Source organism: Carcharhinus amblyrhynchos, chromosome 27 (genome assembly GCF_965287045.1).
Source record: "Carcharhinus amblyrhynchos chromosome 27, sCarAmb.v2.hapA, whole genome shotgun sequence".
Classification (NCBI taxonomy): Eukaryota; Metazoa; Chordata; class Chondrichthyes; order Carcharhiniformes; family Carcharhinidae; genus Carcharhinus; species Carcharhinus amblyrhynchos.
This window is the reverse complement of record NC_137350.1, coordinates 35,255,615-35,832,330: the sequence shown is the minus strand read 5'-3', so window position 1 is coordinate 35,832,330 and position 576,716 is coordinate 35,255,615. Positions and strand designations below refer to the sequence as shown.

The window sequence follows — 576,716 nt, the reverse complement described above, 5'->3', positions numbered from 1 at the left end:
CAGCACCAGGGACCTAGAGTCAATTCTCGACTTGGATCACTGTCTGTACAGTGTCTGCATGTTCTCCCTGTGTCTGTGTGGCTTTCCTCCAGGTGCGCTGGTTTCTTCCCACACCCGAAAGACGTGCTGGTTCAGTGCATTGACAATGCCCTCAGTGTACCTGTTCAGGCACCACAGTGTGGCGACTCAGGTATTTTCACAGTAACGTCATTGCAGTATTAATGTAAGCCCACCTGTGACACTAATAAATAAATTTTAAACTAATGTCACTGGACCAATAATCCACTTCTATTAACCTAGGTTATTAAATCCACCTTTGGAGCCATGGGTTCAAATCCCATCACGGCCGATTGTGATGTTTGAATTCAATTAATTAATAAATCTGGAGTGTTAAGGCAGTCTCAGTAAACCCATCTGGTTAATCAGTGCCCCATCAGCAAGGAAATGTATTGACCTGCATGTGATTCCAGACACATTTTCCTTCTGAAATGTTCTCGTAAGCCTCAGTTAAGGATTGACAACAAATGCAAGCCTTGAGAGCGATGCCCACATCCTGTGAAAGAAGAACACTAAGGAGAAAAAAAAGTCACCCAACAAATGAACATGGTGAATTCATGCACATTATTAACCCCACACTGTAACCAGCCCGTCTGGAGTGGGAACAACATCTTCTTTTCCCCTCTGAGCTGCAGACGTTCTGATACCACTAAAACTTAAGACATTGGTTGTGCTTCAGACTGGAGTGAGGCTTGTAGTTGGTGTTCCGCTAGTGATCAGTGTTGGGACCCTTCCTGATACAGATTAATGACCTAGACTGTGGTGTTCAGGGCATGATTTCAAAATTGGCAGAAGATAAAGATTGGAAATGTTGCCAACTGTGATGAGGATAGCTTTGAAATTCAAAGGGACAGACATGTTAGTGGATTGGGCAGACAAGTGGCAGATGAGGTACCATATGGGGAAGTGTGAGGTGATTCATTTTGGCAGGAAGAATGTAGTGAGACAGTATAAAATACAGGGAGAAACTCTAAAGAGGGAGTACAAAAAAGGGGGACATTGGTGTACACATGTAATTGAAGACAGCAGGGCAGGTTGATCACAAGAATAAGAATGATGAGTGCATGGGATTTAATGGGATTAGGGTTATAGATAGGCCTGGTAGGTAGGGATATGATCGGCACAACTTGTGGGCTGAAGGGCCTGTTTGTGCTGTAGTGTTCTATGTTATCGGCCTCGCAGGTGGAGGAGGTGGTCAAGAAGGCGTATGGTGTACTGGCCTTCATTAATCGAGGGATTGAGTTTAGGAGTCGGGAGGTAATGCTGCAACTTTATAAGACCCTTGTCAGGCCTCATTTAGAGTATTGTGCGCAGTTCTGGTCGCCTCACTATAGGAAAGATGTAGAAGCTATTGAGAGGGTACAGAGGAGATTTACAAGGATGTTGCCTGGACTGGGAGGCATGCCTTATGAAGTTAGGTTGAGGGAGCTGGGACTCTTTTCCCTGGAGAGACGAAGGTTGAGAGGCGACCTGATAGAAGTTTACAAAATGTTGAGAGGAATAGATAGGGTGGACTCTCAGAGGCTATTTCCCCGGGTTGAAATGGTTGCTACGAGAGGACACAGATTTAAGGTGCAGGGAGGGAAGTTCAGAAGTGATGTTAGGGGTAAGTTTTTCACTCAGAGGGTGGTGAGTGAATGGAATCGGCTGCCGTCAGTGGTGGTGGAGGCGAACTCGCTGGGGTCTTTTAAAAGACTTCTGGATGAGTGTATGGGGTTTAATGAGATTGAGGGTTATAGATAGGTCTGTAGGTTGGTAGGTGTTGATGTGATCGGCGCAACTCGTGGGCCGAAGGGCCTGTTTGTGCTGTAGTGTTCTATGTTCTATGTTCTATGTTCTATGTTATTAAGGAGATCATTTTAAATTTGCATAAGGCACTAGTTAGGCCACATCTGGAGACTTGTCCAGTTCTGGGTGCCATACTTATGTAAGAATGTGAAAGCATTGGAGAGAGGACAGGTGAGATTTACAGGAATGCTTCCAGGGTATGATGGGTATAGAAGGATATGGGCCAAATGCAGACAATTGGGATTAGTTTAGGGGTTTTTAAAAACAAAAAGGGCAGCATAGACAAGTTCCTTCGGTGAAATGCAACACCGCGGTTGTGATTGGCTGAGACCAATTTCCAATCTGCAAAGTTCAATAACAAACTTGATGGTAACCTTAAAATGAGAGCCAGGTTGTTCAGAGATGATTTCAGGGAGCAAAGGGGAGCGTAAATCTAGAAATCCATCCCCCTAAAAGGGGATGAGGCTGGGGGCTAATGTAACATTTCAAAGCTGAGACTGATGGTTTTTTTTGTAAGGAACCAGGATGGGCAGATGGAGTTTGAATCTCAATGAGTCAGGAGCAACTCAGAATTTCAATCCGGTTTTATCATAAAGCAGTTAGTAACGCTCTCATTTCTGAATCTGAAAATGGTCCAGTCAAATCTCACAGTCACCAAAAATCTAGACTGATACTGCAGTGTAGTACTGAGGGAGTGCTGCACTGTCAGATGTGGGCATTGCTGGCTAGTCAAAGATTTATTGCCATCTCTCACTGCCCTTGAGAAGGTAGTGGTGAGCTGCCTTCGTGAACCCGAGATGAAAGTACACCCAAGTAGTTAGGAAGAGAGTTTCAGGATTTTGACCCAACAACAGTGAAGATATATTTCTGAGGCAGGAGGTTATGTGGCTTGGAGGGGAACTTGCAGATGGGATGATGTTTCCATGCACCTACTACCCTTGTCCTTTGAGATGTAGAGATTGCGGGTTTGGAATTTGCTGCCTTTTAAATAAGACATTAAATCTGGAACCCATCTGCTTGTTCGAGTGTGTGTTAAAGATCCAACAACAGGACTTTGCAGAACAGCAAGTGTGTTCTCTTCGATGTTCTGGTGAAAAGTTTCTGATTTGATTTATTATTGTCACGTGTATTGAGATAGTGAAAAGTATTATTTCTTGTGTACTATGCAGACAAAGTATACTGTTCATAGAGAAGGAAGGGAGAGAGTGCAGAATGTAGTGTTACAGTCATAGCTAGGGTGTGGAGGAAGATCAACTCAATGCAAGGTAGGTCCATTCAAAAGTCTAATGGCAGCAGGGAAGAAGCTGTTCTTGAGTCTGTTGGTAAGTGTCCTCAGACATTTGTATGTTCTTCACAATGGAAGAAGGTGGAAGAGAGAATGTCCGGTGTGCGGGGGTCCTTAATTATGCTGGCTGCTTTTCCAAGGCAGCAGGAAGTGTAGACAGAGTCAATGGATGGGACGCTGATTTGAGTGATGGACTTCATTTCTTTCAAAACCTTTTGTAGTTCCTTGTGGTCTTGAACAGAGCAGGACCCTTACCAAGCTGTGATACAACGAGAAAGAATGCTTTCTATTGTGCATCTATAAAAGTTGGAGAGAGTCATAGTTGACTACCAAATTTCCTTAATCTTTTGAGAAAGTAGGGGCTTTCTTAACTATAGCATCAGTATGGAGAGACTAGGATAGGTTTTGGTGATCTGGACACCTAAAAACTGAAACTCTCGACCCTTTCTACTTTGACCCCATTTGGGTAGACAGGAGCATATTCTCCACTACATGTCCTCAAATCGATGAGGGTCTCCTTCATTTTGTTGACAGTGAGGGAGAGATTATAGTCGCCGCACCAGTTCACCAGGTTCTGTCCTGTGCTTCATCTCATCGTTCCTCAATCTTTGTGTATAGATGATGATTTTCCATTTATAGGCTTTTCATTATGAGGCCTACAGCACCATCTCAGCAGGGTCACGTCTAGTTAATAAGCACTAACCATAAAAATGTTGGCAGAATGCAGATGGAGTCAAACACAAAGAACAGGAGGGTCACGAAAGCAGATTAACTGGCCATTAACCCTAATTGCCCTTGAGAAGGTGGTGGTGAGCTAACTTCTGGAGTGGTTGTAGTGCCAGTGGTGTAGGTACACCTGCAATGTCCATAATGCAGGATCAAAATGTCAAATCTCACAAACAAGAAACATTGGTATTCCATTTCCCTTGAATAATTTTCAAGAAACAAATTGCTTAATATTCAGAACAAATTGATACTGAGTTATCCATTATCAATGTCACCCTTCTTCACCCTGGGGACTTGTATTAAGGAGTCCAACTTGACCATGCTAGTGCACTAGCAGAACCTTGGAAACTATTAATGATCCTGCTTTTGCTCCTATTGTTTTAATGGCATCATCAAGATGGAACTGACTGAGAATAATATAAAGAGTGTCTCACTTCCAATTAACTGCTAATAAAATTGACTGTTGGTAACACTGATGTTTAATCTGAATATCCAGTGACAAACAAGACATTGTCCATTGCTTTGGACTCTGTTCCATGACAGTCATGTGATGAGGCACAGGATCAGGCTTCACTGTGATGCTACTGTGGGAGAATAGTCTGCTTGAGTTAACCCATCAGAAATGCCCTGAGATACCAGAGGATCTTATCATAGAATCCTGACAGTGCAGAAGGAGACCATTTGGCCCTCAAGTCTGCACCAACCACTATCCCACCTAGGGCCCTATCCCCATAACCCTACTTATTTATCTTGATACTGAAGGGCAATTTAGCATGGTCAAACCACCAAACACACATCTTGGGAGTGTGGGAGGAAACTGAAGCATCCAGAGGAAACCAACATAGTTACAGGGAAAATGCACAAACTCCACAAAGTCAATGACCCAAACTGAGAATTGAACCCAGGTTCCTGGCTCTGGGAGGTAGCAGTGCTAACCACTGTACTGCCCTACATTAGTCTTCCTGGACCTGGAATATGGGCCCCCCTCACTGCCTGATTGTCCAGGCAGGAAGTTGAGGCAATCCAGAGGGCCTGGCCCTCAGGTAATGCCTGCTTAAAGGATCATACTCCCAGATGTTAGTAAGGAGGATTTTGCAGGGTCAAGAGGGCTGCTTGTTTTGATATTATCTTTTCCAGTGCCTAGGCAGATGCCAGGTTGATGCTAGGTGGTCTGTCTGGTTTCACTCCTTTCTATTGACTTTGTGTAAGAACATAACAGTAACTGAGCAAGATTGGGCCATCTGGCCCCCTGAGCCTGTTCTGCCATTCAATAAGATCTTTTCATGGACTCAGCTCCACTTACCCACCTGCTCACCATAACCCTTCATTCCTTTACAGTTCAAAAATTTGTCTATCTTTGCTTAAAAACATTCAATGAGGTAGCCTCAGCTTCTTCACTGGGCAGGGAATTCCACAGATTCATAATTGTGTGAAGTTCCTCCTCAACTCAGTCCTAAATCTGCTTATTGAAGCCATGCCCCCTAGTTCTAGTTTCACCCACTAGTGGGAACAATCTCCCCTGCTTCTGTTTTTTCTATTCTCTTCATAATTTCATAATGAAATATGTCTTTGAAAGATTGCCACTCATTCTTCTGAATTCCAATGAGTATAACCCCAGTCTACTCAGACTCTCCTCATAAGCCAACCCTCAGCTCTGGAATCAACCTAGTGAATCACTTCTGTCCCCCCTCCAGTGCCACTATATCCTTTCTCAAGGAGACCAAAACTGTACATAGTACTCCAGGTGTGGCCTCACCAGCACCTTATACAGCTGCAACATAACCTTCCTGTTTTTAACTCCATCCCTCTAGCAATAAAGGACAAAATTCCATTTGCCTTCTTAGTTACCTGCTGCATGAGTTGCAAAATGTTGGTTTGCATTTGTTATTTCCCCCACCATCTCTTTCAGTACCCCGGGATGCCTTCCATCAGGGCCAGGAGGCTTGTCTACCTTTAGCCTCATTAGTTTGCCCAACATTACCTTTTGTGATAACGATAGTTTCTAGGTTCTCACCTGCCATATCCTTTGTCAGTTTTTGGCATGTCTTCCACTGTGAAGACTGACAAAATACCTGTTCAATGCCTCAGCCATTTTCTCATTTCCAGTTATTACATCGCCCTTTTCTCTAAAGGGCCAATGTTTACTTTTGCCACTCTTTCATTTTATATATTTGTAGAAACTTTTGCTATCTGTTTTAATAATCTGAACTAGTTTACCCTCAATCTATCTTACTTCATAGCTTTCTTTGTGGCTTTCTGTTGATCTTTAAAGATTTCCCAATCCTCTAATTTCCCACTAATCTTTATGCATTTTCTTTCAATTTGATACCCTCCTTTATTTCCTTAGATATCCATGGCTGATTATCTCTTTTCCTGCAGTCTTTCCTTATCATTGGTATATTTTTTGCTGAGCGCTGAAAAATCATGTTGAAAGTCCTCCACTGTTCCTCAATTGTCCCACCATAAAGTCTTTGCTCCCTGTCTACCTTAGCCAACTCCTCCCTCATCCCTTTGTAATCATTTTTGTTTAAGTACACGTCCCTGGTATTGGATTTTACCTTCTCACCTCCAATGGGAGAGACAGTGACTAGCACGACTGCCTCATTGCACCAGAGACCTGGGTTATATCCCTGGCTTGGATCACTGGCTGTGTGGAATTTGCATATTCTCCCCATGCCTGCATGGATTTCCTTGGGTGCTCTGGTTTCCTCCCAGTCCAAAAATATGCAGGTTAGGTATTTTGACCTGAACAGGCACTGGAATGTGGCAACTTGGAGAATTCACAATGGCTTCATTAGTGTTACTGGAAGCCTTACTTGTGACTAATAAACAAACTTATTCAAAAATCTACATTTTGAAGTCAATCATATTGTGATCATTCCTTCAGAGAGGATCCCCAACTGTGAGATCATTAGTTATTCTTGTCTCATTACACAGGACCAGATCTAGGATAGCTTGCTCCCTTGTAGGTTCCATTACATTTTGTTTGAGGAAACTACTGCGGATACATTCTATAGACTCCTCCTCAAGTCTGCCTTGATCAATTAGCATGTGGATTAAAATCCCCATAATAATTTCTGTACCATTTTTGCTTTAGTTTAGTTATTTCTTGTCCCACCATGAAGTTGTTATTTGGCAGCCTATAGACTACACCTATCTAACTTTTTCCTTACTATTTCTAATTTCCACCCAAATGGATTCAACCTTTATCTCCATAGAACCTATATCATCTCTCTACTGTCCTGATGTCATCATTAAATATCAGAGCTCCACTGTCTTCCTGTCTGTCCCTTCAAACAGTCTGATATTACTGGGTATTTCACTCCCAGTCTTGATCACCCTGTCACCATGTCTCTAATAGTCACTAAATCACAAATCATCATGAATGAGTATGCCATCAACTCATTTACCTCATTTTGAATGCTACAAGAATTCGGATAAAGTGATTGATACAACTGAGTTGTTTGCTAAGCCATTCCACTCCACAGGGCAGTTGAGAGTCAACCACAATGCTGTGGCTCTGAATTCACACATAGCCAGACCAGAAAAGGACAGCAGATTTCCTTCCCTAAAAGACACTACTGAACCAGTTGGGTTTCACTAACAATCGATAATGGTTTCACGGTCATCAGTAACTCAAATACAGATTTTTTTACTGAATTCAAATTCCACCATCTGCAGTGGCAGGTTTGAACCTGGGTCTCCAGAACATTAGCCAAGTATCCAGATTAATAGTCTAGTGATAATGCCACTAGCCCATCATCTGTTTCCTGTATTCCAATTTATTGTTTCCTATTGTACATTTATTGTTGACCCATTATGATGGTGTCATCAGCAAACTTGAAAATGAATTTGGAGCAGAATTTGGCCACTGTCATACTGTATTAGAGGTAGAGTAAGGGACACCAGTGTTGAGGATAAGTATGGAGGAGGTGTTGTTGCTTATCCTTACTGATTGTGGTCTGTGGGTTAGAAAGTTCAGGATGTGGTCAGAGGGAGGAGCCAAGCTCTAGGCTGTGGAGTTTGAGGAATAATGATGTTGAAGGCTGAGCTGTAGTCTATAAATAGGAGTCTGATGTAGGTGTTCCAGGGTTGAGTGCACGGCCAGGGAGATGGTGTCCACTGTGGACCTGTGGTAAAAGGTGAATTGTAGTGGATACAGGTAATCTGGAAGACTGGAGTTGGTGTGCTATGACTAACCTTTCAAAGCATTTACTAATGATGGATGCCAGAACCACCTGGTGATAGTCAATAAAGCACACTGCCAGGCTTTTCATACAATCCTATAGTGCAGAAAGAGGCCCTTTGATCCATTGAGTCTGCACTGACCACAATCCCACCCAGGCCCTATCCCCATATCTCTACAGTTACCTGCTAATCCTTCTAACCTATGCATCTCAGGACACTAAGGGACAATTTTAGCATGGCCAGTCAACCTAACCCAAAAATCTTTGGACTGTGGGAAGAAACCTGAGCACCCAGTGGAATTCCACACAGGCACAAGGAGAATGTGTAAACTCCACACAGACAGTGACCCGAGCTGAGAATCAAACCCAGGTCCCTGGAGCTGCTAACCACTGTGCTACCATACTGCCCTTTCTTTGGTACAGGTCATCTTCTTGAAGCAGATAGGATCCTCAGATTAGAATAAGGAGGGTTAAAGATGCCTGTGAATACCCTCACCAGCTGGTTTGTGCAGGATCTGAGTGCTCGTCCAGGTACTGCATCTGGACCAGTCGCTCTGAGGGTTGACTTTCAAGAAGGCCGATCTGAAGTCTGCGATGGTGACCTCAGATACTGTGCACCCAAGGCTGTTGGGGGGGGGAAGATGGACAACTTCTCACTGACCCTTGGTTAAAACAAGCATTGAATACATTGAGCTCATTGGGAAGGGATGCATTGTTGCTGGTGATTCAACTTGCCTTCACTTTGTAGCCTGTAATGTCATGTAGATGTTGCCACAATCTATGGGTGTTTGTGTGGCTAGCTTGGGACAGTATTGTCTCTTGGCAGTTCTGATGGTTCTCCATAGATTATGCATTGCCAATTTAATCATTCTGACATTGGCTGCCCCAAGGTCTGGAGACACCTCACTAAACCTCTCCACTTCTCCTTCTCCCCCTTTAAAACCAGCCCTGACCACCTTTGGTCACCTCATTATCATGGCACAGTGCTCGATAATGCTGCTGTGAAATGCCAAGGGACATTTTGGAAGGGTTTTGCAGGTTGATAATTTGTTTGGCTGTATTACGAACAAGGCCTGCAGTGGGACTTGATCCCAGAGCTTGTGGCTTAGAGGGAGGAACACTGGCTGCTATGCCACAAAACCTCATACTGGAAATGGAAGTATTCTGAGCTTTAAAGAAACACTGAAAAAATATTAAGGCTTTTTATCTTAATATGGGTGTCATTTTTTACAACAATTCTGTAAATTCAATCAGTTTATGGTTTACCCAACCATAAACACATGCCAGTGTTTATGAGCCTCCTCCACCTAACTTTATCCTATCTGCATAACCTTCTATTCATGTCTGCCTCAACTATAACATCCATAAATACATCTGACCGCTTGCTTCGACCACTCCACGCATTAATGAGTTCCACATTCTCCAGGAAGTGATCGTCAGGACTGGAATTCAAATCTCTTACATTGAGAATGAGACCAGAAAACAATGACTTAAACCACTCAAACCAGCAAAACTGTTAATAATCTGGGGATATGGGTGTAACTTTCAGAATTTGCCCCCTGATTGGTAATTCAGATGTAGCAGCATCAGGTCAGGGCAGAAGGTTGAAAGTCACTTTGATAATGAAAGGTTGTGTTTGGCTAATCGATGAAGGGGTCCATTCATCAAATTGAGTCTTGTGTTACTCATTCAAAGTTATTCTTGGTACAGAGGAGATTTCCAAACAAACCTCATGTACAAAATTCAAATTCTTGATTTCTTTCCTCTGGGTCTGTGCAGAGAAATGGCAGACATCTGATCAAAAAATTGCTAAATGATATATTGTTAATGATCTATATTACATATTCACAAACTGCATTTGTTTGGAAAGATAACTACCTTTTCTTTCAATCACATGTTTGGCATAATGCAATTTTTCTTTAGAAAAATTTTTCATTTAGCACAGTGGTCAGCATAACTGATTCACAGCACCAGGGGCCTGTGTTCAATTCCAGCCTTGGGTCACTGCCTGTGTGAAATCTGCACATTCTCCCCATGTCTGTGTGGGTTTCCTCAGTGTGCCTCCCACAGTCCAAAGATGTGTAGGTTAGGGGGAATTAGCACAGTAAATGTCTGGGGTTACAGGAATAGGTCCTGGAGTGGGTCTGGGTAAGATGCTGTTTCAGAAAGTCAACATGGACTCGACGGGCTGAGTGACCACCTTCTGCACAGTCGGGATTCTATGATTAAAGGATGTGGGTATTGCTGGCTGGGCCAGAATTCATTGCTCATCCAGAATTATTACCCTTGAAGGTGGTGGTGAGCTGCCTTCTTGAACCAGCTGCAGTCCATGTGGTGTAGGTACATCCACAGTGCTGTTAGGAAGGAAAATCCAGGATTTTGAGCCAGCAGGAAGACTTACATTTATATAACGCCTTTCACAAACCACCTGACATCCTGAAGCAGCTTACAACCAATTAAGATCAGTTATTGGATTGCAGGAAAGTTGGCAGCCAATTTGCACACTGCAGCACCACCACCGCCCCCCCCAATGCCCAAACAGCAGCAAGATAACCACCAGGTATTCCATTTTAGGTTGGAGGATAAGATCTTCTCCATTGTTCCTCAATCAATGCTTAGAACCATTACATCCACATATAATCTAATCCTTCATTCCAAATCCTACGATACCATCACCCAGCAAGAATCTATCCATCTCAGTCTAGCTTGGAATTTTAAAGTTATGCTCCCCTGATGAGAATTCTCCCAGAGGAAATTGTTTCTCTATATCAGTCTGAGTGTCATACTGGTTAGGGTGCATTGGCTATGCTAAATTATCCCTCAGTGTATCCAAACAGGTACCAGAGTGTGGTGACTTGTGAATTTTCACAGTAACTTCATTGCAGTGTTAATGTAAGCCAACTTGTGGCTAGTAAATAAATAAACATAGAAAACAAGGAAGCATCTTACAATTTCTTTACCACAGGTCATCAATGGCAACAACTTGCCTTTGTATAGCACCTTTCATGCAGTGAAGCTTCAAGGATTTTCACTGGAGAGTTGGCAAACAAGTTTTCACATTGAGCCATGCAAGGAGACCTTACAACAGTTGACCCAAACCGTGGTCAGGGAAGTGGGTTTATGGGCCATTCTACAGGATGGGGGAAGTAGAGGGGTAGGGAGAATTAGGGAGGGAATTCAGAGCTTACCTGGACAACTGAGCAATCAATGGATGTCAGGGATGTGCAAGAACTCAGGGCTGGAGGATTGCAGCAATCAGAATCTCTACTGTACAGAAGGAGGCCATTTAATCCATTGAGTCTGCGCTGACAACAATCCCACTCAGAACCTAACCCCATAACAAAGTGTATTGACCTGCTCATCCCCCTGACACTAAGGGGCAGTTTATCATGCCAATCCACCTAACCTGCACATCCACAGTCCAAAGACGTGCAGGTTAGGTGGATTGGTTATGCTAAATTGACCCTAGTGTCAGGGAGATTAGTAGGGTAAATGTGGGATTAATTGAATAGGGGGTTGGGTGGGATGAGGTCAGTACAGACTTGATGGGCTGAATGGCCTCTTTCTGTACTGGAGGGATTCTGATTTTTGAACTGTGGGAGGAAAGTGGAGCACTAGTTTCCTTCCACAGGGAACATGTTTAAACTCCACACAGGCAGTGAGTGACCCGAGGTGTCTTTTTGGGTCAAACCAAGTAAACAAACTTAAATTACATTCGGACAAAGAAAAAGGGGGCGGCTCCCCAAAAGGAGGGGGAATGGCCCGAACAGAAAAGTACAAAGGAGACTTAAGACACGCCAATTCAAAATGTGATTGTTGGGGTCTATAAGGCACCTCAGCCCCTGCAGTGCCCAACAGGCATGGAAGGCCTTGACTGTGCCTGCAGACACCACATGCTCCCCCTCCAGGGACACCTGGCTGAGAATGGTAGAGGGGCAGTTGGGATGGACGGCCCTGTCGATTGCGTGCTGCTTGGACCTGTTGATGATGCATCTTGCCAGGCCCAGGTGCTTGTTCACAAGGAAATGGGCATCCCGACCCTCCCTCTCCACACTGGGTGTCTGTAGATCAGGAGCCTGGAATTGACCCCAGGCCCCTGGTGCTGAGGCAGCAGTGCTAATCACTATGCCACCCTGCTGCCCATTGGAAGGGTTGTAGGGATTGGAAAAGACTACAGAGATAGGGAGGGGTGAGGCCATGGAGTAATTTGTAAACAAGGATAAGACTTCTTAATCTGATGCCTTGTGGACCACAAACCAATGTAAATCAAGCACTTTGTGCAGGTTGGTCTATAAGGTGAAGGTGAAGATGGCTTCAGTGGGATGCACACCTCTGTCCATGTGTTAGCTTTACTGAAATTATCCAACTCTTCCTCGATGCCTGTTCCCTGCTGGTTGATGTTCTGTAACCAGAAGGCTGAAAAAGAAACATTTTTTATTCAAAGTTTCCATCTCATCGGGGAGCCAACAACCTGCTCTGAAAACTCTGCCCACTCTGACAGTGGTGACAAATTCAGCCACCGCTATTCGAGACAATCCACATGTTCTAGAACAAGCAATGACATTCCATGTAGAACAACCCACAACATTCCAAAAACAAAGGTCGAATCGCCCTTAGCCCAATGTTAATAGATGCTCAAAAAGTTCAGGATCTGGATCTGAATCTGCATCTCTGCCAAATGCCAAGGCTGATATTCTCTGGCCTTTCATCCCTGCTGCTGCCAGCAATGGGGAATTTGGCACTCAGCCAAATCTCCATTCACTGCATTGTGACTGGAGAATCCCAGCTGCAGGGGTGGCCAGAGAAACCTGGCCCTAAGTCAGTTTCTGTTTGAGATAGATGGTTTAACAAACAGGCAAAAACATTACCTCCACAAAGTGCGTCAAAACTTTGTCAAAAAGGACAGCGCTGTTTTAAACTGCATCAGACACGCAGAGCGAAAATATCAAACCCAATCCATTCACCACCTCCGCATACACACAAAGAGATTTAATAAACTTAATTAAAGCTGTTCTTGTAATTAGAGCTTTGTCTCATTAGCTGAAGAAACAATGTGATGATTTAACCATTGAACATAGTAATTGGAGACAGGTTGCAATAGGCGATGAATTAGGCTTGACTCAAGATCTAGTGAAAATGCTGTTTTGTTGACGCCAGTCTTTTCAATTCTTGTTCCTGCAAGGAAGGGGGTGCAGAAAAATGGAGAAGGGAAGAAAGGGGGAAAAGAGAGAGAAAGAAGATGGTGAAGGAAGAATGAATAGACAGAAGGGAGAGAGTTAAAAAGGAGGAAGAAAAAGAAGGAGGATGAGTGGGATGGAGGAAGAAAGGGGGCAGCTGAGGGGATGGAAAAATGGTAGAAAAGGAAGGTTGAAGAGATAAGGGAAGGAAGGGAAGGGAAGTGGGAGGAGGGAGCTGGATGGATTGGGAAAGAAATGAAAGCAACCAAAGGGTGGAAAGGCGGAAGGGAGAAGTAGATACATAGAATCCTACCGTGCAGGAGTCCATTCAGCCCAAGTCTGCACTGACCACAATCCTACCCAAGCCCTATGTCCATAACCCCATGCATTTACTCTAGCTAGTACCCCTGACCCAAAGGGGCAATTTACCATGGTCAATCCACCTAACCTGCACATCTTTGGGCTGTGGGAGGAAACTCACGCAGACGCAGGGAGAACATGCAGACTCCACACAGACTGTGACCCAAGCTGAGAATCGAACAGATGTCCTGGCATTGTGAAGAGGCAAAGAGATGTATGAAAAGATGGAAGGAGGGAGTGAATACAAAAAGGGGAGGGTAGAAGAAATAAAAGTAAATTGCACTAGACAAAGAGAGAGAGGAAAGCAGAGAGAAGAGGAAGGAGAAAGAGAAGAAATAAATTTCTGCTGGATAGAGAATATTCTAATCCAGCAAAAACATCAGGAGGATGAATGATATTTCAGCCTGGATGTTATTCTGCTTGTGGTTTGAAAGTTTAAGGCAAAGCTCCTTGTAAAATTCAATAGAGCTATTAATGACACACTGGCCTGGATTCTCTAATGTTCCCCCTGCCTGCCTTGTTGCCAGCACTCAGCCAAAACTCCATTCACTGCAACACACCAACCACAGACAAGGTCAGAGGTTACTAGTGTTTCTTCAGAAGGAACTCTTCAAAATACAGCAAATGAAACAACTACAAAACTTACTCTAACTTCCTTCCAATCAAAGAAAGGGTTTAACAAAGAAACATCAGTACTCCAAACTTGGGGCCTCACCCTGGGCCACTCCAAGCTTCCCACAATTCTACATAGTTCCTTATTTAGAGTGAATCAGCTGGTCAGCTGACTATTACATCACTCTGTGATTGGTTCCATGGTTTACTAGGTCAGCTGACCCTTACATCTTGTTCCCATTGGTCACATTGCATCCAATACAAATTTGTTACTACATTCCAACAACCAGCACTTAGTGTTTCAGTTATTTCCCTCAGAGACCATTCCCTCCCTCATTGTCATGCTGTATTTATCAGTCCATCAGGTTCAAAAACCAGCATGAGCCTAAAGATGTACTGGTCTTCTCTCCAACAGGATTTCTGTATATCTCTATCCCCCCACCCCACACCCCCACCTGTCCCCCTTCACTGTTTTCCATTTCTCTCTTAGTCTTGGACTCAATTCTTCCTCTCTCTCCCCGCCCTGTCTCCCCCCTCCCCCCACATCTTCATCTATCACAGTTTACCCTCTGATTTCAGCTTCTCTGCCGTTTGGCCATTCACACCTTCCATTCTCTCTATGGGCTGCCATTAGCAGCCTTTCCCCTTGTTTCTGTGGCTATGACTCGCCTTCCATTCCCTCGCCCCGCAGTATAAATATCTCCCGCTTTCCCTGCCTTTTAGCTTTGACAAAGGGTTGTCTGCACTCGAAACATCAGCTCTTTTCCCTCCTAACAGATGCTGCCAGACCTGCTGAGATTTTCCAGCATGTTTTCCTCTTTTGGTTTCAGATTCCAGCACCTGCAGTAATTCAACCACAATGGGCTTAACTTTCCTATCTGTGTAACCACCTCCATCTCCTCCTCTATCCTCATTTGAGGCGCTCCTCAAAACCTACCTCATTGGGCAAGTTTTTGGTCACCTGTCTCCTTAAATGTCTCAGTGGCCAATGTTATTGGGTAGGCCCCTGTGATGTGCTTTGGGATATTCCATAATGTTAAAAGTGCTGCATCAATGCAAGTTGTTGTTACTGCATTAACATATGTACTGTAATTACGTATGACATGTAAATGGTCCACAATGCTGCCACTGTGCACCGGTGATGGAGAGATTGCATGTTGAAGGTGTGGCAGTCAAATCAGCTGCTTTGTCCTGGATGGTGTCGAGCTTCTTGAGTGTTGTTGGAGCTGCACCCATCCAGGCAGGCGGGGTGTACTCCGTCACACTCCTGACGCAGGTACTGACAGGCAAAAAACAGGAAGAATGAAGAATCAGCTGGCAAGTTGCCTTGCATAGGTAGATTAACCTGCTGGAATACTCAAGATATTCCTGATCTTATCAAATTTAGACTAACGATGACCTCAGTATATTTAACCCTAGGACAGGGAACCGGAGCTAAGGATCAGCCAAACCATGGGCTGAAACATCTGGAAAATTGAACATACAGCATTACAACATTGTCATACAGCCTGCACTGCAGTACAACCTCAGAGCAAGCTCAGAACCACTCTGCCATCTGGTGATTAAAACTAGCAGCAACAACAGGAGTGCTGTCTGAATGAAGCAAAAGGATAGAGTGTTCCAATATTTCATAGAACTATGGAATCTCTATAGTGCAGAAGGAGGCCATTCAGTCCATCAGGTCTGCACCAATCACAACCCCACCCAGGCTCTATCTCTGTAACCTCACGTATTTACCCTAGCCAGTCTCCCTGACACTGAGGGGCAATTTAGCATGGCAAATCAACCTAATCTGCACATTTTTGGAGTGTGGGAGGAAACTGGAGCACCTGGAGGAAACCCACGCAGACACAGAGAGAACATGCGCACTCTACACAGGCAGTAAACCGAGGTCAGAATTGAACCTGGGTCCCTGGTGCTGTGAGGCAGCTGTGCTAAACACTGACACCATGCCACCCCAAATCTTAGAAGGGTCTTCAAATGAGGCATGTGGATAGAATCTAGGAATATAAAGGGGCCAGCCATTTTACTGTGCATCATAGGCCCCTAAAGAGTCAGTGGGAAATAAAGGAGCAGATATGTTAGCGGTTCACAGAGCGTATATGAGTAATAATTGGGTAATTACAACTAGGCGATTTCAACTTTTCCAATATAAGTTGGAATAGTCATATGTGCTATCCCTTGTTGGGCCTTCTACATATTGATAGGAAGCATGCCCCTGGATACGTTTCAAGAAATCCACACCCTCAAAACCTTCATAAGTGTAACATTTTAAAGCATCCTGCTAAATATTTCATCTAAGCAGCAGTGTCATAGAGCCATAGAGGTTTTCAGCATGGAAACAGGCCCTTCAGTCCAACTTGTCCATGCCGCCCTTTTTTTAAACTCCTAAGCTAGACCCAATTGCCCACATTTGGCCCAAGTCCCTCTATACCCATCTTATCCATGTAACTGTCTAAATGCTTTTTAAAAGACAAAATTGTACCTGCCTCTACTACTATTTCTGTCAGCTTCTTCCAGACATTCACCACCCCCATGTGAAAAAATTGCCATTCTGGACCCTTTTATATCTCTCCCCTCTCACCTTAAATCTATGCCCTCAAGTTTTATACTCCCCTACCTTTGGGAAAAGATATAGACTATCTAGCTGATCTATGCCCCTCATTATTTTACAGACCTCTATATGATCACCCCTCAGCTTCCTATGCTCGAGGGGAAAAAGTCCCAGTCTACCCAGCCTCTCTTTATAACTCAAACAATCAAGTCCCAGTAGCATCCTAGTAAATCTCTTTTGCACTCTTTCTCGTTTAATAATATCCTTTCTATAATAGGGTGACCGGAACTGTACACAGTATGCCAAGTGTGATCTTACGAATATCTTGTACAACTTCAACAAGACATCCCAACTCCTGTATTCAACTCCTATGTTCTGTGGATGGTAGAACATGCTCAAGGGTTGATCGGCTGACTCCTACTCTGATGTTATGCTCCTGGACTGATTAAGAAGGGGAATTCTCTGTTCTCTGATCCCACAAGGCACAGCCCAGGGGTCAAACCTGACGTCTTCCTCTTTCTCAAGAACAAACTGAAGATGTTGGAAATGCTCAGCGGGTCTGGCAGCATCCGTGGAGAGAGAAGCAGTGTTAGCGTTTCGGGTTGTTGTCAAAGGTAACATTGGCGACATCAACCCAGTGTCTCTCAAACTGGGGTCTGTGTTCTAGGGGGATCTGTGGGTGCTGACCCACCAGAGCGAGCCTTACAGGTGGGAAATGTGGTTTGGTGTCAGCCTGGAGATCAGAGAAACCACCAGGCATGCAGTGCAGTGTGGACCGTCTGTCTCACCCAGGAGGGGAGATTGCAGTGAGGAATGCCCAGAACAACATGAAGGTCACTTTCTCTGTAAGAATCTGTCTTCTTAAAAACATATACATTAAAGCACTCCTTATCTGCAGCATTCTCATATTCTGAGTATTAGAAAGTTTTATCATTTAGATGGGGTGTGTCTGTGATGACAAATCAAAGTAAACCTTATTTAGTAGCCATAGGTAGGTTTACATTCACACTGCAATGACGTTACTGTGAAAGTTCCCTAGTCGCCACACCTGTTCGGGTACACTGAGGGAGAATTGAGCGTGAGAATTGAGAACCGAGCCAATACTTCTTTTATTCTGTGGGAGGAAATCGGAGCAGCTGGAGGAAACCCATGCAGACACGGGGAGAATGTGCAAACTCCGCACAGACAGTGGCCCAAGCTGGAATCGAACCCAGATCCCTGGTGCTGTAAGGCAGCAGTGCTGATCACTGTGCTGCCATGCCACCCCCAAGTCTACTTTGTGAATTCTACAAATCCATTTGTAAGGGGATCCTTCAGCTGGAATATTTTGGGCACCATTGCTCCAAACAGCTCATGTTTCTACAACAGAATCAGAAAAGGCTGGAAAATCTCAGCAGGTCTGATAGCAGTGGAGAGAGAATAGAGCCAACGGTTAAATATTTTGGGCTTTTACTTACTGGAGTTTAGAAGGGTGAGAGGGGATCTGATCGAGGTATCTAAAATTCTAAAATGGATTGATAAGTAAATATAGACCAAATATTTCCCCCTACGGGGCAATCTAGAACAAGCGGTGACAGGTATAGGTTGAGAGGCGGGAGATTTAAAACTGAGATGAGGAGGAACTACTTCTCAAAGAGGGTGGTGAATTTGTGGAACTCGCTGCCCCATAGTGCGGTGGAGTCTGAAACATTGAATGGTTTCAAGAAGGAACCAAAAGTGAAAATGCTGGAAAGGCTCGGCAGGTCTGGCAACATCTGTATGGAGCGAAAAGAGCTTTGTCAAAGCTTCATCTGGACTCAAAATGTCAGCTCTTTTCTCTCCTTACAGATGCTGCCACACCTGCTGAGATTTTCCAGCATTTTCTCTTTTGGTTTCAGATTCCAGCTTCCGCAGTAATTTGCTTTTATCCAGAATTCAAGAAGGAGATGGATATATTTCTGATAAAAGGAAAGAATTAAAGGGATACGGGGGAACAGGTAGGGAGATGGATTTGAGACCATGGAGAGATCGAATGGCGGAGCAGGCTCAGAGGGCTGACTTGCCTACTTCTGCTCCTATCTTCCCATGTTCCTATGTTTTTGAGTCTGGATGACCCTTCATCAGAGCTGGGGTTCCTGAACTGGACTAGTTGAATCCTTTAGATTGTGGCATTGTCGATAAAGCAACAGCAACACTGACGCGGAACAGAACAGTAGCTGCCTTCATTCACCCTCACAGGTTATCACATTCTTTAATGCGCACTTTGGCATAAATTAATGGCAGCACTGGGGAGTTCGGAGTTCGGCCTATCTTCAAACCTTGCTAAAGGAATCAGGCCTGATTGTTGTGCTGTGTGACGCATGAGATTATTAGCAACCATTCTGAGGCTGGATCCTCTGACCTCGCCCACAGCTGGAGGTCTCCAGTCCCGCTGCTGTGAATGGAGATTTGACTGAGTACCAAATTCTCCATTCTCCTTGGCAGTGAAGTGTGAACAGTTGGAGAATTCTGGCCAATGTTACTGCACTAGGAATCCAATTCCCTATCAGTTTCTCACAAATTCCTATATTCTGCCAAATCTCAATCCATCCATGGGTTTGTTCACCTCACTCTCCCAGAGACTCTCTTCTGAGTTAAGTCCAGACACAGCAAACTCAAACCCCGCACTGATTTGAACTTGACAAGCACCATAAACCTGGAGAACACTTTAACTGTTTCACTGTCCCCTTCCTTACACAATCAAGACACTTGTAAGATATGGAATTTGACAACAACCTAACCATTCACTCCCTCTGTGGGTATTTGGGGCTCGCGGCGGAGCGTCAAATTCTCCATCCTCGCTGGTAGCAGCGGCAGGGCGTGAACAGGAGGAGAATTCCAGCCTTTGTCTGATAATTCAGAGAAATGGTAAAGATCCCATGGAAGGACAAGGGGACTGTGTCCTGGTCAACATGTCTCCCTCCCCTAACACCATCAATAACAGATGAATGAGTCATTTCTCTACTTACGATTTGTGGGATCTTTCTATGCTGCCAGTTACTGAGATACAACAATGACTGCAATCCAAAGTCCCTCGTATGTGCAGCGTCTTCATAGAATCCTAGAATCCCTACAGTGCAGAAGGAGGCCATTCACTCCATTGAGCCTGTACTAACCACAATCCTACCCAGACCCTATTCCCATAATCCCAAACATTCATTCCGCAAACCCCGTTGACACTAGGGTCAATGTTAGCAAGTCCAATCTACCTAACCAGCTGGCCCCAACCACACCCCATAAATGAATAAGAAAAATGAGAAAATGAGCAGATGGTAGAAAGCCAATCACGAACTTATTGAGGGTGAGGCAGACCCAAAGATTTGAATGACCTCTGTGGCTGGCACAGTAGTTAGCGCCGCTGCCTCACAGCGCCAGGGACCCGCGTTCAATTCCTCGGGTCACTGTCTGTGTGGAGTTTGCACATTCTCCCCATATCTTTATGGGTTTCCTCCAAGTACTCCCACAGTCCAAAGATGTGCAGGTTAGATGGATTGGCTGTGCTAAATTGCCCCTAGTGTCAGAGGAGTAGCAGGGTAAATGTGGGGTTCCAGGAGTAGGACCTGGATAGGATTGTGGTCAGTACAGACTTGATGGGCCAAATGGCCTCCTTCTGTAGTGTAGGGTTATTATGATTCTATGACCTTCTCACCCAACCCGCTCATATATTCTTATATTAACATGAAGGATAATTGAGAGTGGAACATTCCATTACAGGTGACCACCTTAATATCGCGCATACCCAGGTATATATTTGAGAGTCAGCAGAACTTCTCAATTTTGCCCAAGTGTCTCTCAGGAAAGTATCTCCAACTGCACCATTTTTTGTTTCCCATTCCACTCTGCTGAATGACATGGCTAATTATGTTAAATTCGGAACATTTATCTGCAGGTCACTGACCTCAATAACCGGAGGGCGATTGCTCCAGTTAATGCCATGTAACACACTTAGGGCAAGTGGACAGAGAAGATTCCCTCGCCCCTGTCTGCATTGGACCTGAATGCAGACACCCTGGAGTTGAAAGGCCAGTGGCTGACACAGTGAAAGAGTAAAAAGTCTGACAACACCAGGTTTTAGTCCAACCTATTTATTTGATAATACACTCGCAAGCTTTCAGGTTAGCCCCTTCGTCAGGTGAATGGAGAGCCCAGTCACCCCGCCTCTAAACTTGCTGCTCGCTCATTAATTGTTGCCATTTAGCCAATAAGAAGCTCGCAAGTTTGAACAGAAATTGTAGCAAGTCTTGTGGAGTTGTCTTTCACTGCAATTTTAATGAGTTGTAACAAACCGGCAGGAGGGTGCAACTTTCCAGAGTGTTACATCTGAGAATGTGATTTCTTCACCAACCCTTTAATTACAGCGAAAGCCAGGCATTCACTAAAAAAGGGAGCTTTGCCCCAAGGGGATGAACTAGGCAGTGTACCTTGGCCTTTTCACGATCAACCACTCTATTCATTTTGAAAGAAAAACAGTTACTATTTCCTGATTCTTTGCAAATTACCTCCAGATACTGAGAGTGACAAGCCCTAAGTCAGTGACCCAGACACTGGAATTGACAGCTGAAGCATCTTAATAAGACCATAATTATAAATACAGGCAAAATTGTGAATTTGTGGAGACGTGTTAGACCAGTTAGCATTATCTCTGCAAAGATGTGGAGATAGTAAGAAGTCTCACGACACTAGGTTAAAGTCCAGGAAAGTTCCACACACCTGATGACGGAACAGTGTTTCTGAAAGATTGTGGGTTTACTATCAAATTAACTGGTTGGACTTTAACCCGGTGTTGTGAGACTTCTTACTGTGTTTACCCCAGTCCAACGCCAGCATCTCCACAAGATGTGGAGCTGCCAGCATTGGACTGGGGTGGGCACAATAAGAAGTCTCACACACCAGGTTAAAATCGAACAGGTTTATCACAAGCTTTCAGAGCGCTGCTCCTTCCTCAGTCTCCCTGAGGAGGGAGCAGCACTCCAAAAGCTTGTGATTCCAAATAAATCTGTTGGAGTTTTACTTGGCGTTGAGAGACTTTCTTACTGTATCAGTGCGAAAGCAAAGTATAGCAGGTGCTGGAAATTTGAAAAGAAATAACAAAAAATGCCAGAAATTTCCAGATTTGATAAGAACATTGTTTCTCGCCTCAGAGATGCTTCCTGGCCTGCTGCGCTTTTCCTGCCTTTTCTGTGTTTATTACAGATTTCCAGTGCCTGCAGTATTTGGCTTTTGTAAATATAGAGTCTCTTGCGCAGTTAAAAAGTGCCAAAACTCCAGTTATTGAGCAAAATCTGTCACCTAGCCAATAAGGTATTCGGGGAGGTAACCAAAAGCTCCATAGGATCCCTATACTGTAGAAGGAGGCCATTTGGACCATTGCGTCCGCACCGACCACAATTCCAACCAGGCCATATACCTTTAATCCCACCTATTTACCCTAGCTAGTCCCCCTAACACAAAGGGTCAACTTAGCATGGCCAATCAACCTAACCAGCATATCTTTGAATTATGGGAGGAAACCAGGGAAAACTCACACAGACACAGGGAGAATGCGCAAACTCCACACAGGCAGTGACCCGAGGCCAGAATCGAGCCCAGATCTCTGGCACTGTGAGGCAGCAGTGCGAACCACTGTATCACCGTGCCACCCCATGACGGACCTTAGTCTTAAATGGGTAAGTGGTCAGGAGGTGAAGAGGTTTAGGAAGGAAATCTGAAAGTTTACGGCCAAAGCAGCTGAAGGTCTGTCTACCAATCGTGATTCATTGAAAACCAAGGATGCAAGGTTCTGAATGGATCATCACCTGATGGGTAACCTTGCCAGGCATTGATAATGCAAAATACCACCACAATAGGACAGGATATTCTTCCTGCAACTCACCATTCAGTTAACACTGGGGCAGTATGCAACTCAGGGTAGATTCAGAAAGAATGTTCCCAATGGTGGGGTAGTCCAGAACTAGGAGTCATAGTTAGAGGATAAGGAGTAAACCTTTTAGGACTGAGATGAGAAGAAATTTCTTCACCCAGACAGTGGTGAATGTGTGGGATTCACTACCACAGAAAGTAGATGAGGCCAAAATGTTGTGTGATTTCAAGAAGGAATTAGGTATTGCTCTTGGGCTAAAGGGATCAAGGAATATGAGGGTAGGTGAGATCAGGATATTGAATTCAATGATTAGTTATGATCAAAATGAATGGCAGAATGGGCTCGAAGGGCTGAATGGCCTATTCCTGCTTCTAGTTTCTATATTTGTGCCTTCCCCGTGCTTCCATCAAAAAATGACGATGGAATTGTGATTGAAAACAAAACAATACAAAAAGCACTGTAAACATCAAGATAGAAAATGCTGGAAATACTCAGCAAGTCCAGCAAGTCAGGCATGATGGTGGCACAGCAGTTAACACTGCTGCCTCACAGTGCCAGGGACCCAGCTTGGGTCACTGTCTGTGTGGAGTTTGCAAATTCTCCCCGTGTCTGCGTGGGTTTCCTCCAGGCATTCCGGTTTCCAACCGCAGTCCAAAGAAGTGCAGGTTAGGTGCATTGGCCATGTTAAATTGCCCCTTAGTGTCAGGAGGACTAGCAAGGGTAAATGCATGGGGATAGGGCTTGGTTGGGATTACGCTCAGTGCAGACTTAATGGGCCAAATGGCCTCATTCTACATTGTAGGGATTTTATGATTCTATGAAGTCCAGCAGCATCTGTGGAGAGAGAAGCCGAGTTAATCTGCCAGTTTGATCCTTAACAATGTGGAGGCCAGAGACTAGTACAGGCCATGGCGCCCAGTGCGGCACCCGTTAAACGGCCCCTACTTGAGACTCCCATCCTGCTGCACTGCTTTAGCCCCCTCACACCTTTGGAGTGTGGGAGGAAACCAGAGCACCCGGAGGAAACCCACGCAGATCTGTGGAGAACATGCAGACTCCGCACAGAAAATCATGGGATATCTTAGACTGATTTGAGATGGCAGCGGGACACTCAGTTTAACATCTCACCCACAGGACAGTGCAGCACTCCCTCAGTAAGGGCATCAGGAGTGCAGCAAAATCCTGCAGATGCTGCAAATGTGAAATAGAGAGAGTTCATGCTGGAAAACACTCAGTTGGTCGGGCAGCATCTGTGGAGCAGGAAACAAGGGTTGGCCTGAATTCTCTGACCATTCACACCCCACTGCCAGCTAGACCAGAGAGTTTGACCAAATTCCTGTTCACTGTGGCAGGCCTGGAGAATTACAGCTGTGGGCAAGAATGGAGAATCACCGAGGTTTCACCACAGCGGCTGCCTGGCTGTATAAAACCAAATTACTGCAGATACTGGAATCTAAAACCAAAAGAGAAAATGCTGGAAAATCTCAGCAGGCCTGGCAGCATCTGTAAAGAGACAAAAGAGTTGATGTTTCGAGTCCGGATGACCCTTTGTCAAAGCTAAAAGGCATAGAAAGTGGGAGATATTTATATTGAGAAGGGAAGACTGTAAAATGCCTCGCTGGAAAATGAGATGCTCCCAACTAAATATCTCCCACTTTCTGTGCCTTTTAGTTTGACAAGGGGTCATCTGAACTGGAAACATCAGCTCCTTTCTCCCCTCACAGATGCTGCCAGACCTGCTGAGGTTTTCCAGCATTTTCCCTTTTGGCTGTCGAAACAAGATTGAGTTTGGGTTGGGAATCAGTTGCAGTGATGCTTCTGGCCAAAGCATGGCGCAGGAGATACATTCTCCGAGATGATTCTCTTGCGGGAAACAATAGCCAGACATCTCAGCCTGAGTGGCGACACAGCCGGAATCATATATTATTAATATTTCCATCGCATCCGATCAAAAACCCGATGCAGTATTGCCAGAATTTTTTTTTTAAATGCTTCACTTTTTGAGTGTGTCCAGCGGTGGAAGGGATGTTGGCTTTGTGTGTGTGTGTGTGTCACTGGCTTTATAATTTTTATCGACTCTCTCCTTCAAAAAGCAAATAAGCTCGAAATCCTCTGGAGAAGCCGCCAGAGCTTGTGAGCAGGAACGGACAGGCAGGAAGCGATGGGAGATGTGTGGGTTATTGGACAATAGTGTGGGGTTTTAAAGTTCATAACAAAATAGTGCCACACTGCGGGCACACTGTCACCCCAGCCCCGGGAGATTGCAGATTCCTCTGTCGCTATCAGGCTTCTTGGTTGAGACAGTGAGACAACTTCCAGCTACAGCTGCAACTCAAACATCAGAAACTTGCTCCCAAGACACACCCTTCCGTATCCAAGGATGTCATTACTTCCCGTACCTATGGCCGGCTTCGAATTGTGGCGCATGTAAGGCAGTGTTTAGATTAAGATAAATTCAGGATTTGAGTTGGAGCGTTGTTGAAATGTGAGGCAGAGTTAGGTGGGCACCGTGTGTGAGTGACAGAGATTCCAGCTACACGGATCAGATTACAGCAATGGTTAATCAATTTCCCTTCATTTGATGTATTTTTATTTCTTAATCTCACAATCTTCTGTCCTTAGTATCAACCAAATTCCAGCACGATGGCACAGTGGTTAGCACTGCTGCCTCACAGAGACAGGGCCCCGGGTTTGATTCCCAGCTTGGGTCACTCTGCACATTCTCCCTGTAACTGCATGGGTTTCCTCCGGGTGCTCCAGTTTCCTCCCACAGTCTGAAAGACGTGCTGTTACATGCATTGGCCGTGCTAAATTCTCCCTCAGTAGGCATAGGAGTGTGGCAACTAGGGGATTTTCACAATAACTTCATTTCAGTGTTAATGTAAGCCTACTTGTGACACTAACAAATAACTTTAGCATTCTATTGCTCCCGAGGTCTGGAGGAAGAGTTATCCCACTATCGAGGTATAGGAAAACGTCCCATGGCATTATTAGAGAGCAGGAGAATTTGAAAAAAACAAGTGAAAAAGAGATTACATTTATTTCATTGCTGTTTGTGTGATCTTGCTATGCACAAATTGGGTGCCACATCCACCTCCAGAGCAACAGTGATTCCAGTCAGAATTCCATAACCTTCGCCACCACTGGGATTCTCCAACCTCACCAGCAGCCGGGATTTTCCAACCTCGCTGGTGGCTGAGATTCTCCAATCCCGCTGCAATGAATGAAGTTGTGGCTGAGCATCAAATTCCCCACTCCTGCTGGCAGATTCCACACAGACAGTGAGCCAAGCTGGGAATCGAACCTGGATCCCAGCCACTGTGAGGTAGCAGTGCTAACCACTGTGCCATCATGCTGGAGCTCGGCTGATACTAAAGACAGGGCATTCGAGATCACAATTTCGAAAGGAATTCATTAGTAGTACTTTGGAATATCATGAGAAAGGGAATGGCACTGTGTAAATTAAATCCTTTGTTCCAAACCCAGGTGGCTGCTCTGGTCTTTGTTGTCGCCCTGTCCAATGATCTTTTCAATAGTAACACACATTAAATGTGTAGTACCTGACACTGGGCGACACTTTTTGGTTTGTCTGTCAGCCAGGGCTCAGTCAGCAGCACTAAGATAAAGGCGAAGTGCTGTGGATGCTGGAATCTCAGACAAAAACAGAAAATGCTGGAAAACCTCAGCAGGTCTGACAGCATCTGTGGAGAGAGAATAGGTCAATATATTTGAAGTCTAGATAACTCTTGACTTGAAATATTAGCTCTGTGCTCTCTCCACAGATGCTGTCAGACCTGCTGGGATTTTCCAGCATTTCCTGTTTTTGTCTCAGTTGGTAAAACTCTGGCCTCCGGGTCAGAAGGTTATGGGCTAAAGACCCACTCCAGTATCCCTATATCTGGGCCAGGAACTCCTGGTTCAGGTCCCACTCCAGGACATGATGACATGGGAAAAATAGAAAGGCAAATCATTATCTAAATGGAAAGCAGATTCAAAATGTGTCCGGGCAGAGGGATCTGTTTGCCTTTGTTCATGAATCACAGAGAGTCAGTATGCAGGTGCAGCATGTAATAAAAAAGGCAAATGGAATGTCGGTACTTATTGCAAAAGGACTGGAATATAAAAGTAGAGAAATATTGTGGCAATTGTATAGGGTGTCGGTGAGACCACATCTGGCGATTGTGTCCAGTTTTGGTCTCCTGACTTGAGGAAGGATGTGGTGGCATTGGAGGCAGTTCAGAGGGAGATTCACCAGATTGATTTTGGGGGTGAAAGGGTTGACGTATGAGGAGAGATTAAGCAGCTTGGACTTGTACTCACTGGAATTTAGAAGGATGAAAGGGGATCTGATCAATATATGTAAAATACTGACAGGGATTAATAGAGTAAATGTAGACCAAATGTTTCCCCATGCGGGGAAATCTAGAACAAGAGATCACAAGTATAGGTTGAAAGGCAGCAGATTTAACACTGAGGTGAGGAGGAGATACTACTTGCAGAGGATGGTGAATTTGTGGAATTCACTGCCCCATAGCGCGGTGGAGTCTGAACCAATGAATGGTTTCAAGAAGGAAGTAGATATATTCCTGATTAAAAAATAGGTTAAACAGATTTGGGGAACAGTTGGGAGGTGGATTTGAGACCAGGGAGAGATCAGCCATGATTTGATTGAATGGCAGAGCAGGCTCGAAGGGCTTAATTGCCGACTTCTGCTCCTAATTCCTATGTTCCTGTGGAAGATGTTTGCAATGTGACCAAACAGATTAATTATCAGCCTGTTAATCCTCCATAATATCTGATGGCAGTAAGAGTACCAGAGATTCCCGGCCAGCAGCCAACTACTGCAGTACTTTGCCAATCATCATCGTGGACCAATCGAATGGAAGTCCTTAGTCACCAAAATCCACTTGGGGTATGGTAGCCAGAGAAGGAGGATTCCACTGCAGCACTCAGAGAGTACTACAATGTCTGGGGTAATTTCTTTTGGGTCGGTTTTTAAGCTGAGGTGGGTGCATTGGCAACTACTTTGAAGAATAGGAAGGGAGTTCCCCCCAGTGTCTTAGGCAATGTTCATTCTTCAATCAAAGGCACGAAAACAGATTGTCTGCCCATTATCACATTGCTGTTTCTGGGATCTTGCTGTGCACAAATTGGTCACTGTGTTTCCTACATTACAACACTTCAAAATTATTTCATTGGCTCTAAAGTTCATGATGATTAAATGCAAACCCATCTCTCTTTCTCTGTCTGAAGGCTTAACAATCCGACCCTTGAAGCCTTGCAACTCATTTGAATCAATGTATGATTTTGCCTTGTTAGAATTAGTGAGCATCGTAGTATTTATTGCTCTTCTACCCTGATGGAACAACCATTCCAGTTTGTCAATAACTGCAAATTGAAATGAACGTAAATAATTGGGAGGATGGGTTGAGTTTTCTATTTGGCATCAAAACTCCCTCTGAGGGTTGCAGTCGGAAAGCCAATGGCTTCATTGTCAGCCCTGAGATGCCAGATACTGCTATAGAATTTGCGCCATCTTTAAATATTGCAAGAGTTAATCCCCAAGAGCCTGGAAAGCTCAAAACAATCCTGTGTTTTTTTAATGATAACCTGTGCAGCATTTTATACAGTATATCTTGTGCAGAATGCCTGGGGAGGAGACTCACTGTCCACAGTCAAAGAACCCTCAAGCTTGCAAACAGCTTATGTTCCAATCCCACCTTCTCCAAACAGTCCTGAGATAGTAATTTATGAAAAGCCACGAATTCAAAAAAATACAACTTTTTACTAACTATAGCTCCCCAATGTCCAATATTATAGGTCGATTGCAGATGCAGCTATGACTGTAATGCTACATTTTGTACCCCCTTTTCCTTTCCTTCTCTCCAGTGTACTCTATGTAAGGCAAGCTTTGCCTGTATAGCATGCAAGAAACAATACTTTTCATTGTATCCCAATGCATGTGACAGTACTAAATCATATCAAATCAAAAATCAGAAGGTTTGCCTATGTAATATATGTAACATTAATCTATGCACATTGGCATTTCAGCCCCTATATTTATGCAGAGGGCGTGGTGTGGTGGGAAAAGGGTGGTGCAAAACAGCTGAGGAACCCAGTAAATGACCATAGTCGGCACTTTGGTGGCACGGTGACACAGTGGTTAGCACTGCTGCCTCTCGTGGATTCGATTCCTGGCTTGGGCCACTGTCTGTGCAGAGTCTGCATGTTCTCCCCGTGCCCACATGGGTTTCCTCCAGATGCTCCGGCTTCCTCCCGCAGTCCGAAACACGTACTGGTTAGATGCATTGGCCGTGCTAAATTCTCCCTCAATGTCCCCAAACAGGTGCTGGAATGTGGCAACTAGGAGATTTTCACAGTAACTTCATTGCAATGTTAATGTAAGCCTACTTGTGATGGGAATAAATAAGATAAACATTCCATTGATCCATGGGTAGATCAACCCCAACAATAAAGAGAGGACTGTAACTATATTCTTATGCTGCCCCAACAGGCAGGTGTCATTACAAAGGGATGTACAAGTGTTTTGATAGATTAAAGACAAAAAATACAAATAGGTGTTAAAATGTATGGCCAGCCAGCATGTGAAAAATGTGATGCAGCATTCTTGGTCAATTGCTGTCCAGAATTATGTTCCAAGCGCTGTTTTAAATGAAGGTCGTCCCTTTAATTATACTCTGATGTAGTTTATTAAACCAAAGCCCCCAGAGAAACAGCTAGCTCCACTCCTCGCACTGATCAATTAGTCTAGCTCTCAGGGAAAATGCCAATAAGCTCTCAGCAAAGCCCTTCATCCCGGCCGGGAATGTTGTGAAGATTTGGGAATCTGCTTCCAATTATAGGTTCACTGGCATGACTTGAGCCCCGGTGCAGTCGTCACGTCTGTCCTGATACCCGCACACAATCCATGTATTGGTGATTAATGTTTTAATGCAAATCAAGCAAGCGAAAGGGAAATGGTTGCAATGATTACAGGGCCACTGGGACAAGAGTGTGCAATCTGCCCCGGGGCCCTAGCGGGTGAGTGACAGGGCCAATCTTCACAGCACCTGCACTCTGGTCAGATGCACCTCTTGTACAGTTATCCCCCTTTCCATAAATTCCAATCACAGTGACTGAACTTATAGACAATTTCAATCCTTACCTCACCCCCCATGACATTGAATCTATTGGAGGAATTCTGGAAACGTCGTCGCGGTTGTAATGTCCAGAAACATTCATTTGAGCAGGTTTGAAGATACTGAGGGAGGAATATATATTTGTCAGGACAGATAAGAACATAAGAAATAGAAGCAGGAGTAGGCCATCTAGCCCTTCGAGCCTGCCCCACCATTCAACAAGATCATGGCTGATCTGAAGTGGATCAGTTCAGATCACTTCCAGATGACCTCCCTCCGGCTACTTTCCCTTCTCCCCTCCTCTCTCCCCTTCACCCCATCCTCCTCCCCTCACCCCCTCCCCTTTCCTAATCTTCCCCTCTCCTCCCCCTTCCCTCTCCCAAGCCCCCTACCTTCCCCTCTCCCCTTCACTCCGTTCTCCTCCTCTCACCCCTCCCCTTTTCCAATCTCCCCCTCCCCTCTCCCATCCCTCTCCCCTTCACCCCATCCTCCTCCCCTCACGCCCTCCCCTCTCCCAATCTCCCCCTCCCCTTCCCTTAGTAATTAGTTCAGATCAATTGTCCCCAAAGAGGGAGCCAGTCAATGAAAAACAGCTTCATATGTACAGCACTGAAACAGAATCATCCAGACTCGAAAGATTAACTCTGTTTCTCTTTCTACAGATGCTGCCAGGCCTGCTGTATTTATCCAGCATTCTTTGCTTTTATTTCAGATTTCCAGCATCCACAGTGTATCACTTTGATTTATAATGGGCATACGAGTTAAATCTACATTAACTGTGGTGGCACGATGGCGCAGTGGTTAGCACTGCTGCCTCACATCGCCAGGGACCCGGGTTTGATTCCTGGCTTGGGTGTCGCTGTCCATGTGGAATTTGCACATTCTTCCCATGTCTGCGTGGGTTTCCTCCGGGTGCTCCGGTTTCCTCCCACAGTGCAAAGATGTGCAGGTTAGGTGGATTAACCATGCTAAATTGCCCCGTAGTGTCAGGAGGACTAGTTAGGGTAAATGCATGGGGTTGTGGGGATAGGGCCTGGGTTGGGATTGTGGTTGGTGCAGACTCAGTGGGTTGAATGGCCTCCATCTGCACTGAAGGGGTTCCATGATTCTATGAATTGACCAGGGCAAGTACATAGTCATGTTGATGGCTTTTTCCATATTTCGGATTGTATACACATTGACATGATGATCCTGAGGGATATCTCCGGAAAGCTGCAGTTCCCAATTTCCAAACTCCTCAATCCTGTGACAGTTTTCTGCATCCACTCATCCTCAGTTATTTCCAAATCTTTGGGGGGGGGGGGGGGGGTGTGTGTGTGTGTGTGTGTGTATTGAGTGCGGAGATGTGTGTGTGAGGGTGTGCAAGTGTGATGTGTGTGAGGATGTGTTTGTGAGGATAATTGAGTGAGTGTGTGTGCGAGGGAGAATGAGTGTGAGTGTGTGTGAGGGTATGTGTGAGAGATGTGGGTGGGTGTGAAGATGGTTGCATTGTAAGATAAATAATATAAGTGAAAAATAGGGACTGGATTGATTCCATTGATGAGCGGTTTGTTGTCTGAAGAGAGATTGAACAGTTTTGGCCTATAGTCTCTGGAATTTAGAAGAACGAGGGGAGATCAATTTGAGGTATACAAGATGATAAACGTTATGGATAAAGTACATGTGGAGCGGATGCTTCCTCTTGTGGGGCATTCTAGGGTGAGAAATCATAGTTTTAGGATAAGGGGTAGCAAATTTAAAACAGAGTGGAGGAGAAACTACTTCTCCCAAAAGATTGTGAATCTGTGGAATTTGCTACCCCGAAGTGCAGTGGATGCCGGGATAGTGAGTAAATTTAAGGAAGAGTGAGAGAGATTTTTAATTGTAATGGGTTGAAAGGTAATGGGGAGAAGGCAGGAAAATAGGGATGAGGAGCATGTCAGTCAGGATTGAATGGAGAGCAGGCTTGATGGGCTGAATGGCCTAATTCTGCTCCTATATCTTATGAATGGATGCATGTATAAAAATCATGGTTGTGGGTGAGTGGAAGTGTGGGGAGTGTGATGCTACTGTGCCTTTAAGAGATTTTTTTTTAAATCATGTTCATAGCCTTAGGTGACATAATTGCTGGGAGGAAGAAAAACTGTTGGTAGGTGAGGTTCATTTTCAGACTCAGTTTGGGGAGTTGGATGTTAGAAGCATCAAGCTGAAAGAGAAGTCTCTCTCTCCCTTTTTTTTTGGAAATTCTGTTGCTTTTCTGAAGGGTGAAAACCTGCTGTTGTTGGGGACTGGACCAGAGTCTCTGCTGTTTTGAGAAGCTGTCCTGTCTTCAATCTGTTCTAATGAATTAAGACTAAGAGTTTTCAAGACTCCAACCAAAGGACTCAATTTCCAGTATCACGTGAGCATTAGTCTGTGCTGTGTTAAACCTGCGAAAAGGATCTTTTGTCTATTGGATTGGTTTGATTGGAACATTGTAGATATCTTTATTCAGGGTTATACCATTATCATGGTTGTTTGTTTTTTGTTTGTAATTGATAAAAGTTCTTGCTAATTTTCTTCCTGTACATGTTAACTATATTTTTAAACAAACTTTGTTTGATAAAAGCTCCCTTGTGGGTCACTTGAATCATAGGGTGAAACATCCCTTGTTTATCCCAGCCAAATTCAGTATGATTCAGGTGGATTCCATGAAACACCCTGGAGTTTCTGACCTGAACCATAACAGGAGTGAATGAGTTGAGGGTGAGTGAGTGTAAAGGAGAGTGGGTGTGAGGGTGAGTGTGTGTGAGGGTGAGTGTGAGGGTGAGTGAGTGTAAAGGAGAGTGGGTGTGAGGGTGAGTGTGTGTGAGGGTGAGTGTGAGGGTGAGTGAGTGTGAAGGAGAGTGGGTGTGAGGGTGAGTGTGTGTGAGGGTGGGTGTGAGGGTGAGTGTGAGGGTGAGTGAGTGTGAAGGAGAGTGGGTGTGAGGGTGAGTGTGTGTGAGGGTGAGCGTGAGGGTGAGTGAGTGTGAAGGAGAGTGGGTGTGAGGGTGAGTGAGGGTGAGTGTGAGGGTGAGTGAATGAGAGTGTGAGTGAGTGTGGGGGTGAGTGTGAGGGTGAGTGAGCGAGAATGAGTGTGAGAATGAGTGAGGGTGAGTGAGTGTGGGCTGAGTGTAAGGGTGAGTGAGCAAGAATGAGTGTGAGGATGAGTGAGGGTGAGTGAGTGTGAGCGAGTGAACGTGTGCGATACCAGATGAATCAGTGGGGAAGTGGCTCCTATATAATTGTAGGCTTTTGGAGTAATTACTGGGGTGAAGGGGGAGAGAGACTGCATGTGGCACGCTGTAATTTCCCAGTGGAAATGAATCCAATGCCACATGGAAAGGAGTGTGTGAGGATGTGAAGCATCAGTCAGACAGTGCAGCAAGCTATCTGTGTGGAGCCTCTGGGGCAGAGTGTGACTGAAATCTGATCAGACAGGAGTGGGACAACAGGAATTCAGCAAATCCCTTCTGCTTCATCTGCCGGTTTACCCCTCAGCAAGGGGATAGCTGTCAGTTAAACTGGCCGTTCGCCGCAGAAAAAGGGCGTGAGCGTTACCCTGGCACCCCGAATACCGAGAAATTATTGATCGATGTTTAAAAGATTGCAAATGTCTCAATTTAGTGATTAAACCAATTGGGCAACCACTGCAGCTCCAGCATCTAAACTCTGTGGAATAGGCAGTGGACCAGAACGAGCCATAGAATCCCCACAGTGCAGCAGGGAGGCCATTTGGCCCATCAAATCTGCACTGACCCTTCAAAAGAACAGCTTACCCAAGAAACAAATCACGGTGGAAGTTTAATCTCATTTGTATCATGTCTTGTTCCAAAACTTGGAAAGAGGGCAAAACTGGAGGCAACTGTTTGAGCACAGGAAGATCCCACAACCCCCAAGGAGATGAGTGAACTGGGTAAATGTACTTTGACGGTGATGTGTGTAGCTGACTGCAGATCAGCTTTCTCTGTGTTTTTGTTTCTTGTGTAATTAATTATCTGGAGCTTTGCAATTCAGTTTTGAAATATTAGTCTGTGGATAGAGGCCAAGGCAGATTTATCATGTGTCTAAAATGAAGAAATTTTCACTGCTGGAAGCTCTTGTAATAGATAATAATCAAATTCTGAAGAACGTCTTCAAAAAAGATTCAATTTCCTTGTGATCCACGTGCTGGTTAGATGCATTGACCCAAACAGGTGCCTGAGTGTGACAACTGGGGGAATATCACAGTAACTTCATTGCAGTGTTAATGTAAGCCAACTTGTGACTAATAAGTAAACTTAAAACTGTTGTAACTTTTTACTATTTACTGAATCGTACCGCATGCCTCCGGCTTCTAACCCATCATCAAACCAATCCATGTCTCGCCAGACCTCCGGATCAGTGGCTGGGATTCGGGAGGAGGCACACACAGAGGATAGTTTACGGGTGGGGGTAGCAGGGGGGAGGGAGGTGCGATGTGAGTTTAAATTGTAGTGTTCAGGGTGAAGCAGACTGAACCGTTTCCCTTTGGGATGAAAGGCAGTTATTAAAGTCTACCTCAGATCATGAAATGATTTATCTCAAATGTGGCTTACTGTAACCACAATCTGCACCACGTTCCTTTGTGATCCTGGTCTCTGGTCTCGGCACAGATTAATTAATGGTTTTACGCGGTATAAAATTCCCAGAAACAAAAAAAACACAGACACACACGTAGAAGCACAGAATAGCCTGGAAGGTGGCCATTCAGCCCATCATCATGCCCTGCTGGCTCTTCGGTGGAACTAGCCAATGATTTGATTTGATTTATTATTGTCACATGTATTAGCATACAGTGAAAAGTATTGTTTCTTGTGCACTATACAGACAAAGTATACTGTTCATAGAAAGGAAAGGAGAGAATGCAGAATGCAATGTTACAGTCATAGCTAGGGTGTAGAGAAAGGCCAACTTAACGCAAGGTAAGTCCATTCAAAAGCCTGATGGCAGCAGGGAAGAAGCTGTTCTTGAATCGTTTTTTTCCGACAGAAGAAAATAGAACATAGAACATAGAACACTACAGCACAAACAGGCCCTTCGAAGGTGTAAGAGAGAATCTCCGGGGTGCGTGGGGTCCTTAATTATGCTGGCTGCTTTGCCGAAGCAGCGGGAAGTGTAGACAGAGTCAATGGATGGGAGGCTGGTTTGCGTAATGGATTGGGCTATGTTTGTGGTCCCATTCCATTTACTCCTTCCCAAGGCTGTGTCCATTTTCAGCTGCTCATCCAATTCTCTTGTTGAATATTGGTCTTTTAGGCTCTGCATTTCAATCATTGCTAAAGTCTCCTCGATTCTCAATAATTTCCCAAAATGAGGCCACTTCCTCTCTATCCCTTTCAGTCTCTATAATCTCCTGACCTGTAAGGGAACATTCCACTCTGAGGTACGTGAGGCTTTTGCATGTGTTAGGGTGGTGTGGGGGTATATCTCAGTGGTAGCACATTGTTTAAAGTTTATTTAGTAGTGTCACAAGTCGGCTTCCATTAACACTGCAATGAAGTTACTGTGATTCATAGAAAGAAACCCTACAGTGCAGAAGAAGGCCATTCGGCCCTTCAAGTCTGCACCGACAACAGCCCCACCCCAGGCCCTGCCCTCACAACCACACACATTTACCCCACTAATCCTTCTAAGCTACACATCCTGGGACACTACGGAGCAATTTAACATGGTCCATCAACCTAACCAGCACATTTTTGGACTGTGGAAGGAAACCAGAGCACGCAGAGGAAATCCATAAAGACGCTGGGAGAATGTGCAGACTCCAAGCCAGCAATCAAACCACGGTCCGTGGCACTGTGAGGCAGCAGTGCTAACCACTGTGCCACCGGCAAGGCTTTGTCAGATAATCCTGATCAACAGTTCAGTGTGGCGCTGAGGGAGTGTTACATTGTCGAAGGAACTGTTTGGTTGACTGAAATTGATGTGAAAGGTTCTGGAAACCTTTCTGACCTGCAGCCCAATGTGCCCATTACTTTCAGTCACGATTATCTCTTGTCCTATAAGAAGACATTCCATTCTGAGGTACATGAGGCTTTTGTATGTGTTGGGACGGGGGTATATCTCAGTGGTAACACATTGAAGGCAAGTCAGAAAGGTTTTGCAGGACCTTTCACATCAACCTCAGTCAAGCAAACTGCTCCTTCAACAACATAACACTCCCTCAGCGCCACACTGAACTGTAAACCTGGATTATCTGACAAAGCCTTGCCAGAGAGGACATTTGAATCCACAAAGTTTGACAACTGCTGGAGAAAAGCTCTGGTTTGGTTGCAGCTGTGGAGAGAGAAACAGAGTTAATGTTTTGAGTTCAAATGACCCTTTGCTAACGTTACACCATCTCTGTTATTTATACAGCAATATAACATAGAAAGTGATCATTTGGGTTGTTGCACCATCATGTCAGCTCTTCACAAAGGAGCAAGAACTCATAAGCTTTTGACTAATGCGGTTCCTATTACTGAAACTTCACTAATGAAGAGAATAGAGCACCCTGTTCAAATATCTCTTACTGAAAACCATCCACCAAGGGAAGTGGGGGGAAGAGTGATGGGGGGTGGGGGAGGTGGTTGCTTTAATAAATAAATCTCAAAAGCTTTCCAATTCATGAAGTGCCTCTTCCTCCCACACCAGGGTTTTGTCTCCAGTTGGCATGAATCCCAGACTCAGACCAGCAAAACCTTCTTGAACATGTCAGTTACCTTGGTGCCAGAGGAGATGAGGGGTGCAGAGTGAGGTGTCTCAAGAGTATGTGACTATCACACCCAAGTGAAAATTAACTCAGGGTGAGGGGTGTGTGTGTGGGGGGCTCATTCACGATTGTATCACTTGATTATAAAAAACATCAAATGCTTCACATTGGCTGGGGGTATAGCTCAGTGGTAGAGAAGTTGATTGCAGATTGAACTAATCCTTGGTTCAAATCTAGGTGCACCCTTTGTCCTTGTGCTTTGCCATTTCGTGTACAATTCAAAAAGGGATCACTATTTGGGACAGCTTGCCACTTATTCCAGACCTTTGTTCTATACACTGTGCCTTTTTTCTTTCAAATATCAATCTAATTCTTTTTTCCATGTTACTTTTGAATCTGCTTTAATTATCCTTTCAGAAAATGCACTCCAGATCATCAATTTCATAACAATGAGGAAGGCAATGGCCTAGTTGTATTATTGCTAAGCTCAGCAAATGTTCTGGGGAACCCAGGTTCAAATCCCGCCACAGCAGATGGTCCAATCTGAATTGAATTTTAAAAATCTGGAATTAAGAATCTACTGATGACCATGGAAAAACCCATCTGATTCACCAATGTTCTTTAAGGAAGGAAATCTGCCGAACTTACCTGGTCTGGCCTATATGTCACTCCAGAGCGACAGCAATGGGTTGACTCTCAAGTATTCTCTGAACAAGGGCAACTAAAGATGAGCAATAAATGCTGGCCAACCAGTAACACCCATGCCCAAGGTATGAATGAAAAAAAAATTGATGATTTTAACCTGAAGTGCAAAACATTTTGATTCACATTTTGAGAGTTTATTTCGATGGTGAAGCAACTGAGTCCAAATCAATACATCCCCAGTTCCAATGTCCTCATCAGTGTTGCACATGTTTCACCAAAATATAAATTCTTAAAACTGCCCTTCCTGCTCTGCGATCAGTTAGGAAAATGCTTCATAAAAGTTTTTCACCAAAGGATACTTCCTAAAATGGTGGAGATGTAAATGAGGTTTCTTTGATAGAGACAGTGATCAAATGTTTGTGGAAAGCAGCTTCCCAAAACCTACAGTGTGACAAATGAACATAAAATCTATCCTACTGTGGTGCACTTGTGTTAAGATCCAGACCAGAAACTCTTAAGATGTTTTATGAAGATAACCTAGACTCAAGGTCTTTACATTTGGATTTGGCATGGGTGAGCCCAGTCTGGGGTGAACAATTATGTGAGAGATACCACTCAGCCTCAGCTGGTCATTAGGGTGGAACAGTCAAAGTATTGCCCAAACGCCATGCATCAAGAAAGGTGGACAGCTTAAAAATAACTTTTGAAAAATTTCCAGCCACAGGACATTGTCCAGCTCTTTTTCCCACAATGGTGGAATTCTGGGAATTGACCAATGAGACTTCTCCAAGTTTGTCAATGTTCTGCTGCCAAGAATCCGATCCATGATATGGGATGGGCCGTTCTAAAAGTGAGTGAAACTGCCATCTGGCTGGATTAGGGGGCATAGCGCAGTGGATGGACAGTTCCATGGTGCCTGGTTTGAATCCAGGTGCTTCCCTATCTATTTTGTACATTTTCACGGGTGGTTCGCTCTGTTGTGACACATGGATCGTTGAATGGCATCGGACAAAACATTAATGGAATCACTTTTCATTGTTGGAATTGGATCTGCTTCCACCATCCTTTTAGACAAGGCATTTCAAATCATCGTTTGCTGCTTAAAATTTCTCAGCCCTTTGAGTGACCAATCCAATAGAACCACAATAATTTTTAAAATCTTGCTTTCCATCTTTCCCCTCCATTACAATCCCAACTCCCCGCTCAACAAAACTCATCTGTTACATGTCTCAGGTTGCCCTTTGACACTCTGTTTTCCTGTGCTCTGCCATTCAACACTTCTTGTTCTCTTAATGTGACAGCACTTAAAGTTTATTTAGTATTGTCACAAGTAGGCTAGCTTTAACACTGCAATGAAGTTACTGTGAAAACCCCCTAGTTACCAGTTCAGGCACACTCAGGGAGAATTTAGCATGGCCAATGCACCTAACCAGCAAGGCTTTCCGTCTGTGGGAAGAAACCGGAGCACCTGAAGGGAACCCATGCAGACATGGGGAGAACGTGCAGACTCCACACAGACAATGACCCAAGCCGGGAATTGAACCTAGGTCCCTGGTGCTGCGAGGCAGCAGTGCTAATCACCGTGCCACCCCACTTGCACCCTTCTTAGTCATGATCACCAGTATCTACATTCCCTTTGTCTTTTTGTCTGACATATTTGTCAATTCTGCCATTCCCCCACCCCTCAATACCATAAATCGCACCCCATCTTCTATTGTCTTCAGCCTGATGAGGGGCCACCGAAACTTTGGCTCTACTCTCTCTGTGCAGATGCTCAGTAAGAAGTCTCATAACAGCAGGTTAAAGTCCAGTAGGTTTATTTGGTAACACAAGCTTTCGGAGCACTGTCAGGTTAAAGTCCAACAGCTTTATTTGGTAGCACAAACTTTCGGAGCACTGCTCCTTCCTCAGGTGAGACACTAAGGACTCACCTGATGAAGGAGCAGTGCTCCGAAAGTTTGTGCTACCAAATAAAGCAGTTGGACTTTAACCTGGCATTGTGAGACTTCTTAGTGTACCTACCCAATCCAATGCCGACATTTCCACATCATGACTACCACCAACCCTGCAGATGCTGTCAAGAGTTGAAGTTTTCCAGCATTTTGTGTTTTTGAACCACAATACTTGTTCTTTCCTTTGAGCCTTTCAGATTTTTCCCTTCAAACATTAATTAAATCATTCTTTTGATTGTTGCAATTGAACCTGCTTCCAGTTTCCATTCACACAATGCATTTCAAATGATCCTTTACTTCAAAATTATCCTCATTTCCTCAAAATGTTCTTGAAACTAAAATGTAATCCATTCCTGTACTTTTTGTCTTGACCTGATTCTGGTTTGTACAATTGACCATTTCAATCTGGACTACATAATGATTTTTTTGGGGCCAGCTCAATGATATTTGAATATAAATCAATCAAACCCTGTTCCAATCCAGATGCCCTCATCAGCGTTGCATACTTTCACAAATATGAATTCCAGACACAGACTTTCCTGCAGTCTTGTTCTGTGATTATTAATATCAGTTAAAAAAATATTTCATAAGGGTTTTCCACAAGAAAATCATAGAATCCCTATGGTACAGAAGGAGACCATTTGACCCTTCAAGTCTGTCCCAACCACAGTCCCAATTCCCATAACTCTATGTTGCTAATCCACTGACAGTAGGATTAATTTTGTATGGCCAATCAACTTGAGAGAGAAGCCAGAACACCCAAAGGAAACCCACACAGACACAGGGAGAATGTGCAACTGCCACATAAATCGTGACCAATGGCTGGAATTGAACCTATGCCTCTAAGCACTATGAGTAAGCAGTGCTAATCATTGTGCCACCATGTGGCATGGTGCATCCTGTAAGTTTCCCAAAAGTAACAATGATTCTGTACCATTATATTCTGCCCCTGCTCCTTTCCTTCCCTGTGTACTGCATGCATTGTCTACATAGTGCACTAGAAACAATACTTTTCACTGTACACTAATACATGTAACAATAATAAATCAAATCAAATCAGAAAGACAAATGTGTGGACAATGCATCCATTTCTTGTCAACTTCTTAGAATCTACAGTGCAGAAGGAGGCCATTTGGCCCATTGAGACTGAATGGACCACAATCCCACCCAGACCCTATCCCCATAACCCCATGCATTTATCCTAACCATTTCCGCTGACACTAAGGGACAATTTAGCATGGCCAAGCCATCTAACCCACACCTCTTTGGGCTGTGGGAGGAAAAAGGAGCACCTGAACGAAACTGACGCACACACGGGGAGAATGAAAGAAATCTTCAGATAGTATTGTAATTTTTTCAACTTGTTTGAAAGCTAAACAAACTCTCAGAATAAAATTCAATCTAAAAACAATTCCTCCAACAATAGCTCAGTATGACACCAAGTTTTTTAAAGTTTATTTATTGGTGTCACAAATAGGCTTACGTTAACACTGCAATGGAGTTACTGTGGCCTAGTCGCCACACTCCAGCACCTGCTCAGGTACACTGAGGGACAATTTAGCATGGCCAATGCTGAATTCTACACTCTAGCTATGACTGTAACATTGCATCCTGCACTCTCTCATTTCCTTCTCTATGAACAGTATGCACAAGAAGCAATACTTTTCACTGTATACTAATACATGTGACAATAATAAATCAAATGCACCTAACCAGCACAGCTTTGGGACCATGGGAGGAAACCTACACATCACAGAAAGAATACAAACTCCACACAGACAGTTGACCCAAGCTGGGGAACCAAACCCAGGCTCACGGCACTGTGAGGCAACAGTGCTAACCACTGTGCCACCACCTGGATTTGCTGGAGTCCAACAAGTGAATGAGCTTGAACTCACATTATTCTGACTCAATTTTAAATATCCTTCAAACAAGACCATACAGCAAGAAAAGTTGGAATCTAAAAATAATGTTTGAAAGTTTGCTACTGGCAGTGCACTTTTATGCAGCAGGTTTTATTTTGGCCCCTTACTGGTGAGACGTACCCACTAATGTCAATGCTCCAGGGCCAATAATGCGATTGCAGAACTGGAGTGGGGCTTCTCACATAGGAGTGGATATCTTGCTGGCTGGAAATGTATGGCAGTTCAGTGGAGGTGACTGTTTGTGGGAAGCTTAGACCATCATGCCTTCAATTATTTGACTGTAAGCTGCTTCAAGAGATTGTGGGTATAGGTGAGGAGAGGTGGGTGGGGGGGAGTTGGGTGTGGTGGTGGTGGGCGGAGGGAGGGGTATGCCTCACTCGGGGAGCAGCTAGCTACAGATCAAGTGGTCCCTCGTTCAAACCATGTTACCTCCTTAGTCCTTTTTATTCATTCCAGGGATGTGGGCGTCACTGGCCACACCAGCATTTACCACCCACCCCTGATTACCCTTGGGAAATTGGTGTTGAACTGCCTTCTTGTGCCACTGCAGCCCATGTGGTGTAGGTACATCCATAGTGATGTTGGGAAGGGATTTCCAAGATTTTGACCCAGCAACAGTGGCGATACATTTCCAAGTCAGGATGGTGCATGGCTTGAGGGGGGACTTCCACGTGGTGGTATTCCCAGGTGTCTGTTGTTCTTGCCCCTCTAGATGGCAGTGGTCATGGGTTTGGAAGGTGCTGTCTAAGGACCTTCCTTGGTGTGCTCTTGCAGTGTATCCTGTAGATAGTTAATAAGTGATGGAGGCATTGAATGTTTGCAACTGGACTGCAAATCAAGTGAATTGCTTTGTCCTGGATGCAGCTGAGATTGTAAAGAATTGTTGGAGATACATTCATCCAGGCTGTATTACTGACTTCGTTTTTGCATATAAAGTTTGCTGATGTTACACCAGCTGTGGAATCATTAAACAGTACAGCATTGAATGAGGGCATTCAGCCCTTGTGCCATTGTATTGTTTCTTCAAGACAACTGTCCAGTTGGTCCACCACACTTGCTCTTCCTTCATAGTGTTGTTAGAATCAATTAAATTCAATTTTTGACTGTGTCTATTAAATCTGCTTCCGCCAGTCGTTCAGCCAGTGCGTTCCAAAACATACTTACTGCTTTATAAAAAGCCCTCTTATTCCCCTCATTGCCTCAATGATCTCTTGAAATGACCCATCTTTTTTTTTCTCACTCCCATTTAGCACTGATGCTGTCGTTTGTTGCAAACTGTTTCATTATGAAGTACATAAACAGCAGCAGCTATGCCAGGGGTTATAGCTCAGTGCTAGAGCATTTGACTGCAAGTCAAGAGGGCTCTGGTTCAAATCCAGGTGCCTCTTGAGTTTGTTTTTAGGGAGGAAACTGTAGTGTGCTCCTTGCTGCACAGCACCTGTGTGACCATTATTATCAGTGATAATAGCTCATTGTAAAGGTTTTTCACCAACATCACCTCTTAATGTGATGGATGGATCAATTGGAATGTTGATGTTGGAACCATCACAGCACAGAAGGAGGCCATTGTGTCAGTGCAGCTTCCATTGAAGTGAAGCCAGTGCCACTCCCCTGCTTTTCCCCCGTGGCCATGCAATTTTTTAGAACTATTCAGGTAATTATCCAATTGATTTTTGAAGGCCACGATTGAACCTGCTTCCATCACACTCAGGCAGTGCATTCCACAGCCTCATCATTTACTGCATTAAACAGTTGTCTCTCATTTAGCCTTTGTTTCTTTTACCAATCACTTTAAATTGGTGTCCTTCAGTTCTTCAGCCTCCTGCCAATAGGAACAATTCTCCTGAGAAGGAGCTAAAATATACAATCTTAGATTCAGTCGGTGAGATTCCTGTCACTGGGTCTCAGTGGAGACTGGAGCAGCCTACACAAATATTCTTCAAACAAGACTGTGCACCAAGGAAAGCGGGGCTCTTAAAAACATATATTTGTTTAAATTGCTGCTGGCAATTATTTTTCCCACAGCTGGTCAAATTCTGAGTATTTCCCAGTGAGACCTTGCCACATATGTCAATGCTTTTGTGGCAGAAATGAGGTCAACAGCATGGAGTGGGCCACCCGATGTTGGTAAGTCACCAATCCAGCTGGAAATGTGCCCCCATTAAGTGGGATGAGAGTTATGTGGGAAGCATAGACCATCATCTATCAGGTGCATAATGCATGAGACAAAGTCCAGTGTGAGGGGGTATACAGATCATGTCGTTTTGGCTCAAATCCATTTGCCCCTAAATGCTTCCAGTTGGGAATCATACAGTATGATTTCTTCCCCTGCAGTTGCAGCACTCTGTTCAGTAGTTAGTAATGGCTGGAATCAATTGTGGTACAAATGACATTCACAGTACATGTTTAAGTTTATTTATTAGTGTCACAAGTAGGCTTACATCAACACTGCAATGAAGTTACTGTGAAAATCCCCCAGTCGCCACACTCTGGCGCTTATTCGGGTACACTGAGGGAGAATTTAACATAGCCAAAGCCCCTAACCAGCACATCTTTCGGACTGTGGGAGGAAACCAGAGCAACTGGTTGAAACCCATGCAGACATGGGGAGAATGTGCAGACTCTGCACAGACAGTCACCCAAGACTGGAATCAAACCCTTGTCCCTGGCGCTGTGAGGCAGCAGTGCTAACCGTTGTGCCATCATGCAGTCGTGTTGGTCCAATGGGGGGCAGTCGTTATTTATTTTGGTGATATGACAAGTGCTAATATATCGGTGTTACCTGGATCAGGTTCTTTGATTCTTATCAACCCATCTGTACTGCTGTGGGTATGGCATCTGACTGCAGAGCACAAAGTCCCTGGTTCAAATCAAGTTGCCCCTCAATACTGCATATGCTTTCCAAATAGGAAATTATAAGGGAGCCTGTCATGCTTTGTAGAACTATGATCATTACAATCAGTTATACTATTTCTTCAGTAGAGTTATTTATTAGTCACAAGTAGATTTACATTAACACTGCAATGAAGTTACTGTGAAAATGAAAATTCAATGTGGTGTTTTACCAAATCACCCCTCCAGTTTATTAATGCATCAGTTGGGATTTTGGCTGGGGAGGCAGTGATCAAGCAGTTGTAAAGAGTAATGAGATAATTCAGCAGATAAGGTATTACTTCTCTGGTTGCTTCGGGATGAAGGTAGCCAAGGACTTTTCTCCAAATAGTTTATTTTATATCAATCTGAGAAGGCAGACAATTCCCTGCTTTAACATCTCATCTGAAACATGCCTCCTCCAGCAAAATAGCAACCCCTCAGTGCTGCAATGAGTTGTCAGCTTGGATTATAATTGGCACCACATCTACTAAACTGTGCCACCGAGCAGCACCATCTAATTAACAAACTGGGGAGGTTCTCAATAGACCCAAGGATTCACGTCCCTTTGTGGACGATACCTTCCAATGGGTGAAAGAGGTGGTGTTATTGTTAGTTTTATTGTGATACCAATGCCCAATAGCAGCAGTGTGTACTATCTACAAGAAGCACTGCAGCAATTCACCAAAAGTCCTTTGACAACACCTTCCAAACCCATGACCACTTCCATAGAGAAGGGCAAGGCAGCAGATACATGGGGACACCAGTGCCTCAAATTCCCCTCCAAGCTGCTCACCATCCTGACTTGGAAATATATTGCCATTCCTTCGCAGTTGCTGGGTCAAGACGCCTCCCTACCGCATTGTGAGTCAACCCACAACACATGGACTGCAGCGATTCAAGAAAGCAGCTCACCACCACCTTCTCAAGGGCGACTAGGGACGGACGATAAATGCTGGCCAGCCAGTCCCACAAATGAATTAAAAAAATTGTGTTCAACTCTTTGAAGAACAGACTGGAACAGGAACAATCTTTTAACTTGGACGTGCCAGAGCTACCACTGAGCGTTAGATGATGATGAGAGTGAAATGGTCTGCGCAAATATTTCCCACGAGGCCAGGCACCAAGAAGCACGGAAAACATTAAAATAATTTTAGAAGTTTCCCATTGGCAGTGCGCTCACCATGTCCTTTTCCCACAACAGGTTGGATGCTGGAGGTGAGACAAGTTAGCTAATAAATCTCAGCCCATTATTCTTTCCTCATTGATAAGCTACTTTTCCCTCTCAAACACTGAGCAAATTCTTTTGACTGTGGTTGAGTTTGCGATTGAGTGTGCTTCCACCATCCTGTCAGACAATGCATTTCAGATCATTGCTTATCACTTCAAAAATGTCTCCTTAGTCATTTCTTGTAAAGGTCCCAACCATTCTTCCAGGTTCAACTGGCAGTGGACCAACACCATCTCTTTCACCCACTGGCAGTAGACTAACACCATCTCTTTCACCCACTGGAAGGTATCGTCCACAAAGGGATATGAATCCTAGGGTCCATTGAGAACCTCCCCAGTTTGTTAATTAGATGGTGCTGCACAGTGGCACAGTGGTTAGCACTGCTGCCTCACAGGGATCCAGGTTCAATTCCAGCCTTGGGTCACTGTCTTTGTGGAATTTGCACGTTCTCCCCATTTCTGAATGGGTTTCCTCCAGGTGCTCCGGTTTCCTCCCACAGTCAAAAGATGTGCAAGTTGGGTGAATTGGCCATGCTAAATTGTCCCTTAATGTCTGGGGGATTAACAGGGTAAATATCTGGGGTTCCAGGGATAGGATAGGATTGCTGTCCATGCAGGCTCGATGGGCCAACTGAACTCCTGCTGCACTGTAAGCATTCTATGATTTTTATGAATCTAGGAATGAGGTCACAGGCACTATATGGCACATCTCAGGAATGGATGAACATTTAGTCCAGTTGGAAATATGCCACAATTAAGTGGAAGTGAGGGTTGTGTCACGAATGCACATTGTTAACTATTAGATCATTAGATTGCAAAGCTTACAGCGCTCAGTGCTCACTGAGGTGGGGTATAGCTCAGTGATCGAGCAGTTCAAGAGATTAATTGTTCAAATTCAGCTCTTAACTCCATGTTAAACACATTTCTATAAATCTGATTTATAATGTAGTTGTTGCAGCGCAGAACGTCTGTGATTATTCAAATCAATATAACAATAACTCTTCAGCACTGCTTTTCGCCAGCGATAAATAGGGCCACTACAATCCAGAAGGACAAGGGGAACCTATGCAGGGAAGCACCACCACTGAAAAGCTGCCCTCCAAACCATAAAGATATCACCATTCCTTCACTATTGCTGGGTCAAAGGGAACTCCCTCTCCAATAGCACTATCGGTGTACCTACACCACATGGACTGCAGCTCACCACCAACTACTAAAGGCAATTAAGGATGGACAATAAATGTTGGTCTAGCCAACAAAATTCATGTCCTATAAATGAATAAAAACATGAAATAGACAAAAATGTTATTTGTGTTTTTGGTGCTAATGGCAGCCATCAAGATGTGGCATACAGCAAGATCCCAAAAACTGCAAAGACCATAAGAAAATCAGATATAGGATCAGAATTAGGCCATTTGGCCCACTGAGTTTGCTCCACCATTTAATCATGGCTTAAAAGTTTCTCAACCCTACTCCCCTGTCTTTTCTCCATAACTTTTGATCCCCTTACCAATCAAGAACCTATCTATCTCTGTCTTAAATACATTCAATGACCTGGTCTCCACAGCATCCTGTGGCATTGAATAGATTCACCACCCTCTGACTGAAGAAATTCCTCCTCATCATGGTTCTAAAGGGTTATCCCTGTACTCTGAGACTGTGCCCTTGGGTCCTAGTCTCGCCTACTAATAGAAACATCTTCCCCACATCCACTCTATCCAGGCCTTTCAGTATTCTGTAAATTTCAATGAGATCCACCCTTATCCTTCTAAAGTCCTCGAGTTCAGACCCAGAGTTCTCAAACACTCCTTCATACATTAAGTTTTTCATTCCCAGGATCATTCTCATAAATCTTCTCTGGACACTTTCCAGGGCCAGCATGTCCTACCTCTGATATGATACATTAACTGCTCATCTACTGTATTTGAGGTGATTTAAGAATGTATGTAGCCCAGGGCTCTTCTTTAGAAAAGCATTATAAGATATCTTACACACACCTGTGGAAGCAGAGAAGCCCTCAGTTTCACCTATAAAGCCCCTCCCCTGAAATTGCAGCAATCTCTCTTTGCTGCACTAATTGGATTGAATGTTCAAGCCAGTTAGGTGCTGGAACACTCTAACAATTTACTCAGTAGAGTGAGTCCTGTCACGGATCCTGGGCTGATGCTGAGGGTGAGACAGTCTGTGCGAACACCCTCAGAACCAAACCATGAACCAAAAACAGTGAGAGTCAAGAAAAAACATTCTTCAAATCAAAACTTTCCACAGGTCCAGACATCTGCAGGTTAGGCGGACTGGCCATGGTAAATTGCCTCTTAGTGTCCCAAGACGTGTAGGTTAGATGGATTGGCCATGGAAAATGTGGGGGTTACAGTGCTAGGACGGAGGGAGAAGGCCTGGGTAAGATATTCTGTCAGAGAGTCAGTTAGTTTAGTTTATTTATTAATGTCAGAAGAAGGCTTACATTCACACTGCAATGAAGTTACTGTGAAAAGCCCCTAGTCGTCACACTCCAGCGCCTGTTCAAGTACACTGAGTGTTGATAGAAACATGGGAATGTAAAGTTTAAAGTTTATTTATCAGTCACAAGTAAGGCTTACATTAACACTGCAATGAAGTTACTGTGAAATTACCCTAGGCGCCACATTCCGGTCAATGCACCTAACCAGCAGGTCTTTCAGATTGTGGGAGGAAACCAGAGCTCCTGAAGGAGCCCCACACAGATACAGGGAGAATGTGTAGGCTCCGCACAGACAGTGACCCAAGCCAGGAATCGAACCCGGGTCCCTGGTGCTGTGAGGCAGCAGTGATAACCACTGTGCCACCATGCCATCCTCTGTCACCCAGAGTTAGTACAGAGTCACTGGGTCGAATGGGCTCTTTCTGCACTGTTGGGATTTGGTTCTGTTCTAGGAAGTGCATTAATCACCTCATTCGCCCCCCGGGTACCCCCAGTAGTGGGCGTGACACATAATATTTGGCTGAACATTGATGAAGTAATGTCAGCAGCGAGGGTTTTGAGTTCAGCGTTAGAACATGTAGATTCCCAAGCTCTCTGCTTCAAATTCAAATACTTCCTCAATGACCTTTTTGTTCTCCCAGGGAATAAAAGCGACATGCACCTCCCTCTACACCATAATTACCAGAGTCAGTTAAAAAAAAAGAACAGTCTGAACAGTTAGCACCATTTTCGAAAGAGCAGAATATTTTTAAAGCAATGTTTAACATTTTCGAATAATTGCTTGAAATGACTCTGGCTCTTTATTTCTTCGTCCTGTTCTGATGGATCGTTCTATTCTGAATTCAGCTGACTGTCTCTGGGGATGTCATTCAGTTGTCGAGCATTTGACTGCAGCTAATGTGAGCCCTGGTTCAAACCCAAGAGTCCTCCCCTCCTCCCTACTCCTCCCCCCATCATCTCCTTTAACCAATAATATTTGCTAATCTGTAATCATTGAGAATATGTTGTTGGTTTAAAGTGATAGGGAAAAGATACAAAAGGGTCCGGAGGGGGGGCAATTTTTTCACACAGAGGGTGGTGAGTGTCTGGAACACGTTGCTAGAGGTAGTAGTAGAGGTGAGTTCAATTTGGTCTTTTAAAAAGCATTTAGACAGTTACATGAGTAAGATGGGTATGGAGGGATATGGGCCAAATGCAGGCAATTGGGAGTAGCTTAGGGGTTTAAGAAAAATGGTGGCATGGACAAGTTGGGCTGAAGGGCCTGTTTCCATGCTGTCAACCTCTATGATTATGACAGAACAGCATCACAAGAGACAGTTAGGTCCACTCTCTCTCCTCCATAAAGCTCTCCCATCTACACCTTGCCCACAGCCCTACAAGTTGGTCCTCCTTCCCAGGTATGTATCCAAATGCCTCCAGAAAATTGTGATATGGAGATGCTGGCGTTAGACTGGAGTAGGCACAGTAAGATGTTGTGAGACTTCCTGATGTCCAGAAAGTTACCATTGATTCTGCCTCCACCGCCCTTTTAAGTAATGGTTTCCAGATTGGTAGCAAAAGGTTCCTCCTAATTCCACCCAAAACCCCACCCCCCTCTCCCCCAAGTACAATTATCTTAGATCTTGGTGATTTGGTCACCAACAGTCCTGCCAGCAGGGGAGGGTGGGGAGGGGGGTGGTAGTTTATCCATATTTACTGTATTAAAATCCCTTATAGTCTTCAACACATCAAAAATGTCACCTTAGCCTGCTCTGCTTTGGGGTGGCACGGTGGTTGGCACTGCTGCTTCACAGCTCCAGGGACCTGGATTCCATTCCCAGCTTGGGTCATTGTTTGTGTGGAGTTTGCACATTCTCCTCGTGTCTGCGTGGGTTTCCTCTGGGCACTCCGGTTTCCTCCCACAGACCAAAGATGTGCGAGTTAGGTTGATTGGCCATGCTAAAATTGCTCCTTAGTGTCCTGAGGTGCTTAGGTTAGAGGGATTAGCAGGTAAATATTATGGGGGTAGGGCATGGGTGGGATTGTGGTTGGTACAGACTCGATGGGCCGAATGACCTTTTTCTGCACTGTCGGGTTTCTATGATTCTACGATACTCTACGGAGGCCTGCAGCTATTGTCGTATCTCTATGATTAGAGACATTTGGAATTTTATCGGCATGCCGGCCCCGATTCTGGGGCAGGGCAAGGCTCACAGAGCGGCTTCTACCATTAGCCTCGGGCTGGGATCTTACGGACTTCAGACAGGCGAGGCGGTAAGATTCAATAGAACATTTGATGAAGATGAATTTAGAACTTCAATACTATTAAAAATTGACCTTTTAAAATTCATTTTTATTTGGAATATTATTTATTAATAATATATTTTTTGTTTCAGGGGCAAAAGAAAAGCGGTGCAAGAATGGCATTAGACAAAAAAATCTAAATCTGATAATTTTTTTTATGATGCTGACGAAGGGGCTAACCCGAAAGCTTGCGAGTATATTATCAAATAAATAGGTTGGACTAAAACCTGGTGTTGTCAGACTTTTTACAATTTTTTTTTACCCTGTGTTTTCATGAACCTCCCAAAGAACCCAATACACAGAGAACAGTTATGGCTCACCCCAAGCTCCTCAATAACCCACCTCACTCCAGTCTCTGTGTATTTATCCAAACCAATCTTATTGTTCTGGTTAAGGGTGACAAGAAAAAAGAACACTCATAAGGAACATAAATCCCCTAAATCACCCACCACTTGGACAGTATATATTACCGCATCCATTTAACACGGTGTCCCCCTGCTGATCTTGTTAATATTGATATAGTTCGTATCTTTGAGGTCTGTTTTCGTTTCTCTGTTGGATTATTACGTATAATTCGCTGGGGAGAGGCACATTTGCTTTGAATTCCAGTGGTTGGAGTTACGAGAATTTTTTAAATTTTATTTAAAATATCTCATCCCATAAATGGGTTCCTTTTTTTGTAGTTGTGGGTTCAGCCCTCCCCCACAGACCTTCGAGGCGAGTAAGCATTGGGAAAGTTGCCAGCATCACCATTTAGCTCATTGGGATCTTGCTGTGTGATAATTGGGGTGCTGCATTTTGTTGCCACAATGGCTGCACATCCAATGTAACCCGTCAGCCGTAAGGCATGTTGCGACCGTCCAGACAATGTGAAAAGAAGGGTGTAAGAAGCAAGTTATTTTCTTTCCCGCAAATCTCAAGAGTACAGTTAAGTATCCCAAAAAATAGTAACTGTTTCCCCTCAGTGCCAGATTCACACACTAATTATATTCCCTTTAGTCAAATTCCTGAGTTCTTTAAGTACAGGGGGCAAAAGTAAAAGTTCAGAAATCAAAAAATTGGTGGCGTTCGAATTCATTGGCTGTAAATAGAATTTTAGGTTCTCAATATTAACTACGGGGCGTCATACTTCCCACAATGGTTAATGGCTTGCTTTACAGCCTTACCATCTTTCTGATAAAGGGTGTTTATTAAAAATAAAACTTTGGCAGGTCCAATGATTTGCAGTTGTGTAGATTTGTCCTGCAGAGATCGGCCCACTTAATTGTTCAGTAAGCGAGGCACTGAAGTCTCCCAGAATGTAGGAGTGAGTGGCGTAAATGCACTGCTCCAGGAGAAAATACTTCAAAGACATGCCAAAGGATTACCGCTTTGAAAGCTGAGATTAGAGTCACTGATGTAAACTGCAAACAGCTGTTTCAGTATCAGTTTAATGTTTAATGACTGTTGCTACCCTGATGATGTCATGCTACGTGGCGCTGTATCTATGATTCTATTAGAGGGAATTCCTCAGTTGCATTAAGTTTGCTGCATTAGTGAGATTCCTGGTTGCCATGGTGACAACACCCTGTGACATTCCATGTTATGATGTGGAGATTCCTGACGAAGGAACAGCGTTCCGAAAGCTAGTGGCGTTTACTACCAAATAAACCTGTTGGACTTTAACCTGGTGTTCTGAGACTTCTTACTGTACATTCATGTTGCCAGGACGTCAAAACATCATACCCCCAGAGGCAGTGCTGCACTGTCCTTTGGGTGAGAATTTAAACCGAGGTCCAGTCGCCCTCTCAGGTGAGAATAACGCTTCCCCTTCATGAGCCCAAAGAAAAGCAGGGGAGTTATCCCTGCTCTCCTGCCAATATTATCCTCTCCTTCAATATTGCCAAAGTTGATGATCACATTACTGCTTTGGGGAGTTTGCTGTGCACAAATTGCTTGTGTCCTACCCTACACCAGAACAGCTTTTTCAAAAAAAACATATTACACGGGGTCAATTCCGGCCTCGGGTCACGGGTCTAATAGGAGTTTACACATTCTCCACATGTCTGCGTGGGTTTCCTCCGGGTGCTCCGGTTTCCTCCCACATTCCAAAGATGTGCAGGTTAGGTGGACAGGCTATGTTAAATTGCCCCTTAATGTCAGGAGGATTAGCAAGGGTAAGCACGTGGGGTTACGAGGATAGAGCCTGGGTGGGATTGTGGTCGGTGCAGGCTCGATAGGCCGAATGGTCTCCTTCTGCACAGCAGGGTTATATGATTCTATGATCATTGGCAAGTCCAGCATTTGCTGTCCATTCCTAGTTGCTCTTCAGAAGGCAGTGGTAAGCCATCTTCTTGAATCATTAGCACTTCAAAAAGTACCAGGATATTTTTCTGGGCTGTACAGTGGTCATGTAAGGTGCAATATAAATCTTTTTTCTATTCTTTCATGGCATGTGGGCATCACTGAACAAGGCCAACATTTGTTGCCAACCTGAATTGCCTTTGATTTGAACAGCTTGCTAGGCCATTTCTGGAGCTAGGAGTCACATAGAGGCCAGATTTCCTTCATTAAGGGGGGCAGTGAACTAAATGGGTTTTTCACAGGATCCCTACAGTGCAGAAGGCCATTTGGCCCAAAGAGCCTGCACCAACAACAATCTCACCCTGGCCCAATCCCCATAATCCCACGTATTTACCCTGATCGTCCCCCTAACACTAATGGGCAATTTAGCACGGTCAATCAACCTAACCCACACATCTTTGGGCTGTGGGAGGAAACCGGAGTTCCTGGAGGAAACCCACACAGATACAGGGAGAATGTGCGAACTCCATACAGACAGTGACCCAAGCCAGGAATTGAACCCGGGTCCCTGGCGCTGTGAGGCAGAAGTGCTAACGATTGTGCTACCGTGCCGCCCATATATATGTGGAAGCTCTTCATTTGAGTTAATCAGGAACACCAGAAAGTAGAGATCATGTGGCATCCTGACTTTTGAAAGTCTGAGATTAAAGCAGTAGGTAAAACTGACAACAATGGTGATATTATATCATGAGGACCTGGGGATAGAATGAGATGTTTGACAGTGAGAACAGGATGATTTTCTGGAATTAATATACATGTTGAATACAAACACAGTAAGATTCCCTTAAATTTTAACTTGACTGCAAATCTGTCTCATATCCATCAACAGAGTTCCGTGATGGCACAGTGGCTAGCACTGCTGCCTCACAGCGCCAGAGACCTGAATTCAATTCCCAGCTCGGGTCACTGTCTGTGCGGAGTCTACATGTTCTCCCCATGTCTGTGTGGGTTTCCTCCGGGTGCTCCAGTTTCCTCCCACAGTCTGAAAGACATGCTGGTTAGGTGCATTGGCCATGCTAAATTCTCCCTGAGTGTACCTGAACAGATGCCGGAGTGTAATGACTAGGGGATTTTTCACAGTAACTTTATTGCAGTGTTAATGTAAACCTACTTGTGACACTAATAGAATTTTTAAAAATAAAATATAATTCCTTGAGTCATCATTGATTCTTTTGCCAAACATTTTAATCCCTGTTCTCTGGTTCTCAACATTTCCACCAATGGAACAGTTTTTCTCCATGCATTTTATCCAGATGAGTCATAATTTTGAACATATCTATCAAAACTACTCTCAAGCTTGCCTTCTCTAAGGGTAACACCACAGCCCATGTATAAAACAGCCCATGTATATACCACAGTAATTGCATTACCATCATCAATCCTCTTTGTTACTTCATCATGGAATTTATACCTACATTCACCTAAGTGTCTCTTAGTCTCATTCTGAATTATTATTTCTAAAGATTTTCCCATCATCAATGTCAAACTGATTGTCCTATAATTGCTAGGTTTCGCCTTTCACACTTCTATGAACAAAGCTGTAACATTTGCAACTCACCAGGCCACTGGCGTTAACTTTGTATCGAATGAGGATCATTATCAGTTTGATTTTGATTTGATTTGATTTATTATTGCCACATGTATTAACATACAGTGAAAAGTATCGTTTCTTGCATGGTACACTAAAACATACCATTCATAGAGAAGGAAACGAGAGAGTGCAGAATGTAGTGTTACAGTCACAGCTAGGGTGTAGAGAAAGATCAACTTAATGCAAGGTAGGTCCATTCAAAAGTCTGACAGCAGCAGGGAAGAAGCTGTTCTTGAATTGGTTGGTACGTGATCTCAGATTTACAATTTCCACCCTTAGTTCTATCAGCATCCTTGGAGGCATCTGACCTGGTCCTGATGACTTTTTAATTTTAAGTATGAACAGCCTTTTTGTTACTTCCTCTTTTCAATTTTTGGTGCATCTGGTATTTCAACTATCCCTTCTTACCCTGTAACTTTAGCAAATTTGCTAAAGAAATTACTAATATGAAACTCCAGCCATGCCCTCTGCCTCCAAGCATAGATCCTCCTTTTGATCCCTAATCTGCCCCTTCCTTCCTTTCACAAAATTTTTAGTAAGGTTTCACAAAACCTTTAGGAAACTTCTGGATTCCCTTTTATTTTAGCTGCCAGTTGCTACACATAATCTCTGTTTGTCTCTTATTTTCTTTTTCACTTCCCTTCTAAACCTCTTTATTTAACCTTGTTCATCCCTGTATTATCAACTTCACATTTGTCCTTTTTGCTGCTTCAGACTGCTCTCTATTTCTTTCATCGCACAGGAGCTCTGGCTTTTTTTGCTCTACCCTTCTCCCTCGTTGGAATATAATCTCTGTAACCAAACCATCTAATTTGTGAAGGCAGCCTATTGTCCAACAGAGCTTTCATTGCAAACCTTTGATTCCAATTTACATGGGACAGATCTATCCTCACCCTACTGATATTGCCCTTGTTCCAATTAAATACTTTTAACCCTCGATTTCTCCTTGTCCTTTTCAACGGTTAACCTAAACTTTTTAATTTGATTATCACTAGCATGGCAGTTGAAACTAAGGAATATTATTAGAATAAGATTCCCCATAAAAATGCAGCTTGGACTTGATGGACAATAAGATCAAACCTAGAATGTTTTTCCAGTCCAGATTGACAAGCGGACAGCAAAGAAAATTCTGCCTAACAGAATCAAACTGATTACACTCTTATCCTAAGTTATAAGCATCAATTCAGCACCGGTGTAATTGGATACTCATTGTTCTATATTTCTATAGATACAGCTCTTGGGGCCAAAGGGATCAAGGGATGGAGGAGGAAGGTGGGATTGGGATATTGGTCAACCATGATCAAAAAGAATGGTGCAGCAGGCTCAAAGGGCTGAATGGCCTACTCCTGCTTCTAATTTATTTGTTTACCTCTATGTCCTGTCAGTGGAGGTCCTGATATCTGAAACATATTAAATAATCATCCAATTCTGTTTATTCTGGCTGCACCTAACTTGGTCCAGTTGCTTTTTCAGAAACTCAAGACTGTAATTTTGTCTGTCAGAGTAAATGGAAGCACGTGTCTGTGCAATGGCACTCTATATTTTAGATCACGCCAATGTAAGTGCTGTGTGTCTGCCCAATCTAGCCTGGCTAGCACATATTTACAAGCGCTATCTATAGATTCAGATTCCTGTGTAATTATAAATGGCCACCATTGTGTACCTTAATATATACATCAACTGCAGATCCATATAACAGGATCGTACATCCTGTTATATGGATCTGACATGATAACTGCTGTCAGACTATAGTTCATGGTAGATCTGGAAATTTAACCTGATATTTAGCAGCACCAGTCGTGTTTCTATATATAGCATTTTCCTTAGGTATCAGTGGCTACACTCTTGCCTCTGGTCAGAAGTGCCTTTATGGGTTGAAGAGCTCTTGTAGAGTCTTAAATGAGGAAATCTTCTTCAAAAGTAAGCCATGAGTAATGAGGCCCCATCTGCCCTCGAAGAGGAAAGCAAGAAAATCCCATTGAACTGTTGGTGCCCCTTAACCAACATCATTGGAACAGATTAACTGGTCATGATCATGTTACTGCTGCTCATGGGACCTTGATGTGCCCAAATTGGCTGTGTGTTTTCTCTATTACTGCAGCTCCTTTTTGACCCCACAATCACAAATCTGCAGGGAAGTCCTGGTATAGCAGTTTCATTGCAATGCCAATTGATTGCAGCTGCAGCCATATTGAAATTAATGTGAACAGCCCATATGTACAACATGTGTCTTCAAACTCTCCAAGCTGGGCATTTTTAAAATAATTAAATTGTAACTCTGGTGTAAATGTGTTGTCCGCTGTCAATAGATGAGAGCTTAAATCATCACCTCCACTCTAAATCTCATTTCCTCATGCTAAAACATACCTATGTTGTTGCCTCACCTTTATCTGTCACCTTCTCCATTTACATTCCTCCAACTCAGGACACATGTGTATCCTTTCCTTCCTTCACCCAATCTTCACTAGTCAATGCTCCCAATTCTTGAATTTCCTCCCAAATCTCTTTAATTCTGTACCTCAATCTCTCCAGGATGGTATGGTGGCACAGTGATTAGCACTGCTGCCTCACAGTGCCAGAAACCCGGGTTCGATTCCTGGCTCGGGTCACTGTCTGTGCGGAGTCTGCACGTTCTCCCCCTGTCTGTTTGGGTTTTCCACCGAGTACTCCGGTTTCCTCCCACAGTCCCAAAGACGTGCTGGTTAGATGCATTGGCCATGCTAATTTCTCCCTCAGTGTACCCAAACAGGTGCTGGAGTGTGACAACAGGGGATTTTCATATTAACTTCATTGCAGTGTTAATGTAAGCCTACTTGTGACATTAATAAAAAAAAACTTTAAACTCTTTTCAAGAGATTGAAAGTGTAGAGGTGGCAGACCACCCATGATCTTATTAAAAGCTTTTTCCTGTTTTTATTTCCTACGATCTTCATTAAAGCCTACCTTTTTGGACCAGCTTTGGTCCACCTGCCACACTTTCCTTGTTACCATATTAATTCTTGGCTGATTAATTTCATTTGACAAAACTGCATTCCAAAGACCTGTGACCATGAGGGCAGGCCAGAAACTGTCAATTCTGTAGCGCGCATCTCACCTCCTGACTCCACAGAGCTTGTCCATCATTTACCAGGCACAAGTCAGCGGTGTGATGGAAACTCTCCACTTGCCTGGATGTGTGCAGCTCCAACACACACTCAAGACACTCAACACTATCCAAAGCAATCCACAAGAATCATAGAATCATATAATACTACAGTGCGGAGAGTGGCCATTCAGCCCAACAAGCCTGCACTGACAACAATCCCACCCAGCCCCTATTCCCATAACTCCACGTATTTACCCTGCTAATTGCCCTCACCTACACACCTTGTGACACTAAGGGGCAATTTAGCATGGCCAATCTATCATTTTTGGACTGTGCGAGGAAACCGGAGCACCCGGAGGAAACCCATGCAGACACGGGGACAATTGGCAAACTCCACACAGTCACCCAAGGTCAGAATTGAACACACGTCCCTGATGCTGTGAGGCAGCAGTGCTAACCACTGTGCCACCGTGCCGCCAATGTAAATACCTATCTGTATACCCCATGTAAAAGTCACAAAATATTTTTGATCCATCGACTTCTGGGTTATGGGCCCAGCACGTTTCCACTGCACCACTCTGTTACAAGGATCCACCCACTACCTTAAACATTCCCTCCCTCCACCTTCACACACAGTGGCAGCAATGTGTACCATTTACAAGATACACTGCACGAACTGGCCAAGTTCTTTCGACAGCACCTTCCAAACCCTTGACCATGACCACCTAGGGAAAGAATGAGAACTGAGATATGGTTCCCCTCCAACCCACACACCATCCTGACCTAGAAATATGTCAGCCGTTCCTGGGTCAAAATCTCCTTCTACCCTTACAGTACCGTGGGTGTACCTACACCACATGGACCGCAGCACCTCAAGAAGGCAGCTCACCACCACTTTTTGAAGGGCAGTTAGAGATGGGTAATAAATGCTGGCCTAGCCAGGCACGCTCACATCCCTTGAACAAATAAGACACCCGGGCGTTTCACCACCTTACCTGTCCTACATAAATGCAACTTGTTGTTTTAGCAATTTTGGATGGGGGGGAGTGGTGGAATGAGATACCGGGTGGGGTGCAGAAATTTAACTTGCTGGTGAACATTTATAGGCAGTTAATAAAGGCATCTTGAGAGGAACTAGCTTCGAGGCACCGCTGCGGCTGATCGAATACAGGAGCCAAGCTGACAGAGAGAGAAGGCTGATCGTAAAACTAAAGCGCTTTGAACGCTGCCATGATTCTGTGTGTTGATTCAACTCGCTTTCAATGTGGAGTTCTGCAATTGCTCCAGTTCCCCGAGATAACACCAGCGCTCACTGTTTAAAAAACAAATTCGCTGGAGACAGAAGGACTTCATTTTGCTCCTTCTTGTTTTTAAAGAAATGTCCCTGTGAAAGATAAATTTCTTCTTCTGCCGCGTCCTAAAAGCAGGTTCATCGGGCCGTGGTCGAATTGGCTGTGTAAGGGTATTCACTCTTTATTAAAAACAATATTGCAGGTAATTCTTGGGTATCGGGTGACACCATGAACGCCAGCTGCATTGGCATAAAACGACCACACAGATTCCTCCAAGTCATACATCAGCCACATTCCCCGAGACGCGATCCCCGCCGTCTTTGTTATATACTCATGTTATTAAATGGAGCATATGTAAAAGTTTATCTAAAGTGGAATAATCTGTACGGGGGGAAAACTATCCGCCTGTTTCCAGCGACACGTGTTGGGACACAGCTGTTGCCAGTCTTTCTTTTAAAGGACTTATAGAGAAAATGCCTCCAGAATGTTAACCAGTCTGTGAGTTCCACAGGCGAGGCGATCTCAGTTTTGTAAACTGTTGTCCTGCGCTTCCTCGCGTATTGACTTTTCTTTTTCTCTGCCGAATTTTTGATGCCTGCAGGATTTTATAGAGTCATTGAGGTTTACGGCATGGAAACAGGCCCTTCAGCCCAACTTGTCCATGCCACCTTTTATTTTTAAAACCCAATTGCCCGAATTTGGCCCATATCCCTCTATACCCACCTTACCCATATAACTGTCTAACACTTTTAAAAGATAAAATTGTAGCCACCTCTGGCAGCTTGTTCCAAACACTCATCACTCTCTGTATGAAAAAAATTGCCCCTGCGGACTCTTTTGTATCTCTCTCCTCTCGCCTTAAACCTATGCCCTCTAGTTTTGGATTCACCTACTTTTGGGAAAAGATGTCGACTATCCAGCTGATCTATGCTCCTCATTATTTTATAGACCGCTATAAGATCACCCCTCAGCCTCCCACGTTCCAGAGAAAAATGTCCTGGTCTATCCAGCCTTTCCTTATAACTCAAACCATCAAGTCCCGGTAGCATATTTTAATAAATGTGCAAACACCTCCCGGTTTTGGGTGGGAGAGGATTTCCCAATAAACTGTTCGCTCCCCACTTACTGAACATCGACGGAATATCTTCTGGAATATTTCGGATTTTTTTTATCGGCATTAACAAGAACTGCGTGGCCTGCCTGCCAACCAGTACAGTTCAACAGATAAATAAACCTTCTTCCAAAGGGAAAGCATGGAAGGCTACGGGACGGGACAAAGGGAATAAGGCCCAATTGGAATAATTACTACAAAGAGCCTGCACAGGCACGATGGGCCGAATGGTCTCCTCCGGAACTGTATCGTTCAATGTGTTCGTGCGTGAGGGAGAGGGTGTAAGTGACTGAGTGAGCAGATGTGCCCACATTGAAAAAACACCAGTGTACATTTAAGCTCCAGTTTATTGCAATTTTCTGTTAATAGTGTCGATTACACGAATGCGTGTTCAGTCTGGGTAACCAACAATCAAGATGCTTTCTAAAAAGAAAATTAAAGAACACTATTATTTCATTTTGTCAAGGAAAGTATACAAAAAGGCCTCGTGAAATCTCGCTGAAGGGAGTCGAAAATGCTTATATAGGTCAGAAGCGGAAGGAAAGAGTGCTGAGGTAGAGGACAGAGAAAAAAACGACATCATTATTTTCAGAGCAGATTTTCAGACAGAAAATGGAGCAATGAGAAACAAAAGAATTATTTTTCCTAAGGTGAGAATTGGAGTGAAGTTAAACCGAAACTCCCTGCAACTTAGGAAAAAGCGACAGGGATATTTGATTTGATTTATTATTGCCACGTGTATTAATATGGTGAAAAGTATTGTTTCTTGCCCGCTATACAGACAAAACATACCGTTCATAGAGAAGGAAAGGAGAGCGTGCAGAATGTAGTGTTACAGTCATAGCTAGGGTGTAGAGAAAGATCAGCTTAATGCGAGGTAGGTCCATTCAAAAGTCTGATGGCAGCAAGGAAGAAGTTTTTCTTGAGTTGGTTGATACGTGACCTCAGACTTGTATCTTTCTGCCGACGGGAGAAGGTGGAAGAGAGAAAAGGGTCACGGGGATGGCGCAGAGGCGAATTTGGAAAATGTTTCCGAACTCATACAATCATAAAACCCTACAGTGCAGAAAGAGGCCCTTCGGCCCATCGAGTCTGCACCGATCACAATCCCACCCAGGCCCTACCCCCATATCCCTACAAATTATATCCACTAATCCCTCTAATTTACGCATCCCTGGACACTAAGGAGCAATTTCTTAGCATGGCCAATCAACCTAACCCGCACATCTTTGGACTCTTTACTCTTCGAAAGAAATAGGAAATGAATTAAAATCCAGGGGCTGAGAGAACTGACATTGGAAAATAACTTCACCTGCAGAGGTAACGTCCAATATTGTATATTGTGTATTCGGAAATAAATCGACTGCTTAAAGAGGCAAGCGGGAAGGAATGTATAATGCAGTCAAGAAAATGAAACTGCAAATTTTCGAATTCTGAAACAAAAAATGAGACGACAAAGAAATGAAGCAGGTGCTGACAATACTCAGTGTGTCAGATCGATTCTGTTGAGAAAAATATCAGTCAGAGTTTCAGGAATGTATCTCGAATCTGAAGGAGTTATCATTTCATTAAAACTGAATTTCTCTCTCTCTCGCTTTGAATAGAGATCTCCCTCGAGGGCTAAAGAAAAATCAACGTTTATACCCGGAAGAATCTGTAATTAAAATTTCCTCGGAGCAGAATTCATCAGGGAGATGCACACAGAAACATATACACCCACCAGCACACGGGAATTTTCACAGAGGAATCGTGCGCACACACACGGTATATACACACTGTACATACTCACAGCCCAATTCCCCAGGACACAACCTCCCCACACACAACCAAACGCCTATTCTCAATCTCGCGTGTATACTTACACACAGCCCCCCATAATCTCAACTTCTTCCCCACCACCAATCATTTGGACCAATGTACACAGTCCAGTGGAAGGGGGCAAATCGCCTCAGTATAAAGACATAATTCCTCTTCATTACTCACGCGGCTGAGTTCCAAAGCCTTTAAAAAAAATTAAATGCGTTTCCATTGAACAAGCTTTTTTTTCCTTTCTCCCCCTTTTAATAACACGTTTATCTCACATTCGCCCTGGGGACCGTAATGAAATCAGTCACACACTCAATAGAAAATGAGGAACTCCAAATTGAGTTCAGAACATCTCTGTCCGGGTGTCTTGCCTTGAGCTCCTCCAGTTTATTCTGCATTTCATTCTCGTGATCCATTTACTGTCGATTCTGCACACACACACACACACACACACACCCAGCCCCCCTCTCCCTCCCCAGTCCTCATCAACATTGCTGGGGCGCGAACAGCTGCAGATTCAGAGTAAAAGGATATCACAAAAATCGCTGTAACTTCCGCGCTTTTTATTCATCGGTCTCTCCGCACGAGGTACTTGAGTCTGGTTTGTGCTCCCTTTCTAGAGGCTGAACGATTGGTATCTTTGCTCGATCGGTTCTGAGAACAGGGGGCTGGAAGTTGGGTGTGGGTTGGGGGTTGTTCTCTGCTCTTCAATCTGAGGTGCTAAGGGGTGGGAGAGGGGGGGAATGGGGGTGGGGGGGGAGGTTGTTATTCCTGCAGTTAACTTTCCGCTTGAAGCTTTTCTGTTGATTTCCACGTGCTTTGTATGTCGCTTTTATTGTTCGCCGTATTCCGGGAAATTGCGGCTGTCAATCAGACCCATTATTTCCCAAATCAAAAACCAAAAAAAAGGAGTAAACCCCTTTTAGGAAATTTAGCATCAGTGTATCCCGCTTTCGACCAAGCGTGACCCAGACGAGATGAAAGAATCTCAAAGTTATTTTGAGAACAAAACGGTCAAACTACCACCACCCCCCCCAAGTAAACTCTATTTTCGATTCGACCCTCAGAGTGGGACAGTTTTGGCCACAGATGGTGTTGATGAGGCCAAAACGTTGTCTGATTTCAAGAAAGAATTAGATATAGTTCTTGGGGCTAAAGGGATATGGGAGGAAGGGGGGATTAGGATATTGAATTTGATGATCGGCCATGATCAAAATGAATGGAGGAGTATGCTGGAAGGGCCGAATGGCCTACTTATGCTTCTAGTTTCTATGAAGTTGCACTGACTATATGTTGCACGTTTTGTGACTCTCTTGCTGTCCTTTCTCAGTTCCATGAGCTGCCTTGGAACTGCAAATACTTTTTACTTTTGGACAGAATGGGGTTTTTGTGTGTGCGTACACGAAATACAAAACTTAAATTGAAGTTTTGATCCACTCACGCAACAAAGATCCCCATGTATCCTGTGTATACCGAGATATCCCTCTGACTGAGCCCTGATTTGATGTCGTTTTATCGCAAAAAAATTAGGATTTTTTAATGTTTGCCTTTAGCCAGTATGTTTGTATTTGTAACCTTCCCCCACCCCATCTCCCCTTCCCACCCACCCACCCATCCTCACCCCCACCCCCACCCTCTTAAACAGGAACAAAAGCCAGGGCTTTGTATGGACCTCCCTTCCCCTTTAATGGTGGATTGAGTTCGCTGAGGGTCAGGGGTCAGCCAGAGGTCAGCTGGGTCATTGTATTGTGATCGTGGGTCAATAAGCAACCGCACAACCACTAAATCCACATCATTACCTAAGTAGTCCAGGAATGCCCGGGGACCATTCATTGCAGACAGAGTGGCCGGATTCCTCAGAAAGCTAATCAATACTTTGAATAAACCTGGACTCGTTTCATTTTGTGTCTGTGTGTGTGTTTGGGGGGGTGGGTGGGGGGAATGGGGGATAATCTTCCTGGTTTCAGAAAGACTTGGATACAAATCTGAAACTTACACACGCGCATTTCCCTGAGATTTCATCACATAATCGAGGCTTCCCAGCAGTTTGGGGTTTCCCCCCCCCCCCCTTCCGGAATAAAATTGAAGGGACAGCAGAAAGCCATTCGGCCCATCAGCTGGGACTATTGTTTTTAAATTTATTTATGAGTATCACGAGTAAGTTTACATTAACACTGCAATGAAGTTACAGAGAAAAATTCCCTAGTCGCCGCACTCCGGCGCCCGTTCGGGTACACTGAGGGAGAATTTAGCACGGCCCATGCACTCGAACCAGCACGTCTTTCGGACGTATTTAGCAGTAGCCCCGGGTTTTCTGTCCTTTGCCCCACCCTGTTATCAACTCCCTACAGGATTCCCTTTCCAGCCGCCGACTGTTTAAATGGGGCGGCACAGTGGTTGGCACTCTTGCCTCACAGCGCCTGGGACCCGGGTTCGATTCCCAGCTTGGGTCACTGTGTGCAAGCTGCACGTTCTCTGCATCGGCTTGCTCCGGTTTCCTCCCACAGTTCAAAGATGTGCGGGTGAGGCTAAATTGACCCTAGTGTCAGGTGATTAATAGGGTAAATACATAGGGTTAAGGGGATTGTGGTGCAGACTCCTTGGGCCGAATGGCCCCCGTCTGCACTGTTGGGATTGTGTAAAATGACGTGTGTGACAGCGGCTTGGGGTGAGGGGTGGGCTTCACTTAATAGGGCAACGGTTGAGTCTAACTGGCGAGATTGTCAAATCTTTTTAGAATGGTAAAGTTTGGATTTGCGACCTAGAACCGCGTTTGCACAGGAAGATGTGTAATATTGAGCAGGGCAATTGATCCTTTCCTAGTCAGTCCAGGCTGAAATCTCCAGGCGCTGCAAAACTGATAAAACTGCAACTGATTCTTGGAAATGCGTTGTCTGCGTTTAAAGAAGAATGAATAGTTCGAGTTAAGGGAGAAATAACAGCAAATTGGGAATTTAGCGCCGAAGAGTGCATGATCAGAATTGATTTGATTTACTTATTATTGTCAGATGCACTGGTGTACCGTGAAAAGTGTTGTTTCTTATGCGCAATACAGACAACACATACCGTTCATAGAGAAGGAAAAGAGAGGATGCATAATGTTACAGTCATAGCTAGGGTGCAAACATCAGATGATATTGAATAATAAGTAGGCGGTATACATTTGAAGTAACTAGCAGCCTCAACTTAGGAAAATGAACAGATAGTGTCCAGCGAGAAATGGCTGCTCCTTAAACAATGATTCACTGTTAGAATGATCTAGAATCCGTATTTATCCTTATAATCGTTTATTTGCACTTTCTATAAGTACTTCCTTATTTAAAAAATCATCAGGGGATTTTCACAATAACTTCATTGCAGTGTAAGCATACTTGTGACACTAATAATTAAACTTCACTTCTACGCATTAACAATTAACAGTGCAAAATAGTTATTCTTTAACAGACATATATGTCAAATATATACAGGTTCAGAAATGCGAACAACTCAATGTTTCCCCTTAATGAATGTAATATTCCAAAATGTGGTCTAAGGTCTAGGATAGGTTATTATTCTCCTCTAACATTGGCTCCGAGTCGAAAGGTTGATACTTGGCTTCTTTTAAAATGGTGATTAATATTTACTTTGCTCCTTTGCCGATGGAATATGAAACAATTAAACAGATATGCAAACCATCTTGTTCTCTTCGTAGCCACTGTGTGCAAGTTAGACCCCACTCATTGACTTTTAGTCTTCGCTCCATTTCAGATCACTTGATCAGTCCGGGCCGATCAAATTGTCTTAAATCGCAGCTGGTTAATCATTATAAACTTGTCAATAAAACCATTCAAAGGGAAGGGAATCAACTGACTAATGCTTACAGTGAAATAGTTACTTTCCCAATTTTGCTGTCTAAATCACATGCTCTGGAATGGGTTAAAGCGGCCGAGATTTCCTGTCACTTGCTCCTATTTAAAACGTTTTAAAATGCATGTGGAAGAAAGCGGTCAGCAGGATGTGAGTACAAAGTTCAAAGAAGATGTAAACATTAACAGGGAAACATGTTCGGTGCCTGCTATGAATAAACGTATTCAACAGGCCAAACACTCAATTTGATAGTCTTCCAAAAAGATGCAGAAATCAATTTGATATAAGTGATCCCGCGATGGTTTCTGTGGTTACTCGTCCTCGTTTAGGACTCAGATGAGTCACGATGCAATGACTAACAGCTGATAGTCCACGCCACAGTTATCAATATGTTGTAGAAGCAATGGGAACACATTGCAACTTTTGTTACGTTATTTGTCATTGCTGGGTGTTTGTCACTGCAATGTCTTCTGGTGTAAACTATCATTAATTTCAGAGAGAAATCTTCGGACATGTGACCACGGACTTGTTCAAAGTTACGAAGAGTGTCTTAAAGGAGGAGTGTCTTAAAGAGACGGTGGGGAGGTTAAAGGAGGGAAGTCCAGAACTGAAGGCGAAATATTGGAGATGCTACAAATCCTCTGGTTACTGCATTAAGTCTACCTACAGATAAGTTCGTTCCTTCTCTAAATTATTGGCGTTTAAAAAACTCTTCATAGTCCTCAGCGATGAGCGGGAGGGGGGACCTATTCACCGCCCCCATCATCAACAACTCACATTCAGTATGAGGAAAAGTAAAGGCAGTGATCACTGAGAATGTGTTGAAAACCCCTCTGTAAAAAAAAGAGTTGGACTCCTGTCCCTGTTTAAGCCAGAGGTGGTCGAGGGTAAAGAATGGTCGATTTATGTAGAATGCTGTAGATTTCACTCCCTGTGCTTGCTGCTTCCTGGGCTTTCACATAAATTTACAGGTTGTTTGAATGATGTACGAAGTGGAATTTGGGAACGATTCGCTAACTGACTTGATTGGTTAGTGCAAAAGCATTCTAACACCCAAGTGCAGCAAGAGCTGCTGCATATGTTGCAGACTGTACAATTGGACACACTGACATGGAGTGAGATTAGGCTGGCTTTACGGCAGCATTACTTCGCTGATTCTCTTTCACACATGTAAGCACCTCAATTTCAGTCCTGCTTAGAGGTCGAAACGATTGCCATTGTCCTTCTCGGGGGAGGAAAAGAAACTTTCCACTCCAGTGTTGCGGAAACACTCCTCCTAAGACACAGCAAGGTCTGAAAGTCAAAATAATTCGGTTGCCTTTTTTTTGTTAGGGAACAGCGATAAATAAGAGGAGTTGGTAAATATTTTTGCTACAAGATTTATCGCCATTTAGCGAGGAGCTGTGGAACTTCAGCCTGAAGTTTGTCGTAAATGGGTCAAGATATAGAGTTGAACTGTAAAGATGTCAGTGCGTTTGTGTGTATGGCACACAGATGGCAAAGGAAAGGGAGACGTGGAAATAGCAGGAGTGAGCGAGAATAAATCTGAACTCAGCCTGCCATGCCAGTAACAAAAAGTGTACCCCGGGCGAACACAACCCTAACACTAATTAATGTAGGCTGAAAGTGTAATTAAGCACCACGGCGATTGAATCAAAATAGGATCAAACAATATAAAAACAATGACAGCTGTTTGTCTGAATGGGTACTGGTTCTTGCTATGACTTACATTTAAATTCAAGAGTATTATTATATTGGTACTCTGTTGCATTAACATTTGTGCCATTATTTGGGGGTGGGGGGTAGAACTGCGCTAACTAATAATGGGATTTATAATAGAGCGTTGAAAATGAAAAGTAAAACATGAAAAAGATTTCAGTGTTAGTTTGTCCTCAACGTGGCGAGAGATACTAGTGAGAAAATGTAAAGGGCCTTCCGTACTGCCCTTCCGTAATCACTTGAAGGTAAAACAACACTTGTTGTCTTCCTTGAAATCAGAAGCTGACAAAGACTTCATTCTCATGTTTCTGTTCCCTTTTACTCGGTGGGGGTGCGGGCTGGAGTGGGGTGGAGGGCTGGACTTGCTGACAACGTGTAAAACGAGTCCCTGTCAGAGTGTCTGCAAGGCCCGGGACTAGGGAAGGCCTCGAAGAGAGGTTTTCTTCTTTTTAAAACAAAATCTGTCTTTGAATCGAGGTTAAACAATCGGCTGTAAAATGTTCACAAAGCCCACCATGAATGTGACATAGCCAAGGCAAGAGGGGGGGGGGGGAGAAGATGTCGGCATATGTTCTGTATGTTAGGAAGTATGAGCCTCTTTGTGAACACATGTAATGTACATGTGTGACCACGTATATTGGTAGGTATGAATGTGTGTGAAAGAGTGTACACATATTTGTAAGTATGAATTTGTGTGTTCAGGCCTTATATGTGTGTGAGAATAAGTATTTCGGCAGGAACATGTGTGTGTGGGAATATATGCGTTTGCAGGTCTGAGTATGTGTAAGAGAGTGGTAGATCACAGAGGGTATGTGAGAGAGGATATGTGTAGGTTTAATTGCGTGCATGAAAAATATGTCCAAATAATGAAGGAGAAATATTTCGACTGATTGAGAAATCTTTTTTTTAAAAAAGCAAGAACTCAATAAACGCTAATGCTACATTGCACATCGCCCACCCCCCTTCCCCACCCCCCACCCGCCTATCCTATAGGAGATTGATAAACACGGAGCCAAGGATCCTTCCAGCCAGCATGAGAGAGCAGCGGCCTCGCCGTTTGAATTTCCGGAAACAAAAGCCAGGGCGAAATGCAGAATTTATTTTGGGTGATTGTGATGAGGTGGGAACAAGGGTAAAGCTTGTCAGGCCGGCCTCGCGTTTGCCTTGGCTGTTTTCAGCGTGTAAATGCTGTGCAGGATGTGGCCCCTTTTTGACAAGGAAACTAAGAAATATGTGGCGCCCGGTTCTTAATGAGGGGAAAGAAAATGACATTGAACAAGAAGCAGATTGTGCAGGCTTACTTTATTTCAGAGCGTGAGAGTATGTTCCAAAAATGCAGTGTGTATTTGTGGATATGTGGATGTACACGCATCTCTGTGTTTATGTACACACTTGTTCATAATATTGAATTACCCGGTGATACTGTCCGAATCCCTCAAAGCTAATCTCAGTATTTTAGACTGGCCATTGAACAACTGTTATAGAAATAGGACTGAGAGTCACCAGTCGGAGATGGCGATATGGGTAGATTAATTCTAACACAATAGGGTGAAATGTCTAAGCAATCATGCAAACTCCGCAGGATTGGTAATTCCCGTTTTCATTGCAAACCGAGTCAAGTTCCATTCTAATTACAGCGTGGTTACTACAGGACTCAATTTACTGAATCTACCCTGAAGCCTGGGCTTAAACACACTCACGTTGCCTTTGCTATGTCATCTGGTACAGGTGTTCTCACATCTGCATCCTGTTATTCAAGGATCATTGCGGCACGAACTAAATTCGCTTTCCTTTAATAATTTGAAGGGCATATTGTATATTGAGACATTGCATTTCCTGAATGGGTTATAGAGGATTTCTCTGACAAAATGGCTGATGGGTCTTTAGATGGAATACAGAAGACGACACGTTCCGTGTCATAGCTGCAGAACCCCGAGAACGGCAGGTATACGCACAAATATACATACAGTCACACATACACGTGTACATACAAACGCACATACACGTACACACAAACACATGTATGTACAAACACATACACGTGTGCATACACACATACATATACAAATATACCCGTGAACATACAAACACGCATGTACACACACACACTTACACACGTGCATGCAAACGCATAAACGTGTACTTACAAACGCACATACACGTATGCATACAAACACACATGTGTATACAAACACACGTGTACAAAAACACATATGTACCTACACACATATCCATACAACACATATCGATGTATATACAAACGCACATACAAATGTACATGCAAGCACACACGTATATACAAATGCGTGTGTGCATACAAACATACACATACACAAACACATGCATCTACAAACGCGCACACAATTTGCATATAAGCACATACGTGTACAAACAAACACATTCACAAACACAGAGCACTATAAGTAGTTTGTGGTCTTCGAGCTAACTCACTAACACACTATTGATCTGTTGTGTTATCAAACGAAGGCTCAAATTTACCACGTCCCAGAGTCCAGCCCGAGTGGGACAGGGCAGGGAGCCAGAGGTCGAAACCATATCTCAACCCTGCTCAGTGTCGGTCTGACCGCCTGTGGCATCGCGGATTGGCTGTAGTTACTGAACCAGATTGGATTAACCCCTTCCCTCCTCCCTCACCTTCAGTTGCCGATATTGCTGCGGCCAAACACTTTCGAAAGCAACATCTTAAAAGTTAAGGCGATTGCTTCAGCACGAAAACTCGGGGTAATCCCATCAAAACAAAATGAAACACGGCCGGATTCAGGGAGAGAGCCAAGCGAGTGCAGTGGCAAGTTGCCTGGATTTGAATAAACACTCAGTCCGTATTTTGAACCGCAGAGAGGCGCAGGCAATGTTCGCCCCATATAAAACCCCATTTAAAACGGCCCTCATGACTACAAATAATCAGCGTTTCGATCTGATTTCATGCAGAAATGCATCTCCACCAAGGGAGACCACAGCTCATTCCTGGCACAATAGGAAATGTAAAGATAACGCGTCGAGCCAAAAAGAAATCGACTTCCTAGCATATAACACAAACATGCTGTGTGAGTGAGAGAACGGGGGGGGGGGGGGGACACGCACGATGCCCTGAATGTTTTGTAAAGACAGATTATTTGTTTAACACCGGTACCTCCAACCGTTTTGCTGACTGCGAATTTAACTGTAAAAGTGTACGTGGGGTGTGTGTGTGTGGGGGGGGGGGAAGTGTGTGTGTGTGTGTGGTGGGTGTGTGGGGGGGGGGTGATATTAAAATGTTTAAAGTTGGAAACCTACCCAAGATTTAGAATTTGTGAATATTTGGCAAGATGAATCAACCAAAAGCAACTTTCAATGATGTTTCAGGAACTAACTGCTAGGGTGATCAGGGGGCGGGGAGGGGGTCCCAAACGTAATGTCATACATACTTATTTGAGTTTGATTTTACATGTAACCTCTTGGGCTCCCTCCAGTTTTTAAGGCCTGCTTTAATGCGAACACCGTAATCAATAACATCGACTGTTGCATCGCTTTTAAATGAAGTACATTGAAGATGTCAAGCCTTGGGCCATGCTTGGAAGAGGGGGGTTGGGGGGGGGGAAATAAATCGCCAATCCAACTTGGTCGTATGGAAAACCCTCTACTCTGCAGCCCCGTTGCAGGGGAATATATGAATTCTGATCACACGTGTTTTATATTTTGTGAACTTATTCCCTGCAATAATGCCAGTTTATGTCTGCTCAGAAACTTGAACACTGAGATTTAAATCTACCGTGTGTTGGTTTCCTAAGTGCAGCTGCTAATGACGAGAGGCTCCAGATCAATAATTTCAGTGAGCCTGTTCTTGTCAGGTGGTTGGCGGGGGGCGGGGGGTGGGTTACTGTTAGTGGGTCATGCGTTTGAATGTATATTTCATATTTAATTTACCGACTACATCATGAGATGAATAAATACCAGTTAAGTAGCAAATGCAATGGCGTGGAAAGATCGAATAGGGCGGGAGGATTAATATCAGAGGGCTGATATTAAGGGAAGTGCTTTGTCGCCGTGCTAATCCGCACTTTAACCTGCCATTAATATAATTGAAATTAATCTATGGTTTAACAAACCGAGGTGACAATTAAGCAAGTGTTGCGTCTAACAAATCCGAGACTGGATTCTGGAACTGCCCTCTCTATGCATTGGGACCCATTTTTATTTGTGTGCCAGTGAATTGTTTTACTGCCTTCGCGTGTGCAGTGGAAAATGGGGAATTCGGTTTGATTTCCTTGAATGTATCAGTCCAGGTGGTCCCACTTAGACAATGGATCAAACCCAGACACAACACGTGGTTTGCTTGATAATTATTCATTGCGATATTAAAACACGGCAGATCCGAGTTCATTTCTCGCCACAAGACACGGTGAAAGAAAGTTTGATCCGAAACAAAAGACCATCGTCAAACAATCGATCTAAGCCAAGGAAAGAACAATGTCCCCCCCGGCCTTTAAGCTGAGGCATGAAGTTGCAAGATTTTTTGAGATTGGCGGAGGCGAGGGAAGAATTGTACCTCCAAAAAAAAACCCCTCTCTTTGACTAGTTGATCCCTCTGAGAAAACTCACTCGACAAATGGATCCCTGACAACGTTCCACATTGAACCGAAATCCATATTACTTCCTGCCGAAATTGCATTTTCAAATTTTAGTCTAGGATCCCCAAATTGAGCTTAATAAGAATTCATAAATCGTCAAATCACACGCGCGAGATAGACGAACGATCTTAATAAATCTGTAGGTGATGTAAGGAATATATCCAAGATCTGTTCGAATTCCTAACCCACGGGTTCGGTTGGATTTACGATTCCAGGATGGGGGTTTTTTTAAGGCTAAAAGAAAGTCTTATAAACCATATCTTTTGCGGAAGCCGGCAGTTTAAAGATTCCTTGTACCTTTAATAATGCAGAAATCCCAGTTAAGCGGCGGAAGTGTATGCGGGCTATATTTTTACTTGCTGCACGGACGGTTATGAATGTTTAGGGGGGTGGAGTTGGAGTGAGGAGTGGGGGGGGGGGGTCCGTGGGTGGGTGGGGGGGGTGGTGGAGGGAGAGAGAGAATATCAGCTTTTATTGCATCACATGTAGAAAGGATCCAATCAGCTTTGAGTTGAGGGGAATTATTTGGTAGAGTATCTGTGGACAAGTGTGCTAGACTGAGAACTTTTCTCCAGGAGGGAAGAGAGCTGGGCTGGAGTTGGCCGGGTGATCTGAAATAGCTCGTTTAACCTGTGTCCCCCTTCCTTCCCCACCCCCTCCCCACCAAAAAAAAAGCTTTCTCCAAAAAAAAATGCCGCAAGATAGAGACAAACGCTTTGATCATTTTTAATCTTTGCACCTCCAAATTGCGCCCATATATCTTTTTTTCCCAAGTAATTAATGGCAGGACAATTCATTCTCTTTTTTGGATGGCGGACACAATGGTTGGAATTCTTCCAAGATGTGTGGATTACATCTCCAATGTGGCGCTAGATGGGTTTCAGTTCGGTCACCTGGAAATGCACGGGGTTAAACTGGGTTACCTGCGGATCAACGGGAAGCAGATGTTTGCTTTGTCCCAGGTGTTGGCGGATCTGTTCGCGGATGTCCCGAGGACCACAATCCGCAAGAGAATGGAGCACTTGAAGATTAAAAGGCGCCGCTGTGATCTGCGGGAACTGCGGACTCTCAAAGCCATGAACTCGGTGCCAACCCGGGCGGTCAAATGCTCCCTCATCTCCAAAGAGGACCTGGAGGCTTTGTACACGGTGTACAAGAGCCCGGACCCCCCCAGGAAAAGGCTGAAGGTAAAGGTGAGGGAGGGAGAGCGGCTCTCCGGCCGGGCGGGACACGGTTACTATTCGGCTTTCTGCTCCGAGAGGACGGTGCTGCTGCGGACCCGGGATCCTGGGGTGCGCTGCGGGCCGAGATGCCAAACTCCCGGCCAACTGACTGCAAACCCTGGCACTCCGGAGCGGCCCCGCCACCTCCCGGCGCCCGGCCCAGCCCCCAAAGCCTTCCCAGACTATGAAAATGTGGGGAAAGCCGGATTCTGTCCCGTTTATCGGCAGCAGGAGGTGTTTTACCAAGACCTGGTCTGCTGCTTCCCCAGAACGGACCAACCCGCCATAGCTGTGCGCTTCAATGGAACCGATGGTCCTGTTCACTTCAGGGCGAAATATTCCTGTTGTAACCGCAATAAAAATGTGGCGAGTGGATTTATCAATAACTATAATTCATCCCTAACCCCACCGGCTTTCAAATCAGTCCAGAGGATGGTGTTATCCGGAGATATAAAGACTTTGAGTGAAAGTTGTTTTGCACACAGCAGTCAGAGCGTCTCTCTGGGATGTTCCAGCGACTCGGATTGCAGCCTGGCCCCGGGAAATCACTCCGACTTCGCTTCCACCGATGAAGAGGAGGACGAGGAGGGAGAGTCGCCACTTTCCGCCTCCAGCAGCGAAGATGAGAGCTCGTCCGCCTCCGATTCCAGCTCCACCTTCAGCGGCGTCTCGCTGCACAGCACCCGCTTCAGGCGAGCCACTCTGCCCAGCCTCTGCTCCAAGAGCCCGGCTGTCCCCTCTCCTCCCAGCCCGCAGGACAGAGCCGAGCCCCCCGCCGGCCAGCGCCGCTCACCTCACGCCCCGTCGCGCCCGTCCTTCCGCCAGCCGGAGCAGGGAACCCCCAGTGTAGCCCACTGCCAGGGGAGAGCCGGGGCCAGTGTAGCCCACTGCCAGGGGAGAGCCGGGGCCAGTGTAGCCCACTGCCAGGGGAGAGCCGGGGCCAGTGTAGCCCACTGCCAGGGGAGAGCCGGGGCCAGTGTAGCCCACTGCCAGGGGAGAGCCGGGGCCAGTGTAGCCCACTGCCAGGGGAGAGCCGGGGCCAATGTAACCCTTCCAGCCTGGGAGAGGCAGCCAGGGGCAGCGGGGTACCCCAGCCTGGCCCCCAGCAACTCCGCAAGGCATCGAACCTCTGTATCCCGTCTCAAAGACAGCGGGCAGACTCTACAACAAAGGGAATCCTTCCATCCAGAGGTTTGGTGCGGTCCGAACGTCGCCCTTTGCCTGGGCAAAGACCATTGGAAATCTGACAGGACAGACAAAGCACTTTCATTAGATCTCAAAGTCCAGCTGGAGGCAGAGATTACAAAGGCGTTCAGAGGCTCTGGGTACAGCCAGAGATCTCCAGATACCAGCCGGACTCGCCAACAGCCGAGAGGACAACATCCTGCCCTCAGCCCCCTGCACAGATCCGCCTCTGGGACCCTGGAAGGCAGCAAGGGGCTGGGGAGACAACTCCACTCCCTGAGTGGGAGTAAAGCGAGTCTGGGTTCAGGGGTCCATTTGAATGTGGACAGAGCGAAGGAGCACCCTGAATCCAGCCATCAGGTCAAACCTCCTACCTCCCAAGGAATACAAAACCACAGCACTTTACCGAGCCGCTCCGCTTCTTTCCCTAGCTGGCATAGCGAGGGTGCAAAAAAGAAAGCGGCCCCTTCTCCCCGGCGCGGTCAGACCCCGAGAAGGTGCTCAGGAAAGGGACCGGAGCGGATTGTACCCTGGCTCAGGGCGGCGGACAAAGGGGCCAGTTTGCTCAAAGCCTCTGCCAAATGCAAGCGGGTCGCTTGCGGATTCGTGACCCCGGTGAAGAAAGCTTTCAGCCTGATGGGCAACTTTCCTTCTCCGCCTTCACTGATAGTAGGAGAGGATGGAGACTTGTGCCCTGCCTATTCCTTCTGCTCCGGCCATTCTTACTCAAGGCAGAAATGCCACCCGGCGTGGGGGTGGCAAATGGGGGGCACAGCAATTCCTCTGCCGCCCAGCCACAAGTTCAGGGGTTTCAGCCTATAACCCGGCGTCAGGCTGGTTTGGACCCGAATGGTTCGGGAATGAACCTGAAGAGTCACCACATCTCCCGGCTGAAAGCACCCAGATGGGAAGATAACCGTTTACAAGGATGAGTCAAAATATATCTTTGATCATTTAGTCCCGGAGCACTGAGCAATCTTAACCAAAAAAACAGAATTGGATCATTATTAATCAGCTACGAAACGTACATTGAAGAATATAAATGTTCATTTGAAGGCCTGTGTGTGTTTTTAATGGAGCTGGGGAAAAGGAAACAAGTGGAAATTTAGTCTCAGAGCTGTACAAACCCATATGTAGCTTTGCACTATTTATTTTCTATAAACACGGAAATGTCAACTGAATGAATAATCGAACCCATTTTCAAATGCATTACAACCACAAAGCAAATCCAGAATAGACCCTCACAATGTAATGTGGAATCGGGGAAAGCTGATTGAGGTTATTGATTTCTTTCCCCCGTCCATTCTGTCTAGAATACCGGATTTTTAAAAAATCAGATATCCCATCACTGCAACATTTCACTCACCTCAGTTCCTCATTGTGTTCAGGAAGCTTTTAATTAAAAGTGGTCAAAAAGGGAAGAGGGGGGGACAGCTGTCATTTTTTTTCCAATTAATTCTCTCAAAATTAATTGTCCTGTAGTTGGTTCATTTAATTGTCTCCACATACACGTACATACAAACACACACATGTACATACAAACACACATACACATGTACATACAAACACACATACGCATGAACATACAAAACACATATGCATGTACATACAAACACACATGAATATACAAACATACACGTGTGCAAACAAACACACATACACTTGTACATTCAAACACACATATATACAAACGCAGATAAATATACAAACATACACATGAATATACAAACATACATGTGGGCTTACAAATGCACGTATATATATATAAAAACACATACATGTGTACAAAAACACCTACATGTACCTACACACATATATCCATACAACACATACACATATATATACAAATGCACATACATGCAAGCACACACGTACAAATACACACATGTGTGCACACAAAAATGCACCTACAACCGTGCACACAAATATGCATACAAGCACATCCATGTACATACAAACGCATACACATGTGCAAATAAACACATTCACAAGCACACAGCACTATAAAAGGTTCAGACCTATCCATAAACTATTGTCAGATTTTAATTTACAACACATTTGAGCTGATGCCTTTGTAAGGAGGGATGTGTTTGTGTATGTGGGGGGGGGGGGGCGGGGGGGATGGCTGGGGTACCTTTATTTGACTCTGTATGCGGGCCAATGAGTAAATATCCTAGGCTTCTGTCTTCTGTTAAATAATCGGATGTATAATTTGCTGGAGATACACAGGAACCCTCCCTTTAGATGCAAATCAGTTGAACTCTGGAGGAAGAGAGGTTAAGGCACCAGGGCATGCATTACTGATCAAACCCCATGTAATGTTCCAGTCAATTGTCCCTTTCAACCCACAGAAAAAGACTTGATTCTCGAGATGAAATGCGACTGTAATTCCTTTTTTTAAATTAAAATTTATTCCTCAGTTGTTTCAAGTTTTATTTATTTAGGTTTTGATAAAAGGTTTCTTTCAAGGGCCACAAAGAGAGAAAAAAAAGTTTGGCACGCAAGTTCCTTTTTTTCTGTCCTTTGTCCCACTGAGTTTAGCACCGAGTGAGCTAGGAAAGCTACACGGGGGACAACCTTGTTGGTGTCTTCTCAGCGGCCGAGAGTTTAAATTGTGCTTACTTTTCACCGGCGAGTCAGTGGAGGAAACGTGGCGATGGTGTTACATTTTCAAAAGGATTATTTATAGCGTGTTTCGGTTCATAGTCATGGCGCTAGGTGGATCCGCTCAAGCGTCAGTGTTGAATTAGCTCAATGGAAAACACATTTAGGACAAGCAGATGTGAGGGGAGCGGGGGGGGGGGGGCGAACTTCACTACTAACATATTTAATCTGTTTTGCTCTCCCCCACGACCACCGCCAGCAAGACAATTGCATTTTGGCCAAGATGGTGGTGGCTTTATTTACACAGACAAGAGTGCGGGAGTACAGGAGTTGAGACATAACAGGGCAGTCTGAGAGAGTCAACTGAACTGCTACATGTCACAGGAACCACGCAGGCTCTGAACAAAAAAATGTTCTATACATTTTCCTTTAGTGTCAGGGAAGCTGGGTGATAAATTATTTTTTTATATATAAAGGGCTTAGCCAGAGACAAAATCAAATCACAGAGAGAGAGAGAGAGAGTTCCTGTTCTCGGTGTGGTTGTGGAGGAGGGTGGGTGGTTTAGCTATATGAGTGCCTGGAGGGTTCAGGCCGGATACATTGAAACCGGCTTTAAGATTAAAACGAGACCAGCTATTGGGGGGGGGGGGGGGAAATGGTGTGGGGGGAAACACACGAATCTAATATGCACAATGTGTGCCATGAGCTCCTACTTCCCCCCATCCCAACCGTGCACAGAATAAGAAATTCACTGGGACGAGGAGCTGAACCCTGTCCACAATCTGAAGAAAGGCGAGCGGGCGAAAGGAGCCGGTTTTTAGGGCCAAGTTGTCCTCAGAAATCGGAGAGGCCGACACAGATTTCAAAGCGAGCTCGGAACCACAGCCAGCTGCTCACAAGGGAACTGCTTCTAATCATCAGTCCTTTAGGGGAAGATGCAATCGCTTTCACTGGAAGATCACTCTCCTTTCTAAGCAGTAATTACAAGGATTCTTTCATTTCCATATAGTTGGGGTTTCCGAGTCCTACAGTTGAAATGAGTAGCAAGAGTTGGATGTTCCGCGGTTCAGAAAAGTGTGCATGTAATCTGGCTGTGATCTTCAAGTTGCAGTGCTGATCTTGGACACAGCGGCTGAGGCGCCTGATGTTGCGGGCTATTTTTAATTGTAATTACATTTGCACTCAACACTTTGAGGTACTCTCTCGATGGTATCCAGTAAGCACTGAAATATCCTAGCCGTGGAATTGGAATCAGGAAATGTAACATGAAATGAGGCACGAATTAGTTACAAAGCATGCAGACTCTAATTTAAAAAATCAACAAAAATTCTATTATACAGATATATAGATTTGTGCGAGATAGATAGATAGACAGACAGATATATAGATAGATAGATAGACGTAGAGAGACAGATAGGTAGATAGATAAACAGACGTAGGTAGAAAGATAGAAGGCTTAGATAGATCGATAGATAGATATATAGGTAGATAAAATAGATGCATACATACAAACATACATAGATATATAGATAGAAATAAATTGTTATCTAAAAACGCCCACAATCTCTTCACGGTGGGTTACTTCTGACATTCCCAGATTGTAATATCCGGAGACAATTCATATTGATTTGTCCAATTTAATATCTTCATCTACTTTTACCCGCCTTATTTTTGACAAATTTTTTGTGTGTGTCAGTCTGCCCAAACTCGCTTTAATAAGAAATGAGAAGCAATGGGACCTCTCATTTGAACACCACACTTTAAACATTGGTTCTAAACCTGCAGGAGGATGGCGATTAATTCTCCCAATCCGTCCTTAAAAGGGAAACTGCCTCCATTGTTGTCAGGTTATTCCAGAGGGCCCTGGATTTACACACAGGCCTTGTTTAGGGCAAAAAGCATTACTAGCATCTGGCCTGCCAATCGCTTTCTCCTACCAGATGACTCTTTAGCTGTCTGCTGGGGTTAGTGTATCAGTTTCTTTAGCATGTGAAGAGTTTAAATGGTAATATTTGGGATTAATACTTCAAAGATTCCAAGATGGATCTTTGTGGAAGCTCTTTGTTCACTCCTAATAATAGAAATTGGTGTTATTTATGATTTGAAGAAATATGAAGCGTAGAGATTTGGATATTTCAGAACGGTTCACAGCATACACCATAGATAGTGTTTTTGTTAAACTTTAAGCACAAACGGTTTCTCCCAGGGAGCAACATCAATTTCAAAGGCCTTTCTCTGGCTTGCTTGCAGCTCGGCTTAGTGGGTCAGTGGCTAGGCAAGGTATTGACTTGTTCTTTTTATTACTAAGAAGCCCAGAGAAAGGATCAAAATTTTCAAACCACGAAGGTTGCAAAGAGTGAAGGAAACCAGAAACTCCGGGAGATCCTGAGTTTTTAAAAAGTCTGCGGATTGTAGCAATTTGGCAAACTTAAGTGAAGCTAATCAATCTAAAATCCTCCAGAAAGAATGAGTCAGAATGCGACACCGTGATCTGAGGTTTCTTTCCAATGCGTTGGGAGAGTAGGTGGGATAGTGGGGAAGGAGCAGCATTAGAATGGGATGTATTGGATATTATGGATTTTTCAAAAAGAAAAGGCCTGCATTTGTTTGGCACCATTTGTGACTTCCCAAAGCACTTTTCCAACTAATGAAGTACTTTTGAAATACAATCGCTTCAAATTTATGGAATTAGATACTGTATTTATCTGATCACCTTTACTATGTGTGGAGTTGGCACATTCTTCCCTTGTCTGCGTGGGTTTCCTCCGGGTGCTCTAGTTTCCTCTCACAGTCTAAAGATGTGCAGGTTAGGTGGCTTGGTCATGGTAAATTGCCCCTTAGCGTACAGGGATGTGCAGATTAGTTGGATTGGTCATGTTAAATTGCCTCTTAGTGTCCAGAGATGTGCGGCTTAGGTGGAATCGCCAAACTAAATTGTCTCTAAGTGTCCAGGGATGTGCAGGTTAGGTGGATTGGCCTTATTAAATTACCCCTTAGTGCTCCAGGGATGTGCAGGTTAGTACTGGCCATACTAAAATGTCTCTTAGTGTTCAGGTATGCGAAATTAGGTGGATTGGCAATGCCAAATTGCTCCTTGGCGGCCAAGGATATAGCGTAGGTAGATCGGCCATGCTAAATGCGAGGATTTGGGGATCAGTGATGGTGGGCCTGGGTAAGATGATCTTTCGGAGAGTCGGTGAAGAATCGATGGGCCGAATGGCCTTTCTCTGCACTGTGGAGATTGTATGGTTGTAGTTTCTTCTTAGCCCCAGCCGTTCACATTGCAATCGGAGACAGGTTCCTAATGAGCTATATAGTCACAAACATTGACACAGCAGATGCCGAGCACTTCTCCCAGCCTCAATAATAGGAATGTTCAAATAATCTCATTGAAACCTCTCCAAATTTTGCTTTGCCACGGTGTGCTGCTTCTTGTGATTGTTCTTATGTCCCACCGTTTTACACTGCATAGGATTAATTAATGAATGCAACTTCTAAAGCTAACATTGAACACCTTACCAGCGCAATACAATTGTCTCTAAGAATAAGGCTGGATAAAAGCTTTGACAAAGGGTCGTCTGGACTCGAAACGTCAGCTCTTTTCTTTCCTTATAGATGCTGCCAGACCTGCTGAGATTTTTCCAGCATTTTCTCTTTGGGCCTAAGAATAAGGTCATTGATGACTCAGAGGGTAGGATAATCTCATTGAAAAAAATGGTAAATTTGCTGTACCTTTTCCCTTGGGGCATCCGTCGGCGCTTATGCTTTATTCCAGGTTAGTGAGAAAGATAAAAGTGGATTCAGCCTCTTGCGCGATAGAATGTGTGCGTCACCATATATAAAAAAACATCCAACTTTGGCCTTGTATTCACTATTTCTAACCTGTATTGAAAATATATTATAGCATATATTTATCATGAGACCGTTTTAGAATGTCTGCCATCTCACAGAAGTGGGAGATGAAACTCCAATCCCATGTACAATATACAACGTGCAGCGATATATGTGAGTTTATATGTAATTTGAATCCATTTGCCAACCGCATTACAGCGTTTTGGCAGGCATCTCTCGCTGATGTGTGAATTAGAAATTGCAAAATTTACCACCGCTTCTTAATCAATATATCTGTTCATCAGATACCTGGGGTGCTGAAGAACTACACTCTCCAATGTGAAAAAGATGGGAAAACCCCCTGGTCTTATATTTCAGGATGTGAAATAAAGTTGATCTTTCTCAACTATGACTGTGACACTACATCCTGCACTCTCTCCTTTCTTTCTCTATGAACGTTATGTGTGTCTGTACAGCGCGCAAGAAATAATACTTTTCACTGTATGCTAATACATGTGACAATAATAAATCAAACCAAATCAAAATTGTGCACAAACCGAGTGAACACTCTGAACTGATAGTTTATTACCCGCCTTTTGCAGAACAGGACAACTCAAGTCTACCAGTATATTGGCTCTCACTCCCTTCAAAATTCCTCATTCTATGTTTTTTCTGTTACTCAGATTATGGAAACTGTGGATCAAATGGGCTGTTGACACAGGTACTGTTGATAAAAGTACATCAACTCCCCAATGTGACATGTTCATTAGCTTCCTTTTATGTTGAACGCTGGCATAAGATCTATTGACCAAACTAGACTTTGTATTTGCTAGGATTCAAGCGTACCCTTGTAAAGCCAGTGCTGATTTGAACTGATAAAATCTGTCTGTTTATAAATAATCTGAGCAATATTTGCCATTCTGATATTTCTGCAGCCGACTGTTGCTGAGACGAAGCAAAGGGTTCAACATTGATCCTCGCTTTAATAGATTTTAAAAACCTACCTGTGAAATGAGGCGACACTTCAATGATTATAGAAAGCTCACCTTCGTCACATCTTTTGTATAATTATTTAACCAAAAACAGAGTTTCGGTCTCCTAGGCAAAGCAGGTTGAGCAGTTTTGCTTTTGCAGTTTTAAGAAGCAGGCTGGTTAAATTTCTACTGCCGGTGTCGAGGTTTCACTAAAAAGGTCCCTTAAGCCTTAAGCTCCTTGCTTCCAGCCTGTTTTGTCAGCAAGGACTTTTTTAAAAGCACAGTTACAAGCAACTGAAATCACCACTTTTTAGTTCTGCCAGAAGTTATCTGCCTCCTCCCCCCACCACCACCACCAACCCCTCCACTCCTCCACGCCGCCCCCCCCCCCCCACCCACCCCCCACAAACCCCCGCCTCCCCACCAAGGCATTTGATGCACTGTGGAAGGCATTATTAGTTAAACTGGGGTCTGGACGCTGACTCTGACTTTAAGGAAAATTCACTAGTGTTACTGAAGTCACTGGCAGTATAGGACTGAGAAAACAAGACTTAACAATTTATTTCTACATGGCGAGAATATAGCACCTACCCATCAGTCACCAGCTATCTAACCTTCCCTCAAATCATAGCGAATAACTTTGTTCCGAGTAACCAACTGAAGACTTCAGGCGATTTAATGAAGCAAAATGGAGCTAAACATATCTATCGATTTATGTATTCATCTATCTCAGTGGAAGTCTAATCTGCATTCTATAAATATGTATCCTTGTGTACTTATTTATTTCAATCTTACTCTTATTCTCAATCTTATTCTTTCTTTCCTCGGTCTTCTTGCCGTTATACCTCTTCATATATCTACCTGTAACTGTGGCCAGATTTTCACTGAGTCACAATGGGTCGCATATGTCCGTCTGCTTATCTATCTCTCTGTCTGTCTATCTATCTATTTATCTATCTATCCATCTCTATTTGTCTCTCTATGTATTTATCTGTTTGTCTATCTCTCTATCTCTTTCTCTATCTATCCTCTGTCTCTGTCTATCTCTCTCTCTCTCTATCTATCTCTCTATCCTTCTCTGTCTGTGTCTCTATCTATCTCTCTGTCTATCTGTTTGCCTATCTATTTATCTTTTTATCTATCTCTCTATCCTTCTCTGTCTCATTCTCTATTCTCTATTTCTCTACCTATCTATCTGTCTATCTATTTATCTATCTGTCTCTCTCTCTCTATCATTCTATGTCTATCTATCTATATCTATTTATCTGTCTATCCGTTTTTTGCATACATTAAGGGATATAGTGCTATGGAGAAATGCCCATGTAGTTAGATCATTAATAGGCTCAGTTAACCATTAAGCCGATTTCTTACAAGGTAAGTGTCCTTTTCTTGTATTTTTGGGGGGGTTGAGGGTGTTGATCAGATAGAATCCCTTTGAAATAGTGTTTAATAACAGTTCAATGTTTTCAGTCAAGAATCATGATCCATGGATGAAATAAAACCCTCTATGACAGTAATATTGTGTTTGTGTGCATCATTGAGAAGAATCTGTTTATTTAAGGTTAAAAATTTGCAGATGCAGAAGTGTCCGTCAGTAAGATGTGTAATAGGAGTGGTTTGGCTAAAAACATATAAACGGAATAGACTAACTGAGACACGTGGAGTAAATGGCAATCTAATGAGTCATTATTTCCCAGAATGAGGCAGATATGAAGTTCTTCATTGAAGATTTTATTTGGACGTTTTACAGATGGCTTTCCATCAGTGTCTCTGTGCTCTTTTGGGGGGAACCAGGTAAACCAGGCGTGGTTTATAAATTCAACGCAATTTTAAAAACAGTTGGGGTGGCGGCGGGACGGCTTGTTCACTACCCAGGCAAAATGATTTGTGTTCAAGTGCCGACACCTTCGAGTCTTCAGTGGACAAGCAGGCAAGGCCTAGCCCGTGGCCCCACGTGTTTATAAAGAAAAGAATTTTTTTTAAAGAGTTGAAGAGATACCGAACCTCCTGTTTAAGTAACCACCCGCCCTGTAACCAGGCAACACATGATGGTCAGACAGGCACAATGAGAAGGCAAAGAGACTTATGGTCCGTCTCAAAATTTATTGGGCTAAAGTAAAATGTTCAAGAACTGTGACATCATTTAATATATTACAGAATAGACGTTTCTTTCGTATTGGTATTGTAAAACTAGAACCCTACACATAGGAAATAAACAACCCAACTTAGTATTATGTTTTCCTATCCACTCTGCCCTTGAATCTCCAGATTTTTCACCGTTCATTTCACTTTAAGAAATAGGAGCAGGAGTAGGCCATCTAGCCCTTCGAGCCTGCCCCGCCATTCAATACGATCATGGCTGATCTGTCGTGGCTCAGTTCCACTTTCCTGCCCTCTCCCCATAACCCTTAATCCCCTCTCTTATCAAAAACCCATCAACCCGCTTCTTGAAAATATTTAGCGAGGCAGCCTCCACCACTTCAATGGACAGAGAATTCCAGAGATTCATCACCCTTTGAGTGAAGAAGTTCCTCCTCAACTCCGTTCTAAACCGCCCCCCCCCTTTATCTTGAGGCTGTGCCCCCTAGTCCTACTGTCTTTTTTGAGCAGGAAGAGTCTCTCCACCTCTATCCTATCCATCCCATTCATCATCTTATATGTCTCAATGAGATCTCCCCTCATTCTCCTAAACTCTAACGAGTACAAGCCTAGTTTATTCAGCCTCTCCTCATAGCTCAACCCCCTCAACTCCGGTATCAGCCTAGTAAACCTCCTCTGCACTCCCTCCAAGGCCAAAATATCTTTGCGCAGGTGCGGCGCCCAAAACTGCACACAGTACTCCAGCTGCGGCCTCACCAATGCCCTATACAGCTGCAGCAAGACCTCCCTACTTTTATATTCAATCCCCCTCGCTATGAAGGCCAGCATCCCATTCGCCTTCCTGACCACCTGCTGCACCTGCAAGCTGGGTTTTTGCGACTCATGCACAAGGACCCCGAGGTCCCTCTGCACCGTCGCCTGCTGCAGTTTTTCGCCACGTAAGTAATAATCCTTCCTACCATTATTCCTACCAAAGTGGACCACCTCACACTTGCCAACATTAAATTCCATTTGCCATTTCCTGGCCCATTCGCCCAGCCTATCTAGATCCTTCTGCAGACTCTCCACACCCTCCGCACAATTTGCCGTTCCCCCAATCTTGGTGTCATCATCAAATTTCAACACCCTACACTCGGTTCCCTCCTCCAGATCATCTATATAAATGGTAAAAAGCTGAGGCCCCAGCACCGACCCCTGGGGCACTCCACTAGTCACCATCCGCCAATCCGAATAGCACCCGTTGACCCCCACTCTCTGCCTCCTATTTGACAACCAATCCTCTATCCACGCTAACACCCTACCCCCAACTCCATGTCCCTCGACCTTCTGCAATAACCTCTTGTGAGGTACTTTGTCAAACGCCTTCTGAAAATCTAGAAAGACCACATCCACCGGCTCTCCTCTATCCACCGCCCTAGACACATCCTCATAGAACTCCAGTAAATTTGTCAGACACAACTTCCCTTTAATGAAACCGTGCTGCGTCTGCTCTATCAAGCAATTCCCTTCAAGATGTCTCGCAATTTCCTCCTTAATGACAGATTCTAACATTTTACCTACCACAGACGTTAAACTAACCGGCCTATAATTCCCCTCCTTTTGCCTGGCACCCTTCTTAAACAACGGCGTAACATTAGCCGTTTTCCAATCATCCGGCACTTCCCCGGAATCCAGCGACGTCTGGAAAATAACCACCAAGGCATCCACTATCACCTCCGCCATTTCTTTCAGAACCCTCGGATGCATTCCATCCGGTCCTGGGGACTTGTCCACAATCAGCCCCTCCAGTCTGTCGAGCACCACTTCTCTAGTAACAGTAATGTCATTAAGACCCTCCAGTCCTACCACCTTTCCATCGCTAACACCCGGCAAATTATTCACGTCCTCCTCCGTGAAGACAGAAACAAAGAAGTTATTCAATACCTTAGCCATATCCCCATCCCCTACCACTAGGTCCCCTTTCTCATCCTCTAAAGGACCAATGTTCACCCTAGCCAGCTTCTTCCTTTTTATATATTTATAAAAACTCTTGCTATCCTTTTTTATATTAAGCGCTAGCCCAGCTTCATAGTTTCTCCTACCCTTCTTTATCAACTTCTTTGTCAATCTTTGTTGACATTTAAACCTCTCCCAATCCTCTTCTCGCCCACTACTCTTAGCTACTCTAAATTCCTCCGCTTTTAATTTTACACTTTCCTTCACCTCCTTCATTATCCACGGCTTATTACCTCTCCTCCTACGCTCCTTTTTGACCATCGGAATAAATTTCCGCTGAGCACCAAGAAAGATCTCCTTAAAGATCCTCCACTGCTCCTCAGCAGACCCTCCCTCCAACGCGCTCCCCCAGTCCACATTCGCCAATTCTTCTCTCATCCCACCGTACTCCCCTCTATTCAAACAAAGTACGCATGTCCGGGAACCCACTTTCTCCTCCTCCATCTGCACCAGAAACTCCACCATACAATGATCACTCTCCCCAAGAGGATCCTTCACCGCAAGGTCCCTAATTCTACCCACCTCATTACATAGCACCAGATCCAAGATAGCTCGCTCCCTCGTCGGCTCCAACACACACTGTTCCAGGAAACTATCCCGGCAGCATTCCAAGAACTCCTCCTCGAGCCCACCGCGTCCAACATGGGTCGACCAATCTATATGCAGATTGAAATCCCCCATAACTACGGGCGTCCCACTCCTGCACGCCGCACTTATTTGCGCGTTAACAGCCCGCCCCACCTCCAGATCATTATTCGAGGGCCTATAGACGACACCCACCAGCGTCTTCCTCCCTTTGCTGTTCCTAATCTCTACCCACAACGATTCCACGTTCTGCTCCTTGGCTCCAATATCATCCCTTGCTACCACCGTGATGCTATCCTTAATCAGCAGAGCGTGTACGTATACTTTATACGTATCGCTGCCTCTATCTCTCATCTCTGTTCCATGTGTCCATCTTTCTCTTTGTCTACCCAAGCCTATTTCTCTCTCTGTCTGTCTATCTCTCTATCAGCTACACAATCCACCGAGCTCTCCAACTCTGGCCTCCGGTTATCATCTCTCCACCATTGGCGGCCCTGCCCTCACCTTAAACCCTACAATCCTCTCAGTTCTTTCCATCACTCCCCCCTCCATGAAGATGCAACTTAAAACTTACTTCTTTTGGTGCCCGAATAACTCCTTATGTGATTCGGTGTGATAGTCTAATACATCAAGAGCGCTCTATAAAAGCAAGTTGTTGTTTCCCGTATGTCAGTCTCTCTATGACTATCTCATTCCGCCTGAGCATGTCCCATCTATCGGGTATCGCCCTCTCTGTCTGTTGCCTATTCACCATTTCTGTCCTCTATTTCTGAAGCTGGATCTCTGAGTCTCTCCGTACAGCTGTGTTTAACTTTCATTCTTTTCCCTTTCACAGTCGAATCTAATGCCCTTCCACTTAAGTTACGAGTTTCTCTTATCCGAATAATGGCAAATTGCAGTCAATGTCTCGCTTAAAAATAATTCAAAGTGCGGCAAATTACATGTTTGCACGTGTGTTTCAATGTTGTTAAATGAATAATTCCCGCGAGTCTTCCTAGTGACTGTGGTGAAGCGCTGTGCCCATAGGACTGTTTAACGAATGCAGAATAACAGCAATAACCCATCTCCAGAATGTCTTTGTTAAAATCGGAAGTATACCAATCAGTTGAAGGCGCCTCTGCACTGCAGCTTGCGAAAGGTCTGGTTTATCTTTCCCAGAGAATCTTGAAAAAAATACAAAGGAATGAAACACAAAAATAGGAATAAAACTATGCTTACTGGACATTCACAGAGTCTCTGTTTAATGTGCACATTTTGTACATCTATTACTGAGTATCTAATCAAAACGCCACAATGTTAAACGATTTTAGTTGGCTCCAAATTGAACGCTAAAGATTCTTATCATAGAATCATACAGTACAGAAGGAGGACATTCTGCCCATCTAGTCTGCACCCGGCCACAAACCCACCCAGGCTCTATCCCCACAACCCCATGTATTTACCAAAAGAGAAAACGCTGGAAAATCTTAGCAGGTCTGGCGGCATCTGCATGGAGAGAAAAGAGATGACGTTTCCAGTCCAGACGATCGTTTGTCAAACCTTTGACACAGAGTCATCTAGAATCTCTCCTTACAGATGCTGCCAGACCTGCTGAGATGTTCCAGCGTTTTCTCTTGTGGTTTCAGATTCCAGGATCCGCAGTAATTTGCTTTTATCACCATGTATTTACCCTAGCCTGTCCCCTTGACAGTAAGGGGCAATTTAGCATGGACAGTTCACCTAATCCGTACACCTTTGGACTTGCTGAACCTTCTTGTTCCTTCAGTTTCATTCTCGGTCATATTTCTATTTATTTCTCCCCATTCCAAGCTTTATTGCTGCCTCAAAGTGAACTTCCTGATTCTTTCTTGCGGATATTTTTTTTTCAGTGTGAACTTGTATTCAATGTTGCCACAAGTCTGCTGGTAACTGGACCTCAGGCGCGGGGGAGGTGAAATGAATCCGGTCAGGCCTAACAAATCCTTCATGGCCCAATGGTACAAAAGGTCTCGCACCTGGACTGTCCCACCAGGTATCTGTCACAGAGAAGAATCAGAGAATAATCACTTCAGTTCAGAATTTGTTCAGAGACATTCCTGGCGGAAGTGGAGGCCTTCCCTAGCTTTTGCAACCCATTTAACCTCAATATATAGGTTTAAATTCGACATTATTACATTCGGAACCTCGCCCCTCTCCCCCCGCCCCCATTTTTCATTTGCTCCTTTTCTTTTCTCCCCCTCTCTCTCTCTCCTCTCTCTCCCCGTCCCCTCCCCCACTTTCTCCCCCTCCTTCCCTCCCTTCCTCCTCGTCCCCCCTCACCCCCTCCCTCCTCCTCCCCTCCTCCCCGTCCCCCTCACCTGCCCCCCACCTCCCCCATCCCCCTCTCCCCATTCCTCCTCTCCCCTCCCCATCCCCTTCCCTCCTCCCCCTTCCCCCTCCCCTCTCCCCCTCCTCCCTCTCCCCTTCCCCCTCCTCCCTCTCCCCTTCCCCCCTCCTCCCTCTCCCCCCTTCCCCTTTCCCCCTCTTCCCTTTTCCCCCTCCTCCCTCTCCCCCTTCCCTCATCTCCCTCTCCCCCTTCCCCCATCTCCGTAAACTCGATGAACTGTATCCACAGCTGTATTTACAAATCGAGCTCCGGACGCCCGAGTGTCCAGCTGTGCTCCAAAGAGCCTCCTTCCCTTGCAACTGTCGCGCTTAAATACCTTTTAGCCCATGAGTTCTTCGTTACAAAAGAGAGGGGGCGGGGTTCAGAAAAAATGCTCTGCTCCAATTAAAGATGGGATATTATCGAGTTGAGAGCGCTTGCAACAGGAATGTCCGAAACACAAGGGGAAATAAGGCACGAACCCTTGAACATAATGACTGCTCTGTGCTGCACTTGTGTGGAAGTCAGCCCAATGTCTACTCAGTAAGCATTGGAACAGATTTGTATTTGTGACACCAGCTGGTTTCAGCGGCCACATCGAAATCCACTTCTCAGCATGATGCAAATATGTTTCATTTCTAATCACCTTTAGTAGGAAATTTTGGATATTATATTCAAACAAATGAGAGTGGCACAGTAGTTCCTGATTAACTCAAATGAATAGCTTCCAGATATAGAACAGCTTCCCTCCTATATATGGCACAGTGGTTAGCACTGCTGCCTCACAGCTCCAGGGACCTGGGTTCGATTCCTGGTTTGGTGGCCCTCTGTGTGGAGTTTGCACGTTCTCCCCGTGTTTGTGTGGGTTTCCTCTCAAAGATGTGCGGGTTAGGTTGACCCTCGTGTCAGGGGGACTAGCAGGGTAAATGTGTGAGGTTGCCGTGAAAGGGCTTGGGTGGGATTATGGTTGGGTGCAGACTCGATGGGCCAAATGGCCTCCTTCTGCACTGCAGGGCTCTATGATTCTAAGTGGTCGTTATCTATCGGTGACTGGAAGATATGTCATCTCTTCCAGCTTGCAGCTGGCGAACGGTATTTCAGAGAAGTTGCTTTCTTCACCGATTTTAATTGTGTTGTTATTTCTAATTCTAAGTGGAATAAAAATAAAATACCGGGATCAAAAAAAACGAACAAAAACCGGGAAATGCTGGAAGATCTCGGCAGGTTTAGAATAATGCCGCCCGCTCCGGAGAAGCGTCAACGCTGGATTCGAAATGCAATCTCTCCAAAGATTCTGCCACATCTTGTCGAGTTTCTCCAGCGCTTCCTGTTTGCATTCTTTAAGAATCCCTGAGAGATCTCCAGCCCACAAGCGGGTCACACAGTCAGACTTGGTGCTGCTCATAAACTTCAGGTATATAGATAATTTAACTTCGTTAAAGGGCAGAAGGCGGTCGTTCGGCCAGCAGGCCGGTGTCTGCCCTTTGAAAAAGTTCTTCAATTCACCTCACTCCCCTGCTCCTTCCTTACAGAAACATAGAAGATAGGGTCAAAATCCTGGAATTCCCTCCCTAACGGCATTGTGGGTCAACCCACGACCTTCTCAAGGGCAACTAGGGAAGCCAGCGACGCCCATGTCCCACCAGTGAATAACAAAAGTAGCAGGATGAGGCCATTCGGCCCTTCTAGCCTGCTCCGCCATTCATTACGATCATGGCTGATCATCCAACTCAATGGCCTAACCCTACTTTTTTCCCCATAACCTTTGATCTCATTCACCCCAGCCACCTCTTGAATACATTCAATGTTTTGGCATCAACTACTTTTTGTGGTGATGATTTCCATAGGCTCACCGTTCCTTGGATGAAGAAATGTCTCCTCATCTCCGTTCTAAGTGGTTGACCCTGAGTCCTCAGACTGTGATCCCCGGTTCTGAACTCCCCCACCATCCCCCCTGCGTCTACCCTGTCCAGTCCTGTTAGAATTTTATAAGTCTCTGCGAGATCCCCCCCTCATTCGTCTGAAATCCAGCGAAAACAATCCTAACTTAGTCAATCTCTTCTCACTGAGGACCTACAACCCCACCCCACCCCAATCCACTGCAAATATCTATCCAGTTCAACCAGCTTCCTAATAAAATGCAACGGAGCTTTTAAATATTTCATAATTTTACATGTTGCGCCACCCAAGAACGATGTTAGTTTATTAATTTTGCCGCGAGTATTAGAATTAAATGTACTGGCTAATTGGAGTTTAAAATCAGCCAATGCACTGTTTAAAATCTCAGAGTTTCAGAGGATAAAAGACAATTTGATTACGGGGTGTGTTGAGTGCAAGACAATTGCAGCAAGAACCAGACAGCTGACCCGTTTGATTCTGGAGTGTCGAGTAACCGGGAAACCGGCTGATACCTGCCATCCGCGATGGCTCGGTATCCCACTTGGACTATCGCTCTCTGTGTGATATAGAGGCGGTTTCACATCCAAGCGGTTTGATTACAAGTCTCCCGGCTCTAAATGGAATTGAAAGTTCAGAGATGGTCAATAAATCAGATGCAGTTGTTACTGACAATGGAATTAATGTTGGTTTATAAAACATGGCTTTCCCATTACAAGTGACAAAATAATGATAATTTTAACACTTCTAATTCCTGACTTTTTAATGTCACCACTCAGCCTTTGATTGTTGTAATTATTTTAAGAGATAGGGACGTTGCATTTCACACTTTGAGATTGTTAATTGACAGTCTTGACAATTAATGTTCTTTGCAAACCTGGACTGCAAAATCATTGAGGAGAAACGTGCTCCTTCGCCGATTTTCTTAAAGAAACTTCCCCAGTGGACACAAATCAGTTTGCAGTGGAACCCAAACTCACTGAAGATAAAAGCTGATGTCACATACGGATAGATTTTCTCCAACAACTTGTTGGAATTCGCCCATCTGTTTGCAGCCTTACTGATGATTCATACCTCGCCGATCCTTAAAGAGGTTTCATGTTCTTAGACTTTTTTTTAATATAAAACGCCCACATTTTCTGCTATTAACACCAACAGCTTGTTCAATGCTCCCAAATTTATCAAATAGCATTTCGCCCAAATGGATATTGTAAATTGAATGCACTTTATGACGATAAACATATAGCAGCAAAACATCGGCTGCATGTGCACGTGTGCGTGTACACAATGGTCAAATGTAGGAGTTGCTTGAGTCTGTCACGTTGTGCATGTATCATTTCACCGTGGTAATCATTTGAGTGCACTATGAATTTGTGTGTGATTGTTGTGTTTGTAGGTATTCCTCTGTGTGTATATATGTGTGTGTGCATATGTGTGTGTGTATATATGTCTGTGTGTATATTTGTGTGTATAAATGTATGTGTGTGTGTGTCTGTGTATATATATGTGTGTGTCCGTGTATATATGTGTGCGTGTGTATATATGTGTGTGCGTATATAAGTGTGTGTGCGTCAGTGTGTATATGTGTGCGTGTATATATTTGTGTGTGTATCTATATGTGTGTGTGTATCTATATATGTGTGTGTATCTGTATATATATATGTGTGTATCTGTGTATATATGTGCGTGTGTGTGTCTGTGAATATATATGTGTGTGTATCTGTGTATATACGTGTGTATGTCTGTGAATATATATGTGTGTGTATATATACATATACTGTGTGGTTGGAGTAAAATAAACCAACAACGCGCTGAAAAATAAAAGCTGGACTGGAAACGGTTCCTTTCCCTTTTTGTTCAGAGCAGTCAGGGTGACAGCATCATTTATAACCAGTGCCCCTGGTCAGCCCGGGTTATTCCCTACCCGGAACGCTGGTGCCGCGTCCCGCATTGTAGTTGTGTGTTGAGAGAGAGAACCCCGAACAGTCATTACTGATCACACACTGCAAGCCGCAATAAGCAGCAGATTGTGTATTAAATGTACACAATTGTAGGTACAAATGTAAAATATATCTCCCTCCTACGTAAGGGGAGTGAGGTGGAAATACTGCCGCTGTTAATTGTGAAGTGAACTCGCCGAGTTTAGGTTATTTTAGGGAGACAGGTGGGACAAAGAAATGTTATGGTTTCAAAGTTTTCCTCCCCCCTACCCCGTGCCCCTGTGAAATTTTACACGATTTGGAAATGATTCGAGAAAGTTCTTTCACAAAGTGACTGGTAGATTTATGTTTATGCAGCGCGTTGTACGGAATTAAATGTCCCCGCTGCGTTTCGCGGGAGCATTATAACAAAATATCATCAAACTGCCGGCGCTCTCAGGGTGGAATATTAGCAGAGCCGTTTCTAGGTTGGAGAGAGCATTTGCTCTGTTCAATTATTTAACCCGGAAATGTTTGCGTTGCTGCTGCTGCTTTTGGCGTTACAGTGGCTGCAAATCGATCAGCAATGGAAAGTCTTCACTGCGGCTAGTCTGAGTTCTTGAAAACACCTCTTTGTTGACAAAAAAAATTATAAAATGTAAATTACGTATAGGGAAAATCCACCAAGACTTTTAAATTCAGACCCTGCCGAATGATCACACCACCTCCCTGTCTGCAGTGCCTGTGCAATCAACTCTTGCTGGGGTAGATTTTTGAGGAACCGGGTATTATTTTTCACTGAGAAGGAGTCAGTGTGCGAATGGGCAGAAATCTTAAATTTTTAATTGAAGAATTAAGATTCAGTGTTCTACAGTGCCCGAACAATATGGACCAGCAATTTCCCCTTAAATGTTACTATTTCCCCCATGCTGTCCTCTCCCGGTCAAAGCCGTTTTGTTTTAGTTTATTCCCATTAATTGTCCTTAGATTACAGTGGGAGTGGATTTGGCGAGTCTGGGTTTATTTTGAGGGAGGTGTGAGCTATCCGGAGGAATCGGTGTGTAACTAAACAAAGGGGATCTTTGCATCAGTTTGAATGTAGCCCCTTCTCTGCCCGCTTGCCTTTGTCTCTCTCACCCTCTCTCAGCCGTCGCCATATTCCCAGCTCCCAGCCGCCTTAGTCTTTTGTCAGCACTGCAGACCCCCGTCTCCCGAGGAATTACTACATTTCTTAAAACAAGTATCGCCGGCGGGGGAAAGCGGCGTAATTCTAGGGTGCCAGGTGCTGTCTTGTTTATTTTTAGAAATCCTTCTTTTTTGCAAAAAAAAACCTCTCCCAAAACCCCCAAAATAAATGCATTTTCGCAGGAGGGGGAGAGAGAGAAAGAGAGAAGCCGGGCAATGGCGTGATTGAAAAGATGAAAACTCCTCGCAGCTGAGTCCCCGCGTTTATCCCAGATTTACTCTCCCCGTAACCGTTTGCTTTTCAGTATTCCCGGTTAGGAATTCAGGATCGCTGTCTGCAAAAAAAAAGCGATTCAACGAAATGTTACAATTACGTTTGGAAAGCATGAAGCCCGAAATTTAAAAGTGAATTATATTCCCCCTGATCTTCAGGTCGAAATCATTTAAATTGCCGAGCTGTAACAATGGACAGCGTCTCTGTGAATTTAGCCACTTAATTTTACCAATTATTCATAAATATTCGCCACTCTTAAATCTACAAACATCAGTGGTAAATGTTTAGATTATTTTCACTGTGGGATTTTCTTTTGGGCCTGGTATAATAATCAAACAGGGGGTGGTTTCAAATTCATGTCAATATTACAGATAAGCCACAAATTACCCCTGAATTTAAAATAAAACAAACTGCACCGCGGAAATGAAAAGGCAAAAATTTGTCTCCAAGTCCACAATCGCTTCTGCGGAGACATTGCAAAAACATTTGCAGTTAACACAAACCGATATGTGTGTTTCTCTCTCAGCGTGGACATGTTATCGCATTGTTTCACTGGCGGAGCTTTTTAACCCAATTGTAAGCAAAATCTACAGGCTGGGGCTGGGGGTCTGTCTGTGTGTGTGTGTGTGTGTGTGTGTGTGAAACAGTTTTGGAAAATTATTCTTGAATCAAAAACTCTTCTCTGTCAGTGACGCGAGAGTCCAAATTAAAAAGGCACAAGATGTGAACGGGACAACACTGGGGTTTGTCATCTGTAAATTGGGCTACACATTGCCCTCTTTGAGAACATTGTTCCTTTATCTCAGTCTGCAGATGCGAAGAACTGAATGTAAACACGCAGACTTTGTTTAAATACACGTTCAGCCGGGTCACAATAACAATAGTTCCTTTTCGCCAACTAATGTCCGGGTTTTAAGCGTTTATCGCAGCCCAGGGAAATCGAATCTAATAAATAGACCCTATAACCCGACTTTTAACCCCATTCTTCAGCGGGTAAGTGGGTAAAATGATTTGTAATAATTAGGATGGCAATGGAGGTGAAAAAATAATTGAAGAACCAGTGCTTGTATCAGGATTATCCCACATTATTGCTAAATGTTATCCCTTGAGCACGAGTTTCATATAAAAGGGAGCCAAATATTATTTTCACTTATCCCCATTCCTGTGATTCTTTTTTCAAAGGATAATACTTATTTTTAATTTATCTGGAACCCGATGTGTGTTGCAGATTCTGAATGTGCCTCATTGCATTCGCTCCCATATTCTTCGAGATTTTGATTTTTGTTAAAACGGTGTCCCTGATTCAAAATTTCCAATAGTTTACCCACGCCCTCCCCCCCAACATGCATTGGTTAAATATCGGATCTTGCTTTGCTTTTGAACGCTTCGTCCCGCGAAGGTTACTTTCCCAGAACATTCCACCCTAACAGGCACCCTGAGCCTTGTCTGCTTTCCATGACAGAGTAAAACTTTTCCAAACGGTTCAGCAATAGCTTGTTTTCGGACTCAGTTTCAGTGGACACTGATCGTTTCACCCGTTGCTCAGTTAGTTACTGCCTTATGATCTGTAAACAGTCGTTGTTAACCAGCTGTACTTTGCAATTAAGACAAATCGACATGCCAGCTTACTAAAATGACATTTTGTATAGATCTCACTTCTGTTTCAAGCGATGATTCATAATTAATTCTATCCATTTACAAAGCATTGGAGAAAAATAAACACCACAGATTTCCCCCTTGTTTGAGCACATTTCTTGCAGTAAAACACCAGCTGTAGAGCAGTAAAATACCACGAAATACTCCTGTATCTGTATTTCCTGATTTAATCTATCCAGAAATCTCAATGTAATATGCTATTATTTGCATCCCAGTAGAGATTCACTAATACCGCTTTAATATAAAGACAGTGCAAGAAGAAACAGTCCCGAGTTTAAATTATAACCATCGTTTCCCATGGAAAAGGCAGATCAAACCAAATTAGACTGGTGATATTAGCGAGCAAACACATTGACGCTTGCTTTTGAGAGGTTTTTTTTGAAATCGCAAGACAGCTAATGTCTTGTCCAAGTCTCGCACATTCTTTATTCCTGCGACTGTTCCCTTGAAAACAAACAAATAAAATTAAAGTCAGCCGAGTGACAATCCATTCCACAAACTACCAAAGTGAGCTCAAAAGTGAAATGCTGTTTCATGTTTATTTTATCTCCAGCACAGAGCAGCCTTGCTTTGTGGACCGGACCCGATCCCTCAACAACGCCGCCCCCCGACCCCAACTGCCCACTGTCACCCCAACTACCCCCAATTCCCACCCCTCCAGACGCCATCTCCCCACTAGCACCCACCAAACCCCCCCCGTACCCCATCTGCCCACTATCACCCCAACTTCCCCCCCAAAACCCTACCCTCAAAACCCCATCTCCCTACAACCAGCCCCAGCCCCAGCCTTCAGCTCTCCACCCCAGCTCTCCATTCTCCATACCCCATCTCCCCACTCCTTCACATCCACACTCCGCCCCTCCTTCCCCCCGCCCCTTTTGTCAACTGCAATGGGCTGATTATTAATTTCGGAGGTGTATTGTTGTACCTAATTCCCCTGATTATCTTTGGCAAGAAAATATTGTCACTGTTTCAATCTCTGCCTGGGTGGCAATGCTTTTTGTCGCTGTCTTCCTCTTGGGGGAAAGCACCCGATGAAGAAATCTCAGTGATGAAGATGTTGTCCAATTGGAAAGCGTACATTCAGGTCACCAGATTCACGGGGTGGTCGGCAGCTTTAACGCCGGAACAGAATAGACTGGGGGAAATGGCCTGTGTGTGTTTTGTAAATTACATAATGAGCATTGAGTAATAGATTGGGCTTCCAGTTATTATTACGTTTTGACAACGGGCATATTTAAACTAAAGCTACTTTAATAGCGGAATTGCTATCTGAGTGAACCAGTTATTTATCTGTTTTATCTAAATGTTGCAACCTTTCCAAAATAAACCTTTTACTGAAATAACAAACCATCCTGAATACGTCTAATTAATTCGAACATCCCAGAATACGGATCAATCATGCTAAACTTCTGCCCTTGTGGGTTGAGGAGGGTGTTTTAAAATCAGGTCTCTTGTAAATGAGCCGTGGAAGTAATTCTAGATTTTAGGAAGAACTTCCAGCCCCAAGTGGGATACTTACTTCCGCGTCTTTGAGGGGGACTTCTAATTTAAGTATATTATTGTGGTCTGCAATGCAGGCTAAACGTCCCAATTCCTTTATCACGTGGAAATGTTTATTCAATTTCTCGATTTTAAAAAAGCAGAAATTCAAGGTAACGCTTCTCGTGTCCCTATCGTAACAAAAAAAACACCTCTCTCATTGACTGGGTGACTTTTAAACGCTGGTCCGGGTAGCCCAAGATCTATGTTGCCTCGGCATTGCTAAAGGCTCCAATCTCAACAGATTATGCAGAAAGGTTAAAAAAAATCGAACACTATATAACTGGGATGCTTCATTACACCACATACAACAACACTCAATGAAAGCTGGAGGTTTATCACCAAGTCGAAGAGGAAATGGCGTGTCTCTTTAAATTAACTGTTTCGACGCTATTTAAAGGACTCTTTGATCAGGAACCAGCTGTGTAAATAGACCCACAGAGGTGAGGAGACACTGGATTTTGACTCCATCAGATCTTTATCCAGTCGGTTTGGTTGCCCTGTATTAGAACTCACCTGAGTTGCAGCTCTGATGAAGGACCATCTAGACTGGAAACGTTGGCTCTATTCTCCCTCCACAGATGCTGTCAGACCTGCTGAGATTTTCCAGCATTTTTCTGTTTTTGTTTCAGATTGCAGAATCCGCAGTATTTTGCTTTTATCTTTGGCGTAGACATAGAATTCCTACAGTGCAGAAAGAGGCCATTCAGCCCATTGAATTCACACCGACCGCAAACCCACGCAGCACCAACCCCCGTAGCCCCAGGTATTGACCGTGTTAGTGCCCCGACACTAAATAACGATGTAGCATAGCCAATCAACCTAACCCGCACAACTTTGGACTATGGGAGGAAACTGGAGCAACCGGTAGAAACCGACACAGACACAGGAAGAACGTGCAAACTCCGCACATTCGGTGACCCGAGGACAGAATTAATCCTGGGTCCACGGCGCTGTGAGGCAGCAGCGCTAACCACTGAGTGACAGATTTCCTGGTTGTTGGTACATCCAGGCTCGAGACGTTAGCTCTATTCTCTCTCCACAGATGCTATTAGACCTGCCGAGATTTTCCAGGGTTTTCTGTTTTTGTTTCAGATTCCAGCATCTGCAGTATCTCGCTTGTCTCCTGGTTGCTGCTGTATAGAATGGGTGAATGAAGGGTCAGTGACCTGAAGCACCATTTGTTTCTCTCTCCACAGATGCTGCCAGTCCTGCTGAGTATTTGCAGCTTTTATTTGTTCCAGTGTTGGATTTCCAGCTATATTCTGCTGCTGCCTGAATGGATCCCAACTCCCATGGCAGCTATTCCAACAAAAGATTTAATACTTTATCATACCTTTTCAATCCATTACACAAACCAGCTTCCCATCCATTGACTCTGTCTACACTTCATGCTGCCTTGGCAAAGCACCCTAGTTATGACTGTGACATTACATTCTGCACTGTCTCCTTTCCTTCTCTATGAATGGTATGCTTTGTCTGTGTAGCACGCAAGAAACTATACTTTTCATTGTATGTTAATACATGCAACAATAATAAATCAAATATGTGGGTTGATCGGCCATGCTCAATTGCTCCTTAGTGTCCAGGGTTAGAAGATACATGGGGAGGCGTTATGGGGATAAAGTCTGGGTGGGAGGGTTAATGGTGCAGGCTCAATGGACAGAATGGTCTCTTTCTCCACTATAAGGGTTCAATGAAATGATTCTTTTCCCATCCCCCTCTCTCTTTCTTCTGTGATAAGGTGTTGGATGTGATGATGAGTTCTTTCTGTGTTTTCTCTTAAGATGAGAAGCAATAGCTCAGCATGGGATCGACAAACCTGACATCAGGTTATCAGGACATTGAACATGGAATCTCTCATCACCTTCCCAAGGGTAACTATGGGCAATAAACGCTGGTCTAGCCGGTGACGCCCAATCCTATAAATGAATTTTTAAAAAATACCCACACATTGGTGTTCAGCAAACATCTCCACCCCTCCAAATTTTCACACAGAGACGGGGAAATGAATTCAGGGCTGTTGTTATCCTGGAATATTGCCATCAATTATGTCTCCATTAACCGGCACTGTGTTTGGGATCTGCATTGTACAGGCTTGTATATCTCTGAAAAACCCCATTGTACTTTAAGGATATCCTGTTATCCTGCTCCAGGTCAGGTATCCCTTTGTAAGGTCTATTTATCATTGAGAAGGATGGAACATTTCAGGCCTCCACTCACTGATTTGCATTACAAACGTCGTCTCTCATTCCCATCCTGGAACATGCATTTTTCTCATTAAGACCCACTTTCAGTAGATAAGAGGGTCTCCCTGCCATTTGTTTTCACAGTTAATCCTGTTGACAAGTGTTCGATGAACACTAAATCACAGGACTGTGGGAACTCTATTAGAGAAAAGTAGGAGTTTGTGCTTAAATAAAGTTTGGTGATAAAAGTGTATGAACAGATCGGTCAGGTTCTATTGCCTGTGGGTTCTGCGTGGTAAAATGTCACAAGAGTTATCAGAAACATTTAGTTCCCAAGTTTTAAGAGTTTCTTTAAGCATATTTGTTTCTTTTCTGGGGCTGTGTAATTCCAAAACAATTTCTGTTTCCATTCTAGATTTTTATCGTTCGCAGTTCTGCTGTTCTCTCTTGCTCTATTCTGTCCCCATCCCAAAACAGAATCCTAAACCTAGGGAGTATTAACACTTCATCCACTGGTAAAGTGGCCCATAAGCAATCAAAGTCAAAATATATTGGCCCTAGGTTCCTTTTAGGGTTGGAAGGCTAATCCGTACTAGTAAATCCATAATCCCATCTGAGTTCATTTGGATTTGTTTCAATGGTGAATTCATGTCCTCACAACACATGGGCAGCAATGTGGCACAATGGTAACCACTTCAAAGTTCCTAAAGTGTTCGACTCCACTATCACAGCAGGCAGTGCATTCCACACCCCAACCACTTTCTGGCCCTGGACTACCTGAAGTGGAGGAAAAGTATTTGGGAAGGAGCTGAACATCTCGACTTTCAGGTTTGAGACCCCAGTGTTTGAACATTCTCTTCCTCAGGTGAACAAAGGCAGAGCTGGCACACTGAAGATGGTGTTGAGCCTCAATGTCAATGTTTGCCCTCGTTGACAGAAAAGTAAAGAAAGTCGTCCACATTGTTCATAAGTTCAAAAGATATAGGAGCAGAATTAGGCCATTCGGCCCATCGAATCTGCTCTGCCAAGGCTGATATGCTCCTCATCCCCATCTTCCTGCCTTCTCCCCATAACTTTTCAACTCATTACCAATTGAAAATCTGTCTAACTGCTCCTTAAATTTTGCTCATTGTCCCAGCATCGCATGTCCAAGATCTCGTGGACTTTGACAACCAGGAGTGCAGTGTTGTGTGGCAAGGCTAGGTTCATAGAAGACCTTGGTCTTATGGATATGTAGTGTAAGGCATATGCTTTCATGTGGCTCAGTGAAGCTGTTGACAATGGCTTGGAGCTCGGCCTCCGAGTATGGGCAGATACAAGCATCGTCTCCATGCTGTAACCCAATGACAGAGGATGGGATGTACTTGGATCTGGCCTGCAGGCAGTGGAGGTTAGACAGATTTCAGTTCATTCTGTAGTTTAGCTCCACTCCAGTGGGGAGCTTACTGAGGGTGAGATGAAGCATTGCAGTAAGGAACATTGAGCAGAGTGCCAGTGCTGTGACATAGCCTTGCTTGACCCAAGTCCAACCTGTGGTGAGTCTATTTTCAGGATCAGATTGTGCATATCACCATGGAACAAGCGGAGGAGGATGGTGACAAACCTTTGGGGCACCCAAAGCGGAGGAGGACACTCCATAATTGCTCACAGTTAGCATTGCCCAACAGCCTTTGTGAGGTCAAAAAAGGTGTGTACTAGGGTTGGTGCTGTTCCTGCTTTTCACTTGTAGTTTCTGTGCAGTGAAGATCTTGTTCATTGTGCCCCTTAGTGGGCAGAGTCTGTATTGCAACTCTAGAATCCTAGAATCCTATAATGCAGAATGGGGCCATATACATTAACAATGGGCCGAATGGCCTGTCTGCTTCTATGTCTTATGGTCTAATTCAGCCCATCAATTCTGCACTGACCACAATCCTACAAGGGCCCTATCCCCTTAACCTTAGCTAGTCTACCTGACACTAAGGGGCAATTTAGCTTGGCCAATCCATCTAATCAGCACATCTTTCAGACTGTGGAGGAAACTGGAGCACTTGGAGGAAACGCCCGCAGACACGGAGAGAACGTGCAGATTCCGCACAGACAAGCTGGGGATTGTGCCCAGGCCCCTGGCGCTGTGAGACAGCAGTGCTGATCACTGTGCCACTGTGCTGCCCACCATTGTGCTACTCTGGGAGGTGCTTTTCAGCCATTGGGAGAAGGTGAGTAAGGAGGACTCTTGCAATGGCCTTCACTGTGGCTGAGAGCCGGGAAATTCCTGAGAAAGGCAGAGAAGTTAAAGAGGGAAGGTCCAGGCGGATGCCAATGGTGGTTTAATCAAAATCAAGGGCAGAATTGGAGAATCTTGGGATTTTTAGGGTTTGGGGACTAACACTGAGCAAATTAAAAACAAGGATAAGAATTCAAATCCCAACAAAATGATTCGGTTAACTTTAGAGGAAACAAAACAAATAAACATCATTGTAAGGGGAGACAATCAATTGAGGAACTAATTTAGGTCTATCCTTCCCCAGTCTGATCAACCTCATTCTTTGGAACCCAAACCAGCAAAGAGCATGTTCATCCTGTGATCTGTCCCAGTAAAAATAAACTTTGTACTTTCCTTCCTACATGGCCCTGCTCTAACTTTCAGAATATAGCCCTTTTCCTGGACCATATAGTTTCTCAGTATCATATCCTCACTGCATTAGGGACCTGGGTTCAATTCCCAACTTGGATCACCATCTGTGTGGAGTTTGCACGTTCTCCTGTGTCTGCGTGGGTTTCCTCCGGGTGCTCTGGGTTCCTCCCACATTCTGAAAGACGTGCTGGTTAGGTGCATTGACCCGAACAGGTGCCGAAGTGTGGCGACTAGGGGAATTTCGGAGTAACTTCATTGCAGTGTTAGTGTAAGCCTTACTTGCGACTAACAAATAAACTTTAACATTTTAACTTTATCATCAACTTGCATTGTCATTTTAAATACCTTCCTTACTGGAATACCATGAATGAATTGTTTTGGGCAGTCCAAGACTTCTGGGGGTCTAATCCCCAGCAGCTTGGTGCCACCCTCATGCCTGCAATACTGATTTTCGGTCTCTTCCTTGGTTGATAGGTTCCCTACCGCACTGTACAGTTGCTAGTCAGAAATTGCATCTTGGTTCCCTACCGCACTGTGCAGTTGCTAGTCAGAAATTGCATCTTTCCATGCCAGAGGGTCAGGACATTCATTGTTCCTTTCCTACTCCAGCGGCAGCGGCTCATCAAGGCATCTTATGCTAGCCACATCTGAAATTTACTCTAAAAATATGGAATTTATTTTTACTTCCACTTGAGAGAATGTAGTAATTGAAGAGGTTGGAAATGCAATTAAACAGTTGGATTGTCAGAGTGAAATTAGTGGCAATGATGTTTATTCTGATGCAGAGCCTAGCAGAATTAAAGGCATTTGGTTCGCTTTCCTCTTTCCACCTCCTCGTAAAACATATCTAACATTCTGCGCAGCCTCCAGAGCTATGCTGTGGTTCTTCTGAGAGCTGGAGCCAGAGTCTTAATGTTTCAAAATACAACACAGCCTGATTTTGTTTGAATTAGCAAGTGGTGTTCACCAGAAAACTAATTTTACACATTTGCTTCCTTCCCCCACCTCCTTGCCTCCATTCTCGACAAGAAGTGAACCATCGAAACAAATATAGGAACAAAAAGAGGCCAGTCAGCCTTCACGCCTGCTCCACCAATCAGTTAAATCATGGATAAACTGTATGTCAACTCCTTTATCTGCCATAGTTCCATCTCTCTTGATTCTATTATCTATCAAACATTGATTCCACAGTTTGCTGAATCAGTTAGGGGATGCTGACTGAACACTGGCTAGAAAAATGAAGAAATAATTAGGAGAAATATTTTTCAAGTTGAGATCTATTGCAAGATGGCTGTGAGGTCAATACATTTTTGTTAGGTGAAATATGGACCTAAGGATGGTAAACGGGGTTGAGGTATGAACCAGCCATTTTCGAATTGAATGGCAGTCATATGCAATGGCCTGAACCACCTATCTATCCTCTTATGTAGGAAGTCTTCAGAATATGGACTGTTCAACCACAAGTTACTCATCTTAGAACCATAAAACCATACAGTGCAGAAGGACGCTATTCAGTCCATCGAGTCTGCCTCCCATCCAGGTCCTATCCCCATAACCCCATTCATTTAACCTAGCTAACCCCCCCGACACTAAACGCAATTTAGCACAGTCAATCCACCCAACCTGCACATCTTTGGACTGTGGGAGGAAATTGGAGCACCTGGAGGAAACCCACACAGACAGGGGAAGAACATGCAAACGTCACACAGACAGTGATCTAAGCCGGGAGTCGAACCTGAGTCCCTGGCACTGTCAGACAGCAGTGCTACATACCGTGCTACTGTGCTGTCTCGGAGGAAACCAGAACACTGAGAGGAAACTGCCACATATACGGGGAGACTCCGCACAGACAGTGACCCGAGGCTGGAATTGAACTGGGGTCCCTGGTGCTGTGAGAAGTTGTGAGGCAGCAGTGGTAACCACCTTGCCACCATGCCACCAAAGCGGATATTATATCACAATTTAAATGGAATTTGGATAAATATTTAAAATGGAAAAATACAAAATGTTATGGATAAAGGACAGGAAAATGAGATTACAGCTTCAGTTGAAAATGATAGCATTGGCACAGTCCAGTGGCCTCCTTCTGTCCTGCATTTTCTGTAAGCTCGGAAGTTCACACGTTCTTTTCCCTTGGGACCAGGAAATGTCGAACACTGCAGGAATAGGGTCTGTTGTATTCCTGGAAGTTTTATCAATAGGAGTTCTGTCTTCCTGTCTCCCGCAGTAAAAGTTTCTTAGAGGTAGCTTCTTCTGATTTGTTTGCACTCAAGCTCATTAATCAAACCATCACTGGGTTGTTTGTGGTTGTAATTAAAAGCCTTTTTTTAAAACTGAGAATAGATTACAGATTCCAATTTACTCTTTTTTAATCTCAATGGGTGGTCAGAGCAAAATCAGGCCTTTTTACACTTTTGGAAAAAAAATAAACAGAGAGAGGACCGGAAATGGTGTTCATGGTGTTTTGTCTAACAGCTGATTTTGGTCAACAACAGATGTTCCTGGTGTTTAACAATGATGTTGGAAAAGACAGAGCGGTCAATAGTGGAACTTCCATTGATTCTGGTCAAAAGTCTTTGTATTTTGTATCAAAAGTTGTTGTGCAGTCCTAGGAGTATTTGAACCTTAACCTTTCAATTTTCCCAAACCGCGCAACAATTTTTTATTTGTAAAGTAGAAATTAGTACCTGACAGTGCAGAAGGAGGCCATTCAGCCCATTAAATCTGCACCAGCTACAATCCCAACCAGGCTCTATCCCCATACATTTACTTTAGCTAATCCCCCTAACACTAAGGAGCAATTTAGCATGACCAATCCACCTAACCCACATATTTTTGGACCATATTTGGGTGCCCCAGAAAAAAAAGTGAAGACAAATGTATGTCCAAAGCAGAAGAATTTATAATGAAGAACAAGCAAAAATACTAGAGCAATTAAATGAATACTTTGGCTTTGCCTTCACAGAGGAAGGTACAAATAACTTCCAAGAAATGACAGAGAATTTAGCATGTCAGCTAAGGCTTTCACCAACTTTTAACAGATGCACCATAGAAAGCACTCTTTCTGGTTGTATCACAGCTTGATATGGCTCCTGCTCTGCCCAAGACCGCAAAGAACTACAAAAGATCATGAATGTAGCCCAATCCATTACACAAACCAGCCTCCCTTCCATTGACCCTGTCTACACTTCCCACTGCCTCAGCAAAGCAACCAGTATAATTAAGGATCCCCATGCACCCTGGACATTCTCTTCCACCTTCTTCCATCGAGAAAAAGATACAAAAGTCTGAGGTCATGTACCAACCGACTCAAGAACGGCTTCTTCCCTTTTGCCATCAGACTTTGAATGGACTTACTTTTCACTAAGTTGATCTTTCTCTACACTTTAGCTTTAACTGTAACACTACGTTCTGCACTTTCTCGTTCCCTTCTCTGTGAACAGTATGCTTTGTCTGTTTAGCACGCAAGAAACAATGCTTTTCACTGTATGTTACTACATGTGACAATAATAAATCAGATCAAATCAAATTGAATCAAGGATTGAGTGAGAAGGAGGAATTGATGAAAATTAGTATTACTAAAAAAAATTCTGGCAAAATTAATGGGACCGAAAGCTGACAAATCCCCAGGGCGTGATGATCGATTTCCCAGCGTACTAAACGTTGTGCCAATGGAGATAATGAATGCGTTAGTTGTCACCTTCCAAAATTCTGTAGATTCTGGAAAAGTCCCAGCAGATTAGAGGGTGGCAAATGTAACCCATTATTTAAAAAGAGAGGAAAAAAACATGGAATTACAAACCAGCAAGCCTAACATCAGGAGCAGGGAAACTGCTGGAGTTTATTATGAGGGATTTTTCTCTCAGACACGGAATTAGTCAAAGCCAATCTGAATTTATGAAAGTGAAATCATGTTTGACAAACCTGCTGGAGTTTTTTGAGGACAAAACTAGCAAAATAGATAAGGGAGAATTATTAGATGTGATGTATTTCAATTTTCAAAAAGCTTTTAATAAAGTCCCACATAAAAGGTTCATGAGCAATATTAATGTGCACAGTCCTGGGGGCAAAGTATCAATTGTGGATTGCGAATTGGTAGCAGCCAGGAAACAGAGAGTAGGAATAAATGGGTCATTTTCAGAGTAGCAGGCACAGTAGGGTGCCACAGGGATCAGTGCTTGAACACCAAATATTCACAATATGTATCAATGAGTTGGATGAGGGAACCAGATGTAATGTTTCCAGGTTTGTTCATGACACAAAATTGACTAGGCCTGTATTGACTGGAATTTAGAAGAATGAGAGAGGATCTAATTGAAATGTATACAATTCCGATAGGGCTGGACAGACTTGATACAAGGACGTTGTTTCCTCTGACTTTGGCGGGGGTGGAGGAGGGGTCTAGAACAAGGGGGTCACAATCTCAGGGTAGAGGCTAGACCATTTAGGACTGAGATGAGGAGATATGTCTTCAATCAGGGGGTAGTGAGGCTGTGGAATTCTCTACCACAGCAAGCTGTGGAGACCAAGTCATTGAATATATTTAAGAACATAAGAACATAAGAAATAAGAGCAGCAGTAGGCCATCTAGCCCTTCGAGCCTGCCCCGCCATTCAATAAGATCATGGCTGATCTGTCGTGGCTCAGTTCCACCTTCCCGCCCTCTCCCCATAACCCTTAATCCCCTCTCTTATCAAAAACCCATCAACCTGCGTCTTAAAAATATTTAGTGAGGCAGCCTCCACCACTTCAATGGGCAGAGAATTCCAGAGATTCACCACCCTTTGAGTGAAGAAGTTCCTCCTCAACTCCATTCTAAACCGCCCCCCCTTTATCTTGAGGCTGTGCCCCCTAGTCCTACTGTCTTTTTTGAGCGGGAAGAGTCTCTCCACCTCTATCCTATCCATCCCATTCATCATCTTATATGTCTCAATGAGATCTCCCCTCATTCTTCTAAACTCTAACGAGTACAAGCCTAGTTTATTCAGCCTCTCCTCATAGCTCAACCCCCTCAACTCCGGTATCAGCCTAGTAAACCTCCTCTGCACTCCCTCCAAGGCCAAAATATCTTTGCGCAGGTGCAGCGCCCAAAACTGCACACAGTACTCCAGCTGCGGCCTCACCAATGCCCTATACAGCTGCAGCAAGACCTCCCTACTTTTATATTCAATCCCCCTCGCTATGAAGGCCAGCATCCCATTCGCCTTCCTGACCACCTGCTGCACCTGCAAGCTGGGTTTTTGCGACTCATGCACAAGGACCCCGAGGTCCCTCTGCACCGTCGCCTGCTGCAGTTTTTCGCCACGTAAGTAATAGTCCTTCCTACCATTCTTCCTACCAAAGTGGACCACCTCACACTTGCCAACATTAAATTCCATTTGCCATTTCCTGGCCCATTCGCCCAGCCTATCTAGATCCTTCTGCAGACTCTCCACACCCTCCGCACAATTTGCCGTTCCCCCAATCTTGGTGTCATCAGCAAATTTCGACACCCTACACTCGGTTCCCTCCTCCAGATCATCTATATAAATGGTAAATAGCTGAGGCCCCAGCACCGACCCCTGGGGCACTCCACTAGTCACCATCCGCCAATCCGAATAGCACCCGTTGACCCCCACTCTCTGCCTCCTATTTGACAATCAATCCTCTATCCACGCTAACACCCTACCCCCAACTCTATGTCCCTCGACCTTCTGCAATAACCTCTTGTGAGGTTATTTGTCAAACGCCTTCTGAAAATCCAGAAAGACCACATCCACCGGCTCTCCTCTATCCACCGCCCTAGACACATCCTCATAGAACTCCAGTAAGTTTGTCAGACACGACTTCCCTTTAATGAAAACATGCTGCGTCCGCTCTATCAAGCAATTGCCTTCAAGATGCCTCGCAATTTCCTCCTTAATGACGGATTCTAACATTTTACCTACTACAGACGTTAAACTAACCGGCCTATAATTCCCCGCCTTTTGCCTGGCACCCTTCTTAAACAACGGCGTAACATTAGCTGTTTTCCAATCATCCGGCACTTCCCCGGAATCCAGCGACGTCTGGAAAATAACCACCAAGGCATCCACTATCACCTCCGCCATTTCTTTCAGAACCCTCGGATGCATTCCATCCGGTCCTGGGGACTTGTCCACAATCAGCCCCTCCAGTCTGTCGAGCACCGCCTCTCTAGTAACAGTAATGTCATTAAGACCCTCCAGTCCTACCACCTTTCCATCACTAACACCCGGCAAATTATTCACGTCCTCCTCCGTGAAGACAGAAACAAAAAAGTTATTCAATACCTGAGCCATATCCCCATCCCCTACCACCAGGTCCCCTTTCTCATCCTCTAAAGGAGGAAGTAGATAGATTTCTGGGCTCTAAAGGCACCAAGGGGTATGGGCAAAGAGAGGGAGTATGGTGTTGAGATAGAGAATCAGCCATGATCATACTGAATGGTGGAGCAGGCTCAAAGGGCCAAATGGCCTACTCCTACTCCTATTTCCCCTGTTTCTATGAAGGCAACCTGCATCAAGGAATGAGCTGTTGATCTGTGCCCACCAGGAACATGGTGCAAATTCAGATTACTCAAGTTTATTTCATGTTAGACCCGTACAGCTGGCAGTGAGAGACTCTGCTGATTAACTGAAAATGAAAAGATTAACCTGTAAACATTCCTCTATTTGCTGACATTAACGAAAGATAAAACTGGAGGACAAAGTGGGACTCCCACCATTGCTAATAATGGTAGAGTTCGTTTGACCACAACGTTATAGCTGATTCCATCCCCCCCCATCCTCCCATATTCAAAATATAGTATAATATTGTGTCATTCACCAAGATTTCTTTACTGTATAAAATACAGCTAAAATGAAAAATCTAATCTTTGTCTTTGTTGCCGGTTATGCGTGCTGTGAGCTTAATCGCTGGAAGTGCTGTAGTCAAAAATCAGAGATGGATTATAATAAAAATCATAGAATGATTGCAAGAAGTAATGCCAATGGAGGCCATTTGGCCCACTGTGTTCTTGCTAGCTCTTTGTGAGACCCATGCAATTAGCCTCACTCCCTTACTCTTTCCCCACAGCCCGGTAAATGTTTCTACTTAAAATATAGATCTAATTTATTTTTGAAGGTTATAATTGAATCTGCTTCCATCCCCTTTCGGCAGTGAATTCCAGATCAGAACAACTCATTGTGTAATTTTTTTTCCTCCCATTGCCTGTGGTACTTTTGCCAATTAATTTAAATCCATGTCCTGTGGTTAAAGACCCCTCTACCACTTGAATGGCAGGCTTTGAACTACCCAGGCGAGAGTGGTCCTTGCTAAATAGGTTCAGGACAGGCCAGGGCTGCTGTGCAGTGACCGCCCACCCCCCCCCCGCCACCCCCACCACCACCACCACCACCACCACCGCTCCAGTGTGGGGCCTCGGTACAAACATCTTATGCACTTGTGGAAATACATAAACAATGCCACACATTACTGAGCAGGGTCCCCCCCTCCACAGATTAAGTGACGGACTAATCACCTTAAACTCGGCAAACCAGGAGGCCATCACTTGGCTTCAGGGATTTGCATTCACTAAATAAAATAAACCACTGGAAACAGTTTCCCTTTATTTACTCTATCAAAACGCTCCATGGCTTTGAATATCTCTGTCAAATTTCCCTTTAATCATTGAAACAGATTGACAGAATTGTAGAAGGGTCATTTAGATCCGAAACATTCTGTCCACGAATGCTGCCAAACCTGCTGAATTCATCCAGCTTTTTCTGTTTTGAATTTCAGATCCCAAGCATTTTGCCTTTAATAGAATCATAGAATCCCTACAGTACAGAAGGAGACTGTTCAGCCCATTGAATCTGCACCACTCTCTGATAAAGCATCTTACCCAAATCCTATCCCCATAACCTCACGTATTTACCCCATTGCTGCCCCTAACCTACATATCTTGGGACACCAAGGGGCAATTTAGCATGGCCAATCCACCTAACCTGCACATCTTTGGACTGTGGGAGGAAACCGGAGCACCCAGACAAAACCCACGCAGACTCAGGGAGAAGATACAAACGCCACACAGTCGGTCGCCCAAGGCTGGAATCAAACGAGGTCCCTGGTGGCGTGAGGCAACTTTGCTAACCATTGTGTCACCATTGTGCTCTTTGCTCCATTGAAAACAACCCCAGCTTTTCTTGTCTCTCCATATAACTAAGTGTTTTTCTCACGAGTACCATTTCAGTAAAATCTACACTTCAGCGCCTCTCAGACATTAAAATCCTTCATAAAGTTCCAGGAACATTATGAAGCATGGGCAGCATGGTGGCACAGTGGTTAGCACTGCTACCAGGGAATCAGGTCCCATTCCCGGCTTGGGTCAGTGTCTGTGTGGAGTTTGCACGTTCTCCCTGTGTTGGTGTGGGGTTTCTCTGGGTGCTCCGGTTTCCTCCCACAGTCCAAAGATGTGTGGTTTAAGTTGATTGGCCATGCTAAAATTGCCCCTTAGTGGCAGGGGAATTAGCAGGGTAAATAAGGGGATAGGGTCTGGGTGGGATTGTTCAGCTCGATGGGCTGAATGGCCTCCTTCTGCTCCACAGGGATTCTATGATTCTAAGTACGGTGCTCATAAATGGTTCAAGATGCCAGTTGGGGCCTAATCAATGTTTTATAAAGATTTACCTTGACCTTGTACTGTATGGGGGATTTTTAACGCCCAGAATTGGATTTGGGTTGATGGCATGTTCACATTTCCGAAATCTCAATCCCCCATTGAAGATTCTCACTTCAGTTTTTATCATAGCGCTGACAGGAAGTGGGGAGAAGGCAGGGAATGGGCAACCAATCTGCCTCCAGGATTCATCATTTAGATACTATGATGGCAGTGTATGATCTGGGTTTAACATGTCTTTTCCGTGCTCAACTCTGCGGCTAAAGTGAGATAAGGACAGCTTCATGGAAGAGAATAAAATTTACTAGGATGCTACTGAGACTTGATAGTTTGAGTTACATGGAGAGGCTGGATAGACTGGGACTTTTTCACCTGGAGCGTAAGAGGCTTAGGGGTGATCTAATAGAAGTCTATAAAATAATGAGGGGCATAGATCAGCTAAATAGTCAACATGTTTTCCCAAAGGTAGGGGAGTCTAAAACTAGAGGGCATAGCTTTAAGATGAGGGGGGAGGGGAGATACAAAAGGATCCAAAGGGGCAATTTTTTCACACAGAGGGTGGTGAGTGTCCGGAACGAGCTATCAGAAGTAATAGTAAAGGCGGGTACAATTTTGTCTTTTAAAAAACATTTAGACAGTTGCATGGGTAAGATGGGCACAGAGGACATGGGCCAACTGTGGACAATTGGGACTAGCTTAATGGTAAAAACTGGGCAGCATGGACAAGTTGGATCAAAGGCCCTGTTTCCGTACTGTAAACCTCTATGACTCTAAGTGCTTTAAGGTACTCTTGGCAGCCAGGATTGAGCAGGAATATTCCCTCCAGGCCCGGCAAGCTTACTTGATTTCTTGCCCATCAACTTCAGGTTGGTAAACCTCACCACTGGATCAGACAACTTGCCCAAGATTAGTGACCACCTCCATGATGAGACTACCAGCTCTTTCCTCAGGATTGGGATCTCTCCATTATCCCTTCAACACTCTCAAACCCTTTGTGCTTCTGGGCTACCACCTCCTCTGGGGCATTATGCACCCAGCAGAGAGACAGACTTGTCAATTGGACTACCTTCTGGGCCAAGAACCTATGAGTAAAAAATGATGTGCAATGTGGAATTAAATTTGTCGAGTCAAAATGCCCTTACTCTACGCTCCCCACTCACCACCCACCCACTTACCCACTCAGAAACCTTACCCCAGTTAAATTTGTGTCTTATTACTCCATTTCAAAAGACAAGAATCCTGGATGCCTTTTTAAGAGCCTTCTGACATTGTCCTACCACCTGCAAAGATTTGTGTACATGCCCACAGGCACAGTGTTGCTGCAACTCCTTTAAAATTACACCATTTAGTCTATACTGTAAACACCTTGATTAGAGTCAAAATAATGAGAACATGGATTTAAACTTCACACGCAAACATTAAGTTCTGTTGCATGCATCCAACTGGGGTTCACTGGGGTTCCTCTTCCCTCTGATTAAAAGTCATCTAAACTCAAAGTGTTGTCTCTATTCTCTCCCCACAGATACTGCCAGGTCTGCTGAGATTTTCCAGCATTTTTCTGTCTTTGTTTCAGATTCCAGCATCCACAGTATTTTGCTTTCATCTTAGGGTTCAATGGTTGTATTCTTGTCTCTGAAGCCAACAGGTTATGGGTTTTATATCCTGAGCATATAATCTAGGCTGGCACTTACTGTTGTACTGAAGGAGTGTTGGCATTCTTGGAGGGGTTTCAAATGATCTGCTGAGCCAAATGTCCACCTGCCCTCTCAGGCAGACGTGGAGATCCTATCACATTATTTGAATCATAGAACCCTACTGTGCAGAAAGAGGACCTTTGGCCCATCGAGTCTGCACCGAACACAATCCCAGGCCCTACCGCTATATCCCTACATATTATACCCACTAATCCCTCTAACCTATGCATTCCTGGATACTAAGGGGCAATTTCAATAGCATGGCCAATCAACTTAACCCGCACATCTTTGAACTGTGAGAGGAAACCAGAGTACCCGGAGGAAACCCACATAGACACGAGGTGAATGTGCAAACTCCACACGGACAGTGACCCGAGCCAGGAATCGAACCCAGGACTCTGGAGCTGTGAAGTAGCAGTGCTAACCACTGTGCTACCGTGCCGCCTCTTTGAAGAAGAGATTTTTTTCTCCCTCTCACTCAATTCTCATCCTACACGAGGCAGACTAAGTACATAGTCATCTTTGTTACCGTAACTTTTTTTTTGTCCTGAAACAGGTCACCCGCCTATGGAGACTACACCCCGAGGGGTATCATTCAGCATCAACATGGCCAACCATCAATTCCTGGAGTGAGACTAGAACTTGGAGTTTCTGGCTCAGAGACAGGGACGCTATCCACCCCGCCAAAAGACCCTCATCAAACTGATTAGCTGCTCATTATCTGTTGCTTTTTGTGGGATCTTTCTGTGCACACGTTGGCTGCCATGTTTCCTACATCACAACAGTGACGACACTTCGAAAGTGCTCCATTGAGTAAAACAATTCTGGGACTTCTGGAGGTTTTTATTTTATTTTTGCGTTGAGTAATTCAGCGTGAAGAATTACTTCAAAATTAATTTTTTTTTGTAAGTGCCAATTGGCGTTCTATCTTCCATCCCTGTAAAAAAAAATGATTGCCATCACACACTGATTGCAGAATTTGCAGGAGAAACCATGTATGCAGCATTTTCTGGAATGGGGTCATGCAGCAGAGGCGAATGCAACACTCCACAGAGATCTTAATGATACAGAAATTTGAAAAAGGTTAATACCTACTGCACTTAGCGAGTACAATGCTACATTAGTGAGGGCTGTACTGCACTCATCAACTCACAATTTATAGTACAGGAGAGAGGGATTCAGTCAGCACTAAGTAGGTCTCGATTTTGATCTTCTGACATTTGATAACAATAATAAGCAAATAAATCCCAGAGGTATTGTCTCCACTGCAATGGAACCAGAGTGAAGATTGTTGGAGGCCCTATCTTCAGTGCTGAAGGACTGGCAGATATAATATACATTCCATTGCTACAATCCATTTATAATCCATCCAGTCTAAGTGAACAGGGTTCAGCGGTTAATCTTGTCTATATGTAATTCACATAAAACAGGCAACTGCAGTCAAAAAAAAAAGTTATCTCAGTTTTTAAAGACTAGTCATTCTTGCTGGCTTTCATTTTTAGATGCTTTTGAACTACATTTAAATGGAGGGCGGTTTTACCTATAATAACAATGACTTAAAAACCCTAAGGCACTTCACAATGCATTACCAGACCAAAATTGACACAGAGACAAGAAGGATGCATTTGGTCTAAGAAGTGGATTTTAAACAGCGTCTTTAAAGAGGAGGGCAAGGTGAAGAGGTGGTGAGGTTATGAGAGAGAGTTCCTCAGTTAGGATCTAAGTAGCTGAAAGCACAGCCACTAATGGCAAGGCACTTGAGGGAAACACAAAAGCCAGAAGTATAGGAAGTTCACAGGGCTGGAGAAGGTTACAGTGATGAAGGCGGGGGGAAAGAGGAAGGTGGAGTAATATTTCTGGTGGGATAACAGCCCAGAGATTATGGGGTAACAACCAAACTCACAGTCAGATGGAATGTCCATTTTATACCCCTCTCAACATTGCCCTTTGTAACACCTTAAATCATCAACTGGACAAAATAAGCTCAAATCCAATCACTTGTGGCACTAAAATTGAATTCAATAATTCTGGTAATTTGTGGACTGTTACTAGGAGTGGGGAGATGATAGCCCAGTGGTATTATAGCTAGACAATTAATCTGGAAACTCAGTTATAATGTTCTGAGGACCCAGATTCGAATCCCAACATGGCAGATAATGGAATTTGAATTCAATGTAAAAACATATCTGGAATTAAGAATCTGCTGATGACCGTGAAACAATTGTTGATTGCTGGAAAAACCCTCCTGGCGCACTAATGTCCTTTAGGGAAGGAAATCTGCCGGCCTTACCTGGTCTGGCCTACATGTGGCTCCGGACCAGAATGGTTGACTCTTAACTGTCCTCTGAAATGGCCACTCAGTTCAAGGGTGTCTAGGAATGGTCAATAAATGCTGGCCCAGCCAGTGACACCCATGTCCCACAAATGAATAAAAGAAAATCAAAAATGATTGTGAAAGAGCTTCTAAACTGTAGTTAACTGGCTTATTGATGTTCTTCAATAAGTCGTATCTATACTTGATGGTTGTCTCTGAGTGGGTTAGTAAACCAGGTGGCGCCGAATACATGCTAACATCTTCTTTAGGAAACTAGGATGTGGCTTTGCCAGGAGATATCAGACTTTTTAATGGAATATTTTCTCAGTGCTGAGAAGATTATGAACAGTTGAGCAGCAAAGAGATTTGCATGCCCATATATACAAATCACTAAATGCTAGCGCACAGGCTCAAAACCTAATGAGAAAGGCTACCAGACTGTTGAACTTTATCTCAAGAAAATGGTGGGATTCAAAAGTTCAGATGTCTTGCTTCAGTTGCAGAAAACATTAGCCAGACCCCATCTGCATTATTTAGTTCAGTTTGGAAACTGCTTGTCAGGAAGTATAGATCAGCCTCAGCAAAGATACAGCACCAGAATTATGACAGGGCTTAATGGGTTAAATTCTGAGGTCAAGTCGCAGAAACTTGACTCTTATTTCCTGGAGTTTTGAAGGTGGATGAATGATCAAATTTGGATTTTAAAATTATAAAAGGATTCTCCAGGGTAGATGCAGTAAAGCTATTTCCTCTGGTAAGGGTGTCCAGGACAAGGGGCACAATCTTAAAATTATAGTTAGAATTTATTTATCAGTCACAAGTAGGCTTACATTAAAACTGCAATGAAGTTACTGTGAAAATCCCCTAGTCACCACACTCTGGTGCCTGTTCGGGTACACTAAGGGAGAATTTAGCATGGCCAATGCTCCTAACCCATACGTCTTTGGAGTGTGTGAGGAAACTGGAGCACCCAGACAAAACCCACGCTGAACGGGAAGAACATGCAAACTCCACACAGACAGTGGCCCAAGTCAGGAATTGAATCCAGGTCCCTGGCACTGTGAGGCAGCAGTGCTAACTACTGTGTCACCATGCCGCCCATCAAAGTGAAATCAGGAAGCATTTTTTCCCACAAATTGAAGGGGAGATTTATAACTCTGTCCCAAATGGAACTTTCAAGACTGAAATCAGTGGACTTTTTTTAGTCAGGGATATGGACCAAAGGAGGGTGAATAGCATTGAGATACAATCAGCCGTAGTCCAACTGAATACTACCTCTTAGTTTCTCTCATCAACTCTTCTTAAAAAGTAGTTTAAAACCTGGTTGAAGATTGCCCCTCATGAAGCAGCCTTGGCCCATAACCCAAAGGTTGCTGAACTGAAACTGCCTTCTGCTATTTATGTTCTTGGCTAACATGGAGTGTAACTGCTGGTTGGGCTGAACGGCCTGTTTCTGTGGTAGGTACACTTGATTTAACTCTATCTATGAAACTGGCAATTTTCCAATCCAAGGAAAGGGAAGCTGCACAGATTTTCCTCTGCCCATGCTCAGAAGCACCAAAGCCGATTGTAATACCATTGCCCAGTCACAGCTGAGGTCAGCTTAACTCTCCCGAGCTGAACTTCCTGACCTATATGATTCTTAATAACACATCAAGTGGTGCATTAACAAATGGTGCCATGAGAGGGGGTAGCATTGCTCATGCTTGCACACACTGCCAGGTAACAGGAGCTCCAGGGAGTTTGGTCCTTCGGGGCTTCTTACCAGGAACTGAAGGCAATACAAGTAAATGTGGCCTTGAAGCTGAGTGTCTGTAATATCATATCATCAATACTACAGACATGTTTACAGCAGTAAAAATATTGAACCTACAGTGTGAATTAGACATAAAGTCGATGCTCAGATGACGAGAATCTGAAACATAAACAGATAATGGTGGAAATGCACAACTTAGTAAAAGTAATTTGGGAGCTGCTCTGATTTTGATTTGGTTTTATTTATTATTGTTACATGTATTAACATACAGTGAAAAGTATTGTTTCTTGCGCGCTATACAGACAAAGCATACCATTCATAAAGAAGGAAACAAGAGACTGCAGAATGTAGTGTTATAGTCATAGCTAGGGTGTAGAGAAAGATCAACTTAATGCAAAGTAAGTCCATTCAAAACTCTGACAGCAGCAGGGAAGAAGCTGTTTTTGAGTCGGTTGGTGTGTGACCTCAGACTTCTGTGTCTTTTTCCCCACAAAAGAAGGCGGAAGGGAGAATGTCCGGGGTCCTTAATTATGCTGACTGCTTTGCCAAGGCAGCAGGAAGTGTAGACAGAGTCAATGGATGGGGGGCTGGTTTGCGTGATGGATTGGGCTACATTCACTACCTTTTTAGTTCCTTGCGGTCTTGGGCAGAGCAGGCTGTGACACAACCAGAAAGAATGCTTTCTATGGTGCATCTGTAAAAGTTAGTGAGAGTCATAGCTGACATGCAAATTTTCTTAGGATTCTGAGAAAGTAGAGGCACTGGTGGGCTTTCTTAACCATAGTGTCAGCATGGGGGAATTAGGACGGGTACAGGCATTGCATTTATTACAAAATTCGACCATGTCTTTAACCCACAGCTGCTTTTCATAGGGTTCAGTGCCACGTCTGACAGCTCCCAACGTGAGTTACATGCTGCTGGATTGCCAACTCTATTTGGACATATTCCTGGAGATTTTATCACATGATCCTCCCACCTCCACTTGCCCTCTCCATGTTTGCACCATTGGCTATCTGACTCAGAGTGCACAACCTTTAACCAGAATGTGGACAAGCTCTGCATTTCCCAACTAGATGTTTCTTGATTTCAGTCAGACAATTGTTTTATCACTCTCATCTCCAGCATTTTAACAACCAGTCAAAATGAAAAGAAGATACGCACACAATGGTGTTGATTTTCTGACCTCGCTGTGCTGTTAGCAGATCACAGTGATCCCAGAGAATAGTGCACAGGCCTAAAAATCGATTTTGCACCCAGCGCCAAACAGTATGCAATTCTCCCAGTCTCTTTCTAATGACACAAACTGAAAAGCAGTTGTAGGTTAAAGACATGGTAGAATGTTGTAATAAACACCAACGCCTCTACTTTCTCAGAAGATGAAGGAAATTTGGCATGTCTGCTATGAGTCTCACCAACTTTTACAGATGCACCATAGAAAGCATTCTTTCTGGTTGTATCACAGCTTGGTATGGCTCCTGCCCTGCCCAAGGCTGCAAAGAACTACAAAAGGTTATGAATGAAGCAGAATCCATCGCGCAAACCAACCTCCCATCCGTTGACTCCATCTACACTTCCCACTGCCTTGGCAAAGCAGCCAACATAGTCAAGGACCCCATACACCCCGGACATACTCTCTTCCACCTTTGTCCATCGGGAAAAAGATGCAAAAGTCGGAAGGATGCCGGGTTGATTAGCAATATTTGAAGTGGTATTTAAATATGCATAACCCATTTGAATCTCAGTGCGTGGAATTCTCCAGCCTTCGGGCACAGCACAATATACCGAGAATCATCATTGGTCTTCACAAGTGGAAACCTGGTGCAATGATCATACTGAGGGGATCAGAGACCATCAAAGGCCCTGGTGGTCAGGAGCTTGGTTGGGCAGTGCTCATCAGGCACACTGGACAGCCTGGCAATGGTTGTCGGACAGCTTGGCAGTGGCCACCAGGCACCCTGGCTAGCTGGGCACTGACTGTGTGCGGGGCAGTGCCAAAAGGGTGGGCTTGAGTTGGAGTTATGATGAGGGGTGGCCATGAAGGGAGTCTATGCAGTGGGGTTATGATGGGAAGGCTACATAGGGGTGGATCATGTTGAGGATCATGATGGGGTGGATCATGCCAGGGGCCATCTTGGGGGTGGGGGGATGTCGGGGGTCATGATGGGGTGGCATGTCGGGGGTCAGGCAAGGGACCCATTGTGATGCCCCAACACTCCAGTGCCAGGAATCTCTGTCAATGAGGGGTTAGGGGAACATGCTGCCAATGAGGAGGGAAGTGTCTCAATGTCCATGGGAGTGGGGCTCTTCCAGTGCTTTATGAAATCAGGATGCCCTGCAAAATGACACCTGAGCGCACTGAAACCGGGCTCATGAACATACTTAGAACACACCACATTCCAGTACTGGCGCAGACTTCCCAACTCTCCAAAAAAAAACCGTGTGTAGGAGGATTGAGGTGTGGAGCATGCCTGAAAGATTGGCATGGATCACTCTAATGTTGGCATGGGTCACTTTTGTCATTGTGGCACTAAGTCGTTTTTTTGGGAGAATTCTGCCCAAATGTTTCCTAATGTTCAAAGGTTACCTTAAGCAGATTAATCTTTCAATCCTTGAGACTCCAGGAAGATTGACAACCTTCAGCTCAAGACAGCTGGTCTCAGCGAATCTAAAATCAAAACAGAAAATGCTGGATGAATTCAGGGAGCCTGGCAACATCTGTTGAGAGAAATAAAGTTAATGGGCATGATTTTCCAGCCACACTCGCTCCGAAACCAGAAAATCTTGCCCGGGATCAATGTATCTTTCTATGTTCCTCCCCTCACCTGCTACAATTCATGTGGCGGACGGAATGGGAAAATTTGCCTTAATATTTTAGGTGTAAATGACCCTTCTACAGAACCAAATGTCCTTTAGGGAAGGAAATCTGCCATCCTTACCTGGTCTGGTCTACATGTGACTCCAAATCCACAGCTAAGTCTTAAATAGTCAAGCAGTTCCGTTCAAAGGCAATTTGGAATGGGCAATATATGCTAGTGATGCCCACAACTCCCACTACAAATAAAAAAAAGATTGTATTTATATTCTATAATGTACTTGGAAAATATTTTCCCACGATAAAGGAGCAATATAAACATAAATTGTTGTATTCCTTTCTCTTATCATGTATTTATCTCATGATATTCACCTCAAATATTCCATCTGATAACAAATCTCACATTCTACCCACTCTCTGAAGGCGCCTGCATTTCTCATTGGATTCAGTAGTGGCTGTTTTGTCTCTACGGCCTCAAGTTTTGCTTTCCCTCCCCCCACTGCCCCCTCTCCCTGTTAGGTGGGAACACCAAATCTATCTATCACTTTCATAACCTTAAAAGCCCTTATCTAGTTCCCTCTTCTCTTCATCGGAGAATTACGTTTGGTACCACTGCTGTGAAGTGCCCTGGGCCTCTTTGGGTGCTAAACAAATGCAAGTGAACATAAGAACATAAGAAATAGGAGCAGGAGTAGGCCATCTGGCCCCTCGAGCCTGTCCCCCCATTCAATATTTCGCACAGCATGGACACCACGGTGTGCAAAATGGAAGATTAATTTTTGGCTAAGATTGAGTGCAGGATGGGGTGCAAACCAAAAGAGGAAATGCCGGAAAATCTCAGCAGGTCTGTAAGGAGACAAGAGAGCTGATGTTTCGAGCCTAGACGACCCTTTGTCAAAGCTAAAAGGCTTTGTCGAAGCCTTATCTTGTTGGCTTGGATCTAGTTTTGTCTTTTATGGGGACCATGAATTGGATTCAGCTGGATTTTGAACTTGGAGTGAGATTTTCCAGTCTCTCTGCTGCGTGCTTCCCGCTGGCAGGAGGTGGCATGTTGTTTGCAAGCGACGGGATTCTCTGCTGCTACCCCACATTAGGAAGTCTGACAACACCAGGTTTAAGTGTTAAATTAAAAGCGGAGGAATTTAGAGTAGCTAAGAGCAGTGGGCGAGAAGAGGATTGGGAAAGGTTTAAATGTCAACAAAGATTGACAAAAAAGTTGATAAAGGAGGGTAGAAGAAGCTATGAAGCTGGGCTAGCACTTAATATAAAAAAGGATAGCAAGAGTTTTTATAAATATATAAAAAGGAAGAGGCTGGCTAGGGTGAACGTTGGTCCCTTAGCGGATGAGAAAGGGGACCTAGTGGTAGGGGATGGGGATATGGCTAAGGTCTTGAATAACTTTTTTGTTTCTGTCTTCACGGAGGAGGACGTGAATAATTTGCCGGGTGTTAGCGATGGAAAGGTGGTAGGACTGGAGGGTCTTAATGACATTACTGTTACTAGAGAGGTGGTGCGCGACAGACTGGAGGGGCTGATTGTGGACAAGTCCCCAGGACCGGATGGAATGCATCCGAGGGTTCTGAAAGAAATGGCGGAGGTGATAGTGGATGCCTTGGTGGTTATTTTCCAGACGTCGCTGGATTCCGGGGAAGTGCCGGGGGATTGGAAAACGGCTAATGTTACGCCGTTGTTTAAGAAGGGTGCCAGGCAAAAGGCGGGGAATTACAGGCCGGTTAGTTTAACGTCTGTGGTAGGTAAAATGTTAGAATCCGTCATTAAGGAGGAAATTGCGAGGCATCTTGAAGGGAATTGCTTGATAGGGCAGACGCAACACGGTTTCATTAAAGGGAAGTCGTGTCTGACAAATTTACTGGAGTTCTATGAGGATGTGTCTAGGGCGGTGGATAGAGGAGAGCCGGTGGATGTGGTCTTTCTGGATTTTCAGAAGGCGTTTGATAAGGTACCTCACAAGAGGTTACTGCAGAAGGTCAGAGGACATGGAGTTGGGGGTAGGGTGTTAGCGTGGATAGAGGATTGGTTGTCAAATAGGAGGCAGAGAGTGGGGGTCAATGGGTGCTATTCGGATTGGCGGTTGGTGACTAGTGGGGTGCCCCAGGGGTCGGTGCTGGGGCCTCAGCTATTTACCATTTATATAGATGATCTGGAGGAGGGAACCGAGTGTAGGGTGTCGAAATTTGCTGATGACACCAAGATTGGGGGAAAGGCAAATTGTGCGGAGGGTGTGGAGAGTCTGCAGAAGGATCTAGATAGGCTGGGTGAATGGGCCAGGAAATGGCAAATGGAATTTAATGTTGGCAAGTGTGAGGTGGTCCACTTTGGTAGGAAGAATGGTAGGAAGGACTATTACTTACGTGGCGAAAAACTGCAGCAGGCGACGGTGCAGAGGGACCTCGGGGTCCTTGTGCATGAGTCGCAAAAACCCAGCCTGCAGGTGCAGCAGGTGGTCAGGAAGGCGAATGGGATGCTGGCCTTCATAGCGAGGGGGATTGAATATAAAAGTAGGGAGGTCTTGCTGCAGCTGTATAGGGCATTGGTGAGGCCGCAGCTGGAGTACTGTGTGCAGTTTTGGGCGCCGCACCTGCGCAAGGATATTTTGGCCTTGGAGGGAGTGCAGAGGAGGTTTACTAGGCTGATACCGGAGTTGAGGGGGTTGAGCTATGAGGAGAGGCTGAATAAACTAGGCTTGTACTCGTTAGAGTTTAGAAGAATGAGGGGAGATCTCATTGAGACGTATAAGATGATGAATGGGATGGATAGGATAGAGGTGGAAAGACTCTTCCCGCTCAAAAAAGACAGTAGGACTAGGGGGCACAGCCTCAAGATAAAGGGGGGGCAGTTCAGAACGGAGTTGAGGAGGAACTTCTTCACTCAAAGGGTGGTGAATCTCTGGAATTCTCTGCCCGTTGAAGTGGTGGAGGCTGCCTCGCTAAATATTTTTAAGAAGCGGGTTGATGGGTTTTTGATAAGAGAGGGGATTAAGGGTTATGGGGAGAGGGCGGGAAAGTGGAACTGAGCCACGACGGATCAGCCATGATCTTGTTGGGTGGCGGGGCAGGCTCGAGGGGCCGGATGGCCTGCTCCTGCTCCTATTTCTTATGTTCTAAGTCCAACCGATTTATTTGATAGCAAACTCACAAGCTTTCGGGGTTTCTCCCTTCGTCAGGTGAGAAGGGACAAACCCCGAAAGCTAGTGAGTTTATTATCAAATATATCGGTTGGACTTAAACCTGGTGTTGTCAGACTTCTTACTAGTCCAACGCCAGCATCTCCACATCATGGCTACCCCACATTGGCAGGAAACCTGCAGGCAGGGGTGTGCTCCCGGTGGGACTGGAGAATCCCCCCCAGGCGTGAACTGCTGGAGAATTCCATCCCTGGTTTTTGGAGCAAGCAAGGAATGGATTTGAGTTTGCCTGGTCCATTCTGAGCACTGGCTTTGTAACTTTAAGAATGGAGTGGGAAAGAAGATAAAAAGCAGACGATTTCGGGTTCGCCCAGTCCATTCTGAGCATTGGATTTGTAATAATGGGGGCTTTTTTTTAAGGAAGACCAATTGAACTCGTGTGCATTCGCAGCAATGTTGTTTGCAACAGAAAAAAAAAGCAACGAGGGTGAAGAACCGTGGCGTTATGGTTCGATACAAAGGCTATTTTAAATTATGTTCGTGAGCGATCATTCGGTGTAAACAGTTGTGGAGGGTCAGTCACCCTCTCTTGCCTGTCATCGTGCCAGCACCAATCGTAGCCCTGGGGGCAGAGCCAGGTTTTATCAACAAGAAAGCATCGCCAACCAATGCAGCAATCGCGAACAGACCGAGCATTTTCCTGCGGCGAAGACGAGGCATTTTTTTGTTTTAAAACAAGATTAACAGTAAAGTACATGCTGTAACAGGACGTTTATTCAGAAATATAAACGGCACGGATTATTGAATGGTATCTGGTTTCGGTTCCCCCCCCCCCCCCCCTCCTTTGGGGCAACATTCCATCTCAATGTTTCATTTTATCCTCGACCCAGGTTCACAACTCGGTTACAGAAATCTGGCAGGGAATTGCTGCTTTAAAGAATCAAGTCGTTTTTTAAACAACACAGACACACACAGCTATTGTCTCGGGGTGGAAATTAAGAAGGGGGACAGGGGTGAAACAGACAAAGATATGGCGGAACTTTAACAAAAAATCAATTCCAAGAAGCCAGATAGAGACGAGTTGAGACTTGGGACGGTGGGGGGGCATTTCCTCTGAATGAGAGAGGATAGAACGTCAACAAATCATCAAATTCTCATTAAATTGTATCACTTAAATCAAACGGAGGTGGAAATGTTGCCCCCTTCCTCTTTCTTTCGTAATTATAAGAGGGCCAAAACTTTGGGGTTTATTCCAGCAACAGAATTTATTAATAAACCCCAAACTTTTGCCCCTCTTCTCATGGGGGGGGGGTCCAAAAAAACCCCTGCCTCAAAATAATGACCGGCGTGTGCTGAAATTAAATGAGGTTTAATTCCGATCAAATGGTTCATTTTAAAGGCTAGGGAGAGGGTGGAGATCCTTCCCCCTCCCGGCACGCAGCCTGAACCCAGTGTCCCCCACGCTGAAGCTGGGTTTAAATTCACTACACGTTGTATTAAAACGCGAAGTAACAAGAAAATGGCAACATTTCAGGGCCCGGATTGACAGCTTCCGGCTCGCCCACTTGCTTACCCACAATCCCCTTCAAAAGAATGTATAAAAAAAAATTTTTAGTTTGTAAGATCTACCCTAGCATTTTAGTCAGCGAGGCAGTGCGGTCTTAAGCTCCTCAGATCACTCGGAGTGGCCCCATGTCCTTGTGGGTTCTTTCCCAGTCAGCATGGAGGGTGCAAGTCAGGGTGCAATGGTGCTCCAATAATGTCTCTCCCCACACTTGTCAGTAACCCTCTCTCCCCACCACCCCCGTCCTTGATAGTACAGACGTTTTGAGATTGAATGGGGCTCCATCTAGCCTTCCCACAACTTCTGACCCCCTCTCCCTTTCCCCAAAGGCACTGACTCATAATGGGTTAAAGCTGCTTCCCCTCCCCACTGCTCTCCAATATCTTGACCAAGGCTCATTGATTATGAGTGGGGCTATTTGGCCCTGGCAGGCATCACAGATCAGCCCCACTGCCAAGTTCAATCACCCTCCACATACAGTTATACAGAGAATCATAGAATTTCTATGATGCGGAGATGCCGGCATTGGACTAGGGTAGGCACAGTGAGTAATCTCAAACACCAGGTCGAAGTCCAACAGGTTTATTTGGTAGCATGAGCTTTCGGAGCAGCGCTCATGTTGCCAAATAAACCTGTTGGACTTTAACCTGGTGTGAGACTAGACTTTCTACATTGCAGACAGAGGCCATTCAGCCCATTGAATCTGCAGCAACTCTCAGCACATTGCCCTGGCCCAACACCCGCCCCCCCCCCCACCCCTTCACACACTATCCCCCTAGTCCTATCCCTGTAAATCCACCTAACCTGTACATCTTGGACACTAAGGGGCAATTTAGCACTGCCAATCCACCTAACCACACAACTTTAAACATAAAAATCATAGAATCCCTCCAATGCAGAAGGAGGCCATTCGGCCCATCAAGCCTGCACTGAAAACAATCCCATCTGGGTCCTATCCCCATAATGTCTTATATTTACCCTGCTAATCCTCCTGACACTAAGCATCAATTTAAAATGGTCAATCAACCTAACCCTCATATGCTGGGACTGTGGGAGAAAACCAAAGCACCCGGAGGAAATCTACGCAAACACAGGGAGAACATGCAAACTCCACACAGACAGTGACCTGAGGCCAGAATTGAACCTGGGTCCCTGGCCCTGTGAGGCAACAGTGCTAATCACTGTGCCACTGTGCCAACATGTTCCAGCAAATGTCAGGGAGTGGAACTACTGGCTAATTTAAAAGATAAAAGAAAGGCTTGCATTTATATAGCACCTTTTGTGTTCACCAAAGTGTTTTCCAGTCAATTAAGTAAATAATTTCTTCTGTAAATGTGGTCATTGTTAGAGTGGAGGAAATTCAGCAGTCAATTTGTACACAGCAAGATCCCATGTGTAGTAATACGCTAATTACCACAGGATCAGTTTTTTCTGATGAAGATGGAAGGATAAATATTGGTCAGGGCATGGAGATGACTAGGGGGAACAAATTTTCCGTTACTTTACCTACAATGACCAAATTTCAAAAGCATTTCATTGGCTGCAAAGCACTTTGGGATGACCTGAGATTGTAAAAGGTGCTATATAAATGCAGATCATTGTATAAGGAAGAGCAAGGGAGTTCTTCCCAGCTCCTGGCCATTACCTATCCCACAAACAACACTTAAAACAGATTAGCTGGTCATTACCGCATGGCTGTTTGTTGGAGTTCAAATATTTTTGCTTATTCAGTCATGGAATGTGGATGTCATAAGAAACATAAGAAATAGGAGCAGGAGTAGGCCATCCAGCCCTTCGAGCCTGCCCCGCCATTCAATAAGATCATGGCTGATCTGTCGCTGCTCAGTTCCACTTTCCCGCCCTCTCCCCATAACCCTTAATCCCCTCTCCTATCAAAAACCCATCAACCCTCGTCTTAAAAATATTTAGCGAGGCAGCCTCCACCACTTCAACGGGCAGAGAATTCCAGAGATTCACCACCCTTTGAGTGAAGAAGTTCCTCCTCAACTCCGTTCTAAACCGCCCCCCTTTTATCTTGAGGCTGTGCCCCCTAGTCCTACTGTCTTTTTTGAGCGGGAAGAGTCTTTCCACCTCTATCCTATCCATCCCATTCATCATCTTATACGTCTCAATGAGATCTCCCCTCATTCTTCTAAACTCTAACGAGTACAAGCCTAGTTTATTCAGCCTCTCCTCATAGCTCAACCCCCTCAACTCCGGTATCAGCCTAGTAAACCTCCTCTGCACTCCCTCCAAGGCCAAAATATCTTTGCGCAGGTGTGGCGCCCAAAACTGCACACAGTACTCCAGCTGCGGCCTCACCAATGCCCTATACAGCTGCAGCAAGACCTCCCTACTTTTATATTCAATCCCCCTCGCTATGAAGGCCAGCATCCCATTCGCCTTCCTGACCACCTGCTGCACCTGCAAGCTGGGTTTTTGCGACTCATGCACAAGGACCCCAAGGTCCCTCTGCACCATCGCCTGCTGCAGTTTTTCGCCCCGTAAGTAATAGTCCTTCCTACCATTCTTCCTACCAAAGTGGACCACCTCACACTTGCCAACATTAAATTCCATTTGCCATTTCCTGGCCCATTCGCCCAGCCTATCTAGATCCTTCTGTAGACTCTCCACACCCTCCGCACAATTTGCCGTTCCCCCAATCTTGGTGTCATCAGCAAATTTCGACACTCTACACTCGGTTCCCTCCTCCAGATCATCTATATAAATGGTAAAAATGGTGAGGCTAGCGCCTACATCCATCCTTAACTGTCCCAGAGAAGGCGGTGGTGGGCTAGAGTCATGGACTGTGCAAACTGTTTGCCATACTTCCCTACATTGCAACAGTGACTGCATTTCAAAGATACCTCATTGCTTGTAGAGCACTTTGAGATATCCCACAGTTGTAAAAGGTACTACATAAATGCAAGCTCTTTATGCAATATGTCTTTTAATTTAATGGGGGTGAAAATGGAACTGCAAAGGAAAGCTGGGGGCATAACAAGCTGCCAATTCAACAAGATCCCCCTTCAAGTTATTTGCGTAAACCAATTTCACCTCCAGTTTTTTTCCAAAGGAAGAGGACATATCGATCAGTAAGGGGGTCAGGGATAATGGGGATAAGGCAGGAGAATGGGGATGAGAAAAATATATCAGCCATGATTGAATGGCAGAGCAGGCTCGATGGGCTGAGTGGCCTAATTCTGCTCCTCTGTCTTATCGTCTTACATTCATTCACTGTGTTCACTGGAGGTGATAGTAAAGTAGCATCAGGAGCAGGAGAAGGCCAATCAGCCTCTTGAGCCTGTTCTGTCATTCAATTACAATCAATCATAGCTACTCTCCACCTCAAATCCAATTCCGTTCTTTTGCTCCATACATCTTTGTTACCCTTACCCAACAAAGGTCTACTTGAAGGCTCCAAATTTCCTTAGCCCTCACAGCTGTTTTCTACCAAGAGATTTCCAGATTTACTCCCCTTTGTGTGATAACGCACATCCTGATTTCATTATTGAATGGTCCAGTGTAATTTAATGATTACATTCCCTGATTTTTAATCCCCCACCAGAGGAAATGGATTCTTGTTATCTGTCTTGTTGAGTCTGCACCAACTCTCTGAAAAGCATCTTACCCTGGCCCAACATCCCATTCTATTCCCATAACCCCATACATTTACCATGGCTAATCCACCTGACCTACTCATCTTGGGACACTAAGGGGAAATTTAGATATGGCCAATGCACTGAACATCTTTGGAGTATGGGAGGAAACCTGAGCGCCCAGAGGAAACTCACGCAGATACGGGGAGAATGTGCAGACTCCACACAGACGGTGAGCCCAGCCGGGAATCGAACCCAGGTCCATGGCGCTGTGAGGCAGCAGTGCTAACCACTGTGTTGCTGTAACACAGGTGGAATGGGAGTACCTGCCAGGAATGTGCTTGCTGGAGTTTCCCAACATGCTACTGCTTAGCCATCTGGGCAGGAAAATCTTCTGTTGAATTTTTGTTCTGTACCGAGCCAGCTGATTCCAGTCAGCAAATGATCGCAGAGCTAAAAGGATAAGAAAATAAATTCATTGTCCACAAACAACAACAATTGACTTGATGTAGCACCTATGCCTTATCAAAGCCATTCCAAGATTCTTCAAAGGGACATTATGAAACAAAAAGTGGCACAGTAGTTAACACTACTGCATCGCAGCTCCAGGGACCCAGGTTCAATTCTGGCCTCAGGTCACAATCTGTGTGGAGTTTGCATGTTCTCCCCATGTCTGCGTGGGATTCCTCCGGGTGCTCCGGTTTCCTCCCGCATTCCAAAGATGTGCTGGTTAGGTGGATTGGCCATGTTAAATTGCCCCTTAGTGTCAGGGGATGAGAACCGTAAATATGTGGGGTTACGGGGATAGGGCCAGGCTGGGATTTTTGTCGGTGCAGACTCAATGGGCTGAATGGCCTCCTTCCATAGTGTAAGGATTCTATGGTAAAATTAGCATTAAGCCACAAGGATATATTGGGACACATGATCAGAAGCTTCTTTGAAAATCTGGGTTTAAGGAAGTTCTTATTGGAGGAGAGAGAGCAGGTGCAAGGTGGAGACATTATCAAGGGGATTACAGAAGTTAGGGCCAAGGCAGCTGAGGGCATGGCTCCCAATGATGGAGGGATTAAAAGCTGGGATGCACAAGATGTGAGACTTGAAGAGTGAAGATTTCAGAAGTGACATCAAAACTGAAAATGCTGGAAAAACTCAGCAAGTCTAGCAACTTCTGTGGAGAGAGAAATAGAGTTAATGTTCCAAGTTCTATTTGACTCTTTGCGAGAATGGTTTCTCTGTCCACAGCGGCTGCCAGACCAGCCCAGCTTTTCAGGGATGCACTGTTTTCCTTTCAGCATCTCATTGAATGGCGGGGCAGACCCCAATGGGCCGAATGGCATACTCTTGCTCCTACATGTTTTTTAAGTTCATTTATTAGTGTCACAAGTCGGTTTACATTAACACTGCAATGAAATCCCCTAGACGCCACATTCCGGCACCTGTTCAAGTACACTGCGGGGGAATTTAGCATGGCCAATGCACCTAATCAGCACATCTTTCGGACTATGGGAGGAAACCGGAGAACCCGGAAGAAACCTATGCAGACACAAGGAGAATGTGCAAACTCCGCTCAGACATGACCCAAGCCGGGAATCGAACCCGGGACGCAGCAGTGCTAAACACTTTGCTACTGTGCTGCCCTTATTCTTTGATTTTGGAGATCTCAAAGTATTCTGACGCTGGAGAAGATGCAGAGATAGGGAATGGACTGACACCGGAGCGATTTGAAAACAAGGATGAGAATTTTAAAATCCAAGAATTGTTGGGGTGGGTGTAATGCACTTCTTAGCACGAGTACGAAGGTGATGAGTAAATGGGACTTGAGGCAAATTAGGAACCAGGCAGTATTAACTGTGTAGAAAGGAAATATATCTGTATGTTAGGTGAGAACAAGGAACAGGCTGAGCTGTGAGGTTTTTCAAGTCATAATCGCCTGTTGACTCTGCTTTCCGAGTTGACATTTGGCTTATAGTCAGTCATCAAAGAGCAGTTTGTATAGCTTTGGGCAGCGTGGTGGCACAATGGTTAGCACTGCTGCTGCCTCACAGCGCCAGGGATCCAAGTTCGATTCCTGACTTGGGTCACTGTATGTGTGGAGTTTGCATGTAGTCTCTGTGTCTCTGTGGGTTTCTTCTGAAAGACATGCTAGTTAGGTACATTGTCCATGCTAAATCTCCCTCAGTGTACCCGAAGAGGTGCTGGAGTGTGGCGGCTAGGGGATTTTCACAGTAGCTTCATTGCTGTGTTAATGTAAGCCTACTTGTGACACTAATAAAATAAATTTTTCCCATGGTTTATTTTCAGGAGCAGTGCAACGAGGAATATCAGTCAGAAAATGGATGCAAAAATAATTCACTGTCACACGACTGTATCAAGTTATCGAAACACATCGACAGGCAACAGAAACTTTGCAAGCACTGCTACCACATCATTTCTGGCTTGCCACCCAGTGGTGCTTCACATGACTCGGACCTGCTGATGCAAATTAGCTTGTTCGTTCCATATTGCAACGAAGCAGAAATCTGCATAAATTGCATCCCGCAGAGCACTACTTACTAGCATATGTTGTGTGGTATCAGAAGACACATTGACCTGTGAGGCTCATTCACACAATCCAATTATTTATGTCGTTTCCAATCAAACAAATTGCTGGGTTAAACATTGTTGTTAATACATAACTGATTCCGAAAAATTGTTCATCTTCGTATTCTTTTCTTATTTGACCTCCTACTGCCACTCACTATGGAAGAAACCAGACAAACAACCCCCTCCCAATAGGGGAAGTCGATGGCCTCGTGATATTATCGCTAGACTATTAATTCTTTTATTTTATTATTCGTTTATGGGACAAGGGTATTGCTGGCTGGGCCAGCATTTATTACCCATCCCTGAGGGCATTTAAAAGTCCACCACATCGCTGTGGGTCTGGAGTTACACGTAGGCCAGACCAAATAAAGGATGACAGATTTCCTTCCCTGAAGGTCATTAATGAACCTGGTGGGGTTTTCCTGACAATTAGCAATGAATTTTTGGTCATCAGATTTTTATTGAATTCAAATTCCTGCTATGTTGGGATTTGAACCCTGGTCCCCAGAAAGTTAGCTGAGTCTCTAGATTACTAACCCAGCAACAATACCACTATACCACCACCTCCCCAATTCAGACACTCAGCTAATGTTCTGGGGATCCGGGTTCGAATCCCACCATGGCAGATGGTGGAATTTGAATTCAATTAAAAAAATCTGGAATTAAGAATCTATCTATGACAATGAAACCATTGCCAATTGTCGGGAAAACCCATCTGGTTCATTAATGTCCTGTAGGAAAGGGAACCTGCCATCCTTACCTGGTCTGGCGTACATGTATCTCCAAAGCCACAGCAATGTGGTTGACCCTCAACTTCCCTCTGAACAGGGGCAACGAGTCATGGGCAACAAATGCTGGCCCAGCTGGTGATGTTCACCCACATATGAATAAAAAAAGTGTTGTTATGGCACCAGATTCATAATGGCAAATGAAGGCATTCTACAGATCTTCACCATGTAACTCTGACAGTGGTTCATCTGAGCAAGGAGTTCATCAAATGGAGAATTGCCAGCATAGACCTATGTTCTATTCATAGCTGACCGTGCCACCTTGGAACATTCATGCCAACCATCCATAGTATTTTCTAAAGAAAAGCAATGCAAGATTGAAATGCTTTGCCACAGACAATGGGAACAGGTGTGGACCATTCTGGCCCTGAAGCCACTTTCCCCATTCCATTGAGTAACAATTGCTCTGTAACTCTGTTTACCCATCTTGATCCAAGTCCCTTGATGCCTTTATTTAATACAGAGATACTGATCTCGATCTTGACAGCTTCCATTGACCCTGAATCCATCTTTTCAGGAAGCAGGTTTCAGATTTCCACTATCCTTTGTATGAAAACGTTTCCTGGTTTCACTTGACCCAGCATTATTTTAAGATTGTGCCCTATTGTTTTGGAGAAGTTGATACAGTTTGGGTGGCACAGTGGTTAGTACTGCTGTCTCACAGCACCAGGGACCCAGGGTTCAATTCCCAGCTTGGGCCACTATCTGTGCAGAATTTGCACATTCTCCCTGTGTCTGCGAGGATTTCCTCTGGGCGCTCCGGTTTCCTTCCACAGTCCGAAAGTGCTGGTTAGGGTGCATTGGCCATGCTAAATTCTCTCTCATGTAACCTGAACAGGTGCCGGAGTGTGACAACTTGGGGATTTTCACAGTAACTTCATTGCAGTGTTAATGTAAGCCTACTTGTGACACTAATAAATAAACTTTAAAACTTTAAACTCGATTCTGGCCTTGGGTGACTATCTGTGCAGAGTTTGCATGTTCTCCCCATATCTGTGTGGGTTTCCTCTGGACTCTCCGGTTCCCTCCCACAATACAAAGATGTTCAGGTTAGGTGCATTGGCCATGATAAATTTCCCTTTAGTGTCCCAAGATGTGTAGGTTAGGTGGATTAGCCATGGTAAATGTGTAGAGTTATGAGGAATAGTGTGGGGGTGATAGCCTGGGTAAGATACTCTAAGAAGCCTCACAACAGCAGGTTAAAGTCCAACAGGTTTATTTGGTAGCACAAGCCACAAGCTTTCAGAGCGCTGGTCCTTCATCAGGCACTCCCCCGATGAAGGAGCAGTGTCTATAAGCTTGTGGCTTGTGCTACCAAATAAACCTGTTGGACTTTAACCTGCTATAGTGTGAGTACTTGCCATTGCCCCAGTCCAATGCTGGCATCTCCATATCATTAGATGCTCTGTCAGAGAGTCAGTGCTGACTTGATGTGCTAAATGGCCTCCTTCTGCACTATAGGGATTCTATGGTACAGAATGTTGCATCTTTTAAGGGACAAGTGTAAGAGAAAGATACAGGGTTTTGAGAAGACAGCGGAAAACTTCTACCTTGTTCTAACAAAGAGCCAAGTAGCCTCCTTTCATTCTGCAAAAGTCTGTGTTGCCTCGAGATAACTTCAGCAAAAACACTTCTGCATATTCATAACCACTTCAGAAACTCTGCCCCACAACATGCATCCGTCAGCCTATTGTAAAGGAAATGCGAGGCATCCAGTACCTCAGTAAGAGACACACCTTTCCAAGGGCCAAGTGCCTTAGTTCTGATAAGTGGGGAACACTGTCAGTACTTAAGAATAGGAGATCATACTGGAGAAGAATTTGTGTTTTATTTATTTCAAATCAATAAACAGCTGAGGTGCTAAGAATTATAGCCCACAGTATAAAACAAATGCTGATCATGATCAGAGATTACTTCAAACATCACAGTGCTAAAACAGATCATTCAGACCATTGCGTCAGCAGCAATATTTTACTTCTATTGAATCTAAGCTCACACTGCTACTCATTCCTCATTATCTCTCCAACATTTTCTGAAGAACTTATGGATTTGTAGCAGAGAGTTCCACCTTTTAACCATCCTCTATGTTAAAAAAAACTTCCCTTTAATCTTTATGCGATAATCTTCAATCAATGTTATTTTATTACTTCAGGCTATTAATACAATTCTTTTACTAGTGTCACAAGTAGTCTTACATTAACACTGCAATGAAGTTACTGTGAAAATCCCCTAGTCGCCACACTCCAGCACCTGTTTGGGTGCACTGAGGGAGAACTTAGCACGGCCAATGCACCTAACCAGCACGTCTTTTGGACTGTGGGAGGAAACTGGAACACTCGGAGCAAACCCATGCAGACATGGTGAGAATGTGCAGACCCTGCACAGACAGTGACCCAGGCTGGGAAGCGATCCCGGATCCCTGGCACTGTGAAGCAGCAGTGCTAACCACTGAGCCACTGTACCGTGGACCTATATCCATGGACGTATATCCATATGGACCTATATCCATAAGAACATAATAAGAACACAAGAACATAAGAAATAGGAGAAGGAGTAGGCCAACTAGCCCTTCAAGCCTGCCCCGCCATTCAATAAGATCATGGCTGATCTGAAGTGGCTCAGTTCCACTTTCCCGCTTTCTCCCCGTAACCCTTAATTCCCTTGTCTACCAAAAACCTATCTACCCGTGCCTTAAATTATAAATTATCCATACATGTATGGACCTATACATATTTATACTATATATACATATTGGTCAGTTGTTTAACAAATGATTGCTTCGTTTAGCAAAATTATTGGAATGAAAATGGACAGCTACATAAAGTTAGTAAGTGCAAAACAACCAGGAAACCGAAGCAAAGTTGTCCCATTTAAGCTATGGGATGCTCTCGCTAACATGAACTGGTTCACCTGTCCCAATATATAGCTCTATGTCACATTTTGTTTGACGTCACGTTGGCATGACTTACCTCACCTAGAAGTGAACCTGTCGGGAGGGTCTACCCGTGGTGGAAAGCTAAGTAAAGCCTCCTGGCGGAGAGGGACATAGTCAGGCAGTGGCCTGGCGCTGCCCCAGAGCACTGCCCCTTGGCACAGGTTGGCACTGCCATGCACCTGCATTAAGGGACGGGCCCCAGTGGGAGCCTGATGGAGGGGAGGGAATTAATTGATACACAGTGGTGGCTGGGAGCAGATAGAGGAGCAAAGGATGCCAGTGATGGCCGTTGGGGGGCAGAGGGGGGAGGTTGGAGCTGGTTCCAATTTTGTAGGGGGTGCGGGGGTGCAGCGAAGGGACCAATGATTGGGGGAGGGGGTGGGTAAGAAGGGGTCAGTGATTGGGGTGAGGGAAGAGAACTGCCGACTCTGATCAAGGGTGGGGACGGGAGTCCCTGAGACCTCAGTGGTGGGCTGGGGTGGAGAGGAGGGGAGGGGGTGGTGGGCTGGAGGAAGGTTTGAACATATTCTGATTGGGAAGCCCTTTAAAGATGGTGCCCCAGGCTTTGCAGCATGTTGAAGCTCAACACCCTCCCCGCTCCTCACAACATGACCACATGAAAATGCCCCCTTGATTTTCTTTGGCAGATTGTCATTAGATTTTGAGCGATAGCTGGCATGGTTCTCCAGAGAGAAACATGCCTGTTTCCTTGCTGGCAATAACACTGCCAATTTTTAGTGAGATTCCCCCCACTGGGTGGAATTTTATGCACCCTCCCACTGGTGGGATTTTTTGTTCCTGCCAAAGTGAACGGACCTTTGAACTCCTCGGACAATTCCACCCATAAACTCTGCTTCCCTCTCCAGAGATTACCTTCTGGCATCTGCTGTGTTTTCCTTTTAACTTGTTGCTGTTATCGTTGTTCTGCCTCTCCTCCTGCAAGACATTCAATAAAAACCTACTCCTTGGTAATAATATAGCATGTTTACTTATTTATTAGTGTCACAAGTAGGCTTACATTAACACTGCAATGAAGTTACTGTGAAAATCCCCTAGTCACCACACCCTGGCGCCTGTTCGGGTACACTGAGGGAGAATTTAAGCACGGCCAATGCACCCTAACCAGTACGTCTTTCGGACTGTGGGAGGAAACCAGAGCACCTGGAGGAAACCTGCACAGACACGAGGAGAATGTGCAGATTCTGCACAGGCAGTTACCCAAATTGAATTGAACCCAGGTCCCTGGCTCTGCGAAGCAGCAGTGCTAACCACTCTGCCACCATGCCACCCCTATCTTTAAGTAGTTCCCATCAAATATTGTCTGATAATGCTCCCTCCAAGCATGTTGGGACATTAAAGGTGCTTTCGGAATTAAGCTGTTGTTGTTGGCATAAAACAGTAGATTATAAGTTACAGGAAGTCACTGATTTAACTATATAGTATTAGCAGATCACACTTTAAACATTGCATTCTTAGCTATGGCTGTCACACTAGGGTCTGCACCCCTTCCTTCGCTCCTCTATGAACGGTATGCTTTGTCTGTGTAGCGCACAAGAAACAATATTTTTCACTGTATGTTAATAATTGTGACAATAATAAATCAAATCAAATCAGATCAAAACCATTGCAGATCATGGGGAGTCAAGGCAGCAACTTGGGGATAAGACTTCACCAAGACCTCCAAACCAATCCTTAATTCCAGAGACCTGAAGTATGAAGAAAGCCTGGAGAAATGTCAGCTTTTCAATCTTCCCAAGGACCCTGACTGGAGCAGAGCTCCGTGTTGTCCAATATGTGAGCCACATGTGGCTAATTGGGAACACAAATGTGGCTAATTAGATTCCTGATTAGTAAATAAAAAAATGAGCAGCAGGCATCAATGTTAAACACATGACTTACACTCATATTTACATGCTGTTTGCATGTGAGCTATGGCTGTCCTGTGTGGTGGTTATTGGAAAGGTTAGACAAAAAAAGAGTATATAAGTGTTTTTTTTGTCATTGTGAGAGTTTGACTTCCTTGTTTACTGGCTGGTGACAGATGTTTGTTACATAAATTTGTACACGCATAAAGTACAGTGATACAGTGGGGATTGGCACTGCTGCCCCACTTTACCTTGGACCTGGGTTCAATTCCCAGCTTGGGTCACTGTCTGTGTCGACTTTGCACGTTCTCTACGTGTCTACATGGGTTTTCTCTGGGGGCTTTGGTTTCCTCCCACAGTCCAAAGATGTGCTGGTTAGGTGCATTGGCAATGCTAAATTCTCCCTTTGTGTATCTGAACAGGTGCCAGAGTACGGCGACTAGGGGATTTTCACAGTAACTTCATTATAGCGTGAATGTAAGCCTACTTGTGACACTAATAAATAAATTTTAACTTTTTTACTTTACAGTTACCTACTTTATGTGAGTACATGTAAGGTATGTTTTGTCACAAGGTATGCCTTTATTTTTGAAAATTTGATTCCTCAACCTTCAGCTGACTAGAAATTTTGCAATTTGAACAAAGACACAGCAAATTGCTCAAAAATACAAGGCCACATTTCAAAGTGAAGGCAAGAAACCAACAAATCACCCTCAGTGGTATGTAAAGAGAGAGACATTTCCTGTAATCCAGCCACCCATTGAAACACCTAACTGTCTAAGGAAGAGACATTATAAATGCTCGGCATTGGACATTGAAACGATGGCTGCCACAGGCAGACACACCCAAAACCTCTTGGAAATACACAATGGGTGAAGTATTTCAAAGTAGGACTGCCCAGCCCCTGGGAAGAGATTGCAGGTAACACAGGGAGTGTCAGGAAAGTTTGCAGCAGAGGAAACAGGCTGAGGGCTGAGCTCTCGCTCTCTCTCTCTCTCTCTCTCTCACTCTTTTGTAATGCAAGTGTCGCTCGGTTCAAGAAGGCAATTCTGCCAGAAACTGACTTGCGAATTGAGATCTCATAACCATTGCAACACCTTCTACATCTGACCACATCCAAGAAACCAGTTAACCTTAATTAGCTGCAGCATTTAAAATCTGTACCTCAAGAACAATCAGGTGACACTGAACTATATATTCTTTTATCTTTTTTTATTTGGACTTTAACTCCCCGTGTGTGTGTGTATGGGTGCACGTGTGTGTGTGCACGTGTGTGTGGGTGCATGTGTGTGGGTGCCTGTGTGTGTGGGTGTGCATGTGTGTCTATGTGCTTGCATGTGTGGACGCAGAGGGCTGAATGCTTGAGGTTGCATTTTTATCATTTTTCTTGGGTTCGGCGGTTAATAATTCTTTCTTTGACTCAAGGAAATCTTGCTTGCTTGGCTCCTCACAGCTTCAATAATAAATACATTCTGATCTGGAATAGACACAATAAAAACGCATCTTGAAAGAGAAATGTAATCATTGTAGTGACCAGCCACGGAGGTTGATTGGAGGGGAACCAGTGCACCGTGTTGCTCACCCAGCCATAAGAGATTTAAAATGAGCTTTTATTGAAGCTGGGATGCTCTGGCCACATTCCTCAGAAGCACCTTGGGACGGTTTACTCAATGAATGATGCTGGACAAATGTGAGTTGCTCTGTTGCTGGTTTTACTGAAGCGTTTGTGCAGTGCTTGGGCCAAATCAGAGGAAGTGACTGGCACGTTGTGGGTGGCTGTTTTCCTTACTTTTTATTCTGATTTCCCTTGCAGTCAGATTGTTACAAATCTGTCTACCTCCCACAAGGTCTCCTAATTCCAGTTTCTTCTAAGAGCCTGTGTGGGAGAATCTGCAGCCAAGCTTTTTGATGGTCTTAGAATCATGCCATCAAAACTGAATGTTGGCACAGGAACTGAATGGCCATACTTTGTCCCTAATATTTCTAGAAATTAACTAAATGTTTCTTAAACAGAAATTTCAGAGCTGCAGAATTTTTCTTTTTTATAAATAAGTAGCCAACAATGAAAGGTGAAGAGGTGACGAATATTCTAAACAAAATTCCACACAGTTCTATTAAATAAGGTTATTAATTGTAATTATACATCTACTTGAAAGGGCTATAGGCATTTGCTGATTAATAGGGGAGGTGGTGGCATCGTGGCAGAAATCCAAGGTCATGGGTTTGAATTTAATAAAAATAAATCTGAAATGAGTAATGATGATTATGAACCATTGTTGAGTGTCATAAAAACCTATCTGGTTCATTAATGTCCTTAGGAAAGGAAATTTTTGATTTAATTTGATTTATTATTGTCACAGGTATTAACATATGGTGAAAAGTATTGTTTCTTGCGTGCTATACAGACAAAGCATACTGTTCATAGAGAAAGAAATGAGAGAGTGCAGAACAGCCATAGCTCGGGTGGAGACAAAGATCAACTTAATGCAACATGAGTCTATTCAAAATTCTGACAGCAGCAGGGAAGAAGCTGCTGTTGAGTCGGTTGGTATGTGACCTCAGACTTTCGTATCTTTTTCCTGATGGAAGAAGGTGGAAGAGAGAATGTCTGGGGTGCGTGGAGTCCTTAATTAACCTGCCGTCCTCATCTGGTCTGGCCTTCTCCAGACCCACAGCAATGTGATTGACTCTTATAATGACTTCTGAAATGGCCTACCAAGCCACTCAGAAACAATACTTTTTGCTGCATCTCTGTACATGTCCTGATGTGGAGATGCCGGCATTGGACCGGGGTAAACACAGTAAGAAGTCTGACAACACCAGGTTTAAGTCCAACCGATTTATTTGATAGTAAACTCACAAGCTTTCGGGGTTTGACCCTTCATCAGGTGAATGGAGAGTTCTGGCCTCAGACAGAGCATATATGTCTGAGGCCAGAACTCTCCATTCACCTGATGAAGGGGCAAACACCAAAAGCTTATTAAATTGGCTGGACTTAAACCTGGTGTTTTCAGACCTCTCTGTACATGTGACAGTAACAAATCAAATCAAAAATTAGTCAAGCACAATTAGGGATGGGCAATAAATGCTGGCCCAGCCAGAATTAAAGAATGATGATCCTGTATTGATCACACCTCTAGTCCCATGCGCCCTGTCAGAATCTTACCTTGCTGCTTTATATTTTGTGATACAGTCTGCTTGCTTCTCCTGCTAACCTTTCTTTCATAAAAGGGCTGTCCCCCACTGTCCTCCTCTGATCTAGATTCTTACTGCATTGAAACCGAATCACACCCCCACTTCTCCAAGTCGCCCTTTCCCAGGAACTAACTGACTGTGGCTCCTCACATCTGTAACCCCCTTTTCCTCCTACAGTCTAACAATCTTTAAAAACGCTAACTCATTATTGCTACAGCATAACAACCTGCTTTATCCCGTCTCTTCCTAAGTTTTACAAACATAACTATGGCTGTCAGAGACACCGCCTCATTACGACAACCATTTTATGTGAGTATGCATTTTATATAATTGCCCAATTATCTGGAAATATTTAATAGTAGGCACCTGCCACAAGCTCAGTGGGGAATTGTTTGTAGTTTGTCTCTCTCTCTCTCTCTCCCCTCCCCTTAAGGCAGTAAGGCTTGCTGCAGCACAGTGCAACACCAACTCCACATATTCTGAGAATTCTGCATTTCTCCCTTTTGCATTCCCCACATCCTCAATCCCTCCATTTGCTTCCATGCCTTCAATGGCTTGGACCCTAAACTCTGGAGTTCCTTCCCTGAAGGCAAGTTCTTCATCTTGCTCTCTCTCGCCTTCTTTGCGATTCTCCGTATATAGAAGAAGATAGGAGTAGGAAGAGGCCATTTGGCCCTTCAAGCCTGCTCTGCCATTCATCATGATCATGGCTGATCATCCAACCCAATAGCCTAATCCTGCTTTTTCCCCATAACCTTTGATCCCATTTGCTCCAAGTGCTATATCCAGCCATCTTTGCATTCAGTGTTTTGGCATTAACAACTTCCTGTGATAATGAATTCCACAGGCTCACCACTCTTTGGGTGAAGAAATGTCTCCTCACCTCCGTCCTAAATGGTCTACCCCAAGTCCTCAGACTGTGACCCCTGGTTCTGGACTCCCCCACCATCGGGAACATTCTCCCTGCATCTGTCCTGTCTAGACCTGTTAGAATTTTATAAGTCCCTATGAGATCCCCCCTCATTCGTCTGAACTCCAGCGAAAACAATCCTAACTTAGTCAATCTCTCCTCATACATCAGCCCCACCATCCCCAGAATCAGCCTGGGAAACCTTCGCTGCACTCTCTCGAAAGGAAGAACATTCTTCCCCAAAAAAGAGACCAAAACTGCTCACAATATTCTAAGTGTGGCCTCACCAAAACCCTATATAATTGCGACAACACATTCCTGCTGCTGTACTCAAAACCTCTCACAATGAAGGTCAACATGCCATTTGCCTTCTTTACCACCTGCTGCACCTGCATGCTCACCTTCAGTGAATGATGCACAAGGACACCCAGGTCCCTCTGCACACTCCCCTCTCCCAATTTATAGCCATTAAAATCTAACTCTGACATCTGTCCTAAAGTTCCAGTATTTATCTGATTACACTCCAGCAACTTGACTAGATTGGGGGTGTTAGATAAATGCAGATTATTATTGTTATTGTTGTTTATCCTGCTATTCCCCTGACACTAAGGGGCAATTTACCATGGCCAACCCACCTAACCTGTGCACCTTTCAGATTGTGGGAGGAAAGTGGAGCACCCGGAGGAAACCCCCGCAGACACGGGGAGAATGTGCAAACTCCACATAGAGTCACCCGAGGCCAGAAATGAATCAGGGTTCCTGGTGCTGTGAGGGTCATTCAGATGGAAGAATTTCACTGTAGTCTTTGTGTCTACGTTGGAAACATGTTCCTGTTCCTTGTTTCTGTGCTTCATTTCTGGTGTATCCTCACTGATGTGGAGGTGACTACAGGGCCATAGTGGCTGGTTTACTTCCTGTGCTCTTTTTGTGGCATAGCTCACTGTGTCTACATTACAACTGGAATTACACTTCAAAAAATATTTCACTGTTTGCAAAGCACTCTGAAATATCCCATAGCTGCAAAATATGCTTTATACACATAAATAATTTTCTTTCTTTAGAAGAATTCACAGGCGTATAATCAGACAGGAATTGACCCTGAGCCTCGAATAGACACAGGGTTTGGATTCCCCAGCCCTTCACACCAGCAGGCATCTTTGGTCCCAGTGCAGTGAACAGAGATTTGGCAGAGCATCAGATTTTAAGTCTTCACTGACAGTAGGACATGAACAGGCAGAGAATCCCAGTCATAGGCTTGGATTTTCTGGGTCTTCCAGCTGGTGGGATATTCCAGTCCCGCCAAAGGCGACCCCCACCGCACCACCCCCCCCCCCACCCCCTCCGCCCACCAACTTCAGCTGGTTACCTGGTGGTGTGGCAGGCCAGTAACTCAAATGGCCATTGACATCAATGGGCAGCCAATGCCAAGCCATCTCTGCCACTCGAAATCCCAATGGGTGATGGAAGGGAGGAGCAGGGGGAGTATTGAAAGGGGGGGGGGGTGGGTGGAGGGAAGGTGCAGAAAATCCCAGCCACAGTAGGACAGATGAGTAAAAGTTTGATCAATGAGTTAAGTTTTCATGAGTGTCTTAAAGAAGACATGGAGAGGTAGAAAAGCAGAGAGTTTTAATGATGGAATTTCAGAGTTTAGGCCCTAGGCAGCTGAAGACACACCCGTCCACTAGCTAGTTAATGTTCTTTATTAATTATATTCTAAATACGGTCATACAAAGCCTGTAGATTCATAGAATCCCTACAATGCAGAACGAGGCCATTTGGCCCATCAAGCCTGCACTGACAACAATGTCACCCAGGCCCTATCCCTGTCACCCCGGGGATTTACTCTGCTAATCCCCCTGAGCTAAGAGACAACTTACCATGGCCAATTCGCCTAACACACACATCTTTGGACGAATACTGTAGTAGGCTGACTAATATCTCTGGTTGACCCTTAGAAGAAATATGTCCCCACAAAGGGCCATAATAAAGTACTGGATGTGCACCCCCAATTTGGCCATGTGCATCATCTAACACTTGGCTAGGCAGGAGTGACACTTGTGAGGGCATGAGCCCTCACCCCCCCCGGGACAGACTCACAGAGAAATGGTAGAAGCATCCAGACAAATTCTGAATGTTCCATTCAGGCACACATTGTGTTGTCATTTCGGTGAGGGGCTGAAGTTGGGAGTACAGTAGGCCATACGATTAGAGTCAGGAAAAGTAGAGTGGGCACAGACTTGTTTGGAGCATAGACTCCTGCATAGCCCCAATGGGCTGATTGACCTGTTACTGTGCTATAAATTCTATATAATGCTGTACCTGAGCAAGAGTCAGCACCTTCATGGGACAAGAAAGCAGGAAGGGAGAAAATAGGGGAAAAGATCATTGTTTTCTGTAGTTTCACATACTATTTATAGCACAGTGCATAATATATTCTATGTGAGATTCCTGTCACTCCACGTTGCACCCTTTTAACATGCCATTCTATTTCTTTCCTTCCTCGTATGTTTATTTAGCTTCCCCTTATCTGCGTCTGTGAGACTCACCTCACTACTCCTTGTAAAGTGAGAAGAACAGCCCTTTAGTTAAAGACAGGGAGATTGAGTGTATATGTGGCGTATTGATTTGGACACTTTACTGGGGGAATGTGGCAATAAATAAATGTTTGTTTCCTTTCCCAATTATTGGCTCTCTTTCTGCTGCTCACATTCCTCACACAATGAGCTCAAGAGGTGAATTGCTATCAGACAACTACCAGCTTGAGCTCAGTGACAATGCAATAGCAGCTGTGAGAGGCCCTCTCCGAAAGCACCTCTGTTATCACTGGGAAAGGGCACTATCTCCAGCAATTCCACACAGCTGTGTGTTCTCAGAAGGTTGAAGGGCTAGGGTACGGTTTGGAGATAGGGAGGGGCTTAGGCCATGGAGAGATCTGAACACAGGTGACAATGGTAAAATTGCCAGACTGCTTGCCAATCTAAATCAATGAGTACAAGTGTTGTCGGCAAAAAGGTGCAGAGATAGCTGCTGTTACAGCTTAAAGGGACACTCCAAAGCATGTCGCTGCCTTCCATAAGATATAGGAGCAGAATTAGGCCATTCGGCCCTTTGAGTCTGTTCTGCCATCCAATCATTAAGTTTCTCAACCCCATTCTCCCACTTTTTTCCCATAATCCTTGATCCCCTTTGCCAATCAAGAACATATCTATCTCTGTCTTAAGTAGATTCAACGACTTGGCCTCCACAGCCCTCTGCGGCAATCACTTCCATAGACTCACCGCCCTCTGGCTGAAGAAATTCCTCCTCATCTCAGTTCTTTACCCTGAGGCAGTGCCTTCGGATCCTAATCTGCCCGACTAATGGAAACATCATCCCCACATCCACTCCACTGGCCTTTCATTATTCTGTAAGTTTCAATAAGATTCCCCCTCATCCTTCTAAGCTCCATCGAGTACAGACCCAGAGTCCTCGTACGTCAAGCTTTTCATTCCTGAGATCATTCTCGGGAATCTCCTCTGGACCCTCTCCAAGGCCAATATATCCTTCCTTAGATGCAGGGCCCAAAATTGCTCACAATATTCTAAGTGTGGTCACACCAGAGCCTTATAAAGCAGTACGTCCCTGTTTTTGGATTCTAGTTCTCTGGAAATGAATGCTAACATTCCAAAGTGGTGTTGTAACCAAGTGACATGGAGCTGGTGATACACAATCCCTCGTTTCATTGCAGATTTATTTGTGGTCATTTTAGTGATTATTTTTGATGTTCCAGACATCATGCTATAAAGGCATTTTTAACAACAAGTTTAAATACGAACAATTACTGTCAGAAAAAGACAAAATGCTTCATTTATCTTGTCCAACACAACATTTTTTGATTATTTAATGGATGTTTTATTGCCCATCTCTAATTGTCTTTGTGAAGGTAGTAGTGATCTACCTTCTCAAATGTAGGTGCAGCACAGTGTGGTTAGGGAGGGAGTTCCAGGATTCTGACTCAGAGGTAGTGAAGGAATGGGGGATATAGTCCCAAGTCAGGAAGGTATGTGACTTGGAAGGGAACTTACAGGTCATGGTGTTACCATGTGTCTGCTGTCTTGTCCTTCTAGGTGGTAGAGGTCACGTTTTTGTCAGATGCTGATAGGGGATACCTTGTGCATCACTATATTTAAATAATCCCCTCCTGACATGACCTTCTGGGAGAGGCTCAGGTTAACCAGATAATTGTTGACATAGTTGCCAATGTTGAGATGAAGGAAATGGGGGATGTACAAAAGGTCAGAGTATCAGGAATGCAAAATTTTTGGAGGGTTGCAGATAGTATCAATTCCTTTCTTTATGCCACAGCTCCGGCTGAGAACCTGAAGCCCATTCCATTACGCAAACCAGCCTCCCAACCATTGCCACTGTCTACACTTCCCACCACCTCAGAAAAGTAAGCAGCATAATTAAGGACCACACGCACCCTGGACATTCTCTCTTCCACCTTCTTCCGATAGGAACAAGATACAAAAGTATGAGATCCTGTACCAACCAACTGAAGAACAGCTTCCTCCCTGCAGCCATCAGACTTTTGAATGGACTTACCTTGCATTAAGTTGATCTTTATCTATACCCTAACAGTGACTGTAACACTACATTCTGCACTCTCTTCTTTCCTTCTCTGTCAACGGTATGCTTTGTCTGTATAGTGCGCAAGAAACAATACTTTTCACTGTATGTTAATACATATGACAATAATAAATCAAATCAGATCAAATCAGAATCTCTGGTCTGGACAGTATTAGAGACAGGTCCAGTCTGTGAAAGGTTTGTGGCAGGAACTCATTTCTCTCCACTGGAATAATTCCTATCTACAATATGTTCTTTCTGAATGATGGCAGTCACATAAATTAAATCTTTGGCTAATTTTTCATTTGCAGATATAACCTGCACCAAGGCATTGCCCTGCAACCACCAAAGGCTCTAAGCTTCACTCACCAGTATGGCTCCAAACACCTTGTGCACATTCTCCTCATTGTGATCATATATGCGCTGGCCTTAAATTTAATCGGGGGGTGGGATTGATGCGATGTGGAGCCAGTGAGTCTGGGCGAGCCACAAACACACCTTTCCACATTCTGGATTGGACTTCTACCTGAATTCAGAAGAAAAGGAAACACATTCTGGAATTTTGAAATAAAATCTGATGAAAGGTCATAGATCAGAAAAAAGTTAACCTTCTCTCCGCGTAGGTGTTGAGTATTTCCAGCATTTTCCGTTTTCAATCCAGAAAGAAATGAGGCAGGAACAGGAATTCAGGAGACAGGAATGGTCCCCGCAGTCGGATAGGTCCTGAGGATGGAAATCCCAAAGGAATGCCAAGGTTTCCTAATAGAAGCACTCCTGTCTCCTCTGAACCACAGCTTCACCTGCTGTGCCTCTTCTGGCCCTGCCTGCTGTTTTCTGGGAGGCTTGAGCAGTCAAAAAGGCTGTTACTTCTCCCCTGCTTAGGCCTCAACAAAACCTGTTGAACTTTAACTTGGCGTTGTGAGATTTTTTACTGTGACCACCCCAGTCCAATACTGGAATCTCCACCTCAAGTTATGGGGCGCTGATGGTGCCCTCTGAGCCCAATTTACAGATTTAAAATTTCATCAGTCTGAACAGGGTGGGAATTGAGTGTATAATCCAGGTGGGAGGCAGTGGTGTAGTGGTATTGTTGCTGGACTAGTAATCCACAAACCCAGGGTAACATTCTGGGGACATGCGTTCAAATCCCACCATGATGATGAAATTTGAATTCAATAAAAAAAAATCTGAAATTAAAAGTCTACTGATGACTACGAAGCTATTGTCATAAAAACCCATCTAGTTCACTAATGTGAACTCAGGAAATCTGTCATCCCTACCTGGCCTGGCCCTTATGTGACCCTAGACCCACAGCAATGTGGTTAATTCTTAATTGCCCTCAAAGGTGGGCAATAAATGCTGGCCCAGCTAGCGATGTGCATATCATAGGACATAGGAGCAGAATTAGGCCACTTGGCCCATTAAGTTGGTCACTGGTATAGTGCCAGAAGATTGGAGGTTAGCGAATGTTGTCCCATTGTTTAAGAAGGAGAACAGAGACTTCCCCGGGAATTATAGACCGGTGAGTCTTACTTCTGTTGTGGGCAAGGTTTTAGAAAAAATTATTAGGGATAGGATTTATAGTTATTTGGAGAGTAATGAATTGATTTGAGATAGTCAGCATGGTTTTGTGGAGGGTAGGTTGTGCCTTACTAACCTTATTGAGTTTTTTGAGAAAGTGACCAAAGAGGTGGATGGGGGTAAGGCAGTTGACGTGGTATATGTGGACTTTAGTAAGGCGTTTGATAAGGTTCACCATGGAAGACTTCTGCAGAAATTGCAGATGTATGGGATTGAGAGTGATTTAGGAAATTGGATTAGGAATTGGCTGGCGGATAGGAGACAGAGGGTGGTGGTTGATGGTAAGTATTCGTCATGGAGTTCAGTTATGAGTGGTGTGCCTCAGGGATCTGTTTTGGGGCCACTGCTGTTTGTAATTTTTATAAATGATCTGGATGAGGGTATAGTTGGGTGGATTAGTAAATTTGCTGATGACACCAAAGTCGGAGGTGTGGTAGATAGTGAGGAAGGGTGTCTTAGTCTACAGGGAGACTTGGACAAGTTACAGAGCTGGGCCAAGAGGTGGCGGATGGAGTTTAATGCGGAAAAGTGTGAGGTTATTCACTTTGGCAGGAATAACGGATGTGTAGAGTATAGGGCTAACGGTAGGACTCTGAATAGTGTGGATGAACAGAGGGATCTAGGTGTATGTGTACATAGATCCCTGAAAGTTGGGAATCAAGTAGATAGGGTTGTTAGGAAGGCATACGGTGTCTAGGCGTTTATTGGTAGGGGGATTGAATTTAGGAGCCGCAGCATCATGTTGCAACTGTACAAAACTCTGGTGCGGCCGCACTTGGAGTATTGTGTGCAGTTCTGGTCCCCACATTATAGGAAGGATGTGGAGGCTTTGGAGAGGGTGCAGAGGAGGTTTACCAGGATGTTGCCTGGTATGGAGGGGAGGTCCTATGAGGAGAGACTGAGGGATTTGAGGTCGTTTTCGTTAGAAAGAAGGCAGCTAAGAGGAGACCTTATTGAAACATATAAGATGATTAGAGGTTTAGATAGGGTGGACAGTGATAGCCTTTTTCCTCGGATGGAGAAAGCTAGCACGAGGGGGCATCGCTTTAAATTAAGGGGTGGTAGTTATAGGACGGATGTCAGGGGTAGGTTCTTTACCCAGAGGGTGGTGAGGGATTGGAATGCCCTGCCTGCTGCAGTTGTAAATGTGCCTAGTTTGGGGGCGTTTAAGAGATCCGTGGATAGGTTTATGGATGGAAAGGGTTTGGTTTAGGTTAGAGGGTCATTGTTTTTTAACTGGTCGGTGCAACATCGTGGGCCAAAGGGCCTGTTCCTGCGCTGTAATGTTTTATGTTCTATGGCCCATTAAGTTTGCTCTGCCATTCAATCATGGCTGATAGTTTTCTCATCCCCATTCTCTGTCTTTTTCTCATAATCCCTGATCTCCTTATTAAGCAAGAAACTATCTATCTCTGTCTTAAAAACACCCAATGATCTGGCATCCACAGCCTTTTGCAGCAAAGAATTCCACAGATTCACTCTCTGGCTGAAGAAATTCCTCCTCATCTCTGTTTAAAGGACTGTCCCTTTAGCCTGAGGTTGTGCCCTGTCGTTCTAGCTTTTCCTACTTGTGGAAACATCCTCTCCATGTCCACTCTATCCAGACCTTGCAGTATCCTGTAAGTTTCAATAAGATCCCCCCTCATCCTTCTAAAGTCTAATGAGTACACATGCAGAGTCCTCAACCATTCCTTATACGACAAGCTCTTCATTCCAGCGATCATTCTTGTGAACCTCCTCTGGATCCTTTTCAAAACCAACACATCCTTCCTTAGATATGGGGCCCAAAACTGCTCACAATACTCCAAATGGGGTCTGACGAGAGCAATATACAGCTTCAGAAGTACATCCCTGCTCTTGTATTCTAGCCCTCTTAACATGAATGCTAACATTGCATCTGCCTTCCTAACTGCCGACTGAACCTGCACGTTAACCTTAAGATAACCTTGAACAAGAACTCCCAAGTCTGTTTGTGCTTCTGATTTTCCATGAACCAATATTAAAGAGTCACTCACTCCATTTTAACTGCAGCCTGGCTGGTGGGGAGAGGGCGGGAATGTGGAACTGAGCCACGACAGATCAGCCATGATCTTATTGAATGGCGGGGCAGGCTCGAAGGGCTAGATGGCCTACTCCTGCTCCTATTTCTTATGTAAAACTAAAGGCAGGTCTATGTTGCAGATAATTCAATTTAATGTTTGCCTCTGCAGTTGTATACATTGCTGCAACTCCAACAAGGTGCAACTAATACAGTTTAGAAGGATCCTGTTAATTGACCACTCCAGTAGACAGTTTTGAGGCTCCAAGATAATCGTGGTGATGGTGCCGTGCCCCATTTGCTTCTTGAGAATATATACAAAGATGCAAATTAGGAGTAGAAGTTGGCCATAATTGATGCCTCAAGGTTGCTCTGACATTCGGTAAGGTCATCCTACATTCCTGCCCACCCCCAATAACCTTTCATCTCTTTGTTCAAATTTTTTTGCATGGGATAAACCATCTTTATCAAACAATGCCTGAATTTCTTTTGAATTCTCATTGTATTACTCTGTGCTGGGCAAACATGTAAATTATCTCTTATCAATTCAGCAATTGATTACAATATGATGCCTCAGGTGATTAGTTACAATAATTATACCAGAAAACCTGTGGTTTATTTCATCAGTTTCCAAACCGTGGAGTGTGTTGAGTTCAGAAGGGGCAGCTGTTTTGAAAAAAGGTTTCCGATATCCCTATAAAGAAACAGTGTATACATTCCTTGACATGTTTTCTTGTCTTTTTTTTAAAACTGTTCCTTTCCCAGGAAAGATCCACATTCTTCCCACTCCCACAGCTTTAATTCCCAGTTCAATTTGTGCCAGTCAATTCCATGAGGATTTCCAAATTACTTTCAAACAATGACAGGTTCATTTTTCCTCCTATGTTCTTTCATCCTCCATATCCTCCTCACCTGAGGATTTTCACTCTTCGTTTAAGGTTGCCAACCCTGTCTGGAGATTTTCACACATGTCCTTCTTTCCCAAATTGCCTTTCCATTCATGCTCGCACCATTGACTATCTGACACACCCATCTTGGGGGCAGCACAACTGTTAGAACAATTGCCTGACAGCACCAGGTACCCCGAATTCAATTCCAGCCTTGGGTCACGGTCTATGTGGAGTTTTCACATTCTCCTCATGTCTGTTGGGTTTCTTCTGGGTTCTCTGGTTTCCTCCCACAGTCCAAAGATGTGCTGGCTAGGTGAATTGGCCATGGTAAATTGACCCTGGTGTCAGGGGGATTAGCAGGGTAAATATGCGGGGTTTCGGGAATAGGGCCTGAGTGGGATTGTGGTCGGTGTTGACTCGATGTGCCGAATGGCCTGAATCTGCACTGTTGGGGTTATATGATTCTATGATCTACCCTCACTAATCAGAAAGGGAACAGACCCTTTGATTTTTAGTCAAACAGCCTTTCCATTCCCTAACTCCAATATTTTTTATAAGTTTAAATTTATTTATTAGTGTCACAAGTAGGCATTAACACTGCAATGAATTTACTGTAAAAATCCCCTAGTCGCCACACTCCAGCGCCTGTTCGTGTGTACTGAGGGCAGCACAGTAGCACAGTGGTTAGCGCTGCTGCTTCACAGCACCAGGGACCTGGGTTCGATTCCCGGCTTGGGTCACTGTCTGTGTGGAGTCTGCACATTCTCCTCGTGTCTGTGTGGGTTTCCTCCAGGTGCTCCGGTTTCCTCCCATATTCTGAAAGACATGCTGGTTAGGTGAATTGACCGGAACAGGCACCAGACTGTGGTGACTAGGGGAATTTTAGAGTAACTTCATTGCAGTGTTAATGTAAGCCTCACTTGTGACTAATAACTAAACTTTAACTTTACATATTAGCAGGGCCATGACACTTAACCCGCACATCTTTGGGCTGTCGGAGGAAACCGCAGCACCCAGAATAAATCCCTGCAGGCACAGGGAGAATGTGCAAACTCCGCATGGACAGTGACCCAAGCCAGGGTAATTAGCAGGGGAGAGGTGGTGAGCCAATTTATAAACAGCTAGAAATCTCCAAAACAACTGCATGATAATAATCAGCTAATCTGATTTTGTGGTCTCGATTGAGGAATGAATATTGGCCAGGACACATGGGATAACTCATCTGCTCGTCTCTGAAATCATGACATGGGACAATTTACTCTCAGGTGAGAGAGTAGGTAGGAACTTTGTTTACCATCTCATGCTGAAGGTGGAATTCCCTCGGCGCTGAATGGAATGTCAGCCTTAATGATTGTATTCAAGCCCTGGAGTTGGACTCAAACAGTAAGAAGTCTCACAACACTGGGTTAAAGAAACCTGCTAGACTTTAACCTGGTGTCGAGAGACTTTTTACTGTGCTTACTCCTGTCCAACGCTGGCATCGTTAGTCTTGAACCCAGAACTTTGTGACTCAGAGGCAAGAGAGCTACAAGCTGAGCCATATATGATGCTCTTTTTACATTAAAGGCACAGCATTAATGCAAGTTACTGTTAAGTGCGTGTCAGTTAGAAGAAATTAACAAAATTATGGACCATTCAATATTTTACCCCTCAAGCCAAGAATTTCATTTTTAATTATTTACTTGCTATTTAAATAAGGTGAGGACCAAATAACGGGCTCTATTCATGCATGTCAACTGTCAACAAGGAGCGTTTTAAAAATTAACCTTGGGAATTAGTGCAGGCTTTCTCACGGATTGTAAATATTTCCCATCCACATATAGCAGAATGAGGAAGGACAGGTCTAAAAATATCACCAGTGCTGCACCTACAAGCTGTTTATTCGACACAGCTGCTATCGCCCAAGGCTCCAGTGCAATGTCTATTTAAGTCGCAGTGCAATCTCCGTAACAGCTCACATAACATAAGAAAAGGGCTGTGAAGTATGAAACACTGTGATTGATAAGCTTCCCTTGTCACTTAATGAGTTAAAATAAAAGTTAGGTCCAAGCTGGAGCACTTTTGGAAAGATTTGTAGAGGGTGTGGAGGAGATGTACTGGAATAGTAATTTGCCTGACAGTGCCTCAAAGATCAACTGCCCTATGATGTGAATATTAAATGCTGCCTGGGTGAAAAACTCCTTAACTCCGTCATCTCTTTAACCTCAGTTGCTTCCCTACCAAAACTAAACTGACCACAATAGACCTACACAATCTACCATTTGTGCGCAACAGCAGTGTCGTTGCCAACTCTGCACCAGATTTTCAAGTCACCCTCGATCTCTTCAATTCTGTATACAAGAGACAACACTGGTCCTTAAAAGTTGCCAAAACTCAAACACAAAAGATTTCGACTAGATCTCACGACTGAAAACTGGTCACCTAAGAGTCACTGAGGCCATCATCAGCAGCAGAATTGTATAACTCCACAATCTGGAACCTCATTGTACAGGCACATATCCCATTCTACCATTATCATCAAACTGAGGAATCAACTCTGGTTCAATGAAGATTGCAGAAGGGCATGCCATAATTAGCACCAGGCATACCAAAAAAATGAGGTGTCAACCTGGTGAAGCTACTACACTGGACTACTTTCATGCCAAACAACAGAAGCTACATGTGTTACAAAGCAGAGGTTGATTCCACCCTCTGAGAGCTAACACCAAAGTGCCCAAAGAAGAGTACCTCACCTCATAATCTATAAAAAGTGTGTGTGAAGTGGTGTGACCTGCTCTTCAGCAACTTCTAGTGGTTAAATACAAAATAACTCACTGACACTCTCTAAAATTAACACGTAACAATTTATTTATCTAGCTAATAGTGAACAACTTTACTAAACTAGTAACAAACAAAATAAACCAAGATTCTAATGGTTAGCTGTTCCAATACATACAATTCTCACTCATTAACAAAAAATGGAATTTAGTTACTCTCCAAATTGCAACCATGTTTTGTGTCTTCCGGAGTATTCTGGGCCTTCTCTACTGATTCTTCTGCCTGAAACTTCCGTCTTCTTTCTTCTTTGGTACCTTTGCCATGTAGATGGTGCTTTGAGCTGCGAGCTGTCACAGGTGGCAGTTGCTCTCTGCTTTTGTCCCACTGCTGCCCCTTCTTTTATACCTCTGATGACATATCGATATATCCCACAATAGGATTGATCCGAGGTTATCAAAACCATCAGATTTAAATTGAATAGCTTATTGGTATCTAAGTGCCTAATTCAAATTGATAGGCTGAATTCAAAAAATTCAAAAGCCTGTTGTCTTGGTAACACTGCTGCTTGGCCTATCGATACGAATGTTTTTGTTTGGGCCCCGACGGACTTGCATTCTTTTAACATTCTCAGGACAGAAGAATACCACCTTTGAAAGGGACTGTGCAATGCTTTCCCCCAGAGCATTTCACAAACACCAATTTACAATTACTCTGCCAAACTTCACAACATATGTGATAGATGGAGTTTAAGATTAAAGTTTAGACTTTAAAGTAAAGCTTACATTAACACTGCAATGAAGTTACTGTGAAAATCCCCTAGCCGTCACACTCCAGCGCCTGTTTGGGTCAATGCACCTAACCAGCACGTCTTACAGACTGTGGGAAGAAACCAGAGCACCCGGGGGAAACCCATGCAGACACGGGGAGAATGTGCAAACTCCACGCAGATAGTGATCCAAGCTGGGAATTGAACCCAGGTCTCTGGCGCTGTGAAGCAGCTGTGCTAACCACTGTGCTACCATGGCGCCCATGATTCCAGAATCAACAGATCATATCTAAGCTCTGCAGCCCTGTCATATCCAGTTGTGAATGATGGTGGACAATTCAACATCTCGCTGGAGGAGGAGGTTCCACAAATATCCTCATCCTCAGTGATGAAGGAGTCAAATACATCAGTGCAAAAGATAAGGCTGAAGCATTTGCAACAATCTTCAACCAGAAGTGCTGAGTGGATGATTCATCTCAGCCTCTTCCTGAGGTCCCCAGAATCACAGTTGTCAGTTTTCAGCCAATGTATTTCTTTCCATGTGAAAAAAAATAGCTGAGACGCTGGATACAGCAAAGGCAATGGGCTCTCACAACATGGGAGCAATAGCACTGAAGACCTGAGTTCCAAAATCAGAGATGAGAAGGAATTCCTTCAGTCAGAGAGTGATGAATCTGTGGAACTCTTTTTGCCGCAGAAGGCTGTGGAGGCCAGGTCATTGATTGTCTTTAAAACAGAGATAGATAGGTCCTTGATTAATAAGGGGATCAGGGGTTATAGGGAAAAGGCAGGAGAATGGGGATGAGAAAAATATCAGCCATGATTGAATGGCAGAAGAGACTCGATGGGCTGAGTGGCCTAATTCTGCTGCTATGATTATGGTCTTAAAACTTGCCACACCCCTAACCAAACTGTTCCAGTTACAAGCGTATATCTGACAATGTGGAAAATTACCCTGGAACAGAGCACACAGAAAATAGAACAAATCCAATTTGGCCCATCAGTCTACTTTTGAACATCAGTAAAGTGATGGAAGGGGTCATCGACAGTGCTATCAAGCAGCACCTACTCAGCAATAACCTACTCACAGGCATTCAGTTTGGGTTCCACCAGAGTCACTCAGCTCTTGACCTCATTACAGGCTTGATTCAAACATGGACAAAAGAGCTGCACTTCAGAGTCACAGTAAAAGTGACTGCTCTTGACAGAGGCAGCGTCAGACCGAGTGTGGAATCAAAGAGACCAAACAAAACTGGAGTCAATGGGAATGAGAAGGAAGACTCTCTGGCTGGAAACATACCAGGCACAAAGCAAGATGTTTGTGATTGTTGGACATCCATCATCTCAGTCCAAGGACATCTTTGTGGGAGTTCCTCAGGGTAGTGTTCGGTACCCATTCATCTTCAGCTGTTTCATCAATGACCTACTTTCCATCATAAAGTCAGAAGTGGGGGTCATAGAATTCCTACAGTGCAGCAGGAAGCGATTTGGCCTATTGAATCTACACCAACTCTTCACTTTAGTTCTCCAGCTTCAGAGTCGATTTAAAGTTTAAACATTTATTTATTTATTAGTCACAAGTAGGCTTATATTAACACTTCAATGAAGTTACTGTGAAAACCCCTTAGCCTCCACATCCTGGCCCCCTGTTCGGGTACTGAGGGAGAACTTAGCACAGCCAATGGGCGGCACGGTAGCACAGTGGTTAGCACTGCTGCTTCACAGCTCCAGGGACCTGCGTTCGATTCCTGGCTTGGGTCACTGGCTGTGTGGAGTTTGCACATTCTCCTCGTGTCTGCGTGGGTTTCCTCCAGGTGCTCCGGTTTCCTCCCACAGTCCAAAGATGTGTGGGTTAGGTTGATTGGCCATGCTAAAATTGCCCCTTAGTGTACTAGGGTGCATAGGTTAGAGGGGTTAGTGGGTAAAATATGAAGGGAAGCGGGGGGAGGGCCTGGGTGGGATTGTAGTCAGCGCAGACTCGAAGGGCCAAAGGGCCTCTTTCTGCACTGTAGGGTTCTATGATCTATGATCTATGGTCAATGCACCTAACTTGCACGTCTTTCAGACTGTAGGAGGAAACCAGAACACCCGGAGGAAACCCATCCAGATACGGGGAGAATGTACAGACTCTACACAGACAGTGACCCAAGCCGTGAATGGAACTTTGGTCCCTGGAGCTGTGAGGCAGCAATGCTAGCCACTGAGCCACCGTATTTAATCCATAGAATTCCAGTAACGTTGCCACAAGGCACATTGCACTGTTGCTATGGGGGAGGTATTTTACAGGGCTTCTCTCTCTCTCCTGTCTGGTTGTGGAAATTCAAGACCTGAAACCAAAACGCAGCCTTCTGGAACACCAGACACTTCTCTGTGGTGACTGACAGCTGCTCACTTCACTTCTTCACTTCAGTTCTGTCCCAGCACAGAGCACTCCCTCCGGGAAGTCTTATAGTCACAGATAACACAGCTCCCAGTCTGGCTTTATATATGGGTTTTTCTCTTTCATCTTTTCCCATTGTCCTTATCCTTATTTAAAGTTTATCTTTCCCAAGATAAAAAATCTTTTAAGTTCTGCTTATGGCCTCCACCTTTGAAGAAAATAAAATTTAACGACTTTGCCTTATTTATTTATGACGTTTCCCCAACTGTAAACTCATTTTTTTATTTAACTGAAAACAATGGACCTTCTTAAAATAGGATAAACTCTTAGAAAACTTTCGACAAGGTCTCACATAACAGACTACTATGCAAAGTTAAAGCACATGGGATTGCAGGTAATCTATGAAAATGGATAGAAAGCTGGTTAGCAGACAAGGAGGAAAGAGTTGGAATAAATGGGTCTTTTTCTGATTGGCAGTCAGTGACACAGGGATTTTGCAGGGATATGTGCTGGGACCCCCAACTGCTCACAGTATATATGGTAATGATTTGGAAGAGAAAACTGAATATATTACCTCCAAAGTTGCAGATGATACAAAGTTGAGTGGGAGGATGAGCTGTGAGGAGGATGCAGAGATGCTTCAGCGTGATTTGGACAGTGTATGGGCATATGCATGAAAGATACAGTATAATGTGGATAAATGTAAAGTTATCCACTTTGCTAATAATAATAGGAAGACAGATTTTTACTTGAATGCGTATAAATTGAGAGAGGTGGATACTCAACGAGACCTTGGTGTACCCGTGCATCAGTCACTGAAAGTAAGTGTACAACTAGGGCAGGCAGTAAAGAAGGCAAATAGCATGTAGGCATTCATAGTGAGAAGGTTTGAGTATAGGGATAAAGATGTTTTGCTGCAATTGTGTTGAGTGTTAGTGAGGCCATACCTGGAGGATTGTGTCTAGTTTTGGTGTCCTTATCTGAGGAAGAGTGTCCTTGCTTTGGAGGGAATACAGCGAAGGTTTACCAGGCTGATTCCTGGGATGGCAGGTCTGTCATATGAAGAGGGATCAAGTCAGTTAGGAATATGTTCACCGGAGTTTAAAAGAGTGAGTGGGGAATCTCATAGAAACTTATAAAATTCTAACAGGGTTAGACTGGGTAGATTCAGAAAGAATGTTCCCAACTTCGGAGGGGGGGGGAGTCCAGAACTAGGGGTCATAGTTTGAGGTTAAGGAGTAAACCTTGTAGAACCAAGGCGAGGAGAAATTTGTTCACCCAGAGGGTGGTGAATGTGGAATTCACTCCCACAGAAGGTAATTGAGGTTAAAATGTTAGATTTCAAGAAGAAATTAGTTATAGCTCTTGGAGCTAAAGGGATCAAGGGATATAGGGGGGAGGGGGATCAAGATATTGAATTCAATGATCACCATGATCAAAATGAATGGTGGAACAGGCACGAAGGGCCTGCTTCTAGTTTCGATATCTCCTAATACAAATTTCTACCCATGTCTAATTTAACTGCAGGCACCAAACTGGCCCTATTCACTTTACATGTCTGCCTTTAACACTTAGCCTCTTAGATGTCCTCAACTTTGTAGACACCCAATCCCTAGCTCAATCAAATTAGTTATACACACAAACACACACACACACACACACACACACACACACACACACACACACACACACACAGTCCTGCTTTATAGAATATCATAATAGATTCCAGAAATATTAAAAATGAACATTTTCTCCAGAGTGTCAAGTGCTATTTAACCATGGAAACTGTCTTAGGTAAGTCTGATCCTTCTTTCAATATTCACACATAAATACAATGTTCATACTTCAGTCCTTCTCCTCCTTCCTGGGAACTCCTTTAGGATCAAGCATGATTTGTTTCCACTCTGGTTAATGGCTGATCATTCCAGTGCCTAACCTGCAGTTTCCACCACATGCAGGGCATGTGATGATTGGAGTCTCGAGTAGGTGGCTTGTTTGGAGTTTTGTGCTCTCTCCTGACTTAACCTGACCTCCGCACATTCCCCATGACGTGTTCATAGAATCATAGAATCTGTGCTTTCCCAAATTAACTTTCTCCATTTTGGTTGTTCTCAATCAAGGGACCCCCATGAGTCAGCGAGTTTGCCTCACCTCTGCAGGAATGCACTGAGGACACCCCTAAAGTTGTTCTGCCATCCTCTTGGGCACCTTCTACACTCCCATGTTCCTATCAACACTCAGATAGTCTTTGTGTGACAAACTTGCTTTTTCCCAGGATGTCATCAATGTGGCTATGAACCGGCCAGCAAGAGTCTCCAAAGGACTGGCTTTCCTTTCGTAACTTCTCTTGTTCATGAGGCATTCTTGCTCCCTTCCTTACGAAGGCACACCAGAAAACAGTATTGATGTCTGTGTGGAACATCATAATAGAATGACACTGGTGCTTTGCCACATTGTTATCTGCACCTGAGATCTATGATTTTCTCCAATACAGTCCTTTTGTACACCCCCAGCTTCCATTATCTAACTGTAGATACTTGCCTGATAGGGACCCAGACCCTAAGTTCTGGAATTCCCTCCCTAAACCTTCCTGGCCTTGTACCTCACTCTCTGACTTTACGACACTCATAGAATCATTGAATCCCTACAGTGCAGAAGGAGGCTATTCGGCCCATTGAGTCTGCACCAACCACAATCCCACCCAGGCCCTAAACCCGTAACCCCACACATTCACCCTGCTAATCCCCCGACACTAAGGGCAACTTAACATGGTCAATCAACCAAGCCCGCACATCTTTGGCCTGTGGGAGGAAACGGGAGCACCCGGAGGAAACCCAGGCAGACACAGGGAGAATATGCAAACTCTACACAGACAGAGATCTGAGGCTGGAATTGAACCCAGGTCCCTGGCACTATGAGGCAGCAGTGCTAACCACTGCGCCACTGTGCCGCCCAAAACATATCTCCTTAAAACATATCTCTTTGCCCAAACTTTTGATCACCTGTCCTCATATCTCTTCATCTGTTTTATTCCTTCATGGAACATGGGCGTCGCTAGCTAGGCCAGCATTTTTATTGTCCATCTCAAATTGTCCTTGAGAAGGTGACGGCATGCTGCTTTCTTGAACAGCTGCAGTCCATTCCTTCTGTGAAGCATTTTGGGGCATTTTAATTACGTTAAAGGCACTTTTTTCCAAAAATATATTCTGTTCATAGAATTTGTAAAAGTATATCACAAAAATTTCAACCTGAAACTTATAGAAATTGACATAAAACTTCACTTGTCTCCAGAGAATGTGTTTCACTCATGGTTGTCTCAATACAATTGTAATTCTTTTGATAGTTACAACACACATTCCATGTCATGCACACAGCCTGGGGCCGAAACATTTCAAATTGAAAAATTACAAAAAGTGTAAAGAATTCAACTTTCCTTCACACGGCATGTTTCTCTCTGAGGCGATCCAAGAAAATTTCAATACTCGTGTGTTCATAGTCATTGTTATGCATACAGCTGAATGGGGTTCCACAAATTTTCCAAACCCTTGGCGGGTGAAAATTCTTAGACAACAACCTTCCCCCGTTGTACTTTCATGGCAGCTGCCCCAATTTCAGTGCGTCTCTCAGCACATAGTCCTGAACCTTGGAATGTGCCTTTCTATTACATTGGGTCAAGGACAACTCTTGGCACCGAAAGACCAGCAGGCTTCGGGCAGACCAAAGGGCATCTTTCACCGAGTTGATGGCCCTGCAGCAGCAGTTGATATTTGTCTCGGTGTGCGTCCCTGAAAGCTTGTTGAGCCAGGAGTCCTGAGCCGGGGAGCTGCTCAGGCCAAAAAATAACAGCGGCCTCCTTTCCCAAGTCGGCTTCGCAAAGGAGGTGGACAGCAGTTATTGTGGAAAGTCACCTCACGAGCAACGAGCAGAGGGAGTGAGACTCTGGGCATGTAGGTTCTGACGGGGAAAGCCTTTCCCACCACCAACCAAGCTAGGTCTTGGTGCTTGTCTGAATGTCAAAGACACTACACAGTTGTAAATTGCCCTCTGACTGTTTTAGTATCTGAAATCGTCCCTGGAGAAACCAGGAGCCCCCGAACCATTTCCAGTGGAGACCTGGCAGCTTCGGGAGAGGAGGAGGCTGGGAAGGAGGAACGAGCTGGCAAAAGAATGTTTCTGTTTGTGAGGAAACCCGAAGAAGTTCTGTTTGCGTTAATAATCACACTAAACACGACTGAACAAAAACAAACAGGCATTTAAATCACAAAGCAGGCCAAGATTTGCATCTTTTTAGCCGCTATTAAGACTGTGAAATGTCATGTGGTGATGACAACAGCCTGCTACTTGTGGCACTTCCAATGGCTGGGGGCCTCCAAGAGATTACGTGATTCTTGCATTTAAATTGCTTTTAATTTACCAATGGCAGGAAGGAAGTGGTTTAGGGACAAAGAGAAAGTTTTTGATGTAATGCATTAAAGTTAAAGTGGCTGAACAAATTTGAAATGGCGAATATATATATGGAAATACATCTATAATTAACGTTCAAGAGATTAATTTAACACGGTGCTGAAGGTTTTCAGGTTGAAACGCTGGTCTGTAATGAATCTTACTTGAGTGCTGCAATTGGCAATTTTCAGTGCATTTGGGCCAAGGAAGGGAAGGGTTAGGGAGAAGAAGAATGAGTGAGGGATCCTTCCCCACCGTCCCCCCAACCTCTGCTGGTACCTAAGGATGCCTGTCTGCGTCTGTGACATTGGGTGAAATCAAGGTCAGTTACTCCACCAAGATAAAGGGAAAATACTGCAGATGCTGGAATCTGAAACAACAACAGGAAAAGCTGGAAAATCTCAGCACAGCATTTGTGGAGAGAGATTAGAGTCAACATCTCGGGCGGGATTTTCCAGCCACACTCAGCCCAAGACCAGAAAATCCTGCCTGAGATCATTGGACCGTTGCATGGTCCTATGGCTTCCACACTGCCCCCCCGCCCCCTCGTCACCCAGCCGCCTGCTACGATCCCCATGGTGGGAGGGATGGGAAAATTCTGCCCTTCGAGTGCCCGTTGAGGTGGTGGAGGCTGCCTCGCTAAATATTTTTAAGACACGGGTTGATGGGTTTTTGATAAGCGAGGGGATTAAGGGTTATGGGGAGAGGGCGGGAATGTGGAACTGAGACACGACAGATCAGCCATGATCTTATTGAATGGCGGGGCAGGCTCGAAGGGCTAGATGGCCTACTCCTGCTCCTATTTCTTATGTTCTTATGTTCTTATGAGTCCAGACGACCCTTTGACAGAGCTCTGACAAAGAGTTGTCCAGAAACCAAACTCTATTCTCTCTCCACAGACGCTGCCAGACCTGCATAGATTTTCAAGGATTTTCTGTTTTTGTTTCAGTTATTCCACTGTTGATGTGTGTTCCAGATCTCAGTGCATGAGATTGACGTATGAAGAATGGCCACATGGATGGGAGACAACAGAGCTTTGGGTGCCTGTCCCTATGAACAGGCAAGAAGAAAATCATGTGTTTGGAGTGGATACAGTTGTTCCGGAAATGTTTATAGCCCAACAAAATTTGAACTAGACCTGTTCTTAGCCTTCCAAGAGCAACATATGTGTAGTACTTTTTCATAAATACAGTAGCTCAAGGCACTTTACAACTGTGTAGACCAGCCACAGGGCTAACACTAATGTAGCCCTTTTTACACAATTAAATGACTCAAGATATTTTACAGGAATGTACTCCAACAAAAAATTAAATACTGAACCAAAGGAGGAGAGGTTAGAACAGGTGATCATAAGTTTGGTCAAAGAGAGAGTTTCAAGGAGAATTTTAAACTATGAGAGAGAGAGAGAGAAAGAAAGAAAAGTAGTGAGATGGAGAGATATAACAAAGGAGTTCCTGAATATAGCACCCAGGTAGATGAAGACATGGCCCCCCCCCATAGCGAGTGAGGTGAGAGAAGTGGCAGTTATGTACAAAAGCCAGAATTGGAGGAACCGAGAAGTGTGTAGGGTTGGACGTGTCCTCGGACTGAGATGGTTGGAGGAATTTACAGAGATCCACGGTGGAAGGGCTGGGGGATGGGGGGTGGGGTGTTGGTGGATTTAGAAAAGGAGATAAAAGTTTAATAAACTAAAAATATTCACATTTCATTAACACCTTATGTCAAAATAATAAATATTTTTTGAAATGCAGTGATGGGCAAGACACATTAACTATGTGGTATCAACAATTTCACAAATGGCCATTGGATGAATGACTAATATTTTTGGGTGCAGTTAAAGGAGGAATGTTGACCAGACATTGGAATTCATATAGTACAGCTGTATGAAAGGATTCTCTTCATCGCTCTCTGCCACTCCTTTATCTTTGGACAATGACCTTTAACCTGTGTCCTCCAGTTACCAAATCCTCTGGCAATGGAAATTTGTTCTTTATTTACCAAAACCTTCTGTGATTTTTCATTAATCACTTAATCTTCTTAGTTTATTTTCTGTATTTGTATTAATTCATTTTAGCTGACTGAAGCTCTGTTGTATTAATGGATTCATATATTCACCAGAAGTGACAGCACAAGTCATAAAAACCCATCTAGTTCTCTAATGTAAACTAAGGAAATCTGTTGTCCTTACCTGGTCTTGCCCTTATTTGACTACAGACCCAGAGCAATTGCTCTCGGGGATGGGCAATAAATGCTGGCCCAGCCAGCGATGCCCACATCCCATGAACCAATATTTTAAAAATCGGTCCCTCCATTTAGGGATGGCACGGTGGCACAGTGGTTAGCATTGTTGCCTCACCGTGCCAGGGACCCAAGTTCAATTTCCAGCTTGGGTCACCATCTGTGTGGAGTTTGCACATTCTCCCCATGTCTGTGTGGGTTTCCTCCAGGTGCTCCAGTTTCTTCCCACAGTCCAAAGATGTGTGTGTTAGGTGGATTGGCCATGTTAAATTGTCCCTTAGTGTCAGCGGGACTAGCTGGTGTAAATGCATGGGGCAGTGGAGATAGGGGCTGGATGGGATTGTGGTAGTTGTGGACTCAATGGGCCAAATGGCCCCCTTCTGCACTGTAGGATTCTATGCTAAGTGACTAACGCAAGAAACAGGCAGAGAAGGAGCCACCATGTTGAGAACACATTCCTGTAAAGATCCATTGTTTTTACTCTCCCTGTCCTAAGTACATTGGATCCCCAATTTATAACATAAAAACTGACGATGAGGACAACAAGCGACCTTGCTAGCCACACAGGATGAAGAAATTTACCAAGAATAGTTGGAAAAAGAAAAGCTAGACAGAACCTCTTCTCATGAGATCCAGACCCAATGGATTAGGTGGACATGAGTAATGATAATCTGCTGTAGTGCATTTATAGAGGATAAAGCTCATGTTGTTGCCTTCTGCAAAGGAAATATCAAGGAAGCATACTGGAAACTTCCATTGGTAGAGAAAGTGGCAGGAGTTTCAGGTGTCGTGGGAGTCTTTGATGGAAATGTGCAATGTAGCTCCCATGTTGAGCACTTTGATTATTTTGTGCAGGTAAACAAAATAGCTGAAGATTATTAGAGTGCCCACTTTCTTGAGCATGACGGTGGGGGAGCTGGGGTATGAGGACATTTTGCAAGTGCATTTTTTGCCAAAACCCTTGGCGATGATGCATTTTAATCCTTGCATTGAGCTTGTGATGCATCGCTTTATGGTGTAGGGACAGTGGTCTCCCACATCATGTCATTGGTTGAAGAAAGACTCATTGCTTTTGGGTCTTGAATGTTGAGCAAGGCTGAAAGTAGCTATGCGTGGATGGAAAGAGGACCATCTTTGGGGTAAAGAAATTCCCTCAGTCCCTGTGCAGGAGAGAATTTACACTACTGGCAGATCAGCAGCCATTAACTACTATTTCTGGACCACACATGGGGATTCTGTCACTTTCGACAAGCAGAATGCAAAGATTGCTTTTGGTTTGTACATACTTATACCATTAAATATCAACAATCAACATGGCAATGCTGATGGACTTTCAAGATTACCACTGTTAGGTAACTTAACAGACTATTCAAGAGGGAATATCTTCTACTTTGACCAAGCAGACAATACACCTGTCACTTTCAGAGAAGTGAGGAAGCATACTTGGAGCAATCCGATACTCACAGAAGTAATGCATGTGGTTTTGAAGTGAAAAGCTCAGAACGAACACCTAATTTGACGTGGCATTACTCCAGGAGATTGGAGCTGACAGTATAGTCAGTATGTCTTCTACGGAGGTTCAGAGTAATCATTCTGCCGCCACTGAGAAAGTAAGTTCTTCCTGTGGCCTGGACTAGATGCGGAAATTGAAGGGAAAGCCAGAACATGTTGTTCCTGTGCAAGGTTAAGAAACCTGCCACCCTTAACATCGCTGCATCCAGGGGAATGGCCTGAAGAGGCTTGGCAATGGGTGCATGTGGACTTTGCAGGACCTTTTGAAGGGCACATTTTCTTGGTAACAGTCGATGCTCAAACCAATCGACCAGAAGTCACTGTGATCAAATTTACTTCATCAAAGAAGACTATCAAGAAGATAGGAGAAATATTTAGTCAGTCTGAATTCCCTGAACAACTGGTCAGTGATAACAGACCCTAATTTGTCTCACAAGAATTCAAAAGTTTCTTGCAAGAGAACGGTGTTCAACATGTTAAGTCTGCACCATATCATCCTGCTACCAATGGACTATCAGAATGTTTCTCCAAACTATGAAATGTAGCTTGAGAGCAACCAGGGAACAAGGTTCACTGATCAATATCTTAGCATATTCTTACTAGTGAATAGGAGTATCGCACATTTGATGACCAAGGCCTCTCCTGCATTACTAATGATGAAGAGACAACTACAATCGGCATTAGAGCTGCTAAAACATCTGAAAACTAAAGAGATCGTACAACAGCAAAAACAAGGACAAATGGAGTGGCAACAAAGCAAAGCAGAGAAGGACTAGAAGTTTTGGTGAGGGATTACTCCAGAGGAGAGAAGTGGGTTCCTTCCACAATCCTTGCACAGACTGGACACGTCCCTTATACTGTCCAGACCAGAGATGACATTATCTGGAGGAGACACGCGGACCAGCTATTGGCTGGGAAAACCGACCCGCCAGAATTGGAACTTGGGGAGAATCCAGGTTCAAACGTACAAAATCCTGACCTGAACCTGCCTACAACCCCGTCACCAATGGACACTAGTGAGGAAAACAGCACCTCATCAACTGTCAGACACGAAGATAAACCCTCGTTCCTACGCCAATGCCGGTCAAACCAACCACTGATGATGGTAGTGGAAAAATGAAAATGCCAGAGGTTACCACAAGTGAAAAGAATCTCGGGAGAGATTCACCGTTAACTGTTCCGAGAGCGATGACCTCCAGATCATCTGACTGATTGTTAGTGACGGACTTATTGATTATTGTTCATGTTGAACTTGTTTTGAACCTGTGGGGGACATTCAATTTAAAAGTGAAAGGAAATGATTTGTATTTATATTAATCTTTATTATCTTACTGAAGCTTTGTGGGCAGCATGGTGGCACAGTGGTTAACACTGCTGCCTCACAGCACTAGGGACCCAAATTCAATTCCCAGCTTGGGTCACTGTCTTTACAGAGTCTGCATGTTCTCCCCATGTCTGCATGGGTTTCCTCTGGTTTCCTCCCACAGTCCCAAATATGTGCTAATTAGATACATTGGCCATGCTAAATTCTCCCTCAGTGTACCCAAACAGGTGCCGGAGTGTGGCAACTAGGGGATTTTCACAGTAACTTCAATGCAATGTTAATTAGTGTAAGCCTACTTGTAACAATAGTAAATAAACTTCAAAACTAGTATGAAGTGCCATCACAAATCACTAGCATAAGAAACAGGCAGAGAAAAAGCTGCTGGGTAAGACAAAACATCTCTGTGTCCTGAGTACAGTGTAAATCCAATATATAAGAGTTCTAGAGAGAACAATCCCAGTTTCTCTGGCCCCACCTCATGACTGGAGTCCCTCATCCATTGTACTATCCTGGCAAATTGTGGGTTTAAGTTCCACATTAAGATTAAGGACTGGAGTTCCCAGTCCAGTTTTGTTGTGCTGGATGTGTGCTGCATTGTCCACTTGCTAAAGTGTTAATCTAACTCCTGACTGCTCTCTATCAGAAGAAATAATCACTAGAAGATATCAAAGTTCTTCAAAGTAACTTGAATTATCACTCGTGATGCTGCAGTTTCTCCGTTTTACAAGAAATTTGGCTCCTCAGGAAATCCTATTCGAGCATTGCAAATTTCCTCTCATGTTAGGCCACATCACAATTACTTGTAACAAATAAGCTTGGAGTGCATGCACTACTTACACTGGTATGATACAAGGCTCGGACTGTAAAGGATCTGGAATTATGCCAGTTGAGACATTGAGAGTATTGAGGAGAAAATCCACCAAGGTCCTGATTCAAAAGTACTGTCCAGCTGAACCTGCTGGAGGGGTACACATCTACATATCAGTTACAAATAGGGTCATGGACGTTTGGATACTTAACCTCCCTACAGTCAAATTGTCTGTTGGCATTGACCACTGTGCTGGGGACACAAATACAACAACAAGAGACTGAGTCAGTACCTTCAGAAAACAAGGGGAAGAGAAAAAGTAAGAAAAGAAGAAAGCAAGGTATAGGAAGGATTTGCATTCAATGTACCTGCTCTTTTGGTAATGCATTGGCAATTTCTTTAAATGTATGTGCCCTTTTGGTTCCTTTTGCACAGTAACTTAAAATGAGCAAATGTGCATGGGCTGCTACACAGCCACATAACAGTCCGAAAGATGTGCTGGTTAGGTGTATTGGCCATGCTAAATTCTCCCTCAGTGTACCTGAACAGGCACCGGAGTGTGGCGACTAGGGGACTTTCACAGATTTTTCACCCGCACATCTTTGGACTGTGGGATGAAACCAGAACACCCGAAGGAAATCCATGTAGAATGAAGAGAATGTGCAAACTCTACACAGACAGTGACTTGAGGCTGGAATTGAACCCATGTCCCTGGCACTCTGAAGAAGCAGTGCTAACCACTGTGCCACCTTGCTGCCCCTTTTTAGTCACGACTGTGATGTGGGAAACACGGCGATGAATTTATGCATTCAGAATGGTGGTATAAATTACTTACATCATCTGGTTGTAGATAATATCAGTGGTTTTGTGTCACAGTGATGGTGTTCCTACCAGGAGCTGTGTGTTCAAGTCCCACGCTAGGGCTCTTTGACCACAGGAAGACAGTGTATTCATGATACAGTTCAACAGGCTGATTACCAGCCTGGGAATGCTTCCAACATCTTCCACAATTCCCCAAAGGGAAGAACAAGTCTGTTAAGAAATGATTTTTAAAAATTGCTTGAAGGATAAACATTGGCTGGGGGGATTTGGGATAACTCCCTTGCAATGCTGCCAAAAGTGGCCGTGGGACTTTTACATCCATCTGAGAAGGCAGTCAGGACCTCAATTTAATGTTTCATCTGAAAGACAGCACCTCTGACAGTGCAGCCCTCCCTCAGTACTTCTTTGGGGGGGTCTCAGCTTTGATTATTTGGTCAAGACCCCAGCACCAGATTTGAACCGACACCTTTAACGTGAGAAGATATCTGAAGTGCTTCACAGGAATGCGGTCTGACAAAAATTGCCACCAAGCCACAGAAGAATTTATTGGAAAGACTTGACTCAACATCAATTCTTGTGAAGGCAATTCTGAGAAAAAGTACTGAACGAGTCAAATATGGTACAAAAATAAACATAGTGAAATCTATGACAGTCTTGCTGATATCCTTTGCAATGATATCACTGTAAATGTAGGAGCATGCAGTGGTCTTGCCTTCAGCTGCCTGGGCCCTCACTTCTGGATTCATAGAATCCCAACAGTACAGGAGGAGGCCATTCTGCAATGAGAACAATCCCATTCTGGCCCCATAACCCCACATATTTACCCTGCTAATCCCCTTGACACTAAGGGTCAGCTTAGCATGTGCAATCTACCTAACCCACACATCTTGGGACACTAAGGGGCAATTTAGCATGACCAGTCCACCTAACACACACATCTTTGGAATGTTGCGGGTCGGGGGAGGGGGGAACTGGAGCACCTGGAGGAAACCCATACAACTTGGGAGACTCCACAAGGCTGGAATTGAATGCGGGTCCCTGGTGCTGTGAGACAGCAATGCCAACTGTACCATCCCCTTGGAGGTCTCCATGCTCTTTAACTCCCTCCTCCCACTTCATTCACTCCTGCCTGCCCTGTTAATTCCCTCCTCCCTTCCACCCTCCTTCTTAATTTCCTCCTCCCTCCCCTCTCATTTCCCTTATGCCCTCCTTAATTCCCTCCCTCTCCTCCTCTGAGACACTCTACAAAAACTTGTCCCCTTTTGATTGACCATGCAAGCCTTTTGGCCAGTTGGGTGTAATTTTGCTTTCTAATAGTCAGGATGGGGTGGGATGGCTGCTGTTTTTTTTCTCTTTAAGATGCCAAGGGCGTTGCATGAACATATTCACCGTGCCGAAATAGGTAATACATGAAAAAGAGAGGAGCCTCTTTTTGTTTAGCGAAATCACCCTTCCCGGCCGCTTCGATCGGCGCTGCGTCGGCGAACCGTAGAATTTATTCTTTGCGACCATAGTTCTCGGAATGAGCAGCGCTTGCGCCTTGGTAATGGTTGCAATGCATTGAGAGAGGGACGGGACTCCCCCCTCCCTCTGTGTGAGAGAGAGACATGGGGAAACAATGTGTCGGAGAGGAGATGCTCTGGGTTACTTTGTTGTAACTAGTTTTCAGAAGCACATCGGGACGGGCTGGGAATTATGAAGGAGATGGTTGGAGGTTGCTGCGTGTGTTCTGACGAGAGGGGATGGGCTGAGAACCCTTTGGTTTACTGTGACGGGCATGGTTGCAATGTTGCTGTCCATCAAGGTAAAGAGGGGAGAGAGAGAGGGGAAGGAGAAGGCATATTTTTTTTTAAAAAAATAAGGCTTGTAAGAGGATGTGGTGTAGTTGCTTAACTACTTCATTTCACACCTTGAAAATTCAATTCCCCCCTCCCCAAATCGACAATGTTTGAAAAAATGCCAGTGATAGCAACATCTTCAAACCAAGAAGTTGCAACAATTAATCCGGTCTTTTTTTTCCTCCCTATGGCCGGAGGAGGCCAGTTGTCAGTCACGTAGACTTGCTTGTGTGTGTGTGTGTGTTTTTTTTGGTTACGTTTTATATTTGCTAACGCTTATGTTTTAAATATTGTGATCTGTAATTGCAAGCCTATGTTTTTTTTAAAAAAAAATGCAATCTAACTTTTTTCCCCTTCTCTCTCTCTCTGGCGTTTGATGTACTTTTTAAGTGCGCCACATTGACCTGTGTGTGATTAATAATCCGTTAGCAGAACTATCAATAGGCGGAATGCCGGGTGTTCAGTGGGGAGTAACATTGAGGGAGCTTCTTGTTCACCTACACTTGTGTGATTGACAGGTGACGTTGGTTGTTAGTTGCTGGGATCGCTGTTAGCAACAACTTGTCTACTGTTTATACAACCATCCAGAAGCTCTAACTTCAGCCCAGTGGGCTCCTGCTTCAGTGCACCACTTAATATGGTATTAAAATATATCCAGTAGAAAATCCCCAGGCTCAACTCCCCCTAGACTGGCAGAGTGAGCCAAAGTGGCATAGTAGGGGTGGCACAATGGTTAGCACTGCTGCCTCAGTAACAGGGATCCCCGGGTTCGACTCCTGGCTTGGGTCACTGTCTGTGCAGAGTCTCCCCATGTCTGCATGAGTTCCCTCCAGGTGTTCCCATTTCCACCCACAGTCCAAAAAGACGTGCTGCTTTGGTGCATTGGCTGTGCTAAATTCTCCCTCAGTGTACCCGAACAGGTGCCGGAGTGTGGTGACTAGAGGATTTTCACAGTAGCTTCATTGCAGGGTTAATCTAAGCCTACTTTTGACTAATAAATAAATAAACTTAGTCTCCTCAATAACATGAGTCTCGGTTACAAGGGGTAGCGAAGAGGGAGGGCACCAGCCAGTAAAACAGCACTTATATCTTAAAGTATGCTTAAGTATGGTTAAACATCTCACAATATGCTGCAGGAAGGTAACTAGACAAAGCAGTTGGCAGTGGGCCAAGGAAGATGACATTAGGATAGGTGACCAAAAGCTTGGTCAAGGAGTCAGGTTTTAGTGTGTCTTAAAGGAGAGAACACTGGGGGGAGATTAAAGTGGGACTTCCTGAGCTTGGGGCCCAGTTGGCTGTAGTCAAGTTCACCAGTGTGGGGGGTGGGGGGGAGGTTGGGGATGTGCAAGAGACCAGAATCAGTGGAAGGTGGGGGATGCACAAGAGACCAGAATCACTGGAAGGTGGAGGATGCACCAAGGCCAGACTCAGTGAAAGGTGGTGTATTTGCTGGGTTGCAGAGATGGAGAAGTAAGGCTATGGAGGGATCCAAACGTGAGAAAGAGAATTTTAAAATTGTGCATCCTGTGATTGGACAGGATCTGGTTTGCCTGTCTATATCCTCCACAGTTGAATAGCTTGCCAACTCACTGTCCATGCATGTATGGGAAAATGACTGCCTGGTAACCGATTACAACTGGCGCAGACAGATCGGACTCTAACAGTTTCTCCCCAACTCTCCTCGTGATACTATCTTGTTGCAGGCTGGGGTAATCTATCCTGGAACTCTCCAACTCTGTACTGCACTGACCAAACAGCCAGTGCGGGGCAGAGATGTTTTAAAATAAATAATGAATTAAATAAAATTAATCCTGCGATCAGGAACAGAGTCAGGTGTTTGGATTATGAAATTGTACAGGTGTTCTTGGCGTTGGGCCAGAAGGTTTCTGATATCGTACTGTTTATACATAATGTGTGTGCGAGCGCAGAGAGAAGGTTGAAGGGTCATCACCAAAGGTAGTGCAGCTAGGGTGGGGGCGGGGGTGCTACCAGCAACTCTACACTAGCACCTTGAAGAGAGGGAAGGAAATGAATATGTAGGGTGTGTTGCTGTGACTTGTTAAAAGCTTGTTTGTGGATTATTGTGTATTTATGGTTGCTTTCCCTCTGTTTCTATTTGCAGCTTGTTATGGAATTGTTCACGTCCCAACTGGTCCATGGTTCTGCAGGAAGTGCGAATCTCAAGAGCGAGCTGCGAGAGTGGTGTGTATTTATCAAATTCCCTCCAAATTCTGTTCACTTTACACTATGATAAAGGGTTCACTTTTTGATGCGTTGCCTGTTCTAATGTGGAGCTTCTGGTATAGGTGACGTACAAAGTTGGAATTTGAATACAGTTTAGCTGCACAATTGGAATGAAGTGGTCTAATATTGAGCTGTAGTAGGTAGAGTTGGGTTCATCTGTCCTTGTGTTGAAGAGTTGATAAAGCAGGCAAAGTCATCAGTCCTGCCCACTGACCCTGCCAGAAGTACATATAGGAACATAGGGGTTAGGAGCAGCAGTAAGCTATTTGGCCCTTAGAGCTTGCTGTACCATTCGGTAAGATCATGGCTGATTTGATTGTGGTGTCAACATCACTCTCCTGTCTCTTGCCCCTACTGTTTTGGTGGCACGGTGGTTAGCCATGCTGCCACACAGCACTAAGGACCCGGGTTCGATTTCCCTGGTTTGGGTCACTGTCTGTATGGAGTCTGCATGTTCTCCCTGTGTCTGTGTGGGTTTCCCCCGGGTGCTCTGGTTTCCTCCCACAGTCCAAAGATGTGCAGGTTAGCTGAATTAGCCATGCTAAATTCTCCCTCAGTTTATCCGAACAAGCGCCGGAGTGTGGCGACTAGAGGATTTTCACAGTAACTTCATTGCAGTGTGAATGTAAGCCCATTTGTGACTCTAATAAATAAACTTCAACCGTTGTTATGTGGAATCATTGACTGATATGCCACAGAAGGAAGCCAGATGATCTACTGGGCTTGTGCCAGCTCTTTGAAAGAGTTATCCAGTTCATTTTGTTCCCCTGCAATTTTTCCCGTTGAAGTATTTATCTAATTTCCTTTTCAAAGTTTATTATTGAATTTACTTCCACCATCCTTTCAGGCAGTGTATTCTAAAGCATCGTATTTCACTGCTTAGAATAAATTCTATTCATTTCCCCCTCATTCTTTTGCCGTTATATTAAATTGGCGATCTCTGTTTATCGTCCTTCTGCCACAGAAAGCAGTAACCCCCCTGTTTATGAACACTTCTATTAAAACTCTCTTGGTGAAGAATAACCCCAATGTTTCTCATCTCTCTGAGTAACTGCTGATTCTGTGGGATTGGTTGTAGCTGTGTTATTAAGTGGTGTAGGTGGGAAGGGCACAAGGGTGGGAGTCGCTCTTGCAGAGCTGTGACAAGTGCTTAACAGATTCATGTGCCCTCCTCCTGGGCCTGGAACATTCTGTGATTCCGTTTGCTCCTTTTCCATCCCCAACTCTCATTGACAGAGCTCACTGACATTCACTAGTTAGGCGTCACAGTTTAGGTGTGGCACTGGAGTATTGCCAGTGCTTGGTTGATGAGGTACTGAGAGAACTGACAGCACACTGGTCATTTTATATCCTTGTACATTAAACGTGGTTATTATAAGAGAATAGAATCCTTACAGTGCGGAAGGAGGCCACTTGGCCCATCAAGTCTGCACTAGCCACAATCCCACCCAAGCCCTATTTCCATAACCCCACTTATTCACCCTGCTAGTCCCCCTGACACTAAGGGGCAATTTAGTATGGCCAATCCATCTAACCTGGAGATCTTTGGACTGTGCGAGGAAACCGGAGCACCCGGCAGAAACCCATGCAGACACGGGGAGAATGTGCGAACTCTGTACAGACAGTGATCCAAGGCCGGAATTGAACTCGGGTCCCTGGCACAGTGAGGCAGCAGTGCTAGCCACTGTGCCGTTGTTGTGATATCTGTAAGTACTGCTGACCCCTACTGTGACTGTAATTGTACATGTTGGCCTGGAGCTGCTGTATGACCTTCCCTACATTTTAAATTTGGCACATGAAGCAGTCATAAGAAAAGATGGAGTACAGAGAGAGAGGGAATTACAGTTCAAAGCTAAGTGCAGCTGGACTTCCAGGAATGAGACGGAATCAAAGCAATCCTCCATTTTCTTTTTTAACAAGGCTTTATTCAATCCAGAAACTTGGGAATGAGAAATGGACTGGGATGTGGAAAGGATAGGATGGGGAAATATAATTTGTCCACTCCTGGAAGTCAGAGCGTCCACATCCTATTGGAATTTTGCCTGGCATTAGCAAACAGAGGGTGATATAGCGGCTGCCACCAGTGCCACAGAACAGGGATGGATGTAGCTTTGCCAGTGTTCCCTGATCACATTCAGCAGAGGTAAAGTCAACCCTTGGCTGGATACCACTACATGGACCACAGAGTTGTAGTACAGGAGCAAGTTGTGCAACTCAGCACACGATTTATTTCCTGATAGCAACATAGTACGAAAAAGACAATAGAAATACAATTGTTACATAGGAAACAGAGCCTATGAGAAACAGATCAGAACCCTTTCAGATCCTGTGGCCTTGTGCTTTGTAGTTTAAAGTAAGTTGTATTTTTTTTAATTCATCAAAGCGAAGGATGTTGGGGCCCAGGAAGTTGAACGCTTTCCACCTGCCCGCAATAACATTGTGCTGGGCCAATTTCTGCAGAGCCACGATTATTGAGCAAGGTTGACACTTGCATTTCCTACACGAAACATCATTATGGGTTCTGAGTGAGCGAGACAGACTCAACCAAAACCCTGCTGCCCATTTCCTAACCTGCACCAAGTCCAGTTCACCCAGTCTCCCTGTCCTCGCTGATCTACACTGGCTCCCAGACCATGCGTATTTCAAATTTAACAATTCATGCTTCAGATTGAAATGGAGTTCTCATTGTATAACCTACTTGTCATGTTCTGAATGTTTCGAGTCTCCTGTTATCTCTCAGATGAGTCATTTAACCTCTCTATAAAGAGGATGTTGCCATCAACTGAAAGCCTTTAATTTTTACAAGGTACCGTTCCCACAGGTGATGACAGTCTTTTGGTATTGTGCTCAAGTGGCAATGCTCCAAGTATTATTCTAGCCAGTGAATGTTGGCAGGGAGCTGAGCAGTGGATGAAGGGAGGTGTGGGGGCTGTGAATAAATATGCTTATGTCACACCTTGTCCTTAGCTGAAGTAGGGACAGTTTTATTTTGCTGACTCTGCGTAGCCAACATCTCAAATGAAGCAAGATTACTCATCGAGGGAAATTCTAACAAAGCCTAAATGCACGTGATGAAATGTTGCTAGAAACTATTCTACTGTGTTTGCGCAGTCAGTAATTGAACATGAACAGAGGAAATTCCATCTTTGCCTTACTCCTACCCACTCTCCTGCTTATTGCGTAAAAAGAAAACTTTTATGCAATAATATTTACTCAATAACATTCAGGAGGTGGAGTCCTGATTGATTTTTCTCCATCTCTTCCAGTTGAGGTAAAGCTTGGGGCAATTCCAGCATTCCTGGTGCCCGCATTAACTGAGCAATGGCAAAGGATCAATCCTGAAACCTCCTTGATTTTCTTTAACTCCAAGTGAGAGTTGGGTTGGAAGCTGCACTCAGCCATTGGGAAAGGTTAGCTGTTTTAGTGCAATTTAGGAATTGGATGGGCTGCACATAGACACTCACAGGAGGTTCTGAGAAGTCTGTGTGTTTTCTTTTTCTTCAATTCTCCATCTGGGGGCAGCTTCAACCCACAGCAATGCAACCTCCACTGGACAGCATGGAGTCAGCTTCTTCATAGATCCCTGAAATATAGAAGAAGGCCATTTGGCCCATCAGGACTGTACTGATCACAATCCCACCCAGGCCCTATTCCCATAATCCCACACATTTACTCTGCTAATCCCCCAACGCTAGGGTCAATTTAGCACGGCCAGTCCACCTAACCCGCACGTGTTTGGACTGTGGGAGAAAACCGGAGCACCTGGAGGAAACAAACCCATGCAGACGTGGGGAGAATGTGCAAACGCCACACAGACAGTGATCCAAGGTGGGAATTGAACTGGGCCCCTGGTGCTGTGAAGCAGCAGTGTTAGCCACTGTGCGTGCGCCCCCCCCCCCCCCCCCCCCCAACCCACCCCCCAACCCACACACACACACACACACACACACACACACACACACACACACACACAGTTCTGAAGCCATCCTGCTTGGAACGGGGATTCAACACCGTGCTGTTGGCACCTGTCGAATCCACACTGGCTGCCCAGCCAACTGGGACAACTGCCACCCACCTCCCCACCAGCCACACCCCACAAGGAATCTGAGTCGCTGTGACAGCATATTAGATGCGTGTTGTTGTCCAGAGTTGTGATTAGTCATAATGGAGGCTCCAATGTCCTTTACATCATGGAATCAATCCCACTCTCCCCATCTGTCATTGGCTTACTCCTGCACCTGACATCTATGTTCGTATGCCAATCAGCCCATTGAGCCTGCTTCACTATTCCATAAGATCTGATCTGAATGTGACCTTGCTATCCTGTTACCCTTTGACACCCTTGTCAATCAAGAATCTGTCTAACTCAGCCTTATAAATATTTAATGACCCAGCCTACACTACTGTCTGGGGAAGAGAGTTCCACAGATTCAACTGCCTGAGAGAGAAAAAAGTCTCATCTCAGTCTTAAAAGGGAGATTCCTTATTCTTAAATTGTGTCCTTTAGATCTGGTCTCTCCCACAAGAGGAAACATCTTTTTGGCATCTACCTTGTAACACCCCCTCAGGATCTTGTATCTTTCGATAAGATCACCTCTCATCTTCTAAACTCCAGCAGGTACAAGCCCAATCTGTCCAACTTTCCTATAACGTAAACATCCCATTCAAGGAATCAGTCAAGTGAACCTTCTCTGAGCTGCTTCCAATAATTTTTATTTCTTAAACAAGGAGACCAAAACTGTACAAGCAGTCCAGATGTGACCTCACCAATACCCTGTAGAACTGCAGTAAAATATCTCTACTTTTATATTCCATTCCCCTTTCCAATAATGACAACATTCCATTTGCCTTTCTAATTGCTTGTTCTACCCATATACTAACTTTTTATGATTCCTGTACCAGATCCCTCTGTCTCACAGAGTCTTGCAGCCTCTCTCCATCCAAATGATATACTGCTATTCTTCATACCAAAATAGCCAAGTTCACATTTTGCCACATTATATTCCATCTGCCAAATCTTTGCCCATTCACTTAATCTCCTTATTTCCTCTTCACAATTTGCTCTCCTACCTATTTTGGTGCTATCAACAAATTTAGCAGTCGTGCATTTGGTCGTTTTGATCATTGATATATATAGGTGAGGCCCCAGCACCTATCCCTGTGAACCTCCACTTGTTAAACCTTGGATTTGATTTGATTTGTTATTGTCATATATATTAGTATGCAATGAAAAGTATTGTTTTTTGCGTGCTATCCAGACAAAGCATACCGTATATAGGAAACAAGAGAGTGCAGAATGTAGTATTACAGTCATAGCTAGAGTGTAGAGAAAGATCAACTTAATCCGAGGTAGGTCCATTCAAAAGTCTGATGACAGCAGAGAAGAAGCTGTTCTTGAGTCAGTTGGTATGTGATCTCAGACTTTTGTATCTATTTCCCAAGGAAGAAGGTGGAAGAGAAAATATCCAGGGGCGTGGAGTCCTTAATTATGCATCCATGTTTCTGAGGCAGCAGGAAGGGTAGACAGTGTCAATGGATAAGAGGCTGGTTTGAGTAATGGACTGGGCTTTATTCATGACCCTTTGTAGTTTCTTGCAGACTTGGGCAGAGCAGGAGCCATACCAAGCTGTGATGCAATCAGAAAGAATGCTTTCTATAATGCATCTGTAGAAGTTGGTGAGAGTTGTAGCTAGCATACCAAATTTCCTTAGCCTCTTGAGAAAGTAGAGGTGTTGGTGGGCATTCTTAACTATAGTGTCGGCATGGGTGGACCAGGACAGGTTGTTGGTGATCTGGACACCTGAAAACTTGAAGCTCTTGACCATTTCTACTCACTCCACATTGATGTGGACAGGGGCATGTTCTCCACTGTGCTTCCTGAAGTCTCGGTGTGTGTTAGAAAGGTTTGCAGGTAGTTACAGAGCCTGTTTGGCTGGGTTTTAAATCTCTATATACATGTATGTTGTCTATCTACTTCATCAGCTGGCTAGATATTTCACAACTGGGGCCAACTGCTTCACATTAAGGTCAGAATGCTCTAACTCGTTGAAAAACACTGCACTTGGAAAGGCTATTGGCAGTTATGTTGAAAAGCAGAGATGTTATGTTAAATTTGTATCAAATAAAGATATAGAGGGCTTGGAGAAGGTGCTAAAAGGAATTGACAAGGTGGTACAAGAAATGAAAGTTTATAACTATCAGGAAAGACTGAATGGTTTGGGGCGCTTTCCTTTGGAAAGGAGAAGGTTGAGCTGATACAAATGTTCAATGTTGTGAAAAGGTTTGAAAGGGTAGACGTAGGGAAAAAGTTTTCACTTCTGGGTGAGTCCAAAACTTGGGGCCAAAAATAGAAGATAATCACTAATAAATCCAAGAAATGATTGAAGGCAAATTTCTTCAGCAAGAGGGTTGGTTAGATAGTAAAATGTGCTACGTGCTGCGGCACGGTGGCACAGCGATTAGCGCTGCTGCGTCTGACCGCCAGGGACCGGGGTTCAATTCCTGGCTTGGATCACTGTCTGTGTGGATTCTGCACTTTCTCTATGTGTCTGCGTGGGTCTCCTCCAGATGCTCTGGTTTCCTCCCACAGCCTAAAGATGTGTGGGTTAGGTTGATTGGCCATGCTAAATTGATCCTAGAGTCGGAGATAAGCCAGGTAAATCCGTGGGGCTACGAAGACAGGATTTGGGTGGGATTGAGGTCGGTGCAGACTTGATGGGCTGAATGGCCTCCTCCTGCACTGTAGGGATTCTGAGTCTAGTCACGATGGAAGCTCTAATGTTCTTTTCATCATGTGACTGATCAGGAATCTCTACTGCTCTTCCTGCAGTCATTGGCGTACGAACATATGTGTCAGGTGCAGGAGTAGGCCAATCAGCCCATTGAGCCTGCTTTGCTATTCAATAAGTTCTGATCAGAATATGACCTTGACTCCACTTTCTTTGCTATCCTGGTACCCTTTCACACCCTTGTCAGTCAAGTATCTGACTAACTCAGCCTTAAAAATATTTAATGACCCAGCCTACAGCACTCTCTGGGGAAGAGAGTTCCACAGACTCAACTGTCTGAGAGAAAAAAATAATCTCATCTCAGTCTTAAAAGGGAGAATCCTTATTCTTAAACTGTGTCCTCTAGATCTGTCTCTCCCACAAGAGGAAACATCTTTTTGGCATCCATCTTGTAACGCTTCCTCAGGGTCTTGTGTGCTTCAATAAGATCACCTCTCATTCTTCTAAACTCCAGCAGATACAAGTCAAATCTTTCCTATAACGTAAACATCCCATTCAAGGAATCGAGTGAACCTTCTCGGAGCTGCTTCCAATAATTTTTATTTCTTAAACAAGGAGACCAAAACTGTACACAGCAGTCCAGATTTGACCTCACCAACACCTAGTAGAAGTGCAGTAAAATATCTCAAGTTTTATATTCCATTCCCCTTTCCATTTGCCTTCCTAATCACTTGTTCTACCCATATACTAACTTTTTGTGATTCCTGTACCAGATCCCTCTGTCTCAGAGTTCTGCAATCTCTCTCCATCTAAATGATATCCTGCTATTCTATTCTATTCTATTCTTCCTACCAAAGTAGCCAAGTTCACAATTTGCCACATTATATCCATCTGCCAAATTTTTGGCCATTCACTTAAACTTCTTACATCCTCTTCACAATTTGCTCTCCTCAGCAAATTTAGCAAACATACATTTGGTCCCTGTGATCATTGATATAAATAGCACCTACCCCTGAGGCACTCCACTCATTGAATCTTGGATTTGATTTGATTTGTTAGTATCACATGTATTAACATACAATGAAAAGTATTGTTTCTTGCGCGCTATCCAGACAAAGCATACCGTACCTGGGGAAGCAAAGGAGGGAGCACAGAATGTGGTGTTACAGTCTTAGCTAGGGTATAGACAAAGATCAACTTAATGCAAGGTAGGTCCATTCAGAAGTCTGATGGAAGCAGGGAAGAAGTTGTACTTGAGTCGATTGGTATGTGACCTCAGACATTTGCATTATTTTCCCGACGAAAAAGATGGAAGAGTATATGTCTAGGATGCATGGCATTCTTGATTATGCTGGCTGCTTTGCTGAGGCAGTGGGAAGTGTAGACAGTGTTAGTGGAAGGCAGGCTGGCCTGCATGATGGATTGAGCTTCATTCACAACCCTTTGTAGTTTCATGTGCACTTGGGCAGAACAGGAGCCATACCAAGCTGTCTTACACCAAAAAGAATGCTTTCTATGGTGCACCTGTAGAAGTTGGTGACATGCCAAATTTCCTTAGCCTCATGAGTAAATAGAGGTGTTGATGGCCTTTCTTAACAGTAGTGTTGGCATTGGGGGGACCAGGACAGGTTGTTGGTGAGTTGGACACCTAAAAACTTGAAGAGCTCGACCATTTCTATTTGGTCCCCATTGATGTAGACAGGACCATGTTCTCCAGTATGCTCCCTGAAGTCTTGGTGTGTGTTAGAGAGGTTTGCAGGTTGATACACAGCCTGTTTGGCTGTGTTTTAAATCTATATATACAAGTATATTGTCTATCTACTTCTTCATCAGCTGGCTAGATATTTCACAACTGGGGCCAACTGCTTCACATTAAGGTCAGAATGCCCTAACTCATTGAAAAACGCTGCACTTGAAAAGGCTATTGGCAATTATGTTGAAAAGCGGAGATGTTATGTTAAACTTGTATCAAATAAAGATATCAAGGGATTGGAGAACGTGCTAAGAGGAATTGACAAGGTGCTACTAGAACTGAAAGTTTATAACTATCAGGAAAGACTGAACAGTTTGGGGCGTTTTTCTTTGGAAAGAACAACATAAGAACATAAGAAATAGGAGCAGGAGTAGGCCATCTAGCCCTTCGAGCCTGCCCCGCCATTCAATAAGATCATGGCTGATCTGTCGTGGCTCAGTTCCACATTCCCGCCCTCTCCCCTCTCCCCTTAATCCCCTCGCTTATCAAAAACCCATCAACCCGCGTCTTAAAAATATTTAGCGAGGCAGCCTCCACTACTTCAACGGGCAGAGAATTCCAGAGATTCACCACCCTTTGAGTGAGGAAGTTCCTCCTCAACTCCGTTCTAAACCACCCCCCCCTTTATCTTGAGGCTGTGCCCCCTAGTCCTACTGTCCTTTCTGAGCGGGAAGAGTCTCTCCACCTCTATCCTATCCATCCCATTCATCATCTTATATGTCTCAATGAGATCTCCCCTCATTCTTCTAAACTCTAACGAGTACAAGCTTAGTTTATTCAGCCTCTCCTCATAGCTCAACCCCCTCAACTCCGATGTCAGCCTAGTAAACCTCCTCTGCACTCCCTCCAAGGCCAAAATATCCTTGCGTAAGTGCGACGACCAAAACTGCACACAGTACTCCAGCTGCGGCCTCACCAATGCCCTATACAGCTGCAGCAAGACCTCCCTACTTTTATATTCAATCCCCCTCGCTATGAAGGCCAGCATCCCATTTGCCTTCCTGACCACCTGCTGCACCTGCAAGCTGGGTTTTTGCGACTCATGCACAAGGACCCCGAGGTCCCTCTGCACCGTCGCCTGCTGCAGTTTTTTGCCACGTAAGTAATAGTCCTTCCTACCATTATTCCTACCAAAGTGGACCACCTCACACTTGCCAACATTAAATTCCATTTGCCAGTTCCTGGCTCATTCGCCCAGCCTATCTAGATCCTTCTGCAGACTCTCCACACCCTCTGCGCAATTTGCCGTTCCACCAATCTTAGTGTCGTCAGCAAATTTCAACACCATACACTCGGTTCCCTCCTCCAGATCATCTATATAAATGGTGAATAGCTGAGGCCCCAGCACCGACCCCTGAGGCACTCCACTAGTCACCAACCGCCAATCCGAATAGCACCCATTAACCCCCACTCTCTGCCTCCTATTTGACAACCAATCTTCTATCCACGCTAACACCCTACCCCCAACTCCATGCCCCCTTACCTTCTGCAATAACCTCTTGTGAGGTACCTTGTCAAACGCCTTCTGAAAATCCAGAAAGACCACATCCTCCGGCTCTCCTCTATCCACCGCCCTCGACACATCCTCATAGAACTCCAATAAATTTGTCAGACACGACTTCCCCTTAACGAAACCGTGCTGCGTCTGCTCTATCAAGCAATTCCCCTCAAGATGCCTCGCTATTTCCTCCTTGATGACGGATTCTAACATTTTACCTACAACAGACGTTAAACTAACCGGCCTATAATTCCCTGCCTTTTGCCTGCCACCCTTCTTAAACAATGACGTAACATTAGCCGTTTTCCAATCTTCTGGCACTTCCCCGGAATCCAGCGACGTTTGGAAAATAACCACCAAGGTATCCACTATCACCTCCGCCATTTCTTTCAGAACCCGTGGATGCATTCCATCCGGTCCTGGGGACTTGTCCACAATCAGTCCCTCCAGTCTGTCGAGCACCGCCTCTCTAGTAACAATAATGTCATTGAGACCCTCCAGTCCTACCACCTTTCCATTGCTAACACTCAGCAAATTATTCACGTCCTCCTCCGTGACCAAAACAACAAGGTTGAGCTAAAACAGATTTTCAATATTGTGAAAGGATTTGAAAGGGTAGACAGAGAGAAAAAGTTTTCACTTCTGGGTTAATCCAAAACTTGGGGCCAAAAATAGAAGATAATCACTAATAAATCCAAGAAAGGATTGAAGGCAAATTTCTTCAGCAAGAGGGTTGGTTAGAACATGGAATGTGCTACCTCAAGGGATTGAGACAAATAACATAAGTATCCTTGAGGGAAATTCAGGTATCCTGAGGGAAACTTAGTTAATGAGGGAGAAAGACATTAAAGGAGTTAAGGTTGGATGATGAGGAGTGGGAGGAGACTTGTATGGAATACATGAGAGCGGCAGCAATTCCCCTGTTCTCCTCCACATCACACAGCAAGTTGAGCTGGAAATATTGCTGTTCCTTCATCTGGCACAAAACCCTGGGAATCCCAACTAGACATAAGAACATAAGAAATAGGAGCAGGAGTAGGCCATCCAGCCCTTCGAGCCTGCCCCGCCATTCAATAAGATCATGGCTGATCTGTCGCTGCTCAGTTCCACTTTCCCGCCCTCTCCCCATAACCCTCTCCTATCAAAAACCCATCAACCCGCGTCTTAAAAATATTTAGCGAGGCAGATGTGGATGTGCTGGCGTTGGACTGGGGTAAACACAGTAAAAAGTCTGACAACACCAGGTTTTAGTCCAACCGATTTATTTGATAGTAACTATCAAATAAATCCCAACTAGAATCATAGAATCCCAACAGTGCAGTGGAGGCCATTTGGCCCATCGAGTCTGCACCAACTCCCCATCAGATCATCTTTCCCAGGCTGTCTGTTCTATCCTGGTAATCCCACACATTTACCTGGCTAATCCCCCTAACCTTTGGACATTGAGAAGCAATTTAGCAGGGCTAATCCATCTAACCTGCACATCTTTGGATTATGGGAGGAATCTGAAGCACTGTGGGACCACTGTTATGATGTGGAGATGCCGGCGTTGGACTGGGGTAAACACAGTAAGAAGTCTCAGAACACCAGGTTAAAGTCCAACAGGTTTATTTGGTAGCAAATGCCGCTAGCTTTTGGTAGCGTTTGATACCAAATAAACCTGTCAGACTTTAACCTGGTGTTGTGAGACATCTTACTGTGGGACTGCTGTTACCACATGGATTGCAGGAGTTCAAGAAGGCGGTTCACCACCACCTTCCTGAAGACATTTAGTTATTGGCAATAAGTGCCAGTAACACTTAAATAAGCATTGATCAGTTGGGCCAAATGGCCTGTTCTGTTCTGTAAATTTCATGTATTGTTGATGCAGAGCTTTGAGAAAGTAACTCTTAACCATCCTTAGTGTTTAGATAAGTGTGTGTGTGGCAGCAAAACAGACAATTAGACCGGTAGCTAAGATCACCAGCTTCTTGCGCTGTAGCTTCCATGAACCCTTGACACGTTGGTGGTGGAGATATTGATCCGCGCTTGTCCGAGTCCCACGATGATACTTTCTGGGACTGGGGTGGTCGCAATTCTTGCAACTGGGAAGCAGGAAGCATTAGCCGAGCGGAAGAAATGGACTGAAATTGTGGCATTGTTTTGTTGAGTATAGACACCTTAATTGATTGTAATCTTATGCCATGAATTTGTTCAGTGAAAAAATAGATGCTTTGAGCATTGAAAGTTGCTGCATGAATGACTCTTTGTTGGTACCTTTCCCAGTAACAAAAAACAGAGTGAAACAGGCCAGAAAGCTCAGTTTCAGCGACTGTTTGTAATGGCCCCTGTCAAAAATAACCTGTAAGCAAGATATTCAAACCTTGGGGTACATTGCTGCTGAATCCGTAAGGGAAATACTGGGACAAACAGATGATCAAAAACCTGGTCAAAGAAGTAGGTTTTAAAAAGCACCTTAAAGGAAGAAAGACAGCAGGAACATTCTGGGAGGAATTCATTAGCCTAGCCCCAAGTAGTTCACAGAATCCATATAGTGCAGAAAGAGGCCATTTGACCCATCAAGCCTGCACCACCAACAATTCCACTTTGGCGTCACGTATGTACACTGCTTGTCTCCCTGCCACTAAGAGGCAATTTAGCACAGTCAATCAGCCAATCCCACGCATCTTTAAACTGCAGGAGGGAGTTGGAGCATCCAGAGGAAACCCACGCAGACACGGGGAGAATCTGCAAACAGACAGTGACCCAAGCTGGGAATCAAACCCTGGTCCCTGGCGCTGTGAGGCAGCAGTGCTAATCACAGAATCCTACACTGCAGAAGAAGGCCATTCAGCCCATCGAATCTGCACTGATCACAATCCCACCCAGACCACATCCCCTTAACCCATGCATTTACACTAGACAGTTCCCATGAAACCAAGGGGCAATTTAGCATGGCCGATTCACCTAACTCCCACATCTTTGGACTGTGGGAGGAATCCGGAGCACCCAGAGGAATCCCACGCAGACATGGGCAGAATGTGCAAACTCCACTGTGCCACCATTCTGCACCTTTATGAAGGCATGGCCATCAGTGTTGGAGCAGTAGAAATCAGGGATGCTGGTGGACAGTACAACAGCAGAAGACATAGCCCAATTCACCAATCCCCTCAGGATCTTCTTTGTTTCAATAAGCTTCTTTTAAACATCAATGGATATAGAACCCAACCTGTTCAAATCTTCTTGATATGATAAATCCTTCAACCCAGATGGTCAGGATTGGAGGGAGGAATGCGGCATTCCTTGAAGGTTGTAGAGCAGCATGAGGTTACAAAGCCACAGTTTGCCTCAAACTCTGAAGTTTTGTGCCTTTTCCGCAAGTGTTAAGATTGTAACACTGCTCCTGTAATTCAGTCCAGAGACCAAACTCTGTTCATGACTCTGCAGCTGTGCCTTTAACATATTGGGAGTGGAAACTCTTACCGGGAGGATTTTAGAAGCCGAGGTTATGTTTTGTAATTTGAAACTTTTAAGTGCTCTGGCATGACGTTGAACTTTGATTTGAAAACACTCACTGACGGCTGCCAATTATTGTAGCAGTCAGTTTATCTGACTGGTTGCAGGCGCTTAATCAAAAAGAAAAATCTCCGACCTGCTTTCAGCGAACATCTTGAGCTTCAGTTGTATAATGACAGCACCATATGTGGCACATGTTGTGAATTGCTGTTATGAGGTCGTGAACAATTCTGCCTTCCAAACAAAAATACTTGCGTGCTTTTTTTTATGTTGTTTGGCTCCCTAATGACAGGGTAATCTTATTGAAGCACCAGGTCATTTGATATAATCGTTGCTTAAGTGTACTGCTAGTTGCTCCTTTGATCGGGCAATTGGAGATGTCCTATTCATTGATCCTGAGAATAATTGTAAGCCCCCTGAAACACGCACTTTATTTCACACCCGTCGGGAAATCTCAAAAGTCTCTCAAGTCAAAAATAATTTTATCCAAGGGGTTTTCAATTGGAGAGGATTGGCTGAAAATTCAAATCAACTCAACATTTTAATGCTGATTAATAATGCATGGAACATTTGCATGAATTGACACATCAGAGGGATTCCATTAGCTGAAACTGTCACATTGTTTGAAATATTGTGGGGGGAATCAGTGTCAGCTTCTTCAATGTTCTCCTGGCAGCAGTGACATGCCCTAACGAACACTGCATTCCAAGTGACCCTTCCTCACATTGAGTGGAATTTGACTGTCAGGCAGAATCCTGCTTTAGACTAACTGAGACGTGCGTGTTTCCTAATTAGGATCCTTCTCCCAGGTTTAGTGCTCTCGGAGTGGAGAGGGTTGGCTTACAAGGAGAGACTATGGACTGAGACTACACTCGTTGGTATTCAGAAGAAGGAGGGGAGATCTTAGATGATTATGAAGGAAATAGATAAGATAGAAGCAGGGAGATTGTTTCCACTGGCGGGTGAAACTGGACCTAGTGGGGCATGGCCTCAAAATAAGGAGGAGCAGATTTAGGACTGAGTTGAGGAAGAACTTATTCACCCAGAGGCTTGTGAATCTGTGGAATTTTCTGCCCAGTGAAGCAGTTGAGGTTACCTCATTGAGGTCTTTAGACAAAGATAGATTTTCGAACAGTAAAGGAATTAAAGGTTATGGTGAGTGGATGGGTAAGTGGAGCTGAGTCGACAGAAAGATCAGCCATGATCTTACTGAATGGCGGAGCAGGCTCAAGGGCCAGATGGCCTATTCCTGCTCCTAGTCCTTGTGTTCACTTAGGTCACAAAATTCCCTACAGTGCAGAAGGAGGCCATTCGGCGTATCGATTCTTCTACAGACCATCTTATCCAGACCCTATCCCTCAACCCTATGTATTTACCCAGCTAATCCCCCTAAACGACACATCTTGGGACACTAAGGGGCAATTTAGCATGGCCAATCCACCTAACCCGCACACCTTTGGACTGTGGGAGGAAACAGGAGCACCTGGAGGAAACCCACGCAGACATGGAGAACGTGTAAACTCCACATAGACAGTCCACAAAAAGATCAGCCGTGATCTTATTGAATGGCGGAACAGACTCGATGATGTGCATAGGCAGCTGGGATCTAGTGAATCTCTTGGAGAGTTTAGGGGGTGTAGGAGAAATCAGGAGGGGAAAAAGGGGACGCAATTATTTTGGCAGATAAGGCAAAGGAGAATCCAAAGAGCTTCTACAAATACATAAAGGGCAAAAGAATAATAAGGAAGAGAGTGGAGCCTTATAAGGATCAACAAGGTAATCTATGTGCGGATCCACAAGGGATGGGTGAGATCCTAAATGTATTTACTGTTGAGAAAAGCATGGATGTTAGGGAACTTGGGGAATTAAATATTGATGGCTTGAGGAGTGTGCATGTTACAGAGTAAGAGGTGCTGGAAGTTTTGAAGCGCATCAAGGTAGATAAATCCCCGGGACCTGATGAATTGTATTCCAGGACGTTAGCCGAGATATCTGAATCATCAATAGTCATGGGTGAGGTGCCTGAAGATTGGAGAGTGGCAAACGTTGTGCCTTTGCTTAAAAAGGGCTGCAGGGTAAAGCCCAGGAACTACAGGCCCCCTGACACTAAGGGGCAATTTATCATGACCAATCCATCTAACCCCCACATCATTGGACTGTGGGAGGAAACTGGATCACCTGGAGGAAACCCATGCAGACATGGGGCAAATGTGCAAACTCCACACAGACAGTGACCCAGCCAGGAATCGAACCTGGGTCCCTGGTGCTGTGAGATAGCTGTGCTAACCACCGTGCCTTGATCTGAGCAGGCTCGAATTTGCCTCCTAGTTCTTATATTCCGCAGCTGGCACAGATGAACAGCATTGGCCTAAGGTGAACAGGCATGTTCTGCCACTACCTGTTGACAGAAGAGAATATCAGATTTCTCCTACCCTTTGTGTATACCAACTGCTTCCTGATGTAGCCACTGAACGGTCCAGCTCGAATGTAAAAATTATATCTCCTCATCTTCATTTCCCCATCAGAGGAAATGGAATAGATAGAGAGAAACCATCAAATGACTTCAATATTTTAACACTAGAGGAGACCACACAGTACCTTCTACACACAAGGAAATAAAAGCCAATCTTATACCTGCTCTGATGATTTGAATCATAGAATCCCTACAGTGCAGAAGGGGGCCATTTGGCCCATTGGGTTTGTACCAACTTTCTGAAGTAGTCACCAACCCAGGCCCTATCCCGTTACCCATGTGTTTTACCCCACTAATCCCCCTAACCTACTCATCTTGGGACACTAACCTAACCTGCATATTTGCCCTTCTGATATCTAGTTTTAAGTTTATAAATTAATGTCACAAGTAGGGTGACATTAACACTGCAATAACCTTACTGTGCAAATCCCCTAGTCGCCACATTCAGCCTGTTGGCGTACATTGAGGGAGATTTTAGCATGGCCAATGAACCTAATCAGCACTGTCTTTTGGACTGTGGGAAGAAACCAGAGGACACGGAGGAAACCCACACAGACACGAGAGCATGCAAACTCTGCACAATGACGCAAGCCATGATTTGAACCCAGGTCCCTGACGCTGTGCTAACCACTGTGCCGCTGTATCTGATATCACCTTCAGTAACTCTGATTTTTAAAAAAACGTGATTTTAGAACTTCTTGAAGTTGGGATTTGACCTCATGACCTTTGGGTTGCTGATCCAGGATCATAACCATTTGGCTACTGTTCTTCTAAACATATGTAGAGTTTGTCCTCTATCGCGGCAGAAGTTGTTAAATTTCTTAAACGTCGCCTACATTATAACAGCAATGACACTCTCAGAAACTTCATTGCATGTGAATGTAAGCCCACTTGTGACTAATAAATAAACAAACTTTATAAACTCTGCAGCATTTTGAGGAAGTGGAAGTGAAAGGTGGTGTTTAATTTTGAGTTTTGTGTTTATGGTTGCACAGTGGTTAGCACTGCTGCCTCGTGGTGCCAGGGACCTGGGTTCAACTCCTGTCTTGGGTCACTGTCTGTGTGGAGTTTGCAGGTTGTCCCCGTCTCTGTGTGAGTTTCCTCCGGGTGCACCAATTTCCTCCCACTGTCCAAAGCCGTGCAAGTTAGATTGATTGGCCGTGGTAAATTTACCCTCCGAGTTTTCGGAGTTAAATTTTCCTCCAAGTGCTTTGGTTTCCTCCCACAGTCTGAAAGATGTGCTGATTAGGTGCATTAACCCGAACAGACGCCAGTGTGGTGACCAGGGGAATTTCACAGTAACTTCATTGCAGTGTTAATGTAAGCCTTACTTGTGACTAATAAATAAACTTCACTTTTTTCTTTACTTTTAGTTGCAAAGCAGTGCTCCTAGGATTCTATTGCACACACACTGCTGTGTTTTTGTCTGAAGCAGTGGGGAACAATAGCGTACGTTTATATGCCACATTTTAACATGGATAACCATCACGCAAAGAGAGCTATATAAAAAATAAAATGGACACTAATACACCCAAAGGGGGGACGGTTAGAAAGTGTGACTAAAGTTTGGTCAGAGATGAGTTTTAAGGTAGACACTTAAAGATGAGAGTGAGAAAGGAGTTTAAGGCTGGAATTTCAATCGGGGCTGAGGCAGTTAAAGGCACAGAAAAATCCAGAGGAAAGAACGTTCAAAGTGGGAATATGGTCAGGCTGGAGGGACTCTGTGCAGATGGACTGTGGTGAGGCCAATTGTAACAAGGATGAGAGTTGAAAAGCTGAGGTGTTGAAAGTTCTGGGGAAGCAGTGTAAGTCAGGGAGTGAGGGGAAGGATGGGCACAGTTTGGGTTAAGATATAAACAGTGTCACACTTGCTGCCATTTCCTTCTCTGACATTGGATCCGAGTGCCAATATCCCACATTCACGGCGACCAAGAGCTCACCCGTGACCCGAGAAAAGTGGCAACAGCAGCTGCTTTCCCTTGCCTCTCGTAGAGCTGTCTGTTTACGTTACAGTCAAGTCTCCAGAGCTTTGAATGTGGTGTTACAGATTAACCACTCATTTATAAAGTAATCTCTGGGAAGTTGCAAGGCGTGTATTTTTAAACTGTAAGGGTTTTTGCCAGTAACGTTTGTCTTCAACGGGACCGGTCCCCTCGCTGAAAGTTAGTGGAGCACTGGAGCTTGGTGGAGATGATCGACTGAGCAGAAGAGATATTCACTATTGAGGGCAGACGGGAAATATCTCTTTGTAATTGTTTCTATTTTGTTTACGATTGTGATTTCTGTATTTTTCTACCCTGCCCTCTCCAGAAGCACTGACTCTTTCTGAACTCCTGCCCAAACAGCCAGTTGTTCACGTGTTGGACGAGAGCATGGGTCAAGCTATTCTGTCCTGGAGGATGTCACAGCTGAGCCGAGCCTGTCCTCTCCTATTGTCCCCGCAGCGGCAGGGTTCAGCACTTGTTTAGTGCCATTTGGTTCTGGGTGTGTTCCAAAATATTTCCATCCAATAAACTGTACCTGATAGGTTTCTACTTCTTTAATATAGGCACTTTGTACATATCTCATAAGAGATGAATGGGCCAGTTAATGTTTCAGTAAAACTGGATGATGCTAGAACACTAAATAGGTAGAAAGAAGCTTGAAGGTTTCTTCTGTCCCAGTGCCTGTTTGGTTCAGTGTCTGCCTGAGTATACTACTTGGAGCATTACGTTCTCCAGTAAGGCCATGGGTATATTTACGTTCCCTTGAACAGATAGAAAGAAATTTCAAATCTTCTTCTGTCTTAGTCTGTCTGTGGCTCAGTGTTAGTGTTTGTTTGAATATTTTCCCAGGGTGGAAATCGTAAAATCCCTACAGTGCAGAAGGAGGCAATTTGGCCCATTGAGTCTGCACCAACCCCAATCCCACCCAGGCCCCATTCTCGCAACCTCACATATTTACCCTGTTAATTCCCCAGACATTAGGGCCAATTTAGCATGGCCAGTCAACCTAACCCACACATCTTTGGACTGTGGGAAGAAACCAGAGCACCCAGAGGAAGCCCACGTAGACACAGGGAGAACGTGCAGACTCCACACAGACAATGACTGGAGGCTGGAATTGAACCCGGGTCCCTAGTGCTGTGAGGCAGCAGTGCTAGCCACAAATGTCAATTACTAGGGGACCTGGGGGACATTTAAGGTAAAAGGGGGAAGGTTTAAAGGAGATGTGAGAGGCCAGGATGCACTGCCAGAGGAGGTGTTAGAAGCAGAAAGGCAACATTTAAGAGACAGATACATGAATAGGCAGTTATTAGAGGGATATGGACTGCATAAAGGCAAATGGTCTTTAGTTTAGAAAGACATCATGTGTCAGCATGGGCTTTGTGGGCTGAAGGGCCTGTTCCTGTGTTGTACTGTTCTCTGTTCTTTTCTTGCTCTTTTAATATGAGCAATTGCTGGGGATTTATATAAAAACAAACTTCTACAAATAATTGAAGTGACCCCTTGAGCTCTAAGCTCCTGTTTTGAGTTGGAAATCTTTGTAATCTTGAAAATATAATGCAAAATCCGGTTTCCTCTTCCTCCATTTGAAAAGCAATGTGCGTGTCTGTGATTACCCATGTTTGCATTTACAGTTGTTCAGTCAGTGCTGTTTTTAATTGTCCCCTGTCCTGATAGCAGCATTAACTGAGCAATAGGCCTGGCCTCGATTCCCGGCTGCGCCAAAGGAGCTCAAAATGATATCCAATTAAACCATGTTCTTTGTTTCCAGCGCTGCGAACTCTGCCCCCACAAAGATGGTGCCCTCAAGAGGACGGACAATGGAGGTGAGTAGCAAACTGTGACCATTATAATGGCAATTCCAGCATGAAAATGGAGCATTCGTAATATATAGGTGGTGCTAAAAGTCATCAGAAGTGCAGAACAATGTATATAAATATAGTTTAATCAAGATTTTAGTTTGTGACTAATCTAGTTAGATCAGAATAATCTTGTTGCTGTGTTTTTCCTCTCGCCCTCTGGCGGTGCGCCTCTCGCCCTGCACCTCTCCCGCTCTCTGTCCCAGCCCAAGTTTGGAGAATAGTTTAAACTCAATATCAAACCAGCACCACCCCCACACACGCCCACACACACCCTGCAGACGGTACTATTTGGGATTTATTCTGAATCCCTTTCCCGATGCAGCACACTTGTTGCTCTTTTTTTCACTTTTGGCCTAAAGGTGCAGGGTTTGAGCTCAGAGACGGTGCTAGCCCCCCCATCTCTTCCTTAGCCTCTTTGAGAATGTTATTGGGAAGGCTGGCCTATCCCAGGTTCCCCTTTATAATGGAATGATCAGCCCTCCAGCTTTGTTTTCCTTTGCCTTTTCCTCTGAGGAAGTAGCTGGCCTCACTTGGCAGCTGCCCACAGAGCTGGGATTGGAATTGGGAGAGGGGACTGTGTGAGGACTGGGCGGATGTGATTCCTGTCGCAAAAGTGGCCTCGCCAGTATTCACCAGCTTAATCCCTGGCCTCTATTCCCCAAGTACAGGAATGTCTCTGGATCTAAGTACGTGTGTGTGTGTGTGTGTGTGTGTGTGTGTGTGTGTGTGTGTGTGTGTGTGTGTGTGTGTGTGTGTGTGTGTGTGTGTGGTGGGGGAGGCGGGGGGGTGCGCAGGAGAGGAGAGAAGAGGGGGAATGAGAGGAGGAGCATAATTGCAAACTGAAGACTCATGGTTGTTGAATGGAACAGAACCTGACTGTTGATGAAAAATGGACATGTCGAAGCTTTGTGTCTTGCACTCATCAGAACACTTCAAGAGGCACAGTGGCTAGCACAGTTGCCTCACACTGCCAGAAACCCGGGTTTGATTCCCGGCTTGGGTCACTGTCTGTGTGGAGTCTGCACGTTCTCTCTCCATGTCTTCGTGGGTTTCCTCCTGGTGCTCCAGTTTTCTCTTGCAGTCCGAAAGATGTGCGGGTTAGGATGATTGGCCATGCTAAATTGACCCCAGTGCCGAGGGATTAGCAGGGTAAATATGTGGGATTATGGGAATAGGGCCTGGGTGGAATTGTAGTCAATGCAGATTCGATGGGCCAAATGGCCTCCTTCTGTACTGTAGGCATTCTGTGATTCTGTGAATAAATGGAAACCACAGTAACCCATCTGGTTCACTGATGCCCTTTAGGAAGGGAAATCTGTTGTCCTTACTTGGTCTGACCTACATATGACTACAGACACACAGTAATATAGTTGGCTCTTGAATGTCCTCGGGGATGGGTAATAACTGTTGGCCGAGCCAGCGATGCCCACACCCCATGAAAGAATTAAAAAAAAGACAAATTGTTCCCTTTGTAACGGTGTTCTTGTGAAATGTTGTGATGAGTGTGAGATGAAAAGCTTTGACATGCCTCTATTTTCAGCAATAAGCACCAGATTGAGCAAGGCCTTGTAATGTGTTGTATCTGCACTCCACCTTGCACACCACTCTTCCGTAAGTTGACGACCACATCTGACTGCACAGGTGCAGTAGTATACTCGCTACGCCACTGGACTAATAATCCAGAGACCCATGTTCAAAACCCGTAATGGTAGATACTTGGAATAAAAAATTTGAATCAGTAGTAGCAACTGTTAAACGACTGGATTGTTGTTTTAAAAATAAATCTAATTCAGTTGTGCCTTTTATAGATGGAAATCTGCCACCCATACCTGGTCTGGCCCATGCCAAGGGAACTGAAATTAAAATAGAAAATGCTGGTCTGGCAGCATTGATAGAGTCATAGTCATAGAGATAAACAGCATGGAAACAGGCCCTTCGGCCCAACTTGTCCATGCCACTTTTTAAAAAAAATCCCTAAGCTAATCCCAATTGCCCGCATTTGGCCCATATCCCCCTATACCCATCTTGCTCATGTAACTGTCTAAATGCTTTTTAAAAGACAAAATAGTACCTGCCTCTACTACTGTCTCTGGTGCTTGTTCCAGACACTCACCACCCTCTGTGAAAAAATTGCCCCATCTGTGGAGAGAGAATGAGAGAAACAGTGTTAATGTTTTGAGTCCAAATGATCCTTTTACAGAGACAAGTTGAATTGCTCTTGCCAAGAGCCAGTGTGGGACTGACGGGCCAAATGGTCTTCATGCTGTGTCCATTCTGTGTGTGACTTCAGTTCCACAGCAATGTGGTTCTAAGAAATAGCCATACAATTGTTTAGGGATAGGCAGTAAATGCTGGACTTTCTATCAATGTCCACATTGGTTGAACGTAGAGAAAATCGAGACCAGTATTCCCTCAAGTGTGGAAGATGATGGAATTGAACTGTTTGAGATAATTAAAGGATGGGGCAGGAATTTCTCTGGTGGAGGGATGTAGACTGAGGGGCATGACCTTTCCAATTAGAGTAAGGCTGTTCAGGGGTGAGTCAGGAAGCACTCCTCGCTACAAAAGGTCGTGGAAATCCGAAACACTTTCTGTCAAACGTTGTTGCAGATCGATCAGCTGAAAAGTTAAAAACTGTGACACATTTTTGTTGGTCAAGAGTATTAAAGGGTACAAAAAACCAAGGCGGATTCACTGGGGTGGCATGGTGGCACCGTGTTTAGCACCGCTGTCTCACAAGAGTGAGAGACCTGGGTTCAATTCCCATCTTGGGTCACTGTCAGTGTGGAGCTTACACATTCTCCCCATGTCTGCGTGGCTTTCCTCCGGGTGCTCTGGTTTCCTCCCGCAGTCTGAAAGATGTGCAGATTAGATGGATGGGCCATGCCAAATTGCCCCTCAGTATCCTGGGATGTGTAGGTTAATGGGGTAAATATGTGGAGCTATGGGGATAGAGCTAAGGTGGGATTGTTGTTGGTACAGACTTGCAATGTAGGGTTTCTATGATTCTATTTCTATGATTTTCACAGTAACTTCATTGCAGTGTTGATGTAAACTTTACTTTTTTAATATTATCAAAAAAAGATTGAAGAACTGAATGGCCTACTGTTCTACTACTGGGTGCAAGACAAAATTATTTTCTCCTCCAATGTGGCGATTGGATTACATTAACTGATACAGATCATAGAATCCTGCCAGTGCAGAAGGAGGGCGTTCGGCCTTTCGAGCCTGCACCTACAACAATCCCACCCAGGCCCTATTCACGTAATTCCTCGCGTTAATCGTGCCAAGATATTGCACAGCTGTCCGAAATGGCTGCTATTGATGGTCTATAGGGACTGATCCAATGGAGAAGGAGGAGAAACGGATTTGGAGAGTGGAGAGTAAGTCACATGGGGCTCACTTTGTAGCACTTCTACCGTTACGTCAGAAAGTTATGACATCAAACCGCAGGGGAGGTAGTGATATTGTCAGTGGACGAGTAATCCAGAGACCCAGGGTAATGCTCTGGGGACAAGAGTTCAAATCCCACCAAGGCAGATGGTTAAATCTGAACTCAACAAAAACGTGGATGGCCATGAGCCCGTTATCAACTGTTGTAAAAACCCATCTGGTTCACTGATGTCCTTTAGGGAAGGAAATCTGTCAATCTTACACGGTCTGGCCAACATGTGACTCCAGAGCCACAGCAATGTGGCTGATTCTGAAATGCCCTCGGGGTGCGCAGCCAGTGACGTCCATATCTCATGAACAAATAAAAAAGACGTTAGGCAATATTTTAAGGTGGAACCTAATGCCCTCCTCAGTGGGGTGTTTAGTGGCCTGGGCCATTTAGTCAAGCTGAGATTGAGATGCTGCCTTGAATAAGTCCAAGATAGAAAGGTTCATGGGCAGCTTTCCTGCCCTGCTGCCAATTGAAGATCCAAAATGGGCAATTAATGCGCACACAAGGGTTTCATCCTGTTGCTGCCAGCCAGTTGCTGGTGAGGGAGACTCCAGCAAGCTTTAACACAAACCAATGGCTTTGTTTGCAGCTTCCAGGGTGAAGGCGTGGGCCCAGCTGATCCTGGACCTTGGTGGGTTGCATTACCAGCAGCGATCGCTTGTGGTATTGCAGAACAGCTGCCAGTCTCTGACTGGAGGCTGCCATTCTGGCCAGCTGGGTCCTTTGATCACGGGGTAGGTCCACCACTGCCGGGTTGAGTGTATGATTGCACATAATTCAGCAGAAAGGAAGCACACGGGGGCTCTCGCTGGCTCTCCATCCTGTGGGTCAGAATCCTGTCGCCTACATTAAATTGTGCCCATAATCTAGGCTGGCACTTGTGGTGCCAGTACTGAAGGCATGCTGCGTTGTCTGAGGTGCTGTCTTTCAGATGAGATGTTTAAATGTCTGCCTCTCGAGTGGATATATTATTTATTTATTGTCACAAGAAGGCATACATTAACACTGCAATGAAGTTACTGTGAAAATCCCCTGGTCGCCATACTCCGGTGCCTGTTTGGGTACACCTGAGGGAGAATTTAGCATGGCCAATGCACCTAACCAGCACGCCTTTCAGACTGCGGGAGGAAACCGGAGCACCCGGAGGAAAGCCACGCAGACACGGGGAGAATGTGCAAACTCCACACAGACAGTGACCCGAGCCGGGAATCGAACCCGGGTCCCTGATGCTGTGAGACAGCAGTGCTAACCACTGTGCCACGGTGAAGAAGACCATGTGCTGATCAAGGCATAGTGCTCAATCAACAACACGAAACAGGTTATTTGCTTCTGTGATGAGCTGGCATTGCTGTTCTGTGGGAGATTGCAAAGATTGGCTGCCACATTTCCCACATTGCAACAGTGGTTACGTGTCAAAAATAAAGCTACCCCATTGGTTGTAAAGCACTTTGGAAAGCCCTGAAGTTTTGAAAGGTGCTATCTAAATGCAAGTTATTTTCTGAACAGGTAAAATGAGTACAATGACTGTCTTCATGCTGCTTTGTCTGTCTCCTCTCTGTAGGTTGGGCCCACGTAGTCTGTGCTCTGTACGTACCAGAGGTACAGTTTGCCAATGTTATCAGTATGGAGCCCATTGTACTACAGTATGTTCCACATGAACGCTTCAACAAGGTAATGGCGCCGTGCTGTCCAAGCTGAGGGCTGTGCTGTAGTGTCATGCAAGGATGATGCTGTTTCCGTGATCTGTAAATGATTTCCATTTGCTGCAACTCTGTAAAGTCCTAGGCCATTGTTAAAAAGCAGAATCACAGAATTGTTACAGTGCAGAAAGAAGCCATTTAGCCCATCACATCTGCACCAGCTCTTCAAAGGACTATAAGACATAACAGCAAAATTAGGCCACTCGGCTCATCGAGTCTGCTCCACCATTCAATCCTATCTGATATTTTCTCATCCCCGTTTTCCCCATAAACCCTGATCCCCTTATTAATCAAGAACCTATCTGTCTCTGTCTTAAAGACACTCAATGACCCGGCCTCCACAGCCTTCTGCGGCAACAAGTGCCACAGATTTTTCACCGCCCTCTGGCTGAAGAAATTCCTCCTCATCTCTGCTATAAAGGATTGTCCCTTTAGCCTGAGGTTGTGCCCTCTGGTTTTAGTTTTTCCTACTAATGGAAACATCCTCTCCACTTCCATTCTATCCAGCCTTTGCAGTATCCTGTAAGTTTCAATAAGATCCCCCCTCATCCTTCTAAACTCCCAAAAAGCACAGCCTTAACCATTCTCATACAACAAACATCATGACTTAGTGTCATTCCCTTGCCTTTTCCCTGTACCCCTGTGCATTGTTTCTATTCAAATGATCATCTAAAATCCTCTTGAATGTAGAGGAATTTAAAAATATCCCACCCCTTCAAATCATTGGTCTGTCGAGTGTTCCTGCCTCTTAACAGACTGACTAACTCTAAATTCTAGTCAGATTTTTTCCCCTCCTCACTTGAATGTGGTAATTCTTGAAATGTGGTTGTTTAACATAAGTTTCAACTTTGCTATTCTCTTTGTACGTGAAACCTCAGTAGTGATTGGAGCTAGACCATTCGGTCCATCATGGTCATCCAAAGAGCTATCCAGTTAATACCTGCTCCTTTTGTGTTGTCCTGCAAATCTTTCTCCTTCAAGTATTTATCCAGTTCCTTTTTGCAAGTTTTTATTGAATCCACCCTCATTCACACGGTGCATTACAGATCAGAATAACTTGCATAAAAAAGCATTTTCTCGTCTTGACCCCCATTCCTTTTACAAATGCCCTGAATGTGTGTGATCTTTGGTTACTGAACACTCTGTTACTGGAACCTATTGTGTTCATCTAAATCTGACCCTGTTCTTCCTGATGTATGTTTCCAGCACCAACCATTGGATAGTGATCAGTAACTCTGGACAAAGCTCCCTCCCCTAACCAAGTGGCTTCAGCAGACAATAGTTTCCTTATTATGACTGAGAGAGGTTTTTACTGCTGAAGCCATTCATTGCACGAGAAACAGTGGTTGGCTCAGCTCCTGACTACACCTATCAAAGGCCGTGCTTTCAACTGTTAAGGCACGAAGAGCAAAGAGCAGGCCCTTCGACCCACCAAGCTTGTGCTGACGCATGGTGCCTTTCTAAACTAAAGACCTTTTGCCCTCACGTGGTCCATATCCCTCTATTCATGTATCTAAACTCTGTAATTCTCTCTAAACTACTTCTTTAAACCAACCCCTTTGATTGTCCTATTGAATACATGTCCTAACACTACCCTGTAAGGCTCTTGCGGAGTATCTTGGTGAAGGTGCTATATAAATGCAAGTTGTTGTTAGATGAACCCACAAAACCATTGGCTGTACAGAAGACTCAACTCTGTCTTTTCCTGGCTACACATCCTCCTCAGACACTGATAGTGAAAATCTGGATCAAAAATCCTGGACCTCCCTCCCTAATGCCACAGTGGGTGTACCTACAAAACACAGATGGCTCGCCACCAGCTTCTCAGGGACAATTAGGGATGGGGAATAAATGCTGGTCTAGCCAGCGAAACAAAAATACTTTGAAAGAATTTAAAAGATGATCACTGACGGTTTTGTAGTGACAGTGAGATATGGCAGAGACGCTACTAGGGCCTCTGTTTTAAAGATTTAAGTTAATGGGAGCGTGACCTCCAAAGCTACTTGTTAGCGACCAATAGTATGACTGGAAATATCCTGGTATATGTTGGGAACATTTCTCGCTGATTACTTCTAGTTTTATTTTAGTGCGGGAACAAAATTTGATGAGTTGAAGTTAAGGGCAGCAATTCAATTGCAAGGGAATTAAATGCATCTCAGTCTTCCCAGGTCAAGTGTAGAGTGGGATATGAAGTGAAGCTTCTATACTGCTGGGATTCTATGGTAAGGTCCCCAGAAATGTACCTCAAAGCAGTGCTGCCACTGCACCAGTGAAACTGAGAGACAGCCTTGCAATTATATAATGCCTTTCTCAAATTCAGAGCATTACAAAGCACTTTGCAGCCAATTAGAGTGTGAAAGAAAAGGGTTGGCACAGTGGTTAACGCTGCTGCCTCTCAGCACCAGGGACCCGGATTCAATTCCAGCTTTGGGTGACTGTCTGTGTGGAGTCTGCACATTCTCCCTGTGTCTGTGTGGGTTTCCTCCCATGGTCCAAAGATGCGCCAGGTAGGTTAACTGGGGATGCTAAATTGATCCTTGGCTTCGGGAGGATTAGTAGGGTAAGCATGTGGGGTTATAGGAATAGGACCTGGGTAAGATCGTGGTCAGTGCAGACTTGATGGGCCAATTAGCCTCCTTCTGCACTGTAGGGATTCTATGATTCTATTCTATGAAGGAAATGGCAGCAAGTGTGACTCTTTCGTTCCCCATGATCTTGTGCTTCTGATGCTCTGTTGAGTGAATTGAGGACAGTTTAGTGATGTAGCTATTCTAGGGTGTGAGTTTTGATGAATCTTCTCCTCAAGGAGCTGTTGAGCACAAGACACAACAAAGACTACTTTTCAAGACCAGTGGCATGACTGGAAATGAAACTCATGGTGTGCTGACAGAAAGGAATTGAGAATGGGTGGCACTGTGGTTAGCACTGCTGCCTCACAGCTCCAGGGATCTGGGCTCGATTCCCGGCTTGGGTCACTGTCTGTGTGGAGTTTGCACATTCTCCACGTGTCTGCATGGGTTTCTTCCCACAGTCCGAAAGATTTGCAGGTTAGGTGGACTGGCCATGCTAAATTGCCCCTTTGTGTCCCAAGATGTGTCGGTTAGATGGATTAGCCATGGGAAATGTGTGGGGTTACGGGGATAGGGTTGGAGGAGAGGCCTTGGATAAGGAACTCTGTCGGAGAGAGTCAGTGCAGGCCTGATGGGCTGAATGGCCCCCTTCTGCACTGTCGGGATTCTATGATTCAATGAATTAAGGTGTTGATTAACAGCTGTCATTCCCTCTTCTCTTTGGTTTTTTTTAGACCTGTTACCTCTGTGAAGAACAAGGTCGGGAGAGCAAAGCAGCCACGGGAGCCTGCATGACCTGTAACCGGCACGGGTGCCGGCAAGCCTTCCATGTCACTTGGTGAGAATATTTTTGGAAAATTTCTAGAATCTTTTTCGCCTCAGAAGCCCAGTTTTCATCCCTCGATATAAAAGTGATGCTTCCAGGCACGGTTGAACTCCACAAGAAATACAGAAATGAATATACGTTTCTGAAGAGTAGCACAGGGTCGATAGAGAGAGATTGGTGCCACTTGTGGAAGAATTGAAGACTCAAAACTTCCATGAATACAAGATAGAAGCATAGAATCCTGACAGTGCAGAAGGAAGCCATTCAGCCCACTGAGTCTGCATTGACTTTCCCACAGAGCATCCCACCATGGCGGTGTGAGAGAGTGGATAACCCCATAACCTCACGCGTCTTTGGACACAAATTTAGCATGTCCAGTCCACCTAACCTGCATATCTTTGGACTGTGGGAAGAAAATCGGAGCACACGGAGGAAACCCACGCAGACACGGGAAGAACGTGCAAACTCCACACAGACAGTGACCCAAGACTGGAATTGAACCCGATCCCTGGCATTATGAGGCAACAGTGCTAATCACTGTGCCACCCTTAGATTGTTATTGTGAAAACCAATGGGAGTTTCAGGAGAAATTTCCCTTCTCAAGAGTAGTTAGAATGTGTAAGTCTCTACCGTGGGAAGTAGTTGAGGCAAATAGACTAGATGGTTTCAAAGTGAAATAAGATGCACACACAAGAGTGTGATGGAATATAAAGACTTACTGAACTGCTGAAATGACCCGGATGAGATAAGAGACTGAATTATTAGCATCTGTGTAGACTAGTTTGGCCATATCACTTGACCCTATGTTGTACAGTTTTATTATTCTTATAATATGCCATCAATGTAGAAGGAGGCCATTCAGCCCATTAAGTCTGCACTGATTGTCCAACAGAGCATCCCATCAAGCTTTCCTCATAGCTCCATGTGTCTGCATGGGTTTCCTTCAGGTGCTCCAGTTTCCTCCCACACTCCAAAGATGTGTGGGTTAGGTTGGCCATGTTAAACACCTGACACTCTTAAGACAATTTATCAGGATAAGTGAGGTTTACGGGGATAAGGCCTGGGTGGGATTGTGATCAGTACAGAGTCAGTGGGCTGAATGGCCTCCTTCTGCACTCTAGGGGTTCAATGTACCTTCTTAAGCTTTGCTCACCTGTCCTAATGAAGCTCAGGATCAAATTTTGTTGATAAAGCTCCTGTGAAGCACCTTGGGATGTTTTAGCACATTTAACGCTGCTATATAAATGCAGGTTGTTTATTTGACCTCTGAACTCATCCTTTGGGTTCTCTGCAGTTCCCTTCATACCATCCTCTCCCCACCTGTCCCCCTGTTCTGTCACCCATTCGGATACTAAGTTCGAGCTCACTTCAGGTGGGAGTCAGGCCTTGGGAGTTAAAAATGAACCTTATTGCTCCCTCGCACAGAAGGATCCCTCTCCCCTGGCAATTAGTATTTGAGCTCTGGAATCAGATCCAGCACGCAGCAACAGGTACTGAAAGTTTAAGCATGGAATTAATTAGAGTTAATTGAGGCCCTCTGGGCCCACAACACAAATCCATCCTTCACTCAGCTGCAGATTAGTGATAGCGGATGATTGACCAATGCAGGGAATTAAAGAGTGTCGCACTGGCAGGTTGGGCAGTGTTGGTGCCCTGAGGTCAATGCTGAGGTACGTTATTGGGAAACTTAATTCCTCAACTGGTTTGGGCATGCTGTATATGCGTTTCATTCTCTAGCATTACAGTCGCTTTTCTTGTGCTCTCACACCCATGGCACTCTTGCACCCGTGCGCGCTCTGTTGAACGCCATTCCATAAGAAGTACGTGCAGAGTGAGTTGAGTGTCGTATGACTGATATGACGTAACTGAGTTATGGTTAATCTGCTGATCTGCATCAGCATATGTTGAGCACCACGCTCTGAATCTCATTGCTCACCATTGGTCCAGTGGAAAGCCCGTTTGACATTGATTTGGAACACAGAAATTGAAGCAGGAGCAGGCCTTTCGGCCCGTCGAGCCTGTTCAGCCGTTCATCCTGATCATCAAATTCAATAGCCTGATCTCCACCGCCGCCCCCCACCCCCCGCCACCTCCCAATATCCCTCTAGCCCCATAAGATATATGTAATTTCTTCTTGAAATCAGACAGCAAGTACATTCTGTGGAAGTGAATTCCACACATTCACCACCCTCTGCGTGAAGAAATGTCTCCTCACCTCAGTTCTAAAAGGTTCACCCCAATGATCTCTATTTCTGGTCTCCCCCACCATTGGGAACATTCTTTCTCAATCTACCCTGTCTGACCCTGTTAGAATGTTATAAGTTTGAGTTTAAAAGTTTATTTTTTTATTAGTGACAAGTAGGCTTGGCACCTTGAGAAAATTGTTTGATAGAGCAGACGCAGCACGGATTCGTTAAGGGGAAGTCGTGTCTGACGAATTTATTGGAATTCTATGAGGATGTGACTAGTGCGGTAGACAGAGGGGAACCGGTGGATGTGGTGTTTCTCGATTTTCAGAAGGCGCCGCACAAGAGGTTGCTTCAGAAGGTTAGGGGGCATGGAGTTGGCAGTAAGGTGTTAGCGTGGATAGAGGATTGGTTGTCTAATAGGAGGCAGAGAGTTGGTATCAATGGGTGTTATTCTGATTGGCAGTTGGTGACTAGTGGAGTGCCCCAGGGATCGGTGCTGGGGCCTCAACTATTTACCATTATATAGGTGATCTGGAGGAGGGGGCTGAGTGTAGGGTGTCAAAATTTGCTGATGACACGAAGATAAGTGGAAAAGCAAATTGTGTGGAGGGTGCGGAAAGTCTGTGGAGGGATCTAGATAGGCTAAGCGAGTGGGCGAGGACCTGGCAGATGGAGTACAGTGTTAGCAAGTGTGAGGTTATCCACTTTGGCAGGAATAATAGTAGGACGGATTACTATTTAAAGGGCAAAAAGCTGCAGCATGCTACGGTGCAGAGGGACCTGGGGGTCCTTGTGCATGAGTCGCAAAAACCCAGCCTGCAGGTGCAGCAGGTGGTCAGGAAGGCAAATGGGATGCTGGCCTTTATAGCGAGGGGGATTGAATATAAAAGCAGGGAGGTCTTGCTGCAACTGTACAGGGCACTGGTGAGGCTGCAGCTGGAGTACTGTATGCAGTTTTGGTCGTTGCACTTGCGCAAGGATATTTTAGCCTTGGAGGGAGTGCAGAGGAGGTTCACTAGGCTGATACCGGAGATGAGGGGGTTGGACTATGAAGAGAGGCTGAATAGACTGGGTCTGTACTCGTTGGAGTTTAGAAGGATGAGGGGGGATCTTATAGAGACATATAAGTTAATGAAGGTTATGGATAGGGCAGAGGTAGAGAGATTCTTCCCGCTCAGAAAGTACAGCAGGACTAGAGGGCACAGCCTCAAGATAAAGTGGTGGGGGGGAGGTGGGGAATGCAGTTTAGAACGGAGTTGAGGAGGACCTTCTTCACTCAAGGGGTGGTGAATCTCTGGAATTCTCTGCCCGTTGATGTGGTGGAGGCTGCCTCGCTAAATATATTTAAGACACAGGTAGATAGGTTTTTGGTAGGCAAGGGAATTAAGGGTTATGGGGAGAAAGCGGGAAAGTGGAACTGAGCCACTTCAGATCAGCCATGATCTTATTGAATGGCAGGGCAGGCTCGAAGGGCTAGATGGCCTACTCCTGCTCCTATTTTCTTATGTTCTTATGCTTACATTAACACTGCAATGAAGTTATTGTGAAATCCCCTGGTCGCCACACTGTGGCGCCTGTTTGGGTACACTGAGGAAGAATTTAGTATGACCAGTTCACCTAACGTGCACGTTTTTGGACTAAGAGGAAATCGGAGCACCCGGAGGAAACCGCGCAGACACGGAGAATGTGCAAACTGCACACAGTGACCCAAGCTGTGAACCTAACCCGGGTCCCTGGCACTGAGACAGCAGTGCTAACCACTGTACTACCCTCTCACTCTTTTAAACTCTAGTGAATATAATCCTAACCGACTTAGTCTGTCTTCAGATGACAGACCTGCCATCCCAGGAATCAGCCTGGTAAACCTTCACTGTGCTCCCTCTATAGCAAGGACATCCAAACTGCGCTCAGTATTCCAGATGTGGCCTCACCAATGCCGTATACAATTGCAGCAAAATATCCCTATCCCTCTACTCAAATTCTCTCACTATGACAGCCGATGTACCATTTGACGCCTTTACTGCCTGCTGTACCTGCACACTTAGGTTCAGCGACTGATGCATGAGGACTCCAAGGTCTCATTGAATATCCACCTCTCTTAATTTACATGCATTCAAGTAATCCAAGGAGCTGTGATGGGAATCTTCTGTCTTCAGCTGTCAGTATTCCAAGTGTTACACGTTTCAGTAATGATAGTCTATCAATTTGTCTGCACCTACTTAATGATGAACCCCAGTTTCAACTGCAACATGCATTTATATAGCGCCTTTTTAAGGTTAAAAAAATGTATTCGGAGCAAGGCTGATCATTTAACCAGAGAGCATTGCTAAGTTGGCAAAGGAATATTTGCCTGTCTGGATCTGCTGATATGAGACGTGCTAACTAAGATAGAAGCCTGTGGAATTGAGGACAAATTACTGACCTATCTGGGAAATTGGCTGAGTGGCAGGCGACAGAAAGTAGGGATGATCGGTACTTAAATAGGTGGGTACCGATCTAGAAGGATCTGTGTTCAGGCCTTAATTGTTCACGTGATTTATTAACACATTGGATAATGGAATAGAGAGACATGTACCCAAGTTTGCTGATGATACTAAGTTTGGCGACATTGTGGACAGTGTGGATGATGGTGTAACATTACAAAGGGACATTGGTAAATTAGGTGAATGGACAAAACTCTGGCAGATGGATTTCAATCTAAGCAAGTGTGAGGTTGTCCATTTTGCACTGTAAAAGTATAAGTCAGGGTTCTTGGTAGATGGTATGAAGTTAGATACAGTAAATGTCCAAAGGGTTCAGGGACACAGATCTTTAAAAAGCCATGAACAGTTGCAGAAAATAATCAGGACGACTAATGGAATTCTGGCCTTTATATCGAGAGGACTGGAGCATAAGGACGCAGGAGTTGTGCTGCAGCTACACAAAACCCTGATTAGACCCCACTTGGAGTTCCCGTGTGCGGATTTGGGCACCACACCAAAGGAAGGATATATTGGCCTTGGAAGGAGTGTAACATAAGTTTACAAGAATGATAAAAGTTCTGACAGAGGGTCATCTGGACTCCAAACATCAGCTCTTTTCTCTCCTTACAGATGCTGCCAAACCTGCGGAGATTTTCCAGCATTTTTTTCTCTTGGTATACAAGAATGATACCTGCGTTTCCACTGAGGAGAGCTTATACAAATTAGGCCTGTTTTCCATAGAATCTAGAAGGTTAAGGGGTGATCTGATCAAAGTCTTCAAGATACTAACAGGAAAAGACAGGGTAGATAAAGAGAAACTGTTTCCACTAGTTGGAGATTCTAGAACTAGGGGGCATAGTCTAAAACTTAGTGCCAGAGTGTTCAGGAGAGATGTTAGGAAGCACTTCTAAAGAAAGAAGAGTGGTGGAAGTTTGGAACTTTTCTCCACAAATGCCAGTGGATACTAGATTAGTTGCTCATTTTAAATCTGAGGTACATAATTTTTGGTTAAGCAAAGGTATTAAGGGATATGGGCCACAGAGCAGGCATGATCTCATTGAATGGCAAAACAGGCTCGAGGAGCTGAATGTTCATGTGTCTACAGTTCTATGTCTTTCTGGCCTAATGCAGTCTTCCTGAGAATTATGATAGGTTCATGTGTTATCTCCAACCTTCAATTTATCTTGGATCACAGCTCCCTGAGTCAGGGATTCTCTCCACATCAGCCCTCACTTTCCCACTACCTCATACCTGTTACTAGATTCCCTTTCCTTGTTTCTCCGTCTTCTTTCAGGTGCGTCCACATACCTGCCCTAATTCTCCTCTGTTCATACAAACATGTGAACTAGGAGCAGGAGTTCGGCCCCTCAAGTCTGCTCCGCCATTCAATGAGATCATGGCTTCTCTGCTTGTGGCGTTAACTCTGCATTCCATCTACCTCTGCTGACCTTTGACCCCCATGTTAATCAAGAATCTGTCTACCTCTACCTTAAGATTATTCATTGACCCTGCCTGCCTCACACCTCTCTGGGGAAAAGAATTCCAAAGATCCCTGATGCTCTTGAGAGATTTTCTGTTCGGCATCTGCAGATTACCATCTTGGGACATGAGGAAAGCGGCTATCGGGTTTATTTTCTGATCACGCTCCTGCATGGTGCCCCAACATTGTTTTGCTGCATTGAGGTGTTATGTAAATGCAGGTTATTCCTGGAATGAATGAATTTTTGTTCTGAGTATTATGTGATTTTCAACAACACAGTAATTAAACTTGTGAAAAATTTCTTCTTCGCAATTTTATCACTCGTTGAGGATCTCGCTTATTTGCGAGGTTGCTCTGTGAAGTTCCTTTTGGAGACCGTTCCACAACAAGCAGTGAGGGATCGTGATCTCGGACTTGCTAAAGAGCCACTGAGTGGCCTGTTGACCTGGGATGTCCTGTGGTTTGGTGTTTTGTGAAACCTAGATGTGTATCTGACTTGTGATTATCTTTTCCTCAGCGCTCAGATGGCTGGCCTGCTGTGTGAAGAACAGGGCTCCGAGATTGACAACGTGAAGTACTGCGGTTACTGCAAATACCATTTCAACAAAGTGGTAAGACCACATTTACATTTTCTCTTTCCAGCTTTCTCCTTTTCCCCTGTCCTCCATCCCCCACTCTCGAAGATTTTACTGATTGCTGCTGTAGGTTCCATAAGCATCCTTCATTCACTTGTGGCCAATACTTTGTACGTGGACGCACCTGAAACAAGTGGCCAATACTTTCGACTTGGCTACGAGTGTTGCCAAGAGATTAGTCCTCTGGTCCATAATTCCAATTCCATTTACATTTACTGGATAGCAATTCCAAATGAGAATTTTCCTTCCCCAAGCCAGCAGCGTTGATACCAAGTGCAGTAACCCGACTTGTAGGAGACGGTGGTGCAGTGGTATTTCCACCATAGAATCATAGATCCCTACAGTGCAGAAAGAGGCCATTCAGCCCATCAAGCTTGCACTGACATCAATCCTACCCAGGCCCTGTTCCCTTAACTGCACGTATTTATCCTGCTAATCCCCCTGACTTGCGCACGGCCAATCAACCTACACGCACATGTTTGGAGTGTGGGAGGAAACCAGAGCGCCTGGAGGAAACCCATGCAGATACGGGGAAAATGTGCAAACTCCACACAGACAGTCACCCAAGCCCAGGATTGAATCCCAGCCCCTGGTGCTTTGAGGCGGCAGTGTTAACCATTGTGTGACGGTGAATCCAGAGATCCAGGGCAATACTCTGGGGAACCTGGGTTCAAAGGGGAACCTTGGCAAATAGTGAAATTTGAATTTGGTAAAAATACAGACTTTCATGATGAGCGTGATACCATTGTCAATCGTCATAAAAACCCATCTGGCTCACTAATCTTCCTCAATACTTCCCTTAGGGAAGAAAGTCCACAGAAATGTGGTTGATTGTTAAATGCTGCCTGAAATAGCATGGCAAGTCACTCAGTCCAGCGCAAACAGGAATGGGCAACAAATGCTGGCCCAGCTAGCAAAGCCCACATCCTATAAATGAATTTTTAAAAAACTTGGCTGAGATATAGGATTCAGTGTGATGCAGTCTTGACCTGTCTGGCTAAGTTTTCAAAAACCGTTGGAAGAACAAATGGGGGGGCTTCTTTACATTGTCCTGTTGTTTTCATACATTACTTTTACAGGAATGAACTCTTCCAAGTGTGTATCCTTCTTGCTGTGGCGCTGTTCTGGAGAAAGCCTTAGCATTTGGCTGAAACTCATGAAATATCTACCTTGTTGTAAGCCCAAGAGTGTTAAATACACATCATTGTTTGGATAGATGGTTTTTGGTATGCTCTGGGATCCAGTGGCAACAACATCTGGTACTGGATGAGCAGACATTTTCTCCAGCTAGTTATTGAGAAGGCTGAAGCCATTGCCTTCAGTCCCCGCCACAGATTCCAGTCCCTGAATCCATCCCTGTCCCTGGCACCTGTCTGATGCTGACCCAAACTGGCATATTTTCCCCCGACATGAGCTTCTGCACACTTACCTGCTTCACCACTAAGGCCACTTACTTCCACCTCCATAACGTCATCCAACTCTATACCAGTCTCAACCCGTCTGCAGCTGAAGGCCTATTCCAGGCCTTTTGTTGCCTGTCGCCTTATCTGTTGCCACACGATCTCAGTGATCTCCCACATTCTATCCTACATGAACTTCAAGTTAAAGTGAAGTTTATTTATTAGTCACAAGTAAGGCTTACACTGCAATGAAGTTACTGTGAAATTCCCCAAGTCGCCACAGCCCAGCGCCCTTGTTCGGGTCAATGCACCTAACCAGCACGTCTTTCAGAATGTGGGAGGAAACCGGAGCACCCAGCGGAAACCCACGCAGACACGGGGAGAATGTGCAAACTTCACACAAATAGTGACCCCAGCCGGGAATCGAACCCAGGTCCCTGGGGCTGTGAGACGGCAGTGCTAACCACTGTACTACCGTGCTACCCGCTTGAAGTTGAATGAAAAGTTATCCAAAACTCTGCTGCCCTTTTCTTAACCTGCAGTATGCTGCATTCCCCTATTAACCCTGTGCTGTCTGATCTATTGGCTTCTAAGTACGGAATCGCTCAATTTTGAAATTCCCATCCTTTTTCAAATCTCTCCATGGCCTCATTTCTCTCTGCAATTCTTTGATACATCTGTGTTCATCTCACCCTGGCCTCCTGAGAATTCCTGTCATTGACTATTCCACCATTGGCAGTCTTATCTTCAGTTGCTAGGCTTGAAGGTCTGGAATTCCAACCATAAACCTCTCCATCTCTACTTCCCATTCCTCCTATGATGCTCACTAAAACTACATCTCTGACCAAACCAAACAGCCCCAATATTCTCTTGTACGGCTTGGCAGCAAATTTTCTTTGAAAATGTTCATGCAGAGCACCTTGGGACATCAAACTATGTTAAAGGTGCTAAATAAATGTAGGTTATGTGGAATCATTACCATTGCAAAACATCCCAAGGCCCTTTTTAAGGACTGGAGTGATGGAAATCGACACACAGCCATGTTAGGACAAGTATTGGATAAGCTTGACCTTCAGTCACCTGGAAGGTAAGTATGCAGATCCAGCAGGTGGTAAAGAAGGCAAATGACATGTTGGCCTTCATTGCAAGAGCATCAGGGATGTGTTGTTGCAAATGTACAGGGGCTTGGTGAGGCCACACCGAGAGTATTGTGTGCCGTTTTGGTCTCCTTTTCTGAGGAAGGATATTCTTGCTCTCGAGGGAGTGCAGTGAAGGTTTACCAGGCTGATTCCGGGGATGGCGGGACTGATGTATGAGGAGAGATTGACTGAGTTAGGATTGTTTTCACTGGAGTTCAGATGAATGAGTGGGATCTCACAGAGACTTATAAAATTCTAACAAGGCTAGACAGGTTAGATGCAGGGAGAATGTTTCCGATGGTGGGGGAGTCCAGAACTGGGGGGGGGGGTCACAGTCTGAGGATTCAGGGTAGACCGTTTAGGACAGTCTTCTCACAGTTTGAGAAGACATTTCTTCACCTAAAGAGTGGTGAGCCTGTGGAATTCATTACCACAGGAAGTAGTTGATGCCGAAACATTGAATGTATTCAAGAGGCGGTTGGATATAGCACTTGGGGAAAACGGGATCAGAGGTTATGGGGAAAAAGCAGGATTAGGCTGTTGAGTTGGACGATCAGCCATGATTGTGATGAATGATGGTGCAGGCTCAAAGGGCCAAATAGCCTCCCTCTGCTCCTATCTTCCACGTTTCAATGTTAAGAGATAGGTTTTACCAAGCATCTTAAAAGGATGAAGGAGATGTGGGGATCGTTGGGGAGAAAACCCCTGAGATTGGGGGCGCTGCCAGTTGATGGCAGAGCAAGGTTGTGTGTGGGGGGGTGGTCTTGCAAAAATGGTTGTGGAGTTTTCCACAGATCGTGGGGCTGGGGGTCTACAGAGGTTGGAGGAGACAGGTCATGGTGGGGTGATGAGAAAGTCTGAGACACAGGGTCTTGCTACTTGTGCAGTTCAGCTGAATTGCTGGAGGCAGATTGACTCAGTTGGACTGTCCATATAGCTGCATATTGGGCTTATCTAAGCTGGGTCCACACGGAGCGTGAATCCCGTTTTGAGTTAACGTTCTGCGTGGCTGAGTTCACTGGTCTGATTTCCAGCCTTTAAATTAACAGATCCCAGCCACGACTACACTTGGCTTCACGATATCTGTGTGCAGTGGAGTGACCATGAAGCTCCCGAGGATTTATTTTACTGTTGGTGCTTATATACAAAAAATGGTACATAGACTGTGCTCATTCTTCCTCTAAGTCGAGAGATTGAGTCAAGTATATATTAAGCTCTGTGGGGAGGTATAACAGTTGATAGCATTTTCATCTGTTCTCCTATCATACTTCCCAACACATGTCAACTCTCCAGCATCGATCACAGAGTTGGGAACAGGGGCAGCAAAATGATGATTGTTCCCCCTCAAGAGGACAATTGAACTTCAATGAAGCCTGAGTTCAGCTAACTTGGCACTGAACAGGGGAATGAACCAGAGACCTTCTTGAGAAGTGCATTTGGCGTCTCTGCTGAATGGAGTGTGTACATGACCCCTGTGCAATGAATGAGCCACTTATTTGCTGCAGTGTAGATTGATGAACGTGTGACTTGGCGAGAGTGATTGGGGTGGGGGGGCGTGAAAAAAACAGGGAGTGGAGCAAACTGACTTGGGAACATACATGAGAGTGTTTTTTCAAAGTATCTGCTGGAAGATGTGGCTGTCTTGAGATTAATGACTGCCATACCCCACCATCTGCAGGGAAACCTGTTCATTCTCTTGAAGCTTGTATCTGAGTCCATTTATTATCTTTGAATTCCAAAATGCCAAACCATTTCCTATTCACTTCGTACAGATTACCAGATGGCTGAGTGTTAAGAGGTCTGCAGCACAGATACAGGAGATTCAGCATAACTGCAGCGACAAAGCATTTCAGGTCAATTAACAACATATGAACCTCAAAGATTTTGTGTAACAATGCACAGTAGTATTTTATTCTCCTTGGATTTTCATCCCTCCACTTTCCCTAATCTCTCTCTCACTCTCTTCGGTGTGACAACACTCTGATGCCTTGTTGCCTGACAATGATTAAATATAATTAAGGTGGCACAGCAGTTAACGCTGCTGCCTCGCAGCGCCAGGGACCCAGGTTCAATTCCAGCCTTGGGTCTCTGTCTGTGTGGAGTTTGCACATTCTCCCTGTGTCTGCGTGGGCTTGCTCTGTGGGCTCTGGTTTCCTCCCACAGTCCAAAGATATACAGGTTCTGTTGATTGGCCATGCTAAATTGACCCTAGTGTTCAGATGGGTTAGCAGGGTAAATATGTGAGGTTACGGGAATAGGGCCTGGTTAGGATTGTGGTCAGTACAGACTCAATGGGCCAAATGGCCTTCTTCCTACTGTAGGGATTCTATGATTCAGTAAACTCACAGAATGTGCAGCACAGCAACGGACCATTTGGCCCCATAGCTCCATGCTGTTGTTTATGCTTCACTTGTGTCTCTTCCTGTCTATCTTCATCTCATCCTATCAGCAAAATCCTCTCATTCATTCCTCTCACGTGCTTTCCTTTCGATGCATCTCTGTTACTTGCCTCAATGATCTGCGTTCTAATCCTTTCCTGGCCACAGGAGTTCCTCGTGTCTACCCTATCAAAGCTGCCCTTTCATAATTTCTGTTAGATTGGTTTCCCTTTCTTTCCGGCAGGGAAAGTGAGTTCAGTCTTCCCTGAATGTTATAATCTCTCAGTTCTGGTTTTGTTGCTGTACGTCTTTATTCAGTGCTTCCATAAGGTTTCTGCCTGGGCCCAGGTGAATGGATACGGACAAGCTAACCGCCTACAGTTGGCGTTACGTCCCAGTGCTCCCCAAAACCCCAGGTGTATTTCAGCCGGGGGTTACTGCATGGTGGTGAGGAGCCAGAACCCTGGCTGATTTGTGTATTTTCCCACTCAGACCTTGTTGTTTCCAATTTCAGACACAATCCCGTAATCCTGGCAGTGACCAGACCCTCCTGCCCTCTGTGGTTGAGCTCTTTATTTAAGAGTGTTCTTATCAGCTGAGTTACAAGTGCTCTAATGAGCCTCGGTTATTCTGCTAATGTGCAAATCCTTGCCCCATTGCTCTATAAGCGTCCCATTACCACACTCAGTAGTTGATGCTAAAACATTAAATGTATTCAAGAGGTGGCTGGATATAGCACTTGGGGTGAATGGGATCAACGGTTATGGGGAGAAAGCAGGATTAGGTTATTGAGTTGCATGATCAGCCATGATTGTAATGGCATAGTAAGTAGGTGATGAAGGTACAGTGCTCCGAAAGCTCGTGCTACCAAATAAACCTGTTTAACTTTTACCTACTATTCCCACCCCGAGTCTAACACCAACATCTCCACATCATGATTGTAATGAATGGCGGAGCAGGCTTGAAAGGCCAAATGGCCGCCTCCTCCTGCATCTTCTATGTTTCCATGAAACTGGGATGGGATCATATTGGGCCCATTGACAGAAATGTTAGCAAGATGTTTACACTTGTGCAAGATAGAAAATCCATGTCATCATGTTTTGATGAAGCTCCATATTTTGTGGAAGATAACGTGAAAAAAACATTTTTCAATGTTACCTCAAATATAGAGAGACAATTACTAAAGGAAGATCTGCATTTCTATATCACCTTTATACCTTCAGGGCATTTCAAAGCACTTTTCAGCTGGCTAAGTGCTTTTCGGACAGCACGATGACACAGTTTTCAGCATTGCGGTGTCACGGCATCAGGGACCCGAGTTCGATTCCCAGCTTGGATCAGTGAATTTGCAAGTTCTCCCCTTGTCTGCATGGATTTCCTCCCACAGTCTGAAAGACGCGTTGGTTAGGTGCATTGGCCGTGCTAAATTCTCCCTCAGTGTACCCGAACAGGCGCCAGAGTATGGCAGCTAAGGGATTTTCACAGTAACTTCGTTGCAATGTTAACTTGTGACACTAATTAAAAAAAACTTTTGAAGTGTAGCCACTGTTATAAAGTAAAAAATATGGCAGCCAATTTGTGCACAGCAAGCTCCCACAAACTATGATGTGATAATGAAATTATAATCTTCTTCTGGAGGTTGGTTGAGGGATAAATTTGGGCTTGGAAGCAGGCTGAACTCCCTCATTATTTTGGAAATGATGCAATGTGATCCTTTGGTCCAGTTGGGAAGGTAGCAGGTCTCAGTTTGATGCAATAACAGAATGAGAACACCTGCTGACAGTGCAGCACTCCCTCAGTAGTGCAATCCAGTATTCACCTGAATTTTACATTCGAGGGATTTCCCTGAAGTTGGGCTTGAACCCACAATCTTCTGACTCGACTCGAGTGTGCTACAGGGCTGATGATGATCATTTTACAACAGAAATCCTAACTTTTCTTGGAGGGGATTAATTGGGTAACTCTTTCAATGAACTGGCACAGGCTTAATGGGCTAAATGTCTTCTTTTTGCGATTCTGTGATTCTAAGCTTCTGGAAATTTTCACTCATGCAGTTGTTTTCAAGTAGGAGTTTGCTGTTGCCACGCTCATTGGCTGGACGTGTTGGCATCGACCTCGATGTTGAGGGGGAGCGGGAGGTTTGTGGAGATGGGAACCATTCAGACCGTTTTGTTTTGGTGATTGTATTTTTTTTGGCTGGCCTGTGTTTCCTGTACTGAGGCTGAGGTATCCCGGTCTGTTTGTAATCCTGTCTCTGTGATGGTCCTCATTGCTTCTTCAAACAGGGGTGATGCCATACGAGTGTTGTATTACTGCTTAACGCCAGATCCATGATATAGAAGGGATATAAGTTGCATGCATTCTGTTCTTAGTGTCACTTACACCGTCATAACCATCTAGCCGGACACCCAGAGCTACTGAAAATACAAACTCTGATTTGGACATTGCAATGAAGCCACATGGAGTAGGATATTGATTTGTTTAAGACTCTGCTATGGTTATTTGCTGGTAGTCAGGATGGGGTTTGGGCACTGCAGTTGGTTTTTGGAGAGCATTACAAAGAGTAAGGGGAGGGAGAATCAGCCAGGGTTCCTGCTCCTGATACCCTTCGACAAATGGGCTAGAGTGAGAACAGCCTGCTTCAAGCATTGCCACGCAATGAATGACTGTCCCAGTAAGGCAGTAAAAATATGACCAAAGCACATACAGCTGAACCTCAGAAACAATGGGTGTGCTAAAGAGAGCAGGGAATTTTTTTTTAAATAGAAGAAAACCTTCACTAAAGCAGTTTGCTGTGTTGGATTTATTTTGGTGGAAAAAAAATCCCTAGATTTTTATTTAACTTTGAACTTTTTTAAATTCCGCAGAAGAAATGTCGGCATTCGGCTAACACTGCTTATGACCAAGGCCTCAGTGATTCATCTTCCCATTCTCAAGATAAGCAGAGCTCCCTATATGACAAACAGAGAAAGGTTTGTGTAAATCTTGTACTAATCTCTTGCTAGGACAGCTCTAATGAAGGATGGAGAGTAGCGTATGTAGTCAGTAGCGTTGCATCAGTTGTAAAAATGAGAGACTCAATTTGGGGATGGAGAGCCAGGGACTTGTGAACAGGAGTTGCATCTGATAACTACCATGTGTCCCCGATTGGGTATTATACATGTGGAAACTTTGAGTGAGAGAAGGATTCATGTCAACTGAGACCCATCACGCCTCTGCATCTGACCCGAACAGCTCGTTATCAGGGTTATATCTTTACAAGAGAACATTGAAAAGGAAAATAATAACAGATGGAATAATAGTCCAGCACCAAGAGTCCCTGCCAGTGCATGCTATTTGTGTTTGGAGAGAAGGTATTGGTGTCTTGTTTCACTTTTTTGCTGTTTTATGTTGTTGGCGGATCTGTCAAACAAGGCGGGAATGTTACATACAGTGCGTCAATTATTCTGCAGACGTGAATCTATGTTTAATTGGCCTATCCCTTTATTACTGTAAATCGGCACGGTCTTTGGTCAATTAGAGGCTATTTGCTGCTGCTGATTTTATAGTTTTTTTAATACTTTCAAGATGTCGCTTGTTCTCTCAGAATTTTCTGGTTTGGTTATGCTTTTTTTAATATGTATATATTGGGTTTTCGGCCAAACCAAAGCAAGTATGACATGCATGTTTATGAGTAACACTTGAAATTTGGCACTGTTCTACTGGCAGAATGACATTGGATGCAAGAGTTCCAATCTGTTTCCTTACTTGTGTGGATCTTGCTGGTAATGTACTGGTGTCATACTATATTTATGTTGCAATACAAGAAGAAATTGAAAGACGGGCAGTGTCATTTTACAATTTCCTTTTACTGACCAGGAGCTAAAAGATCAGTAGTGGCCACAGTTACTTTCTGACCCTCGGAATTAACGAGGGGATACAGATACCAGTATTTGACTCTTTCAGTCAGTTGCCTTCAGGACTGAAGTGCCTCAGGTGTGGCCTCAGATCCATCAGCTCAAGTTAGCAGTGAAGCCATATTCTAGAACCTCGTTCGCCCGTACACAACTCCACCACACTGGAGTGGAAAATGCATGTTGGACTGCAAGATTGACGATTAATTATTTCTATTTGAATGTTCCCAACTACATGAGGAACATTCATCCTTTATTAAGATGTGGATAAACCTGACAATATCCCGATATAATTGATGATGTGAATTAAGGCCAACCTGTCAGGTGCAGAATGAATATAATCCTTCAAGAAAAAAGTCAAGTCAAATTGACGCGTGTTTTTGAGTTTCAAAGATTGTGTCTTGGTCTTGCCATCATCTCAAACTGTGAATGAATAACTTTTGGTTATGCTTTCTACTGAGTATAATAAAGTCAAAATAGTCTGGCAATGTTGGAACCCATCCACGGTGTGGGGGGGGGTGAGGGGAGATCTTTCATTTTGATGGCTGTTTTCATTCAGGTCTGTGTATAAGCTTCACCCAGTATGTTAGTGATTGTTGTTGGTGATTGTGATATGTGTGATTTGGTGCGGTGATGGTGTTGTTGTTGTTGTAATGCCTTCTGGGTTTCTGATGTCTGGTATTGCTGATTTATGGATTGTAATTGTTGTAACAAAATAAAAGCAAATTACTGCAAATGCTGGAATCTGAAACCAAAAGAGAAAATGCTGGAAAATCTCTGCAGGTCTGATAGCATCTGTAAGGCGAGGTTTTGAGTTCAGATGACCCTTTGTCAAAGCTTTGACAAAGGGTGGTCTGGACTCGAAACATCAGCTGTTTTCTCGCCTTATGGGTGCTGCCAGACCTGCTGAGATTTTCCAGCATTTTTTTTCTTTTGGCAATTGTAACGATGGCATGTGCCATATTGATAACTAATTCATGTACATAGTTGTCATAATTAACTGATTTGTGTCCTTGGTTTTATGGCTCTTTTTTGCAGTGCAGTGATCTAGGGGTCTGTTTACCCCACACCGCGTGACTGGGCTCCGGGTTTGCTTAGTTTATGCGGGCTTGGGTTGGTGCTGTTTAATTTTGTTGGACCTTGGTGTGTTCCCTGTTCTTCAGTCCATCTTGAGAACTCAGTCTTTGGGTAATGTTGAATTATTGACTCAGTTATTTTCTTAAATACAGCAGAGGAAACAGCTTTGATTTTAAATTTCTCACCCTTGTTTTCAAATCTCTCCATAGCTTATTACTAAACAAGTTGAGTCCTACAACGTTCAGCCAACTCTGCGGTCTACCAATTCTGGCTTCTGGCATATCTCTGATTTTCCCACCTCTGTTGGCAATGTGCCGTTTCGGCGCTAAGTTTTGGAATTCCTCTGTAAACCTTTTCGCTTCCTTCTCCACCTTTTTAAGACGCTCTTCAAAGCAGCACATTTGTTTCACAATAAATAGTGGATAAATTTCTGAAACAGCTGATTGCAACACACAGTGGGGAGGAGGCCACAATTTCATTTCGATGAATCTGCTTTCATTAGCTGTATTCTCACGTGCCTCAGCTTGTTCACTATGGAAGGACAGTCCATCGGAAATTAAATTGAGTTTCCTCTCCTCAACATCCTGCCCCGGAATCCGTCAAATCGGATTTAAAGCAGTGACAGGCATAAAATGGGAAATATTAAAACTGAGACACACCTTCCTTAATTCACAGGGTTGAAATCTGGGTTGACTGAGTTGGAAACTGGGTTGCTGAGTGTGTAATTCATCCTATATAGACCAGGAAGATAGAGCACCAGGTATCATGGTGGCACAGTGGTTCATGCTGCTGCCTCACAGCTCCAGGGATCCTGGTTCAATTCCGGCCTTGGGGCATCCTTTGACCAAGCTTCTGGCCATCTGCCCTAATATCACTTTTTCATTAGAATCTCGACAGTGCAGAAGGAGACCACTCAGCCTATCAAGCCTGCACCGACAACTGTCCCACCTAGGCCCTATCCCCATAACCCTATGTATTTACCCTGCTAATCCCCCTGACACTAACGGGCAATTTAACATGGCCAATCAACCTAATCCACGTATCTTTAGCGTATGGGAGGAAACTCACTCAAACATGGGGAGAATGTGCAAACTCCACGCGGTTACCCAAGGCCAGAATTGAACCCGACTTCCTGGTGCTGAGAGGCAGAAATGCTAACCACTGTGCCACCGTGCCGCTCCTGTGAAAAGACCCTGGCTGAATTGTTTTGTGTGGCTCAGGTAATGTTCCTGTGAAGTGTCTTGGTATGTTTTCACCATGTTAAAGGTGTCATTTTCCCTCCGCCACTTTTACAAAACCAGGATACATGCTCCCTTCTCACTTCCGCCCCGAAGTAGTGGGAAGTGTTCGTGGCTATGTAATGTTCCTTGTGATTATCATTTGTCCCAACAGGCCTGGCACAGGGGTTAGCACTGCTGCCTCACAGCACCAGGGACCCTGGTTCGATTCCTGGCTTGGTCACTGTGCAAAGTCTGCACATGCTCCCCATGTCTACATGGGTTTCCTCCGGGTGTCGGTTTCCTCCCACAGTCTGAAAGAAATGCTGGTTGGGTGCACTGGTCGTGCTAAATTCTTGGGTCATTGTCTGTGTGGAGTTTGCACATTCACCCTGTGTGCTCCGGTTTCATCCCACAGAACCACGGTCTGAAAGACATGCTAGTTAGGTGCATTGACCCAGAATGTGGCGACTAGAGGAATTTCGCAGTAATTTCACTGCAGTGTTAATGTAAGCCTTACTTGTGACTAATAAATGAACTTTACTTAGATGTGACTCCTAACTAGTCAAGAATAAGAGTTCCTTGTGCATGTTAAATGCATGTTCAAAGGAGCAAAGTGGCCTGATTATTTTTATTTAAGCTGTTTGAAGATAATTATTCACAAAAAAATCCTGCCAGCTATATGGTTTACTGCACTCCAACCGTCAATTGTAAACTCCCTTGTAGAAAAATCAGTTTGTTTTTAAAAAGGCAGCTGTGAGTTAAGGAGGGTGTGTCTCAGTTTTAATATTTTCCATTTTATGTCTGTTACTGCTTTAAATCCGATTTGACGGATTCTGGGGCAGGATGTTGAGGAGAGGAAACGCAATTTAATTTCTGATGGACTGTCCTCCCATTGTGAACAAGCTGAGGCACTTGAGAATGAGTCTGCTTTCGTTAGCTGCATCGCAATGCAATTGTGGCCTCCTCCCCACCGTGTGTTGCAACCAGATGTTTCAAGAAATTACCCACTATTTATTGCAAACTAAATGTGCTGCTTTGAGAGTAAACCTGGGTTGACTGAGTTGGGAAGTGGGCTGCTGAGTGTGTAACTCATCCTGTGTAGACCAGGAAAATGGTCTGTCATAGGGCCACAGTGGTTAGCACTGCTGCCTCACAGCGCCAGGGACCCAATCTACCGACGTAAGGGAATTTTTCAATTCCGGCATTAGGTCACTGTCTGTGTGGGGTTTGCACGTTCTCCCTTTGTATGGGTTTCCCCTGGGTGCTCCAGTTTGCTCCACCAGTCCAAAAATGTGCGGGTTGTGGTGGATTGACCATGCTAAATTGCCCCTTAGTGCCCCACAATGTGTAGGTTAGATAGATTAGCCTTGGGAAATTTGTGGGGTTTGTGGGGATTGGGTGGAGGCAAGGGTCTGGGTAAGATACTCTGTCAGAGTGCCGGTGCAGACTTGATGGGCCGAACGGCCTCTCCTGCATGTAGAGATTCTATGCTTTTTATAATCTAAGATCCCAAATTTAGTCCAGATCTCGAGTTTGTAAGTCACAATAATAGGAGCAAGGGGGCATTAAAAGAAACGTGACATTAGGGCCTAAAGGAAACGTTCAGTTTATTTTGGCTGCAGAGCACAAGACCAGAAGATATAGAAGCAGAAGTAGGCCATTTGGCCCATTGAGGCTTAAGGTTTGGGTTGTTTGAGAGCGTGGTTAATAAAGCAAAGTACATCCTGGGCTTTATAGATTAAAGTATAGAACGTGGAAGCAAATAAGTTATTATACAAAGTACTGATTCAGCCTCAATAGGAGTAATGCATCCAGATCTGGGCGTCAAACGTCCAGAAGGAGGTGAAGACATTCGAGAAAGTGTGGAAAAGGGGCAACAGAATGGTTCCAAGGATGAAAAATTCAATTATGTTGGTAGATTGGCAAAGCTGCGACTGTTTCTCCTTGGAGAAGATAAGGTTGAGAGGATATTTCATTGAGGCATTCAGAATCTTGAGGAGTGCGGATAGAGTAGAGAGGCAGAAACTGTTCCCATTCCTGGAAGGATTGAAAACCAGAGCACGTCAATTTCAGGTGTTTGGCAAAACAAATAATGGTGACATGAGGAAAACAGATTAGCGTACCTTTAATGGTCGTCACTTTCAGTAAAGATTTGATGGAATGAAGGGCCTTTCCCGCACTGTATGGCTCTGAGGAGAAATCTTTTTACACAGCAGGTGGTCAGGATCAGGAATACACTGCCTGAGAGTGTGGTGGACGCAGGCTCAACCGAGGCGTTCAAAAGGAAATTGGATCACGATCAGAAGAGGGAATATTTGCAGGGTTGTGGAGAAAAGTGAGAGAGTACATGAGGTGAATTGTTCTTGCAAAGACGCAGCACAGACACAAGAGGTCAATTGATGACTTCCAGAGCTATAACGGTTCTACAATTCTATGATATCCCCAGTTTAGATCACTGCTTGGTGAGTATGCACACGTTGAGGGCAATATTGGGATTGGCGATGACAGCACAGGCCCAGATTCTTATATATGTGAAGAGTGATGGTGGGGGAGTCCAGAACCAAGGGTCACAGTCTGACGATTCAGGGTAGACCATTTAGGATGGAGGTGAGGAGACATTTCTTCATCCAGTGTGGTGAGCCTGTGGAATTCACTACCACAGGAAGTAGTTGATGCCGAAACATTGAATATATTCAAGAGGTGGCTAGGTATAGTACTTGGGGTGAATGGGATCATTAGATATGGGGAGAAGGCAGGATTAGGCTATTGAGTTGGACGATCAGCCATGATCGTGGTAAATGATGGCGCAGGCTCGAAGGGCTAAATGGCCTCCTCTTGCTCCTGTCTTCTATGATTCAATGACCATTGGTGTCCAAGTACACCAGCAGAGACAAGGGAGGCAAAATAAAGTTGATATTTGTATCGATTCTGGTTTGGAATATATTGTGCCATGTCTGGCGCCTGCCCAGTTGCTCTGTCATTCAGACTTGCTGTAATCATTGATTTTTTTTTTTAAATGTGTTTAATTCTGTACCAAACTTCCCACGCTCTAGCATAAAGATTCCTCCCTTTTGGCTGATAGCATGACTCTGTGTAATTAGCTTCACCCAGCCAGTGCAGCCTCACATGATATCAAGCTCTTGAGGTTACACTCAGCAGAATTAATGGCACCAGTGAAGGGTAAAGCCTTAGAAAAGTAAACTAGAAGGCCAAATCCTAAACTAAATCCACAATCCCTGGGAGCACGCACAAGAGTAACACTGAATTCAGTGGAGTGGAAAAATGGTTTGTGGTATAAGCCTGTGGTTAAATTTGTAGTCAGTAGTTTTAATGCACCATCTGCCTGTTCTTTATACAAATGTACAAGTTTCTCTGGTAGATTAGATTCAAAGCCAGAGCCTCGTAACATGCATTTTTGTGTCAGCGGATGCAGATTATTTTTGCTGCGGTTTACATCTCGGGAACCAGGATTGCCACATGATCAGTCCTGTCTCTATCCAAGCTTATCTGCTGCTGAGCCTTTTTAGGTGCCAGACTTGGCAATGTCACTACTTCGTCAGCTTACCTGGAGCTCAGCCTGAACTCCGTTATTAGTATCCTAACGAGTACCAAGTCCTACTTGCCCGTCATCCTGTTTTGAGATTTCAGAATTGATTGAGGCTGGCAAGGTGGCACAATGGTTAGTGCTGCTACCTCACAGCACCAGGGACCCCGGTTCAGTTCGCTGTCTGTGCAGAGTTTGCACGTTCTCTTGTGTCTGCGTTGGTTTCCTCCAGATGATCCAGTTTTGATTTGATTTTTTCATTTTGATTTGATTTATTATTGTCACATACAGTGAAAAGTATTGTTTCTTGCGCGCTGTTCAGGCAAAGCATACTGTTCATGGAGAAGGGAACGAGAGAGTGCGGAATGTAGTGTGACGGTCATAGCTAGGGTCAACTGTAGTTCTAACTCACATGCCAAATTTCCTTAGTCTTCCGAGAAAGTAGACGTGTTAGTGGGCTTTCCTAACTACAGTGTAGGCATGGGGGGACCAGGACAGGTTGTTGGTGATCTGGACATCTAAAAAAACTTAAAGCTCTCTACCCTTTTTACTTCGTCCCTGTTGATGTGGACAGGGGCATGTTCTCCTTTACGCTTCCTGAGGTCGATGACATTTCTCCTTCGTTTTGTTGACATTGACGGAGAGATTATTATTGCCGTACCAGTTCACCACATTCTCAATCTCATTCCTGTATCCTGTCTCGTCATTGTTTGAGATCCGACCGACTACGGTGGTGTTGTCAGCAAACTTGAAAATAGAATTGGAGGGGAATTTGGTCGCAAAGTTATAGGTGTATAAGGAGTATAGTAGAGGGCTGAGAACACACCTTGTGGGGCACCGGTGTTGAGGATGATCATGGAGGAGGTGTTGTTGCCTATCCTTACTGATTGTGGTCTGTGAGTTCGGAAGTTCAGGATCCAGTCGCAGAGGGAAGTGCCGAGGCCCAGACCACAGAGTTTGGAGATGAGTTTCATGGGAATAATAGTGTTGAAGGTTGAGCTGTAGTCGGTAAATAGGAGTCTGACATAGGTGTCTTTGTTATTTACGTGTTCCATGGTTGAGTGCAGGGCCAGGGAAATGGTGCCCACTGTGGACCTGTTACGGTGGTGGGCAAATTGTAGTGGATCCAGGCTAGTCCGGAATCCAGGCTGGAATTTAGTCGTGCCATGACTAACCTTTCGAAGCACTTCATAATGATGGATGTCAGAACCACCGGCCAATAGTCATTAAGGCCCGTGGCTTGGTTTTTCTTAGGTACCGGGATGATGGTCATCTTCCTGAAGCAGATAGGGACCTCAGATTGTTTCCTCCCATCTAAAGATGTGCAGGTTAGGTGGATTGGTCATACTAAATTGATCGACACCACAAACTGCCGGATCCAAGTGGAGAGGATCTCCAAGAAGATTGCGCATATCGACACAGACATCAAGTTTTTACAGAGATGCAAGAAAGCAGACAAGATACCAAAAGGACTACAGATCACGAACCCACTCAGGGCAACCTATAACACAGACTACGCTGAGAGACTTTGCCGTCGCACCTCTCTCACACTTCTCAACCACCTCATACACCAGCTTTACAGCAAACGTCGCACTCTGGAAACTAAAATGGAATACATTTTCTCAACTTGTGCTCAGGGTGCAGACCAACTGCGAAACTCTGCCAAGCAGATGAGACAAAGAAACTACACCACCTACATGCACACCAAGAATAGGAAACTTGAGAAACTCGGCATCGCCGCCAGCAACAACCAAGCCTCCCCCGGCACCACAGTAGACAGACTTTTGACAGGGGGATTAGCAGGGTAAATATGAGGTTAGGGATAGGACCTGGTTGGGATTGTTATCTGTGCAGGCTCAGTGGGCCAGAAGGCTTCTTTCTGCTCTGTAGGGATTCTGTTTGGCTCCCAATCCATCAATGCCACCATTTAAAAATTCTCACCCTTGTCAAATTTTTTCAAAGCCTTATCCCTCACTCCTCTCTCTTTCTCTTTCTCTCTCGCTCTCCAACTGCCCACACCATCCACGCCCCCCCCCCCCCCCCCCCCCCCCCATCTCTTTTTCTCGCTCGTGCTCTCTCTTTCTAATGTCCACCAGCCCTAAAAATCTTTGGCATCTCCTCCACAAATTCTGGCTGTCTCTCCATTCCTGATCTGCCAGTCATGGCTCTCTGAGGTCCAAAGTTCCTTAAACCTGTTCATTTCCCTCCTCCTTTTAAGGTGCCCCTTGAAACTTCCCCCCTTAAACCAATCTTTTGGCTACCTGTCCCAACAACTCTGTGTCTCAGTGAAGTTTTGGCTGCTAACATTTCATTGAAGAGCCTTGGGACATTTCACTATGTAAAAGCAAGTTGTTGTAAAGAGTGCAATCTCAGCATGTCACAGTCAAGGGGACGAAATGACCTTTTTAAAAGAGAAAACAAAGGGATACTGCTCTTTTGCTGTGGCTCAGTGGATGAATGCATCACGTTGTGTGGCACTGGTTTGTTCAGAGGAGACCAGGGAGTTTCAGTTCCAAGGATTTCACCAAGCCTGGATTAAGTGGCAGAAATAGTTGGACCATCATGCATCAGTAAATGCCAGTACTTGCATTGTATAGTGCTTGTTGCATTGTATAGTGCTTGTTGCATTGTATAGTGCTTGTTGCATTGAAAGAACTCCAGTTCTCTGCTCATGAAGGTAATGTAACAGAGAGAAGGCCATTCAGCCTCTTGAGCCATTTGAGGCTAACTTGTACCTCAGATCGATTTATTCCCCTTGATCCATAAAACCATAAGACATTGGAGCCGAATAAGGCCACTCAGCCCATTGAATTTGCTCTGCCATTCAATCATGGCTGATTTTTTTCTTCTCATTCTCCTGCCTTTTCCCCATAACCCCAATCCCCTTATTAATCAAGAACCTATCTATCTCTGTTTTCAAGACACTCGATGACCTCCACAGCCTTCTGCGGCAAAGAGTTCCACACAGTCACCACTCTCTGGCTGAAGAAATTCCTCCTCATCTCTGGTTTAAAGTATCGCCCCTTTAGCCCGAGGTTGTGCCCTCTGGTTCTAGTTTTTCCGACTAGCGGAAACATCCTCTCCATGTCCACTCTATCCAGGCCTCCCGGTATCCTGTAAGTTTCAATGAGATCCACTCTCATCCTTCTAAACTCCAACGAGTACAAATCTCATAATGCGCCAAAATCTATTGATTCAGCCTTAAATTTCAGGTGACCCAGTGTCAACTGATTTATGGGGATGCGAGGTCCACATGTTCACTGGCCCTTGGGTAATAATGTACTAGTGAAGATCCGGAGCCTTGAGAGGTGGGGATGGTATTGTCTGGGGGAGGTGGTGGTGGAGGGGTTGAAGTCATGCAGTTTCTATGTGCATGGTGCATGCCTGGATTGGTCCGAAATCCATTGATTCAGACAGTGTGCAGCAACCCAGTCGCAGCTCCCGGCAACATGTGGCAAATAATTTTCTTCTCAAGACAGACCCTCCTGTTGTAGTCCTGGCTTTGCAGCCGAAAGCTCTCATCTCCGTGTGTTTTGCCCTGTACGTTTCATGTCGTGTGACACATCATAAGGGCAACTTCAAACAGCCTTGAGCAGTGTGACCACATTCAAGGGATGTTTGTCATGATAACTTGAAGCATGCAACAGAAGAAAATAGTAATTTTTTTAAAAAAATGGAATTAGTAGAGGAACTAATTAAGAATGGAATTGCTATCTTTACGAAAGTTGCTAGTGAGTTTAAGCTACGCAAAACTTGCTTCTGGGATAAATTGACCGAGATAGAGTTTTAAAGTTGTCTTACTGGCGTTGCAAGTAGGCTTACATTAACGCTGCAATGGAGTTATTGTGAAAATCCCCTAGCTGCCACACTCCAGGTACACTGAGGGAGAATTTAGCATGGCCAATGCACCTGGCCAGCACATCTTTTGGGCTGTGGGAGGAAACAGGAGCAGCTCACCCAGACATGGAGAATGTGCAGACTTCGCACAGATGGTGACCCAAGCGGGGATCAAACCTGGGTCCTTGGCATTATGAGGCAACAGTGTTAACCACTGTGGAGCCCACCAAAGAGTTTTGCCTTTGGAAACAATCAGCGCTCAAAAATGTACTTGAAGTGCTATTTTGATTCCTGATCTACATTCTGTTCAAGCTTCACTTGCACAATTCTCTTCCTGAACTAGCAGAATTAGACAGCATGATAGAATGTTACTGTTTATTTTGTAATTCTTGCATTAAAACATATTCCTGGATGCAATTGAGAATGGTAACCTGTTTACTTGCATCAATGCAGATAAAAACAGCATTTTTAATAGTATCAAGCAGTTGATTACCTGTGAATAACTCAATTTTAAATCACTAAATTACTTAAAGACTATATTGAGCCAATTGCAACCTTCATCGATGCACACAGGTGGAACGGTGGCACAATGGTTAGCACTGCTGCCTCACGGTGTCAGGGACCTGGGTTCGATTCCTGACTTGGGTCACCATCTGTGTGGAGTTTACACATTCTCCCCATGTCTGCATGGGTTTCCTCCAGGTGTTCTGTCCCACAGCCCAAAGATGTATGGGTTAGGTTGATTAGCCATGCGAAGTTGCCCGTTAGTATCGGGAGACTAGCCAGGGTAAATGCATGGTGTTATGGGGATAGGGCATGGGTGGGATTGTGGCCACTGTAGACTTGATGGGCTGAATGGCCTCCTTCTGCACTGTAGGGATTCTATGAAAAGCAGCCAACATAATCTGGGAACCTGCACACCCTGGACATACTCATTGGCTTCATAATAAATTAGATACTTCAAATGTTCAAAATGTTACTATGGAGCTCCGCCTTAGAACGAGGTGGATTTGGGATCAGTGAATGTTTTTGAGGAAGGGAATCAAAGGTAACGAAGGGTAGGTGGGGAATGTGCAACTCAATATGAACAGATCAGTCGTGATCTTATGGAATGGTAGAACAAGCTTGAGGGGCCGAATGTCTTACCTCTTTATTTTGTATGTACATATGTTTGTATGTTTTTAAACATTCCTGCTAGAGTGTGTGACAAATGGGTCAATTTGAAGACCTCTAATGGGTGGAAGTAGTGGGATCTTGCCATCCTTTTTACTTTGAGCTGGGATTATGGGTGAGACTGGATTCCAGCATGATGTTTATCAAATGAGTGTTAAAAGATTTCAGACAGTCCATTTGCGTGTGACATAACTTGCACTTTAAAATTCTGTGACTGGCTGGTGAAGTAAATCCTAGCCAAAACCTGGGTACCTTTTTCAAAAAAAAAATCTCTCATTGCCAATCATTCCCACCCCGAATTCCCCTCCCCACTGCCTCCGACACATGTCGCCTGCCCAGGTGCTGCCCAGACATATCTCCTTGTCACCGATGATGAGCCAGTATTTTCATCCAATTACATTTTTTAATTAAAGTATTTGTCGGGAATGTAGAATGTTGCCCACAGCGTAACTCACTCAGCAGCCCTCGTGATCAGAATATGTTAGATTCAAGTCTAGGGCCAGAGGGCATAATCTCATTTGACATGCTATGTCGAGGAGGTGCAGCATTATCACTGATGTAAAGATGGGGTAGCCAACACTGCAGGATTGCCCTGGAGTCTCCCAAAATGAAAGGCTAATCTCCAGGACACTGCTGTGAGTAACTCTGGAGAAAAATGATGTTTTACTGTTTTTTTTCCTGATTTTACACTAAAATATTGGATGATTTGATTTATTACTGTCACATGGATTGGAATCCAGTGAAAAGTATTGTTTCTTGAGCAGTGTACGCTTCCCACTGCCTCAGCAAAACAGCCAGCATAATTAAGGACCCCACGCGCCCCAGACATTCTCTCTTGCACCTTCTTTGGGAAAAAGATACAAAATTCCGAGGCCATGTACCAACCGACTCAAGAACAGCTTCTTCCCTGCTGCTGTCAGACTTTTGAATGGACTTGCCTTGCATTAAGTGGATCTTTCTCTACACCCTAACTATGACTGTAACACGACATTCTGCAGTCTTGTTTCTTTCTCTATGAACGGTATGCTCTGCAGAGCACGCAAGAAACAATACTTTTCATTGTATGTTAATTAATGGAACAATAATAAATCAAAGCAAACATATGTAGACAAAACATACCATTCATAGAGTACATAAGGGAGAAGGAAAGGAGAAGGTGCAGAATATAATGTTACAGTCATAGAAAGATCAACTTAATATAAGGTAGGTCCATTCAAAAGTCTGATGGAAGCAGGAAAGAAGTTGTTCTTTTTCAAAATTTTAAAGTTTATTCATTAGTGTCACAGGCAGGTTTACATTAACACTGTAATTAAGTTACTGTGAAAATCCCATAGTTGCCACACTCTGACACCTGTTCAGGTACACTGAGGCGCAATGTAGCATGGCCAATGCATGTCTTTTGGACTGAGGGGAAACCAGAGCACTCGGAGGAAATCCATACAGACATGGGGAGAATGTGCAGGCTCCACACAGACAGTGACCCAAGGCTGGAATTGAACCTGGGTGCCTGGCACAATGAGGAGGAGTGCCAGCCACTGTGCCACCGTACCAGTTGGTATGTGATTTCATCCTTTTGTATCTTTCCATTGGAAAGAATGTGCCCGGGGTACATGGGGTCCTTGATTATGCTAGCTGCTTTTCCGAGGCAGTGGGAAATGTAGACAGAGTCAATTGATGGCAGGCTGGTTTGCACTGGGCTACGTTCACAATCCTATGTAATTTCTTTTGGTCTTAGACAGAACAGAAGGCATTCAAAGGCGTGATACAACCAGAAAGGATGCTTTTTATGGTGCATCTGTAAAAATCAGTGAGAGTTGTAGTGGACATGCCAAATTTCCTTTGCCTCTACTTTCTCAGAAGACAATGAGGGAGAAAGACAGTTGACCACAAAGGGCAGCAGGAACTGTAGCTGAGTCTCACACTGTAAACCAGTTTAGAAGCATTGTCCTGATGACTGCAGCAGTTCTATGAACTTGGAAGCCAAATTTGAGCAAGGATACAGTGCTCACTGAGAGAAACAAAGAGCAGGGGAATCATTGGGGAACAGGAAGCGCCAGTTCCAAACTGTTTTTTTCATTTTCTGTAAATGAAAGAGTTGTAATAATTTGCTTGCCAAATTGTTCAAAGTATAGTCTCTGCAAAATAAGGCAGCTTCCTGGATCAAACAGTAACCCTAACATGTCAAGCTCACGCTAACATGCAGCAGGAGGCTGGCAACATCTAGGCTTGGATTGGATAAGGGGCGGGATCATTCACACCACAGAAATGCCAGGCAATGACCATCTCCAAGATATAAGCACCTCCCTGTGTTAGTCAGTTGTCTTACCATTGCTGAATCTCCCGTCTTCCACATAGAAACATAGAATCCCTACAGTGCAGAAGGAAACCATTCGGCCCATCGAGTCTGCACCGGCCACAATCCCACCCAGGTTCTATCCCTATAACCTTATGCATTTACCCTAGCTAGTGCCCCTGACACTAAGGGGCAATGTAGCATGGCCAGTCCACCTAACCCTCACACCTTTGGACTGTGGGAGGAAACCAGAGCGCCTGGTGGAAACCCGCTGTGGTTTTCTGGGGGTGTAACTAACCAAAGCCTTAACTTGGCTAGTCGCACAAGTGTTATGGCTGTCAGAGCAGGCTAGAGGCTGGGAATTGTGTAGTGCTAATAACTTTCCTCCTGACTCTCCAAAGCCTGTCTACCATATATGACAAACAAGGTAATGGAATATCCTCCACTCGTCGATGGGCCGAATGGCCTTTTTCTGTGTTGTAGGACTTTAATGCAAGATTGTCTTATCAGGCACTCTAAGCATTTCATTATTTCTCAGGTTTTAAAAAAAGCAAACCTGCAAGGTTTAAAAGTATATACTTTTGAGTCTTTTTTTTTCCTGACACCTCTCGTTCTTCATTTTTGAATGAAATCATTGTAATCACAGGTTATACACAAACCCTGGATGGTATCCAAACATTTAAACGCTGCAGGAAATTTCCCAGGCAACCGCAGCGTAGTGCCAAGCGATTTATTTTTAGCGAGCAGCTGTTGTGATTTAGAAGCGGTTCTGTAAAGATTGTGTGTGCATCGATGCCCCAGTGCTGTGGATGCTGCTGCAGCTCGCCAGTTGCTGCGTTGGCCACTATCCAGAGCGCTGCGTTTCTGGATAAAGAAACCTCTCCCCTCCTGGTCTTATCCCTGACCACAGGAGAAACACCCTCTGCCCCCTCTGTGTCCTTCACGTACGTACGTACACACACACACACACACACACACACACACACACACACACACACACACACACACACACACACACTCTCTCTCTCTCTCATGTCTAGCAACAGCAGCCTGGAAACCTGATCTACAGAAATTGGCTGGGATTACGGGATAGGCTCTTGATTCATGGCAGCTTTACAAGCATGTGAGCTCTGATTGATTAATATTAGCAGGGGTCCCGCAGGCTCTTTAACCCCTTCAGTGCTGGATGCCTTTCTCTATTTCAGTCTTTCTCTGTTTCAACAAGTTTCGTCTCCCTTTTTCTTAGTCAAGGTGAAATTGTAACATCCTTGTTGGGCCATATTTCTTGCACCCCCCCCCCCCCCCCTCCCCTTCATGAAAGACATGCTAGTTAGGTGCCTTGGTTGTGCTAAATTCTCCCTCAGTGCTGCCCGAACAGATGCCAGAGTATGGCGATGAGGGGATTTTCACATTAGCTTCATTGCAGTGTTAATGTAAGCCTACTTGTGACACTAATAAATAAATTTAAAACTTGAACAAAGGCTCATTATTGACTGGGTCAGTGAGCTGTTTGCAGTGGGCAACGTTGCCAAACCGGTTGCCCTTGCCAACCCACATGCACGCACACACATGTTCACATGCGCACGCACATACATGCATTCATGTATGCACTTGCACGCACACATGTATGCATGCTCACACGCACATGCACATGAACACGTGCACACACTCGCACAGGCACATGCACAAGCGCACGCACTTGCACTTGGACTCATGCACACACACATTTCTAGTAGGAACACTCATGAACGAGATTGAGGACGAGAATCTTGACTGATTTTCAGCCCCATCCCCTCATTTTCCCAACCCCAGTGCCCCTGTAATCCAGTTAGAAACAGTTTAGCTGAAATCTGCTAATTTATAAGGAGTAATGCCTGGGTCAGCTAATGTTCCTTGTGCCCCAGACTTGTTTTAAATGTTTAATTTATTAGTGTCATAAGTAGGCTTATGTTAACACTGCAATGAAGTTACTATGCAAATCCCTTAGTCACCACATTCCAATACCTGTTTGGGTACACTGAGGGAGAATTTAGCATTGCCAATGCACCTAACCTGCACTTCTTTTGGACGGTGGGAGGAAACTGGAGCACCCGGAAGAAACCGGGGAGAATGTGCAAATTCCGTATAGACAGTGACCCAAGCTGGGAACTGAATCCAGGTTCCTGGCACTGTGAGGCAGCAGTGCTCACCACAGTGCCATCCCATTTTGTTGTGGTGATGTTGCCTATTCTCTGAGCATGTTGCAGTGGCACTTCACAGGTCAGTGAGATTTAATTTTCTTGCTTTTCTTCCAGAAGGAAAGACTTGCATTTATATAGCACCTTACACGGCCTCAAAGAATTTTCACAGCTGCTGAAGTTCAGTCACGGTCTTAGTGCGGGAAATGTGACAGCCAGTTGGTGCACAGCAAGCTCCCAGAACAGCGGTGTAAGATAATGACCAGATTATTTGTTTTATGGATCATAGAATCCCTACAGTGCAGAAAGAGGCCTTTCAGCCCATTGAATCTGCGCCGACATCAATTCCACCAAGGCCCTGTTCCTGTAACCCCACATATTTACCCTATCTGGTCCCCCTGACAATAAGGGTCAATTTAGCATTGCCAACCCACCAAACTCGCACATCTTTGGACTGTGGGAGGAAACAGGAGCATCTGGAGGAAACCCATGCAGACACAGGGAGAATGTGTGGAATTTGCACAGACAGTGAGGCTGGAATTGAACCTGGGTCCCTGGTGCTGTGAGGCAGCAGTGCTAACCACTGTGCCACCCGTGCCGCAATGTTGTTTGAAGACCTCCATGCCACTGAGATGTGTTCTGCGAGGGCTGGTAACTCTCCTGCCCCTCCCCAGGTGACCACTTTCACCTATAAACCCAGACACGTGAGTGAAGAGCAGGTCACACTACATTGTGAAGCTGGATTCAGCCTCCCCCTAACAAGCACTTTCCGGCAAGTTTATGATGGCAGACAGAAAGCTGGCTCAGTATTTAGCCAAAGGCATTAACCCAGCCTCACCCGCTGATGACATGGAAATCTTGAATCCCAACAGGCAGTGAGAGCTGTAGCTGATCTTCCCCCTCCCTAACTGAGCCTGGCCATGATGTAGAGATGCTGGCGTTGGACTGGGGTAAACACAGTAAGAAGTCTCACAACGCCAGGTTAGAGTCCAACCAGTTTACTTGATAGTAATCTCACAAGCTTTCGGAAACGGTGTTCCTTCATCAGGTGTGTGGAAGGTTCTGATCAGAGAAGGGCGTACAAAAACACACACAGTTTACAGAGATTACTATCAAGTAAACTGGTTGGACGCTAACCTGGTGTTGTGAGACTTCTTACCCCAGTTATAGCTTCATTGCTATGACCCTGGCTACCATTTGCTAACTTGTCAAGCAGGTGTAACAGCAATATTGTATTTGTATAGCGCCCGAGTTCCAGCAGTGGCTGAATTGGTAACGCACTCCCTTCCGAATCACAAAGTCCGGGTTCCATTCCCATTCTAGGGATTGAGCACAGGAATTAAGGCTGGCACCCCAGTGTGGTGCTGAGGGAGTGCTGCACTGTCAGAGGTGCCATCTTTTGCAGGAGGCATTAAACCAAGGTACCTGCACGGATGGGAACGACAGATCCTGCGACACTCTTTCACAGAAGAACAGGGGAGTTATCCCTGTTGACCTGCCTAATATTCAATTAGAAATAGATTATGTTATCAATTTCTCACTGTCGCTGTGGGCGCTTGCTGTGTACAAATTGATTGCTGTGTTTCCTACAACACTCCGGTTACAGTCGAAGTTACTTCGTTGGTTGTAAAATACATAACGCAGTCAGGAAAAGCACCATTATAGATGCAAGCCTTTATTTATTTTTTTCATGACAAGGGAACATCTCAAATTGCTTTTACAGCCAATACAGCATTTTTGAAGCATAATCACTCTATCACAGCAACTACTGGGCACCAACACTGCCTATGGAACCATTGGAGGAGTGTTGAAAAAACTCTGCCCTCCATAGGGTTAAGAATCCTGCTTTTTAGTTGCGGAGTGTGGGTGTGTGTGTGTGTGTGTGTGTGTGTGTATGTATTCCTTGTTGAGTCATCTGCTGAGTGACTCAACCTGCAGATCCATTAATCAGCGCTTAATGCGCAATGCAAAGTTCATTATAGCACAGTCATAATCACGGTTGATTCTAGCTCGAGGCAAGCTGCCAGAAATAGCAGTGTGTTCTAATTACTCTGGTAGGGGAGAGAGAGAGAGAGAGAGGTGACTATCATTTTGTTTGTGTCGTGGCTTCAGTGTGCCAACTTTTAGTTAAAGGTCTAACATTCGGGTAACAAATAGGTTTTAGTTGGAGGGGGGGGTGGTGGTGGTGGGAATGGGGTCTAAAATCAGCCAAAGCTTCTGTGTGATGCGGGTAATGACTGGGGTGGGTTGGGGAAAAGGGGTTTTGTCGGCATTGGCTCAAGCCGTCAGTGGCATGAACAAATATCTAATGTGCACAACCTGAGCACTGGAGTTTCTAGGTCTTCAGATGGAAAGCCAATACTGCCTGTCTGTCCTGTAAACGCAATGAGTAACTTGCCATGCAAGTGTACCTGTGAGTCACTCAACTGGCTTGCTGCCTGTTTCTTGAATCATGTGTTGATTTACTATTTATTATTACTCAACATTGTACAACTTCTGCATTAAAATAATGTTGAGTAATGTGGTGCCTGTCACCACAATCTCCTGTTGGACAAGGCTGACTCACTTGTGTAGAAGGCTAAGCTTTTTTACCTAATTGGCATTCAGCTGGGCAATGTGGTGGGACAGCACGGTGGCACAATGGGTTAGCACTGCTGCCTCATTGCACCAGGACCCGGGTTCGATTCCGGGCTTGGGTCACTCTGTGCGGAGTCTGCACCTTCTCCCCGTGTTTGCATGGGTTTCCTCCGGGTGCTCCGGTTTCTACCCACAGTCCGAAAGATGTGCATGTTAGGTGGGTTGGCCATGTTAAATTACACCTTGGTATCAGGGATTAGCTAAGGTTAGCATTAAGATTAGCATTGGGTTATGAAGATAGGGGCTGGGTGGGATTGTGGTTGGTGCAGACTCAATGGGCCAAATGACCTCCTCTGCACTGTAGGATTCTATGATCTGTGTCTCGTTAGGTACATTGGCCATGCTAAATTCTCACTCGGTGTACCTGAACAGGCGCTGGAGTGTGGCGACTAGGGGATTTTCACAGTAACTTCATCGCAGTGTTAATGTCAGCCTATTTGTGACACTAATAAATTAACTTGAAACAATGGAGAAAGGTTAGTGAGCAGGAACCACAGGCAGTGTGTAAACGCATACTCCCACAGTCTCGGGCAAGTGTACAAATGTCTAAGCTGGTGATGTATGAAGAGTGAAAGCTCAGATTACAGTTAATTTTACTCCCCTTGCTCCAGAAGCTGTAATTTTTATAGGAGTGAAGTTCCATAATTTTGCTGCCTCCTTCATTCTTTGAGTGGGTTTTGAACACGGCAACTGGTCTTGGCCCAGTTGTTTCCTCACCTATTATTGACAAATATATCTTCAGCAGGTGGTCACACCAGTTGAGAAGAATTTCCCTCTCACCTTGTCTGCCCAAGCTCTGGGTTGCTAAGCTCAATTGTGCTGTTTCCTTGAAGATTAGCTATGCAGCACAGAGAGGGGTGAAGAGGGAACCTTTTAGCCTATATGGCTTCGTGCCACACCACATATCTACTCCCTGGCCTACATTAAACTCCCAATAGTCTTGAAGTAAGTTCTTGCTTTGAGACTAATTACATAGACTTGCACAGTGGCAGCATAGAAAGAGGCCATTTGGCCCATCTAATTGATGCCAGAGTTTGTGCTGCACATGCGCCTCCTCTCAGTCCTTTTCCTCTAACTAATCAGCATAAGCTTTGGTTTCTTTCTCCCTTTTTTGCCCTGAAATGAATCTTTGTTATTTGTCTTGGACACGCTTTGCAGCAATTTCCACGTTCCCAGTACTCAGTGCGTAGTTTCTCCCAATTGGATGTGCTTGTAATTGTCTTCTATTGATGACCCATTCTGGCCTTGCCCGTCCACCAGAGGGAACATCGACCCTACCAAACCTCTGAAATAGTTTGCAAACTTCCCTTTGGTCTCTCCTCTTCCCCTTTTCTAGAGCAAGGAGCCCCAGCTTGTTCAATCTTTCCTGAGCAGCAGAGTTCTTTATTGCTGTGACAGCGGTAAAAGGATATGCCCAGCAAACTGTGCCAGACGGTACATGGCTATCACGTCTGAGTTTCTCTGTCCTGGTAGTTCCTGATTTTTTTCTTGTCGGCAGCACTCTCATCTCTTTGAGTCATGATGTGGAGTTGCCGGCATTGGACTGGGGTGGGCACAATAAGAAGTCTCTCAACACCAGGTTAAAGTCCAACAGATTCATTTGACAGCATGAGCTTTCGGAGTGCTGCCCCTTCATCAGGTGAGTGCAGGATTTGTTTCACAAACAGGGCATATACAGGCACAAACTCAATTTAAAGATAATGGTTGGAATGTGAGCCTTTATAGGTAATCAAGTCTTTACAGTGCAGACAATGCGCGTAGAGAGAGGGTTAAGTACAGGTTAAAGAGATGTGTATTTGTCTCCAGCCAGGACAGTTAGTGAGATTTTGCAAGGCCAGGCAAGTCACAGGGGTTACAGATAATGTGACATGAACCCAAGATCCCGGTTGAGGCCGTCCTCGTGTGCGGAATTTGGCTACCAGTTTCTGCTCGGTGATCCTGCGTTGTCATGTGTCGTGAAGGCTGCCTTGGAGAACACTTACCCAAAGCATCGAGGCTGAATGCCTTTGACTGCTGAAGTGTTTCCAACAGGAAGGGAACATTCCTGCCTGGTGATTATCGAGCGGTGTCCGTTTATCCGTTGTTGTAGCGCCTGCAGCGTATCAGGTAGGCAGTGAGCCGCAAGAGTGTGTAGTGTGTACCTTGTGGATGGTGTTCTCGCATGAGGTGATCACATCTGTGTCGATGATCTAGAGCGTTGTGGGTTCGAGTCGCACTTCAGGACTTGAGCACGGTAGTTAGCAGTGCTGCCATACTGCGCCAGGGACCCGGATTCAGTTCCGGCCTCGGGTTACTGTGTGGAGTTTGCATGTTCTCCCCGTGTCTGCTTGGGTTTCCTCCCACACACCAAAGATGTGTGGGTTAATTTGTCCATGTTAAATTGCCCCTAGAGTTGGGGGATTAGCAGGGCAAATAAATTAGGTTACAGAAATAGGACCTGGTGTGATTGTGGTTGTTGCAGAATCAATGGGTCAAATGGCCTCCTCCTGTGCTGTAGGGATTCTATGATTCTATCAAAAATTTCAAAGTTGACGGTCCAGTGTAGCACTGATGGAGTGCTCACTTCCAGAAGTGCTGTCTTTCACCTGAACCATTAAACTTTTCTCTCAGGCAGTTGTAAACAAATCCCATCGTACTGCTTTTAAGAAGAGTTATCTCCAGGGTCCTGGTCAGTATTTATCTACAGTAAACAATGGAAAAACAGATTATCTGCAAACTATCACATTGCACTGCCAGCCCCCACAAACAACACAAATTGTCTCCCACGTTTAGAATCATACAATTATAACCCCATGCATTTACCCTAGCTAGTTCCCCTGACACTAAGGCAATTTAGCAAAACCAATCCATCTAACCAGCACATCTTTGGACTGTGGGCGGAAACCAGAGCACCTGGAGGAAATCCATGCAAACATGGGAAGAATGTACAATCTCCTCACAGACAGCGACCCAAGCCGGTATTTGAACCCGGATCCCTGGTGCTGTGAGGCAGCAGTGCTAACCACTGTGCCACCGGGCCGCCCATTTCCAACATTACAACAGAGACCACACTTCACAAGTACTTAATTTGGCTACAAAGAGCTGGGTGACATCCTGTGCTGTAAGAAGTCTCACAACACCTGGTTAAAGTCCAACAGGTTTATTTGGTAGCACAGGCCACGCAGACCAGCTGCGAAATATTGCCAAGCAGACGGAGCAAAGGAACTATGTCAAATGCGGCATCCTGTGGTCATGAAAAGCGCTATATAAATGTAAGTTTGTTTTTGATCTTAACTGTTCTGATTAGGGTGAGGTACATCCGTGGGGAGACAGGGATGTTATAATTGGACTGCTCCTGAACAATTCCTGTCTGTTGTCACAGGTGGAGGAGAAGATCCCATTTTCATTGCTCACATTATTCTTTCTCTTGCTGGTTCTAAGCAACAGCTAATTTCACCTGGCTATGAATGAAGCCCAATCCATCACGCAAACCAGCCTTCCATCCACTGACTCTGTCTACACTTCCCACTGCCCCAGAAAAGCAGGCAGCATAATTAAGGACCCCACACACCCCGGACATTCTCTCTTCCACCTTCTTCCATCGGGAAAAAGATACAAAAGCCTGAGATCGCATACCAGCCGACTCGAGAGCAATTTCTTTCCTGCTGTCATCAGGCTCTTGAATGGACCTATCTTATTAAGTTGATCTTTATCTACACCCTAGCTATGACTATAACACTACATTCTTCATGCTCTCCCTTCTTTCTCCCTGTGTACTCTATGAACAGTATGCTTTGTCTGTATAGTGTGCAAGAAACAATATTTTTCATTGTATACCAGTACATGTGACAATAATAAATCCAATCAAATCAAGATAGAAGGGCAGAATCTTTTGCTATTCTGAAGTGCAATGAGATTATAAACTTTTTTTGTTTCTGCGTGTTACAGAGCTGTTGTAAATAGCGAGCAGAGCAGTTCCTTTACCACTCTATTTTGGCAGGCTATCTGACTGTGGAGCCATCCCAACCAAGACCAGGAACCCAGCAAGTTCCCACTTGTTGGTCGTAAGAGTTTTCCAGACAGGGATGAGGAGTCAGAACCGACATTTCTTTCCCTCCCATGTCGAGGGAACCTTGAGTTTTGTGGTTGCCCCGCTGCCTCTGCCCTGGTTGATTTATTTTGTAGGACGGGATGAGAAACATTGTATAGACTTGCACAGATTTTCCTTGTGGAGTTTCTTGTGACAGTCCAAAGATGTGCAGGTTATGTGGATTGGCCTGGCTAAATCACCCCTTAGTGTACCAAAATGTGTAAGTTAGATGGATTAGCCATGGTAAAAATGTGGGGGTACAGGGAGAGGGCCTGGATGGGACAATCTTTCAAAGAGTCGGTACAAACTTGATGGGCCGAATAACCTCTCCTGCACTGTCAGGATTCGATGATTTGGCTTTGGGTCGCCAGTGGATTTTCTGGCCCTTCCTGTCGTTGGGATTTTCAGTCCCGCTGAAGACACCGCTCACCCTACCCGCTCCCCTTCCCCCTCCCCCACTAGGGTCAACAACATAGATGGTTGTAAATGTCAGCGGGACTGGAAGATCCCATCAGTGGTCAACGGCTCCGTCAGAAAACCCCTCACCAGGGTACTGGAAAATCCTAGCCTGTGTCTCAGGTTCAGGTAGAGAAAAGTCACCAACAATCCCAGTGACTGTTTGTTAACTGGCTAAAAGATCATGATGTGGAGATGCTGGAGTTGGACTGGGGTGGGCACAGTAAGAAGTGGCTAAAAGGTGATGGAGGTTGAAATAAGGATGGTGCTGAGTGGGATGTCGGGGTCAGTGTTAGGCCCCCTCCTGCCTTTGATTTTACATAAAACAGGACTTGTAAACTCTTTGCAAACAAGTTTAATCCTTAAATGAGATGGAGCAGAGGAGCTTTTTCAAAGAGGGTTTGACAGGATTCACGCTTGGATAGGTCAGAGACAGATGAAGTTACACAGATAATGCAAAGCATCTCAGACACATCATGGGCGTTGAAGAATGTTAAGGGAGATTCTGCAAGATATCAAAGCAATGTTTTAAATAATGTATTCTCAGGTTGCAGGTGTGGCATTTCTAGCCAATCCCTGGTTGCCCTGAGAAGGTGATGATACAGTAAGAAGTCTCACAACACCAGGTTAAAGTCCAACAGGTTTATTTGGTAGCAAAAGCCACTAGCTTTGATACAGCCAGGTGACTTTGTGGGCCACCTCCTTTCCCACCTGTCCTGCTTGTAACTGTTCCTACCGGGGGATCTGCTGTCGTGGTCTGTCACACTTGTCAGCATTGTGCCATCACACATCATCTGCAACCACTCGGTGACTTCCAGATCCAACTACCCCGAGGTTGATTCCTCTCTCTGCTATCTTCCACTTTGCCCTCTAGGTGGGTTCTCTGTAGCTTTTTAGCAATTGGAATCGAGCTGAATGCTGACATCATCTTTACTGGGCATTCCTAGAATCATAGAATCCCAGCACAGGTCTCACAGTGGTTAGCATAGCGCCAGGGATCCAGGTTCAATTCTCAGCTTGGGTCACTGTTTGTGCAAAGTTACTCGTTCTCCCTGTGTCTGCGTGGGTTTCCTCCAGGTGCTCCAGTTTCCTCCCACAGTCCGAATGACGTGCTGGTTAGGTACATTGGCCGTGCTAAATTCTTCCTTGGTGAACCCGAACAGGTGCCGGAGTGTGGCGACTGGGGGTTTTCACAGTAACTTCATTGCAGTGTTAATGTAAGCCTGCTTGTGACACTAATAAATAACCTCCACTTTTTACAATGCTAGAAGAGGCCATTTGGCCCATTAAGCCTGCACCAACAACAACTCCTAACCCCATAATCCCATGTATCTACCCTGCCATCCCTCTGACACTAGGGGGCAATTAACCATGGCCAATCAACCTAACCTGCAAATTTTTGGAGTTTGGGAGGAAACTGGAGCACCTGGAGGAAACCCACGCAGACACGGGGAGAACGTGCAAACTCTGCACAGGCAGTGACCCGAGGCCGGAATTGAACCCAGCTTCCTGGCGCTGTGAGGTAGCAGTGCTGACCAGTGTGCTATTGTATCATCCTACTTCTAGATTTTTTTTTGGTCTTGTAATTCCAAGCACCTCTTCACTTGTTTTGTTGAGAATTTTTAGCACAGGTCTCAGTATCCACATTTCAGCGACATCTATTATCTTCCACAGATCTTTACTTGGAGGCTTGACAGGAACTTGGCTGGAATGTAGCATCCTGAATTGTTTTCCTTGTTAAAAGCTGGAGTTTTCTTGTTGTTAACACATTCTTCATCGTCACAAAAATTACTTGACAATCTCTGTCCAAATTGTCTGGATGGCCAAGTGGTCTAAAGTGCTAGACTTAAGCAGTGTGGTTGGTTCCCTTGTGTTGTCCTGATGAATTCTGGTCCCTTTGTGCCTGGAACTCACTGCTGGGGGCGGTAGTGGAAGCGGATGCGGTAGTGGCTTTGAAGGGACGTTTTGACAAATGCGTGAATCGCCTGGGAATAGAGGGATATGGTCTCCGAAGGGTAGGGGTTTTAGTTCAGTCAGGCAGCATGGTCAGTGCAGGCTTGGAGGGCCGAAGGGCCTATTCCTGTGCTGTAATTTTCTTTGTTCTTTGAAGTTTGACGCTGCATTGAGCATCTTCTGGTACTGTTTGTCCTGAATAGACAAATGTAGCTATCTGTTTGAGTGTGACGTCATCCACTTAGATCTTCACCCCAGTTTCTCTTGATGTTTTCCCTCTGACTACCATTGTTTTTGGTGTTCATACTTGTGCCATGTTCTAAACTTTGAGATTCACCATTTTCTGATTCTACAAATAGCACCAAGTCATCTGGAAGTTCATCGACCATGGAAAATGTGCTCTTTGTGCAGACTGAATAGGCCCCATCACAGAACAGTTAACCACTTTGATTTCATTTGATTTATTATTGTTACCTGTATTGACATACAGTGAAAAGTATTGTTTCTTGCACGCTAGACAGACAAAGCATACCGTTCATAGAAAAGGAAATGAGCGAGTGCAAAATGTAGTGTTACAGTCATAGCTAGGGTGTAGAGAAAGATCAGCTTAATGCAAGGTAAGTCCATCCAGAAATATGATAGCAGCAGGGAAGAAGCTGTCCTTGAGTCGGTTGGTACGTGACCTCAGACTTTTGTATTTTGAAGAAGGTGGAAGAGAGAATGTCCGGGGTGCATAGGGTCCTTAATTATGCTGGCTGCTTTGCCAAGGCAGCGGGAAGTGTAGACAGAATCAGTGGATGAGAGGCTAGTTTGCGTGATGGATTGGACTACATTCACAACTTTTTGTAGTTCCTTGCGCTGTTGGGCAGAGCAGGACCATACCCAGTTGTGATACAACCAGAAAGAATGCTTTCTATGGTGCATCTGTAAAAGTTGGTGAGAGTCGTAGCTGACATGCCAAATTTTCTTAATCTTCTGAGAAAGTAGAGGTGTTGTGGGATTTTCTTAACTATACTGTGGGCATGGAGGGATCAGTTTTGGTGATCTGAAGACCTAAAAGCTTAAAGCTCTTGATATTTTCTACTTCGTCCCAGTTGACGTAGACAGGGGTATGTTCTCCTTTACGCTTCCTAAAGTCGATGACAATCTTCTTTGTTTTGTTGACATTGAGGGAGAGATTATTGTTGCCGTACTAGTTCACCAAATTCTCTATCTCATTTTTGTAATCTGTCATTTGGAGTCACATGTAGGTCACCCAGGGCAAGGACAGCTGATGTCCTTCCCTAAGGGTTGCATTGGTTAATCAATTGGGTTAAGACAATCTTGACAGCTTTTACTGATGCCAGCTGTTTAATCTCCAGATTTAAACTGTATAATTCTCAAATTTCCATGATGTAATTTGAGTTCTTGCATTCTGGATTAAGTTTAAATCTTCATAAATCTAGCTGAAGCTGTAAAATGGCCTGGTCACATCCAGTCGTGGGAGTGGTTGGGGTCAACTAGGTCCCAGCCAGCCTGCAGGAGGAACAGTGAGGGTGAGATTCCCAATGCGAACAGTGAGGCACAGCACAGCAAACCAGGCTGTGCAAACCCAAAGGGAGGCCCCTCAAATAAGACCACGTGGGGGCCTAATCCGTGTGATGGGGACGAATCACTTCAGACCAGGCAAGGTGGTTAAACAAGAAGTTGTGGGTTAAGATTCTGAAAGCGGAGCTTAGCACTGGGCGGTATGCTAGTACAGTGGTTAGCACTGCTGCCTCACAGCACCAGGGACCCAGGTTCAATTCCTGGCTTGGGTCACTTTCTGTGTGGAGTTTGCACATTCTCCTCGTGTCTGCATGGGTTTCCTCCAGATGCTCTGGTTTCCTCCCACAGTCTGAAAGATGTGCTGGTAGGTGCATTGACCCGAACAGGTGCCGGAGTGTGGTGACTAGGGGATACTTCATTGCAGTGTTAATGTGTAAGCCTTACTTGTGACTAATAAACAAACTGTGCAGGAGCAGTTTGCATTCATATAGAATCTGTTTTCACCTCTCATCATTGTCTGACCCCCACCCCTACCTCAGCTCATCAACTGGAGAAGTCCTCATCTATATCTATGTTATTCCTCAACTTGAGTATTCCAACACACTCCTCCCTGCTCTCCCACATTCTCCCCCTCTAAACTGGAGGTCATCCAAAGCTCTGCCTGCGTTCTCACTCTGACCAAGTCTCGTGTTCTCCTGCCCGTCTGTGTGCTCACTCGCTCACACTGGCTCCTGCTGAAATAGTCATCTCATTTAAAAACTCTTTTGTTTTCAGATCCCATCATGGCCCTGCCCTCTAACCTTCTCCAGCCCCTCAGCCACATCCCCTACCCTGCCCCCATGATACTTGTATCTCTGTAATTCAGGCCTCTTGAACATCCCTGACTTTAATGTTTGATGGCTGTGCCTTCAGCTGTCTAGGTCTGAAAGTCTGCAAAAACCTCATCCATTTCCCACCTCCACCGCCACCACCATTCTGCCTTCCTACTTCTCCGTCTCTCCTTTAAGGCGGTCCTCAAAACATACCATGAGCATATGGATTGGGAGCAGGATTAGGCCATTTGGCCCCTCGAACCTTCTCTGCTGTTCAGTAAGATCATGGTTGACCAAATCTTTGGTCATCTGATGCACCAAAGAAAGCATTCTTTCTGGTTGTATTACAGCTTGGTATGGCTCCTGCTCTGCCCAAGCCCGCAAGAAACTACAAAAAGGTGGTGAATGTAGCCCAATCCATCGCGCAAACCAACCTCCCATCCATTGACGCTGTCTGTGCTTCCCACTGCCTCAGCAAAGCAGCCAGCATAACTAAGGACCCCACGCACCCCAGACGTTCTCTCTTCCACCTTCTTCCTTTGGGAAAAGGATACTAAAGTCTGAGGTGACGTACCAACCAACTCAAGAACAGCTTCTTCCCTGCTGCTGCCAGACTTTTGAATGGGCTTACTATGCATTAAGTTGATCTTTCTCTACACCCTAGCTATGACTGTAACACTATATTCTGCACCCTCTCCTTTTCTTCTCTATGAACGGTGTATTTTGTCTGTACACTGCACAAGGAGCTATACTTTTCACTGTATGTTAGTACATGTGACAATAATAAATCAAATCAACTCTAATATCTCCTTGCGTGACCAGCTATTTTTGCTTTGTAACACGCTTGCATAATGTAGTGAAGATTTATTGTGTTGAAGGTGTTATGTGACCATAAGTTGTTGCTGTCAAATTGATGTAAACCCATGGAGGGAGAGGCATCTCAAAGCTTAATGAGAAAGGTGGATTTTGTTGGACTTTACAAGGTGAGAGTGTGCAGGGCAGAGGGGTTTAGGGTCACATTGAAGATGAGGCTAAAGTTTAAAGTTTATTTATTTATGTCACAATTAGGCTTACATTAACACTGCAATGATTATTGTGCAAATCCCCTAGTCGCCACGCTTCAGCGCCTGTTCGGGTACATTGAGGGAGAATTTAATTCAGTCAATACACCGAACTAGCATTTCTTTCGCACTGTGGGAGGAAACCGGAGCACCCAGAGGAAATCCATGCAGACGTGGGGAGAACATGCAGACTCTGCACAGTGACCCAAACCAGGAATCGAACCTGGGTCCCTGGCACTGTGAGGCAGCAGTGCTGATCACTGTGCCACTGTGTCACTCCAAGGCTGAAGGTTGTGGCACCAATTATGTAAAGTGGCCTGTGTTAAATGCCTGATAGTATGAAAGTGGACATAAGGCTGGAGGAACCAGTGCAAGTTGGTAAGGGTTTGTTCATCAGCAGTTGAATTTAGACATGTTGGAGTTATTGAAGGAGAATGTTAGGCCAGCAACAAGGGGCAGTGAAGGAATGTCATTACAATGTCCAAAAGTATGAGGCCTTTGATTTTGATTTGATTTATTATTGTTATGTGTATTAGTGTACAGTGAAAAGTAATGTTTCTTGCACGCTATACAGACGAGGCATACCGTTCATAGAGAAGAAGAGGAGAGGGTGCAGAATGTAATGTTAAGTCATAGCTAGGATGTAGAGAAAGATCAAATTAATGTAAGGCAGGTCCATTCAAAATTCTGATGACAGCAGGGAAGAAGCTGTTCTTGAGTCGGTTGGTACGCCATCTCAGACTTTCGTATCTTTGCCCCAACGGAAAAAGATTGGAAAGAGTATGTCGAGAGTCCTTGATTATGCTGGCTGTTTTTCCGAGGCAGTAGGAAGTGTAGACAGAGTCGATGGATGGGCGGCTGGTTTGCGTGATGGATTGGGCTTCATTCATGACCCTTTGTAGATTTTTGCAGTTTGGCCAGAGCCTTTGGTTGGTTGGGTTGCAGATGCTTCGTGTTTGGCACAGGCCTTGGGAAGTTTGAGACCTTGATCATGTTGAGGGTCTGCTTTGAAGCTAAGAACATGAACAGATGGCTGAATTCAGACCATTGGATTTGTTTAAGGAAAAGCTAGATGGTGGATTGGTAGTGGCAGGTAGGGCAAATGTTCTGAAAAGAGGGGATTACAGAAGCCAAAGGCCATTTTAATTCAGAAACCCATCTTGTAAGCTGCCTAGCGAGGAAGGCAAGGCAGCTTCACTCACCCATCCATGTGGAGTCAATTAGCGAACAGCAATTACTGCCGAGTAAATGAAGAACAGCGTGTTTAAGTCTGGCTTCAGAGGAACCAGCTCCACTCTGCCAGCTGGTTCCATTCCCCACACGTTCATCCTCCTGACCTCCCGAGTGAGACTGATGGATGGGGCCCAGGTGTTACCAATAGGAGGACAGTTTACATGCCGAGGGTTCTCCAGCCTTCTTGGAGGATTGAGCCTCCCTCAACTCTCATCACTCAGGCATCAGATGGAAAAGACCAAAATAACAAAACAATCCAGCCTCTAAACTTGGAAAAAAAAGCACTGTTGTATTACAGTGTGGCAGCCTGCTCCTGACATTGTTAGATTCTGTGGAGAAGATTTTGTTTCTCTTTGCTCACTCTGGGACTGAGCTGAGGACAAGTGTGTGACGTGCAGAAACTGTGCCACTGGTGGGGGATGTGTGCAGGGAGTGGTGACAAACTGAGGGTCTTGCAGAGTGATGAAGTGATGACATGTGAATTCTTCTTTAGTCATTTATGAAAGTCAAACCAATTGTAATTCCTGAGAGAGAGAAAAAACTTTGTGAAGAATTGCAACGCATTCCAAGATACACACAGCCCTGGAACCAATCCCTACTTGTGCTTTTTCACAATTAATTTGGATAAATTATCCTGGATATCTGTTTGAAATTTTCAGTCCCCCCCCCCCCCCAGCCGTAGGAATTTATCTCCACCATTCCCATTACCGAGGTAACGCCTCAATGTTTAAATGATCTGTTGCTTTTTAACAGTTATATTTAGAGAAAGTGGGTTCACCTGGTGATGGGAGCACTTTGACACTTCAATAGCCGACTAAAGCCAAAAATCTGCACTTACAACTTGAAACTCCATGTTAATTTGCACCCTGCACATTGTGTCACTCGGGGCCTAGTTAACACTGTAAATAGTTTCACGTAGTCTGCATTCACGATAGGAAAATGGGTGTCACGGATTTCTTCAGGGTTTGTTCCATTCTGTTGCTTTATCATCAAATCACAGAATTCCTACAGTGCAGAAGGAGACCGTTCAGCCCTTCGGGCCTGCACTGACAACAATCCCGCCCCGGCCCAACCACCTAATCCCATGTATTTACCCCCTGACACCAAGGGGCAATTTAGCATGGCCAATCAACCTAATTAAGAACATAAGAACATAAGAAATAGGAGCAGGAGTAGGCCATCTAGCCCTTCGAGCCTGCCCCGCCATTCAATAAGATCATGGCTGATCTGTCTTGGCTCAGTTCCACTTTCCCGCCCTCTCCCCATAACCCTCAATCCCTTCTCTTATCAAAAACAGAGAATAATTGTTGGATAGTGGGAGGAAACCGGAGCGCCCAGGTGAAACCCGCACAGACACGGAGAGCACACGCAGACTGTCACCCAAGGCCGGAATTGAACCTGGGTCTCTGTCGCTGAGAGGCAACAGCACTAGCCATTGTGCCGTCTGTTCAGTGGGAAATCCTGATTATGCAGCAGTAGGAATTCCTATGGGATGAGCTTCTCTAAATATTAGCTAGGACTGTAACGCTACATTCTGCACTATCTCGTTTCCTTCTCGATGAACGGTATATTTTGCCTGTATCGCGTGCAGGAGACAATGCATTTCACTATGTTAATTCATGTGACAACAATAAATCAAGCCAAATCCCAGCTTGCTGCACCGAGTGGGGAAAGGTCAAGAAAGTTCCCGCTGGAGTCAGAGAGTCATAGAGCAATACGGCACAGAAACAGACCTTTCAACCCAACTAGTCCATGGTAATCATGCTACTCTCTCCGCCTGCCCACGTTTAGCCCATATCCCTCTAATCCTTTCCCATCCATGTACTTATCACGGAGGTCTGGAAATAAACTCCCAGTCTCTTCGAGTGCAATATATGTACTCACTTGCTCTTCCTCACTGTCTTGTACACTTGTTCCCTTGCTCACTCCTCTGTACTCTCACTCCCTCCCTCACTGATCATACACTCATCTTTTCACCCTCTCTTGCACACTACCCTCCCCACCCCCGCCACCCCCATTGTATTTTACTGTCACCCCTCACATAGCTGGAATGACGGGTGCTAGGCGACCGTCAGCACCTCATCCAATTGTCTTTGTGATATTTGTGTCTTAACTGGGAGTGCACGGTGGCAGGCTATCCAACTTTGAATGCGTCGCAGCTCAGCCCACTCCAAGGCCAACAGCAGTCAGTCAATCAGCGATGGGAGCTAGAATTTCCGATCCTGAAGGTGTCTCAATGGGGCATGTTCCTATGGCCCTGTTTATCTGTCATGGGCTTTGCTTGTGTGTGAGGGGCAACTGTCCTCTTCTCAGCATTCCTCCATCAGTGCCATCCTGAACCCATCTGCGAATGGTCTCAGGCCTGTGATTCCTTGTTCAATGCTTATTCAAATGAGCTGGTTGGCGTTTTTGGATTAAATTTACACCATAAAAGTGTCGGCCCTGAAGCCTTAATTTCACCGAATCGATGACGTGGAGCAGGAGGGAAATAGGCCCAGTAAAAGCTGCAAGGAATTGCTTCCCTGTAGTCAGTTACGATGTGGAGGTGGCAGAAGCTGGCACAGTCATATCGTTCAAAAAGCAATTGGGGGAAAGAAAATCTTTATTAAGATGAAGCATTGGATCAAGCCCAGGAAGTGCCTCATCTTGTCAGCCTGGATCTTGTTTGTTTCTCCCTTGTGGGGACCATGAATTGGATTGAATTTGAGTTTGTTTTTTGGAGCAAAAAAGAAGACAGATTTGGGTTTGAAACCAAGAGAGAAAATGCTGGAAAATCTTAGCAGGTCCAGCAGCATCTGTAAGGAGAGAAAAGAGCTGACAGGGTGGCACAGTGATCTGAGTTCAATTCCGGCCTTAGGTCACTGTCTGTGTAGAGTCTGCACGTTCTCCGCGTGTCTGTGTGGGTTTGCTCTGGTTTCCTCCCACAGTCCAAAGATGTGCGGGTTAGATGGATTGACCATGCTAAATTGCCCCTTCTTGCCCAGGGGGACTGGCTCGGGTAAATGCATGGCTTTCTGGGGATAGGGGCTGGGTGGGATTGTGGTTGGTGCAGGTTTGATGGGCTGAATGGCCTCCTTCTGCACTATAGGGTTCTATGATTCTATGAAACTCTTTTTTGGTTTCAGATTCCAGCATCCGCAGTAATTAGCTTTTATGATGGATTTGGGTCTGCCAGGTCCACTCTGAGCTTTGGCTTTGTAACTTTAAGAGTGGAAGTAAAAAAAATTTTTAAAAAACAGCATCGCAAGGCTATGGGGAGATAGGAGGACAAATCTGAGTTTTTTCAGAGACAGATTTGAATGAACAAGGATGCCTTCACAACACAGTGGCCTGCCAATCTCTACAAATATCACTTGGAATCCGAATTGTGCCGGCAGAAATGAACACTTCGAGGGAAACAGTTGAAAAGAAAGACAGTTGAAAACAAAAATTGCAAAGGCAAGCCACTTGAGCTCAAAGTGTGCCATGGTGCCAGCAGTAGGTAGCATCATAGGTTTAAAGTTAATTTATTAGTTACAAGTAGCCTTACGTTCACACTGCAATGAAATTCCTCTAGTCGCCGCACTCCGGCGCCTGCTCAGGTACACTGAGGGACTGGTGGCAGAGAGGCACATTGGTTAGCACTGCTGCCACATAGCGCCAGAGGCCTGGGGTCTGATTAACGGCTTGGGTCACTGTATGTGTGGAGTTTGCACATTCTGCCTGTATCTGCATGGGTTTCCTCCAGATGCTGTGGTTTCCTCCCACCGTCTGAAAGATGCGCTGGTTAAGTGCATTGGCCATGCTAAATTCTCCCTCAGTGTACTCAAAACAGGCGCCAGAGTGTGGTGACTAGGGGATTTTCACAGTAACTTAATAGCAATGTTAATATAAGGCTCCTTGAGACAGTAATAGCATGGCCAATAACCTAGCCAGCATGTCTTTCGCACTGTGGGAGGAAACCGGAGCACCAGAGGAAACCCACGCAGATATGGGGAGAACGTGTAGACTTCCCACAGTGACCCAAGCGGGGCATCAAACCCCAGACCTGGCGCTGTGAGGCAGCAGTGCTAACACTGTGAATAATAGCCTCGGGCTCAGGAAGCTGTGGGTTCAAGTCCCGCTGAAGGAGCTGAGCACGTAATCGAACGTGGCATAACCAGAACAGCCCTGAGGGAACACTACACTGTCGATGATAGTCATGATGTGGAGATGCTGGCGTTGGACTGGGGTAAACACAGTGAGAAGTCTCACAAACACCAGGTTAAAATCCAAAAAGTTTATTTGATAGTAAACCCTATCAAATTTACTATCAAATAAACTTGTTGAACTTTAACCTGGTGTTGTGAGACTTCTTACTGGAGCACTACACTGTCAGGGGTGTCATTTTTCCAGGTGGGGCATTCAACCAAGGCCCTGTCTGCTTTATAGGGTCAATGTCAAAAACTCCATGGCATTATTTAAAGAGCAGGAGAGCTCCCCCCTCCCCAAACCCCTCATGTCCTGGTCAATGTTTGTTTCCCAACCAATATTATTGAAGCAGGTTATCTGGTCATCATCACATTTCTGTTTCTGGGAGCTTGTTGTGCATAAATTGTCTGCCACATTTCCTGTGTCACAACAGTGGCTGTATTTCCAAAGCACCTTTTTGGCTGTAAAAAGCTTTGGTATTTTAATTTTTTTGATTTGATTTATTATTGTCACATCTATTAGTTTACAGTGAAAAGTATTGTTTCTTGCGCAATATGCAGACAAAGCATACCGTTCATAGAGAAGGAAAGAAGAGAGTGTAGAATGCAGTGTCACAGCCATAGCTAGAGAAAGGTCAACATAATGTAAGGTAAGTCCATTTCAAAAGTCTGATAGCAGCAGTGAAGAAGCTGTTCTTGAGTCGGTTGGTATATGACCTTAGACTTTTTCCCGATGGAACAAGGTGGAAGAGAGAATGTCAGGGGCCCTTAATTATGCTGGCTGCTTTGCTGAGGCAGTGGGAAGTGTAGACAGAGTCGGGGATAGGAGGCTGGTTTGCATGATGGATTGGGCTACATTGACGACCTTTTGTAGTTCCTTGTGGTTTTGGGCAGGGCAGGAGCGGTGAGAGTTGTAGCTGACATGCCAAATTTTCTTAGTCTTCTGAGAAAGTAGAGGCGTTGGTGGGTTTCTTAACTATAGTGTCGGTATGGAGACACCAGGACAGGTTGTTGGTGATCTGGACACCTAAAAACTTGAAGCTCTTGACCATTTCTATTTCATCCCCATTGATGTAGATGGAGGCATGTTCTCCTTTCTTAAGATTTCTTAAAATTGTGAAAGGTGCTATACAAATGCAAGTTCTCACTTCTCTGCTGCCATTCCTTTTCTCCCTTGTGCTCCCACATTCCCAGCCTTTAGTGTGGTGCTGGGCTTGGGGGCATGGTGAGTTGGGGGTGGGGATGGGGGGGGGGTGGGGTTGGTGGTGTGTGATGTGTTACCTGGCCTGCATGCTACAGGAAGGCCTTTGCCCCCAGGCTGGTAAACAGCAGCTCAGCAGAGGCTATGAAAGTTTCACGTGAAACCTTTGGAACGTGAGATAAAGCAGCCTCATTCATCAGGCCCAGCTGGCTTGTCACTGAGCTGGAGATGTGCAGGATAACTCAGCAACAAGTCCAAACTCCATTGTGTAGTACAAACTCTGTTCCATGTCATGTGGCTCTGGAATTTGAAGTGATTGGATCAACGAAGCGGAGATTAACAAGTTTTACCTGGCCTTGTCGTTCTGTCGAGCTGCGTTATTTATAGTTGCAGTTGTAGCAGTTAACGAGTACGTTCTTGATAAGAGGATTAATCTTTCCTCCTGCTTCTAATATGCAGTCGCCTTTGGTGATGGCGGAGAGGCAGAGTTGTCATCTTTCTACCCATCCTTCTGTGCCGAGTAGCACACAAGGTATTTGTGTAAATCTCATAGAACCCTTACAGTGTAGAAGGAAGCCATTCGGTCCATTGGTTCTGCAATGACCACAATCCCACTCAGCCCCTATTCCCATAATCCTATGTATTTTCCCTGTTAGTCCCACTGACACAAAGGGGAAATTTAGCATGGCCAATCAACCTAACGCACACACCGTTGGACTGTGGGTGGAAACCGGAGCACCAGGAGGAAACCCATGCAGACACAGGGAGAATGTGCAAACTCCACGCAGACAGTGACCCAATCCGGGAATCGAACCCGGGTCCCTGGCATTGTGGGGCAACAGTGCTAATCACTGTGTCGCCCATCTTTGGCTTTTAACTCTATCAGGAGTTGTGGCTATATTTGATGGGGTGTTGTGGGCAGAGGGTAATGGTAGGATTGAATTGCCTCTTCAATCATTTTACTGTGCCAATATCTCATTCAAAGTCAGCCTGCTGTTCAGGGAATACGACTGTTTTCTCGGCAGGAGTACCGAGGCATTGAGGGTGGCACAGTGGGTAACACTGCTGCCTCACAGCACCAGGGATCCAGTGTCCAAAATTCCACGGCATAATTTAAAGAGCTGCAGCATTCCCTCAGTGCAATACTTAGTGAGTGAGATGTATGGGGTGTTAGGGAGGGGTAGTACCTCTGGTGAGGGAACATGTTGCTCCTTTTCAGGGTGGTTTGTCCACCCTTTGTCCCCACCTGGCACTCAGTGCTCACCTGTGGCTCCCCGTGGCTGTTTGCATGTGACAGCGGTCATATCCCAGGCAATGGCTTCGACAAGCTGGCTAAACCAGGTGAGGGTAGCCGATGGGTCTCAACCCTCGGTGAGATAGGGAGATGTCTATCCCAGCATGTGAAGACAGACTCAGATTGAGTCGATGAGACCAATGGAAGGTTCAACGGTCAAGAAGGCGGTCTCCGCAAGTGTTGTGGAACGCGAAGAGCAGGACAAGATACAGAAAACATCCTGGTCATCCACTACGCCTATCTCCAGCCGTCTTCACTCTTGGCTTGCCACTGGATCCAGATGGGAATTGGGAAGAGAGAGTGAGGCTGACGCTGCGCAACTCTCCCTCACTTTAATCCAAATCGAGCGCTAGTCTCGACATCATCATCATCATCATCATCGTACTGTTCAACCTTTGAAGTCCTGTGGCAATGGGCAAGCGACGAAGCAGCAGGCATGCAAGACAGTTCAATCATCTCCACATGACTTGTCTTCACAGAATATTACGCATCAGATGGCAAGACAAAGTACCAGACACTGAAGTTCTCTCCAGAGCAAGTCTACCATCATTCCACACACTGCTGATGAGAGCGCAGACCCGGTGGGCAGGTCATGTCATCCGTATGCCAGAGGAGCGCATACCCAAGCAGCTCCTTTTTGGGGAACTCTCTGCTGGAAGACACTCACGTGGAAGACAGAAGAAACGTTACAAAGACACACTCAAGGCCTCCCTGAAGTTGCTTGACGTAGACACGATCACCTGGGAAACACTGGCATAAAACCGCCCTACCTGGCGCTGCCTCATCTACAAAGGCTGTCAAACTTACAAAGCAAGGTACATTGCTGAAGCACAACTTAAGCACGAGCTGCGCAAGTCCAGAGCCACCAGTGTTGACAACTACAGTGTCTACACAAGTCTGTCAAATATGTGCCAGGATATTCCGTGTCCAGATTGGCCCTGATCAGTCATCTTCGGACACACCGCAACCAGCCTCAAAATTACTAATGGTGTCGAGGTCCTCATTGACAACAGTGGAAGAACAACAACAACTTAGTGAGTCATTCCAGATGTACTCAAGTCTTTGGAGTGGGCTTGAACTCTCAACCTTATGGCTTTAAAGTGACAATGTTACAATTGAACTATAATGACACCCATAGGTGCCAGAGGGGGATAAATATAGGACAGATGTCACAGGTAAGTTCTTTACTTAGAGAGTAGTAAGGGTGTGGAATGCCCTGCCTGCAACAGTCGTGGACTCACCAGCATTAGGGGCATTGAGATGGTCATTGGATATTCATATGAATGATATTGGAATAGTGTAGGTTAGATGGGCTTTAGATTGATTTTCACTGGTCGGCACAACACCGAGGGCCGAAGGATCTGTACTGCGCTGTAATGTTCTCTGTTCCATGTTCTAACACTGCCTTTCAAGGCTGTCTCTGGGGAGAGTTTTAAGGGACCCTACCCCACCTGTGAATGGCCCCAAGTCCCATTTACCAATCATTGTTGGCAGTGCCAAGTATCCTCTAAAAACTTCACGTTTTAAGAACATAAGAACATAAGAAATAGGAGCAGGAGTAGGCCATCTAGCCCTTCGAGCCTGCCCCGCCATTCAATAAGATCATGGCTGATCTGTCGTGGCTCAGTTCCACATTCCCGCCCTCTCCCCATAACCCTTAATCCCCTCGCTTATCAAAAACCCATCAACCCGTGTCTTAAAAATATTTAGCGAGGCAGCCTCCACCACTTCAACGGGCAGAGAATTCCAGAGATTCACCACCCTTTGAGTGAAGAAGTTCCTCCTCAACTCCGTTCTAAACCGTCCCCCCTTTATCTTGAGGCTGTGCCCCCTAGCCCTACTGTCCTTTCTGAGCGGGAAGAGTCTCTCCACCTCGATCCTATCCATCCCATTCATCATCTTATACGTCTCAATGAGATCTCCCCTCATCCTTCTAAACTCTAACGAGTACAAGCCTAGTTTATTCAGCCTCTCCTCATAGCTCAACCCCCTCAACTCCGCTATCAGCCTAGTAAACCTCCTCTGCACTCCCTCCAAGGCCAAAATATCCTTGCGTAAGTGCGGCGACCAAAACTGCGCACAGTACTCCAGCTGCGGCCTCACCAATGCCCTGTACAGCCGCAGCAAGACCTCCCTACTTTTATATTCAATGTTTTCAAATCCATCCGTGGCCTTGCCGTCTCCCTTCACGTCACCATGTGCAGCTGTGCTTTCAACTGAAACCTCTCTACGTATCCATCTTCCACTTGCACGTAGCCGTCAAATCTAGATTTTGGGTTTCAAAGGCATACATAGGTAACCGTTTGACTGAGCTTTTGGTTACCTGTCTTAACGTCATCAAACATTTCAATGTCAAGTTTTGTTCACTAAACATCCAGTGAAGGGATTTGAGATGATTTGCTACATTTTCCAGGAAAGGGAAAAAAGTTAGATTCCAAAAGCTGGGGAGTCATGTTGGAACTGTATAGAACATTAGTGAGGCCACAGCTAGAGTGCTGTGTGCAGTTCTGGTCGCCACATTAATCGAAGGATGTGATTGCACTGGACAGGGTGCAGAGGAGATTCACCAGGATGCTGCCTGTGGTGGAACATCTACGTCATGGAGAGAGGGTTGGATAGGCTTGCATTGTTTTCACTGGAGCAGAGAAGACTGAGGGGCGACCTGATTGAGGTGTATGAGATTGAGGGGCATGGTCAGAATGGATAAAGAGCAGTTGCTCCCCTTGGTTGAAGGATCAGTCACAAGGAGACATGGATTCAAGGTGAGAGTCAGGAGGTTTAGGGGGATATGAGGAAAACTTTTTTACCCAGAGGATGGTGACGGTCTGGAATGCACTACCTGGGAGGATGGTGGAGGCAGGTTGCCTCACATCCTTTAAAAAGTACCTGGATGAGCACTTGGCACGTCACAATATTCAGGGCTATGGGCCAAGTGCTAGTAAATGGGATTAGGTGGGAGGTCAGGTGTTATTAATGTGTTGATGTGGATTCGATGGGCCAATTCTGCATTCAATGATTCTACTCTGGATAATTGTATTTATGTCGTGCTATTCATGACCATTCAATGTCTCAAAAAAACTTTGCAGCCAATTTTTTTGAAATGTAGGAAAAGGTGCAATATGAATGCAAGTTGTTGTTGGAGGTCCTGCAGAAATGTGAAGGGAAGAGTATTAGATATATATTGAAGGTTCTTGGTCATTTTACAACAGATTTTCCTTTTTAGATGTTTGAAATTTCTTTGTATGGACAGTACAGGATTAACAAATTCTGCCCTGTAAAGGCAGTGCTGACATAAGTTACTAATTTTTGCATTCTCTGGTGATCACTGAACGCAGCAATCCATCAGTGTAATTAGGTGCGATGCATTCTGCCTCTGATACTGTACTCCTGCTGCTGTCGGAGGACAGACCAGTCTAGTTGATTGCAAACTTGCTGAGCCAGCGGACAGAGAATTTAGCAAGGCATTCACTGCCATGGGCAAACAGCACTGGACCCCTGCACAGCAGAGATTAGAGCTACTCAGTCATGTGATACTGTGAGAGGTGAGCTGTGTGTAAATGGTGTAAATAGTGTCCTGTGTGTGTGTGTCTATCTGTGTATATATGAGTCACTCCAAGCAACAAGTCACTGATAATCCCCTTTCCTGTCCCAAGGGTTTACAGATCTGTTAATTACTTGTCTGTGTGTGTCTCCCTGTCTCTGTGTTATTCTGTGTGTGTGTGTGTGTGTGTGTGTGTGTGTGTATGTATGCGTGCGTGTGTGTCCTTCCGTGTAGAATGGTGTTTCGTTCTGGATGGCAGGAAGAGAGATCTTGCCCTTGGTGAAAATGTAGCAAACAGAATGAAAGCTGCTTTTGTCGAAAGAGCCACTTGTTATAAAGTGAAACAAATCCTTGTCTCTCGTTGCAGACTCCAGCCTCGACTCTCTTTAATGGCCAGTCTGGTTTGTCTTGTTTTGCAGTGAGTGAGTGAGAGAGAGAGAGAGAGAGGTTTGAAACAAGTAGAAGTTTACTGTTGCTTCTCGGCAGTGGTTGGGGGGGAAGGGTTTGAGGGATCTCGATGTGGTGAGTTTCAGTGCCACAGTTTAAGCTGGAATGTGAAAATTAACACACGGCTTGGTTTAGCCTTCAAGTTATGGAGAGATGTCGATGTGCTTTGCAAGAGGGGGGGAGAGAGAGAGAGAGAGTTGAAAGCATTCAGAGGATATCCATTTACTGAGCTGTAGCTGGGGTTTCACAGGGACATGTTTAATGCAATGTTGGTCACGCCCCTACGTCTGGTGTTCAGGTTTTGCCAGATCCCCAACCGTTTGTAAGCAGTTTTTCTCTCCCAGCTGTTTTAAAAAGACGACTCACTCGCAGGTTTGCAAAAGAGGCTTTGCTCCTCCTGATGTTACAGTACTTTTCATCACTGTGAATAAGGGAATGTATCGGTTCAGCTTTAAAGAGAGACTCCTTGCCTCCAGGTGAAGTCTTGCAACACCCTTCCTTCCTTTGCAACCCATCCCACTCCACCTCCATTGCTCCTTCTGCACGTTTCTGTGAAGTTGTGATGGTTGTTAAGGTAAACGATTTTTTTGGTGTGTCTTGTGTGTGTGCTTCAGTGGCTTCAGTGTTTGGTTTTGAGGTGGAGTCGCCTGCTTTTGTATTATTCGGACTGCTGATTTGGAGTTCTTGTTGAAACCAGAAAATGATGTGTGAAAGCAAACCTGAAAGGTGCACACCTCCCATTACAGGGGAGGAGAATTGCATTGGACTTAGAAGCTTTGGACGTTCTGGCCTCGGGTGACAGTGGAGTTTGCACTTTCTTCCCGTGTTTGCGTGGGTTTCCTCCGGGTGCTCCAGTTTCCTCCCGCGGTCTGAAAGGCATGCTGGTTAGGTGGATTGGCCATGCTAAATTGCCTCTTAGTGTTAAGAGGATTAACAGGGTAAATACATGGGGTTATGAGGAATAGGGCCTGGGTGGGATTGTTGTCGGTGCAGGTTTGATGGACCAAATAGCCGCCTCCTGCACTGTAGGGATTCTGTGAAGTCAGGGCAGCACGGTGGCTAGTACTGCTGCTTCACAATGCCAGGGACCTGGGTTCAATTCCTGGCTTGGTTCGCTGTCTGTATCGAGTTTGCATGTTCTCCCCATGTCTGTGTGGGATTCCTCCAGGTACTCCAGTTTCCTCCCACAGTCCAAAGACGTGCGGGTTAGGTTCATTGGCTGTGCTAAATTCTCCCTCGGTGTACCCGAACAGGTGCTGGAGTGTGGCAGCTGGGGGATTTTCACAGTAACTTCAGTGCAGTGTGAATGTAAGTCTAATTGTGACACTAATAAATAAATAAACTTTAAACTTCAGTGGGAACTGAAATTCCATGTTTGTCAATTTTATACTTTAATATATTGGATGGATTTAATAAGTGTGTTTCATGCTCACCCGAAACCACCTGATTTTTTTTTAATGTATGAAAGTGGGTGTCCGTTTCCAGAGCCAGTGTAGCAATAACAAGGCTACGGATCAAGTGTTGGCGAATGAGCTTAGAGTAGATAGGTGCTTGATGACTGGCGCAGATATGATGGGCCGAAGGGTCTCTTGCTGTGCTGTTACATTCTCTGATGAACCGTAGCAGAGTTTGAGGGGTGGTGACAGGATTTGTTTACTTCAAATCCAAGCAGAGAATGCTGGAGGCAGTGACTCTTCATTCATTTTGACCTCTTACCCGCTCTTCCTGTTTGCTGCTGGTTCCAGGGCTGCATTTACCCCCTCCGGTTAATCACCCCAGCTGTGAGCCAAGACATTCGCTCACGAAGACCAGCGCACCAAGTCTGATCCCATCCTGACTCAAAGCCTCACACCAAGCAGGGTCACTGGATCGTGCCTAGTTGATGCAAACTGACCACTGTTTGGAGCCATGGCTGCTGACCACCTCTCCTCCCCACTCACTCCGTCCAGTATAGCCCCTGTCCACGCTGTTGCCTGAAGCTGATAGTCAATGTTGGTTTAAAATGAATGGAATTTTAAGTTTAAATTTTTAAGTTTACTTATTAGTGTCACAAGTAGGCTTACGTTAACACGCCAATGAAGTTACTGTGAAAACCCCCTAGTCGCCTGCCTGGGGACACCGAGGGAGAATTTAGCATGGCCAACGCACCTAACCTGCACATCTTTCGGACTGTGGGAGGAAACCGGAGCACTCGGAGGAAACCCACGCAGACACGGGGAGAAAGTGCAGACTCTGCACAGATGGTGACCTAAGCCGGGAATTGAACCTGGGCCCCCGGCGCTGCGAGGCAGCAGTGCTAACCACTGTGCCCACCGTGTTGGCCACGGTGAATTAAGAGGTCATACATATGAGATAATCATTGCTAAATGCAGGAGATTTTTTTTTTTAACCCAGAGAGTGGTGAGAATGCGGAACTCTCCGCTGCATGGAGCGGTTGAGGTGAATTGTGTTGAAGAATTTAAAGGGAACTTGGATAAGGGCGAAAGGAACAGATGGTTATGCTGATGGAGCAAGATTCTGGCTGGGACAAAGTTTGCATGGAGCATAAACACTGGCATAGACCTGCTGGGTAATTGGTATGTTTCTGTGTTGTAATTACGATATAATCCTCATGCTAGCGTATTTAAAAAAGATTTGTATTTATATAGTACCTTTTACAACACTTTCTAACTAATGAAAGCAAAATACTGCGGATGCTGGAATCGGAAACAAAAACAAAATGCTGGAAAATCTCAGCGGGTCTGACAGCATCTGCGGAGAAAGAATAGAAGACTGAGGGGCAACCTAATAGAGGTGTACAAGATTATGAGAGACAGGGACAGAGTGGATAAGGAGCGGCTGTTCCCCTTAGCTAAAGGTCAGTCACAAGGGGACGTAGGTTCAAGGTGAGGGCTAGGTGGTTTAGGGAGGATGTGAGGAAAAGCATTTTTACCCAGAGGGTGGTGATGGTTTGGAATGCGCTGCCTGGGAGGGTGTAGAGGCAAGTTGCCTCACATCATTTAAAAAATACCTGAATGAGCACTTGGCACGTCATAACATTCAGGGCTATGGGCCAAGTGTTAGTAGATGGGATTAGGTGAGAGTTCAGGTGTTTCCAGTGTGTCGATGTGGACTCAGTGGGCCGGAGGGCCTCTTCTGAGCTGTATGATTCTATGAATAGAGCCAACATTTTGAGTCTCAATGATGCTTTGTCTGCTCTGGTAAAGGGTCATCTAGACTAGAAATGTTGGCTCTGTTCTCTCCCCACATGTAGAATCGTAGAATCATAGAATCCTCCAGTGCAGAAGGAGGCCATTTGGCCCATCAAGTCTGCACTGACCACAATCCCACGCAGTTCTTATCCCCATAACGCTATGCATTTACCCTAGCTATTCCCTTGACAGTATGGGTCGATTTAGCTTGGCCAGTCCACCTCACTCGCACATCTTCAGATTGTGGAGTGAAACTGAGCACCCGGAAGAAACTCGTGCAGAAAAAAAGAGTGAGAATGTGCAAACACCACGCAGACAGTGACCCAAACTGGGAATCAAACCTGGATCCCTGGTGCTGTGAGGCAGCGGTGCTAACTACTGGATCTCCGTGCCACCCAGACCTACTGAAATTTTCCACCATTTTCTGTTTTTGTTTCTAACTTATAAAGTCTGTGTTCGAAGTACCGTCGCTGTTGTAATTCAGGAAATGTGGCTGCCAATTTGCACACCGCAAGCTCTTGCAAGCTCCAACGTGATAATGGCTAGACGGTGTGCTTTTACATTGGTGTTGGTTGAAGGGTAAATATTGGCCAGTGAGAACTCCCCTGTTCTCCCTTGAAGAATTATCGTGGAATTGTTTGCATCCACTGGGAGTGAGCAAATGGGGCTGTGGTTTAATGTTTCACCTCTGACAGTGCAGTGTCCAGGCTGTCAGCCTAGATTTCAAGGTTTGGAAGGTACTCAAGATTGAGAAGCAGGAGTGATACCACCAAAGCCACAGTTGACACTGATGCCATGAGGCGGTTACTGCACTGACGGGAGCTAATCGCCAACTCTGTTTGCTCAGTGAAATATGAGTTGGCTGTTGTGCATTAAACAAAATCAGCAATGTATCCGTACACCGTTATTATGCAGAGAATAATGGAATTGGCAAATGAACCCCGCAGGTACTCAGGTGACATTCTGAATCCTGAGATGTAGCCTTGCGGAAGCAATCAGTTGAAACCAGATCCCAGCTATGAAATCACTTGGGGTACCTGGTATTTTCCTAATTCTGTTACACCGTGAGGCGAATATGGCTAATTTTATTTTAGTCTGTCTTGCTGGCAGCCCTGGATTGTTGCCATGGCGAATGCAGCAACTTTATTGAGCGTGATTATTCATGACTTGTGGCATAATCCACAGCTTTTATTTCTGAAGACTTGATGTTTGGTTGCCAGGGAAGACAATTTACTATGCAAAACCACAGCCCCCCTCCTCCTCCCGAGCCTGTCCAGTGTCTCATTGATGGTCCAGAGTGTCTCCTGATGGGTTTGAACTGGGTAGATTTGCCCATGTTAGCTCAGTTGCTAGCACTTCACTCTGGCACCTTGAGTACATAATCCAGGTTTGACACTGTCAATGCAGTACTGGGTGAATGCGGGCACTGTCAAAGGGGCTGCCTTTCAACTATGACCCCCTTGTACCCCATGTAAGAGATCCCACAGCGCCGATCAAAGGAGAGTCCTCCCCCCTCCCACTGTCCACAGATTATGGAGACAGCACGATGGCATGGTGGCTAGCGCTGCTGCCTCACAGCCCTAGGGAACCAGGTTCAATTCCGGCCTCAAGTCACTGTCTGTGTGGAGTTTGCACATTTTTCCCGTGTCTGTGTGGGTTTCCCCCGGGTGCTCCGGTTTTCCCTCACACTCCAAAGATGTGCAGGTTAGGTTGACTGGCCGTGCTAAATTGACCCTAGTGTCAGCGGGATTAGCAGGATAAATATGTGGGGTTACGGGAATAGGCCTGGGTGGGATTGTGGTCAGTGGAGGCTCAATGGGCCAAGTGTCCTCCTTCTGCAATATAAGGATTCTATTAGCTGGTCATTATCACGTTGTTTGTGGGATCTTGCTGTGTGCCAATTGGCTGCCACATTTCCTACAGTACAGCAGTGACTGTGAAGCATTTGGGATGTTCTGAGATTATATAAAGTCTTGTATGAATGGGAATCTGTCTGCTAGGTTAGCTTTTCTGTCCCAGGCTCTGATCATATTCCGTTCCTGGGATGTGGGAGCAGCTGACAAAGCCACAGGTATTACCCATCACTGATTGCCCCAAAAAGGATGGGGACATTCCTCGAACAGTTAATTTTTTATAACTGAGTGGTTTGCGAGGCCACTCCAGTGTCGGAGGAATTTTAGGGTCAACCACAGAAGGCTGGGTCTACTTCCACACAGAAACATAGAAAATAGGAACAGGAGGAGGCCATTCGGCCCTTCGAGCCTGCTCTGCCATTTGTTGTGATCATGACTGATCATCCAACTCAGTAGCCTAATTTCACACCCCCTCCATGACCTTTGATCCCCTTCAACTCAAATGTTACATCTAATTCATAGGCCAGACTTATCCAAACTCTATCCTAACTGGAAGCAGGTCCCGTTAGCCCATTGTTCCTAGGCTCACAGAATTCTGATCTGACACAGCTCGATTTTAAATTTCTCATCCTTGTTTCAGGCACCTCTCTGGCCCCGGCCATACCTCTGAAACCTCCCACAGCGTCAGAACGCTTCATAATTCCTCTTCTCCAATTTGAGCCTCTTGCATCTTCTCTATCTGCGTCACTCCATCACTTGTGGCACACTGCCTAGACTCCATAAGCTCTGGAATTTCCTCCCTAAAATCTTCCAACTCCCTATCTCTCCTTTAAAACATTTCTTAAACCTTTGACCAAACATTTGGCTCTACCTTCTTACGTGCTTGATGTCTCCTGTTGTCTGAGGACTCTCCTGTGAAGCCTGCTGGAATGTTTTGACTAAGCTTTTAAAGATGATGTATAAATGCATACTGTTGCTTTCTGTATAAAATTAATTCGTATACCATGATGCTTTGATTCCCCATTTCAGACTGAACAATTTAACTGGGCAAGATGTTCAAATAGTTTCAGGGAATGTTATATTCAACTATTACCCAGCCAAGAAAATTCCCAGTCTTTTTTGACCCACAGAATCTCAACTAGGGTTGGGAATTAAACCTGCCAGGGTTCCTGATCCTGATCATTATCCATTCTTCATTATTGGGGAATTCTTGGATGAACTCGTTATAGATTTGGCTCCAAGACCCCAGATAGCACCAGCTAACATCAGAGACAAATACTCAGACCTGTTGGCCCACTGGCTTCCTTGACTGGTGGATTTAATTGTAGAGTGCCATCTCTTTTTATAGTCTACTTGATGTCTCAGAGGATCTGATCAAGTTCTCATGCCCCTGGCTTAAGTGGGAGGTGTCCCACAGTCTGGAGGAGATGGAGTGGGAGCAATCCTCTGTTCGATCTGTGAAGGCTGACTTCTCTTGAATTCCCTTCAGCCTGGGAGTGGGTCCTTTTTGGAAATTGTCCAAGAAATGCAGCGAGTTAAAGGAAGATATGACAAAACAATCCAACGAGAGACATCAGTGCAGCAGGATGTGAGGTTCAAGATTGCGAAGGTCAAGTTTAGGACAGATGTCAGGAAGTGTTTCTTTACACAGCGATCAACAGCTGGCCCGAGTTTCCAGGAATAGTGTTTAAAGATGGGACATGGGAGATTGTGTGTGTGTGTGTGTGTGTGTATGTGTACACGAGGTGGGGTGAGTGTGTATGGGAGGTATGACTGTGCAAACAAAGTGGGGGTGTGTAGTTGTACTGTGCTGTGTGTATAAAAAGTGAGGTGTGCGTGTGCACATGCTCTGTGTGTGTGTCTGTGTGCTTCTGTGTTGAGGTGATGGATTTCGGCAGCTGCTGCGGGGATATATACCCGACGCCCGGTCTATCCAAGCTGTATTTACAGAGGATCTCTCACTCGCAGCTCCCTTTCTCAGTTAGTGCTGAATCGGGAACAGTTTCAAATCTGGAGTAGTAAACCTCGTGTAAACAGTAGCAAAAAGGGTTCTGCTTTCACTGTAGCCATTTTATAATGCATTCCCTCTGACCTCTTCCATCGCTGATCTCCTGATATCTCCCATGGTCTTCACATGCTGGCCTCTTGCACATCACTATTGCATCCACCCTGCCCTTCCCCCCCATTCTAGCAGCATCAAAACTAAATTCTGGAATTTTCTCCCTAAACTTCTCTTGTTGGAAGGTGGGGGGGCACGGCGGCATAGTGGTTAGCGCTGCTGCCTCACAATGCCAGGGATTGGGATTTGATTCCTGGCTTGGGTCACTGCCTGTGTGGAGTTTGCACATTCTCCCCGTGTCTGTGGGAGTTTCCTCTGGGTGCTCCGGTTTCCTCCCACAGTCCGAAAGACATGCTGGTTAGGTGGATTGGCCGTTCTAAATTCTTCCAAACAAGTGCCAGAGTGTGGCGACTCAGGGATTTTCACAGCAGCTTCGTTGCAGTGTGAATGTAAGCCTACTTGCGACACTAATAAATAAACTTAATATCTCCTTATGCAACTTGGTGTGACACTTTGTTTAATATAAATCTGTGAAGAGTCTATGATTTGGTCAAATACGTTTTACTCTACAGTGCAGGAAGAGGCCTTTTGGCCCATCTATCTGCACCCTGTCTCAGGAAGTGCATTCCGCCCTGGCCTCATTTCCCCCGCCCATCCCTGTAACACCACACCTGTACTCTGGCTAATCCACCTAACCTACACACCTGTAAAGCTCACTGTTGTGTATTGCCAGCCTTTCAATCACCCCGCTACTATTTATTGTAATATCCTGGACAACATTTCAAAACCTGTTTTCACTGGTTGAGTTTCATAACTCTGGGAAAATTAGAGAAAATGAGAAATGTTAGAAATTGCCAGGGGTGTGTTTCTGAACCTGAAGTCTCTCTCTCCCAGGTGCCCTGCCACCTACACCACTGCGAGCGCAAGGTGGTGTAAAGTAACCTTTTGTTTGTTTTGAGCTGTTGGAACTATCTTGGGGCTAAATTTGTGAAGTGTCATCATTCGTTCCAGTTGCTGCTGACTGCAGTCTCGTTATGCTTCTTTCGGGATAATGGAATCCTGCACCTGTACAAGGGGGGAGGAGCGAGGAGGAGGTGGAGCTTGGAGTTGTGTGCACCGTGGCCCAATAGATTACCAACACCTCCAGCTTCTAACATGACGAGGCAGCCTTTTGTGTGTGACGCTGTGCTATCTAGGTGGGCCTTTGCAGAGGGTGTGATCCTTCAGTTGAGTTTGCGAGCCTGTTGCTTATCTTATCATGTCTTATGTGGGAACGCAGGGTTCCAGCCGCTGCAACAAGGACCTTGCTGAGGTCTGAGGGTAAAGCAAACGAGAACAAGGTTGATAGCCGCAAACCCACCTCCCCCCTCGCCCCCACCACCAACTTCTCCGTGTGGAGAGCCGTGAGGAACAGTCTGTAAATATGTGCTGTTCAACCGTGTGTCACTGTCTGTGTGGAGTTTGCACATTCTCCCCATGTCTGCGTGGGTTTCCTCCCAGTGCTCTGGTTTGCTCTCTCAGTCAAAGATGTGCGGGTTAGCTGCATTGCTCATGCTAAATTCTGTTTGTTTATTAATCACAAGTAGTCTTACATTAATACTGCAATGAAGTTGCTGTGAAAATCCCCTAGTCGCCACACTCCGGCGCCTGTTCAGGTACACTGAGGGAGAATTTGGCATGGCCAATTCACCTAACCTGCACACCTTTGGAGTGTGGGAGGAAACCGGAGCACCTGGAGGAAACCCATGCAGACACAGGGAGAATGTGCAAACTGTACACAGACAGTAACCTGAAGCCAGGAATCGAACCCGGGTCCCTGGCACTTTGAGCCCCTTAGTGTTACAAGATGTATAAGTATAGGGAATTAGAGGGACAAATACTTGAGGTTACAGCGATTAAGGCCTGGGTAAGATGCTCTGTCAGAGTCAGTACAGACTTGAAGGGCTGAATGGCGGCCTTTTGCACTGTAAGGGTTCTATGAAAGGAGACATCTTGGAGGAGCAATGTGGAAATATGGAACATTTTTCACTGCACCGTGTTAACCTGTCTTAGGAAACTGTAGGATGGTGGGACAGGAAGGCGCAGATTAAGTTCAGGATATATGGCAGGTAGCATTTCTTTAGGCAGAGGGAGATGAGAGACTTGACAGGGGAGTGCAGAACAAAGGGAGCAAGGAACTAGACCAGTGATGGTGATGTCGAGAAGTCATGTAGAGTATGGATATCAGGAACACTTCTCCCCTAAGGCTGTTGGGGCTTGGGGTCTTCTGAAAATCCCAAAACTGACATTGATAGATTTTCTTTGCTTTTTCAAGGCTGAATGGCCTCCCAGGTTCCTGGGCCAGGCAAAGTGAGAGGTTAGGAAGCTTTATGAGGAATGGGCACTATGAATCATTCAATCCCTGCAGTGTAGAAAGAGGCCATTCGACCCATTGAGTCTACACAAACTCTCTTTTAAAAAAAAGCAACTTATTTAGCCCCACTGCCACACCCTATCCCCAACCCCCCCCCACATGACTAATCCACATAACTTTAGCATCTTTGGGCATTAAGGGGCAATTTACCATGGCCAGTCTCCCTTAACTACACATCTTTGGACTGTGGGAGGAAACCAGAGCACCTGGAGGAAACCTATGCAGACATGGGGAGAACATGCAAACTCCACACAGACAGTGACCCAAGACCAGAATTGAACCCTGGCCTCTGGAGCTGTGAGACAGCTGTGCTAACCACTGTGCCACCCTAATGTGATGGGAGGTAAAACTGATGTCATTTGAGCTGATGGGTTGTCCGCCTGTGTGAATTTGAGCATCACACTAACTGATTTGACTGCTTGTTGCCTGAATCCTCACTGAGGTCTAGTTGCTCTGTGATGGAGCACTGTGCACTGCTCCGATGCAGACACAATGTTAGTTGGTCCATGCAGGAAGGTTTCGCAAAGAATAACATGCGCTTGCATACTGCGCAAATGCCCTGATGCTTGAGCTGATGTGCACAGGTAGAGTGCAGGCAATTCTGGTGCTGAAATAGTTCACAGGAAGAGTGGGGGCAGGGCTGAGGTACTGGGTTCATAAATACCCGCCGTTAACTTTCCACTGACATCAGCTTGAAGGCACCTGAGAACATTGTGTTTATTCCAGCAGTGAGACACGTGCCCTGGGACTTGGCATGATTGATTCACAGCTTTACATTTCAGCTGTGGCTCAGGTAGCACTTTCAGCCCCTGGGTTCCAAACACTGTTGGATTCCAGTCCTGCCCCAAGTTGATATTCCAGGATACCAGTAACCGCAGGAGTGTTGCACTGTCAGAGGTTCAGATGAGACCTCGCGCAAAGCCCCATCTCGGGAAAAGCTGAGCTTTCCTGGTTTTGCGATCTGCGGTCACACTCACAGCTCTTGAAGAATGACCACTTGACAAGACAACTTGATCATAGAATCATAAAATCCATACTGCACAGAAGGAGGCCATTCAGCCCACCTGCCCCACACTGACCACATTCCCACCCAAGCGCTATTCCCATAACCCCATATATTTACCCTGCTAATCCCTCTGACATTTGGGTCAATTTAGCATGGCCAATCCACCTAACCCGCACATCTTTGGAGTATGGAAGGAAACCGGAGCACCAGGAGGAAACCCACGTGGACACGGGGAGAACATGCAAACTCCACACAGACAGTGACTTGAGGCCGGAATTGTACCCAGGTCCCTGGTGCTAATGACTGTGCCACCTTGGACAAGTGGCGATTTCGGGGAAAAGTGGGAGAAATCTTTGAAGGAAACAAAAACTTGAGTGTGTGTGAAAGAACCCAGAGGGTTAATAGAACATGTTGTACAGAATAATGTTAATGTACAACAGCTGTCTGAATCATTCTTTAAAAGGTTTCAGTGGGTTTAAAACCGTCACAATTTAAAACCAGTGTAACGAGTTCCACTGCTTTTGGCCAGCTAGATACTCCTGTGTGTCTCCTTTTCACTGAGAGTCCAGTTCAACAACAACCCGTATTTACACAGCACCTTTATTGTGGTAGAAATGTCCACCTCATAGTTAAACATTGGCTGGATATTCATTTTAAGGAGGAGAGAGAGGAGAGGTTTAGGAAGCAAACTCGAAACCTTCAGGCCTAGGCAGCTAAAGGCATGGCTACCAGTCATGGAAAGAGATACAAAAGTCTGAGGTCACGTACCAACCGACTCAAAAACACCTTCCCTGCTACGCTCAGACTTCCAAATGGACTTACCTTGCATTAAGCTGATTTTTCTCTACATCCTACACCATGAAAATGCCGAGTGTCACTGTTTTCTTTTGTGTTTGATGCTCACCTGAGAGGGTAGGTGGGGCTTGATTTTAATCTCAAAGTTGCACCCCCAACAGTGCAGCACTCCCTTAGAACTGGCACTGGTGCGTCAACCTGGAGTTTGTGCTCCCGTTTCAAGTGGGATTTGAACCCGCAACTCTCGGATTCAGGTGAGGGAGCGGGACTCACTGAGCCACAACTGACATTGTCAGCTAGTTACTGAGAGTAGGGAAGAATGAGTAAATGGATAGTGAGTAACCAAATGTATTTGAAACTCAAAATAGGGACTCCACTGTGATTATTGCAGTTGACATCTGAGTAATTGACGTAATAACTTTTTAACCAGTACTGCAGGTCAAGTTACAGATAATCACTAACAACTGATCAGCCAGTTCCAGGACATTTGTCCTCTCGATCAGATCACTTGTTGGCCAATCCTTGCTAAGCTCTCAATGATCCGGGTAAGGAATCAAACCCAAATTGCTGCAGCTGCTTGTAAGGAGTTTTGCTGGCCATAATTGGTGGCACAGTGGTTACACTGCTGCCTCACAGCGCCAGAGACCCAGGTTCGATTCTGGCCTCGAGTCACTGTCTGTGCGGCGTCGGCACATTTTCCCTGTCTGTGTGGGTTTCTTCTGGGTGCTCAGGTTTCCTCCCACTGTCCAAAGATGTGCAACAATCACAAGGAGTTGGTTTGCAGCAGGTAATTAAGAAGGCAAATGGAATTTTGTCCTTCATTGCCAGAGGGATGGAGTTTAAAAACAGCGAAGTTATGTTGCAGAGGTTATAAGGTGCTGATGAGGTCACACCTGGAGTTACTGTGTACAGTTTTAGTCTTTTTACTTGAGAAAGGATAAACTGGCACTGGAGGGGTTGCAGAGGAGGTTCACTAGGTTGATTCTGGAGTTGAGAGGGTTGGCATATGAGGAGAGACTGAGTAGACTGGAGCTATACTCATTGGAATTCAGAACAAGGAGGGGAGATCTTATGGAAACATAAGATTATGAAGGGAATAGGTGAAAGCATGGTTAGAATGTGGAACTTGCTATTACCAGAAGTAGTTAAGGGGAAGGTAGAATTAAACATAGGAGCTAAAAGACTGGAAGATTATGTTGATGGCGTGAGGTGGGCAGAGGTTGTGTGGAGTATGAGCTGCAGTATATATCTTCAGGGTTGAGTAGCAGGTTTCTGTATTCGATATAACTCAACCATTACCGCTTTCGGTTTCTCTGCTCCTTGTCTGCTACGCCTGGACTGTGGTCTTCTGCACTTTACACCACAAAATGAGACGTGGGGAAATATTGCCCTCAATCATTACTGGTAATTGCTGATGTCACTATTACCACTTCCCTAAAGCTTCTCAATAACTGAGCACGCTGGCAAATGCCTGTTCTTCGTAACTGTGTGGTTTTCTTGCTTACAGTTCCTCAGAATTAGCTGATGCCAACCAGGGTAGGTAGAGACAGCACCTCCCAAAGCCACTGCCATCTCGAAAGACAAGGGCAGCAGATGCCTGCGACCACCATAAGACATAGGAGCAGAATTAGGCCACTTGGCCCATCGAGTCTGCTCTGCCATTCAGTCATGGCTGATATTTTTCTCATCCCCATTCTCCTGCCTTTTCCCCATAACTCCTGATCCCCTTATTAATCAAGAACCTATCTATCTCTGTCTTAAAGACACTCAATGACCTGGCCTCCACAGCCTTCTGTGGCAAAGAGTTCCACCACCTGGAGGTTCCCCTCCAAGCCACTCACCGGCCGTTCCTTTACTGTTGCTGGATCAAAATGCTGGAACTGCCTTCCTTTCAGCAATAGTTCAAGAAGGCAGCTTACCACCACCTTCTGAAGGGAAACTAGGGATGCTGGTCTAACCAGTGACATCCACGTCCTGTAAAATGAATTTTAATGAAAAGACACCACAATCTGATTCTGAATAAGGAAGTCTATAGTTTCCCCATCCTGACCACTGTTTGTGGATATTAGGTGAGGCTTGATAAAAGAAATTAAAATTTGCATTTATATAGCACCTTTATGCGATCGCCTGATGTCCCAAGTTACATTACAGCCAATTAGGTAATTGGTGACATTGGTCGCTATTGTAATGTAGGGAACCGCGGCAGCTAATTTATGCACAGCAAGCTCCCACAAACAACAATTACTTTTTTGTTATGTTGATTGAAGGATAAATATTAACCAGGACACTGGGGATAACACTCTTCAAAATAGCAGTCACCCCAGAGGGGAGAAAGGGTTTAACATCACATCTGAACAAAATCACCCCAGCTGTTCGCCGCTGAGTGTGTGAACCTAGATTTTCCCTCGAGTGGGACTTGAACCCATAACATCCAGAGGCAGAGATGAGAGAGCCATGGTTCACACAGGGATAGCCTGTCAGTCAAGGTTCACTGGTGAATAATAGATAGAGGGCCAGACAGTTCTTTTTTTTTCATGCGTGGGACATGGGCATCACAGGCTTGCTTGCATTTATTGCCCATCCCTAGTTGCCCGAGGGCAGTTAAGAGTTAGGCACATTGCTGTGGCTCTGGAGTCACATATAGGCCTGACCGGGTAAGGATGGCAGATTTCCCTCCCTAAAGGACATTAGTGAACCAGATGGATTTTTCCAACAATCGACAATGGTTTCGTGGTCATCAGTAGATTCTTAATTCCAGATATTTTTTATTCAATTCAAATTCCACCATCTGCCGTGGGATTTGAATTCGTGTCCCCAGAACATTGGCTGAGTTTCTGGATTAACAGTCTAGCGATAATACCACCAAGCCATCGCCTGGTGAGCGAGCTGCCAGTTGGTTACCTGTGGCAGCTATTTGACTACACTTCATGAGGTCAGTAGTAGCTTCTTGTTGTTGTTGTCCATTGCAGCCATGGTGATATCGACCATTCTGCAGATGTGTAACCCCAGCAAATGCAAGGGATCAGGCATCACCACTTGGCTCTGGTTGTCTTTGTTTGAACTTGCTATCTGCTATTGAATGGTGAACTTGGCAAGCCTCATCAGCAATCACATGCTCCATTCACTCTCCTTAACAGGAGACTTTCACTGTGTAGTGTGTATAATATGATACTTGATGTTCCAGATTTTCTGATGCCTGTGCAGTTGTGCACAGTCTACACACGTGTTAGGAAGTGGTCCACCCATTTTTCTTGGTCACCAAGAAGTATTTTTCACAAAAGTTTAACAAAACAAATCTGCAGAGGCTGTTCGATGCATTACCCTCTTGTTGCTGCAATGTGCTATACAAAGTATTTCGGAGTAAAGGCCATAGATTTGCATGTCATAGAATCCCTACTTTATAGAAGGAGGCCATTTGGCCCAACAAATCTGCACCTACTCCCTGAGTAGGTGCTAAATTGTCCCTTAATGTCCCAAGATGTGTAACTTAGGGGGATTAGTGGGGTAAATGTGTGGGGTTACGGGATGGAGTGGACCTGGGTAAGATGCTCTCGAGCTCTATATTTACTGGAGTTTAGATGACTGAGAGGCAATCTCAATGAAAGGTACAGATTCCTGGCAGGGCTGGACAGATGCAGAGATGTTTGTTTCTTTTGGTCTGGGGAGTGGGCTCACTGAATGTATCTTAAAATGAAACAGGTAGATTTCTAAACTCGTAAGACATCAAGGTGTGTGGGAATAGGGCCGCAGTGTGATGTTGAGATCAGCCATAATCACGTTGAATGGCAGAGCAGGCATCATGGGCCAAATAGCCCATTCCTGCTACCGTCCTCCATCTGCATTGGTGCTAATCAAGTGTCGGCCGTGACCCAGTGGGGTCACACTCTTAAAGTTTATTTATTAGTGTCACAAGTGGGCTTACTTTAATATTCCAGTGAAGTTAATGTGAAAATCCCTAGTAACTCCACTCTGTGCACCTGTTCGGGTACACTGAGGGAGAATTTAGCACAGCCAGTGCACCTAACCAGCACGTCTTTCGGACTGTGGGAGGAAACCCACGGGGAAAATGTGCAGACTCCACAAAGACGGGGACCCAAGCTGGGAATCGAACCCGGGTCCCTGGCGCTGTGAGGCAGCAGTGCCAAGCACTGTGCCACCGTGCCGCCCCATCATGTACTCATATCTTGCTTCACTTTTTTAAATGCATTTGTACTCTAGGCTCCAAACAATTGTTTTTCCGGTGAGTTCCGTACTCTAAACCACCCTGAGTAAAGAATTTCCTAAAGCTCTCCATCGTGGAGGGTTTTCCTTGCCTTGCACCTTGGCCTCTTGGGGATTAATTGTTATGTGGGTGGCTGCTGTGATTAGTCCGAAAGCTTCCACTATCCTGCTCCGCAGTAGAAGGTGAACTATTCTCGTCTCGCCATTTATATAATCCTCTGAAATCTTAAATGTGGCAATGTTCAGTTAATGTGGCCATTAGCTCGAGCGAATCAATAATTTATATTCAAGTGAGTTTCCAAATGCTTCATCTCCAGACGCTCTCAAATCCGTTTATTGCTTGGAACCTCCTCCCCCCAACCCCCACTCTAGTTGCTGGTAACTCTTGCGCTGTTGCGTGGTATGATTCCACGCATTGGCTCCGCCAAGCGTCTGCATTGAGTGTCAGCAGGCTGTTCGACTGGGGAGGGCTTCACAAATGGATCGGAGCATTTTCTGATGCACTGGGCAGCATGGTTGCACAGTAGTCAGTGCTGCTGCCTCACAGCGCCAGGAATGCAGGTTCGATTCCCAGCTGGGTCACTCTCTGTGCCGAGTTTGCACGTTCTCCCTATATCTGCATGGGTTTCCTCCAGTTTTCTCCCCCAGTCCAAAGGTTAGGTGGATTGGCCATATTAAGTTGCCCCGGTCTCCAAAGATGTGTAGGTTAGATGGATTGGCCATGATAAATTACCCCTTAGTGTCCAAAGATGTGTAGGTTAGGTAGATCACATTAGAATCCCTAGTGTGCAGAAGCAGGCCATTTGGCCCATTGCGTCTCCACCGACAGCAATCCCACCCAGGTCCTACCCTTGTAATCCCATGTAATCCCTCTGACACTAAGAGACAATCCCACCCAGACCTGTTCCCTGTGATTCCAAGTAGCCACCCTGCTAATCCCCCTAACCTACACATCTTGGGACAGACATTAAGGGGCAATTTAGCATGGCCAAGTCACCTAACCTAGATTAGCTATGGTAAATGCACAGGGTTATGAGGTATAGGATGGGGAGAGGATTGGCCATGCTAAATTGCCCCATAATATCCCGAGATATATAGGTTTGGGGAACAGCATGGTAAATGTGTGGGACTAAGGGCATGAGGTAGTGGGGGAGGGTGGCATGGGTAAGATGCTCTGTTAGAGATGATGTATAACTTGATGGGCTGAATGGCCTCCTGAACTCTCGGGTTCTTTGATTCTAACTGAGGGGGGCGTCTGGAAAACAGAGCATGTCAGCAAGGATTTCTGTGCTCATATCTCTGGAATGAGAACAGATGGCACAACTTTCTGACCTATGGGATGGCGGGGGGAGGGCTTGTTGCCAACTGAACCATGGTGGCCATTGCCCAGTATATTGTACCATTCCCCTTTACTACATGACCCTATCCATCATATACGAGATTCCATTGATGGTTGTTTCAGGAGATTTATCATATTTCCGAGGAAACAAACTCCTTTTATTCCATCCACTTCTGATGATTCAGTGAGTATGTAGGGATCAGAATGTGCCAAGTGTTCACCCTCTGGGCTCTGCCAAGTTAGCTGATGAGGGTCAGGGTGGCAGTAAGTGTGTTTTGCTTTGTCTCGGTGCTCAGAGAGCGAAAAGAGGTAAATGTCCCAGCTTCCCACACCCGCTGATGCCTCAGTGACCCCCTGGCTGGAAAACGCCCATGGAATTGCGGGAAGAACTGTATCAGACTCAGTGCCCTCATGGTCACATAGTCTGCCCACGCCAACCATTGAAGTCTGATTAATGATTATGAATAACATCCCTTTGTGTAAGTTACCAGAGTGAATCTGATGCCCGTAAAATTATGTACCAGTATGAATCAGTGTCTTCACGGGAAAAGCAAATCAGTTTTATTAAATAAAACTTGCCTGTTCCCATCACCCCTGCACTCATTGATCTGCATTAGTCTCAGATCAGTGACCACTCAAGTTTAAAATTTCCATCCTGTGCTCAAATCCTTCCATAGCCTCCCAATCTTTGTATCCTCCTCCTGTCAGCGCGGTGGCACAGTGGTTAGCACTGCTGCCTCACAGCGCCAGGCACCCGGGTTCAATTCCCCCTCTTGGGACATTTACCTCTTGAGCAGAGTTTGCACGTTCTCCCCATGTCTGCATGGGTTTCCTCTCACAGTGCTGGTTAGATGCATTGGCCGTGCTAAATTCTCCCTCAGTGTATCCGTACAGGCACCGGAGTGTGGTGACTAAGGGATTTTCACCATAACTTCATTGCAGTGTTAATGTAAGCCGACTTGTGACACTAATAAATAAACTTAAAAAAACTGCCCTACAGCCTTCACGGTATTCTATATTTCTTCAATTCTGGCCTCTTCTGCAACCAGATTTTAATCACTCCACCAATTGGCAACTGTGCATTTAGTTGTCTGGGCCCTAAGCCCTGGGATTCCATTTCTAAACCTCTCCCCTCTTTTCTTTAAGATCTTAACAAACTGCCTCTTTGACCAAATCTATCCTGCTATCTCATGATCTGCCTTGGTGTTGAGTTTCACCTGAGATCGCACCTGAGAAGCGCCTGGGAGAGGAAGGGGGTTTAATATGTTAAAGATGTCGTACAAAATGCAAGTTTTGTGAAGCAGATTGTGCACTTTTTAATCTGCAGAGTCGGAAGGACAGGGAGCGGCCAAAGCAGAAACTGAAGAAAACCACGGAATCTTTGAACGCAGTTGTTAACACGGTTACTGTGACAACAGAAAAGGTGAGTGAGTGTTGATGCTACAAAGCAAACAGCCCCTAGGCCCATCGAGCTTCAACCCACCCAAATGAGGACATGTATCATCAGTGCCTCTCAGTTTACCTTCCTACACCTGGCGTTCAGGCAGCTGAAGACTTGTCAAACTTGTCCTGAAAGACTGAAATGTTATCTCCATAGGAGACCAATTGACGAAGAATGGCTCTGGTTCCGCATCGAACTTCCTTCTCTACTCCCTTTTCCTGACCTATTGGCATTAACCATTAGTATTCTTCCCCTTCGTGTTTATCTAATTGGCTGGTAAATACTGTGACAGTCTCTTCCCCTCTTGGTAACCCATTCAATATGTGAAAATATTCCTCCTTATTACCCCATCTATGGTGGAATCTATTGCTGGTGCCCTTGTGTCCTGGTGCTCTGGCACCTGTTGTAAGACACCTTGTACCTTTATTGTCGTTTTCATCTTGCTTTGTGTGGAAATAGAATCAGAAACAAGCCATTCAGCCCATCAAGTCTGCACTGAGGACAGTCACAACCAGGCCCTATCCACATAACCCCATGGATTTATGCTACCTAGTCCCACTAATACTAAGGGGCAATTGAGCATGGCCAATCCACCTAACCTGCACACCTTTGGACTGTGGGATGAAACCGGAGCACCTGGACAAAACCCACGCAGACATGGGGAGAACGTGCAGACTCCACACAGACATTGACCCAAGCTGGGAATCAAACCCAGGTCCCCGGTGCTGTGAGGCAGCAGTGCTAACCATCGTGCCACCCCTTAAATGTTCAAGCCCTTAAACTGCCCACCATTTAATCCTTATTTGAAAGAAATATCAGACGTTGTTGGTATTCAGGCACAACAGCCAACTCACTCTATCGACAATGATGCATGTAACACACGGAAGGAAAGGGATGTTTGGGTTCTGACTGTACAAAACCTGAATAACATGAAAATATCCAGCAATGGGAAAGTCTTCATACTGCCTGTCCAATAGACTATGTACAATGTTGTATGTTGTATTGGAGAGTGCCGTAATGATGCTTATAAGAATGCTTCTTTCGGATGTTATCTGGTGAAATATGTGCACAGAATGCAATTTAATATAACTATTAATGTTAGTGAAAGTGGATTGTCAGGGCTATGGCGGGGGGTGGTGGAGTAACACAGTCAGGGTGCCAGGTCCCACAATGGCTCAGGAAGGAAATGTACCAGTTGAGATGTTATTGAACTGCACAGATGAGGCAGCCTGAATTTTAAATTTTGGCTTGTGTTGGGTTAGTGAGAGCTTTGTGCTAAGTAGGCTGAGGAATAATCAAATAAAGGCTTATAAGATTATGAGGGGGTTGGGTCAACCAAAGAGATGTTTTCCACTGTGGGTAAACAATGTAAGCTGGTGGTGGTGTTGTCTTACAGTTCGCTCGGGGTGTCCGAGGATGCTGTGGCAACATGCACTTTACGTTTATGGGCAGCATGGTGGCACAGTGGTTAGCACTGCTGCCTCACAGCACCAGGGACCCGGGTTTCGATTCAGGTCTTGGGTCACTGCCTGTGTGGGGTCTGCACATCCTCCGTGTGTCCGTGTGGGTTTCCTCCGGGTGCTCCGATTTCCTCCCACACTCCAAAGATGTGCGGGAGGTCAGGTGGATTGGCCATGCTAATTGCTGGTCCCCTTAGTGTCAGGGGGCCAGCAGATAGATAAATACATGGGGTTAGAAGGATAGAGCTTGGATGGGGTTGTTATTGGTGCAGGCTTGACGGGCTAAATAGCCTGCTCCTGCACTGTAGGGATTCTGTGATGCCTGCATGTTGGAATCTGGAGCTATGAATAGTAATGGCGAGATTCCAACATTCATTCCATCATTTGGATGATCAGTAATTGATGTGGCTCTTACTGCCTGAGTTGGAAGAATTTTTAGGCTGACGTTTAACCTGTCTGGCTGCGTTATGCAAGTTCACCTTCCTTGGCCAACGAGTCCTGGAGTTGGACTTGAATCCGGAGCTTCTGACACCAAGGTAGTTGGGCTACCCACTGTGCCACAAGATGCCTCCCCCGTCAGTATAAGAGAGTTGCCAAAATTCCAATTGGGAATTCTGAAGAAACTTTTATGCCCATAGGCTGGTTAGAATGTGGAACTCATTACCACAAGCAGTAAATAGTATCAATGCATATGAGGGGAAGTGAGATAAACACACCAAGGGGAAATGGAATAAAAGGTTATGCTGCTGGAGTTAGATGAAGGTAACTAGCAGGAAGCTCATGCAGAGCGTGGAGCAAGTGGCCTGTTTCTGCTCTGTTCACTTCATAGGAGCTACTAAAGATGGAACTGTTGAGTTAATTTTAAAATCGATGGGATAAATTCTCTGAAATTTGCCCCTGTGCCAGTGGGCTGTGGATCAGAGAGATGGCTGCACCCCCGTTGTGCCATCTCCCTGACTACACCCTCTTTGCAGGTTGCAGGCTACAGGACAGTGCGATTTGGACAATTAACCCATGCTCCTTTTGTGTCCCCGTGTCCGAGAGGGAGGTGGGAGCTGATTTAGTAGTGAATTTGGAAAAGGAATTGGGTACATATTTGACAGGGAAATATTTGAAAGGGGACTGGGAGGCTGTGAGATTCTGTGGGTCAAGTAGCAACCTTGTGATTCTGTGCAAAATTGATCCAGAAATACGACAGGTATAAGTTCTCACCAAGGTATTTGATAGTGGATGTAATTATAAGGTAGCCTTTTGTAACACAGTTCATTCACGGCACTCTCCTGCAACAGCTTTTACTGATCAGTGACTTACCTGTTTGACAAGAGATGCTTTAATCTTATGGCGTAAATCAAAACTTCCTTATTTAAAATTTTGCTTGAATCCTTCCCCTGAAATTTTAAAGTGCCTCTGGTGCATTGCACATCTGTTCTGTTTCGTAATTCCAGCTGTTTCTCTGCCCTACAGGCCAATTCTAGGACTGAAATTCTTTTCTTTTTTAAAAAAAGAACTAATGAGAAGTTTCTGCGCTGTTGTTTTTGTTCCCCTTCTTGTTTTATCTAACTAATAACTATCAGACTTGCACAACTGCTGGCAGCAGCAGCAGTCACAACTACATGTCAGGGACCTTGAGAGGTTTGGATGAAACCACAGCTCCCTTTACCAATAAACATTTCCAGGGAGCAGCTGCGACACACACGAGCGGGAAGGAGACAGCAGAGGTCGCCAGGTCGGAGGTCAAAGGGAAGAAGGCTCCCAGTCATGGCTCCAGCCAAAGGGGACGAAAGCCAGGTGGCGGGAAGAGCACGGCCAGTGTTGCCACGGTTTCATCCGCAAGTCCATTTCAGCAAGGTACCGTCTGCAGTTGGAATTTCTTTTTGACTCGTGGGATGCAGGTGTCATCGGCAAAGCCAACAGTTATTGCCCATCCTGATGTTGTATGAAATGATGCAGTCCATGTGGTGTAGATGTTAAGGAGGGAGTGCCAAAGTTTTGACTCAATCTGCGAAGGGGTAGTTGGAAACAACTCTTGCAACATACTGGGCCACGTTGAGGGACGTTTAACACCTCCTTTCATTTATATAGCACCCTTAACGTCCCAGATCATTATGAAATGGTCTGTAACTTGGACTTGCACGTGGGTCTGTACCTGCTATAAGTGAGAGGTTTCCTTCCATCAAAGGACGGTTGAACCAGTTGGGTTTTTCTGACGATCTGATATCTTCATGGTCACTTCTGTACTGAGTTTTTTTTTTATTTCCAGTTTTCTTTTTTGACCAAATTCAAATTCTCAAGTTGTCACAGAATGATGTGAACTCCCATTCTTTGAATTACACTAGCCCAGTAACATAATGGCTACCTCGTACTCGAGGCAATTAGGGATAGGCGATAAATGCTGGCATAGCCAGCGCTGCCCATATCCTTCAAATGAATAAATAATAGAGTACGGCCCAGTGTTCAGGTGAGGAAGTAGCAGCCTACATGCCACCTCCTAATCATTGTCCATTTGTCAAGGCTGGGCATTGGTGGTGCCAAGCAAGGACAGGACTGGATCCTGCCATAGTGAATCGCAATGTGGAATAGCTTGCTTAGACAGCCTCTGTGAATGAGGACATCTGACCAGCTGGCCTGGAATGCAGGAGAGAGCATTTATTGTTCAGCAGAGGAGACGGTGGGCTCGTGGTATTATCACTAGACTATTAATCCAGAAACTCAGCTAATGTTCTGGGTACCCAGGTTCAAATCCTGCCACGGCAGATGTTGAAATTTTAATGTAGTAAAAAATGTCTGGAATTAAGAATCTACTGATGACCATGAAACCACCGTTGATTGTTGGAAAATCCCATCTGGTTCACTAATGTCTTTAGGGAAGGAAATCTGCCGTCCTTACCTGGTCCAGCCTACATGTGACTCCAGGGCCAGAGCACTGCGGTTGACTCTCAACTGCTCTCTGAAATGGCCTAGCAAGCCACTCAGTTCAAGGCCAACTAAGGATATGCGATAAATGCTGGCCAGCCAGCAGCACCCATGTCCCACAAATGAATGAAATTTTAAAAAAACTCCCAGGAAGAATGAAGAAAAAGAGGGAAAGATAAAATGAAATGGGCATTAGAATTGATGGAATGTAAGGATGGTACGCAGGATAGAATGGGGTTCAGCATATCGAGGAGGTAATGCGAATGGATGGAAATATCAGCACTAGGAGCTTATGGTTATAGAGTATCTTTAGTGTAGTGAAATGTCCATAGGCATTTTGTAGGATGTTATAAAACAAAATTTGACATTGAGTCTTGGAAGGAGAAATTAGGAAAGCTGGCCCGAGCCCCCGGGCGGGGGAGTGGGCCAAAGTGGACACTCTCCAAATCCAAATCAAAATCAAAATGTAAGCACAAAGTGTGTGACCATCACCTGGGCTTCATTCCTGAACTATGTCAGAAACAGATGAAATGCATCAACACTCTCCTTCAACCAACACGTGCACAAGCACCCTGGTACATACGTGGACACACGCACAATCATTCACCCACACAAATTGAAACAGAATATTGCAGCTGCCGGCCCAGCTGAGAGAAGCCACACTGCTGTGGCAGGAAGCCCTGAACAGCCTCCCCAGAAATATCTTTAAAGCCTTCTGCAAAGTCTAGGAAATAGGCAGTGTGAGTGTCATCTGTGTCGGATCAGACTGCCTGCGTCTGAGTCAGAAGGTTGCGGTTTCAGACGTCACTTATAAACATCTAGGCAGTGCTGCTGCACTGATGGAGGTGCCGTCTTTCTGAGATATTAAAGCAGAGATCCCAGTGTCCCTCCAGTATTTATTAACATCACTGAAATAGATTATCTGCTCATTATCACATTGCTGTTAATGGGATCTTGCTGTGCACAATTTGGCTGCCCCATTTCCTACATTAAAAATAGTGACTACTTTCAGAATACTTAAGAGGATGTAAAAGCCTTTGGAATATCCTGAATTCATTGAAGATGCAATCTAGATGCAGACCTCTTTTTAATGTCCTTACTGTCAATCTTCCTGCACCCTGACAGTGCATAGGTTAAACTTTCGTCTGTTCCTCTAATTAATTATTCCTGGAACAGGTCACTAGTCTGTCGCTAGGGGCTTGCGTGTGAAAGATTTTACACCAGGACAAGCATAGCCGCACTCTCACAAACTAAGGGGCAATTCAGCACAGCCAGTCCACCTAACCTACACATCTTGGGACACTAGGGCAATTTAGCATGACCAGTCCACCTAACCCGCCCATCTTTGGGGTGTGGGAGGAACCCGGTGCACCCAGAGGAAATCCACGCAGACACAGGGAGAAAGTGCAAACTCCCGAGTTACCCGAGGCTGGAATCAAGCCCTGGGTCTCTGGCGCAGTGAGGTAGCAGTGCTAACCACTGTGTCACTATGCTGCTAGGTGCCATCATCATCAAACACTGTAGATGTGAACTAGCATCGATTTTCACCCCTCCTCATCTGCAGTTGTATCGGGATCTGGGTCACAGTTCCGTGTGTGATCGCAGTTGCCCTGAACTCAATAACCATTCCTCATGTGTTTGGCAGTAAATCTCAATTGCTGTTTGACTATAGCTGGCATCACGTTTGAATGCAGTCCTCGCCTAATGTCAAGACTTGGGCATTTTGCAAAGGTGTTGTTGTCAATTGGCTAACATCTATTGCTGCCCTGGTTGAGATCAGCTAACTCGATACATTTGACAGATAGAACCTAAAGTGATCCAGTCTGTCAGTTTCAGTAATATTTACAAACTGCGGCAGCAACTACTGAAGTTGACAAGAGTATCAATCATAGGAAAATGCATGACCTCATTCTAATTGTCCATTGGCCAGTTGCGGCCAGGTAGAGTTAGGAAAGTGTCGGGTAGTAGAATTCAGTCCTTCCAGCTAGCTCCCGCCATTCAATAGGATTATGTCTGATCATCTACCTTAATCTCACTTTCCACCCTAGTCCGATAATCCTTAATTACTTCAGTGCCTAAAATTCATCTCCATCTTGAATATTCTCGTTGAGAATTCACAACCCTCTCGGGTAAAGAATTCCAAAGATTTATAACCCTCTGATTGAAGGAAGTCCTTCTCATCTCAACCTTAAATGGCCGACTCCTTGTTCTAAGACTGTGGGAACAAGTGCAGCTTGCCAGAACATAGCTTGAGGATAATGGGTAAACCTTTTAGGACTGAGGTGAGGAGAAATTTCTTCACCCGGAGGGTGGTGAATGTGTGGAATTCACTCCCACAGAAAGTGTTGAGGCCAAAACATTGTGTAATTTCAGGAAGGAATTAGGTGTAGCTCCTGGGGCTAAAGGGATATGGCGGGGGGGGAAGGAGGCGGCGGGATCAGGGTATTGACTTTGATTGTGAGCCATGATCCTTTTGAATGGCAGGGCAGGCTCGAAGGGCCAAGTGGCCTACTCCTGCTTTTGTTTTCTATGTCAAAGTAGGCCGTTTGGCCCCTCAAGCCTGCTCCGCCATTCAATAAGATCATGTTTGATCTGATTTTCTCCCACATTCCACTTTCCTGTCTGTTCCTCATAACCCTTGACTCCTCTATTGTTCGAGTATCAGTCCATCACAAGCTTGAGTTTATTCAATGACTTGACCTCCACATCTCTCTGGCATAGGGAATTCCAAAAGATTCACAACCCTCTGAAAGAAGAGACCCTCAATTTTAGATTCTTCAACCAGAGCACAGTGGTTAGCATTGTTGCTCCACATCACCAGGGACTTGGGTTCAATTCCAGCTGCAGGTCACTGTCGGTGTGGAATTTGCATGTTCTCCCTGTGTCTGCATGGGTTTCCTTCGGGTGCTCTGGTTTCCTCCCACAGTCCAGAAATGTGCAGGTTAGGTTGATTGGCCATACTGAATTGACCGTAGTGTCAGAGGGGTTAGCAGGGTAAATATGTGGGGTTACAGGAATAGGAGCTGGGTGGGATGTGGTCTGTATAGACCTGATGGGCTGAATGGCCTCCTTCTGTATTGTAGGGATTCTATGAATCTATGAAATACTCTGAAGAACCCGCTAAGAATTTTGTATGTTTCAATGAAATTCAATTAAGACATATTTCAATTAAGATACAGATCAGTCATGATCTAACTGATTGGCTGAATGGCCAGCTGCTACTCTGTGTAAGAAAACAGAAAAAACTGGAAATTCTCAGGAGGTCTGGTGGCTCTCTGTGGAGACAAAGAGTGTTAATGTTTCAGATTGATGACTGAACAGTTGTTGAAGGGTCAGAGTTCCAGCTTCAAGCAGTTTTTTGGCTATTGTGTTAGTTCCTGCTCTGATGTTTTGTCCTTCACAGCACAAAAACACCAGAACTAGAAGCAGGAGTGGGCCACAAGGCCCTACAAGCTTGCCCCGTGCCATTCAATACTGATCTGTGCCTGCCTCAACTCCTTCTCTGTGCCATTCCACCATAGACCTGTATTCCCTGACCTATCAAATATTTATCCACCTCCACTTTTAAATACTTCCAATAATCCAGCCTCCATCACCCTTTGGGGCAGAGAGTTCCAGAGATTTACCTCTCTCACAGGAAGAAATTTCGATACACCTCAGTTTTAAATGACCAGCCCCTTCCTTATCTTGTCGCTATGTCCCCTTGTTTGAGACTCTTCCATGAGCGAAAGCATCTCACTATCTACCCTATCAAGCCCCCTCAGCATCTCAATAAAAGCAAATTACCGTGGATGCTAGAATCTGAAACCAAAAGAGAAGATGCTGGAAAATCTCAGCAGGTCTGGCAGCATTTGTAAGGAGAGAAAAGAGCTGATATTTTGAGACTAGAAAGCTTTGACAAAGGGTCATCTGGACTTGAAATGTCAACTTTTTTCTCTGCTTAAAGTCCAGATGACCCTTTGTTAAGGCTTTCTAGTCTCAAAATATCAGCTCTTTTCTCTCCTTGCAAATGCTGCCAGACCTGCTGAGATTTTCCCCTCAGGACCTTGTATGTTTGAATAAGGTCACCTCTCACTCTTCTAAACTCCAAGGAACACAGACCCACAGCTTTGACAAAGGGTTGGCTGGACTCAAAAAATCAGATCTTTTCTCTCCTTACAGATGCTGCCAGACCTGCTGAGGTTTTCCAATGTTTTTCTCTGTTGGTTACAGACCCCAGCCTATTTAGCCCCTTGTGATGGGATTCAAGATGAGGAGAAATTATAACGCAGCGTGTGACTGTGAGAATGCAAATCTTGCCATAATTCACACCTCCCAACATAAGCAAGGAGCTGTGTGGTCCAGCTTCATGGTTTTCGAGTTCAGTGCAGAAGGAAGTTGCATTGTTTCTTAAACGCTATGTAATTGAAGTGTTTGGAGATGTCTGTCAGGATTGCAGGCAGTAATCCCGTCTCGAGACCCGCCTGATGAACAGACGGGTTGAAGTTTCATCTCGTGGGATTCTTGTGATGTCATCTGAGCCCTTTGATTGGATTACTGTCCTTGTAATCCGCTGTCACTCAGCCTCTGTCCTGTCAGCGGTAAGCGCTCAGGCAGCGTTGCATGGCTGAGTTGACACGAACACTGTTCTGTTCTGAGGTAGAATGGAGCTGGAGGATCAGTGAGGGGCCGGGCTCCCTCCACAGCTCACTGTTCCCAGCCCAGCTGCTTGTAGGGGACTTCTATTTAGTCATAACTCCACGGGGGTTGAGACGGGGAGGGAAGGGGATTAAGCAGAATTCCCACTACTTTTCTTCAGCGTAGCTTCAGGCACGAGTTTTTTTTCCTTTGGGGAATAGTGGTGAGGTGATGGATGGATTATTGGCCCACTGAACCACATCCTGAACACTCCTCCCATGGCCAACCAGTCCTGCCTTGGGATTTGAACCTGGGAAGCTTCTCACCCAGAGGTAGGGATGCTGCCCCTGCACCACAAGTCCTCCATTCCTGCTACTGGTTACTATCTAGGGCAGCATGACGGCACAGTGTTTCGCACTGCTTCCTTACAGCGCCAGGGACCTGGGTTTGATTCCCAGCTTGGGTCACTGTCTGTGCGGAGTCCATGTGTTTCTCCCTGTGTCTATGTGGGTTTCCTCTGCATGCTCCAGTTTCCTCATGCAATCTGAAAGATGTGCTGGTTAGGTGCATTGGCCTTGCTAAATTCTCCCTCAGTGTACTCGAACAGGCGTCAGAGTGTGGTGACTGGGGGATTTTCACAGTAACTTCATTGCAGTGTCAATGTAAGCCTATTTGTGACTATTAAATAAACTTAAACTACAACTGTTAAACTACATTCTGCACTCTCTCTCCTTCTCTATGAATGGTATGTTTCGTCTGCATAGCGCACAAAAAACAATACTTTTCACTGTATGCTAATACATATGACAATAATAAATCAAATCAAAGAAAGACGGGCTGGTTAGGTGCATTGGCCGTGCTAAATTCTGCTTTAGTGTACCTAAATAAGCGTGGGAGTGTGGTGGACTAGGGGATTTTCACAGTAACTTCATTGCAGTTTTAATGTAGGCCTGCTTGTGACACTAATACATAAAAATAAATCTAACAACAATTACTGTAAACTAATCAAGCATGCAAGTCTAATCAACTTCCCTCTCCAATGCAGAAGTGTTGAGACAATCTCGCGGAGTCAGAATGTCCTGACTGTGGCTCACATTTGACAAATTGTCCTTTGATCATTTCCCACATAACTTGCTTCCTCAGTGAGGAGCTGATCGAGAGCTTTACAAAGGATTTGATAGGGTAGACGTAGTGAAGATGTTTCCATGAGTGGGCAAGGCCAGAACCAAGGGCGGCGGGGTGCTACAGTGGTTAGAACAGCTGCCTCACAACGCCAGGGACCTGGGTTCAATTCCCAGCTTGGGTCACTGTCTGTGTGGAGTTTGCACATTCTCGCCGTGTCTGCGTGGGTTTCTTCCGGGTGCTCCAGTTTCCTCCCACAGTTTGAAAGATGTGCTGGTTAGGTGGTTTGGCCGTGCTAAATTGCCCCTTGGTGTCAGGGAAACGAGCGAAGGTAAATGCATGCGATTATGGGTTAGGGTTTGGGTGGGATTGTGATTGGTGCAAACTCGATGGGCTGAATGGCCTCCTTCCATATTGTAGGAATTCTATGATTCTATTCTATGAATGCGGAACTTGCAACTACAAGGAGTAGTTGAGGCAAATAACAAATTCAATTAAAGGAAAAAATAAATAAAAATATGAAGGAGAAAGGGACAGAAGCATGTGTTAATTGAGGTCCGAGCTGGGAAGAAGCTCTTGTGAAGCATAAATACCAACGTAAGCTAGTTGAGCCAAATGGCCTGTTCCTGTACTTTTGCAACACTAGATAGTTTGTTGTCACTGTTTCTTAGAAACTTCCCAGTTCAGGTCTCCTCAGAGGATTTGAATTGTTCCACTGTTGTGAGTCCTGTGTGCTAAAACTCCGTTGGAAATCCCAAACATTAGGATCTTAGCCATCCATTTGCTGACCCTGAAGTGTTTGGGCTGGGAGACTTCTTCACTTAGATTGAAGACCGTTCAAAGGGTCTGTGGCCATTCAGTTACTGCGCTAATAATAAGTTCACAAGATATAGAAGAGAATTGGGTCATTCGGCCCATCAAGTTTGCTTCTTCATTCGATCATGGCTGATATGCTCCTCATCCCCATTTTGCTGCCTTCTCCCCATAACCCTTCAACCTATCACCAATTAAAAATCTGTCTAACCCCTGCTTAAATTTACTCACTGTCCCAGCATCCACCGCACTTTGGGGAAGTGAATTCCACAGATTCACAACCCTTCGGGAGAAGTAGTTTCTCCTCCACCTCTGTTTTAAATTTGCTACCTCTTATCCTAAGACAGTGACCTCTCATCCACAGAACAAGAGGTCAAATTCCACAATGTCCTTTTGAAAATTTGGATTGTAGTTGAAAATATTGATTGGATATTAGTAAAAGCAGCTAGGGAGCTGTTACGTTGTTCGAAAAGCCCAGCTAGTTGGCAAATGTCCTTTTAGAGAAGGAAGCCTGTCCTGGGCTGACCTACATGTGACTCCAGCCCCATTGTTGATTCTCCCTGAATTTGCCCAGCAAACCACACCAGTTAAACTTGGGGGGATGGGCAATAAATGCCCACATCCTGTGAAGGAATAAGAAAATAAAGGACAAACAATACGATATATTGGGCAGGACAGTGGTACAGTGGTTAGCACTGCTACCCCACAGCACCAGGGTCCCGGGTTCAATTCCGGCTTCAGATGACTCTGTGTGGAGGTTGCATGTTCTCCCCATCTCTGCCTGGGTTTCCTCCGGGTGTTCTGGTTTCCTTCCACAGACAAAAGATCTGTGGTTAGGTGGATGGCCATGCTAAATTGACCCTATATCAGGGGGATTAGCAGGGTAAATGTGTGGGGTTATGGAAATAGAACCTGGGAGGGATTGTGGACGGTACAGACCCGATGGGCCAAATGGCCTCCTTTGTGCTGTAGGGATTCTATATAAATATCAGATTTGGGTTTTGTTGCTTGTACTATTGAATTATAAAATGGTAACTGCACAGGAGAAGATTGCTCATTCTGCGCTACCCTTGCCAGCTCTCAGTAAGAATGGGTGATAGGGTGGCACAGTGGTTAACACTGCTGCCTCATAACTCCAAGGACCCAGGTTCAGTTCTGGCCTTGAGTCACTATGTGGATTTTGCATATTCTCCCTGTGTCTGTGTGGGTTTCCTCCAGGTGCTCCAGTTTTCTCCCACAGTCCAAAGATGTGCAGGTTAGGTGGATTGACCATACTAAATTGTTCCTTAATGTCCCACGATGTGTAGGCTAGGGGGATTAGCCATGGGAAATGTATGGACTTATGGGGATAGGGCGGGCGAGAGGGAAGGTGCAGACTTGATGGGCTGAATGGCCACTTCTGCATTGCAGGAATTCTATGATTTCTTTGGAGAACAACTCCACTCACCCTTTCTCTGTAACCCTGCAAAGCTTTTCTGTTCAGGTGTTTATCTAAATCACTTGTGAACATTGCTGTCAGGTGATGTGTTCTAGATCCTAACCACTCGCTGCAGTCCCATTGCCAAACTCCTTAAACTGAAGAAATATCCCAAGGAACTCGAAATGTCAACTCTGTTTCTCCCTCCGCAGATGCTGCTGAGCTTTTCCAGTGTTTTCTGTTTTTAATCCTTTAAATTGGTTCTCAACCCTTGTACCAAAAGGGAACAGTTCCCCTGTATGTTGTGTTGACTCTTGTGTTAATTCATACCTGATGTACTTACTCAGCCCTTTCCCCTGACACTTCCTTCACCTGCCAGGCATTCGTGCTCCAACAGTTCGATTGAAGGAATTTGCATGGAACTCCTTTCACGCCCCCTGGGCCTCGCAGAGCAATTGGCAGCTCGTGCATTACTTTTGAAGCGTTGCAAGCAAAGCATATTAGTTAGGACAGGAAAATACCTGACTAGGATGTTTACATGGGAAACTTTCAAGTTCAAAGGCATGCATCATCTGATACTTTATTTTACCTTTCCGATGACGAACCATGTTGAAGTGCAGTTTTTTTTTTACTGTTTATTGTCACAAGTAGGCTTACATTAACACTGCAATGAAGTTACTGTGAAAATCCCCTAGACGCCACAATCCGGCGCCTGTTTGGGTACACTGAGGGAGAATATAGCATGGCCAATGCACCTAACCAGCACGTCTTTTGGACTAAGAGGGGAAACCGGAGCACCCGAAGGAAACCCACACAGACATGGGGAGAACGTGCAGACTCCACACAGACAGTGACATAAGGCAGGGGATTGAACCCAGGTTCCTGGTGCTGTGAGGCGGCAGTGCTAACCACTGTTCCATTGTGCCAACCTGTTATGTAAATAAATGTAGTGGCCATTTAGAACACGGATCAGTGACTTTTGATTTATTATTGTCACATGCATTAGTGTACAGTGAAAAGTATTGTTTCTTGTGCACTATGCAGACAAAGCATACCATACGTAGAAAAAGAAAGGAGAGGATGCAGAATGTAGTATTAAAGTCATAGCTAGGGTGTAGAGAAAGATCAACTTAATGCAAGATAGGTCCATTCAAAAGTCTGGCAGTAGGAAAAAAGATGTTTTTGAGTCAGTTGGTATGTGTCCGCAGATTTTTGTGTCTGTTTCCCGACGGAAGAAGGCGGAAACAGATGTCCAGGGCACGAGGGGCCCTTAATTATGCTGGCGACTTTTCTGAGGCAGCCAGAAGTACAGACAGAGTCAAAGGATGGGAGGCTGGTTTGCGTGATGGACTAGGCTGCATTCAGGACCTTTGTAGTTTTTTGCAGTCTGGTAGGAACATTAGGAATAGCTATTAAACCCCTCAGGCCCACTCTACTATTCAATCAGATCATGGCTGGTCTGTACTTCAGCTTCATTATCCTGACTTGGTACTTGGTCTGTCAAAACCCTTAACTAGTCAATATCGACTGATCTCTGTTTTAAAAGCATCATTTAACACTCAGCAGTCACAGCTTTTTGGGGGAAAGAGTTGCAAATTTCTATTGCTCTTTGTGTGAAGAAGTGCTTCCAGATTTCTTTCACAAGCTGTAATGTTAAGATTCTGCCACCTTGCCTTGGATCCCTCCCACCAAAAGAAGTGGGTCCTCTGTATCTCCTCAATAAATTCTCAAGCTCACCCCTCGCCTAGACTCAGTTCCAGAGTTAGATCAGCAAAGGCACTCACCTCTGAGTTACAAGGTCCTGTGTTTGAAACCCCTTCCAGAACTTCAATGCAAAGATAAAGGCCTATACTCCAGTGCAGTCTTGGGGGGGAGTGCTGCACAGTCAGTAATGTTGTCTTTCAGATACGCCATTAAACTGAGGTTCCATTTACCCCTCTCGGGTGGACATAACTCTCTCTATTTTGAATGAAAGCAGGAGAGATACCTCCATTCTGATGGACAATATTTAACTGTTCATCATAGAATCCCTCCTGTGCAGAAGGAGGCCATTTGGCCCATCGAGTCTGCACCAACTCTCCAACAGAGCATCTTACCCAGACCAACCCTATTTCCGTAGCCCCACACTAATCCCCCTAACCTACGCAGCTTGGGACACTAAAGGACAACTTAACATGGCCAATTCATCTAACCTGCACATCTTTGGACTGTGGGAGGAAATCGGAGCACCAGGAGGGAGCCCATGTAGACATGGGGAGAATGTGCAAACTCCACACAGACAAACACCCAAGGCTTAAATTGAACCCGGGTCCCTGGTGCTGTTGGGCAGCAGTGCTAACCACTCTGTGCCATTGTGCCACCCTCAATATCACTAAAATGGATTATCTGGTTGTTATCAAATTATTGTTTGTGGGAGCTTGCTGTGCACAAATTGGCTGTCACATTTTCTTGAATTTCAAAAGTACTTCATCTGAAAGCCCAGTGGTAATGAAAGGTGCTATATAAATGCAAGGTTTGTAGTGGAGTTCCCCACGGTGAGGCACTGGGATCCTTGCTTTACCTGAAATAGCTCAATAATCTAGATTTTGGTGCCTGGGGTAGTTTCAAAGTTTGCAGATGATACAAAAGTTGGAAGTATTGTAAACTGTGAGGCTGATGGTGTAGAACTTCAGAAGGACATGGACAAGTTGGTGGAGTGGGCAAATGAAGTTCAGTATAGAGAAGTGTGAGGTGCTGCTGCATTACGTTAGGAAGAAATGGACAGGCAATAGAAAACAAAGGGTACAGTTCTTCAGGGGGTGCAGGAGCAGAGAAACCTGGGAGTATAAGTGTATAGATTATTGAAGGCAGCAGAACAGGTGGAGAGGGCAGTTAATAAAGCATTTAGTATTCTGGGCTTGATTAATAGGAGAATAGAGCAAGGAGGTTATGCTGAAATTATACAAAACACACTACTTAAACCTCAGCTGGAATATTGTTATGTACAATTCGGGATGCCACACTATCGGAAGGATGTAAACACATTGGAGAGAGGACAGAAGAGGTCTACAAGAATGGTTCCAGGGATGAGAAACTTCAGTTATGAGGATAGATTGGAGAGGTTGAGACTGTTCTCCTTGGAGAGAAGGTGGTTAAGAGAAGATTTGATAGAGATGCTGGACAGAGTAGATAGAGAGAAACTGTTCCTGCTTAGAAAGAAAGGGTGCAGATTTGAAGTGATTTGCAGGAGAAACAGACGTGAAGTGGGAAAAAAACCTTTTCACACAGCGAGTGGGTAGGTCTGGAAAACACTGCCTGGAAGTGTGATGGAGGCACATTCAATGGGGTTCAAGAAGGCTTTAGATTGAATTGAGTAGGAACAATGTATCGAGTATGGAAAAAAGACAGTGGCATTAAGTCGTAATGCTTATTTGAAGACACAATGGGCCAAATAGCCTCCTTCCAAAGATGCGCAAATTATGCGGATTGTCCACGCTAAATTGCCCCTAGGTGTCCCAAGGTGTGTAGGTGGATTAGCCACGGTAAATGCATGGGGATAGGGAGGGGGGAATGGATGCAGATTCAGTGGGCCAAATGGCCACTTGCTGCACCATAGGGATTTTCTGGTTCTGCACCTTAAGAATTCTGTGAAATCTTTCTTTTGACTCAGGAGATTTTCACAGTAACTTCATTGCAGTGTTAATATAAGCCTGCTGTGACACTAATAAATAAGCTAAACTGAACTAAAACCAGTTCCTTCCTTCTGAGTTGCATAACAACCAAAGTGCCTGTCAGTCTAAGCAAACGTGAGTCCCTTGAAGTCACTGCGGACGCACAGACGTGCAGTAGTGTTTAACGGACCCTACGTTTCACCAAAACATCCGCACACAACATGAAGAAATGGCAGATTATGTTTCTTGGTCCCTACATTTCATAAGTAACTGTTCTTCAAAAAGTACACTGTTGGCTGTAAAGTACTGCGGGACATCCAGAGTGGCATCTATATAAATACAAGTTTTTTTTAGTGACAATCTTATTGTTTTTGAGGGAACATTTCAAAACCTTTCTACCTCTTATTAAAAAAGAATGATGCAGTGTGAAAATACAGTGGCGGTTCCAGCCACGTGAACAATCTTGTGCAATGTCTTCAGTCTTGCAGCAGTGCTTAACACATGGGGAAGGGCAGTAACAGGCATACAATAGGGTGTTCTGTTGGTTTTAACACACACAGTTTTTTGAGAGAAATTATATTTACATTAATAGCGCCATTTAAAATGATTGAAAGCTCTTAAAAGCGCGAGGTGACACTTGGAATAGCTGGGCGCTGATAATTGCCAGTAATGAGGTGCTAAAGCGATCCACTTAGACAAACAGTTAGAGATTAGCATGTGTTTTAAGGTGAGAATGGGACATTAATAAGCTGCTTTAATGACCCCACTGTGAGCGAAACACAAACTGTACACTTTGAAGAAAAATGGCCCTCGTTATTAAACGGAAGGCGGCGGATTTCTGCCAGTGGTGTTTGAGGTGGGGGTGAGTTTGGATCTGAGGGGGGCTTGTGTGTTGTTTACTGTGTACCAGCATTAATAAACTCTGCAAAAGTGAAATACTGCAGACGCTGGGAATCTGAAATAAAAGCAGAAACTGCTGGAAATATTATCCTTAAAATGTTGTGTGTCTGTTATTCCATTACAGGCAGTCTCCTGAGCACCTCCAGTAGTTCACTGCAGCCTGCCCAGGAGGTTGGAATATTTAGCAAGCCTGAACTCCGAGGGGACTCTTACACGGCAGGTCGCAACTCCTCGCAGAGTCCCGCCTCCTACGACACCACCAAAGGGGACGTTTTTGGCACTGAAGGGACCTTGTCGGGCTTTAACTCTTTGATCCGCTTCTCCTCTGCCCCTTCGGCCCAGAAGAAGGCCTCCGAGAGCTCACCCGGGGAGTTCAGGACTTCCGGTGGGATGGGGGGCCCTTCCAGCAGCAGCGCCGGCTACAAGCGGCCTCAGCCGGTCGCCGGGATGGAAGAGGAAGAGACGGTGAAGGAGAAGAAGCACAAAGCCAGCAAGAAGAGCAAGCACGGACGGGGGAGGCCCAAAGGGAGCAAAAACGAGAGCAACCCCAGTCTGGTGATCCCCATCTCCCTCATAACGTCATCGGCAACTGACCCGAGTGGGTGCATCACCAGCCCTGCACTCCCAAAGTTAACAGCATCAACGAGTCACAGTGGAGCAATCCCAAGCTTGTCAATAGAACCTTCACTCCTTGGTTCAGGTACCAAAATATTTATCTCCTAACACTTCCCTGTTGTTCTTCCAAATAGATGTTGCTACAGCTCCCCCAGTGGCTCAACGGGTACATGAAGCAGCAAGTTTAAAACCTTAAAGCTGCCAGATCCATATTGAAGTAGCCAGTCACTGGTAGCTTTGTTGACCAGGTTTCATTGCCCCATGGTTCAGAGAGTAATCAGTCAGCCCCCTCTTTACTGCTTTCCTGATCCATTTATTTATTTTTTTATTTGAGTGTCACAAGTAGGCTTACATTAACACTATAATGAAGTTACCGTGAAAATCGCCTAGTCACTGCACTCCAGCGTCTGTTCGGATACGTTGAGGGAGAATTTAGCACAGCCAGTGACCTAACCAGCACATCTTTTGGACTGTGGGAGGAAACCAGGGGTGGCACAGTGGTTAGCACCGCTGCCTCACAGCTCCAGGGGCCCGGCTTGGGTCAATGTCTGCGTGGAGTTTGCACGTTCTCCCCTTGTCTGCATGGGTTTCCTCCGGGTGCTCCGGTTTCCTCCCACGCTCCAAAAATGTGCGGGTTAGGAGCATTGGCCATGCGAGATTGCCCCTTTGTGTCCCGGGATGTGTAGGTTAAAGGGATTAGCGGGGTAAATGTGTAGGGTTGGGAGGATAGGGCCTGGGATGGGATTATTGTCAGTGCAGACTTGATGGGTCGAGTGGCCTCCTTCTGTACTGTAGGGATTCTATGTTTCACCCAGAGGAAACCCATGCAGACGTGGGGAGAACATGCAAACTCCACACAGTCAGTGACCCAAACTGGGAATCGAAACTGGGTCCCTGATGCTGTGAGGCAGCAGTGCTAACCACCGTGCCGCCCTTTGTGTATGCAGGTCCATTCTAAACGTGATGCTGCCAGAGTTGAATAGCCTGTCAGCTCACATATGGCGAGATTACCAGTGAACAATTGGGACCTGTATATTGCAAATTGGTAGTTGCAGGGTTATTTCACAGTTAGAGGCATCTGGACAAGTGGACTAGGTGTGACAGGCTACACGTGAACATGATGCTGTGGGGTACATGTCCAGCCCAGAGGGAAGGGGAGCTGCAAGTCATTCCTAGCTGTTGACTTCGGGCATCCTACATAAATGACTTGCGTAATCTCAGTCCAGATGCTCGCAGTTCCAAGGTCTGTAACTTGCATTTATATAGCACCTTTTATGACCACAAAGCTGTCCCCAAAGCAGTTTTCAACCAATGAAGGGCTGTTGCAGTGCAATTACTGTTGTAATGTAGGAATCGTGGCAGTCACTGGGTGCACAGCAAGATCCCACAGGCAGCAGTGTGGTAAGGACCAGAAAATCTGTTTTCAGTGATGTTGATTTGAAGGATAAATCTTGGTCAGGAAACTGGGGTAACTCCCCTGCCTTTCTCCAAAGAGCCGCTGTAGGATCTTTTCTGCCCAATAAGTATCTCACGCAAAAGCCAGCACCGCTGACAGTGCTGCACTCCCCTAGTATTGGAAATCTCATTCAAGAGTTCATGGGGAGGAGTGTGGGAGAAGTGGAAACACACATTTCTCTAAGACACAAAAGCCCAACAGGAAAGGTAAATCAATTGTGGCTAACAGAATAAGTTAAAAGATTGCATTCGATCAAAGGAAGCAGCTTATAAAGTCACCAAAAAAGAGTGATGAGCCTGAGGATTGGGAGTAACTCAGAATCCAACAAAGGAAGACCAAGAAACTGGTGAAGAAAGGGAAATGAGAACATGAATGTGTAAGCTAACGAGAAACATAAAGGCAGTCTTTAGGTATGGGAAAAGATCAGCAAGGATAAATGTTGTTCCATTACAGAGATGTAGAGACGAGAGAGTTTGTAATGGAGAACAGGGAAATCGTGGAGAAACCGAACATTTAGTTTCTGTCTGTCATCACAGAGGAAGACACAGAAAATCTTTCAGAAATACAAAGGAACCAAGGGACTTGTGAAAGTGAAGAACAGAAAGTAATTATTATTAATAAAGGGAAAAGTACACAAAAGTAAAATTGGATTCCATGTTGATAAATCCCCAGGATCAGATGAGCTAAATCCCAGAGCGCTGAAGGAGGCGGCTATAGAGATAATGGATAAATTGGTAGTCATCTTTCAAAATTCTGTAGATTCTGGAAAGGTTGCTGCAGATGACGAAGTAACAAATGTAATGAAAGAAAACAGAGAACTACAGACCTAAAAATAATAAGCAAAATGTTAGAATGTATTAAAAAGGATGGTATAATTAGACACTTAGAAAATGTTAATATGCCTGGGCAGTGTCAACATTGATCTATAAAAGGGAAATTATGTTTGACAAACCTGTTAGAGTTTTCTGAGTGTGTTACTTGTAGAATAGATAAAGGAGAATCAGCAAATGTGGTGTATTTGGATTTGCAGAAGACTGAATAAGGCCCCACATAGAAGATTAGTAAACAGAATTACAGCAGAAAAGATTGGGGATAATATACTAGTTTGGATTGAGAATTTGTTCACAGACAAGAAACGGAGTGTATGAAAAAGTGGGTCATTCTGGGAGTGACGGACTGTTACTACGAGTGGTAGTAACTGAAAGGATCAGTGCTGGGACCACAGCTGTTTACAATCTATATCAATGATTTGGATATGGGAACCAAATGTGATATTTCCAAATTTGCCGATGACACAAAACTGTGTGGGAATGAGGGTTGTGAGAAAGATGCAGGAGGCGCTAAGCGGTCTTGAATAGGCTAAGTAAATAAGCAAGAACATGACATATGGAATAGAATGTGAATAAAGTAGGAAGCTAACCACTTTGGTAGGAAAAAACAGAAATGAGAGGTTGGGGCAGCACTGTGGCACGGTGTTTAACAATGCTGCCTCACAGCGCCAGGGACCCGGGTTCAATTCTGGCCTCAGGTCACTGTCTGTGTCGAGAGACAACATTCCAGACATAAGAGGGGGAATTGGGGAAAAGTACAAAAACCAACCCGCTTTTGGTGTTCCTGCAGCTTTGAACTGTTGGAAAAAGGAAATAAGCCACAGGCCTTTACTCGGCTTCATTGCTGTAAATATGCTGCAGTACCAGATGTAAAGCCACCCAGTACTGGACAGTGGCCAGACCAACTCAAAACCGGATTATGCAGCACCAATCCAGACATCTGGCCATCCTACTCTTGTCTCTTAAGGTCATGGGTTAAAACCTCACTCCAGAGACTTGAGCACAAAGTCTAATGCACTCCGGTGCAGTACAGAAGAAAAGCTGCACTGTCAGCGACACTGCCTTTCAGATGAGTTGTTAAACCCTTTCAGGTGGGCAGGAAAGATCCCCTGGCACCATTTTTAGAGAGGGACAGAACTCCTGATATAAAAATAGAAAATACTGGAGAGAGCTGGCAGGTCAAACAGCAGTCATAGAACCCCTGCAGTGCAGAATGAGACCATTCAGCCCGTCAAGTCTGCACCGACAACAATCCCACTTATCCATGCAACCCCACCCACTACCCCGCTAATCGCTCTAGCCTATGCATTCCGGGAAACTAGGGGGCAATTGAGCATGGCCAACGCACCTAACCCACACATCTTTGGACTTTGGAGGAGACAGGAGCGCCTGGAGGAAACCCACACAGACATGGGGAGAATGTGCAAACTCCACACAGACGGCGACCCAAGCTGGGAATTGAACCCCGGTCCCTGGCGCTGTGAGGTAACAGTGCTAACCACTGTGCCACCGCGCCACCCAATCACGGAGAGAAAAAGAAACTTAGCAGTTCAGAATGATGACCATTGATCAGAACTTCAGAAGGAGGTGGTGATTCCTCCCTTGTGTCCTGGTCAATATTTTATCCCTCAACCAACATCTCTACAACCAGATTATCTGGTCGTTATCACATTGCTGTTTATGGGAGCTTGCCATGTGCCAATTGGCTGCCAAGTTATAACAGCGATTACACTGTGGAAAGTTCTTAATTAGCTATAAAGCACTTGGAGAGATACCCAAAGGTCTAAATCTTTCTGACCTCTGATTATAATAAAAAGAATTTTAAAGGATGTAGGGTTAGGGGAGGGATGGGGCAAGTTGTTGGGGAGTGCAGGGAAATGGGGTGTATGTGACCCACCAGACACTCCAGTATACAAGTGGTAAACCAGTCAACAAAGGGTTACTTTTCAGAGGGATCTGGTGCTGCAGTGATGTTTTGATTTGCTCAGCTGCTCGAGTACTGAGGCCTCGCTTATAAGAGGCGGTTGTGTTAATTCATTCAGGCAAAAACAGCTGGCGGGCTGAGGATGCAAGAGCAATGGATGTATGAGTTATGGGCAAATAAATTTATAGTTTCTCCTTATGTTGGGTAGGCAGAAAACCTTTGAGGGAGGGATGATGTAATATTTCAAAGAGTACACTGAAATGTAAAGAGCATTTAAGATGGCGCAGTGTTCAGGGAGGGATATTTTGGCTGAAATTTTCCCATCCCGCCGCGGTGAATGGAGACTTGGCTGGCCCACCACATTCTCTGACTTCGCTGCAGCGGGAACGTGGTGAGAATGGCCAGGAAAATCGCGCCCAAAGTATGTTGACACCTTTAAACACTTTTTTAATCTAACAATGTGCCACAGCGTTGCTCAGGTGGACATGGCAACAACAACTTGTATTTATGTAGTATCTTTAACGTGCTACCGTCAAACAAAATTTGCACCAAGCCCCGTTGGGTTCGATGACCAAACACTTGATGAATGAATGAGGTAAAAGGAGAGAGAAGCAGAGAGACTTGGGGAGTGAATTCTAGAGGTTGGGGCCTAGGCAGCTGAAGAAGACGCAAGATAATAATTTGTGTAAATGAAAAGCCTCGGAAGCAAACATTAAGAGCAAACTAATTACCTGTGTTTGCAAAGATCTGTCAGACTGTGTCAGGTGTACCTCAGTGGGTGGGATTCTTGCCCCTGAAGCAGGAGTTTGCGCATTCCAGTCCCACTCCAGGGGCTGAATTTTACACGCACCTCCCCAGTGGGCATATCTTGCACTGGGTGGGGGTAGTATGTAAATTCGGTGGGGGCCCGACCACCAGACCACCATCCCACTGACCCCCGTAAAACCCAGTAGCTCCAGTCTGTCGGCACCAGGGTCAGGAGCATTGAAAAAGCTTCATGAGAGTTTTTTCTAAAAATTGAACTCGTAACAGAAATCTATTGTGCAACAATTACATTTTATTAAGACTAACGTTCCCCTGCCCTATTCAGGGTTCCAGCTCTCCATGTCCTTTGGCCAATTTGAAGATGTAGGTTGTCTCCTTTTTTTTAAACCAAGCAAAAGGCCATTACCATTCAGTCAGGCCAGAATGTGTCCCACTTCCCAGGAGTGTTCCCACTATGTTCCCCCCTCATGGCCCACCCCCAATGCCATGGCTGCCAGATCCATCTCCTACGCCTATCTCCCTCCTGCCTGCCTGCCGTGCTAAAATTTGGTCCCAGGCCTTTGTTGCACCATCTTCTACTCAAACCCTTCCTTTCCTATCTCACTGCCATTTCTCTTCCAGGATTGCTTACCCTGAAGAAGTACTGCTCTTCTCTCTAGACAGGATTTCTGTTTGTCTCTTTCATCCTCTTTATCTTCATTCCTTTGCATTTTCCTCCAGGTGCCCACTCCTAATGGTCACAATTAGTGCCCTTCTTAGCCGTGATCACTGCCATTTACACACCCTTTGTCTTGTTGTCTATGCCATCTTTGTCAATTCCACCCTCCTTCACCCCATCAGTATAAATCTCATCCCATTTCCATTTGTCTTCTGCTCTGACGAAGAGTCATCTTGATTCAAAACATTGGCTCTTTTCCCTCTCCATAGATGCTGTCAGACCTGCTGATATTTTTCAGCATTTTTCTGTTTTTGCTTCAGATTCCAGCAGTAATTTGCTATTATCTTTCCTTCCTATATTTGCTTCATTCAATGACAACCGATTGCATTAAGATAGCAGCTCCCATAACCCATCCAAAGCCAATTGGGTACTTTATTTGCAGTCCAGTTTCTGTTTTAATGCAAGAAATGCAGCAGCCATCTTGTGCACAGTGAGATAGTCGGCACGGTGGCACAGTGGTTAGCATTGCTGCCTCACACAGCACCAGGGACCCAGGTTCAATTCTAACCTCGGGTCACTGTCTAGGTGAAGTCTGCACATTCTTGCCGTGTCTATGTGGGTTTCCTCCGGGTGTCCCCGTTTCCTCCCGCTGTCCAAAGATGTGTGGTTGATTGGTCATGCTGAGTTGCCCCTCAGTGTGAGGTGGACTAGGAGGGTAAATATGTGGGGTTATGGGGAGAGGGTGGGATTGTTGTCGGTGCAGGCTCGATGGACCAAATTGCCTCCTGTAGGGATTCTACTATTCTATCATTCTAACCTCCAACAAACCGTAATGAGATAATGACCAAGTGATTTGTTTTACTAATGTTGATTGGCCGATGTTGATTAGTTAAGATGCCTGGGCAAACTGCCTCCTTGTTCTTCTTTGAAATAGGATGTTTAGGTCCCCAAGAGGGCAGTTAGGGACTTAATCTAGCATCTCATCTAGAGCATTTCCTCTGTACAAAACTTGAATGTCAGATCTGGACTGGAGCTTGAACCCACATCCATCCTCTCTGGAACATAAGAACATAAGAAATAGGAGCAGGAGTAGGCCATCTAGCCCCTCGAGCCTGCCCCGCCATTCAATAAGATCATGGCTGACCTGTCGTGGCTCAGTTCCACATTCCCGCCCTCTGCCCATAACTCTTAATCCCCTTGCCTATCAAAAACCTATCAACCCGCGTCTTAAAAATATTTAGCGAAGCAGCCTCCACCACTTCAACGGGCAGAGAATTCCAGAGATTCACCACCCTTTGAGTGAAGAAGTTCCTCCTCAACTCTGTTCTAAACCGCCCCCCCCCCTTTATCCTGAGGCTGTGCCCTCTAGTCCTACTGTCCTTTCTGAGCGGGAAGAGCCTCTCCACCTCCATCCTATCCATCCCATTCAACATCTTATACGTCTCAATGAGATCTCCCCTCATTCTTCTAAACTCTAACGAGTACAAGCCTAGTTTATTCAGCCTCTCCTCATAGCTCAATCCCCTCAACTCCGGTATCAGCCTAGTAAACCTCCTCTGCACTCCCTCCAAGGCCAAAATAACCTTGCGTAAGTGCGGTGACCAAAACTGCACACAGTACTCCAGCTGCGGCCTCACCAGTGCCCTATACAGCTGCAGCAAGACCTTCCTACTTTTATATGCAATCCCCCTCGCTATGAAGGCCAGCGTCCCATTCGCCTTCCTGACCACCTGCTGCACTTGCAGGCTGGGTTTTTGCGACTCATGCACAAGGACCCCGAGGTCCCTCTGCACCGTCGCATGCTGCAGTTTTTCGCCACGTAGGTAATATTCCTTCCTACCATTATTCCTACCAAAGTGGACAACCTCACATTTGCCAACATTAAATTCCATTTGCCAGTTCCTGGCCCATTCACCCAGCCTATCTAGATCCTTCTGCAGACTCTCCACACCCTCCGCACAATTTGCCGTTCCACCAATCTTGGTGTCATCAGCAAATTTCGACACCATACACTTGGTTCCCTCCTCCAGATCATCTATATAAATGGTGAATAGCTGAGGCCCCAGCACCGACCCCCGGGGCACTCCACTAGTCACCAACCGCCAATCCGAATAGCACCCATTGAACCCCACTCTCTGCCTCCTATTTGACAACCAATCCTCTATCCACTCTAACACCCTACCCCCAACTCCATGTCCTCTGACCTTCTGCAATAACCTCTTGTGAGGCACCTTGTTAAACGCCTTCTGAAAATCCAGAAAGACCACATCCACCGGCTCTCCTCTATCCACCGCCCTAGACACATCCTCATAGAACTCCAATAAGTTTGTCAGACACGACTTCCCCTTAACGAAACCGTGCTGCATCTGCCCTACCAAACAATTCTCCTCAAGATGCCTCGCTATTTTCTCCTTGATCGCGGATTCTAACATTTTTCCTACAACAGATGTTAAACTAACCGGCCTATAATTCCCCGCCTTTTGCCTGCCACCCTTAAACAACAGTGTAACATTAGCCGTTTTCCAATCTTCTGGCACTTCCCCGGAATCCAGCAACGTTTGGAAAATAATCACCAAGGCATCCACTATCACCTCTGCCATTTCCTTCAGAACCCTTGGATGCATTCCATCCGGTCCTGGGGACTTGTCCACAATCAGTCCCTCCAGTCTGTTGAGCACCGCCTCTCTAGTAACAATAATGTCATTCCGGCCTTCCACTCCTACCATCTTTCCATCGCTAACACCCGGCAAATTACTCACGTCCTCCTCCGTGAAGACCGAAACAAAAAAGTTATTCAAGGCCTCAGCCATTTCCCCATCCCCTACCACTATGTCCCCCCTCTCATCCTCTAAGGGGACGTTCACCCTAGCCAGCCTCTTTTTATGTATTTATAAAAACTCTTGCTATCTTGAAACGGGGCCTGAGCCGGCTGACATTGTGTGTGGCATCTTCAACATAGGAAAACATCTCAAAGTACTTCGCGGTCATAATAAGGTGACCAAGGTGCCTTTATTAGCGTGGAGCGAAGTCGAAAAATTCTGGAAGGAAAGTCTAGAATACCAGTAAAGGCAAAACACTGCAGATGCTGGAATCTGAAACAAAAACAGAAAATGCTGGAAAATCTCAGCAAGTCTGACTGCATCTGTGAAGAGAGAATAGACTTGATTTATTATTGTCACATGTATACAGTGAAAAACATTGTTTCTTGCACGCTATATAGATGAAGAATATTGTATGTAGAGAAGGAAACAAGAGAGTACAGAATGTAGTGTTGCAGTCATAACAAGGGTGTAGAGAAGGATCAACTTAATGCAAAGTAGGTCCAGTCAAAAGTTTGACGGCAGCAGGAAAGAAGTGGTTTTTGAGTCGGTTGGTACATGGTCTCAGATTTTTATATCTTTTACCTGACATAAGAAGGTGGAAGAGAGTATGTCTTGCTTTGCAGAAGCAGCGAGAAGTGTAGACAGAGTCAGTGGATGGATTTGCAAGATGGATTGGGCTTCGTTCACGGCCCTTTGTAGTTTCTTGCAGCCTTGGGCAGAGCAGGAGCCATACCAAACTGTGATACAACCAGAAAGAATGGTGCATCTGTAAAATTTGGTGAGAGTTGTAGCTGACATGCCAAATTTCCTTAGTCTCCTGAAAAAGTAGAGGTGTTGGTGGGCTTTCTTAACTATAGAGCTAACTTTTCGAGTCTGGATGACCCTTCACCAGAGCTGAATGTGCACCCTAATCTCTTGTACAATCTACAGGCTTTCAGAATCCAACTTTGGAATCACTAAATATCTAGACTTTGACGCACCTTTTTTGTCCATCTTCTGAACCTCTGTGCCTGCCGGTACTGTAATAGTGTCTTTAATTATTTCCCATTTCACTCATGATCGGAGTACTTGACAACACAATAGAAATGAGAGAATGTTTTTTCAGGTACAGAATGTTGACTGATTTTTGAAGGATCCATAAGCAGTGATTGATTGCTTTGTATTTCTGATGTGAGGGGTGATTCAGGTTGATTGGGAAGAGAGGGAAGTCTTTGTTGTAACTTGACCTTTAATTGCAGCCTACGTATTTAAGAAGCTTGTTCAAAGTCACCAGGCAAAGCTGGTGTACTGCAGCCCCTCCAAATCCTTCCCTCCCCTGCTGAGCATAAAGAAGCGGAGTCATCCCGGAGAGATCTGGGTTGGCGGGGGGGGGGGTGGTGGGATATGGTTGTAGAGATGGTTTTAAAACGGCCTTTACTGTTACCATAGCAACAGCTCAACCCAGTAAAAGGCCATTGCCATTTTAACAAGAATAAATTGAGAGGTAGGTTCAAAACAAAAGGTTATTTTGAGATTTTTAATTCAATTCAACAAGAAAAGATGCCACACTCTATCCGCTTCCCTGCCAACCTCAGAATCCTGGACAATATACAAGGATCTGTGGAAGAAAATAGGGGCCTTTGAAACTTGGCTGCTAAGAAGCATGCCGAAATTTCCAGTTACGGACCATCCGGCAAATCGGGATGTGCTTTGAAATTGCCTGAGCAGAAATTAACTCTTTCAAAAAGTGTCCTTCAGAAAATAAGTTGTCAGTATTTCAACTATTTAAACAGCTGAAAAGCTACAGAGGTCTCTGCGAAAGAAATAATGGAGGGCAACAGAAAGAGTGGCTGAGGTAGGCGTAGCTGGATAAGGGATGTCACAGAGCGAATGCCAATAGGTTGGTGTGTGAGGATGACATGGGATATGGATGTTGCTAGTTGGCCAAAATTTATTGCCTGTCCCTAGTTGCCCAAGGGCAGTTGAGTGTCAGCCACATTGCTGTGGATCTGGAGTCAGATGTATGCCAGACCGGGTAAGGATGGCAAGTTTCCTTCCCTCAAGGGAGCCAGATGGCTTTCCTGACAATCGACAACGGTTACATGGTCATCAGTAGATTCTTAATTCCAGATGTTTTTTATTGAATTCAAATTCCACCATCTGCCGTGGCGGGATTTGAACCCGGGTCCCCAGAACATTAGCTGAGTTTCTGGATTAATAGTCTAGCGATAATACCACAAGGCCGTTGCAAGTCACAGAGGCAACAGATCTCCAACTCAGAAGCAGCAGCAGTTAAGTGTGAAACGTGAGAACAGTAGGAGGCCATTCGGCCTTCAAACTTATTCCGCCATTCAATGTGATCGTGACCAATCTGGATCTTCGTTCTGTTTACCCACTCTGGTTCCATATTGCTTCATGCCCTTGCCTTACTAAACTCTGTCCACTTCCATTTTAAAGTTCTCAATTGACTCCAGGCCTCAATGGCTTTTGTGGGAAGACTGCTCTGGATTTCCATTTCTGGTGTGTTTGGAGAAGAGCCTCCTCTTATCCTCCCTGAACAGCCCAGCTCAGACTCCAAGGTTTAGGCTCTTTGTGCTGAACTCTGCTCAGTGGAGGAAATAATTTCTCTCTCTGCACAAACACAGTCATCTTAATCAGCTCCAATTCATCAAAACGCAACAGAATACAAGCCTAGTCACTGAACTTGTCCTTCTGATTCAGACCTTTTGGCCCTGGTATCTTTCTGGTGAATTTGCCCTGCACTCCCACAGGGGCTAATATATCCTTCCTAAGAAGCAATACCTAAGTCCAAAGATAAGACAATGAGACATAGGAGCAGAATTAGGCCACTTGGCTCATCGGGTCTGCCCCACCATTCAATCATGGCCGATATTTTTCTCATCCCCCATTCTCCTGCCTTTTTCCCCATAACCTCGATCCCCTTACTAATCAAGAACCTACCTGTCTCTAATATCCAGGTTAGGTGGAGTGGCCATGTTAAATTGGCCCGTAGCGTCAGGGGAACTAGTGGAGTAATTACTGGGCTGGGTGGTGTGTGGTTTACAGGGGTAGAGCCTGGGTTGGATTGTTGTCGGTGCAGGCTCGATGGGCCGAATGGCCTCCCTCTGCACTGTAAGCATTCTATGATTCTCAATTGGAACACAGCACACCCGATGTAGTGAATCGGAGTTTTGTACAACAACCATGTAAAAATCTCATGGCACTTATTATGAGGAAGACTGAGGTAGTTATCCCTGGCCAATGTTTATCCTTCAATCAGCATTATGCAAAAGAAAAATCCCAGTTTATCTGGTCATTATCACATTGCTGTTTGCGAGAACTCACTGTGAAAGTTGGCTGCTGCGTTTCCTAAAAGAGTGAACACGAAAATCGCTGTGCGAACACAAGTCTTTATTTCAGCGTAACACCTTTGATGCAGTAAAAATATTCAAGACCCTTCGTGGAAATGCTGACAAACAAACGATTGTGACATAACAACTCCCTAATGAGGAATCAGTCTGCACGAGATGCATAAATTGTCTGGTGGACAAATTAGTGTCATTTAGCCAGGGGGCTGGTTTCACCTGGTATTGGAGGAAACAGGAGAAAGTTAGCCCCTTGAGAAACTTGTCCCAGTCTGTATCAGAGTTTCAATAACCCCAACAACAGGTGAGTCATGTACTTTGCAACAACTGATATGTAAATAGGGTACTCTTTAACTGGGAGCCTTATAGAACCTTAGTTAGGCTGCATTTGGAATACAGTGCTCAATTCATGGCCTCCACACTATTGGAAAGATGTGGAGGCTTTGGAGAGGGTACAGAAAAGATTTGCTAGCATGTTGCCAGGCACGGAGGGTATTAGCTATGAGGAGAGGTTGGAGAAACTTGGTTTGTTCTCACTGGAACGACGGAGGTTAGGAGACAACCTGATAGAAGTCTGCAAGATTGAGGGGCATGAACAGAATGGATAGCCAGAAGCTTCTTCCAGGGTGGAAGAGTCAATTACTAGGGGGCATAGGTCTAAGGTCAAGGGGCAAGGTTTAAAGAAGATGTACGAGGCAAGTTTTTTATCCAGAGGGAGGTAAGTGCCTGGAACTCGCTGCCAGGGGAGTTAGTGGAAGCATATGATAGTGAGTTTTAAGGGGTGTCTGGACAAATACATGAATAAGATGAGAATAGAGGTCCCCGGAAAGGTAGGAGGTTTTAGTTCAGTTGAGCAGCGTGGTCATGTGCTGGTCCTGTTCCTATGCTGTAATTTTCTTGTTTTTTTTTGTTCTGGAGGCTATCCAAGGCTGAGAAATGGATATTGTCACAATGTATCCTCACTGGAATTCCCTCGCTAAACCCCTCCACCCCTCCACTCCTCCACTCTCTCTCTCCGCATGTAAAACCCACCCCTTTGACCCAAACTCTTAATCTCTCCCCTAATTTCCCCAGTAATCGTTGTGTTGTAATCAGAGGGCCTGCAACTGATTTGTCAGTCTTCCTTCAACATGCCGTTCCAGAACTTTTCACATCGGTTTCTAAAAGAGAAAATGCTTTAATATTGCCAATTTGTCAAACTACGTGAATCGGACAAAGAACTCTGCAGGTTAGAGTTTGTTAATCAGAACAATTTGCACTCCAGTAGCAGCATCTTGTAAAAATGTAAACTCAAGGGGCTTTGCAGCTTAAGTTTGACACTGACCCGTAGAGGAGACATTAAACGTGTCACCAACAGCTCAGGCCAAAAGGTATGTTTTAAGCACTGTCTCAGAGGAAGGTGACGTAAAGAGATGATGAGGTTTAGGGCTTAGGCAGCTGAAGGCTAATGGATCTTCAGTGTTGGGAATCAGAAATGCAGAAGAACATTGTCAGACTGTTTCTGTTCTGCGCCTATTCCAGTTTGTGCTCCAGTTTTTCGATACTCGAGCATGGCTTTTAAAGCTTATTTATCAGTGTCACGAATAGGCTTACATTAAGACTGCAATGAAGTTACTGTGAAAATCCCCTTGTCGCCACACTCCAGTGCCTGTTTGGGTACACTGGGGGAAAATTTAGCATGGGCAGTACACCTAACCAGCGCGTGTTTCAGACTGTGGGAGGAAACTGGAACGCCCGGAGGGAACCCACGCAGACACGGGGAGAACGTGCAAACTCCACACAGACAGTGACCCAAGCCGGGAATTGAACCCGGGTCCCTGGCACTGTGAGGCGAGCAGTGCTAATCATTGCGCCACCGTGGCACTGCTGTGAAGCTGAGAAAGGGGGATTGTGTCAGCCTAATCCTGATCTTGGTGGATAGGTGTGTTGTTTCAGGTCTTTGTTGCTCCCACAGATGGTAACCTAAAGCTCTCATTTGTGTGATTGTTTGATCTGCTTTGACTGTTTGGAGCCTGCACCTGTCACACTGGGTGTTCAGGTTGGTCGGGCCCGTAGTATGTCTTGGGGCTGTGTGGCTGTCACCCATCTTGACTGATTGGTTTCTTAAGCTGCAGCAGATGATCTGGAAGCAGATATGAGGAGTTAAGGATGATTACAAAAATGACACAGCAGATAAAGAGAAGCGATTTCCTCTGGTAGCAGTGAGCTCAAGGGATGATGTCAGGGGACACTTTTTAACACAAAAATAGAAATCTGGAAACCTCTTAACCTCAGCGGTTTTGTCTGAGGGGTGCTAAAGCCATCAGATCGCTGTATCATAGTGTGATGTAGGATAGTAAAGAAAGCCATTGTAACTGTGAGTGGATGGCACGGTGGCACAGTGGTTAGCACTGCTGCCTCACAGCACCAGGGACCCGGGTTCGATTCCCGGTTTGGGTCAATGTCTGTGTGGAGTCTGCAGGTTCTCCCCATGTCTGCGTGGGTTTCCTCTAGATGCTCCAGTCCCCCCCACCCCACCCCCAGTCCAGAAGACCTGGTGTTGTGGGACTACTTAATGTGCCCGCCCCAGTCCAATGCCAGCAATTCCATATCATGAAAAATAATTGAATGCAGGAACAGGCCCAAAGGGCTGAATGAGCTCATTTCTCGGTGACCACCTTCTGTTTGTAGTCCTTTAGCGAGTGCGCACCAGCAAATCTGGAAAGAATGGATCAAATGAATGTGTTTTGCGATACTTGTTACTTTACAGATTGCTGCTTCGTATTCACCTCCTACAACTGAAGCTGAATAGAAACTTTTGGCGCATAAAACTGTGCCGCTGCAGGTGGTGGGGGTGGGGATTGGGGGGGGGGGGGTGCGTCGAATGTTTAATTGATCTCTTTATCCCTGTGAATACAACGCTTAAAAGTCCTTGTCGGGCTCCGTTTGCACATTTGGAAAATGCTTAATGAATTAAACTTGACAGGAGCTGTCGGTCATAAAATGACAGACTCGGCTTAATTGTTTACAGTCCTGACGCACTCTGGAGTGTAACACGGGCTCCCTCCGTCATTCCCTTCAATGCTAAAGGAAGTTCCTGGGTGACATGTTCCACATTAAATATGATTGGAGAGTTGAAATCAAATTCCTTTCCTCTCTGGATCCTGGGGATTTCAGTGCAACTCCGATCTATCTCTGGAAAGTCTCCTTTCTCTGCTAGCTTGGAGAGTATGTACAATAAATGAGTTTGAATAGTCTGAATCCTGTTCTGACTTTGCAGAGCCCACGGCAGCAAACTGTCCCTATTGTATGTGGCTTCTGAGTGAGATTGTCCCACGTACAGTTCCATTCGGAATGGCAGGTTGGGGCCCACACGAGCCCCTGATTATTTTCATTCGTCTTTCCTTCATACTCCCCCATCTCTCCCTTTTCTTTCCTTTTTTTTTCCTTCCCTTCCCCCTTTCCTCTTCCCTCACCCCTCGGGTGGCACAGTGATTAGCACTGCTGCCTCACAGCGCCAGTGATCCGGGTTCGATTCCCACAGGGTCCACGCGGGCATTCTCTCCATCTCTGCATGGGTTTCCTCCGGGTGCTCTGGTTTCCTCCCACAGTCTGAAAGACGTGTTAGTTAGATGCATTGGCCGTGCTAAATTGTCTCTCAGCGTACCCGAATAAGTGCCGGAGTGAGGTGACTAGGGGATTTTCACAGCAACTTCATTGCAGTGTTAATGTAAGTAAAGTTAATGTGACACTAATAAATAAACTTTAAACTTTTCTTCTCTCCCCTCGGCCTCCCCCCTGCCCTCTCCCCCTCACCCCGCACTCCCCCCCCTGCCCTCTCCCCCTCACCCCGCACTCCCCCCCTGCCCTCTCCCCCTCACCCCGCAGTCCCCCCCGCCCTCTCCCCTCACTCCCCCCCTGCCCTCTCCCCCTCACCCCGCACTCCCCCCCTGCCCTCTCCCCCTCACCCCGCACTCCCCCCCCCCTGCCCTCTCCCCCTCACCCCGCACTCCCCCCCTGCCCTCTCCCCCTCACCCCGCACTCCCCCCCTGCCCTCTCCCCCTCACCCCGCACTCCCCCCCCGCCTTCTCCCCCTCACCCCGCACTCTCCCCGCCCTCTCCCCTCCTGCCTCCCCATATGACTGAGATAGTTATCGATAAGCTCAGTGAGGATTTCAGGAGCAGCACCTTTTCTCAGAGTGTGGTGAACTTGCTGCCACACGGCGAGTAGTCGAGGCGAACAGCGTCATTACATTTAAGTGGAAATCCAGTAAGTCTGGGCAGGAGAAAGGAATGAAAAGGATTAGATGAAGCAAGGAGGGACGAGGTTCTTTGTGAAGCATGAAGCCCGGCGCAGACACTCTGTGCAATTGAGAAGTGCAGTAGGAAGCTGCTTTTATAGGCAGGTCACTTACATTAAAGAGAGAACTGTAAACAGTTTGTGAGATACTGGAGCTCTCAGTTTAGCAGGGAGTGTTGCATTGAGGTGTGTAATAGAATCAGTCTTGATCCCCCACCCCCCCGACCCCATTAGTCACTGAGCCTACATCCCTTCAGAGTGTGTGACAGCATGGGGCATTTTATAGAAAAGCTGTTTAAATGGTTTCTCCATTAGTGAGGGAGCTATAAAGCCCCTGTCTGTGTGCTAGGTGAGTTTTACAGCAGACGAGTGTGTGTTTCAGAGCAGTAGTTTTATATGGTTTCTCCTATTTGTGATGGAGAATAAACAGTGTGGGTTCTCTCTGTGCTGGGTAATTATCTCTTGTATCGGGTGGTGGTGGAGGGGGTGGGGTGGGGGGGGAGCGGGGTGCGGTCACTGCGCTTGGCTATCAGCCAGTCCTTTACATTTCAACAAAGGAAGCCAATCTCTCTAGCTGGAGTTGAGGGAGGTGGGGGGTGGCTGGTGGTGGAGCGTCCGTCACTCCAAAGGGAGCGATAGGACCCTTAGATCGCCACAAGTGCTGGGTGGTTGCTGAGCGACCAAGTTGACAAGCTTGTGTAAATATGCTAATTCCATTCTGGAGGGCACTTGGAAATGGCAAGTGCATGGTGTCATTTAAACAGGGAGGGGGGTGGGGGGGCGCTCGAGGTGGGGGGTGGTGGGGGGGGTGGTGGTGGTGGTTTTGAATCAGGAAGAGGAGCAGCAGGCCCACGGTGCAACCTGACCTGGGTCACTGACACTCATTATTCAGAAAGCTTTCATGAGCCACGCAGCAGTTTGTAATTGCTTCATCTCCTGAACTCGCCACAGGACCACAGAACGTTTCCCTCTTCCCTCCCCACCCACCCACTACCCCCCGCCCCCCCCAATCCCCCAACCGACAGGTTGCCAACCCTCCAGGCCTGCCCTGGAGTCTGCGGGACTCGCAAGACAAATCCTCAGGCGCTAACGCCCAGGGGAAATTAAAAAGGAAAACTGCCTCAGCTTAAAATATTTTCTACAGTTTGGCCGTTAATACTGAAACAGTAAGAGGTGGCACAGTGGGTTAACACTGCCACCCCACAGCTCCAGGGACCCGGGTTCGATTCCTGGCTCGGGTCACTGTCGGTGTGGAGTTTGCATGTTCTCCCCGTGTCTGCATGGGTTTCCTTCGCGTGCTCTGGTTTCCTCCCACAGCCCGAAAGACATACGGGTTAGGTTGATTGGCCAAGCTAAATTGCCCCTCGTGTCCTGGGATGTGTATGTTAGATTAGTGAGGTAAATATGTGGGGTTTTGGAGATAGGGCCTGGGTGGGATTGTGGCTGGTGCAGAACACGATGGGCTGAATGGCCTCCTCTTGCACTGTAGGGATGCTATGAGGTGGGTGGAAAGGCTGCGTTGCAAACAGTCTACCAGTTCACAATGGTCAGGATGACCATTGTCTGAGGGACGGTGGCCACGCCCTGAGAATGGTGGGTGGGTCAATGAGATTACGTTATCACACTTGAGGAGTTTATCCACCGCAGCTAGGGATCCCACAGCACCCCAGCAATTCCCTCCCCAGTTGGGGGCAAGGGTGTGTTTCTAACCAGGCCAGCGGGGGGAGTTGGGGGGGAAGGTTTGGGAGGGCGTGGTGGAGGTGGATGTGCAGTGTGAAGGAGAATTCACAGCAATGATTTTTATGTCATGGGCATTATCCATCTCTGGTCTGCTTTCCTTCACCCCCCACCATTGCAGTGCTGCTCCCCCACCAGTGCCACAAGACATAGGAGCACAATTAGGCCACTCAGCCCATCGAGTCTGCTCTGCCATTCAATCATGGCTGATAGTTTTCTCATTCCCATTCTCCTGCCTGATCCCCTTATTAATCAAGAACCTGTCTATCTCTGTCTTAAAGACACTCAATGACCTGGCCTCCACAGCCTTTTGAGGCAAAGAGTTCCACAGATTCACCACTCTCTGGCTGAAGAAATTCCTTCTCATCTTTGTTTTAAAAGGATTGTCCCTTTAGCCTGAAGGTGTGCCCTCTGATTCTAGTCTCTCCCACTGGTGGAAACATCTTCTCCACGTCCACTGTATCCATGCCTTGCAATATCCTGCAAGTTTCAATAAGATCCCCCCTCATCCTTCTAAACTCATAATGAGTACAGATCCAGAATCCTCATCCATTCCTCATACGACAAGCTCTTCATTCCAGGGAATGGAATGGTCATCTAATTGGTAGGTTGCTCACACGACCACTCTTGAGGACTTCCAGACAGCGAGCGGCAACCTGCCCTTTCCAGCAAGTGTGACTGAGCAAATCCTCAGCTACAGCGCTGTGTCCGCTTCTCGGTACCACCCGGTAAGAAGGATGTGGAGGCCTTGGAGATAGTGCAGAGGGAAAGGATCTGAATGGTAGCAGGGGGGTGAGGGAACGCAGCTACAAGGGGAGACTTAGAGAAGCTGGAATCGTTCTCCCGAGAGCAGAGAAGGCCAAAGGGAGATTTAATGGAGATGTTCAGAATTTATGAATGATTTTGGTAAGGCAAATAGGAAGAAACGAACAGGAGGGAACAAGAAGACACAGATATAAGGTCATGGGCAAAAGAGACAGCAGGACAAGTGAGCATTTTGTTTACACATGGCAAGTTACGATGTGAGATGCATTAGTTGTGAAAAGTATAGTGACTTTCAAAGAACAAAGTACAGCGCAGGAACAGGCCCTTCAGCCCTCCAAGCCTAAGCTGCTCATGATGCCCTAACTAAACCAAAGAAAATGCCTTCTGGCCTTACTCAGTCTGTATTCCTTTAATGCCCTCCCTATTTATATACCCATCCAGATGCCTCTTAAATTTTGCTATAATGTGCCTGCTTCCATCACCACATGCTCTAGCAGACAGAGGCTGAGGGGAGACCTGATAAACGTTTACAAAATTGTGAAAGGCATAGGATGGATCGTCAGAGGCTTTTTCCCAGGATGGAAGTGTCGCTTGCAAAGGGACACAGGTTCAAGGTGAGAGGGGGTTAAGTTTGAGAGAGATGTGCGTGGGAAGCTTTTCACATAGAGTAATGGGTGAAAGGAAATTAGATAAATATTTGTAAAGGAGAAATTTGCAGAGCCGTGGTGATGGAGGAGGGAAGTACGAGTAATTGGATAACTCTATCGGGCAGAGGCATGATGGGTACCTTCTATGCAATTTCAGTCAAATCCGCATGTCAAGGCTGATACTAACCCTTCATTGTCGCTCATGACTGGACAGCTTCTTCTGGCCAGTGTAGCCCAGGACCTTAGTAAGAAGTCTCACAATACCAGGGTAAAGCCCAATAGGTTTATTTGTTCTCGTGAACTTTCAGAGCGCTGCTCCTTCCTCAGGTGAATAAGCTCCAAAAACTCGTGATACCAAATAAACCTGTTGGACTTTAACCTGGTGTTGTGAGACTCCTTACTGTGCCCACCCCAGTTCAACGCTGGCATCTCCACATCATGGCTACCATTGACACCACAAACCAATGCCTCAAAGTGGAGAGGATCTCCAAGAAGATCACGCATATGACACAGGACTTACCTGATGAAGGAGCAGCGCTTTGAAAGCTCTTGGTACCAGATAAACCATTAGACTTTAACCTGGTGCTGTGCCTGCCCAAGTCCAACGCTGGCATCTCCACCCTGGGACCTCAGTTATTGGTCAATCCTGCATTCCTCCCATAGTCATCTCACCTTCAGAAACCCACCCAGGTACCACCCACTTCCTGACTTATCACCTCTGCTCTCTTTCCAAAAACAACGCTACCAAGGATAGCAGCACAACAAATCCTTTTCCTTTTAAGTGTTTCACATCATGTGGTGAGTTTTCCAACTGGACTTTGGAAAATAGACCCTATTCCTGAACAGATTTGAGGAAACTTCTGTAGATCTTGATATACTGTGGAGCAGTCTGATACTGAAATCTCCTTTTCCCCAAATAGCGAGTTCCCAATCTCTGCCAGCCGGCCCTGGGTAGCCAGGGAGACATGGAGTGGAAGCAAGGGACTTTCTCACAGAGAAGGAGAGATAATTTGAGAGTGAGTCGCTGGCACGTCTGGGTACTGACCCATTCGCCAAACACTGAGCAGTAATTGGTTGAGGGCCTTGCAGACGGGATGGGAAAGAGGGGACCATCTTCGGAAACCAGGAATAACAGCAGAGGGATGGCCAGGAGAGAGGTGAAATGAACAGAGTACAGCGCAACAAATCATTCTTTATTCACCCCACAGCAAGCACACATCATTAGGAAGCTGTTGGCGTAGTGGTAATGCCACTTGGCTTGTAATCCTGTAATTAGCCCAGGCTAATGCTCTGGGGACACAGGTTCAAATCTCACTGAGGCAGCTGGTGGAATTTAAACTTAGTTAATAAATCCAAAACTGTAAAGCTAGTCTCAGTAATGGTGATTGTGACAACAGTCATTGATTGTTGTAAAGAAAAACTCATCTGATTCACTGATGTCCTTTAGAGAAAGAAATCTGCTGTCCTTACCTGGTCTAGTCTATATGCGACTCCAGATCCACCACAATGTGGTTGACACTTTATTGCCCCCTGAATGATATGGTTAGCCACAAAGTTCAGGTGAGATTAGAGATGGGTAACAAATGCTGGCCTTGCCGGTGACATCTTCATCTCGTCAAATAATTTTTAAAAATCATGCTTGTCCTAATCATAGAATTTGCATTACAGACACAGCCAGCTGGTGTTAATCTGCTCCCCATGTCCCATTTTATCCAACCTTTTCAGCACATACTTTCTAATGCTTTATCTCTCACGTATTATCTTAAATGCATCAATGCTGTTCGTCTCAGCCACTCCCTGTGTTGGTCATAGAAATCATCATAGAATCCCTCCAGTGCAGAAGGAGGCCATTCGGCCCATTGAGTCCGCACTGACCACAATCCCATCTAGGCCCTATTCCCATAGACCCGCACATTTATCCCACTAACCCCCCTAACCTACACATCCCAGGACACTAAGGGACAATTTAGCATGGCCAGTCAAACTAACCCACACGTTTTTTGACCTGTGGGGGGAAACCGGAGCACCCAGAGAAAACCCATGCAGACGTGGGGGAAGCGTGGGGCAAACTTCGCATGAACAATGACCCAAGCCAGGAATTGAACCCAGGTCTGGATTTATTAGTAACAAGTTATATTCCCCCTTGTATATCCCCTTCAAAGACCACTTTATAAATGTGATTCTGCACCTATTTAAATTCTTCATGCATTGAAACTTTGACTTGCCTTGGTGACTGTACACTGTCCCCTTCTCAATTCCACTCACTGACCCACAGAAACCATCATACAATCCCTACAATGCTGAAGGAGGCCATTCGGCCCATCGAGTCTGCACCAACCACAATCTCATAAGAACATAAGAAATAGGAGCAGGAGTAGGCCATCTAGCCCTTCGAGCCTGCCCCGCCATTCAATAAGATCATGGCTGATCTGTTGTAGCTCAGTTCCACTTTCCCGCCCTCTCCCCATAACCCTTAATCCCCTCTCTTATCAAGAACCCATCAACCCGCTTCTTAAAAATATTTAGCGAGGCAGCCTCCACCACTTCAACGGGCAGAGAATTCCAGAGATTCACCACCCTTTGAGTGAAGAAGTTCCTCCTCAACTCCGTTCTAAACCGCCTCCCCTTTATCTTGAGGCTGTGCCCCCTAGTCCTACTGTCTTTTTTGAGCGGGAAGAGTCTCTCCACCTCTATCCTATCCATCCCATTCATCATCTTATACGTCTCAATGAGATCTCCCCTCATTCTTCTAAACTCTAACGAGTACAAGCCTAGTTTATTCAGCCTCTCCTCATAGCTCAACCCCCTCAACTCCGGTATCAGCCTAGTAAACCTCCTCTGCACTCCCTCCAGGGCCAAAATATCCTTGCGCAGGTGCGGCGCCCAAAACTGCACACACCAGGTCCTATTTGAATTTTCTTGAGTTACTCTTTAGTAAAGTTTGCTTCTGCTCACGTTGTTTTCTAAGAAAGAAAGGGGTGAATGTTACTGTCCCACCTGCGCGCCATGGGAATTGGAGGGGGCGAGGGGCGGACCACGGAAAGGACCGTTAACCTCGGGCGAGATATTCCGGTTTCAGGGTGAGCGAGGCTGGGAAACCCACCCAAAATGTTTCTTTCGTCCATTCTTTGTTTTACCTGCTTTGTTCAACTACTTCGCATGGAATTCATTACCACGAGAAGCACTTAATGCCAAAACATCGAATGTCCTCAAAATGTACTCGCTTGGAGTGAATGGGATCAAACGTTATGGGGAGAAAGCGGGATTAAGCTATTGAGTTGGACGATCAGCCATGATCGTGATGAATGGTGGACCAGGCTTGAAGGGCCAAATGGCCTCCTCCTGCTCCTGTCTTCTATGTTTCTATGTTCAGTTCCCAAGGTTCAGTTTGTCTGAACTTTGTGTATTCAGTTTCATTCTGACGCTGATGGTTTCTGATGAAGCTCGTCTCCGACCTTGGCTTTTGTAGTTGGATTTTTGCTGGTCAGTTTCTCGCCCTCCTTTATATTTGATGATCCCTGTCCCACCCCCACGTAGCTTAAAGTCCAGGTTATTCCTGTTATTCTCCTGGTGTGTACATCCGACAGTTACCATTGGCCAGAAACTGGCGGCACAGTGGTTAGCACTGCTGCCTCATAGCTTGAGGGACCCAGGTTCAATTCCCGACATGGGTCACTGCCTGTGTGGAGTCTGCACATTCTCCCCATGTCTGCGTGGGTTTCCTCCAGGTGCTCTGGTTTCCTTCTACAGTCCAAAAACATGCTGGTTGGCGCATTGACCATGCTAAATTCTCCCTCAATGAACCCGAACAGGGGCCGGATTGTGGCAACTAAGGGATTTTCACAGTAACTTCATTGTAGTGTTAATGTAAGCCTACTTATGACTAATAAATAAACTTTTTACATGACAGGGACTGTTTTAACCTAACCTTTGTCTCTATCCCAGTCTGGGAATTTAACAGAATGAGGTGCAGTGATCATTCACTCTCAACTCCAGTTGATTCACCAACGTAAGCAAACCTGCTGTTGCTGTGGCTTTCCTGTCCAAAGGGTTTAATCTTAAACCAATTTGTTCTTTACTCCACACCCTCCCAGACCAAGCAGAGCTAGGACCCAGTGAAGTGTCAGCTACGTTTCAATGGGTAGCACTCTCACCTCTGAGTCACAAGGTTTAGGTTCCACCCCATGGCTTGAGCACAAAAACCAAGGCTGCCTCTGCAATGGAGTATTGAGGGCGTGCCTCATTGTTCGAGGTGCCATCTTTCAGCCAGGTTGGTAAATCAGGACCTTGTGGGTCCTCAATGGTGGACCCAAAGGATTGTAATACACTGTTCTGAAGAATTCTTTTGAGTGTCCTGGCCAATATTCATCCCTCAATTAACTTCACCAATCAAAATGAAATGGTCATTATTGTGTTGCTGCCTGTGGGAGTTTGCTGTGTGTAACTTGACTGCCAAATTTCCTGCATTACAACTTTAAACAGTATATCAAAGATTGTAAAGTGCTTTGAGACATCCAGACTTTGCATTTTAAATGCAAGTGTTTTCCGATTTCTTGGTTAACTCAGCAAAGACCTGGGATCGAACCCAGAAATTTTCCCAGTCAACTACTCAATTGAAACACTCAGAGATTGGGGAGCTTGTTTTGTTTATTAAAAACAATATTTTGGAGTAGACCATTTAAGAGGGAGATGAGGAGACATTTCTTCCCCAAAGAGTGGTGAGCCTGTGGAATTCGTTACCACAGGAAGTAGTTTATGCCAAAACACTGAATGTATTCAAGAGGCAGCTTGATATAGCACTTGGGGCGAATAGGCACTTTATAGAACTGCTACAGTTCAGAAGGAGGCCATTTGGCCCATCAAGTTTGCACCGACCACAATCACACCCAGCCCCTATTCCCATACCCCACATGTTTACCCTGCTAATTGCCCTGACGTTCGGGTCAATTTAGCACGGCCAATCCACCTAACCCGCACATCTTTGGACTGTGGGAGGAAACCGGAGCACCTGGAGGAAGCCTACGCATATACGGGGAGAACATGCAAACTCCGCACAGTGACTCAAGGCTGGAATTGAACCCGAGTCCCTGGCGTTGTGAGGCAGCAGTGCTAGTCACTGTGCTGCCAGTGAGAATGGGATCAAAAGTTATGGGGAGAAAGCAGGATTAGGCAATGAGTTGGATGATCAACCATGATCGTGATGAATGGCAGAGCAGGCTCGAAGGGCCAAATGGCCTCCTCCTGCTCCTAATTTCTATGTTTTTTTCCTGGGGGAAGTATATTTTGCTCCATCCCGATGGTAAAGGGGGATGCAGGCATGTTGCCGTGCTTGTAATCCAGAGAAATTGAGTTCATATCTCACCATGATTGATGTGGAATTCAAATTCAACTTGATTAGTAAATCTGGAATCAAAAGTTGGTTTTGGCAGTCGTGATCACAAAATGACTTCATTGTCGTAAAAAGCCGTCTGGTTCACTTGTGTCCTTTAGGAAAGGAAATATGCCGTCCTTAGCTGGTCTAGAGATGACTCAAGACACACGCCAGTGTGGATGAGACCTTGCCCCCCTCTGTAGTAGCTCAGCAAGAAACTTTTCTATTCCGGATGGATAATGGTGATATTATCGCTAGACTGTTAATCCAGAAACTCAGATAATGTTCTGGGGAATGGAGTTCAAATCCCACCACAGAAGATGGTGGTATGTGAATTCAGTAAAAAATATCTGGCACTAAGAATCTACTGATGACCGTGAAACCATTGCCTATTGTCGGAAAAACCCATCTGGTTCACTAATGTGCTTTAGGGAAGGAAATCTGCCATCCTTACCTGGTCTGGCCTACATGTGACTCCAGAACCACAGCAATGTGGTTGACTCTCAAATGCCCTCCAAGGGCAGTTAGGGATGGACAATAAATGCTGGTCAGCCAATGACACCCATGTCCCATGAATGAATAAAAAAAAGTTGCTTCATTTGACCCAAAGCTCATGTCATCCCCATTCTTTTAGTTTTCTACTGCGGCTAATGGACTCTGTTTCCAGGAGAATCCCACTCTCATTTCGAGAAGTGGGGAAGTTTGTGAATCAAATTCCATCTTTAGCAAATCAGTAACCAGATTGCAGCATAGGTTAGAACGCAGCAGAACCCAAGAACCTTCTTCCAGCATACTAATCCCTCCATCTTCCTATCCCAACAGCCAGCAAGTTCCTCGAGAGCAATTCCAGCCAGCCAGCCTCAGAATTCAATCCCATGTGCAATTAGATAAGTGACGACCCTAATGTAACAAACCTATGTTTGAGTGGGGGTTTGGGCATCAGTGGCAGTGGAGTTTCCCCTCTGTTGGGTTTAATCCAGGGCTGTTCTCGTGTTACCAGCAGATGTCATTCCCTGATGCTCTTCTCTGCCCTGACAGGTGTCTATGCGAATAAGGAAATTCCCTTGACTCTGAGTGGTGGAATGTTAGGAACTGGATGCAGCACCCCTCTCTCCTCCAACATCCTCCCCCATCACCGGATGATGCACCTCAGCCGACCGTCGCTGCCTGGGAGCATGACTGCTACCGCCTCCATCACCTCCTCCCAGGTAAGGCCCTTACTCCTGAAAAACTAGCTTCGGTTTTCTGTTCTCTCCGTGTAGTTGTTCCCTAATGTCTCTGCTCACTAGGTAGCACTCCAACCTCTATCCATTGACTCTGTCTACACTTGGCTGTGCCTTGGCAAAGCAGCCAGCTCAAGAATCCCGCGCACCCTGGACATTCTGAACATAAGAACATCAGAAATAGGAGTGCGAGTAGGCCATCTAGCCCTTCGAGCCTGCCCCGCTATTCAATAAGATCATGGCTGATCTGAAGTGGATCAGTTCCACTTTCCCTCTTTCCTCCCCATAACCCTGAATTCCCCTGTCTATCAGAAACCTATCTACCCGTGACTTAAATAAATTTAGCGAGGTAGCCTCCACCACTTCAACGGGCAGAGAATTCCAGAGATTCTCTCTTCCACCTTCTTGCATCAGGAAAAAGATACAAAAGTCAGAGGATATGTACACAAGAATGATCCCTGGAATGAAGAGCTTGTCGTGTGAGGAACAGTTGAGCAGTCTGGGTCTGTAGTCATTGGAGTTTAGAGGATGAGGGGGGATCTTATTGAAATTTACAGAATACTGTGAGACCTGGTTAGACTGGACGTGGAGAGCATGTTTCCACTAGTAGGAAAAACTAGAACCAGAGGGCACAATCTCAGGCTAAAGGGACAATCCTTTAAAACAGAGATGAGGAGGAATTCCTTCAGCCAGAGACTAGTGAATCTGTGGAACTCTTTGCCTCAAAAGGTTGTGGAGGCCAGATCATTGTGTGTCTTTAAGACAGAGGTAGATAGGTTCTTGATTACTAAGGGGATCAGGGGTTATGGGGAAAAGACAGGAGAATAGAGATGCAAAAAATATCAGCCATGATTGAATGGTGGAGCAGAGTCGATGGGCTGAGTGGCCTAATTCTGCTCCTATGTCTTATGATCTTACAACAGAATATTTATTATTAAACCAGACCCAGATGTTTTTGGCTGTAGAGCATTAAAGAAACAATATTCTTCACTGTGTACTAATAATGTGACAAAAATAAATCAAATCAAATCACTCTCCCCTTGGGGTCAGAAGGTTGTGGGGTCAAACCCCACTGCAGAGACTTGATCCAGGCTCCCAGGGCCATACTGTAAGAGCACAGCACTGTCAGAGGGCTATCTTTCAGAGGAGACATTAGCTGGGCACAAAACATCCCATGGCATTATTTCAGAACGAAAAGAATTCTGTCTGCTTAGGGCGGCATGGTGGTTCAGTGGTTCGCACTGCTGCCTCACAGCGCCAGGAATCCCGGTTCAATGCCAGCGTCGGGTGACTGTCTTTGTGGAGTCTGTACATTCTCCCTGTGTCCGTGTGGGTTTCCTCTGGGTTTCCTTTCACAGATGTGCACGTTAGGCGGAATGGCCACAGTAAATTGCCCCTTGATGTCCAAAGATGTGTAGGTTAGGTAGATTGGCCTGTGGTAAATGCACAGGGTTCTGGAGGTAGGGCAGAGATGAGGGCCTGGGTAGATGCTCTTTTGGAGAGTTTCTATAGACTGGATGGGCCAGATGGCCTCTTTCTGCCCTGTAGGGATTCTATGGGAGAGACCACTAACCTGTTGTGTACCAACAAGTAGCCATTCCCCGAGTCCAACTTTCTGGCTGTTTGTCCGTGGCCTTGTAGGTTAAAGTTTATTTATTAGTGTCACAAGTTGGCTTATATTAACACTGCAATGAAGTTACTGTGAAAATCCCTTGGTCGGCACACTTTGTTTAGAATACTGAGAAAGAATTTAGCGTGGCCAGTGCACCTAACCAGCACATCTTTCAGAGTGGGAGGGGGAAACCGGAGCATCTGGAGGAAACCCACATTGACATGGGGAGAACGTGCGTTCTGCGTACAGAGAGTCACCCGAGCCATGAATTGAACCCTGCTCCCTTGCGCTGTGAGGCAGCAGCGCTAACCACTGTGCTGATGATATGAAACCATGGTCGATTGTCGGGAAAACCCATCTGATTCACTAATGTCTTTTTAGGGGAGGAAATCTGCCATCCTTACCTGGTCTGGCCTACATGTGACTCCAGAACCACAGCAATGTGGTTGACTCTGAGAATAGGGATGGGCAATAAATGCTGGCCAGTCAGCGACGCCTGTGTCCCACAAATGGATAAAAAATAAAAATTTCACTTGCTCATCCCAAAGTGGGCAGTTAATTTTCCTGTTCACTTCCCTGAGAGTCCCACACTGTGGCCTAGTCAACATTTACCCCTCAACCAACACCACCAACTGAACTTATTTTGCGGGATCAAAATTGCATAATTTGTGGCACATGATTGCCACGTTACCGGCGTGGCTACCCGTCAGTAATATTTCAATGGCTGTGAAGTGCTTTGAAATGTCTTTGGGTGGTGAGCGGCGCTATAGAAATGCGAATTGTCCTTTGTAGGGTCGCCTCCTGTACTGTTCAACTCGGTGGCGAGTGACGCTGGCCAACTTATCAGCTGTTTTCAGCCAGACCCATATTACAGCATGAGCTGTGAAGAGCTCCCCAAACAATCCTAATGTTTTAGCAATTTGTGCGTTGATTTTCTAGCCGGCAGTGAGTGGGGTGAGGGTTTCATGGGTTGGTGAGTGGGGAAGGCGGAGGTGACACTTGAGCCGGTTTAGAGTATGGGGTGCCACCTACTGGTTAAATGAAGCTGTGGTTCAGGAAGTGCAATTTCAATACATGACCCTCCATTCTGACCTGCCTCAAAACCACGATTAACCCTTACTTTATTGGGAAGTGAAGATGCAGAGAATGCGAAAGGCAGTCTGGGCAATCAGCTGTGATACTCTGAAGTTCAGAAGTACGAGAGGTGATCTCGTTGGAGCTTACAAGTGTCAACCCTGTCAAGGGGCCTTGACAGGATCGACACTGAGAGGGTTGTTTTGCCTGGCTGGGGAATCTCCAACATGGGGCAGTCTCAGGATAAGGAAATAATCATTTAGGACTGAAATGAGGAGAAATTGCTTCACCCAGAGGTTTGCGAATCTTTGGAATTCTTTACCCCAGAGGGTTGTGGACGCTCCATCGTTGAATATATTCAAGGCAGAATTCCTTAAAGTTTACTTATTAATGTCACAAGTAGGCTGACATTAACATTGCAATGAAGTTACTGTGAAAATCCCCGAGTCGCCACATTCCGGTGCCTGTTCGGGTACACTGCGGGAGAATTTAGCATGGCCAACGCACCTAACCAGCACATCCCTCAGACTGTGGGAGAAAACCCACACAGACACGGAGAGAGAGTGTGCAAACTCTGCACAAGTAGTGACCCAAGCCAGGAGTTGTACCTAGGTCCCTGGCACTGAGGCAGCAATGCCACCATGCTGCCCTGTACAGTAACCAGTAGCAGGAATGGAGGACTTGTGGTGCAGGGGCAGCGTCCCTACCTCTGGGTGAGAAGCTTCCCAGGTTCAAATCCCAAGGCAGGACTGGTTGGCCATGGGAGGAGTGCTCAGGATGTGGTTTAGTGGGCCAATAATCCATCCATCACCTCATCACTGTTCCCCAAAAAAAAACTCGTGCATGAAGCTATGCTGAAGAAAAGTAGTGGGAATTCTGCTGAATCCCCCTCCCTCTCCATCTCAACCCCTGTGTACTTATGACGAAATGGAAATCCTTTACAAGCAGCTGGGCTGGGAACAGTGAGCTGTGGAGGGAGCCCGGCCCCTCACTGATCCTCCAGCTCCATTCTACCTCAGAACAGAACGGGGTTCGTGACAACCGAGTTATACAACGCTGCCAATTTTTTAGCACATGCAGAGACAGAAGTGATGTGGGGTGTTGGGTGGGTGGTGGGAGAGGGGGCTCATTGGCTGCATGGTGAGGAAGAAGGAATGAGAGGGTTAAGGTCTGTGATTGAGAGGAGGACAGAATTGGAGGAGCCACATTTGCCTGATCTCTGGTGTCTTCAGAACGAGGAAAGCAAATCCATCTGCTTTGTGACGTGTCGTTAACTCGAGTACGGTTTTAAAAAGAAAAGCCTCAAAGTTCCTGGAATAAACTTAGGTGATTTGCAGCAGAGATGTAGAGAGAGAGAAAACAGCCCTTGACGCAGCAAGAAGTGAGCAATTGTCCCCCAACCTGCTGCTCAGTTTAAAGAGGTGTTGGACAGGAAATGATGAGATGTGGTCGCAGTTCGTAAAGCAGCCTGATGCAGGCTCCTCAAAGGAGTTTGTAAAGCACAGTTTAAAAAGAAAAGCCTTTTCAAACATCTGGAAGCCATTCACAAGTCAAGGAGAGCTTGTGGGCTCTTTCCGCATTTTATGGTGCTTTAGCTCGAATGAGTATCACTGACGTTGAGGCTATAACCTTACCTGGGGCTGGTGGGGCTGGGGCAAACAACAACGACCACTTGCGTGTATCGAGAGAGAGGTTTTCCATGACCTTGGAACACCCCAAAGCGCCTCACAGCCAAGGACGTACTTTTGAAGTGTAGCTACTCTTGCAGTGTCATAAATGTGGCAACCAATTTGTGCACAGCAAGCTCCCACAAGCAGGAATGTGATAATGAGCGGATAATCTGTTTCTGCGATGTTGATTGAGGGATAAATATTGGCCAGGACAATCTTTCTTTCTACCCCAGAGGAAGGACGGGGGGATTCGATTTAAAATCTCATCTGAAAGACAATAGCTCCAATGTAGCAGCCCTCCCTCAGCACTGCACGCGAGTGTCAGCCTTGATTTTTGTGCCCTGATCTCTGCTACGAAGGCTAAATTCTCAACTGTTTGACTCGGACATGAGTGCTACCAACTGAGTAACAAGAAAAAGAACAAGGAGGTCTACTGGCATCCTGGTCAACATTCATCCACTGACTAATATCATCATCATAAGTCAGCTAGCTACTTACCGCCATGACTATTTTGTGATATTTACTGCATGCCTAGATAACATCAGTGACTGTATTTCAAAGATAATCAATTGATGATAGCTTTGGGACAGCCCAAAGATAGACAAAGCACCAGATTAATGCACGCCATCCATTTTGAAGCAAAGCAGACAATTTCTGAGTTTGTAAAGCCACACTGTTGAGAGGAGTGATTTATATATTGACAAATGCACACACACAGATGTAAGCACATTCATCATCGATGATGATGTGAAGAGGAATGTCCCATATACCGACATGCAACCACACACGCGTGTGTTTGGTTTATTGTGAATGCTTTTCAGTTTATGAATCATGAATCTATTCATGGGCCTATGAACACTTCTTTCTAGAAAGAGCGGGTAATACATGGTGTCACTTAGGATATTAAAGGGGTCCGAGATGACATTTATTGTTGGCTGTGTAACTTCGAAATGAAAACTGAAATAGAACTCAGGATTGAGCAGTTACTGACCAGGATATTTCAGATGCTGGGACATCCCTCCCCATCATCTGGAAAGCCCGTGGGGAAACACAACCCAGTGACTACCGGCCTGAAGTTTAAGTTTAAAGTTTGTTTATTAGTGTCACAAGTAAGGTTTACATTAACGCTGCAATGAAGTCACTATGAAAACCCCCAAGTCACCACACTCCGGCGCCTGTTTGGATACATTGAGCAAGAAGTTAGCATGGCCAATGCACCTAACCAGCACGTCTTTCAGACTGTGGAAGGAAACTGGAGCATCCGGAGGAAAGCCAGGCAAACACGGGGAGAACGTGTAAGCACCGCAAGGACAGTGACCCAAGCTGGGAATCAAAACCGGGTCCCTGACACTGTGAGGCAGCAGTGCTAACCACTGTGCCACCGTGCTGCCCAGGAAAGTGGGGGCAGAGGTTAGTTAAAAAGGGGGCTTCCCATGCAGACCGCCAACCCTAAGCCTAATCCCGAATAGTTCCATGTTTTCTCGTATCTGGAAAATCCCCCCCCACCCGCCTTAACATCCCGGCTGGGTGGGTAATGGACTTTAAATAACTGGCCACTTGAGGGCTTAGTTGGGCAAAAGGGCTGGTGGTCCATCTGAGACTCCACCCGCCCGAGCGTAAGATCACGGAGAGGTCGGAGCAGACAGGAACCCAGCGGGAAACCCATCCGTGTTACTTCACGCTCCTGCCCCAATCCCATCCCCACCTAAAAACCTGCTGATGGGAGGGTGAAATTCAGGCCACTCAGATACTGGTGGAGCTTCTAACAGAAAAAAAAAAGCAAGATGGATGAAATGTTTATGCACAATATCATAACTGGAGCTACTGAATTGCGTGGGACTCTGGCAGTTTGAGTTTTTGAAGATCGAGGCACATAATAGCGTCCCTTTAGTGAGCTGGTTCTCAACAAGAGAGTCTCTGTGCATTTCTGTTTTGAACTTGTGATTCTGGAGTATCTGGGATTTTACACAGTAGTTTTGAGGATCACATTCCGTGATTCCATACATTTTTCCTCGACAAATTGCTGGACTCGCTGATATGAAAGCAAACTTTGGTCTGGCTCTTAAGAATATTCTTTCGCTGAATGGAATTTGACAGAATTGTGTTTGAAGATTATGGTCGGAATTTTGTCCGTCGATCCCACCTGCCACGGGAATCGGATGGGACGAGGGGCAGACAATGGAAAGGTGTGTTGACCTCGGGTGGGATTTTACGGTTTCAGGACAAGCGAGGCTGTAAGTTGCGGACCAGTGTGTTGAGATGGTCCAACTTGGAAAAGTAATAAGTCAAGCTAAAGAAACGAAATGTAGGCACGCATTTACAAAGCGCCTTTCATCTGGACTTCGTTCTCAAGTCTCTAGAGTGGGACTTGAACCTAGAACTGCATAACTCAAAGTCGAGAGTGCTTCTCTGTGCCAGGGTTTTCAAAAGCAGTGGATCAGTAAGTGCTGCCGTAGTGTGCTGGAAGATAGATTAAACTAAGCCAAACTTGAGCAGCATGGTGGCATACTGTTTAGCACTGCTGCCTCACAGTGCCAGGGTCCCAGGTTCAACTCCAATATTGGGTCAGTGTCTGTGTAGAGGTTGCACATTCTCCTCATGTCTGCGTGGGTTTTCTCTTGGTGTTTCCTCCCACAGTCCAAAGATGTGCAGGTTAAATTGATTAGCCAAGCTAAATTGACTGTTGTGTCAGGGATATTAGCAGAGTTAATGTGTGGGGTTGCAGGAATAGGGCCTGGGTGGGATTGTGGTTGATACAGACTTGATGAGCCAAATGGCGTCCTTCTGCACTGTAGGGATTATATTCTATGATTGGGCTCTGAATGGACTTGGTTTGATGGGCTGAATGGCCTCCTCTTGCTCTCGATTTTATTGCCTTTCCTGATGAAAGTGGGTGGGACTGTTACATCAGACTATTTCTGCCTTCTCACTGCCTCCTATCACCCTGCAATTAACACTCTGTTGGTTTTGACACAGGCAGTTCCAATGCCATCTCCTTGCCTGAAAATAATATACAATTCAGTTGGACTATTAATCCCATCTCCAATTGGTGGCCTTGTCTATTTTTTTCGAACATGCAGCCAGTACACAGAATGTATTTAAACGTTTATAGCAGGGTCAGATTTATAACCTTTTTATGTAGCTTGTGCAAGTGTTTTATTTTTATTGGCGCTACTGAACGCGCAGATGAGAGACTGCTGCAGTGGGGAAACCTTTGATTGAGAGCAATCCATTATTTACAAGGGAGTCCATCCCAAACCTGCCTCTTAAAAGGGAAACCTCACCGTCAGGGTTCCACTTAAAAGTCAAACGAAATGAAACACAACTGCATACGAGCTAATCTATTCTGAGTGCACTTCCCAATTTAAAACCAAACCGTAAACGAACAGTTACTGCTTCTGACGCACACCCAGTGGCTCGTGCAGACTGGCACCAGGTCTGGGCTGCCGCAGTTGGGGCCATAAGACAGATAATTAGCTTCAGCTAATTACTGGACCCAGGGTTGGGGTGGCTTAACCAAGGGCCGCACTCTCTCACTCCTGATCATTAGCCAGTGATCATCGAGGAAAGGGGAGATGATTCCATCATTAGTCAAGTAGACTATAACTGCCTCAATCTGTATATTAAAGAACGGCTATCTAAGATCCTTCCCAAGACGGCACAGTAGCACAGTGGTTGGCACTGCTGCTTCACAGCTCCAGTGACCTGGGTTAGATTCCCGGCTTGGGTCACTGTCTGTGTGGAGTTTGCATGTTCTCCCCGTATCTGCTTGGGTTTCCTCTGGGTGCTCTGGTTTCCTCCCACAGTCCAAAGATGTGCTGATTAGGTTGATTGGCCATGCTAAAAATTGCTCCTCGTTTAATGAGATGTGTAGGTTAGAGGGATTAGCGGGTAAATATGTAGGAATATGAGGGTAGGGCCTTGGTGGGATTGTGGTCGGTACAGACCCGATGGGCTGAATGGCCTCTTTCAGTACTGTAGGGTTTCTGTGATTTCTATGAGTGTTAGCACTGCTGCCTCATAGCGCCAAGGACCAGGGTTTGATTCACTTTCTGGGGTCATTGTCTGTGTGGAGTTTGCATTTTCTCCCTGTGTCTGTGTGAGTTTCCTCCGGGTGCTCCGGTTTCCTCCCACAGTCCAAAACACATGCTGGTTTGGTGCATTAGCCATGCTAAATTCTCCTTCAGTGTACCTGAACAGGCGCTGGACTGTGGCAATTATGGGATTTTCAGAGTAACATCATTGCAGTGTTAATGTAAGCCTACTTGTGACACCAATAAATAAACTTTAAAATATTAAACAGTGCTACTGAGCATAAGGTTAGGGGTGGCTTAACCAATCGAAAGAGTGGACTCATAGAATACCTACAGTGCGGAAGGAGGCCATTCAGCCTATCATGCCTGCACTGACCACAGTCTCACCCAGGCTGTATTCCCATAGCCCCACATGTTTACCCTGCTAATCCCCTGACACTAAGGGGCAATTTAACATGGCCAATCCACCTAATCCACACATCTTTGGACTGCGGAAGGAAACCGGAGCACCCGGAGGAAACCCACACAAACTCTCTTACTTCCGATCGTTAACCAGCGACCAGAAAGGAAAGGGGAGATTATTCCATCCTTAGTCTTGCAAACTGATACTGTCTTAACCTGCATATCTAAAAACAAATTTTTAAAATCCCTTCCCTTAGTGAAGAGAGGAATAATTAACGTCAAGATTTGTTTTCTCAACTTCAGTTACTTTTTTGTTTGGGTCGTCACGAGATGTTTTCGATCAGTCAGAGCGATAAGGGTGTTATGAGTGTCAGTAATGAAGTGAAAGACATCTCCAAACAATTTGGGAGATTCTTTTTGTTGCGAGTATATTGTTGGTTTTATTGTCTGCTCAGTTCATGCCTACATTCTGTTGTCCAAAAAGGAAGAATGTGCAGGGTTGTGGGGCGATGGTGGGGGAATGACACTGGGTGGACAGCGCAGTTGGAGACCTGGTGCGGGGACAATGTGCCAAATGTTGTGTCACAATTCTGTGATTCTTTTTTTCAAATGTATAAAATGGTGGAAGCACTTGGAGAGACCTCGGAAAGTTGCTCCACAGAGACGTTTAGTGGCCAAAGATTGCAGCTACACGGTGATGGTTGAAAATTTAAATGGGAACGTTTTGATGTGGTGATTTCACAATCGGAAATGTTGACAGGGAAATAGTGACAAACTGTGAACGGGCAACAATTTCTGTAAACAGGAAATGTACTGCCTGTGAAAGATTTTAAATGTTGAGGTTTTTCAGCAGATACAAGGGAACTGTACTCAATGAAAACATTATTTTCCGTGTGTTCTTGGGTCTCCTTTAGAGGAGTGTAAAAAAATTGCATAGTGAGAGACACAGAGAGCTGTCAGAGTTCCTCGCTGTAGAAAAAATAAAATGTGATGTTCCATCAACACCTTTACCTTGGCATTGAAACACCCTAACACTGGAATGCTTTCTTTATACAGGTATTTTCCTTACCTGGTTCATCGTATAATCTCACCCCTTCCAATGTTTTTGGAGGACCGATAACCCCTGGCTCTTCCATTACGTCGCTGCTAAACCCAGTGGAAAGCAGTCAAACAGGTAGGTGGCAATTGTAGAATCGCCGGAGTGACGAAGGAGGCCATTCAGTCCATCACGTCTGCCCCAACTCTCCAAATGAGCAGCCTACCCGGGCCCACAACCCTGCCCTATACCTGTAACCCTATGCATTTTTCCATGGCTACTCCATCTAACCTACACAAAGGGGGTAATTTTAACAATTTATCTATCCTGCACATGTTTGAACTGGGGGAGGAATCCTGAGCGCCCAGAGGAAGTCCATACAGGCACGGGGAGAACGTGTGAATGCCGTACAGACAATCACTCAAATTGAACCCAGATTCCTGGCACTGTGAGGCAGCAGTGTTAACCACCGGGCCACCTTGCCGCCATGTTCCACATTCCTCCTGAACGCTGTGCTGCTCCAAGAGAGACGTTTCGGGCTGGATGTGCTCCTGTCTTGGCATGTTTGAAGGTCGGGCAGCTTGTCAGGGCATCATGCCCACTGCCTGCCCCTGCCTCCAGCCCAATTAAATGAGGGACAGGGGAACAGTTGGGCAGCTCAGTTAAAGAACACTGAAGAGCCTGAACTTGCTGCCCCTTCCTCCCCCACCCATTCGCCAAGGCCTGCCTTGGACCTGCCTCGTGCTATGTTGGACTGCCTGTAGTTCTATCAGTGGCCACCGCTACCAGCGGAGCTGCAGCGACTACGGAACTGTTGACCATCCAATGTCCTGGCAGCCCTCTCAGGTGGGATGTCCTTACAAGAGAGTGGAGGGGAAATCCCACCTTCAACCACTTCATGCTGTGGGGCCCAGTCCACTGGGACTGTGGGTAGGTTCCCCACTGATCGTGGATACTGCGAAATCTCATTAAATCCAGGCCTTTGGAGCAGAAATGTCCCAATTGCAACAAGTTCAAAACGTTGAGGCAAATCCCTTCTGTTTATAGTTAGAGTTTCTATTTTGTGGTTTGTCTCTTTGATTTTTATAGGCCTAGAGGTTTGGAAAAGATTCATTTGTGAAAAATCCTAAATCAGAACAGCTGTTGGTCTCAGGGGCTAGAGATGTCTACACACATGGTTGGTGGTTTAGTGGTGAGGTCACAGGGTTAGTAATCCCTGGCTAATGCTCTGGGGAGGTGGGCTCAAAGCTCACCATGGCAACTGGTAGAATTTGAATTCAATTAATTTATAAAATTTGTAATTAAAAACTAGTCTCAGTAGCTATGGAATTATTGCTAAACGCCCTCTAGGGAAGGGAGTTTGCTATCCTTAACTGGTCAGATCAGCAGCAGTGTGCAAGCTGCTCTCCAATACAGCCAAGTTGAGGGCAATTAGGGATGGGCAACAAATGGGCCTTGCCAGTGACATTAACATCCCACGAGATCATTTTTAAGAGCGCTCATAGTAACATAAATTTAATTTTTATATGCAGTTAAGTGGTCTGATCTCTCCCTCTACCTTGCTCTCTCTGCCCTCCTCCTACCTCTTCTTTGCTCCCAGAGAATGGCAGCCTAATGATCTGGAGATAGAGGCTGGAATTCTCCAATCTCACCGACAGCTCAGATTCTCCAGTCCCGCTGCAGTGAACAGAGTATTGGCTGAGCTGAATTCTCCATTCTTGCTGGCAGCAGTGGTGGTGTGTATGACATTGGAGAATTCCAGCCAACAGTTCAAATCCCTACCTGGGGAGTGGGAAAGGTGAATCTCAATCTCATCGTATTGAGAGATGGTGGCGTGTTGGTAACGCCACTGGAGTATGGGTTTAAATTCCATCATGGCAACAATTTAAATTTAGTTAATAAATTTGGAATTACAAAGCTAGTCTCAGAAATAATGACCATGAACAACTGTCAACGATCGTTGTAAAACGCCACCTGGTTCACTAATCCTTTAGGGAAGGAAATCTGCCGTTCTTGCCCGGCTCGGCCTACGTGTGACTCCAGAGCCACACAAATGTGGTTGACTCTTAACTGCCCCCTTGAAATGACCTTAGAAGCCACTGAAAGCAAGGGGCAAATGGGATGGGCAAAAAATGCTGGTCTTGCCAGCAATGCCCAAATTCCATTAAATAATCAAAATATGCAGTCAATAAAATTAGAATCATAGGACCTGACAGTGCAAAAGGAGGCTATTTGGCTCATCAAGACTGCACCGACAAAAATCCCACCCAGGCCCTATTCCCATAACACACACATTTACCCTGACACTAAGGGACAGTTTAGCATGGCCAATCCACCTTACCAGCACATCTTTGGACTGTGGAGGGAAACCGGAGCACCCAGAGGAAACCCACGCAGATACGGGGAGAATGTGCAAACTTCACACAGACAGTGACCCGAGGCTGGAATTGAACCAGGATCACTGGAGCAGTCAGGCAGCAGATTAAATTAATTTAATCTTAGATGCAGCTAATTGGTCTCACCCTCCTGCATTTCTTCTTTGCTTCCTCCTCTCCTAGTTATCCTCCCTGTTCCCTTCTGCACCTTCTGCGGCCCCCGCCGCTCTCCCTACTCCTACTGCTGCTCCCGTTCCCATTGCTTCCTCTTTTCCCTCTCCTCTCCTGAAGGTATCATTGCTTGTTAAGATTTGGTTATCTACCTACCAAAAGCTTACTGCCCATATTTATAATGAATTCTGCTGTGTAAACGTATCAGTCTGTATACAACTTTCCATCAGTAGATGTTCTGGAGAAGTGTGATTACAGCATGACCAGATTACATAGGCAGTTTCCATTACAAGTACATTCTTGAAAATATTTAAAAAAAAAACTGTGTGTGACAGTAAAATGGGGATTGATTTATATTTTCCCTTTCACGCACTGTCTAACCCTGCTGCAGCAGAGAGACAATATTTTGTTCTATGTGGCTGGTATCACAGAGATCGAGTAGCAGTTTGCCACGTGGGCATCACGGTGGCACAGTGGTTAGCACTGCTGCCTGTCAACGTCAGGAAGCCAGGTTCGATTCCTGGCTTGGGTCATGGTCAAACAATACAAATATAGAAAGTAGAAGCAGGAGTTTGGCCCAGTAAGCCTGCTCCGCCATTCATTTTGATCATGGCTGATCATCGAATTCAATATCCTAATTCTCCTCCGCCAACAAATTCCTTGGTGGAAACTAGAAGCAGGAGTCGGCCATTCGGCCCTTCGAGCGTGTCCCATCTCTGCACATTCTCCCCGTGTCTGCATGGATTTCCTCCGGGTGCTCCGATTTACTCCCGCAATATGAAAGACGTGCTGGTTAGGGGCATTGGGCGTGCTAAATTCTCCCTCAGTGTACCCAAACAGGTGCCAGAGTGTGGCGACTGGGGTATTTACACAATAAGTTCATTGCAGTGTTAATGTAAGCCTTACTTGTGACACTAATAAATAAACTTTAAAATGGCATCAGCACATGTTTCCTTTCAGCTTTCGCATTTAAACATTATAGAGTTTACAATGTGAAATGTCCGTGTAAACTTGTTGTGCTGCAGTTACGTTCTTCCTTCACTTTAGCACCTCAGTCCTCCATCCTCAGCCTGTGCCGCTTTGCTCCGATTATCTCTGCTTCCCCATTGTCAGACATTTATATTTAAACATTAAGCCATTGTGTAGGAATATTTTGAGAAAGTCTCTGTGCTCGACCGTCCCCACCCCATGCCTCATCATTCTTGCTTAGAATCATAAAATCCTTGCTATTGCAGAAGGAGGCCATTCGGCCCACCAAGTCTACACCAACCACAATCCTATCCAGCCCCAATCCCCCATAAACCCATGCATTTACCCTAGAAAGCTCCCTGACATCAAGGGACAATTTAGCGTGGCCAATCTACCTAACCTGCACATCTTTGGATTGTGGGAGGAAACTGGAGCACCCGGAGGACGCCCACACAAACAAGGGGAGAATGTGCAAACTCTATACAGACGGTGACCCGAGGCCAGAATTGAATCTGGGTCCCTGGCGCTGAGAGGTAGCAGTGCTAACCATTGTGCAAACCATGCTTCCCCCGTGTCACTCTGTGCTTCACCAAAGAGCCTGTGTACAATGACTTTTTGGAATTAAGATTAAAGTATTACTGCAAAGCACTACTATTCAAATTTGAAGAGATTGGATGAGCTGATTATATTAGGGGTTAAATGAAGGATTATGGGGTAAATATGGTTATGTAGATTTAGGTCAAAATCAGCATTCGTTGTAAGGGGCAGAATGGACTGGAAGGGCCAAATGGCCTGTGTGTTTTGCTACGTTGCGATTTGGAAATTAGAACGTAGTGTTTGGAGGATTTCAAACTTTGAGATTTATAATCGTATCAGTTGTAGGGAGGAATAAGTGAGAAAGTTGGCCTGGTAAAGCTTCAGGTAATGTGGCTCAAACTTTGGGGAGTGAAGCATTTGGTGTTTCATACGAATTGAAGATCTGTTTCTTTTTTGACAAAATGAAAGAATTTCTGAAGGGCCTCCAAAGGAGCGACCTCGATGCTTAACTAGGAAGGTGGAGGTGAAAGGTCAGGAAGTGGAGCTATTCTGGCTGCAGAGTAAAGCTGCATAAAGCCAACAAGCTGTAAGGAGAGCTTTGGAATGGGGGATTGGGGATTGGCAGTTCAGACTGATTAAGGATGTACCGCAATGGCCAGAGAAAGTACACAGCCGCTCGGGGTGGGAAACTGATTGGAGAGAAAGGTAAATAATAAATGGGAATGGAGCAGTGATCAAAGGCACTCCATTAGCACCCAGTCTGAGCAATCTCCCACAGATCAGGGACCAGAAACCTCAGGCGTGATTCTCTCTAAAGTGCTAAATTGGCAAGAAAACCGGTCTAGATCATGACCGTTTCTTCAGTGCAACTTCAGACCCAAATCTCCACACTCTGTGCAATGCAGAGGTCACAGTCGTGAACCTCATTAAAAATTTGGGGGTGGGGGGAGCCTATTTGCACCAGTCTGACAGTTCAGCAAATCTGCGCATGCGCAGTGGCCCTGATCTGTCAGTCTTCCTGTTTGTTGCCCCCCTTCCACACCCCCCAGGTCCTGATCACTGCTCCATTCCCATTTATTATTTACCTTTCTCTCCAATCAGTTTCCCACCCCCAAGCGGCTGTGTACTTTCTCTGGCCACTGAGATACATCCTTAATCAGTCTGAACTGCCATTCCCCAGTTCCCCCTCCCCGGTCCCCAGGCAAAGCATCCCCCTGCCCTAGTACACCCCGATCGCTTGCCTCCCTCCAGCCCTGACCAATCCCTATGCACAGTAAAAAGTCTGACAACACCAGGTTTTAGTCCAACCGATTTATTTGATAGTACACTCACTAGCTTTCGGGTTAGCCCCTTCGTCAGGTGAATGGAGAGTTCTGGCCTCAGACAGAGCACATAAAGCACAGACAGTTTACAGATCTTTACACCTAACCTGCTGTTCAAGTCTTAAAGTGATCGACAGTGTGAGTGGAAGGAGCACTGATCCCAGGTTAAAGAGATGTGTATTGTCTCCAGACAGCACAGTAAGTGAGGTTTTGCAAACCCAGGCAAGTCACGGGATTACAGATAGTGGGACTAACCCGAAAGCGAGTGAGTTTACTATCAAATAAATCGGTTGGACTTAAACCTGGTGTTGTCAGACTTTTTACTGTGTTTACCCCAGCCCAACGCCGGCACATCCACATCATGAATCCCTATGCAGCAGGACTCCCCACCCCACCCCACCCCTTTGATATTGTCCAGTGAGCATTGCCAAGGTGCCCCCGAGCATGGGTATTTTGCCCCTTGGGCAGTGCCAGGAGGCACAGGCTGGCACCACTCGGCTGCGCATGCCCAGGTGGCACCATCCCTCTCCGTCGCCCAACCCCCTTCGTTCCGGTGTGGTCTCCCTCTGATTCCACGAACGTGGGGAGCTAGTCTGAACCCCGCAGGATTGAAGAACTCCTGGCCGGGTGGAAGATGCTGTTGGGCCTGGCAAGTTCCCTGCTGGAACCAACAATGACATTAAAATAGATTAAAAATCAATTTAAAACAGGTTCAAGTCACTTCCCCCTCTTCCTGCCAGTTTCCAGCACAGAACGCGTGTGCGGATCCCGCGAAATGTCCAAGATGCGCATCTCCCAACCCGACCCGCCAGAAAATGTGTGGGTCGCGATGGGAGAACCGTCACCCTTGTGTGCACAGGGCAGTCACTCAGCTTTTGCCTCACTTCCAATTACCAAATTTCCCTTTCATTCACCTCACACGAGCGCCTCTTCAAACAGAATTTTATTTTGGAATTTGGCAGCTCATACTTGAGTATTGCTACAACGAACCGGGGAATCATAGAATCCCTACAGTGCAGGAGGCGGCCATTCAGCCCATCAAGTCTGTACCAACCACAATCCCACCCAGGCCCCATTCCTGTAACCCCACATATTTACCCTGCTAATCCCCTGACACTAAGGGGCAATTTAGCATGGCCAATCGACCTAAGCCTCACATCTTTGGACTGTGGGCAGAAACCAGAGCACCTATAGGAAACCCATGCAGACACAGGGAGAATGTGCAAACTCCACACAGACAGTGACCCAAGCCGGGAATTGATTGCAGGTCCCTGGCACTAACCACTGTACCACCATGCCGCCCCATTGAGAATACTTGAGACTGAGCAATAAGACTATAATTTATTCCAAGAACTAAAATAATGGCATCGGCCACAAGGATAAAATGCACTTGCTGTAAGCAGCTCTGTAATTTTCTCCAGTCCTTTGAGGTATCTACACTAATACAATCCTGTCATCTTGCGTATCCTGGATTTTCATCGCACCTCTTCTGGTGACCAGGCGTTTAGCTGCCTGAGATCCTTTCCCTAAATACTGTTAAAATCATACCTTTCCCTTAATAAACCTACCAGCTTGACCCAGCTTTTGGTCACCTGTCCTAATGTGGCTTGATGTCAAATTGTCATTGACAATACCTCCCTGAAACATCTTGGGATGTTTATACCACATTAAAGGTGCTATATAATTGCGAGTTTTTGTTGTCTGAGAGACGGTGGCACCGTGGTCAGCACTGCTGCTTCACAGCTCCAGGGAGCATAAGAACATAAGAAATAGGAGCAGGAGTAGGCCATCTAGCCCTTCGAGCCTGCCCCACCATTCAATAAGATCTTGGCTGATCTGAAGTGGATCAGTTCCACTTTCCTGCTTTCTCCCCATAACCCTTAATTCCCCTGTCTATCAAAATCCTATCTACCCGTGACTTAAGTATATTTAGCGAGGTAGCCACTTCAACGGGCAGAGAATTCCAGAGATTCATCACCCTTTGAGTGAAGAAGTTCCTCCCCAACTCTGATCTAAACTGCACCCCCCCCCCCCCCCCCCAACCGTTATCTTGAGGCTGTGTCCTCTAGTCCTGCTATCCTTTCTACGCGGGAAGAATCTCTCTACCTCTACCCTATCCATCCCCTTCATTATCTTATACATCTCTATAAGATCCCACCTCATCCTTCTAAACGCCAACGAGTACAGACCTAGTCTATTTAGTCTCTCTTCATAGTCTAACCCCCTCATCTCCAGTATCAGCCTAGTGAATCTCCTCTGCACTCCCTCCAAGGCCAATATATCCTTCCGCAAGTGCGGTGACCAAAAAGGCACACAGTACACTAGCTGCGGCCTCAGCAGTACCCTGTACAGTTGCAGCAAGACCTCCCTACTTTTATATTCTACAGGGTTTTATTCTCGGCTTAGGTCACTGTCTGTGCACATCTTCCCCGTGTCTATGTGGGTTTCCTCCCATAGTCCAAAGATGAGCTGGTTAGGTGCATTGGCCATGCTAAATTGCCCCTTAGTGTCAGGGGATTAGCTGGGTAAATGCATGGGGTTATGGGAATAAGGTCTGGGTGGGATTGTGGTCAGTGCAGGCTCGATGGGCTGAATGGCCTCCTGCATTGTAGGGATTCTATGATTCTAATTTCTTGGCCTTGTGTTCTGTTCTCTGTTTCTGTCCTTTCTGTCTCTCACCATGTTATGGTGATTCTGCCTGTGGTTTGCACTGTTGAGTTAAAATGGACAAACCAGGAAATCCTAGAAGTTGATGATGAGTTTGCTTTTCTCCACCTTAGCAAATAATCCTAGCTGACACTGACTGAGAGAGAGCTGTGTGAAAGGCTATCTTTCACCTGACCTGGTAACCCAGGTCCAGTTTGCCCCCTCGTGTGAATATAAGAGATTCCATGGCAGATGTTGAAGGAGAATGGGGCAGTTCAGTGTGCTGGGTAACATTGGTCCCTCGATCAACATCACTGAAACACATTATCTGGCTGTTATGTTATTACCGTTTGTGGGTGCTTGCTGTGCATATTTTGGCTGCTGCATTTCCTACTTTATAACAGTGATTGTACCAGTCTTTAACTGAGTGTAAAGTACCTTGGGACATCCTGAAGGTGCTGTAGAAATGGAAGTTGCTTTTTTAATCAGCCTTTGCACAATTAGGGTCAAGGGAGGGGAGAAAACAGACCACATTTTTCCCTTTGAGCATTATTCAGCACCATCGTGACATTTAAGGGACAATTAGGGAATTAATCCCTGGCATTTTCCCTACATGAGCCCGGGAAATTGAAATGAATTGGAATTAACCATAAGGGGGCATGATAATCCTTCAATTGGACTCAACATAAATTTGTGAGCAACTCTGGGAACACCACTGGTTCTGTTTTGAACTCATGCCAGGCCTCATCTTTGTACTGCATCCTCAGGAACTCCTAATAATAATTGTTATTGAGTTGATAAACAAGAAAGGAAGGATTCAATTTGCCTTTAAGCCTTTATATAACCTTCATATAACAACTTTGACTTAACTGAGTGCTTCAAGGTGCATCTCAGGAATGATCCGAAACTAAAATTGATTCCCAGCCAAAAGAATATTAAGACCAGACGATGGTTAAAGATGTTGGTTTTAAGGAGAAGGGAGAGGTGAAGAGGCAGAGAGGGTCAGGACTTCCAGAGCTTGGTCTGAGATAGTTAAAGGCATTGGAACCAATGAAGGGGCGATGGAAGGTAGGGAGGGAGGGCGGGGGGGAAGGTGGTTTGCAAAGTGGGGTATACAGAGGTGAACAAGAGTTCTCAGAGGCTTGTTGGGTTGGGGGAGCAGGGATAGATCCCAATGTAAACTCTGAGGCTGGGAGGATGTACAGACTTCTGCTATAAGGACCAGAGTTGACAACCTGCTGTTGTTTTGTCTGTTTTTCAGAACCAGATCTGGATGACAATGATTGCAGTTTTGTCTGCAGAGGAAGTTCTTCCAGGGGAAGTCTATCTCCAACGTAAATCTTTCTTTACTTCGTATCCCTGTGTTTTAATATGTAAGAATGCATGTCAAGCATAATCACACAAAAACTAGGCAGGGCAAAGCCATTCGACTCTTGAACCTGCCTCACCATCCAGATAGACCTTGACTGATCTATATCCCAGGTCTATTGATCTGCTTTTACTCCATAATCCCTTGATAGATTACCTAATACTTCAGTTTTAATGAGGTCACCTCACATTCTTTGAAACTAGATTGTATAGCCTGGCTGACTGTCAGCATGTCAAGGTCCAGTACATCTTTCCAGTTTAAGGACATGTGTCACAATAGGTAGAACACAGATCTCCCCTGGTGTTCTGCCAACAACTCTTCCCTTAACCATGCACCATTTGAGTAAGGGTATAAACCAACTGGTTATTCACTCATTATTGCTTCTGGGGTTCTATTGTTGCTTAGCAAATCTTGCAATGGCTTCTCCTGCCACTCCTGCACTCTGAAGCTCCCTAAGGATCCTAAATAATATTTGTGCCACACAAATGCCAGGCAATGACCATTGCCAATAAGAGACACCCGAACTTCTGCCCCTTGACATTTAATGGTGTTACCATCACTAAATCCTTCGCTGTCAACATCCTTGGTGTTATCATTGACCAGAAACTCAACTGGACTCACCACATAAATGCAAGAGCAGGTCAGAGGCTAGGAATGCTGCAGCGAGTAACTCAACTCCTGGCTCCCCAAAGCCTATCCACCATCTACAAGGAGTAAGTCAGGAGTTTGATGGAATACGCCCCACTTGCCTGGATGGGTGCAGTCCCAACAACACTCAAGTAGCTCGACATCACCCAGGACAAAGCAGCCCACTTGATTGGCACCACATCCACAAACATCCACTGCCTCCACCACTGACACTCAGTAGCAGCAGTGTGTACTAGCTACAAGATGCACTGCAGCAATTCACCAAAGATCCTTAGACAGCACCTTCCCAACCCATGACCACTTCCATCTCGAAGGACAAAGACAACAGATACATGGGAACACCACCACCTCCAAGTTCCCCTGCAAGCCGCTCACCATCTTGACTTAGAAATATATCACCGTTCCTTTGCAGTTGCTGGATCAAAATCCTGGAATTCACTCCCTAACGGCATTGAGAGTCAACCCATAGATCATGGACTGCAGCAGTTCAAGAAGGCAGCTCACCAGCACCTTCTCAAGGGCAACTAGGGATGGGCAATAAATGCTAGCCAGCCAGCCAGCGACACCTATGTCCATGAATGAATTAAAAAAGGATCATTGACTCTTCCAATTTCTTATTGGTGTTGTCCTCCACTGACATTATCCAGAAACATAATGTTGCATCCAGTGTGTGCACTGACATCCACCAGTTCTACCTCACCATCTGTCTCGACCCCACCCTACCATCATCCCCGATTTGTCACATTGCTTCAGTGACATTTGGTACTGGACAAGCAAATATTTACTCCTGCTAAATATTGGGAAGACCATAGCCTTTTATTTCAGTCCCAAGCACAAGCTTCATTCCCTAGCTGCTGACTCTTCCTCCTCTCCGGCATATGCCTGAGGCTGGACTTGACCATTTACAACCTTGGTGCCAAGTTTGACAGGGGAAGGGTTGGAGGGGTGAGGATGAGCTTCTGAATTACATTCCCACTATCACCAGGACGGTTAATGTTCATTTCTGGAATGTCAACGACTAAACTTTGCCCTATCTCATCTGCTGAAATTCACATCAATGCTTTTGTTACCTCTAGACTTTAGGGGAGTTGGTGACCCGGTGTTATTGCCACTGGACTAGTAATCCAGAGCCCAGGGTAATGCCCTGGGGACCTGGGTTTGAATCCCAGCACGGCAGATGGTGAAATTCAGTTTAAAGAAACCTGGAATTAAGAGTCTAATGATGACCACGGAAGCACTGTCAATTGTCTGAAAAAAAAATCCCAATCTGATTTACTAATGTAATTTAGGGAAGGAAATCTGTCATTCTTACCTGGTCTGGCTTACATATGATTCCAGATCTTGACTTTTAGCCAGCCACTCAGTTCAAGGACAATTAGGAATGGACAACAAATTTGTCAACAATGCCCACATCCCATGAATGAATAAAGGGGAAAAGCATAACAATTAAAGCACAATCCTGGCCAGCCTCCCATTCTGCATTCAGCTGATTGCATCCAAAGCTCTTCTGCCCATAGCGGAACTTGTTCCTTTCAAGTTTCAGCTCTAACTCTTATCTCTGTCTTCCCTCAACATTACAGGTCACCCATTGGTGGCTTGTCCATGCTCTACGATCAGACCATACCCAATCAGCTGGATAATGTACCACAAACAACGTCCAACATTGAGGAACTCCTGGACAAGCACTGGAGTGGAGAAGGAGGCATTGATAGTAAGTACTTACTCAGTGTTACAGACATGGGAGGGTCAGGCCATTGTTCTGTGAGCCCAGCTCTCAACTGTGCGTCTGTGTGTAGTGAAGTCAGGTGAAGTATGTGTTGATGGGGATTATTTAGCCTTACCATTCATAAGACTAACGATGGATGTAGTAGAGACACTGAAAATCATGATGGATCTTTGTCAGATAGATGTGGGCGACATGGTAGCACAGTGATTAGCACTGCTGCCTCACATGCCAGGGTCCTGGGTTCGATTCCCGGCTCGGGTGACTGTCACATTCTCCTTGTGCCTGCATGGGTTTCCTCACATACTCCAACGATGTGTGGGTTAAGTTGATTGGCCATGCTGACTTGCCCCTTAGTGTCAGGGGGTTAGCAGGGTGAATAAGTGGGGTTGTGGGGATAGGGCCTGCATGGGATAGTGGTCGGTGCAAACTCGATGGGCCAGATGGCCTCCTTCCACACTTCAGGGATTCTATGATAAAGAAAAGCTGTTCCAATTGGTTGTAGGTATAGCAACCAGAAGACACAAGTAATTGACAAAAGAGCCAGGATGAGATGAGGAAAGATTTTTCTGTGCTGTGAGTTATGTTCTGGAAAGCACAAGAAAATCTGAAAATAAGTCACTGAAGGCTAACGTGCAGAGCAGCAGGCGATTAGGAAGATGAATGGTGCGTTAGGCTTCATCACAAGATAGTTTGTTTACAGGAGCAGCAAAATCTTGCTTCAACTGAATAAAACCCAGAGTACTGTGTACAGTTTTGATCCCCTTATCTCAGGAAGGATGTTATTGCCAGACAAGGAATGCAACCATGGTTCACCAGAACAGGAGGTGAGATTGGGGCAACTGGGACTTTACAATCTAGAGTTCCTCACTGAAATCTTCAAAATAGTTGATGAGATAGACAGGGTGGATGCAAGTAAGATGTTCCCCATAGGCTGAGGAGTCTAGAACCAAGGGACGCAATTTTGAAATAAGAGGGAAGTGACTTAGGACTGAGGAAAGGAGATTTTTTCTTCACTGAGGGTTGGGAATCTTTGGAATTCTCTACCCCAGAGGACTGTGGAAGCTCAGTCACTGAGTGTGTATGAAGCAGAGACTGAGAGATTTTTAAATCGCAATGACCTAAAGGGACGTGGGAATAGTGTCGAAAATGGTCAACCGTGGTCATAGTGAATGACGGAAAAGGATTGATGGGCCGAATGGCCTACTCTTGTTCCTATGTTCCGAAAAGCTGGTAGCTGCAGACTTGATAGTAGATTTTAAAGGGGAATTGGATAAATACTTCCAGGACAAACCTTTACGAGGCTATGGGAAAGGAACTAATCGGATAGTTCTTTGTGCAAGTACACACAGGTCTCATGGAATCATAGAATCCCTACAGTGTAGAAGGCGGCCATTCGGCCTATCAAGCCTGCACCAACCACAATCCCACCGAGACCCTATTCCCATAACCACGCATATTAACCCTACTAATCCCCCTGACACTAGAGTCAATTTAGCATGGCCAATCAACCTAACCCGCACATCTTTGGACTGTGGGAGGAAACCGGAGCACCTGGAGGAAACCCACGCAGACATGAGAATAATGTGCAAACTCCACTCAGACAGATACCTAAGGCCTGGGTCGTGAACCTGAGGCGCTGTGAGGCAGTAGTGCTAACCACTGTTGCCACCATGTCGCCCCTGTTCTTTAAACAGCAACATATAAAAGTTGCACTCCTTTTATTATATCAGATAATTTTTATCAGATAATATTCTGATTTTCTATTGTTAAAGTAAAGTTTATTTATTAGTCACAAGTAAGGCTTACATTAACACTGCAAAGAAGTTACTGTGTAAATCCCCTAGTTGCCACAGTCCAGCGCCTGTTCGGGTCAATGCACCTAACCAGCGCGTCTTTCAGAATGTGGGAGGAAACTGGAGCACTCGGAGGAAACCCACACAGACACGGGGAGAATGTGCAGACTCCACACAGACAGTGACCCAAGCCTAACCCGGGTCCCTGGCGCTGTGAAGCAGCAGTGCTAACCACTGTGCTACCCTTCCGCCCCAAAATGAATGATCTCTCACTTCTTCACATTATGCTCCATTCTCCACCTTGCCGTCCAGTCACTTAACATATCTATATCTCTTTACAGCCTCCCTGTGCCCTCCCAGCTTAAGTTCCCACCCAATTTTGTATTGTGGGAGACAAAAGTTTCATCTAAATGTTAAATCTTTGTGCTGCCGATGCTCACTCGAGCAGGCGTGCGTTTGCCCCTTAGGAAAGGGCAAGCTATTGTGAAGCTGGAATGAGTTGCCAGTGTTGGGATTTGGTGGATTTCTGGGCTGAGAGGTAATGCACTAAAATTAATTTCCTTTTCGCCCCCCAGTTGTGGACATGTTAAAATCACTGCACCTGCTTCAGTTAGATAACCGGCGTTTACAGGAGCAGATCATGAATCTCTCTGCAAAGAAAGAGCGTCTTCAGCTGCTCAACGTCCAGCTCTCCGTCCCATTCGCCAGTGTGACATCCAGCAATGGCCCCTCTTCCCATTTAATCAGCTCCCAGAACGGTAAGGAACACTTCCCTGTGACTGAGCAACACGCACTGTGAAGGATCCAATCTGGGTCATCATTATGAACTCTCGATGCCAACCAAGATATCATTGGGTGGGGTGGAGGGGATTGGCGGGGGGGCAGATTCTGGAGTGGACCCCACTGGGGGTATTGGCTACAGGTAGGAGAAATGACCAGACTTTAGAAACAGGTGGGCAGGAGAAGACCCACTGTTCCACGCAGCCTGCCCCACAGGATATGTGCATATGTCCACCACATATGTCCACATTTTAGAAACAGGAGCAGGATGTGTAATCCAGAAGTCTGTCCTCTAATGATCCAGAGACATGAGTTCAAATCCCACCACGGCCACTACAGAATTTAAATTCAATTAATGAAACAGATTTGAATTTTTTTAAAAAACCTAGTCACTGTAGTGGTGACCGTGAAACTATCGGATTGTCACAAAAATCCACCTCACTCACCAAAGTTGAGGGAAGAAATCTGCTCCCTCCTGCATGTGAATCCATATCCATTTGTGGTTAACTCTTGCCTGCCCTCTGAAATGTACTAGCAGGCCACTCAGGGCAGTGGCTAACTAGCAGGCTTTCAAGGGCGATTACAGGAGGGCAATTCGTGCTGTCCTTTCTCACGGCATTAACATCCTAATTAAAGAAAAGAAGCCCAGCCTCGTAAACTTGTGACAGATAAAAACCCAGCTTCCATCTGGAGGAAGTAATCTAGGAAAATCATGGAATTGTATAACCACATGATAGTCAATAATAAATTCAATAATGCATGTATAGGTGAAGCCTCCCTTACCTCAAGAGTGGTTGGGACTATGAAACTTGCTACCACGTAGAGTAGTTGAGGTGAATATAGTAGTGTATATTGTAATGACTTCAACAAGATGCATGAGGTTGGCTGCTTGGAGAATGAGCTACCAGATTGAGGTCATAATTGCCTTGCCTGTATATAAATATGGGAGTGTCAGGGCCACTCACACTCTGAATTCTGGCTTTGTACCTGAAACACTCTCTAGGAATGGAATTAAGTTTGTAAATAAAGAGAATCTGGTTGGCCTACACTTTCTGGAATTTAGAAGAACGACGGGAGATCAAATTCAGGTATACGAGATGGTAAAAGGTATGGTTAAAGTAGACATGGAGCAGATGCTTCCTCTTGTGGGGCATTCTAGGACAAGAGATCATAGTCTAAGGATAGGGAGTAACAAATTTAAAACAGTTGAGGAGAAACCACTTCTCCCAAAGAGTTATGGATCTGTGGAATTCACTACTCCAAAGTGCAGTGGATGCAGCCACAATGAGTAAATTTAAGGGGGAATTAGACAGATTTTTAATTGGTAATGGGTTGAGGGGTTATGGAGAGAAGGCAGGAAAATGGGGATGAGGAGCATATCAGTCAGGATCGAATGGCGGAGCGGACTTGATGGACCGAATGGCCTAATTCTGCTCATGTGGCCTATGAACTTACAGAGTAGGGACGCTGGCCTCTGAGGAGTTATTTCATATACATGCATTAAAGAGAAGTTAGTTAAACACAATGAGGGAGAAGGGAATAGATGATTCTGTGGACAGGGCAAAGTGAGATAATGTTTGTTGGCAACGTAAACACATTGGCATTAACCTGTTACTGTGCAGCAGATATTCATACATCACTGGTTTGCTCTTAGCTGAAGTATTGTGTCTAATCTGGGGCAATGTGTTTCAGTTGTGCAGAGAGATAAGAGAAGATGCTGTTGGTCTCCATTATACAGCAAGGTTTAAAGGGGATTGAACTGAGGTGTTCCAAATTATAAAGACTTTGATGTATCATTTGTTCAATTAGGACAAGGGCCAGAATTCTACCATCCCATCCATCGAACTGGAATTCTAGCAGGGGGAGGGGGGCGCGGTCCATGTAAAGATCCATTGAAGTCAGGTGGGTTATCAGGTGATCATGGCTGGAGAATCCCACCTAAGCTGTTTCCATTGGCAGAAGGGTGAATAACCAAAGGGCAAACCTATAAGAAAATTAGTGAAGGAACCTAAGGGGAAGGTGAGGAGGGTTTTTCTTTATGCTGCCAGTTGTTTAGATTTGGAATGCACTTCCTGAACAGGTGTGAAAGTAGATTAAGCAATAATGTTCAAAAAGGTGATAGATATAAGGAGTTATGGGGGAAGCTGGCTAAACTGAGACATTTTTTTCCCCTGGAGCATAGGAGACTTAGGGGTGATTTTATAGAGGTCTATAAAATAATGAGGAGCATAGATCAGCTAGACAGTCAACATCTTTTCCCAAAGGTAGGGGAGTCTAAAACTAGAGGGCATAGGTTTAAGGTGAAAGGGGCGAGATACAAAAGAGTCCAGAGTCGCAATGTTTTCACACTGAGGGTGATGAGTGTCTGGAATGAGCTGCCAGAGATAGTAGTAGAGGTGGGTACAATTTTGTCTTTTAAAAAGAATTTAGATAGTTACAAATGCGGGCAATTGGGACCAGCTTAGTGGTTAAAAAAATAGGTGTCCTGAACAAGTTGGACCGAAGAGACAATTTCCACAGTATAAACCTCTGTGACTCGATATTGCAGGGCTATAGGGAAAGAGCTTGAAATGGGACTAATTGGGTAGCTCTTTAAAAGTAGCAGCATAGGTGTGATGGGGCTGAACAGCCTCTATCAGTGCTGTCCCACTCTATAAATCTAGAAGAGGTTACAGAACTGAATGAAGATGAGAAGTAATTTTAAGATTGACTGCGTTGGTCCATTTGCTTTCACTTGCCAGTGCATGGACGAGCAGATTGTGGTCCCAATAAAACACTGACAATTTCACCATGCAATAGAACTGGAATTGGCCTTGCTGAGTACTATAAACATGTAGAGTTCACCAAAGGTCATATTGGCACTTCCAACCTTATAAGTGAGGCTGCCAATTTTCTGTTCTCAAAGACGGTTGAACTGAGTGTAATGTAATGCCCAATACCTTGGGTTAACTGACAGGTCACTGACCATGGACCAGACTTAATAGTATTGGCTAGAGAACCAATGAGGATCTTTTCTGTGGGAATCCCACGTCATAGTAACTGGCTACTCAGCCTCGCCACACTATTAATACTTTCTGCTGTGACCCAAGGTTGGGGCCTCTCAACTTGTTCCAACATTAGAGATCTTGTGGTTTCATTCATAGAAGGGTTTTTCCTAATCTCTCATTCCATGCCTGATCCACACAAGCACTTCAGCTAAAGAAGCAAATATTCTGATCACAGTGAGCCATGAGTGAGATCTTGCTGTGCACAAATTAGGAGCTGAGTTTCCTCACATGGTAACATTTACTTCTCAAAGATGTGTTCGTTCAGTGTGAAACCTGTTAGGACGTCCTGGCAGATGTGACATGAACTTTGTCTCAGTGGAAGTTTGATCTCAGCTGGGTTCTTTGCAATTGGATTGAGTTTTTGCTTTGATCGATGTGTTCTATTGCTCTGCCCTAAGACGGGCAGGCACGGAGACATTCTGGTCAAGTGTTTCTGATCGACTGTTAATCAATGTCTTGTTTCTTCCCCTGGGTGTAGCTTGTAGTTCTGAACTACTGAACAGCACTAAGAGTCCCCCTTCGAAGAGCAGTTTCATCACCGAGAATTCACTCTCCGCATCATCAGAGGTACTTACTACATGGCCAGGGGATGTCAGATGCTTTCTGCACTTTGGAGGTCTAATTTTTTTGCAATATTCTGTTCAAATAGATGCGCTCAGGGTGCACCAGACTGTTTTATTTGTAAATCACCAAATTTCTCAATGAATGTCATCGGGTAGGGTGTATGTGTGTGTAAGTGACAGTCATGGAGCTTAACAGTACACAAAGGCCCTTCAGCCCATTGCATCTGTGCCAGTCAACACCTAACTATTCCACAGCAACCAGCCAAAACCTTAAGGTGAGAGTCAGGCTGTTTAGTGGTGTTGTCTGGAAGCACTTCCTCACACAAAAGGGAATGGAATTCTCAAACTCTTGCTACCAAACAACTGAAGGGATGGAGTTGTGGGATTGATGGGGGAGGGGCACTGGGGAAATTAATTAAAAACATCAAAACTGGGATTGATAGATTTTTGTTGGGCAGCATGTTAAGGAAAAGACAGGGAGGAGGAGTTAATGACACAATTCATCTATGATGGAATTGAACGGTGGAACAGGCTCAAAGGACTGAATGGCCCATTCCAATTTCAATCTTCGTAAAACAAACAGCGGTCAGAAAACCTACACTGTTTAACGTGCAAGGAGATTGCAGAGAAATTTCCGAGTTAAGTTTACAAATGACACTCCGTTTCCCTTTAGGTAAAACTTTGGTGTAACACTGGAGGGGGCGCAGCATTGCCCAATGAACCAAAGATCAAATGATAAACTGCTCCCATCTCTCATTTTTCGGAAATGTTGTATCATCTCCCTCTTCCCTGGGAGGACAATTGTGTAGAGGAAGGATTTGTAAGCTGATGAACAGTCTCGATACAACAACAACAACTTGCAATTCAATAGTGCCCTTAACCTAGTAAAATATTCCACTGGAGGAACGTTACCATGTAAAACTGGACAATGAATCACCTCAGGAAATACTAGGGCAGGTGACCAAAATCTCAGAGGTAGGTTTTAGAAAGCACCTTAAAGGAGGAGTGAGAGTTAGTGATGTAGAGAGATATAGGCAGGGAATTCCAGAACTTAGTGCCCAGGCAGCTGAAGGCATGTCCACCAAGGATGAGGAAATGAAAATGGGGGATGTGCATGAACTGTAGGAGGGTTGTGGTCTTGGAGCTGGTTACACAAATAAGGCCAAATGAGGCCTTGGATGGGTTTGAAAATCCAAAGACATAGTTTTTAAACTCAGGCATCACTTAACCAGGGGACAGTGTAATCAGTGAGCCCAGAGCTGATGGTCAAACAGGATAGAGTTGATCAGTTATATATGGACAAAGAATTTTATTGGTTCCCACAACTCCACTGGCCGTGAGTATCCCTTTGGATGTCCACACTGAGTTTGGAGATGGAATTGTCTGGAGTGGGGTTTGAACTCTTGACTCCAGATGCAGAGACAGAAGTGCAAATAATGAGTTAAAGGTTTGTTCTCTTTTTGTTCTCATGTGCGTGGTTACGTCAAAGATGCCATGGTACTCAGTAGGTTTTTTTGTCAATCTAGGCTGCCATTCTTCGCTAAGTTAAGGCCAGATTTAATGGGTTATCCAGCCTTGCTGTGTGGGATTTTGCTGTGCATGAAACAGCGCCTCCTGCCTGCATAGCAGTCATTGGACTTCAGAAGTGATTTGGTGCATAAGAACAAGTAGTCATGATGTGGAGATGCCGGCGTTTGACTGGGGTAAACACAGTAGGAAGTCTCACAACACCAAGTTAAAGCCCAACAGGTTTATTTGGTAGCAAAAGCCACTAGCTCTCAGAGTACTGCTCCTTCATCAGGTAAGAGGGAGTTCTGTCCCACAGTACTCCAAAAGCTAGTGGCTTTTGCTATCAAATAAACCTGTTGGACTTTAACCTGGTGTTGTGAGACTTCTTACTGTAAGAACAAGTAGCACAGGAAATGGTCATGCAGCCTTTTGCTGGTTTTGATTCAGTGTACATGCCCCCTCCTGCCTCACTTTATTCCACCCTCTCAGCATGCCCTTCTACTGCTTTCTCCCTCTTACCCTTTTCCAGTTTTAGTGAAGTGCCTCCATCCTGTTCCATATGAATTCCATATTCTCATCACTCAATGCGCGAAGATGTTGCCCCGAATTCCTTATTGGATTTATTAAGAACTATTTGGGGGCGTTTAAGAGATCTGTGGATAGGTTTATGGATGATATGGGATTGGTTTAGATTAGTGGGTTAGTGTTATTTTTTTTTAAAAGCTGGTCGGCGCAACATCGTGGGCCGAAGGGCCTGTTCTGCGCTGTAATGTTCTATGTTCTATGTTCTATTATTCAGAACTAGGGGCGGCACGGTGGCACAGTGCTTAGCTCCGCTGCCTCACAGTGCCAGGTTCAATTCCGGCCTTGGGTCACTGTCTGTGTGGTGCTTACACGTTCTCCCTGTGTCTGCATGGGTTTCCTCCAGGTGTTCCAGTTTCCTCCCACAGCCCAAAGTTGTGCATATTAGGTTGATTGGCCATGCTAAATTGACCCTTAGTGACAAGGGGACTAGCAAGGGTAAATAGGGACTAGGGGGATAGGGCTTAGGAAGTTTGTGGTTGGTGCAGACCTCGTTCTGCACTGTAGGGATTCTATGTTTTAATATTGATGACCAAAGCTTTGGATTCCTCAAGTCTTTATGTTAACCCTATTGAACTCTTTCATAATTTTACAGACCTTGGTCATGTCATCTCTCAGCCTCTGTTCTAGAATAAAGAACACTTTTTCTCAATAAACTTAATTGTGATGAAGTATTTGAGAAATGCCTAGATTATTAATATTCCTTGTTTGAGGGTTAAATCAGATAATTGATTCACTCTCCTCATGGAGCTAAATTGGATTCTTCTCTCCCTTTCTGCAGGATCTCCGCTCCGGTTGCCACAGTCGAAGTAGTTCATCTTCGTCCCTGCAGAGCACTCCCCCACCTGCCCTGCCTCCATTGCAGCAAAGTCCGGTCTCACTCCAGATCCCCGGGATGCCTGGAATTCAGCAGCAGGTTAACGGGCTGACCAGGACCTGCATGGGAAGCCTGGCGTCCAGCACTTCCATGGCAACAACCGCGTTCTCCACCACGCCGACGATGGGCGGGATGATGGGATGCCCTCCAGGGAACCAGTTGGCCAGCAACGGTATTGTCGGTCCCTTGAATGGTGTCAACCAATCGTCTGCATCTGTGGCACCGATCCATAACTCCCTCCCACATTCGTCTACATCCCTTAATGTTCCACCGTCAGCCAGCCTCTGTAACAGGTCAGATTACTGCAATTTTCTGTGGGCAGATAAGCCTCCCTCGCAAGATGCTGCCTAACATGTGACTGTGTCTGTATCTAATCAGATAACCATGTCTTAGCTGTGCAGACAGCATTCAGTGCAATAGTTTGGACAAAGGAACAGGCTGTTTCTGAACAGCACTGCCATTGTGTAGTGAAGGAAGAAACAACTTGTAATTGCATCTTTCATGCCTTAGGATGTCCCAAAGATTTTTGAAGTGTCGTCACTCTTATGATCATACGATCATGGAAGTACGGAATTGTTACCGTGCAGAAGGAGGCCCAACGTGCCTGCATGGGATCTCCAGTTATCACCATGATTTAGCACCATTCCCCTGCCTCTGCTTCCACCCACCCCCCCCCCCCCCCCCCCACGCACCGCCTCCTCGACACCCACCTTAACCCTGCACATTGTTTCTATTCAAGTAGTTATCTAATGCCCTCTTGAATGCCTCGATTGAACCTGCCTCCACAACACTTTCAGACAGTGCATTTCAACCCCCAACCATTCACTATATGAAATTTTTTTTTTCTTTTGCAGATCACTTTAAATCTGTGCCCTCTCTTCTTGATCCTTTTACAAGTGGGAATAGTTTCTCCCCCTCTGCTCCATCCAGCCCCCTCCAAATTTTGAACATCTCTATCAAATCTCCTCTTACCTGCCTCCTCTCCAAGGAGAACAGTCCAAACCCCTCCAATTCATCCTCATCCCTGGAACCATTCTTGTAAACCTCTTCTGCACTCTCTCCAATGCATTCACGTCCTTTCTATTGTGTGGCACCCAGAACTGTACACAGTACTCCAGCTGAGGTATAACTAGTGTCTTGTGTAAGTTCTGCATAACCACTTTGCTCTTATGCTCTATTCTACTAATAAAGACCAGAATACTAAATGCTTTATTAACGGTCCTCTTCACCTGTTCTTCTGCCTTCAATAATCTATGCACGTATACACCCAGGTCCCTCTGCTCCTCACCCTCTTAAGGATTGTACCCCGTGTTTTATATTATCTCTCCATTTCTTCCGAACAAAATGCATCACCACACATTTCTCTGCTTTGACTTCATCTGACCACTCCACCATCTAGTCTATGTCCTTTTGAAGTTCTACACTAACTTCTTCACATTTAAAGTTTATTTATTAGTCACAAGTGAGGCTTACATTAACACTGCAATGAAGTTACTGTGAAATTCCCCTGGTCACCCTAACCCTAACTCTAACACTCTGTTCCCTGTGCGGGTCAATGCACCTAACCAGTTTACAATGCTTCTAAGTTTTCTGTCATCTGCAAAGTTTGGAATTGTTCCCTGAGTACCAGAATCTGGATCATTACTATATGTCAGGAAAAGCAAGGGTCCCAAAATCAGCCTCGGAAAAACATCCCTACAAACCTTTCTATAGTGCGAAATATATCCATTGACCATTGGCTATTTTTCAGCCAATTTTGTATTCACGTTGCTACTGTCCCTGGTCTGCCATGAGCTGTAACTTCTCTCGCAAGTCTGTTGTGTGGCACTGTATCAAATGCCTTCTGAAAGTCCATGTACACCACATCAACAGCATTATCCTTGTCAATCCTTTCTGTTACCCGCTCAAAAACTCTAACAAGTTAGTTGAAGACAATTTCCCCTTTAGAAATCCATGCTGACTTTTCCTAATCGACCCCCATTTTTCCATGTGACTAATTCTACCCCAAATAATTGTTTCCAAAAGCCTGCCTACCGCTGATGTTAAAACGCACGGCCTGTAATTGCTGGGCCTATCCTTACATCCTTTTTTTGAACAAGGGCATAATATTTGCAATTCTCCAGTCCTCCGGCATCTCCCCTGAGTCTTGGAAAGACTAAAAGATTATGGCCAGCGCCCCTGCAATTTCCATTCTCTCTTTCTTCCTCAGATGCATCTCATCCAGTTGCAGTATCTTATCAACTTACAGTATGGCAGACTACTCAGCACTTCCTCCTTATTAATATTGAACATTTTTAGGGACAGAGTTTCCATAAATCCCTACAATGCAGAAGAAGGCTTTTCAGCCCATCAAATCTGCACTGAATCTCCAAAAGAGATTCAGAGTCTTACCCCGATCCAACCCCCATGCCCCAACCCTGTAGCCCCCTGCAGTTACCATTGCCAAACCACCTAACCTGCAGATGCTGGAATCTGACCAGAACGTCCTGACTGGAAACATTGGCTCTAGTCTCTCTCCACAGATGGCAGTCAGATCTGCTGAGTTTCTCCAGCATTTTCTGTTTTTGCTACACATCTTTGGAATGTGGGAAGAAACTGGAGTACCCAGAAGAAACCCAGACAGACACAGTGAGAATGTGCAAACTCCACACAGACAGGCACCCAAGGCTGAAATTGAACCTGGGATCATGATGCTGCGAGGCAGCAGTGGCACCACTGTGCCATGGTGTTTGCTTATCTGTCTCCATAGTCTGGGTACCATCCAGCTCCTTGGTACTCACTTAATACCGCAGCCATGCTCCCTGCGTCCACGTGGTCCCTTTTAGGTCCCTTAATCGGTCCTACTCTTTTTACCATCCTTTTACTAGTTATATGCCGGTTGAAGAATTTAGGATTCCCCTTTATCTTGGCTGCCAGTCTTTTTCTCATAACCCCTCTTTGCTTCTCTAATGTGCTTTTTCATCCTCTATGTTCCTCTTGGCTCTCAACTGTACTTTCTACCTGATACTTATCACAAGCACACTTTTTCTTCCTCATCTTAATTTCTATCTCCTTTTTCATCCAAGGAGCTCTGGATTTGTTTGCCCTACCTTTCCCTTTTCAGGGCATACACCTTGATTGTGATTGGAGCATCATTGTTCTGTTACAGTTTTTCCCACCAATTTTTCATTCCAGTCTAACTGGCCCAGGTCCATTTCTGCCCCATGGAAGTCAGCTCTTATTCTTCTTAGTCTGGATTGCCTATTACCCTTTTCTAGGACCATCCTAAACCTTACAGTACAATGATTTCCTCCACTGACACTCAATTCCAAGAACTAGGTCCAACAGTGTATCCTCTCTTGTTGGACTGGACACATACTGTTCTATTCCTGCTCAATATGAAGTTTGCTGATCTTGTCTAGTCCACAGCAAGGACAGTGGACTTGGGCTTCAGGTTGCTGGACCAGAGTGTGGCTGGCGTTAGCCACAGGACCCGCTCCTGGGCACTGGCGTTAGCCACAGTACCCGCTCCTGGGCACTTCGCTGTGATTCCTGTTGAAAAATCTGGTTACCTGGGCTGTGGATGGGGACATGACTAGGTTCACTTACCATCTGCTCCCTCTAGCCCATTAGTCTAAACATCTACTTCAAGACCAACCAGTTGGGTGAATTATTGCAAACAGTTCACAAAGAAATAGAAAGATCAAGAGGATGACTGAATATTTGAGGCTTTGAATTTGAGAAATATTGGTGTTTCCTTCAGACTTGGAACCGTAGAGAGCTGGTCTGAATAAGGCACATTAGTGGTGAGGCCAGGTGTAGCATTAGGAGTTTAACAACAATCGACCATAAGATTCGGAACTCTGGTTAGCCAGTTCCTGACATGATCTCCCACCTCCAACCACAGCTGTGTCCCAGAAATGAATACATTGAAGAGAAAGGAAGTTTTGCATTTGCAGTGCTGTACCCCCTCACTGATTGTCAGGATAGGTTTTTGTGCTCAAGTCTCTGAAGTTAGGCTTGAAGTTCACAACTTAGAGGATGAGTGTGTTACCTACCGAGGCATGGCTGACATCTGTAATACTGGGAAACTCCTGGAATAATCCTGGAAGTTTGGCAAAGCTAGCTGGCTAGGAACAGAGGTGTACAGACCTTTGGATATCCAGGCAGTTCACACTCTTGGTGCTTGATTCACCTTCTGTGTTTCAGCTCATTCCCCATCTCCCGCTCCTCCCATGGCCATTCACCTTCATCAGTCGCTTGGCTTGCAGGCTGCTACACATTGCTTCTGACTGTCTTGTCTTCATGTGCTTTGGTTAATGAGAGGAACTCACTGTGTAGGGTGAATAGGGATGGGAGGATGTTTCACCTTTGGCACGTTGCTTCTCCTTGGACACAACAACAACAACTTGCATTTATATAGCACCTTTGTATGCATCTCAAGGCGTTTTAGAGGCGTGTAAGCGGAGAAAAATGTGACGCCAGGCCAAAGAAGGAGACATCAGGACAGGTGTCTAAAGGCTTGGACAAAGACTTGGAGGAGGACAAAGCAAGGCAGAGAGGTTTCGTGAGGAAATTCCAAAGCTTGGGGTCTCACAGCCACAAATAATGAACAGGAAAAAAGTTAAAATTTATTTGTTAGTTACAAGTAGGCTTACATTAACACAGCGATGAAATTACTGTGAAAATCCCCTAGTCGCCACATTCCAGCATCTGTTTGGGTTCACTGAGGGAGAATTTAGCACAGCTAATGCACTTAACCATCACATCTTTCGGACTGTGGGACGAATTTTGAGCACCCGGAGGAAACTCACGCAGACACGGGGAGAAAGCGCAGACTCCGTACAGTGACCCCAGCCAGGAATTGGATCTGGGTCCCTGGCACTGTAAGACAGCAGTGCCACCCCAAAGGAAATCAAAATGCGCAGAGGACATGAATTACGTGAGCACAATTCTTGGAGATGTAGGGTGGGGGGTGGTGTTGTTGGTGGTTGTCAGACTGGAGAAGGTTACACAGGTAGAACAGGGCAGGGTGATGAAGGGATTTGAAAAGATGGATAAAAATATGAGGTTGGACTGGGGGCCTGTGCAAGTCCAGTGTAGAGATGCTGGCATTGGACTGGGGTAAACACAGTTAGAAGTCTCACAACACCAGGTTGTATTATTATTACTACAGTATTACTATTAAACAAACTGGTTGGACTCGAACCTGATGTTGTGAGGCTTCTTACCGAGTCCACAGTGACGGAGTTGACGGGTGAATGGGACTGGGAGTGAATTGAAATATAGACAGCAGGGGTGTTGAACGAACTCAAGTTCACGGAGGGTGGGAGATAGGGAAGCATTGGGGTATTTGAGACTGAAGTGTACAAGCATTATCTTTGGTTTAAATTGAAAGAGATGGATTAGTTAGGAAGCTTGAATATTCGAGAAGGTTTGGCAGAGATGGTCCAGTATTTTTAGTGATCAAGCTAAGCTGATGATTCAGTGTTTAGTATAGAACAGCGATCAATCTTGCTGCTGGCCTAGCCTCCTTTAATTTGAATTTTTTTAAACCAGGAATGAATGTTGCTGCCTCTTGGCAAGGCAGCTGATGTCACATTATGCAAATGAGAATCTGTATAATTTGAAATAAATTATGACTCGGGAACGAGCAAAGCTGGATTTGTCTCCTCGCTGTGCTGTCAGCGTGGGAAGTATCTGAACAGAATCAGACACTGCTTCCACCAGTCACATGTTTGGACTATAAGGACAGGCTGGATGGGCTGGACTTTTTTCCCTGGAACGTAGGAGGATGAGGGGTGACCTTTTATAGAGGTTTATAAAATCATGAGGGGCATAGGTAAGGCGAATAGCCAAGATCTTTCCCACAGGGTAGGGGAGCCCAAAACGAGAGGACATTGGTTTAAGTTGGGAGGGGAGAGGTTTGAAGGGAACAGCGGGGGCAACTTCTTCATACAGAGGGTGGGTGCGCATATGGGAGGAGTTGCCGGAGGAGGTGGTAGAGGCAGGTACAATTTCGACATTTAAAAGACACTTGGACAGGTCCATGGATGGGAAAGGTTTAGAGGGATATGGGCCGAACGCAGGCAAATGTTCAGTTTAGGAAACCTGGTCAGCATGGTCGAGTTGGGCCGAAGGGCCTGTTTCCACGCTGTCTACCTCTAAGGCTCTGAATCTGCTGCCTGATCCCCTGTGCTATAAAGCAGAAAATAGCACTTCATAGAACTGTAAGGGAAGAAGGAGGCCATTTGGCCCCTGTGCTAGCTCCACGAATGTGCTAAAAAATTAGCCTCGCCTTCCTGCTCTTTCCCCAGAGACTTGCATCCTTTTCTCCTTCACATGATTATCCAAATCCTGGAAGTTCCAATTGAATCTATTTCCACCTGCCCCTCTCAGGCAGCACCTTCCAGATCACAACAGCTCACTGCATCAAGAATGTTATTGACAAGTTGTCTCTGACTCTTTTGCCCAACACCTTACAGCCCCTCCCTCACTGGCGAGGGTGGGGGCGGTGTGCAGTGACCAGATAAAACATATATATGCTTGCCCGCCCCTGAACAGCTTCCCCCCCCGCCCCCAACGCAGCTCTGAGGGAAGTAAAAGAAAGAACTTGTGTAGCTATTTTCATGACATTCTGAAGCACTTTACAGCCAATTAGGTGAAGCACTGTTGTCACCTGGGAAACCCAGCAGCCAATTTAAAGCAGTAATAAGCTAATCAAAGAACCTGTGGTGTTGATGGTGGGGTAACTATTGACCAGGACTCTGGGTGGGGAATCTCCCCTGTTGTTTTTTGAATATTGCGTGGCATCTTCTATGTCCACCTGAGGGGTTTAATGTTCCATCCGAAATATGGCACCTCTGACACTGCAGCAGTCCCTCGCTACTGCATTGAAGTGTCCACCAAGTTAATCATGAAAATACGTTGGGTGCTGGAATCTAAAACGAGAACAAAAGAATGCTGGAAAAACTCAGCAGGTCTGGAAGAGATCCCGACAGGTGCTGCCAAACCTGCTGAGTTCTTCCAGCGTTCTCCGTTCCTGTTTACCTACAAGTTGACCTGCTTTCAAGCCACCGCTTACAGATGCAAAGATTTAAAAACCACTGCCTGCCAAGGGTTAAAGCTGTGCTGCCATCCTGATGAACGAGTACTAGAAGACACTGATTTTTGGCAAGATTGCTGCAATGTTGCAGTATCCGCTGCGACCAGCAGAGGCTCATAATGAGCTAACTGGAGAGCAGACCTCCCTCTAATGGTGCCAAGCGGTCATGGCAACAGCGACTTGTTACTCAAAACCTGTCTGAACGGCACCTCAAATCTGTGAGGCTCCTAACTTCCATCTTCAACCTCTTGTAAGTTACAACTGCCAATTCAGTGACTGGAACTCTACCACCTCGCCCGCCAGGGAATTGGAGCGGGCGAGCTTCCGACAATGGAAACCTCCATTGACCTCGGATGGAAATTCCTGGGTCTTGCCGAGCGAGGCTGTAAAACCCCACCTGATGTCTGCAAACTGTTTGGGCTGGATTTTCCAGCCACTGTCACCCCAAGCCTGGAAAATCCCTCCTAAGATCAACAGATCTATTCATGGTCCCTGCCTGCCTGCTATGATTCCCATGGTGGCAGGAGGGGAAAATTTCGCCCTTTGTATCTTTTCTTCTGCGCCTAATGCCTAATATGGGTGAGGTAGCTTCGTGGTCATGCTACTGGACTAGTAACTCAAAAGTTTTCAGCAAATGACTTGAAGAGACACATTCAAATCCCACTGGGAAACTGGTAGAATTTATATTCAATTAATGAATAAATATGAAATAAAAAAGCTGATATATTAGTCAGTGGTAGCTACCAGATTGTCATAAAACACACCTGATTCAAGAGTGCTCTTTGGGGAAGGGAGATGTGCAGTCATTATCCAATCTGACCTACATGTAGCTACACACTCTGAGCTTGATTCTGAACTACCCTCTGGTTTTCTCAAGTGCAATTATAATTCCAGCTTTTTCAGCCATGTTCCCATCCCAGAAATGGATAGCGCTGAAGCTTTGGAACAAATAATGTCAATCCCAAGTCAAGGTTTGTGTCTCTTGATTGCCAGTTCCTTTATTTAAGGTGATTTGGTTTGTGCAGGGTAAGCTTACGTATTTACAGAAACAGTGTGCTTATGTGATATGAGAATTCTGTATCCGCTCCCCCCCCCCCACAACACTCTGATACTGCTCTCTTGTGGATCCTCAACTCTATTGCCCCATCGTTGGTGGTTGTGCCTTCAGCTGCCTAGGCCCTAAGCTCTGGAATCCTCAGTCTAAACCTCTCCACCTCTGTTTCTTCCTTAAAGACACGCTTTAAGACCCACCTGTTTGATCAAGTTTCTTGTCATCTGTTGTAATATCTGTTTGTGTCTCGGCATCAAATTCTGTTTGGTGATGCTCTTGTGAAACACGTTGGGATGTTTTACCATATAAGAAGGTGCTATATAAAGGCAGTTTGTTGTTCTACTGCTGTGTCTTTGAGTGGGGGGTGGGCGGTGGAAAGGGGAGTCTCTTCTCAACCTTTGGAATCCAAGCGCTCTATGATGCAGAATCACTTTGTTCAGAGAAGCTGAAAATTCCAACATTGCCATTTTAAAAACATTTAACTTGCTACTTCACAATTACTTAAACTATTTAACTCAAAGTAGTGCAAGAAATGAATTGTCAGAAATATTTCCGTGAAAGACTATCCTGAAAGACTTTGCATAGTGTCTGAAGGTGCTTCTGAGATGTAGTGAGCCACATTGAAATGAGGGAGATTGTGCACGGTAACCTCCAGTGAGCAACAGTCAGGGAATCTATTTTCTTGATGTTGGTGATTGGATAAATATTGGCCCAGGTCATGAGGGAGAACTCCCCTACGCTTCTTCAAAAATCACACCTACCTGAGAGAGCAGACAGCGCTTCTGTTTACTAGCTCATCAGAATAGACAATATATGCAATGCGTCAGTCTGGTCTAGCTGTTCAAGGTTCTGGAGTGAGACTTGAACCTGCGACTTTCAGATTCAGAAGTGAGAGTGCTACCCACTGAACTAAGACCACACCTGCAGTGCTGTATTTGATGAGCTTTCCATAACACTGCATGCACACTCACACTCACAGGGACACAGGAATTATAGCTTCCTGATCTTACAGAAGTTCTGCTAATTGTGCATGTGTGTGTGTGTGTGTGTGTGTGTGTGTCAGTGGGAGTGGGTGTGTTGATGTTTGTGTGGATCAGTGTATGTGCATGTGTGTGGGGGAGGGGTGTCAATGTATGTATGGGGTGGGGTAGAAAAGTGCAGTTGGGTGAAGCAAGCAATGTGTGAAAGTTGTATTGGTGACAGGTCAATTAATCTTACAGGAAAACAGGAGAGCTAACCCTTATTCCTGTCTCATCCTCGCTCCTCCCCACCCCCTTGCCCCTGGCATTCCTCCCTTTTGCCCTTGGCTTCCCCCAGAATGCCCAGATATCTGTGTTTTACCAGATTCCTAAAGATTTTGCCAGTTGATGTCCATGCTTCAGGTTTCTGCACCTCCAGACGCCTCCTTGATCAATGTCATGCAACCAGTCATAGTCACCGCAAAGAAAGAGCTTTCATCTGTGCATCAGCTGTGTGTTTCCACCCAATGTAGAAGTCTACCTTTACTACAGCCACTTATTACTCCCAGAAAGGCTGAGCTTTCTCTCTTTGTGTTTTTGTACAGCGGCATCTCCAGAATGGGGCATATTCCTGAGCAGCAAAGACAGTTCCTGTACCAACAGCAGCAGCTACAACAGCTACTGACCTCTCAGCAGCTCACTCCGGTAAGACACGCTGCATTTCTGAGTCAAAAGTGACCAAGACATGACACAGGGGTGGCACGGTGGCACAGTGATTAGCACTGCTGCCTCACAGCATCAGGGATCTGAGTTCGATTCTGCCCTCTGCCGCCCCTGAGTTTGAATGCTAATACTGAGAATAAGTTTGCACGTTCTCCCCGTATCTTCGTGGGTTTCCTCTGGGTGCTCTGGTTTCCTCCCACAGTCTGAAAATGTGCAGGTTAGATGCATTGGCTGTGGTAAATTGCCCCTTGGTGTCTGGGAGATTAGCAGGATAAATATGTGGGGTTATGGGAATAGGGTAGGTTTGTGGTCAGTGCAGACTCGATGGGCTGAATGGCCTCCTTCTGCAGTGTAGGGATTCTCTGATTCTGTAAGAGTGAGATGTGTTGTTTAGACAGAGTCAGGATGCTTTATTCTGGATCTAACCGTGTCAGACCCCCAGCAAGAGGGCTTGATCATAACATCAGATGGCTAAAATGGGAGGTGGTGGCGCAGTGATAATGTCACTGGATTAGTAACCCTGAGGCCCAGACTAATGCTCTGGGGACATGGATTCAAATCCCACCATGTCACTGGGTGGAGCTGAAATTCAATTAATTAATCTGGAATATGAAACTAATCAGCAAATCTTGTAGGAAGGAAATCAGCTAGTTTCAGAAATAATGACCACAACTACTATCAATGAATCATCTGGTTCACTAATATCCATTAGGGAAGAAAATGTGCCGTATCTTATCTGGTCTGGCCAGGTACATGTGACAATGTGGAGATGCCGGCATTGGACTGGGGTAAACACTGTAAGAAGTCTCACAACACCAGGTTAAAGTCCAACAGGTTTATTTGGTAGAAAAAGCCACTAGTTTTCAGAGCACTGCTCCTTATGGGACTTATCCTTATGATTTACCTTGACAAAGGAGCAGCGCTCTGAAAGCTAGTGGCTTTTGCTACCAAATAAGCCCATTGGAGTTTAAGCTGGTGTTGTGAGACGTCTTACTAGGTACCTGTGACTCCAGAGCCACAGCAGTGTGGTTGACTCTCACCTGCTCTATGAAATGGCCTAGCAAACCAGTTCAGGTTAGGGATGGGCATCAGATGCTGCCCTTGCCAGCAGCACCCATATCCCATGGAAAAAAAAAATGAATAATAAATGGAACATAACGAGCACCACTTTTGTGGGGCCTGTAACTTGCATAAAGACAGCCACATGTACTTTCACCAAGCTACTGGGATGCTGAGCCAAAGGTGAAGATATTCGGGGAAAGGAGAGAAGGGTGAGCGTAAGTTTGGCCAAAGCAGTGGTTTTTAAGAAGGGTTTCCAGTGGACAGGGAGAGCTGGAGAGGGAGAAGAGTTCTGTTCAGGAGCTCCAGTGTGTCAAGCCTACACTGTGGAAAGCATAGCTATAGGGTAAAGAGGTTAGAGAGGTTGGATACACTCAACCCTGGGAGAATGGTGGTTTTGGAGAACTGAGTTGTAGTTAGGACAATGGGGAGGGAGGTGTCAGGCCATGAACGTAGACAATCATGAGGATAAGAATTTTAAATTTGAATCAAGGAACTAAGGCTGGAATTTTCTGGATTCGTTGCGGGGGACGCAACAAATCAGCCGTTGACTATTGAAGGGTCTAAAGATCCTGGTGGTGAGTGGGCTCAGATAATTGCCACCCCCCCTTCCACTGAGCTTCAACATCATTTTTATTTATTAGTCACAAGTAAGGCTTACATTAACATTGCAATGAAGTTACTGTGAAAATCTCCTAATCGCCACAGTCTGGCGCCTGTTCGGGTCAATGCACCTAACCAGCCCGTCTTTCAGAATGTGGGAGGAAACCGGAGCACCCAGAGGAAATCCACACAGACACAGGGAGAATGTGCAAACTCCACACAGAGTGATCCAAGCTGGGAATTGAACCTGGGTCCCTAGCGCTGTGAAGCAGCAGTGCTAACCACTGTGCCACCCAAAGGCCAATGATGGCAAGAGTGATGGGTGAGTGTAGTTATAGTGTAAACAGCGGACTTGTATGCGGTGCAGTTTATAAAGAATGGGAAACCAGTCAGGCAAGCATAGCGATAGTCTGAAAGTGACAAAAGAGTGGAGGAGGATGTCAGCAGCAGATGTGTTGAGATCGGGATGGAAGAACACCTGTGCTGGAGAAGGTGCAAAGAACATTCACAAGAATGAGAGTAGAATTTAGATGCTATAGCTGTCAAGAAGTGAACAGGTTGGCATTTTTCTCAAGAAGAGAATGTTTGAAGAGTGACCTAGGAGAGATCGTCACGAAGAGGTCTGAAAGCACTGACCTAGACATGTTTCCAATGCTGCGGAGGTGCAAAACAGGGGCCATAAATGTAAGATCTCCAATAAATCCAGTAAGGAAGTCAAGAGAAATTTCTTTTAACTAACAATGGTTAGAATGTAGAACTTGTTACCACGTGGAGTGGTTGCGATGAACAGCTGGGATACAGTAAAGGGGAAATTAGATGAGGGAAAAAGGATCTGCAGATTGGGTTTGATAAAGAAAGTAGAAAGAGACTCCGGTGGAGCATAAATACTGGCATAGACCAGTTGTTCCTGTTCTGTGAGTTACTAAATAATTATATAATCAGGATACGTGTGAGGTGAATGAGAGTAAACACAGCAATTGAGGGAAGTTGAAGCATATTTTAGTTGTAGCTCAGAATAGGTTAGGGATTGAACCTGAAATGTCTCTGGGTTTGTTACTCAATTTCACACTGAACAATATCTTTGCCAAGCAAACCTATCTGGACAGCTTAAAAACCAGGGCAGACTCCTGTCTACTTCAGCCAGCAATGAATCATATTTCTAAGAGTTATTTATATAATAGTGTCTCCTGTAACCTGACCCAGGACCAGCAAGCATTGGTTTATCAGATGATGCAACAGCAGCAGCAGCACAGACAGTGGGAGCACCAGCGGTTACAGATGTCCGCAACGTCACAACTCCCCGTCAACAACCTCGCACAAGGATCTCCATCCCTCCCTGTTCACTCGGGCCCACCCAACTCTTTCCTTTCTGTTCACACCGACAGCAATGTACAGAAAGCTCAGGTAAGTGCTGAGCTTTCATACATAATGCATACCTAACTCTACACTTACCCTAAAACCCGTCTGTCTCCACTACTCTCTTTTTCGCTCACGTTTTTTCCTTTTTCTCTCAAACATGCTTTCTATTCTCTCACTCCTCTCTCTCACTTTCCTTCACTTCCTTTCTCTCTCCCCTCTTATTTCCCTCTTTCTCTCCTCTTATTCCCTCTCTCTCCCCCCTTTCTCTCTCCCATCTTTCTCTCCCCCCTCTTTCTCTGTCTGTCTGTCCCCCTCTCTCTGTCTGTCTGTCCCCCTCTTTTTCTCTCTCTCTCTCTCCTCTCTCTTTCTCTGCTTCTCTCTCACTCTCCCCCCTCTTTCTCTGCCTCTCTCTCCCCCCCCCCCCCGCCCCGTCTCTGCCTCTCTCTCTCTCCCCCCCCCTCTTTCTCTGCCTCTCTCTCTCTCTCTCTCTCTCTACCCCCTCTTTCTCTGCCTCTCTCCTCTCTCTAAATATTGTCCAGTTTTATTTGTTGGTGTGATGTTTCTTTTCTGGTTAAATTGGAAGAGATACTTCTGAAAACTCGTTCCTAATGGCCAGACCCTATAACTCTATTGTGACAGGAACTGTTGATGTAATCTTTGGTCATACTTTTCTGTCAGCAGGAAGTAAGGCTCGTGACCAAGAAGTGTGCTTTACATGAGATTTCATCTAATATAAATGCTTAATTTTAAAAATGACAAAAAGTGATTTGAATTTATTGCAAAATGCATACCTATCAATCCCAGAGACATTGGTGGGTCTGGTTTAATAATAATTATACTGTCATAAGGCCATAAGACATAGGAGCAGAATTAGGCCACTCGACCCATCAAATCTGCTCCGCTGTTCAATCACGGCTGATATTTTTCTCATCCCAATTCTCCTGCCTTTTCCCCATAACCCCTGTTCCCCTTATTAATCAAGAACCCATCTACCTCTGTCTTAAAGACACTCAATGACCCGGCTTCCATAGCCTTCTGCTGCAAAGAGTTCCACAGATTCACCACTTTCTGGCTGAAGAAATTCCTTCTCATCTCTGTTTTAAAGGTTTGTCCCTTTAGCCTGAGGTTGTGCCCTCTGGTTCTAGTTTTTCCTACGAGTGGAAACATCCTCTCCACATCCACTCTATCCAAGCCTTGCTGTATCCTGTAAGTTTCAATAAGATCCCCCCTCAACCTTCTAAACTCCAATGAGTACAGACCCAGAGTCCTCAATCGTTCCTCATATCACAAGCTCTTCATTCTTGTGAACCTCCTCTGGAACCTTTCCAAGGCCAGCACATCCTTCCTTAGATATGGGGCCCAAAACTGCTCACAGTACTCCAAATGAGTCTGGCACAGCGTAATCACAGCATAAATATGAATCTTGTAGATGCCTAATGATACTCTTTTTGCCTTTTTTTGCAAGAGGCTGAATGATAAAGTCAACCAGGAGAAGAGCTGACGTCCTGTACCACATCGTGTCTGCGCGTCGGGCACAACAGTGTTGGATCTTGCTCCTTCACAACTTCTTTCCTTGAAGTCAAAGGTCATGGGTCAAGAGTCGAACTGCCTTGGATACCTGCTGCTGACTTGGCCATCCCTTGCGCGTGGAAACAAGCTGGAAGCACAAGGGAACTCGTTGCATCTTCTCAGGAAAAGACAAATAATGCTTCTTGGCGGGGTGGGGGGTGAAGGACACTGAAGCTTTTGGGCGTCTCTAATCTATCAGCAGTGAGGGGCTGTCCCTGATCTGTAGCGAGTCATTGGAATCCGAGCAGTGGAAATTCAACATCACTGTTGTGGTGGAAATTAGGAAGATGGATCATTGCTGCTGTACAGAAACTCAAAGAACTATCTTTTAGATGCAAAGTCAGAGGATGGGAACAACTTTTCACTTCCCATCCACCCATCTGAATTTGTGGTTAGCAATATCTGTGGTATGTGAGTGACTAACCTTTCCCTCGCAGAGTCTTCTGTGTCAACTGTTGTAACTTTATTTTGTGTGTGTGTGTGGATATTTGTGTTTTCTTTTCAATTTACAAAGCAAGCCTCTGTCAACAGAGTGAGGTCCAAATTGGTATCTTTAAGCAGACAAAACTGTGAGGTGGAGGATCGGATTGGGTTTGCTGGAGAGAGGAGGTTGCTGCTGTAAGCACCCTGAACTTGGACTGAGAAACCCTCCTCTCTTTCTCCCCCGGCATCCCCACCCCCTCCACCACTCTCCTCATTTCAAAGTCAACGACACCCCAAAGTGGTCCATCTAGAATTGGTTGTGCTTGGGCTACATTGCCAGGGCGTACCATTCATAGAGTTTTCACCTGGGATATTCAGGGCTGGTAAGCATATTTTCACATGGGGAAGGGGGTGTTCCTTTTTTTTTAATTTTATCCGTTCAGCATTTACTTGTCCCTTGAGAAGGTGTTGGTAAGATGCATTCTTGAACCATTGCAGTCGGAGTAATGATAGTGCTCTCCCAGTGCTGTTGGGTATTTCATTCCGGCGTTTTAACCCAGTGTCATCCACCTTCAACAAAAACCCAGTGAGTGCTAACCTATTCCCCTTGATTAGGGGAATGAGCAGCTATGGGAGATGAGGACAACATCCATGGAATAAATTAACGGAGATTCAAGATAAGAAGGTCTCCTCAGACGGAGGAGAATGTAGAAAACCTGAAATACAACTAGAAAACGCCCTGCTGGATTGGAAAGAGAAAATTTATTACATTCGAGACTCTCACAAACCTACTTTCTCTTTCAGACACTGAGCAGCCTGTCGACATTTCTAATCCCTTTTTGTAGGATTTGGTGTTTTGCTTCACAGTGTGTCTTGTTCTTCAGTTTGAAGAGAGTAGGTCAGAATTTGGGTTGTAATCGTTCACATTCCAGATTAGTCCCGTGGATTCCCTCATTATGGACATTCCCGCTGACGGGAATGTGAAGCCACATTTTCCACTTGCATCTCCCCTTCCCTTTCTTCAACAGACTTAAAACTACAAACCTAGACCCCATAGACAACCATCTCCCCCCAAATCCTGCCCCTATCACTGAAAGTGTTAATTGAACCTCACATTTCACTGTATTTGTTTTTGATTGGACTATCCCATCCCCACAGAACCACGCTTTTTTTTATTATTGTTTAGTGCACTGGTGGGTCCGGTCCAACATTTCACCAGATAGGAAATTATATTTTCTTCATGAAAGCTCTTGAGTGTTGTGTGGAACCTAGTTCAAAGACTACCTGAGGGAACCTGAGGTTTGGAGCTTCCCCAGAGACTTGGGTCTGCGAGCATCCCCAAGGAAATCAGGAGTCTGGGAGTTCCCAGGAGATCAGGAGTTTGGGGGCCTCCCATAAACGAGTAGGATTCTGGATCACTCAATGTCATGTTGGCGAAACTCAACATTTCCAAGAGTTTTGCCAGCTCTCTTTCAATCTGAGCAGAGTGACAGCTGAAATATATAATGTTCTACCGTTTGCGTTAATAGCTCAATGAGCCCAGTTACCATTGCTCTGGTTACATTGCATTTCTAATTGGGTCAGTCTCACCAGCTCCAACCCACTGCCTGTCCTGTAGCCAGTGGCAAGCTCAGCTGGGAGGATTGGCCGGCAAGCCAGGAAATTCTGTTTAATTTTATTTATCTAAAAAAAACTATTCCAGATCTTTCCATCCATGAAAGATGATGACAGGCAGCAAACAATCCATTTCACACCATGTGTTTTCAGATGGTGCACCTTTGTTGAAGAGGCCACTCCTTGAGGGGCACATTCTGCCGCCAAGTGACTCACATGAAGCTATCAAGTATCGTGGGTTGTTGAGTTCAGCGTTGGTGTCTGTGGCCAAGTCGCTGTAGCTTCTGGTCATCGTAGTGTCACACACCAGTCCACAGGAGGTGTTGCCATTTTCCTCTGTTAACAGTAATCACTCCCAGGTGTGATAATCAACAGCTAAGGCCATCTTGGTGACTTTACAAGCATCATTGAAGAAGAGCTTTTGGGCGTCCTACTGGCTTCAGATACCTCATCGTATAGAAAGTCCTTGGCTATGCGACCATCTTCCATCTTGCAGACATGCCTGAATCAAGGAAGCTGCCTCCATTTTGAGTTGCTGGGAGCTCTCCCCTTGAGAGAACTGGTGCTTTTGTGACTTTGTGACTTTTCCTTTTTGTTTTCAAAGAAAAACTTCCAAGTATTGCTGTCAAAGTCTTGAGCCAGCCTGCCAAGTTTATTTTCACTGGTTTCCCATCCACCGTCCAAGACCCGGGATGTACTATGGGCCTCGCTCAAGGCGGCGGCAGGCAAAGAAAAACAGTTGTAGCAAGAAAAAAAAACAAACTTGTACTTTTCCAGTCAGCAACCAGTGATGGTTCTCTGTCCAACCCAGTCAGCTAGAAATTCCAGACTTTGGATGATCTGGGCTGACATATCGTGGAGTGGATTGGGGTGCTGATTCGTTGCATTCAATAGAAAATTACCTTGCACTTTATCTGAAAGCTATGCATCATTGAATGAGGATAATTTCTAGAACTTTTCCCTCTTAAGCTTCCGATCCAAGGGAAAATTCCCAATAGGTTTTGATCTGGTGCTGTCCAGTTGGAGAAAAGGAATAAAAGCTGCCTTATGGGTGCTTGGAATTATAAGAAGACTTGGTGACATGAAACTTGCGATCCCCCTTACCATCAGTTGAGAAAGGGCCCAGATTGGGTTGCCAACCTTTCAGGATTTCTCTCCATCTCCAGGAACTGAAGACTAATTACTACCGTGAGCAAAGCAAGGAGAAAAATCAGAAGAGGCTGTATGAAGTTGAGCCTTTCCAAATTATTAATACACTTTTTTTTGTATATGAGTTATTAAAAACAAAATTGGACATGGGAATGAAAGGATTGGTTTAATGACAGTCAAAATATGGCCCAATTGGATAGCAAAGAGGCTTTCTGATTGGCTGTGGGAGGATGGGCCTTCGCAATGATGCAACCAATGGCAGCATTGTGAGGGAAGATGGTTTGGAGGTCATGTGATGAAATCCCCAGGAAAACACCCAACCTGAATGGGAACTCCATTGAGGTGCTTCCCAAATTCTGTTGGGCATGCGGGAAGCATCCTTTGGAGAGTGGCAGATTCTGCCAAAAGGGATTTCAAGAATTTTTCATGTAAATTGTTTTTCTTTAGTTAGCAGCAGCTTAATCTGTAAACCATTGTAAATACAATTTGCAGGAACTGTACAGAAGAGTAGGTGCTATTGTGGGGTGCTGCAATAATAAAGAGGAGGTTGCCTGGTTAGTCCTGCAGATGAGGAAGAAGGTGAATTAGATCTTCACAGTTGTACATTGGCAGAAAATCGCCCCTTTAAACAAAACTAAAATTAGTAAGTTCAACTTGCATTCATGTCAAGGAGAGAAATGTTAGCTCAGGGTCCTAACCACCTGCAGTTCTTTGTAATTACCCAAGCAATAGGAGTTCAAACTGTTGGGTTTGTGATGCTCATTGTAAGACATCTTTCTAGTATCATTAACATCACTCTCTTAACAGCTCCACCACTTTCATTTATGCTGCTGAGGGTATTAAATCTGGTGTTTATAGACTTTTTTTTTGGAACTCACTGTGTGATTGGGTTTAAGGAATGGTTTCTGTGATACCCCTTCAGAGAGTCATTAGCTTGGATGGTGCTGTTCCCTCGGCGTGGGAGGGGGGAAAGCTGTGACGTAGGGAGTTGTGACTGGGTCATGTGGGAAATGAAGGCGAGAGTGTCAATGGCTTAAGGCCACAGGATACCACTGACTGAAGGATGGCTGGAAGTGTGCAGATTTCAGCTTCTAACCCCTAATTATTGCATTTAGAAGGACAAGGACTTCTGTTCCTTTCAGGAGGGGGTTCTGAAGCTCAATCCTTGGCCTTGGTTTTAATCAAGTTGGGGCTTGAAATGGTCTTGGTGTCCCTGGATTAGGGAGCTCAAAGTCAACCAGGGTTCACCATCGAACAAATTCTGGAATTGTGTATGTGTGTGTGTGGATGAACTGGTCCTCAGTTTCTACAGGTAGAGGAGAGATGCAAGGACAGTTGTTTGCTCTAGTTGTTTCTACAGTCTTACCATTGGCATCTTTGGTGTTCTGAATCAAGCAGTGGATCAATGTGTCATTGAACGCGAGTGCCATCTTTCTCTTTAGCTTTTTGAATCAGTACGGCACTCAGATAGCGACCCCTTTCTCAAAGCAATTCAGAAAGTTGCAGCTGAATCCAGGATGGAACTTTGGCATCAAATCCAAACATTTCATGGCTTTGATTTCTGTTGGAGGAAACCTGATTGGTGACTTCACCCCTTCGAAGTAAGCTGTAAGTCAGTCAGATAAAATGAAAGCCTTTTGTATATGCAAGTAATATAACCTATTCTCCACGATTCAACTGATAAAAATGATGGAGGTGCAATTTAGGGCAGTTTTTTTTATATTAATGGTGAGAAGAACATTAAGTGACAGCAGAGGGAAATTTTGTTGTAGAGATGTTATGTACAAAAAGGGACATGGGTGGCTAATAATTCCAGGAATTGAAGTTAATCTGCAGGACACTTGTGGAAAAAAACCTATAAAAAAAGAAGGAACATTAAAATACAACTTTACTTTTTTCTCATTTTCTTTGAACTCTTTGGTCTGTTAGTTCCAGAAGTATTGGGGATTGGAGTGGGGTGAAGCTCTTCCAACTGAAGGTCAAGAGTCAGCACAAATGTATGTATCTTCCTTTCTCCAATTAGTGGGGTTCAGGCTGGGCATCCTGAAAGGACATTTTGGAAAAGCAAAGGCAGGAAAATGGGGACAGGACAGTTAGGAGTTAGGAGGTCATGTTCTCCAGGAATGTGTCCTGCTGTAGTTGGCGACCCTGCATGTACCAAGCAAAGAGGAAACTTCCCATGGCCAGGAGCTGGGGAGGTGAGAGGTATATTTGTAGGCAGTCAACATACAAGTCCAAAACACAATCTCCAGAAATGTCAATGCCATGTGTCAACTTGGCTCAAAATGAGGGGTGGGTGGGGGGTAGTTCTGATTGTAATTCTCCATTGCTTTTAGAAGTAGATAATCCAATAAACATTTTGGAGTGGGGACAGACTTGGATGATCGAGTTTTGGTCTCCATTGTAATGGGTTATTGTTTTCCTATGCACTTTTTAAACGTGGGAGCAGTGGCCGTCTTGTGATTGACAGTCATGTTGCGCACTGTAGTCTGGTTTAGCTGTTTTTTGGTAGAGTTTGTGGCAAAGTCATATAAACCGGTGTTAAACTGTAGCTGCAGACGCTTGGACACATGATGTAGCATCAGGATACTGTGCAAGTAATGTAAATAATTGAAGAATAAGCATCATTGTAAAAACAGTTCCTTTTTAGATTACAGAACATTTATAAAATGTACCATGCATTTTTTTTTAAAGAAACATGTTTTTGTTTTTACATTCAATTTGTTAATCTTGCGTAGAGGCTTATCTTAGGGTAACACAACACCCTCTGTGACACAGTGCAATGCCCAGTGTATAGCTTGAGGAGTCACGCACACACCTGGAAGATCTTAGTTTTGGGGTCACCCATCTGTGCCCAGTCAGTTGATTGCAGTTGGTAGGGATGTGGCAATATCTCTCATGCACAATTTGGAGGGTTTCTGCCTCAGAACCCGCGATTTTCCCCCCTCCCTTGCCAGGAGAAACATGCTTGTGTGCCCATTGGGAGGAGGATGGCATTGCTCAGCGGTGAAGCCTCCCACAGTTGAATTGCCGTCCGACCCTCCCCCCCCCCCCCACCCCAACTCGGGGGTGGGGGGAGATCATGTAGCAGTTTGCATGACGAGGTAGTTTGTCAAAAGTCCTGCAGAGGTGAAGAGACCATTTGAGAGGATTTTTTTTAATCCACAGTCCTATCGAGGTAAGGATCAAATGGCCTAATCTGCAAATGAGGACTGTGCGTTTTTTAAATGGTCTGATGTTTGTAACTCTGGGTGTAAGTTGTACAGGTGCTTCTTCTGATTTGTAAATAAACTTATTTCAAATATTATTTGTCAAAAGCAGAAAAAAAAGAAAAAAATCTAAATATTCTCATTTGTAATATTTCTATGGAAACATTTGCCTTAGAAAGAGATTTATCTGTCTGGGTTTGTTTATTTATTTGTTTTTTTTAAATAACTTTGCAATTATTCACAGAACTGTTTAGAAGATCCCTGGTGGCCGTGTTGCCTTTGTGCAACATGTGAATTGAGTAAATGTCAGAGAGATATTTTGCTATGAAGGATTACATTTTTACTAAAAAGCAAATTGTTCAAAAGAAAATAATTTATCTTGTTTATTTGCATCAGCGTGTGGTGTCCATTTTGTTTGTGTTTTGTGTGGCAGCTGTGGCTCGGTAGCTGACGCTCTTGTTTCCGAATCAGGAGGTGACGGGTTTGGGTCCCAGTGCATGGAATTTGAGTACATAATCTGGGCTGGCATTCTACTGCAGTGCTGAAGGAGTGCTGCACTGTGAGGTAGCGCCTTTCAGCCCAGATATCACATTGACGGTTCTCACTTGCAGGACACATGAAGGCATGACGCTATTTAAAAGTTTATTATTGTCACAAGTAGGCTTACATGAACAGTGCAATGAAGTTACTATGAAAATCCACACTCCGGCACCTGTTCGGGTACACTGAGGAAGAATTTAGCATGGCCAATGCACCTAACCAGCATGTCTTGCAGAAGGAAAGCAGACCACTGGGAGGAAAACCAGACAAATACAGGAAGAACGTGCAAACTCTGAACAGACAATGACCCAAACTGGAATCTGACCTGGGTCCCTGGCGCTGAGAGGCAGCAGTGCTAACCACTGTGTTGGCAGAACGAACAGGGGCGTTATCCCTGGTGTTCTGGCCAGTACTTATCCCTCGATTAACACCACAAAAAGCATTATCTGAACAGGCATTGCTGCTTTGTGAGAGTTTGCTGTGTGTAAATTGGCTGTCACATTGCCCACTTTGCGACAGTGACTACACTTCAAAATTAATTGGCTGCAACATGTCAATGAGAACACTGGTCGTTACAAGGTGGGATGCAAACACGAGTACTTTTGACTTTAATTTAATGCTAAACGTGGCTCAGATTCACGTAAGCAAGAGACATCAGGAATCGCTGAATTCGCCTTGTGCCGAATGTCCACGAGGAGCAATTCTCGGGAATATTGAGGGATCTCTTTGTGATATCAACAAATCTTTTCAAAGGTGACTTGGAAAACGTTTATGAAGATGAGGCCAGATAAGAATGCACAGAATTACAGAGCATAAAACACAGAAACAGGCCATTCAGCCCTCCCACGTGAGTCTCCCCATCTATCCAGTTCATCCCAACCTTTCAATATATCTTTTTTAATGGTAATATATAATTTTGCTGAATTCACATAAAGTGAAATTTGTATTTCACTACGGCTGGGCACGTGGAGCAAACTTCACGATTGATTTCAATTAGTTCAACTTGTCCATGTAAAATAATACAAAGATAATAAGCATGCCACGTTCGTAGCACCAATCATGTTACTTAGAACACAATGATTTTTAACTGCTATAGCCTGAACAGAGGTGTCAAGGAACAGAGAAGGGGAGAGAAGGACACAGTGAGACACACACTTCATAAACAAAGACAGTTTGTGTTGGGATCCTTGCAGGCTGAAATAGATGAATGTAACATTTATTTATTGTCACAGTTATAAGTACCGAATGTACGAGACAGAATCATTTTGATACATCTGTTGCCTGCAGTAAACGGAAAGCTGTATTCATTAGCAGAACACGTTTCTCCTCATCACTCCTCTACGTGTCCATTACATATGCTCCAGACCCGAGTGTGTTACTTTATCTCCCATTCTTTTCACTATCCTTTCTTTCCTGCCAACGCCAGCCGCTGGAATCCAGCAGCACGTTATTCCTATCTCCAACCTGTGTCTCCCGTTTCTCCCGCCTCCTCTCTCCTGCCATCACCCAGATTCGGATATCCCTTGATTAAGAATGCCTCCATTCTGTGCCCCTCCTAATCATTTCTAAAAGTTCCCAATCCCTGCTTCCATCGGCAACAGAAACTCCCAAGTTACCCCACCCATTTTCCGCAGCACAGTGGTTAGCACTGCTGCTTCACAGCTCCAGGGACCGGGGTTCTATTGCTGGCTTGGGTCACTGTCTGTGTGGAGTTTGCACATTTTCCCTGTGTCTGTGTGGGTTTCCTCTGGGTGCTCCAGTTTCCTCCCGCAGTTCAAAGATGTGCTAGTTAGGTTGATTGGCCATGCTAAATTGCCCATATGTGCGGTTATGGGGATAGGGCCTCCGTGGGATTGTATTGGTGCAGGCTCCATGGGCCAAATGGCCTACTTCAGCACTGTAGGGATTCTTTAACGCTCCCTTAACTTCTCATTCTGGCTGGGAATGGTAGTATCTCTATATACTGCCCAAAGGTTGGTAATAATGAATTGTACAGCACAGAATGAGACCCCTCTTGCCTATTCCTTTGAATAAGATATGTCTGACTCCTGTGTTCTTTCCCCATTCCTTTGTAGATTTTTCCTCTTCAAGTAATTATCCAATCCCCTTTATTTACATAACAATTAAAATCACTGAGGACAAACCGTCCAAAGAAAAGTTTTGGATGGGGAAGCGCAGAGCTTAAGAAAATAAGGTAGGATGCAGCCAAGTTAGATTGGGAACAGCTACTTGTAGGGAAATCTACAGAAGAGTAGTGGGGGATGTTCTAAAAGGAAATGGAGAGGGTACAAGCCATGAAGAACAGCTTCTTCCTTGTTGTCATTAGTCCTTCGAATGGGCCTACCTTACATTCACTTGATCTTTCTCTATACCCTAGCAATGACTGCAACACTATCTGCATTATCTCATTTCCTTTCCAGTGAATGGTATGTTCTATCTGTATAACACGCAAGAAACAATACTTCTCACTGTATACTAATGCATGTGACAAAAATAAATCAAATCAAATAAAATCAGTTCTCTCTCAGATGATAGAAGGTGTAAAAACCCAGAGAAGCATGGATAACCAGAGATATTCAGGATACATTGAGAGTAAAAGGCTTTTAGCAGGTACAAGGTGAACAAATCAGCAAAAGCATTAGTGGAAGTGTAGGGTGGAGCTTAAGAAAGCAAGTAGGAAAGCAAAGTGAGAATATGAGGAAGTTCTAGCTGGTAACACCGTGGAAAATCCCAATATATTCTCTAAGTATATCAATGAGAAGAGGATAACCAGAGAAAGATTAGGGGCTATTAGGAACCAAGGATGCAATCTGTGGGTGGAGCCAGAGGACATTGGTAGAGAGTTGGATGAATACTTTACATCCAGCTTCACCCAAGAGAATGAGGACGATGGTGTGAAATTCAGGGAGACACACTGCAAGGTTCTTGAGTGAATTGACATTGGGAAGGACAAGTTTTTGGAGGTGTTGGCAGGTTTAACAATGGACAAATCACCAGATCTGGATGAATTGTGTCCCAGGTTATTTTGGGAGGCAAGGGAAGAGATTGCAAGGGCTCTGTTCCAAATTTTTAATTCCTCTCTGGCCATGAGGGAGATGTCAGAGGACAGGAGAACAGCTAATGGGGTTCTGCTATTTAAGAAGGGTTGTAAAGATAAGTCAGGGAACCACAGATCAGTGGTAGGGAAACTACGGGAGAAATTTCTGAAGGAGAGCATCTATCTCCACTTGGAGAGGCAAAGCTTGATCAGGGAGTCAGCATAGCCTTGTCAGATGGAAGTCATTCCTAACAAATTTTTTGACGAGGTGACCAGGTATGTAGATGAGGGTAGTGCAGTTGATGTTGTTCATTTGGATTCCAGCAAAGCCTTTGACAAGGTCCCACATGGAAATCTTATAAAAAAAGGTAAATGCACATGGGATACAGGGTAATTTGATAAAGCTGATTCAAAATTGGCTCAGTTGGAGACCGAGGGTGGTGACAGAAGGCTGCTTTAGTGACTGAAGTCAGTTGTCCAGTGGCATATCACAGGGATCTATGCTGGGTCCTCTATTATTCATCATTTATTTAAACAATAAGATAACTATATGGGGGGTAGGATTAGTAAATTCGTGGATGATACAAAGACTGGTTGGGTAGTTAACAGTGAGGTTGAGTGTCTTGGGCTACAAGAAGACACAGAATGGTCAAGTGGGCAGATAAGTGGCAGGTAGAATGTAACTGAAAAGTGTGACGTGATACGCTTTGTAAAGGTTAATTTGACAAGGAAGCATTCAATGAATGGTAGGACACTGGGGAGCTCTGTAGAACAAAGCAGCCTTGGTGTGTTTGTCCATAGAGCTCTGAAGGTGGAAGGGTGTAGGCAGGGTGATGTAAAAGGCATACGGGACACTTACACCTATCAATCGAGGCATAGATTACAAAAGCAGGGAAGTCATGTTGGAATTGTACAGAACTTTGGTAAGGCCACAGCTAGAATACTGTGTGCAGTTTTGGTTGCCAAATTATAGGAAGAATGTGATTGCACTGGAGAGGGGTACAGAGGAGATTCACCAGGATGCTGCCTGGGATGGAACATTCAAGTTGTGAAAAGAGGATGCGTAGGCTTGGGTTGTTTTCATTGGAGCAGAGAAGACTGAGGGGTGACCTGATCGAGTTGTACAAGATTATGACGGGCATGGACAGAGTGGATAAGGAGCAGCTGTTCCCCTTAGTTAAAGGGTCAGTCAAAAGGAGACACAAGTTCAAAGTGAGGGTCGGGGGGTTTGGGAGAGATGTGAAAAAAACTTTTTTACCCAGAGGGTGGTGATGGTCTGGAACGCACTGTCTGGGAGGGTGGTGGAGGCGGGTTGCCTCACATCCTTTAAAAAGTACCTGGATGAGCACTTAGCACATCGTAACATTCAGGGCTATGGGCCAAGTGCTGGTAAATGGGATTAGGTGGGAGGTCAGGCGTTTCACATGTGTCAGTGCACACCCGATGGGCTGAAGGGCCTCTTCTGCACTATATTATTCTATGATCCTGTAAAATCAACATTGGATTCTGCCCTGCCTGCCAACTTCACCCAGAGCATCTCACTGAGGGATCCTCTGTCAGCCTGGATACAATTGACTCCTAATCTCCACTTCACTCCTGTTGTCCATTCTGTTCTAAATTCACTTCCATGATCTTGATAATCTCTCCCATTTTATAAAGTCTCCTACGCATATTAACAGCTACATTTTCCATCTTGGTGTCACCCAATGCCCTTACTCCTTCCTTGATCTTAATCACAAACAACGACACCACCCTGTCAACACTGCATTCATCCCTGTCAGTTCCAAACTCCACTTTCAAAAACTCAACAGCCTTGCATTTCGATTTGCTGCAACACTGATGCTTTTGATTTGTCGCAACTGCTCTCTCTCTGCATCGTTTCATTTGAATAAAGCCCTTATTGTCTCCTATTCTGGTCATTCCACATGGTATGAACAACCTCCCCCCCCCCCCACAATTCGGGCAGCACAGTAGCACAGTGGTTAGCACTGCTGCTCCACAGCTCCAGGTACCCGGGTTCGACTCCTGGCTTGGGTCACTGTCTGTGTTGAGTTTGCACATTCTCCCCATGTCTGCATGGGTTTCCTCCCACAGTCCAAAGATGTGTGGGCTAGGTTGATTGGCTATGCTAAAATTGCCCTTAGTATCCTGAGATGCGTAGGTTAGTGGGATTAGTGGGTGGATATTGGAGTAGGGCCTGGGTGGGATTGTGGTCGGTGCAGACTTGATGGGCTGAATGGTCTCTTTCTGTGCTGTAGGGTTTCTATGATTTCTATTCAATACACCAATATCCTGCAATACTCCATCCTTCCACAAAAACATGAGGAAGAAAGGAATAAAAGAATGTGTTGATAGGACAGGATAAAGAGGGGCGAGACAAAATTCATGTAGAGTATAAACACTAGTTTAAAACCAGTTGGGTGGAACAGGATGTTTCTGTGCTGCAGGTTCTATGTAACTTTTTAAAATTCATGGGATGTGTACATCGCTGGTTATGCCAGCATTTATTGCCCATCCCGAAATGCACTGTAGAAAGTGGTGTCTTCTAGAACCGCTGCAGTCCATGTGGTGTAGGTACACCCACAATGCTGTGAGGGCATGAGTTCCAGGAATTAAATATAATGTAATTTATTCATTTGGGGGACATGGGCATCACTTGCTGGTCAGCATTTATTGCCCATCCCTAGTTGCCAAGGGCAGTTGAGAATCAACCAATTGCTGTGGCTCTAGAATCACAAGTAGGCTAGACCAGGTAAGGATGGTAGATTTCCTTCCCTAAAGAAATTAGTGAACCAGATGGGTTTTTTCCGATAATCAACAGTGGATTTCATGGTCACCAGCAGATTCTTATTTCCAATTTTTTTTATTGAACTTGAATTCCACCATCTGTCATGGTGGGATTCGAACCCCAGTCTTCAGAACATTTGCTGAGTTTCTAGATTAATAGGCCAGTGATAATACCACCAGGCTATCGCCTCCCCAAGTTTCACCAAGGAAGAGTGAAGCAACAGTGACCCATTTCCAAGTCAGGATGGTAAGTGGCTTGGAGGGGAACTTGCAGGTGGTGGTGTTCCCATGTGTCTGCTGCCCTTGTCCTTCTAGATGGTAGCACTCAGAGGTTTGGAAAGATCCTTGCTTTAAAGGAGTCTTGGTGAGTTGCTGCAGTGTATCTTGTAGATGATACACACTGCTGCTACTGTACGTCGGTGGTAGAGGGAGTGAATGGTGAAGGTGGTGGAGTTGAAGGGGTGCCAATCAAGTGGGGCTGCCTTGTTCTGGATGGGGTCAAGCTTTTTGAGTGTTACTGGAGCCACACTCACCCAGACAAGCGGAGAGTATTCCATCACACTCCTGACTTGTGCTTTTTAGATGGTGGACAGGCTGTAGGGAGTCAGGAGGTGAGTTACTGGCTGCAGAATCTCCAGCCTCTGACCTGCTCTTGTAGCCACAGTATTTATATGGGGGCTGGTCCCGTTCGTGATATGAATGACCCAAATTTGCAAATCCCTCTCCCTTTGCTATCCCCTACACCAGCCATCCTCAACCTAAAAAAAACAACATAAGAAGCTCATGGAGTTTACTTTCTCACTAAGTTTAAAGTCACGCATTCATCCACCCTTGCTGAACCTCCTCGCTCACCATGCCAAGCCACCTAATACACCGATATGCTGCGACACCCCTCCCTTTCGTAACAAGTCATGAACTTACGAGCTTCTATTTTTGTGCTAAAGGGAAATAAATGACACAAGCATCTGTGGAGTATTTCTGGTCGGGGAGCTGCACCTGTTAACAACTAGCAGAAACCAGCGGAACAAAGGGAAAGACATGTAAAGGTTATTAAGGTCGAAAGTTTTTTTGTGTCAGAGATAATTTGTGGAGGCTGAAATACGCCTTTCCCGTGACGCTCTGGGTTGTGGGCTCACTGACTGCTCATTCCTCACTCTGAACTAGGGGATTGTTTAAAAACCTCACAGAACGGGGTATTATCTTTCACTTCAAGGTCTTGCTTCTGAATGAATAAAGAGAGGGGGAGAAAGGTGTGGTTTTATGCTCTGCCAGCATCACTGCAGAAATCTCTTTCCTCTGGAAAAGAGCCAATAAATATGAGGTAATGTCCTTTGATCCTGGAATTCCTCACTTTGACAGATGAAGCATGGATGGAAATAGGAGGAAGTCACTCCCTTTTGCTTATCTGCATTTTAAATCAACATTCGGACAGCATGGAAACACAATTCACTGGAAAAATACCCTCTGGCTGCACTTATAAGATAAAACTAAAAAAATTACTTCACAAGCATAATAAAGAATTACATTTATAGTGTACTTATTTTAAATTTGTTTAACCCTGCTATTCTCTGTTTGCCTGAAGCAGGGTGCTTTTCAGTCAATATTTTCCCCTTCGAACACAGTGAGTTGTGTGGACTATTTGGCCATTGAATGCATCACAGTCAAGCCTGATCTGCATTTTTTAATTCAGGGGCTGTGGGGGTCCCTGGTTGGGCCAGCATTTATCGCTCGTCCTTAACTGCTCGTGAACCAAGTGGCTTGCTAGACCATTTCAGAGGCATTTAGGAATCAACGACATTGCCGTGGTTTTGGAGTCACCTATAGGCCAAACCAGGTAAGGATGGAAGATTACCTTTCCTAAAGGGCCTTACTGAACCAGATTTGATTTTACCACAATTGACATGGTTATCATTAGACTGTTTTTTTTAATTGAATTCAAGTTTCACCATCTGCCATGATGGGATTTGAACCTGGGTCCCTGGAGCAGTACACTGGGTCTCTGGATTACTAGAATAGAATCATAGAATCACTATAGTGCAGAAGGAAGCCATTTGGCCCATCGAGTCTGCACTGACCACAATCCCACCCAGGCCCTAATCCAGTAATCCCATCCATTCACCTTGCTAATCCCCTAACACTAGGGTCAATTTAGCATGGCCACTCAACCTAACCCGCACATTTTTGGAGTGTGGGAGGAAATCGGAGCACTCAAAGAAAACCCACACAGACATGGTGGGAATGTGCAAACTCCACACAGTCAGTGACCCGAGGCTGGAATTGATCCTGGGTCCTTGGCACTGTGAGGCAGCAGTGCTAACCACTGTGCCATAGTGCAATGACAATGCCATTATGCCACCACCTCCCCAATAAGCAATATTGATATTAACAAAAATCAGTAGGTATACGGTACCTTTAAACTAAACTGTTCCAAGGTGCTTCACAAGACATTATAAAGCAAAATCAGACCCTATTTGATTTGATTTATTATTGTCACATGTATACAGTGAAAAGTATTATTTGTTGTGTGCTTTACAAACAAAGCATACCATTCATAGAGAAGGAAATGAGAGAGTGCAGACCCTAACCTACAATCGGCAAGATTAGAGCAGGTGGCTAAAAGTTTGTATATTTTAAAGAGGGTTGAAAAAGGGGAAAGCAAGATAGAGAGGTGAAGAGAGGATATTTCAGACTTAAGGCTCTGAAGTTTGTTCCAGACTTCAACCACCATCTGGGTGAAAAAAGATTACCTCCCATCACATCTCCCCCTTTTGTCAATTATTTTGAACCTGTCCTCTCCAGTTCTTGATGCTCTCTTGTGTGGGAACAATTTCTCACTATTTACCCAGTCCATCTCCCTCAGGATCTGAATGCCTCTATCAAATCTCCTCTCAGCCTTCTTTTCTCCAAGGAAAACAGTCCCAACCTCTCCAATCTTACCTCCCGGGGGTGTTCATGGGAGGTCTGTCTGGTGTGTATTGGAACAGTTAAGTCTAAGGTAACAATGGCATGGATAAGGATATTTAATTGTACTTTCTATTAAAAACAAATGAAGAGGAGCCAGGAGAAAGAACCCTGGCTGATATTTTGCCCTTCCTAGAGGCACCAAGACCAGCTTTACTTTTGATTAGTGTCATATTTGCTTAGATCAACATCATAGGATGTCTGGGACATCTTGTTGAAGTTGTGCAAGACATTGGTAAGGTCACTCTTGGAATACTGTGTACAGTTCTGGTCACCCTGTTATAGAAAAGATATTATAAAACTAGAAAGAGTGCAGAAAAGATTTACTAGGTTGCTACTGGGACTTGATGGTTTGAGTTATAAGGAGAGGCTGGATAGACTGGGAATTTTTGCTCTAGAGCGTAGAAGGCTGAGGGGTGATCTTATAGAGGTCTATAAAATAATGAGGGGCATAGGTCTTTTCCCAAAGGTAGAGGAATCTAAAACTAGAGGGCATAAGTTTACGGTGAGAGGGAACAGATACAAAAGGGTCCAGAGATGAAATTTTTGCACACAGAGGGTGGTGAGTGTCTGGAACAAGCTGCCAGAGGTAGTAGTAGAGGTGGGTACAATTCTGTCTTTTAAAAAGCATTTAGACAATTACATGGGTAAGATGGGTATAGAGGGATATGGCCAAATGCGGGCAATTGGGACAAGCTTAAAGCTTTAAAAGAATAGAACAGCATGGACAGGGCCTGTTTCCATGCTGTAAACCTCCAAGACTCTATGACTCATAATTCAGGATGATCATCAAAGCTGGAATTCTGTTGATCGTCTAGGCTACATAATGTCACGGATTAGCCCATTGATCCATAGGGAACCTAGAATTAATTTAATGTTTCTTACATAGAAAATGTCTTGGGTCCAAGTCCAACCGCAGAGAAACATATAATCTGGTCTAATGCTTCCATGCAGTACATTACCGAGCGCTGCACTGTTGGAGGTGCCGCACTTCAGTTGAGGCATTAAAGCAAATCTTCTTTCCTGAGTGGAATTAAAAGATTACACACCAGTGAAGAAGAGCAGGGTGGGTTCTCTCCCATAACCTGGACATTATTTATCGATCAAGCAGCATTGCCAGAACAGATTATCTGATCATTATTGCATCTCTTGTGAGAGCTTGCTGTGTGCAAAGTGGATGATGTGGTTCCTACATTAAAACAGCATTCAAAATGTACTCCATTGACTGTAAAGTACTTTGCGAGATCCTAATGTCATGAAAAGCAGCATATAATTGAGCATCTTTCTCTAATGGCCAGACACAATAGTACCAAACTGAAGTGCGTTCTGCTATAATGCACAGTTTAGAGAGCCATTCACAGAATCATAGAAGGAGGCCATTCAGCACATTATGTCAGTGCTAGCTCTCTGAAAGGGCCACAAATTAGTCTTACTTCCATGCCCTTTCCCTGGAGCTCGGCACTGGATTATTTTTTCTTCATGTTTTTATCCAATTCCGTTATTTATTTCATCCTTTGTTTTGATCAAGTATCATGAAGAATACTATAAATCCACTATTTAAATCTAGGGTCAGTCTTTAATGCAGGGGGAATGCCAGGAGGCCACTCAATTCCCTCACTTTTAAATCATTGGTTTCCTAACCTTCCTAACCTTCATGCTTCTGCACCAGGTAACGGGCTAATAATTCGTCCGTCACACTTCTGATGGATTTGTTTCTCCTCTCTCTATGTTTCAGCTGGGTTGCTGGTGGGAAGTGTCAAGGTCACAATGGAAGATTGGAGTTGGGAGTCTTCAGGCCACGCAGTGTAAAGATCACCTGCTGGTTGGTCCTAAAAGAAACTGGGAGCCTGCTGACTGCTGTACCCCAGCATGAGATGTTGCACAGAGGTGAGGATGAAAGGTGGTGAGATTTGCTCTGATGTGGCACCTTTCACTATCTCAGGGCATCACAAAACACTTTCCAAGCAATAAAATTAATCTGAAGTGTAGATTGATTCTTAGCTGCCCTCCAAAGGCAACTGCCCTGCCCAAGACCGCAAGAAACTACAAAAGGTTGTAAATGTAGCCCAATCCATCACACAAACCAGCCTCCCATTCATTGACTCTGTCTACACTTCCCCCTTCCTTAGAAAAGCAGCCAGCATAATTAAGGACCCCATGCACCCCGGACATTCTCTCTTCCAGCTTCTTCCTTCAGGAAATAAATACAAAAGTCTGAGGTCACATATCAACCAACTCAAAAGCAGCTCCTTCCTTGCTGCCATCAGACTTTTGAATGGATCTACCTCACACTAAATCGATATTTCTCTGCACCCTATAACTGTAACACTACGTTCTGCACTCTCTCCTTTCCTTCTCTGTGGATGGTATGCTTTGTCTGTATGGCGCGCAAGAAACAATACTTTTCACTGTATGTTAATACATGTGACAATAATAAATGAAATGAAATCAAATCAAAAGCTGACCTAGCAAGTCATTTAGCTGGTGCAATATTCCTGCCAAGTATCCGCACAGAATGCAAAGATTCAATAAGGTAGCTCACCAATGTTGCATGGGAACTAGGAATGACAACAAGTGCTGGCCTTGCCAATGATTCCCAGATCCCAAGCATCAAAAAGAAGTTTTGCATCAGAAAAAATACCCAAACTATTTATCCTCTGACTAACATACTTCAATGTTATTCAAGACAAGGAAGTGCCCCATTGTAGGCCCTGAGGATTTTGATTGTGTCCTATTTTTTAGGGCCAGTAGACCAAAGCAGTATCTTTCAGTTATACAAGACCTGGTACTTTGGTCTGCAGCACTTTGAAAGCTAGTGGCTTTTGCTACCAAATAAACTGTTGGACTTTAACCTGACGTTGTGAGACTTATTACTTTGGTCTGCTACAGAGGTTAATCTGGAACAACCAGTGCTTAAATCTACTACATAGAATAGATCATATTCAGTCCCTGTGAGGATCCCTATGATAAGTAAACTGGGCAGTGTTCAAGGAATTTCCCCTTCCTTACTTTTAACATTATCTTTGCAGCTGATCTTAAAATTATTGAATTCAAACAGAAGTTTGCTTTGCCTTACTGCTTTTCAACTAACGCAAATATTTATTATCATCCAGGCTTCTTACAGGGAATCTCATTTTACAGGTAATCTCCATCTGTGACTTTAAAGGGTGCTGTCCAAATTAAATTGAATTCAGCAGGGACATTTTCTCTCCCATTTCTTGCACCGCACCCCAAACATTTTCTACCCATTTCCTTCCTCTCTTTCCTGATTTCTTCTGAGGAATGGCTTCAGGCATTTCCAATATGCTCTGGCACGATAGCCAAATGGTCTGATCATGTGGAAAGGTCATCATGTGGAAGCGTCGACTGTGAGTGTGAGGGGGCTACTTGACAACACTGGGCATCACAATTGAGTATGAATGGGATTGTCTTATATTCTTGCATGCCCCCATTCAGCAGGGGTCTACAGCACGAACCCTGGCTCATACTTTTTCTCTAATACCCGAAGCAACCAACTACCAACCGAAATTGGCGAAAGGGAAATAAATTTAGGTAGCCCCTGACGCAACCTCAGGACATATCAAAGAGCTTTGCTGCCACTGATGGAGTGTAAACACTGGTTTAAAGTTGGAAATACAATCAGCCAAAGAGCACAGAGCAAGCTCCCACAAACAGCAATGCGATAATGACCTGACAAAACTGTTTTAGTCCACACAGATTGGCAGCCTGACACCAGGGACAACTCTCTGAAATGGTGTTATGTTTCTTTTATATCCGTTTGAGAGGACAAATGGGGGGGGTGGGTGGGCAGTTGGGGGCTGAATTTAACATTTTCATCTGAAAGAGGAGGCACCTCCAACAGTGCAGCACTCCCTCAGCATCACTGCAGGAGCCTCAGCCTGAATTTACTGCTCAAGTCTCGGGAACAGCAGTTGAAATCGGGACCTTCTGAGGATCCGAGGCAAGAGACTGATGAAAGGTCATCCAGACTCGAGACATTGGTTCTATACTCTCTCCACAGATGTTGTCAGACTTGCTGAGATTTTCCAGCATTTTCTGTTTTGTGCAGAAGAGTTCACCCTACCCTGCCTCAACTAATACCTCCAAAATAGTGAACAAAAAAAGGGACTGGTCATTTAGTTGGGAGTCTCAGAGCGGATGGATTTTGGTGCTGTTAGATAGTTCCATGTTCAGTGGCACAGTGGTTAGCACTGCTGCCTCACAGTGCCAGGGACTCGGGTTCAATTCCTGGCTTGGGTCAGTGTTTGTGTGGAGTTTGCACATTCTCCCCGTGTCAGTGTGGGTTTCCTTCGGGTGCTCCAGTTTCCTCCCACAGTCTGAAAGACATGCTGGTTAGGTGCATTGGCCATGCTAAATTCTCCCCCAGTGTACCAGAATGTGGCAACTAGGGAATTTTTACAGTAACTTCATTGCAGTGTTAATGTAAACCTACTAATAAATAAACCTTATTTGCTCAGTGACATGTAGAGCGTGCAAGAAACAATGCTTTTCACTGTATGTTAATACGTGTGACAAAAATAAATCAAATCAAATCAAATGACAGGCATCTGAAGACTAGGCAAATTTGAAGATAAACACTGGACTCTTGGAAGTAAAACTTTGGGTTGAGGCAGAGAAGAATGTTGCAAAGTGGCCGTGACGTACATATCTCAGGAAAACCCCGGGAAGACAGCATTTGGACTCAAACGGGGAGAAATAGCAAATTTCCGACCAGCCAAAATCTCGTCCGTCTGGCGTTTTCACTTCGACTTGGTGACCCGGGAACCAAAATAAAAAAGGGGGCGGACATTACAGTTTTATCTTCCGGCTGCAGGTTGAGCTTTTAGACCTTCCTGGTCGGTGCAAGATCACAAATTAACAAAGGCTATCGACGAGAAAAGGGGGCTGAGTGGACTTGTACAGCGCTTCTGCAATGAATGGGCTCCGAGCGCTGAGTGTACAGGGGCAGCGCGCAGTGTCAGTACAGGTGAGTGGGACATAGGTCCCTTACCCATTGCAGCTGTCTGCTTTATCTGGTCAATATGTAAACATTATTAACCTTGAGCTGGACTATTATTTTCAGCCACCTTGACAACTATGCTAAATACCGCCCCCCCCCCCTTTTATTAAAAAAAAATCAAGTTATTTGTGATTCTCTGACAATAATTCAAGCCTCTGACACGGCAGGTAGTGAGTTTAATTTACACTCCAGAGACTCACCGCATAACCAAGGTTAATCCACTCTGTGTCAGAGAAAGCACTCAGATAAAACATTAAACTGAAGCCCTTCAGCCCTCTGGGGCAGGAGGTAAAAGATCCTATTATGAAGAGTAGTTATCACCAGTGTCCTGGTCAATATTTATCTATCAACCAAAAAATAGATTACAATAGATAAAAGCAGAAGACTCAGCAGGTCTGGCAGCATCTATGGAGAGAGAAAGTCTTACCATTTCAAGTCATTATGACCCTACAAAATTATGGGGTGGGATTTTATGGCATCCTTCGCCCCAAAACCATAAAATCTCCCATAGGTCAACGGACCTTCCCATTGTCCGCCTCTCACCCGCTCCAATTCCTGTGGTGAGTGGGCGAGGGGGTAAAATTCCAGCGTATATGCTCACCATCACATTGCTGTTAGTAGGAACTTACGGAGTTAAAATTGTGTTTCCTAAATTTCAGCAATGACCAGATGTTCCTTCTTAATCTCCTCCACCCCCTTCACTGTGCTGATTATCAAATACTGAACCACCCCCTCAGCTGATGAGTCAGTACTGGTCCATGTTGAACACCTCTTGGAGGAAGCAGTGAGGGTGGCAGAGGCACAGAATGTAGTCTGGGTGGGGGACTTGAATGCCCATCACCAAGTGTGGCTTGGTAATGGTACTGGGGTGGCACTCCACACTGTGGTACCATCACAGCACCAGGCACCCAGGTTCGATTCCTGGCTTGGGTGACTGCCTGTGTGGAGTTGCACATTCTCCCCGTATCTGCGTGGGTTTCCTCCCAGAGTCTGAAAGACGTGCTGGGTTAGGTGCATTGGCCACACTAAATACTCCCTCAGTATACGTGAACAGGCGCCAGAGGGTTGCGACTAGGGAATTTTCACAGTAACTTCATTGCAGTGTTAATGTAAGCCTTGTGACACTAATAAATAAACTTTAACACCATGAGAGACCGAGTTGGCTGGGTCCTAAACGACATAACTGCTAAACTGAATCTTGGCAAGTGGTGAGGGAACCAACGAGAAGGAAAACCTACTTGACCTTGTTCCCACAAACCTGCCTGTTACAGATTTATCTTGTCTGTAACATTGTTGGTTGGCGTGACCACCTTTCTGCAACCAGCCTGAATGAGTACACCACTACAGTAACTGACTTCATTAATAGTTGCATATGGGCGGCACAGTAGCACAGTGGTTAACACTGCTGCTTCACAGCTCCATGGACCTGGGTTTGATTCCCAGCTTGGGTCAATGTCTGTGTGGAGTTTGCACATTCTCTTCGTGTCTACGTGGGTTTCCTCTGGGTGCTCCGGTTTCCTCCCACAGTCCAAAGGTGTGCAGGTTAGGTTGCTAAAATTGCCCCTTAGTGTCCTGAGATGTGTAGATTAGTGGATAAATATATAAGGCTATGGGGGATAAGGCCTGGGTGGGATTGTGGTCAGTGCAGACTCGATGGGCCAACTGGCCTCTTCCTGCATTGTGGGATTTCCATGATTTCTATGAAGACTATGTGCCAAAGAAGCAAATCTGTATGTTTCCCAATCGGAAACCATGGATGAACATGGATATCCACTGGTTGCTGAAGTCCAGGTCTGAGGCATTCAAGTCAGTCAACCCTGACCTATACAATAAAGCCAGATATGATCTAAGGAGATCCATCAAAGATGCCAAAAGTCAGTACCGGACCAAGCTCGAGTCCCAGGCTAGCCTCCTTTACCCTCACCGACTATCGCAAGGCCAGCAGGACATACAGGCTCCAAGATGAAGGCAGGTAAAATCACCTGCACCAACGCATCCCTCCCTGATGAATCAATGCATTCTATGTATGTTTTGGGCGCTGTTTTGAAGAATGGTTATCACCAATGCCCTGGTCAATATTTATCTATTAATCAAAAAAAAATTATAATAAATGAAAACAGAAAATGCTGCACAAACTCAGCAGGTCTGGCGGCGTCTCTGGAGAGAGAAAAACGTGTTACCGTTTCAAATCATTATAACCCAACTAGATTATGGGGTGGGATGTTGTGACCTTGTTCACCCCCAAAACCATAAAATCCTGCCTGAGGTCAATGGACCTTCCCATTGTCCGCCTCTCACCTGCTCCGATTCCTGTGATGAGTGGGCAAGGTGGTAAAATTCCAGCGTATATGTTCACCGTCATGTTGCTGTTAGTAGGAACTTACGGAGTGAAAATGGTCTTTCCTAAATTTCAGCAATGACCATATGTTCCTTCTTAATCTCCTCCACCCCCTTCACTGTGCTGATTATCAAATACTGAACCACCCCCTCAGCTGATGAGTCAGTACTGGTCCATGTTGAACACCACTTGGAGGAAGCAGTGAGGGTGGCAGAGGCACAGAATGTAGTCTGGGTGGGGGACTTGAATGCCCATCACCAAGTGTGGCTTGGTAGTGGTACCGGGGTGGCACTCCATACTGTGGTACCGTCACAGCGCCAGGGACCCAGGTTTGATTGCCGGCTTGGGTGACTGTCTGTGTGGAGTTTGCACGTTCTCTCCATGTCTGCCCATTCTTCGTTCTTTCTTTGAATTTGATGCTGCTATATTGATTCCACCAAAATGCACCAAGAAACACACACATGATCCTCTGTTGTAAATAGTTCAGTGTCACATCTTATGGTATAGTAAGTAGTCTCGCAACACCAGGTTAAAGTCCAACAGGTTTATTTGGAATCACGAGCTTTCGGACCTGTTGAAGGAGAAGCGCTCCAAAAGCTTGTGATTCCAAATAAACCTGTTGGACTCTAACCTGATGTTGTGAGACTTCTTACTTACCCACCCCAGTCCAATACCGGCTTCTCCACATCACAGCATATAGTGTCATTACCCAGGTGGAAACCAATGGATAGTTACTTCATTTGAGCTTGGGCCAGATCTAGTTAAAAATATGGTCAGAATGATTGATTAGATCACTTGAATTAAACATACCACTCTCTGCATTCTGTTGCAGAGCACTGCTCCCTCCTGATATGAGTGTACGTCTCCCACCCAACCAATTGTTCTCTGTCTTTTATTGCTGTCACTAGTGGACAATAAGTAGTTCGCTTTTTCAGACAGTCTGTCACAAGGTACAAATACCTGTAACCTTTGGTCCCTTTATAATCTGATAACATTCCACTGTAGGGAGTGAGATAGCAACATGCACCTCAGAAAGAGATTTGTTGACATGTCTGTATGTATTTTAGGATACCATTTGCTTAACTCCAAGTAAAAAATAAATTGATTGATGTTGTAAATCACAACATTGGACCTCCACGGGTGGCTGTTTAATGGGTAGATGATAATACACACGGATCCGTGCAAATCAGGAACATTCCAGAGGACTAAGAGCAAATGGGATGAACAACATAGGAACATAGACATTAGGAATGGAAGTCAGCAATTCAGCCCTTAGAGCCCGCTCCACAACATGATCATGGCTGATCCTTTCCTGGTCTCAACTCCACTTTCCTGCCAGCTCCCTTTATCCCACCTTTCATCGGAAACATATCTATCTCTTTCTTGAATCTGTTGATTGATTCTGCCTCCACTGCACTCTGGGGCAGTGAGTTCCACAGATTCACAATCCTCTGGGAGATGCAGTTTCTCCTCATCTCAGTTTTGAACCTATCTCCTCTCATTCTATTTCTATGACATCCCACAAAGGGGAACATCTGTTCAATGTCCACCTCATCAATCCTCTTTAGCATTTTATATACCCCAATCAGATCCCCCCCATTCCTCTAAACTCTAACAAGTAAAAGCCCAAGCTATCCAACCACTCCTTGTATGACAGCCCTTTCATCCCTGGAATCAATCTGGTGAACCTCCTCTGAACTGCCTCCAATATCAGCACATCCCTCCTCAAGTAAGGAGACCAAAATTGGACAGAGTACTCCAGGTGTAGGCTCACCAATGCCTTACACAATTGTAACAACACTTCTTTTAAAATCCAGTCCTTTTGCAATAAATGTAAAGATTCCATTTGCCTTTCTTGTTATATACTGCACTTGCATGAAGATTCTTCTTCATTCAAACTGGTCTCATGTCCAAGGCTTGCCCATGTTGTTGACTTTATCACTTTGCAATAGTCTTCAAGGCGAACACAAGCAGTGCTGTTTAGTTTCTTGAGCTTTGCGGATTGAATGCCCTATTCTTGGAGTACGGTCAAAGGATAGAAACAGGCTATTCAACCACAACAGCGTATGTCCAGTGACCCAAGCCAGGAATCAAACCCAAGTCCCTGGCGCTGTGAGGCAGCAGTGCTAACCACTGTGCCACCATTGTCACCCTGGCACTTTTTTTTTTGAAACGAGGAGATGGAAATAGTGAGGTGGAAGATTGTTTTAAATTTCAGGTTAGCACCATGTAATTGCTGGTTCTGCTTCAACAGTCTCTCAAATAAGCAGGAGTCAACCTCTACTTCGCAATATCTGAATTATACCACAGCATTAGCTAGAGTTTGTAAGAATGAAATTACCTGTTATGTGAACTGTTTTGTTGTCAGCCTCGATTCCAATCTAGCATGATCAACCCCGAGTCAGATGCTCATGATTTCAATCCACAGATTTGGGCGCTTAGCCTGGGTTTACAGTTCAGTGCAGTACTGAGGGAGTGCGACACTCTTACAGCTGTCATCTTTGAAATAAAGCATTTAAACTGGACTTCAAAAATCCACCCTTTTCAGGTGGATTTTTAAAAATTCTTCCACAGAAAGTGGGTGTCACTGGCTAGGTCAGCGTTTCGTGTCCGTCCCTAAAAAGATGAGTTGCTTTTTTGAATTGCTGCAGCCCATGTGATTTAGGTACATCCACACTGTTGTTAGGGAGAGTATTCCAGAATTTTAATCCAGTGACAGTGAAGGAACAATGATACAATTCCAAGTCAGGATAAATTATCAATAATTTAGCTTTTTGACCTTGCGTTGTAAAGTTTATTTTTGTTTGTTCAAAGTGTGTGGAATTTTATGGCTTATTCACTGAGCAAGTGGCTTGAATCTCAAACTTTGTCTACTGTAATCAAAACAGCAAGAAGTCTCACAACACCAAGTTAAAGGTCCAACAGGTTTATTTGATAACACAAACTTTCAGAGCACTGCTCCTTCATCAGATAAGTGGAGACTTTGGTTCACAAACAGGGCAGATATGGATACAGACTCAATGTCAAGATAATGGTTGGAATGTGAGTCTTACAGGTACAGACAGTGAAAGCGGAGAGAGCAATAACGATAGGACAAAGAGGAGTTGAATTGTCTCAAGCCAGGACAGTTAGTAGGATTTTGCAAGCCTAAACCAAATGGTAGGGGTTACAGATAGTGTGACATGAACCCAAGATCCTGGTTGAGGTCATCCTCATGCGTGCGGAACTTGGCTATCAATTTCTGCTTGGCGATTCTGCATTGTCGTGTGTCTTGGTAACCAACACATTATTTGTCCTTTATCAAATCTTACCAACAACTTGAGGGTCTGATCTAGGATCGTAACAACACTCAGGTCCCTCTACTGCTGCACCTCCTTTAGAATTACTTGTTTAAAACTAACTCCTACGTTGAAACAGCTGAGAGAAGAATATCCTCACAATTATTAAATATTTGCTCGTATCAGCAGTAGTAATTTCTCGAATCAAAAATGTATAATTTTTTGCAAGAACAGAGTGTTTTTTATCATTTATTAATAGATCACTCTAGCATTTGTGCTTCACCACTAGATTTCAATCAAGCTGTGTATTATGGCCCTCTTTATAGAGTAATTTATACATCAGGTGGCATTTCCATGTCTATTAAAGGTCTACTCTCCATCTTATTTATCCTTTAGCATTGGCCATCGGAGTAACAACCATTAGTGGGAGAAAAAGCAATAAAATCAAAATAAAACTGACCTCTCAGTCACACTGGGGCTATAATTTACATCAGCAGAATATCTGATGGAGCCTGCTGTTAGTGAGACTTGCTGTTTCATAGTCAGGTTTTAAGGTTATTTTGTGGTTAAGTTGCGGAAAATGCGAGTTGATAATGTCACAGTGAAGGAAATAACATCCTGGACCTGAATAACCAAGGCAAGCAATTGCGTATCCCCTTAACTAATCAGATTGAAGGGTTGTGAAATTAACAGCACAGGGACTGAGAAGGAGGTAAAGCTTGGAGCTGGATGTTACAACCTTCCGCCAACTGTGCCTCACATAGAATATGCTGGGTGGCTAGCAAAAATCACCTTCCCGCCTACCCCTGAAACCCATCCCCATAACACAGTGGGCAAGTACAGTCCCTCGAGCCCTATTAACTGAGCAGCATGCTGGCACAGTGGTCAGCACTGCTGCCTCATAGCATCAGGGACCCGGATTCGATTCCTGGCTTGGGTCACTGTCGGTGTGGAGTCTGCACGTGCTGCCTGTGTTTGCGTGGGTTTCCTCCGGGTGCTCTGGTTTCCTCCCACAGTCTGAAAGACGTGCTGGTTAGGTGCTAAATTCTCCCTCCGTGTACCTGGATAGGCACTGGAGTGTGACAACTGGAGCATTTTCACTGTAACTTCATTGCATTGTTAATGTAAGCCTACTTGTGACATTAATAAATAAACTTTAAAACTTTAAACTTACAACTTTAAAACGGAGACAGTTAGAGGCTTAATTCTTCCTCCTTCACCATAATACTTTGGAAGACAGACAAGACTGGGCAAGCTGGATTTTCACTGACTCTGATATAAAAAATGTGGTTAGAAAGGGGATACCTCTGCTGGTTAGGTGCATTGACCTGAACAGGCGCCAGAGTGTCATGACTAGGGAATTTCACAGTAACTTCATTGCACTGTTAATGTAAGCCTTATTTGTGACTAATAAATAAATGAACTTTACTTTAAAGGATGCCCCGTGCACATCAGTGCCCCACTCAAGATGGCACACCACACTCTCCATCCCCCTGCCCCTGCATTCCCCTGTACAGACAGGCTGGGCTTGTTTCCAGTTGAGTTTAGAAGAGTGAGGGGTGACTTGATTGAAGTATATAAGATCCTGTACGGTCTTGACAGGTTGGAGGTGGAAAGGATGTTTCCTGTAGTGGGTGACTGCAGAACTAGGGGGCATTGTTTTAAAATTAGGGGTCAGCTACACAGGGCAGGGAGGAAGAGAATGATTTTCTCTCAGTGGTTTGTGCAACCTCGAAGCTCTCAGCCTCAGGGTGAAATGGAGACGGGGTCATTGAGTATTTTTAATGCAGAGGGAGATAGATTCTTGTTAGGCAAAGGGATCAAAGGTAATCAGGGTGGATGGGAATTTGAAACACAAAGAGATCAACCATGATCTTATTGAATGGTGGAGTGTGCTTGAGGGGCTGAATGGCCTACCTCTACTTTGTGTGTTCCTTCTGTCCCGGGTGCTCAATCCCTCCATGTCCAGAATTCCCGGACTAGTGTTCAGTGCCCTTGTTACCTTCTTCATGGTGCTGCTGTGGCCCCACTCATGAATTCTAGAGCTTTTGGCCAATCAGATGACCTCCAGTTCCTGATGGTCAGACTTCCTACCACTGCGGGGGTGCTGGGGTGATGAACGTCTCAGTCTTTGTTTGTTAAGCCCACCCACAGCGTAATGTCATTGGGAGGCAACCTCTTTTAAAGCATTGTGATTGATTTTTCTAGTGGCACAGTGGTTAGCACTGCTGCCTCACAGCGCCAGGGACTCGGATTCAATTCCAGGCTTGGGTCACTGTCTGTGTGGAATTTGCACGTTCTCTCTCCAGGTGTTCCAGTTTCCTCCCACAGTCTGAAAGACATGCTGGTTAGGTGTATTGGCCGTGCTAAATTCTTCCTCAGTGTAACCGAAGTGAGTGTGGCGACTAGGAGAATTTCACAATAACTTCATTGCAGTGTTAATGTAAGCCTACTTGTGACACTAATAAATAAACTTAAAAATTAAACAAATGCTTCCCCTTCGGACAAACCAACCCCCATCCCACCACACCCAAGTTAAATCCTAAATAGAGTTCATAGAATCTCTATTGTGTAGAAGGAGGCCATTTGGCCCATCAAGCCTGCACCAGTTCTCCAACAGAGTATCTTACCCAGGCCCAGTCCCGCCCTATCCCCATGCAGTTACCCCACTAATCTGCACATCTTTGAAATGGGGAGTAAACCGGAGCACCAGGAGGAAACCCATACAGACATGGGGAGAATGAGGAAGCTCTGCACAGTCACCCGAGGCCGGAATCGAATCCAAGTCCCTTGCGCTCTGAGACAGCAGGGCTAACCACTATGCCACCACGCTGCCCTTGACTGGCTGGTTAATTCAATGTCAAATCAGATACAAAAGAAATGGAGAGAGAGGGAAAGAAAGATTGGATAAGGAGGGAGAATAATGCACAAAGTAAAAAATAATCTATTTCGCATTTTTAACATTTCTAAAATAAAAATCCGGAAGAATTGTAGCTAATTTTCAATACCGAAAGAGTAACTGGCAACAATATAAATTATCACGTGGCTAAAAGTTGGAGTTGAAATTCCTTGATTTAACTCTCTGAGGCAAGTTTAGTACAGCAACTTCACAACTTTCAATGGTGAGTTTAAGTATAGGTCTCCCCTTTAAGACTGAGATGAGGAGATTTTTTTATCTCTCGGAGGTGACTCGTCTGTGGAATTCTCTTCCTGAGAAAGTAGTGGAGGCCGAATCACTGAATTTATTCACGGCAGAGTTAGTCAGCTTTTTGATAGTCAAGGGATATGACGGGACAATGGAGTTGAGAACAGCCTGCTCAGCCATGATCTTACTGAAGGGCTGAATGGCCTCTTCCTGCTCCTAAATCCTATGTTTCTGTGGCGGATAACAAGATGCCACTTCCATGAAACGAAAGAATGAACAGGGATTTTTGGATAGCAGCCTGCTGTTTACCATGCATCTTCCCTTGCCTGAAGTTGCTGTACGATTTGCACATGAATAATTGTAATTTTGAGAGCAAAATCTGGGTCACGTATATAAATATAAATTTCAAGATTTAAGAGAGTCATTAGAAAACAGTGATAAAATTTCTAGCCTCTGATGATGGTTATGTATCTTGTGATCACACCTGTTCCTTGCATAAGTATTATTCAATCTCCAACAAGCAACATTCTCCAGAAAATTGAACACTCTTTCATGCCAGTTGACTTGAAGGGTGAGAAAGAACACCATAGCAGGACGCACAGCTCCGTGGAATAGCCGTAACGACTGTGGTCACTGGTAAGGAGGGAGTGTCGGGAATAACAATAGACAGAAGCTCAAAGGTGAAAGTGCACAAGACCTTGTTTTTTTGGTTACAAGTGTGCTCCAGATTACAGCGCTCTAGAATTTGCTCAAGTTTATAAATTACTTGATCTTTACTCGTTCTAGTTTATGGAGGTCATCCAAAGTCCTCTGGTGTGTTCGACGTGAAACTCGCTCCCAGCCATCTGTTCTCTCAATGCATCAGTTAATGTACCCCATCTGTGAGACATTACATTTGCTATTTGTCGCAATTATATTAATAACAAAATCTGGGTATAAGATAGCAGCCTTGATAGAGCATTGGAATGGGCAGGTTTCAAATAATATAGAATTTAAAATTTTCTGTTAATAAAAAAGGGATTGCAATAATGTATCATATTAATATTAATTAGTGTGTCATATTAATATTAATTAGTGAGTCATATTAATATTAATTAGTGTATCATAATTAAATTCTGCCTCTGTTGTGCAGTCATAAACCACTTGAAACACATTGCTTTGATTACAGAATTGGGCACAGTGTAAAAATACAAATCCACCACTTCACACCTCTTTTAAAACTGGTGACAATTTTATGGCTTCACTTTTTACAAAAAGAGAAGTCCGACTTTTTTTTAAATGCTGGAAAGCTAAATTTCAGAAATAGGCTTTCTTTCTGGAACTTTCAACATTTGATTTTTGGTTTGATTTATTATTATCACACGTATTAGTATACAGTGACAAGTATTGTCTCCTGCACCCTATACAGAACACGTGTTCAGAACAGCGCAGTGAAGCTTGTCATTTGGAAAAGTGTATCTTAATAAGTGGTATTGTTGGGGTTTAGAGACATACTGATCTCTAAACCCTAACAATACCACTCGCCCAACCAAACACTATCCAAACTTTGATATTCTTACTCACTAGTTTGTCTTGTTTAGGCTTTTGTAAGTGTGTAGATTTGGAAAGGGTTCTGACAACTCATTGGAAAAATATTTAATATTATTGAGGGTGACATAGTGACACAGTGGTTAGCACTTGTGCCTCACAGCGCCAGGGACCCAGGTTCAATTTCAGCCCTGGGTTACTGTCTGTGTGGAGCTTGTATGTTCTCCCCATGCCTGCATGGGTTTCCTCCGGTTTTCTCCCACATTCTGAAGATGTGTAGGTTAGGTGGATTAGCCATGCTAAATTGCCCCTTAATGTCCAAAGATGTATAGTTTAGGGGAATTAATGAGTTAACTATATGGGGTTATAGGGATAGGGACAGGGTAAGATGCTCTTTTGGAGAGTGGGTGCAGACTTGATGGACTGAATGACCTCCTTCTGCATTGGGATTCTATTTGATGATGAATATTGATTACTATTTGAAGCTTAAAATTTATGCACATTAATGGGAGTATCCTTTTGAATTTTGCACAAGGAAACAATAACTTACATTTATTTGGCACCTTTCACCCCTGGAAACCTTCCACTAGCATGCCTCTGTGGCTAATAAAGACAAATCTTTTCTCATCAAATATTCCTGTTGCTATTACAGATATGGATGGAAATTTTAATGTCTTGTGCCATTCACTTATTGAATAACTTTATTTGCGGGCTAGTGGGTTTGGCAGGTTACAGGTATGAAAAGTTTTGATTATTGTTTTATTTTCTACAGTCATGCTCAGTGATTCTTCTAAATGTCTTACCCTGGTGAAATAAGTCACACGCAATGTGTGTGCAAGAGAGAGAACCTTTGTTTGACATACGTTAAACAAAGAGGGCTAAAAGAGGACATGAGAAGACTTTGGCTGATAGGATTAAGGAGAATCCTAAGGCGTTCTATAGATATGTTAAGAACAGAAGATTGGTTAGGGCAAGATTAGGGCCAGTTAGAGACAGCAGTGGCAAGTTATGTGTGGAACCGGAAGAGATTGGAGAGGCATTGAACCAATATTTCTCTTCGGTATTCACGCAGGAAGACATAAATGTAGCTGTGGAGAACACTGGGTTACAGGGTTGTAAACTGGATAGTATTGCAGTTGATAAGGAGGATGTGCTAGATATTCTTGAGGGTTTGAAAATAGATAAGTCCCCTGGGCCAGATGGGATTTACCCTAGGATTCTCTGGGAGACAAGGGAGGCGATTGCAGAGCCTCTGGCTCTGATCTTCACGTCGTCGTTGGTCACAGGTATAGTGCCAGAAGATTGGAGGATAGCGAATGTTGCCCCATTGTTTAAGAAGGGGAACAGAGACTTCCCTGGGAATTATAGACCGGTGAGTCTTACTTCTGTTATGGGCAAGGTTTTAGAAAAAATTATTAGGGATAGGATTTATAGTTATTTAGAGAGTAATGAATTGATTGGAGATAGTCAGCATGGTTTTGTGGAGGGTAGGTCGTGCCTTACTAACCTTATTGAGTTTTTTGAGAAAGTGACCAAAGAGGTAGATGGGGGTAAGGCAGTTGACGTGGTATATATGGACTTTAGCAAGGCGTTTGATAAGGTTCACCATGGAAGGCTTCTGCAGAAAATGCAGATGTATGGGATTGAGGGTGATTTAGTTAATTGGATCAGGAATTGGCTAACAGATAGGAGACAGAGGGTGGTGGTTGATGGTAAGTATTCGTCATGGAGTTCGGTTACAAGTGGTGTGCCTCAGGGATCTGTTTTGGGGCCACTGCTGTTTGTAATTTTTATAAATGATCTAGATGAGGGTATAGTTGGGTGGATTAGTAAATTTGCTGATGACACCAAAGTCGGAGGTGTGGTAGATAGTGAGGAGGGGTGTCATAGTTTACAGAGAGACTTGGACAAGTTGCAGAGCTGGGCCGAGAGGTGGCGGATGGAGTTTAATGCGGAAAAGTGTGAGGTAATTCACTTTGGCAGGAATAACAGATGTGTAGAGTATAGGGCTAACGGTAGGACTCTGAATAGTGTTGAGGAACAGAGGGATCTAGGTGTATGTGTACCTAGATCCCTGAAAGTTGGGAATCAAGTAGATAAGGTTGTTAGGAAGGCATACGGTGTCTTGGCGTTTATTGGTAGGGGGATTGAATTTAGGAGCCGCAGAGTCATGTTGCAACTGTACAAAACTCTGGTGCGGCCGCACTTGGAGTATTGTGTGCAGTTCTGGTCCCCACATTATAGGAAGGATGTGGAGGCATTGGAGAGGGTGCAGAGGAGGTTTACCAGGATGTTGCCTGGTATGGAGGGGAGGTCCTACGAGGAGAGACTGAGGGATTTGAGGTTGTTTTCGTTAGAAAGAAGGCGGCTAAGAGGGGATCTTATTGAAACATATAAGATGATTAAAGGTTTAGATAGGGTGGACAGTGATAGCCTTTTTCCTCGGATGGAGGAAGCTAGCACGAGGGGGCATAGCTTTAAATTAAGGGGTGGTAGTTATAGGACGGATGTCAGAGGTAGGTTCTTTACCCAGAGGGTGGTGAGGGATTGGAATGCCCTGCCTGCTGCAGTTGTAAATGCGCCTAGTTTGGGGGCGTTTAAGAGATCCGTGGATAGGTTTATGGATGGAAAGGGATTGGTTTAGGTTAGAGGGTCATTGCTTTTTAATTGGTCGGCGCAACATCGTGGGCCAAAGGGCCTGTTCTGCGCTGTAATGTTCTATGTTCTATGTTACTAACAGCAACACGACCCTACATCCTGAAACTGGTACCAAACAGGAACAGCTATCATCATGTTATCATCGTAAGAAGTCTCACAACACCAGGGTTAAAGTCCAACAGGTTTATTTGGAATCACGAGCTTTCGGAGTGGCCACTCACTGACGAAGGAGCAGCGCTCTGAAAGCTCGTGATTCCAAATAAACCCGTTGAACTTTAACCTGGTGTTATGAGACTTCTTACTGTGCCCATCCCAGTCCAACGCCGGCATCTCCACATCATATTATCATTCCATGACGATGCCTGATATTTATTATTTGTGAGTTTGATAGCTCAGTTAAAAATAAATTCCTCTAAATAAAGTATTGCAAGATGCTTAGGGAGCTCACACTCAGAATTAGGAGCAGGAAACGACTATTTGGTCCTTCGAACCTGCTCTGCCATTTAATAAGATCATGGCTGATTGGATTGTGGTCTCAATTCCCACATTCTGTCTATCCTTGATAACCTTTGTTTCCCTTGTTAGTCAAGAATCTCTCTACCTCTGCATTAAAAACATTAATTGACTCTGTCTCCACTCCTCTCTGGCGAAGAGAGTTCCAAAGATTCATGGCCATCTGAAAGGGACATTTTTTTTTCTCATCTCCAACTTAAGTGAGAGACTGCTTATTTTCAAACTGTGTCCCCTAGTTCTAGTCTCTCCCACAAGGGGAAACGTCCTTTCAGCATCCATCCTCGGCATCTTAGATGTTTCAAATAAGATCATCTCTCATTCTTCTAAACTCTAGTAGATACAGGGCCAGCCTTCCCAAGCTGTTTTTTGTAAGATAACCCTTCTACCATAAAACCCTTACAGTGCAGAAGTAGGCTTTCCGGCCCATCAAGACCTCACCAACTCTCCGACAGAACATCGGTCCACCTCCTGCCCCGTCCCTGTAACCCCACCTATTTACCCCACTAATCATTCTAACCTACACATCTTGGGACACTAATGGGCAATTTAGCATGGCCAATCCACCTAACCTGCACATCTATTTGGACCGTGGGAGGAAACCAGAGCACTCGGAGAAAATCCACGCAGTTACTGGGAAGACGTGCAAACTCCACACAGACAGTCACCCAAGGCTGGAATCGAATCTGGGTCCCTGGCGCTGTAACGCAGCAGTGCTAACCACTGTGCCACCATGCCATCCCAGATATCAGTCAAGTGAACCCTCTCTGAACTGCTTTTAATATATTTATATACTTTATTAAATCAGGAGACTAAAACTGTACATAGTACTCTCAATGTGGTCTCACCAATGCCCTGTACAAATGTAGCAATACATCCCTACTTTTATTTTCCATTTATTTAGCAATAAATTACATTATTCGTCATCACTTACTGTACCTGAATACTAACTTTTCCTTATTCATGTCCTGGGATGACAGATCCCTCTGTAACTCAGAATTCTGTACTCTCTCTTAATTTAAATATTTTGCTTCTTTTCTATTCTTCCTGCCAAAATGGGCAAGTTCATATTTTCCCATATTATATTACACCTGACAAATTTTTCCCCACTCCCTTTGCAGATTCCTTATGTCCTCTTCACAAAATATTTTCCTACCTACCTTTATTTATATCATCAGCAAATTTAGTAACCCCATACATTCAACCAAGTCATTGACATAAATTGTAAAATGTTAAGGTCCCAGCAGTGATCCTGTGGCATTGCCACTCACTGCATCTTGCTGACCTGAGTTTGCTGACTTCACTTCTTCTCAGGTTTATTCTGATATCCCGAGGGATTCTCTCTCGTGGCTATCCGGGTAAGTATAGTTAAGTATTCTTAAGACACTATAGTCACGAAAGCCTGTCAATGCCTCTACTTTCTCAGAAGACTAAGGAAATTTGGCATGTCAGCTACGACTCTCACCAACGTTTACAAATGCACCATAGAAAGCACTCTTTCTGATTGTATTACAGCTTGGTATGACTCCTGCTCTGCCCAAGACCACAAAAAACTACAAAAGGTCATAAATGTAGCCCAATCACACAAACTAGCCTCCCATCCATTGACTCTGTCTACACTTCCCGCTGCCTTGGCAAAGCAGCCAGCATAATTAAGGACCCCACGCACCCCGGATATTCTCTCTTCCACCTTCTTCCATTGGGAAAAAGATACGAAAGTCAGGTCACATACTGACTCAAGAACGGCTTTTTCTCTGCTGCCATCAGATTTTTGAATGGACTTACCTTGTATTAAGTTGATCTTTCTCTACACCCTAGCTGTGACTGTAACACTATATTCTGCACTGTCTCGTTTCCTTCTCTATGAACAGTACGCTTTGTCTGTATAGCACGCAAAAAACAATACTTTTCACTGTATGTTAATACATGTGACAATAATAAATCAAATCAAACCAAAACAAAGTAGAGATTTTCAGGAGGTGATTGCAGAGAACCCTTGGACAATCACACTTCTGTTTTGTCAATCATCAGGTGTTATATTTTTCCATACTTAATGACTTGTATGTTATATGAAAATGTATCAACAATTAATGTGACCCCTCACTGAACGTCACTTGTCAGTCATCTGTGTTATACACTTATCATTACGAGGGAGTAAACAACCACCCTTAGTAAATCATGAGTTTTAATAATCATGGGTGATAAGAATGTGGAGCTTGCTACCACATGGAGTAGTTGAGGTGAGTAGCATAGATACATTTAAAGATTAGCACATGAAGATGGTGAATATAAGGATATGTTGATAATGTGAGAATTGGGGGGAGGAAATCTGAGTAAAAGCCACCCACCTGATTTGGCAAAATGACTTTATTTTATACAGAATTCCCACACTGCAGAAGGAGGTCATTTGGCCCATCGAGTCTGCACCGACCACAATCCTACCCAGGCCCTATTCCTGTAACCCCATGTATTTACCCTGCTAATCCCCTGACACCAGTGTCAATTTATCATGGCCAATCCCCTTAACTCGCACATCTTTGGGCTGTGGGAGGAAACTGGAGCATCCGGAGAAAACCCACGCACACATGGGGAACTCTTTTCTTTCCCAAGCAACTAAACAAAATCAAATGAACTTAGGGGCAGCTCCCTAAAAGGAGGGGATCCACCTAAAACAAAAGACTAAGTGGAAAGGAAACTTAAAAATCAAATTAAAATGTGATTAAATGGGGTCAATAATACACCTCAGTCCCTGCGGTGCCCAACGGGCATGGAAGGCATCAGCGGTGTCCTCGGACATCGCATGCTCCCTTTCCAGGGAACCTGGCCGTGAATGTAGCCGCAGTAAAGAGGCAGACAGCCAGGTTGGATGACCCCCTCGATCACCCGCTGCCTAGACCTGTAGATAGCTTGCCTTGCCAGGAGCAGGTTCAGGTTCAGGAGGAGGTCATCCTCCTTCCCCATCCCACCTCTGCCCATAGATCAGGAGTGTGGGACTGACTGCAAAACATCAACAAGAGGTTTTTGAGAAAACTGAAAAGGTTGTGCAGCCTACAACACAGGACATAGACATGGTTCATGGACTCCACAAGGTTGCAAAAAGGATACATTTGGAGCCCATGAACCAGTGCAACCTATGGTTGTACAGTACTGCTGCATGAAGCACCTTCCACCCCAGGTCCCCAAGATAGTGGGGGGAGATCCATCCGTAGAGGGAGTTCCACTGGGAACCTCCACTGCCTGGCGGCAACAAGGCCCTCCAAGGTGTGTCCAGGCGATGGGTAAGGACACAGTAGTAGAAGGTGTGCAGCCTGTACAGGAAACACCTCTGTGCGGTAGCAAAGGGCACGAAGGACATTTCCACAAAGCAGCTCAAACTGGGGCCTGACCCAGGAGGTGGGGGTTCTAGGCTGGGGCCAATGTGAAATTCCGTCCAAGCAGAGATACACTCGGGTGGGATCCCACCGCACAGTTGTGTCTCCTCGAGACCATGTGTGCCCTCAGGTTCGAGCACAACTGTCCTAAGGTCTCAGATGGTTTTGGCCACGCGCCAGACGGCCACCCCCGCGCACTCAGCCAGCATGTGGGGGTTCATCCAGCCCACCCCTCCACTGTCCAGCGCATCCCTGATCCTGGTCACTCCGGCATCCACGGCCCTCCTCTCCGCCAGCCACCTGAAGTTAAACGGATGGAGGAGCAGATTCCTGAGCAGCGGCTCTCGCACAAGAGCCGCAGACTCGGAGAGAATGTGCAAACTCTACACAGACAGTGACCCGAGCTCAGAATTGAACCCGGGATCCTGGCGCTGTGAGGCAGCAATGCTAACCGCTGTGCCACCGTTTTTGTGCCATAAAATAGGCCTTATTCATTTACGATCTTTCTTTGCTTGTTTCCCTGTTCCCTCAGAATTGAGGAGTAGGCATGTGTGCCATTTGCACATTTCTTGAAGCTGACATGGAATTGTATTTAATATCAGCAACTTGCTTAAGAAGCATCCATTCAGAAATGATCCTTGGGCCTCGCAACCCTTTTTTTTGTGAGGTGGGGATGGGGGCGGGGGGGTGCGGGGGGAGAGAAATATTTGCAATGTTTTTCCACCTCTACAATGACAGATCCCCCGTGTATCCAGAGGGCATTTTTTTTTGGTTGCAATATCCCTTCCTCCATTGCTTTGTTTTAAATAAAGAGATCACAAATCTTGAGGAACATTTTCCCAGACATTTCCCTGCAGCTATAAAATTTACTTTATTGCCGGCTGAAAGCAAAAAAAATCAAGTAATCCCTTCAGTTAAAGTACAGCACTTCCCACTTTAATGTAAAACAGAATAGGTTAATTCAGGGAGGAGGGAGGAATTCTGTGATCCAAATGGAATACTGACATTTAGCTGCTTTGGTTGTAAAATGAGGTTAGGTGATGTTTTCCCAGTTGTTGCTAAGATCAGGATACGTTTTCCTGGCTACAGTTCATCTTGCTTCCTGAATCTTCTGGATAACATTTGTTTCCAGTTAACAATATCATAGAATCCCAACAGTGCAGAAGGAGACCATTCGACCTGTTGAGTCTACAGTGACCACAATAACACCTAGGTCCCATTCCTGTAACCCCACATATTTACCCTACTATTCCCCTGACACTAAGGAAACATCTTCACACTTTTGATTTGATTTGACTTATTGTTGTCACATGTATTAGCGTGCAGTGAAAAGTATTGTTTCTTGCACACTACAGAGACAAAGCATACTGTCCATAGAGAAGGAAATGAGAGAGTGCAGAATGTAGTGTTACAGTCATAGCTAAGGTGCAGAGAAAGATCAACTTAATGCAAGGTAGGTCCATTCAAAAGTCTGATAGCAGCAGGGAAGAAGTTGTTCTTGAGTCGGTTGGTACGTGACCTTAGACGTTTGTAACTTTTCCCCAGTAGAAGAAGGTGGAAGAGAGAATGTCCAGGGTGTGTGGGGTTTTTAATTATGCTGGCTGCTTTGCCGAGGCAGCGGGAAGTGTAGACTGGGTCAATGGATGGGAGGCTGGTTTGCGTAATGGATTGGGCTGCATTCACAACTTTATGTAGTTCCTTGCGGTCTTGGGCACAGCGCCATAGTCTCTGAGCGCCTCCAGCAGCCAGATTTCCGGAACTGCATAAATTATTCAAATGGTATTTTAATATATTTTCACTAGTGGGCCTGGGACTGAAGTCTCAGGGCCCATCAGCTATTCCGCCGCTGCCCCTTCTCCCCAGGCCAAGTGTGGTTCACTCCAGCGGGGTTTAGTATAGCTCTCAACTTGCCCGACCCTGCCAGAGAGGACAATCAAGACCCTCCAGAGGATCGGTGGTAAGGGATGTGACCCCTGGGCATTGCCATCTTGGTAGTCTTAGCCTTGGCCACCTGGCACTGTCCAAGGGACAATGTAGCAATGCCCAGGGAACCTATTGGCACTGCCCACTGAGCATAGGGTAGTGCCAATGGGGCAGGGCAGGGCCTGGTCTAAAGGGACATGGCCTCTGGGATCAATCGTTGAGGGTGGGGGGAGGCTGCCACTCTGCACTTTGGGTCGAGTAACAGAGAGAGGTCAACGATTGGAGCTGGCTATCGGGTTGCGGGGGGGGGCAGCCTGCTAGGAGGTTCGGGACTGCAGTGGGTAGGGGGGGGAGCTTTAGGCTGCTGGGGGAGGGTCAGCACTGCAGGAGGGGGCTGGGGCTGCTCTTCAGGGGGATCAGGAGTTCAGGGCTCTGGGGGGGAGGGGGTTGGGGGGGGTTCGAGGCTGGCTCAGGCATCTTCACAGGACCAGTGATCAGGCTGAGGGGGTGGGGGAAGGACCGGCAAGGCGGGGGCCACAGGGCTGACCAGTGATCAGGAGGCCACAGATTGGCACATGGGCAGTGGCCAGCACAGCGCTATGCTGCCGACCTCTCCAGCGGGGATAGGCCCTGCCCATTGATTTTTAGACTGATTCACACTAGTGCACTCTGCAGTGCACAGTGTGTGGGAAATTCATTTTGAAAATCCCCCTGAAAAAAACCAACAGGATTTACTCCAATTTTTACACAAATTGGACACTTAAAATTTTTTTGGGGAGAATCGCCCCTCGATTCCTGTTCCCCAATTTAAAATTGCACAAATATAATTTAGCCTCTTTTCCTCACCACTTTAATAGTTTCACCCTTCAGAGACACTTCACCCACTTAATAACTGGAAATAACTTTGCCTTGAGGGGGGAGCTAGTTTATTTATGGTGAGGATTATGGTGAGCAAGTGGAGCTGAATCCACAAAAATATCCGCCATGATCTTATTGAATGGCGGAGCAGGCTCCAGGTGCCACATGGCCTACTCCTGCTCCTAGTTCTTATGTTCTTATTTCAATAGGAATCAGAATTTGGGGTTTCACCAACACGCATGTGGCCAGAGCTCTGCAGGTTGGAACACAAACTGTCCTCTGCCTCGGCAAAGCAGCCAGCTTAATCAAGGAACCCCATGTACCCCAGACATTCTCTCTTCCACCCCTTCTGTTGGGAAAAAGATACAAAAGTCTGAGGTCATGCCAACCGATTCAAGAACAGCTTCTTCCCTGCTGCCATCAGACTATTGAATGGGCCTACCTCGCATTAAGTTGATCTTTCTCTACATCCTAGTTATGACTGTAACACTACCTTCTGCACTTTGTCTTTTCCTTCTCTATGAATGGTGTGCTTTTTATAGCCCGCAAGCAACAATACTCTTCACTGTATAGCAATACATGTGACAATAAATCAAACTGCAGATGGTGAAAATCAGAAATGCAGACAAATGCTGAAAGCACTCTTCCAACTCTGATGAAAAGTCATCAATCTGAAACACTCCCTGACCTGCTAAGTGTTTCAGGCAGCAACTGACTTAACTCTTTGTGATGTTTCTCTCTCTCCCCCGTGGTTTAATAGTGTCAGGTCATTTTCAGCCGCTTGTACACTGAGCTGATGTTTAGTCAGGATGGCAACTGGTCATTAAACTCAGGTGTGTTACTCCCCCTGAGATGCCACGAATTTGCATTGGGGCACCTTTGACTTGGAAGATAAGTTGCTCTGCTTAAAAATTGAGACACCCCCAGGAAACACACCTGCATGCCCACCATACTAAATCCAAACCTCTCCACAAGCACCAGCACTCCTGCATTACAAACGAACGTGGGATAATTGGGATTTAACGGCTCAATAAGTGTACGGTCCTTAAACAGCGCAAGGAGACACAGAGAGATCTCTCGTTTCCCAGAACAAGCAGACACTGAACACACCCACAACCCTCACCCCAAAACGAAAACCCGCACCTGAACCCTCAAATTATCCTCTTTACAGCCTGCTACACACACACACAAAAATGAACAGACTTGCAGCGTTCGAAACACAGACGAGATATCATGAAACCAGACCCCGGGTCGACTTGGCACAGCAAATATAAACACTACTGTCTGGACCTCCGCTCTCTCCCTCTGTCTCTTTCAGTCTCACCGACACACACACACACATCCAGAAAAAGGAATTTCAGATATTGCCAGGGCTCAAAAAAGACAAACTCCTTAAAAAACTCTTCCTAATTCTTAGACTCACCTCCCTTTTTTGTGATACAAAGATCTCTCTCTCTCCTTTCTCAAATATCCATTAATTTTTTTATACGTGTTTGTTTATCTTTCCCCTTCGTTCAAATCAGGAGATGTTGTCAATTTCTGCTTCCGATATTTACACTTCTCACGGGACAGTAGATTCCGCAGACTAAAAATATCACCCAGTTAAACTAAAAACCGAATTTATCTTGGAAGGGAAACCGTTTTTTACCCACTGGAATCTCCAGCCTGTGAATTACACTGACTTGATGGGAAGCCATGTTCACTTTGCGTTGACTTACATTCAGAAAATTAATTTTGGCTCAGCTGAGGGGTTTTGATAAATTAAAGTAAATGTTTCAGAATCTGTTGCCAAATATAAATATATAGATTGGATAAATCTTGTTAAGAGTAGGGGAAATGTCCTAGTCTCGCCTGAACGGGAGCTTCCCGACAGTCAGGATTTAATCCTCTATATATATGTATGTATTTTTATTCTTGACTTGGTAGTAAATCTTATTTCCCTCACTGCCGGTAATTGTGGGCGTCGAATATATGGACCTCTCCAGGCACCCCAAGGTTGAAGGATATTTTATTGTGTAAACAAGAAAAAAAATCTAATTTCCTTTCAAATTAATAAGATAAACAGAACCCCCTCTAGACTCAATCGTTTGTTTTACTACACAGTCCAATAGATCTAGCTGTGACATGGCTCTGGGTGTAATTCCCAAACACTTGGCAGTGAGGAGAAGCAGACTTGGCACAGGTTTAAAGGGATTGCCTTACCCAATAGCTGAAACAAAAAAAACAGAACTTTTAACAACCCTTTGTTCTCCGTCATATTCAATACTAGGATCATTTAGCACTAAAACAGGCCATTTGGCCCGTTCTCTGTATGTCAGCTCTTCAAAAGAGCTATCCAATTAGCCCAATCTCCATCCTCTTTCCCCAAAGTCCTGCACTTTTTTCTATTTCCAACAGTCATTCCCTTTTCAATGTGCGGATGCCACGGTAGCACAGTGGTTAGCACTGCTGCCTCACAGTGCTAGGGACTCGGGTTCGATCCAGGTGACTGTGCAGAGTCTGCACATTCTCCCCATGTCTGCATGGGTTTCCTCCGTGTACTCCAGTTTCCTTCCACCGCCCAAAGATGTGCAGGTTAGGTTGATTGGCCATGCTAAACTTTCCCTTAGTTTCGGTGGGATTAGCAGAGTAAATACCTGGGGTTACATGTTTGGGCGGGATTGTTATAGTGCAGGCTTCATGGGTTGAATGGCATCCTTGCACTATATGGATTCTATGATTCAATCTGCTTTCACATTTCTGTTGGAGTTACAATTTACCTTAACTCCTGGCGTTATTGGATTTATTACCCAAATACATAAAAGTCTTTTTAATATATCTTGTATCGGAACAATCTCTACATGTAAAACATACTTCATAGACTATGAACTAAGTGCTTTGAGATGTACTGAATGGTGCTACATTAAGGAAACATTTCTTTAGAACATTCTGCCTAACCCACCCATGGTTGGTGTTTAACCTGCACACCATTACTAGTCCAAATAATATGTGCCTACCACTTTCAACATACTTTACCTATTCCCCAATTATTGATAATACCTTCTTTGAAATGTTGATATAGTCTCATGCCAAGGTGCATTAAGTAAGAAGTTTCACAACACCAGGTTAAAGTCCAACAGGTGTATTTGGTAGCACAAGCTACTATCTTTCAGAGCAGCGCTCCGAAAGCTTGTGGCTTGTGCTACAAAATAAACACTAGGAGTTTAACCTGGTATTGTGAGATTTCTTACTGTGCTTACCTCAGTCCAATGCCACATTAAGTGTACACTAACCCTTTCTAGTTAGCTCCTTACCCCTCCCCATCAGGTTGACAAAACAGCGTCTAAGTCACGATTTCATTTTTAAAATAATCTCGCTCCTCAGCCCATGCCCCAGTCAAAGATGTTGATTGTGGCTGAGGTATGATTCCACTGGTGTTGCTAACCTGTTAATGCTTCGTCAGAGTGTGGTGATGATGTGTGAACATTGGCGATCTTTGTCAGGGTGTTATGGGGCTGAGACTGATACTGCTGCAGTCTTTTCCCGATTTCTGTGAATGTCTGTTTCCCTCTGTGCGTCCTTGGACACTGGCTGGGAAGAAACACTTTTGCTGAATATTGTTTTCTTCTGTTTTCAGTCCACCCATACCTCAAATTTAAAATTCTCATCCTTGTTTCCGAATCCCTCCTTGGCCTCATCCTTTTTTTCCCTTCTTTCATGGCTGGATCATCATTTGTTGACCATTCCTAATTGCCCTTCAGAAGGTGGTAGTGAGCTACCTTCTTGAACTGCTTCAATCCATGCCTGGCACTGTGGCACATGGTTAACACTGCTGCCTCACAGCACCAGGGACCAAGTTCAATTTCTGCCTTGTGTCACTGTGTGGAGTTCTCCCTGTGTCTGCACGGATTTCCTCTGGGCGCTCCGGTTTCCTCCCAGTCCAAAGATGTGTAGGTTACGTGGATTGGCCATGATAAAATTTCCCTTAGTGTTCCAAGATATATAGGCTAGGGGATTAGCAGGGTAAATACACAGAGCTACAGGGATAGGACCCCCCGGTGGTGTTAGGGAGGGTAGTTTCAGGATTTTGACCCAGTAACAGTGAAGGAATGGCGATATATTTCCAAGTCAGGGTGGTGTGGAGGGGAACTTGCAGGTGGTGGTGTTCTCATGCATTTGCTGTCCTTGGCCTTCTAGCTGTTAGAGATTACGGGTTTGGAAGGTGCTGTCGAAAGGAACTTGATGAGTTGCTGCCTATCGCTGTAACTTCCACCGGTCCCACAACCCTTTGCCACCTCGCTGTTCCTCCAGCTCTGGTTTCTCAAGCATCCCCTGCTTTAATCGCCTCACCATCCTACTTGGCCTGGATCCTATAAAACTGGAGCAGAGGACATTGGCTTAACCTGTATTGTTTCAGAATCTGAAGTTAAAGTTTGGGGTTCTGTCTGACACCCTAAGACACAACTTAAACAAGTCCTATCTTTATGAGTAAACTTAAAAAAAAACAACTTTTTTTTTAAGTTTAAGGGGAGGTGATTGCCTAATGATATTATCGCTAGACTATTAATCCAGAAACTCGGGACCTGGGTTTGACTGCCGTCACAGCAAATGGTGGAATTTGAATTCAATTAAAAAAATCTGGAATTAAGAATCTACTGATGACCATGAAACCATTGTCAATTGTCGGAAAAACCCATCTGGTTCACTAATGTCCTTTGGGAAGGAAATCTGCCATCCTTATCTGGTCTGGCCTACACGTGACTCCAGAGCCATAACAAGATGGTTGACTCTCAATTTGGGCAACTAGGGATGGACAATAAATGCTAGCTAGCCAGCGATGCCCATATCCCACGAATGAATAAAAAAAAATTGGCTTCCTTTGAAAAATATTGCTCTGAAAAGGGTTTTTTGTATGTTGCAACTGTATAACAATACCAATAAATATTTCAATAAAAACAGAGATGGAGTTCCTAGCTACTCAGTGAAATCTATCTCTGCTGACGGTTAATGCAGCAAGGAAAAGTCCAACGTTATGACTGAAGTGGCTGTCAGTTGCTAACCGTAACAAGCAATGATAATGAGAATCCCTTTGGCACCAGAACCACCAACTAACATTTTTGTATCCTTTTGTCTCCTTCCATGCACAGATAAGGAATCACTGGTACTGCACATCTGCTGCTGCACCAAAGAGAGCTGTCATTGCAGCCAAACATCCTTTTGAAGTGGAACTTAAAGCAGCGAGACTCTATGCATGGTGTGCTTGTGGGCGCAGCAAAAAGCAGGTATTTATTCACTGTCTGTATTTAACACTGCTTCGTTACCTGTCACACTGATTACAGGCACAGGGTCCTTGTTGTTCTCAGAGCGGATCGAACATTATTCTGTACATGTCCCACGAGACGTGCTCAAACCCACTGGGCAATTTTCCAAGTTCATACAGCCTTACTTGTTGACTAAACACTTCAGGAATTCCCAGGTATTCCACCCACAATTTTCCAACCATTAAGAGGTACAGATATTTACCCAGTTAGGTGTGGTCCCGGCATTGAGAGCACAAGGCTCTCAAAATAGAAAAAGATTGGAAATGTAACTTCACTACTAACCTCATTCACTTTGACAAGAGTGAGAATTAACCTCAAATTTAGCCTGGTGTTAATTCACAAACATTCTCGCATTCAGCCCCCAGTGATTGCTTCAAATGATTCTCACTCACACACTGAAATGACAATACACCTTTTCTGATAAAATAATAGTTAATTTTTGGGTGCCCCGGGAAATAAAATCCTTTTGACCCAGGGTCAATGACGTTGCTGGTTTTATTTAAATCAAACCACAACACACTTTTTTTTACATTTGTTTCCGGATGTGGGCTGTTCTATGGCTTTGGGCCCTCAAGCAATTGCTTACTTGGTCTCTTCAGAGATCATTTGGAGTTCTGGATTGGCACTCCAGCACTGAGGAGTGCAACATGTTCAGAGGGACCATCTTTTGTGGGTGACATGATGGTATAATGGCACAGTGGTTAGCACTGCTGCCTCACAGCACCAGGGACCCAGGGTCAATTCCTGGTTTGGACCACTGAGTGTGCCAGGGATCCGGATTCAATTCTGTGCGGAGTTTGCACACTCTCCCGTGTCTGCCTGGGTTTCCTATGCATGCTCCAGTTTCCTTCCACAGTTCAATACATGTGTTGGTTAGGTGGATTGGCCATTCTAAATTCTCTCTCAGTTTACCCAAACAGGTGCCGGAATGTGGCGGCTACAGGATTTTCACAGTCACTTCATTGCAGTGTGAATGTAAGCCTACTTGTGACACTAATAAATAAACTTTAAGCAAATGGATTTTGCAAAGAGCAGCTGATCCGCTTGGACAGGTTTATTTCTGTCAGCAAAGGGGCTGTCCTGGGAAATTGAGCGGAATGGGTCTGGATTCTATGCACCTCCGAAGACTGAGAGGGGGTCTCATTGAGATATGTAAAATTCTTAAAGTGCTTGCTAGAGTAGATACTGAGGGGCTGTGTTGCCTGGATGGTAACTCTTGAAACAAGAACATTGATCCCAGGATAAAGAGATGAGGAGAACTTTCTTCATTCAAGAAGTTTGTGACTCTTTGGAATTGTTGCTACTCAGTTGATAAGTATAGTCAGGACTGGCATCAATAGACTTTTTAACAGTATGGGAATCGTGGAGTATGGGGAGAGGGCATGAGAGTAGAGCTGATGTAAGAACTCAACATTGATCTTATTGAATGGCGAGGCAGGTTTGAGGAGCTGTATAGCCTACTCCTATTACTGTCTTATCATAAAAGTGAAGATTCCCTGCTGTGCCCAAGTTGGGAAACAGATATTTAATTTGTCTCATAAATGGCCATTATTTATATGTAGGCCTAACAGCATCAACAGCTATCAGCATACTCTCTTCCATCTTCTTGCATAGGGAAAAAGATACAAATGTTTGAGGACACGTACCAACCGACTCAAGAACAGCTTCTTCCCTGCTGCCATCAGACTTTTGAATGGGCCTACCTTGCACTAAGTTGATCTTTCTCTACACCCTAGTTATGATTGTAACGCTGCATTCTACACTCTGTCCTTTCCTTCTCTATGAACAGTATGCTCTGTCTATATAGTGTGCAAGAAACAATACTTTTCATTGTATACTAATACATGTGACAATAATTAGTCAAATCAGCAGGACACCATCAAAGGTTCAGACACATGCATTTCAGGCAGAGGCAGTGATCAGGAATGGTACATCTGGTTAATTCCACTCTTTTTTTCCTTTATTCTTTTATCGGATGTGGGCTTCGCTGGCTGGGCCAGCATTTGTTGCCCATCTCTAATTACCCTTGAATGGCTTGCTAAGCCATTTCAAAGGACAGCTATGAGTGAGCCACATAGCTGTGGCTCTGGAGGCACATGTAAGCCAGACCAGGTAAAGACGGAAGATTTCCTTCCCTAAAGGACATTACTGAGCCAGATGCGTTTTTCTGACGATCGACAATGGTTTCATGGTCATTAGATTTTTAATTCCAAAATTTTTTATTGATTTCAAATCTGCTGTGGTGGGATTCGAACCCGGGCCCCCAGAACACTGTGGGGTGGCACGTTGGCACAATGGTTAGCACTGCTGCCTCACAGCACCGGGGACCCGGGTTTGATTCCCAGCTTGGGTCACATTCTCCCCATCTCTGCGTGGGTTTCCTCCGGGTGCTCTGGTTTCCTCCCACAGTCCAAAGGTGTGCAGGTTAGATGCATTGCCCCTTAGTGTCCCAGAATGCATAGGTTAGAGGGATTAGCAGGGTAAATATATGGAGTTATGGGCATAGGGCCTAGGTGGGACTATTGTTGGTGCAGACTCGATGGGCTGAATGACTTCCTTCTGCCCAACAGAATTTCTACGATCTTCACCCCTTGACTATGGGTGGCTGAATGCCAATTGCAATGGGCAGATTTTGCTGTCTGATCCCTGGTGGTCTGTTACTGGTTACGGCAGTTTACTGTGGTACTCGAAGGAAGATAGATTGTAATATTTTTTAAATGATGCAAGTCTGAGAACTGAGGAGGAGCAGAGAGCATGAGGAGTCTTAGAACATAATGAAATAATATTGGAAATAATTTAAAATGGCTAATGGAACACGGGCTTTACCTCAAAGGGGCTGGAATAGAAAGGGCTGGAAATGATGTTGCAGTTTGATAAAGTTGGGTTAGAGCCCATTTAGAAGGCTGCACTCAGTTCTAGGCACCAGACTTTGGGAAGGATATATTGGCCATAGGGGACGCGGTGCGGATTCACCAGATTAACTTTGAAATGACACTAATTGTTCAGGCTAGGTCAATGAAAATTTCAAAGCTGTGTTTGATAAATACTTATTAGGCAAGGTTATTAAAGATGATGTGGAGATGCCGGCGTTGGACTGGGATAGGCACACTAAGAAGTCTCACAGCACCAGGTTAAAATCCAACAGGTTTATTTGGAATCATGAGCTTTCAGAGCACTGCTCCTTCACCAGGTGAGGGTTTCCTCTGCGTGCTCCAGTTTTCCCCCATCCTCCAATGATTCGATTTATTGACTCAGCTGAGGAAGAGGCAGCGCTCCGAAAGCTCTTGATGCCACATAAACCTGTTGGTCTTTAACCTGGTGTTGTGAGACTTCTTACTAAGGTTATTAAAGGAGAAGGTGCCTGGGGGAGTGGATGCTGTTAACATGGAGTTATGATCTGATGTGAATAGTGCAACCAGCTCAAGGGGCTGAAGGGCCAGCTCCTTTCCCTATGGTCTTATATTTCCAGTGGCTGGTTGCTGATTGAGGATTTGATTTGATTTGATTGATTATTGTCACGTGTATTAACATACAGTGAAAAGTATTGTTTCTTGCGCTATACAGACAAAGCGTACCATTCATAGAGAAGGAAACAAGAGAGTGCAGAATGTAGTGTCACAGTCATAGCTAGGGTGTAGAGAAAGATCAACTTAATGCAAGGTAAGTCCATTCAAAAGTCTGATAGCAGCAGGGAAGAAACTGTTCTTGAGTCGGTTGATACGTGACCTCAGACTTTTGTATCTTTTTCCCAAAAGAAGAAGATGGAAGAGAGAATGTCTGGGGTGCATGGGTCCTTAATTATGCTGGTTGCTTTTCCAAGGTAGCGGGAAGTGCAGACAGAGTCAATGGATGGGAGGCTGGTTTGTGTGATGGATTGGGCTGCATTCGCCTTTGTAGATCCTTGCGGTCTTGGGCAGAGCAAGAGCCATACCAACCTGTGATGCAACCAGATATAATACTTTCTATGGTGCATCTGCCAAAGTTCTGGTGGTGACAGTTGATGGGTTGACTAATCTGAAGTGTCTGTATAGCTCAGCTGCTTCATTAGATAAAAATCACTCGAGGTAATTTTTAACCTTGCTATAAGGGCAGTAATCTTGCAAAACACATCAATTGCTCTTTACAGAACAAGCTAGATTGTCATTCTATCAATGGTGATGCAAAGTAAATTGAATGAGTTCTATCAATGGTTTAGTGATCCACTCTACCAGGTTTATTGCCCACATACAGACCACGAAGTGTTGCATACTCCGCGATTAATCAAATTACCACTGCTGAATCCCACACAATCAACAGCCTGAGGTTACCATTGACCAGAAATTGAACTGGACCAGCCATATAAATACTATGGCTACAAGAGTAGGTCAGAGGCTAGGAATCACCCAGCAAGTAACCCACCTCCCCAAAACCTGTTCACCAACTACAAGGCACAAATCCGGTATGTGATGGAATACATTCCCTTTGTCCTGATGAGTGCAGCTCTGACAACACTCAAGAAGCTCAACACCATTCAGGACAAAGCAGCTGGCTTAATTGGCACCCCTTCCACAACCGTTCACTCCCTCCACCAGCGAAGCACAGCACCAGTGTTTCGTATCTACATGATGCACTGCAGGAACTCACCAAGACTCCTTAGGCAGCACTTTATTCCGAATCCGTGACTGCTACCATGTAGAAGGGCACCAGCCACATGGGAGGACCACCACCAGGAGGTTCTCCTCCAAGCCGGTCATTATCCTGACATGGAACTATATTGCTGTTCCTTCACAGTCACCAGGTCAAAATCCTGGAATTCCCACCCTAACAGCACTGTTGGTATACCTACACCACAAGGACTGCAGTGGTTAAAGAAGGCAGCTCACCACATCCTCAAGGGTAATTAGAGGTGGACAATAAATGCTGGAATAGCAGCACAGTGGCACAGTGGTTAGCACTGCTGCCTCATACCACCAGGGACCCCGGTTTGATTCCTGGCTCGGGTCACTGTCTGTCTGGAGTTGGCACATTCTCCCTGTATCTGCATGGGTTTCCTCTGGGTGTTCCGGTGTCCTCCCACAGTCCAAAGATGTGCAGGTTAGGTAAATTAGCCATGATAAATTCTCCCTTAGTGTACCCGAACAGGCGCCGGAATGTGGCAACTAGGAGATTTTCACAGTAACTTCATTGCAGTGTGAACGTAACCTACTTTGACACTAATAAGTAAATAAACTTTAAACTTTAGCCAGTGACACCCCACCCTTAAATGAATAAAATGGTCTCTTTTAACTGCAGGGTGTACTTTTTAACATCTGGAGGTATTATAAACATCAAGGCTTGTGGTAAATAAAATAAACAAAATATAATTCAAAACACTGGCGCCTAATAAAAGAGACATTTCAAGACTCACCACTGCCCCCCCAACCCCCCACCAGCCATCCCAAACAAATTTCTTGCCTCAAGAAAATCATTTCTGAAATTGCCAGATCAGCGCTGATGATAACGTGTCCTTCACAGCTGAGAGAGTGAGAATGATATATCCTGGTTGTCAAAGGCAGCAGCATCAAACAGTAACTGTTCAAGACCATTCGTGGCCTTTCTCCACCCTATCTCCACAATCCTCTTCAATCCTCATTCTCAAAAGCTACCCTCCACCCTTTCTAACCTTGTGGTGCTGTTTGCCCAGTTCACCGTCGGTTGTGAGCCAGTCTTTACCCAGAAAATGGTTAGGACGTGAGACTCACTACCACAAGGAGTAGCTGAGGCTAGTTATGCAGTTAAGCAGTAAGCACACATGAGAGGGAAAGAATAGAGGAGATCGAGAATACACTGAGTGGGAGGAGGTTCATGTGGATCACGAGTTGGATGTAATGGCCTCGACGTGCTGTAGACTCTATGTAAAACCAGTTTCACAATATGAAAGGCTGTATAGAAAGAGGAGCTTCTATGACTTTGCTAAAAATAACAAGGATAGGAAATGTTACTGCTAAATGTGTAATAACGCTACACATAGCAATCAGAACTTATATCTTGAAGTTACTGAATCATATCAGCTTTATACATACTTTACATGTATGTACTTCTAGGGGTTTAGTGGTGGGGGGGAGGAGGGGAGGGGGAGTGGGGAGTGGTCAGTGTTACTAAAGAGAGCGGAACTGTTGATTAATCCCCTCCCTGTGTCCAAAGGTGAAGTCAGTTAACCTGTGCCAGGGTGGCATGGCGGCACAGTGGTTGGCATTGCTGCCTCACAGCGCCAGGGATCCGGGTTCAATTCCCAGCTGGGGTTACTGTCTGTGTGAAGTTTGCACATTCTGCCCATGACTGCATGGGTTTCCTCCGGGTACTCTGGAATTGCCCACAGTCTGAAAGACGTGCAGATTAGATGCATTGGCCATGCTGAATTCTCCCCCAGTGTACCTGAACAGGCGCTGGAGTGTGGCGACTAGGGGATTTTCATTGCTCTTTTATTGTAGGCACACCTGTGACTAATGAATAAACTTTAAAACTTTAAATTTTAAACTTTAACTCGGTCTGGATCAGGAATGTAACCTGGGCCATTTCTGGCTGGTTTGAGCTGTGACTGAGGATGTCATTAAGTCCATGGTGCTCATAAAAATCACATGCAATGGTTTCCAACTCACACCGAGGTATTGCCATATTTCTTGAAGTTCCTATAATTTCTTGGGAGGTGTAATGCTGAGTCAAGGAGATCAGAAAGTTCTTGTTTTTAAAGGAATAATTTTCATTAATACGGCTCCCTGCTTCATGTCCCAAAGCATTTCACAGCTTCTGACGTCAGGTTAGTGTTGTAATACAGGATACAGGCAGCACGGTGGCACAGTAGTTAGCACTGCTGCCTCACAGTGCCAGGAGCCCGGGTTCAATTCCGGCCACAGGTCACTGTCTGTGTGGAGTTTGCACATTCTCCCAGTGTCTGCGTGGGTTTCCTCTGGGTGCTCCAGTTTCTTCCCACAATCCAAAGATGTGTGGGTTATGTTGATTGGCTGTGCTAAATTGCCCCTGAATGTCAGGGGGACTAGCAGGGTAAATATGTGGTTCTAGGGCCTGGTTGGGATTATTGTCGGTGCAGACTCGATGGGCCGAATGACCTCCTTCTGCACTGTAGGGATTCTATGATTCTATGATTTGGGGCAGCCAATTTCCTCGCAGCAAATTCCTACACTCAGCAATGCACCAAAGACCAGATCATCTGTTAGTGAAGTCAACTGAAGAATAAATGTTGGCCAGAGAAACAGAAAGAACACTTCTGCTCTTGAAAATAGTGTCATAAGAATGGAGAGATGCAACCATTAATGTTCTGAACTAAAAATGGCACCTCCGACTGTGCACTATTCATGCAATGCTTGGCTATGAGTGACAGCCTGGATTACACACTTACTAGTATGTCCTTAGAATGGGGGTTGAATTCACAGCATTCTGACTATGAGGGAAGAGAGCCTCTCTCTGAGCCAAAACTGGGCACTTGAGCTGGGTAGCCTTAACTAGGATGGCAGGACGGAGTAGGAGGACTACAATTGGTTTCATTGCTTATGTACCAGAAAGAGGTGATTAAAAAAATCATCCATGAATTCCACTCTTCATTGCTAACCAATGACCAATATTGGAAATTGCATCTTTCTGGGTGTTGATGAGGTTACATAAGGTTGGTTAGGTTATAATTGGGTTTGTCTATGGTCACCCAGTAAGGTTAAGTAGCCTGGTCATCGCCACTAGCTACAGTCACGCATGTTAGAATTCCTACAATACAGAAGGAGGCCATTCGGTCCATCAGATCAGTACAGACCACAATCGCACCCAGACCATATTCCCATAACCCCACACATTCAACCTGCTAATCCCCCTGACATGAGGGTCAATTTAGCATGGCCAATCAACATAATCCACACATCATTAGACTGTGGGAGGAAACTGGAGCATCCGGAGGAAACCCACACAGACACGGGGAGAATGTGCAAACTCCACACAGACAGTGACCCGAGGCTGGAGTTGAACCTGGGTCTCTGGCACTGTGAGGCAGCAGTGCTAACCGCTGTGCCACCATGCTGCCCACATGATGAACAGCCATTTGGTCAAGGAGTTCCAGACACCCATAACCACACAATATACTGATAGCTGCTGCTCTGACGTTCAAAGATCATTATTATAAGAGAACTGTAAGTCATCTCTACTTTTTTCACCATTCCCCTGTTGACCTCTTGCTCTGTGCAATGTAACAAAATATTACCTTGAATATTCTTTTCCAGGGTACATGGCTGTGTCAAATGTGACTTTAAACGTAGAAATCTTGTCAGGGTAAAACCTTAAACTATGGATAAATTCAGGGGATTGCCCACTAGAAACACTATATTAAAGTTTTTGACTCATTTTGGTACTTTTCTGTAATGACTCAGTAACCACGCTCTTTAAAAAGTGTTGCTTGACAGTTTAAACTTACACCCAGTTGCATATATGGGCAGCTGTGTAGTCCTGCCCCAGGCACACTTGTGCACTGTGCTGTCATTCCTCTTCTATTCCTAGAAGCATGTGAGAAAATCAATTTCTTCTCCCAGCATACTGTGCTCCAGCTCATTTTCAGAACTCCTTATGTGCTCCGCTTCCCCCGTGCACCCCCACCTACTGGACATATTTTCAGCAAGTATATCGCAGGGGTGGGGGGGTCAAGCGACAAGCTCACACCTTCCTGCTCACCCCCCCATTGACCCAAAGAGAACAAAGAAAATTACAGCACAGGAACAGGCCCTTTGGCCTTCCAAGCCTGCACAGAACATGCTACCCGACTGAACTAAAACCCTCAACTCCTCCGGGGACCATATCCCTCTACTCCCTTCCTATTCATATATTTGTCCAGGCCCCTCTTAAAAGTCACTATCGTATCTGCTTCCACTACCTCCTCCGGCAGCGAGTTCCAGACACCCATCACCCTCTGTGTAAAAAAATTTGCCTCGTACATCTCCTCTAAACCTTGCCTCTTGCATCTTAAACCTGTGCCCCCCCAGTAATTGACACTTCCACCCTGGGAAAAAGCTTCTGACTATCCACTCTGTCCATGCCCCTCATAATCTTGTAGACTTCTATTAGTTCGCTCCCTAACCTCCATCATTCTAATGAGAACAAACCAAGTTTCTCCAGCCTCGCCTCATAGCTCATGTCCTCCGTACCAGGCAACATCGTAGTAAATCTTTTCTGTACCCTCTCCAAAGCCTCCACATCCTTCTGGTAGTGTGGTGACCAGAATTGAACACTATAGCCCAAGTGCGATCTAACTAAGGTTCTATAAAACTGCAACATGAGTTGCCAATTATTAAACTCGATGCCCAGGCTGATGAAAGCAAGAATGCTGTATGCCTTTTTGACGTCTTGACTACATTCTGTAAAAAATGGTAGGAAGACACCAAAACCATTGCTAAAAATAATTAACGGGCAATTAAATTAATCAACGAACCAATTAATCTGAATATTGCGCTGCTCACACTATTAAAACGGTTGGTGGGGGCAGGGGCATGCAAATGGGGAGGCTTGTTTTTTAACCAAACTGGCTTCCTCGCTTCAACTCACCACAATCTCCCATTCCTTTCTCATCTATCTATCTAGCTTTCCCTTCAATGTATATCTATTATACATCTCGGCCACTCCATCTGACAACAACTTCCACATTCTGACCACTCTTCGAATGAAGACGTGAAGACCTTAACTTCAGAAAAAGCATTTCTCAGTCATGGCCTTACTCAGTGGCACACTCGTTTCTGTATGAGTCAGACGGTTTCAGTTTCAGGTACCACCCCAGGGATTTTGAACAGAAAGATCTAGGCTGAAACATCCAATGTGGCATTTGAGGGAGTGCTGCGCAGTCAGAGGAGTCATTGAAGCATGATCCTCTCAGGTGGACTGACTCAAGAACAGCTTCTTCCCTGTTGCCTTCAGAATGGATCTATCATTTATTAAGCTGTTCCCTCTCTTCACGCAATGTGAAACTGCAATACTATATTTGGCACCCTCTCCTTTCCTTCTCTGCTTGGTACTCTATGAACAGTATGTTTTGTCTGTATAGTGAGCAAGAAACAATACTTTTCACTGTGCCCCAAAAATGTGACAACAATAAATCAAATCAAAGATCCCAAGGCACTATTTTTGAAAATGGTGAGAAAAATAATCCCCAATGTGCTGATAGTTATTCCTCAGTCAACATCATTAAAATAGATAATCTGGTCATTATCTCATTGCTGTTTGTGGAACCATGCCGTACACAAATTGACTGTGAAAGTGCCCTGGGACATCCTACAATTATTGCAAAGTGCTATGGAAATTAAAGTTCTTTTCTTTCGCTCAACTCCACTCTGATGTTGCCTGCAAGAAGCATCCAATAGCTTGAGTCAGATTTCCCGATCGGCACTGAATTGGGGTATGTTGCTTATGGCCCATTTTGGAAGTCAATTGGCACTGACCAAACACTCATTGTACATAGGTACCCTACTGAAATGCAGTGGTGTAGTGGTAATGTCACTGGACTAATGGATTCAGAGTCTCAAGTTAATGGTATTGCCAACACCTGTTCAAATCCCACTGTAAAAAGTCTGACAACACCAGGTTTCACACTTCTCAAATCCCACTGTGGCAGCAGGTGGAATTTAAATCCAATTAATAAAATCTGGAACACTAAACTAAACTTTCTATTGGCGGCCATGAAACTTTCATTGAATTGTATACATGCCAGCTGGTTTGCGAACACTTTTAGTGAAGGAAATGTGCTCTCTTTTTCTGGTCTGGCCTACGTGTGATTCCAGACCCGTAGCAATGTGGTTGACTCTTAACGTCCCATCTGGCCTAGCAAACCGCTCTGTTCAAGGGCAATTAGGGATGGGCAACAAATACTGGCTTTGCCCACAACATTCACATCCCATGAAAGAATAAAAAAAGACAAAGGAACTTTCAGCTGGCCAATGTGGTTGGATTTGAGCCTTGGCTCGAGAATCATAGAACCCTGAAAGTGCAGAAAGAGGCCATTTGGCCCATCAAGTCTGCACCAACTCTCTGATAGAGCATTTTAACCAGTGCCCTATCCCTGTATTTACCCTGCTAATCCCCCTAACCTAGGCTTGGGACACTAAGAGGCAATTTAGCATGGCCAATGCAACTAACCTGCACATCTCTGGAGTGAGGGAGGAAACTGGAGCACTTGGAGGAAACACTCGGAGGACATGCAAACTCCACACAGACAAGAAACCCAAGCTGGGAATCGTAGCTGGGTCTCTAACACTGTGAGGCAGTATAGCTAACCATTGTGCCACCGTGAGACAATAGAAAGGTCATTGTCTGATGAACTAGCCAGCCTGTAGCTTGGAGGCATCTGGAAAGTGAATATCCTGTTACGCTTAAATCTTTATGTGGTCATTTATTGGCTGATTCTTAATATTAACTTTAGGCAGGAGAAAGAACTGAGTTAGAGGGACATTAATCTGCACAGTCTGTAATGTGCAGATATTAAAAAATAAACATTTTCATAAAATTTCACAAATTTCAGCACAGGAAGAAGTTATTTCATTTTGTTTGATGTCGATTCATTAAAGTTATCGACTCCAATCCAATTTCCCATCTCTTTCTCCACATACTTCAATATTTTTCTTCAAGTGTTTTATTAAATTTTGTTTTGCATGTCATGAGTGACTTGGCTTGAAGAGCCACTGGGGCTTATTCACTCCATATTCCAGTACCTCCCGAATATAGAATCCAGCCTCCCCCAGGATGCTTTTACAGTTCGAATCCCAAATTCCTGCCTCATTTATTGCCATCTATTTAGTGACCAATACAAATAGTATTTCACTATTTATATTTTAAACTCTTTCAATTTCTTGAATGCTTCCAGTAGCATTCCATCACACACCAACTCAGTCAGTGGCAGAAAATCCCAGCTTCTTCTTTCAATCATCTTTAGAAACAGCTGTGACACGGTGGCACAGTGGTTAGCACTGCTGCTTCACAGCATCAGGGACCCAGGTTTGGTTCCTGGCTTGGGTCGCTATGTGGAGTTTGCATGTTAGAATCATAGAACCCTACAGTGCAGAAAGAGTGGGATTGCACCAAATGCAATCCCACTCAGGCCCTACCCCCGATATCCCTACTTATTATTCCCACTAATTCCGCTAACCTACGCATCCCTGGACACTAGGGGGCAATTTCTTAGCATGGCCAATCAACCTAACCCGCACATCTTTGGACTGTGGGAGGAAACCGGAGTACCCGGAGGAAACCCACGCAGACATGAGGAGAATGTGCAAACTCCACACAGACAGTGACCCGAGCCAGGAATCGAATCTAGAACCCTGGAGCTGTGAAGCAGCAGTGCTAACCGCTCTGCTACCGTGCCACCCCACGTTCTCCCCATGTCTCTGTGCATTTCATCCGGATCCTCCGATTTCCTCCCAGAGTTTGAAAGATGTGCTGGTTAGGGTGGATTGACCCGGCAGGTGTCGGAGTGTGGTGTCCAAGGAAATTTCACAGTAACTTCATTGAAGTGTTAATGTAAACCGACTTGTGATGAATAAAATAAACCTTGCTGAAATTTTCACAGAATCACAGTGCAGAAGGAGGCCATTTGGCCCATCGAGCCTGCACCGACAACAATCCCACCCAGGCCCCATCCCCATAACTCCATGCATTTACCCTGACACTATGGGTCAATTTAGCATGGCTAATCCACCCAGCCTGAACATTTTTGGAATGTGGGAGGAAACCCACGCAGACATGGGGAGAACATGCAAATTCCACACAGATTGTCACCCGAATTAAACCTGGGTCCTTGGCATGCTGAGGCAGCAGTGCTAACCACTGTGCCACTATGCTGCCTGTGCAGCAGGGGTACTACTGACGGGCCGTAAAATGGCGTGGGGTGGGGGGGCAGGCGGTGGTGGCATGTTGGGAAGCAGTGAAGGATTACCCAGGTTCAGCAGTTTGTGGGAGCTGGGGCCGTATTTAACTAAATTGGTTAATTGGTTGCCAGCTGGTCTCTAGTCCCCATCAAATCTCACTAACTGTCCCAAGGAGTAGTTGGCTCCTCCTCTCACTGGGAGCAGTGACCACTTCTTTGACAGCACCTGGAAGAAGAGGGTACCATGGAAGCACAGTGCTTTCCCAACTTAGTCAGTGGGATCTGGGTGCCCAGGGCCAATCATGGAAACCCCGATATGGTGGTGGTGTTTGTTGAGGGCAGATGGCACCATTGCTGCAGTGATTGGCCTTTGCCATGAGGGGGTGCCTCTCCATGGGCCAGAGAGCGCTGGACTAAGAGGGTCCACTGTGCCCGGGCTGGCTGGGGGAATGCCAGGGTTTACCTGGTGGTTTCCCAAAGGGGTGAAGGAACCCTTAATTGGCCACGTAGGTGGCACAATTGACTTCTCATGGGACGTCCATCCACCACCATTCCCACCACCAACAAGATAGCATGGCAGCCAGAGGAAGAGGGACACACCATCCAAACAGACCCCACTTCCCCTCGCAATTTTACAAGCCATGCTTCCCCCTCCCAACCCTTCCCAAGGCAGCTGGTAAGATTCAGCCCCTTATTCTCCACTCCCTGTGAGTAAGTGAAATTTGCGTACTTTCCAGAGCTTCCATATCGTTTTTATATTGAGACACAAAACTGCAACCTAATGAGTGCTTTGCAAAGATTCATCATCAACTCCTAGCTTTTGTATTCCACGTCTCTAGAAAGTGTTCAAAGTCCAGACTTTCATTTGCCACTTTTAAAGATTTTTTGTATGTGCAATCAAGCTTTCAAAAATCTACAGATATAATCCATCAATCTGTTTATTCTAACCCATTAATTTCTAATTTATGTCTCACCAGAATGTCAAGCAGTAATCTTCATCACTGACACTAATACTTCTTTCGAATCAAGGTTTTACCTTTCCCCTGTTATAGAGAGCCATTGAGCAATACGGTATGGAAACAGGCCCTTCGGCCCAACCAGTCCCTCCTGACCATGGTGCACGTTCAACTAGTCCCAATTGCCCGTGTTTGGCTCAGGCTGTGGGTTCAAGTTTCACACCAGAGACTTGAAGGTTGACATTCACAATACAGTAGCGAGGGAGTGCTGCACTGTCAGAAGTGCTGTCTTTCAGATGGGATTCAGAAGGGCTACAATATACAGACTAAAAATCCACCTGTCCTTTCAAGTGGATGTAAGTGACTCATTAGCATTGTTTCAAAGAAAAGTAGGGGAGTGCTTCCCTCATGTCCTGATCAAATTTATCTGAACCAATATTACCAGAGCAGATTATCTGTTGATATTTATATTGTTGTTCGTGGGAAATTAGAATCACAGAATCCTACAGTGCAGAGAGAGAGAGGCCTTTTGGCTCATTGAGTCTGCAAATCCCACCCAGGCCCTATCCCCATAACCCCATGCATTTATCCTAGCTAGTACCCATGACACTAAGGGGCAATTTAGCTTGGCCAATTCACCTAACTCACACATCTTTGGACTGTAGGAGGAAACCAGAGCTTCCGGAGGAAACACACACAGACACAGGGAGAACTTGCAAACTCCACACAGATAGTGATCCAAGGATGGAGATCAAACCCATGTCCCTGACGCTGTGAAGCAGCAGTGCTAACCACTGTGCCACCGTGCTACTTACTGTATGAAAGTTGGCTACTGTGTTTTCTACTTTACATTGCAAAGTACTTTCATTGGCTGCTCAGTGCTTTGGACAGCTGGAGGTTGTGAAAGATCGTTTAGTACAACACCACTTTAAATTTCATCTTTTCAATGCTTCTTGGTGATTATATTAATCCATGGAACTCGATTGGTACAAAATATTGTCCCAGAAGAGAATAGTGTAAAATATCGCCGTGATTGGAATTGATCTCAATGGTACTATTTTGAAGATGTAATAAGTTCTAGTTTCAGAGATAATCTTTCGGAAATCAATCAGTGGTATGAATGAATATATTGACAAGACAACATCTTGTTGAAGGTGAAAGACATTGGAAAGCCCATGCTTGGAATATTGTGTAGAGTTCTGGTTGCCCTATTATAGAAAGGAAATTATTAAACTAGAAAGAGTGCAGAAAGGATTCATTGGGATGCTACTGGGACTTGATGCTTCGAGTTATAAGGAAAGGCTGGATAGATTGGGATTTTTTTCACTTGAGCATAGGAGGCTGAGGGGTGATCTTATAGAGGTCTCTAAAATAATGAGGGGCACAGATCATCTAGGTAGTCAGTATTTTTTCCCAAAGATCGGGGTGTCTAAAACTAGAGGGCATAGGTTTAAGGTGAGAGGGGAGAGACACAAAAGAGTCCAGAGGGGCAATTTTTTCACACAAAGTGAGGTGAGTGTCTGGAACAAGCTGCCAGAGGTAGTAGTAGAGGCAGGTACAATTTTGTCTTTTAAAAAGCATTTAGACCGTTACATGGGTAAGATGGGTATAGAGGGATATGGGCCAAATGCGGGCAATTGGAACCAGCTTAGGGGTTTAAAAAAAAGGGCGGCATGGATAAGTTGGGCTGAAGGGCTGTAAATTCTATAACTGTAAAACACAAGCTCCAATTTAATCCTTCCCCATTTTAATCTTTACCTTTTAGTCTTTAAGAGGTGGGAGAGATTCCGTGACAGGGATTTATTATTGTGCTCACTTGACTTAGTTGCTAAAATGATCAGACATGTTTTTACTACCTCCAGGCTTGACTTGACCATCCCAAAATCCCCTGACCATCTTCCCATTCCCTCACCCTGCATAAACCTGAGACCATCCAAAACTCTGCTTCCCTCACACCAAGTCCCATTCACCCATTGCCTATGATCACCCAACCCACATTGTTTCTCAGTTCAGGAACACCTCACAAGGACACAAGCAATAGAAGCAGGCATTGGCCACCAGGCCCTTCAAACCTGCCCCGCCATTCAATGCTGACCTCGACTCCTTCTCTGTGCCATTTCCCCATACCCCTCTATTCCTTGGTCTATCAAATATTTATCCACCTCTGCTTTAAGTAGTTCTAATGAACCAGCCTCCACCACTCTTTGGGGCAGAGAATTCCAGAGATTCACCACCCTCACAGGACGAAATTCCTAGGCACCTCAGTTTTAAATGACTGGCCCTTTATCTTGCAGCAATGTCCCTTTGCTCAAGACTCTCCTACAAGTGAAAACACCTCACCATCTACTCAGTCAAGTTCCCTCGGCATCTTATAGATTTGAATAAAGTCACCCCTCACTCTTCTAAACTCCAAGAAATACAGACCCAGACTGTTTAGTCTCTCTTGATAGGACGACCGTCCCATTCCAGGAATTAGCCTGGTGAATCTCCTTTGGACTGCCCCCAGTGTTACAATATCCTTTTTTAGGTAAGGGGACCAAAACTTCCAAGTGAGGCCTCACCAACACCCTGCCATTGCACAAACATAATTGCAACAAAACCTCCCTATTTTTAAACTCCACCCCATGTGCGGTAAAGGCCAAAATGCCATTCGCCTTCTTCACCAATCGTTGGACATGCCTGCTAGCTTTTTGAGATTCATGCACTTGAACACATGGATTTCTCTATACTTGACTCACCTGCAATCTCTCTCAATTTTAAAATTCTCATCCTTGTCTTAAAATCCTTTCAAGGCTTTTCCTCTCCCTACCTCTGTGACCTTCTCCAGCCCTACAGTCCTCCAATGTCTCTGCCCTTCTCCAATTCTGGCCCCTTCTGCATCCCCCATTTCAATCATTCTATCTTGCTATCAGTTGCTTAGACCTTAAATCTCTGATGTTCCATAGAATCCATACAGCACAGGAGGGGACAATTCGGCCCATTGAGTCTGCGATGACCACAACCCCACTCCACATATTTACCCTGCTAATCCCCTGACACAAGGGTCAATTTATCATGGCCAATCAACCTAACCCGCACATCTTTGGACTGTGGGAGGAAACTGGAGCACCCGAAGGAAATCCTCGACCAGTACCATGAAAACCAGAGGAATTGACCATTTCTTTCGTTGGTGTTTGTGAGTTCTTGCTGTGCACAAAATGGCTGCCATGTCCCCTGCATAGTAACAGTCAATGTGCAGTTTGGAGATAATCATTCCACGTGAAACACTTTTAGGATAATTCAGAAATCTGAACAACATGGTATACAAGAAATAGGAAAAGAATAAACTACCCTTTGAACCTGCTCTGCCATTCAATAGAATCATGGCTGATTTTCTACCTCAACTTTAGGGAAGGAAATCTGCTATCTCTACCTGCCCTGGCCTAGGTGCGAGTCCAAACCCCACAGCAATGTGGTTGATTCCTACACCTCCCTCTGAAATGCACTCAGTTCAAGGGCAATTAGGGTTGGGCAACAAATACCAGTGATGCCCACATCCCCTGAACGAATAAAAAAACTGCACCCTTTCACTTCACCCTTACTTCCGACAGTGACTGCACCCCCCACCTCTCACACCTGAAAATCCACTGATCTCTGTTCCACGTGCACTTAACGACCCGCAGCCCCCAAGGCTGGAAACTCCAGAAATCCAGTAAGAAGTCTCACAACGCCAGGTTAAAGTCCAACAGGTTTATTTGTAGCAAAAGCCAATTTTGCTAGCAATCCTCTGCAAATTTAAGACCCACGACTCGTCTCCCCACTCCCAACTCCAGAACCTCCAGCCAAAGAAAACTCTCCTTCCCCAACATCCACCTCTCCAAGCCCCCACTGCATTTGACAGAAAATGTTGGAAAATCTCAGCAGGTCTGACGGCACCTGTGGAGAGAGAATAGAGCCAACATTGCGAGTCTGTCTGACGAAGGGTCAACCAATATCTTCAGCATTTTCTGGCTGTCTCCAGCATTTTCTGTTTTTGTTTCAGATTCCAGCATCCACAGTATTTTGCTTTTACCCACAACATTTTCTATGTTTGAACAAGATCACCTTCTACCTTCCAAACCCCAGGGAGCACAGGACCAGTTCATTCAATCATTCCAGATAGGACAATCACTCAGCTTTGACAAAGGGTCATCTGGACCCAAAACATCAGGTCTTTTTTCTCCTTACAGATGCTGCCAGATCTACTGGGATTTCCCAGTTCTTCCTGTTTTGGTTTAGGACAATCACTCATTTCCCCAGTGGTATTTAAGCGAAGGTTTCATTTAACTGCTGTGGTAATTTGAACGGTGTTTTTGGGAAGAGAGATTTGGAAAAAATCTATTTCTCCTCCAGAAAAACCAAGCCATCAAAATCCCAACCAAGGTCTAGCAAAACTCAACCAACTCGTGACAAATGTGTCTTCATTATCATGATGTGGGTATGCCGGCGTTGGACTGGCGTAAACACAGTAAAAAGTCTGACAACACCAGGTTTTAGTCCAACCTATTTATTTGATAATATTCTCACAAGCTTTCGAGGGGTTACCCTCTTCGTCAGGTGAATTAAACTCTCCATTCACCTGACGAAGAGGGTAACCCCTCGAAAGCTTGTGAGAATATTATCAAATAAATAGGTTGGACTAAAACCTGGTGTTGTCAGACTTTTTACTCTTCATTATCAGCCAGCCCAGATCATCGAAACTTGCAGCTGAGAGTGACACATAGAAGCTCTTGAACATCTGGACGCAATTGAGATCATTCCTCCTCTCACACTTCTTTAAATCCATCTTCTGACAGTTCTACTTCTGAACAGGAATGTAAAGTAGATCAGATCGACTCTGAACTTAGAGCATTGAGCTCACCCGACATGGACAAGTAGGGGATTTTTCTCAAAGAAAAAGATCTATGTAGTAGCCTTAAGGGTCCAGCTGTACCTTTACCATTATCCATTTAAACATCAGCATCATCCTGTGTTAGAATGATCACAAATGCATAGAGGAGTGCAAAGATTCAACTTTCTTTAGGATTTTTGGGTGTTCATCTAGTAGCCAAACAAATTTTGGCAGCAAAGTTGAGAAATAATCTGGTTTAGAAATGAGCTACTGATCCCCTCTCATATCTGTTTCAGTCTAGCTGTCAATTTGTAATGAAAATTAAATTCTGATGGGAGAACTATCAGTGGCAACTTGATTAATGTTCTCAGGCCAGTATCTCCAAGTAAAACAGTAACTGAGTTCAGGCAAGGATTACTTTTCATCTATGACAAGTGACATATTGTGATTGCTCTAAGCATCTTTGCAAAGTTATACATTTGTTTTTTTTCTCCTCAGTCTTCCTTTTTTTTCAACCCATTTTCTCTGCGCTTCCCCAAAAGGCATTGACCCCTTCCTGCCGTGTGGTTCTGCACGTGTACTTACTGTCTTACAATGCCCTTAATGACTGTTCTTTAAGTTAGTTTTAGGAGGCTGGTCAAATGTAAGATTAATTACAGTTGAACTAGATTCTATTCTCAATCCAGATCCATCCACATGAGTCTTGCTTGTTCTCTTTCCATCCATTTCTCATCTCCCTCGCTCCCATTTGGAAATGGTTGCTTGAAGATAGGCATGAGCAAGAAGCTTTGATCCTTCTTGAATAGAGTTGTAGAAACCCATTGAGCATAGAAACCCTACAGTGCAGAAGGAGGCCATTCGGCCCATCATGCCTGCACCGACCACAATCCCATCCAGGCCCTATCCCTGTAACCCCACATATTTATCCTGCTAATCACCTTGACACTAAGGGACAATTTATCATTGCCAATCCACCTAACCTGCACATCTTTGGACTGTGGGGGGGAAACCAGAGCACCCGGAGAAAATCCTCACAGACACGGAGAGAAAGTGCAGACTCCACACAAACACTGACCCGTGGCTGGAATCAAACTCATGTCCTTGGTGCTGTGAGGCAACAGTGCCAACCACTGTGCCACTATGCCGCCCATAATGGAGACTGGGACCGGTTGATAACATCACTGGTGACATTTGGACAAGTTCAGGTTCAATGGCCTACTTTTGCTCCTACGTCTTATAGTCTGAAGGTGAATTGAACAGAAGTCTTCCTGGTCTCTACATCTCAACAACTTTTGAATAAATAAAGGAGCTTATCGATTAGTTTAAAAAAAGGTTAGCTTTGCAAGAGTAATGTGATTTTTCACCCAAAACAGTAAGGCTTAATTCAATCAGCAAAAATCAAAAATGTAAATTAGAATAATTAACATAACTAGTGATGAACTTGGCTTCATTGAATAGAACCGTACAGATGGAAGCTTTTCTGCACAAATTTTGAGACTAAAAATGTGAACTGGAATCATTAGTGATGAATAAAAGTGCTAAAAAATGTAGATTGTGGTTAAAATATTAAGAACAAAACACACCACTGTGAAACCACCAAATACAGTTTTTATAGAAGTCCAAATAACAGAAGAAAACATACCCTACATGTAAATAATCCTGTGAAACATTTTTAGGGAGTCCCTTAAGTGATGATTCTATAGTGAGTCAAGCAAGTAGTTTCCCCTGACAACATCCCATGACATACACAGTGAATTTCTACATGTACCTCAGATTTTGATGCCAAACCCATGCCAATAGATGAAAAGAGAGTTAGAAAATTCAAGAGAGAGAGGGGGGACAGAATGAGAGATAGGGAGAGAGAGAGAGACGAGGAAGAGAGAGAGATGGGGAGAGAAAGGGCAGGAGAGAGGGGGGTAGAGAGAGAGGGGAAAGAGAGAGAGGGGAAAGAGAGAGAGGGGGCAAAGAAAGAGGGGACAGAGAGAGGGGGGAGACAAAGGGGGGGAAGAAGGGGGGAGAGAGAGAGGGGGAGAGAGGGAGAAGGGGAGAGAAAGGGGGGAGAGAAAGAGAGGGGGAAAGGGAGAGGCGGGGAGAGAGAGAGAGGGAGGGGAGAGAGAGAGAGGGAGGAGAGAGAGAGAGGAGGGGAAAGGGAGACTCATTTCACCATCATTCTCACACACAGTGTAGGAAAGGAGAACACAAAACAAGGAGTTGTGCATCTGTCACCTGCTATGCATGCTGTTCAATGTTTATTGTGTCCCTGTTCAACTCAAATTTCAGCACCAGCAGGTTTGGGAACCTGCAAAGGGGGAAACTTTCCCCTTTTAACGTGATTTGTGGCATTTAAACCCATTCAAGGATACAGAAATACCAACTTTTAGTGGGGATATTTTTTAAAAGTTGCAACGAAATTGTCAGAAAAATTAATGTTGTCTCTTACCGGCCTGAAGATGTTGAGACACAGCCGCCTCAACTTCTATCCCTTTTTTTATTCATTCGAGGGACATGGGTGTCACTGGTTGGGTCAGCATTTATTGCCCATCCCTAATTGCCCAAGGGCAGTTGTGAGTCAACCACATTGCTGTGGCTCTAGATTCATATGTAGGCCAGACCAGGTAAGGCTGGCAGATTTCCTTCCCTAAAGGACGTCAGTGAACTAGATGGGTTTTTCTGACAATCGACAATGGTATCATGGTCATCAGTAGATTCTTAATTCCAGATTTTTTGTCTACTGAATTTAAATTCCACCATCTGCGGAATTTGAACCCCGGTCCCCAGAACATTAGCTGAGTTTCTGGATGAATAGTCTAGCGATAATACCACTAGGCCATCGCCTCCCCAAAACTCCTCCTCAAACAATGGTAATTAGAGGTACTCACATTTCAGAGTTGGAAGGTTGAGTGGATGGAGATCTGTTCCAATCAAGGATTTGATGGATTGATATAAAATACATGGATGCATTGTCATTGTATTTCCACCCAAAATTCCACACCTTATAAGATGTGAGATTGCTTTATGGTTTATGTTGGCATTTTAGGTGTATCTAGGGGGGCACTAGAGTTTATCTGTATCGGATAAGGGGTCTGCCATTTCAGTCTCTCCATGAGAAAAAAATTCCTTCACTCAGAGGGTTGGGAATTTTTATAATTCCATACCTGACAGAGCTGTTGATGCACAGTCATGTTCTATTCTAAAAACCAGTGGCAAAGGATAGAACTGGAGCTAACCTTTATAATTTTTGTATTTATTTACAGAGTTATACATTGCAAGCATATACCTCCTAACCTGACACAGTTTTAGTCTCTGTCCATTTTCACACTGGTTCAAATGAATCCCGAGTTTGTGCTCACTACTGACACACAATTCAATACAATAATGTACGATTGGAAGTTACTGAATATATTCAAGACACAAGTTAAAAGATTGTTGGATACTTAAGGAATCAAGAGATCTGGAAATAGGGCAAGAATGTGGAGTTGAGGTGCAAGGTCAGCCATGATCTTACTGAAAGGTGCCTGCATGACCTCATAGAACTTTAGTTAGGCCGCACATGGAATATAGTGTTCAATTCTGGTCGCCACACTACCAGAAGGATGTGGAGGCTTTGGAGAAGGCACAGAAAAGATTTACCAGGATGTTGCCTGGTATGGAGGGCATTAGCTATGAGGAGAGGTCGGAGAAACTTGGTTTGTTTTCACTGGGACATCAGAGGTTGAGGGACAACCAAGTCTACAAGATTATGGGGGGCATGGAGAGAGTGGATAGTCAGAAGTTTTTTCCCAGGATGGAAGAGTCAATTATTAGGGGGCATAGGTACGAGGGGCAAGGTTTAAAGGCAAGTTTTTTACACAGAGGGTGATGGCCTGGAACTCGCTGCCAGGGGAGGTAGTGGAAGCAGATACGATAGTGACTTTTAAGGGATGCCTTGACAAATACATGAATAGAATGGAAATGGAGAGATATGATGCCCGGAAGGGTTGAGAGTTTTAGTTCAGTTGGGCAGGATGGTCACTGCAGGCTCGGAGGGCTGAAGGATCAGTTCCTGTGCTGTAATTTTCTTTGTTCTTTGTTCTTTATGACAGATTTCTTTCCCTAAGGGGAATTAGAGAATCAGTTGCATTTTTATAACAATCCAGTAGCTTCTTGGTCACCATTATTGATATTTGTTTTTTTGTTTAATTATTTTTTATGGATTTATTTCTTAAATTTCCCAGCTACCACAGTTGGAATTTGAACTTACATCCCCAGGTCACTTGTTCAGATCTCTTAGTTACTAGTCCAGTAGAATAACTCCCATTCTATAATTATCCCAAAACAAATCAATTGTCAAGCAAATCTGTCAAGAGCACACACAAATATCTTTCCATTGGTAATATTCTAGCTATATTTTAAACTGCTGAGTGGAATTAAAGCAAGGAACAGAGCAAATGTGTGAATCTAAACTGGGGCTGTGATACAGTAATGAGCCTAGCAATATTTCAAATAGATGCTTACCTAGAGTGGCACAGTGGTTAGCACTGCTGCCTCAAAGTACCAGGGACCCAGGTTTGATTCCTGTCTATGTGGAATCTGCACATTCTCCCCATGTCTGCATGGGTTTCCTCCGGGTGCTCCGGTTTCCTCCGACAGTCTGAAAGACATGCTGATTAAGTACATTAGCCATGCTAAATTCTCCCTTGCACAGGTGTGGGAATGTGATGACTAGGGGATTTTTCAGTAACTTCATTGCACTGTTAATGTAAGCCTACTTGTGACTAATAAATAAACTTTTTTGTTTAAGGTAAATGTTTATTAAGAAATAGCAAAAAACAATTAACTAGAACAGAGTTATGCTTAAAGAAGACAATAGCTTCACAAAATACCAATGCTTTAATAGTTCCAAACAGTCTTAATTTAACTTCCTTCAGAGCTGACCTTCCCTATCTGTTTAGCACACCTTTTAAGATCTGTAAAAGTCTTTTACCACACAATGCCTGTAATTTGTCTTTTGGGGCACTTTCTGAAGTTAACAGTAATTGACTTTTCAGATTTGACCCTGTTCCCACTACTTTCTAACTTGATTGAGCCAGGAAGGTTAGAGAACAGAAACAGATTTGAATGGGTTGTTGTGATTCAAAGTTGTCATAGGTAAAGTATGGACAGAGTGAGTTTACTTTTCTTTTAATTTCTAATAAAGAGATGAAATTGATGAATTCTGGGAGAGAGCAGTTCTAAAGAGACTGTGTGAGACAATGGAGAGATCAAAGGGAAATAACGTATTTAAGGAGATACTGAAATCCTACGTATTTGAGCTCAGCGGACAGCAGGAGTACCTGGTCAAACTTCCAGAAAGTAGCATGAACGGAATCAAATCTGAAAAGCCAACTCCTGTTAACCTCAGGGGATGCCCCAAGAGACAATTACAAGCATTGTGTCGTAACAGTTATTGGACTGTTACAGAAATTAAAAGGTATGCTGAACAGATAGGGAAGGTTAGCACTGGAGAAAGTTAAATTAAGATTGTTTGGAACTATTAAAGTATTGATACTGTGTGAAGCCATTGTCTTATTTAAGTGTAAATCTGTTTTAGCGTGGTTTTGTTTCCTATTTCTTAATAAACACTCACTTTACTATAAAATAATTGTAAGTAGTCAGGGACATTATTTCTGGGTTTCAGAATCCCTCCTCATTCTACACAAATTGCAAACACAAATGTGGGGGCAGTTGTTTCAAAGTTCCCTTCTGGGATTTGAACAGCTTGGCATTTACCATCAGCCGTACCCTTAACACGGCCAGAAATTCTTCGGTTGTTTATGCCCTGCCAGCGAGAATGGAGAATTTGGCGCTCAGCCAAATCTCCAAATCTCAGCCAAAACTGCAGTGGAACAGGAGAATCCCAGCTGTGAGTGAGGTCAAATACTCTAGCCTACCATGTACTGCTTCATGAATTTGTGCGTCACCCTACTCTTTAATGTTAGATGCAGACGCAGCCCAAGCTTAAAGCCAGTGTAGATTGTGATTTATGTGTGTTCTTTATCTAATAAGTGGCTTTGTTTTCTTCTCTTTAGCCATTCTGTGATGGGAGCCACAAATCTGTCCCTGGGGCTCCCGAACCACTGAGGTTCAAACTGGAGGAGGCAAAGCAGGCGTGGCTGTGTGGTTGCAAACACACCAAGAACCCTCCGTATTGCGATGGTACTCACTTGGAGGACTGGATTCAACAGGCTACTCTGCCTGCAAGCTCTCCTTTGAAATAGTGCTGCGTCACAAGATGCCGTGCAAGCAACTGACACACACTGCAAAAACCATTTCTGTTCACCCGCTTTAAGTTTTTTTTAAAGCAGTTAAGAGCCATAAATTCCTGTCTTGTGAGAGACAATGAGAATTTGAGTTAAGCTCAACAGCAGTTCCTGGTCAGGGTAAAAAGAGTTCAAATCAGAAGGACTGAAATTATTTGCAGTAAAACTTAACATCAAAGCAATCGCTCCACGGGATTTTCACTGTTATGCTTTAATAAGGGGCGGCACGATGGCACAGCGGTTAGCACTGCTGCCTAACAGCACTAGGGACCCAGGTTCGATTCCCGGCTTGGGTCACTGTCTGTGTGGCGTTTGCATGTTCTCCAAGTGTCTGTGTGGGTTTCCTCTCACCGTGCAAAGATGTGCGGGTTAGGTTGATTAGCCATGCTAAATTGCCCCATAGTGTCGGGGAATTAACAGGGTAAATACATGGGGTTATGGGGATAGGGTCTGGGTGGGATTGTAGTGGGTGCAGACTCAACTAGCTGAATGGCCTCCTCTTGCACTGTAGGGATTCTGTGAAAATACTTATTTCTGGTTTAGTTGCAAACTTGTAAATGTATTTAAAAGCATAGAACTCTGCCTCCTACATATTTCAGTTTTGTTTTGTGTTTAAATTACATTGGTTCAATAAACAAGCCACGCAAATGTCTCAGAGTCAGTCGAAAGTGATCTAGATTCTTACAGGAAGGTTGCAGCTTATGTGGGATTTTTTGGGGGAAATTTCAGTGAATTCTCGGGGTGCTGATCCAAAGTCCCTGGGAAAAATAATCCCAAACTGAAGGGAGTTTTGCCCAGCGTCCTGCTAGGTCCTTGGCAGAGCCCCTAATAAATGTTTCCCCCTCAGTAGTTTGCACCTCTTTCACAGAGGTTAGCACTGCTGCCTCGTGTTCGATTCCCGGCTTGGGTCTCTGCCCGTGCAGAGTTTGCACTGTCTCCCCGTGTCTGCATGGGTTTCCTCCGGGTGCTCCCATTTCCTCCCACAGTCCAAGGACATGCTGCTTACTGCATTGGCCATGCTAAATTTTCCCTCAATGTACCCGAACAGGCACCGCAGTGTGGTGACTAGGGGATTTGCACAGTAACTTCATTGCAGTGTTAATGTAAGCCTATTTGTGACACTAAAAAATAAACTTTAAACTTTAAAACTCTTTCTGTGGCCATCTACACCATGTCTCCAGGGATTCCACTAGTCTCCCAATACTTGCCACAGCGAAAGACTGGGAGAAGCTTGCAATTTTATAGAATTTCAGGGCCTACATGTGGGAAAGGATCCAAATGATTAATTTCCTATCTGTCAATGGAATCTTACATCATCCTCCCCATTGTATCTCCTCCAGTTGGGTGGCATCTCCAAGCTCATGAAGAATTAGGAAAAAAATCTACCTCTGATTTATAAGTTTACTTAATAAATTAGTCACAAGTAGGCTTACATTAACACCCCAATGAAGTTACTGTGAGGGACAATTTAGCATGGCCAACGCACCTCACCAGCACATCTTTGGACTGTGAGAGGAAACTGAAGCACCTGGAGAAAACCAGCACAGACACGGGGAGAATATGCAAACTCCACACAACCAATGACCCAAGCTGAGATTTGAAACTGGGTCTCTGGCGTCGTGAGACAGCAGTGCTAACCACTGTGCCACCGTGCCGTGGTTTATGGATTGCAAATAAATACTGGAAAAACAGCAAAGTCTAAAAACCCTAATTTTAACCTGACCTGTCTGCTTCAGGATCAGGCGTGCTAATACAATCTGTTTTGGAGATGCACACACCTCCTTAGCTGACACCACACTGCCTATCCTTAAACTGGTAAATTGTAGCTTCCACCTGCCTGGATTATCTGCCTGCAAGATGATACAGTGCCTTTTTTAAGACAGCTATTTAAAAAATGTAAGGATACAATAAATCATTATATATTTTTCTTGGGGATTTCCCTCTGACAACGGGTGTGCACTGTTCCAGCTACTTAGTACCCTGTGCAGATGGTGGGTGGTCAGAGTTGGCCCTGTGTACAGCTTAATCCTTGCCAGAAACAGCTTTAATATTTCAGAGATTTCTGTCTGCACCCAACCCATTTTTAAATCCTACCTGAAGCACTGATTTCATTTTTAACAACAAGAATATTATTTACTAAATTGCTAGGACAATATTCTATGAGTCATGAAGAGCAGTAAGGACATTAATTAACACTTCACAATATCTTAGAGTGTTGCGTGTTCATGTTAGGTCCCAGTATTAAGAATTCAATGCACTCATTAACCTTACTTCAACTTAATAACAGAAATGTGTGCAAAGAATTTAAGGAAGCCTTTAATGCAATGATTTTCTAGTCATTCTCCATTTAAAAAAATGATATTAGGAAGAAAGGACTTGGATTTATGTAACAACTTTCCTACCCTTAGGAAAACTTTATGTGTAGCAACTTTTCCAACCTGAGGATGGCGCAGAGGCCAGGTCCATGCCTCACAGCGCCAGGGACCTGGATTTGATTCCTGGCTTGGGTCACTGTCTGTGCGGAGTCTGTATGTTCTCCCCATGTCTGCGTGGGTTTCCTCCGAGTGCTCTGGTTTCCTCCAAAAGTCGTGCTGGGTAGATGCATTGCTATATTCTCCCTCAGCGTACCTGAGACAGGCGTCAGAGAGTGGTGACTAAGGGATTTTTGCAATAACTTCATTGTGGTGTTAATGTAAGCCTACTTGTGAAACTAATAAATGAACTTTAAAACATCTTGCAGCCAGCTCAACATCCGAGGACAACCGCTAAGGTATTCTTGAAGTGCAGCAACAGTTGTAATGTGAGGAAACATTGCAAGAGAGATTACACTTCACTGGCATTAATACCTTTAACTTTATAGTCAGTGAATAACCTTTGAAGTCCAGTGCAAATATTTGATAGTTTAATAGCTATTCCGTTATCTTTGGTGTAGAGATGATTCACTATGTTCTAAAATATCACAGAAATAATTTTAAACTGCACTGATACTCCTCACTGCATCATGGTCAATTATAAAATTGGGATTTTATGACTGAGGTTGCGAGGCATTGTGACAGCCACATCTTTATGTTACAGAAAACAGACTCATGAATTGCTCTGTGGTGACTACCAGATTCATTTCCAGGTGGTCTGTGTGCATTCTTCAATGCTGATGTGAATTTCAGATCACCAGTATAACACACACAATGAACCTTATCATTGGGCAGTAACCACAATGCATGGGATTGGTTAGGGAAGCAGCTGGAAGCTATGAAGAGGGTTAGTGTGCGCCCTTGCTAGCTCAAAGAACAAAGAACAAAATCAGCCCGGGAAACAGGCCCTTCGGCCCAACGAGCCCACGCCACCATCTCAACACCACCAGTCCACCTCTCTACCCACGACCCCTGTCTAATGTTTTATGGCCATCCAGATTGAGGGAAACTGATTTAGGGACAATTTATTTGTTTATTCCTGCCAATCAGCCTAACAGCACATCTTTGGGGTGTGGGAGGAAACTGGAGCACCCGGAGAAAACCCACGCAAGTACGGGGAGAATGCACAAACTCCCACAGACACTGGCCCAAATCCATGTGTCTGCACAGCAATCAGCGATAGTCACTGAGCTGTCGTCTTGCCCAGTATCTTGTCCAGTTTAGGCACGCACTAACAATATGAAGCACTAGGCCAATCTCAAACAACCAAGAGCAGCCCCAGTACGACCGGCGTGCAGGAATGGGACGGCAGTAGTTATGGGAGATTTCAATCTGCATATTGATTGGTCGACCCATGTTGGACGAGGTGGGCTCGAGGAGGAGTTCTTGGAATGCTGCCGGGATAATTTCCTTGAACAGTGTGTGTTGGAGCCGACGAGGGAGCAAGCTATCTTGGATCTGGTGCTATGTAATGAGGCGGGTAGAATTAGGGACCTTGCGGTGAAGGATCCTCTTGGAGAGAGTGATCATTGTATGGTGGAGTTTCTGGTGCAGATGGAGGAGGAGAAAGTGGGTTCCCGGACACGCGTCCTTTGTTTGAATAGAGGGGAGTATGGTAGGATGAGAGAAGAATTGGCGAATGTGGACTGGGGGAATGTGTTGGAAGGTAGGTCTGCTGAGGAGCAGTGGAGGATCTTTAAGGAGATCTTTCTTGGTGCTCAGCAGAAATTTATTCCGATGGTTAAAAAGGACAGTAGGAAGAGAGGTAATAAGCCGTGGATAACGAAGGAGGTGAAGGAAAGTGTTAAATTAAAAGCGGAGGAATTTAGAGTAGCTAAGAGCAGTGGGCGAGAAGAGGATTGGGAAAGGTTTAAATGTCAACAAAGATTGACAAAGAAGTTGATAAAGGAGGGTAGGAGAAGCTATGAGGCTGGGCTAGCACTTAATATAAAAAAGGATAGCAAGAGTTTTTATAAATATATAAAAAGGAAGAGGCTGGCTAGGGTGAACGTTGGTCCTTTAGAGGATGAGAAAGGGGAGCTAGTGGTAGGGGATGGGGATATGGCGAAGGTCTTGAATAACTTTTTTGTTTCTGTCTTCACGGAGGAGGACGTGAATAATTTGCCGGGTGTTAGCGATGGAAAGGTGGTAGGAATGGAGGGTCTTAATGACATTACTGTTACTAGAGAGGTGGTGCTCGACAGACTGGAGGGGCTGATTGTGGACAAGTCCCCAGGACCGGATGGAATGCATCCGAGGGTTCTGAAAGAAATGGCGGAGGTGATAGTGGATGCCTTGGTGGTTATTTTCCAGACGTCGCTGGATTCCGGGGAAGTGCCGGAAGATTGGAAAACGGCTAATGTTACGCCGTTGTTTAAGAAGGGTGCCAGGCAAAAGGCGGGGAATTATAGGCCGGTTAGTTTAACGTCTGTGGTAGGTAAAATGTTAGAATCCATCATTAAGCAGGAAATTGCGAGGCATCTTGAAGGGAATTGCTTGATAGGGCGGACGCAACACGGTTTCATTAAAGGGAAGTCGTGTCTGACAAATTTACTGGAGTTCTATGAGGATGTGTCTAGGGCAGTGGATAGAGGAGAGCCGGTGGATGTGGTCTTTCTGGATTTTCAGAAGGCGTTTGACAAGGTACCTCACAAGAGGTTATTGCAGAAGGTCAGGGGACATGGAGTTGGGGGTAGGGTGTTAGAGTGGATAGAGGATTGGTTGTCAAATAGGAGGCAGAGAGTGGGGGTCAATGGGTGCTATTCGGATTGGCGGATGGTGACTAGTGGGGTGCCCCAGGGGTCGGTGCTGGGGCCTCAGCTATTTACCATTTATATAGATGATCTGGAGGAGGGAACCGAGTGCAGGGTGTCGAAATTTGCTGATGACACCAAGATTGGGGGAACGGCAAATTGTGCGGAGGGTGTGGAGAGTCTGCAGAAGGATCTAGATAGGCTGGGCGAATGGGCCAGGAAATGGCAAATGGAATTTAATGTTGGCAAGTGTGAGGTGGTCCACTTTGGTAGGAAGAATGGTAGGAAGGACTATTACTTACGTGGCGAAAAACTGCAGCAGGCGACGGTGCAGAGGGACCTCGGGGTCCTTGTGCATGAGTCGCAAAAACCCAGCTTGCAGGTGCAGCAGGTGGTCAGGAAGGCGAATGGGATGCTGGCCTTCATAGCGAGGGGGATTGAATATAAAAGTAGGGAGGTCTTGCTGCAGCTGTATAGGGCATTGGTGAGGCCGCAGCTGGAGTACTGTGTGCAGTTTTGGGCGCCGCACCTGCACAAGGATATTTTGGCCCTGGAGGGAGTGCAGAGGAGGTTTACTAGGCTGATACCGGAGTTGAGGGGATTGAGCTATGAGGAGAGGCTGAATAAACTAGGCTTGTACTCGTTAGAGTTTAGAAGAATGAGGGGAGATCTCATTGAGACGTATAAGATGATGAATGGGATGGATAGGATAGAGGTGGAGAGACTCTTCCCGCTCAAAAAAGACAGTAGGACTAGGGGGCACAGCCTCAAGATAAAGGGGAGGCGGTTTAGAACGGAGTTGAGGAGGAACTTCTTCACTCAAAGGGTGGTGAATCTCTGGAATTCTCTGCCCGTTGAAGTGGTGGAGGCTGCCTCGCTAAATATTTTTAAGAAGCGGGTTGATGGGTTTTTGATAAGAGAGGGGATTAAGGGTTATGGGGAGAGGGCGGGAAAGTGGAACTGAGCCACGACAGATCAGCCATGATCTTATTGAATGGCGGGGCAGGCTCGAAGGGCTAGATGGCCTACTCCTGCTCCTATTTCTTATGTTCTTATGTTCTTATGTTCTTATATCGCGTGTATGCCCCTTGTTGGACACGAGGTGGACCGACTAAAACCTGTGAATGAAAAGAGAAAAAACATTATTATCATACTATACCCATTTACATTACCAGGGACGCCCCAATGCTAACGACCCTTATTTAAAAGGATCTCCTATATCCACCCATCTCCAACTCAGTCATGTGCCTGTCTAAGTTACTCTTAAAGAACTCTAGTGAGTTTGCCTCCACCACCTTACTTGGCAGAGCATTCCATACCCCCACTATCCTCAGTGGATGAAGTTGGACTGAATGGTCTTTCTCATCCCAGTCTTTCTTGTTTAAAGCAAGATTGAAACATAAAATCTACCATTGCAAGTATGCAGTGATGTATCAGTCCCTCATTGGGTATTAGGCTTACCTCTGAGACAGAAGGCTGTAGATTTAAGCCCCACTCGAGCTGGTACTGTCAGTGTGGTACTGGGATAGTGCTCTCCTATCAGAGGGACTGTCTTTCAGTGGACACTTTAAACCAACATCTCTTTGGCTTTTTGTAAAGATCCCATGGGACTATTCTTGGGCGAGAAAATCAGGGAATGCTCCTTGTTGTTTTGGCCAATATTTAATGCCTCAACCAACATCAGTACAATCGATTATTTGATCATTAACACATTGGGGTGGGATTTTACAGCCTCGTTCATCCTGAAACCATAAAATCTCACCCAAGGTCAACCTTTTTCCCGTTGTCCGCCCCTCACCCGCTCTGATTCCTGTGGTGGGCGGGGTGGTAAAATTCTAGCCATTGTTCTTTTCAAAGCCTTGCTGTGTGCAAATTGGCTGCTCTGCTTTCTACTCTCAACAGAGCTTACATGCCAAAGTAATTTGTCACAAAGAGCAGAGGAGTGTCATGGGGATGTGAAAGGCACTATATAAATGCAAGTCTTTATTTTTTATCTTTTAATTTGACTTCTCAGTGAATGATATTTAGCTATAGGAAGATCTAAAATACAGTTTTATCAGGAGTGTCACTCATTAGAGTTCATGAATAAGAACTGTGACTGATTTGCCCTTCCTTATACAGGGACTCTGAGGCCATTGTGTGGCCACCTCATATTCAAGGCTGACATCATACGACTTGCCACAATTAAACGTGAATCTCCCTGTCCATATTACTCAATGGGTAAACTTGCTCAGTCATTGAGTGGCACAGTGGCACAGTGGTTAGCACAGCTGCCTCACAGTACCAGAGACTGGTGTTCAATTCCGGCCTAGGTAACTGTGCGAAGTTTGCATGTTCTCCCCGTGTCTGTGTGGGATTCCTCGGGGTGCTCCGCTTTCCTTCCACAGTCCAAAGAGGTGCATTGGCCGTGCTAAATGACCACATAGTGTCAAGGAGGTTAGCAGGGTAAATACATGGTGTTATGTGGTTTGGGCCTAACTGTTGTCAGTGCAGGCTGGATGGGCCGAATGGCCTCTTTCTGCACTGGAGGGATTCTATGATTGTTTGATTGGACTCTTGCACTATCAATTGTATTTCCTAAGAGCTGTTAAACTGAATGCTGCTGATATGACAGGCCATCCTGTTTTTGTTTCATAAAGTTTAATCTATTTATCTGTGAGTGTCTATATAAGATGAAAAAAAGTACTGTTGCGAAATGGTTCTATGATTCTATGAAGTAAGTGTGTCCAGTCTGAGCCAAGATCCATAAATCCCAATGTAATTTTGTTGATGTTAAGAATGTGTTTACTTGATGATAATTAAAGATATTTTACAATACGTGTTAGTTGCTTGAAGATTATTTTGGTGTTTGCTGGTTTATATCAGAAATAGCCCTGTTCCTCAGGACCCTGGGGTCTGGTTTATCAAAACCTTGTCAAAGTGAAGTCAAGAAGAAATTAGACATAGCTCTTGGGGCCAAAGGGATCAAGGGATATGAGGGGAAGGCGGGGTCAAGATATTGAATTCGATGCTCAGCCATGATCAAAATGAATGGCCAAGCAGGCTCGAAGGGCCGAATGGCCTACTCCTGCTTCTAGTTTCTATGAAAGTAATAGAGCATCGGAGCAGAAATAAGATAGATAAAGTCTGACAAATTTACTGGCGTTCTATGAGGATGTGTCTAGGGCGGTGGATAGAGGAGAGCCGGTGGATGTGGTCTTTCTGGATTTTCAGAAGGCGTTTGACAAGGTGCCTCACAAGAGGTTATTGCAGAAGGTCAGGGGACATGGAGTTGGGGGTAGGGTGTTAGCGTGGATAGAGGATTGGTTGTCAAATAGGAGGCAGAGAGTGGGGGTCAATGGGTGCTATTCGGATTGGCGGTTGGTGACTAGTGGGGTGCCCCAGGGGTCGGTGCTGGGGCCTCAGCTATTTACCATTTATATAGATGATCTGGAGGAGGGAACCGAGTGCAGGGTGTCGAAATTTGCTGATGACACCAAGATTGGGGGAAAGGCAAATTGTGCGGAGGGTGTGGAGAGTCTGCAGAAGGATCTAGATAGGCTGGGCGAATGGGCCAGGAAATGGCAAATGGAATTTAATGTTGGCAAGTGTGAGGTGGTCCACTTTGGTAGGAAGAATGGTAGGAAGGACTATTACTTACGTGGCGAAAAACTGCAGCAGGCGACGGTGCAGAGGGACCTCGGGGTCCTTGTGCATGAGTCGCAAAAACCCAGCTTGCAGGTGCAGCAGGTGGTCAGGAAGGCGAATGGGATGCTGGCCTTCATAGCGAGGGGGATTGAATATAAAAGTAGGGAGGTCTTGCTGCAGCTGTATAGGGCATTGGTGAGGCTGCAGCTGGAGTACTGTGTGCAGTTTTGGGCGCCACACCTGCGCAAGGATATTTTGGCCCTGGAGGGAGTGCAGAGGAAGTTTACTAGGCTGATACCGGAGTTGAGGGGATTGAGCTATGAGGAGAGGCTGAATAAACTAGGCTTGTACTCGTTAGAGTTTAGAAGAATGAGGGGAGATCTCATTGAGACGTATAAGATGATGAATGGGATGGATAGGATAGAGGTGGAGAGACTCTTCCCGCTCAAAAAAGACAGTAGGACTAGGGGGCACAGCCTCAAGATAAAGGGGAGGCGGTTTAGAACGGAGTTGAGGAGGAACTTCTTCACTCAAAGGGTGGTGAATCTCTGGAATTCTCTGCCCGTTGAAGTGGTGGAGGCTGCCTCGCTAAATATTTTTAAGAAGCGGGTTGATGGGTTTTTGATAAGAGAGGGGATTAAGGGTTATGGGGAGAGGGCGGGAAAGTGGAACTGAGCCACAACAGATCAGCCATGATCTTATTGAATGGCGGGGCAGGCTCGAAGGGCTAGATGGCCTACTCCTGCTCCTATTTCTTATGTTCTTATGTTCTTATGTTCAATATAAGTGCATGCAATGGAGCCCTTGTCAATCTAATTAACTGTTTTTTGTTAAGATTGAGATAAGTCAGAACTTTTTTTATTCATTCATGGGATGTGCGTGTCACTGGTTGGCCAGCATTTATTGCCCATTCTCAGTTGCCCAAGGGCAGTTTAGAGTCAACCACATTGCTGTAACTCTGGAGTCACATTTAGGCCAGACCGGATAAGGACAGCAGATTTCCTTCCCTAAAGGATATCAGTGAACTAAATGGGTTTTTCCAGCAATCGACAATGGTTTCATGGTCATCAGTCGATTCTTAATTCCAGATATTTTTTAGTGAATTTAAATTCCACCATTTGGCATGATGGGATTCGAATCCAGGCCCTCAGAATTTTAGCTGAGTTTCTGGATTAAAAGTCTAGTGATAATACCACTCAGCCATTGCCTCCCCCTTGATAGAAGTAAATGAGTGGATGTGGTATACTTGAATTTCAGTTAAGGCCTTTGATTCAGTTCAACTTTGATATCAAAAATCGAGTGGGAATATTTTATAATGTTTAATCAATCGATCAGTAACACCCAGCGGATGGTGAGACAGTGATCATCAGCAGCATGGGAAAAGGTTGGCTGTGGGTTCCCACAGGGATCTGTTTTTGGGGCCTTGTTGAATATCTGCACAAATGATCTGGAGTTCACTATAGGAAAGACGTAGAAGCTATTGTAAGGGTACAGAGGAGATTTACAAGGATGTTGCCTGGACTGGGAGGCATGCCTTATGAAGTTAGGTTGAGGGAGCTGGGTCTCTTTTCCCTGGAGAGACGAAGGTTGAGAGGCGACCTGATAGAAGTTTATAAAATGTTGAGAGGAATAGATAGGGTGGATTCTCAGAGGCTATTTCCCCGGGTTGAAATGGTCGCTACGAGAGGACACAGATTTAAGGTGCGGGGAGGAAAGTACAGAAGTGATGTTAGGGATAAGTTTTTCACTCAGAGGGTGGTGAGTGAATGGAATCGGCTGCCGTAGGTGGTGGTGGAGGCGAACTCGCTGGGGTCTTTTAAAAGACTTCTGGATGAGTATATGGGGTTTTATGGGATTGGGGGTTATAGATAGGTCTATAGATTGGTAGGTGTTGATGTGATCGGCGCAACTCGTGGGCCGAAGGGCCTGTTTGCGCTGTAGTGTTCTATGTTCTATGTTCTATGTTAGCATTCACAAACCCAATGGCTAAAATACAGATGACACAAAGCAAATGAAGACCCCATCACTGAACAGGATGCTCTAAAGTTTTGGTCACCTGTCCAATTAGCTCCTTAAGGAGCTGAGAGTGTCAAATTTTGCTTGCTGACAAAATCATTAGGGGGAGGCAATGGCCTGTTAGTCCAGAAACTCAGCTAATGTTCTGGGGACCCAGGTTCGAATCCCGCCACGGCAGATGGTGGAATTTGAATTCATTAAAAATATCTGAAATTAACAATTTACTGATGACCATGAAAGCATTGTCGATTGTCGGAAAAATCCACCTGGCTCATTAAAGTCCTTTAGGGAAAGAAATCTGCCATCCCTACCTGGCCTGGCCTACATGTGATTCCAGAACCACAGCAAAGTAGTTGACTCTCCACTGTCCTCTGAAACGTCAAGCAAGCCACTCAGTTCAAGGGCAACTACGGATGGGCAATAAATGCTGTAAGAAGTCTCACAACACCAGGTTAAATTCCAACAGGTTTATTTGGTAGCAAACGCCACTAGCTTTCGGAGCGCTGCTCCTTTGTCAGGTGAGTGGGAGTTCTGTTCACAAACAGGGCATATAAAGACACAAACTCAATTCACAGAATAATGATTGGAATGTGAATCTTTACAGCTAATCAAATCTTAAAGGTACAGATAATGTGAGTGGAGAGAGCATTAAGCACAGGTTAAAGAGATGTGAATTGTCTCCACAGTTAGTGAGATTATGCAAGTCCAGGCAAGTCATGGGGGTTACAGATAGTGTGACATGAACCCAAGATCCCAGTTGAGGCTGTCCTCGTGTGCGAAACTTGGCTATCAGTCTCTTCAGCGATTCTGCGCTGTCGTGTGTTGTGAAGACCGCCTTGGAGAATGCTTACCCGAAGATCAGAGGCCGAATGCCCATCTTTGCTGAAGTGTTCCCCAATAGGAAGAGAACAGTCTTGCCTGGTGATTGTTGAAAGGGGTTCATCCATTGCTGTAGCGCCTGTATGGTCTCCCCACTGTACCATGCCTCGGGACATCCTTTCCTGCAGCGTATCAGGTAAACAATACACATTTCTTTAACCTGTGCTTAATGCTGTCTCCACTCACATTGTCTGTACCTTTAAGTCTTGATTACCTGTAAAGATCGCATTCCAACCATTATTTTGTAAATTGAGTTTGTGTCTTTATATGCCCCATTTGTGAACAGGACTCTCACTTACCTGACGAAGGAGCAGCACTCTGAAAGCTAGTGGCATTTGCTACCAAATAAACCTGTTGGACTTTAACCTGGTGTTGTGAGACTTCTTACTGTGTTTACCCCAGTCCAATGCCAACATCTCCACATATAAATGCTGGCCAGCCAGTGATGCCTATGTCCCATGAATGAATTTTTAACCTGAGGATGTTTACAATGTAAAAGGTGGTGCTATATAAATTCAAGATGTTGTGTTTAAATTTATTTGGGAATTGGATTAAATTACAGAATGCTATGGACGATTTTGCATTGTTATCCTCCCGACACTGAAATATCTCTCCTTGCTTTCTTGGTGTTACCGGACTATGGGCAGGATTTTACAGCCTTGCTCAGGTGAGACCAGAAATTCCTGCCCACAGTCAACGGCGATTTCCTTTCTTGAACCCTCGCCTGCGCTGCTTCTGTGGCAGGCAAGGTGGTAGAGTTCTGGCCTAGGGGTTTGGGAGGGCAACTCTGCAGCTTCAGACACCACGTCTGCCACTGTTTGACAGGTCACTAATGTGACTGATACCGCTATTGCCTTCCCACGTCCAGCCCTGTGGTGGGGGTAGAGGCTACATTATAAATAGCAACAAACGGGGGGAGAGGGGGCAGTTTTCCCATCCCACTCACCACAGGAATCGTTGCAGGTGAGGGACGGACTGTGCAAAGGTCCATTGACCTCGAAAGGGATTTTCTGATTTTGGAGCAAGTGTGGCTGGAAAATTCCACCCACTGTCATCCATGTACCAGTACATCCCTGATCATAAACTCAGGAGACTACACCTGCAAGCTTATGCCCGTCTCTCATCCAGACTTGAAACGTTGGCTCTATTCTCTTTCCACAGATGCTGTCAAACCTGCTGAGATTTTCCAGCATTTTCTGTTTTCGTTTCTTAAGAACATAAGAAATAGGAGCAGGAGTAGGCCATCTAGCCCTTTGAGCCTGCCCCGCCATTCAATAAGATCATGGCTCATCTGAAGTGGCTCAGTTCCACTTTCCCGCTTTCTCCCCATAACCCTTAATTCCCCTGTTGATCAAAAACCTATTTACCCAAGTCTCAAATATATTTAGCCAGGTAGCCTCCACCACTTCAACGGGCAGAGAATTCCAGAGATTCACCACCCTTTAAGTGAAGAAGTTCCTCCTCAACTCCGTTCTAAACTGCCCCCACCCAATCTTGAGGCTGTGCCCTCTAGTCCTACTGTCTTTTCTGAGCGAGAAGAATCTCTCTACCTCGACCCTATCCATCCCTTTCATTATCTTATACATCTCTATAAGATCCCCCCCATCCTTCCAAACTCCAACGAGTACAGACCCAGTGTATTTAATCTCTCTTCATAGTCTAACCCCCTCATCTCCGGTATCAGCCTATTGAACCTCCTCTGCACTCCCTCCAAGGCCAAAATATCCTTGCGCAAGTGCGGCGACCAAAACTGCACACAGTACTCCAGCTGCGGCCTCACCGGTGCCCTACACAGTTGCAGCAAGACCTCCCTGCTTTTATATTCTATCCCCCTCGCTATAAAGGCCAGCATCCCATTCGCCTTCTTGATCACCTGCTGCACCTGCAGGCTGGGTTTTTGCAGCTCATGCACAAGGACCCCCAGGTCCCTCTGCACCGTAGCATGCTGCAGCTTTTCGCCCTTTAAATAGTAATCTCTCCTACTATTATTTCTGCCAAAGTGGACAACCTCACACTAGCTAACATTGTACTCCATCTGCCAGGTCCCTGCCCACTCGCCCAGCCTATCCAGATCCCTCTGCAGACTTTCCACACCCTCCGCACAATTTTCTTTTCCACTCATCTTTGTGTCATCAGCAAATTTCGTCACCCTACACTCAGCCCCCTCCTCCAGATCATCTATATAAATGGTAAATAGCTGAGGCCCCAGCACCGATCCCTGGGGCATGCCACTAGTCACCAACCGCCAATCAGAATAGCACCCATTGATACCAACTCTCTGCCTCCTATTTGACAACTAATCCTCTATCCACACTAACACCTTACCCCCAACTCCATGCCCCCTACCTTCTGAAGCAACCTTTTGTACGGCACCTTATCAAACGCCTTTCGAAAATCAAGAAACACCACATCCACCAGTTTGCCTCTGTCTACCGCACTAGTCACATCCTCATAGAAATCCAATAAATTCGTCAAACACGACTTCCCCTTTACGAATCCGTGCTGCGCCTGCTCTATCAAACCATTCCTTTCCAGGTGCCTCGCTATTTCTTCTTTGATGACGGATTCCAGCATTTTTCCAACAACAGACGTTAAACTAACTGGCCTATAATTCCCTGCCTTTTGCCTGCTATCTTTTTTAAACAGCGGCGTAACATTAGCCGTTTTCCAATCTTCCGGCACTTCCCCGGAATCCAGTGAAGTTTGGTAAATAATCACAAAGGCATCTACTATCACCTCTGCTATTTCCTTCAGATGATGTGGGAATGCCGGCATTGGACTGGCGTAAACACAGTAAAAAGTCTGACAACACCAGGTTTTAGTCCAACCGATTTATTTGATAATACAAGCTTTCGAGGGGACTGCCGCTTCGTCAGGTGAATGGAGAGTTCTGGCCTCAGACAGAGCATATAAAGCACAGACAGTTTAGAGATTACTGATTAAAATGCGAATCCTTACACCTAACCTGCTGTTCAAGTCTTAAAGTGGCCAACAATGTGAGTGGAAGGAGCACTGATCACAGGTTACAGAGATGTGTATTGTCTCCAGACAGTACAGTAAGTGAGGTTTTGCAAACCCAGGCAAGTCGCGGGGGTAACAGATAGTGCGACATGAACCCAAGATCCCTGTTGAGACCGTCCTCATGTGTGCGGAACTTGGCTATCAGTCTCTGTTCAGCGACTCTGCGCTGTCGTGTGTCGTGAAGGCCGCCTTGGAGAATGCTTACCCGAAGGTCAGACGCTGAATGCCCGTGACCACTGAAGTGTTCGCCAACAGGAAGGGAACAGTCTTGCCTGGCGATTGTCGAGCGATGTTCATTCATCCGTTGTCGTAGCGTCTGCATGGTGTCCCCAATGTACCATGCTTCGGGACATCCTTTCTTGCAACGTATCAGGTAGACAATGTTGGCCGAGTTGCAAGAGTATTTACCATGTACCTGGTGGATGGTATTCTCACGTGTGATGATGGTATCCATGTCGATGATCCGGCATGTCTTGCAGAGGTTGCTGTGGCAGGGTTGTGTGGAATTGTGGTTGGAATTGACGAAGACGAACATCTCGCCAGGGCTATCCCCACACCCCCACTTCTTGTCTTCAGACAACCACACAACCTCAAACAGACCATTTTTCGCAGCAAACTACCCAGTCTTCAGGAGAACAGTGACCACAATTCCACACAACCCTGCCACAGCAACCTCTGCAAGACATGCCGGATCATCGACATGGATACCATCATCACACGTGAGAATACCATCCACCAGGTACATGGTAAATACTCTTGCAACTCGGCCAACATTGTCTACCTGATACGTTGCAAGAAAGGATGTCCCGAAGCATGGTACATTGGGAAGACCATGCAGACGCTACGACAACGGATGAATGAACATCACTCGACAATCACCAGGCAAGACTGTTCCCTTCCTGTTGGCGAACACTTCAGTGGTCACGGGCATTCAGCGTCTGACCTTCGGGTAAGCATTCTCCAAGGCGGCCTTCACGACACACGACAGCGCAGAGTCGCTGAGCAGAGACTGATAGCCAAGTTCCGCACACATGAGGACGGTCTCAACAGGGATCTTGGGTTTATGTCGCACTATCTGTAACCCCCGTGACTTGCCTGGGTTTGCAAAACCTCACTTACTGTACTGTCTGGAGACAATACACATCTCTGTAACCTGTGATCAGTGCTCCTTCCACTCACATTGTCAGCCACTTCAGGTCTTGAACAGCAGGTTAGGTGTAAGGATTCACATTTTAATCAGTAATCTCTAAACTGTCTGTGCTTTATATGCTCTGTCTGAGGCCAGAACTCTCCATTCACCTGACGAAGAGGCAGTCCCCTCGAAAGCTTGTGAGTATTATCAAATAAATCGGTTGGACTAAAACCTGGTGTTGTCAGACTTTTTACTGTATTTCCTTCAGAACCCTGGGATGCATTCCATCCACTCCTGGGGACTTGTCCACCATCAGTCCCACTAGTCTATCAAGCACTACCTCTCTAGTGACAGTAATCACATTCAGGCCCTCAACTCCTACCATCCTTCTATCTTTAATATCCGGCAAACTATTTGCGTCCTCCTCCATGAAGACCGAGGCAAAAAAATTATTTAAGGCCTCAGCCGTTTCCTCATCTCCCACCACTAAATCCCCCCTCTCATCCTCTAAGGGTCCAACATTCACTCTAGCCAGCCTCCTCCTCTTTATATATTTGTAAAAACTCTTACTGTCCTTTTTTATATTTCAGATTCCAGCATCCGCAGTGTTTTGTTTTAGTGCCGCATTACTACTGTCAAACAGTATTCCAGATTAGAAAGACATTCACAAATTGACTGAGAAAATGTTGATACGTTTCCTAATAGATGTGACAATAATAAATCAAATCAAATCAAATGAGTTGTTTTATGGTTCACTCATTCTAGTGATACAATGTCCTGCAGCATCGGCTCGACTGACTATCCTGTTTATTTCATCTCCTGATTGGACGTTTTGTACACAGATTCTCTACGATCCTCAAAGATAATCAATCCAAAATTTAGGAATGCTTATCCATCATTGCCTCACCACCCCTCAACTCAGTGCATTCCAGAAAACAACATTCCCAGTTATAGCCTCAGAACATTGGATCATCTTAACCAATATCCACCCCTGGAACATCTATTCCCAATCAAATCCAATTTGTTTGCCTTGAACGGAATTCAAAATTTAAGATATTGAATTGAATTTTGACTTGGTGACCTATGATGCAAACAATAGAATTTTTTGTTTGTTAAGTTGGTTAAAGAGTTAAAATAGCAAACTTTAAGATTGATTAGAAACTTATTAATTGTTCACAGAGTACAGTAAATTAATGGTTATGTCAGTGGACTGGTAATCCAGAGGCCCTGCTTGTCTAAAGCAGGGGCCTCCAAACAATGGCCCATGGGCCACATGTCCTGTAGCAAATTCTCATTTCAGGTAAACATTTGTAAAATTTCAGTAAATAAAACTAATTAAAAAACGAATAGCCTGTTTTTTTCATCTGTGGTTAAGTAATTGATTATTTTGTCAGAGCATTTGCTAATGTTTGACATTTTTACTCATGAAATATCATTTCTCAGTGTAAGCATTGTTTCTTTGTAATTATCACATTTCTCTTTTGTTCTGAATCATATCACGCTGATTACAAAAATAAAATCCAAATAAAATTTTTTCATTCATTTAAATTTTATTCATTCATTTATAAAACTAATTTTTTTCTTTGGCCCGCGAAAATGTGTAAAATATACGATGTGGCCCTCGTACTGAAAGGTTTGGAGACTGCTAGTCTAAAGCATGAAGTTCAGTCCTAAGATGTCAACTGGGAAATTTAAATTCAACTAGTTAAGTAAACCTGGAATAAAAAGCTATGGTCAGTAATGGTCACAGTAACACCGGTACAGTGGCACAGTGGTTAGTATTGCTGCCTCACTGAGCCAGAGTCCTGGGTTCGGTTCCCTGCTTGTATCACTGTGTGTGCAGAGTCTGCACATTCTCACTGTGTCTGCATGGGTTTCCTCCCAGTGCTCTGGTTTCCTTGCACAGTCCAAAAGACGTGCTGGTTAGAGGCATTGGCCATGCTAAATTCTCCCCTACTGTAACCGAACAGAAGTGTGGGGACTAGGGGTTTTCACAGTAACTTCATTGCAGTATTAATCAAGCCTACTTGTGGCACCAATAAATAAGCTTAAACTTAGATTGTTATAAAAACAGCTTCATTCACTAATGTTGCTCCTTACCTGGTCTAGCCTGTATGAAACTGCCAAGTCCACAGCTCAGCTGCATCAAACCATTTGGGGAAGAAAGTCTCTCGGGCGGTACGGTGGCAGAGTGGTTAGCACTGCTGCCTCTCAGCGCCAGGAACCTGGGTTCAATTCCGGCCTCGGGTCACTGTCTGTGTGGAGTTTGCACCTGCTTCCCACGTTTGCATGAGTTTCCTCCTGGTGCTTCGGTTTCCTTCTACAATCCAAAGATATTCAGGTTAGGTTGATTGGTCATGCTAAATTGACCCTTAGTGTTGGGGGGATTAGCAGGGTAAATATGTGGGGGTTACGTGAATAGGGCCTGGATGAGATGTGGTTGATGAAAACTCGATGGGCTGATAGACCTCCCTCTGCACTGTAGGGATTCTATTCTATTCAAGAATAAAACCAGAGGTAACACCCAGCAGTGGTCCAGGCATTGGACATGATGCAGGAACCTTGGACGTACCTACACTGCAATTCTCGCCATCACCTTCTCACACTCAATTAGGGCTCACAGCATCTCATGAATGTATAAAGGAACACATGCCAATCCCCCACACAGTGCAAGCTTGTTAGGAATGCCAGCCAGAACTCTCTGCTCGCACACATCCTGCTACCACTGCCAGTAAGAATAGAGAATTTGGTGCTCAGCCAAATTTTCATCCAAAGCAGCAGGACTGGAGAATCCCAGCCCCAGGCGCAGTCAGAGAATTGGTCCCTCAATGCCTTCACTTCCTTCAAATTGTTGATGATTAAACCTGCCAAAGAATTTACAGGGAGGGAGATAACTGTGGTTTGGCAAGGATAATAAAGAGTTGTGGAACAAAAGTGAATGGATGGTGTTAAGATATAGATGAGTTCATTGAAAGGCAGAACATGCTGATGGGTTGAATGGCTTTCTCTCGTTCCTCTGCTCCTACTGCCTTAAACAATGATTCAACAGAACAAAATCTTTTCAGCATCGACTTTGCAAGAATGAAGGCAGTAGACAGGATGTTGAAAGAAAGTTGGGATTAGAAGCCGGAGTGGGGGGGGGGGGGGGGGGGGGGGGGGATGCGGACGTAGGGGAAGGTGATGTACTGGCTTGAGGATCACCAGGATAGTTGATTGAGTTGTGGAATACTACATATTTAAGCAATGGTTAAAAGAAAACAAGGATGCAATATTACCCAATCCGCTGGAGACCATGCTTTCTCCTCATGTGACCTCTAGTCCCTACTTTTATAATCATTTTCACATCCTGCCTCCCATCTAAGGAGTGGCTTTTCCTCTCTTTCTTGTCAAATCACATGCTTTTGTTACCATGATTACAGACTCAACAATGTTTCCCATGTTTGAGAGAGCTAGCAGAACCGATGCTCGTATTTTCCTCTCCTTGTTCAGATGAGCAAAGATCTCATTAAATGGCATGAATGATGTCCTCCCGTTTCTGTGTCTCCTTATAAAGTCTAACCCGTGATCTGTATTTACAGTATAGATCTTTTATATCTTCATTTGACAAATTGGTGCTAGCTTTGGGCAGTAATGAGAGAGTGATTCCTGGGATGGCAGGAGTGATGTATGAGCAGAGGTTGAGTCGGTTAGGATTATGTTTGCTGGGTTCAGAAGAATGAGGAGAAGTCTCATAGAAACCTATAAAATTCTAACAGGGTAGAGAGGGTAGATGCAGGGAGGATGTGACTAATAGGGGGATGTCCAGGGCCATATTCTAAGGAACCATTTAGGGCAGAGATGAGGAGACATTCCTTCACCCAGAGAGTGGTGAGCCTGTGGAATTCACTACCACAAAAAGCAGTTGAGGTCAAAACATTGGAGTGGCAGAGTGGCACAGTGGTTGGCACTGCTACTTCACAGCACCAGGGAGCCAGGTTCAATTCCATTGAATTGTGGAGTTTGCACATCCTCCCCATGTCTGCGCGGGTTTCCTCCCACAGTCCAAGATGTGCAGCTTAGGTGGATCAGCTATGGCAAATTACCACTTAGTGTACCAAGATTGGGAGGTTAGGGGATTAGTGGGGCTAATACGGGGGTTACAGGAATAAGGCAGGGGGTTGGGCCTGGGTAAGATGCTCTGTCAGAGGGTCGGTACAGGGTCGATGGTCCGAATGGCCTCCTTCTGCACTGTAGGGAGTCTATGATTGTGGAATGAATTTCCCCATTCCGCCCACCACAAGATGCTTACCGGGTGAGAGGCAGATCAAGGAAAGGTCTGTTGACCTCGGGCAGAGTTTTCCAGTTTCAGGATGAACGCGACAGGAAAATCCCACCCCAGATGTTTGCAAGAAGGATTAGATTTCGGTCTTGAGCAAACCGGATCAAAGGAAATGGGGGAGAAGGTGGGACAGGCAAGATTACTGGATGTTCAGTCAGGATCATAACGAATGGCAGAGCAAGCTTGAAGGGCCGAATGGCCTCCTCTGCTCCCATTTTCTATGTTTCCATGAAGAGAAGGACAGGAAGAATTCAGGGTCCAGTGTATCTTTTGTGTAAGTCTCCTTACTTGCTTTGTTTTTGAATATTTTGGGCTTGGAGTACAATTAGCCAAGCAGTCAATTATTAATACCATCTATGGAAATCACAAATAAATCAGTGTTATAGCTTTCACTACATGTTTGACAGTTACAGAAACTAAGCTGATACTTTTCACCAGCTATTGCTAATCATCTAAATACTGTCAGAATTCCACCAAGGTTGTTCCTTGACATTAGATTTAAATGTCTTTTTCTTTCCTTTCTGTTGTTAGTTAAAATAAACCATGGGCCTAAAGTGTTTTAAATGAATGTAAACGGGTGAACAAAACCCAGGCCATCACACAAACCAGCCTCCTATCTATTGACTCTATGTTTCCCACTGAATCTGAGGTCACGTACCAACTGACTCAAGATCAGCTTCTTCCCTGCTGCCAAGAGACGTTTGATTGGACCTAATATATATTAATCTGATCTTTCTCTACACCCTAGCTATGAATATAACATTATATTCTGTATCCTCTCCTTTCCTTCTCTATGAACGGTATACTTTGTATAGCACGCAAGAAACAATGCTTTTCACTGTACACTAATACACGTGACAATAATAAATCAAATCAAATCAAAACGCAAGTTGACATTGCAGGTGTGACTTTTCATCCAAAAGCCCCGAAACTGGGATATTGTTCAAGAGCTGATTGATCTGCTACATGTTTCCATCATTTTGTTTCTTGAGAGTTGTCAGGAAGAAGGACAGCGAAGGTTTGGCAGGGTGGGGGGGAGGGTGGGGTGGAAAACACAAGAGGGTGCAACAGCCACTGAACCTTAAGGGGAAGGTGCCCAAACTCAGAAGGGGGCTTCTGTTGGAGACACCCGCTCCTCCTCCTCTTCCCATCTGAGATCTAAGCCTATTGTTTTCCAGGCCACCCCCCTCCCCCCACCCCCAGCCCTACCTCCAGGTACCCCCCACCGCACTCCCCCAACTCCACCTCCACCCCAACATGCCAGTCAAATCCTCCAACCAGCCTAAAAATTGAGGCTGGGGCGGGAATTGGGAATTGGGAATTGGCATAAAGTCACTGCAAGGCTGGGATGGATAGGAACTCAGAGAAAATCCCATTCCTTCAATTTCCCTCAAGTTCCCTCCCTCCCTGCCAAAAACCTTTCAGCTGGGGAATGTGAAATTAGACCAAATACACTCACACACACACGTATGTGCACACACAAATATGTGTGCACACACACGCATGCATGCACACATACATGTGTGCACACACACAAGCATGCATGCACACACATACAGTGTGCAATCACACACATGCAGTGTGCATGCACACATACACACAGGGTACACATGTACACACACACACATGCACCACAGACATGCATGCGCTTGCACACACATACATATGCGTGCACGCAAAATGATGGCACAGTTGAAAAGGGAACACATTGTGTAAAGGATTTGATGTGAAATCATTCAATTATACTGCATTTGTGGCGCCTCAGATGCAAGTCAATCTTTAGATTATTTCAATGATTCTGCACTCTTTTCAATTTACTCATTCAGATCTCAGTGGGGGGTCTCAGCTCTGGTGGGTTACAAATCCCATTTGAGACACTGCGCAGAGACTGTCTCCACCCGAGGTCTCATAATCATTGTTTTGATGTCCTAAACACTTCCAATAAATCATCCGACAAACCCAATCAAGTCCAGATAATTCCAGCCCTGATCCTGACACATAATTCAAATGTATTGCTGCTACTCATTCCCGATATACCGACATCTCAACACACTGGTAATCCCCAAAGTACAAAGCATCAATGCGATGGTGAGCAGTTATAGACTTGTCAGGATTAAGTGGTGTTGAGGTTTATTGCATGATCAAAGCATAGATCACAGCAAAGCAAAATCATATTCTTCCTTCTTATAAAAATAATATTAAGTATTTTCTATTTGCTTCATTAGGTTTTGCAAATCAATGCTAGAAAATAAAACGAAAATAGACATTTTGATCAAATCAAATCTGCTCTAAGAGACTATTATTTAAATCAGTGGCACATGTGGTTTGCACAATAATACACTAGCTTAGGTGAGGAGCATTGGCCATGTTAATTCTCTCTGAGTTTACATGAACAGGCGCTGGAGTATGGCAACTAGGGGACTTTTCACAGTAACTTCACAATGTTAGCCTACTTGCGACACTAATAAGTAAACTTTGAACTTTAGCTGAAATCATGTTCATGATATGTTTGGGAGTGTTTTAGACAGAAGTTAGTTCAAGACAAAAAAGGCAGACCTTGTGATTCTTCTGATAGCCAGTTGGTGGAAAATGAAACCAGACAATCTTTATTAAGTTTAGGTTTATTCAGAGTGAAACATTAAAAATAGATACTTCCTAGTCTAGCTACACCACAGTGTTGGCTTTATCAAGGGGAGGTCATGTCTGACAAATCTGTTAGAGTTCTTTGAGGAGGTAACAAGGAAGTTAGATAAAGGAGAACCAGTGGATGTGATTTATTTCGGTTTCCAGAAGGGTTTTGGCAAGATGCTGCATAGCAGACTGTTAAATAAGTTAAGTGTCCATGGTGTTAATGGTAAAATCCTGGCGTGCATAAAGGATTAGTTGACTGGCAGAAGGCAGAGAGTGGGGATAAAAGGGTCTTTCTCAGGATGGCAGCCGGTGATTAGTGGTGTGCCTCAGGGGTCATTGTTGGGACCACAACTTTTCACAATATACATTAACGATCTGGAGGAAGGAACTGAAGACACTGTTGCTAAGTTTGCAGATGATACAAAGATATGTAGAGGGACAGGTAGTATTGAGGAAGCAGGGGGGCTGCAGAAAGACTTGGTTAAGAGAGTGGGCAAAGAAGTGGCAGATGGAATACAATGTGGAAAGGTGTGAGATTACACACTTTGGAAGGAGGAATGGAGGCTTAGACTATTTTTTAAATGGGAAAATGCTTTGGAAATCAGAAACACAAAGGGACTTGGGAGTCATTGTTCAAGATTCTGTTTAAGGTTAATGTGGATGTTCAGCTGGCACTTAGGAAGGCAAATGCAATGTTAGCATTCATGTTGAGAGGGTTAGAATAACAAGAGCAGGTACTTCTGAGGCTGTAGAAGGCTTTGGTCGGACCCCATTTGGAGTATTGTGAGCACTTTTGGACCCCATATCTAAGGAAGGATGCGTTGCCCTTGGGAAGAGTCCAGAGGAGGTTCACAAGAATGATCTCTGGAATGAAGAGCTTTTCATATGAGGAACGGTTGAGGATTCTGGGTGTGTACTCACTGGAGTTTAGAAGGATGAGGGGGATCTTATTGAAATTTACAAGATGCTGTGAGGCCTGGATAGAATGGATGTGGAGAGGAGTAGGATTCCAGTCAGTGCAAACTCTATGGGCCAAATGGCCTCCTTCTGCACTGTAAGATTCTATGATAGTTCACCAGTGCAGCATGGTGGCACAATAGTTAGCATGCTGCCTCGCAATGCCAGGGACCTGGGTCCAATTCTGCTCTCTGTGTGGAGTTTGCACAATCTTCCCATGTCTGTGTGGGTTTCCTCTGGATGCTCCGGTTTCCTCCCACACTCCAAAGGTTCGTGGATTGGCCATGCTAAAATTGTCCCCTAGTTTCAGGGAGATGAGCGGAATGCGCTAATTGTGTGGGGTTACGGGGATAGATCCTGGGTGGGATTATTGTCAGTACTTGCTCCATGGACCAAATGCCTCCTTCTGTAGGGATTTTATGATTCTATAACAAACCTTGCTTGTTCACCACCCCAGGATAAGTTTAAGTTACTTACAGCAATTAATTAATTTTATAGTGTAGTCACTGTTGTAATGTCTAGGCAACCAATTTGCACAAAGCAAGCTCCAACAAACAAAATGAAATAAGTAGCCAGACAATCTGTTTTTGTGATGTTGGTTATGGGATAATGATTGGCTGGGGCACTGGGAAAATTTCCTTTGTGTTTTTTTAAACATTGCCATAGAATGTTTTTGTACAGCTGGGAGGGCAGACAAGGCCTTGGTTTCACGTCTTAACCAAAAGGTGGGACCATACCTGTGAAGGTACAGCAATTCCTCATTAGCACACTGGAATGTCAGCCTTGAGCTTAAGCTCAAGTGCCTGCAGTGGGACTTGAACCCACAACATTCTGACTCAGAGGCATTGAGCTATGGCTGACTCAAAGGAAAATGGAAGTGTAGGTATCAGTCAAAGGAAACCTACTTTAAGACGCTCCATTATTCGATTCAATGGCACACGTATTCTGAAAACTGTAGGAGCTACAGGATGCTGCAAGTGACATTGCTATTGGTGAGCATGATGCACAAGAGTAGGTTATATTTAGGACAGCACATCACCTGTAAATTGTCACAATTTAAAGAGTGGGACAAGTTATACAATGGAAAGACACTGGTTGGGTTGATTTTACAGACAACACAACATGCTGCAATATGTTACACACAGAATAACAACACAGTGCTGAGATGAATAGCTTGCATTTCAGAAAGCCACTTACCACATCCTAAGGATGTTTCAAATGCTTTCAATCGAAGAACCACCCTCTAATCTGCAATCAATGTTGCTGCGTAGACAAAAATAGCAGCCATTTTGTGCACAGAAATATATCTCACAAGACAATCTATTCTTTCTAAGGATACAGCAAGATATAAACCTTTTGGGGACTTGAGCGGAGAAATGGCAAATGGAGTTTAATCTGGGCAAGTGTGAGACGGCGCATTTTGGGAAGGTCCAATGCATGTAGGAATTATACAGTAAATGGTAGAACCCTTAGGAGTATTGACAGGCAGAGGGATCTAGGCATACATGTCCATCGATCACTGAAAGTGGCACCACAGGTGGATAAGGTAATCAAGAAAAGATGCAGCATGCTTGCCTTCATCGGCTGGGGCATTGAGCATAAAAGTTGACAGGTCATGCTGCAGCTACACAGAACCTTAATTAGGCCTCATTTAGAACATTGTGCATAATTCTAGTCACCACACTGCCAGAAGGATGTGGACACTTTGGAGAAGGTACAGCAGAGGTTTACCAGGATGTTGCCTGGTCTGGAGGGTATTAGCTATGAGGAGAAGTTGGATAAACTTGGTTTGTTCTCACTGGAACGATGGAGGTTGAGAGGTAATCTGAGAGATTATACAGGATTATGAGTGGCATGGACAGAGTGGAGAGTCAGATGTTCTTTCCTGGGGTAGAAAAGTCAAGTACTAGGGGACATGGGTTTAAGATGCGTGGGGAAAAGTTTAAAGGAGATGTGCGAGACAAGTTTTTTTACACAGAGGGTGGTGAATGTCTGAAATGTGCTGCTCGGGGAGATGGTGGAGCAGATACGATAGCAGCATTTAAGGGGTAACTAGACAAATCCATGATAGGACGGGAATGGAAGGATATGGACTCTGTAAGTGCACACAGTTTTAATTTAGGCAGGCATCATGATCGGTGCAGGCTCGGACGGCTGAAGGGCCTGTTCTTGTGCTGTAGATTTCTTTGTTCTTTGTTCTTGGTGATGAGTGATCACGGACCTGAGACGTCATTAACTCTATTTCTCTCTCCACGGATGCTGCTTGACCAGCTGAATGTTGTCAGCGTTTTCTGTCTTGATTTCAGATTTCCAGCATCTGCAGTAATTTGCTTCTATGTTGAGTTTGGTCCAGTTTGCCTGTTGGTACCAGCATCTTAGGCCTTCTTAAGCTAAATTCTCCCTCAGTGTACCCAGACGCCAGAGAGTGGCGACTAGGGGGTGTTCACAGTAACCTCTTGCGGTGTCAATGTTAGCCTACTTGAGACCCTAATAAATAAACTTCAAAAATGTTAAATTCTTTTTTTAAAGAAAAAACTTTAAGAGAGAGAATGCGATATTCTCCATGTGGTACATTGATGGAAATATTGACCAAGATTATGCGCCAGTGGGCCAAATGAATCATACGCCACAGAACCAGACCAATGATAAAGCCAAGATACAGATACAGATACACTGTGCTACCAATCAGCAACTGACAGACAGAGTGTGATTTGCAGGCAGCAAGATCTTTGCTGTAATCCATGGTTGCGAATTGCATTCTCTCTATTAGGAGTGATGTTCACGGGTTCAAAGTCCTGTTCCCAAGCAGTAAATTTTCAAGTTACATGCTATGAAATATCATGTATAAATAAGAAGTACTATTTGGCACAGTTATTGGTCACATTTCTATTGTAAATCGCTATGTCAACTGTCCTCAATCAATTTTATTACCTTTGAATTAGTTGCAGGCCCTGACCACTAGATGGCCTTTAGCAATGAATGTCAGACCTCTCATTGTCTTGTGTTTACTAAAATAAACCTCTTCTCCATCAGATGAAAGTGGGAAATGGCAATTTACTCAGATCTTACTTGAGCAAGAATAGTCACAAGTTTAAAATATACTCACAAGAACCAATCTGAGCAAGTTTTAAAACTGAACTTGTCATTGTACCTGCAATTCAAACAATTCTTCGAAATGATTTGATTCGATTTATTACTGTCACATGTATTGGGATACAGTGAAAAGCAGTGTTTCTGCCACGCCATACAGACAAAGCATACCAATCATAGAGTACTTAGGGGAGAAGGAAAGGGGGAAGGTGCAGAACAGCGGCACAATGGTTAGCACTGCTACCTCACAGCACCAGGCACCCAAGTTCAAATCCTGGCTTGTGTCACTGTCTGTGTGGAGCTTGCATATCTCTGTGTGGGTCCCCTCTGGGTGCTGTGATTTTCTCCCACTGTCTGAAAGATGTACTGGTTAGGCGCCAGACTGCGGCGACTCAGAGAATTTCACAGCAACTTCATTGCAGTGTTAATGTAAGCCTTACTTGTGACAAATAAATTTACTTTACTTTTTGTTTTGAATACAAAAGAGTTAGACTACAGTTTTAAAAGCATAGAACGAAAGTAAAAGACGAATTGGAGGGTATGCTGGGGACAGCTCGCAAGAAGTTGCCACACTTAGGCGCCATCAAATGGTCTTACACCTATGTCCTCTGAAGCCAAATTAACACTGCTTTCCACTTGTACTAATATTGAGGAAATAAGCATACGCTCACATAACACAGGTCAATTGATAACACAGAAATTAACCATCATTCAGTGACCAAGGACATAAAGCACTCAAAACAATCAAAAAATGTTCATCCACTGTTCTATCAGAAAAGCACACTAAGGTAAAGTTCACACGGACACGCCTTGCAAATACGAGTCTTCCCAAAGACAGTAACTATTGTTCCTTTCATTCATTAATTGGAAATGCTACCACATATGTATCTTTATTTCCACTCAGTGCAGTCATACATCGCTCAGAGTTAATGAGTATAGGTCACACTTAACTTGTTCAAACCAGCAAAGGGTAAATTTAAGACTGATACCAGGAAATACTTTATTGCACAACAAATGATCATCTTAACATAGAAACATAGAAACTAGAAACCAGTAGACCATTCGAGCCTGCTCCACCATTCATTCTAATCATGGCTATCATTAAATTCAATATCCTGATCCCCCCATGCCCCCACTTCTCCCCATATCCGTCGATCCTACAGTGGTACAGTGATTAGCACTGCTGCCTCACAGTGCGAGCGACCTGGGTTTGATTCCCAGTTTGGGTCACTGTGTGTGTGTGTGTGTGTGTGTGTGTGTGTGTGTGTGTGTGTGTGTGTGTGTGTGTGTGTGTGTGTGTGTGGAATTTGCATATTCTCCCCATGTCTGCATGGGTTTCCTCTGGTTTCCTCCCACAGTCTGAAAGATGTGCTGGTTAGGTGCATCAGCCACGCTAAATTCTCCCTCAATATACCTGAATGGGTGCCGGAGTATGGCAACTAGGGGATTTTCACTTTTCTCTCACATAACTTCATTGCAGCATTAATGTAAGCCTACTCAGGACACTAATAAATAAACTATATCTAATTTCTTCTTGAAATCACATAATGTTTTGGCCTCAACCACATTTTTGTGGAACGGGCTTCCAGATAATGATGTTTTGAGGTCTCGAGGTCAACACTACCTCTGGACTTGACGATTCCACTTCACTACTGACTGGTCTCGGACATTTTGCCCTCCGTAAGTGTGAAGCCATCCAAAATTTTGCTGCCTGTGTCTTCATTTGCAGCAAGTCATTTTGCCCATCACATCCTGTGCTCACTGATTCATACCCATTCCCAGTCAATCAACGAATTGATTTTAAAATTCTTTCCCATGTTTCCAATTCCCTTCATGGTCTAGATCCTCCCTGTTTCTGTAATCTCCTCCAGGCCCACAACCTGCCAAGACATCCACATCCCTCTAATTCTGGCCTTATTCCCAAAGAGCTAATGTTTGAGAATCAGTGGAGATGGTGCCTTCAGTTGTCTAGGTCCCAAGATCTGGAATTCCCTCTTTATCCTCTCTGCCTCTCCATCTCAATTCGTAGAATCCTTACACTACAGATTGAGGCCATTCAGCCCATCGAGTCTGTACCAACCACAATCCTACCCAGGCCCTATTCCCATAACCCCACACATTTACCCTACTTATCCCCCTGACACTAAGGATCAATTTTAGCATGGCCTATCAACCTAACCTGCACATCTTTGGACTGTGGAAGGAAACCAGAGCATCCGGAGGAAACCCATGCAGACAAAGGGAGAATGTGCAAACCCACGCGGACAGTGACTCAAGGCCAAAATTGAACCTGGGTCCCTGGTGCTGTGAGGCAGCAGTGCTAACCACTGTGCATCATGCTGCCCATGTTAACCCCCTCAAGACACTTCCCTAAGTCTCCCTCTTTGACCAAGCTTTTGGTGATCTTACTGAATGGGTCCTTATGTAGTTCAATGTCATACTTTGCTTTATATGACTGCACTTGCGGCAAATGCCATGCATGTGCATTTGTATGCTGATAGTAGACCCAGGTTAACATTGCTACCCTTATAGTGGGCAATGTGCAGTCGAACACATTCGCAGAGTCATCACTGTGCCTGTCAACAGGAGGAGAGAATATTGTGAATTTCCATCCTGGACTGACAGTGATGGATTTCAGAAAATCTTTTCCTTGTGGGATATTTTACTGCAGTCACATTGGTCAGAGAGTCATAGACATCAACTTGTCCATGCCGCCCTTTTTTGTTAAACCCCAAAGCTAGTCCCAATTGCCCACGTTTAGCCCGTATCCCTCTATTCCAACTTACCCATATAACTGTCTAAATGCTTTTTAAAAGACAGAATTGTATCCACTTCTTCTACTACCTCTGGCAGCTTGTTCCATGATGTGGAGATGCTGGCGTTGGACTGGGATAAGCACAGTAAGAAGTCTCATAACACCAGGTTAAAATCCAGCAGGTTTATTTGGTAGCACAAGCTTTTGGGGTGTCACTCCTTCAGGTGAAGAAGAAGCAACACTCCGAAAGCTTGTGCTACCAAATAAACCTGTTGGACTTTAACCTGGTGTTATGAGACTTCTCACTGAGTTTGTCCTGGGCACTCACCACCCGGTGTGTGAAAAAATTGCCCCTCTGGACACTTCTGTATCGCTCCCCTCTTACCTTAAACCTTTGCCCCCTAGTTTTAGATTCCCCTACCTTAAACCTATGCCCCCTGGTTTTAGACTCCCCTACCTTAAATCTATGCCCTCTAGTTTTAGTTTTCCCTACTGAATAGTAAGTTTTTCTAAAGCCTGTCTTGCTATCCCAGTAACGTAAATGGACTGTAGGTTGCTGCCAGTGTTAGACTGTTGCCTCTCCACATTCTTCCCCCATCTCCCACACTCAGTTCCATGCTGGACGCTCCAGCAGTGGCATCGTTGGATGTCAGAGCACGCATGGACCAATACGTACGCACAAGTGGGTATCAGTGGGCATCCTGCTCCTCAGAGACATCATGGGTTAATGCTGGTTGGTCCCTGATCCAATATCAGAGACAAACACACCGAGATCAAACCAGACTTCGTTAGCTTTTCTGGAACCAATACTTTTTCTGATTGTTAGTATCTCAAAGCCCTAACTAACTTTGTCTCTCACTCTGCCCTCTCTTTTCTCCCCCTTGTACTGTACAGCAAAGTAGGATGTTGTAACTGAAGAGCCAGAGCAGTATTTGTGTTGCTACTAATGTTTTTGTATTCGTCTCAGATGTTAAACATTAAATGTTTTTGAGCAGGCTGGGGGCAGCAAAGTGACATCTGCATGGAGCAGTCCGCAGGCACAGATGGCCATATCGCACTGGCCTGAGATACAGTCGGCTTTTTAATAATCCTGTGAAGCTCCTTAAGACATTTCATTAATCAAAGGTCCTATATAAATATAAGCTAAAGAGGAAACATTATTATTACTATTAAACTAGAAAGAGTGCAGAAAAGATTTATTAGGATGCTACTGGAACTTGACGGTTTGAGATATCAGAAGAGACTAGAGAGACTGGGACTTCTTTTCCAAGGCAAAGGAGGTTTAGACGTGACCTGACAGAGATCTATAAAACAATTAGGGGCATGGATAAGGTAGATAGGCAACATCTCTTCCCAAAGGAAGGTCAGTCTAAAACTAAAGGGCATAGGTTTGAGGTGAGAGAGACATAAAAGAGTCCAGGGGGGAAATTTTTTCGCTTAGAGGGTGGTGAGTGTCTGGAACAAGCTACCAGAGGCAGTAGAAGAGATGGGTACAAATTTGTCTTTTAAGAAGCATTTATGGGTAAGATTGGTTTAGAGGGATATGGACAAATATGGGCAATTGAGACTAACTTAGAGTAAAAAACTGAGCAGCGTGAACGAGTTGGGCTGAAGGGGCTGATTGTTGGAAGTCTCTATCTGGATTTGAACCTAGGGCCTCTTGATCTGCAATCAAATGCTGTACCAGTGAGCTATTCCCCCTTTAGCTATGTAATAGGATGCTGCAGCTGTTCTGTAGAGCAGTGAGAGTGTAGAACAACATAAACCTGAGACACCAAACTGTGAGTCTACCACACCTGTATCTCAGCACAGTCCTCTATAATGGTGATACCTGAACAACATATGTTAATATTACACCTGCTCTTTACAGACAAGATTGCCATTATTGTTGTTACAAGCATTGCTGTAGTCATTCTTTCTACACTAGGCTGGAGAAACTGTTGAATAGATTCCACCTTTGCCGTCTCAGATATATCCTCAGCACCTCTTGGCTGGGCAAAGATCACCAAACCAGGACCTTGGGGTGTGTTAAAAATTACCTTTCATTCCTTACTAAGTCAACAGTGTCTGCATGTCTGACCATGTTTTTGAGATGGATGATGGCCTTATACTCAAAGAGCTCCTGTACAGCAAACCTGTCATTGGGTGACAACCTCGGGAAACCCATAGCTTCATAACATCTGCAAGTGAAATATGAAGATGGTGGACACTGATAGTGACAATTGGAAGACTGTTGTTGATGGTCCTGGCCTCTGGAGGCTGACTGGAAGGATTATGGAAGTGATGAGCAGAAATGAAAAGTGTGACTAGCTGAGAAGTGGGTCCAGAGAAAACAGAGGCCAGTGAAACGTGCCCCTCCTCAGCCTAATCTCTTCCTTTACAGCAAGTGTGGCAGAGATGGCCATGCCAGAATGGGGCCCCTGAGAAACACCAGGGATGGTTAACACAGTTTGACCAACACGATACAAACCATCATATTACGAGAATGAAGGCTGCCACTAAATATAAGTTGTTGTAGATGTAAAAGCTCCAACTAATGAAGGGGTTGAGATCCTGTAATGAAGCCCACCTGGAAAGGAATATAGCTTATTACGGAATGCAAAATAAAACCAGTACCAGTGTGTACACACACTAGTTCCTGCCTGGAACTAGCTTTCAGCTGGCCCAATCCTGGGCCTGCCTTATAAAAGGTTTGGGTAAGGAGTTCCAATTGGGCAGGCCACTGTTTGTTACCAGGGGAACTCATATTTAACCAGATCCACAGGGAGGCCAATCAGAGATTCCCCATGGGCCGCACAGGACTATCATAGATCTGGAAGGGATGAACTTTCAAGGATGTCCTTTCTTAGAAAGGTGACACAATGGCACAGTAATTAGCACTGCTGACTCACAGGACTTGGGTTCAATTCCTGGCTTGGGTCACTGTCTGTGTGGAGTCTGCACATTCTCCCTGTGTCTATGTGGGTTTCTTCCGGGTGCTCCGGTTTTCTCCCACAGTCTGAAAGATGTGTTCGTAGGGTGTAATGGCCATGCTAAATTCTCCCTCAGTGGACCCAAGCAGGCTCCAAAGTGTGGCGACGCGGGTATTTTCATAGTAACTTCATTGTCGTGTTAATGTAAGCCTACTTGTGACACTAATAAATAAACTTTAAAAACTAAGATGGGTAGAATGGATTTCCTCAAAATAATTATTTGGAGGAGACAGAGCAGTGTGAGGGGAAACTAAAACCAAGGCAATAAGATTTGACACAAAGGCCGCACTGAGAGACACCACAATCACCTTACAATAATCACCATCCTTTCCAGAGAGAAATCACTTGCTCTGAGCATGACATTCTTTGAGTCTGATGGTTAACTCCAAAATGATCATTTTCCTAAACTTAATATGGGACTTTTGTCACGAGCTGGAAAATGCATCAGTGGAAAATGCAGTAAAATCTGTACAATTATTTTTCATTTGATAAAATCAAGGTGGAGAATTTCAAAACACAATAAAACTACACAAGAATTTAAGGTCTTTATCTACAGTCTCAGGAGTACCACTAAAATCTTTCAAGACTTATAAAATCTTTTAAAAGCCTGCACAGCCAGTGGTGGACAGGAACATCTGAAGTGGATTTGTCTCAATCTGCTTCAAAGGATTGAGATCTTGAAGATTTCTTTTGGCTGTATTAAAATATCAAGAATCTGAGGTCAATAAAAGCTCTCCCATGACCCTCAACTCCTGGTTGGCAGGAATCCTAGATTCATGTAAAACTTGAATCTGGACTGTGGAATGCTACTGACAACACATTGCTTTCAGAACTAACAATTCACTATTCACTGTAAAGCACCAGTACATAAATTGCTGCTGCATATTTTCATTTCATTGTGTTTAACTTGCGCTGTGATAGTTTGACAGCTCTCCGCTAGTGCTCTAGTCTACTTAATGTTGCTGCTCTTTATCCTTTTAACTGGTCTGGAAAAATTTAGCAGCTGCAGCAGTCAGCAGCTGGTGCAAGCACACACTTTCAACCCCTTTCGTAGGTCCCAGTCTTGGCTCAGTGGTAATGTTCTGGCCTCTGAATTAGAAGGCTGTTGGTTCGTATGTTCCACTCCAGAGACACGAGGTTGGCACTCTGGTGAAGATCAAAAGAGTGTTCAATCAACTATCAATACCATCAACATCCTGGGGCTGACCATTGGCTGGAGCCTGAACTGGGCTAGCCGTATAAGTACTGTGGCTGCAAGAGCAGCTCAGGGGCTGGGAATCCTGTACAGAACAACTGGCCTCCTGACTCCCCAAAGCTTGTCCACCATCTACTAGGCACAAGTCAGGAGTGTGATGGAAAACTATCCACTTACCTGGATGAATGCAACTCCAACAACACTCAAGAAGGTCAACACCATCCAGAAAATAGCAAACTGAATGATTGGCACCCCATACACCACTTTTGACATTCACTCCCTCCACCATAGAGGCACAGTGGCAGCAGTGTGTATCACTACAAGATGCAATGCAGCAACTCACCAAGGGTCATTCAAGATCACCACAACATCTACTACCTAGAAAGACAAGGACAGCAGATGAATGGAAACACCACCATCTACAAGTTTCCCTCGAAGCCACTCACCAACCTGACTTGGAATTATATTGCCGTTCCTTCTCTGTTGCTGAGTCAAAATCCTGGAACTCCTGTCCTAACAGCACTGTGGGTGGATCTACAGTACATGAACCACAGCGGTTCTAGAAGGCAACTCAACACACTTTCTCGAGGGCAATTAGGGATGGGCACCATTTGCTGATCTAGCCAACGAAGAGTAAAATAAAAAGTTGCATTGTTCGTGGTGGCATTTTATTGGATGAGACATTTAATTGGGTTGAGTTTAGGCTAGATAGTAATTTTGGTTGTAGGTACTTTTTTTAGCCAGCATAGGATTGACAGGCCCATTGATCTTTTCCTGGACCATAAACTTTCTATGTTTGTTTCTTTCTACAAGGCCCTCACGTAGGCATACCTGATCGGACAGCAGCTTTTGAGCACCTGCCAAACTTCACAATCCCTGTACATCATGGTTTTCGGGGGAAGGTGAAAATTTGGAACAAAACAAAACTCATAAGAAATGTACAATCTCCTCAATGGATCTATCCCATCATTAAAAATTTAAAACTTTTGATCCTTTCTCCTTACCTCAAAATGTAATTTGTCCTTCAAATACACGGGGTAAAATGTTCAGATTGTTTTGTGCCAGAGGTACCTTGGCAGCTTTACGTCACCTCATTCAAGACGGCTATGTCTAAGCTTCAATCATTAGTTCTAAAGAATGGATCAGCTCAAACAATTCCTTGTCCAGCAACCATAAGATCACTTATCTAGTAGGGTTCAAACAACAACAACAACCAGAATTTCTCCCTATCTTATTCCAGGTATACTGAGGCTAAACACAGATCCCTGTAAGTCCAATTGGCAAATCCAGCCCAAATAAAATTGTTTCCAATCTACACGTCAACTGCAGTTGAGAATTGGGAGACTAATTCACTGGGGTTTCAGGTACTGCTGATTCACCTTAAGTCCTGTGAGGTTCCACTGCATCTTTTGTTTCTTCAGTGTTTGCTGGCTTGTTGCATTCTTCCTAGCAATGTGGGTAACCCTATGAGTACAAGCACAGCATGGTGCAAAGAACTAATGTGAAACTTGTAAATTATTACTGTGTTTATGACACAGCATACTGTTTCAAGCCTAAAATCACTACAGGCAATGCTCAAAGTCAAGACTATCTTTCCTCCTGATTTCCATTCTCCCCCTGCCCCCCATCCCCCACTTTTCAGAAGATATTGACTCAGATTCTACCACCCCATTGCCTTCCAGTGCAACAACTAACTTTTGAAATTCCGTTTTGAAATCGGAGGCCCGACAGGCAAAGGAGAAGCTGGTTCTAGTTAGAGAAAGGGCTGAGAGGAGCAGACCAAAAGTGAAGTGGGCTTTAGAGAAGCCCCAAAGATCTGAGAAGGCAACAAAGGATTGGCAACTCTGTGCTACGGTGTGTTGGGGCCACCTGTCTACCTGTGGTAGGCCTTTGGAGCAGTAGTGTGTGGCACAGCCAAGAAGCTGAAATTGTGCTTGTAAGTTGATGCTGGAGGGTACTTATTGTGTAGTGTAGTGCATTTAAACACAGATTGCCATGAAGAAGTTCTTGAAGAGAAGTGAAGAATCCGGTTCTGATTCAGAAACAACAGAACCTCAGGAGGAAGAAGCGAGGTTTGTACACAGGCAGTGCAGCAAAGGGCCTTTGGATTTCCATGGACTGCTGGAGTTTCCTGCCTTGTCCCAGAATGTGTAATTTGAAGGGGGAAGCTCATAAACGCTGCAGTGGTACCAAGTAAATTGAAATATCATTTCAATACAAAATACCATTCAATCTCCAACAAGGATCATAAAATCATAGAATCAAAGAATCCTGCAGTGCGGAAGGAGGCCATTCAGTCTTGACCACAACCCCATCCAAGTCCCATCCCCATAATCCCATCCATTTATCCTAACTAGTTCCCCTGACACTAAGGGGCAATTTAGAATGGTCAATCCATTTAACCAGCACATCTTTGGACTGTGGGAGGAAAGCAGAGCACCTGGAGGAAACCCTAAAAGACACAGGAAGAACAAATGAGTGAAAATTTTGCTCTGCAGATTGATGGCTCCACAGATAACATCGGGCACTGCCAACCCTGTGCCAATGTCAGCTGTGTTGATGAAAATACATTCAAAGAAAATTTCTTCTTTTCTGCAAAAAAATGACCCAGTCATGCGACCAGAGAAGAAATCTTTCATGTCACAATGGCTTATCTGGGGGAAAACCACCTTAACTAAACCAAGTGCAATAGTATGATGGAGCAGCTAGTATAATGGGAAAAATCAAAGGATTCGTGAGTAAGGTGAAAGAACAGATTCGTGGCTTCCTGGTCCGCCACTGTATCCTGCGCCAGGAAGCCCCTGTTGCCAAAACGATGCCACTGAGTTAACTGCGGTATTAGACCAAAGAATGTCAATTGCGAATTATGTCGGTCCAAAGATGTGCAGGTTAAGTGAATTGACCATGATAAATTGCTCGTCAGTGTCCCAGGGTGAGTAGGTTAGAGGGATTAGCAGGGTAAATAAATGGGGTTGGGGGAAAAGAACCTGGATGTGATTGTTGTTGGTGTAGGCTTGATGGGCCAAATGGCTTCCTTCTGCACTATAGGGAATCTATGATCTATGATCTATGTGAAACCTCATCGCTTGAAATCACAATTGTTTATTATTGTATGTGAAGAGATGGGAGCCTAGGTACCAGGGTTTACTATGTACACAGAAGTGCAATGGCTGTGTCGGGGAAAGACCCTCCCTCATGTTTATGAGCTCCCTAACAAGAATTTAATATGGGATGTTTCTTGGTAGACCACAGACCAGAAAACGTAGGAGTAGAAGTAGACCATTTGGCCCATCAAGTCTGCTCCACCTTACAAAGACATCATGACTGGTCTGATCTGTTAATCCATAACTCCTCTTTCCCTCCTTAACCCAATAACCCTTGATTTCGTTACTGATTAAAAATGTGTATCTCAGCCTTGAACATACTTAATGATCGAGCCTCTACAACCCTCTGTGGCAAAAAATTCGACGGATTCACTCCCCTTTGAGAGAAGAAATTTCTCCTCATCTCTGTCTTAAATAGATGACCCCTTCCTCCGAAATTATGTCTTTTAGTCTGAGACTTTCCCACAAGGAGAAACAACCTCTTAGCATTTACCCTGTCAAGTTCCCCTTATAATCATATATATCTCAATAAGGTCTCCTCTTATTCTTCTAACCTCCAATGAGTACTGGCCCAGGCTACTTAACATCTCCTTATAAGAAAATCCATCCATACCCGGGATCAACCCAGTGAACCTTCTCCGCATTGCCTCCAATGCAAGTATATATTTTCTTAGATAAGGGGACCAGAACTGTGTACAGTATTCCAGGTGCAGTCTAAATAGTGCCTTGTATAGTTTTAGGAAGACTCCCATATTTTTATACTCCATTCCCTTTGAAATAAAGGCCAACATTTCATTTGCCATCCCTATAAACTAATTTGCATGCTAGCTTTTTGTGATTTATGCTCAAGGACCCCCAAAATCTTTCGGTGCTGCAGCTTTCTGCAGTTTTTCTCAGTTTAACTAATATTCAGCTCCTTTATTCTTCCCCTACCAAAGTGCATAAGTTCACATTTCCCTACATTTTATTCCATCTGCCGAGTTTTTGCCCACTCAATTCACTTGTCTACATCTCTCTGTAGACTCTATGGACAGGATTATACAGCCTCCCTCATCCTGAAATCATAAAATCCCACTCGAGGTCAACGGACCTTTGCATGGTCCTGCCACCCCTCTCTCCCACCCCCTCCCACCCTATGCCCCCACCCCCACCCCCACGATTCACACAATTGATTTTCTGATTTGATTTAATTTGGTTTACTATTATCACATGTATTAGTATACAGTGAAAAGTATTGTTTCTTGCCTGCTATACAAACAAAGCATACTGTCCACCCAAGAGGAAAGGAGAGAGTGCAGAATGTAGTGTTACAGTCATAGCTAAGGTGTACAGAAAGATCAACGTAATGTGAGGTCAAAAGTCTGATTCAAAAGTCTGATAGCAGCAGAGAAAAAGCTGTTCTTGAGTTGGTTGGTACGTGATCTCAGATTTTTGTATCTTTTTCCTGACAGAAGAAGGTGGAAGAGAGTATGTATGATTATGCTGGCTGCTTTGTTGAGGCAGTGGGAAGTATAGACAGAGTCAATGGTTTGCGTGATGGACTGGCCTTCCTTCACTTTCCTCCCTTTGTAGTCTTGGGCAGAGCAGGAGACATACAAAGTTGTGATACAACCAGGAAGAATGCTTTCTGTGGTTCATCTAAAATAGTTAGAGAGAGCTGTAGTGGACATGCCAAATTTCCTTAGCCTCTTAATAAAGTAGAGGCATTAGTGGGCTTTCCTAACTATTGTGTCGGCATGGGGGAACCAGGAGGGGTTGTTGGCATGGCAGGTGGAAAGTGAAAATTCCCTTGAGTGGGATTTTATGATTTCAGGATGAGGGAGGCTGTATAATCCCGCCCATAGCGTCTACAGAGAGATGTAGACAAGTTAAGTGAGTGGGCAAAAACTTGGCAGATGGAACAAAATACAGGGAAAAGTGAAGTTATGCATTTTGGTAGGGGAAGAATAAAAGTGTTTACCACTTGCCTTCCCACCTATTTCTGTGTCACCCACAAGATTGGCAATAGTACATTCGCTTCCCTCATTCGAGGGGGCACGGCATGGGGGCACAGCGGTCAGCACTGCTGCTTCACAGCACCAGGGACACAGGTTTGATTCCCTTCTTGGTTCATTTGAAGGAAGATTGAACACGTTGAGTTTGTACTCCTTGGAATTCAGAAAAACAGGAGGTGAGGTGATTGAAATATATAAGATTTGTAGGGGGTTAGACAGGGTAAATATTGGGAGGATGTTTCCACTTATGGGAGAGGGTAGGACCAGAGGGCATGGTCACGGTCACAGAATAAGGGGGTGCTCATTTATGATGGATTTGAGAAAAAAAAATTCTCTGAGTGGTGAATCTTTGGAATATGTTACCCCAGAAAGCTGTAGCGGGCGAGTCCTTAAACATTTTCAAGGCTGAGGTTGATATGATTTTGATCAGTCGGGGTTACAGAGATAAGGCAAGCAAGTGGACTTAGTGAATGTTAAATCAGCCATGGTCTTATTAAATGGTGGAGCAGGCTCAAAGGACTGAATAGCCTCTTCCTGTTCCTAATTTGCAGCGAGACCTGTGAGTTGCCCTGTCATCAGTTCCATCCTGGATGTAGAGACTGGTTTCACAGAGGCAAGCTCATTTGTCGCACGAACACAGCCTTTCCTTCATTTATGAACTTCCATATTGAGAAATGCAGACTTTAAAAAAATGAATTGAAGACACTAGAAATCTTTAATGGGAAATACTTCCAAATTGTGTACATTTTCAATAAAAAGTATTGTATTTGATGTTTGACAGGTGATAAGGCTTTCATTGTAAACTTCTTAAACTAATGAAAACTGTATTAGATGGTGGCTTGATTTGTTTTCGGAGGTTTTAGAGATTTAAGGCTTTTGCTAGAGGGCAGTCCAGTTGGAGAAAATAAAGAGGTGTGCCTCTAAATCTTTTATAATACAGAAGTATGCAATGACAGAAAGAAAGCTTGGAGTTTTGAAGACTGAGAGAGGATTGCATTGGAACCTACAAAATACTTAAAGAGATGAACAGGATTGATGCAGGTAAGGTGTTTCCCTTGGTTGAGATGTTTAGAACCAGAGATGCACTTTTGAAATAAGGGAGAAGTCAATTAGGACCAAGATTAAGATTGTATTTCTTTACTTAACAGGATGTGAATCTTTGGAATTCATGGCTTTATAAGCTTCTAATGACTGAAGTTCAGTCAATCGAAACATAGAAACATAGAAGGTAGGAGCAGGAGGAAGCATTTGGCCCTTCAAGCCTGCTCTGCCATTCATTACAATCATGGCTGATCATCCAACTCAACAACCTAATCCTGCTTTCTCCCCATAACCTTTGATCCCATTTGCCCCAAGTGATATAGCCAGCCGCCTCTTGAATATATTCAATGTTTTGGCATCAACTACTTCCTGTGATGATGAATTCCACAGACTCATCACTCTTTGGGTGAAGAAATGTCTCATTACCTCCATCCTAAATGGTTTAGTCTGAATCCTCAGATTGTGACCCCTGGTTCTGGACTTCCACAGCATCGGGAATATCCTCCCTGCATCTACACTGTCCAGATCTGATAGAATTTTGTAAGTCTCTATGGGATCCCCTCTCATTTGTCTGAACTCCAGCAAAAAACAATCCTAACCTAGTCAATCTTTTGAGTATAAATATAATCATTGAATCATTGAGTTTTGAACATAACCATTGAGTGTGTTTAAAGGAGAGATTGATAGATTTTCTAAATAATAATGACATAAAAGAGTATGGGGATAGTGTGGGGGAAAGACTCTGAAATGGGTGGTCTGCCATTCTCAGTGGTGTCGTGGTAATTTTGCTGGGCCAGAAATCCAGAGGCTGAAGCTAATGCTTTGGGGGCATGGGCTCAAACCCATGATTCTGCCAGCTGGTGGAATTTAAAATTTGAAATAAGCTAATAAAGCAGGTATTATGAAGCTAGTCTCAGTAATGGTGACCCTGAGCCTATCATAATTTAAACTCATGAAACTTATTATATATTTAATTATAAACTTATGTCGTTAGAAGCCCATAGGTTCACAGATGTGCTTAAGGAATAAAAATCTGCCATCCTTACCTGGTCTGGCCTGCATATGACTCCAGACCCTCAGTGATGTGGTTGACTCTTAACTGCCCTCCGCAAGGAACTACAAAAGGTGTGAATGTAGCTCAATCCATCACACAAATCAGCCTCCCATCCATTGACTCTGTCTACACTTCCTGCTGCCTCAGCAAAGCAGCCAGTATAATTAAGGACTCCATGTGCCCTGGACAATCTCTCTTCCATCTTCTTCCTTTGGGAAAAAGATACAAAAGTCTGAGGTCACGTACCAACCAACTCAAGGACAGCTTCTTCTCTGCTGCTATCACATTTTTGAATGGACCTACTTCGCATTAAGTTGACCTTTCTCTACACCCTAGCTATGACTGTAACACTACATTCTGCCCTCTCTCGTTTCCTTCTCTATGAACAATATGCTTTGTCTGTATAGCGCTCACGAATCAATAGTTTTCAGTGTATGTTGATACATGTGACAATAATAAATCAAATCAAATCAAATCAAGTTAAATATTTGGAACTTGTCCTTTTGGGAAGTGCAGTTCTACAATAGTCCAAGAATTCACTTCCCCAAAGTTCTGAATGATGTTCCTCAGACATGATCCCTTCTGAAGCCAAGTTGCTGATTACAATTGTTAGCAATTTTCTTAGAGATAATCTTTACATTTACTTTGTTCTATCACTTCAACCAGTAATGAATCAAAATAACTTTCTATAGTTGTGAAGATCTGCTCTGCCACATTTATTCAACATTTGATCATTATTCATTTACTCCTCCGTAACAACTATCAGCGTCTCAAAAATCCATCCTTTATCTCTCCTCGGATAAATGGGGTTTCATTTATTTTCAGCCTTTTAATCTCCCTGATGATCTCTAACTCATTTATCTGACTAATGTCAATTATAGGAGTCATGTTACTTATGCCTTCCCAAGTTATTATTTTGATCTGTAATCTTTTAATCTAGTGACTATTTCATTGTCATTCAGTCTTAACCCCATTAGTATCTTTTAGATTGTCACCTCTTTGAACATCCTCTTCCTGCAAGAGTTTCTTAGTCATGTGCTTAGCATCTCCAGCTGTCCTTACTGACCAATTCCGCTTTGCATTTCGAGCCCCTCTTTTAATCTGTTTCTGAACGTACTTATATCCATCTCAGTGCACCATTCACCATTCACCCTTTAGGATTTGTAGAAGTTTTTTTACCTTGTTTTGTTTCTTGTAATTTCATTTGTCCATTTAAGGATGTTTATTCAGTCTATATTTGTTGCAGGCAGCATGGTGGCACAATGGGTAGCACAGCTGTCTCACAGCTGGTAGAGACCTGACTTCAATTCCTGGCTTGGGTCACTGAGCAGAATTTGCACATTCTCCCCATGTCTATGCGGGTTTCCTCCGAATGCTCCAGTTTCCTCCCACAGTCTGAAAGATGTGCTGGTTAGGTGTATTGGCCATGTTCAATTCTCCCTCAGTGCACATGAAAAGTTGCTGGAGAGTGGTGACTAGGGGACTTTCTCAGTAACTTCATTGCAGTGTTAAAGTAAACCTATATGTGACACTGATAAAATAAACTTCTATTTGTTAATCCTAGGGTAACCTGTCATTGCATGTTCAGCTATTTGCTTTTAAGGATATATTATGGACTTCCATTTGAGTGTTAATAAAGTCCCCCAAAATGAGTTTCCCCACGTTTGGACTTCATTTCCCTGAATTAGCATGTTCAAAATTTTATTCCAAACTTAGTACTGATAAATCCAGAACATTTCGGATTTACGTATTCTCTGGTTTGCACCACCCTAGGGATCCTCTGTTTCCGATCTAATTACCTGTATCAAGAACCATTACTAAGTCAAGGCATCCCTGTTACATTAAATGATCAAAGCCTCAAATAAAATGTTTACTTCCATGATCTTCCTAGATACATTAAATTGGGTGATTCCCATCCATTAGATTAGAAGCATACATTTGGAGCAGCCCATACTTAAACATATTTTGCATTCAAACCACTGGAGTAGGTTTGAACCTACACCTTTCCAACTTGGAGTCAAGAGTGTTTTGCCTATTGAGCTGCTTGAATCAATTTGACCACTCGCTTAGATTACTGCTGATCTCACCTCCCAATTTTTACACGCCATTGTTATTTTTCCATGGAGTAAAGTGTCAACCCTCCAATTAGATTTGCTAATCTGTAGCATCCTTTAATAACAAATTTGCTCCTTTTGCATTACGTAGCATTACACTCAGAACCCTATGAGGGGATTTATTATTATTAACCCTATTCGGAAATCTCCCTCGGGGATTTTCACAGTGGCTTCATTGCAGTGTTAATGTAAGATCACTTTTGACACTAATAAATAAACTTTAAACATTAAAACTTTATTAAATATGAATTAGATTGACCATTTTAACCTCCCTAGCCTACATGGCTACATCCCTTCCTCTCCTATATTCACTGTCCTTCCTGAGCATTGAGTTAATTTATACTGTATCTATTCCCATTGTCTGTGATTTCTGTTTCTCTAACAATCTTAGCTCCTATTGTTTGCTACTAGCTAGTATTTCACTGAGTTACATCCATTTTACATCCATTCTTCAATTAATCTTTTTTGGGATCATATTTTCTTTACCCTCCCTTCCAAACACCCACCCCTTAAATTCAAATGCCCCTCATCAGCTGTTCCATATTTTTCTCATAAATTTCATGCTCTGTCTGGATGCATTTCTTCTCTAGATTAGCAGAGACATATAAAAGTGACACTTACTTAAATCCTCAATATTCTAGGTGAATTATTGTCCTTTGCCAAGGACAAGAAATATGCTAGAAATCTTTACTTTGCTGCTCCTCTTTCTGGGTTTTATGGCCAATTAAGTGCTTTTAAAGTGTAGCGTCTGTTGTAATATAGGCAACACGACTGCCAGTTTGCTCATATAGGGCAATCCTCATGCGTGCATCCTTTAAAGCTCCTGAATAATTTCTCCCTTAGTTCGGCGGTAGCACTTCCACCCCTCGGTCAGAAGATTATCTACTTAAATCCATCTCCAGAGATTTGAACACGTAATCTAGATTGGCACTGCAGTGCAGTCCTGAGGGAGTGATACACTGTTGGAGATACTGTCTTTTGAATGAGACATTAAAGCAAGGCCCTGTCTGCCCTCTGGGTTAGATAGGAAAGAACCCATGGCTCCGTTTCAAGGAATAGCAGGGGAGTTCACCCTGGCATACTGGCTAGTATTCATCCCTCAACTAATTTCACTGCACCAGGTTATTAGGTTGTTATTTTATTGCTGTTTATGGGACCTGGCTGTGTACACTTTGGGTAGTAGCGTTCAATATAACAGTGAATATTTGAAAAGCACTTCATTGGCTGTAAAGTGCTTTAGAATATCCTGAGATAATGAAAAGCACTATACAATTTCAAGTTTCTCTATATCTGCATCACTTTTCAGTTTTTCTCTATAAGTCCATCATTAGACCATACTTTGTTGAAAATTAACTATGAAATTATCTTCAATTGCACTAATTCATTAAAATTAAAAGCTATTAGAATCCCTTTTCAAAAGGTATCTTTTTTTGCATAATTTGTATTTCTAGTGATTGTTTATCATATTTGTGTGCACTGTAAACAGTAATTGTGGACACTAGTTTAAAGGAGTACAAACCCAACAGAATTTAAAAAAAGCTTAATTAACATTCACAGATGAAGCAGACACTTCTGAGGTTAATCTCTTCCCTACTGATGTCAGTTCAGCTTCCCTGCAATGTCAGACTTAGTAATAAGTCCAAAATAGTTCCCTTGATAATATTATCGGCATTTCCTGTTTAAGCAAAACATTAAATAGATAGATGGCAAAGAGCAGAAGAATGCTTAATAATTAATGGCAATTCCTTGTAACTGACTTGTGAAAGAATATTGATGGTGACACCTGCTCTTTAAGCAAAAAATGCTCATATAATAAAAATGTTAATCATAATACATTGTAGGCATTAGATTGTTGGGAGGATTAGTGAGGGTGACCTTCCAGCTTTAGTTTAGCAAATCAAGAAAATGCAGAGTAGCACAAAATTTCACTGCCTTTGTAAATAGATTATGTATTGTTGTACTGAGCTATAACATTCAATAAAGACTCAGATTTATATCAAGTTAGCCAGTATCAGTTGGCTTATATTGTGTGTGCATGATAGTACAGTGGTTATTTTTCTGGACTAGCGATGCAAAGTCTGGGCTAACAAACAGGAGCAATGAATTCAAATCCCACCACATCAGTTGGGTATCTTGTTTTCAGTTAATTGAATAAAACCTGGAACAAAAAGCTAGCAATAATCATAATGACCATGAAACTAACTGGCTTGTGGTAAATAAAAACCCCATCTGCTTCACTAATATATTCTCGTATGAGGAACAGCTGAGGACTCTGGGTCTGTACTCGTTGGAATGTAGAAGAAAGAGGGAGGATCTTATTGAAACTTATAGGATACTGCGAGGCCTGGATAGAGTGGACGTGAAGAGAATGTTTTCACTAGTAGAAAAAACAAGAACCAGACGGCATAAGCTCAGGATAAAGGGACGATCCTTTAAAACAGAGATGGGGAGGAATTTCTTCAGCCAGAGAGTGGTGAATTGTGTGGAACTCTTTGCCGCAGAAGGCTGTGAATGCCAGGTCATTGAGTGTCCTTAAGACAGAGATAGCTAGGTTCTTGATTGATAAGGGGATCAGGGGTGATGGGGAAAAGGCAGGGGAATGGGGATGGGAAAAATATCAGCCATGATTGAATGGTGAAGCAGACTTGATAGGCCGAGTGGCCTAATTCTGTTCCTATGTCTTATGGTCTTATGGTTTTAATACACATTAGGGAAAGGATGTCTCCTGTCCTTACCTGGTCTGACGAGTATGCAACTCCATATAGGGTTGACTCTTAATTGCTCCCTGAGTCCCCACCCCACTCCCCAAGCCATTCACTTGTATTCAAGAGATGATTCTGCATCATAATTTTAAGGTCAATTCTGGCCTTGTCAGTGATAACCACATCCTGTGAATATAATGTTAGCAATTTGACATTGCAATCAAGATAAGTTAGAAAGGTAGAAAATATATATGTAGGCCAAGGTTTCAATTTCTAATTCTATTTCCATGATCTTTGCCAGAGATATACATTGAGGTATTGAGTTCAATCAGCAGATGATATTCTATGCAGCTCACTAAGCTGTTAATGCACTCACTAGCTAGACGACACACAAAGAATCGTCAATCGATCAAGTTGGCAGAGGATTGGGGTGGCACAGTGGATTAGCCCTGGTGCCTCACAGTGTCAGGGATCCAGGTTCAATTCTGACCTTGGGTCACTGTCTGTGTGGAGTTTGCACATTTTCCCCATGTCTGCATGTATTTCCTCCGGGTGCTCCGGTTCCCTCCCACAGCCCAAAGATGTGCGGATTAGGAGAATTAGCAGGGTAAATATGTGGGGTTATGGGAATAGGGCCTGGGTGGGATTGGGTCAATGGGCCAAATAGCCTCCTTCTGCACTAAAGGAATTCTACGATTGTGTACTTTATCCTAGCCTGAATCATGGTCTTTAGGAAATGAGGGATAACATGAGAAAGCAACAGCTACATGGTAAATGAATTTATATGGTAGAAATAGTTTCCAGTTCTCTCCCAAAGAGATGTGTGTGCGTCCATTGTGCTGTTTTATGTGTATGTGTGCTGTGTTCACATGTGTAGTTACCTCAATACATTTGGTGTTCCATTTCTTTCACAAACCTTCAATTCATCCATTACTTTATCCTCAGAGACATGTATAGACTGTTACTGCTGGTTTATCCAATTTCTGGCATAATATTATGTAAAATAACTAGTGTTAGTTTTAAGTCAGAAAGTTGAAGGTTTCACCATATCAGGACATTTTTTCTTGACTTACCGCTGAATAAAAAAATAGAAATGATGTTAAAAACAATGATTACTTAACCAATATATGTGTGCCACAAATAATCTAGATAAACTAGAGGCTTTTGATGAAGTCAGAGGGATTTGTATATCCTTATTTCTAGGAAGAGAGCTCTTGTTTTTGATGCAGGAGTTTGTAAGTTCAGGTTTCATTCCAGAACTTGAGCATACAGTCAAAGAATATCTGCTGGAGTTTATCCCAATTATCTGGCATAACTTTGATGATCGAATCAAAGTTCTGAAATCTAGACAACATTTACACCATTTTCTCCTTTTCAAAAGTTACAGGGAATAACCAAATATTCTTCCCTATAGTCCATGCTGATGTGTCAGTTCAGTAATGAGGTAGCACTGCATTGCTGCTTGGTCCATTCTTAGGAAGAAGCATTCAACCAAAGCTCTGTTTACAGATCTGGTATTGATGTAGGATGGGCCCCATGGTGGCACAGTGGTTAGCACTGCTGCCTCACATTTCCAGAGATCTGGGTTCAGTTCCCAGCTTCGGTCTCTGCCTATGTGGAGTTTCCATGTACTCCTCATGTCTGTGCGGGCTTCCTCCAGATATTCTGGTTTCCTCCCACAGTCTGAAAGATGTGCTGGTTAGATGCATTGATCTGAAAAGGTGCTGGAGTGTGGCGACTAGGAGAATTTCACAGTAACTTCATTGCAGTGTTAGTGTAAGCCTTACTTGTGACTAGCAAATAAATAAACTTCATAAATAAAAGGAACATTGGTTAGGATCAGAAGCAGGTCTTTTAATTTCTTGTTCCAACTTTTAGTGAGATTCTGGCTGATCTGGCCCTCAGCTCCATTTTCCCATCTTTGCTCCATATCTATACCATTACCGAACAAAGAATCCATTGATTTCAGTTTGCCCTCTGCCTTCAGTGGGAGAGAGTTCCAAATTCCTACTACTATTTGTGTGAAAAAGTGCTTCCTGATTTTGTCCCTGCATTGCATGGTTCTAAATTTACAATTTTGCTTCCTGATCTGGATTACCCCATCAGAGCAAACATTTTATTTGCATTTATCCAAGTTGCTTTAATGTTTTAAACACTGCAGTGACCTATTTCCAAGGGAATATGAGTCAACAAGACCCTGTGATAGTTGAAGAAAAGCTGGCATTCTACCCTGAAGTTTGCAAGCATCTTCCCTCATCCAATGTCATTCAATGGAAAGTCATTTTACATTTAAATTCTGATCCATCATAAGTTGCCTTACATGTCACTAGTGGGTATGTGTAATGAATACCTCACACCAGTGCACTACTGCTGCCTAAATTGCTGCCATTGACACTCACATTTATATAGCATCCTTTCACATGGTCAAAATGTTTCAAAGTGCTTAACACAATGAATTACTTTTGGAATTTAATGTCTGTCAAAAGGCCAGGAACCAGAGAACACAAATTTAAAATAATTGCAAATACTCCAGGAAGGAGATCATAGATTCATAGAATTCCTACAGTGCAGCAGGAAGCCATTTGGCCCATTGAGTCTGCACCACTGTTGGAATATGCCCTCTTCCTCACCCTATCCCTATAACCCCACACATGTACCATGGCTAATCCTATAACCTACACACCTTGGGACATTAAGGGGCAACTTGGCATAGCCAATCCACCTAATCTCCACATCTTTGGACTTGGGAAGAGACTGAAGCACCTGGAGGAAACCCATGCAGACTCAAAGAGAACAGGCAAGCTCCACACAGATGGTCACCTGAGGTTGGAATTGAACCCAGATCACTGACTGTGAGGCAGCAGTGCTAACCACTGTACTGGTGTACTGCCCAGCTGCAGAGAAATATTTTTATGCATTGAGTTAGTTATGATCTGGAATGGATTGCTGAGAGAGTGGTGGAAGCACATTCAGTCGTAACTCTCAAACGATAGTTGGATACATACTTGAAATGAAACATTTATAAGGCTATGGAGAAAGAGCACTTGGCACAATGGATTGAATGATCTCGATTTGGCAATACAGTTTCTTAAAGCTGTTGGGCAGAGCATCATATTGAACTAAATGATCTTGGAAAGAGAAGGTCCTGGCAAATTCTGTCAATGATCAATCATAGTGTGTGTCAAAAAATAATTCCAGGGTGATATTAATTTGTCTTGCCATGCCTCTTCACAAATTGCACCTATAGATCTGAAAGTCTGCTCTTGGTTTAAGGTTGACTTTGCCAGAGTGAATAAATAAATAGTGCACCAGTGAGAGATACTGATTACACATTCCTGCAAGTGACATGTAAGACAACCTGTAATGGACCAGAATCCAATGGAGCAAATAAATCTTTTTAAAAATTTAAATGTAAAATAACTTTCCATTGAAAGACACTGGATGAGGGCAGATGCTTGCCAAGTATAGTGTAAAATGACCAAATAATGTGATGTTCCTGGCTGGTGCACGTGCTGGCAGATACATCAATAGAGTTGCGAGGGTAAGTTTAAAGTTCAATGTCAAGCTTTGTTAAAAATGAAACTAAAATTTGGAAAGCTGAGATTTAAAACAGAAAATGTTAAAGCGACTCAGCAGCCAGAAATCAGCAGGAGGAAAATAGGGTTAATGTGTCAACTTCATGGCCTTGCAGCCAGAAATAGAACTTAAAAGATGTAAGTGCTTAACCAAGTATAGAGGCAGTGAAATAGAGTGATGAAAGAACACAAGGGAAGGTCTGTGATTTGTTAACTGTTCATCAATTATTCAAAATCATATTGGGTAGTGGGACACTAAACTGATCTTCTTGGTTCATCTTAAAAACTGTAGCCAATAGAAGTATGTATTGGAGCTGCCAATATCAGATGCATTCCTTGGCAATGGGTCAAACACATAGGGCCAAGGTCATTCCACATATTCTTTGATGAATCAGTTACGTATTAAAAAGCAATGAGGAACTGTGTTACCATCTATCTGTTCTCTATATAGACATGGATTCACCTCTTGTGTATTTCCAGCATTTTCTACCTTTCTTTCATATTGTCAGGATAATTTTGTAACCTTTTAAAATGTAATGCCACTTGGAAAAATGTTGAAAGCTGAACCTGTGAATAACTGCAAACAGATACTTGAGGTTCAGGGACTTTGTAGGTTGGAGTGCACAAGGAGGTCAGTTGGCCCATCGAGTCTGCACCGACCACAATCCCACCCAGGCCCTATTCCCATAACTTCCCTTAGTTACCCTGTTAATCACTTGACACCAAGGGGAAATTACTATGGCATTCAACCTAACCCGCACATCTTTGGACTATGGGAAGAAGCTGGAGGACCTGGAGGAAACCCACGCAGGCATGGGGAGAATGTGCAAACTCCACACAGAAAATCATCCGAGGCTGGAATTGAGCTTGGGTCCCTGGCGTTGTGAGGCAGCAATGCTACCCACTGTGCCACTATGCTGCCCCTAAAGGATAAAAAGCAAGGGTGTGAGACTAAGCACCAATGGTCTTTCAAATAAACCAACATAATGTACAATGGACCCAATAGTCTCCTGGAGCTCTGTAAGTTTTTGTGATTCTATGAGGTTTGCTGAGCTGGTGTATAAAATATTTCTGGCCTAGGCATGGGCACATTCCCTAACATGACTCCCTCGATAGAGCAGCAACAATTCCCGGCCACTGACAAGATAAAAGTCAATACCCACAATTCTCAATAATTTCTTCACACTGCCGATTGCCGATTTAACCTGCCGCCCATTGGGAAATAGTTCCATCCAACCAGCTCACCGTCCGGTGGTTATTCACCCCCTCAAACTAAGATACCGTCTTGGCTTTTTTTTGTTGATGGAGTAAGTTATTTACCAGATCAATTTGTAATTGTTTTAAAATCGCTTTGCAATTTTGTTTTTTTAAAGGGAATATTGGAAATTACGAAAAGTTCAGCTGCAAAATGAACTTTTCTAACTTGTGCTCGTGTTGGTAAAGTTGACTTTTGCCAGAAGTTTAAGGTAATTTGGAAGTTTCATGACGGACTGCGACAAAGGGCCATCTAGACTCGAAACTCTTTTCTCGCCTTACAAATGCTGCCAGATCTGCTGGGATTTTCCAGCATTTTCTCTTTAGGTTTCATGATGAGCTGACTTGATTACGATTGTTTTTACCTGCTGCCAGAATGAAATTCGGAAGCCTCTTTCCATTCGTCTAGTGAATGCTTTTTGTAAGAGATATTCCTTCTCTATGCTGGGAACGGATTGATTTGTTGATTACCCCGGAAAAAAGGTGCATAGAATAAAATAGTCTTTGGGAAATTACTATGTGCGCAATTGAAGTGCTCTAGTTTATACAACGGGTTCTAAAACCCTGCAGAATCCAATAGATGTTCTGAACGACCGCGTGAATGAAACCGACCTCTTCCCGTTCAGTTGGCCAAAGGAAATGTTACACGTAATTCTGCAGGTGGGGAAAGAAACGTTTGACATGAAATTAAACTTACTCAAAACTAGACTAGTCCACTGTTGCTTGTGTCGAAATTCACTCATACCGATTTTAAAAAGCCAGGCATTCCTGATGTATATCACACTGGAGAAATAAACTCAACTCCACAAATGTAAATTGTGTTCCAATGTCCCTCAGCCCTTTATTTTCCCCTTCGTTGACACATCTGCCCAGGACCGTTCATTAGAAAACATTGATGTTTTCAAACCTCCATGAAACTAACAAGTAATTAGAGCGATAATTATACATCAAGGTTGTAAATGATTTAAGAATTCCGTATTTCATTTAATTCCATAATCTCTACCGGACTTCATCCCCAAAATCTCGCTCGCTATAAACTACAATCGCTCAATTTGTTCTTGAAAAGTAACCAAGTTAAAGAATTATTCTTCACTCTGTGAACACCCAAAATTTTACATTTTTTTAAATGGTTGGTATTCTGTTATGTTTACCTTGGTCAGAAATCCCATCCCTGAACAATTTTCCAGTGTGGATTTTCGACTTCGACTAAGTATGGTAAGAAGCTAAATGGCAAACTTTAACTGAGGTTCAGCGGCAGAAATCCATATTTTTTTTAAAAAAAACTGGTTCAGGGTCACAGCGGTGTGACAGACGTGAAGGAGCTGGACAGGGTTAAGTCTTAATACTGTGCCTCTTCCACGGCGAATCGTCCTGAAGTCTTCAGCCAGTAATGTAAAAAGACATGTTGAAATCATTCTGAGGAATTCCCCTTCCCTTTCACCCACATTCTCACAGATACTTGGGTATGTTGAAATGGTTTTCTGTATCACAGAACATAGAATATTACAGCACAGAACAAGCCCTTCGGCCCACGATGTTGCGCCGACAAATTAAAAAGCAATGACCCTCTAACCTAAACCAATCCCTTTCCATCCATAAACCTATCCACGGATCTCTTAATCGCCCCCAAACTAGGCGCATTTACAACTGCAGCAGGCAGGGCATTCCAATCCCTCACCACCCTCTGGGTAAAGAACCTACCTCTGACATCCGTCCTATAACTACCACCCCTTAATTTAAAACTATGCCCCCTCGTGCTAGCTTTCTCCATCCGAGGAAAAAGGCTATCACTGTCCACCCTATCTAAACCTCTAATCATCTTATATGTTTCAATAAGGTCCCCTCTTAGCCACCTTCTTTCTAACGAAAACAGCCTCAAATCCCTCAGTCTCTCCTCATAAGACCTCCCCTCCAAACCAGGCAACATCATGGTAAACCTCCTCTGCACCCTCTCCAATGCCTCCACATCCTTCCTATAATGTGGGGACCAGAACTGCACACAATACTCCAAGTGCGGCCGCACCAGAGTTTTGTACAGTTGCAACGTGACGCTACGGCTCCTAAATTCAATCCCCCTACCAATAAACGCCAAGACACCGTATGCCTTCCTAACAACCTTATCTACTTGATTCCCAACTTTCAGGGATCTATGTACACATACACCTAGATCCCTCTGTTCCTCAACACTATTCAGAGTCCTACCGTTAGCCCTATACTCTACACATCTGTTATTCCTGCTAAAGTGAATTACCTCACACTTTTCCGCATTAAACTCCATCCCGCCACCTCTCAGCCCAGCTCTGCAACTTGTCCAAGTCTCTCTGTAAACTATGACACCCCTCCTCACTATCTACCACACCTCCGACTTTGGTGTCATCAGCAAATTTACTAATCCACCCAACTATACCCTCATCCAGATCATTTATAAAAATTACAAACAGCAGTGGCCCCAAAACAGATCCCTGAGGCACACCACTTGTAACCGAACTCCATGACGAATACTTACCATCAACCACCACCCTCTGTCTCCTATCTGCTAGCCAATTCCTGATCCAATTAACTAAATCACCCTCAATCCCATACATCTGCATTTTCTGCAGAAGCCTTCCATGGTGAACCTTATCAAATGCCTTACTAAAGTCCATATATACCACGTCAACTGCCTTACCCCTATCCACCTCTTTGGCCACTTTCTCAAAAAACTCAATAAGGTTAGTAAGGCACGACCTACCCTCCACAAAACCATGCTGACTATCTCCAATCAATTCATTACTCTCTAAATAACTATAAATCCTATCCCTAATAATTTTTTCTAAGACCTTGCCCACAACAGAAGTAAGACTCACCGGTCTATAATTCCCAGGAAAGTCTCTGTTCCCCTTAAACGATGGGACAACATTTGCTATCCTCCAATCTTCTGGCACTATACCTGTGACCAACGACGACCTGAAGATCAGAGCCAGAGGCTCTGCAATCGCCTCTCTTGCCTCCCAGAGAATCCTAGGGTAAATCCTGTCCGGCCCAGGGGACTTATCTATCTTCAAACCCTCAAGAATATCTAGCACATCCTCCTTATCAACTGCTATACTATCCAGTTTACAACCCTGAAACCCAGGGTTCTCCACAGCTACATTTATGTCTCCCTGCGTGAATACCGAAGAGAAATATTGGTTCAATGCCTCTCCAATCTCTTCCGGTTCCACACATATCTTCCGAGACTGGATAGATATCCAACTCAGTCTGTGGCCTGCGCGAATCAGATGGAGGCGCGTTCCATTAGATAATGAGAATCCAATGCAGATGTGTTCGAATCTAATATACTGGGTTAAACTGTCCAGCGACAAATATCGCCTCTTCGTTTGAATGGACCTACTTTATATCAAGCTTCGATTATAACACTACCCTCTCCTTTCCTTCTCCCCTATGTAGTCTATGAACGGTATGCTTTGTTTGTATCGCGTGTAAGACACAATACTTTTCACTATGTCCCAATACATGTGGCAATAATAAATCAAATCAAATCAAAATGAGTGTATAATTGATACATCTTCACTAGGATGTACACCGAGCCAGCCACTGTTCGAGAATAATACAAACCCTTTGTCATTTCTCGCTCTTGTTTCTAAATGTTTGCAACGCCTGCGGCAACTTTTAATGAAAAATGTGAAACATCCTATTTTATTCTGAAATAATAAAAAGAAAATCAGTTGGGAATATTGAATGTGCGTGTGAATCGCTTTAATCCCTGCGTTTAGGGAGGAATATATTCCAGCTGAACCGGCGTGTGCGGATTTGAATTCAGAAGATGTTCTGGGATGCGGCGGGTTTTATTTTGAATGAAAGATTTAGAATTTAAAACAGAGAGAAAAAAAAACCCTGGGGATATTACCCAGCATCGATAGTAACCATGGCGACCCTCCTGATAGGTGTATCTGCGCGGAGCTTGATGGGTAGCTTGTTGGCTTCTCCTTGCCATCGATTTTGTTACATTTTCATCCAAGGATGTGCAAAGTCTCAGCCCAGATTCCCCCCCGCCCCCCACAAACCCTCTCTCATCCCCCCACCCCCACCCCCGTTCCCCTCACCCCATTCTGGCTATGGACAGAATACACATCCCGCCAGCTTTGTGACCCCAATACAAAACCCTGATTTCTCTCTCTGTGCAGCATTTTTCACCATAAGAGAGGCGGCACCTCTGAACAGCATTCAGTGCTCACTACATCATCAAAGTTTCACCGTTTAAACTAAAACAAAGATAGCAGTGCTCAGAATTGGACCTCTTGTTGACTTGTGTACCAACCGTGTTGGTGGGACTGGCGAGAGCAGCAGTGATTCAGATTTCAGCTGTGGTGAGTTCACTATGTGGCAATGACCTCTTTTTAAAAATATAAACAACAGCCCTTGGGTTGAGGCAGACAGGTGTCATTAGAAATACGCCGATCGTCAACAAAGAAGGTTAATGGATCTAATACGGGTGGATTTGGAGGTTTCTTATTTATACAAGAGTCTGCATTCATCAATAACATTTCACTCTCTTCCTCTCCCTATCTCATTGGAAGCACTTCCATCCTCACGCCCCCGCCGGCATCCAGTCCCTTTGTATGCTCCCGAGGCCATTCCACAGAGTACCGACTGCCCCAACCCAACGAAATTAGACAGCTCCCATCCCCAGGCCATTGGCTACCCAGTGTTCAGAATTGGATATCTATTGAGTTGAGTACCAAAGGGACTCAAAGTCATCTGGGTTTGAATGAGGCTGCCGAAAATGGCAGAACGGATTTCAGAAGCACCAGATTCAATGACTATTACTTCCTTTCCTTTTAACTCAGCAGACGTTGGCGGGGGCCGGGGGTGGGGGGTGTTACTGTTCAGATGGGGGGTTATACGAGGGGAGCTTTACATCCTATATATTTCATGATAAACATGTTGACCGTATACATTGGACCCGTATTCCATTCGGATAGAAATTCAAGTTTGTACAACACCTTTTCGGATTCCCCCCACACCCGTCCTACAGCCAAATGAAGTATGTACTTTTAAAAGTAGGCACTATATAAATGCAGCAACTGTTGATGCATTTGCTGATGTCCAGCTGGGCACAAAGACTTGACTGCTTGGAATCTGAAAACGTAGATCGCTCAAAATGCAGTTGAGAAAGCAATCCTCCTCCGATGAAGCAGGAAGCCCTTTCAGCCGCCGACTGGCGTGTTGCACATTCTTTCTCTCTCTCTCTATATATATACATCCCCCTGGAAAAGTTCAGGGCCAATCGACATACAATTTGCAACCATTTATAATCGCTAAATGAGACGATATCGTCCTACCCGTATCCATTCCTTTCAAAACTTTATTCAATATGTTTTTTTGCTTTAGAAAATAAATGGATATTGTCATTATTTGAACCGGATAGCTGTCACACCATTCTACAATCGAAAGGTTATTTTTTTTAAACATGGGAGGATGTTTAATAATTAAAGTAAATAGGCTTCTAGAATGATTTAATAGGTTTATCAAAACATAAAATAAAATTTATGAACAAAATTCATTCCATTTCTTTTGTGCTGTTTTGATGTGGCAGGACAGATGCGTCATTTCATTGTTAATATCCGTGTTTCACTCACTCTCACGCTAGTTTTTTTTCTCTCTCTCAATAACACGCACGCCAAACTAAGAAAATGTGAACACTGCAATGCTAGATCGTACAGTCGGCTCCAGTTAACTGAATAAGTGAAAGGAAGTTGGTGGGGAGGTTTTATTTATCTGCAAAATCAGTTTTGTTTTGGTGGGGTGGGTGGAAATGCCTTAAATTTTCTCCGTGAATATTTGATTATCTCTGCCAATGTCTGAAAACAATACAACTGCCATGAAGTAGAAAAAAGGTGGAGCGATTGGAATCAGGAACAATGTGTCCAAACCATTGTCTATCGACAGCTCTGGAATTTGCTGCTATCATTCCAGTCACTTCAGCAGAAAGAACATTTGCAGCAATATGAGTTTCCAATCCAGTTATTCCGAATTGCATTCCATACATATTTCACTCAAAGTAAACTGACTGAATCTATCCCCTCCCGCCCCCATAGTGACTGCAATTCCAGCAGTCGAAGGAATTCCAGAATCTAAACTTTATATATCCAGTGACCTACACTGTAAACATAAACAGAACCTGACTCAGGAAGGTTGGAATGGTAAGGGATACTCCAATAAGTAGCATTTCTAGTGGCAGTTGAGAAAAAAGTGACCCCCCAATATTGGAAAGTTTCCGCCCAAGTTCAGGGCCGCTCTCTACAATTGGTGACCTCTGAATATTCTGGGAGAATTTCTCTGCCGGGGCTGGGGGGCGGCGAACTATTAAGAGGACTGGCTATTTCTCTGCAAATTGAGTTCGGAAACTTGTGGTTTCGCAACCATGGCTCATGAATTAATGTCAAAACCAAAATTAGTGAAATTAGGTTGCATATTCCACTCGTTTGAAGTGTTGCATTGAACCATGTTACCACAGATCCCGAAGCTGGAGTTACAGAATATAAACTACTCTTTAGGCCACGCCAAGCCCCAGGAAGGTTTCAAAAAATTGTTCTCTATATAATACACACATGCCTGAAGTTTTTCGACTGTTTTACCGGTCTGACACACATTGTCACATTTGAGAGAGAGAGAAAAAAAAACTCTCCTCAAGTCATTCAGAAGAAAGTTGCTTGCTTTACATCATCCAACGTTTGGCAGTATCGGATTGGCCACAACACCATCCATCTGAATGAGATCGAAAAGCCATTCGAGATCACTCTGTCACAATGAATACAATGTTCCCCCTTTTTAACAATTGCGACTAATGAGATTGGCTTTAAGGCAAATTGTTGAAAAAATATACAGGGTTTAGAGAGAAAAAAAAGTACGCCCGATCTCTCAGTAAACACAAATTGTATCGTGCTCTCTCCAATGTTCCTTCATTTAAGAGGAATCGACTGTACTCGACATCTGTAAGTGGAGGGAATGAACGGCGCCTGGGACTCCAACCCGGAGGTGTGTTCCGCCCCTTTCCGTTTACAAGTCTGTGTAGGGAATACAAATGTTTCTGACAATAACCATATTGCTAAACAGAATATATATATTACATTTAATAAACGCCGCAGCAGCCAGTTTGATGTTGCCCGCGCTGTGTTTAATATACAGGCCAGTCCCCCTTTTAGTTTTGTTGGTTGCTTTGACATTCAGCTTGGTCCACCTCTCTCTCAGCAGGACGCCGGAGCTGCCGAGCCGTTAACAGTCACTTTTCGGCCTCTGCCGACAGATGGAGGCATCTGATGACAGTTTGTGTTGCCGTTCACGATGGAGGCAGTTGCAACTGGATACTGAGGGTTGGGAGACAGTGCCGGCGTGCTGGGGCTTGGCAGTGAAGAAGACGTGGAAGGGACGGCGGCGGGGCTGCCCTTCTCGCTGACTGAGTCACTCTCCGAGTTTATGCTGGTGTTTGCGAAGTCCTCGCTCGGGTGACTGAGTTTTAACCGTTTGCAGGCAGGCTGAACCTTGTACTTCAGGGGCAAAGGGCCGTTCTGCAAAGGAGTCATAGAAGAGAAACGTTAAGGTGCATGAGGTTCGTAGGCAACCAAACACTGGAAATAACATGGAATTCAACTCTTGGAATATCGTCCCCTGAATTAGTATTTCCCGAGATATCAACAATTCGGAACTCTTACCGCTCAGCAACCCTTCCCCCCCCCCACCCCACCCCCCCCTCGCAAATAAAAGCCAAGATATTTTAAAACATTGAACCATAGAATCCCTGCGGTGCAGAAGGAGGCCATTTAGCCCATCGAGTCTGCATCGACAACAATCGTACCCAGGCCCCTTTCCCATAACCCCATGCATTTTACCCTGCTAATCCCCCTGACACTATGGGCCAATTTAGCATGGCCAATCCACCTAACCTACACATTGTTGGACGCTAATGGGCAATTTAGCATGGCCAATTCACCAAATCTGCTCATCTTTGGAGTGTAGGAAGAAACCGGAGCACCCGGAGGAAACCCACACGGGGAAAATGTGCAAACTCCACACAGAGAGTGACCCGAGGCCGGAGATGAACCCGGATCCCTGGCGCTATGAGGCAGCACTGCGAACCACTGCGTGGCCATTACCTCTAACTAATGTCACCTTCTCCCCATATGTTTTAACTCCGCTGTGCCATTCACCATGAGCCTTGTGTTTTTGCCCATCAAACATCCAGTGTTGCTGTCGTATTAAAAAGACCAATTCTCACACCCAGCCCCTCATTAATCTCACAGCCTCCTGTGCCCAAACAGAGAAACCTTTTCCCAAGCACTGTAGGGCTATCAAGTAGTTACAATAAAAACACACGAATTTTCACTTACTCCTAAATTAGCTAATGAATTTTGAACGGGCGGGACACCGTTTTTAAAAAATAAATGAAGAGACAAGGAGTACAAAGGGCCAGCATATTTCTGCAATTTTATCCCTACACATGCCCTGTGAGTGCTTTGACTTCTAAATATTGAGGGCGGCGAGGTTACAATTGTCTGGACACCTTTTACATGTGGTGAAATCTGGAAATTAATTAGATTTGGGGTCTGGAGTTAGCTGATTGAAGCAAACGGAGGGCAGATAAATATGTTTTCATTTATTGCAGCGGTCAGTGGGAGAGGCAAAGTGGGAAAATAGACTCCTATTGTATTGCACCCATGTTGATAATTAAATTACAAGCTGGATTCGTGTAATGTTAAACATTTGCATTGACAGTCAGAACAGCTGGCCAGTATATATTACAAGTCGAGCAACCAATCCAGAACAGTGAGTCTCTTCCAACATATGTAAAATTAGGATTTAACATCTGCAAAAGATTTGTATCTTCTCTTGGATTGAAGGTAGTTTGGTTGGGGCAGAATCTGGAAATATGAGAGTGTCTGTTTGACATTTGGATAGTCTTTTCAACAAATATATATATAAGTTCAGGTAACGCATGCACCTGCATCTCTGCACCAGAAAGCTGGCCCCACAGACAACAGCCAATGAAATGAATAGATTACCGTCGATTACCTCAGTGCTCACTACACACGCAACCAGTTTTATACAGAGAAAAAAAAAGATAGACATTGGCACTCAGGTATCATGGTGCGGATTAGAATGTTCTTATATCTGAGTTCTCAACCTGGCCACGGGCCCAGGCCTTGCTGTTCTCAAAAAAAAACAACTCCTTTCCAATCAATAGGGACTATACTCCCAGGACTGCAATATCGTCTTGTTCACGCTTGGGTGGACAGCTGAAATCTGGTTGGCTGTTTTTTCCTGCCTCAGATCACCCGAGGATTACCTGAAACAGGCGCCGCAGGGAAACGCACAGAATCCAACATTCATTACAAAGAGGGATTCATATCTGTGAGGTCACTTCCAATGTTCTGCCAATGTATGAAATCGCAGCAACGTTCTTTGACAAGTACACGAATTAAGGTCCACCCACCCGTTCTCCCTAATTGCTTATATTCAGCACACCTGCACATATACAGGTGTATATATAAACATCGACAATGAACGTTAACACAACTATCATACACACTTATACATACACGTTTGAGTACTAATACAACTTCACCTGAATCTATGATGCATAAACCCATAATAAAATGTTTCATTACCCGTCTCCATGTGTAGATATATGCTATATCCATAAGTGTGTAGTAATCTTTGAGCGGTTCGTCTTCATACATAACATCAATCTAGAATCAAAAGAGACAGATTTTAGCAAAGATAAGAAATGGAAAACAGAATTTAAAAAAAAAATTTAAGACGCTAACTTACTCGGAAATTGCTGGGGATATCCATTTTATTCCGTAGAAATTTCCCCAAGTGCATCACCGTCATTGCGGCGGGACACCGCAGGTACCGTACACTGTTGGCCTGGGGGAGAGGGGACAAGAAACACGAATTGATGAATATCTGGTTGAGATAATGTCACCGGCTGACAGTGCCCTCCGCCATTGAGGTGCGACTTTCAAGGCAAATCTAAAACTATTTTTTTAAACCACATAATTTTCAAGTCTTCTGACCATGGACAGTCTAACAACCGCGAAAAATACCGAGCTCGTTATTGGATCACTCTGGCCAGGTTTGCTAAATTTGTAATCACGGTGTAAGCAGCTTTACTTTTGAGTGCACGGTCGCTATGAATAAAGATATCCATTATTGTTCAGCGCTTTGCTCAGCCAACCGAGCTCACTGCAACAGCTGTCAAAGGTCAACAGTATCACACCTTCACTCGGGGCACCAGCGACTTCGCACTGGGAGTTACTGAAATGCTAATTAAAGCATGTTCTTTCCAAGACTGGGGTGGAAATGAGAGGGGGAAATGTACCCCCAGCACCCCCCCCCCACCCCCCCTCCCCCCACACACAAACAGCATTTTCAAAAGGAGACCCCAAAGCAAATGAAAAACAGTTTGGATGATTTTATGGTCAACAACTGAGCAAACAGCACATCTCCGAACCTCTCTCCCGGCTGCTCTCACTGTTGTTCGGATAACTGTGAAGTCAAACTGTTCTGACGTTAGCGAATGTGTGCTTCAGATGGTAACAGTGATCTGAGATAATACCTTGCGTCCAACACAATAAACGGCTGAGCCTAATGTTTTATCTGAGGATATAACTAGTGCCTTGTAGGGGTATAGCCAGACAAGACAATAGGAGGAATTGTATGGTATCGCATCTATGATGTGGACTTGTCAGCGTTGGGCTGGGCTAGGCACAGTAAGGAGTCTCACAACACCAGGTTAACAAGGCAAATCTAAAACTATCTTTTTAACCACATAATTTTCAAGTCTTCTGACCATAGACAGTCTGACAGACACGAAAGATACCGAGCTCGTTATTGGATCACTCTGACCAGGATTGCTAAATTTGTAATCACGGTGTAAGCAGTTTTACTTTTGAGCGGCGCTCCGAAAGCTCGTGCTACCAAATAAACCTGTTGGACTTTAACCTGGTGTTGTGAGATTGCCCACGCGTCTATGCAATAAATAGACAGCCTGTACTTCCGCAAAGGAACGGGGTTCCCGCTGCCTCGGAAAAGCAGCCAGCACAGTCAAGGACCCCACGCACCCCGGATATTCTCTCTTCCACCTTCTTCCGTCGGGAGAAAGATACAAAAGTCTGGGGTCACAGACAAACCGACTCAAGAACAGCTTCTTCCCTACCATCATTAGACTTTTGAATGGATTTACCTCGCATTAAGTTGATCTTTCTCTATATCCTAGCTCTGACTGTAACATTACATTCTGCACCCTCTCAATGTACGGTATGCTTTGTCTGCATAGTGCGCAAGAAATAATACTTTTCACTGTATATTAATACGTGTGACAATAATAAATCAAATCAGATCAGATAACCTGAAGAGAAGACGCGCGCGCGCTCCAAATATAGAGGCACATTCTAGAACTTCACTGCCTTGTTGTGACCAGGAAAGCTACAATGTTAATCTGGAGGACCGAATTTGAGTTACGTTCAACCGCCAAAGGGGACTGCCTTTTGATTAAAGAAGAACAAGAAAATAATGGGCTGGAGGCCAAGGATCGATTCAGCGTTTCGCTACATTGAACATTACGACTGAAATACTGGATAAACAGTTAAAGCGCCGGTCACAGTGTCTGGTGACTCCAGCCCATAAAATAACCCTCAAAAGACTCAATGTGGTTCTTGCAAAAATGCCTCTTAGCCTCTTAACAACTCAATCTAGCCATTATTTTTCAAAGCGAAGTTTGAATCTGTCATGCAGAAGACACTGTGTCTCAGGCCTAGCCATGAATTCACCACATCTGCTTAAATTATACATTATCGATTGAAAATGGACAATAACATTCCCATATTGGCCCAACCCTGAACTTTCTTAAGTATTTTCGTCACCTTTTATTGTTTAACTGTGTAAAGTAAGCTTCAATTCCTAAGCTCAACTACAAATAGATAGGATATATTTGGGCAAATGGCTGAAGGCATGCGGTCCGGGGGCGGGGGGCGGGGGGCGGGGGGTGGGGGGGGGCGACATCAGGACTATCGGGGAATAAGCACGGCAGTGGGGCTAACGGGATGGCTCTTTCAAAGAGCTAGCACGGCCACGATGGGCCAAATGGCTTCCTTCCGTGCTTGAAGATTCTATTATTTAGTTGATATTTATCATATTTGCAGTCACGACCTTCTGACCTGATATTTAAAACCGCTACCGTTACAATAACTTCCTGGTCCTCGATTCATAGTTTAGACATTGCCAATCAGATGTGAGTTTGGGAATAGTTTACATGCTGCGGAAGCATTCTGGTTACTTTCTACTGGACGGACTGGCACCCCGGAAGTAAAGTGATTTGACTAAATACGATTGAGAAGATTAATCCTAGCAAGAAGTTCAAAACAAAAGAACTATAAATCTTTGACGTTAATAATGACACGCACAACACACTGGGCAATGCTAATAACAGTTATATTTTGCTATTTCATTCAAATTCAGACGCTGATAAGGAAATTACCTTGTCTGTGTCTTCATTCTGTGGAACCTCTTTCTTTTCTGATCTAAGACAAAACAAATTGAAACGGTTTGGGTTAACTATTCTTTTCAACAAAACAGTTACAACTTTCATAAAAACACCATTGCCGGTTAAGCGTTTTGGAAAGGGAAGGAACCGCTGCCAAGTGTGATAGGAACCCAAGTGAGTTATTTAATTAATAACAAGACCAAACAGTCATTGCCTTTCATTCCGATGTATCATCATAGAATTCACACAATGCAGAAGACGCCATCCGGGCCATCGAGTTTGCACCGACTGTCTGACAGACTATTTTACTCAGGCACTCTCCCCCACTCTATCCCCGTAATTTCCCTTGGCTAACTGCGGGAGGAAACCGGAGCACCCGGAGGAAACCCACGCAGACATGGGAAGAAAGTGCAAACTCCACACAGTGACCCAAAGCCAGAATTGAACCCTGATCCCTGGCGCTGTGTGTAACCACTGTGCCACCGAGAACTTTCTCGCGGTTTACTGTGTTCAGTTAGAGTAACTTTGTCATTCCCTATAATAGTAACTGGAATATTTAACAGTTTTGAGAGGTTCAGCTTTTCAGAAAGCGCGGATCAAATGAAACAGAATTTGTGTTAATTTGGGTAGAACTCCAATTGCAATTGTTCAATGTACTTAGTCTCCAATATCCTGTTTTCAATAAACTTCCTGGTGAATTAAGAAGACAATCACAAAGTAAAAAAAAACTCTCCGCGGAAAGCTAAGAGTCCTTGGGTTGGTTTAGTGAGGGATCACTAAAGAGTGATCACTATAGAGTGATCCCTCAATAAAGAGTGATCGGTAATTTATAAAGGAAGCTAGTGACTGGAATAGCGAGTACAATGGATACAAATCCATTCACCAAATTCTTGCAATTCACTTTCAATGATTCCCGACACCTAAAAGTAATTAAATGTGACAGGACTTGTAAAAGTGTGCATTGATGTTACGATATTGTTTAATTTGTGGAAATTTGAAGATGGACTGATTCAGGTGAATGTAGAAGATGCCAAGGCACCAGCTAAGGAAGAGTTCTACCCCACACACTCTCCAATATATTCCGCCCGCAACCAACTCAGATTGAACAAGTCATTGTCAGGTTGCTGTTGGGAGAATATTGTTGAATGTAAATTCATGCGCTTCTCGATGTTATAACAATAACCACCCCTTCAAAGCTACTCCATTAGCATTGTACTGAGGCAGGCGAAGGTGCTATGTAAATACACGTTCTTTTCTTTTGATGGGATTACCCTGAAGGGGGTTCTTACACAAACTTGACACCAGAGCGGATTGGTACAAATGCAACAGCTCCAATTATACAACATTAGAAAAATGTTGGGAGTAAAGGATAGACCAATTATTATCTGAAAGAGGCGTGTGGTTCCCGCCAGCGCACTACACCACAAGATCCAGTGCCCTCCCGTTTTAAACAAGGGAAAATCGCAAACAGCTTGTTCAAGCTAATGGATTCTAGGTGACCAAGGCAGATAAAGTTTAAAAAATGGGTATCTTAACAGTATCTTCCACAATAACTTCATTGCAGTGTTAACATAAGCCTTACTTCTGAATAATAAACAAACTTTAAAATTTAAATCAGATATCCCACAACATCAGCATGTGTTGTCTTTATTCCAGTATTTGTGTTTTAACTCTTTTCCTGTCCTTCATAGAAGTGTTACTCGACCCAAGGTGCTGTGGGTCCGCGGTTACCCCGTTCAAGAGCGTCAGCACCATAATAATTAAATGTGAAAATGCTGGAAAATCTCAGCGGGTCTGACAGCAGCTGTAAGGAGAGAAAAGTGCTGACGTTTCGAGTCCAGGAGGCACTTTGTCAAAAAAAGGTCAGCTCTTTCCCCTCCTGACAGAGATGCTGCCAGACCTGCTGAGATTTTCCAGCATTTTCTCTTTCGGTTTCAGATTCCAGCATCCGCAGTAATTTGCTTTTAGAATTAAATGAGTTTTTTATTTCTGTAAATTTCAGCGGAAAGCCATGCAAATGGTTACCGCTGTTAATCCGGAAGGTGATACTTCATCATAGAATCCCTGCAGTGCAGACGGAGACCATTTGGCCCATCGAATCCCCAGCAAGGCCCTACTCCCATACCCGCACACATTTACCCAAGCGAATCCCCATGACTCTGGGGTCCATTTAGCATGGCCAGTCCACCAAATTCTATGAGGATTTTTATGATACCTAATTCGGAAGATAATACTTGAAGACCGTTCGAACTAAAGAGATAAAAAAACAATTTAACTTACTTGTTGCCCTCGTAAAATTCTAAAGACAAACTAATGATTTCATCGTCTGTGATAATTCTTTTCTCTTCTTCTGTGACCTCCCCGCGGTCTTCGTTTGAACCATTTGTGACTGTGGGGAGTGAGGAGAAACACACGGTCTCAATGGCATACCTAAATTTATAGTTACTGGCAAGATGTAGAACCCCACCCCCCTCCCGACTATTCCATTAGTTGACCCCAAATTTAGAGAAAGTCGATATGGAGATATTAGAAATCAGACCAGAAGAACAATGTTATCTCTTTTTTTATCGCAAGTCCTCAATAGCACAACAGCTTGTGTAGATTGGCAGCCAAGAGCGTTTCCTTTAACCCCAGTGTTAGCCCGGTGACCTACTCGGTTTCTAGGAAGTAGTTCTTTTTTCAAAACAAAAACACAAAATATTAAATATTTCAAATTACACTCAGGTTTACGGAATATTGTATTTTTTTTTGGGGGGAAGGGGTAGGATTGAACAGAAAGCTGACCTTTTGTGACAGCATTAACTAATATCGGAGTTATGACAGCCCTATTAATAACACAAATATAGGACAATCATTTATCATTTATGAATTATAAGCAGATGTTTACTGATTTATGGCTCCCCAATTTGATTGAGATTGGCCACGCAGTTTGGAGAGCTGAGGGTGGGGGAGGAAGGTTTGGCTCCCAAGACAGTATCAGATTCGCAGACAACCTTAATCCCCTATTTTTAAATAAACGTTTACCATCTGCTGAGGGATGGGCCGCGTAGAAGTCTCTCCGCCTTTTCATCTCATCTGCAAGAGAAATAAAGCCGGCACAACACGGTCAGATCCAAACTGTATACAACTGGTTTCTTTAGAGGAAAAGGTAAAATGTGAGGAAAAAAAAATAGACGCCTACCTTTGAAAAGGCCCGGAACTAATTTATAAACTATGTCTTGTAATGTTTTATCGGCCCTGGAAGAGAGGAAAGGGGATAACGTTTGAAAGTAAATGGATGTTAATTCCTAGACACAGCCAACATTTGGCAAACCATCTGATAAACCTGAATATGTGAAATGTCAGGAGAGCTCTTTGCAGCCTAATTAATCGCGGAGCAAGAGAAGGCCATTCGGTCCCTCGAGCCCGCTCCGCCATTCAACAGCACTGCTGCCTCACAACGCCAGAAACCCGGGTTCGATTCCCGACTTGAGTCACTGTCTCTGCGGAGTCTGCACGTTCTCCTCGTGTCTGCGTGAGTTTCCTCCCACAATCCGAAAGACGTGCTGGTTAGGTGCAATGGCCACGCTAAATTCTCCCTCAGTGTGCCCAAACAGACGGGAGTGTGGCAACTAGAAGATTCTCACAGTAACTTCATTGCAGTGTGAATGAAAGCCTAGTTGTGACACTAATAAAAATTAATCCTGGCTGATCCTCCATCTCAATGCCATTTTCCTGCTTTCTCCCCATATCCCTTGATGCCATTGAAAGCTAAAATTCTACCTCTTTATAGAAGACAGTCAATGACTTGGCCTCCACAGCCTTCTGTGATAGAGAATTTCATACATTCACTATCTTCTGAGTGAAGAAATGTTTCATCATCTTAGTCCTAACTGGTCTATCCCGCACCCCGGGACTGTGATCCTCGGCTAAAACATAACTTTCCACTGCTCCCGTTCTTAAGAGTGGAAGCCGCACCGCATTAATGACAAAAGTGTGTGAGAGGAGGGGCGGTTTATAACTTGCCTTTAACAAATCAAAACCCATATTTTCCTGGACCCATATTCAGAAATTGTTTGGATGAATAGACCGTAAGACATAGGAGCAGAATTCGACCACTCGGCCCATCGAGTCTGTTCCGCCATTCAATCACGGCTGCTTTTTTTCTCATCCCCATTCTCCTGCCTTTTCCCCACAACCCCTGATCCCCTTATTAATCAAGACGGCTGGGTGGCCCAATGTTAAATTCAGAGCAAAATGAAACACTCCAGGATTGATATTCCCAAACATTGGATCCCAGAAGGATACAGCACGTGACAACACAACTCACCTAATGCTAAGAAGGGGTCTAGTTTTGTGAACCTGCACGTCACATATGGGACAATACTTGTTGGTCTCCAAGTAGCGAACGATACATGTTTTACAAACTGCAAGGATTGAAGCAAGGAAAGAGATCTCTGTTAGAAAATTGTATAAACTCGACAATAAAAAAAATATACGGGCATAACTGTAAATGTTAGCGGTCAGTTTCTATTCAGGTTAAAGAGTTGGGTTTGCAACATTTCATTGTTGCTTCATTCCTTTTGTACAGGTGCAATGTAAAGTCCTGTTATTGAGTTTACCGATACCGTCCTATGTTTTGTATCTGAGCGATAGCGGTACATCTGAACTTTTCCACGTGTTTATTATTTGCCGTGGCTGGGGTAGCAGTAACAGTTCGACGTCGAGGTTAACAAAATCCATCCAAGGGCTCTAGCTGAGACCGTGCGAACTGCTTCAGGGCAGGAGGTCAGTGAGTGGGCGATGGTCGCTGGCCGCAGTCCCACTTTGAGCTACTCTTCGGGTTCCACTTCCATCTTCCGCGGCCTTAGGTGGGTGAGGGGTGCCCAGATTTTCGGTGACCGTCTGAAGTCAGTAAAAAAAACGCTGGAAATTCCTGTGCTGACGCGGGTATAGCTAGCCCAGAATGTAGGTTACATCAAGGTGTAACTTTGATGTAATACAGTACTCTGGTAGATTCCAAGCACTCACTTACAGCGATAGGTACGTTGAGTTCATATTGAGGGGATTATTAAACTCCGGCTCCCAGTGTGGAGGCAGTTGATCAGTTTAACTCCCTCCACCTGCCTTAACCCTTAACGCTGCAAACTCGGCAACACTCACCAATCCCAGTTTGAAAGTTTTCAATTGACCCCAGCCGCACTTGTTTTTTTTTTCTGTGTGGACAGGAATTCCACATTTCCACCACCCTCAAATTTCCGATTAATCCAAAAATGTTTTTACGAGCAGCGAAGTCGGTGAATGCGGCTCTGTCAGAGTGAGCACTTTCCAGGGTAGTAATGTCCCTCTATGTTTGAATGGATGATGACGGGGCAACGCTCCGAAAGCTCGTGCTACCAAATTAAACCTGGTGGACTGTAACCTGGTGTTGCGAGACTACTTACTGTCCCTCTATGTTTGAGATTGTCTGTCCCTCTCCCTGTCACAAATGCAGGCCGCGAGTGCTCAGATTAGACCTGTGCAGTTTGACAGATTTCTTCAGCATGAAAACACAACAGGTTAGGCGCACTGGCCATGTTAAATTTTCCCTGAGTGTACCCGAACAGGCGCCGGAGTGTAGCGACTAGGGGGTTTTCACATAACTTCATTGCGGCGTGAAACTAAGCCTACTTGTGACTAATAAATAAACTTGAACTTTTAGCACGTGGAACCCACCAACCCTTGCCCTCCCCCGACTCCCCCCTCCCCCCCCCAACCCATCCCTCACGCCAGCAGTAACATCAATCCGGGTATCATCGCTACCAGACCAAATGTTCACGGCCGCTGTCATGCCAACCACTCCCCCCCCCACCCACTACCCTGCGCAAAGTAATGGTATTCACTGAGGCGCTGACTCTCTCGAGCTTTCGAATAAATTAATAAACTCTTCGGGTTTTGCTCTTTCGGTTCACGGCGTCACATCAACCGCTCAACGCTTCGCAAAAACACTCCGCTTTCTCCTCCCCTGGCCAGTGACGATGCTGATATTTCGGAATCTAAACGCGGATTGATTTATTGTCGAATGCTATCATGCTTTTTGGAATTATTATTACACACGTCGTCTTTACACGGGGTCAATCTCAGTTAGAAATATATGCATCCGAACAAGTAGTGACTTGGAAATCTATCCCCAGTCCAACGCCGGCATCTCCACATAATGGAAATCTATGATTTAGGATTCCGAGTGGGGAGGAAGTTGGTTTGGGGGTTTTTATTTGAGTGCCGCTGCTTGTAACTACTCCCACCAGGGGATCTGCTGACTTGCTATGTCACACTTGTCAGCCTTACGCCGTCCTCACACACTCACCGTGGCTGGGATGCAACCTCTCTGTCATATCCATCATCCAACTACACCTACGTTACCTCACTCCTCCCCAACCCTCTCCCCACTCTTTCTCACTTCTCCCTCCAGAATAAATTTTTGTAGCTTTTCAGCTTTGATAAACCGATTAAAATACTGACATTTGCTTTCCTGAGTGTCACTTCCGAGGTTTGCTTTGCTCTCTCTCGCAATTGCAAACGCCCCTTCACTTGTCTGATGGTCTATATATATGGATCGTTTTTAGCATCCGCTTTCTAAGAGACCCCAGTTCTTCCATAGATCTTATTGTTCAGGTTCGGGAGGCGGACATGAACGTGGATAGGATGTAAAATCTTGATTTGTTTTCTTGAGTTTCACACATCCTTCATCTTCACAAAATTACTTGTGGCTGTCTCTCTCCTTCTGACTTGGAAATCACATCCACCACCTTCTGCTATTTTTGTCCTTAATAGACAAATTCAACTATTTGTTTCACTGTGACGCCATCCACTTCAATCTTCACCCCAGTTTCTCCTGGTATATTTCCCCCTGACAAAATTGCTTTTGGTTTCATACTCGATCCATTTTCCAAACTTCTAGATTTAACTTGATGGACGATATTTTCTAACGCCTCTTCAGATTCTGCAAATACCTCGTCAACGGGTTTGTTAAGTTGCTGCTTCCAATTTTTACCCCAGGAAGCACATCAGAAGATTTGTTCACTGCGCAGACTTAACAGTTCTGGGGCACATTACACAGCCTGATCGATTGTTCATCTTCCAGCCTGATGCTCGCATACACATAAAGCAATCGGTAATATTTTTATACTTTTATGACCAAAAGACGTAGCAGCAGAAATAGGCCATTCGGCCCATCAAGTCTGCCCCGCCAGTCAATGACATCATGACTGACTTGAAAGTTAATCAACTCCACTTCCCTACCTTATCCTTAAAAGTCTTGATTCCTTTGCTGATTAAAAATCTATTTTAACCTTGAACATACTTAACAACCCAACCTCTACAATCCACTATGCTAAAGAATTTCACAGATTTACTACCCTTTGAGATAAAAAAAATCGCTCCGCATCTCTGTCTTAAAAGGGTGATCTCTTATTCTGAGCTTATACCCTCTTTATGTGATCTGTAACAAAAAAGTTAGTTATTTAAAAAAAAACTTGCTGAAGAAACTGAACACGACAAAAGGGTCCAGATAAAGGACATCTTTATATGCTTTCTTCCTGGTTAAAAAAACATGTAATTTTCATACAGTGTACAGTTAACCTTTTTTTGGATTTGATTGTAATTTCAGGACAATGAAGAAATATGAATTGTGATGTTAATTGCAAATAAGACTTTGTTGGAGTGGCACAAGTTAGAAACATAGTGAAGGGTTGTCAAAGGAAAAAAAAAATTCAATTTACATGACTATAATGTTTTCATGGTGTCCCAAAGAGCCTCATGACCAATTCATTACTTCTTGGAACCTATTGATTGCTGTTATGTGGGTAGATATAGAGAAAAGTAAATAAACAGTATTTGATTACAGATAGAACAATGCAGAGGCAATATTGTGAGGCATTCATCTGATTCAGGGGTGCAGATGGTTTTTATAAAAGACAGGACACAGCTGGAAGTGTTTGAACGGATGCAATATAATCATGAGGTTCAACTTCTTAAAATGTATAACACTTGACTTTTGTGAACTATTACAAACTTATAAATTATTTTGGAGTTAAGATTGCCTACACAGGGATAAGGTTGGATAACTGAGTTTGTAACAGAATCTGATGGATTCAGATATTTTTAAAAAGGCAATAATGGATAGTTGGGAGTAGATTTAAAATAAGTCATTTCCACTCTTTCATGTGATTAAATGTATGATTACATACATACAAACATACAAATTAGGAGCAGGGGTAGGCCACTCTGATCCTCAAGGCTGCTTTGTCATTCATTAAGATAATATAATGGTTGATCTGATGGTAACTTCCAGTCCACATTCCTGCCTACCCCTGATAATCTTTCGCCAACTTGGTAATCAGCTCTTGGTATCTAGCTCTGCCTTAAACATTACAAGACTATAATGCAATTAAAGGGAGTGGATTATTAATAAATATCGAGGATCTCTTGCACACCAGCCATATAACTGAAATCAAGTTAATTACATAGACAATAATAGACTATTGTAAATTGGTGCATTGTCTTTTGAAGCATTAATGTAATCACGTGATTATAAGTTGGATAATAGATTTGTGAAAATGAATACAAAACTCTTATCCAATCAAATGTCTGGAATTTCAAACTGGTCGTCTAAATTCTGGGATTATGTTTCTGATTTCGATTAAAGAACTTGATGAGATTATTTTTAATTTTCGGCCCCTTTCTAAACTGTGGGAGTGGGGGTCAATAAGACTGTTTTTGCAGTCCCCATTTTGATGTTATGATGTATGTCTTCAACATAGTTAGTCAAATATATCAATAAATAATTCCAGTCCATGGCTGGAATGTTTATTTATAATAATCAGCCTGTTCTAGATTGATCACAGGCAGGGCTTAAGTGACGTGAAATAATGTAGCAAATAAGCAAAAAGTGACCAATTGCATTTGCAGCCAAATGGACTGAAGTTACAAGTATTAAACCTTACTTTCAGAAAAAAAACTTCATAATTATTGCATAATTAATATGTAATTTCTTCAAAAAACAATTAATTGGATAATTTCTGTTTTAAAAATAGCAATTGTCTGGAGCATTTATCTCAAATATACAGGTACATACAACAAGACATAATCCCAAAGGTACTGACACTGCAAAACTGAAATAAATTTTCATGAATTTGTGTGATTAAAGAGCTATATGAAATTGCAGCAAATTACTCCTGATTGGAAATGACTTTATTGTAATTACTATATGTTTTGTCTGTAACTCATGCATTAGCTAGATAGGAATAGCAGATAGAGAAAAGCTGCGACTTACCTTGTTGGGGTAGGGGCTTTAACATAATGAAAGGATTAATATGACCTCAGCAACAAGCTGAACAAAGCTCCAGCTGTTCAGAGACATCACATGAACTGTCAGATTGAGTTACAGCCTTCCTCCTGTCTAGGTGCACGTTAGGTTTCAATCAAAGGTGCTCATGCCATTCATGAACATTGGAGCGAGTTTGAGTGAGGGCTAAAGGTCAAAGCTAAAGGGGTGCTGCTGGGTACCATGGCAAAGTAAAACACCTGATTCCACTTGTGACACACTTAAGAGTGGGCTTCAGCTTGTGGTATGGTGAATGGCGCGAGAACAATACTCCCTGGGTTCCATCTGGTTCACGATTAGTAGTTTCGCTGGGCCATGAACAAAGATGTCTACTAATTATCATGAGGAAAACAGATGAAGTGATAGATAGGGCCTCACGTGGCAAGAACTGGCATGTTACATGTAGTTGTATTGAGTTATTCAGGGTCCTGCACGTTTTACCAGTTGAAACCTAGAGTCACAAATTGACTGGGTCTATTAGCATCGAAAGTAAATAAACACAAATGTATTTACATTCTTAAATCAAGTCTAAACTCAATTCACTGACCATTTTTTCTGTGAAGGAGATATGAAAAGAACCAAAAGAAATGTGCCATGATGTCCTAAACTATCATTGAAAAAGTAGATATTACCATTAAGATTCAGAACTAAAAAAAACATAGTAGTAAAACTTCTGCCAACATGTTTCACAAATTTCTCACTTAACCTTCAAAATGCTATTCCCCTGTAGCCTGCTATAAGGTAGACTAGATAAATGGAAGACATTGGCATGGCCTGGGCTTGACACTGAAGAGTTTACATAAATCAGCACAACTGAAGTGAACTCACATGAGTGTAGACATTCAATGATAGTTGTGGCATCTATAAAATATCCCCCGCATAGGGCACACATCAGATGAGGATTCAGTTCTGTGATTTTGATCCGGGTGGTTCTGTGCATTTTAGCTGCTATGGACTCTGAAAAAATAAGAAAAGAACATTCATTGTTGGATTTGGGCTTGGTGCATTATAGTTCATGTACAAGTTTACTAACACTTTCCAAAGAATTTGACTTAAATAAAAACATGATAAATATATTTTTCTTGCAACAATTTCACTTAGATTGTACCAGTTCTTGAACTTCTAACATTGAATAGAAGGGTTGTTTTACGAAACTAGGCTAAGAAGCATTCTAAACGAACAAACGCAAGTAAAAACCATAAACAAACCAGAGATAACCATGTGGGGAGGCAAAGCCACAGGTTAGGCCCAAGATAAGGTGAAGTAAGTAAATATGTTAATCTGACTCTTTAGAGCCAAAATAATTTGTCCATATTTAATGGCCCTAAACTGCCCCAACAGACAACAATCTCAACACAGGGACTGGAACCCAGGGGAAATACAATACAAGTTACTCCTTAGATTATTCAGCAATGAACTGGATGCATTATTACAAATGCTAATATCTGGAAGCTTTGATAATATATTGTTAGTCACCCTGCTATTTGTTTAATCAGAAAACACGACAGTTTGTAGGTATTACAAAACAGCAAGAATACTGTAGCGGAAGAAGTGTGTAATATGGTAACTTACTTTTTTACTGCAGGAGTCAGCAAAAGAGAATGAGAAAGAAAGTCATCTTTCAAAAATGAACATGTTGACTGCTGCATCAGAAGCAGAGGGGTCAAGCTTCCTTTGGGAGGATGGGTATAACAGATGCATAAACTCAGTTGACTAACATTTGAAGTACATCATCACATTCCAAAATAAAATGTTCCAATCTCTGCAGTTGGAACTAGAGGTAGAGTTGAAAGAATTGTTGGTGTTATCCTGTTGAATGGAACAGTAAGCCAGTCCTATGGAATGTGCTTACAATATCCCAACTCTAATGAACAGGCTCATTTCTTCTCAAATATAGCAAGAAACCTTTCATTGTGTTTTGCAGTTAGATGACATTTTGATTTCATATAATGCCATTTTCAAAAACAAAATTATACCTGGAACATCATTTAGAAAGATTTGATTTGGTTGTGAACAACAGTGTTGGATAGCTAGCATTTTGCAAAAATATGTTGAGATTTGTTGAGTTGCACCTATCTGTCTTAAACACTTGAAAGGCACACTTTAATTAGTTTCTTCAATGCTTGTAACATTCTCCAATGGAACAATTGGAAGTGAAAGGAATTGTGATTTAGAAATCTAACTCCACATGGGATATCTGAGGTCCCAGCCTAAAGTTATACACCAAATGAGTGATACATTTCTCCACATCACTGCCTTACCATCCAACAGTTGCCCGTTTTACCTAAATGCTACCTTTTTATATGTAGACACAGTTGCCAAGCAACTGTCTTAAAAAGTAGATATAAATAGCAATGTGTGTATCCAATCCTATATATAACACACATTTCTAAAACATGCCATCTCATAAAGAGGAGGAGGTCTGGCTACTTTGGGAAGTTGAGCATGCTGAAAACATGATGCGAGTCCAAAGCGTGTCTTCTTTTGTGATAAAACTATGCACAGCCTGTTGGTGCAGCCTGAACTCATCATCACCCAAACAAGAAAGGAAGTGATGATATGACTGATGAATTGTTCAGTAGGGATCCTTACATGTGACGCCCTACCCTTAAAACATCAACAGCAGATATGCTGGGGAATGGAGGAGGGTGTTGGGTGGCAGGTGGTTACTTCTGTTGTGTAAAAAAAAATGACAGAAGCAAGGCCATTCATTCTAATATAAAGGCAAAATGCTGTGTCTGCTGGAATCTGGAATGAAAAATGAAAATGCTGAAAACCTCAGTAGGTCTGATAGCATCAGTGGAGAGAGAAGAGAGCTAATGTTTCAATCTGGCCCTGCCGGATCATCCTGACTCCAAACATTGGCTCTCTTCTCTCTCCACAGATGCTGTAAGAAATCTCACAACAGATTAAAGTCCAACAGGTTTATTTGAATTCATGAGCTTTCAGAGCACTGCTCCTTCATCAGATGAGTGAGGAGCGCTGCTCCTTCCTTACTCACCTGAGGAAGGAGCAGCAGTCTGAAAGCTCATGTTTCCAAACAAACCTGTTGTATTTTAATCTAGTGTTGTAAGATTTCTTACTGTGCCCACCCCAGTCCCACACCAGCATCTCCACATCCTGGCTTCCACAGATGCTGTCAGATCTGCTGAGATTTTCTAGCTTTGTTTTTGTTTTTATTTCCATTCATTCTAATATTCAGCACGTGACTTCCTTGTCTAAATGTAAGAAGTGTACATGCATCACTGTTACTGTTTAGTCCCTTCCAAAAAAAAAGCGCCAGCATCTTCACACAGAAGCTTCAGATCTGGTCGCCGAGGCATGGTGCAATGGGGCCAGGTGCAATGCAGTTTGAAGCGATAACCAAGAGGCTCCTCTCGAATTTACTAAATGGCACTGCTTTAAGACCGAGGTCAAAGCTGCAGGTGGAACGCGCAGACAAGAGACACTTCTGAAATCGAGGGGCAAATACAACACACCGACAGTTCCCTTTTGTAGGCTTCGGCACAATGACGGTGATCGATTATCGAAAGGGACTATTGAATCAGAAAATATCGAGCGCTCACTGCCAGCGAGGTCGTGATAGAAACTGACCACTGCATTCTTTAGAAAAAAGGACAGGTCGGTATTGCATGTGAGATGTTATATCTACAATATAATTTTATAATATAATTGCTTTACTACAGCCTGGTTTTCATATTTTTCGTGAGTGGTTCCAAAACTTGAAAGGGAGAACAAAGGAAAAAAATGTCTAAAAATCGCAGGCTTAGAAATATTCGTTGATTTAGCGTATAGTTGAATTTGAGTGTTAGTCACATACCAGTGACAATGTACGAATTTGAAAATGTTATGGGAAAGAATGAGGGAGTTACAGCTTTCTATAAGCACAGGAAGGATATATATCCCATTCTGTCCTTACTCCATTTGTATTGCACCGGTACAGAGAACAACTGCCAGTGAATCACCTTTGGAAATGATAATGGTACATGTTGCAAGGAATATGCCAATGAAACACACGCGTGTACACAACAGTGGACACCAGTGGGGCCTCGGAAAGACCACATCTCTGCCAATCTACCCGAGTAAGGTTAATCAGAACCGAGCGGCCTTCGCCGGGAGCTGCCCGGTTGCCCAGGTAACACAGGTAGTTGCCCACATCCGATGGGCTTGATCACGGGCGACGTGAATCGGATGGAAGGAACGGCGGGGGTGCACAATTCGATGGCAAGGGGAGGAGGCTGGATGTAAACATACCGGGTCGGCGCGGCTTGCCGTATCCGATCCCACTACACCGTTTTACCTGGTTTCTTAGTCCCACCGGAGTGTACAGTGTCGCTGGACCGGGTCCACATATGGTAAGCAGTCCTACACGTACTATCAGGGATATTCCCAATCCCGCCGTATACTATCAACAGCTCTGCTGTACACGCACACTCAAATTGCTGACACGGAATATTTACCAACCCCTCTGCCTTTCACTCGATGTTTTAATGGGAAACCATTCTCTGTCGTGTGTTCTCTCTTTCTCCCTCTCCCCCACCCTTCAACACACACACATACACATGCACACACACACACACAGATATACACGGGTTTTCATAGCCATTGATCCACACACAATCAGATAAATGATCCAATGAACATTTAGCATGCAATTCATTATGCAGAGTGAAGCTTTGCACGGGACACATACACAGCCGCTTAAATCGATGCTGGAGAAAGTTAATATCGCTTTCAAAATGCACTATCACACCCCCGCGGCCGGCGGCTGAAACTGCCACGCAAAAAGAAAATGTATGTGAAAAAATATGAGGATAAATGAAACGCTAAAGCAGTGGCCCTTCAAATAATCTCTTTCGAGAAAGGAAAATGAACTGGGACACACAGTGGGCTTGTACGTGTCATGACGTGGATAGCGGCTACAGTCCTCACTCCTGGTTACTATAGCGACCGTCGTTACACTTCGTAAGATTTCCCTCGTCCAAAAATAGTAACCAACCAGGCAAGCGGGTAGAGAAACTCACCTTGCTGCATCTAATATTCAAATCAGTCCTTCGCAAAATTCATCTTGGGAATCAACACAAGGCAGACTCAAGAAGCAAATTAGTGGAGAGGATCACGAATCTTTAGGTTTGTGTGTATGCGTGCGTGTATTTGGGTTTGTGTGTATGCATGTATGTGTATTTGGGTTTGTGCGATTGCGCGTGTGTCTATTTGGGTTTGTGTGTATGTGTGTGTGTATTTAAGTTTATGGGTAATTGAATATATTTGAGATTGTTTGTTAGACTGAGTATGGAATAGTCTGTGAATGCTTGAGGTATGTCTGTGTTTGACTTTGTTTGAACATATCGGTTTTTTAATATGTGGCAGTGTGCATATGAGTGTAAGTGTATGTATATGTTTGAGTGTTGTGCCTGCGTTTGAGTGTGTGTGTAAGCGTGAGTGTGTGCAAGCGTGTGTGTGCTTCTTTGAATATGTTGGTTTGAGAGTTTGTGCTTGAGTGTCGGTGTGTGTGCTTAAATATGCTGCTTCAACAAGCGTGTGTGTTTGAGTATGTGAGTATTTATGTTTGTTTGAATGAATTTATATGTTTGATTATTGGTACTTCCTGAATGAACATTTTTGAGTGTGTGTGTTTGAGTGAGTGAGTACATTTGTGTGTGTCTGAGTCTGTGCACTTGAGTGAGTGTGTATTCGAGAGCGTGGATGTGTGTTTGAGCGAATGTGTGTATTTCAGTATGTGCATTTGAGTGTGTACATTGGATTGTGGATTTATGAGTTTGTTTTTCAGCATGCATTTGAGTGAGGGTGTTTGAGTGAGGGTGTTGGCTGAGGATGTGTGTTTGAGTGCGTATTTGAGTATGTTTGAGTGTGTGCATTTAAGTGCATGTTTGTGTGCATCTGACTGAGAGTGTTGAGGGTGTGATTTTGAGTCAGTATATTTAAGGGGGTGTGCTTGAGTGTGTGTGCATATTTAAATATGCGTGCTTGAGTTAGTGTGAGTGTTTGTATTTGAGTGGGTGCATTTGTGTGAGTGTATGTTTGACTCAGTGTATTTGAGTATGTTTGAGTGTGTATGTTTGAGTCTAGCGTGTGTCTGACTGTGTGCATTTAAGTGTGCATGAATGCGTGCATTTGAGTGTGTGTTTGTGTATTTGAGTATGTTTATCTGAGTGTGTTTGTTTGTGTGTGTTTGAGTGTGTGTGTATTTGAGTGTGTTTATCTGAGTGTGTACGAGTATGTGAATGTGTGAGTATTTGAGTGTGTGTGTGCATTTGAGTGAATGTGTATTTGAATATGTATTTGAGTCTGCGTATTCGAGTCTGCGTATTTGAGTCTGTATTTGAGTCTATGTATTTGAATGTGTGGTTGTCCACATGACTGAAGTACTGTATTGCATTGGGAGTCAGATGACAGTTTGACCCACCAACCGACTGATTGAGTGACTGAGTGGAAAGCTGCTGCAGCACCGGTACCAGGACTGGAGGGTGGGGGAGGTGCATCCTGCTAGTTACCTGTACTGCGGGCTTTAGAAAACAGTGAGTGCAACAGGTTTGCTAAAACCATATTCCAGAGTTTAATAACTGGTCAATCTCCTAGTAGTTAATTTGGACACCAAACGGACTGCTCATGGGACTGGGGGGTTGGGGGAATCGGTAGGGAAACCGTTTTCCCAAACAAAAAGTTAGTTGCAACACAGTGTGATCCAGAGGTCGGAAGAAACAGCTGTTGACGGAGATGTGAAATAAACAAAACAGTCTGTGCTTTCCTTGTTTTTACTTAACTGCTGCAGAATGGAAGTAATTGACAAGCATTGCTGCTTTATTTTACGTGCAGTGATTTATCTGATAAAGTTACCAAGCTCTTCCCGGGATTGTAAATTCAGAGTTTTAGCGGATGCAGATTACATTACACGTGACGCTCCCCTCTACTGCTTCTTCGCACCCACGCACCTCCCCACCACTCCCGCCACCATTCCACCTCGACACGACCCACCCCCAGCCCTCCAACCCCTTCCAAAAAAAATGGACCTCAGTAACTACTGACTATTAGATCTTTGGCCAGCGGTAGGACACTGAAAGGTTGGAGGTCGCAGCGCTTCTCCTGCGTGCTCCTGTCAGAGTCAATGCATTTCTTTAGTTAACTCTCGCGGTGGATTAGATTTCTCGCCTCTGCGATGTTGGAAAACAGCAAGGAATCGGCCAACCTTCCCAAGTCACTAATGCGCTTGGACTTGCCGTGAATTTAACGCAGTAACAAAAAAAATCAAAGCACTGTTAAAAGGAAAAGCAGTCCAGCTCAGGTAGCTAAGTTTCTCTATAATGGATTTAATATTATTTTGCATCAAGATGCAGGTCGAGTGAGTACAATTTTTTAAACTAAAAGTCAACCTTTCGGAATCTTTCTATATCAGGCAAGGTACATATTTGGTAAACCAGTAGAAATGGAATCGCTGTCTCCGAGAGCTGCCTGCGATTGCTCTTATTTTTCACAATAATGCCACTTAAGTCTATACATGGAACCTACAACAATGTATCATCCCTATACCATGCACAGTAACGACAATGCTGGCTTCCAGCTGACGTTTTCTATACAAAAGTTCTGCTCCCTAAATTAATGCAACTTGATTGTCTAAGCCTCTGGTTTCTTTAACTGTAGCGTGCATTGGGTGGTTGTTGTAGCAACGGGCTGCTGTGCGAATGTACAATGGGTGTACCCTTTATGGATAAGGCCACACAAAAACGTGTACACTCAAACCCTGAATTGGAACACCTCAGTTTCTCCAGTTCAACGTGGGCCTTCTGATGGAGAGGGAACACCGGCCAGGAATTACGTGGGACTTTTAAACAGCCTGTCTTGTTAGAGGGATGTGTTCCATAAACAACCTTAAAGAAACTCAACTTGGGTCAATATTGCAAAAGTCTGCTAAAAATGTTAACTGCGGAGTTCTGAAATCCATGACTTCTGATGGGTCCCGCGGGATCTAAAGCTGTCAGGCCCTCTCCAGTTCTTGTAACGGAGATGGGGATCCCCCTACGTTTCATTCCTTGTCCCCTCTGACCCGTGAACTTGCTTTTCAGAGCAAGGGCAGCCTACAGTTTAGTAGTGCGCAGCCTGATGGGATGGTGGGAGTCGCAATAAATTAAAACTGGAGTTTCCCGGCACGACTTTGTCATTTTCAAACTAATTTGATAAACTCCAGCTGAATAGTTACCAACCTGTCATTGGAAAAGCGTCGACAATAAATATTTGTCGATAATGCTTTTGTCTTCTTTAAGTATCAGAATAACATGTACGTTTCGTTTGATGGGGGCAGACAAAAGATCAAATCCTGTGACTGTTTTAAGCTTGAACGTTTTAAGGGATGATATTGCGTGAGGCCCAATGTAATCCTATGAGCAGAATAACTGGTGTTGCATATTGTACGGGTTGTCGAATGTGTCAGAAGGTGGTTAGTTTCCTTTTGCCTGGCCTACGTGTGATATCATTTCGACAGTAAAACCCCCATTTGTGCCTCATTCATCTGCAGTCAGCCTTGTCATTGCAATGGACTTACAGGCTGCAGATATTGATAAAAGGAGAGAGGCGGGGTTGGGGGGGGGGAGGTGGGGGGGTGCATGGAGTGAGGGAAGTCAAAGAAAGAGATCCTTTAAATAATAAACTTTGCAAGTACTAGATTGAACACTTTAAAAAACCGGTCTACAGTTTAGTAAGTCGAGCGGTATTACTCTAATCAATAAATCAGCAGTGTTTGTGTCATTTACAATCATTGACACCAAGAAGCAGGAATTCTGTGCTGGAGGGATAGGACATTCTAATTGCCAGGAATCCGTTAGCTATACATGCCACCTTTATTGCGTGTATATCTCCTTAGATAACTATGCATGGTTTCGCTTTTACTCCAGGTGTTGCGAAATTTTAGCTCCTAATCGGCTCGCACTTCTGTCATTTTCCCTTGATTTGTCAATTAATTATTCATTGTCGGGCAAAACCCTGACAGAGGGAGAACTTCGGACCCCAATCAGTGATCGGGCAAATAACGGGAGTCGGCGGCGCCCAATCCTCTGGTAACTCTCAGGTTCAACGCGACAACAGAAAGGACACGTTAAACAGACTCACGTGAAACAACACTCTGTGAATGTTTCGGGTTATTAACACCAGCGTGGCTATTCTATTCCAGCAATGGCTGGAACCCGGATATACTACACACCAGACACGTGATTTTTGTCAAGATTTGTGTTTTCTTTTCCATATATATAGAGAGAGCAAAGAGCTAAACCACATGGCTTTCGGTATTGGGAGAGACAGGGGACGTGTCAGATAGCAAGCAAAAAAGAACTACAAATCAAACTGTGACTTCCTCCAAAATGGTCACTTCAATTTAAACTCGTTACTGGACACGGTAACGCCAGATCACAACACCATCGCGGAGTCAGGGGGGAAGAACGAAATCAGCAATTTTCACCCTACACCCGACAACATAGCAACGCCGTCCGCGCATTTCGAAGCAATTTATAGACCGGATTAGTGTGTTAATAATTTTCCTCCCATATGCCCGGTGTGATCAGACAATTCTTATAACTTGGACCGACTCGTCAGCTCCCTGGGCCCATAGACTGATCGCCAATGGGCCATTCTGGCACTTGTGCCCCAATTTCTATACGTTGGGAAGGGGGGGGGGGGCGGTTCCGGGGGAGGGGGGGGGATGGATGGGGAGTTCATTTGGGAACTGCGGAGAAAGGCGCATGTTTCTCATAACGAGACATACACACACACACGTAAACACACTCACTCCAGCCTCTGTCTCAAGTCTAAACTCGCGTACCCTCTGAAAAATATATACAAGATAAAAGCTAACGCTGTGTGTCTCTGAATCTCCCATCAGAGAGAAATATACACCGTTTCCAAAAGAGTAAAATTATCACCCTCGTTACTTCACGCCCAGATTACAGCCCATTATTTCAGCTCTCCGCTGCAGAAGTGTCACCGCCGAAATCAGGCTTAAAAAAATATATATTTACAAAAAAAAAAGCACCGAGGGAAAGCTAACATAACTCGTGTCACCATCGACGGCAAGACCTTCACAAAGCATGGCACCAAGTTCACAAAGCACAAACTACAACCAGATTAAAATTGAATTTCCACACCGTCTCCCAGGTTACAGAGTCCCACATAATAACATATATATCATTCCATTCACCGATTTTCACAAGATACACTCGTGCATTTTGGCTGGGGAGTGGAGGCAATTTTTAAAAGGCTGCGAATCTGGGGGATAGTTAGTATCCAAACTGCATCCATCAGGGGTGGTGGTGGTGGTGGGGGAGGGAATAAAACAAGCTTTTAGTCCAAAACACACAACAGGCGCATTTAAAAATAAAGAGATCCAATGGAGTTTCGTTATAACCAGTCGGGGCCAGATCTCTGCGACCAGCTTTGCGTTTCGCCTTGTGTGCGGGGTTGTGTGGAACACAAGCTGTTCCGAATCCTGCACTCACACGAATTTTAAAAAAATTGAATAAAACAGTCTCTCCTCACTTCCCTCTCTCTCCCCTTGTCCCAGGTATCTAGATAAGACTGTGAAGGTTGAGCTGCCAGCAACCGCCCTGATAAACCCGGGTTGTAACGGGGGAGGGAGGGGGCAGAAAGCCGACCCGACTTGTAAGTGTTACACCACAGGACCCGGGCGCAATAAGTTCGTAAAAGCCCCGGGCTGAACGGGATCGCCCCGGGACTCTCGCCCTGACAATCTGCACCCTCTGCAGATCCGAATTCTATAAAATCGTGGCGGTGAGAGACCGGGGTAAAGTTGAAATCGGAGGAGATATCGGGGCTGCCCACTCGATTCTCCACACACGAGGCTGCCCGGGCCGGACGGACCGTCTCTTCCAGAGCTCGGCGGAGAGATTGGGAAGAAAACCGGGCTCCAGAGTGAGCACAGACCGAGAGCCGGGAGTCTGACCTTTGGTGTGGTGCCGGAGGGGAGAGACTGGGTCGGGGGGAAGGGGTGAATTCGAACTTAATTGGGCGCTGGTAGAGAGAGAGAGAGGAGAGAGAGAGAGAGAGAGAGTGCTGCGGCGTCGGGAAACTCGGCACTGTTTAAAAAAAGGGTAGAGAGACGGAGGGAGAGAGAGAGCACTAAAGGCACAGAGAACCAACTCCAAACCTGGAACAAATGCAGCAGCCAGAGGCGGCTGCTGAACCCGCCTGCCAGGCACAGGGACTGCCTGAGGTCAACCCCAGAGCCTGGGGCCACAATGGGCACCGGAGCAACCGGCAGAAGGAGCAAAAACAATGCAAAGTAGCAGGATCGGTGCAATTGAATTGAAGGCAAGCGGCCATCTTGAAACAGAAACAGCGAAAGGATGTCAACTGATCTCGCACCACTAATTTTCGTTCAACTAAAGGCATCTGGAGGAGTCCCAGCCCTCTCCCCCAGGCTGGCCGGCCAGCCGAATATTTTTGAAAGCGGCCCCTACCTGCTCGCCTGGCCCCCGCCGTCTCTGGTGCGAGTAATCGAGCGAAGGAAGAGTGTTTGGCTGGAGCTCTCTAACACACACTCCTCACACAAAATGGCTTTTTTTTCAGCTCCCGATCGACCGCCCCGTTTGGTCACGTGGGTTCATTCCTTCAGGGTGTCCAGAGACAGAAATACTAACTGAGAAAGAGAGAGAGAGACACACACACACACACAGGGACACAATACAGGGGAGACACAGACACACACACACATACAGAAAGAGACAGAGAGAGAGGCAGCCAGCGAGTGGGGGAAAAGGCTGAGAGGGCAGACAAGCAGAGGGAGACACTAACATGGACATACACACACACACAGAGACAGAGAGACCCACAGACACACCCACCCACTCACCCACCCAGCCACCCACACACACACAGAGGGGGAGAAACTGAGAGAGAAAGAAAACCTAAGAGAGACTGAGGCACGCAGAGACGGGGGGACAGGAAAATCCGAACTGAGACAGACACACAAAGGCAGACAAACATTGACTTGAGGGAGACACACACACACAGACACAGACAACGGAAGGAGGGAGGCTGCGGTGGGGAGTCCTTGCCACCAGTTTTAAGATGCTCAAAATTAAAATGTGACAGTTTGTAAAAGGTAGCCGATTAGATATATTATTCACCAATACTCACAAAGGAAAGATTAGTTAGTTGCTCCTGTATTGTGTATTATTCACTCCAGTATTACAAGTGGTTTGGAACATATAGATTATTAATTGGGTGCCTGAATCTTGATTGGTGGGTTACCTGTATTTGTTTGTTGGCTAGTTCGGATGGATCATTAACACAATGTAAAGACACAACTCAGGGTTCAACTTCAATTACCGGTCGATGTTCTTTTAAGCATCGCCGGTACACACGGCAGCGTTTACAACACATGGAATTATTAATCATTTTACAAGTCTGACTCGGACAGAATCGGCGTTGTCCTAATGTCCTATAGCCAGACTACAATCACCGGATACTTTCCTCTTAAAACTTGCCTCTGAATATTTGTAATATTTTTTTCGGGTTAAACACAACTGCAGGCGGCCCCTCAGCGACATATGAAAGGCTGCAAACGTGAGTCCTACACGGGGAGCTGCCGACATAATAATGTGGCGATAAACATGTTTTTTTCCTGGTTTTTAAGTTTTGGCTTTCGGGCTGGAGACAAGATCGATCCGAGTCAATTTCTGATCGGAAATGTTTCCAAACGGGCTGGCAGTTTCAGCATACGGAAGTTGTACGTTCCAGGGTGCTACAAATCAACTTCCATTTCCACCGCTTCCATGTTCTATATTGATACATAACGTGTGGAGAGGGAGGGAGAGGAAACAGACTCGGCCGCTTTCATGCAAGTTTCATACTTCCCACCAAATGAAACATCTCGCTCGGGATCCTAAACAGTCATGGAATTAAACATGGGGTTTGTACGCCGCGATGGTCTACCCTCCTCGTATCCTGCATCACTCCCTCACCAGCCTTTCCGCCGCAACCTCAACTTGACACGACCAACCTCCCGCCCCATCTCCTCCCCCCACCCCCGCCCACTCCCCACCCCACACCAACCCCATGGCGGAGCTAGAAACCCATCCCTGTTTTCTGTGGTGATTTAAGGGGAGGGGCGGATATACAGGGGAACTGAGGGGGGAACTGAGTGATTTTAAATTTTGCACCGGGAATTGAAATTCTCCAGTGAGCAAGGTGCGGGGGGGGGGGGGGGGGGGTCCACGTACATTAACTGATTTGTGACATTAAACACTAATTCAATAACCATCCATTCCCGATTTAAAATAAAGGAATTCTGTGACTCCCAGAAACGGGGTGATCGCTATATGAAAAATTAAACCATTTTTTGCTGGTGCACAGATTCGGTTCAATACTGTGGGAGCTGGAAATATTTGAAGAGTGCAGGCTACTGGACAATATAAAGCCCTCAGCAATCTATACCTTCCAATCATAGGTTACTCTGGGTCCGGGGAATATGGGGCTTGGGATGACCGGTACATTTTTTTTAAAAAAATCTGGCTAAGGTTAGTTTAGATTCTTACAGGCGTGCATTTTTTTCCCCCAGACAAGCAAAGATGAGGTGAGTGCTGGGTGAAGTATCTTCAGAATTCGGGCCGCCCAGTATTGCCAGGAAGGCGCTTGAGTTCCCATTGCCCTCGCTAAGATCCGGCAGGGTCCCCAAGGCAAAATCGAAAGTGTTCGCATCTTTGTCGATTACACTTGACCCGGGTTCAGTGTGTCTTGGATATGAGGCACCCCGGGTCTCATCACCGCGGTGTATTCAAATTAATTAGAGCTAAAATTAAAACCTGCGGTGGTTGAATCTGAATTAAGAAACAAACAAAAAAAACGAAGAATAGTCAGCGGATCAGTCAGCCTCTGCAAGCGAATGTTTGGGAGATCTTTCATTAGAAGCCCCACAGCTCTCCCCTCGGCACTGTCACCTATTTCAGATGCTGGGAGTCTCGCTGTGCAGACCCACTGTGCCCTATTGATAAATACCCAGTTCACTTTCAATAACAAGGGAGGGACCGCAGTAAGTTCTTCCTGACACAGCCTTTGAGTCTTTTAATAACCACACTCCAATGACTACAGAATACTTCAGAAAGCACACTCCCTTCTTTGTCTCAAACTAGTGGAAATAATTTCTTCTAATTATTTCTCATTAACAAACAGTTCAAAGATAATTTCGCATTTTAATTTCAGATTTTTGCTGGTGAATGGTCCAATGTTCAACAGACGGGGAGGGGGAGGGGGGTCCTTGATCCTGAACGTATGACTTTGACAGCCTGGGTGGAGGGGTGAGGCCGAGGGGTGAAATGTGTCGCTAGCTCGGATAGAGTAGGAATCACAGCATTACACAAGGCATGAAGGAAAACAAAATGGTTCTCCCAAGTTCCCATACGAAATACTTATGTTTCGCCTTTAACTTTATCCGCATCTACGTCCTTACCGGTAGAGAGAGAGGGCTGGTGATGCAATCGTGGATGATGTCATGGGAGTAAATACCTCACCAAGTTCAAAGCCAAGAACGATTAACCTAACATCATCGGGTTAGCGGTGAACCAATTGGATCAGCAGCAAGCAAGTTCACCCACCAACTGCCCTTTAACCCTGACTGACTTGTGACGGCATAAGCCTCAAAGCAAAGCCACATTAATACCTATTCTTCAACCAACCTCACTAAACATCAGGTTATCACACTCTCTCATTTCCTATGTTACAATAGTGACTACGCTTCAAAATGTGCTCCATTAGAGGTAAAGCGCCTTGAGACATCCCAAGGCCGTGAGAGGCGCTATATAAATGCAAATTATTTGTTTTTTTAAAAAAAATTCGCCCATTGGAAGTTGTCTATTTGTGTTTTGTGCTGTGTAAACATGCTCAATTAACAATTGTAGTTCCAAAAGAGAAAACGTTGGAAAATCTCAGCAGGTCTGGCAGCGTCTGTAAGGAGTGAAAAGAGCTGACGTTTCGAGTCCAGATGACCCTTTGTCAAAGTTACCTTTTGCGCCATATACATTGGGTGATTGGCGAGCGACAGATTATGCAGGTCCACAGACTCAGACGCTGCTCTTTCAGAAGTTGCCCTCGCCGATGTCCTAAGGAACATCCATTGCCTATAGAAACTCCGCCAGCCTCGAGTGGAATACAAGGAAAATATAAACATGCCCCAGTCTAATAAGTGTCACACGTTATCGCCCAATTCTTCCCGTATTTCTCCCAAATCTGGTGTACCACCCTGTTCTTCTCTCTAATGTTGGAATCAAAAATCACCAAATTCTTCCCTTGCCTAACACAATCTTTCCAAAGCTTCAGAACCTCTTTTTTTTTCATCCCTCCACGGGATGTGAGCGTGGATGGAAAGGCCAATATTTATTGTTCGGGTCTAATTCCTGAGTGGCTTGCATTGCAGAGGGCATTTAAGAGTTAGCCACATTGCTGCGGGCCTGGAGTCACGTGTAGGCCAGACCGGGTAAAATTGGCAGATTTATTTCACTAAAAGGGTATTAATAAACCAGATTTTATTTTGCCACAACCTGTAGCTACCTGGTCACCAAGACTGGCTTCGTTTTATTCAATGCTTATTTATTATCTGAATTAAAGTTTAAATTGTTAGTATTTTAAGTCATTATTAAAGCGAGACCTCTAAATTATTATCCTTTCATAGAATCGCTATGCTACCAATCCCCATATGCCCTTATCATTGTAAAATAAAAGTTGTCATTTATCTATAATTAATTCATAAGTTAATTCTGTTTGAATTTTCCAGGTTCTTTGCCTTTTATTGGTACTGATTTTGTCCTCTCTCGGGACTTGACCTGGCTGCAGATTGGGCTGGTCGGAAGCGAGGGAGGGGAGAGGAGGAGTTTAGTAACGATGCTCCAGCCATTGTAGTATGGGGCAAGCTTGATGGATCAATTGGTCTTTTCCTGGCTTTTCCTTCCATATGTCTGCAAATATCAACACACTTCTCATGGGTTTCTCAATTAAAAATATGTGCTCACTTCACTTGCTAAATCCTAATGAAATATATCACAACAAAAACAAACGGCATAGTTACAGGTCTCAGACTAGAACAAAAACGTATTTTCTCCTAATTCACCAATCGGTTTTTACAACTTTCGGTTGAACTACACTGTTCAAAACTTGAAGGGGAAAGTTGGTGTGATTGTAGAGTGATAAAACTACGTTATTTACAAAAGACAGACTTTTTCAATTAATGATTTTCAATCTTGTAATGCCATGTCTGGGAAATTCTGAAGTTAGGGTGTTGCTTGCTCCAATCTACATATCTCGTGTGTGTGTTCAACACTTTCTCCCATATTTCCATTCAGATTCCAATACCACCAGAGATGTATGGAGCTTGCACCACTCAACTTGCACATTGATACGTTCTGTGAATGCTCCCATACCAAACCCTCTACCAAAAACACTGTACTTATTTTGGAAGGATGTGGTCTATAGGCGGTAAATGTCATAAATACCGTCTGCAGTTAGGACCCTTATAGGGGCTGCTAACTTTTAATCTTATTATCGCAGCTTTGCATTCGTCTTTACTTTTCCCAAGCACTCAAGAGAAATGCCAGCATCTGGAAGCTTCCATCCGCCAAGCCACTCGCCACCCTGACTTGGATCTGTCTCCCTGTTCCTTCACCATCACTGGGTCAAAGTCCTGGAACTACCCCCCCCCAACATCTCCGTTGATGAAACCCTGCATCACATGGACTGCAACGGTTCAAGAAGGCGGCTCACCACCACCTTCTCAAGGGGCAATTAGGGATGGGCAATAAAAGCTGGTCCAACCAGCGACGTTCCATGAATTAAAAAAAACTCCTGAAAATTCCCAGAGTTGGGAAGCGATCGTCCCCACGTGTCGAGATAACTGCTATTGTGGACAATTTTAAAATGAAATCTGGCTGTGAGAAGGGGCTTTAGTGATAATTGGCGACATTCGGGAGGGTTTAAAACGGCCGGTAAGGGATCTGTTTTATTAGAAAGGTAGCACCTTTGCCTCGACATTCTCTCGCAGACATGGACCGTTCAGATCAATGCGACAACGTGCAGAGGGAAACGGGAGGAATGCCGGTAAATTTCAACACAGCGTCCGCCATTTTCTATTGATTTTCAATGTGGAATAAAGTGGTGATATGGCTGTAAGGAAAGTCTTTCTGCAGTAAGCGGGTACTCACACCGACCCAGCTCCCTCCCGCCTTGGCCCCTCACTCTCAACGCGACGTTAACCCGTTCAATTGAAACATGAAGAGCCAGCATTTAAATTGACAATTTTCTTTGCAGAAAATTAAATCCTACTTCTTGCATTTATTTCAAATCTTGCCCATGTTGTTTGATTGCAATGTCAAACCCTCCCTTGCCGGCATGCACACATTACTATCCGGTCTATTTTAAGCTTCGGCCAGCGGTGTTTTCCAAGTCAATGGGAACTTGCTGCTTCACATCACAAGGTTTCATGGACACTGCATTCCATTGGCCTTCCTCCCAAACGCCAACCAGAATCACAAACAGCACCCACTGTTTCATGGGCGCTAGATTTGAGAGGGTTGATGGCTCGGGCGTCTCGGAGATTTTTTTTCCACCCCATATGAAATACATCATTTTAAAAATAAAATGTTTTTCATTGGCCTCAGCTAACATGCTAGTAACTGTCTCTTGTCAGACTTTCTAAGCTTCCCACCAGAATATGCTTCATATTATCATCACAGTCGGCCCCAGTTTTAATTGGCACTTTGGTAACAGGAATTTTATTTCGAATGAATATTTTCCTCTCCAGACTAACAGGCTGTTCTTTTCCAATCCATTCCCCAGTTATGCTGCTCAGGGACAAAAGGGGATCATTTTATTTATGTTTGCAAAGCACCGTTCTCCTATTTGATCAGAATGCTAATAAATGGGCGGCTGGTGAGGGTTGGAGAAAAAGAAAGGGCTTTTTTTAAAAAGAAAGAGGCCAGGGTGTCACTACTGGCGCATGCCTCTCACAGGGGGCTGCTTTCATGACCCCAAGTGCCCCGCGAGCAGGCAAATTCCTCCATTGTTGACAGAGCAGGCATTTAAACCTCCTTTCACTCCGTTCACTCCTTGTCTTAAACCCTTCTAATACATTTACATTTATATCCCGCATTAGCCCCAGTTGATTTGCTATCTCTCGCTGTTCCTTCCCCAGTGCGTGCTGTTGTACAATGGGATTTTTTTCTCTCTCTCTCCTCTCTCTTTTGCAACAGCGACTGGGCTTGATTCTGCTTTGGAGGCAAGTTCCGCCTCTCTCAGTCTGATTTGTCCGCGTTTCACAAGAGCCATAGCTCTGTATGGCTGATCGCTGAGTCAGTCTGGACACTGCGTCGCTCTCCAGAACACTCCAGCCTTGATACAAAAAAAATAAAATTAGTATGACGATGCACCTACATGATGCATTGGTCTAATTTCTTTTAACCTTTGTTGAGTTTCAAGGAAATCTAAACATAACATTGTGTTTGCTCCAACCTGCTGTAAACACATAAATATTGAAATAATACCATGGAAATTGCCTTGTAAATTAAACAGTAGATCGGTTTGCAGCAGGTGGGTTTTATAAAACACTGAATTATTTTTATGTAGCACTAGCCCTAGTGTTGTGGCCACGTATTTGGTTGCGTTTTGGCAAAAGCGCCAAATGACATTTCAAACAAGGCTTCAATCATTTCTGCCGCACTCAATTGAGTGCAGATCGGCATGTGAGAACTTGTCCCCCACCCGTGACCCACCCTGAATCCGCCTGTATATCCGCCCCTCCCCTTACCGCCCATTGCTCCTTCTCTATTCCGGGCTTTCTGTAGATCTGATTCCCTCCCGCCGTCTGGCCTCTTCCCACGCACTCCACTTCCTACGCGGTTACCCTTTCAGTTGCCCGGCCCAGAAGCCCAATTGTTGCTTCCCAATCTCTCCCCCACCCCACCCACTGTCCCCCCCCCCTCAACCCCGCGGGCCTCGGCCCAAAAGCCGTCTTTTCCAGGTTGCTCCCAGGAAAGCTACTCCTCTCTTGAAAAGATCGCTTAATTTCCCTTTCTGAGGCCTCGGCTTCACGAGAGACCGTCACTTAAGCTCCGTCAAGCTCCTGACCAGAATAGCAGTAAGTGATTATTAATAACTCCCGTGTGATTTTGACCCTCTCTCATTAATCCAGCCAGCCTCATTAATAGCAAGGCAATCTCTATTTCCAGCAGGGTTCCACGATTCATTCCACCGCATTCTTTTATTTTTAGTATGAATTAAATATTACAGTCACAAAGTGCATTTGAAAATAACACCAACAACTATTAATAGCGTCGTGGCTGCCCCAGTAACCGACAACACTGAAGCACTCAATTAATTTTCATTTTTTTAAAAAACTGGACTCGCTGAGGCGCAGAGTGGGCAACACTACAAACTCTGTATTAACAGTGTACTGTGACTGTTACACAGTCAATGCTGCAGCATGTCTAACACTGAAACCAGGACGTTCTTACAGCCGAGCAGCAAAACAACCCACCAAGTAACAAATTCTATAATACAGGGAGAGAGAGAAATATAACGACATCCATCTACTTTTCTCCAAGTTCCTATTCATCTCTAGGTAAACAGGTAAGATTCTGACGAACCATCTGATTTCATAGAATTCCTACAGTGCAGAAGGTGACCCTTTGGCCCATCGAGTCTGCACCCACCAGTATCCCACCTAGGCCCTATCCCTATAAACCAACGTAATTACCCTGCTAGCCCCCCTGACACCAAGGGATAATTTAGCACGGCCAATCAACCTAAGCCGCACATCTTTGGACTGTGGGAGGTAATCGGAGCACCCGGAAGAAATCCAGGCAGACACGGCGAGAATGTGCAAATTCTACACAGACAGTGACCCAAGGCTGGATTCGAACGCGGGGTCCCCGGTGCTGTGAGGCAGCAGTGCTAACCCATCCTGCGAAGCCGTGACTACATTTCCGAGGCACTTCATTATCTGTCAAAGAGCTTTAGGAGGACCTGAGAAGCGCCACATAAATTCAATTCCATCTTTCCCATATTTTCCTCTTTTGAAATGTGAGCTAAGAGGTTGCCTCACAATCCAACCTCAAGCCTGGGTGTTAGGTGAATATTCCTGTAACGCTCTATGTCTATTTACTGACGGTTACCATCGGCCGCGACAAGTTAAAAGTCAGTTTCCAGGGGCAGAGTTAAACATTGTATCACAAAGAGAGAAAGGAATAGCAGCAGGCACTATTAAAAAAAAATTAGAGTTCATGGAGGATCCCGGTGGGGTCAGTACTGCAAAAGTTTATGTGAAGACAGCTCATAAAACTTCAAAAAATTAAAAATCCAAAAATGTGCCGGGTAGATTGATGCTAAGTTGACCTTAGTGTTAGGGGAATTAGCAGGGGGTTACGGGAATAGGGCCTGGGGGGGATCGCGGTCGGTAGAGACTCCACGGGCTGAATGGCCTCCTTCTGCACTGTAGGGAATTTATGATTCTGTTCTGTGATAACGGAACTGTTTAACTCTTCAGGCGTCTCTGTGCGGTGCAAAACCCAAGATGTCTCTGCGTTCATTTTGGCCTCTTCAGCATCCCCGAGACAAATTGTTTCAACATCGGTGGCCGTGCCTTCAGCTGCCTAGGTCCCAGGTTTTGGAATTCCATATCCTTTTCCAATCTCTTGTATTTCTCCCTCTGGGATGCCCCTTAAAACCAACTCTGATCACCGTCCTGGCTATCAGCGTTCAAGATTACCTGATGTAGCTGGATGTCTAATTTGTTACAACACTTCCGAGAGACATGATATTACGTCATCGGCGCTATATAAATGTAAATTGCTGTTGTTTAAACGTTCTAAGGTGTACATTGGAGAAACGCCTTCCCCTTTCACCATAATTACTAACGTGTGTCCCTGTTACTTGGAGCAAAACAGTTTAAGCGAATATTAATATCCTTTCCACTCTAAAAATCCTTGACCCTAGTTTGTGGTTACATGTCAAAGAGCGAATCCAAAGCAATCGCGAGCTCTTAAATTATGCCCTGTCTTTACATTTAGTACTGGAGGGAGCGAGCAATATGTATCATTATCTATAACCCAACAAAAATGTCTGCCGTCTATTATTATCGCATCGCGGGTATATGATAATATTTCAGATATGTCTGGCACAAGGCTTGAAATATTTCAGCGGTTTGATACGAAGATATGAAACTCCCCGGCCGGAGAAGACCAACTGGTCTATCAAGTCTGCCCCATACAATGATAGCCAGAGCGTCACTAAACACTTCACCCTTGCGACCCCCTCCTTTTCTTCACTCCTTCCGATCCTCCGGTACTCCTGGTATTCCCAGGACATCTCCCAGGGCGGATTTAAAGAAATATGGCAGATAGCTGAAATTTAAGTAAATTAGCATTTAGGTGGCAAAATTCATGATATATTTTGTAAGTATTCATTATTTAGAACCGTTCCCTCTCCAGGTAATCAGTAAGCTAGAACAAAACGTCGCTGCAGCTTTAAAATGCATTGTTATGATGAAATATTTTGCTAAAATTAATAAACGATGTTATGTTTTTATGGCCCAACGTTTAACGTTGGAGAACTTCAACAGCTAAACGCCTGATGGATTCCATGGTTTAAAGGATCTCAGTTATTCACACCAGCATATTCAACATGATAATCAAACAAAGGTTGGACAGTTAAGCTCTGCGTCAAGTTGCCCCCACGACATCTTAGGCTATTGAAAGATAATTGGTTTGCTTGGCAATATCCTGGATAATGGAATAATACCTTTATTCAAATGGCGGAGGCGGAGGGGGTGGGGTGGGAGGGGGTGCAGGTCCGCTTCCAATCTAACAGCTGACGAGTGAAAGGAAACCACCTTGAACCAGTTCTTCATACCTTGACCTACTTAGTTCAATCATAATATCTTTTTGTTATCAATGACCTTTCTACATATCTCACTGATCGCTTGTGGAGTGAAGTGGGGGGAGGAGCATGGTTATAACCTCTTTAATACTCCCCGCAATTTGATAGATACCTGCCAAATCAATCTTCTAAATGAACCAAATGACAATGAACTGAGTGATTGACTTGCAATTATTCTCGAACCGAATTGAGAAAGGATAGCCACTTATATTTTGGAGTAAACTGAATTTTTCACATCTTATGGCTCATTTGCGTGGCATGAGTTGCAATGGGTGCACACATTTTGCCAGTAAATTTATTGGCATGCCCCCTTCACCTGGTAGATGATTTGGCTGGTTAGAAAATATACTTACACCGGAAACCTCAGCGAACAATCTGACTCTTTTTTTGTAGGGTGAGGGGTAGGGGTTGATGGGTGGGAATCAGACAATGTTAAATGTTTTGATTGCTTGGATGCCGAGGGGAAAAGCGAACAACTACATCTCGAACTCAGTAGAAGTTGGCGGGAGTTCCATAGTCGACAGTTCTCAGTTGGTGACACCTCCATTTGCCACGTTTTCCCGAAGGTTAAAAGAAACAGATGGTTGGAGATGACGGCTGACAATCGCATCAATCTGTCGGTGGGTTAACCTCACTTTTATTTTTACATTCAGGATCTTGCTGGGCGGGGGCGGGGGTGGGGGCGGGGTGGCGTGGGGTGGGGGTGAGTCAGGGGCGCAGACTCTTGTTTGTGTGCACTTGAGTGGGGAGGGAGTGTGTAGTTCGAAATTTCGGACTTCCAGAGAAGCCATCCCCATCCCCCACTTCCTCCCCTCACCCTGCCCCCCGCAGCCAGTAGACAATCCCAAACCGTTTCTCTTCAGCGCTGAATTAACCGCAAACCTGTGTAGCCGTTGACAGGAATATCGCAACCAATGTTGTCGGAACCGTGAAAAGTGGGTCAGTTGCAGCCAATTGCTTTTGTCGCACTCTTACACACACCTTATACACCAGCCAATTATTGCGTTGGTATTTCCATATAGCCACACAATTCTTGCTGTAAATGACCGGTGGGCATTGATGATCAAATTATGCTACACTCTCTCCATAGTTGTAGATGCATATTGACTGTTGCACTAATGAGGTCAAAAGAACCAAGCGAAAACAAAAAACCCTTCTTGATTTCAGGATCAACTGACAATTTGAACTCCACTATTTATTCCCATTGATCTTCGTTGAGTTTGATTGATGTAGGTGAGATCCCAAGACTTTCTTTCAACACAAGCAGGCACAGGGATACTGAGAGAGAGAGAGGGACGAGGGCAGCTTTAAAGCCAGAGCGAATATACAGCTGTTCCTTCCCCTCCCCCCACCTCCGCAGAACACATACAGCCCAGAATTCCAACCTACGCCCGCTGAGAATTTCCACTTACATACTTGAAAAGCAAACTCGTATTCTGGAAACGTCAAAGAAGATGAAATGTCAATATTTTGGAACCGAAACGCAGGTTAGAGGTTTTTTTTGTGTATATAATTACTACCACCCCTGAGTATAAAACCCCCCGGAGTGCTTTATGAAGGATATAATGTTTTGAATGAAACTAACACGAACGGAACAACTGTTATGGATATATACAATTGGGCGGAAAGAATGGAAATAACGTGTATGTTGTTGCACCAGTCACGACTTAAAAACACCCCGAAGTCTTTGCAGACATTTCAATACTTTCAAAGGGTAAAAGCAAATTGCTGCGGATGCTGGAATCTGAAACCAAAAGAGAGAACACTGGAAAATCTCAACGGGTCTGGCAAACATCTGTGAGGAGAGAAAAGAGTTGACGTTTTCTCTTTCGGTTTCAAAGAGTGGAAAATCACACAGCCACATTATGTACAGCAAGATCTCATAAACAGCAATGATATCATAACCAGATCATCTGCTTTCAGCGATGCTAATTTGGATGTAATTATGGACCAAGATTCCGGGTGAACTCCCAATCTCCTGTCCGCCAGCTCTCGCGGGTATTCCCAGAAGGGCAGAGGACGCCTCGGATTAGCCCTTCCTCCAAAAGATGGTATCTCTGACACTGTGGCACTCTTTCACCACTGCTTTGAGGTGTCAGCCTGGATTGCGTGCTGCGGATTCGGCCTTCGAACTCAAATGCCTGCGGTGAACACGCGACTTTTTTTTGGAAGCATGTTCATTTAACGATTCATATTGGGGAAAACAACAACATCCAGAGGGAGAACTAACAGCAAGATTCAAAGCGGAAGAAAGAAGGAGAGGTATAGTAAGACATTTTGCTTCGACGACCCTAATATTGGCCATTAAAAGCTTACAGATTGTTAGGGGAAGCATAGATTAAAGGAAGGGAAGACTCCACGGTTGTAAAGCGTGGGAAAGAATTTAACAGTGCATTGGGTTATTTTTGATTAAGCAGATATAGGCTTCGCCCGGCTACTCTGGTATTATCATAGTATTTGGAAAGCATAAATGCTTCCCTTAATATTTGAAGCTAGAATGGTACACTGAACCTCTGTGATGACCCCCCCCCCCCCAACCTCTCATATAGCTGCTGATAAATAGGTTGCAAACACCAATAATAACGAAACAGGTTCAATTGCCTTTAATGAATAGTTAGCATAGCGGAATAGATGGTGTTGAGCAAGGCAGTGTCGCTGTAAAATAATCATATCCAACCAGCTACAATGTGGAACATTGAAAAGAAAATTTGATGAACGATGTAAATCATGATGCGGACATGTCGGCGTTGGACTGGGTAAACGCAGTAAGGAATCTCACAACACCAGGTTAAAGTCCAAAGGTTGAACCTGGTGTTATGAAACTTCTTACTGCGAACAATGTAAACGCAGAGAAACACAATAGAAACGGATTGATCATTAGCCGCAAAAGTAAATGCATTAGATAATATGACACAGAATCCAAGTAAGGAAAAATAATCTTGAACGCTCTTAAGTAAGAATAATCTTACTAAAACGCTATGGATTATTAATTTGCAAATACGATAGTTGGTCATTGTAGACACCATTCTCTTCCTGGTTTCAATGGGCACCCCCCCCCTCACCCCCAACAAAAAACGACTTGCACGTATATCTATATTTTTTCACTCATTTGAGGGACGTAGGCTTCGCTGGCTATGCCAGCATCCATTGCCCATCAATAGGTACATTTTTTGCTAGGCAAAGGTATTAAGGGATATGGGCCAAAGGCAGATGTATGGAGTTAAGCCACAGATCGGCCATGGTCTCACTGAATGACGGGTTGAATGGCTTAACCCTGTTCCTATGTTTCTAGTAATTGCCCTCAAGAAGGTGGTGGTGAGCTGCCTTCTTGAATCGCTGCAGTCCATGCGGATTAGGTATACCTAAACTGATGGAGGGATTTCCACGATTTTCACCAAGGGACAGTGACCGAACGCGATATATTTCCAAGTTCGGATGGTGAGTGATTTGGAGGGGAACTTCTAAATGATGATTTACAGATCCTTTACCACCAAACGCCTCAAGCACTTTACAACCAACGAACAGCTTATTTGAAGTGGTCATTACATAAAGTAGGAAACGCGACAGCAGGTCGCCTGGAGTAAGCTCCCACATGTGATAATGACTTCGTGATATTGACCGAGAGAGCAATATTGGTCACAATAGCGCTCCTACTTTTCTTCCAAATGATGCATGATATTTTAGGTCCTCATTTCAATACTGCATCCAAAAGACTGCACTTCCGACAGTGCAGCACGCCCGCGGCACTGCACTGGAGTGTCAGCCTAGAATAATGAGTTCAATTCCTACCATGAGACGTGAACCAACAATCCGCCTGGCTCAGAGGAGCGAATGCTACCAAATGACCCCGAGTTTCACTGCAGTTGTGTGGAAGAGGTTGACTTGGCATTGTTCCATCCCTGTATTTGCGTCCTGGAGATAAGAGACTTTGCATAAATTTAGCACAGGAGGCAGCGGGGAAAGGGGAAACACATGTTGGTTCACATGGAAGATATTTTCCTTTAAGTAAACAGGAGCCGTCAACTTCACTTTGTGGAAGCTAGATGGTTTATATATAATCGGACCCACTTTCGACATGCAGAATAAAGTATTGGATTGTGGGTTTCTCCAGAGTAAATCGTGAGCATGACAAGCAATGGGAATTCAGAAATTCTGTTTCCATGTTTAGGCGGCAATGACTTTTTGATAAAGGGTAATTTTCCGGGATTGCCTCAATACTTCCTCATTCATTGATGAATGTTCTTCACTGGGATTAATCCCCAAGTGGTCAAAGTCCTTGGGCGTCTGTTGCCAGATGAACTTTGAAACACACGCGGATGTCCTTTGATGTTATAATCTTGGACACACTCCAGCCAGAATAGTGGACCGACCGATAAATACTCAAATACATCATTCAACAATAATAAACATTTGTTTTCTCTATGACTACACGATGCTTGATGGTGACAAGTTACCAATTTTGAGCGCTGAGAGGAGTTAAGTACACATTCCGGTTTTTTTTTGGCGGCAAGGTTGACTTAACCTATCAAAACTTATCGACGCATTATCTACACACAGCATAATCTGGAAATATCCGCCATCCGAGCTCCCAGTCTACTGGGGAAAATGTGCATCTGGCTTAGAGACCAGAGGCTGCACATTGGACAATGACGTGAGTTTATTTTCTGAAAGGTGAGGCATTTATTGCATTCATGGTCTACATAAAGAGTAACTTCTAGCACCAGGTACCACAAGGACAAGTTGAAACGTTTGATGTGACTATTGCTTTCTCGGGGTTGTTTCTTGTGATCTTCCACGCGTGAATGAATGCCAGTCAGAGCACAGTTGACAGGGATCCTTCCAATCCATTTCTTCAAGAACTTAGCGCCTGCAATGCGAGAATGTAACAGCAGGCGCCAATGCAAAAACATGGTTTTATAACACCACTCGGGCCAAAGGATTTAGACTTTTGTCACGTTCACATTGAGTCCAACTGCGTGTGACAGAGAGAAAGGTGTTCTTCCTGTGGTAATGAAATGATACAACATTCCAAACAATATCGTCTTTTCGTTTTGGGAAGCGTTCCTATTTGAACAATTGGCCTGAGAATACATGGACCAAAGGCACAGAGGGTCGTGGGTTTTGTTTTAAATAACACCATTAAGTTGACTTCGAGAAGATGAGGAAATCTGGAACGAGAGGTCAGAATTTGAGAATGAGAGGTGGCAGATTGAAAACATGGATGAGGAGTAAATTATTCCTCCCAAAAGATCGCGAATCTGTGAAATTCATGGCCCCAGAGAGAGCGGTGAACGCCAGGACACAGAGTGAATTTAAGGTGAGTAAGAAGTCTCACAACAACGGGTTAAAGCCCAACAGGTTTAATTTAGTAGCACGAGCTTTTGGAACGCCGCTCCTTTATCAGGTGAACGCCTCCACATCATACATTTAAGGAGGATAAAGAAGATTTTTAAAATGAGTAATGGGTTTGAGCTGGCTATAATAAACGGGCAGTTGAGGCCGAGATCAGATCAGCCCTGATCGCATTGAATGTGGAGCAGGCCCGAGGGCCTTAACTGCCCACCCCTGCTCCTAGTTCTGATGTTAAAGTCAGGACCGCACCAACATTTTATCACAATAGAACAGAAAATGCTGGAAAATCTCTGCAGCTCTGGCAGCACCTGTGGGGACAGAAACAGAGCTAACGTTTCGAGTCAGGATGAAATGATAACACGACAAGAATTTCTGTTTGACTGTTGTGGCTCGGGTCAGCTGAGCTGATGGTTTTCATTGGAAGCTCTTGCATTGCTGCTAGGTAGAGGAGTTTGTTTTCTGAGGGTGTGGGTGAATAAGTCATGTCACAACTGTTGGGAAATCAGACGGAGCCCTCCCAAACAACCCCTGCAGATATTTGACTGGAAAATTGGTTCCTTATTCCTCTGCGGCCTTTAACCTCACCTATTCCGATGGACATCCGCGCATCGAAACTTAACCCGGGATTGCAGTAACCCAGAGTCTATTGCTGGACAAAATAGTTTTCGCTTCAATCGCCGGGCTCAATTGCTATTATAATAACCGTCAGCAGAGTGGAGCATTGCATATTTAACTTCGGTCATCGGGTTAACATCATTTTTATACTGCATATACCAATCAATTCATTAGCACCAGGATAAAAACATTGGTTCCCTAACACATTGTCACAGTTTAAGGCTCGGTGGGCTCACAATTTCTTTTTAATTAAAAGGACATGTTCAAACAACAAGTCAAAGGTACACTTGAAGGTTCAGGATCAGAAGCGTGTTAAATATTAAACACTGGGCCTCACTATTTTCAATGGAACTATGGTCTTCACGTTTCTTCCGAGAATCCTTAGTGTCTTAGCATATTGTTTTCCGTTTGACCCCAATGCTGCACTGGGCATGACATCAAACCAAATAGCGAGAAAGCTATTTGGATGGAAACCCATTGGATTCAGACTTTAATAAGCGTTCAGTTAGATTCAAGTTGAAACCATTTTCAATACCCTATCTTGACTGTCTATCTGTGCTCTCAAGCAAGTACACCAATGTAGCGCCAATGTTCTCCAAGTGCACCACTGTAGCGCTCGCTAAGCCGGGTAATTAAACTCTAGACTTCAAAAGATAAAATCGTACCTTATCTCCAAAACAAATCTTACTAAGTTGGGCAATATAGACTGAATCAATTAATGTTGCAGCACATACAAAGACCATTCGGCCCATCATGTCCGCGCGGCAATTTTCGCCACCCAATCGCCTAGTCTAACGCCTTGTTCTTTATGTCAAACAACTAGACCCCGCGCCCCATATACTTCACCAATGCTCTGCAGCAAGAATCCTACATTCTAGACAGCCTCTGTGTAAATAATATGCATACATTTGCACTTCTTGTTGAATTGTTCCAGCCACATGAAAAGACGTCCTGAAAGTTTTTGAGGATGGGTTGAATCTTTTAACAGGAATATATTTAATTCTATTGGAAACGAGACACATGGACTGTCATCTTTGCCACATTTGGCAAAACATTAACAACAGTAACCACAATGTGAGCACAAAGCTTTGTCAGTCATAGAAACCATATGGAGAAATAAAATGTGTGGTCTTCATGTCTACTACCGCTATGCAAGGAAAACACCAGTATTGTATGTACAAGTCCTTTAGAATCTGTGTATAAGGGCTATTGAACATGCATCAGTTTATGTTTTCATTCTTCGTCAACTTGTACATAGTTCTCAGGAAGTTATCTCTACAAGATACTGGTGAGATCACATCTGGAGTGAGCATGCTGGTCCCCTTATTTAAGCGAAGATATTATTGTAGGCTGTTCAGAGAAGGTTCACTCGGATGATCCCCGGTATGGAAGGATTGTCTTGTGAGCAAAGGTTAAGCAAGTTGCGACTGGTTCATTGGGATTTAGAAGAATGAGAGGTGATCTCATTGAAACGTAGAGGATTCTTAAAGGGCTTGACAAGGTAAACGCTGAGAGGGTGTTTCCCCTTATGGGTGAGTCTAGCACCAGAGGGCAGAGTCTCAGAAGAAGGCGACGCCAATTTAAGACTGAGATGAGGAAGAATTTCTTTTCTCAGAGGATTGTGAATCTTTGGAACGCCTTGCCACAGAGAGCTGCGGGGGCAGAGTCCTGGTGTATATTTAAGGCTAAGATGGATAGATTCTTGATCAGGAAGGGAATCAAGAGTTATGGGGAAAGAGCAGGAAAGTGGACGTGAGGAATGTGGGATCAGTCAAGATCCTATTGAATGGTGGAGCAGGCTCGAGAGGCTCAGCAGCCTGCTCCTGTTCCTACATCTCATGGTCTTACGGGCTTATCACTAGACTGGGGATAGGAAAGAAGTTCATAACACGTAAGTCCTGTGTAGGGCCAGCCGATGTCGTAAATTGATACACTAAAACAGTTACACAAATAAGATGGGTATAGAGGGATATGGGCCAAACCCGGGCAATTGGGATTAGTTTAATGGTTAAAAAGAAGGGCGGCATGGACAAGTTTGGCCAAAGGGCCTGTTTCCATGCTGTAAATCTCTATGACTCTAAAACTTGTGGATACCCCTTGTGATGTACTAGCGGGAAGCTGCCAAGAATTCTATGTTCGCTGGGTACATCGTGGTGGATGTCACACCTCATTTTCAAACTCTTACAGAATTGCATCAGAAGCTCGTATAAAATTGTTTAATAGCCCAAAGTCTTGTTCTCCCTCAAAGTATGTTGTTCCCAATACTTGTTGTGTGAAGTATATTGCAGACTGTAATTATAAACTTCATCACTTCATTATAGAATGTTCAATGAATCATATTCAGGGCACCATTTCCATGATTCTCCAACCGAACCAGCGAGCTCCAATTCCGGAGCCAATATGCCGTTCCCAGGTTGCTATACCAGGCACAGTCCAGAATTAAGTAGTCTAAAGAGACCGCCTGCCCCCCTTTTTTGTTTGCACAACATTATTTCCCGAATGAGGAACTAACTGGAGTTAAAGGATGGTCATAGAAAATAAAGAAAGACGTACATTTACCCGGCACTTTCCACAACCGCAGGATGTCCCAAAGCGGTTTACCATCAATGGAGTGTAGTGACTGGTGTAATGCAAGGAAAAACGCAACCAATTTGCACAAAGCAAGCTCCAACGCTCTGTAACGAAACAAGTGACCAGATCACCTGATTCAGAAGTGGACTGGGGAATAAATGTTGGTCAGAACACCGGGAGAACCTCCCCGCTTCTCTGAGTCTCTGAGAAGACCTTTGTCTTATCGGAAAAGTAAGTGATGATGGAAGCAAATTTTTGGTGTGATGGACAGGTAAAACTTTCCCTTGAATGGCCAATCTATGACTGTCGAGAAAGCCAAATATCTCTTACTAACAAGAAGAAAGAAGCAGCCCCTCGATTTAATAAGATCATGGCTGATCTGATAATAGCCTCAATTTCACAGACTGCCGATCCCCGATAACCTATCGCCCCTCTACTTACAAGAATCTATCACCTCTGCCTTAGAAATATTGAAAGATTCTACCTCCACCGCCTGTTCAGGGAGAGGCTGTCTGAGTTTTTAAAAATTGCCCATCTCCGTTTTGAATGGGTATCCCCTTATTTTCGAACAGTAATCCCTAGTTCCAGATTGTCCCAGAACAGGAAACATCTTCTCCACATCCCTCCTGTCAAGGTCCCTCAGAATCCTATGTGTTTCAGTCAAGTCACCTCTGACCCTTCTGAACTCACGCGAATACAAGCCTTGATTGCCCAACCTCTTCTCATAAGACAAACCGCCCATTCCACATACTAGCACACCTTCCCTGAATGATGTTTGGAGCCTTGACAAATGTTTATGAGCCTCAGTATTCAAAGTCAACTGTTTTAATGGCGATCATATGCAACTTTCGTCATTTATAGCGCCAAAACTTTGAATTGATATTTTCAGAAATCACATTGAGTTTCGCTTAAACTGCTATAAATTCGGAAGATTCATATAGACTTGATAGCACACTCAATGCTATAAAGCCATGGCGCATTGATTTTAGTGGAGGCATTTTCTGTAACATTTTAATACATCACAGCAATATATCTTGGCCACTGCATCAATGTGTTATTATTTTCTCTTTGGATCTGATGGGAATAAGACGTCCAACATTCTGCGGCTTTCCGCAATGTTGTGGAAAATATGTTACGTCTTCGGATCTCCTGTTGCTGCATGTTGGAGACACACACCCAGATGAATACTATAATGACACATTAAATAAATTAATCAAACCAGGTGCCTCTCAAACAGAATGGAAATATTGAAGAAGAGTTGCAGGGACAACATACTTGGATCTATTCCGTCTAGCTTTTTGGCAGCTTTATCCAGTATATCTATATATTTGCATCTATATCCATCTATATCTAGCTATTTGCAGCTGTGTCCAGATGTTTGCAACGTGATCAGGTGGATTTTCATTGACGGGCCACCTTTGGCAATGATAGTTTCTTGACCAAGAACAAATCCGGAGGGAAATCATTTGCTGGAAGACAAATCAAGCCTTCGATTCTAAAAATATAATTATTATTTCGGATTTAGAAACTGTGATATGTGCACTTTATGGTTACTGAGGATAAGGGAAAACGTAATGACAGCAATATCTTAAAGCTGTAGTAATAAAAAGATGTACCTGTAAAGGTTATCCCTCTCTTGCGGCCCTCGAGCGCCTGAAGATGATTGGATGCGGCTCAATGGTTCTGAACGGTTGGCCACCTCTGGAGACTTTAGATGTCCAGATGGTAGGAATTCTTGACAAAGATCCAAGCCTGGGTTACTTATCCGAACTCGGAGTATTTCTTGCAAAAAAAATCCAGTTATTGTATAAATTCTAAACACTAAGATAAGATGACCTATCTTGTGTTGGTAAATCAAATGTCCCACATCAGGACATTTGTGGAGGGGATTATTTGCCAACTATAAGAATATTCGGATCCCATCTGGATCCCTACCTCTGCCATTATAACACAATCTCCTGCAGTTACGGATATCTAATTATCTAAGCATCTAAATAATTTCATTGTATGGCTGAACAGTTTTTTAAAACAAATCCAGTCGTTATTCCTGAGCAAACAATATTTTGCAATTGGGATGGAACATTCCATCTATTTCTCTTTCACAGACCAGTGATGCATTCACAGCACGTTCCATACTTTATTGGGATACAATAGTCCTGCTTTTGAAGCTTCATGTTTCGGGTGATATCTGAAGATCCACCTCAACTTGTTGGCAATGGTTCAATTCTGGATCCAATTCCACTGGAGTGACGGGGGTTGATGCTGTACAGGGTTACACAGCATGCGGGTCAGTCTACCTATTTAGACTGGCAGGAATTCATTACATTTCCAAAAACAAAAAAACACTCTCAATGTTTCAATGAGAGCACCGTGCAACTCGTGAGCCTGCCACTTTCACCGGTAGTTCATGTTTTGAGGCATGTACCGGCGAACGTTCAAGCGTTCCAGCTCCAGGGATTTGCAGGTTGGGTTTGCACATCCCGTGAGGATTCTCTCCTCTCGCGCGAACTGAACAATCTGACTGCCAGCCGGTTGATGAAGCTGTGTCACCCGCGATGAGCCGAGGTTGCTGCTTCACCATGAGGCAATAATTAGATCAGAAGCTGCAAAGCAAGATGGCAGCCTTGGGATTGGCTTCCATCCCCCTATCCTCTGATTTGCAAATGATACGACGAGTATGGTGTCATTTTTAGTTCCAAGATCCTATCAGTCAACTTTCATAAAGCCAAGTGTAATTATACCCAAACTGCTTGTAAGTAGATGGGTCTAAACTTGGGGCCAATTTGGCAACAGGTGCCAATAAACTCAGCCGATATTATAGTTTCCGGCATTTGCAAACAACCAGGGGAATAGCTGACATATATTAATAAAAAATCTCATTATTTTCAAATGGAGAACAGTGAAATCTGTTTAGAGTAAAACTCTTTCTAATAGTATCAGTGTCTCAATGCTTTGGAAAGGTCTGTATTTATATATATGTACATATATTATATATAAGACATATAATATATAGATTAGCACACTCCGGGTATAATGGTAGGTGGGTTTGCCAAATCCAGCTACAACATACCGTCATTGGCTGCGTTTTCAATGTTTAAAATCTTTCGTGCAGCAAGGACTCCTTCTCATTCAATGCTACATATTATACCGTGTTAAAAAGAATAGTCACAGAGATTCCAGTGGAGCGAGGAAAAACATAGACATAAAAAACATAGAAGGTAGGAGTAGGAGGAAGCAATCTTGCTCCGCCATTCATCGCGATCATGGCTGATCGTCCAACTCAATAGCCTAATCCTTTTCCCCTTATTTTGCTGCCGACGCATGATACAAATACCGAGGCACATCACGATAGCCACGGAAATCATTGTGTCATCTTGAACATTCAGTGGGGGCCAGCCTTGCCACGTGGCATGAATAAGCGTCATTTCAGTTCTTAGACCGAAAGGCCAGAGATTGGGGTGGAGTATCTGAGCATTTGTTGCAGTTTAACTGGTTCGAAACGCCCACTCGGCTGTTCGAAAGAACCATCTGTGTCTTCATCGTAGAGTTGTACGTAGCAGAAACGGCCCTTCTGCCCATCGAGGCAACACCAACAATAACTACTACTAAAGTCGCACTAATCCCATTTTCCTGCACTTGGTCCCATTTCCTTGATTTTTCAACATTTTGTTGATGTTTCACCAGCTGTGACAAAGGGCCATCTAGACTCGAAACGTCTGTCCTTTTCTCTCCTTACCAGATGTTGCCAGATTTTCCAGCATTTTCTCTTTTAGTTTTAGATTCCAATCCGCAGTCAGTTGCTTTCATTTATGATGGTTCAAGTGCTCATCCAATTTTTGTTTAGAGGTTGCAAAGTTTCCAGCCTCCACTACCTTCCCAGGCAATGCAATCCAGATTCCCACAACTCCGCGAGTCATTCTTATTTCTCAAATCTACTGCCCCTTACCCTAAAACTATGCCCCCTTCGTGGCTGACTGCTCAACCAAGAGGAACAGCTGCTTCCTCTTCACCCTGTCCATCCCCCTCATAATCTTATACACCTCAGTCGTGTCCCCCTCAGCTTTCTCTGTCCTAAAGAAAGCCCCTCCAATCCTAATTGACATGGTTTTCTCGCCTTGAGTGTGCCCTGCACTGTTGGGTTTGGGATTCTATGTGAGTTTCTCCGCTGAGAAAAAGGGAGAGGGAGGGTGATAATTTTGGGGTCGAGTGTGATGGGAGTATGAGGTTCTGATGAATGTGGACGGTGAAATCCCTCAGGGTGTTCCTTCATTCCTATCACCTTCAGGTTATGACAGGAGGCCAGTTTCGGAAAACGGGGGGAATGTTAGTTCGTGCTGAGGGTGTTAGGATATCGGTGGAACTGTATCTCCTCGGAGTGACTAGAACAATAGAGATGAGTGCTGACTGGCTGCCTTTCCAGTGTGTTCATCTCCAATGATCAAATGTACCAGTAAACGCAGAGACTATTCCACCAATTTTGGGCGCGTGTCACTTCAACAACGTGTGTTTTAAATCCACCAACACAGAATGATTGACAAATCGGCATTGTAACTTATTTAAATGTCCCAACGTTTGTGTCTTTTTTTGCACGTCGGTAATCAAATAGAAACTGGAAGCAAGAGCAGGCGTTCGGCCCTTCAAGTCTGTTCTAGCATTCATTGTGATCTTGGCCGATCATCAAATTGAATAAATAAAAGCGAATTACTGCGGACGCGGGAGTCTGTAACCAAAAGAGAAAATGCTGGAAAATCTCAGCAGGTCTGGCAGCATCTGTAAGGAGAGAAAACTTCAGCTCATTTCTCTCCTTACAGACACTGACAGACATGCTGAGATTTTCCAGCATTTTCTCTTTTGGCATCAAATTCAATGCCCCGGTTCCCCCCGCTGTCCCTCTCCCCGCCCCCGTATCCCTTGATGCCTACCTGAGATTTGTCTTCCTTGAGTATCCATACTTCTGAATCTCGCATGGTTTAGTTGCTGTCAGAGGAGCGACCGTCTGAAATGGGATGATGCAACAATCTAGAGCAACTATTTAAGTCGTTGTTCTCAAAAGACGGGTTCTTACTGGAAATTGCAGGACTAAATCATCTGATTTCTCTCACACGATGCTAGTTTGGCCGGGTTTGAGTGGGATTCTTTTTTAAAAATAACAATAATAATAAAATCCGCCTCGGGTGATGCAGACTCCAAAACAGAACAGATCAAAAGATTCGGTCAGATTGAAAACGTGCGGGGTATCAAGTCGAAAAAGTCCTGAGTTTTCGCTTTGGGGCTTTTTTGGCGGGGGGGGCGTTGAGTAAGGTGAGAAGCAAAGGTAGATAATTGGAACAGCGAGCATTAGCGACTTCAGTTTCTCAGTTCTCAACGTTATATAAGAGGACCACAAGGCAAAACGCCTCGCATATATTATTTCACACCTACGGAGATAGCGCTAATCACAGGTTCCTGGCAAATAGCATTTGATCTTGAAAAGTTAAATCGATTAACGAAGATGCGAAATTGGCTATAAAAATAAGTGGCTGATATGATTAGTTATTCCGCAATTAAATGAAGATAAGGAATTATAAATAATGCTTAGCCACTGAAACAGCTGTTTAATTATTACGACTGAATGCATGAAGATGCAAAAAATATCCAGTAAAGAATTTTTTTTATCGGAGACTGTGAAATAGCATTGAGGCCCAGGGAGTGCTGAGGGAGAGGAAATAAGGAGCTCATGGAAGGGTGAATTGATGGTGGAAGGGTGACTTGTATAGATTATGGACACCAGTATGGACCTGTTGGTGTAAATTATGCTGTCAGTTGTGCGTAATGTAAAAACGGCTGGGAGTACAGTATTGGTGGACTGTCCTTTCTGATGAATGACATAATTCAATGCAACCATGCTCCAAGCCAATCGGATTTTGATTGCGACTATTAACCCCGCCCCCTGAACATGGCTATTGCTATGCAACAGAAACCTAACCAGTGTGTACAAAAACAAACCACTGCCGCTGCCGGAAATCAGAACTCAAGCCAGAAAGCGCTGGAAATACTTGGCCCGTCAACAAGCCTGTCTGGAGAGCAGAACAGTGAACTTTTCAGTCTGTGATTAACCTGAAAGATTGAGTCTTTTTTTTCTCTCTCTCCCTGCAGATGCCGCCAGACCTGCTGAGAATGTTGTTTCCTTCTTATTGCCTTTATGCTATTTTCTTTGCTCCACCTTGAACGCAACTAGACTCTCTCCACAGCTTAACCACCACCTCAGTTCCGCAAGGCTTGTAGCGCGGACATCAGACCGGGATATAACCACAGTTAACTCCAGCCCAACCAGTTGATGATGGCTGTTTGTATCTAAACCCAGTTGTCAATATCCTTGCCGCTACGTCTGCCAATTCTGCCGAGAACTAGCTCAGTGGCAAATTTCCAACCAAGCAGCAACGCTGGTTCCAAATCACATTATTTGGCCATTATTACGTTGTAAGAAGTGTCACAACATCAGGTTAAAGTCCGACAGGTTTGGACTTTAACCTGGTGTTGTGACACTTCTTATTGCGCTTACTCCAGTCCAACGCCGGCATTTCCACATCTTTATTACATTATAGTTTGTGGAACCAGGCTCTGCGAAATTTGGCTACCTTATTTCTTGAATTGTAGCAATTTTCTTGATGCGTCCTGCGGACGCGAAAGGCGCTATGTAAACGCAAGTTCTATCTCTCTAATCAGGACTTTGCACATTGCCCGATGAATGGTCATGTTACAGTTCACGGAGTATACTTGACTACTTAAAGCTAAGAGAGGGATTTACATTGCATGACAGCAATAAGAAAAAATGTCCTTTATTACCGAGGAAGAGGGACAGTACCTGCTCCGAACACTTTCTTTCCAAGGCACAGTGACCGCAACGCACGCAGAAATTTGCCGGGGCAACATGGAAGTTGGTTGAGTGCAAACCACCTGGATCTTTGAAACTTTTGTGATCAAAAATGTTCCCATCAATAGGATGAAATTGTTTGGAAAACTTGCTCACAGCAGAACACATTGGCATTGCGAATATTTCTTGGATTTATTGGGTCCTTGCAAACAAAACAATATAAGCAGTCCCGGCAGGAAGAAAAAAAACACTTCCAATGTTTAAGGCTTAAAGCATGACACGGATAATCTTTTCTCCAACTCGGAGGGCGATTAGTTACGATGGTTTTCAGTTGAAACCACAATTTAAACAAGGATGAAGGGAATTGATATTAACCTTTACCAGTCACACTCACTCTATACCAAAGAACGGTGCTCACTAATAGAAAGACTGGTTACCAGGTGACAAGGTTCAAGATAGTTGACAAAAAACAGTCAGGGGAGATTTCTCTTCTAACTCATTTCGTTGTTACAATCTGAAATATATTACCCAAAATCGTGGTGGAAATATAATGTGGAAAGGTACTTAAAAATTGCAGGGCTACGGGATGGTGGGCAGAGTCAATGGTTCTTTTGAAAGAATTGGCAGGGGCTCGATGGGCCGAATGGCTTCTGCTTGTACGATATGATTCCAGGATTGCAAGAGTCAACAAGATCCACTTTAATGTACTTGTGAATATCAGCACGTTCCGGTCTTTTTAAGAAAAATATGCGGAGGATTTCCTCTGGTGTAAATTTGCATTGAAGAAATGCAGAGTGCGCTACTTCCCTTAACTCGCTGGTGTCAGAATGTGATAAATGGGGCAGCCATTAAACTTGTACGAACTGCCAACAACACCCGCTCCTTGGAAATTCACAAAACTCGCAGATTGCCAGTCCGTCCTGACAGGGTTCTGAAATCTATGTCCTTGCATAAACCCAGATCACGTACACAGAACACTTGATGGGGCCCACCGCGTGGGTTCCACAATGTGATCCACCTCTTGGGGCCTTGAACGCCAGTTTGTTTCTGTTTTCTAAGCGCAACCTCAACTGCGAAAAAAATACCTTTCCCTTCTCGAATTGGTTATTTCTTAGTGTTTTTTTTTAAACGCGACTCCCTTTTCCGGAATCGATGTGGAAATTGGTGGCGTAACTCAGTTTCAGTGGAGTTCCAAATGCAATTGGACATTGAAAAGATGTGGAGGGAGTGAGATGTTGTAAAACAGGAAGTTTTCCCCTCATCATTTCACACGTGATGGGGTTTTCTTTGGGTGTAATATTAAAGGTGTGGAAATGGCGGTCTATTTGAGTAGACAGAAAAGAATAATCTCACTGGGTGCTGCTAAATACAGTCATACAGGATGGAATAAAATTCCTTCTTTATAAACAGTGACTTCTCTAATTAATAAAATTAACTGTTCAATGGGAAACTGCAAGTTATCAGGCATCCAGCTGAATTCCTCGCTGCCGAGATTAAATCCACATAATTGTGTAAGAAGAGGCATCCTTATGTTGCCATGATTTTTTTTTTACTCGGCACAGAAGTTTGTCGAGTTTGGAGAGTGATGCCAGTTTGGCGTGTTTTAATCGCAGGTAACAAGAAATCAGGATGACAGCCACAGCAAATGCTGAATGCATCCAGGTGCGAAGTGTGTGTTCCTTGTAATGAAACCATCTTTATATTCTATTCTTTTTTAACAAAGCACAGGTATTTTGAGGTTTGGAGCGAGGTCCAGTAATACTCACTGAAGCAGCCATGATGACGATCCATGATGCAGTACGCATTGGCAAAATGCCTGATGCCTGAACACAAATTGAGGGGTTCGTTTTCGGGGAGGGGGAACGCCTATATTGTGCATGCAAGGTATACAAATGGAAGATATATTAGGCTGCCTTATGAACATTCACATTGCTCTCGAAGACTTTTCACACGGCTTATATCAGAATTTGAATAAAGTCTGAAATGTGCCCCCCCCCAAAAAGAAGATAAATTTTCACGAATGTCGGCGGAAAATCAGAAATTCGGCCAAAGGGCCGATATCCCAATTGAGGTTCCGATTAAGGCGACTGAGACCAGGGCGAGTATTAAAGCACACATATTTGGTGGGGGGAGGGGAAAGCCTACCAATTATTCTGTGTTTTGTTTTATTTTCCATCTCCTCCTGCAAGTGCTTGAATCTGGCATGTGGTTACAATAATTATCTAGGACATTGTTTTGTGGCTTTACTTTCCACCCATTATCAGTTATTAAATTTATTTTTGTTTTTTTAAAAAACAGAGCCCCAGAAGATTCAGTGCTCCCTCAGTCAAAATCCGGAGTGAGTAATTACAATGAGAAACTGATTGCAGATGCTTTTTTTTTCCGAGGCTGCAGCCCCGTGGAATCTATTACCTTTACCATTCAGTCAATTATCTCCCCTCCCCCAACAGGCAGATACATTTACATCAGCTGGGCAACCTGATCTGTCTGCAGCCGCGGGCTGATTGACAGCTGCAACCGGGCTTTTGCTGGTTTCCTGTTAACCATTTGATGCCTCGGGAAATTAATACACACACAAAAAAATCTCACTGCCATTTCCCGCACCACCCCCCTTCAGTCTTTAAATTGCAGAATTGCAGACACATCATGTTGTTGCAAACATTTGTGTGTTTTGTTTTCATGTTGCATTTGCAAATATATATTTATATCAATTTAGCACGTACCACTAATATATAAATTTAACACGTGTCGCAATATACATATATAAATTTAGCACGTGCCACAATGTTCCCCCATTCTCTTAATTCTGAATAAACTCACATTGCAACTGTTAGTTGTTTTCAGGATTTAAAAATAAACAATAAACCTTGCAATATACACAAAGGCATCACAAATAGGTTCAGAGTAATCATTTTCTCCTGTTTTCGATTGCATTGATACACAGTTGCTGTTAATGGCAATCAAGTTCTTATTTAAAAGTGGATACTATTCACATGGGTTTTATTTGCTACATTACCTTCTTCATATTAAAATATGGAGCAATATGAATGACTTAACAGGATAACTCAAGGGCTGCAAAACAAGGCTGGTGAAATGATATTTCTTTTTATTTGCAAGTTGTATGCAACCCTTATGAAAGAAACCTTTACGTCTGCTGATTCCTGCAAATCCACACATTTTCAGGATAGTGTGTTCAAGAATATAAGTGAATCCCGACTGCACCTCACTGCAGAAAATCTGAGAATCCGGTGCGAGAAAAAAAACCCTCAGGCTAGTTCCGAAGGTGTTAAACGTGGACATGCAGCGGTTAAAATTGCAGCCCACCCAGCCAAATTTCTTGTTTTATCGTTCTGTCCGTGGCTCCAACCTCGAAGCAAGTCTACACACCGAGAGAAGCAGGGTTTAGTTTATTCAGGCAACACAATTGCTTGGCGTGCGGCAGACAGTCTCTGTGGCGCAATCGGTTAGCGCGTTCGGCTGTTAACCGAAAGGTTGGTGGTTCGAGCCCACCCAGGGACGCTTAGACTTTTTCCCCCAACAACTACACTGGGAGCTTTATTTTAGCTTTTCATATTACAACTTATTTCACTTTAAATCATTAAAAAAAATACAGCAACCAAAGCATGATCTCTCTTGCAAAGACTTCTATTGCCTTTGTTGCTCATTCTACTTAAGGGACGAGACAACTTGACAAGGCTTCTTACCAGTGTATTTATGTATCCTTAAATTTTAGTTAATATCTTAAATACGTTACCTACAGGAGATATACTTACATATATATACTATATACTTATATACTATACATATTATAATACGTAACATATTAAATTATTTGCTTATAAATTATTTTGTTAGCCATATAATAATATGCATGTCTAAGTGATAATTTTTAATCTTCTTCTCTGCTGTTCTCTCCTCCTGTATCAATATATTCTCAGCCCATATCTCAATCTCCAGTTCGATTTATTAAGTCGGAAGTCTCTAGTCTTTAGCGACACTGCACAGCATGGCAACCGTCAGCACAACGGCTGCAAAAAACCATGCTTTTCCTCACTAAAAAAATCTAATTTCACAATTGTAGAAATCCTAAAATGTAACTATTTAAAGAGGCCAGAGTCTTTTTTTAAAAAAAGAAAGAACTCATTTGGTGTACTTACTCATCTCTCACCCCCACCACCACCACCCCCACCTTCCCTAATACTGGCTGCAATATATTGTCAACCTCTTGAAGTCGAGCCTTCGCACAAAAATCTTTATATTTATTTCAGTGTTGCTCATCTGTAGCCCCCTACATCTAGACGGAGCCATTTTGAAATTGCTTTCTGAAAACAACCTCACAAAGGCTGCCTGGCACCAAATTTTGTGCCACAGATCTGAGTCCTCTTTGTTTCACAGGCAGCGGTTTAGACAAGGGGGTTATCACAAATAATCTAACTTCATTTTGATTAGATTATATCCATGGTTAAAGAGCCACATTTATCTATGTACACCATTAGTGAAATACCTATTACAGCTGATCGCCATGTTACCTATAACTTGTGTCCAAACCGAATACCCTATACCCTAATGAACCTGTAGTGTGTTGCAATACAATGCATTTTGATCAAATTTGATGGTTTGCCTATTACTGGGTTTTAGTTCTTTGCCTGTGGCTCGATCACCTTGCAGTTATTGGTATCCAGTGCCCATTGCTCTATTCAATGAACTAAGTAATTCAACATTTAGTTACCTAGACTATCTATTACTCTACATCAATTCAGTGGTTTTACTCTGTTCGACAGCATATTTCTAAGCGATTACTTCTGTGGCCTGGGTACATTTAAAATAGATTATTACAATTTTTGTTTGTATCGGCTGAATCTGCCCTGAATGATTTGCTGCAAAGATGAGTTGATATCTGTCATTGCCTTGGCATGGAGACATTATAATCACTTATTAATGCTTACTGCTTCGACCAATCGGGCAGGTTCCACACGCATGTAACCTTGTACAGCAATGTATTAGTTAATACTTCAGGTTATCGCACTCTCCATTACTGTCAAATCGGTGTTGTTTATAAATGTTGTTTCAGTGCAGTGTGACTGATTGTGTTCTTCGATTCAGTGTTAGTTCCAATAACTGTAAACCTCTTTTCCTATTATTATGTTTGGATGTGGCACATATCATTGCACGTTAGTCAGTGTTTATCATTACACTTAATACAGTATTTATCCAGCAACTGCGGGTTAGTATCTGTCAAAATTAAAAGCTATCTGATTTATCATCCTGGCAGTGTTAAAATATAGTAACCATCACTTATTTTATTGTCAGCTCTGTTACAGAATTCGTAGCTATTGGTTGCCATGATATTGATGGAGTATCTCTCTCCATAAAGTCACTTGGTTATGTATTCTTTAATATAACATTACATAACGCACTGCATTACTAAGCACAGTGTGTTATGTAATGTTATATTAAATAACTTGTGTGTCTATATACAGATAAGTTTCAACCACTGAAGAACATCAATGAGTGCATTTGTGGTAGGCTATATGTAAAGTATATTATAATATAGATTGTCACAGTATTTGTAATGACTGTATTATAATCTTAAATTTACAGCATGCTGAACAATCTTTGGCACTTTAGTAACTCCACTTTTATTGTCGATAAATTCTCGTCCCTGTTGAGATTAACTTCTTTCCTTCATCCTGACTGAACCAACGAGTCAGTCTGCATCCTTGTCAACATCTAATGTCACTTATCTACACAATGAAGGCCTAGCGAACGCTTTAAATCACTAAATACGTTTCCCAAGTAAAAGTTAAACACCGACCCCCGCCAAAAAAAAAACACCGGGACTTTTGTAAACTCACCATCACCAGTTATGAAATAATTAAAGTCGATATTTTCTGCAGAGCTGATTATAATTGGGATGAAGTTTTTTGCCGTGGATCGGATAGCTAGCTATTATGAATTGTTCCTAGTGTATTAAAAAAATATGGACATAATAAGTCTCCTAAATGTTTTGGGACGGAACAAACGTGTAAGTACTCACAGCAAATAACAATGAATCAGGTAAATTTCATGTTAAAAAATAAAGTATGACTTTTTTGGTATTATGAGGAAAACCATACCCGCAAGTTAAAAAGGAACACTTTTCACTGTATATTGTTCACATGATAAAATCCATCCATATATAGTGTGTGTGTATGCATATACGCCTTTGTATATGAGCGACAACAAATTAAAGAACATTTGACTGTTCTCCCTGTCTATTTATTTCGCAGACTAATCGCCCTTACTGTGCAAATTTGGTAACTGTTTCAGTTCCCAATACCACCACAATGTCTGTTCAGCGTTACAATTAATATTCCAGCTCAGTACAAGGAAGCTTAACAAAGCGAAATATTTTCCCTTGCATCAGACAATCGGCTGGTTTATATAATTGTTACATTAATATGGCTAAGAGGGAGAATGACATCAAAGAAAGGAAAGGAAGAAGAATTCTCAGAAAAATAAAAAATATAGAGAAATATTTGTTCATACCAAATTGCATTCTTTAACAGCTTAGACTCTAATCACTTAACATGAAGAGACTAAGAGAAAAAGTATACTTTGTCTCTGCATCTGTGCTTAAACAACATTGAATTCTATTGGTAACATAGGTTCGGAAACTGGTTTATCGAGATGAACTTGTGATTTCAGGTGGTTTCTTTGCAATTAATAAAAGAACAGCAAATATTTTTCTAATCTTCTGGAACACCCACTATACAGACAACGTGGTTTTAATTCAGGGAGCACATCATTTTATTACATTATTCTCTCTTCTTGGTCTGCATTTAAATTTAGAATAATGTGTGATGAACTTTTGGATCCTTAATTTATCCAGTTGTACATTAGATTATTCCCAGTCCTTTTTAAGGAGGGAGTGTTGAACGTTTTATCCCGAGGTGTTGGAACTACCTCAGTTTGTACGGGAGCAGCTTGCAATGGTTGGAAGCTAGGGGATTTTGCAAAATTCCCCGATATGCATGTCAAATATTTAAACGTTGAATAAACGCTTACAGTGGATCATGGCAATTTCTATTCCCACAAAAATAATAACACAATGCAAGCACAAGAAATCTATTAACGCCATTCTCCTCTCTGAAGGATATAGTTGGGATGATCAATTATCAGTTAACTAGGTCAGAGCAGGTGAATAACCTGAAAAAATCTGTGGACGAGAGCTGATGACCTGTCCCTGAAATAGATAGATATATAGATACAGATAGATAGACAGATAGATAGTTAGATAGATAGATGATACCTAAATAGACTGATAGATGATAGATAGACGATAGATAAATAGGTAGATAGATAAATAGTTAGATAGATAGACAGACAGATGATAGATACATTCATACATACATACATAGACATCGATGGATAGAAAGATAGACAGGCATAGCTAGATAGAAAGATAGATAGACATGGATCGATAAATAGAAAGATAGACATCGATAGACGGAAATATAGATAGATAGATAGATAGATAGATAGATAGATAGATAGATAGGTAGATAGATAGGTAGATAGATAGATATTAAAAGTGACGAGACGGACATAGTAACAAACTGATAAAGGGATAACGACAGAAAGGTAAACAGGAAAGTATAGCCAAAGAAAGGGAATGGAGGCTAGCGGAGACAAGTAGAGAGACAATGGCAAAGGAAACAGGAGCGGACGGACGCAAGGGAATGATCGACAAGAGCGGCAGCGAGAAAGAAAGCCGAATACAGCATAGAGAAACAAAGACAGATGGAGACAGACAGATACAGTGAGATAGAGGGGATAGATAGGAAAAGAGAGAAAATGGGAGGCAGATAAATAATCTAAGAGGCAGAGCAGGGTAGGACAAAGGCTGCTTTTCTGCACAGAACTTCGGTTCTCTGCTTCATTCGGATGCGAACACAATTTCACTTTTACAGAGGGTTTGTGATTTCGTTTCATCCTGAGCTGTAATGTCCATCGATTAGTTTCTCCGGTTAGGGATAATGAGATTTAACCCTATTTGACATCTTCTGCCTCCCGTCTGTTTGCCATATCCTTTCTGTCTCCCCCCACCCCCAGCCCCTTCTCTGTGCCTTCTGACCAACACGTTCCGGGCAATAATGAAATGAATGCCCGCAGATAAGCAACGATATTACCATAAATATATTCTCCAAATAAATGGACGCGAGATATGCATTCAAATCCCTCTATCAGGTCACCCAATACTTTATTGCATTCTATACAGTGGGTAGATTTTGTAGCCAGTAATATCCAATATCGATACTGCATGTTTATTGAGCATAAAGGTTTATTTTTTTAATCCCTGAATATATAATTGGTTGTGAACGTGTGTGCGCGCTGGTTGTAAGGGGTGATACATCGTTTTCGCTAATGTGACACAGTCTCTGATCCTCCCTCCCTCCCGCTTCTTTGTTTCATTTAGCGATTATCTCCACACCATCTATCTCTGTCTCGCACCACTCTCCCCACCACCCTCCTCCCCCTCCCCCCCCAACCCCCTCCCTCATCCCTCTCGGTGTTTGGTGAAGCTGGAGCGGGGGGGGGGAGAGATGGATGGGGGGGGGTGGGGTCGCGTGTGTATGTGCGGGCGAGGAATCCTCAAGGACAAATTGACAATAAGAGCGAAACTCCTTCTCCAGAATTGGCAGCGGACATTCTGGGGTGGGGGAGGTGGCGGGGGGGTGGGTGGGTGGGGATCGATCTATTGACTGGCTTTCTTTCGCAGGTCCATTCGCAATAAAACAGCAATGGCAGCGACAATAAAATGTCAATACAGCAAAATACACACTGGTGGATAAATCACTTAGACGACGCGATTATGAAATAATGGCTTTGCTACCAGTCTATTGCTTTAAGTTTATTGCCAATTATAACAGTCAGTTTGACCCAAGCAGATTGCAAGAGGTTGTGTGATAACGAGTCGAGATTAATCAGGAAAATATATTTGTCCCTTTTCCTTAGCAATGGACGGGGTGTCCAGTGACACGTGCTGGTTATTTTGACTAAGTCTGGATCCAGGGTATTTCCATTCTCCGCACAGCTGAACAGCCAAGGCAGCTCCGATCGATATATCCTCCGCTCTGAGAGAGGCGGCAGAAGGGAGCATATGTCACCGTGGGAAACACTGGCAACCTGTGAACAAAAGAACATTATTGCAGGCCGCCAGGAAAGACGCGGTTTCCCAGCAACAGACAGTCGGCCAGCTTTCCCCAAAGCAGGAGTGCTCTCTGCTGGTTGGGAACAGAATCAAAAGCGGGGCCGGGATTCAACCTCAGCCCGCACCGGGAATGCCCACTGCGGCAGCCGGGGAACTGAGGGACGGAGGCTGGGTGAAGTGTCCCTGTGTGGGTGTGTATCTGTAGGTGGGGGGGGGGGGGGGGCGATGGGCGGGCGCGGCGTGGGGGGTTTGGGTCTCTGTGTGTGGGTGTGTGTCTGTTTATGGGTTTGCGTGCCTATGTGTGGCTGTGGTGGGGGTGGGGTCTCTGTGTAGGTGTGTGTCAGTGATTTGTGTTGTTGGGAGGGTTGGGTCGCCCTGTGTATGTGCCTGTGCCTGTGTGTGGCTGTGTGTCTGTGGGTGGGATGTTGTTGGGGTTGGGTCTCTGTGTGGGGTTGTGCATCTGTGTGTGGGTGTGTGTCTTTGGGTGGGTGTGTGTCTGTTGTATGGGTAGGTGGGGGTTGGGGTCTCTGTGTGTGGGTGTGTATCTTATGTGGGGGCATGTCTGTGGGTGGGTGTGTGTCTGTGGGTGGGCGTGTGTTTGTGAGTAGGTGTGTGCCTGGTGGCGGTTGGGGTCTCTGTGTGGCTGTATGTCTGTGATTTGTGTTGTTGGGGTTTGGGTTTGTGTGTGTGGGTGGATGTCTGTGTGTGTCTGTGGGTGGGTGTGTGTTTGTGGCGACGGTGGGGGGGGGGGGGTGCTGGGGGGAGGGGGTCAGATATTTCACACTATTGAAAAGAATGTGACAGCCCAATTGGAACTGCGTGCTAAATGGAGGGAGCCTACAGGTTGGGGAGGGAGAGGGGATGGATCCCAACATGAAAATTACACAGCCATTTTCAAATTAATAACAAAATTATTTTGTTTAAGTATTTTGCCATTTTGTTCTTTGCAAAATGATGCATGTTTTGTTTCAGCTTCCCCGCCACCCCCTCCATCTCCCCCCCCCCCCCCCCCCCCACCCGCCAACCAGCCTCACCGTCCCAGCAGAAGACAATCAGTACGGATATTGTGTCCTGAACTGGCACAGGGAGGGGTAGGGATTGACTGTCCACAGGTGATGTGACCAGCGATGGTTCCCAGTGGGATGACAGGACAGCACCGCCCCACGTGTTAGGCAGCAACCTGTTCAAGGATGCGTTTTACTCTGGGATACCGATTCCCTTGAAGCCAGAAACAAAAACAGAAAACTCTGGAAAATCTCAGCGGGTCTGGCACATCTGTGGAGAGAGAATAGAGCCAACGTTTCGAGTTTGGGTGACGCTTCGTCAGAGTCAAAATAAGTCAAGATAAAAATAAATCAACAAACTAATAATACCAAAAACCAATAACAGAATAACAAACAGTTCATTCACAACAATAGAATCCAGTATAAGTAGCAAGTGTCCAATTGTAAGTTGAGCTCTGATGAAAAGTCATCCAGACTCGAAACACTGGCTCTATTCTCTCCCCACAGATGCTGTCAGACCCGCTGAGATTTTTTAGCATTTTCTGTTTTTGTTTCAGATTCCAGCATCCGCAATATTCTGCCTTTACCACCAGAATGTTATTGCATTAAAGGCTCTTAATTTCCCGTCTCTGTGTAAACCCCAATCTCACTGCTTCCATTGTCTATGCTTGTGGCTTCATGAAATGTCCCACAAGGCTTTCCTCGTCGATCTGGATTGGTTCTCGCACTCACCGGCAGAGGAAATCTTTGGTTTGATTTCATTTATTGTTGTCACGCTTATTAGTTTTGCTTTTTAACGGGGAATTCCAACAACGCGGATCTGTCTGAACATTGCCCTATCGGTTTTCTTTTTTTGCTTCTTTTTCTGTTTATTGCCCCATTTAAGCATTTATCTTAAGTTCACACATCCGCCCACATGTAACCTTACTGCAATGTGAACAATGTTCTGTACTCCAATTAGAATTGGACAGAAATAAAAACAGAAAATGCTAGATAAATTCAGCAGGTCAGGCAGCATCCGTGGAGAAAGAAACACAGTTTAACATTTCGAGTCCATAGGACCCTTCCACCGAACTGAAAAATAATTTGACTGAATTGGATTCCTTCCGTCATCCCGTTATTGCTGCTGTCGCCTGGCCTGTGTGTTCAACATATTTTCCGTTCAGACATTTAATATTTGATTTGATTTGATTTATTGTTTTCACGTGTATTAGTATACAATGAAAAGCATTGTTTCTTGCGCGCTGTACAGGCAAAACATACCGTACATAGAGAAGGAAAGGAGAGAGTGCAGAATATAGTGTTACAGTCATAACTAGGGCGTAGAGAAAGATCAACTTAATATGAGGTAGGTCCAGGGAAGAAGCTGTTCTTTAGTTGGTTGGTACATGATTTCAGACTTTTGTATCCTTTTTGCCGACAGTAAAAGGTGGAAGAGAGAATATCTGGGGTGTCTGGGATCATCGATTATGCTGGCTGCTTTTCCAAGGCAGCAAGAAGTGTAGACAAAGTCAGTGGATTGGAGGCTGGCTTAAGTGATGGACTGGGCTTCATTCATGCCCCTTTGTAGTTTCTTGCGGTCTTGGGACAGAGCAGGAACCATACAAAGCTGTGATACAACTGGAAAGAATGCTTTCTATGATGCATCTGTAAAAGTTGGTGAAAGTTGCAGCTGACATGCCAAATTTCCTTAATCTCCTGAGAAAGTAGTTGGTGGCTTTTCTTAACTATAGTGTCAACATGGGGGGACCAGGACAGGTTGTTGGTGATCTGGACACCTAAAAACTTGAAGCTCTCGACCATTTCTACTTTGTCCCCATTGATGTAGACAGGGGCATACCCTCTACTACACCTTCTGAAATCGATGACAATCTTCTTCATTTTGAGAAAGGGTTTATTGTCCTCACACTAGTTCACCAGATTCTTTATCTCTTTCCTGTACTCTGTCTCATCATTGTTTGAGATCCAGCCCACAAGGGTGGTGTCATTAGCAAACTTGAAAATCGAGTTGGAGGGGAATTTGGCCATACAGTCATAAGTATATAACGAGTATAGTACGGGGCTGACGACACAGCCTTGCAGAGCACCAGTGTGGAGGGTGATCCTGGAGGAGGTGTTATTGCCTCTCCTTACTGATTGTGGTCTGTAGATTAGGCAGTCTAGGATCCAGCTGCAGAGAGAGGAGCCGAGCCCCAGGACATAAAGTTTGGAGATGAATCTCGTAGGAATAATGGTGTTGAGGGCTGAGCTGCAGTCTATGAGTAACAGTCTGACATAGGTGTCTTTGTTATCTAGGTTTTCCAGGATTAAGTGTAGGACCAGGAAGATGGTGTCTGAGGTGGATTTGTTGTAGCAATAAGTGAACTGTTGTGGATCCAGGCAACCTGGGAGGCAGGAATTGATTTGTGCCATAACTAACCTTTCAAAACACTTCATAGTGATGGATGTCAGAGCCACTGGACAATAGTAAGGCACACTGTCTGGCATTTCTTTGATCCTAGGTCGATGGTCATCTTCTTGAAGCAGGTAGGGATCTCAGATTGGTGTGAAGAAAGGTTGAAGATGTCTGCAAATACCCCCGCCAGTTGGTCTGCATAGCACCTGACCGCTTGTCCAGGTACCCCATCCAGGCCAGTTGATTTCCATGCTACTTTTCAATCAATTAACTGCACGTTAATTTTTTAGATTTGAATTTTATTCGCTGAACATCCACAAAATTTGAAAGTATTGTGAAAGATAGGGTGAAACTTCAAAAGGGTATGGATAGGCTGGTGAAATATGTGGACAACTGATAGGTGAAGTTCTATCCAGAGAATGTGAAGTGATTCACTTCGGTAGAAAGAATGCAGAGAGGTAATACAAAGTAAAAGTACAGTTCTAAAGGGAGTGCAGGAGCAGAGGAACCTGGTTGTATGTGTACATTAATCATCAAAGGTGTGCAAAAGAGGGACATAGATAGGGTACCAAAAGAAAAAATGCTGGAAAATCTCAGCACGTCTGGCAGCATCTGTAAGGAGAGAAAAGAGCTAACGTTTCGAGCCCAGATCATCCTTTGTCGAGACTTGCTGAGTTTTCCCAGCATTTTCTCTTTTGGTTTCAGATTTCAGCATCTGCAGCAATTTGCTTTTATTTACATAGATAGGGTAGATAGGGTTGACTTTTTCCCCATTATAGAGAGGTCAATAACCAGGGAGCATAGGTCCAAGGTAACAGGCTGGAGATTTAGAGGGGATTTGACGGAGAAAATATCACCCAGAGAGTGGTGGGAACCTGGAACTCGCCGCCTGAAAGGATGGTAGAGGCAGGAATCCTCACAGCATTTAAAAAGCGTTTAGATGAGCACTCGAAACGCCATAGCAAACTCGAGTCTATTCATTGCTTGCTCTAAAAAAACTAATTCAAAATCCAACTGAATCCAATTCATGGTCCCCACAAGTGAGATAAACAAGATCCAAGCTGACAAGATGAGAGATTGCACCCCATTTGGGCTCAGTCCAACGCTTGATCTTAGCCAAAAGTCTCAGAAGCGAAGTTGCCCGGACCTCAATATCCGAAGTTCCCTCCCTAATCCTCTTCGCCTGTACCCTTTCAAACCTACTGCTTTGACCAACCTTTCGGTCATCTGACTTAATATCACCTGACGTGGCTACCTGTCAGCTTGATAGTACAAAGCTCCTGCGAGGTGCCCTGGGGCGCTCCATGAAGTGAAAAGCCGCGATGCCATTGTAGATTGTGTGGGTTGTTGTTGCTGTGGACTTGACGCCACGTGGGGTGACATGCAGAGCAAGAGGAGCCGAGCAACCACTGGGGAGATTTGCCAGCCACGAGTGAGATGAATAGATGGACCCACGTCACAACATTCCTTTGCGACATTGAAAGAATGTTGATACACTGGCTGCTTCGTGACATCAATGGGAAACTCTAGTGACCGTAACATTACGATGAACGAGCTTGTAAATCGCCGAGCGTCCTCTCTCCCTCCTCTGTCACACATGTTGTGATCTGAGAACATGATCATACATTGTTATTCGCAATATTTGTGGTCACAGATTACGTGATGTAGGAAGAGATGCCCCTTCCACCCGGCTACAGCACTTCAACAGCCGTGACTGGGTTCTGCTACATCATGTTTTGCATCTATTTCAGGAGCTGCAACTGGAGCTATGACAGCGGCGGGGGTAGGGGGGGGGGGAGGTGGGGAGGTGGTTCTGACACACAAATATTTTCTATTATGCGTATTGTTTCAGGCAGACACTTTAATGGAATCCAGAAAATCCCAGTCTTCCCGGGCTCAAAGCAGTCAGAAAGAACAGCACTCCATACATTGGAAAGGTGCAAACTCCAACCTCAGACCTTGGATAAAAGTGTACAATTTCATATATCCCAAATACGGCTTGAATATGTTAAACAAAATGCAGACAACACGGCATAGTTTGTGCACATCCTTAGGAATGCCATTTGCTGCTATGGGAATTCGTGCCTGCGCCGTGCATTGAAAAACCAGCTAAAATACATTCACGAATCTAAAATAAGAAAATATCGAATGGTTATACGGAACCGTCAACATTTTATGCTGAGGAGTACCCACCCTGCTCTAAGTAATGTCGAGAACGGGGCAAAGATGTGTCACGCCTATGAAGATTTTTAAAAAATCTGCAAGGCTTCCCAAATTGGTCAGCCAATTCAATTTGTTGACAGATTAGAAGCCCTAAGGGCAGAGAATAGTCCTTTAATAATTTGAGTCGAAAAATTTAACGTCGCGCACAAATAGACTCTAATTTACTTTGCGAGAAGTATTGGAATTTAACACTGACATTTTCCGAGGTTTGGGCAGTAAACCCATTTCTGATTCCTCTCTGCCCAATGAAAAGCAATAATTGGTCTAAAGGACGCCTGGTCTTGATTATTGAGGGGACCTCACACAATGATTTCCAACTAAGACACCAAGGTGACCCGGGACTTTTTCACAATGTTTAAATAACACGCCTACCAGGCTGGTGTCTGGGTTCGAGCTCCTTTGCATCAGTATGAATCAGCTGGCACCGTTCCAATTGTTTTCTATGGAGCTGTTAATCTAATACTCGGGACGTCATCTGGCGATGAGGGCGACCTGAGTTTCAGATTTTCTATTCGTTTCTCGGAGTACCGTAGGTTATATACTTCCAGGTGTCCAACACTGAGACGGGATTGTCAAAGCGGATGCTGGAAATCTCAATCAACAGGAAATTCTGGAAAACCCCAGCAGGTCTGGCAACATCTGTGGAGAGAGAATTTTCCAATCTGGATGACTTTTCGGAATAGCCTGACGAAGGGCCACCTGGGCTGGAAACGTTGGCTCTATTCTCTCTCCACTGATGCTGTCAGACCTGCTAAGATTTTCCAGCATTTTCTGTCGTTGTTTCAGATTCCAGCTTCGGCAGTATTTTGCCTTTATTTCCTCCACTCTCCTTTCCTTCAACCTCTTGGCTACTGGGCACTTGGGAGTGTTCTTTGGCGTTAACGTTGATTTTAGCGGCAAATGTTGTGTTAAGGTTAGAATCAACAAAAAGGACAATCTTAAGTCAGGACTTGTGAAACTATCCAGACAGGATAGTGGGACGTGTTTAGCGATCGGGCTGATTTTCACTTGGGACTGGTTTTAGCATAAAAGGGTACTATTTTGGGGCTATGGCTGAGTGAAACAATAGCACTTTTTTTGGCAACACATTGGAAAGCGGCTGCCACTGTCAACAGTCCCTATTTTTTAATGACGGTCTAAAATACGTTCAGAACCTGAAGCCTCTAAATGCCCGCAGCAATGTTTGACCTCACTGTTCCGCTGATGCATAAATTCGCTTGACAAATGTTATGATTCTTAGCTCCCACTTTTGCTTTCTGGGGGGTTGCGACTAAATGTGATTCCCTTCTACTGTACTGTACCACACACAACTTTCAATTCTTGTAAATCATACTCGCTGGGGACTTGGGAAATGTGATTTACGTCGCTTGGTAGACAGAGCAAAGGGAAGGAAAAACATCTGTACAGGAAGCGTACTCAAAGTAACATTTGGAATCAAAATAAGTGGTCAAGAGATCCTAGTTATTTTGTGGACAGATTATTTATCTGTAGTTTCGAATGTTCAGCCAAACAGTGCAGTCTGTGGAGTTCTCCCAACTATTGCAATGTGGGCTTCACCGACCTTGTAAAGCGACGCATCGATCCCTCGGTACAAATTAATGGCAAGAATATGCAAGCACTGAATTGGGCCAACAAATATTACACGCGTGTACCTGCATTCAGCAATCTGGCTCTCAACCGGGACTAGGAATCCTGTGATTTAACCATACATTGTAAAATAAAAATCATTGTACACATTCCTGGTAAAATTAGAAAGGCGTCACGATTATCTGGGGGGTCTTACGGTTTCCCTTTTGAAATGTAGTTGGCGCATATGTTGTCGATACTTAAACAAGTCGCCACAGTGACATCTATCTACCATCCCATTCCCAGTGACAGCATTTGTAAAGATGCACTCCAAAATGAGTTCTTGTCGGTAAAGCGGCAACAGAAACCGAATATAACATTTCAGGGTGATGATACATCTTGTATGTAACCACGATCACCTGTAACCTGATGTCAAGAAGTAGAAGAGGTTATAGAACCATTCTAAAAATTACTTTTTAACAAGCTGCATGACACTTTTTTTAGAAGGCACGTATATTTTGTTTTAACTATTAAGATTTTATTGACAAACTAGAATATTCAGTTTGATAGAAAATCTGCCTCCAGCATATTTTTGTTGGACTTGAATTCTATTTCTTCTGGCAAAATGATATTTATTGCATATAAGACCAGCGCAGCAAACACTTGTGTCGCTGTATTTAACGGTCTGAACACCCTGATGGCAAGATTAGATTAATGGCTGTCGGTTATCCTTTTAACCAATTTAACACGGCGTCGGTAAAGCCACAAATGATATACTAAACTATTATGAATCACAGAAATTGCTTGGGGTCCTAATTTCATCTAGATTCAGTGCAGTATGAAATAATCCAGATAATAGGTAAAACAGATGTTTCGATACTATGCCGGAATGTGTTAACGAGTAAGGTTCCAGTTAGTATCATTTCTGCTCCCAAGTACTTGCCTCCACAAATCTTAATCCTCCTCCCGCCCCCCCCCCCCCCACCCCCCAAAGAAAGCAGAGTCAAGGTTAGATTAGTTCTATCCTTTGACACAAATTACGCTCCCTACTAAACTTAGTAACGAAAACTAATACCACAGTCAGGACATATGAACTTCTTTCCAAAGTATGTTCCCGTAAGTAGGCCTAACACTGTCACCTGGGATTAAACTCATGACCTTCCTTCCATTTCCCTGGTGGACGGCATTTCCAGTCCTTACCCGACTCACCAGAAACATGTTGTTGCCCACGTTGTGATGCCTGATTTTTTTGTCTTTTAGCATCAGACCTTGCCTGTACACAATTTTGAAGCTTGCTTACAGGAATTTAAGGTCAATAGCTACCCTGCCAGGTGAAATTCCGCCAAATCTCTAAATTCCTGCAGTTTCTGGAATAAAAGTGAATCTTCCTCAAAGGTAAAGCATCGCTTGACAGTCATAGAATCAAAGCCTCTTTGATACAAGTCTGTATCAAGAGGTGATTGACAAGAGGTGATTTCATTTCAACATAAACTGCTCAAATGAAAGGGTTTCTTTGTGGATTATTCTCACCCATGTGCTTTTTGAATTATAACTAATAATGAATAACTAATGAATTATTAATTTTCCGTGTATATACATGTACAGTTTATATTGGGGCAGTCGAGATAAGCAAGTTCCTGGGCTAAGGGTAAATTCCACCGTGCACCTTGACTGGTTTGCATCATTTAGAGATTAGCAGTCAAACTGAAAATCAGTTTCTAAGAGTGAACTAGAATTTATTTCAATGCTAAAGTCATATTAGACGTGATTTCTGGTAATTATGTTACTAATTATATTATAGCAACTGCACATTGTTAACCAGTCGATTTGATGTTTTTAACTGATACCAGAAAACTATAACACTTGCTCTGAATACCTACTGAGTAAATATTGTAGATTATGTTTAACGTGGTTTGGCGTTATATTTCATGCCCGGTTTTGCTGAGACCGAATTGCTACGTTTCGTAACTAAATCCAGTCACATTGTTCTAGAGTATTTAACCCTGGTTATTCATCAAAAAATGTGTTATTAGAGAGTGAATCAGCATATGCATTGGGAGCATGCAGTGACCCTTGTCTGATCTATTTACTCTCTCGCCGAAATTAAGCGTTAGATGTGTGATTAATCCACGCAGCACAAACAATTGTTTTTTTCTTACAAGATGCACATCTCCTAGTCTTAATGAAACGTATAGGTTCTTTTAAAATAATTCAGATTGTCGCTACCGGCGGGAAGGATGCACAGCGAGCCTTTCTCTGCCGTTTAAAACGCTCTACAGCAATCACAGAGACAGCTGGTGTGCCATGGTCTACAACACATCAGTGTACATGATCTGCACACCATTTTTTAAAGATTACTACAACAATGGACAAGTCCTTCTGAATATGGCTATGAAAATATTACTTGAAAATGTTGACTGCATTCACCTGATGGTTTTTTTTAGACTTCCAAACAGATTAAATCAGTCATGCTTCCTTCCCCAAAATAATTGGGGTGTGGGAGGTTGGTTTTGTAGGAATTCCCTTTGCCCGCTATATCAGATGGTTCCCATTAATATAACTTTTGGTTGGGGAGTTGTTGCATCTAAGGTTCTCGATTTGCTGAATTTTTTGTTAGAATTAATGTCCTTTCTAAAAAAAACTAAATCCACATTTCATTGCATGTGATTTGGTGCAAATTTTATTCTTTTTAATAAACAAAGGCCCTCTGCGCATTGTAAGAGTAACATTTTGCCCAATTGTGTTTTTTTTTCTTCCCTCCCAAGTCACAACATCAGTAATGTTTCTCCTCACACTCCTTTCTCCCTTTGTCCTCCCCTTGCTCTTCCACTTCGGAGTCTTCCACTATCCCGGCATGCTCAGCTGGGCCCGCCCGCATGCCGTGACTGTTCACTTTTCCCCCGGCTCGGCCTCGAGTGCAGCCCAACTCGTTGGTCCCGCTTTATGCTGATCGACGGGCAGATAGACCAATCAAGAAGCCAAACTGGTGGCAGGGAAGCCAATGGTAGCGGTCAGGAGGCGGGACCTCCCGGCGCGCACTGAGATAGGTTGAGCGGCAGGCAGAAACTGGAAGTGGAGATTTTATTTTTAAATTTTTTGGCTCGGAAGTTAGAATAAAACAGCAAAATTCTCCGTCTTTGGGCCTGACTGACAACTAAGCAGAATGGTGAGTGAAAGGAGGGAAAAATATTTCAAAATTTAACTTTTAGTCCTAATCCATATCTGACTTGCACATTGAAATGAGCCAGGCCTAACCTGGTTAATGTGGCCTTTACTTTCCTTTTCAAACCAAGGCTTATTTCACCTTATTTCAGTTTTATTTTAAACATGGAGAAGGTTCGGTTAATTTTATTACAGTTATCAATTGTCTTTTTTCACCCAAAGCTTGTACCAGAGGAATATTCGGCTCCTTTTCTAAGAAGTGAACCATTGATTGCCCATTTACAGTTTTAGCCAGGTCTTTTCCTCAATATTTTGGCGGTCGTTATTCATAACAATGCTAAAATTTCCTTTAACGTTCCAATCATTATTCATTTTAGCTTAAGATGTGTTCCTTCAGAATGTTAGGATCTTGTCTATACCCAGTTACTTCCTCTATATTAGTTCACTTGCGTTTTCATAGAAACTCTACAGTGAAGAAGGAGGCTATTCTGCCCATCGACTCTGCACCTACAACAATCCTACACCAGGCCATATCCCCACAACTCCACACATTTACCCCACTAATCCCTCTAACCTACGCATTCTCGGACACTAAGGGGCAATTTAGTATGGCCAACAAACCTAACCCACACATCTCTCGGACTGTGGGAGGAAACCAGAGCGTTTGGAGGAAACCCACGCAGACACAAGGAGAATGTGCAAACTTCACACAGACAGTGACCCAAGCTGAGAATCGAACCCGGATCCCTGGAGCTGTGAGGCAGCATTGTTAACCACTGTGCCACTTTGCTGCCCATTTTGCAGTCTGACAAATTTTCTGATATTCTGTTTTTTTTCACTAATTTACTGTTTTTTTTCAGATTTGTGTAAATTTGCATGGCTTCTTGAGGGAGATGTGCCCTTTATATGACATAATACTGTCTGCCTGTAACATAGTGAAATACAGGCCGAGTTTCTCTGATCTATCCGTGTTACTGAAGTCTCTCATCCTTTTTTTTGTAAATTTTTTCTGCACATTCTGTAATGCCTTTCGTTCCTTCCTAAAGTGTGATGCCCAGAAATGGGCGCCACGGTCCAGTTGAGGTCAAACCAGAATTTTACAAAAGTTCACCATAATTCCCTTCCAAGTTTTTGCTTATGAAGCCTACGATGCCATGTGCTTTGCTAAACACTTTCTCAACCTGCCCCATTAACTTCAGTGATTTGTGCACATATTTCCCGGACCCTCTGCTCCTACATTCTCGTAATTAATGCTGTAGTGTTCTGGTCCTGCAGATGAATGAATTAAAAAAAACTTATAATGTAGAATTACTTGTGTACTTGATGCATAAGTGAGTTCATTAAGCTGTACTCTTGTCATTTCTACAATTTCAGTACCTTAATTTTTTTGCAACCCATTATTTTATAGGTTTTCAAATTAGCAAGCACAATTTCATTGCAGCAAAAATCTTGCCCAGAAAATCATTTTATTTTAACATTTTGATTTTCTGTGAGATTCAAACTTCCTTGATATCAATCTCACTGAACCATAATATATGATATTTGGCACATATGAGAATAAGTATCAAATTAGTTTTACTATATTTAAATCAGCGTACTCCTGCATAATTGTTTCTACATTCAGTTATGTTGTGAAAGATGTAGAATTGACTGCAATGTCCGTAGACTTTTTAATAGATTTGGTGCAACAAACTGTTGCTACATGAAAGAAATATCTCAAATCCAATGTTTTTCTATATTCTGATTAAGTCAATATGTTTTAATGTTGTAGCAATAAGGTTGTTTTTGAGATTTGAGAAAGCACAAATTTAAATTGTTACCATCACAAACACAGCCAGTGATTGCCCAATAAGCACTGACAATCCTCTTGTTATTCAGCTCAAAATTCTCTCGTGGGGCAAAAGGTTGAAACCTATACTTGTTTTTCTGGTTGATTATCCAATTGAGATGTTAAACAGTCTGAAAATTTCACATAGTGGGAACACCACTACCTGCAAGTTTCCCTCCAAGTCACACACCATCCTGACTTGGAAATATATTGGGCCGTTCCTTTATAGTCGCTGGGTCAAAATCCTGGAATTTCCTCCCTAACAGAATTGTGGGTCAACTCGCAGCACATGGACTGCAGCAATTCAAGAAGGCAGCTCACCACCATCTTAAGGGCAACTAGAGTTGGGCAGTAAATACTGGCCAGCCAGTGACGCCCATGTCCCACGAATGAATAAAAATAAATACCAATCTGAATAACAGAGTGGCTAAGAAATAACTTGCTCACATTGGTGATCTGAGGTGTGAATCATAGAATAGAATCCCTGCAGTGCAGAAGTAGGCCATTTGGCTCATCGAGTTTGCACCGATCACAATTCCACCCAGGTCCTATTCCTGTAACCCCACATATTTACTCTGCGAATCCTCCTGACACCAAGGTCAATTTAATATGGCCAATCAATCTAGCCTGCACATCTTTGGCCTGTGGGAGGAAACCGGAGCACCCGGAGGAAACCCATGCAAACATGGGGAGAATGTGCAAACTCCACACAAACAGTGACCCGAGGCTGGAATTGAACCTGGGTCCCTGGTGCTGTGCCCTTTTTGTTTTAATATATTTTCATGTAAATATTTTGTCAGGGAGAGTAATGCATGAAACTATCTCTGCTGGATTTTATTAAAAAATCATCTGTAATGTCTCAGAAATCATAATGTTCAGGGAAGTGCTCTTTGAATTGCAGTTTTTCAGTTTTTCCTCTATCATTATTCACAATTGTGTTGATATGTCGTCAGTCATATTGAGTGCTGTAGGGGTTTCTAACTTGCACTTTTATCGCTCTTCTCTCAGTCGCACATGGCATATAACGGTGGGGCTGTCATGGCCATGAGGGGTAAAGATTGTGTGGCAATCGCAGCTGACAGACGGTTTGGAATTCAGGCACAGCTGGTGACGACTGACTTCCAGAAAATTTTTCCAATGGGCGAGAGGTTATTTATTGGACTGGCTGGTCTTGGCACAGATGTACAGACGGTGTAAGTACACTGAACGAGGTTGGCTTTGTTTGATGTCTGACTGAGGGTAAGGTTCCCTCGGTTAGACAGCATTGTAGAATTTGGATTAACCAGTTCAGCTCCACCTTCAGTTATTCATTTCAACAAAGGATAAATGAACCAGTCTGATTGGAAAGTGCCAGGGTTTATTCTCAGTTCTGATTTTTTTTTAATCTGTGAATTAGCACTGCAAATGACCAGAATGACCCTGGACTAGCAAGGGATACACCTTTTCTTGATTCCAATAGCGAACTAGGAATAGGCCTGCTCTGCTATGGCTGGTCGCCAGCTACATGCTTGCCCCCCTCCGTTACCCCCGACTCCCTTATCTATCAAAAATCTGTCTAACTCTGTCTTGAATAAATAAGCTGCCTCCATGCTTTAAGAAGAAGAGAATAAGGGAGGGGGGCAGTTTAGATCAGAGTTGAGGAGGAACTTCATTCAAAGGGTGGTGAATTTCTGGAATTCTCTGCCATTAAAGTGGTGGAGGCTACCTCGCTAAATATATTTAAGTCACGGGTAGATAGGTTTTTGATAGACAGAGGAATTAAGGGTTATGGGGAGAAAGCGGGAAAGTGGAACTGATCCACTTCAGATCAACCATGATCTTATTGAATGGCGGGGCAGGCTCCTATTTCTTATGTTCTTATGAATTCCACAGATTAATGATCCTCAGAGAAAAAAAATCTCCTCATCTCTGTATTAAAAGGAAGACTGTTTATTCTTGAACGGTGGCCCTCATGGTATCTACCTTATAAGTTTCCCCATGATCTTGCACCAATATCAACACCTCTCATTCTTCTAAACTCCAATGGGTATAAGATCAACCTCCCCATCCTTCCTTCATAGTATAAGTTCTTCACAGGAGGCAGCCAATTAACCCTCTTCTGACCTGCTTCTTATTATAATCTTTTTTCAAATGAGATGTGATCTCACCAAGGCCCTGTAAAACTTTCCCATTTTTCTAGTCTTCCTCGCAAAGTGGAACAATTTCCTGCACCTGCCAAATTTTTGCTCACTCACTTTATCTGTCTATATCCCATTGTAGATTCATTACCTCCTCTTTGTAATGTACTTTCTTGCCTATCTTGGCAAGTAATGGTTTACCTCATTGGGCTAGACAGCTTTTTTTTGTATTTATTAGTCACAAGCAAGGCTTACATTAACACTGCAATGAAGTTACTGTGAAATTCCCCTAGTCGCCACGTTTTGGCACCTGTTTGGGTGAATGCACCCTAACCAGCACGTCTTTCCGAATGTGGGAGGAAACCAGTGCACCCGGAAGAAACACGCGCAGACAGGGGGAGAGCGTGCAAGCTCCACGCAGACAGGGGGAGAGCGTGCAAGCTCCACACAGATGGTGACCCAATCCGGGAATCAAGCCCGTCCCTGCCGCTGTGAAGCAGCAGTGCAAACCACTGTGCTGCCCCATGATGGCACAGCTTGTTTGTAATGCAGAAAATTGTCAACAACATGTGTTCAGTTCTTTTAGGGTGACACGGTGGCACAGTGGTTAGCTCTGCTGCCTCACAGTGCCAGGGGACCTGGGCTTGATTCTTGGCTTGGGTCACTGTCTGTGCAGAGTCTGTATGTTCTCCCCATGTCTGCATGGGTTTCCTCCCACAGTCCAAAAGACGTGCTGGTTATGTGCATTGCTAAATTCTCCCTCCATGTACCTGAACAAGCACTGGAGTGTGGCGACTAGGGGTTTTCACAGTAACTTCATTGGAGTGTTAATGTTCGCTTACTTGTGACAATAATAAATAAACTTTAATCCTGGCATTATCAGCCACTTTACATTCGGTCCCGTTATCCAAGTCGCTGATAAAGATTGTAAACAGCTGAGGTTCTGGCACTGATCCATGTGGCACTCCACTAGTTATGACTGGCCATAAAAGACCCGATTTATCCCTACTCTCTGCTTCCTGTTAGTTAACTAATCCTTTATCCATACTCCTATGTTGCTCCTGACACCATGTGCTCTGATCTTATGAAGCAACCTTTATGTGGCATCTTATTAGATGCCTTTTGGAAATCCAAATACACTCCATCAGGCTCCCCTTTATCCACCTGGCTTGTTACTTCCTTAATAATAGATTCTACCAATTTTCCTGTGACAGGTGTTAGGCTTTCCTGCTTTCTGGCTCCCTATTCTTGAGTAAATGTGCACATTTGCTAATTTCCAAACTGCTTGACCGCTTCCAGAATCTAAGAAAGTTTGGAAGATTATAACCAATGCCTCCACTATCTTTTTAGCCACTCTTAAGACTGGTCCTGGTGGCCTGTCTGCCTTTGGTTCCAATAGTTTTCCCAGCACTTTTCCCCTGGAATTGGTGATTGTTTTAAGTTCCCCCTTCCTGTTCTCCTCTTCATTTTCTGGTATCTTTGGGAAGTTTTCTAAATCTTCTGCAGTTAAGACAAACACAAAATACCTGCTCAAAGCAAAGAGAGTAAAATTGACCCATGTCCCTGCTCCTGGTTGCAGTGTGTCATCCCATTTTGCACAAGTGCACTTTTTAAAGTGAACTTTACTTGAGAACTAGCCCAAGTTTGACTGTGGGTACCTTCTCTATCACCCAGCAGTGGTGGAGTTGCAATTCGGCACTTGCTTTCAAAGCCAGCCTGACATTAACGCATTCTTGGCTGAGACAGCAGAGTGCAACTGGTACCTGTAGAGCCATACCTCATCTTTCTTCGTAAGATGTGGATGTTGCTGGAAAGGCTGGCATTTAAGTTGCAATTGCAAAACTGTGGGGCTTATTGGTATACTTCAGATGCCAGTTAAGAGTCCAGCACAATGGTGAGAAATTAGGAACATGAGTAAGTCAGCACAGTGGTCAGCACTGCTGCCTCACAGCACTAGGGGCCCAGGTTCGATTCCCGGCTTAGGCCACTGTCTGTGCGGAGTCTGCACATTCTCCCTATGTCTGTGTGGGTTTCCCCTGGGTGCTCCAGTTTCCTCCCACAGTCCAAAAGGTGTGCTGGTTAGGAGGATTGGCCATGCTAAATTATCCCTCAACCTACCCAAACAGGCGCCAGAGTATGTCAAGTAGGGGATTTTCACAGTAGTTTCATTGCAGTGTTAACATGAGTCTATTTATGATGAACAAATAAGTTTTTAAAAAAAAGCCATTGGGCCCATTGAACCTGTTCTGCCACAATTCAAAAGGACATGGCTGATGTGTATCATAACTACATCCACCCAATAAATTGCTTTCATTTAGGTTTAGTTTCTACTTTATTTTAGTTAATGCACCAATATATTTTGCGTATGAATAAACCATCACTTAGTTTCTCTTATCCAAAATGTTCTTGAAAGTATTTTTGGTTTTAAAAGATTACAGGACCATCTTCTGCAGCAAGAGTCTTATCAAAGAAAAATTGATACTGAACCCAAGGAGAAGATTAGCAAGGGGTGTCTGAAAGCTTGGTTAAAGAAATAGATTTTGAGGAGGAGTTTAAAGAGAGTGGTAGAGAAATGGAAGATGTGTTAAAGAGAGGTTTCTAGAGCTTACTAGCTAGAGAGCTGGAAGGCTCAGCCAGAAGTGGAGGGAATGGGAGTTGGAAGATCACAGAGGAGCTAAAAAGCATGAGGGAGCATCCTTCTGGTGCAACTCTGTGTCGTAGAGGTTTACAGCATGGAAACAGGCCCATCGGCCCAATTTATCCATGCTGCTTTTTTTTAAAATCATTAAGCTAGTCCCAATTGCCCACATTTGGCCCAAATCCCTCTATACCCATCTTACCCATATAACTGTCTAAATGCTTTTAAAAGACACTATTGTACCCACCACTACTACCTCTGGCAGCTTATTCCAGACACTCCTCACCCGCTGAATGAAAAAAGTGCCCCTTTTATATCTCTCCTCTCTCTTAAACCTATGCCCTCTAATTTTAGACCCCCCTATCTTTGGGAAAAAATATTGACTATCTAACTGATCTAGGCCCGTCATTATTTTATAGATCTTTAGAATATCACCCCTAAGCCTCCTGTGCTCCAGAGAAAAAAGTTTATCCAGCCTCTCCTTATAACTCAAACCATTAAGTCGCGATAGTGTCCTAGTAAACCTTTTCTTCACTCTTTCTGGTTAAATAATATCCTCTATATAATATATAGCTCTGTACCTTCATAGAAATTCTTAAACTAGATGATGCTATTTTTGGTCTTTTTACAATCCAGACAAGCTCTGGCAGTGTTGACGATGCTACTCAAGTAGCTCCATTTATCTTAATGACATTTGCAGTCTTGGACCAGACCTGAGAGTTAATTCAGAGTCTCCCAAAAGGCTACTAGCTAACAAGCTATGTAACTGAGTTTACACAGAGCTTGTTTCTCTCACTTCTGGATTTCAGATTCACCCGCCAGATGCCACAATATTTAGTGCATGCTTTTCCAACTTCCTGAAGGTGAATCGAGTACTGGTGTCCTTTGTGAGTTGAAGTAGTCCACCATGTTAATGCTGATTCCCATTTTATTTTCTAGTTCACAGCGTCTCAAATTCAGGTTGAACTTGTACGAATTGAAAGAAGGAAGACAAATCAAACCAAAAACATTTATGAGCATGGTCTCAAATCTTCTTTATGAGCGACGGTAGGTTAAGTACTCCCAAATATTTGGCCTTGTATGGTATGATATTGTCTGATTCTCAAATGTGAAGTTGCATTGTAAATAACACACACACACACACACACACACACACACACACACGTGGTTAGAATTTACCATTGTGCGACCTCCTCTTTATTGGGTGTGAGATTTTTTTAGGCATCTTAGCTTAGCAGAAAAGGGCCTATTGTGGCCTGAAAAGTGGGGTGCGAGTTGCCATTGTGGTGCTTTGAGGGCAGGAGGGGGAAGGAGGAGAACGGGGGAGGGAAGAGAAAGGGGGGAGTGGGGAGCAGCAGTGGGGGAGGAGGGAGGGGAGTAGTGCTGAGCTATATTACTATGGGTCTGGCATGAGGTGCTACAACTGCCTGCCAATCTTTTTGGCAAATTGAACAAACTGAGGGACGATATAAAAAGAGGCAGCCCCTTAGTGGGGGGGGGTGTCAGGGGGAAGAGTCGACACCACCCAAATACCACTGCCTGTCTGAGTCAGGAAGTTTAAATATACAAATCAGGGTCCTTTGTCATTCACCATGCTCCAGTTGTGACTTACTGCTGGGTGAAGCCTGCATCTCAAACTCCCTCCGCCTAGTTGATTTCTGTGCTATGTTCTCACCATTACTTTCAACCTTTCCAGATTTGGCCCATACTACGTTGAACCAGTGATTGCAGGTCTTGATCCAAAAACATATCAACCGTTTATTTGTTCACTTGACTTAATTGGCTGCCCAATGGAGACTGAAGACTTTGTGGTGAGCGGAACATGTTCTGAGCAAATGTACGGCATGTGCGAGTCCCTTTGGGAACCAGATATGGTGAGTGCTTCCTTCACCCTGTCCTAAGGCTTTGATACGTTGACCTTTTGGTTACCTGGGTAAATCCAAATTATGCTGGTTTATTCACTTCTTTAAAAAAAACACAATTTCTATTCCTTTGATTCCAACATGACCTGCGCCTGGAAACATATAAGGAACTGATGTGGATCCGATTCTGAAACAGCAATAATTTGTTCAGTTGCAGCTGTGTGGTTTGCTCTCTGTTATATCCTGCTTTTTTTTAGAAAAGGATTAATTGATAACAAGCCTCCATGATTAACTGGGGCATCCCCTAATAATAGGTGCTTTAAATTTAGCACAAAAATGATTATCAAAGGGCTAAGCTGGCACTGAATTGTTTCCTGCAGCAAGAATCTTGACAGCTGCTGAAAATATGTGCTAGAATCCTTTTCTGTAAATTCATTTTCCTGTTTCCCCAGCCCAATGCTCTCTGCTGAGAGTGATCTACACTGAGGTACAGTTCAACTGATCTTTACAGCACCTCACCGAAATGGCCATCCTAATCATAGAATCGTAGAAACCCTACAGTACAGAAAGAAGCCACTTGGCCCATCAAGTCTGCACTGACCACAATCTTGCCCAGGTTCTATCCCTATATCCCCACATATTTACCTCACTAATCCCTCTAACCTACGCATCTCAGGACAATTTTTAGCATGGCCAATCAACCTAACCCGCACATCCTTGGACTGTGGGAGGAAACCAGAGCACCCGGAGGAAACCCATGCAGACACGAGGAGAATGTGCAAACTCCACACAGACAGTGACCCAGGCCAAGAATTGAACCCAGGCCCATGGAGCTGTGAAGCAGCAGTGCTAACCACTGTGCTACCGTGCTGTCCCCCCTTGTGTAAACCCAGACAGTCAATGTTGACAGGTCATACACTTGTCCTAAATTTGAACCAGTTACCTGCCCTCTAATATTTACACACCTGTAAGGCCACTAGATAGAATTGAAATCTTAGTTGGCTCCTCAACCCCACACGCACCCACCAAACCAGGAGCATTGAGACAATAGTAACTCCCCTAATAGCAGTTCGGCTAACTCCATACAGATCCCGGATCTAGCCCGAGGCTTTCCTGAATGGTATGGTTCAATGGCACATCGGGTAGAGTGTGTTACTGCTTCAGCCAGCCTGTACTGTGGACTTTCTACATATAATGCAAGGGTGCATGACTTGCTGTGACCCTGAACCTTTACTCTGGGCAGCACCAAGAGACATGAGAAGATCTTCCAAGGGGATTGTGTACCCTGCATTCTGACATCCTGTTATTTTCATTGTCTCTTTGCAGCAAATGAAATGCACCATTCACGAAACAAAAAGTTGTATTTGTACAACAGCATTCATGGCCTAAGATAAAGGCAAAATACTGTGGATTCTGGTATCTGAAACAAAATGATGGGAAATCTCAGCAGGTTTGACAACATCTGTGGAGAGCAAATAGAGATAATGCTTTTATGATCCTGTCTCAGAACGTTGGCTCTATTCTCTGTCCACAGACACTGTCAGACCTGCTGAGAATATCCAGCATGTTCGTTTCAGCAGTCATGTTCTGTTGCTAACATGCCAAATGAATGTTTGTATTTCAGGAACCAGAAGATCTGTTTGAAACGATATCTCAGGCTATGCTGAATGCAGTGGATAGAGACGCTGTATCTGGCATGGGTGTCATTGTTCATATCATGTAAGTTTGCAACACTTTTGCACTTGGCAGTTTCAGCCTTTCTGTAAGCACACTTCTTTTGTGCTGGTTGAATACAGACTCGATGGGCCAAATGGCCTCCATCCCCACTATAGGATTCTATAATACAGTCACAAAATAGAAGGTTTGTGACTGTTACAGTGATGGAGGAAGGAAGTGTCAGTGTGTATCAAGCAGTGAATGTTACCAAGGTAGTTACACCTCAGAGGTGCTGGAAGGTAGTTCTGGTACAAAATCAATCCATTTGATACTGTAGGTGATGAAGAGAGGGTTCGATTCATATCCATGAGTGGGCTGGCTTGATAAATGATCATGACTTAACCAAAAACAAGTTTGAGTTTGTGCCACAGTGCGATAGATTTATGTCCAATAGCTCTTGCATTGCACTTTGTTATTGCAGATTACGTTCAATAAACTGATTCCTAGGATGATGGGATTCTCCTGTGAGGGAAGATTGAGCAGACCAGACCTATATTCTCTAGAGTTTCAAAGAATGAGAGTTGATCTCGTTGAAGCATAACAGATGCTGGGACGATATTTTCCCTAGATGGGGAGTCTCAACACCATGGGTTACAGTCTCAGCATAAGTGGATGATCATATAGGATGGAAATGATATGAAATTTCTTCAAAAGCCAGAATTTTCCTGGCCTCATGGTTGTGGGCATGGAAACCACACAGTGGTTAGCACTGGTGCTTCACAGCGCCAGGGACCTAGCTTTGATTCCTGGCCTTGGGTCACTGTCTGTGCAGAGACTGCACGTTCTCCCTGTGTCCGCGTGGGTTTCCTCCCATAATGCAAATGATGTGCTGGTTAGGGGCATTGACCATGCTAAATTTTCCCTCCATATACCAAGACAGAAGCCAGAGTATGCTGACTAGGGGATTTCCACAATAACCTCATTGCAGTGTTGATGTAAGCCCACTTATAACACAAATAAATAAACTTTAATGGGACAACAAGTGTGAGAATATCCAATTCAGACTCACCTTGGGAAAGCTTGTGTTGGCAAGTGCAGGCTTGGGACCCCTTTTTAAGTCTCAACATTGGGGTTCCGAAGTAGGCAGAAAAACCCACCCTGGGGTTGTAGACCTTTTGGAATTCTGTCGTGGTGAGCTGTGACTGTTCAATCAGAACTGAGATCAATAGAATTTTAGACATTAAGGAATATGTGGACAGAGTGGGAGAACAAAGACGAGTCATGATCTTGAGTGATAGAGAAAGGTTGAATGGCTTCATTTGTCTAATAATAAATTAAAATGAAAGTAAATTTCATTAATGCAGGCTGGATCATCTCACTATAAAATTGTTTGTTCACAATATTATCTTAATTGTGATATTGACCGTCAAATGTAAAGTCAGTCATTCCAAAGAGGTATTATGCCTGGTCTCTGTCCAATTCAGGAGAGAGATAATCATTTCAATTGAGCTGAGCTGCCAGCAGTCTAACTGTACTTGCTGGAGCAACAATCTACGCAACTGAGCATTTGTAGCATTACTCAGGAGGAATGAGAGTGGCTGTACATTGACTTCCATGGAATGATACTGAATGGAAGTAGGCCATTTGGCCCATTTTGCCTGTGCGCCACCTCTGAAGCAGCAAGCCAAGCTGGTTCCACTACCCTGCTGTTTCCCATAGCCCTTGTCCTTTTCAAAAAAAAATACATCCAGTTCCATGTTGAATATTAAATCCACTATCCAGATCGAACCTGACTTTACTACCGGAAGGACGTGGAGACTCTGGAGAGAGTGCAGAGGAGGTTTACCAGGATGTTGCCTGGTATGGAAGGACTGGGGTATGAGTAAAGATTGAAGAAATTGGGGCTCTTTTCCCTTGAAAGATGCCGACTGAGGGGGAATCTAATAGAGGTATATAAGATTATGAAGGGTATAAATAGAGTAAACAGAGGTAAGCTATTTCCTATGATAGAGACACATAGGACAAGGGGCCATGGACTCAAGGTGAGGGGGGAGAGGTACAACACAGATATTAGAGGGAGGTTTTTCACACAGAGGGTAGTGGGGGTATGGAATGCTCTGCCAAGTAAGGTGGTGGAGGCAAACACGCTAGAGTCGTTTAAGAGTAACTTAGACAAGCACATGAGTGGGTTGGAGATGGGTGGAGATAGGAGATTGTTTTAAATAAGGGTCATTAGCATTGGGGCATCCCTGGTAAGGTAAATGGATATGGTACAATAATAATGTTTGTTTTTCCTTTTCATTCACAGGTTTTAAGTTGGTCCGCCTTGTGTCCAATGAGGGGCATACATGCGATGGGTCGTACTGGGCCTGCTCTTGGTTGTTCGAGATTGGCCTAGTGCTTCATGTCGTTAGTGTGTGCCTAAACTGGACAAGATACTGGGCAAGACGACAGCTCAGTGACTATCACTGATTGCTGTGCGGACACATGGATTTGGGCCGGTGTCTGTGGGAGTTTGCGCATTCTCCCTGTGCTTGCTTGGGTTTTCTCCGGGTGCTCCGGTTTCCTCCCACACCCTAAAGATGTGCTGTTAGGCTGATTGGCAGTAATAAATTGTCCCTAAATCAGTTTCCCTCAATCTGGATGGCCATAAAACATTAGACAAGGGTCGTGGGTGGAGAGGGGGAACTGGTGGTGTTGAGATGGTGGTGCGGGCTCGTTGGGCCAAAGGGCCTGTTTCCTGGGCTGTTTTTGTTCTTTGTTTTTAAAAAAACCCTATGTGTGTGTGTGTATATGCAAAGGAAGACCACTACAGCATGGAGGTTTGTTATATTCTATTAGACTGACCTTTGTTTTATTCTTGGCAGTGAAAAAGACAAGGTTACCACCAGGACATTAAAGGCTCGTATGGATTAAAAGCAAAACCACCGCAACAAACTTTGCAATACAACTTACTTGTTTGTGTACTTTTCTGTTCTGAAGCACCTAAAATAGCAAGAAAACGTCAGTCGAGCCAAGATAATTTGAATGGAATAATGTTTAATATTCTATTTGACCTTCATTGTGTCTTCTGTTTATATGATGTAATTAAAATAAACCAGTTGTATAACTGGAAACAATCATTTGCTATTTCTCTTGTCTGCTGAGTGTGTGGTCTGTCATAAGAAGGCATGTTGATATTCGTTTTAGGGAGCATTTTGTCTTGTGGGGGCAGGTTGCGGGGAGAAGGGTGGTTTTGGAAGGGGGAAGAATGATTGGAAAAAGCATTCAAAGATGACCCATACTGGTCTGCGAACACCCAACTTAAAGTTCTAAGAATTCTATCCCATCACAGCTGTACTAGTCTGAGAATGGTTTATCTATTTTTGCAAGCACTTTTTGAATAGTTGTTCCTGTTGTAATGTAGGAAATATAGCAATCAATTTGCAAACAAATGCAATAATAACCATAAAATCCCTACAGTGCAGACTGAGGCCATTTGGCCCATCAAGCCTGCAATGACAATCCCACTCAGACAGGCCCTTGTATAAGTCTCATGTATTTAATCTACTAGTCCCCCTGACACAGTAAGGGGTAATTTACCTTGGCCAATCCACCTAACCCACATATCTTTGGATTGTGGGAGGTAACTGGAGCACCCAGAGAAAATCCATGCAGACGTGGGGACAACATGCAAACTCCACACAGGCAGCCGAGACCTGACTTGAACCCAGTGCTATGCGGCAGAAGTGCTAATTACTATACCAGCATGCTACCCCAAGTATCAGTAAACCAGATAATCTAATTTTAGTGATACAGATTGAGTAATAAATAATGACCACTGCATCACCAAGAACACTCCTGCTCTTCAAAAAAAAACAGCAACGGGGTATTTTATGTCTACTTGAGAGAATGGGCAGGGATTCAGTCTAATTTCTCACTGAAATGCACTTCTCTCTGATTTAAATGGGAGATCACCTCTGAAAATTGAGGCTGGCAAGAAAAGTAGTGGAGGGAACGTGAAAGAAAAATCCCAGGGAAACTTCCTAGGCTCATGGGATCTACTAACCACACCTCAGAATTGCACTGTAATGGGATCTGATCCAGTCGTACTTGGCTGACTGAGTGATAACTGATGTTGGGAGAGTTAACCATCATCCAATTGGACCAGCGTGTTTTTACAAAAACATTTTTTTTTATTTGTAAGCTTTGGTATTACTGCAGCAAGATTAAACACTGCATCACCATGACTCCCAAACATAGCATTACAAGTTATTACAGTCAAACTCTGGTAAATGCATCACTGGTCTAACCAAAAGTCTTACACTTTGTTGATAATTTCCAGTAGGGAACAGGCAAGATTCAAATGTGAATGTATGTGTTGCATCTGAATTCAAAGGAAAATTCTACATGGGTTGCGACTACTTTGGTGGTGTTGAGTGAGATGTGCCACCAACAGAAGCTGGTTAGTTCCTCTAGTTTTCAGGTCCTAATCACAAGAACTTTGATTTTCTTGATGATGGCATTGAGGACTTCTTTTAAACATCTGCAAAAAACCTTGGTGCAAGATCAAAAATGAAGTGAGATTGTATCATATATTTAAGAAAACTGACAGGAAATGTGGAAATTTTAAATTGATTTATGGGATGTGGGTGTGGCATTCATTGCCCATTCCTAGTTGAACTGCTACAATTTGACATGTAGGTACACCCACAATGCCGTTAGGAAGTTCCAGGATTTTGACCCAATGGTAACGAAGGAACCGTGTCTTATTTCCAAGTCAGGATGGCTCGGACGGGATCTTTCAGATGGTGGCGTTCCCAGGTATCTGCTGCTCTTGTTCTAGATGGTAGCAGTCATGGGTTTGGTAAGTGTTGCCTAAGGAATCTTCCTGCAGTACATCTTGTAGATGGCACATACTGTTGCCAATGTGGGTAGGTTGAATGTTTGTGGAAGGGGTAGCAATCATGCTTTGTCCTGGATAGTGCTGAACTTCTTGAGCATTGTTGGGAGTTGCACTCATGCAGGCAAGTGGAGAGTTTTCCACTATACCCTGACCTGTGCCTCGTAGACTATGGACAGGTTTTGAGGAGTCAGGAGGTGGAGTTACTCACTGCAGGATTAGCCTTTGACCTGTTTTGGTAGCCACAATATTTATATGGCTAGTCCAGTTCTGTTTCTGGTCAGTGGTAACTCCCAGGATGTTGAACTTCCTGACTTGCCAAGAAATATGATTCTGGCCCTGTAAAAGTAAGGCAAAAGCATTTATCGTTCATGAGTAGAAACCTTGTGCAAGGTGGAACAAAAGCCATGCAGATCTGGGCAGTGCAACCTACAGACAGTTGGCTTCAACATTGATAGGAATGGAAAAAATACTAAAATTGGGGCCTTCAATCCAGTAGATTAGTTGGAATGAAAACTTTTGATGGATGGCCGCTCCCAGAAAGTACCCATAGATGGACACTGTATTCATGGCCAAACAACCTGCTCTTAGTCACCATCCAAACTTGCACGTGGTCTGTTTGGATAAGGTATGGCCTGTTTGGAGATCAGCTACTATTTGTGGGAATTTTGCATGAGCAACCACAGTGACAGATACAAAAGCAATTTGAGAGAGGTATTGGGGAGGGGAAGGGAGAGGAAGGTTTTTAAAAAGACAAAGAAGTTATGGATTTTTTTAAAAAATGCTCATCCTGCAAACTTTTAAGAAGTTGACAGCAATGCCTCCACATCAGCACCATCTCATTGTATGATCACCCATAGAAAACACCATGAAAATAACCTTCCTTCAAATTGTCCAAATAGAACCCAAGAAATTAACAGATAAGCAGTAATCGGCTGGACTGAAGAATATGAGCTGTTGTTCAGTGAAAGCATTTCATGCACGAGTTATGATTGTACACAGGTGTTATGCCTGCATCAGTAACTCTACAAATGTGAAAACAAAAAAAATTATTTGGTACTCTGAAAAATCAAAGCTCAGATCAGATGTGCACTTACCCTGATGCAACTCAATTTAGACAGTAATTTTAATGTTCCTTTTTTCATCCTTTACAATTTCGAGTTAGCTACAGCTGCACTAGAATCTCTATCATAACATACACAGTGCAATGAATTGTACATTTTTTTTGCCAGCAACATAGGGTGTCAGAAAGTGCATTCCCATTCATCTCCCATAATCTTTGCACCCCTAACATCCTAAGTCTCCTGTTCTCAATTATAAACTTGCCTGATCGCTTAATAAAATGGCCACTGTCCTTTTAGTAAAGAAGGATTACGTATTACAACAGTCCTTAGAAAATAACAGGTTAGTGAGGGTTCAAACATTAATTTGTGGTCTCTTCATTGGTTTTACACACGTACAAATCTATAAGTGATCACTTAGTCACCACCAAGTGCAGACTAAGTTCACCTTCAATATCCCTCCTTTAATATCTGTTATGCTACACATAATTACCGGCATACATGAAATTCTGTTATTTAAAGGGTTAAAGTGCCAATCAATTCCTTCTATGGTTTCCGCAAGCAACCAAATCAAATGATTCAAATTTGATGCTTGCTGTCAGCATGTTTTGTTTTCATATATCCAGAACATTCTTGTTAACTAAAACAGCATGATATTGCCACAGCATTTTTGTAATATTTCAGGCTTGTTAAGGACTCAAAAATTGACAATCAGGTAGTTTTACAAAAACACTACCAAGTAACATTATTGTCACAGCTACCTCTTTGTAACATCAGATTCAACAGCGAATAGCAATACTTTGTCAAAAGAATTGGAGTCTTTTAAAAACAGTCCCTTACAAAGGAGTTAGCTCTTTTCTTAAAAAAAATCACT

The 576,716-nt window shown here is 44.4% G+C and overlaps 5 protein-coding genes, 1 long non-coding RNA gene and 1 other non-coding gene across 13 annotated transcripts; 5 read left to right on the top strand and 2 right to left on the bottom strand.

The window, feature by feature from the left end:
• Positions 1–71,837: 71,837 nt before the first annotated feature.
• On the top strand, positions 71,838–75,744 carry LOC145359247 (uncharacterized). Its single transcript, XM_080213748.1, has one exon. It carries the CDS (start codon positions 72,070–72,072, stop codon positions 74,488–74,490), a length of 2,421 nt encoding a protein of 806 aa, XP_080069874.1. The 5' UTR covers positions 71,838–72,069; the 3' UTR covers positions 74,491–75,744.
• Positions 75,745–95,388: 19,644 nt separating this feature from the next.
• Positions 95,389–118,465, bottom strand: LOC145359081 (uncharacterized). Its single transcript, XR_013889546.1, has 3 exons — positions 118,384–118,465; positions 97,090–97,257; positions 95,389–95,475 (listed from the first exon to the last, which is right to left on the bottom strand). It is a non-coding gene; the product is annotated as an uncharacterized LOC145359081 (long non-coding RNA).
• Positions 118,466–166,917: 48,452 nt separating this feature from the next.
• On the top strand, positions 166,918–366,625 carry LOC145359297 (protein AF-10-like). 6 transcript variants are annotated; one of them, XM_080213857.1, is made up of 20 exons: positions 166,918–167,166; positions 169,323–169,402; positions 189,148–189,202; positions 194,245–194,354; positions 197,688–197,791; positions 204,428–204,521; positions 212,330–212,434; positions 271,281–271,376; positions 274,531–274,702; positions 288,411–288,986; positions 314,538–314,707; positions 324,571–324,688; positions 333,832–333,904; positions 336,168–336,298; positions 338,682–338,864; positions 342,412–342,500; positions 345,369–345,757; positions 355,164–355,263; positions 358,147–358,347; positions 359,768–366,625. In XM_080213857.1, exons 1-20 carry the CDS (start codon positions 167,058–167,060, stop codon positions 359,801–359,803), a joined length of 2,991 nt encoding a protein of 996 aa, XP_080069983.1. In that variant the 5' UTR covers positions 166,918–167,057; the 3' UTR covers positions 359,804–366,625. The 6 variants fall into 6 exon arrangements, with proteins under 6 accessions (XP_080069983.1, XP_080069982.1, XP_080069984.1 ...); XM_080213856.1 differs by having other exon boundaries at positions 274,429–274,702; XM_080213858.1 differs by lacking the exon at positions 212,330–212,434 and having other exon boundaries at positions 274,429–274,702.
• A 13,812-nt stretch (positions 366,626–380,437) lies between these two features.
• LOC145359235 (CDGSH iron-sulfur domain-containing protein 3, mitochondrial-like) lies at positions 380,438–434,021 on the top strand. Its single transcript, XM_080213730.1, has 3 exons — positions 380,438–380,578; positions 405,346–405,480; positions 430,231–434,021. The coding sequence occupies exons 1-3, from the start codon at positions 380,525–380,527 to the stop codon at positions 430,417–430,419; spliced, it is 378 nt and encodes a 125-aa protein (XP_080069856.1). The 5' UTR covers positions 380,438–380,524; the 3' UTR covers positions 430,420–434,021.
• Positions 434,022–486,458: 52,437 nt separating this feature from the next.
• LOC145359165 (polycomb complex protein BMI-1-like) lies at positions 486,459–514,505 on the bottom strand. 2 transcript variants are annotated; one of them, XM_080213597.1, is made up of 10 exons: positions 514,406–514,505; positions 503,754–503,882; positions 497,892–497,988; positions 496,764–496,819; positions 496,607–496,657; positions 495,863–495,971; positions 493,577–493,619; positions 490,867–490,965; positions 490,704–490,784; positions 486,459–488,606 (listed from the first exon to the last, which is right to left on the bottom strand). In XM_080213597.1, exons 2-10 carry the CDS (start codon positions 503,863–503,865, stop codon positions 488,286–488,288), a joined length of 969 nt encoding a protein of 322 aa, XP_080069723.1. In that variant the 5' UTR covers positions 503,866–503,882; positions 514,406–514,505; the 3' UTR covers positions 486,459–488,285. The 2 variants fall into 2 exon arrangements, with proteins under 2 accessions (XP_080069723.1, XP_080069724.1); XM_080213598.1 differs by lacking the exons at positions 496,764–496,819; positions 514,406–514,505 and having other exon boundaries at positions 503,754–503,879.
• A 29,195-nt stretch (positions 514,506–543,700) lies between these two features.
• On the top strand, positions 543,701–543,774 carry trnan-guu (transfer RNA asparagine (anticodon GUU)). The gene has a single exon. It is a non-coding gene; the product is annotated as a tRNA-Asn (tRNA).
• A 15,885-nt stretch (positions 543,775–559,659) lies between these two features.
• Positions 559,660–573,032, top strand: psmb3 (proteasome 20S subunit beta 3). The gene is made up of 6 exons (XM_080213867.1): positions 559,660–559,802; positions 562,635–562,819; positions 567,321–567,428; positions 568,078–568,255; positions 569,868–569,962; positions 572,767–573,032. The coding sequence occupies exons 1-6, from the start codon at positions 559,800–559,802 to the stop codon at positions 572,813–572,815; spliced, it is 618 nt and encodes a 205-aa protein (XP_080069993.1). The 5' UTR covers positions 559,660–559,799; the 3' UTR covers positions 572,816–573,032.
• Positions 573,033–576,716: the final 3,684 nt, after the last annotated feature.

What these genes read in the sequence shown, in the direction of transcription:
- LOC145359165 (XM_080213597.1), bottom strand. Translation starts at nt 503,865, where the DNA reads ATGCACAGAACCACCCGGATCAAAATCACAGAACTGAATCCTCATCTG. An exon ending in CATTGAATGTCTACACTCAT is followed by an intron (nt 497,989 to 503,753) that starts GTGAGTTCACTT and finishes CAATCCTTGCAG; the next exon opens with TTTGTAAAACATGTATCGTT. An exon ending in GGCCCATCCCTCAGCAGATG is followed by an intron (nt 495,972 to 496,606) that starts GTAAACGTTTAT and finishes CACTCCCCACAG; the next exon opens with TCACAAATGGTTCAAACGAA.
- LOC145359247 (XM_080213748.1), top strand. Translation starts at nt 72,070, where the DNA reads ATGGCGGACACAATGGTTGGAATTCTTCCAAGATGTGTGGATTACATC.
- LOC145359235 (XM_080213730.1), top strand. Translation starts at nt 380,525, where the DNA reads ATGAATGGGCTCCGAGCGCTGAGTGTACAGGGGCAGCGCGCAGTGTCA. An exon ending in AGCGCGCAGTGTCAGTACAG is followed by an intron (nt 380,579 to 405,345) that starts GTGAGTGGGACA and finishes TTCCATGCACAG; the next exon opens with ATAAGGAATCACTGGTACTG. An exon ending in GTGGGCGCAGCAAAAAGCAG is followed by an intron (nt 405,481 to 430,230) that starts GTATTTATTCAC and finishes TCTTCTCTTTAG; the next exon opens with CCATTCTGTGATGGGAGCCA.
- psmb3 (XM_080213867.1), top strand. An exon ending in GGCACAGATGTACAGACGGT is followed by an intron (nt 562,820 to 567,320) that starts GTAAGTACACTG and finishes TTTATTTTCTAG; the next exon opens with TTCACAGCGTCTCAAATTCA. An exon ending in CCCTTTGGGAACCAGATATG is followed by an intron (nt 568,256 to 569,867) that starts GTGAGTGCTTCC and finishes TTTGTATTTCAG; the next exon opens with GAACCAGAAGATCTGTTTGA.
- LOC145359297 (XM_080213856.1), top strand. Translation starts at nt 167,058, where the DNA reads ATGAAGGAGATGGTTGGAGGTTGCTGCGTGTGTTCTGACGAGAGGGGA. An exon ending in TTTAATCAGCTCCCAGAACG is followed by an intron (nt 338,865 to 342,411) that starts GTAAGGAACACT and finishes CCCTGGGTGTAG; the next exon opens with CTTGTAGTTCTGAACTACTG. An exon ending in GCAATGTACAGAAAGCTCAG is followed by an intron (nt 358,348 to 359,767) that starts GTAAGTGCTGAG and finishes TTTTTTTGCAAG; the next exon opens with AGGCTGAATGATAAAGTCAA.